At 38.2% G+C, this 423,726-nt stretch overlaps 1 protein-coding gene, 1 long non-coding RNA gene and 1 pseudogene across 8 annotated transcripts; all 3 read right to left on the reverse strand.

Annotated features, from left to right (window-relative positions):
• Window positions 1-37,433: 37,433 nt before the first annotated feature.
• On the reverse strand, window positions 37,434-65,305 carry LOC137239803 (phenoloxidase-activating factor 2-like; annotated as a pseudogene).
• On the reverse strand, window positions 65,093-388,554 carry LOC137239800 (amino acid transporter heavy chain SLC3A1-like). 7 transcript variants are annotated; one of them, XM_067765483.1, is made up of 4 exons: window positions 97,431-97,591; window positions 97,003-97,370; window positions 68,585-68,754; window positions 65,093-66,707 (listed from the first exon to the last, which is right to left on the reverse strand). In XM_067765483.1, the coding sequence occupies exons 2-4, from the start codon at window positions 97,366-97,368 to the stop codon at window positions 65,297-65,299; spliced, it is 1,947 nt and encodes a 648-aa protein (XP_067621584.1). In that variant the 5' UTR covers window positions 97,369-97,370; window positions 97,431-97,591; the 3' UTR covers window positions 65,093-65,296. The 7 variants fall into 7 exon arrangements, with proteins under 7 accessions (XP_067621584.1, XP_067621582.1, XP_067621581.1 ...); XM_067765481.1 differs by lacking the exons at window positions 97,003-97,370; window positions 97,431-97,591 and adding an exon at window positions 387,968-388,554; XM_067765480.1 differs by lacking the exons at window positions 97,003-97,370; window positions 97,431-97,591 and adding an exon at window positions 292,837-293,444.
• On the reverse strand, window positions 381,541-384,952 carry LOC137239804 (uncharacterized). Its single transcript, XR_010949482.1, has 3 exons — window positions 383,842-384,952; window positions 383,455-383,764; window positions 381,541-383,193 (listed from the first exon to the last, which is right to left on the reverse strand). It is a non-coding gene; the product is annotated as an uncharacterized lncRNA (long non-coding RNA).
• Window positions 388,555-423,726: the final 35,172 nt, after the last annotated feature.

Below are 423,726 nucleotides of genomic sequence, written 5' to 3' on the forward strand. Positions count from 1 at the left end.
AACATTTTTCGGAACCGACCGGATCGGACTACTATAGCATATATCCCCCATGCAACCGATATATCAGAAAATATGTTTTTTTTAATATTATCAGTTAGAAAATTTACCAAATGCTTTCGTATATGGCATATATTGTTGTCTGAAGAAATTCTAGGCATCGCTCGTCTATATAGCATCTATCCCATACAACCGATTGTTCAGATAAAAATATTTTCGAAATTTTTACCACATTGTAACAGCTATAAGCTTAAAAATTTACTAAGGGATTACATATATAGTATTAATTGTCGTCTGAGAAAATCGTAGGGATCGGTCATATACTTATAAAGTATATACCCCATACAAACCGATTGTTCAGATAAGGAGCTTACACAAAGTAACTATCTTTTTTTATACCCAGCTGTACTTGTACACAAGCTATTATAACTTTGAATGGATAATGGTTGGTTGTACAGGTTCAAAGAAATCGAGATAAATATAGACTTTCATATATCAAAATCATCAATATTGAAAAAAAGTTTGATGCAACCATGTCCGTCCGTCCGGTAAACCGATAACTTGAGCAAATATTGAGATATCTTTACCATACGGGCTTATCTGAACCCAGAATAGAGTGGTATTGAAAATTTGCGAAATCGGACGATAACCACGCTCACTTTTCTAATATCGAAAATTTAGAAAAATGGAAAAAATGAGATCATTCAAAAACGAATACCGAAATTTGGTAAGTTGAATGTTTTGTTAACACAAAACCAAATATTTTGAAATATGGGCGTCGCACCACCCACATTTAGAAGAAGAAATTTTGGAAGTTTAACAAGCCGTTAAATATATTACATTGAAATTTGGCAGAGACACTATCCTTGTCAAATGATATAGACTGCGTGAAGATAATCAAAATCGGTTAAAGACCACGCCCACTTTTCTTAAAGGTCTAACCTTAACAGGCGATCGAATTTTGTTACGCACGATTTATGGGCTTTGAGATTCTAGAAATGTTGTGTAGTGCTTGATCGAAATGGGGGCGCGGCACTGCACATTTAAAAAATGTCTTCCAATTTTCTTTTACAATAAAACTTGGTAAGTGTAATATCATTAATACAAACCTATTTTTCTCTAAGACTTAGCTTATTATTCTAGTCTACGACCCTTTTAAACATCTATTATATACAAGTGGGCGTGGTCTTTAACCGGTACCGTCCATTTTTACGTAGAACTATTCCATGCTATAAAGAAAGTATGCATTCCCACTTTTATTAGGATATATTAATTTTTCTTCGAGTTATGGCTCCCGAAACATAGAAAATTGCCTAGTTAAAAAAAATGGTAGTGCCACGCCCATTTTCAAAAGTTTTAATATTTTCTAACTTTTTGCTTTAATTCCGTTTAGAAAGTAAAATACCATTGATGTTAAGCTCTTTTTCGCAAAGGCATAGCTATTCGTATTCGTCTACGAACCTTTTAAAATCATTTTGTATAAATGTAGGCGTGGTCCTTAACCGATCTCGTGCATTTTTCTAGAAATATTTCCTGCGAAAAATATGTGTACCCAATCTTGTTACGATGCATTAATTTTTCTCCCGAAAAATATAAAATCTCTTCGTCATATGATGGGAGGTGCCCTTTTCAAAAATTTTCCGGTGTCTTGTTATAATTCTAATTAGTAATAGAAATACAAATTATATAAAGCTGTTCTTTGCAAAGATATATGTACCTTATTTTATTCGTTTACGAACCTTTTAAAAATCTTTCATATAAGTGGGCGTGGTTCTTAACGGATTTCGTTAATTTTTCATCGAGGTATTCCTTATAGTAAAGGCAACCTGTCTGCCGAATTTTGTTACGATAGGTTTAACGATTTTGATTTTGATTTATGATTAATAATATTTTTAAAATTTATTTTATCACAAGTGGCGGTGCCACGGCCATTTTAAACATTTTTTACAAGTTTTCATCAAGAGTCGCAATATCAGTCCACATGTCAAATTTCAACATTCTAGGTGTATTATTTACTAAATTATCAGATTTTTTGTGTTTTGCAAAATGTAATATATATAAAAAGTGGGCGTGGTTATCATCCGAAATCGCTCGTTTTTAATAGCGATAGGAAATAAGTGCCAAAGCAGCCATATACCTAATTTCAATAAGATATCTCAGTATTTACTCATGCTATCGTGATCACAGACAGACTAACAGACGGACAGATGGACGGACGGACATGGCTAAATCGATTCCTTTTTTTCATCCTGAGCAATTTGATTTATGGAAGTCTATATCTATCTCAATTCGTTTATGCCGTTACGATCAACCGTTGCCCTACCAAAGTGTGTGCAACGCATGCTGAGTATAAAAATATAACCATCATAGCGGTATTTGAATGCGTTATATAAATCGTTTCCTTGTATAGATTATAATACTTGTGTTCATGCATATATTTGAAAATCAGCTATACTTACGGATTCTGGTAATAATCTTATCAATTATTGAGAACTCAACGTTTTTTTTAATGCATAGGAAAACACTTTTTATACTCAGTTGAGCAGAGCTCACAGAGTATATTAAGTTTGATTGGATAACGGTTGGTTGTAAAGGTATAAAGGAATCGAGATAGATATAGACTTCCATATATCAAAATTATCAGGATCGAAAAAAAATTTGATTGAGCCATATCCGTCCGTCCGTTAACACGATAACTTGAGTAAATTTTGAGGTATCTTGATGAAATTTGGTATATAGGTTCCTGAGTACTCATCTCAGATCGCTATTTAAAAGAACGATATCGGACTATAACCACGCCCACTTTTTCGATATCGAAAATTTCGAAAAACCGAAAATGTGCGATAATTCATCACAAAAGACAGATAAAGCGATGAAACTTGGTAGGTGGGTTGAACTTATGACGCAGAATAGAAAATTAGTAAAATTTTGGACAACGGGCGTGGCACCGCCCACTTTTAAAAGAAGGTAATTTAAAATTTTGTAAGCTGTAATTTGGCAGTCGTTGAAGATATCATGATGAAATTTGGCAGAAACGTTACTCCTATTACTATATGTACGCTTAATAAAAATTGGCAAAATCGGAGAAGGACCACGCCAACTTTAAAAAAAAAAAATTTTTTTTAAGTAAAATTTTAACAAAAAATTTAATATCTTTACAGTATATTAGTAAATTATGTCACCATTCAACTCCAGTAATGATATGGTGCAACAAAATACAAAAATAAAAGAAAATTTCAAAATGGGCGTGGCTCCGCCCGTTTTCATTTTATTTGTCTAGGATACTTTTAATGCCATAAGTCGAACAAAAATTTACCATTCCTTGTGAAATTTGGTAGGGGCATAGATTTGATGACGTTAACTGTTTTCTGTGAAAATGGGTGAAATCGGTTGAAGCCATGCCCATTTTTTATACACAGTCGTCCGTCTGTCCTTCCGCTCGGCCGTTAACACGATAACTTGAGCAAAAATCTACATATCTTTACTGAACTTAGTTCACGTACTTACCTGAACTCACTTTATCTTGGTATAAAAAATGAAAGAAATCCGACTATGACCACGCCCACTTTTTCGATATCGAAAATTACGAAAAATGAAAAAAATGCCACAATTTTATACCAAATACGAAAAAGGGATGAAACATGGTAATTCGATTGATTTATTGACGCGAAATATAACTTTAGAAAAAACTTTGTAAAATGGTTGTGACACCTACCATATTAAGTAGAAGAAAATGAAAAAGTTCTGCAGTGCGAAATAAAAAACCCTTGAAATCTTGGCAGGTATTACATATATAAATAAATTATCGGTATCCAACAGATGATGTTCTGGGTCACCCTGGTCCACATTTTGGTCGATATCTGGAAAACGCCTTCACATATACAACTACCACCACTCCCTTTTAAAACTCTCATTAATACCTTTAATTTGATACCAATATCGTACAAACACATTCTAGAGTCACCCCTGGTCCACCTTTATGGCGATATCTCGAAAAGGCGTCCACCTATAGAACTAAGCCCCACGGCCTTTTAAAATACTCATTAACACCTTTCATTTGATACCCATATCTTACAAACATATTTTAGAGTCACCCCTGGTCCACCTTTATGGCGATATCTCGAAAAGGCGACCACCTATACAGCTACCACCACTCCCTTTTAAAACCCTCGTTAATACCTTTTATTTTATACCCATATCGCACAAACACATTCTAGAGTCACCCCTGGTCCACCTTTATGGCGATCCACCTATAGACCTAAGGCCCACTCCCTTTTAAAATACTCCTTAACACCTTTCGTTTGATACCCATATTGTACAAACACATTTTAGAGTCACACCTGGTCCACCTTTATGACGATATTTCGCAACGGCTTCCACCTATAGAACTAAGGCCCACTCCCTTTTAAAATTCTCATTAACACCTTTCGTTTGATACCCATATTGTACAAACGCATTCTAGAGTCGCCCCTGATCCACCTTTATGGCGATATCTCTGAAAAGGCGACCACCTATACAACTACCACCACTCCCTTTTAAAACCCTCATTAATACCTTTAATTTTATACCCATATCGTACAAACACATTCTAGAGTCACCCCTGGTCCACCTTTATGGCGATATTTCGCAACGACTTCCACCTATAGAACTAAGGCCCACTCCCTTTTAAAATACTCCTTAACACCTTTCGTTTGATACCCATATTGTACAAACACATTTTAGAGTCACCCCTGGTCCACCTTTATGACGATATTTCGCAACGGCTTCCACCTATAGAACTAAGGCCCACTCCCTTTTAAAAGACTCATTAACACCTTTCGTTTGATACCCATATTGTACAAACGCATTCTAGAGTCGCCCCTGGTCCACCTTTATGGCGATATCTCGAAAAGGCGACCACCTATACAACTACCACCACTCCCTTTTAAAACCCTCATTAATACCTTTAATTTGATACCCATATCGAACAAACAAATTCTAGGGTCACCCCTGGTCTACCTTTATGGCGATATTTCGCAACGGCTTCCACCTATAGAACAAAGGCCCACTCCCTTTTAAAATACTCATTAACACCTTTCGTTTGATACCCATATTGTACAAACGCATTCTAGAGTCGCCCCTGGTCCACCTTTATGGCGATATCTCGAAAAGGCGACCACCTATACAACTACCACCACTCCCTTTTAAAACCCTCATTAATACCTTTAATTTGATACCCATATCGAACAAACAAATTTTAGGGTCACCCCTGGTCCACCTTTATGGCGATATTTCGCAACGGCTTCCACCTATAGAACAAAGGCCCACTCCCTTTTAAAATACTCATTAACACCTTTCGTTTGATACCCATATTGTACAAACGCATTCTAGAGTCACCCCTGGTCCACCTTTATGGCGATATCTCTGAAAAGGCGACCACCTATACAACTACCACCACTCCCTTTTAAAACCCTCATTAATACCTTTAATTTGATACCCATATCGTACAAACAAATTCTAGGGTCACCCCTGGTCTACCTTTATGGCGATATTTTGCAACGGCTTCCACCTATAGAACTAAGGCCCACTCCCTTTTAAAATACTCATTAACACCTTTCGTTTGATACCCATATTGTACAAACGCATTCTAGAGTCACCCCTGGTCCACCTTTATGGCGATATCTCTGAAAAGGCGACCACCTATACAACTACCACGACTCCCTTTTAAAACCCTCATTAATACCTTTAATTTTATACCCATATCGTACAAACACATTCTAGAGTCACCCCTGGTCCACCTTTATGGCGATATTTCGCAACGGCTTCCACCTATAGAACTAAGGCCCACTCCCTTTTAAAATAATCATTAACACCTTTCGTTTGATACCCATATTGTGCAAACGCATTCTAGAGTCACTCCTGGTCCACCTTTATGGCGATATTTTGCAACGGCTTCCACCTACAGAACTAAGGCCCACTCCCTTTTAAAATACTCATTAACACCTTTCGTTTGAAACCCATATTGTACAAACGCATTCTAGAGTCACCCCTGGTCCACCTTTATGGCGATATCTCTGAAAAGGCGACCACCTATACAACTACCACCACTCCCTTTTAAAACCCTCATTAATACCCTTAATTTGATACCCATATCGTACGAACAAATTCTAGAGTCACCCCTGGTCCACCTTTATGGCGATATTTCGCAACGGCTTCCACCTATAGAACTGAGGCCCACTCCCTTTTAAAATACTCATTAACACCTTTCGTTTGATACCCATATTGTACAAACGTATTCTAGAGTCACCCCTGGTCCACCTTTATGGCGATATCTCGAAAAGGCGAACACCTGTACAACTACCACCACTCCCTTTTAAAACCCTCATTAATACCTTTAATTTTATACCCATATCGTACAAGTATATTCTAGAGTCACCCCTGGTCCACTTTTATGGCGATATTTCGCAACGGCTTCCACCTATAGAACTAAGGCCCACGCCCTTTTAAAATACTCATTAACACCTTTCATTTGATACCCATATCGTACAAACAAAGTCTAAGTTGCGATACCTTGCGTTATCGCCTGTATATCACTGCCGACCACAATTGCCACTTCCGACTGAAAGACTTTTTAATAATCTGTCAGCTTGTGCGATCTGCTTGTTATCAGTTCGGCACATTATACCCTCCTACATATTGGCATGCATTTGCATCGCATCTTTCCACTTTTCCACGCTGTTGGAGCTTTACGATCTGCATCGAACAACATACATACATACTTTTCAAAGTTGTATAATAGACACATTAGGGGGACTCATGATAGCATATAAACTTATAAGGTGTAAAATTTTATCCATTTACACACGCTGTTATATGAACGCACCTAGTAATACTCTTGATAAACTTGATTGTTTATCAGCTGTATTATTGCCGAACAACATTTTTTGATTGTTATACAAATTAAAAAATGCCAAGACTAAGTGAAAAATCAAAACTAAAACGCCTTTACTTGCTGATGTTGGAGATTTTTGATGAAAATGCCGTCTGTAATGTCTGCAAGGTTGCATTCCTTTGAGTTTACCGCGTTTACACAATAAAATGTGCGCGTAAATTTATACAAATTGTGTAAATGATTTTTCATACAAAATTTGACAGCTCGTGCGTAAACTAGATAAATTTATACGTTTACACACTTTATAAGGCATTTATACGGTTACATGAGTCCCCCTATTTTGTTTTAAAATAGAAGGTTTTGAGTATTAAATCGCTTGATTTATAAAAAAAATTTAAAAATAGCTTCGCATTCTCTTGAGACATGATTCATTCTCAAGCGTTTTGCTAATAAGAGCCATTGTGGATAAAACAAGTGTGATAACTTCTGCATAGACGTCAAAATTACAAATATGATATGTATTATGGATGACCTGATTTTTTATTGACTACCGCTTTTTCATTCTTGTTGATACTACCGACTGTTTTGTTTTTATGTATAATTTTCTTTAATCGGGTTTCCAGTCAAAATAATTAGAAAAACGCCTTTATTATTTTATTGCCGACGTTTCTTCTTCAGGGCCTAGTTACAATTTTAAAGAAATTAAAATAACTCAATTTAGTTTCGCAGTTCTATAGAATTAAAGTTACATATATATATGGACATTCAATTGACAAACATTTCTTACTTAAAAATCAGCGTTCTTCTTCGTCAGGTTTTTCTTTATATATATGTGTTTCGAAATAAAACATAGTCACTTTAATAGTCAATTAAAGGGAACGGAAATTATTTTACAATAATACACAAACCACAATTTATATTTCAAACTCTAATTTGTATGTAAGTACATATGTATACATATTTGACGTTTGTTGATCACCGGCGAATTCATGCTTGATGGGTTATTGCAGTTTCATTTTAGTATACACGCATAGATGTCGCTAATATTTCTTGCTTCTATACTTCTTTTGTTTACACATTGTTTGTCTGCTTTTATGTGTATTTCTTCCAGAAGCATTCTCTTTTGCCAGTTTGTTTCTCTTGCTATTACTTTGGCATTATCAAAATCAAATTTGTGCCCAAAAGTAATGGCATGGTGAGCAAGAGCACTTTTTTCTGTGCGTTTGTTTTCAACATCTTTGCTGTGTTGTCCCAGTCGTTTGTACAGTTGTTGTGATGTGGTGCCTATATAGCTTTTCTTACGTTGGCAGTCAACGCAGTCAATTTTGTATACAATGTTCTTTTGTTTTTTTGTTGGGATGTTATCTTTTATTGTTTTGTATAGCTTTCCTACGTTGTTTCTGTTCTTCAAGGCAAACCGTATGTTGTTTGTGTACGCTTTGAGTTTTTTAGTTATCTTCTGGGTTATGTTTTGGCAATATGATATTGAAAAAGTTTTTATGTCTGTTTGTTGTTGTTGGTTGTTGGTACTGATTTGGGTATTTGACGTATTAGTGTTGTTGTTTTGTGCTTGATACTTGTTGAGTAGCCTGTATATCAATTTCTTTGGGTAATCATTACCTTTCAGAATATCTACAATTATCTTCTTGCTTTTTCATTCTGTATCTCTTTCTATCACCCGCTGAAGATAGCCGGCCCTATGCACGCCATATCATTGAATTGCGCTCTATGCTTGCTGAAAATAATTCGATTGTGTCGCACTTGCTATCTGAAGTGAAGTGCGTGGTATTGTTAGTGGCCTTTGGCCAAAGAGAAAGAGAGAGGAAAGCAAATGATTGTGTCTGATGGTAATGGCCATAGATGAATGGATTTGCAACTCTTTGTTTCGAGAGAGCGCTGTCAAAATGCACATTTTTTATAACATTTGTCGGTGATGCCACTCCAAACAAAAATTAATATATCTGAATATGGGGATTTTTGACATACATTTCGGCGATTATAGTTTCAATCATTTAAAAAAATGATAGTCGTAAAATATTCATTTCTTTAAACTCTTTTACAATAATACTACTAGTTGGAGTCAAATATAAACAAATCTAAGTAAAATTTACATTTTGATTAAAGTAATTAGTCAAATATTGTAACGCATTTAACTCACAGTGAAAACCATATATTCTTTTGAAATTTCAGTAAATCCGACCTATGATATAATAGTTAACATCATTCAATGGTAGGACCTATCTTACATGTCTGACTTTCCAGGTTCTGTGATCAAAATGGACTGGTTGTATCGGGACTTCATATTTACAAAACCTGTTTTAGCGATAACTTTTGATCGTGAAATAATATTTACTCTCCGCCTTCGAACTAATAATATTTACATTAAAACAAGTATTTTTATCCTTTTTCCCATAATTTTTGAACGCTATTCTACAGTTGTAGGTCATACTAAAGTTTACCAAAATTTTTGGCACGTTTTTCGTTTTGGCTGGCACATTTTTTGTTCTGGCACCCGCTTCAGCTGGCGCGAGGGATTTATCTGCGATTGTTGCCAGCATTAACTAGAAGATAAATCCCTCGTGAGAGCGAAAATATGAGAGCGTAAACAAAAGATTCGTATCAATCTAATCTATGGTAATGGCGTGCTCAGTGCAGTGAATACTTCATATTCTGCAGCTGAGACAGCTTCTGTTCCAACAGAGACAATATATTAAGAATAGAGTTGTTGCATGAAAGAAAAATCGTGTGAAGCAAGCTTCACAAAATTCTAGTAGGTCACATTCACCACTTACCACAGCAGAATTTGTTAAACTACCACTGTCTGTATTTATTATCTAACAATTATTTGTACACTTTTTATTCAGCTAATCTGTTCAGAATTTTAATTTTTACTCTCTAAAACTCTAATCAGTGTATTTGTGTGCTTATGTTAAAGATTGTGTTAAAGTTTTTGGTGTGGAGAAAGTGACCTACTAGAATTTTGTGAAAGTCCGCTGCTTTCCGCTGAAGTTCGCGCATGCAACATCTTTATCTCTAAAAAATCTTTGTAGTTACTACTACTTCCTCAGCTTATACCAGATACAATATTAAGAATAGAGATGATGCAGGCGCAAGCTTCGGTGGAAAGCAGCGGAGCGTAAAAAATTCTAGTAGGTCACTTCCACCAGACCAAAAACTTTAGCACAATTTTTAACACAATATAATCACACAAATACACTGGTTGGAGTTTTAGAGAGTAAAAGTTAAAATTCTGAACACATTATCTGAATAAAAAGTGTGCAAATAATTGTTAAATAACAAACACAGACAGTGGTAATTTAACAAATTCTGCTGTAGTAAGTGGTGAATGTGATCTATTAGAATTTTGTGAAGTTGCTTCGCACGATTTTTTTTTTCCAGCAAAATCTCTATTCTTAATATTGTCTCTGCTACTGGCAAAATTTTTGGAATATAAAGATATTGCATGCGCGAACTTCGGTGGAAAGCAGCGGAGCGTAACAAAATTCTAGTAGGTCACTTTCACCACACCAAAAACTTTAACACAATTTTTAACATAATTTAAGCACAGAAATACACTGATTGGGGTTTTAGTGAGTAAAAGTAAAAATTCTGAACACATTAGCTGAATAAAAAGTGTACAAATAATTATTAAATAACAAATACAGACAGTGGTAGTTTAACAAATTCTGCTGTGCTAAGTGGTGAATCTGACCTACTAGAATTTTGTGAAGCTTGCCTCACACTATTTTTCGTCTATGCAATGTCTCTCTATTATATCGTTTCTGCTACTGGTACACCGACTGCGGCGCCAGTGTTTCCAACGCATACGATTACAACTAATTTAGATGAACCATCTGCAGCTGCTGATAACCAAAGTGATTGGAACACTGTGCGAAGAAAAAGAAATCTAATAAAAGCAAAAATAAATCTTTTGGTTCTAGCACAGTAAAATTTATCCAAAGCGATTTAAATTCAAATCTGTTGCAAAACTCAGGTAACAATGCTGATTCCAGGGCAAATGTCAACGCAAGCCCACCAAAAAATGCAAACGCTCGGAAATTAACTAGTCGAGCTCCAGTAATGAGATACGCGCTATTGTCAGAAGAAAATGGCTTCATATATCTCCCTTTTCGACTTCAGCAACAGCTGACCAGGTAAAAAAATATATTGCTAGACATACTGGTATGGAAGAAATCTCCATTATTTGCAGTAGTCTTAGCAAGAAAGGTGTTGATCCGAGCCCTGTGAGACACCTTAATTTCAAGCTAGGCGTTAATGCCAACTCATATTCGATACTGTTGCGGCCTGAGCTATGGCCTGCAAATATTGTTGTGCGCCCGTTTAAATTCAAGCCAAAAAACGACGAATACAACCGGTGTCCGATGGCAATCGGTTGGGTTGGATGGAAGAAATAATCACCTAAGATTATATATGCAGAATATGACTGGTGTTAGAACAAAATCCCAGCTGGTGCGGCTATTTAGCTCCCATGAGGAATATGATGTTTTCGTCTTCATTGAGACGTGGCTAAATGAAAACTTTTTCACATACACACACTGTTATATGAACGCACCTAGTAATATTCTTGATAAACTTGATTGTTTATCAGCTGTATTATTGCCAAACAAAATTTTTTTGATTGTTATACAAATTAAAAAATGCCAAGATTAAGTGAAAAATCAAAACTAAAACGTCTTTACTTGCTGATGTTGGAGATTTCTGATAAAAATGCCTGCTGTAATGGCTGCAAGGTTGCATTCCTTTGAGTTTACCGCGTTTACACAATGAAATATGCGCGTAAATGTATACAAATTGTGTAAATGATTTTTCATACAAAATTTGACAGCTTGTTTACGCACTAGATAAATGTATACGTTTACACACTTTATAAGGCATTTATAAGGTTACATGAGTCTCCCTAATGTTTTTCGCAAAGATAGAAATTCAAACCTTACTGGTTGTGCACGAGGTGATGGAGTTTTCATTGCGGTACATTCCAAACATCATGCTTCTGAAATCATACTGGAAAATAATAGTGCGCTACTAGCTATGTGTATGCATTCGATGCTCATCAGACCCTGTTTTTGTTTGTGCTTCATATATACCGCCCAATAGTAGCCACGACTTATAGGTCCGAAACATAAGCAGTTTTTCATATAGATGAGTTTAACACATGCTTATCGCTAGCTTAGAGTGCAAAGGCGCCAACTGCATGTTTTTACAAAATTGCGATTTTAATGCAGATCAAAAGAGAATTAAAAAATACATCGGTAAAAAAAAAAGTTGGTTTTTTCTTTTTTGATGCTGTTTCGTGTTGATCCGCAAAGGTGCCATGTACATATGTAGTTGCCAAAAAGCGCGCGCCAAGTTCATTAAACATATTGTAACAAATTTACTTGCAAATCCTCTTATTTGCAACCCTCTGCTAAGTTCGTATCTCTAAACTGTTGAATAAATAACTACAATATTGAATAATGGAAAAAATGGCCTTTATTAAAGTACTTCACAATAACACTTATACTTTGCAACTAGCTGGCTTAATAACCAAACTGATTGATAGCTCAAATGAAACTCTACTATCAAAATAATACTGTTATTGCTCGCTAGATAGCGTCTGAATCGAAACTGCTTGACAACTCAAATCTAACTGAATTCCAGCGCCTCTAAAATTGCCGCCTTTTATACTCTTTGATTTCAACCTTCGCATCTTCTAGGCGCTTCCAGAATCTACTAGTCCAGCAGCTCTCAAACTTCTCAGCTGTAACTACAAATGCACAATTTTATAGTTTTTCTCATTGCATACTTATAGGAGTATCTCAGATATATGCATGTGTTTGGGCATTGACTCTCTGCTGCTCGTATACATACATGGTACATATTTGTAGACGCAATTATTGTTTCCTTTATGTAGATACATAATGATTGATCTATGGATGTGAATTCACGTCACTGCTTAGCATCGGCTTAGAGACGATAGCATCGCTCAGTGCTGCTAACATTCGTTACAATATTGTGACGACTATGAGTGACACTAAGTGATACTCACATCCCTAGTCTGATGCTAAGTAAATAAAGTCACAACAACAATAAAGCAGACAGTCACTTGTATCTACATAAACGAATCAATCATTATGACTACACATATGTAGGTACACGCAGCTGAGAAGCAAAGCACAACCATATGCAGCCATCTTATTTGAGATGCTCCTAAATGTAGGCAATTATAATTGTGGAAGTGTCGCTCACACATACAAGCATGGGGTATGAGAGAAGCTATAAAATTGTGCAATTTTAGTGATAGCTGAGAAGTTTGAGAGCTCATGGACAATGCTAGTAGATTCTAGAAGATGCGAACGAGGAAAAAAAAGGCCACAGATGTAGAGGCGCTGGAATTCAGTTTGATTTGAGTTGTCAAGCAGTTACGACTAAGACGATATCTAGCGAGCAATAGCAGTATTATTTTGAAAGTCAGTTTCATTTAAGCTATCAGTTTGGTTATTAAGCTATTCGTTGCACAGTTTGAGTGTTATTGTGAAGTATTTTAATAAAGGCCATTTTTCCATTATTCAATATTGGAGTTATTTATTCAACAGTTTAGTGATTCGAACTCAGCAGAAGATTGCAAATAAGGGGAATTGCAAGCAAATTCGTTACAATATGTAATTGTTGCTAAATTGTGCTGGTTGTTCACTCGTGCTCCGTAAAAATTTATTTACTGCTGTTTTATCATTCATCTTAGTCGCAAGAGGTACAATATTATTATTTTTATTGTTTTACAAGTATTAACTAAATTATTAATACATTTATTAAAAGGTCTGTATGGCGAAAGACGAAAGTAATAACAGTGCTTTAGCAGCAATTGAAAACAGCAATAATATTGACCATGTTGTTTTAGAACTCCTGCCTTATAGTTTCCACAGCGATTCGGATTATTCCATGGACATACCCGTAAAATCCAAAAAGCGAAAGAAGAGAGTGCAAGTTAAACACGCAGATTGGATGAGCACTCAAAACAAATATCGAATAGATTATTTAAACAATTTTGGAGTATGGATATAAAACAAAAACGAATTTATGCAAATACCTTGATACAAAGTACACCAATGGTTAGACATGTAAAACGTGAAGAGAAGGGACAACCAAAAAGATGTCGAACTTTAAAATATTACCTAAAAATAGTTAATAACAAGTAAGGAAGGCTAAGTTCGGGTGTAACCGAAAATTACATACTGAGTTGAGAGCTATGGAGACAAAATAAGGGAAAATCACCTCGTAGTAAAATGAACCTAGGGTAACCCTGGAATGTGTTTGTATGACATATGTATCAAATGAAAGTGTTAATGAGTATTTTAAAAGGGAGTGAGCCTAAGTTCTATATGTGGACGCCTTTTCGAGATATCGCCATAAAGGTGGACCAGGGGTGACTCTAGAATTTGTTTGTACGATATGGGTATCAAATGAAAGGTGTTAATGAGTACTTTAAAAGGGAGTGTGTCTTAGTTCTATGGGTGGACGCCTTTTTGAGATATCGCCATAAACGTGGACCATGGGTGACTCTAGAATGCGTTTGTACAATATGGGTATCAAACGAAAGGTGTTAATAAGTATTTTAAAAGGGAATGGGCCTTAGTTCTATTCGTAGACGCCTTTTCGGGATATGAACATCCACGTGGACCAGGGGTGACTCTAGAACGCGTTTGCACAATATGGATATCAAATGAAAAGTGTTAATGAGTATTTTAAAACGGAGTGGGCCTTAGCTCTATGGGTGGACGCCTTTTCGAGATATCGCCATAAAGGTGGACCAGGGCCACAAAATGAAAGGTGTTAATGAGTATTTTAAAAGGGAGTGGGCCTTAAATCTATAAGTGGACGCCTTTTCGAGATACCGCCATAAACGTGGACCAGGGGCGACTCTAGAATGCGTTTGTACAATATCGATATCAAACGAAAGGTGATGATGAGTATTTTAAAACGGAGTAGGCCTTAGTTCTATGAGTGGACGCCTTTTCGAGGTATCGCCATAAAGGTGGACCAGGGGTGACTCTAGAATTTGTTTGTACGATATGGGTATCAAACTAAAGGTATTAATGAGGGTTTTAAAAGGGTGTGGTGGTAGTTGTATATGTGAAGGCGTTTTCGAGATATCGACTAAAATGTGGACCAGGGTGACCCAGAACATCATATGTCGGGTACCGCTATTTTATTTATATATCTAATACCACGAACAGTTATCCTTCCAAGATTCCAAGGGCTTTTGATTTCGCCCTGCAAAACTTATTCATTTTCTTCTACTTATATGGTAGGTGTCATACCCATTTTACAAAGTTTTTTCTAAAGTTATATTTTGCGTCAATAAACCAATCCAATTACCATGTTTCATCCCTTTTTTAATATTTGTTACAGAATTATGGCATTTTTTCATTTTTCGTAATTTTCGATATCGAAGAAGTGGGCGTGGTCATAGTCGTATTTCGGCCATTTTTTACACCAATACAAAGTGAGTTCAGATAAGTACGTGAACTGAGTTTAATAAAGATATATCGATTTTTCCTCAAGTTGTCGTGTTAACGGCCGAGCGGAAGGACAGACGGTCGACTGTGTATAAAAACTGGGCGTGGCTTCAACCGATTTCACCCTTTTTCACAGTAAACTGTTCTCGTCCTAGAATCTAAGCCTCTACCAAATTTCACAAGGATTGGTAAATTTTTGTTCGACTTATGGCCTTAAAAGTATCCTAGACAAATTAAATGAAAAAGGGCGGAGCCACGCCCATTTTGAAATTTTCTTTTATTTTTGTATTTTGTGCAACATAACATTTTTTATACCGAGATAAAGTGAGTTCAGATAAGTACGTGAACTAAGTTTAGTAAAGATATATCGATTTTTTCTCAAGTTATCGTATTAACGGCCAAGCGGAAGGACAGACGGTCGACTGTGTATAAAAACTGGGCATGGCTTCAACCGATTTCGCCCAATCTCACAGAAATTTTCTTTTATTTTTGTATTTTGTTGCAACATATCATTGCTGGAGTTGAACGTTGACATAATTTACTTATATACTGTAAAGATATTAAATTTTTTGTTAAAATTTGACTTAAAAAAAAATGTTTAAAAGTGGGCGTGTTCGTCTTCCGATTTTGCTAATTTTTATTCAGCACACATATAGTAATAGGAGTAACGCACCCGCCAAATTTCATCATAATATCTTCAACGACTGCGAAATTACAGCTTGCAAAACTTTCAAATTACCTTCTTTTAAAAGTGGGCAGTGCCACTACCATTGCCCAAAATTTGACTAATTTTCTATTTTGCGTCATAAGGTCAACGCACCTACCAAATTTCATCGCTTTATCCGTGTTTGGTAATGAAATATCGCACTTTTTCCGTTTTTCGAAATTTTCGATATCGAAAAAGTGGGCGTGGTTGTAGTCCGATTTCGGTAATTTTAAATAGCGATCTGAGATGAGCGCCCAGGCACCTACATACCAAATTTAATCAAGATACCTCAAAATTTACTCAAGTTATCGTGTATACGGACGGACGGACGGACATGGCTAAATGAATTTCTTTTTTCGCCCAGATCATTTTGATATATAGAAGTCTATATCTATCTCGATTAGTTTATGCCGTTACGGATTACCGTTATGCGAACAAAGTTAACATACTCTGTGAGCTCTGCTCAGCTGAGTATAAAAATTTAGGAACTGGACACACGCAAATGGAGGCTGACAGCTTTCACTCGCTCATCGAACGTGTGTTGAAGCATAGGACTATAGACGTACCTGCAGAATATATTGCTATTTGTAAAGATGCTCGAAAAAACCCAGAACCATATGAAGTGGAATATTTGGATCACACTTTTTTCAAAACATTTAGAGACCTTCAATTCGTGAAAAGCATTCGTCCTGGCCGGGAAAGAGGTGATGCCAAAGTCAATGATATTCGTGCCATAAGATATACAGCGGAAAAGGAAATTTTTTACAAATTGATATTGCCACATTCATTGCAACATCATCCTCAAAGAATAAATAAAGCTATTTCTCCGTTAGATTCGTCTGATTTCCCACAACTTCACAGTGAGAGAAAAAAAACTATAACTAGGAAATATGACGATTTGCAATATTTAAAAATGACCTTGCCAAAAGATCACCACAAATTTTATGACGAATTATCTCACGAGTAATATATATTTACGAAGTAGGTGCTACAGGTTTTTAAGCTATTGCATAGATTTTATCGCGGGCTTGGCGACTAAATCCAAAAACCCGTAACGGATATTTGTCAAAAAAGGTTCGAAAAAGGTTCGGTGTTAGCAACAGGCCAAATACATAAAATTGGATCTCTATCATTGATTATAAATTGGTTAGTCATAAAATGGGGGGTGCCACGCCCATTTTTTAAATTTGGAGTTTTTCCTATTTATTGTTATAAATCCACTTGGGACATGAAATACCATTGATATAAGGCTCTTTTTGCAAAGATATAGCTTTTTTATTCGTCCACGACCCTTTTAAAAATCTTTTATATAAAAGTGGGCGTGGTCCTGAACCGATTTCGTTAATTTTTCTTCAAAGCATTCCTTATAGTAAAGGCAACCTCTCTGCCGAATTTTGTTACGATAGGTTTAACGGTTTTTGATTTAAGATTAATAATATTTGTAAAATTGATTTTATCACAAGTGGGCGGTGCAACGCCCATTTAAAAACATTTTTCCAAATTTTTTTCAAGAGTCTCAATATCAGTCCACATGTCAAATTTCAACATTCTAGGTGTTTTATTTACTAAATTATCAGGTTTTTTGTGTTGTGCTAATTTTCTGGGTCCAGATAAGCTAGTGTGCCAAATCTGTTGAAGACATCTCAATATTTAATCATGTTATCGTGCTAACGGACGGACGGACGGACATGGCTCAATCAAATTTTTTTTGATACTGATTTTGATATATGGAAGTCTATATCTATCTCGATTCCTTTATACCTGTACAACCAAACGTTATCCAATCAAAGTTAATATACTCTGTGTGCAAAGCACGCTGAGTATAATGACATGGGCCCGATCTTACTTTTTTAAAATAGGTTTTAAGTTGGTGGTCTGCTGTCAAAAGTTGCGAGAAATTAAACAATTTGCTATTTAAATGCGATGAACTTACATGGAATTGAAAAAAGGCTTCCCCGACAAGCAAATATACGTCAGGAGCTAAAAAAGGTTCGAAAAGGTTCGAAAAAGATTCGGTGTTAGCAACAGGCCAAATACATAAAATTGGATCTCTTTCATAAAGTTAAAGTTAATGTTAAAGTTAAAGTTAAAGTTAACTTTAAAGTTAAAGTTAAAGTTAAAATTAAAGTCAAAGTTAAAGTTAAAGCTAAAGTTAAAGTTAATTATGAAAATCAGTACTTTTCGGGTATTTGTAAACCGATTGCTTCCTATTTCTACTACTAATATTTTTCGAAAAATCGCAAAGAAACAACACAGTTTACGGATGTCAATTCGATTTGGGAGCTAAATGGCCGCAATTGTCAAAAAATTTGTCAGCGAACAAACCTCTTGTGATTGAATAATGGCCATTTTCGAACTTTCAAATAAATCAAAATTTAATTTTATTAAATTGTGAATTCCTACAAGTGGCGATTGTTTTAAAAAAACAAAAAACGTTCACAAAGGTAAACAGCCTGGATCACCTGTTGAATCGCTGTTCTATTATTTAAGCCGTTTGCTCAATAGTGATTTTCAAACAGTTTCGTAGATCAAACTTGTATATCACATCTAGAAAAATCAAGCGTTTTGGCATTTGCTTTAAGAGTTCAATATAAAAATCTAAAATACTTTTTTTTTAACGCAAGACATTGTACATCTGTAAAGTTATCGCTTTCAAGAAATACTTCAGTTTTACTTCCAACAAAAATATTTTTTAATTCGAGGTAGTAAGTTTTATCACTTAAATCAAAACTTTTTAAGCATGCAATAGGGGAGTGTAGTAGCTTTACACAAAACGCCAAAAAATTATACGACTATGCATTTGCTACGTCATTTGCCATGCAACATATAAACCCGTAGTTATTTTTTTCAATTTTGAATAGCAAATTAACAACTGTCAAAACAAAACAAAATATGCAAAAAAAATTTAAAACGAAAAAAGTTGTTCAGGATCCGTAGCTTTAATTTGCTCTAGCAACGTTTCGAACACCAAATACACAAAATTCTTAACTCCCTTAACATTTTTTATGTATTATGCATGCAGTTGCTCAAGCTTAGCTTGAAGTCTGCTTCAATTTGATGATATAGAAATGGTAGACGAGTCTTTCTGATTGGAACTCTTTATTTAAGGTATTTATAATTTTAAGAATATAGGCGAGAAACAGCATATCCGCTTTTATTTCGGGATCTGACATTAAATTTGCTAATTGTATTGCACTAACGCCACTTACTTCGAGACATGCACAATGTTACACGACAAAGCGTTCTATGTAAAACCGGCATATAGCTATCGGCTCTGCTGTTGTTGTTGTTGTATTAACGATAAAGACACTCCCCGAATGCTTTGAGGAGTGTTATCGATGTTGATGGTCCTTTGCCGGATATGGATCCGGTACGCTCCGGAAAGTACCATTAAAGTACTAGCCGGATCATCTCGAGAACGATTTATATAACCACATTAAACCTTCAGGACATCCCTCCCTCCGCACCCCCTAGTTCCATGAGGAGTTGGGGTCGCCAGAGCCCCGTCTGTGAATGAGACCGGATTCGCCGCGTGTAGGCGAGGTTGACAATTGGATTGGAGAAGTTACATATGTATTGCGCTGGCATCCCCTTAAATCCCCATCGGCTCTGCTGGTGAGAGTTACTGTAAACCGATTGCCATTCACAAGGTGTTCAAACAAGCAAATTGTTTATCAGTGTTGCGTATTGTTATGAAAGTAAAAAAAATCAGAAATTCAAATCAAAGTACCAAAAGCGTGACGGCTCGCCTAAAAACGACCAAAATTGAAAAAAATGACCAGCGGAACAAACGGGGTTGGAGCGGACCAAATTTGGTTCAAATGGACCCAAAGTGGCAACGGTGGCTATAGGCTAGGTACACTCACAAACATCAGAGTACCGATACATTACTGATTAAATGTTTTTGTATACAATTATCGCATGTAACCATGGCTCAATTATAAGATTGGTTCATCTATCAGCTGATTTACATAATTTTTTTCATTTCACGGGCATGACGAAACTATACAAGGTGGCATCATGGGACAGCTGATTATACACTTTTTTTTATATGATTTGATACATCAACTTCCGGCGCATTACGATTTTGACATTAGCCCATCGAATTTACAAAAACAAAGTAGATGGAACTTGTATCTATGTAGGTAGATATGTCCCAATGCTGCCACCTTGTATGGTTCCGCCATGTTTCACTGGTATAGGGATTGTCAAAAGGAGATGGCAAACGCAAAATGGAGCCAACATTCTTCTTCATCCCTTATTGCCAGTCCCAGAGGCTTGTATATATTTTGTTCCAGTCCCATTCCCACTCCAAGTCTCAGTCCCAGTCCTAATCCCAGTTCCAGTCCGTCTCTGGTCTACTTCCCGGAAAAAGGATCGTAATTACTAATATAGGCAAATTTATATACCAAATTTGAGGCAAATGGAATTGGACGTATGTAAATAGGTATGTGGGTATTATCATGTCTTTATTTCGGATTCGCATGCATATTTATCAGAGTTGCCAGGTTGGTGCGATTAAATCGAATATCACAATGAAAACTACTTTAAAGCTCCCAGCAACACATATTCCGGGGGCATCCGGGTCCTAGTTGTGGTCTATATATCGAGACCCTAGTCAGCCAGCGGTATAAAAATTACTCTGTACTAAAGCACACATCAACAGCTTCAATTTGATACCCATAATGTAAAAACACATCCTAGTGTTACCCTGATCCACGTTTTGGTCTATATCTCGAGAACCTAGTCACAAATAGGTATGAAAATTATGAAGTACTAAAGCACTCATCAACACATCCCAGGATTACCCAGGTCTACGTTTTGAACTCAATACGCTAGCTAGAACGATATAAAAAGTATCATATGTCCGTCTCCCGATTCCAAGCTACCGCTCCACCAATTTTTTGCCAAATCGCTTCATCCGTTATTAAGTTATAAATAGTGTAACTAACACCACTTTCTTTTATATATATAGATTATTATTTATTATTGTGACGATTATGAGTGGAACTAAGTGATACTCACATCCCTAGTATGATGCTAAGTAAATATGGTCACAACAACAATAAAGCAGACAGTCACTTGTATCTACATAAACGAATCAATCATTATGTCTACACATATGTAGGTACACGCAGCTGAGAAGCAAGGCACAACCATTTACCATTTATTTATTAAGTCTATGAACACATGTTCTTACAGACTACCAATGAAAAAACTATACAGCATATTATTAACAAAATTCTTACAGACTACTAACAATTTTCATACAATTAAAAAAACAGACTACAATTAAGAAATACAAAAAGTTAACAAGTCAGTGAAAAACTAGCACTTACAGACTAATATAAAAGAATTGATAACTAAATAAGGAAGGCTAAGTTGGGGTGTAACCGAACATTACATACTCAGTTGGGAGCTGCGGAGACAAAGTAAGGGAAATCACCATGTTGTAAAAGGAACCTAGGGTAACCCTGGAATGTGTTTGTATGACATGTGTATCAAATGGAAGGTATTAAAGAGTATTTTAAGAGGAAGTGGGTCATAGATCTATAGATGGACGCCATTTAGGGATATCGCCATAAAGGTGGACCAAGTCTGACTCGAGAATTTGTTTGTACGATATGGGTATCAAATGAAATGTGTTAATGATAATTTTAAAAGGGAGTGGGCCTAAGTTCTATAGGTGGACGTCTTTTCGAGATATCGCCATAAAGGTGGACCAGGGGTGACTCTAGAATTTATTTTGTACGATATGGGTATCAAATAAAAGGTATTAATGAGTATTTTAAAAGAACGTGGACCTAAGTTCTATAGATGTACGCCTTTTCGAGATATCGCCATAAAGATGGACCAGGGGTGACTCTAGAATTTGTTTGTACGATATGAGTATCAAATGAAAGGTGTTAATGAGTATTTTAAGAGGGCGTGGGCCTAAGTTCTATATGTGGAAGCCTTTTCGAGATATCGCCATAAAAGTGGACCAGGGGTGACTTTAGAATTTGTTTGTACTATATGGGTATCAAATGAAAGGTGTTAATGAGTATTTTAAAAGGGAGTGGGCCTAAGTTCTATAGGTGCACGCATTTCGGAATATCGTTATAAAAGTGGACCTGGGTTGACTCTAGAATGCGTTTGTACTATATGGGTGTCAAACGAAAAGTGTAATAAGTGTTTTAAAAGGGAGTGGGCCTTTGTTCTATGGGTGGACGCCTTTTCGGGATATCGCCATAAACGTGGACCGGGGGTGACTCTAGAATGCGTTTGTACAATATGGGTATCAAATGAAAGGTGCTAATGAGTATTTTAAAAGGGTGTGGGCCTTAGTTCTATAGGTGGACGCCTTTTCGAGATATCGCCATAAAGGTGGACCAGGGGTGACACTAGAATTTGTTTGTACGATATGGGTATCAAATGAAAGGTGTTAATGAGTATTTTAAAAGGGCGTTGGTATTAGTTCTATAGGTGGAAGCCTTTTCGAGATATCTCCATAAAGGTAGACCAGGGGTGACTCTAGAATTTGTTTGCACGATATGGGTATCAAATGAAAGGTGTTAATGAGTATTTTAAAAGGGAGTGGGCCTTAGTTCTATAGGTGGATGCCCTTTCGAGATATCGCCATAAAGGTGGGCCAGGGGTGACTCTAGAATTTTTGTGTACGATATGGGTATCAAGTGAAAGGTGTTAATAAGTATTTTAAAAGGGTGTGGGCCTTAGTTCTATAGGTGGACGCCTTTTCGAGATATCGCCATAAAGGTGGACCTGGGGTGACTCTAGAATTTGTTTGTACGATATGGGTATCAAATGAAAGGTGTTAATGAGTATTTTAAAAGGGCGTTGGTCTTAGTTCTATAGGTGGACGCCTTTTCGAGATATCTCCATAAAGGTAGACCAGGGGTGACTCTAGAATTTGTTTGTACGATATGGGTATCAAATGAAAGGTGTTAATGAGTATTTTAAAAGGGAGTGGGCCTTAGTTCTATAGGTGGATGCCCTTTCGAGATATCGCCATAAAGGTGGGCCAGGGGTGACTCTAGAATTTTTGTGTACGATATTGGTATCAAATGAAAGGTGTTAATGAGTATTTTAAAAGGGTGTGGGCCTTAGTTCTATAGGTGGACGCCTTTTCGAGATATCGCCATAAAGGTGGTCCAGGGGTGACTCTAGAATTTGTTGGTACGATATGGGTATCAAAAGAAAGGTGTTAATGAGTATTTTAAAAGGGTGTGGGCCTTAGTTCTATAGGTGGACGCCTTTTCGAGATATCGACATAAAGGTGGACAAGGGGTGACTCTAGAATTTGTTTGTTGTTGTTGTTGTAGCAATGCTCGCCCCACCTAATAGCCGCGACCGATCACAAATTGTCATCAATATCCTCTAACGGGAGTCCAAGGAAACTTGCCGTTTCAACAGGGGTGGACCATAAGGAAAGGGGTGTTAGAGGCGTTGGTTCCACATTACAATTAAAGAGATGGTTGGTGTCATGCGGGGACACATTGCAAGCAGGGCATACATTTTGTATGTCGGGGTTGATTCTGGATAGGTAAGAGTTTAACCTGTTACAGTATCCAGAACGAAGTTGAGCAAGAGTGGCACGCGTTTCCCTGGGGAGTATGCGTTGCTCTTCTGCGAGTTCTGGATATTTTTCTTCAAGTACTGGATTCACCGGGCAATTCCCGACATAAAGGTCCGACGCCTGTCTATGGAGTTCACCAAGGACCTGCTTGTGTTTTTCCGCTTCATACGGCTGGGTTCTCAGGTGCCGTATTTCCTCAAAATGCTTACGGAGATGACTCCTTAGGCCCCTAGGCGGTGCTGGTTCGTCAATCAGATGTCTGTTGGGATGCCCAGGTTTCTGGGTATTCAACAGAAACTGTTTGGTCAGCATCTCATTTCTCTCCCTGATGGGGAGTATTCTCGCCTCATTATGCAGATGGTGTTCTGGGGACATAAGAAGACAGCCCGTGGCGATTCTGAGAGCAGTATTTTGGCAGGCCTGTAGTTTCTTCCAGTAGGTGGTTTTTAGGCTTGGCGACCATATGGGTGACGCGTAGCACGTAATCGGCTGGCTAATTGCTTTGTATGTGGTCAAGAGCGTTTCTTTATCTTTTTCCCAGGTACTGCCAGCAAGGGATTTGAGGATTTTATTACGGCTCTGAATTCTTGGAACAATTGCGGTTGCGTGCGCACCAAAATGTAGATCCTGATCAAACGTCACACCCAAGATTTTGGGGTGTAGGACAGTCGGTAGCGTAGTGCCATCGACGTGGATGTTCAATATGGTCGACATTTGGGGCGTCCATGTTGTAAATAAGGTCGCGGAAGATTTAGTCGGTGACAATGCCAGGTTTCGCGAGGCGAAAAAACTGGAGAGATCAGGGAGAGAGCCGTTTATTTTATTGCATAGCTCATCGATCTTTGGGCCTGGGCCTGTGGCCATTATTGTGCAGTCATCGGCGTAGGAAACGATTGTGACTCCTTCCGGTGGTGAAGGTAGCTTAGATATGTAGAAATTAAACAAAAGCGGGGATAGGACACCACCCTGTGGCACCCCTTGTTTAATTCTCCTTTGTTTTGATGTTTCGTTTCTGAATTGCACCGATGCCTGCCGACCACCCAGATAATTTGCGGTCCACCTTTTAAGACATGGGGGAAGGGTAGACCCTTCCAGGTCTTGCAGTAACGAGCCATGGTTGACCGTATCAAAAGCTTTTGATAGGTCTAACGCTACGAGTACTGTTCTATGGTGGGGATATTGATTCAAACCGCAATTTATATGGGTGCTAATGACATTTAGCGCGGAGGTAGTGCTATGTAGTTTTCTGAAGCCATGCTGATGAGGGGCTAGCTGCAAATGTGCTTGGAAATAAGGGAGCAAAATGGCTTCAAGCGTCTTTGCCACTGGCGATAGGAGAGATATCGGACGATATGACTCACCTACGTTAGCTGGTTTCCCAGGCTTTAGTAGCGGGACCACCTTGGCCATTTTCCATTTCTCGGGTATGACAAAGGTGGAAAGAGACAGGTTGAAGACATGCGCTAAATATTTGAAACCCTCTTTCCCTAGGTTTTTAAGCATCGGCATGGCTATGCCGTCTGGGCCCACTGCTTTGGATGGTTTAGCGCGACCAATGGCGTCCTCAACCTCTCTAGCGGTGATGGTAATTGGTGACGCGCTGAGTTTGTGTTTATGTGCGTGTCTATTGGCTCTCCGTCTATCTTTGTCGACCGTAGGATGCATTATATATTGTCGGCAGAAAGCGCTAGCGCATTTTTTCGCATCCGACAGCACCTTATCGCCAAAGGCGATGGAAACTTTGTCTTTGTGCTTAGTCGGATTCGATAGGGACTTTACGGTGGACCAAAGTTTACCTACACCGGTAGAGAGGTTACAACCTCTTAGGTGCTCTTCCCATTTCGCCCGCTTGTGTTCGTCCACAAGCAATCTGATGCGTTTGTTTATATCTCTTATTTGGGGGTCGCCTGGATCAAGCTGTCTTATAAGGTCGCGTTCCCTCGCTAAGCTCGCGGCCTCCGCCGGGAAGTGGGGCCGGATTTCGGGAATTCTCCCGGCGGGAATGAAATGTGCCGAGGCGGATTCAATGACCTTACGGAAGGCACGCTCCCCTTGGCGGGCATCAGTCGGGATAGGGAGGGCAGCAAAGCTGCTGTCTGTTGCAGATTTATATTCTTCCCACTTTCCTTTTTTGAAGTTTAGGAAAGTGCGTTTTTCGGTGACGATGAAGTCGGCGGTACGCTCGAACGAAATAAGTATGGGCAGGTGGTCGGATGCCAATGTTACCATCGGCTGCCAGTTGACGCAGTTTACGAGTTCTGCGCTCACGATTGAGATATCTGGCGAGCTATGACAGCTTCCTACCATACGTGTGGGGGCGTATCCGTTTATTGTGCAGAACTTCGTTTCGTCTATTTGATCCGCCAACATCTCACCCCTACCGTCCGCCCGCAAGTTTGAATGCCAAAGGTCGTGATGGGCATTGAAATCGCCTAAGATAATGCGATTGTTGCCAGTGAGTAAGGCCTCGATATTAGGGCGGTATCCACTGGGGCAACAGGTGACAGGAGGGATGTAGATGTTGATGATTTCTAGATTTGCATCGCCTGACCGGACAGATAGGCCTTGACGTTCTAAGACATTGTCACTGCGGTCGATGCCAGGATCAAATATATGATATTGCACAGAGTGGTGTATAATAAACGCGAGGCCGCCTCCATTTCCGCTCTCGCGGTCTTTCCTGTGGACATTATAACCAGAGCAGGTCTGCAATGCAGATCTTGCTGTGAGTTTAGTCTCTTGAATCGCAGCAATGCGGATGTTGTGCCGCTTCATGAAATCGACTATCTCCGTAATCTTCCCAGTTAGTCCATTACAGTTGAACTGCAGAATTCTGAAGTGCATGAGGGGTGACGCCGCCACTCTAGGGGTAAGTGAGGGGTGACTACGCCTAGGTTGTGGAAGGCCAGGACGCAGTTGCTGTTGTGGCCTTGGAACTGGGCGCCCTTTGGCAAGCATTGGGGTACCCGGATGATTTGGGTTTACGACCTGGCAACATGGCGCGATGAAGCCCGTCGAGGGGTTGCCGTCGCGGAGACCAGAACATCTAGGAAAGTGGCACCACCCAAGGCAGGAGCTGCATTGAGCGGATGTCGCAAACCTATATATTCTGTGCTGGCAGACGGTGCAAACGGAGGCAGGGACTAAGAGTCTGTTTCCCTGACCTGCACGATTGCTGCCAGAAAAGAGGGGGGGAGAAGAAGACGGGGGCAGGGGCTGATGCTCAGCATTGCTACCAGCTCTACTACGAAGGTAGTAGTTATGAGTGGTATCAGCTGTTTGAGTTTATACGATATGGGTATCAAATGAAAGGTGTTAATGAGTATTTTAAAAGTGAGTGGGCCTTAGTTCTATAGGTGGATGCCTTTTCGAGATATCGCCATAACGGTGGGCCAGGGTGACTCTAGAATTTTTTTGTAAGATATGGGTATCAAATGAAAGGTGTTAATGAGTATTTTAAAAAGGCATGGGCCTTAGTTCTATAGGTGGACGCCTTTTCGAGATATCGACATGAAGGTGGACCAGGGGTGACTCTAGAATTTGTTTGTACGATATGGGTATCAAATGAAAGTTGTTAATGAGTATTTTAAAAAGGAGTGGGCCTTAGGTCTATATGTGGACTCCTTTTCGAGATATCGCCATAAACGTGGACCAGGGGTGACTCTAGAATGTGTTTGTACGATACGGGTATCAAAGTAAAGGTATTAATGAGGGTTTTAAAAGGGAGTGGCCCTTAGTTGTATATGTGAAGGCGTTTTCGAGATATCTACCAAAATGTGGACCAGGGTGATCCAGAACATCATCTGTCGGGTACCGATAATTTATTTATATATGTAATACCACGTACAGTATTCCTTCCAAGATTCCAAGGGCTTTTGATTTCGCCCTGCAGAACTTTTTCATTTTCTTCTACTTAATATGGTAGGTGTCACACCCATTTTACCAAGTTTTTTTCTAAAGTTATATTTTGCGTCAGTAGACCAATACAATTACCATATTTCATTCCTTTTTTCGTATTTGGTATGTAATTATGGCATTTTTTTCATTTTCGTAATTTTCGATATCGAAAAAGTGGGCGTGGTCATAGTCGGATTTCGGCCATTTTTTACACCAATACAAAGTGAGTTCAGATAAGTACGTGAACTGAGTTTAGTAAAGATATATCGATTTTTGCTCAAGTTATCGTGTTAACGGCCGAGCGGAAGGACAGACGGTCGACTGTGTATAAAAACTGGGCGTGTCTTCAACCGATTTCGCCCTTTTTCACAGAAAACAGTTATCGTCCTAGGAGCTAAGCCTCTACCAAATTTCACAAGGATTGGTTAATTTTTGTTCGACTTATGGCATTAAAAGCATCCTAGACAAATTAAATGAAAAAGGGCGGAGCACGCCCATTTTGAAATTTTTTTTTATTTTTGTATTTTGTTGCACCATATCATTACTGGAGTTGAATGTTGGCATAATTTACTTATACGCTGTAAAGATATTAACTTTTCTTTTAAAATTTGAATTAAAAAAAAAATTTTTTAAAAAGTGGGCGTGGTCGTTCTCCGATTTTGCTAATTTTTATTAAGCAGACATAAAGTAATAAGAGTAACGTTCCTGCCAAATTTCATCATGATATCTTCAACGACTGCCAAATTACAGCTTGCAAAACTTCTAAATTACCTTTATTTAAAAGTGGGCGGTGCCACGCCCATTGTACAACATTTTACTAGTTTTCTATTCCCCGTCATAAGCTGAACTCACTTACCAAGTTTCATCGCTTAATACGTATTTGGTAATGAATTATCGCACTTTTTCGATTTTTCGAAATTTTCGATATCGAAAAAGTGGGCGTGGTTATTGTCCGATATCGTTCATTTTAAATAGCGATCTGAGATGAGTGCCCGGGAACCTACATACCAAATTTCATCAAGATACCTCAAAATTTACTCAAGTTATCGTGTTAACGGACAGACGGACGGACGGACGGACGGACATGGCTTAATCGAATTTTTTTTCGATACTGATGATTTTGATATATGGAAGTCTATATCTATCTCGATTCCTTTATACCTGTACAACCAACCGTTATGCAATCAAAGTTAATATACTCTGTGAGCTCTGCTCAACTGAGTATAAAAACACACTTTAATAAATTAATAAAAACGTTCTTCGACAAAGAGACATCAAGTTCGACAAAATATGAGATCTTATTAAATTCACTCATAGCGCGGGTAATTGGGGCATTTCTCGCATAATTAGTTCTACTATTAATGCCATAAAAAGGGTAAAAGCTTCTAAGTTCTCTTCTTGGAACATTAAAATTAATTTTCTCAAGAAGAGCAGCACAATCTTTATCCCCATGGATGATGCAATATAAAAAGGCCAAAGAACGAATAGACCTTCTCTCTTCTAAAGTTTTAAGATTTAAAAGAAGTAAACGTGCATTATATGAGGGAAGAGGGCTAGTAAATCTAAGTGACCGCAGACAGTATTTAAGAAAAACTTTTTGAACTCTCTCAATCCTGTTAATTGCAAACTGTTGGAACGGGCGCCAAATGATAGTGGCATACTCGAGATGAGATCGTACAAATGAATTGTAGAGCAATTTGAGTGTATACGGGTCAGAGAACTCTGCACTATTACGCCGAATAAAACCAAGCATTGCATACGATTTGGTTATGATAAAGTTTACATGGCTGTTGAAAGAAAATTTGGTATCATAAACCACACCAAAGTCCTTGATTTTATCAACAGTCTGCAGTAGTTTGTTATCAATGGTATATGAACTATTAAACTTAAAGCGCAATTTAGAGTAGGTTACGTGAAAGCATTTATTAATATTTAAAGAAAGGTGCGATCTAACGCACCAGGAATAGAGATTATTAATTTCACACTGAATTTCGAACATATCACGCGAAGACTTTATAATGGAGAAAACTTTAAGATTATCAGCGTACAAGAGAAACCTAGCATACGAAAAGAAAGTGCTGATGTCGTTGATGAACAGGACAAAGAGCAAGGGTCTAAGAATACTGCCTTGCGGAACGCCGGAAGTTGCAAGGTATGGATCGGATGATACACCATCAATGCAGACAATACACCATCTGTTAATTAAATAAGATTTTAGCCACTGCAGAAAATTTGAGTGAAAACCAAGACAGGAAAGTTTATGAATAAGGATCTCATGTGATACATTATCGAAGGCTTTGGTGAAGTCAGTATAAATACAATCCACCTGGTATCCAGATGCAAAAGCAGATATACAATACTCACTAAACTCCACTAGATTGGTGACCGTCGAACGTCCCGCAACAAGACCATGCTGCTTGGCACAAATTAGGCTCTTCACTGAAAAGTATAACTTGTCTTTTACAACACATTCAAATAACTTCGAAACAGTAGTGAGCTTTGATATAGATCTGTAGTTACAGACATCATTCTTATTTCCAGATTTGTAGATAGGAGTTATCGATGCAAGTTTCCAAGCATCAATAAACTCCCCGCACTGAAGCGACATATTAAACAGGATCTCAAGAGGCAAAACTAAGGCCGGACAACCTTTAATCAAGGCACTTGAGAGACCATCAGAATCTGTCTTGACCGATTGCTTTAAATTAGTAATACCACTTGAGATATCGTCACATGAAATCGACGTTGAACCGAAATCCAGAGCAGAATTTAAATCAGATGCAAAGTCGGAAGAAGGGGCATCAACATAGGATGCAAAATTAGCACTAAAATAGTCCGCAAACAGGTTCACTACCGCATTAGGATTTGTAGCTACATTATCTTGGTAAAAGACAGAAGCAGGAACTGAGGAGCAGGCCCTTTTAGATTTAATAGAACTCCAAAATGTTTTTGGATTGGACTTAATATTTGTCTTTGGCGACGAAGGAATGGATATTGGCGAAATATTCCATTTAAAAGATTAGTGCGTCATCTGTTAGGAATAGATACAATTGTTGTTCCTTTCTAAGTTCAACAACTTCAGTTTAGCAAGACCTCTCTTAAGGCCCTGGCAAAGTTGGCATAGTTATAATGTCTTAGACCTTGTTTACATACAATGAGATTATCTACATTTTCGTACGTTGCCATATAAATTTTCCTCTCGACAAACTGTAGTTATGAACAAATTTCAGAGATGCTGATTTTTTGTTTCATCAATAAAGTTCCACCCCTAGAGTGTAATCTCTAATTGGAAGCACAAAATAAAAGAAAAACATGAAAATTATACAGAAAATAATCGAGTTCCCAGGGATAGAACATACGTAAACGCGTAGATTATCGTTTGACGATTTGTTGTAGATTTATACTATCTTCAAACAGAAAAATAAATTGAGGCGATTTCGATTTAGATTGAGTGGTGTTGATACAACTCAATTTTGCTTACACAATAGTAATTTGATAGCTGGTTGGCTCATCTCTACAGCAACAACATACCTTTGTTTAGACTGTCAAAATGTGCGTGTTGGTATTAGGCGAATGAAATGGAATGAAAACATAAAACTTTGAAATTTTTGTGTGTTGTAAGAAAATGCGTTTAATGTTTTGGTTTCATTTTGAGTTTGCCATCTTCTTTTGACAATCCCTACTCCAGTGAAATGAAAAAAATAAAATCAGCTGACGAGATGAGCCAACCATATAGTTGAGCCATGCGTAACTGACGTCTAAATCTACTCAATAAACACATTTTACAAGGTTGCATTTGCTGTTTGAAACAATTTATTACGCAATTTTTTTTTAATTGGTGATTTGTTATTACAATTATTGTATGATAAATTGCGTAATAAATTGCCCAAATGGTATAAATTGCCAATTTGTTGTGTGTTTGTACATAGTATTAGCATGTGCAAACGTGGTCTTAATCATAACCATATTTTTTACTTAACCATATCTATTGACATCGGTTAATGGTGCCTTAACGTAAAAATGTTATAGTTTAATAAAAAAGAAGGAAATACAAAAAATTACCTGTAAATTGTACATATAATAAGACACATATGCCTGGTTTTTCAGTGCGAGTTTAAACTCCAGTTAAAGTTGACTAGAGTTTAACTTTGCCACTTTGTTCGATAACATAAAATTTTGCTGCTCATCTCAGCTTAAGCGGTCTAAATGGCAGGGTTAAACACTAGTCAACTTTAACTGGAGTTTAAACTCGCACTAAAGAACCCTTAAAAAAATGCCTTAGTCTTAAAAAAAAAAAAACAATAAGGAAGTCTAAGTTCGAGTGAAACCGAACATTACATACCCAGCTGTACACTTGAAATGCTGTTCTTATTTTTTTTTGTGTGCTAAATAGTGTTACAAGGCTGCGCAATAATACATATACATTCTGAACTAATTCTGAACTAATTTTTTTCGAGTTACGGCTCCCGAAACATAGAAAATTGGTTACTCATAAAATACCCCCCATTTTTCCTATTTATTGTTATAAACTCACTTGAGAAATGAAATATAAAGCTCTTTTTGCAAAGATATAGCTTTTTTTATTCGTCCACGACCCTTTTAAAAATCTTTTATATAAAAGTGGGCGTGATCCTGAACCGATTTCGTTAATTTTTCTTCAAAGCATTCCTTATACTAAAAGCAACCTCTCTGCCGAATTTTATTACGATAGGTTTAACGGTTTTTGATTTATGATTAATAATATTTGTAAAATTGATTTTATACAAGCGGGCTGTGCCACGCCCATTTAAAAACATTTTTCCAAATTTTTTTCAAGAGTCTCAATATCAGTCCACATGTCAAATTTCAACATTCTAGGTGTATTATTTACTAAATTATCAGGTTTTTTGTGTTTTCCAAAATTTTATATATATAAAAAGTGGGCGTGGTTATCATCCGATTTCGCTAATTTTCAATACCAATCTATTCTGGGTCCAGATAAGCTAGTGTACCAAATCTGGTGAAGATATGTCAATATTTACTCTTGTTATCGTGCTAACGGACGGACGGACGGACATGGCTCAATTAAATTTTTTTTCGATACTGATGATTTTGATATATGGAAGTCTATATCTATCTCGATTCCTTTATACCTGTACAACCAAACGTTTTCCAATCAAGGGTAATATTCTCTGCGTGCAAAGCACGCTGAGTATAATGACATGGGCCCGATTTTAATTTTTTAAAATGGGTTTTAAGTTGGTGGTCTGCTGTCAAAAGTTGCGAGAAATTAAACAATTTGCTATTTAAATGCGATGAACTTACATGAAATTGAAAAAAGGCTTCCCCGACAAGCAAATATACGTCAGGAGCTAATTTATTATATCTAGAATGCGTATTAATATGTTTGTGACGAAAATTACACAATTTTAAAATGTGCGATGGTTACTTGGCTCCACATATGCGAAATCTTTAATAAAGACTATTCCGCATTCATAGATATTTGTGAGTTTTAATATTTTAGTATTTTTGAGGAAAAAGTAGCATCCTATACTGATTTTGGAATTAAATTTAGAAATAAATATTCAATGGAAGGAATTATTTGCCACTGGCGTCGATTTTTAATACATGTAAAAAAATTTCGGGAGAGGTGTCAAATGACGCGATTTAATTTCGGTAGCAATAATTCGAAGGCGGCAAAGTAATACTTGTATTCTGCCAAGATATTTTTGCCAAAAAAAAAAGTTTAAGACTTTCACATGGTTGATGTAATTTTGACGATATTGTTGTACACAGAAAAGAATTAACTAAAAAGGCGTTTTGCGCTCATACAATTTTCACCAGTTTCGCACCCGTTTTAGGGCAATTATTCGGTTTTTTGTGAATATCTATTAATAAAAGAACAATTTCTTATTTCCGACTTCTAACTATTGAATTACATTACAGAATTCTTGAATTAAATTTTGCTGGCATTTCCTTATGTGTCTTCTGTTCCCATTTACATTTGCCAATTCCTCTTAAAAGAAAGCGTGAAATAAAATAGGGAATACAACAAGAATTAGCAACAAAAATTTTAAGAACTGCTTGGTACGGGCGCTGCTGAACTACTTCCCCCCTTTATGACCCTCTTAGTCTATGTCATGATCGACTTGAGTTCAATGAGTTTCTAATGTAAAAGGGATTTACACTTTGCAGGTCCATGTACAATGGCTCAACATCCTAGGTCACTTCTTTCCTATGGAAAACTATACTAAACTCCCTTTATTTATGCTAACTTTGCGAAGACAAACCTAAATTTGATTTAACCTGATAATCATTGAATGCCCTGCATACTTATTAGTATCGAGGTTAGAGATACCCCTATTCGGTTGCGGGTATATTAAATGAAACGGCTGTAACGGTTAGGGTCACCTAACATTTAAGGTTTGCATCATTTTGGCCGTCACATTTGCCTTAATGAAAACAACTTTTCTTTACAACATTCCTAAAAACTATATAAATTATTCAACATGAATACGAGTGTATGAGTGGATAGCCTTGTTGCTTCATTTGTTTTAAGGAGCCCAAATCCGCTTTAACTACTTATTCGTTTATGTTGGAGCATTTAAATAATTTTTTAAGAACGAAATTTAATAAATTTTCTTTAAATAGGTATGTTCATGTTCAATTAGTTGTGCACTCAATTTTAAATTAAGGGCTGATAAAAAACAGCGAATTTTTACAAAGCGTTTGCTATTAAGTTTTAAATATAATTGAATGATAATTATCCGCCACCGGATTATGATCAAAACGCGTTTTCAGGAACTCCTTTGACAATTTGGTATAAGAAAGAAGGTAGTTTCACTCAAAATTTTTTAACGTATTTGGGGATTTTTGAAGTTTCATAATGTTTGTTGTTTTGCTAGAAGCTTTGCCATGCAGTTACTGTTTAAGGTGAAATTATGGTTTTTCGAGATGGAAATTTCTTTTAGGATGAAAACGTAATGGTCATCTCAGACAATAATAATATGCTTTAGCACGATTTATGTGCATATATATCGATTGAGAATCCAGTAAAACATGCAATTTTATTGAAAAATAGTGAATAATGACTCCTATATTGGACAATGACTTATACCTTTATGGCAGCTTGATCCATAGACAGAAAAAAATACTCGAAATATCCTTTTGTTCAAGCATGCCTCTACAGTGGATATTTCTCAAGGCATGTTGAGAAAAAGTGTACCTCCAAAGTGTACAGTGAGTGGTAGGTGTTTAATTTGTTACGTTTTAGGGACGCCACATCCATGTCAATGCTAAAAGGGCACATAATGTGTATAGGAGAGGCTTGCCCCAAGGTGACCCCTGGTACAATAGGCAAAAGAACTGTCATAACTAATGGTAACCTGCAGAGCTACAGGGCATGTTGACTTGGAGCCAATTTATCACCATTCAGTTTCATAAAAATTGCGTTTAAGTATGCTAAACTCTTTAGAAATTGCGGTTTCGGTTTATAAGGACCTCCTTTGGGCAATCAATTGACAAACGTGTATGTTTTGTCAACATGCTCTGAGGAAACGTACGGACACTTAAGAAGGCTATATTCCCTTGCTTTGTATACTTCGACCAATGTTTCTTCCACCAAAGCAATTTTCGGTAGCATGAAAATCTTATTAAAAACCTTCTTTTCTAAGCTAATATTTAGTATTAAAATATTTCCAACGCATGCTGTTCATTTTTTTCTTTTTTATTTAAAATAACTATGTAATTAATTTAGTCATATCCGTTAATATGAAATCCGACAGAATTAGAAAAATTCGTAACATTTTTCAATCTGGTAGCTTGTTTTTGGTGAAATTGTCATTGTCCCCGCAAAGTCAAGTAGCTAACGTCACACTAAATGGAACTAGCTCCATTTTTTGTATCATGGAGTCAAGTAACCAAGGTCGTAAGGAACAGGGTGAACTTTTAAAATTTCTAAAAAATTTCTTCATAGCGCCAATCAATACCTTTTATCATGCGGATACCCTGTCCATTAGGGCGGGTCGATTTAAAAATCGCTCATTGCTCTATGAAAATCGTATTCTAGGGATCAAAATAAGAAACTTTGCCGAAGGAACCATACCTCTAAAACGAATTCTGAAGCCCCCCCCCTTTGGGTCGAACTTTTGAGTAGGGCAATTTCAATTCTACCTGCTGTGTCTTATGGTGGCTTAAAAAAAAAAACACAAGCAACTTAACGATCTGCAATTGTGTCACAGTGATACCTTCATTTTTTAAAACGGTTGAATAAAAAACCCACACAACTATGTTTACGACATGCAAATGCATCACAGTGATGCCTTGGTTTTAAAAGGGGGTTGTAAAAACGCTAATTTCTAATAATTTTCTTTTCTTAATTGAAAAAATTTTTAAATTAGAATAGAAGAAAGAAAAAATTTAGACAACTGCCAAAGCTCGTTGTATAGATCACCCCCGAAAACGCTAATTTCTAATAATTTTCTTTTCTATTACTGAGTTAAATTGATCGTTTCATTTACACATGTTCTGACTAAATAAATTTCTAAAGAGAAAAATAAACTCCAAAAAGAAAAAACATAGGTATTTCGAAGTGGGATTTTTCAAAATTTGCCCCTACGACCAAAAGGGGGGCATCAGAATTCGTTTTAGAGGTACGGTTCCTTCGGCAAAGTTTCTTATTTTGATCCCTAGAATATGATTTTCACAGAGCAATGGGCGATCTTTTTGCCTCCCCACAGATCGACCCGGCCTACTGTCCATGCTTATTTTAGCAGAAAACTGTGTTTAATATGTCTATGACAGACCAAAATTTTAAATCCCATTTTTAATTTAGGCAAGATTTTAGCTAAAGAGTATTTTAGTCAGGGACTATGATTACGGGCCCAGGTGTTTGAATATAAGGCCAAATGTTTTTTCAAACCCTTCTCATACGTGCATATATCTTCAACTTCAGTATGAGATGAGAATCATTTCAAAGGAGTGTTTAAACTCCTGAAACCTACTAAAGGAATTTGCATTACTGATTTCGCTTATTCTTTTAGCGAATTGTAATATCGAATTTTTGAATAAATCGGGCCTTTTTTGGGTAGGTTACTTATTTAACAACTTGAGGACAAAATAAAATGTTCGACTTGGGACATTTTATTTGAATTCATTGTTCTTTATTAATTTTTTTAAAAAATTGTGCAAAGTGAGCATATACACTTTTTATATAAGTTTCTTTTAGTGTTTTGTTTAAATAACTAATCGCTTTTGGATTCATATAACTGGCAGTGGTGCGCATCCGTTGATACCCATTTCGTATATAACTGACCAATTTCCGACATGAACAATATACGGCTTAGACAGTTTTAAATGAGTAGAAAATATAGTCAAGCGCCGAACGCCGTCGCCGGGCCGATATTTTTGACATTCGGGGGCGGCGGCGGCGTTTATCTCTAATTTGGACGTCTATAGTATTGTGACGATCATGACTGACACTAAGTGATACTCACATCCCTAGTCTGATGCTAGGTAAATGAAGTCACAACAACAATAAAGCAGACAGTCACTTGTATCTACATAAACGAATCAATCATTATGTCTACATATATGTACGTATACGCAGCTGAGAAGCAACGCACAAGCACATGTAGATATCTTATCTGAAATGCTCCTAAAGGTATGCAATTGTGATTGGGGAAGTGTCGCTCACACATACAAGCGCATGGGGTTTGAGAGAAGCTATAAAAACTATACATCTGTAGTTGTAGCTGAGAAATTTATAACTAACTAAGTAAAATTCTGGAAGCGCCTAGAAGATGCTACGAGGAAATCACAGAATATAAAAGCATAAGCGGTAGAGGCGCTATGGGCAGTTTTCAGTTAAGCACGCTATCTGTCGGGCAATAGATCAGTTTCATTTGAGCTATCAATCAGTTTGGTTATTAAGCAAGCTACTCGTTACAAAGTTTGAGTGTTATTGTGAAGTACTTTAATAAAGGCCATTTTGCATTATTAAATATTGGAGCCCAATGAGAAGAGGTCGATATACCCCGCATACACCAGAGCTGGGACAAGTAAGATATATACACAATTTCAAATCTATTGAATTGAATTTAAATTTGGAAGTGACAAAGCTCTACACTATGCACATATTTGGACACACCTAAATCGAATTTTTTTTCCATATGAAACAAAAACCACAAACTGCTTAAAATTTGCAGTACTTATATTATAACAACAGCACCTTTTTCAGTTTAAATTCAGAAAATTACAATTCTAGTAATTTTGTGACTTTAGTTTTCTGAACTTAAACTGGAAAGGATGTAATATATTTGTGACATTTTTATTAAGTAAAACGTTTGAAATCAATACCACGTGCCCACAGCTTCTGATTAATCCATTTGCGCAAATATGGCACATTTGCATACGCACCGGGAATATTTTCTTCACCACAACCAATACCCCAAGCCACAATACCCGCCTGGTAGTAACGTTCGGTGTTTCGAGGATCGTGGCATACCAGCGGTGAGCCACCATCGTCTGTACACATATCCTTTCCACTTTCGCCACCAGCACAAATGAAACTTGCATCCAAATTAAAATATCTACCCAAACGAGTCCGACGTAAATTGGCTTGGCAAGTGTCATGCGGTACAACAGGCAATTCGATCGTCTTCAATATATTTCGGTGGGTGCCAGTCTTATCAAATTTTTTTTTAACCCAGCCAGTGGCAAAGCAACGTGAATAATCGAAATTTGCGTATGATGGAGGCAAATAAATCGGTCGTACATTTTCTGTCCAGTGGAAGGGTGTCTGTAGTAGAGTAGCGCTACGTCATTGAATAGTTCCACATTGTAGTAGCTCTCATGAAATATTATCTCTTTGATAAGAGCATCTTGATGTGGCAATACTTGTAGTAACGTGTCTTTGTCCCACACACCAGCACGCACTATCAAATCTTTAGCACTTACATTATGTACACAATGTGTAGCAGTCACTACTGCATTGGGTGCTATAATTGAGCCACCACACGTATAAACATGTTTTGTTTCATCGCCAATTTTCATAGAGTTAAAGATGGGAACTATCCATGGGAATTCAGCAAAATTTGACTCGCCTTCCTTAGCACTTTCGAAAAAAACGCCATGTGGATTACGATAACCGCAACCTTCGTATGTCATTTCGGGTCTAGGTGTTGGTAACAGTTCAGACAACTGAAATATGAAATGAAATAATGCTTTCAATTTGGCTATTGCAAAAGATGTTAAATTTTGCTTAAAATTACCGTTTCGTTAACATAACAACAAACTTCTAAATAATGACACGGGCTGTTGTCGTTGAATCTTATATCGATAACCGTTGAACCATCCGTATTGACAGCACCATCTTGGTTACATAAAAAGCGCTCAACGCACTCCTTGTTTTGTCCACAAGCTTTTCCACTTCCTGCAACCGTCGAATGTGGACTGGGTTGAGACGATGGGTGGACCGCAGTCATCTCGTTAGGACGTGTTGAAAAGATTTGTCGCAACAAATCGTCAATATCGTCTGTTCACCGAACTTGTGTTGTTCTAAGCCACAAAAAAAAAGACACAAGGTAATAAAGGTCAAGTTTGAGGTCATTCTTGGCTACCTGAAAGAATGGATTGAAAACAATTTTGTAAAATATATACTTCTGGATGGGGTATCAGCCTATCTCGTAACCATGGTTTCGTAAACGCTCGCAATCTTTGAAAAATGTTCAAAGCATATTAGTACATCGCAATTTGTAAGGAACGACCAAGCTTTGTTCTATTTCAGAGTATTGTTTCAAAAACGCCTTATTTTAGCACAAATTAAAAAAAAAAGTTTGCTGCAATGGCGAGCAAATCCAGAGGTAAGAACTATCAGCCGGAAATCAACTCAGAATGCAGGTATATACGAGTATGTGGGTGAACGCCACCCTTGACGTCAAAATCCCGATTGATCGCATTGCCAGAAGATTAAGATAAAGTTGAATTGATTGGTAGTGACCTCGTATAGGCTGAAGATGCTTTTTAGTTTTACCCGAACTTTACTCGAAAACCAAACTGAAAAACCTAATAAATAGAGTCTTAGTTCGATGAGCGCAGTACATGAGCACAGAACTTGCTTGATCCTTTTCTCCTTCAACTCACTTGTCTAGACGCCAAAAGGCAGTGTTCATTCAGAATACCCGTCATGAATTTTCAGTCCCATTTTTAGTGATTATAGTGACTTCTTTAGTCCAAGTTCGTAAAAGTTGCACATGATCTTCGATACTTTACAGCACCGCGCTTAGTTCCACACCTTCAGGCCTTCCTTTTATTTCGCGCAATCTGATTACGATGTCTACGGTATGTATATGTATATTTCCCCATACCGATTCTAAGGTCTACTTACACTTTAACATACTTCCAGATGTGATACTTCGCGAGCTTATTGCCTTACTTGCAGCTGGTTGTCAATATAAAAGTTGATACGCCTGCAGTGTTTCTACTGTAGTATCTGTTTATCTGTTTATTTCCAGATCGACAGAGTATACCGCAGACACTACACCCTTGCATTAGTTTCGAACCACGGGTGTAGATATGTATCACTCTTACTTTGAGTCATCTTGGGCTTACTTTCCACCTATATTGTGGCTCTAATATCCTCATGAAATCGCAGGCATGGGATCAGTTTCGTCCAATACTTGATGAACTTTTACTACTATGACTGCTTGGTCTGCGCTCAAAGCATTGAGTCCCGTAGCATTGGTTAACCAGCTCTACAGGTGGGATGTACAGGGTGACATGCGATGCAGGCTTCGGTGTTGTCCTTATTGTATAGTCTTTATGATCGCTGTGAATACGAATGGAGAAAGAGGGAGAAAGTTTCGTCGAAGCCTTCTTCACTCTCTCCCTCACGTTGAGATTATACAACTGACGGCCTGGAATGATTCCTAGATACGAATATTTTGTAGAATATTTCTCCTACTGGGTTACTCCTCCAAGATTAGGCCAAGTCCGATTCAGGGCCTTATAGTTCTGAGGAAGCAAGATCAGATCCATCTTCTCAACAGTGGAATTAAAGGCGACATTACATGCCTAGGTATTCACATTCCGAATACATATTTAAAGAAGTCCTGCGAAAAAAAGTTATTTTACGTATTTAGTTTTTTTTAATTACCAATTTGATCTTCACTTAAGCTGTTAAAAAGCCGTTACGAACTAGATACTGCTCAAACAATTACTGATTGCCAAAAACTAAAATGTTTGCCTTAAATCAGAAAAATTTACCATGATCACAAATGTGGGTTTGAGCTCGGTGGCACTATCTGGTGGTTCCTCGAATCAATTGATAAGAAAATAAAATGGTCTGCGAGTCATAGTTTATCAGCACAAGAAGGTTTAAATGTATTATCTTCAGTGAGGTTGCAAGTTCCAGCTGAATTGAATTTCTACGGAAAGAAAGACCAGATGAGGCTGAGACACTGACTCCGAATATAGCTGACGTAAGTCTATAACTTTAATATCGCACTTTTTTGACACAACTTAATTAGTTCCAAATTGTGGATGAAGTACGGAGCCAAAACGAGAAGCATGGTGAGAATTAGAAGAAGACTACAGGGAATAAAAGGAGAAGAAAGAGTTGAATTGTAAATAGAACGGTAAAAAGGACACTTGCGCGCGCTCCTACGCACGTCGGTGAAGGGGATCCCCATTCCTTCCCCGTGTAGGTTTAACGGATAGTTTTCAGTAATTGTGGTTATGTTTCTAAATATATATCTCCTTGATGTACTTAGTAAATATCCGGTTTTATTCTTTTCGTAATCGGGCCACGTTTGTTTGTTTTATTGATGTGAGTAGATGATGCACCATTGCCGCCTCAGTAGATTCTAACAAAGCCGCGTCTTTCACAGTTCATCTCATCTGCCTTTCCTTGCTCCCAATATTACTGTGACTTAACTGAATGTGACAGGGAATGTGGAGGTAGGGCGGAGGCGTGTGTAGAAGTCCACTAAAGTGGGGAAAGCTTCTGACCGCGATTCTTTTGCATGCGGTTCAACCAGCTCACTATTTTCGCTCGCTTGAGGCTAAGTATCCTCTGGGTAGCTACTGAACATCCATTTAGTGGTGAGCTAATGTGAGAAGGCAAAAACCTAGCTAGGAAACTCTGACATAGTCTGTTTAAGGGCTAGCTGGGGAACTTTTCATCGGCAGCGTTTATCCACCTCGAGGTGCGGCTGCAATCGGGCGTCTGTCCTGGATCGAGTTGCTCGCTTATAAACGTGCAAATAATTTCGCAGAAGGGGATTGCATTATTTCTCGTTTTCTATGCTTTGTAAAAGCAACACGTCCTGATTTTTGAATTCGGTAGTGTCAAAGACAAAAGTTGACTGACGATGAGTATCCGCCCTGGAGAGGTCTCACTGTAGATTTTTTGTTTGCGTTACGTTTTTGCACAATACTTGAGCCTTATAGAGCACTGTCGTTTTTTACAGGGAATACGCCGCACATACAAACTAACAAACACAAATAAATATGGAAGTAGAAAGTTTTCCTTGGCAGATTGAACAACACGTTTTGTTTCTTTTGATTTTTTTGGCATTATTGGTTATTATAATTATAAGCTTTTATTTACTTTCACTTTTGTTGTCTGTAATGGAATCTTGCAAGTTAAATTTGATACACTTCCCGGTGTCCGATTGAGCTGAAATTTTGCACACATGTATAACTCCGATGACAATGCAATATTACTTTGTTAGAATTCGATAAATTAATCGATAACAGAGTTATCGGTAAAGATTTGTATTTACTTTGGCATAACAGCCTAAGTCCCATACAAACACGCCGGTACCTATCCGTGGATTGTGATATTTGGACGAGGTGAATCACGTTTCACGCGTGGTGAATCTCATCGCTTGCGAAAAGCGGAGACACAACCCTCTGTTGTATTTCTGTGTATAACCAACATAGCTGAATTTTTAAGGCTGTTTAACCCTGTAATCTTTTCTGTAATTTATTTTGCTTTTGGAAAAATTACCTATTTGAAAAAAGCTGGCTGAAAAATATTGGCATAACAGCTTAAGTTAAATCAAGAATGGAAAATCTTTGGAAAATTTGAGCAGATGTGGCAATTTCGCGCGTCCGTTGAACGAAATATTGACAATCTGCTGATCATCGCTAAGAAATTAGCGACATTCCATCAACTAAGCAGCACTTTAGCAATTCTACTGTTATTATTTGGCCGCTCAAACACACAAATATTAATTGTGCATTAAATCTAAAATATACAAATACACCATAATAATTTACACGGCCAAAGCCATAATAATTCACACGGGTCATCAATTCTTTCTCTGATTCAAAATCTGAACTACCAGCGCTACCGTCAACAGCTCAGTGTCATCACTGCCAGTAGCGCCAATAACACCAAACTCGTGCCTGACACACAAACGTCGTTTCACTCAATAGCGCAAGTAAAATGTACTACGCACTCACTACTAAGAAGCGTCAAAAATGCGCTTGGAGTAATTTCGTCAATGAGCTACCATTGAGCTGGCACCGCATTGGCGCTGGCGCCATGCAATTTACATCCGGGATGCACCTTAACGTTAAGCTAATCGTTTATCAAAAAATTTCCACCGTTTCCGTTGAAACACTTCGAAATATTATCGATAAAGAAATTATCAAGATAAATTGTATCTCGTTTTTATCCGAAACGAAAAGCTTTCGTTAACGTTAAAAACGTTAACAAAAACGTGATACTTTATGTTTGAATTGTGCTGGCAATGCTATAGCCATGGTGAAGCCGTAAGGTGGTAACAACGAGCGCACATACACACACAAACTCCATATAATTTGTTTGTGTAATTCGTTGGTGGTAATGTCAAAAACACTCTGAGAAATGTTCGTACTGTCAAAATTCATGAGAAAAGTTGCAATCAGCTTGGCTATTGCTTTCACCTTTAATGACTCCGCCATCAATCAGCTTTGCCAGCATAGTTTGAAATTAATAATGAACATAAACGATTTGATTCCGTTTTGATATGGCAGAAAACGAAACGAAATCATTTCGTTAATTTGACGTTTTTAACGTTAATAAACGAAACGAAATGACTTGTCATTTCGTTTCGTTTATTAACGTTAATTATCGTAACGAAATGATATCGGTTCGTTGGTTAAGCATGCCTGATTTACATCACTAAAATTGCGCCAATACCCAGGCTCATGACTTCAATACTTATATTTACAATGCTTTAAACTTTAAATACACCTCTGAAGTTGCTGCGCATAAAATGTGTACTAATAAATTCCAATACGCATTATACGCAGATGTAACTGATATATGTGTTTTTGTTTCACCCCCTATACTTATATTTAAAGCTTTTATAAGAACAAGCTTCTATTACTTGTTAATAAAACGAACTAAAAAGTAAAAAATAAAATTAAAGAAAAAAAAACTTTTTTAAAAATAAGCTTTTATTATTTTGGTTAATAAAATTAACTAAAAAGTAAACAATAAATTGACTCTAAAGAAATATAACACTTTATAAGTTCATTGTAAGCTTAAACGATAATTAGGCTTTTTCGTCTGCGACAAAAAAATTCTATATTGTACATAATTATATATTTTTAACATTAAAACTTTACACCTAAATTATTAAATCTTACAGTTTATATCACAGTCCTAATTGTTCTAATAAAAGCGTGTTACATTGCGATAGCAAGAAAAGGAGATCCTAAATGTTCTTAATTATACCATCAAAATTTAACACGTTTTTTATTAGAACAATTAGGACTGTGATATAAACTGTAAGATTTAATAATTTAGGTGTAAAGTTTTAATGTTAAAAATATATAATTATGTACAATATAGAATTTTTTTGTCGCAGACGAAAAAGCCTAATTATCGTTTAAGCTTACAATGAACTTATAAAGTGTTATATTTCTTTAGAGTCAATTTATTGTTTACTTTTTAGTTAATTTTATTAACCAAAATAATAAAAGCTTATTTTTAAAAAAGTTTTTTTTTTCTTTAATTTTATTTTTTATTGGTATTTCAACTTCCACAGTCATAACACATTTATTATTTTTTGCTTATTTTAAGCTCATTATATGACATTGCATATAAAAAAAAGAGATAATATGCATTCCATTAATTGTTCACAGTATCGTCAAAGCGTTAATTATATTAATCATCATATTATATTTTATTTACATCAACATTTAAAACTAAAATTAAATTAACTATATTTAGCTTATTATAATTATTTGGTCACTTTACAAATATTCATTGATCTTCACTTTGGCCTGTTAATTTTGATTTAATTATTTGTGGTCTTCTTACTTTTTTCTAGTAATCATCGAATATTCCACCCAATAATCCATCATCTTCGCCACCATACTCGAGACCACCAAAACTAAAGAAACCATCATCTGCATTCGGTGGCACAAAAGCGCCATTGAAAAGACCTTCCAATCGGTCCTCGAAACCCATTGTCGACGCCAATCCATATATGAGACGCATCACAACCAAGCGCACAAAGTCAGGTGGACTTGTCTCCTTGCCGCTACCAAATACAAACAATTGTTTGCTATGCTGCTCTTCCAGTGGTGACGCATGCGCCGTTTTCAAATTAGCCACACGACCACAAACCACGCAGATAATACACAATATGAACAAAATCACAATGAATTGCTGTAGATTAATAGCCATAGTAAAACACAATGTCAGTATTTGTGGTAAGCAGTTTAAAAAGAGGTAAATCGGCGGGTTAGTAAGGCTACGTTTGCGCACTTCAAGTAACTTTTTTTTCGTTTAGCGATAGAGTTCTTTGTAGCGTTTTATGCAGTGCAAGATGCAAGAATCTTTCCACAAAAGTTATTTCTCATATATGTATGTATGTCTGTCTAAAGCTTAATACTGTTACGAATTTACTAAAAGGTGCAACATAAAAAATTTTGTTCGTAAACGTAGTTTTACGCACGCGCGTAGCGTCTGCATTGATGAGCGTAGCAAAATAAACTAAGAAGCTTTTTTTTTTTTGCATCTCAGCCGCATGCGCAACGGCTGGCAATTCAGCTGCTTTTGCTTTGGTGGTTTGGAATTTCTCTATATTTCCGTTTACACAGCAAATTAACATTTCTTTTTTCACGAAAATAGTAACTTTTTACATACAGTGGACGCAAAAAGTATTTCACTTATCGGACGTTTTAATGTAAATAGATCTGACTAAAAATTAAAATTTTTAAGGAAAACATGAATAAAGTCTTATTTTCAACCAATTTTCCCGGCAGACATTGTACTGCCTAAACTTATAAATAAAAGTAAATGTAAAGCGCGAAACCTCCAAAGAAATTTTAGGCCGAGCTTCCCTTCCAATTTGCGTTGTGCTTTTTAAAATTGTTTCTACCAATTGGCGGGAAGGAATCTACTTGTTTTATGCCGACTCCAAACGGCAGAGAGCTTTTTATGGCACTGAGAGCTTTTTATGGCACAAATAAACGCGGATTTTTTGCCAAATCACTGCCGAGGGGCGCCCAGGCTTAGAAAATTGTCTTCTTTATTCTGAAACTTGGTTTGCCTAAATAAAAAAAGTGACTCTCGCTTCCCTCCTCTCGCCTTATACAATTCTTGCCCTCTTTCTCCTCCATTTTTCTTCTTAATCTTTTCCACCCCTTATAACATTTATCTCACTCGCACTCCCCCTCCCCCTGTCTCCCTTTTCTACTCCCACTAGCACTATCACTTCCAGTTCTATCCAAACTCTGACTCCCAATCCGACCCCCACTCCTAGTCCCACTTCCACTTCCACTCCAACTCTATGCCCTCACTTTGCCACTATTATTACGTATCTCAGAATCCCGGGAAAAGCAACATCAACATTTTAGGAACAATTTTTTTTCAATTACAAGAAAACTTTTCTGAGCGAGATCGCCCCTCGGCAATGTTTCGAGTGTATTTCTGCCATGAAAAGCTTGTTGTTGTATTAACGATAAAGACGCTCCCCGAAGGCTTTGGGGAGTGTATCGATGTTGATTGTCCTTTGCCGGATATATATCTGGTACGTTCCGGTAATAAAGCACCATTAAGGTACTAGCCCGACCATCTCGGGGACAATTAATATGACGACATTAAACCTTCTAAGCCAGCCTGCCCCCTTCCCCCCTCTCTTAGTAAAAACTCATCTGCCTTGCATATGCCCTTCAGATTCGGCATAAAACAAATAGATTGTGACCTACCTCCTGCCAATTGGTACGAAAAATTTTAAGAAGCGCGACGCAATGTGAAAGAGAAAGTCTGCGTAATATCTCTTCGGGGGTTATCGCGCCTTAAATTTATTTTTTATGGTGGAAACAGGAACATGTGACCGCCGGAAATTAGCTGATTGGTTGGTTGGTTGGAGTGGCGAGTCCCAGTTGACTCCAATTAGCGCTCATGCGCCGTTTTGATACCACAAACTCGTGAGTTAACCAATGAAAGGATGTTGTAAGAAGAATAATAAACATTTTAAAGTGCCACAGGGAAACTCGCCAGTCCCATCCTTGCCTCATGTACCCCAATTGTCCAATGCCCTGTGAGCACCACAACTGCTCTGAATATTTCCCTTCTGTTCATCTTAAGGACAGCTATAGATCGTTTTTCGTTATATAATGGCCAAATGCTATTGGAAACTCTACAGGTCCGCAACCGATTCCACCTATTGTTGGCCTCACTCAACTAGTGCCGGGAGATACGACCCTTGATAAGTCTCAGGGGTGCAATGATCTTCTTTGCTCCTGATACATCAAGAGCCGCTCCACGCCGTGCCAGCTCATCCGCCATCTCGTTACCCTGTAAGTTTCAATGCCCCGGCACCCATATCAGGGTAACGATCTGCCGGCTGGCCAGAATCATGGCGCTCTCCCTACACTGCCCAACCAGGTTTGATGATATCGTCTTTGACCCAAGGGCCCCAAAAGCCGCCTGGCTATCGTAGAAAATGGATACCCTGTTACCGTTAACATTGATATCCATCAACGCTTTACACGCCTCTTGGATAGCGAAAATCTCAGCTTGAAACACGCTTGCCGAGTCGGGAAGCCGCATACATAAGGACGTGGTCGGGATAGTCGCAAAAACTCCCGCTCCCACTCCGCGTGCCATCTTAGATCCGTCCGTGAAAATCGAGATGTCGAATCTAAGATTGATCCCCCCACCTTTCCAATCTTTCCTTGTGGCGAAGAGAATTGTGTAGTTTGTATCGAAGACTGTCCTTGGGCATATGTAGTCCGTTTTTGACAAGATGCGGGAGTCGTTAATATTGAGCAGGATATGGCCGTGCCCGTATGTACGTTCCCTCCAAAGGCCCAACTCCCGAAGCCTTAGGGCCCCTTGAGATGCCGTTTCCTTGATAAAGAGATATACCGGTGGAACATTGCATATCACGTTTAAAGCTACCGAGGGGCACGACCTAATTGCCCCCGTGATCGCTCCGCAGGCAGATCGTTGAATTTTCCCTAGCAGGTTAATTATGTATTTCACATCTACCGCCTTCCACCATACGAGTGCTCCATATGTCAGAATTGGCCGAATAACTTTATACGTCCATGCCATGAGGTCTGGCCTCAGACCCCACTTTTTACCTAGCATTCCTTTGCAGGCATACGTAGCCCCGTAGGCTCGTTTGACTCTGTACTCTGTGTTAAGCCTCCAGTTCAGCTTTGGTGTTAAAAAGACTCCTAGGTATTTGGCCCTGTCAGAAAGACTCAACTCCTGGCCATCAAGAGTGGGAAGGTTAAAACTTGGGATTTTCGTTCTAGTGGCGAAATGCACTAGTTCTGTCTTTGAGGGGTTAACGCTTAGGCCGGCGGTGTCCGCCCAACTACTCAGCTTCCTCAGTGATCCCTGCATTATCCCACTAATCACATTGGGACACGGGCCAGATACCAGTATTACTACGTCATCCGCGTAGGCCACCACTTTAACCCCATCCCTGTTGAGTTGACGAAGTATGTTGTCTATAACGCAAAGCCAGAGCAGTGGTGACAAGACCCCGCCCTGAGGGGTCCTTTTCCATGGGTGTACCCTGATCTCACTAGCTCCAAGTTTAGCGCTTATCATACTGGATTGGTACTTTTTTACTATTATTAGACACTTCCACTTCCGGCGCAGTACGATTTTCACATTAGTCCATCGATTTATAAAAACAAAGTACATGGCATTTGTATTGTAACGAATTTACTTGCAATCCTCTTATTTGACCTTTTGCTTAGTTCGAATCACTAAACTGTTGAATAAATAACTCCAATATGTAATAATGCAAAATGGCCTTTATTAAAGTACTTCAAAATAACACTCAAACTGTGCAACGAATAACTTGCTTAATAAACAAACTGATTGATAGCTCAAATGAAACTCTACTGTCGAAATAATACTGCTATTGCTCGCTAGATAGCGTCTGAATCGAAACTTGCCCATAGCGCCTCTACCGCTGATGCTTTTATACTCTGTGATTTCTTCATGGCATCTTCTAGGCGCCTTCAGAATTTTACTTAGTTATAAATTTCCCAGCTACAACTACAGATGTATAATTTCTCATTTGAGTAATACTTGCACAAATTATTGCCCTCTCTTGTGACAACTCAGATAAGATATATGCATGTGTTTGTGCATTGTTTCTCCGCTGCTCGTATACGTACATATGTGTAGACGCAATTATTGCGTAGTAGATACATAATGATTGATCTATGGATGTGCACGATATCACTGTTTAGCATCGGCTTAGAGTTGGCAGCACCCCTTAGTTTTGCTAATATTCGTAACACTGCCCTCCACCTAAGTCTGATAGTCCCGATCAGATAAATCTCCCGATCTAAACGCCGCTAGCATCTCCAAATGTACCACTCTTCTAATCCGTGGTTTCCCAGTGGTTTGTATGCGGTAGATGGTATCACTGATCTTCTTCACAACTTTGTACGGGCCTTCCCAACTGCACCGAAATTTGGCTGGAACACCTTTCCGCCGGTGAGGGTTGTTTAACAGTACCAATTCTCCCTCCAAGAAACCTTCCGAATTTTTGTTCTCGTTGTACCTGCGTTGCATCTTACTACTCATTATTCTTGATCGTTCCCTCGCACTCTGTTGTTTGGCCAATGAACTTCTTCGCAGAGCTTGCACTTGACAGATTGACTTTGCATCATCATTATCGTCTTGATGTTTCACAACAGTAGTGCGCGCTGGCTTGAAACCACCCTTGCATTCTTTCTGAAAAATTCTTTCAGTCGTTTTAGTACGTCCATTAGGGTTTGTCAACGTCGGTCTTTTTCTCGCAGGTACTTTTAATTTCGCTTTATTTGGCCCATTCGATCCACCAACCTTTTCTTTTGACTTTCGTGGCCTTTGTCGAGTCTTCTCCACCATTACTCGATTACTACTGAACCCTTTCTCCAACTTGAAGTTAAGTGGTATATCCTGGTTCTCATAACGCATCACCCTTCTCTGGCTATTGATCTTGATGTCATGGTCAACCAAGAAGTCTACTCTCAATATGACTTCTTCAACGATCTTCGCCACAACGAATTTGTGTAGAACCATGACCTTTCCAATCAAGACTTCACATATCACTTCTCCCTGAACTTGGTTATACTCGCCAGTGACCGTACGCAACCTTGCACCAGGTAACGGTTTTATTCTCCTGTTGACCAAGTCAGATCGGATCAAGGAATGAGATGCGCCCGTATCTACAGTCAGTACACGTTCTTTACCATCCACATTCCCTCTGACGGTAAGACTGCTCAATTTTCTACCAATTTGCAACACAGATATCACAGGGCATTCAATAGCTGGACCTAGCTCTCGATCTCTACCTCTTACTCGCTCTTGCTCATCTCCTCCAGCTTTGCGTTTACGGCCACCCACATTGTTGGAACTATTTATTTATTTATTTATTTAGTCTAGTAACAAATGTTTAGTACAGACACTTATGACTAAATTACAGAGACCAGCTTATATTAAGCAATGGAGAACACTAGCAAAAAGAATTTATATTATTACAGATTAAGTAATTTTTTAGTTTAAGCTGAAAAGCGCATTTTGAGTCGGAGAAATCAATATCCAAAACACTTGAGAAGCAATTAATTTCTGATAGGGCTCTGTTAATAGGCGCTTTTGAGTTATAAACAGTTCAACTCAGCCCTATGAAAAAGATTTCAAAATGGCGGAGGTTTCTACAGGGAGTATTTAAGCATAGTCTTGCAAGAAGCAGCGCGCAGTCAATTTTGCCCGTGAAAAGATCGAAAATGAACAACGAGGCCAAAAGAATTCTGCGATTGTTAAGGCATAATAAGGATATTAGTTGGCATCGAGACTCATAAGACGGGATCGGTTTAGAGAAACGTTATGAAATAAGCGCGAAGCGCATAAAGATTTTTTGAACCCGCTCCAGGCGGTTGATGTGAACTGTGTGGTAGGGCCGCCAAATGAAAGCCGCATACTCAAGTTTGGACCGCACAAAGGACGTATATAAAACTTTGAGTGTGTAGGGGTCAGAGAAGTTTGCGGAATGGCGTCTGACAAAAGCAAGCATTGAAAGCGCCTTAGAAATTGTGAAGCTGACGTGAGTGTTAAAATTAAACTTTGAGTCGAAGTATACCCCCAAGTCTTTAACTTCAAGAGTCGTTCGAAGAAAGGTTTCTGCAATATGATAGGAGGTATGAAGTGGCCTCAGCAGTTTACCATACGTCACAGTGTGGCACTTACTTATATTAAGGAAAAGACGGTTCTTAACACACCAGATATAAAGCTTATTAATCTCAGATTGAAGAACAACGACATCATTATAACAACTGATCTCAGAATAGATCTTGAGATCATCAGCATAAAGCAGAAATTTGGTAGATGAGAAGCAAGAGCTAATGTCATTAATGAACAAGATAAATAGTAAAGAGCCCAGAATACTGCCCTGGGGCACTCCAGAGGTGGCCCAAAATGGTTTCGAATAAACACCGTCAATATTTACAACATTACTTCTGTTGTGCAGGTAAGATTTAATCCACTGTAGGAACGTAGAGTGGAACCCATAACAAGCTAATTTCGCAATTAAAATTTTATGAGAAATTTTATCGAATGCCTTGGAGAAGTCAAGGTATATTGTATCAACCTGAAAACCCCGCCTAAATGCCGCGTAGCAATCCTCAGAAAAGACAGCGAGGTTCGTTAATGTGGATCTGGCCGGGACAAAACCATGTTGATTGGCGCAAATCAGGTGTTAAGTACTAAAGTAAAGCTTGTCATTGACAACACATTCAAATAGCTTCGAAGTTGTAGACAGTTTGGAAATAGGCCTGTAATTAGAACAGTTACTTTTGTTGCCAGACTTAAAAATGGGAGTGACGGATGCTTGTTTCCAGTCATCAATAAAAATACCCGATTCCAATGATTTATTGAATATTATCATTAAGGGTCGTACTAGCGAAGGACAATTTTTCAATAGAATAACTGAAAGATTATCAACATCAGTTCTGGAGGAATTTTTAAGTTTTATAATCCCCTCAATTATGTCTGCCTCAGTGAGAGTAAGTGACCCAAAATTATTAGCAGAGGGAGACTTAATTAATTTGTGTATGTTATCTGTATCTTCCACAGTTAAATCATTATCTGTGATAAAATTCGCCGAGAAGAAGTCAACAAAGAGATTAGCAGCCTCATTAACAGAGTTGGCAGTAATATTATTGTAGCTTACTGATTGCGGTATGATAGATACGCTCTTCATGGAGTTAATGTAATTCCAAAAGTTCTTCGGATTGCTCTTGATGTTTACCTCAAAATTTCTGACGTACTTAGCATATAAAGACTTATTAAGATTGTTAAATTTTTTCTTATAAACCATAAACAAATCATAAAATCGACGCTGATTAGTAAACTTATATTTTTTTAAAGAACTTGTTTCTCAAATTTTTTAGATGTTTGAGCTCACTATTGTGCCAGGGAGATTTGTAAATTTTATTTTTATATACCGGCACGATTTTTTCGCAAATCTTATGAATTTCATTTTTAAATACATTGAAAGGCTTTCCAACACTTTCGCCAAGCATAGCATCCCAATCAACTCCACGTAAAGCAGAATTTAAACGATTAAAATCACATCTTCGAAAATTGAACGATTTTTTCATATTTGATGTAGGAATACAGAAATACTCAAAGAACTGAATTTCAAGCTTTAAGGGCAAGCTTTAAGATGCAAGTTTGGTGGTGAAATTGAAGACGCAGGTTCCGAGATAACAAAACTAATATTATTAGTTACAAAAATTAAATCAAGAGTGCGATGTAAAGAATTATGGAAACTATTAATTTAAGATAAACCAACCCCTCCAAAATTATCAATAAGATACGATTCATAATAGCTGTTAATATTAGTAGGAGTTAAATAGAGATTATTTTCAAGAGAGATCCAGCTAACAATACTTAAATTAAAATCCCCCAGTACACATAGCTGCATTTCTCCTGAACTTCGCTTAAGATTTAAGATATTATTTACATGAGCCTTATAAATACTTTCTGGGCTGGAAGGCGGAATGTATGAAGCACAAATGAGCAGTTGACCCAGAGAGCCATGAATCCGCACACAAAGTTGATCAAGAAGCGTGTCACTAACAGTTAAAGAAATAAGCGAGGCCTGGAGACCGACCCGGGCAGCAATCAGCACACCACCTCCTCTATTTTAGCCAGTCTTTGTTGCATCTCTATCCTTACGGAAAACATGATAAAGCTTAGGATCAAAAAATTCAGCATCTAAGAAATTACTATTCAGCCAAGTCTCAATGATGACAAATACATCATACTCCAATAATGAACTAAATAGGCGCACATTTTCGGTCTTGCTTCTAAGGCCAGAAACATTTTGAAAAAAGATATTGATATATTTGCATGGCATGTGATTGACACTATGAACTAAGTCCGCTGTTGTAGTTGTGCGTCCTTTTGAAAAAAACGGAAGTGACTGATCGTCACATTGACTGGCCACAACTCAGCCTTCAGAACTTTATCAAAGTGCAATTCATCTACACAAAGTTTAAGATTAACATATGTACGGTTAATCGACTCCGATTCCTTAGCAAGCTTGAAACACTGCAGTTGACGCTTATTTAGATTAGTATGTTTAATCACATACTCAATAATATCCTCAGGTTTGACCGAGGGTAAAAAAGAAGAAAGATGAAACCATCTGAAACGAACAGCTACCCCAAGTTCAGTAGACACACAAGAGCCAATCACGCGCCTCCGTGAACGCCTATGATTATTATTAACATTATTGTTGTTGTTACCGACATTGTTGTTGTTGTTGGCATTCTTGTTATTGTTATTATTATTATTGTCATTAGGCGAGCTAGGTTGGATGTCCAATCCCGACGATGTACTTGATTGCATATTAGGATTCCCACCACTAGCAGTAATATTTAACTCATCAGGGTTAACAGCAATTGCAGCAGGTATTTCCTTAAGTGTGCGCTTCTTTGTAGATTTTGACGCTTTAGCATTAGCAGTATCAGCAGCATCTGATTTAACAGGATTCGTAGAAGTATAAGTAGCATTGTTACGATTATAAACATCGTCAGCTGAATAAGCCAATGCATTCACACTGTTAGCAACAACAGAGGCAAACGTTTGAGTACCAGTCGAAGCAATAACAGTCCCATAGGACCAAGATCGCAATGACGTGCAATGTGACCGGACTTCCCGCATTTGAAGCATTTGATAACTTTTTCACTCCGCTTTTGCGATCCTTTCAGCGCCTCCAATATTGCGTCTACCCACTCTGGCCTTTCTACGGCGTGCTTTGTACGCTGGCTTACTCAAAAGTGAGGCTGTTTCCTGAGTCAGTGCATGCGATACCGTTTTAGCAAATGTTAGTTTTGGATTCGCATACGTAGCCCGCTTCGTTTCCACATCTCGTATGCCATTTATGAAGGTCTGGATTTTTACCCTTTCAGTGTATTCCACGGGTGCGTCCGCATTTGCAAGATGAGCCAATCTTTCAATATCTGAAGCAAACTCCTGCAATGTCTCATTTGCTTTTTGGTAGCGGTTTTGCAACTCAATTTGGAATATCTGTTTCCTATGCTCGCTTCAGTAACGTCTCTCTAAAGCGCTCATCAATGTTTCGTAGTTGTTCCTCTCGTACTCTGGGATGGTCTGTAAGATTTCCGCAGCTGGTCCTTTTAACGCTACGAATAGAGCTGCGACTTTATCTTCAGCATTCCAGTTGTTCACTGCTGCGGTCTACTCAAACTGTAGCTTAAAGACCTGGAAAGGAACTGAACCGTCAAAGGATGGGGTTTTTACCTTTGGATTACTCGTTGAAACTGCTGGGCGATTCAGTTGCAACTGCTGGATACATCCTCTCAAAGCATCCACTTCGGCATCGATTTTTTCCTCAAACTGTAAAATTTTTGTATCCACGGCCTCCAACTTCGATGTTGTCTTTATCTCCTGTGCCTCCAGCTACGAGGTTATGCGGGCCTCCTGTGCTTTCAACTGCTCAGCCAACTGAGATGTCATATATGTCTTTTGCTCTTCCAGTTGTGTTTCCATCTTGGATGTAATCTGCGTCGACATTTCTGACATACGCGTTTCTTGTGCTTCAATCTTCGATGTTATGCGTGTCTCCTGGGATTCCATCTGTGATGACATATACGTTTTCTGTTCTTCCAACTGTGATGTTACTTGCGACGCCATTTCTGAAATGCGTGCCTCCTGTGATTCTAGTTGGGATGATATTTGCGACGACATTGATGTTACTGTCGATGTTTGAGCAGCTATTGCAGCCAATATCATGTCCAAGTCTGTGCACGTAACTGTCTGCGATGTTTCGTTTTTCTCTTCAATTTTTGTTGTTGTCTCGTCCCCATCAGGATAAAAGACATACTCGTCCACATCAATTCCTTCTGCTTCCATTGCCTCTCGTAGCCGTGCCTGAAGTTCGAGTTTAACGCCGCTTGTATTCAATCCACGGCTCTCCAACTCCTTCTTCAGTTGCTGGATCTTCAATTCACTGACCTTTGCCATGTCCTTGTTGTCCTCCGGAATTTATTCAACAATTCCTCTTCTGACACCAATTGTAACGAATTTACTTGCAATCCTCTTATTTGCCCTTTTGCTTAGTTCGAATCACTAAACTGTTGAATAAATAACTCCAATATGTAATAATGCAAAATGGCCTTTATTAAAGTACTTCACAATAACACTCAAACTGTGCAACGAATAGCTTGCCTAATAACCAAGCTGTTTGATAGCTCAAATGAAACTATACTATCGAAATAATACTGCTATTGCTCGCTAGATAGCGTCTGAATCGAATCTTGCCCATAGCGCCTCTACCGCTGATGCTTTTATACTCTGTGATTTCTTCGTGGCATCTTCTAGGCGCTTCCAGAATTTTACTTAGTTATAAATTTCTCAGCTACCACTACAGATGTATAATTTCTCATTTGAGTAATACTTGCACAAATTATTGCCCTCTCTTCCCAATAAACATTTTTGTCAATTTTCAGTTTGAGATACATTTGAGAATCAGTCCATCTCTCACATTTCAAACGTTAGTTTCCAAATTCATTTTAAATAACCGTTGATAGCATTCTCAAGCTAAAAGGCACATTTTTAATATGGAATTTCTCTTTATTTTCAAATTGAGAATTTTTGGATTCTCAACTTTTTCTCAAACGAGAATAAAGCGGAACGAAATGAAATCCACTGTTGTGCCACTTTCGGTAAGCAAGTTTATTATTTGCCTCTCTTCACTTTTAACTCGTTTAGATTTATGCATAATGTAGTACACTATCACTTAATATTACTAAAATGTATGAATACTTCCTTATTTTTTCACTTTATGTCCAACTTCACTCAATAAAATCGCTTGTTTACATTTCCAGCTAAAGTATGCAAACTAGAGATCGACGAATTCGACAACACTATCGATGGCATTGATGTAAAATAGACATATTGTACTCTGTTTTATTTTATTTTTGGGTTTCATGAACACTTATTATGTACTTTAAAATTTAGACACATTGGCACAAAGAGTATTCATATTATTATTAAAGAAAATATTCCATGATATCGATGGATTTCAACCAGAATTCAACGAAATGCAAGTATATCTCAAACCATTCTCAAGTTGAAGAACAACGCTTGAGAAAAAGTTGCGCGAATAATTAGCTTCAAATGATTAATAGTGCTGAATATCAAACTGAGAATTAATGTTTGCTCAAACATTTGAGAGAAAAACATTTTCAAGTATGTCTCAAATTACTCTCAAGTTGAAAATCTACGTTTGAGAAAAAGTCGAGAAAACATTTTGTTTCAAATGATAAATAATGTTGAATAACAAACTGAGAATCAATGTTTTTCTCAAACATTTGAGATTTTTGTTTTCAGTGTTTGTTGGGTTGTGACAACTCAGATAAGATATATGCATGTGTTTGTGCATTGTTTCTCCGCTGCTCGTATACGTACATATGTATGTGTAGACGCAATTATTGATTCCTTTATGTAGTAGATACATAATGATTGATCTATGGATGTGCATGATATCACTGTTTAGCATTGGCTTAGAGTTGGCAGCACCCCTTAGTTTTGCTAATGTTCGTAACAGTATGTATGTCACCTTGCTGCCATCTTGTCTAGTTGCGCCATGTTCAGCACCTTCTGGTTGGCTGTTGTTGGTATCCAAATGCGGAAGAATTGTTTAACTCTAATGTAGAGCTGTACTGAAACAAGGCGCAATGACCCTTAGAATGAAATAGGTAAGCGAGCCTTGAGCACTGGTCAGACGTTTCTTTGACACATGTGCATTGTTGCCTCATGAGGTTAGGCGGACGTCGGCAGGTACCTACTGACTTAAAAGATCAATAATTTACAATCACCTACACTTGTTACAAATATGAGTGTGCATACACATAGCAGGCGAGGCCCTCACTCAAAGATGAAGGGTGTGGGATGAGCAAGAAAGCTCTAAGTGCTTAAATCAACCTGTGTAATGGGCTAAAGGTGGATTTCATATCTTAACTAACTCAAGTCTAATCAAATATGACGATCACTGACCACAATTGAGATGTGTGGCTAACCTTTGTTAACTAACTTTTCCTATCTTCCGGATTTCAGTTAGGGAAATTTGTTCACCTCTTCAGTTCTGCTTGTCATTAATTGATGGTTAACCGCCTGGACGATTTTGGCTGTTTCGTAACAAGTCACGCCAGCTATCCCTGTTTCATGATAACTGACGCCAAGTCTTCCTTCACCTGCATCTCCAAACTCAGTGGACCTCTCCCTTCCCTCTGCTTCCAAACTGCGGTATCGACTGAACAACTTTCTTCATATGCGCCATTGTATTAAAATTAAGGGACGCGAGGAACTTTCTAAACTGTCTTCGTTTAAAGGAAGTGGCTTTAACATGAAACACGCAGAGTAACAAGCATATTGACTAAATATTAAGTCAGTGAAACTCTTTCATCATTTATATATAACCACTGTCCCACGAAATACCCCAGAAGTCCGTTTGCTAAAACAGGAGGATCGGTGCACAAGCACACTGTCACCCCAACGAATCTGCTGCCGGAGGTACCAGAGCGGGACACGTGTATATTCTTATTGGCTTGGGTAACCTTAATTTCAACTGTCTCTTATGAGAGGCGCGCATTGTTCGACCCTTTAACCACAGCGCGAAGGCGGGAGTAGGAAAGGAGGGACCAATAAAGCACAGCATCACGGGCGGTGTGCTTCAGAGATCTGTTCTAGGTTCAACTCTTTGGAATGCGATGTATGACGGTGTGCTACACATCGACCTTCCCGGAGGCACGGAAATTGTCGGTTATGCAGATGACATTGTCGTAGTAGCAGTGGCCAATAAACTTGATCTGATCCAATCATTATGTAATGACGCCGTGGGAAGAATAAAAGAATGGCTGACGAACATGGGGCTGGAGACAATAAGACAGAATTGGTTTTGGTGAGCTCAAAGCGGACTGTGGATGGGTTAGTCCAAATCATAGGAGATTATCAAATAAATTCAAAGCCTTCCTTGAAATATGTAGGAGTAATCATTGACTCAAAACTAACTTTTAAGGAGCACTTCAAGGCGGTGGCGGAGAAAATTTCTAGAGTTAGTGGAGCCCTAACGCGAATAATGCCCAACATCGGCGGCCCAGGCGAAACTACCCGTCAGCTATTATCCAACGTAACCAGCTCTATAATATTATATGCAACGCTAGTATGGCACGGATCTAAAATGGTCCACCAAAGAGATATAGTAGCAGCCTACCGCATTACTGCTATACAAATAGCATGTGCTTATCGGACGGTGTTCGACGACGTGATCCATGTTTTGTCCAGGAAAATCCCAGTAGATATACTCTCAGCGCAATGTCACGAACAACAGTTAGGTGGCAAGAACGGCGGGAAGAATCGAGAAAAGGGCGCTGGACCTTCATGTTAGTTCGGAATATAGCGGAATGGTAGAGCGAAAACACGGCGAACTAAATTACCACCTCACACAGACACTGAGCGGGCATGGCGGCTTCAAGAAATATGTACATAAGCTTGGGATAGAGGAGGATCTTTCTGTCCACACTGTGTCCCTCCGAATTGGAAAGCGCAGAGCATGTAATGTTCCACTGCCATCGCTTTCACGGCGAAAGAGTCTCTGTACACATACTTTTTGGAGAGGAGCCTTCAATTAGGAATTTAGTTCCACGAATGTGCGGACTGCTTGTGACTTGTTGGACTGCTGTGAGCAAGATGGCCTTTATAGTAATGCCGAAATTGATGCATGCTGAAAGGGAGGACAGAGAAATGCGCATACGAAGTAGTGGCGACTAAATGGAAGTAGAGATGGGATGAATACTTTTAGGTTGTACTGTAAATCAATTGAGTACATACTTACATACATATGCATATGAACGATATGATTGCGATTTCGATATCAGCCAAGCCTGCATGGATTGCTAAGAGAGACAGACCCAAGTTCAATTTCTTTTGCTTATTTTCGCTATGGCGTACGTACAAACATACCAACATATGCTGCATGACGAATGAGCTAAAGAAAATCGAAATTAACTGAAAGCTTTCTGCTAAGTCTGGCGATCAACCGCTCACATAAACTCGCGCTTAGCAGTGTGCGAGTATATCAGCTTCTATAACTTTTGGTTACTGTATGCAATTTTGCTCATACATATTTACATACCTTCATACCTACGAGTTGTTGTTGACTTGGGGGACTGACTGAGTTACTGTTTGGCATACCAATAACTTTAATTTCTCCACCGCTCAATGCCGCACCAAATCAGTCGCAGAAGTCAACGCACAAACCAAATCGGCACTGTTTGTACTATAAAATATTAACGGGCACATACACACATACCTATGTACATTAGGGTGGGTCGATTTGTATGGACGAAAGTAAACCGATATCGCGTCATCGATTTTTCGATAGGATTTGGACTCAGGAAAAAAAGTTCCACTACGTATACCGAAAAAAATAATTTTCGAGCCTGCGAAATTTAATTTTTTAAAATTTTTTTTCGACTTTGATTTTTAAGGTTTTTGTCATCACCTACTAAACAAAGTTTCATATGTATATATATATATATATTTTTTTTTTAAACTGTTATCGACAACGTTTTTAGCGGACATTTTTGGGTCGGACAGGGTATAAACGAAAATTTTACAATCAAATGAAACATTTTTTAGTAGGCTATGAAAAACACCTTAAAAATCAAAGTCGAAAAGAGTGAAAAAAAATGAAATCGCAGGCTCGTGAATTATTTTTTTTTGGGTATGCGTAGTGGAAATTTTTTTCCTGAGCCCAAATCCTATCGAAAAATCGATGGCGCGATATCTGTTAATAAATCGACCCAGTCTAATGTACATATGTGTTTATACTAGAGCGGGTCAAAATTTTTTCCATCAGGAGTATAGCAAAAACGTAATCTACAGATGATTCTAAGAAAAAGAAGATACCATAGCTCTAGGTCCGATTTCGAGTCCCCCACTTTTGCAAAATAGATATTTTGCCATATGAATGTAGGGTTTGGCCAAAAAATCTTCATAGCTTCTGATAGAATTATACGAAAAATATCATATTGGGTTTACTTTAAAGGTATTTTACGTACATTTAAGAATCTGTATTAATATCTATAGTGTTTTTGAATATTAGTAGAGGTATCAGGCTTAAATTATGAGAAATTAGCCTAAAATGAACTTTTAACTACTATATTATCATTTTTAACACATTTTTTATGAACATTTTTTTTTTCTTTACAGCTAAAATAAGCTCAGAACATTTCCAACAACTTTCAATCACACAGTTTTTCTTTTTTCGAATTCGTTTTAGTAGAAAAAAATTTGCAAAATAAACCTATATTTTCAGGTAATAAGCAAAAAACACAATACTTATAATTTTAATGTAATTTATTTAAAAAAATATTTTTTTACATACAATTGACCATTTTAACGTATTTTTCAAAATAAAGGTAATGTTATGTTATTATTTTTTAAAATCTTTTTTGCTCTCCATTCGTTAAATCGAACTTAGAGCTATGGTGTCTTCAGCAATTTTTCTTAGAATCATCTGTAAATTACGTTTTTGCTATACTCCTGATGAAAAAAATCCATCCATACAATTTGACCCGCTCTAGTGTATGCATGTATGAATGTATATGTATAATTGGCACAGTACTATCACAATTAACATTTGATCTAAGAAGTTAGCCAAGTTTACTCTGTTGATGGTAAAAGTTATTACGTGTGCACCTCAAAGTCTTAGGTCGATGTGACATGTGACATTGCACTTGTAACTTTATGATTTACAAACAAATGGCATGCGTGAGTATAAACTTACTCACCTATTTACATATTAAAACATTCCACAGACCAAAAGTTGGTATTCAGTAACTCGTATAGCAAACATCAACATCTGATATGCGAGATGTGTTAAGTCTTGATTACGTCATGAATTGAGAGCAGATATAAACATTGACTTGAAGCTATGTTAAAGCTAAAAGCATTTGTCCACCACGAGGTGCTTGCTTGTGACTTGAAGAGATTGTTTGTATCAGGTGGGGGACCACCACATGCAGATCATCATTATTCATTAGTTGGTGCTTAACAGCCTAATCGATTTTGGCCCTTTCTGACTGACGCCAATTTGGAGCACCAAGGGAGTTCAAGTCTTCTTTCAACTGCCTCTCTCAACTCTTCTTCTGCTCCCGAACTGCGATGTTGATTGTAAAACTTTCTTGGCTGGAGCGTAACCGTCCATTCGCATAGCATGATCTAGCCAGCGAAAGTTTGGGGCTATTATTCGCACTATCCTCATATTTGTGCAAATATTATAAAGCTCATCATTCTACCTACTTTCGATACTCGCCGCATCATGGTTAGGACCATAAATCTTCCGGAAAACTTTCCTCTTGAACACTTCAAGAACCATCTCATCTTCTCTCTACACCGTCCATAATTCCGAGCTATACATTAGCACAGATTTGATGAGCGACTTGTAGAACGTTATTTATGTTCGTAAAGAGAGAACTTTAGTTTTCAATTTCCTATTCCTTGCAAAGTAGGAGTTATTGACGAGAGTCTTCTTTATTTGATGACAGCAATTATTGTGCCTAGTTCTCATTTACTGCTAGACTTTAGTTTAGGTTTTACCACCATAGTATAGTTTTGCTACAAAACTATGTCCTCCAGCATTAAGTCCAAGAAATCGCACAAAAGGGAGTCGCCTTGGCTGAAGCCTAGGTTGGTTTCGAATGACTCCAATAATTACGGACTGGTGATGTTGCTCAACTTCATTTGGAAGTCTTATTAATTTTACATGGAGCTCGAAGTGATACAAAGGAATTTCTCTCTGTCAAAGGCTGCTGTTAAGTCAAAAAATATATGGCGAGTGTCGGTTCTCTTATCATGAGCCTCCTATGATCTGGTCAGTAATACCATTACCAGGTCTGACGACGCACTGATAAAGACTAATCAGTTCCTTGACTTTGGGCTGCAATGTTTCGCACAGTACGCTGGACGGAACCCTATACGCGATATTAAGCAGAATGCGGGATAGTCTTATGCTTGGGCAGAGCACACTTTAATTCCAATCTGAAGGCAGCCTCTTATCCGACCATATTTCGCATAGCAGGTTGTGCCTACTCTTTTTTAACTTCTTCACAACCGTGTTTGATAGCCCGTCGTTTCCCGCCGCCTTGTTATTCTAAACGTGTTTTCCGTCACCGGCAATTAGGGTAGGGGGTTCGTCTTCTCTCTCGCTAGCTGACAACGAAGAGAAGTGCTCCCTCTACAACTTAAGCACACTATGTACGTCAGTTACCTGGTCGCCGTTATCAAAATTGCAGGGATCAGCGCCCGTCTCGAAATCTTACGTCATTATTTTTTGGTAGGTAGGAATAATCTATCAGCTACCATTTGAATAGACGTATATCTACTAAATATGCTTATTCTTCCTTCTTGTCGTCCGTACGCGGCGTGTTCCTGTAGCGTTCTTGTTATCCGAGGCAGCGCGGCATTCTTCATCGTGCTCGCGGAAACTTATGGTGTAAGCAGCGGTAGTAAGTAATGCGAGAGAGAAATATGCTCATACTGTTCGGCTGCATCGTCAGGTCGCAGAGAGCCGAGTGGAGTAATAATCATCTGCCTACTTGTACGTATTAGGTTGTAGTAGTACCATGCTATTTTCGAAAGTCATGCTGTGAATTCGTCAATCGATAGTTAGCCTCATGAAAAGGGAGAATAATTGTCTCCATTGTCTTCGCCACTGATTTCCCTGCAGGATAGTGACAGGTTGGAGACGTGCGTTATACATCTCTTTCGCACAAGAACTTTTTGGCACTTCGCTGCTGCAACAACAACAGCAACAGAACTTCTTTGGTTGTGATTTTAGAGAGTGCAAGATTGTCGTTAGGTACGAAGTGGTTAGGTGGTAAAGGCCTCCGTGGAAACTTCCCGCGGTTTCATTCGGCGACATGACTGTGTGAATACCGTCGGTGAATGCCGCGTGGGAGGCACATTCATCCAACTAGACAAATCCTAATGTGCAAAAGCCGTGTGCCAAGAAATCTGAGTCGTATTGTTAGGAGTCCTGTGCATCGGCAGGCAAAGGAATGATCAAACTCCTCTTCATTCCCATCCTGGCAGCTTCTGCAGTAGGACCGTGTTGCTATACGCCATCGGCGAACAAAAGGCGCAATAACATTGCGACCTGCGATGACGCCCATCAATACTCTTACATCAGATTTGTTTAGCATTATGTTGAAGCTTTTTCCTCTCTTGTCCATACATGGAATTTTGAACTTAACACCTCACAATCGTCTTGGTTGATTCTCAGCAAATTCAATGCCCGCATAGCGTACTAATCGATTACCCCATGGATATAAATCAGTGTTGGTATTTGTTGTGTATTGTGCCCCTCACTTATATCCATGGGGAGGGAGGCACCATACCGGGGATGGACATCTCCGTACGATATCCGATTTTATCAAATTACATTGGTTTCTAAAACAGGTCTGTCCTGGGAAATCCTAGTATAGTATAGTAGTATAGACTTTCTCCTTTAAGGCACTGTAAGAGTCGCGAACGAGGTAAGAATTACTCACCCGCAGAAGCATCGCGTACAGCCGAGCCCCGTTTTTGCGTAGCAAATTCATTCAGGCGTAAGGGCCAATACAATGATAGGGGCATTACTGTCTACATAGACGGCTGGAAATGGAAAAGAAATTTGCCGCTGGGCTGTACTTGGAGTATCTGTGGGTCATTTAGCAGATTAAGGCACTCTAGGGAGATTCATCAGCTTCGTACGATGCTCGAGTTTATCCAGTTGGATTCGAAAGCCCTGTAAAGCAGCCTAGCGTCAGCAAAGATTCAAAGTACGGAGCTGTTAAGCCTCCCTAGGGCACGTTCTTCTGCGAAACGATTCACATATGCTCCAAGTACAGCCCAGTGGCAGTTCTCCTTTCAATTTTTGAACCGTCTGTAACCACTGTAATATCCATATCATAGTCTAGGGCCTCTTCTCATTTCTCCCTCGACGAAAACCTTAGTAATTTATCTGTAAGTTAACAATTGGTTTTATGAAGTCCGTGTCAGACGTTAGATTACTTTAGCTAAGATTGTCTAAAGTTATAACAAAGGTTTTTAATTTAAAGAAATCTTGTAGTTATCGTTTGTTGGGTTTGAATTGGACTTCAAGGTTGACCAGGTGGGAGTTGTTACTTTTATTTGATTGATCAGATTTTACCACCAGCAAAGTGGTTGCAGCTCCTTCCATTTGATTGACCAGAGCTTCCCAGTACGAGCAGAGTGGTTACAGCTCCCGAGCTGCTCCTAACATTTGATTAATCAGACTTTGCAGACACCAGAAGAGTGGGATTTATTCTTGAGATACTCCTTCCATTTCATTTGCTTGCCTAAGTCTACAAGCTGCCTAATTTCCGAATTAAGCTCCCTTATTTAGGATTCTTGCGGTTAAAGTTGTTGCGCAGTTATTTTGTATGGTTGGTGAGAACTGTATGATCAATTTGGATTAAGTTGAAAGTCGTTGAGGTTTTTTTTGTAAATAAACTTAAATTTTTTATTTGGCCTATAGTCGTCAAGTCTTTGGCCACTACAACTATAAAAAATGTACGTATAAATTAAGAATTGTCACAAAATATATATGCTATAAGTAATCAGATCGCTATCATAAAAAACTAATTAAGCTTTCACCTTCTAGATGCATGCGATATGCCATGTCTTCGGGCTCGAACATTCATTTATCCAATTTGACAACAACTGTCTGCCATGGACCAATTGCGAACTCTGCGAAGTAAATCTTCTTTCCATGATCGTCGCCAAGCATTTTTACGCCACTAAAGTACAATGCTGTCATATCCATGGAAATATTTTTGTCACTGAAGTTCGATACCGAAACAAATGAGTTCCGACGTGGATACACACGCTCAACCACCAGAATATCTTTGCGATGACAATGTACCTCCGTATTAGATAAAACCATCTCCGGTTTACAAATGGCATTCTTATACAGCGATGGTGAACGATCACGCAGTTTGATCATATCCGTGACGATTTGAAAGTTTTTATAACTAAATTGTGCCGTATGCGGAAGCCAAGGTAAGGTTTTACTATTTGTAAATTGTTGTATTGTATTAAGAAATTCCATAGTGGATAGATGATGTAAATGCTTTGTTTCATTATGTTCACTTTCAGGATCAGCGATCGCTTCCAATGCGATCTCATCGCCATAGAAAATATTTGGTGTACCAGGCAACATGAGCTGCATAAGAATCGCAGCCAAAGTGACATTTAAATTTTGGCCATTACGTGTGAAGCGCTGACGATCAACACCACCAATCGACCAATGTAGCCATGTACCCTGATCGGTGGGTGCTAGTGAGCCACTAAGTATTACATTGATATGTTGTTCGAGCAGACTTGTATCATTCCATACATTCAAATGTACATCGATCAAATCGAGATGATGCAAAGCCAAAGGATGTAACTCAGCGCTCAGTGCATGAATAAAATTTTCATTAGCAATTAAAATACGATTTGGACCAAGCAATTGCTTCCATTCGTACAAGTTAGCCAACAAACGATCATCATCGACAAAGTTCTCCAAACCTTTTAAATAAAATCCATCGACACCCAACTGTAGCCACCTAAGTATTACAGCGCTGACTGCATTACCAGCTGTGGAGATGGAAAAATGTGATGTACTACGTTTGATAGGTGTTGTTCGCGTTGCCGTGTCAGTGTACTCAATGCTCTCAATGGACTCATTGTTTGATTGTGTTGACAGCGTTGCCACTAAAGCTGTTGCCGTTGTTGTGGCTTCGTCTAATTGATTAATAAACTCGCCAATGGGTAAATCCAGCAGCAATGAAATGTTACGTGTGCGTAATGCAGCCGATAATTGTTGCAGATCTTGCGTGTTACCTAAGACACTGGCTATTTCGTACATTGAAGTAGGTTGGTCAAAGTCGTCCGGGTAGTGTGTAGATGGAAATATTGAGTTAAGGCGTACAGCAGCTACACCCAGTGAAGATATGTAATCTACGCGTTGTGTAATGCCACGTAAATCGCCGATGCCATCATTGTTGGAGTCCTGAAAGCTGGCGGGAAAAATCTCGTAAAAGACGCTGCCGCGATACCAAGCCGTTCTGTGAAGTAAAGAGACATTTTAATGAAAGCTTTGATATTAAAAAGGAGTTGGAATTGTGAACTATTTATTAATTTAGGGGAGAGTCTCTTTATAAGTAATGAATCTTCAGTCGACTTATTTGGAAGCACACCTACATTGCCTTATATAGACGCAGCTATTAATCTAGGAGCAGTAAGTGACATAGGCCCTAGAAAGCTTCTAGTATTTGCCAATGGAACGGAGGTATTTTATAACATATATCCCTGTTTTTGATAAGATCTTAATTTGGTTGTTCGGCAAACTTCTAGTAATTCAATGAACTCCATCGGCCATTTCAATCTAACCTAAACTACGACATAAGCTCAAGCACTTCCTTTGCAGCTACGGAAAAAAGTGTGCAACGAGTTTGGGGAGAAACTTTGGAAAATGAAGTGAATTTTTATCTTATCAGAGATATGTTTATCAGGCTCCACACTCGAAGTTCGATACTTCAAGGCAAGGCGAATTCATTACAGGTGGTGTTATCCCATCAGCTGATTGCTTCATATAAAGCCTTGTACAACAAAATGTCAGTTAATCGAAATCTATGAAAATTTTCTTTTGACTTGACATTCATCTGCACAGCGAATTGATTGAATTCGCTTTGCCACCGCCTGGTATAGATTCGCCTTGCTTCAAGGTTTAAATTGGCATCACCGGGATGTAAGTAGAAGAATGGACCTCCAACACAATTTGTATTGGCAGGGTTAAATGAGTTAAACACATTCTTAAGGGCGACATCTTACGCTTTTCAAAATTATGAATTAATAGACGATCATCCTTAAAGCTGCTTCTTTCAACATCCTTACAGTTGCTCCTTGCAACATAACTGCTTCTCATATCTTATTCTGGCGTTTAACCTAACCCCGGAACTAAGAATGGTACCTACTGCTACATTTGCAAAACAAAGTATATTTTAGAAATGGTAAACTTACCATTGACCAGATTTTACAACGCCGCGAATCTTGGAAAAAAAACCGTGAAAAAAGAATTGACACGGATTACCCCTTCGTCCATTTTGAAAGGGCCTTTGACAGTGGAATATAGACAGCTCATGCCGCTGTGTCTAAATTTGGTTTACCGGCAAAACTTAAAGAGTTGTTTGTGACGCTGAGCAGTACCATCAGCCCAGTCAGAATTGGAAAGGACGAGGTTTCAGACAGGGTGACCTCCTGTCATGCGATTTCCTTCATTTGATGGTGGAGAAAATTATAAAAACGTGCAATTACTGGCGTATGCTGACGAAATTGGTATCAGCGGCCTAAATACCCGCGCCGAAAATTCTGCTTACTCGCTTACTCCATACTGGAAAAAGAAGCGAAGGAGATCGGTTTGAGGGTGAATGAGGACAAAACGAAATACCTGCTGTCATCAAGCAAAGGGTGAGCTCATTTCAGCCTCGGCAACCTCGCCACTGTTGACGGCAGCCATAATTTAGACTTCGTTTTTTTGGGAACAACATCAGCTTTCGAAAAGCGGAGAATCACTCTTTCCAAAAAATGCTACTTTGGAAATCGAAAACCATGCTTTACAAGTCACTCATCGTACGCGTTATTATGTAGAAGCATGAGACCATGACAGCATCAGATGAGGCGACTCTAGGAGTGTTCGAGAGAAGTTTTACGTACCACTAGATTCAATGATGGGCTAAACGAGCTTTACGCAGACATCAATATCGTTCAGCGAATTAACACGCACCGGCTACTTTGGTAAAGTCATATTATGCGAATGTAAGATGATGATCGGGCAAGAAAGTATTTTTATCGGAACCCGCATATAGAAGCACAGGAAGCGGGCGGCGAAGAATCACCTGGCGCGACTGATTAATTTATTTACTTACTTGTATCGGCTACTTACTTTGGATTACAAGTTTTAGGCAACGTAACAATCATGGCCACCACTATAGCGCACATCGCCAATAAACTGGACATGAAGACGAAGAAAGTGCATTTTCGTATCAACGGCCAGTTCCACGAGACAAAAGATGGTGTGTCGTTCGACAGCGTGCCATTAGGGCCATCTGAATCCTGTTAAATGGGAAAAAGGAGTACTGAATATTTTGATAAACACAAACGTATATACATGTCTACATAAATATGAAGCTAAGGTTCAGACTTCTAGCTTTTAGTAGTTCCAAAATTATCCCTAAAAAACGATCGAAACTTTTCCGAAGTTTTCCTTAAAACGGCAAGTAAATGATATCGAAAACACATCCGAAAAAGTTCCGAAGTCATTTCGCAATGAACATGTGCTTGATTCTTGAAGAATTGAGAAAATCTTTGAACCACCGAACTGCGTGTAAATAAAAAACAGGAACAGAAACTGAAACAAATCGTAAAAATTACATAAAATAGCAGTGTAATATGTAATTTGTTATCTCCAATACTGTCAAAAGAGCGCCGTGGTGTGATGGTAGCGTGCTGCGCCTACCACACCGAAGATCCTGGGTCAACGCCCCGGGAAAAGTAGCATCAACATTTTATAAACAAGTTTTTTTAATTAAAGAAAAATTTGTCTAAGCGGGCTCGCCCTTCGGCAGCGTTTGGAAAGCACTCCCATTTCTGCAATGAAAAGCTTCTCAGTGAAAACTCATCTGCCTTGCAGATGCCGTTCGGAGTCGGCATAAAAATAAGTAGGTCCCATCCCACCAATTTGTAGCGAAAATTAAAAAAGGAGCACAACGCAAAGAAGCTCGCCCTAAAATCTCTTCGGAGGTTATCGCGCCTAACAATTATTAATTTATTTAATACTGTCTAAGGAAAAACAAGCTTCCATATAAATTGAACGAAATTTTTGGGTTTACTCGACACGAAGCCGATGCTGATATATTCCATTATAGCAACAAGAAATTTCTTCGCCTGCACTCGACTCTATGAAAAAACATGGGAGCTATCTCTGAAAATGATATTCTGGACATTAAATACTGTTGTGAAGCCAATATGCTTCCTTAGTCTGGTGGTGGCCGAAGGCCACGCAAAGAACAGCAGTAGCAAAACTAACGGCGTAGTGGGTCCTATGAGAACGGAGTTAGTGGGAATACCTTAAAACACTTGCACTAAGACTTCTAAATAGCTCTAAGCTAAAGAGCGGAATCAGAACCGTGTATATAAAAGTAATAAGTAAATTCATGGGAAATATTGCAACTAAGTGATGCAACGGCCCCTGCTATCAGAATCTCACGGAATTTTGAGGTGCCTATTGTGGGCATAACACTTTAGGAAAAAGGAATCCATGTACTGGCTCTTCCAGAGGTTGTCGGAAACGGGAGCTGGCATCTATGAGCCGAAATCGAGACCGAATGAATTGTACCCCACTATACTTCAGACAGAAATCCATGCAAAGAAGTTTGCGTACAGAATAAAAATTAAATTAAACAAAATAAAATAACATAAAATAAAATAAAACAAACATAAAATAAAATAATATAAAACAAAACAAAATAAAATAAAATAAAATAAAACAAAATAAAATAAAATAAAATAAAACAAAATAAAATAAAATAAAACAAAATAAAATAAAATAAAATAAAATCAAATCAAATAAAAGAAAATAAAATTAAATTAAATTAAAAAAATAAAATAAAATAAAACAAAATAAAATAAAAGTAAACTAAAAAAAAATAATATAAAATAAAATAAAATAAATAAAATTAAAAACCCCTGTGGGGTTAACAGATCCCCCATGGGGCGCGTCCCCTGTTGGCAGATATGGGAAAGCCCGGCAAATATGCCAGGTAGATGGGAAATCAAATACCACCCGCGGACCAAAACTTGATAATGCAGTGAAAAGGGTTCTCTCTTTCCGTGCCTGGCGAGCACGAATTTCACAGCCAACCCCTTATGGGCCAACTACCCATACGGGAGAAAAATGGTTCCTAATATACACATGGAAGCCTCGGACGAGCATCGCAATAGTCACGGGCGATGCGGGACACGATTGCCTGACCAACTAATTGACGAGCCAGGAATAATCACTATTCATAACCCGTTTCTGGCTGTTTTACCGCGTCATTCGGTAACCCCAAGAGCGGCTTCACCTAAGCAACGCATGAAATGGACCAAAAAAATGAATGAGCACAACATGCGAAGCTACTACATAATTAGTAAAGACGAAACAAGCAAAAGTCGATACCGAACGAAATACACGAAGCTTTTCAAAAGGCTTTCCCAGATGTTAAGGTTGCAGTTCAAAGGATAGGCGATCAACGAAGTGCAATAGTAAGAAATAAATATATGTATATCTATTAGGAGGCTGAATGAACTTAAACAAGAAGCGATGAATGAATTAACTATAGAGGCAGCAGCCATCAGGCCACAAGAAAATGCCATAGTTAACAATACGATCGAAAATATAGACACGGAGGAATCAAACTAAGTGGAAGCCCTCCTTAATGTTATTGTTGAAAGTGAGAGCACGAAAATATTAAAAATTGAGTTCCAAAGCGCTCTGCTAGAGTTTTATGGTACGGACCCACTACTACGACCAATTTTACCCAGGCAGAAAGCCAAAAAGAACTTGGCAATTGCTGTTGTATGCATGAACACCGAAATCCTTCCAGCGTACATACAACAAAATGCAAACTCATTTGAAGAACTTCAGACTGCAATATATGCAGCTGCAGCAGCAATAATTCGTTCCACTGGCGGCAGGCTAGTCCGCCGACAAACTTACGGTAAGCCTAAGTCCTACACCCAACCTTAGAAACACAAGCTGCTTAATCAAATAAAAACTAAGGGCTGACCTCGGTCGACTTACGCAATACATAAAGAGAAATCACTCTAGAAAAGTTCTGCAATGGCTTGAAGCTTTCAAAGTCGAGTATAAAAGGCACTCCAGACAAGATCCACCAATTGACACAATGGGGCAATACTTAAACACACTACGACAAAAACTAGCCGTTAAATCAAGCCGCCTGCGAAGATATCTACTCTCAGAAAAGAGGAGGACGGAAAACACGTCCTTTCAAAATAATGAGATATTATTCACAGGAAACTTAGAAAAACCGATGAAACCGATACCTTGAGAAACTTCAACTCACCGAAAAACGACGAGCGATACAGAAGCCTGTTATTTTATCGACAAGCTCTATAGTTAGGAAATTCTTAAGTATACGCTAATCTACGATGATTTATATACATTTAATAACCTGATACATATGTAATTATTTATAGAAAATCTTACCAATATCTGTATAACCAAACCAATGTAATTAATGTAAACCCCCAAAGGAGAAAATTTAAAATAAAAAAATATAAAATTAACAAAAATAAAATTAAACTAAATTAAATAAAACAAAAAAATTAAGTAAAATAAAACACAAAATAAAATAAAATAAAATAAAAAATAAAAAATTGAATTAAATAAAATAAACTAAAATAAAACAAAATAAAATAAAATAAATAAAATTAACAAAAATCAAATTAAATAAAATTAAATAAAAAAAAAATTAAGTAAAATAAAACAAAACAAAACAAAATAAAATTAAACAAAATAAAATTTAATTAAATAAAAAGTAATATAAAATGAAATAAAATAAAATAAAATAAAATAAAATAACATGAAATAAAATAAAATTAAATAAAATAAAATAAAATAAAATAAATAAAAATAAAATAAAATAAAATAACATGAAATAAAATAAAATGAAATAAAATAAATAAAATTAACAAAAACAAAATTAAATTAAATTGAATAAAACAAAAAAATTAAGTACAATAAAACACAAAATAAAATAAACTTAAATAAAAAATAAAAAAAAGTAATATAAAATGAAATAAAATAAAATAAAATAAGATAAAACAAAATAAATTAGAATAGAATAAAATAGAATAATATAAAATAAAATAAAGCAAAATAAAATAAAATAAATCAAAATAAAAAAATAAAATAAAATTAATAAAACAAAATAAAATAAGATAAAATAAAACATAATAAAATAAAATAGAATAGAATAAAATACTATAGTAAAATATAAAATTACATTAAATGAAAGAAAATAAAATAAAATAAGATGAAATAAAATAAAATGAAAGAAAACAAAATCGAATCAAATAAAATATAATTTATAATATAAAATTTATTAATAGAAAAATATAAATAAAATAAAATGTAATAAAATTAAATAAAATGAAACAAAATAAAATAAAATTTAAAATAATAAAATAAAATCATCTGAAATAAGAAAGAAAAGCAGGAGAGAAGAGGATAATAAAGTAAGAATAAAAAAAGAAAAGAAAGAAAAGGAAACAAAAAATTTAAAAATAAGAATGAAAGGTGGAGGAATCAAAGGACAGGAAAGGAGAGGAGACAAAAGGAAAGTAAACAAAGTCAAGAAAAGAAAAGAAAGGAAAAGAAAAGAAAAGAAAAGAAAAGAGAGGAAAAGAAAAGAAAAATAGGGAAAAGTAAATGAAAAATAAGGAACCGTCTGTATTGGTTGGATCTCAACAACAGGGCGAGCTCTAGTAATAATAATTCCAAGATAAAAAACAATAAAAGAATTTTGCGAACCCAGCACTGTATTAAACATTTCTTCTTTTGCTTGTGTTTGTGTTTGCACATAAACCCCAAACTGAATAGCCCCCTCCCGCCATAATCAAATCTACCCACACTAAAAACGGCACTGCATTACCAAACTATCCCCGCGATTTGTATTCCTGACTTTAGTTCAATTATCAATGCCATAATAAATCTAACGATTTTTATACTCAGTTGAGCAGAGCTCACAGAGTATATTAAGTTTGATTGGATAACGGTTGGTTGTACATATATAAAGGAATCGAGATAGATATAGACTTCCATATATCAAAATAATCAGGATCGAAAAAAAATTTGATTGAGCCATGTCCGTCCGTCCGTCCGTCCGTTAACACGATAACTTGAGTAAATTTTGAGGTATCTTGATGAAATTTGGTATGTAGGTTCCTGAGCACTCATCTCAGATCGCTATTTAAAATGAACGATATCGGACTATAACCACGCCCACTTTTTCGATATCGAAAATTTCGAAAAACCGAAAAAGTGCGATAATTCATTACAAAAGACCGATAAAGCGACGAAACTTGGTAGATGAGTTGAACTTGTGACGCAAAATAGAAAATTAGTAAAATTTTGGACAATGGGCGTGGCACCGCCCACTTTTAAAAGAAGGTAATTTAAAATTTTGTAAGCTGTAATTTGGCAGTCGTTGAAGATATCATGATGAAATTTGGCAGGAACGTTACCCTTATTACTATATGTACGCTTAATAAAAATTAGCAAAATCGGAGAAGGACCACGCCCACTTTTAAAAAAAAATTTTTTTTAAAGCAAAATTTTAACAAAAAATTTAATATCTTTACAGTATATAAGTAAATTATGTCAAGATTCAACTCCAGTAATGATATGGTGCAACAAAATACAAAAATAAAAGAAAATTAAAAAATGGGCGTGGCTCCGCCCTTTTTCATTTAATTTGTCTAGGATACTTTTAACGCCATAAGTCGAACAAAAATTAACCAATCCTTTTGAAATTTGGTAGGGGCATAGTTTTTATGGCGTTAACTGTTTTCTGTGAAAATGGGCGAAATCGGTTGATGTCACGCCCAGTTTTTATACACAGTCGTCCGTCTGTCATTCCGCATAGTCGTTAACACGATAACTTGAGCAAAAATCGATATATCTTTACTAAACTCAGTTCATGTACTTATCTGAACTCACTTTATCTTGGTATGAAAAATGAACGAAATCCGACTATGACCACGCCCACTTTTTCGATGTCGAAAATTACGGAAAATGAAAAAAATGCCATAATTCTATACCAAATACGAAAAAAGGGATGAAATATGGTAAGGTAATTGGATTGTTTTATTGACGCAAAATATAACTTTAGAAAAAACTTTATAAAATGGTTGTGACACCTACCATATTAAGTAGAAGAAAATGAAAAAGTTCTGCAGGGCGAAATAAAAAACCCTTAAAATCTTGGCAGGTATTACATATATAAATAAATTAGCGGTATCCAACAGATGATGTTCTGGGTCACCCTGGTCAACATTTTGGTCGATATCTGGAAAACGCCTTCACATATACAACTACCATCACTCCCTTTTAAAACTCTCATTAATACCTTTAATTTGATACCCATATCGTACAAACTCATTCTAGAGTCACCCCTGGTCCAGCTTTATGGCGATATTTCGAAAAGGCGAACACCTATAGAACGAAGGCCCACTCCCTTTTAAAAATACTCTTTAACACCTTTCATTTGATACCCATATCGTACAAACAAAGTCTAGAGTCACCCCTGGTCCAGAAAGGCCCACTCCCTCTTAAAATACTCATTAACTCCTTTCGTTTGATACCCATATTGCACAAACGAATTCTAGAGTCACCCCTGGCCCACCTTTATGGCGATATCTCGAAACGGCGTCCACCTATGGAACTAAGGATTACTCCCTTTTAAAATACTCATTAACACCTTTCATTTGATACCCATATCGTTCAAACGCATTCTAGAGTCACACCTGGTCCATCTTTATGGCGATATCTCGAAAAGGCGTCCACCTATAGAACTAAGGCTCACTCCCTCTTAAAATACTCATTAACTCCTTTCGTTTGATACCCATATTGCACAAACGAATTCTAGAGTCACCCCTGGTCGACCTTTATGGCGATATCTCGAAAAGGGGTCCACTTATAGAACTAAGCCCCACGCCCTTTTAAAATAATCTTTAACACCTTTCATTTGATACCCATATCATACAAACAAATTCTAAAGTCAACCCTGGTCCACCTTTATGGCGATATCTCGAAAAGGCGAACAGCTATAAAATGAAGGCACACTCCCTTTTAAAAATACTCATTAACACCTTTCATTTGATACCCATATCGTACAAACAAAGTCTAGAGTCACCCCTGGTCCACCTTTATTGCGATACCTCGAAAATGCGTCCACCTATATAACTAAGGCCCACTCCCTCTTAAAATACTCATTAACTCCTTTCGTTTGATACCCATATTGCACAAACGAATTCCAGAGTCACCCCTGGCCCACCTTTATGGCGATATCTCGAAACGGCGTCCACCTATAGAACTAAGGCCCACTCCCTTTTACAATACTCATTAACACCTTTCGTTTGATACCCCTATTGTGCAAACAAATTCTAGGGTCACCCCTGCTCCACCTTTATGGCGATATCTCGAAACGGCGTCCACCTATGGAACTAAGGATTACTCCCTTTTAAAATACTCATTAACACCTTTCATTTGATACCCATATCGTTCAAACGCATTCTAGAGTCACACCTGGTCCATCTTTATGGCGATATCTCGAAAAGGCGTCCACCTATAGAACTAAGGCCCACTCCCTCTTAAAATACTCATTAACTCCTTTCGTTTGATACCCATATTGCACAAACGAATTCTAGAGTCACCCCTGGCCCACCTTTATGGCGATATCTCGAAACGGCGTCCACCTATGGAACTAAGGATTACTCCCTTTTAAAATACTCATTAACACCTTTCATTTGATATTCATATCGTACAAACGCATTCTAGAGTCAACCCTGATCCACCTTTATGGCTATATCCCTAAATGGCGTCCACCTATAGAACTATGGCCCACTCCCTCATAAAATACTCTTTAATGCCTTTCATTTGATACACATGTCATACAAACACATTCCAGGGTTTCCCTCGGTTCATTTTCCTACATGGTTATTTTCCCTTATGTTGTCACCATAGCTCTCAACTGAGTATGTAATGTTCGGTTACACCCGAACTTAACCTTCCTTACTTGTTTTAATTGCACCCAAAAGCCGCCAATTGCCAAATTCAAAAATTATAAATAAGTGATTGGAACACGAGCGTAACCAATTTACGATTTCAATAAAAGCTTAATGGCCTCCTAATTTGTATATATATAAATATAATTTCATAAATGACAATTAAATAACTTTGTAAAATTACTTTTCTTTGCTTTACTTGCCGCATTCATGAACAAAGTAATATTATATGATTTTTGTTACGGATATATGAGCCGTTTATTTTGAAAGTAGTATAAGTCATTTCCAACTCGTGGTCTTAAATGCATTGTTATTTTTGAACGAATGCATATATAGATGGTTCTACAATTATAAAATAATAATAAGAATTGCATCTTTTGGATATTGGACTCTAACAAACTGGAGGCGAGGAGAGATACAAACAAATTATCACTGAACCTAAACGACATGAAATGACTTATGCCACTTTCAAAATAAACGGCTCATATTTACATATACACATTTGTGTATTTAAAATAGATACATACATATTTATTATCATATTGCAATTCGATTTCACTGGCGGCCGCCGTGGTGTGATGATAGCGTGCTCCGCCTACCACACCGATGATCCTGGGTTCACGCCCCGGAAAAGCAACATCAAAAACTTTCGAAACAAGTTTTTTCAATTAGAAGAAACTATTTCTAAGCGGGGTCGCCCCTAGGTAGTGTTTGGCAAGCACTCCGAGTGTATTTATGCCATGAAAAGCTCTCAGTGAAAACTCATCTGTCTTGCAGATGCCGTTCGGAGTCGGCATTAAACAAGTAGGTCCCATCCCGCCAATTTTTAGGATAAAAAATAGGAGCACGACGCAAATTGGAAGAGAAGCTCGGCCTTAGATCTCTTTGGAGGTTATCGCGCCTTACATTTATTTTTATTTCATTCGATTTCACTTAACAATTAAAAGCGCAAACATTTCACTTTAGCTTTTGTGTCATCACTTTCAATAATATCGAGTCATAGCTCATAATTTCAGATTCTATTGTATATAACAGTAACAATGTGTATAATGTAAATATGTTTGCAAAAGTATGTAGGTATATAATGATTGTCACGTAATTATGACAAGTTTGTTTTTGTTAAAGTAACGTGGGTGCCATATGTACATATGTACCTACAATTTATTGGTTGATATGTTCACTTTAGTAATTATCGGGTTAAGCATTTGACTGAGACGTTAATTTTGTAGATAGCATTACTCTCAAGGTACATAGTTTACTATAAATCGGTACACGCTCTCCCCAAACACTTCGTCCAAGGCCGTCAGCAGCTGAAACAGGTCGTTTGCCTCAGCTAACTTCGGTACCTGGTCACTGGAATATCGAGAGTAACGAGAAGGCAGACGAACTTGCAAGGCAGATGCACTGTTGAATGCTGCGGAAGCGGTCGAGGTGCATCATCCACTTACATTAATCAAAAGAAACTTACATCTGCAATGTATTCAAGGAGCTAGCAGCCTCCAACTGGTACTGCTCGGACACCTGAAGAATAACCAAGAAAACCTGAATTACGATACAGCGTAGCAGAGGACCTACTAAATAGGTCAAGGAAAGAAATATTTAGGATGACTGCCACAAACACGGGACACTGGCAAATTGGCATGTATGCTGAGAAAATGGGAGTCCAGCATTTGCAGGAGCTGCGGCGAGGAGGGCAGCAAAGAAACAGTGGCGCACTATCTTTGTGAATGCCCAGCTCTAGCACACACTAGGTTTCAAACTATGGGCAGTTATATACTACCGGAACTTAAAGAAGTACCTAAATGCTCTGTAAAAGATATAAGCGAGTTCATGATCCGCACCAAATGATTCGAACGGAGTACCGACTAACCACACTAAAACAGCAGCGATTGGTTCAAAGAGAAATTTGCATCAAAATGACGCTCTGTGCGCTACTTCGGCTCGGATCTTGGGTATACGGGTCGCACAGTAACTGGTTGGTTACGCTATCTTTTGCAAAAGATTTTGCTAGGGCCACTTCAACCTAACTTAACCTAGTTGGTGCTTAGCCGTTTACACAGTTTTGGTTTAACACCACAAATTGAAGCTCTATGAGGCCCTAATTTAAATGGGTGAAATTTTATTATACCAAGAAAACAGCAATTCCAGACAATTACTAATGGGTTTAATCTGCTCGAATTCAGCGGTGCCCGCAACATGTTCGCCAGCTCCACGTATAAACATAAAGAGATTAATCAGGATAAACGGCTGTCAACCGATCGAAAAAGACACAACCAGATCGCCCAAGTTGCGATATGTGGACGGCAACCTGCAATGTATCATATGTTCGCCCGATTCGAGGTTCCTACATAGAGCTGAGGCCTTCAACGATTCGATTGTTTGTTTCGTTGGAGCACGCGTAGCCGACACCGAAAAATTATTGGAATTGAAGCAATTGTTTTGTAAGGAATTGCGAAAAAAGGACCCTGCCTGCAGACCGTATTGAAATCGAATGCAACAAGAGGAAGTGTATGAATGCTGCTGTAAGTTCAAGAAGGAAGCGAAACGTATTTTCAAAAAGAATAAAAGTAGACGCAAAAAGACGTAAGTGGGATGAGTTAGAGCTACAAATCCGGCCGGTGACCTGGTAAAAGCCCTTAATGTGCTAACAACGAATCCTAACATAAATAAAATGAATTCTTTTTTGTTTACATTTAACCGTTTCTTTGTTTTGGTTTTCTTTTTTATTTTGATTTCATATTTTTGGTTATTTTTCGCCTTTTCCGCTGCTCCTCACCACGCATACAATCAGAAAAGCTTCGCTGTGTTTTCATTTCGTCTTTAGACACTGTTTACAGTTAGTTTCCTCCACTAAAAAGCGTACTCTTTGTGGATCGTATTTTCATCCACTTATGAAGAAGAAAATGTAAAAGAGAGCGCTTATTTCGTCAGACTCAATGCCGCAAGTACATATGTACATATCTACACATTTTAAGCAAAAAAGATACTAATGACCTCGTCAGAATCGATTTTCTCATGTTCATGAGTTTTGTTGCAGGTGGGTGCGAAATTGTCACAATCGCGCAAGATTTTGCGTTTATCGCTGTTTACATACAAACTTTTTTGTTCCTGAAACTCGTTCGTTTGTGATGAGCGTGTGACGAGGGCATATTTTGTCTCCTATTCACTTGTTAAAATTGAGTTTTTAATTGTGAAAAACGTTGGAAAAAGTAGCAATGAGTGTGAAAAATAGTTCACTTGCAAAGCGTGAAAGCGAAAGACTTAAGTTGAGGAGATTCAAGGGGATACAAGGGGTTGATAAGCACAATACAAAGCTTTATAGCTTCAAAGCTTCCGCAACCCAATTGTCAACCTCACCTGTGCGAAGGGAATCCTGAATCAAATATGAATGAATCATGCACATATTAAGCAGGCAAGGCTCTGGCGACCCCAAGTTCCTCATGGAAGTACGATGTGGGGAGGGCGGGATGGCCTAAATGGTTTAATGTGGTCATATTAAGCGTTCCCGAGATGGTCGGACTAGTGCCTTAATAGTGCTTTGTTACCGGAAGGTACCGGATCTATATCCGGCAAAGGACCATCAACCTAGGGGAGTGACTTTATCGTTAATACAACAAGAACTCAGAGCCAAAACAAATTTCATGTCAGATAGCAATGCAAACACATACAATCTACTCATCTGTCAGCCGTTGATGCTACATCAAAAATCGTATGTTTTGGGCCTAGCAAAGATCATAATTTAACATAGATAGCAGATTTGTATACCTTCCTTCAAATGAAATGGTATATTAACTTTGGCACGAATCTCAAAATTGTAAGTCCTTAAAGGAAAATAGATAGACCCACCATTAAGTATCCCGAAATAATCAGAGCTGAGTAGATTTAGCCATGTCCGTCTGTCTGTTTGTATGCAAACTAGTCCCTCAATTTTTGGGATATTTTGATAAAATTTGGTAAGCGGGTGTATTTAGGTGTCCGATTAGACATTTTTCAGAACCGGCTGGATCGGACCACTATAGCTTATATCCTCTATACAACCGATTTTTCAGAAAAAGAGGATTTTTGTCATATCTTTCTCAATTTATCAGATTGAAGCTTCAAACGTCACCATATGCTTTCGTATATTGCACATATTGTTGTCTGAAAAATGGTTGAGATCGGTCTATATATAGTATATATCCCCCACAACCGAATGTTCAGATAAGAAACTTTTCGCAATATCTGCCCCATTTTAACAGCTAGAAGCTTCAAATTTCACCAAATGCATACGTATATAGCATATATTGTTGTATGAAAAAATCATAGAGATCGGTGGTATATATATTATATACCCATTTAACTGTCATTTGTGCCCCTTTTTTGCGGCTAGAAGCTTCAAATTTCATCAAGTACTTACGTTTACGTCATATATTGTTGAAATACGTGACTCGTAGTCATTAATTTTTACATGCAGACCACAAAAAACGTGAAACTTTGCATCCTCACACAAAGTACCTACCTATTTATACCTTTCATGAAAATGAAATGGTATATTAATTTCGTCACGAAACCGAAAATTGTAAGTCCTTAAAGGAAAATAGATATACCCACCATTAAGTATACCGAAATAATCAGGTTGAAGAGCTGAGTTGATTTAGCCATGTCCGTCTGTCCGTCTGTCTGTTTGTATGCAAACTAGTCCCTCAATTTTTGAGATATCTTGATAAAATTTGGTGAGCGGGTGTATTTAGGTGTCCGATTAGACATTTGTCGGAACCGACCGGATCGGACCACTATAGCATATATCCTCCATACAACCGATTTTTCAGAAAAAGAGGATTTTTGTAATATCTTACCCAATTTAACAGATTGAAGCTTCAAACTTCACCATGTACTTTCGTATATTGCACATATTGTTGCCTGAAAAAATTTATGAGATCGGTCGCATATATAGTATATATCCCCCACAACCGATTGTTCAGATAAGGAACTTTTCGTAATTACTGCCCTATTTTAAGAGCTAGAGTCTTCAAATTTCAACGAATGCTTACATATATAGCATATATTGTTGTCTGAAAAAATCATAAAGATCGGTGGTATATATAGTATATATATGGTGGTATATATAGTATATATATATATATATTTTCGCAAATTTTAGCCCCATTTTAACAGCTAGAAGTTTCAAATTTCACCGAATACTTACGTATATAGTATATATTGTTGTCTGAAAAAATCATAGAGATCGGTTGTATATATAGTATATATCTCATACAACCGATTGTTCAGATAAGAAACTTTTCGCAATTTCTACCCCATTTTAACAGCTATAAGCTTCAAATTTCACTGATTGCTTACGTATATAGCATATATTGTTGTCTGAAAAAATCATATACATCGGTTTTATATATAGTATATATCTCATACAACCGATTGTTCAGATAAGAAACTTTTCGCAAATTCTACCCCATTTTAACAGCTATAAGCTTCAAATTTCACCGATTGCTTACGTATATAGTATGTATTGTTTTGTCAAAAAATCATAGAGATCGGTGATATATATAATATATATATGATGGTATATATAGTATATATATATAGTATATATATATTTTTTTTTACGATTTCGGCCCCATTTTAACAGCTAGAAGCTTCAAATTTCATCAAATGCTTACGTGTATAGCATATATTGATGTCTGAAAAAATCATTGAGATCGGTGGTATACATAGTATATATCTCATACAACCGATTGTTCAGATAAGAAACTTTGCGCAATTTATGCCCCGTTTTAACAGCTAGAAGCTTCAAATTTCACAAAATGCTTACGTATATAGCATATATTGTTGTCTGAAAAAATCATAGAGATCGGTGGTATATATATTATATACTTCATATAAACTGTCATTTTGACCCCTTTTTTACGGCTAGAAGCTTCAAAATTCATCAAATTTCATCAAATAGTTACGTTTACGTCATATATTTTTGAAATACGTGATTCGTAGTCATAGTTTTTACATGCAGACCACAAAAAACGTGAAGCTTTGCATCCTCACACAGATTACCTACCTATTTTTTATTTTATATTTATCTTAAAAATCGTTTAGATATGTTCAAATTTCACCAAATGCTTACGTGTATAGCATATATTGTTGTCTGAGAAAATCATAGATAACGGTGGTATATATAGTATATTTCCCATACAACCGATTGTTCAGATAAGAAACTTTGCGCAATTTCTTCCCCATTTTAACAGCTGGAAGCTTCAAATTTCACCAAATGCTTACGTGTATAGCATATATTGTTGTCTGAAAAAATCGTTGAGATCGGTGGTATATATAATATATATCTCATACAACCGATTGTTCAGTTAAGAAACTTTGCGCAATTTCTGCCCCTTTTTAACAGCTAGACGCTTCAAATTTCACCATATGCTTACGTATATAGCATATATTGTTGTCTGAAAAAATCATAGAGATCGGTGGTATATATATTATATACTTCATATAAACTGTCATTTTGACCCCTTTTTTACGGCTAGAAGCTTCAAAATTCATCAAATTTCATCAAATAGTTACGTTTACGTCATATATTGTTGAAATACGTGATTCGTAGTCATAGTTTTTACACGCAGACCACAAAAAACCTGAAACTTTGCATCCTCACACAAATTACCTACCTGTTTTTTATTTTATATTTATCTTAAAAATCGTTAAGGTATGTAGATCTGTTCACTATATATTTCTTATCTTATACATCCGATTATTCGGAGATTACGAACGGGATAAGATTATTGTTCAGCCCCATTCATGAAAGGTATGAAGTCTTCGGCACAGCCGAAGACAGTCCCGTTCTTACTTGTTTATTATTATTATCTTTATATTAAGTCCCTTTCATGTTTGTCACCTCATTTCCATACGAATTTTTGACCCACGGAAAAGTATTTTTCGGTAACTCCCCGTTGAGCTAGACACTTGATACTTAGAACATAGTTCAGATCTGAGAGACATTACAATGCAAGTGAAAAAAAATCTGCTAGGTGACGAACGGATCGAGATATAGAGAAAATTAATTTTAAAATTGAAGTTTTTCGATCGACTTTTAATTAACTTCTCGATAGACTTGAAACTTCTCCAGAGACTTGAAACTTAGCACATAGTTTGCGAGTCGATGGCACTACAATACGTGGAAAACAAAATGCCGCCAGGATGAAGACGAATCTAGATAAACGAATATCCCTGAAAAAACACAGAGAATTTTGTGATCGATTTTTAAGTAACTTCCCGGTGATCTAGACACTTGAAACTTGGGTCATGATTAGAACCCGGTGACAATGCAATATTTGATTAAAAAAATTTCGCTAGGTGGCGCACGGATCGAGATATTAAGAAAATTGGTTTTGGTTTGGGAATATTTCAATCCATTTTTAACTAACTTCCGGTGACCTAGAGACTTGAAACCTGGCACACAGTTCGAGGCTTGGTGACAATATAATTTACAGAAAACAGAATTCCGCTAGGTGGCGCGCTAAGTGAGATAACTACAAATCCTTGAAAAACGAGGGGAATCTTGGAATCGATTTTTGAGTAACTTCCCGGTGGGCTAGAGACTTGAAACTTGGGCTGTGGGTCAGAACCCAGTGACAATGCAACATTTGTTTAAAAAAAATTTCGCTAGGCGGCACGCGGATCGAGATAGTAAAAAAAACTTTTAATTTGGGAATCTTTCAATCCATTTTTAACCTAGAGACTTGAAACTTGGCACTTAGTTAGAGGCCTGGTGACAATACAACTTATGGAAAACAAAGTTCCGCTAGGTGGCGTGCTAATTGAGATAACTACAAATCCCTGAAAAACGATGGGGAATATTGCAATCGATTTTTGAGTAACTTCCCGATGAGCTGGAGATATGAAACTTGAGCCGTAAGTCAGAACCCGGTCACAATGCAATATTTTATCAAAAAAAATTCCACTAGGTGGCGCATGGATCGAGATATTAGGAAAAATAATTTTAATTTGGGAATATTTCAATCCATTTTTACCTAACTTCCGGTTACCTAGAAACTTGTAACTTAGAAAACAAAGTTCAGCTGGCCGCGCGCTAATTGAGACAACTACGAATCGACGAAAAACGAGGGGAATCTTGCAATCGATTTTTGAGTAGCTTGCCGGTGAGCTAGAGAGATGATTTTAAATCCCAAAATTCTCTTACAAGAGCTATTGTTAAAGTTTTTTAGTCAAAATTCAACAATATTTTTCTGTATTAAAGGAATAATTGCCTTCTATTTTTTGGTCCATTTATATAAAGGTAGTCTTTAACATTTTTTTATCATCTTTTTATTTTATTTTATATTTATCTTAAAAATCGTTTAGGTATGCACATCTGTTCACTATATATTTCTTATCTTATACAGCCGATTATTTGGAGATTACGAATGGGATAAGATTATTGTTCAGCCCCATTCATGAAAGTTATGAAGTCAGTCCCGTCCTTACTTGTTTTATTTAATTCTTTTATTTCACAATTTATAATTTTCTCTTATAAGAAAACTTTTAGTTGAAAATCAACGTTCTCCATTGTTTGACATTATTAATGAATGCTTTTTCTTTTAGGCATTTACTTTCGATTATTTAATTTTGCATTTCTGCGTGTTCGGGAGGTGTGGACCTGAACGCCCTTTAACATTTTGCATGCCTGCGTAATTCCAACTCATCATTTCATAAATAAACACATGCTTGCTCTTTCTTAAAGATATTCTAATAACTTTTTTATAAGATGTCTATATATAGCAGGTACGTACAGGGCCGAATTAACAAATGGAAAGTACAAATTTTCGGGGCCCATATTCACTTTCTATCTCAGTAGATCTAGATCTAAGACGTCAAGGTACAATCAGCCCTATTCTGCATTTCGACTTGGATTGGAATTTTTTCGATTTAGCAATTTTGGTATTCTGTGTTCCAATCTCTTTCGATCCAACTTCGAATCGTTCGATTTTTTGTATTCTGCATTTCGATCGTAGTTCCGTTTTTCTAAGTTGTAAATTAGTTGGCGGAAAAATATTTTCTTTTTATTTTTTTTTATTAATTTATAACAGAATTTTAACAAAAATGTAAGTAAAACTTGTTAAGAAACGTAGAAGGCTTGATGATGTTTGTTTTTTATATGTTTCCAGGTCAAAAACAACATGTCGATGTCGAAGTCCTTGGACGTATTTGCCCCGCAAAAGTATCTAACACATACTTGAAAGCATCCTTGTTAAGTCGAAAGTTTTTTTTGAACCTAGATAAGAAAATATGTCATTAAACTTTACCACTTTTAAGTTCAATTTCTTACAATTTGTCACTCATCTCAAATAGATTACACAAATCTCGCAGTATTTGCCTTTCCATTCTCGCCTGGCCATTTTCGTATGCGTTGCTTTCCAACTCCACAAATAACGCCGCGGCTATTGATTCCATTATAATAGACAGCTATAATTTGTGTCTGTTCGTTGGGTCCAGTTATATGCCAAAGCAAGCTGCCGGCGTAGAGGAAGGTGAAGCGAAAACGTAAACAATCCTTGCGGAAAGAATAAATAAACCTTTATAAAGTAATTTAGGCCAGTGCAATGAAATTAGCATCCTTAAAATTCAGAATATGTTAACTATATTCGTGCAGGAATCCGTTTTAACAAAACTCGGTGGCCACGGCAGGGAATTGGCCAAAAGAACGACAAAAACACACTTACAATTATGAAAGCACTTCACTCAAAAAAATATAACACTGCGGCAATATATTCTATTGCTTTTTTTTTACAAAATGGCGTGGACAATAAAATATAAACATTTTTCAGTGTTTTTTTACAAATTTTCTTTAATTTATTTTGTTCCAATGTTCACACATTCCGTACCAACAGCTGATTTCGAAAAATCATTTGCTCTTCCTCTTCTCTTTACGATTCCGTCGTAATGCAGAATACCAAACTTCGATTAAAGCGGAGCGTAGAACGGGAACGTAATCGAAATGCAGAATAGGGGTGAATATATTAGAGAGCGTGGAAATGCTGGAGTGTGCTGATAAAACGTCTTGGCAAAGAAGGTGAACGTGGGCAAAACGAAGTACTTGCTGTTATGAAAGAAAAAATATATGCCCCTTGCAAACAAGTCCTACTTTGATACTGTTAGGTAATTCAGAAGTAAGGTATAATCTCGACGAATAATATTCATGTTCTAGAAGTCTCTTATGCAGAGCTGCTCAACCCCTATAAACTTATAGCACTTTTTATACTCAGCGTGCTTTGCACACTGAGTATATTAACTTTGATTGGATAACGGTTGGTGGTACAGGTATAAAGGAATCGAGATAGATATAGACTTCTGTATATCAAAATCATCAGTGTCGAAAACAAATTCGATTAAGCCATGTCCGTCCGTCCTCCTCTCCGTTAACATGATAACTTGAGTAAATATTGAGATATCTTCACCAAATTTGGTACACGACCTTATCTGGACCCAGAATAGATTGGTGTTGAAAATGATTGAAATCGGATGATAACCACACCCACTTTTTATATATAAAACATTTTGGGAAACACAAAAAACCTGTTAGAAATGGATACGTGGCTTAAGCATATGAAATAATTTTTTGTAACTTTCCTACATTGTAATACAACGCTGTTTAAGTATAGAGACTGAATTCTAAAAATTTGGCTATAACGGCTTCTTCGAGCTTCACTTTTCACGAATTACTAAAGAGGAAGCACGAAGAAGTAAGTACAAATGAAATTAATTGTTTTAAAATTGGATTTTTGTAATTAATATAAATATTTGACAGATATTAAAACCGACGCTTTGATATAAACAACTTGTATCGTGTTCTTAATATTTTCGTGCTAGTAATCAGTTGCATTCGCCGCCGCAAAATTATTTTAATATTTCTTCCACGAATCGATGTGAAGAAAATCGCCATTTTAAGTTTGTACATGAGACGCTATAATTTAAGAAATTACGCCACGTCGCCGAAAATGCCAAAATCGAATAATGATTCATCTAGCGATAGCGAGGCTGATCGTACTGTCATTCAAGATGACACAATCAGCAATCTTCAGGAACAAGTCCACAAATTGCAACTGTCCTTGGAAGCGTCCGAAAGAGACAGACTAAACTTGATGAAAACGTTCGCTTCGTCAACAACCGCAAATAATATGCCTTGCGAATCTTCATCTGAATCATCTGTTAATAACACGACAAAAATGTATGCAAATGCCTCTACTGCCGCCTACTGTTCAGCCACCATATTGGCCACCGCCGCCTCATGTCCAGTATACACACTGTCACACACTGCTGCGAATTATCCAATCCGCACATCACCAGAAATCTCATCTGCTGCCGCTGGTTACTCAGCCCTTACATCACAGCACATTACAGCTACAGCCGCCAACACTACACAAATATCTACCATCACTTCTAACAGCGTTTTTCATGCCCATTCATGGAACAACAATAACATCGTATCAACGGAACAGCAATCGCCTATTGTAGCGTCACACTACGCTCCGCAAAGAAACTACATCACAGGAATCCATCCTACAAATTTGCCGCCGTGCAACTTTTCATACATTTATCCCACAGCTGGTGCATCGTTAAATGCACCACTTTCGTCACCTATACAAAATAGCCAGACACAAATGCTAATGCCAGCCTACAACCGCAAACTTCAAGATTTGCCACAGTTCTCTGGTTCGCCAGAGGAGTGGCCAATGTTTATTGTTGCTTTTCGAGAAGCCACTAACATGTTTTCGTACACTAATGTTGAAAATCTACTTAGATTGCAGAAATCCTTAAAGGAAGACGCCAGGTCTAAAGTCGAATCGCTTTTAATTCATCCCTCAAGCGTGAATGCCTTAATTTCATCGTTGGAATTTCATTTTGGAAGGCCGGAGGTGCTTGTTCGTAGTCAACTAGCCAAAGCTTGAGCATTCATTTCTATCGCAAGTGGTAAGGTGCATGAAATTGTCAACTTATCTGCAATGGTAACAAATTTAGTCGCATTTCTGGAAAACGCTGGTGCTCTACTTCACCTTTCTAACCCAACACTGCTGGACGAATTGGTAAGTAAATTACCAATTTATAAGCGAGAAGAGTGGGCACGTCACACATTTATGATAAATAAGCCGTACCCCACTGTTAGCGATTTTAGTTTATGGTTGCAACAAATTTCAATGTTTGTTGTTAAAGCAACTGAGTTGAACACATCAAATATCAAATACGATCAGCTGGTGAATAAAGGTAATAAATCTGTAAAAACTTTGCTAGCCATATCGGAAGAAAAGAGTAAATGCATTTTGTGTAATGAGAACCATAAATTATATCGATGCGAAAAATTTAAAGAATCAAATTATAATGAGCGTTGGGAATTTGTGAAGAAGAATCGTTTATGTTTTTGTTGCCTTTCTGAGGGACATAGCGTTCACAACTGTTTACGACGTCGCGCGTGTGGTATATCATCGTGCCAAAAGTACCATAATAGACTGCTTCACAATCAGAACGATAATATTGGCAGCCCCACCTCAGCTGAAACATCTGTTGCTAATGTAAATATTTACAGCAACAACAACAATAGTCAGTTTAAACAATCTGAAGGAGAGCGTACAAACAAAAACATAAACAGAACCTTTCTCAAATTTCTGCCTGTGGAATTGCATGGGCCAAGAGGAAGCATGCAAGTCATAGCTTTCATTGATGATGGAGCAAAAGTCACATTATTAGAAGAAGATGTAGCAAGTAAAATTGGTCTCACTGGCGCGAAGGATTTACTACGCTTAAAATGGTTTGATAATCAGACAACAAGCGAGATTTCTAAACGTGTAAATTTGGAAATCTCAGCTACCAATAACGGTGAAGGTAAGTTTTATATGAAAGGTGTGCGAACTACAAAGAAATTGTTTTTGCCACCACAAACGTTATGCGTAGACAGCTTTAAGCAATTTAATGAGTCAATAAGAGATATTCCAATTGAGAGTTACGTTGACGCAGCCCCCAAAATTTTAATTGGAATGCCGCACACCAATCTCATTAGGCCTTTGAAAGTAGAAAACTTTAACGATGGGTTCACAGTTCATAAAACTAAACTGGGGTGGGTGTTGTTTGGTTCTGATGAATATAATACTGATAACGCTACGGTGTGTCACGTACACATAGATGATAACGATATTAAAGAGTTGCAAAAGCAAGTGGACGATTATTTTTCACTTGAGGGGTTCAACACAAAGCTAGCGCCAATGAAGTCCGATGCAGATATTAAAGCCGATCACATTTAACGTGCACAACTAAATTAATAGGTGATAGGTACGAAACGGGCCTCTTGTGGCACAGTAATAATGTAGTCATGCCAGAAAGTTATGAGGTGGCATTAAAGCGACTTCAGCTGGTGGAACAAAAAATGGCACGCGATACGAATTACTCAGAATGGTATAAAGGGAAGATAAATGAATATTTGGAAAAGGGATATGCCCGAAAATTATCTGAAGTTGAAACGAAACTGCCAAATCCGCGTATATGGTATTTACCCCATTTCGCTGTTTACAATGTAAGTAAAGCAAATAAGCCACGATTAGTTTTCGACGCTGCAGCTAAGGTTGACAATACATATGTCATTGAATTCTGCACTTATGAAGGGCCCCGCCGAATATCAGCCGATACCATTGCAGTCAATATTATTTAAATTCCGGGAAGGTAAAATAGCTATATGTGGCGACATTAGGGAAATGTTTCACCGCATAAATATTCGCGAGGCAGACCAACATTCCCAGCGTTTCTTTGGCGTGGGGGCAATGTAAATAAAAAAACCTGATGTTTACGTTATGCGAGCTATGATTTTTGGCTCTATTTGCTCTCCATGTTCAGCGCAATACGTAAAAAATATAAATGCGCTGACTTTTCAAAACGAAAATCCACGAGCAGTCGAGGCCATTATCAATCGCCACTATGTGGATGACTATGTAGATAGTTTCTCTAATATTGAAGAAGGTATAAGCACGACGAAAAAGGTGATTGAAATTCACAGCAAAGCAGGTTTTGAGTTAAGGGGTTTCGTTTCCAACTCTGAGGTGCTGCTCCAATCTATTGATAAATCACTTTTACGCCAATGTAACTCTAAAAATTTATGTAATACATATTCCGAATACGAAAAGGTCCTTGGAATGCATTGGGATACAAAGCGTGATGTATTCTCTTTTAATTTAACCTTTGCAAGAATACCGAAGCCAGTTTTGGATGGTAGTCGGCGGCCAACGAAGGCAGAAGTACTAGGAATAGCTATGTCGATATTTGATCCTTTCGGTTTTTTGGCAAATGTTACGCTCGCACCAAAAATTTTATTGCAACGATTGTGGCGACTAAATATAGGTTGGCACGATGCCATAACGGACGAAATTTATGAAAAATGGTACGAGTGGTATGCTATGCTTGACCAGCTAAAACAATTCAGCATTCCCCGGTGTTATGACAGCGTATTCAAAGATACGGTTACTAAAGTGCAGTTACATATATTTGTAGATGCGAGTGAACTAGCCTTTGCGGCTGCTGCATACTTCCGCATATGCCATGCTGATAATATTAGTGTAACTTTTGTCGCAGCCAAGTGTCGGTGCAGTCCTTTGAAGCCAATGTCAATTCCCCGACTAGAGTTACAAGCTGCGGTGCTAGGAACGCGTTTGAGCAAAGCAATCCATGATAGTCATACGGTTGTACCAGAAACAACAATATTTTGGTCGGACTCAAAAACAGTCATTCAGTGGATTCGGTCTGAAGCGCGCCAATACAAATAATTTGTGTGCAATCGCATTTCAGAAGTTCTTAATGCATCAAATGTTTCGCAATGGCACTGGGTTCCTGGTACTTTGAACCCAGCTGATGACGCAACGCGACCACAGTTTAACAAGATGTTTGTTGAAAGTAGTAAGTGGATTAGTGGACCTGATTTTTTGAAAGAGCACGAAGACAAATGGCCAATGCTTCCGGCTGCGATTAAAGTGTGCAAAAACGACATCGAGATGAGAACAAATTTTATATACTCAATTAAATTAGATGAAGACGTTATACCTTTTTCTAAATTTTCGAATTTCTACAAATTTCTAAGAGTCATGACCTGGGTCCGATATGCGGTTAAAAGGTTCCGTTCTTTAGTCCAAAATAATATCGAAACGTTTCCACAACCATTAAAGATCACTGCTAAAGATATTAAAGAAACCGAGTTCATGGTGGTTCGACTAGTGCAGGAGGACATATTTGCCGAAGATATAGACACATTGAGGAATGAAGAGCAGCTTTCGAAAAGTAGTCCGTTGTATACTTTAACCCCCATAATGGATGACCAAGGAATATTGCGCCTAGGCGGTCGGATCGACAATGCTCAATGCGTATACTTATCAACCAGGCGACCAATTATCCTACCAAAAGCCCACGTTATGTCGCGTTTAGTAGTACGTCATAATCACGAGCTATTTTATCATCAGAACAGTGAGGCTATTATCGGTGCGATACGGTCAAAATATTGGATTCCCAACGTACGATGTCTTTTGCGGTCTATTAAAAGCGCCTGTCAGCTTTGTAAAAATGCAGCTGCTACTCCCAGGAATCCCCTCATGGGCCAAGTACCACCTGATCGGCTCACACCATATGTTAGACCTTTTTCGTTTACGGGAGTGGACTATTTCGGACCTGTTTTGGTTTCTATAGGGCGGCGACGTGAAAAGAGATGGGTTGCGTTGTTTACGTGCCTAACTGTTCGAGCGATCCACTTGGAAGTAGCCAAAGGTCTATCGGCTGACGCAGCGATCTTATGTCTCCGGAACTTCGTAAATCGCACAGGTGTTCCCGTACGTATGCGTAGTGATAGGGGTACCAATTTCGTGGGAGCAAGTAAGATTGAGTGGTTGCACGTAGCTGAGCGTCTTGGAGATGAATGCACCCGCCGTGGTATTGAATGGGTATTCAATACGCCTGGAAATCCAGAAGCCGGTGGTGCATGGGAAAGAATGGTCCGTAGTGTGAAACGAGTATTGGCATTCACTTTGAAAGAGGTAACACCCCAGATTGAAACGCTGCACAGTCTACTAATTGAGGCCGAAAATTTAATAAATTCTCGTCCGCTTACGCATTTGCCTCTGGAAAGTATTGACGATGATCCATTAACGCCTAATCATTTCATTCTGGGTGGACCAAGCTATATACAAACTTCAGCAGATTCTCAAGAAACATGTTTGAGAAAGCAATGGCGAATTTTGCAATGTCTAAAACAAACCTTTTGGCGCAGATGGGTTCTGGAGTATCTGCCAAAATTGACCAGACGCACTAAGTGGTATGAAAGAGTTACTCCAATTAAAGTTGGGGATGTTGTGATTGTGTGTGATGGTAATGAGAATTTGGGCGAGTGAAGGCGTGGAATTGTGTTGGAAGTATTCGTGGCTCCAGATGGGCAGGTAAGGTCGGCATTAGTAAAGACATCGAGTGGCACCTTGAGAAGACCAGCATCAAAGTTAGCTGTAATGGATGTACGAGGTGAACCTCATATCACAGACGCTCCTTCGGTTCACGGGGGGCGGGATGTTAGAAATGGATACGTGGCTTAAGCATATGAAATAATTTTTTGTAACTTTCCTACTTTGTAATACAACCCTGTTTAAGTATAGAGACTGAATTCTAAAAATTTGGCTATAACGGCTTCTTCGAGCTTCACTTTTCGCGAATTACTAAAGAGGAAGCACGAAGAAGTAAGTACAAATGAAATTAATGGTTTTAAAATTGGATTTTTGTAATTAATATAAATATTTAACAGATATTAAAACCGACGCTTTAATATAAACAACTTGTATCGTGTTCTTAATATTTTCGTGCTAATAATCAGTTGCCGCCGCAACAAAACCTGATTATTTAGTAAATAATACATCTAGAATGCTGAAATTTGACACGTGGAATGATATTGAGACTCTTGATACTAATTTGAAAAACAATTTAAAAATTGGCGTGGCACCGCCCACTTTTGATAAAATAAATTTTACAAATATTATTAATCATAAATCAAAGATCGTTAAACCTATCGTAACAAAATTCGGCAGAGAGGTTGCCTTTACTATAAGGAATGCTTTTAAGAAAAATTAACGAAATCGGTTACGGACCACGCCCAATTTTATATAAAAGATTTTTAAAAGGGTCGTAGACGGAAATAATAAGCTATATCTTAGCGAAAAAGAGCTTTATAACAATGGTATTTCATTTTCCAAGTGAATTTATAACAATAAATAGGAAAAACTTCAAATTTAAAAATTTGGCGTGGCACCGCCCCTTTTTTGTTTAAGCAATTTTCAATGTTTCGGGAGCCATAACTCGAAGAAAAATTTACATATCGTAACAAAATTGGGTACACATATTTTCCTTAAAGCAGAAAATATTTCTAGTAAAAATTAACGGGATCGGTTAAATACCACTGCAACTTAGATATAAAACAAGTTCAAAAGGGTCGTAGACTAGAATAATAAGCTATAAATTAGCAAAAAATAGTTTTGAATTAATAATATTTCACTTATCAAGTTTTATTGTAAGAGGAACTGGGGAGACATTTTTTTTAAATGGGCGGTGCCACGTGTTATGTAGAAAAGTAATTTATCTGAAATGAAATGTGTAATTGAAGCTCACGCTGAGTATATAATATTCGGTTACACCCGAACTTAGACACCTTTACTTGTTTTGTTTTGCCCTGAATCTTAGGCACAGATAAAGATTTGCACTTCAAATATATGTACATAAAAACACGTAAGGAAGTCTAAGTTCGGTGAAACTGCACATTACATACCCAGCTGTACACTTGAAATGCTGTTGTTGTTTGTTTTGTGTGGTTAATAGTGTTCCAAGGCTGCGCAATAATACATATACATATGGCTCTATTCTGAACTAATTTTTCTTGGAGTTATGGCTCCCGAAACATAGAAAATTGCTTAGTTATAAAAGGGGCGGTGCAATGCCCATTCCGTAAAATTTGAAGTTTTTCCTATTTATTGTTATAAATCCACTTGAGAAATGAAATACCATTGATATAAAGCTCTTTTTTGCAAATATATATCTTATTATATTCGTCCACGACCCTTTTAAAAATCTTTTATATAAAAGTGGGCGTGGTCCTTAACCGATTTCGTTAATTTTTCTTCAAAGCATGCCTTGTAGCAAAGGCAACCTCTCTGCCGAATTTTGTTACGATAGGTTTAACGATTTTTGATTTATGATTAATAATATTTGTAAATTGATTTCATCACAAGTGGGCGGTGCCACGCCCATTTTAAACAAAAATTTCAAATTTATATCAAGAGTCTCAATATCAGTCCACACGTCGAATGTCAACATTCTAGGTGTATTATCTAATAAACAATCAGGTTTTTTGTGTTTTCCAAAATGTTATATATGTCGGATCTGTCAATAAGTTTAGAGTATGAGGACATACTTTGATGAATTGACGCGCACTGTTCCATACAACACTTGTTTTAGAGTTTACATACTAAACATTAGTAGGCGAGAACAACAATAATGAAAATATTTGAGTAGTGGAAAATATGAGGCAGAGTGAAATTATTATTTGTTGAAAGTGCGTGCGCGTCAATTCCTCTTAGACTTGTGATAATGACTTCGCATCCTGCGTCATATATATAAAAAGTGGGCGTTGTTATCATCCGATTTCGCTCATTTTCAATACCAATATATTCTGGGTCCAGATAAGCTCGTGTACCAAATTTGGTGAAGATATCTCAATATTTACTCAAGTTATCGTGTTAACTGACAAACGAACGGACGGGCGGACATGGCTCAATGAAATTTTTTTTCGATACTGACGATTTTGATATATGGAAGTATATATCTATCTCGATTCCTTTATACCTGTACAACCAACCGTTATCCAATCAAACTTATAATACCCTGTGTACAAGTACAGCTGGGTATACAAATTTTCAGAGAACTCCCGTATGCCCTCACATATAAATAAAATTCATATGGAAATTTTTAAATTTTCCTATGCAAGTGCAAAGGAAAAGCACTTCCATATGATGAACGAGCACTTCGGTATGAAAAACAAATCAACACCAACAAATTGACAACTAAAAATTACTCCAGCCATTTAAGGGGTTGATCTCGGAATTTAAAAAAAAGACTTGGAAACTTGCATACGCCTTTATTTCGACGTTATGCTAATGGTATTCAAAGTCATGAGAAGTAGCATGTGCGCGTCTTGAGATGTTCGAGACCTGGCGTCGCAAAATTTAGTACTTTGCAAATATCTCGCTTCCTATGTCTTGCTCGAAGTTACACAATAATCCACCTAATCCAGATTTACAACATCTATTTATCAAACCTTAATATATATATAGCTACGGGCTTAACCTTCTTAAACCTGCAAAAGCAACCAACGGATTAAAATCATACTGTTCGATATCTGTTCTTCTGACAGAAGCGAAAAACTGGAAATCGCTGTGTTACCTAGGTTAGGTTGAACTGGTTGGTCAACAAAAACCTTCCATAGACTGAATGTGTCCATGGTGTTAACAGAAATTGTTTGACGACGAAAGGGAAAACCCCAAATTAGGCACGAGGACTTATGGTATAGAATAACTCTATCCTTTGCCAAATACTAGAAGTTTTGTAGAACCTAGCTTAATTGCTGCATCGACATCTTTCAACTCTGCCGCCCCTAGTAGCTGGAGCCTTGACCTAGCGAGCGCACGACGCGAACACAGATCATGCTCAACCGTTTCTTTCTGCAGCTCGCACTTCCTACATCTGCTGTTACTGACGAGGCGAAACTTACATATATGCATGTGACGCCAGAAGGCAGTGTCCAGTTAGTATGCTCATCGTGAGGCTCAAGTCTAGTTTCTTCAGAGATATGAGCACCTTTGTGAGTATAACGTCGTACAGTTTGCACGCAATCTTAGAAATTTTGCAGCACCGCGCTTCTGTCAATGTCTTTCCAGCTTGTTTGACCATATGCAACTCTTGTTCCTTTTGATTTATCCAAAACAAATTGGGACGTCTGCAGTCGATTAATTGAGTGCTTATTGATGTTTGTTGTTCAGTAATGTGAGACTTTTAGTTTGTAAGGCGAGCACAGTTACATAAATTGTGGGCTTATCCAAAAAAGCCACAGTCAACACGCCTCCAGTATACAAAGAAAAACTGTACTTTCCCTCCGAAGAAAAATTTAAAAATCTATGTGGACTGTTAAAATATCGGAGGGGGGGGGGGGGTGTGTGCAAAATAATCGTGGGTTGGATCTGCAGCTTATACGCATTGGTCCATTAGATACAAATACATTTTTCACTCTTTAAAATACTCTAGAGCAACATGCTCTCTTTAGAAGGCCCCCTCACTATGCGGGCCTTTTTACAATTGCCGATATTGTCTTGTGAATACGTTTGTATGTATCGCATCTACGTGATGGAATTTAGATACATTCATACATATATACTTATAGGAACGTACATATATATATTTAAACAAGATTTTTGACCTAACCTGCCCAGCGCCACAAAGTTGGAAATGTTGATATGCATGCGGTTTATGGAAAAGCGCTGTCGCCGCCGTATCTGGTGCATCCATGCCAATACCAGAGCTGCTACCCGTCGATGAACTTGTTTCGGCATTGACATCTGCATCTTCATTACATAAATTTCCCGAGGTCGTACTGTCATTGTCATGGCAAGGTGTTAGCGGATGAGAAAATGTGACCGGCGTCGAAGTGCCATTTGTGGTGGAGAGTAACGGATAGATGGATGCTTCGTCATCTGGCAAGAATGTCGACACCGATGGTGATTCTACAAGCATTGATGGTAATTCCACACCAAGCAATGTAGGATCGGTAGATATACCCCTTCTGCTCATTGCTAACGTGACACCAAAATGTGAGTGTTTATGCGATGATTGTATGGATAAATATTTTTTACCAAAGTATTTTTTTGTCGAATTTCAATATGAATAAATAAATTAAAATATGCCGTTTTGCACAAACTTGCTAATCATTGCTTAATTGAGTGTGAATATGAAAGCAGAAAATTTTCCCAACACCGAACTCGGCCGCACAATATCTCGTCACAAACTGAATTCTCTTTGCTTGCGCACAAATTTGAGTATAGAATGTGGAACCCAATTGGATGAACAAATGAACCAAATCAGTGAAATTGTTTATTTTTATTATTTACGTAAACGTATTGGAAGCTTTGCAGTACGCTAAAACAGTCGACCACATATGCAGGTATTACATCGACCACAAACATTCATACTGTGTGAGAGCTTTAAGATGTTTGCGTCGAATTTCAAACTGGGAAAACTCTTGCCTGACAGGGTATTTGTGAAGATTTAGGGCGGCTGAATTGCTTCGCGTAAATTTTAAATACGTTGGGTTGCACTTACCAGTCAATGAAGAAATTAATTCCAAAAAGACAACTATGGCTTCTATACAACTCTTTGTTCTTGTCATATATTAACTATTTGAATCCAATATGGAATGTTTGCTCAGAGCAACTTATAAATGAATTACAAAGAACACAAAATAAAGTAATTAAAAACATTTTAAATTTACCGCGGAGAACATCAAGTGAGCTGTTATATTGTAATAAGCTAGATATTCGCAAATATTGCACCTCTCAGACGCTAATAGCGTTCTACAAAATAAAAAATAATTTAATTAAACATAATTTGAACATACAAGAAGAACAAACCCCAGATTATGCCAACAATGTCTTTTTCGAACAGAAAGATGTGCAAAATCAATAAAACACTATGGTGTAAAATTATTCAACAAACTTCCAGATGAAGTTAAAAATGCAAGAAATCTGCAAAGCTTTAAAACTGAAGTCAAACGCCTAATTCTTGCAAACTATAATTTTAATATTCAGCTGTAAAATGTAATTGTTACTTTTCCTCTTACTTTTACTGATATACGGAAACGGTATTTAAATCATACATTACTTATAATACGTTATTTCACTGCTAAAATAATGTAACGAATTTACTGCAATTCCCCTTATTGGCAATCTCCTGCCAATGTTCGTATCGCTAAACTGTTGAATAAATAACTCCAATATTGAATAATGGAAAAATGGCCTTTATTAAAGTACTTCACAATAACACTTATACTTTGCAACTAGCTTGCTTAACAGCCAAACTGCGTGATAGCTCAAATGAAACTCTACTTTCAAAATAATACTGCTATCGCTCGCTAGATAGCGTCTTAATCGAAACTGCTTGATAGCTCAACTCAAACTGAATTCCAGCGCCTCTACATTTGCTGCCTTTTATACTCTCTGATTTCAACGTTCGCATCTTCTAGGCACTTCCAGAATCTACTAGTTGCCATCAGCTCTCAAACTTCTCAGCTGTAACTACAATTGCACGATTTTATAGCTTCTCTAATTGCATACTTTCAGGAGTATCTCAGATATATGCATGTGTTTGTGCATTGATTCTCCTCTGCTCGTATACGTACATGGTACATATGTGTAGACGCAATTATTGTTTCGTTTATGCAGATATATAATGATTGAATTATTGATGTGAATTCACGTCACTGCTTAGCATCGGCTTAGAGATAGCACTACCCCTTAGTTTTGCTAATATTCGTAACACTGCCCTCCAACTAAATCTGATCGTCTCGATCAGACAAATCTCCCGATCTAAACGTCGCTAGCATCTCCAAATGTACCACTCTTCTACTCCGTGGTTTCTCAATGCTTTGTATGCTGTAGATGGTATCACTGATCTTCTTCAAAACCTTGTACGGGCCTTCCCAACTGCACCGAAATTTGGCTGGAACACCTTTCCGCCGGTGAGGGTTGTTTAACAGTATCAAATCTCTCTCCAAGAAATCTTCCGAATTTTTGTTCTCATTGTACCTGCGTTTCATCTTACTACTCATTATTCTTGATCGTTCCCTCGCACTCTGTTGTTTGGACAATGAGCTTCTTCGCAGAGCTTGCACTTGACGGATTGACTTTGCATCATCATTATCGTCTGGACGTTTCACAACAATAGTGCATGCTGGCTTGAAACCACCCTTGCATTCTTTCTGAAAAATTCTTTTAGTCATTTTAGTGCATCCATTAGTGTTTGCCGATGCCGGTCTTTTCCTCGCAGGTACTTTTAATTTCGCTTTATTTGGCCCATTCGATCCATCAACCTTTTCTTTTGACTTTCGTGGCCTTTGTCGAGTCTTCACCATTACTCGGTTACTACTGAACCCTTTTTCCAGCTTGAAGGTAAGTGGTATATCCTGGTTCTCATAACACATCACCCTTCTCTGCATATCGATCTTGATGTCATGGTCAACCAAGAAGTCCACTCCCAATATGACTTCTTCAACGATCTTCGCCACAACGAATTTGTGTAGAACCGTGACCTTTCCAATCAAGACTTCACATATCACTTCTCTCTGAACTTGGTTATACTCGCCAGTGACCGTACGCAACCATGCTCCAGGTAACTGTTTTATTCTCCTGTTGACCAAGTCAGATCGGATCAAGGAATGAGATGCGCCCGTATCTACAGTCAGTACACGTTCTTTACCATCCACATTCCCTCTGACGGTAAGACTGATCGATTTTCAACCAATTTGCAACACAGATATCACAGGGCATTCAATAGCTGGATCTAGCTCTCGATCTCTACCTCTTACTCGCTCTTGCTCATCTCCTCCAGCTTTGCGTTTACGGCCACCCACATTGTTGGAACTATTAGGACCAAGATCGCAATGACGTGCAATGTGACCGGACTTCCCGCATTTGAAGCATTTGATAACTTTTTCACTCCGCTTTTGCGATCCCTGCAGCGCCTCAAATATTGCGTCTACCCACTCTGGCCTTTCTACTTCCACACGGCGTGCTTTGAAAACTGGCTTACACAGAAGCGACGCTGTTTCCTGAGTCAGCGCATGGGATACCGTTTCTGCAAATGTTGGCTTTGGGTTTGCGTATGTGGCTCGCTTCGTTTCGACGTCCCGTATGCCATTTATAAAGCTTTGAATTTTTACCCTTTCGGTGTATTTCACGGGTGCATCGGCATTCGCCAAATGTGCAAGCCTTTCGACATCTGACGCAAACCCCTGCAAAGTCTCATTAGCTTTTTGGTAGCGGTTTTGCAACTCTATTTGATGTATCTGCTTCCTGTGTTCGCTTCCGTATCGCCGTTCTACAGCAGCCATCAATGCGTCATAACTGTTTCGTTCGTACTCTGGAATAGTCTGTAAGATTTCGGCAGCTGGTCCTTTCAATGCTACGAATAGTGCAGCAACTTTATCTTCAGCATTCCAGTTGTTCACTGCTGCGGTCTTTTCAAACTGAAGCTTAAAGACCTGGAAAGGAACAGAACCGTGAAAGGATGGTGTTTTTACCTTTGGATTACTTGCTGCAACAGCTGGGCGATGTAATTGCAACTCCTGTATACGACCTCTCAAAGCATCCACCTCGGCTTCGATTTTTTTCTCAAACTGCGTTATTTTATCGTCCATACGCGCTTCGAGTTTTGATGATATACGCGCCTCCTGCGCTTCGAGTGGTACTGATATGCATGCCTCTTGTTCTTTCAATTGCGTTTCCATCTTTGATGTTATTCGTGTCTCTTGGGATTCCATCTGTGATGAAATATACGTTTTCTGTTTTTCCAGTTGGGATGCCATATATGTCTTCTGTTCTTCCAATTGCGTTTCCATCTTGGATGTAATCTGTGTCGACATTTCTGCATACGCGTTTCTTGTGCTTCAATCTTCGATGTTATTCGTGTCTCTTGGGATTCCACTGTGATGAAATTGTCGATGTTTGAGTAGATATTGCAGCTAAAATCATGTTCAAGTCTGTGCTTGTAACTGTCTGCGATATTTAGTTTTTCTCTTCAATTTTTGTTGTTGTCTCGTCCCCATCACGATAAAAGACATACTCGTCCACATCAATTCCTTCTGCTTCCATATCCTCTCGTAGCCGTGCCTGAAGTTCGAGTTTAAAGCCGCTTGTATTCAATCCACGACTCTCCGACTCCTTCAGTTGCTGGATCTTCAATTCAATGAACTTTGCCATGTCCTTGTTGTCCTCTGGAATTTATTCAACAATTCCTCTTCTGACACCAATTGTAACGAATTTACTGCAATTCCCCTTATTTGCAATCTTTTGCCAACGTTCGTATCGCTAATCTGTTGAATAAATAACTCCAATATTGAATAATGGAAAAATGGCCTTTATTAAAGTACTTCACAATAACACTTATACTCTGCAACTAGCTGGCTTAATAACCAAACTGATAGTTTAAATGAAACTGGCTTTAAAAATAATACTGCTCTTGCTCGCTAGATAGCGTCTTAATCGAAACTGCTTGATAGCTCAACTCAAACTGAATTCCAGCGCCTCTACAATTGCTGCCTTTTATACTCTCTGATTTCAACGTTCACATATTCTAGGCGCTTCCAGAATCTACTAGTTGCCACCAGCTCTCAAACTTCTCAGCTGTAACTACAATTGCACGATTTTATAGCTTCTCTCATTGCATACTTTCAGGAGATATATGCATGTGTTTGTGCATTGATTCTCCGCTGCTCGTATACGTACATGGTACATATGTGTAGACGCAATTATTGTTTCGTTTGTGTATATACATAATGATTGAATTATTGTCGTCATTGCTTAGCATCGGCTTAGAGATAGCAGCTCCCCTTAGTTTTGCTAATATTCGTAACAATAATTTCTTTTCTTTTTAATTTATTTTTATTTTATTTTTCTTACTGCTGCACTCTCTATGTAGCCTCATAAATATTGATGGCAAATAGTTTTACATAAGGGATAAGCTATCTTCTGCCGCAAAAACATTGTTTTTTTTTCTGAGAAAATTGTTGTAAACAAATCAAATTTTGTTGTCAATAAAGAAAATAAAAATCACATAGACTGAATGTGTCTATAGTGTTGGCAGAATTTGTTTGAGGAACAAACGGTAGAACTGCAATTAGGTGCCAGGACCTATGTTATAGAATAAGTCCGTCCTCTTGGCAAATACTAGACGTTTTCTAGGCAACTCTGCCACGCCTAATAGCTGGAGCCTTGATTCGGCAAGCGCGGGAAACGGCCATGGAACGAGCTCAATCGTTTTATCCTGCAACTCGCACTTTCTACATCTGCTGTTACTGAGGAGGCCAAACTTATAAGAGTGTGACGCCAGAAGGCAGTGAGCAGTTAGTATGCCCATCGTAAGCCTCTCTATTCAGAAATATGATACGGCATTCCGCAACTAATACCGCAATCAAGAACGTGCATATTCCAACTGAGTTTGACTTTGGGTTGGTTTTTGGCATAACTAATAATATACAATTCAGCTAGAAACCCAAATTTCATGTCGCTTAAACCACCTTAACAATGAAAGTACATAAGTTAGCACACCACATCATCGTAATTATTTGGCTACTATGCTTATATGTATATATGTATGTTTTGTCAGACAGTCGGGTCTCACTAAAGGTTACGCAAATTCGATCACGGAATTTCGCAAATCCCTGAAAAAGATGGTCCAGCACTGCAGTACAAGCCTTATTGGCATAGTATTGTTTGGGGGAATCTTTTCCCTCAAGCTGCAAACATCAAGGTTCGCCTTTCGACGCTATTTACAGTGATTCAGGATCCTTACTCAGCAACGCGAGGTAGCCTAGTTGAGCGGTATGTGACCGACGAGATAATTGATAGCGGATGGTATCTAAGATTTCCCCTACGAAGGGATTACCGGCAGTGGGCCAAGAGTTGTGGAAATGAGGGATGGTATCAGCGTGGAAACAGCCGCACGACGGCATAGTAGCGGCTACGGCGATAGCTGTGGAGAGGGGGTGGTGCGGTAATTCGTACGGAGAGCCTCTCCTAACTTATACAGGGCGACGGAGAGACACAACTTCCTTCTCTTTTCTGTAGAAGGCTTAAATAGTGTACCCGGCAGACCTTGGTCTGTAGGTTTGCCTACAGTCAAAACCGAATTTAACTTTTTTCTAATAGGGGGCGTGGCACCGGCCACTTTTCCAACAAAAGTTTTCCAAACCCATCTTTCAGCCGTAACGAAGGAGACAAAGAAAAAATAATCGGAATCCGATAATCTGTTTTTGAGCTTTACCGGAACTAACGCACAGCAATTCATTTCTATATGTAAAGATCTTTCTTCTTTTGTCTTCGTGGAAGGGGAGGAAATATTTTATGCACTTATCGGATTTTTTAAGCCTCGCTGCGAGACCTTGCGAGTATGGGAATCCTTTCATCTTTTGAGGACCTACCCAAAAAAACTTTAACGTTACCAACTTCTGGCCGCCGTATTTGAACGTCTCCGCAAGCAATCCACCAGCGCCCGCGGCCTTGTTGCTTTTTAATCTGGTTATTGCTATTCTGACTTCGTCATAATCAGGTGGGTGGACATTAATTCCATCATCATTAGAATCGGGTTCATCATCCCATGGTGGTAGATCGTCGTCCCTATTACGGAGAGCAGAGAAGTGTTTCCTCCATAATCTAAGTACTCTCTGAAGATCGCAGGAGTTTGCTCCGGACTTAAAACTTTCCGTCTGTCGCCGTAATTTTTAGTAAAACTATGGTGGCCAGCAGCTCAAGCTCCTCGCACTCACGACTTTTTGCCTCTGAATTTTTCCTTCCTGAATGCATTTTCACTTCCCTTTTCGCTCGCGTTAAGCTTAGCCCTATATGCAGAACTTTTTATTTCGGTTGCAACGTGGCATTCTTCATCGTGATAGTCGAGTTGCGATCTCGTTGGCAGTCTGCTGCGATTGCAGCCCTTCGACGTCTAGATTTCATTGTGTTTTTATTGCTTGATGTTAGCCGCGCAGAGGCGTGCGCATATTTTGATTGCGACGATTTAATGATCCGAGTCGATGCTAGGTCCTCTTCGGATCATTTCAGCATTACATTTGGTATCAGTTCTCGACTATTTCAGATAGTTTTGGCATTGTTTTCAGGTTCATCTCGAACTATATTGCGATCGTTCGAAAGCTCCGACGTTTCGGATTTGGAATCGACAATTTGTTACCCATCCTAATGTGCATGTCCGATTCATTTCGTTTTTTTGTACGTTTGTCGACATGAACTTTTAAATATATCTACAATGCAAACATGTTGTAGCTTACTTCAGCAATTAAATTTAATAAATTTTCGGTATACATTTTCATTAATTTTAGCAGCCATCCACTGCACACATGCTCAGATACAAATGTATGTGAAGGTATACTTATTAGTGTGGGCGCCATTGTATGGACTTTTACCATGGAAATAGCATTCGGGTTCTGCATGCATAAAGGAAGAACACAAAGTAAGACAGTATAAATAGAAGTAGGCAATCGGTCGAAAATTGCTGGATGTTTTGCTTCGTTGGGCATTAGCACTGGCAAGATACCTAGTTCAACAACCTCGTTCACATGGCCCTATAACTATGGCCATTACCAGTTCTCTTCGGTGGATATTTCACTAGGCATTGCTTTACAGTTTGCGGGATGTTGAGAAAAAGTATACCACAGAGGAGTCTGCAGTGTGTGACATGTTGAGAAGAAATGTTTCCTAAAGTCTGCAGTGTATCCCGGACGCCCTTGCTGTAAGGGCAATGGTGTGATATTTCTCAAGGCCTTTAGTTTGCTACGTTTGGCAGGACGCTAACTCCAATGACATGCCAGTGTTAAAAAACCGTATAATGTGTATAGACGGGAATCGCCCCTTCTTCAATGGCTATGAGAATCCTGTTGTTGTTGTTGTAGCGATAAGGTTGCTCCCCGAAGGCTTTGGGGAGTCTTATTGATGTGATGGTCCTTTGCCGGATAAAGATCCGGTGCGCTCCGGTACCACAGCACAATTAAGGTGCTAGCCCGACCATCTCGGGAACGATTTATGTGGCCACACTAAACCTTCAGGCCATTCCCCCCTCCCCACCCCATGAGGAGCTTGTGGTCGCCAGAGCCTCGTCTGTTAGTGAAACAGGATTCGCCGCGGATAGGTGAGGTTGACAATTGCGTTCGGAGAAGCTATATATTGCGCTGGCAACCTGAAGGGTTGCGTTACACAACCCCTTGAATCTGGTATTTTAGTCGCCTCTTACGACAGGCATACCTACCGCGGGTATATTCTGATCCCCTAACCCGCAGGGCTATGAGAATCCTCAGGTCTAGTGGCAGACCTACATGTGTAAAGGGTAACGATTTGAAAGAATATTTAAAAAGTACAACCATATATGCCATATATTTGTGATCTTTTGAAATGTTTCCAATCCGAAAGGAAGCCAATTAGAAATGTTTCTGAGAGTTTCGATTGTAATTAGTATAGAACTCTACATCTAGCCCGGTGTGACGTTTAACTCCTGACATGCCAACAGGGTTATAGTAACAGCGTTCATGTACAACTGAGTATAGAAATGATACTCATACGCCATGTTGCACAAGTTTTGGATCGCACTGGTTGTATGTGGTTTATTTTAGCCCTTTACCATAACGTGTTTATTTAACTATAATAAACTAACCCATCCAAGAGTTGTTCGTCTTCAACCTGTTTCGGTCAACTTTCACCATCTCTGAAACATGGAGAATGGCGAGGATGGTATCGCTACTAAAGCCTGGGAAATCAGCTAACGTAGGAGACTCATAGCGTTGGATACATCTCCCATTGCCAGTGGTCAAGGCACTTGCAGCTCTCATGCTTCCTTATTTCACCGCAAACTTGCAAAAATGACATATCGCCGCACTAAACGCCATCAACGCAAATATAAGTTGTAGACTGAATCAAAAACCACACCTTAGAGCAGTACTTGAAGCGCTAGACTTATCAAAAGCCTTTGATGCAGTCAATCACAGCACGCTACTGCAAATCTCCCAGTCTAAAAATGTGGACTGCTAATTATCTGTGTGGTCGGCAGGCAGTTCAATGATGCAGTTCAAGAACGTAACATCAAAACCCAGAAGAATTAAACAAGAGGTGCCACAGGGTGGTGTGCTATCCCAACTTTTGTTTAACTTTTACATATAGAAGCTCCCTGCCCCAACAGAAGGAGTTACAATTTAATCTTGCGTTGTCCATGACTGCACGATAATGGCAACAAGTTCCGGCCCTTCCATCGGTGAGCTAGGCTATAAACGATTATCTCCTTAATCTTTCCAGTTTCTTCACCTCGCGAAATCTGACACTGGCACCGATAAAATCCTCGGCAACCTTATTTAAAACGTGTACATGGCAAATGTCGTCCATATGGGATATCGATAGCATTACGCTACCAAATATCTTCATCCAAACTATGTCGTTCGATCAGGATCGGTATTTTAGCGAGCATATAGCTACAATTGTACCTAAGTCCAGAGCTGTAACAAAATCCTGAAGTCGCTTGTCGACAACACTTCGGACAAAGATAAAGAAACGCTCATAACCACTTATAAAGCAATTGACCGGCCGCTTGTATGCAACGCGTCCCCAATATGTTCGCCGATCGTAAACGAAACACACACACCCAGAAAAATAACATTAGTTAAATCTAACAATTTCCGTGGTTAATTTTACTACAATGGAAATTGTTGTTGCAAAAATGCTCAGCTAACTGCAAACGTTGGTCAAATAAACAATTTTTTTTCGGTTAGTGCATACTCTGTAGAATTTGTTGTTGTAATTTAAACAATTTTATGTTGTTATATTAACTATTAGAAAAAGTTAAATTTTTCTTTATATGTTGTTGTTTTTTTCTTACCAATAAATATAGTAGAATTAACCAATTCAAAAATTGTTGCTTTCTTCGCTTACTATTTCGTCTGTAAAACTAACCGACGTAAATCGTATTTTTTCTAATGTTATTTTGTTAGTGTGATTTAACTGATCTTATTTGGTTAATTTTACTATGAAATTGTTCATTTCAAAAAACCGTTAAACCAACCACAAACTTTGGTTAATTATACCAGTACCAATCGGTTAAAATATTTCTCCCTGAAATTGTTGTTGCTTTTTAACTATTTTAGTAGGTTATTTGGACAATGGAAAATTGTGTAACTACTATTCCTTGTGTTAAAGTAACCATTGATACAGCAGTTAAAAAGTAAACGACAGCAATAATAGAAGCCGACGCTCATTGCAATCAGTTCGTTGAAAACTTTGAGGAAGCCGGTCGTGCGGAGTATTGTGTGCAAAATTACAAAAATGGAAAATATTTTAGAATCTTCTGAAAAGGACGGACTAGAATCTTTATTAGAAACTTGGGGATTCAGCGACATTTTACAAAATTTACAAGGTAAGTTTATTAATAATTAGTTTTGTAAATTAACAAATATGCTGTTGAAACTGCGTCATGCAAGCACTCCGTTATTTGGCTTTGGTTGTGTTGTTTCTTTTATTGGCATAAAAAGTGTGGAAATAATTACATGCATCGATTGTAGTTTGTAAAAGAAATAATTAAAACTTATTAAATGTGGAATATTTTCACTAATTGTAAATGAATCTATTACACTTAAACGGCTAAGATATTTGGAAGGGCAGGACTTGACATACTTATTCCGGGAACGTAAATTAGGAGAAAAAGTGGAGTTTCGTTTCAAGCTTCAGCAATGGAAAATCGCAAATGTAAGTACAAACATAAAATTAGAATTTTATTTGGTAAACAAAGTAAAACTTTTTTTATTATATCCCTTAAATGTTAAAGCCTGCGATACAATATCTGTTGATACGACTTTCCTGGAAGACATTGAAAATTCACCATATTTAAAATGCAGCCAATCAACAAGCACTTCTTCAAAAGTTATCAACGATCCTCATGGGTACCGCGGCTCCATTGTAAGTATGTAAATATCTTCAGTGTATAAGAGTTGTGGAAATGAGGGATGGTATCAGCGTGGAAACAGCCGCACGACGGCATAGTAGCGGCTACGGCGATAGCTGTGGAGAGGGGGTGGTGCGGTAATTCGTACGGAGAGCCTCTCCTAACTTATACAGGGCGACGGAGAGACACAACTTCCTTCTCTTTTCTGTAGAAGGCTTAAATAGTGTACCCGGCAGACCTTGGTCTGTAGGTTTGCCTACAGTCAAAACCGAATTTAACTTTTTTCTAATAGGGGGCGTGGCACCGGCCACTTTTCCAACAAAAGTTTTCCAAACCCATCTTTCAGCCGTAACGAAGGAGACAAAGAAAAAATAATCGGAATCCGATAATCTGTTTTTGAGCTTTACCGGGACTAACGCACAGCAATTCATTTCTATATGTAAAGATCTTTCTTCTTTTGTCTTCGTGGAAGGGGAGGAAATATTTTATGCACTTATCGGATTTTTTAAGCCTCGCTGCGAGACCTTGCGAGTATGGGAATCCTTTCATCTTTTGAGGACCTACCCAAAAAAACTTTAACGTTACCAACTTCTGGCCGCCGTATTTGAACGTCTCCGCAAGCAATCCACCAGCGCCCGCGGCCTTGTTGCTTTTTAATCTGGTTATTGCTATTCTGACTTCGTCATAATCAGGTGGGTGGACATTAATTCCATCATCATTAGAATCGGGTTCATCATCCCATGGTGGTAGATCGTCGTCCCTATTACGGAGAGCAGAGAAGTGTTTCCTCCATAATCTAAGTACTCTCTGAAGATCGCAGGAGTTTGCTCCGGACTTAAAACTTTCCGTCTGTCGCCGTAATTTTTAGTAAAACTATGGTGGCCAGCAGCTCAAGCTCCTCGCACTCACGACTTTTTGCCTCTGAATTTTTCCTTCCTGAATGCATTTTCACTTCCCTTTTCGCTCGCGTTAAGCTTAGCCCTATATGCAGAACTTTTTATTTCGGTTGCAACGTGGCATTCTTCATCGTGATAGTCGAGTTGCGATCTCGTTGGCAGTCTGCTGCGATTGCAGCCCTTCGACGTCTAGATTTCATTGTGTTTTTATTGCTTGATGTTAGCCGCGCAGAGGCGTGCGCATATTTTGATTGCGACGATTTAATGATCCGAGTCGATGCTAGGTCCTCTTCGGATCATTTCAGCATTACATTTGGTATCAGTTCTCGACTATTTCAGATAGTTTTGGCATTGTTTTCAGGTTCATCTCGAACTATATTGCGATCGTTCGAAAGCTCCGACGTTTCGGATTTGGAATCGACAATTTGTTACCCATCCTAATGTGCATGTCCGATTCATTTCGTTTTTTTGTACGTTTGTCGACATGAACTTTTAAATATATCTACAATGCAAACATGTTGTAGCTTACTTCAGCAATTAAATTTAATAAATTTTCGGTATACATTTTCATTAATTTTAGCAGCCATCCACTGCACACATGCTCAGATACAAATGTATGTGAAGGTATACTTATTAGTGTGGGCGCCATTGTATGGACTTTTACCATGGAAATAGCATTCGGGTTCTGCATGCATAAAGGAAGAACACAAAGTAAGACAGTATAAATAGAAGTAGGCAATCGGTCGAAAATTGCTGGATGTTTTGCTTCGTTGGGCATTAGCACTGGCAAGATACCTAGTTCAACAACCTCGTTCACATGGCCCTATAACTATGGCCATTACCAGTTCTCTTCGGTGGATATTTCACTAGGCATTGCTTTACAGTTTGCGGGATGTTGAGAAAAAGTATACCACAGAGGAGTCTGCAGTGTGTGACATGTTGAGAAGAAATGTTTCCTAAAGTCTGCAGTGTATCCCGGACGCCCTTGCTGTAAGGGCAATGGTGTGATATTTCTCAAGGCCTTTAGTTTGCTACGTTTGGCAGGACGCTAACTCCAATGACATGCCAGTGTTAAAAAACCGTATAATGTGTATAGACGGGAATCGCCCCTTCTTCAATGGCTATGAGAATCCTGTTGTTGTTGTTGTAGCGATAAGGTTGCTCCCCGAAGGCTTTGGGGAGTCTTATTGATGTGATGGTCCTTTGCCGGATAAAGATCCGGTGCGCTCCGGTACCACAGCACAATTAAGGTGCTAGCCCGACCATCTCGGGAACGATTTATGTGGCCACACTAAACCTTCAGGCCATTCCCCCCTCCCCACCCCATGAGGAGCTTGTGGTCGCCAGAGCCTCGTCTGTTAGTGAAACAGGATTCGCCGCGGATAGGTGAGGTTGACAATTGCGTTCGGAGAAGCTATATATTGCGCTGGCAACCTGAAGGGTTGCGTTACACAACCCCTTGAATCTGGTATTTTAGTCGCCTCTTACGACAGGCATACCTACCGCGGGTATATTCTGATCCCCTAACCCGCAGGGCTATGAGAATCCTCAGGTCTAGTGGCAGACCTACATGTGTAAAGGGTAACGATTTGAAAGAATATTTAAAAAGTACAACCATATATGCCATATATTTGTGATCTTTTGAAATGTTTCCAATCCGAAAGGAAGCCAATTAGAAATGTTTCTGAGAGTTTCGATTGTAATTAGTATAGAACTCTACATCTAGCCCGGTGTGACGTTTAACTCCTGACATGCCAACAGGGTTATAGTAACAGCGTTCATGTACAACTGAGTATAGAAATGATACTCATACGCCATGTTGCACAAGTTTTGGATCGCACTGGTTGTATGTGGTTTATTTTAGCCCTTTACCATAACGTGTTTATTTAACTATAATAAACTAACCCATCCAAGAGTTGTTCGTCTTCAACCTGTTTCGGTCAACTTTCACCATCTCTGAAACATGGAGAATGGCGAGGATGGTATCGCTACTAAAGCCTGGGAAATCAGCTAACGTAGGAGACTCATAGCGTTGGATACATCTCCCATTGCCAGTGGTCAAGGCACTTGCAGCTCTCATGCTTCCTTATTTCACCGCAAACTTGCAAAAATGACATATCGCCGCACTAAACGCCATCAACGCAAATATAAGTTGTAGACTGAATCAAAAACCACACCTTAGAGCAGTACTTGAAGCGCTAGACTTATCAAAAGCCTTTGATGCAGTCAATCACAGCACGCTACTGCAAATCTCCCAGTCTAAAAATGTGGACTGCTAATTATCTGTGTGGTCGGCAGGCAGTTCAATGATGCAGTTCAAGAACGTAACATCAAAACCCAGAAGAATTAAACAAGAGGTGCCACAGGGTGGTGTGCTATCCCTACTTTTGTTTAACTTTTACATATAGAAGCTCCCTGCCCCAACAGAAGGAGTTACAATTTAATCTTGCGTTGTCCATGACTGCACGATAATGGCAACAGGTTCCGGCCCTTCCATCGGTGAGCTAGGCTATAAACGATTATCTCCTTAATCTTTCCAGTTTCTTCACCTCGCGAAATCTGACACTGGCACCGATAAAATCCTCGGCAACCTTATTTAAAACGTGTACATGGCAAATGTCGTCCATATGGGATATCGATAGCATTACGCTACCAAATATCTTCATCCAAACTATGTCGTTCGATCAGGATCGGTATTTTAGCGAGCATATAGCTACAATTGTACCTAAGTCCAGAGCTGTAACAAAATCCTGAAGTCGCTTGTCGACAACACTTCGGACAAAGATAAAGAAACGCTCATAACCACTTATAAAGCAATTGACCGGCCGCTTGTATGCAACGCGTCCCCAATATGTTCGCCGATCGTAAACGAAACACACACACCCAGAAAAATAACATTAGTTAAATCTAACAATTTCCGTGGTTAATTTTACTACAATGGAAATTGTTGTTGCAAAAATGCTCAGCTAACTGCAAACGTTGGTCAAATAAACAATTTTTTTTCGGTTAGTGCATACTCTGTAGAATTTGTTGTTGTAATTTAAACAATTTTATGTTGTTATATTAACTATTAGAAAAAGTTAAATTTTTCTTTATATGTTGTTGTTTTTTTCTTACCAATAAATATAGTAGAATTAACCAATTCAAAAATTGTTGCTTTCTTCGCTTACTATTTCGTCTGTAAAACTAACCGACGTAAATCGTATTTTTTCTAATGTTATTTTGTTAGTGTGATTTAACTGATCTTATTTGGTTAATTTTACTATGAAATTGTTCATTTCAAAAAACCGTTAAACCAACCACAAACTTTGGTTAATTATACCAGTACCAATCGGTTAAAATATTTCTCCCTGAAATTGTTGTTGCTTTTTAACTATTTTAGTAGGTTATTTGGACAATGGAAAATTGTGTAACTACTATTCCTTGTGTTAAAGTAACCATTGATACAGCAGTTAAAAAGTAAACGACAGCAATAATAGAAGCCGACGCTCATTGCAATCAGTTCGTTGAAAACTTTGAGGAAGCCGGTCGTGCGGAGTATTGTGTGCAAAATTACAAAAATGGAAAATATTTTAGAATCTTCTGAAAAGGACGGACTAGAATCTTTATTAGAAACTTGGGGATTCAGCGACATTTTACAAAATTTACAAGGTAAGTTTATTAATAATTAGTTTTGTAAATTAACAAATATGCTGTTGAAACTGCGTCATGCAAGCACTCCGTTATTTGGCTTTGGTTGTGTTGTTTCTTTTATTGACATAAAAAGTGTGGAAATAATTACATGCATCGATTGTAGTTTGTAAAAGAAATAATTAAAACTTATTAAATGTGGAATATTTTCACTAATTGTAAATGAATCTATTACACTTAAACGGCTAAGATATTTGGAAGGGCAGGACTTGACATACTTATTCCGGGAACGTAAATTAGGAGAAAAAGTGGAGTTTCGTTTCAAGCTTCAGCAATGGAAAATCGCAAATGTAAGTACAAACATAAAATTAGAATTTTATTTGGTAAACAAAGTAAAACTTTTTTTATTATATCCCTTAAATGTTAAAGCCTGCGATACAATATCTGTTGATACGACTTTCCTGGAAGACATTGAAAATTCACCATATTTAAAATGCAGCCAATCAACAAGCACTTCTTCAAAAGTTATCAACGATCCTCATGGGTACCGCGGCTCCATTGTAAGTATGTAAATATCTTCAGTGTATAATACCCACAATAGAGAAACATTCAATTATATGTAAAAAAAATAACGTAGATGAGAAACATTGTGTTGAGTTCTAAAAATTGTGTCTCTTGGTTAAAATATTTTAATTTATTTTCAAAATTTAGAATATTCAATCAGTATTGGCAAGTCATCCAAATGGATACTATGTCAATCAGACTTACAAAGCCACTGGAAAACTGAACGACGCAGCACGTAAAATTCTAATAGATTCTATAATAACTTTGCACTTAAAACATAAAATAAAAATTGGCAGAAAAGAATTTGAGCACATATCTATTCAAATTGAAGGAACATTCAATGACGACAAGGTTTGTCTTTTATTTAAAACTATATTTTTAATGTTTTGCTTATTTTTATTTGGATATTTTCTACATAGGCAATATACTTTAATTTAATTGGATAGCGGCCTTCAGGAAGATTGTATGACAAATATTATAATACTGCAAAACGCTTAAAGAGAACGGGTGAACTTGTTTATGAGAGAAACAATATAGGTGGTGAATCCCTAAAAGCTGATATTTCAAACTGTGGAGAAGAAACAGGTATATTGAAGCCGAATTTTTCTACGTTTTATGTGTACTATTATAAACCTTTTTTGATTTATTCATCAGAAATTTCCAAGGCTCAAGATTGGTTAAAAATTTTTACGGAGCCGTGGAATGAGGTGCAGGAAAATTGGCGGACGTGTTTCAAAAAACGAAGACAAGAAATTTTAAGCACAAACGGTACACAAAGCAGCACTATTAACGTCTTACAAAATTGGAAGCTCGTTTCACATTCATTGGGGTATAATCTGGTAAGTATAGTGCTTATCATAATTATAGGGCACCTGGTATTGAAATGCTTTAACCACTTCTGCCATAAATAATTTTGGGTTTTTGATTTGAAATATTTGAAAAAAAAATTTAGTGTTTTTCAAACCAAAACCAAAAAATGAAAATCACATACTAAAACATGTCAATACTATATACTTGTACGAATTACAATAATACAATATATATTAACAGCATCAATACTATCTATTTTTAGATTCAAGTCGATTTTAGTTATTTGCATCCACATTCGACATCTATCGTCGATAAATGGAAAACCTTTAATCTCAAGATTATCCCATTGCTAAATGCAAAGTTGACGGATCCGGCGCACTTGCAACAATTGGAAACAATAAAATCACAAGATAAAGGTTTGTCAGCGCATTTCCTCAAACATTTATTTATTTGTACATTTATTTATATGTATTTCTATACTGTTTTTAAACATATACATAGGTTCAGAAAAGCTCATTGCACTACTGCTACATGTTTTGCTACGTCCAACAATAAAACGAAAAGCCAATACCACAAGAAAGATTTACCGGTCCACTATCAAAGATTCGCAAATGTCATTTATTCTTCATGTTGTTACGGCAAATGATGTTGAAAACTGTTTAAACAAGCTGAAGACTTCTCTCTTTATAATAGTATACAACAGGATTTGTTAATAACGGCACAATTTTAAGTAAGACATATTTCAGTAACGCAAGCAATGTTTCGAATATTGAATTTCTTTCACAAAATATATCTGTAAATAGTTCGTATAATTTTACAGATAGAATCACTATAAAAGTAATTTGTACAAAGTGAGTTATTTATTTTTTTAATTTTGCTAGAAAGTTACGAAGTAGGTTTTCTTTGCATCAAGCACAAAATTTAAGGTTTTTCTGAACACTTCCAGTCATACTTGGTTTCACTGAAAGAAAGTAATTTTACAATTCTACAGCCGTCCGAATTTTACAAGTCACCTTTACATATAAATCGGTCTCCAAATGGAAATTTATATATAAGACCGAAATTCTATTAATACAATTGGGCAATTCACGACAGTCTGCATATAAAGTTATCTGTTTTAAAAATTATTTCTCTCCAGTGTATTTTAGTTTTATAAACTGTGTTCAAAATATAAACACATAAACAGATAACCTGATAAGCAGGCTTTCGTGAATACACCAAATATATGTTTGTACACATATATATATATATTCTAGTAAAAAAACATGTTTAGGCTAAGAAAAATTAATGACCTCTTTAAGGAAAATTGAGGCATAGGTGTTTTAAACACATTCTATCCTCAAAATTCAAGTCATTTTTTAAAATATGTTTTGCAAAAATGTTCATGCAAACGGTATGTAATTTTCGTAAAGACTGTAATGGATAATTAAAAATACGCTTTAAAAGCTTTTACTACGCTGTATATTTTTTTTTAGAAGTTAAGTATGTTTACTTTTTCTGGAGAAAATTTAATGTATATTTATTCATACTATATGAACCTATTTATTAATATAAAGTTCTCGGAAAAAGAGATTTCTGAATAAATAAAATTTAAGTATGGCACTGAAAACTTGTGATTAAAACGATGTTAAAAAAAAGAATGCTTGAAGAGGTTTAGAATAGATTCTGGTTTAACCTTATTTTTGGTTTTTTTTTTAACTGAACGTACACATATTTATTTATGTTTAAAACGTTATCTAAAATACTGTTATGGTTAACTTAAGAAGAGCGGAAAAGGCTTGAACATTGTAACTTTTTGTGAATTATTTTTATTATTATATATTTAAAAGAAATAAATAAGTTTTCGTGAATAAAATATAAATTGTATGTTTTAATCTTTACAACGTTGATATTTAAATTAAAGTAGATATGTAACCACAAAAATTTAAATGTTTATTTTAACTATTCTACAAAAACTTTAATGTATCTAAAGGTGTGGTAGTACTAAACTATTAAAATTGTTATCACACAATTTATATTGTAGGACTACAATATAAATAGTAGGACTACAATATAAATAGTACTATGACAATTTTTATCGTTTAGTACCACAATTTTTGTAACAATACAATTTTTATAGTAACTTAACAGTAAAAATAGTTAATTCTACAAATTTTGTGGTTATATTACAATTTCTACACTACTTTTTACCAACTTTTGTGGTTAGATGGAAATAACTATTAATGTAAGTTAATTTCACCAATTTTTATAGGTTGGAGCCATACGAACCTACTTTTATGGTTAGGTCAACCAACTTCACATGGTTAAATATCAACCGTTTCTTTTTGGTAAAACTAACAATTTTTAACCACGATTTCAGTAAAGGTTTTTAACTATTTTCTATTGGTTGGTTTCACCCATATTTATAGGTTGGAGCCGTTTTAACATAGTTTTTCGGTTAGTTTTACCAATAAAATTTTTTGAATGCAGGCTTGTCGGAACACCGCGCTCAAAAGGCCCCACCTCCCATGAACTTAAGAAGTTGTTGTTGTTGTTATAGCGATAAAGACACTCCCCGAAGGTATTGGGGAGTGTTATCGATGTTGATGATCTTCTGCTGCGTCCCCGTAACAAGCATCATTTAGCTACTAGCCCGACCATCTGGCTCACTCTAATGTACATGCATATGCACATACTCGTAACAATATTTATGCCTCAGATTTTGTCAAATAAGATATGTAAAAGACTTATGAATATGATACGTTTCAATTGTTGCTTATTTTTCACACTTCACACCGCAAAATTAACAGAGTAGAACTTTAAATGTAAACATACATACACATATACATACTAGTCAAATAAGGATACCCAATAGGAAAAATATGCCTTTTACCGCTCAAAGCGACTGTATTTTTTGATGATTCTCCGGGTAATTCCATTCGCATTCTGCCACAAATAACAACAGGCCATCTGATCGATATATCAGGATGTGTATAAAAACTGACATCTATTATGTGTTCAGTGTGGCTAGCCCATGGTATGAATTTGAGGGAAAATACTCCTGCCTAGAAGGCATGATTTGACTTCTCTCCGGCACCCGGTATCGAAATGCATAAACAACTGGCTTTTGCTAACGGTCAACGAGGTTAACAGTATTGCGCCACACAATTTGGCATAATTGTAGATACAAGCTTTGCAACAGAGAAAACGACAAAGAGTGATTTACGCGAATCTCTACTAAAAGAACTTCTTCAAGGTTTGCTTTATCGCCTACACTGTGTCGATAGTAAACTTAAGGTCTAATTATACTTACAGTCCTTTGCATGACAAACCAGTACATAGACCTGATTATAATTTACGTAGCGCACATAGACCATCGCTAACAAGGTCAAACGCACACACACAAATAAAGTTAGTATGTAATGTATACACAAATGCAAGCAAGAAATATGAGCTAGGGTGATGCTCATTTTTTCCACTCTTTGCAAGAACAATGTTAACAGCACTATGCAGGTATGATTGGCCCTTAAGGAAGTCTAAAGCTGCACGGAACTTTGGAGATTTAATCCTCATTTTCGATAAAGTACGTCTTATACTGAACAAAAAAAAAAATAACAAAAATATAACGTTTCATTTTTTACATTTGCCGTCTTCCAGTTAGTTTTACAACTCCGGCTGACGCTCAATTCTCACGGGAATACTCTGGATCATTGAGAGACTTGAGAAGCAGATGTCGTGAAATTTTCGCACACGTGAAATGTGATAGGCAGATGTCGCCGCCGTTTTTCATTTAACTCATACGGCGAAAGGTTAAGCAGCGACATCTATTTTTGTAAAATTACGTTTATTAAAGGCAGCGTTGCCAAACTAAAAAGAAGTAATTAACAAATTATCTGGCTCTCAAATTGAACCAGACTTCTATCTGGATTTATCTGGCTCAAATCGTTGTTGTTGCATTTACATGCAAAATTATTTATCTGGCTCAGGATTTTGCCACCGGATGATGGTAATTGCCCTTTAATAAAGAAGTAATTAACAAATTATCTGGCTCTCAAATTGAACCAGACTTCTATCTGGATTTATCTGGCTGAAATCGTTGTTGTTGCATTTACATGCAAAATTATTTATCTTGCTCAGGATTTTGCCACCGGATGATGACAATTGCCTTTTATGCTAATTACGAAACAAAAAAACGTCCCAAAAACGTTTTTGTTTTAGGTCGAAGCGGCAACCGGCATCATAGCGGCCGTATTGCATAGGCAGTATATTACCCCCTATATTTATTATTAGGCTAACTTTGTTGGATTATATATCGATTAATCGGATGCTTAGATCCCATAGCCCTAATTTGTTTATGTCGCTTAAAGTTATGAAATCAATTTTATTTTAATAAGTATGTTTGCGTGAATAATTTCAATGTTTTTGCTTGTTTTTCTTTTCTTCCTAATTTATTCTGATTTGTTATATATTAGTATTATATTGTTAACAGACGATAGTTTATGGTAGATATGGTCTATATATTAATGAAATGGAGTGTTAACAAATTTAATACAAATTAATTACGTACATAGATGTCAATGGGAAACCCAACATTAAATATCCGAACATTAGAATCTTCATATTTCCACAATGATCACATTAAAACCCGGAAAAAAGTCTAAGTGGACTTATTGCGTTTTTACATGGAGCTGTTTGTTCACTTCACTTAATTTTTTCGCAATTTAAGTACTTTATTTTTATAATCAGTTGAGCAGAGCTCACAGAGTATATTAAGTTTGATTGGATAACGGTTGGTTGTACAGGTATAAAGGAATCGAGATAGATATAGACTTCCATATATCAAAATCATCAGTATCGAAAAAAAATTTGATTGTGCCATGTCCGTCCGTCCGCCCGTTAAAACGATAACTTAAGTAAATTTTGAGGTATCTTGATGAAATTTGGTATGTAGGTTCCTGAACACTCATCTCAGATCGCTATTTAAAATGAACGATATCGGACTATAACCACGCCCACTTTTTCGATATCGAATATTTTGAAAAACCGAAAAAGTGCAATAATTCATTACCAAAGACAGATAAAGCGATGAAACTTGGTAGGTCAGTTGAACTTATGACGCAGAATAGAAAATTAGTAAAATCTTGGACAATGGGCGTGGCACTGCCCACTTTTAAAATAAGGTAATTTAAAACTTTTGCAAGCTGTAATTTGGCTGTCGTTGAAGATATCATGATGAAATTTGGCAGGAACGTTACTCCTATTACTATATGTACGCTTAATAAAAATTAGCAAAATAGGAGAACGACCACGCCCACTTAAAAAAAATGTTTTTAAAGTAAAATTTTAACAAAAAATTTAATATCTTTGCAGTATATAAGTAAATTATGTCAACATTCAACTCCAGTAATGATATGGTGCAACAAAATGCAAAAATAAAAGAAAATTTCAAAATGAGCGTGGCTCCGCCCTTTTTCATTTAATTTGTCTAGGATAATTTTAATGCCATAAGTCGAACAAAAATTTACCAATCCGTTTGAAATTTTTTAGGGGCATAGATTTTATGACGCTAACTGTTTTCTGTGAAAATGGGCGAAATCGTTTGAAGCTACGCCCAGTTTTTATACACAGTCATCCGTCTGTCCTTCCGCATGGCCGTTAACACGATAACTTGAGCAAACATCGATATATCTTTACTGAACTTAGTTCCTGTACTTTTCTAAACTCACTTTATCTTGGTATAAAAAATTAACAAAATCCAACTATGACCACGCCCACTTTTTCGATATCGAAAATTACGAAAAATGAAAAAATGCCATAATTCTATACCAAATACGAAAAAAGGGATGAAACATGGTAATTGGATTGGTTTATTGACGCGAAGTATAACTTTAGAAAAAACTTTGTAAAATGGTTGTGACACCTACCATATTAAGTAGAAGAAAATGAAAAAGCGCTGCAGGGCGAAATAAAAAACCCTTGAAATCTTGGCAGGTATTACATATATAAATAAATTAGCGGAATCCAACAGATGATGTTCTGGGTCACCCTGGTCCACATTTTGGTCGATTTCTGGAAAACGCCTTCACATATACAACTAACACCACTCCCTTTTAAAACTCTCATTAATACCTTTAATTTGATACCAATATCGTACAAACACATTCTAAAGTCACCCCTGGTCCACCTTTATGGCGATATTTCGAAACGGCGTCCACCTATAGAACTAAGGCCCACTCCCTTTTAAAATACTCATTAACACCTTTCTTTTGATACCCATATCGTACAAACAAATTCAAGAGTCAACCCTGATCCACCTTTATGGCGATATCCCTAAATGGCGTCCACCTATATAACTATGGCCCACTCCCTCATAAAATACTCTTTAATGCCTTTCATTTGATACACATGTCATACAAACACATTCCAGGGTTTCCCTCGGTTCATTTTCCTACATGGTTATTTTCCCTTATGTTGTCACCATAGCTCTCAACTGAGTATGTAATGTTCGGTTACACCCGAACTTAACTTTCCTTACTTGTTTTTCTTTATTAAACATTTTCTTAATAAACTCTGCCTTCTTTCTCATTACATAATTTTTTTATATTTTTATTTTATTTTTTATGAAGGTATCCTCTATTCTACTCGAACTTTTTGTTTTGTGTCACACTTACATATTACTTACTTACTTAATTGGCGCTTAACCGTCTAAACGGTTATGGCCGTCCAACAAGGCGCGCCAGTCGCTCCTTCGCTCCGCCAACCGGCGCCAATTGGTCACACCAAGGGAGTTTAAATCGTTTTCCACCTGGTCCTTCCAACGGAGTGGGGGCCGCCCTCTACCTCTGCTTCCATAGGCGGGTTCCGATAGAAACACTTTCTTGGCCGGAGCATCATCTTTCATTCGCATAACATGGCCTAGCCAGCGCAGCCGCTGCGTTTTAATTCGCTGGACTATGTTGATGTCTGCGTACAGCTCGTACAGCTCATCATTAAATCTTCTTCGGTACTCGCCATCGCCAACGCGTAGAGGTCCATAAATCTTTCGAAGAACTTTTCTCTCGAACACTCCCAAAGCCGCTTCATCTGCTGTTGTCATGGTCCATGCTTCTGCCCCATATTGCAGGACGGGTACGATAAGTGACTTGTAGAGTATGATTTTCGTTCGCCGAGCAGGGACTTTACTTTTCAATTGCCTACCTAGTCCAAAGTAGCATTTATTGGCAAGATTGATTCTTCGCTGGATTTCAGTGCTGATGTTGTTGCTAATGTTGATGCTGGTTCCCAAATAAACGAAGTCTTTTACTATTTCGAAATTATGGCTGCCAACAGTAGCGTGGTTGCCAATGCGCATATGCGCTGACTCTTTGCTCGATGACAGCAGGTACTTCGTTTTGTCCTCATTCACCATCAAACCCATCTTTACCGCTTCTTTTTCCAGCTTGGAGTAAGCAGAACTAACAGCGCGGGTGTTTAGGCCGATGATATCAATGTCATCAGCATATGCCAGTAATTGCACGCTTTTATAGTATATTGTTCCAGTGCGGTTAAGTTCTGCAGCTAGTATAATTTTCTCCAGCATCAAATTAAAGAAATCGCACGATAGGGGGTCACCCTGTCTGAAACCTCGTTTAGTTTCGAACGGCTCGGAGAGGTCCTTCCCAATTCTGACTGAGCTGATGGTGTTGCTTAACGTCATTTTGCACAGCCGTATAAGTTTTGCGGGGAAACCAAATTCAGACATAGCGGCATATAGGCAGCTCCTTTTCGTGCTGTCGAAGGCGGCTTTAAAGTCGACGAAGAGGTGATGTGTGTCGATTCTCTTTTCACGGGTTTTTTCCAAGATTTGGCGCATTGTGAAAATCTGGTCGATGGTAGATTTACCAGGTCTGAAGCCGCACTGATAAGGTCCAATCAGCCGGTTCACGGTGGGCTTCAATCTTTCGCACAATACACTTGAAAGGACCTTATATGCGATATTAAGAAGGCTGATTCCACGATAGTTGGTGCATTTTGCAGTATCCCCCTTCTTGTGGACTGGGCAAAGAACACTTAGATTCCAACCGTCGGGCATGCTTTCGTCCGCCCATATTTTGCTAAGAAGCTGCTGCATGCGCCTTACCAACTCCTCGCCGCCGAACTTGAATAGCTCCGCAGGCAATCCATCAGCGCCCACGGCCTTGTTGTTTTTCAATCTGGTTATTGCTATTCTAACTTCGTCATAATCGGGCGGGGGACATATATTCCATCATCATCGATTGCGGGATTGGGTTCTTCATCTCTGCGCGGTGAATTGCTGCCTCCATTTAGGAGAGCAGAGAAGTGTTCCCTCCATAATCTAAGCACTCTCTGGACATCAGTTACAAGGTCGCCGTTTTCATTCCTACAGGAGTTTGCCCCGGTCTTAAAACCTTCCGTCTGTCGCCGTATTTTTTGGTAGAATTTTCGGGCGTTATTCCTGGTGGCTAGCAGCTCAAGCTCCTCGCACTCACGCCTTTCTGCTTCTGCTTTTTTCTTCCTGAAAAGGCGTCTCGCTTCCCTTTTCAACTCACGATAGCGTTCACACACTCCTCTTGTCGCGCTCGCTTTTAACGTAGCCCTGTAGGCAGCGTCTTTTCTTTCGGTTGCAACGCGGCATTCTTCATCATACCAGTTGTTTTTTCGTGGCCGCCGGTAACCAATTTTTTCCTTCGCGGCAGTATGAAGTGCTTTGGAGATATGCTCCCACTGCTCCTGTATTCCTTCAGGATGAGTTGTGCCCTCAGAGAGCAGGTGTGAGAGTCGAGTTGCGAAATCATTGGCAGTCTGTTGTGATTGAAGCTTTTCGACGTCTAGCTTTCCTTGTGTTTTTTGTTCCTTGTTTTTAGCCGCGTTGAGGCGGGTGCGTATTTTGGCTGCAACGAGATAATGGTCCGAATCGATGTTAGGTCCTCGGATCGTTCGCACATCTAAAACACTGGAGGCATGCCGTCCGTCTATCACAACGTGATCGATCTGATTGCGAGTATTTCGATCAGGAGACAGCCATGTAGCTTGATGTATCTTTTTATGCATGAACCTCGTGCTTGATATGACCATGTTTCGAGCACCGGCAAAGTCAATCAGCCTCAGTCCGTTAGGAGAAGTTTCATTGTGTAGGCTGAACTTTCCGACTGTAGGGCCAAAAACACCTTCTTTGCCCACCCTGGCGTTAAAGTCGCCAAGCACGACTTTTATATCATGACGGGGGCAGCGCTCGTATGTGCGTTCTAATTGTTCATAAAAAGTGTCTTTCACCTCATCGTCTTTCTCCTCTGTCGGCGCATGGGCGCAGATGAATGATATATTAAAAAATTTTGCTTTTATTCGAATAGCAGCGAGACGCTCGTCCACAGGCGTGAACGCCAGCACTTGGCGACAAAGTCTCTCTCCCACCACGAATCCGACGCCGAAACTGCGCTTATTCGCATGGCCACTCCAATATATGTCACAATTTTTGATCTTCTTTCTTCCTTGCTTCGTCCAACGCATTTCTTGGATGGCGGTGATGTCAGATTTTACTTTGACGAGGACATCAACCAGCCGGGCATCTGCACCAATCCCATTCAGGGAGCGGACGTTCCAGGTGCATGCCCTCAATTCATTGTCCTTCAAACGTTTGCCATGGTCGTCATCAATAGAGAGTGTATTTATCCGAGGCTTGTTGTTATATTTCATTGGAGTATGGTTTTACGTGGCGGGTCCCAAGCCCAGCGCACAACCCGCTCAGCGGGGGTGAAAATATTACTTGGCACGTTTATATAGCGAGCCGCTTGCTCCAAGACAGACGCCCGCTTGCAGCCGCACCTAGAGGTGTACAGACGCTGCCGATGAAATCTCCCCCGGCTAGCCCTTAAACCGATTATGTCAGAGTGGCCTAGCCAGGTTGTCGCCTTCTCACATTAGCTCACCGCTAAACGGGTGTTTAGCGGCTACCCAGAGGATACTTGGCCGCAAGCGACCGGCAGTAGTGAGCTGCTTGAACCGCATGCAAAAGAATCGCTCTGGCCATTCCCAGGTGAATGGCGGTCAGAAGCTTTCCCCACTTTGGTGGACTTCTACACACGGCCCCACCCTCCATATTACACTTACATATTAGATATGTATTTATACAAAATTAAACGGGTGGCGTGAAATAGGCTAAATTCCTTTAGAAAATTTCTTCGTTTTTAACTAAAAGTTCATGTTTTTTGAATTATGACACTATTGAAGTAAATGGGCGATATATGTAGATGGGTGATATAGGCCTATAGGGGAACCGAGCTCCCAAAACTAACTTCGGTAGCGCGCCAACGGGGACCTTCCGGGTGTGCAAAGACCTATTTTTCAATTCAATTTCAAGTAACTTCACCATCATTCTATGTCAATTTCATTTGATTTTACATAATTTTTATATTTTGGTTTAAGGAGCTCCATACCAAAACGTTATAATTACATGTGAAAAGTTTGTAGAAAATTTAAGAAAATGCAATCGAAAAGTACAAAGTCTTAGATCAAATTAAAAAATTTTAAAGAAAAAGTTAAGTAAGTTAGACCAGTTTGCTGTATTTCCAACACTTGATGCATAGACTGAGTTGAAAATATATACACGTTGGTCGAATTTCGACCACAGGCGATACTAGTACTTATTAGTGTGGGCGCCATGGAAATAACATTCGGGTTCTGCATGCATAAAGGAAGAACACAAATTAAGAAGTATAAATAGGAGTAGGCAATCGGTCGAAAATTGCTGGAAGTTTTGCTTCCTTGGGCTTTAGCACTGGCAAGATACTCTGTTCGACAACTTATTTCACATGACCCTATAACTATGGCAATTATCAGTTCTCTTCGGTGAATATTTCACTAGGAATTGCTTTACAGTTTGCGGGAGGTTGAGAAAAAGTATACCACACAGTCTGCAGTGTGTGACATGTTGAGAAGAAATGTACCCTAAAGTCTGCAGTGTATCCCGGAAGCCCTTGCTGTAAGGGCAATGGTGTGATATTTCTCAAGGCCTTTAGTTTGCACCGTGTGGCAGGACGCTAACTCCAATGACATGCCAGTTTTAAAAAGCCGTATAATGTGTATAGACGGGAATCGCCCCTTCTTCAATGGGTATGAGAATTCTCATGGCTAGTGGCAGACCTACAGATGTAAAGGGTAACGATTTGAAAGAATATTTAAAAAGTACAACCATATAAGCCATATATTTGGGATCTTTTGAAATGTTTCCTACCGAAAGGAAGCTGATTAGAAATGTTTCTGAGAGTTTCGATAGTAATTAGCATAGAACTCTACATCTAGCCCGGTGTGATGTTTAATTCCCGACATGCCAACAGGGTTATAGTAACAGCGTTCATGTACAACTGAGTGTAGAAATGATACTCATACGCCACGTAGCACAAGTTTTGGATCGCACTGGTTGTATGTGGTTTATTTTAGCCCTTTACCACAGGGGCGTAGCGACGGGGGGTTTTGGGGGTTTAAAACCCTCCCTTGCCACAGGATCATTTGATTTTTTAGATCGATACAATTCAAATATTTGATGTGTTTATGTCTATGTTAATAAATTTCTTTATAATTCTGCTACGTATTTACTTTGTTGGTGATATTATATTTTTAATATGCAAGCACATGTGTGTACGAAGTGAACACTTATATATTTTAATCATATTCTGTTTCATAATAATTCTGCAATTTATTAAATATACAAATGTACATGTTAACTTTTACTATAATTTCATAAAAAAGTTTCCTTTTAAATTTGCCTAACGACCATCTACATACATATCAGAGAACAGCAGATATCGAACACAACGACGTTCGATTACATTCGGCAACATGTTCGTGTTCAATGATCCAACTTGCTTAAACGAACATAATCGACATTTAATTAAAATCAACCAACTTATTGCATGCGTGAATATTATCAATTCAGGCGTTTGCTCCTTTGTCTCAACAGCGATTGCATTCACCGGAATGAAAAGGCAAATATTTTTAACATTTAAATAATGTTAAATTTAAAGCATTTTTTTGAAGTGCACATTTCCTATTTTGAAATATAATGCAAATTTGATATTATATTCCATGTGGAAAACACATTATTATAATGTTTTATCTACATTTTTTTTTTTCATGTAAAAAACACATTTCAAAAATGTTGATAAAAGAAAAAATAATGTGTTTTTCTCGTTTTAAAATGTAGAAAACACATTAGTGTTTTTTCCGTTTAGATATGACTTTTTTAAATAAAATTTTTTTCTATTCGATCGGTTTCTTTCTTTTGAATTTTATATACGTATACGTTAGATCTCATGCATAGGCTCGTAAAGCATGAATTCTACTTATTCCTGAAGGAGGTACTTCGGTTTTTTTTATCAATTTATCTATGATTAATATTATAGGCATGCGATTCTGTGGCTTTTCCTAATGTTCACATGTTGTTGAAAATCTTGTGTACGCTTCCAGTAACAACGGCAACGAACGAGAGATCTTTTTCAACTCTTAGGCTGATTAAAAACTATTTGAGAAACACGATGAGTGAAAATCGATTGACTGGCTGTGCATCACTAAGCATCCACCATGATCAAATTGTTACCGTTGATGAAGTTATAAATGAAATGGCAAAGAAAAGCCGCCGCATGCGCTTGAGTTTTTAATGTAACCTTTTTCATACCATATTCTAAATACACGTACTTTAATGTTAAAACTAAAGCCAACATTTTTTTTTTTTATTTATTTAACTGAAAAAAAAAAATTTTTTTTTGAACCTCCCAAGGCAATTTTCTGGCTACGCCCCTGCTTTACCATAACGTGCTTATTGAACTATAATAAACTAACCCATATAAAAGTAGTTCGTCTTCAACCTGTCTCTATCAAATTTCGCCATCTCTGAAACATGGAGAATGGCGAGGATGGTACCGCTACTAAAGCCTGCGAAATCAGCTAATGTAGGAGACTCATAGCGTCCAATACACCTCCCATTGCCATTGGCCAAGACACTTGCAGCTGTCAGGCTTCCTTATTTCACCGCAAACTTGCAAAAATGACATATCGCCGCACTAAACGCCATCAACACACAGATAAGTTGTAGACTGAATCAAAAACCACACCTTAGAACAGTACCTGAAGCGCTAGACTTACCAAAAGCCTTTGAAGCAGTCAATCACAGCACGCTACTGTAAAACTCCCAGTCTAAAAATGTGGACTGCTAATTATCTGTGTGGGCGGCAGCAGGGTTGCGTGATTCTAAATAATTTTTGATTTAAAATTCAACTTCAAATCGAAGATAATTTTTATTTTTTATTTGATTCGGCAACCAAATAAATAATATTTTGTATTTGTTATTTGATTCTTCCGCCAAATCAAAGATAATTTTCATTTGTGATTTGGTTTCTCAGCCAAATCAAAGATACTTTTTACACCTTTCATTCAATTCGACTGTACATTAAGTTTGGCCCGGATCTCAAACTTGTGAGTTCTTAAAATGGAAGAGATATACCCACCGATAAAAATACGGAAGTTAGCATGATGATAATCGCCATGTATTTAGCCATGAGCGGGTATATGTACATATATTGCTTCCTGATTAGAACTGTGTCGAAACCGACCGGATAGGACCAGTATAGTACATATATGTGCCTTGGCGAGCTCTCTGGCCTCTGATCCCCCTAGCCAAAAGAAGCTTTATGCGCTCAGGAGCCGATAATGCTCCACAGCTGGGCTAAGCTGATCAGGCCTAGGTAAAAATCAGAAAAATTCTATTGGGTCTGAGATTTTGCGAGGTTATCGGCTTTCAAAATACAAGAACATTCCATTTTCGTACAAACGCAAAAAATCTCCTGCTTTTATATGGATCTTAAAAGAAATCAAGAGTGAAGTTCTTCATATTCCACAAATTGGCAGACTGGATGTCTGCTATACTAGAGATCTACGCCGCCGATAAACGCCGCCGTCGTTTTTCGATATAGTCTCCATATGATTCTGAAGTCGTCCCGCAATAATTCCTTAAATAATCCAGAACCGATCCTAAAGTTGTTCCGAATTGGTTCTGCTGTGGTACCGAAGTAGTCCCAAGAAGCTGCAGAAATATATGATACAGTTTCACCAAATTTTATCGGAGTCCGCCAATCCTTTAGGAATAGACAAAGGTGACACATGACTTAAAATTAGTTGATATACATGCGCACTTATTTGTAATACGTATCAAGCAAGAAGCGTAAGGTATCTTTCATTCAGATAGTGACCCAAATCGGAAAAAAATTTTTCTTTGATTTCCCTAATACCTATATGACACTACTTTATTTTCGTGTATTTTTTCTTGTATTTTATCTTCAATTTCTTGTCGCACTCCCTCCTAATACGGCTTCAGTACTGGTGTAACTGTGTAAACTTTATTTCAAACTAACGAAATACAAGAAAAATACAACTTAGTTCCTTAAAAACAAACGAGCCAGTTTGTATTTCGATAGGTTTTTTTGACAAATGAAAGTTTTGTTTTTAGTTTGAAAATTTGGCGCAAAAAACACAATTAAAATCAATCGACACTGATGATGGCACAACGCCGAAACCGGTTTGTCTCAAAACCAAATTTGACAAGGGATGACGAAAAATCGTTCCAATATACACAATTAAAATCAACTTTCTTGTGAAAAAAGTGAACCATCAGAGACCGAAATAATTTTCGCGTGTTGGTTGCATTGTTTTTATTGTTAAAAATGTTAATGTAAAAATAAAATGGAAAACATAAACAAAAACATGTCAGGGGAATAGTGGTCTCTCTTTTTCATCGTAGAAATTGTTTTTGTGTTTTGAAGTTCCAATAAAGTTTCGTCAGTTTTTTAAGGATGGAATCCAAGCAAAAATAAATTAGTGTCATATATGCTTAAAGAACCAAATAACTAGTAAAAAGTATTTTTTATTTGAATGCCGAGTAAATAAAAAATAAAAAGATGATAAAAAAAAATGTAAGGACTATCTTTATATAAATGGACCAAAAAATAGAAGGCAATTTTCCTTTAATAAAGATATAGTTTTGTTGAATTTTGAATAAACAACTTTAACAATAGTTCTAGAATTTTGGGATTTTAAACTATAAAGGGAGAGTGTGTGTTTAAATTTTAAATAATCAATTAGTTAATCCCAAGTACATGGTTTGCCTTAAATTGAAAGATTGCGCTCCACCTTTATAGTTTTAAATCCCAAAAATCTTTTACAAGAGCTATTGTTAAAGTTTTTTAGTCAAAATTCAACAAGACTATGTCTGTATTAAAGGAAAAATTGCCTTCTATTTTTTGGTCCATTTATATAAAGGTAGTCCTTACAATTTTTGTATCATATTTTTATTTTCAATTTTATAGTACTGCCTACAAAAGGGCAATTGCAACTTTGATAATGATGAATTTAAGTAATTCCTAAGTGAAAATTCTTATCTTTATTTATTTGTTCAAAATAGCAAGATTTAAGAGAATTAGTGGAATTTCCCTGACAACACTGGCGAAAACAACGAAATTCCACCTCGTATCATAACAAGAGAATTCCACATCGTTTTTCAGCTACTTAATTTGCACAGCTGAAAATTGTGGTGAAATTCGCATACACCTGAAAGTCTAAAAGAATCGTGGTGAAAGTCGCGTACTCCTTAAAGTATGCAAGGACGTGCATTGAGTTGGGCCTTCAAGGGCCTTCAACGAGGTGGAATTCTACAACACCTGCAACACTCAGGAGGCTAGCCATGAAGTTATGGGCTAATCTTCTAAATAGTTCGACTTGTGCGTTACGTAGCTCAAATTTTTTTTATCAAATATTGCACTGCCGTGTTTTAAACTATATTTCAGGTTTCAAGTCTCTAGATATCCAGGAAGTTAGTTAAAAATCGATTGCAAGATTCCTAATTTAAAACCAGTTTTCTCAATATCTCGATCCATGCGCCACCTAGCGGAATTTTTTTGATAAAATATTTCCTTGTCACCGGGTTCTGACTTACGGCCCAAGTTTCATGTCTCTAGCTCATCGGGAAGTTAGTCGAAAATCTATCGCAAGATTCCCCCCGTTTTTAAAGGATTTGCAGTTATCTTGACTAGCGCGCCACCTAGCGGAACTTTGTTTTCTATAAGCTGTATCGTTATCAGGCCTCTAACTAAGTGACAAGTTTCAAGTCTCTAGGTAACCGGGAAGTTCGTTAATTCGTCCCAAATTAAAATTTGTTTTCTTACTATCTCGATCCTTCTGTAAATCCATCTTTTTCTCCCCATATATATAATATTTATTGGGTGTGCTGTGGAAATTAACTTTTCTTTCATCTATTTTTCCAAATTCAGTCGTGATGTCCTTTCTTGTCTGCTGCCGAATACGGTTGTCCACAGGAATACTTTCTTGGACAGAGCGTGTTATGTATTTAGATAAAATTGAACGGGTTGTATCGTTCATTGCAGCAGTTACGAGCACTACTTACTCCTTCGTAAACTATTTTGAGGGAAGGGTGGTAATCATCTTCAGGTTCAATAATGGGTTCGCATCGACTAATTGAATATTTAGAGTCATCATCCACGAAGGCTAAATCTAATACTTTTCAATTTATTAGATTGGATGTTGATTTGTTGAAGGCACATTTCAGCCATTTAGTCTAGAAATTCATCAGCATTTGATGAAACTGGTACGATATTAAAGTCAATGATGCACCATGATATGTGCGGCATATTGAAGTCACCCAAGACAATAATGGAATCGGAAGGCTTTAGCATCGAATTAACAGTGTTTTGCAAGGAAATATGATGCAAATAAAGGGACAGTTCAGAAGATGGCTAAATAAATGTGGATATCTGCTAGTTGATTGCGTGTGCACAAGAACTCAGTTGTATCTATGGCGGGTACGCTAATCTCTTCAGATGGTACTGAAGGGTGTACAGTAAGCAGAACTCCACCTCCAACTCTGTTCAGGCGGTCATTTCTATATATTTGGTAGTCATTACAGAGGATGTCTGAATTAAAAACATGAGGTTTCAGCTAAGTTTCGGTAAAAGCAATTATATCTTAACTTAAGTTAAATGATTATAAAAACAGTTATGTTAATTAGGTGTTTAAGCTTCAAACATTTTGGTAAAATATTTATATCTAAAGCAGATTTTACGTTCAGTTTTTTGGCTCAGTGTTATTAAGAGGGATCTTTGCTAAGTTTGGAACACTCTTATTCCACCTATATTGAAATCCCCGCACAAGTGCTCCAGGGGGCCAAAAATCATTACTCAAAATAGTGTCAAAATGTTCAATAGGTACATCTAATCTAAAGGAAAACACGGTCCTTTCATAATTAAAATTAAATTTCCCAATTGTTACGTGATCGGTTTTCCTTTTTGAGGAGATATACGATTTCAGATCTTCCTCAGTAGTATCCCTATCAAATCTTGACACGAATATCGATTTTTTAGGAGGGACTACAACCAACTTCCTAGTTCCAGGCTCAGTCGGCTGAGAACGGTTTGCAGGTTCAATATTTTTTCTGGCTAGTCTTGTTGGAGGTGCCTTTGATGTTGAAGACTGTAAGTGGACTTGGAGATGCTAAGTTTATTAATTCTATCGTGCTGGGTGCGTGAAGGATTGGGTTCTGGATATTTTGAACGGGGTCTAGGGTCAGTAAGCCAGCCGAGACATCAGTTCGTTTTCGTTTGCTGTCACGGCTGTCGCTAGTAGCATTAGCAGTTGAATCGGTAATACATTTAAAAGTTTTAAACAAGTTTTCATAATACATGAATTTATCCCCCAATGTAGAAAGTTCCTTACCGATTTCAGAGAATGCGTTTCGGGTATGTTTGAAAAGCTTAAAAAGATCCACTTCCGTGGATCTGTATTTCAAGCACGACCAACGCACGCCCTTGTTATCGTTGATCGCGTCACACACCCTTGCTGCCAAACTAGCGCACTTCATATGAGTAAACTCATCACAAAGCCAGCACGACGCAAAATGCTCGGTATCACATTTCACTTGGCAGTTAACAAAATTGCAAGACATAGGGACATAGGGATGCAACATCGCCAAAAAAACATCGATGTTTTTCCAATGTTTTCATTTTAAATCAAACAACCGATATAAAGTACTGCCAGAAGTTTTTTTTTTTAACTTCGAAAGTACGGGCTTTTCCATACTAGCTCGCGTTACACGAAAATAGGATTTGAATGGAAAAGCCCATTAGTGTAACGCAATTGTAAAATTATCAGTACTTACAAGCCAACGGGTTCAAAAACAACACACACATTCTTAATAAAATAGGAACGTTTTTATATAGGTACATATGTACATATGTACTTTTTAGGAATTTCCTTCAAGGAACTTTAACATTAATTGCACTCATTAATATGATTGTGATGCTCAGGTACAAACGTTACTTGTTTAATTACATAAAGAGGTTTGAGATCGAGTTAAGGAAAATAAGTTTTGACAATCTACTTCCCAAAAGCGTATTCCTATCCTGAGTGACGGTTTCGGCAGCTTCTGAGAATAGGCGTTCACTAGGCAGAGATGTGGCGACGATGGGGAGGTATATCCTTGCAATCTTCGCAAGTTTGGGAACACGGATTTCATATCCTCCTAAATTTTAATTTTGTTGGTGTAACAGGAGAGGAAAGGTACATATGAACTTCAGTTTCACCAGCATTTTTCGAAACAGAAGGTGAGTCATGTTTCATGTTCTTCCGAGTAAATTGTTTGTCATACTTCCAGATGTCAAATTCGGAGTCCTCACTATCAGATCCAACAGATATTTCACAATCAGCTACAGGTTCGCTGTATTCGCGGACATATGTATTTATTTAAATAGTTAATTACTTTGGCTTTGGCCAAGGAATTTTCGAAATGCATAAACTTGAATCTAGGATCTAGAGCAGTTGAAATCGCAAGAATTGCAGAATGTTCCAAATCAGCAAATCTTTTTAGAAAATTCTTTTTAATTTCCTCTTTGAAATTCAAAATTATTGTATTCTTCGGTTTAATATTTTCAAAGTCTTCATTGACGCAATTTACGAATGGAATGACTTTGCTCACCGGAACGTAGCTGTTTCAAGAAACTTCTTTTCTTAATTTTTCAAATGGGCAAAGTAATTCTACAATTTCTTTAAGGCAATCTATTTCGTGACTTGAGATAATTACGGGAGCTAGGGGTCTAGTCAAAAGAACTGCTCCTACAATGGGCGTCAATTCAATGAACCGCTGTAACATGTAAAAGCACGAGTTCCAAAGTGCGCGAACATCGAGTATAAATTTTTTGATTTGACCCCCTTTTAACCCCATTTCCTTTTGTTGTTTTGTTATTTCGTCACTTGCACTAATACTCTTTTTTTATGAACTTTAAAATTTCTCGAACTTTATTTATCAAATCGGCGCAGTCCCTTGACTCGTCAATAGATTTAGTTACGAATAAATTAATCGTGTGAGCAAAGCAAGGAATAATTCTTTTTTCTCCAAGCATTTTACGATTGACTTTCATCACCATGCGGTCATTATCTGTAATGATTGCCGAAACTTTGTCTATAGAAATGTTCCACTCTGCGAAAATATCTGCAAGATTTTCTCTTATATGTGCAGATGTATGGCGTTCTGTCAGTTCAAAAATTCCCATGGTTCCACTGTGGAATCTAAACTTATCCAAAAAACGTATTGTAACACCTGGAAATGACTTATTCTGCAATGTCTCTGTCCAAATAACATAGGTAATGCGAAAGCGCGTTTTTTTTCTATAAATAGTTAGGAATGGACGATGTCGATGTTTCTCGATTTTTTTATCCGATATATCGACGATGTATCGTCTAGAAAAACAGCGATGTTAACATCGATATTAATGGGGAAAACATCGATGTTTCAAATACAACGATGTATCGTTTGCATCCCTAATTATAAGGTAAAGTAAAAATTGGTTAAACAGACGGAGACAATAAAAATAGTTGGGAGATCACAGTACAAAAATCGCTGTATGAGCAGTTTGAAGATCGCTATTAAATGAGGCTTAACAACACACAATGCAAACAGCTGTGACAGTGAAATGAAAATGAAATAAATGTGCAGGAGCAAATACACTTATTTCGAACACAATAATTACTTGAACAAACAAATTTATTGATTTGAAACAAAAATAAGGCAGAGTAAAAATCAAAACAGAACTTCACAACTTGACGTTTGCACTTGTTGTTGCTTGTTAATACCGCAGTTCAATTGTACAAATATAGGAACGAGCAACTAAGAGAACAAAAGCTGTTTGTTTAACTGATTTAGAATTTGTATAACGCTTGACGCATTAACCATAAAAAATTAAAAAGAAAAACAACTTAATTAATGCTTGGCGCGATTTATCTCCGAGAAGATTTAGGCCGAACTTCCCTTCGAATGTGCATCTTGCTCCCTTTTGATTTTCCCTATAAATTGGCAGGCGGGACCTATATGTTTTATGTCGATTTCAAACGGAAGCTGATGCAATGAAGATCTATTTCCACTGAAAAGCTTTTCATAGTAGCAATGTGCTCGGATTGTATGCCAAATAAAACCATTAACTCATATTCTAAATTCAAAAACAGATAGATCAACTCGTCAAATTCGACATATTGAATACATATGTAGTTCAATTTACTAGTGATATTCAATTTGTTTCCGGAAAAGAAAATATTGTTGCTCACACACAGAATTCACTATCTGGAATTTTATATGAAGAGCAACAAAAAAGATAGAAATCCTTCTGAAATATTATCTAATAAAAACTTGACTAGCAATTTGAAACAAATTAACATAAAAGTTCTAAATGTCAATATTTGGTGCGAAACTTCTCAAAAACCATTTAGACCGTTTGTTCCAAATTCGATGCGAAAAATTCCCAGCCAGCATTTTTTGAAAATTTTGATCAAAAAATATTTAAATACCACAAGATGATTAAAAACGTTCAAATTTAAAAGCATTTTCTGTTCGAAAATTAACGTATCGTCGGGAGAAAAATGTACCATAAATGTGATTATTCTTGAATAATCATTTATGATTCCTATTTCGAAACGCTTTTTATTCATATTTGATATCATTGTAAAATTGAGCTTTAATAGTTTCAGAGTAATATTTGACTGCTATTCGCAGTGATTTTCTGATCATATTCGTGAATATATTTCAATCGTTTTGGTTGAGATTTTTGAATCATTTTTGAATGCCATTATAATCTATTTACTCTTCATATCTTATTCAAAATAGGATACTACATAATAATCTTATTTCATCAGGGGAAGAAAGCATGCGAAAGTGAGCTATTCGAACCACAGCTAACTCGCAAACAAACTTGACCGATATACACCTGTGACTACAACATCCAACATCAGCATTATCGTCTGCATCTTAAAATACAGATACGATACGGGATGTTGAAGCCGTATACAGGTATGTCAAGATAGTTTCACTTACCTGGGGTTCAAATAGATCACAACCTATGTATTGTCCAATCATTATGTATTTTCTGGGAAGGACTTCAAAAATTGATCGAAAAATGATTTTCGGTTTTTGATCATCAAAAGTATTCATATTTGATTATTTCTTTTGTTCAATTGTATGATAACTCATTATTTAGTCAGAAAGAGTAATCAAATTGTATTGATATGTAAGGAAATTCAAAACTGAATAAACTAAATGCTGAGTGGGTTATTTTTAATAAAATTCATTCTTTATCACATCCAGTGTTCGAACAACTAGTCCAGCCAGCATTTTTTGAAATTTTTCTGTTCGAAAATTAACGTATCGTCGAGAGAAAAATGTACCACAAAATGTGATTATTCTTGAATAATCATTTATGATTCATGTTTCGAAACGCTTTTTGTTCATATTTGATGTCATTGAAAATTGGGCTTTAATCGTTTTAGAGTAATATTTGAATGTTTTTCACAGTCATTTTCTGATCATATTCATGAACATATTTCAATCATTTTGGTTGAGATTTTTTAATAATTTTTGGAATGCGATTATCATACATTTATTATTCATATCTCATACAAAATAGAATACTACATAGTAATTTTATTTCATCAGGGGAAAAAAGCATGCGGAAGTGAGCTATTGAACAAAAGGTAATTCGCAAACAAACTAGACCAATATACACCTGCGACTAAAACATCCAGCATCAGCTATGATCGTCAACGTCTTAAAATACGACATGGTACGGGATGTTGAAGCCATATCCAGGTACATATGTCAAGAGAGTTTCACTTACCTGTGGTTCAAATAGTTTATAACTTTTGTATTGTCTAATTGTATAATTTGTAATTTCTGGGAAGCCGATTTTGGAGAAATGGTTGGGGACACCTTTTGTTAGGAGCAGTATATACATTATTTCTTGTCTTGAAGAATAAAATTTTAATATATTTTTTCTGAACTTCATGATTGAAAAAATGTGTGTATGTGAAAAAAATAAGATCTTCGATGAAAAGTAAAATTTTAACAAGTATAAAATTCATTATTCAGTCAACAAAGATTCAGAAAGCTGAACGAAAAATAATTAAAATTTTTGATCACCTAAAGTAAACACATTTGATTCAAATATGATTCCAAAATGTGATTGAAAAACTATATTCAGTTTTTGATCATCAAAAGTATTCACATTTGATAATTTCTTTTGTTCAATTGTATGATAACTCATTATTTAGTCAGAAAGAGTAATCAAATTGTATTGATATGTAAGGAAATTCAAAATTGACCCAACCAGCATTTTTTGAAAATTTTAATCAAAAAATATTTAAATATCATACCCCAAGATGATTAAAAACGTTCAAATTTAAAAGCATTTTCTGTTCGAAAATTATCGTATCGTCGGGAGAAAAATGTACCATAAATGTGATTATTATTGAATAATCATTTATGATTCCTATTTCGAAACGCTTTTTATTCACATTTGATATCTCTGTAAAATTGAGCTTTAATAGTTTTATTTGACTGCTTTTCACAGTCATTTTCTGATCATATACGTGAATATATTTCAATCGTTTTGGTTGAGATTTTTAAATCATTTTTGAATGCCATTGTAATGCATTTATTCTTCATATCTCATTCAAGATATAATACTACATAATAATCTTATTTCATCAGGGGAAGAAAGCATGCGAAAGTGAGCTATTCGAACCACAGCTAACTCGCAAATAAACTTGATCGATATACACCTGCGACTACAACATCCAACATCAGCATTATCGTCTGCATCTTAAAATACGGATACGATACGGGATGTTGAAGCCGTATCCAAGTATGTCAAGATAGTTTCACTTACCTGGGGTTCAAATAGCTCACAACTTATGTATTGACCAATCATTATGTATTTTATGGGAAGCTGAAGGGGAGAAATGGTTGGGGAAATCTTCGTTCACGAGCAGCATTACATTACTTTTGTCTTGAAGAATATCTTTTGCCTAAATAATAAAATTTTTATATGTATATTTTTTCTTATCTTCATGATTGAAAAAATATGTGTATGTGAAAAAAATTAAATTTTTAATTAAAAGTAAAATGTCAACAAGTATAAAATTCATTATTCAGTCAACAGATATATTCATAAAAGATTCAGGAAGCTGAATGAAAATTGATTATAAATTTTTGACCACCTAAAGTAAACACATTTGATTCAAATATGATTCCAAAATGTGATTGAAAAACTATATTCATTTTTTGATCATCAAAGGTAAGCATATTTGATTATTCTTTTTGTTGGTTTTTATGAAATATTTAGCCATTAAAGGACTTCAAAAATTATTCCAAAAAGTGATCGAAAATGCATTTTAGTTTTTCATCATCAAAAGTATTCATATTTGATTATTTCTTTTGTTCAATTGTATGACAACTCATTATTTAGCCAGAAAGAGTTATCAAATTGTATTGATATGTAGGGAAATTCAAAATTGAATCACTTAAATGCTGAGTGGGGAATAACCTAAATGCTGAGTGGGGACGTCTAATTCAATCGAAATATTTTTGGCCAAGTATGCGGAAAGAAATGAATAATTGGAAGATAATGTGTATTAATTGCCAAAAATCGAGAATTTCAAAATATACAAAAACTCCAGTTAAGAAAATTGACATACCTTTTGGCCGTTTTCAACATATTCATATGGATTTTGTTGGACCATTAGCTATTTCAAAAGAAAATCGGTATATTTCGACTATTATTGATAGACATACACGTTGGCCGGAAGCATATCCATTTAAAGATATTTCAACAAATACTATTGCAACTACATTTGTACAAAATTATATTCCTCGTTTTGACATTCCGCTTCATATAACAGTTGATCAAGGTTTACAATTTACTTCAAAATTCTTCACTGAATTAACAAAATTATTAGGTTCACATAAAATACATACTTCTCCATATCATCCACAATCAAATGGAATGATAGAAAGATTCCATAGAACATTAGAAACTTCAATTACAGCGTCTGACGGTTCAATATATTGGCCAGATATTTTACCTTGGATTTTTTAGGTTTTCGAACTGCAATTAAAGAAGACCTTAAATGTTCCTCTGCTGAACTTGTTTACGGACAAACGTTAAGACCACCTGGGGAAGTAATTGTTTCTAATAATGCTGATGAAATTGATAATAGAAATAAAACTCTCCAAATTAAGAGAATATTTTTCAATTGTTCGATGTGTGTTTCATCACAATAAAGAATATAGTTTTGTATCAAAATCTTTAATAAATTGTGAATATGTTTTTGTTAAAATAAAAAAAATTTACAAGCACCATTTGAAGGACCATTTAAAGTAATTTCCAAATTTGAAAAACTTTTAAGATTCAATATAGAAATAAAATTAAAATATGATATTTAGTTGGACCAAACAAGCATCGAAGTCCCCCAAGAGTCACGTTGGCTATTATCGCTTGGGCAAAAATTCGCTTTGCCGATATCAAGAAAGACATTTTTTCCAATCCAAATTGTTGCAGAACAAGCCGTACAAAGCTTTGAGAGGGACAAAAATTCAGTGAAGTGAAATTTCAGCCGAAATAAACACTTTTCAGCAAAAAATAAGCAACAGTGCCAAAGAAAAGTTCATACTAAAAACGTCTGCAGACACCAAAAGTTTTCTAAGCAAATATAGAGACGAAATTGTAATAACCAATACCGACAAAGGAAATAAGACAGTTTTAATGTACAAGGACGAATATAAACAAAAACTGAAATAGCTGCTAAATGACAGGAACACGTACAAAACTATTAGGAACGATCCCACACAAAAATTACTGAGGAAGAACAACGCCATTATAAATGACCTCTACAAACAGAACAGACTCGATGCAAAACAAAAATACCAACTGACTTCCTCGGCTGCTAACGCACCAAGGCTGTGCGGACTTCCGAAAATACACAAACCGCATACACCACTTAGACCGATTTGCTCCTCTACGAATGTGCCATGCTATAAGCTATCAAAGTTCATTGGAAGTATCTTAAAAAATATTATATCCGAAGATCTCAACACAAAAAACTCCATGGAACTCAAAGAAAGTATTAAACATCTCATAATAGAAGAAGATGAATTTTTGATCTCATTCGACGTAATATCCCTATTTACAAATATACCAATACATTTCGCAATACGTATTATAATGCAAAAATGGGATAAGTTGGAGAAATACACGAAAATAGATAAGAAACAATTCCAGGCGATACTTGATTACTGCTTGCGTGATAATAATTATTTCACATACAATAAAATTTTATATCAACAAATTTACGGAATGCCAATGGGCAATCCACTATCTCCAACCATTGCAGATATCGTACTTGATAAAATTTTGGACGACAGCTTCGCCGAATTTTGACCACAAACATGGAAGTATCAATGAAAACGGTCTCTCATGCAACTTCAAATACGTTTGCCGTCCAATTTGACTACAAAGTGACAACTAAATTGCCAATTGGCAAGTTCGACCTTCAAATCTTATTTGCTTTTGCTTGGTTTTCATTTTGTCAAAACTACTGACATCAAAAACTTCCTCAAGTTGACCCGCTGATAAGTTGTTGTCAACGGCGTTTCCATTATGTCATATTACTGACACGAAGTCGATAAAGCAGGGCACGATCAAGACTCGCCATGACGGAACGATACAAGGTGGCAGCATTGGACAGCTGATTATAAACCTTTTTTATTTGATTTGATACATCAACTTCCGGCGCAGTACGATTCTGACATTTGTCCATCGAATTTACAAAAACAAAGTACATGGAATTTTTATTTATGTTTGTAGGTATATCACCATGCTGCCACCTTGTATCGGTCCACCATGAGACCCGCGCAAAATTTTTGTATTCATTTATTAACAAGTAAAGGATATACCTTTCGGGTGTTACCGAACATTATATACTCAGCGTGAGCTTCAATGGTACATTTCAGATAAATTACTTTTCTACATAGCATGTGGCACCGCTCGTTTAAAAAAAAATGTCTCCCCATTTCCTCTTAAAATAAAACTTGATAAGTGAAATATCGTTGATTCAAAACTATTTTTTGCTAAGTTATAGCTTATTATTCTAGTCTACGACCCTGTTAAACTTGTTTTATATCTAAGTTGCCGTGGTCTTTAACCGATCCCGTCCATTTGTACTAGAAATATTTTCTGCTATAAGGAAAATTTGTGTACCCAATTTCATTACGATCCGTTATTTTTTCTTCGAGTTATGGCTCCCGGAACATAGTAAATTGGTTAGTAATAAAAATGGCGGTACGACACCCATTTTCAAAAATTTTAGTGTTTTCCAATTTAATGTTATAATTGAATTTAGAATAGCTTATTTTATTCGTCCACGACCCTTTTAAAAATCTTTTATATAAAAGTTTTCGTTAATTTTTCTTCAAAGCATTCCTTATAGTAAAGGCAACCTCTATGCCGAACTTTGTTACGATAGGTTTAACGATTTTTGATTTATGATTAATAATATTTGTATAATTTATTTTATCACAAGTGCGCGGTGCCACGGCCATTTTAAACAATTTTTCCAAATTTTTATCAAGAGTCTCAATATCAGTCCACATGTCAAATTTCAACATTCTAGGTGTATTATTTACTAAATTATCAGGTTTTTTGTGTTTTCCAAAATTTTATATATATAAAAAGTGGGCGTGGTCATTATCCGATTTCGGTTATTTTCAATACCAATCTATCCTGGGTCCAGATAAGCTCTTGTACCAAATTTGGTGGCGATATCTCAATATTTACTCAAGTTATCGTGTTAACTGACGGACGGACGGACATGGCTCAATCAATTTTTTTTTCGATACTGATGATTTTGATATATGGAAGTCTATATCTATCTCGATTCCTTTATACCTGTACAGCCAACCATTATCCAATCGAAGATAGTATGCTCTGTGTGCAAAGCACGCTGAGTATAAAAACAGGCGCTTTCAAGGCCAGCTTTACACGGATTTTGCATCACCGAATTCACCAAGTTATTAGAATAAAACACTAAAAGAAAAATTATATAAAAAATTTAAACGCTCACTTTGCATAGTTAAAAAAAAACAAGTAAGTACGGGACTGTCTTCGGCTTTGCCGAAGACTTCATACCTTTCATGAATGGGGCTGAATAAAAATCTTATCCCGTTCGTAATCGCCAAATAATCGGATGTATAAGATAAGAAATATATAGTGAAAAGATCTACATACTTAAACGATTTTTAAGATAAATATAAATTAAAAAATGGCAAAAAACCCCCTTATCTGAACGATCGGTATGGGATATATATTATATATACCTCCGATCGAAATGATTTTTACAGGAAATCTTCTATGATATATTAGAATATATCACCAAGTTTCACGTTTTTATATTCGAAACTAAGGGAGAAATGGCCAAAAATATTTCTATCTGAACGATCGGTTGTATGGGATAGGTATATACTATGTACATATAGCTCCGATCAAAGGGATTTTCTCAGGAAATTTTCTATGATATATTAGAATATATCACCAAGTTTCACGTTTTTATATTGGAAATTAAGGGAGAAATTGCCAAAAAAACTTTCTATCTGAACGATCGGTTGTATGGGATATATACTATATATACCTCCGATAAAAGTGATTTTTTCAGAAAATGTTCTATGATATATTAAAATATATATCATCAAGTTTCACGTTTATACTTTCTAAATTAAGGGAGAAATGGCCAAAAATCTTTATATCTGAACGATCGGTTGTATTGAATATATATTATATATATCTCCGATCGAAATGATTTTTTCATGAAATCTTCTAAGATATATTAGAATATATATCGCCGAGTTTCACGTTTATACTTTCTAAATTGCGGCAGGAATGACCAAAATTGTCTGATCTGAACGATCGGTTGTATGGGAGATATATGTTATAGTGGTCCGATCCTGCCGGATCCGAAAAATGTCTAATACAATACAAAAATACATCCTTGTGCCAAATTTCATTGAGATATCTCAAAATTTGAGGGACTAGTTTTCGTTCAAACAGACAGATGGACGGACAGAGGGACGGACAGACGGACATGGCTATATCAACTCAGTTCGTCGCCCTGATCAATTCGGTATACTTAATGGTGAGTCTATCTTCTATATTTCTCAACGCTACAAACATCGGACCAAAGTTAATATACCATTGCATGTTCATGAAAGGTATAATTAAGAAGGAACAATGAATTCAAATAAAATGACTCAAGTCGAACATGTTTTCAAATTGTCCTTAAGTTGTTAAAAAAGCAAGTTACCCGAAAAAAATGCCGATTGTTTCAAAAATTCTATGTTCCGATTGGCGAAAATAATAAGCGAAATCAGTTGTGCAAGATCCATTAGTAGGTCCCAGGGGTTTAAACTCTCCTCTGAAATGATTCTCACCTCATACTTAAGTTGAGGATAGAAGGGTTTGAAAGATAACTTGGCCTTATACTCAAACATCTGTTGTTTATTTGCGAAACTTTAAAATAGCGTCTGATGTGTTAATTTTGATTTTCACACTTCATCATTCAACCCAAGTCTCCAGTTTTGACATTTCCTAAAGTTGGCGGCCCTATCCCAACTAGTCGTTGGAGTGAATCACATTGATTCTAGCTTATCAACCAAGTTTAAATATCACCTACACGTTACGGCTCCTTTTACAAATGTGAATACGTAGGCACATATATTTAACAGGTGAGGCTGTGCCCTTCGCCAGAACACTAAAAGTGGCGAAGTAAAAGTTTTCCCCAGACAGTCGAACAAATGACCGGGTGCGCTACTGCTCTAACGTAGTGGACAGTCGAACTAGTTTGAAAACTGAAGCTACGCGGTTATTCATATTGAATTCTTGTATCGAAAGGCCGGAAAACAAAACTTTGGACTGAGCGTATAACCTTAACATCTTTCTTATTAAAATCGGTCGATTTTCATTCTAAAATATCGTTTTGGTTTAGCGATGGCTATTGACATCAATGTTTCGAACACTAACGTCTGCAAATTTTGGACTACATTTAAAAAAACAGATATTGTAAAATTGAAACTATTTAGCATTATACTATTTTCACCCATGAGTTACGCAATAATATCCACTTGGACGGCTTATGATTTCGACGGCGCCATCCTTGGCTGAATAGTTACTCCCTCACGTTTCAAGGTGTTTCTCTGGTAGTGCTCGGCAGTATAGCGCGACAAAAAAAAAACCGTTAGAAAGTCTTCGGAGCTATACTTAGGGCTTCTAGTGACGTTCATGAAGGTATGAGTTCGAAGTCGCAGCCCTATAGCTTCTGTACTGGCATGTTGTATGAGGGGAGGGAGGCGTGGTAGCGACTGGTGGCAACAGTATTGCTACTGTTCGCACTTCGGGAATCATAGCTCTAAAAACAGCCGAAAAAACTAGATGCCCCCTTTGGCGCGATTAACAATAAGCCAGCGTTGGTGACCATCGCTAAAACTATGCCATGAAAGTCATGAGTATTAAAAGACCATTAATAGCAACCGTAAGTAGCATTTGTGCATGTCCCGCAAAGGGGTCACAAATAATTTAAAGAAATCGTCTCGATAAAGAGTATTAGAAGTTGGACCAGAACTTCTCCGTCGGTTAACCTACGCTTTGTACGAGCCATACAGACAAATGTGTGACCTTTTTTAGTACTTTAATTTGTTTCGGCAGGCGCAGCAGTACCAGTCCCTTAGACCAGGGCTAGGTTCGAAACCTCCCTGAAGTAAGTGAATGAAGGACAGTCCCTCGGCAAGGAGCTGCTCTTGAAATTTTTTGAACGATTCGCGAGACTTTGAGGCAAAATACTTACAAAACAAAACCTTTCCCAAATATTACTTTTTTAAATAGAAAAAAACTTTTTAAAGCAAGAACACCTGCGTACACCGGCGCACCGCCCACGCCGCCGCTGGTACATAATAGTGCCTACGCCGTCGCCGCCGATATAATGATCGGCGTAAAACTCTAATACATGGATATATTTTGGGGACACCTGTGCGGTAAAGGGTTAAAAATACGGTCATATTGTACACGTATTACTTAACGTACACGTGTAACTTAATTCCACAATTCAGCTGTACAAGTATAGAAACGAGCAAATTAAGTACAGTTAAATTGTCCATTGAAAAAGAATACGCACTAATTTCATTTGGATGGAATAAATATAACAACCTTGAATTTGTTATTTTGGTAGAACAAAAGCTGTTTGTTTAACTGATTTAGAATTTGTATAACGTACGACGCATTAACTATAAAAAATTAAAAAGAAAAACAACAATGATACATATATATTAGGGCGGGTTGATTTGAAAATCGCTCATTGCTCTGCGAAAATCGTATTCTAGGGATCAAAATAAGAAACTTTGGCGAAGGAACCATACCTATAAAACGAATTCTGATGTCCCCCAATTTGGGTCGAACTTTTGGGTAGGGGCAAATTTTGAAAAATCCCACTTTAACCCATTTAGAGTGCTCCAATCGAGTCCAAATGTATGACTGTATGACCGACCCCCACTAACTTTGGAGGACCGACCCACCGATGCCAGTGGCACACCCCCTGGAACCCCCTGGGGTTCACCATACAAACATTTCAAAAAATCGCCGGTTTTGAACTTTACATGAAAAAATCAGCGAAATGCCTATGTTTTTCTTTTTGGAGTTTATTTTGCTCTTTAGAAATTTATTTAGTAAGAACATATGTAAATGAAGAAATGAATTTAACTTAGTAATAGAAATTAAAAAAAATTATTAGAAATTAGCGTTTTTACAGCCCTTTTAAAACCAAGGCATCACTGTGACACAATTGCAAATCGTAAAATTGCTTGTGTTGTTTTTTTTAAGCCACCACAAGACACAGCAGGTAGAATTGAAATTACCATTTCATTCTTATTACCTCGTCTCGTAGACCATATATAACGCAACAGTTTTTGTAAATGCATTAAGTCGTTGTGAAGAACTCAAAGTGTGAAGTGCTAATTTCATATAAAAAAATATTTCAAAAAAATAATAAGTGAAGTGACCATTCCAAATCAAAAAGTTTACAATGAATCCACCATCCTCTACACCGCAAGATGAAGCAACTACATCCACAACTATCGAAAACCCAATGAGTCATATACCCAAGCATGATGTTACTGTTTTTGGTGTGTCTACTGATTTAACTGATCTTAATTTACCAACCCATCTGGATATCTTGAGATATTATTATTACTTAAGCCAACGTGCTAAAACAGAAAAAAAAAAGTTTCCCCATAAATCATTCACTATTCAAGTACAAGATAAGTTGATTGGAATTTGGGAAAAACTTGGTATGGAAATAATGCTGAAAAAAAGTGTATTTAATAAATTGAATAAATTGCTTGACAAGTATCAAGAGCAAATCAAGAGAAGAAACAACACCCAACAATTTACAGAGTATGTAAAATCTCTGGAAACAATTTTTTACATTGGAACATGTAAATGCGATTTGAAGGCAGCTCCATGTGCATGCGGCTGGGTTCCCGAACGCCTCAAAAAGTTCATGCACGATCAACATAATCAGAGAAGACTAACAGTGGATGCATTTATGATGGAAACTGAAGAGCAAGGAGCAACGTCTATGTCATCAATGCCAACATACCAAGATCCCGATGATTCAGCATACGCACCGCCACCGGTTCAAGAAGATATGGATAGAAGCACAAGTTCACAATACACAGAGACATACGATTGTTTTAACTTTGCCTTGGTATGTGACAGATTTGGTGTGCCTGAGAGAGTAGCTTCTTTTGCAAGATTTTAAAATTAAAGATAAGCATGGGAAACCTCTCATCATGGATAAATCGAAAGTTCGCAGAGAAAAGGAGAAATGCAGACAAGAAGTGCTTCGGAAACGATTAGATGATACCAATTTGTTAGCGTTTTCATTCGATGGCAGAAAAGATGATACTTTAACGATAGATAAAATTTATGAGAAGTATCAAACAAGATTGGTAAAAGAACCTCATCTTGTTATTTTGAGAGAACCCAATTCTGAATTGATTGGTTACGTAAGACTGGAACATGAAACCGCTGAATAAAAAACAACCAAATTAAATGGTTTTTTCAACGATAAAAATATATCACTGGATGCATTAATTGGAATATGCACTGACGGTAAGCCAACAAACACTGGCCCACACGGTGGAATTATACGACGATTCGAATTGCTGTTAAAAAGACCATTGCATTGGTGTAGAAGGCAAACACTTCTACACTTCAACGAACTTCCGTTTCGGCATTTGTTTGAAACTTTGGATAAATTAACCAGCACTGGACCAAGATCGGCAACCGGAAAACTGAGCCGTCAAATCGAAACTTGTGAAACTCTTCCGGTAAGTTATTGCTATCACTCATTTATTATAATTGTCAACCATTTTCATTTTTAGTTATTTTATTATTATATATTTCCAGGTGGTGTACGGCTTCCAGAAAATTGAGTTGCAAAATATGCCCCTGCTCCAGAAAAAATTTAATTTTCCACCGATTCGAAGTATTTATACGACATGGCCCATGCAATTTCTAGCGGCGTGGTTCCGGTGGATCTGGCTTACATCAAACCAGGGAAAATTGTACATTCTCGGTGGCTCACCAAGGCCGCTAGATTATTGCGATTATATGTGACAACGGAAAATCCAGATTTAAATTTAAGAATTCTGGTTGAATTTATAATTAAATGTTATGTGCCAATGTACTTCAATATCAAGTATTACAGCTCTGTCGTGTACGGCAGTGCATTATTTTTCAAGTTCATTGGTTGGTCACGATTTCTAGAACCTCGTTTACGCAAAATTGTCAATGAAGTAATTAAAGATAATTCATATTATGCGCATTCGGAAAATATCTTGTTATCAATGTTGTTTGATGATAGCAAAGAAAAGCGCGACTGTGCCATCAAGAAAATTCTACGCTATCGAACCGATATTGACGAGCCAATGGAACTTAGAGTTTATAAAAAACCAGATATAAATTTTAATTGCACAAGTTATACGGAAATGATCAATTTGAATTATATAAATATCGTATTTGAACCACCATTCACGCGAAGCATTCCGTACGATACATTGAAAGAATATTTAAATCAAGATGATCCACCGTTTAATGATCCAAAAATTACATCACACATACAAGGAATGGAACGATATGTTCAATTGCTAGCTAGCGTTTCCAAACGGGTTATACCGGAAAATGTAGAGGCTGTTATGGCGGCGACATTAGAGAGCCGTGCGAAATTGCCCAGACTTGAAAGTAAAAAAGACTTCAAACAATAATTTTTTTTAGTTTCTTTTCTATAACTCACTTAAATTAATTTTTTCATTTACATATATTCTGACTAAATAAATTTCTTAAGAGAAAAAATAGATATTATTATAAATAAGTAATAAATATTATTATAAATAAATAAATAAAACAAAGAAAAAACATAGCCACTTGCTGATTTTTTCATGTAAAGTGCAAAACCGGCGATTTGTTTAAATGTTTGTATGGTGAACCCCCGGGGGGTTCCAGGGGGTGTGCCACTGGCATCGATGGTTCGGGCCTCCAAAGTTAGTGGGGTCGGTCATACATTTGGACTCGATTGGAGCACTCTAAATGGGTCAAAGTGGGATTTTTCAAAATTTGCCCCTACCCAAAAGTTCGACCCAAATTGGGGGACATCAGAATTCGTTTTAGAGGTATGTTTCCTTCGGCAAAGCTTCTTATTTTGATCCCTAGAATATGATTTTCACAGAGCAATGGGCGATTTTTTGCCTCCCCACAAATCGACCCGGCCTAATATATATATATTAGGGTGCGCACTTTTTAATAGTAAGGAGTTAATTAACACACTGGGGTCGCTAAATTTGTACTTGTACATTACGAAGCATATATGACGCGACTCAATGCAATGAGTCATTTGTTTCTCTCGTACAACTAAAGCTTGGTTTTCGTTAAGCAAAATTTGACCACAAACATGGAAATTTCAATGAAAACGGTCTCTCATGCAACTTCAAATGCGGTTGCCGTCCGTCTCGACTACAACGTGGCAACTAAATTGCCAATTGGCAAGTTCGACATTCTAATTTTTTTGTTTATGGTTGGTATTCATTTGGTCAAAAGTACTGACATCGAAAACTTCCTCAAGTTGACCCGCTGGCCAGTTGGTGTCAAAGGCGTTATGTCATATTACTGACACGAAGTCGATAAAGCAGTGAGCGATCAAACCACGCGCAAAATTTTTGTATTCATTTATTAAAAAGCCAGTTTTAATATTTGCTATGTTTTCTCACGTTATGTCATTATTTATTGGTGGTACGCCAGTTGGCAAACGAAAGCAAACTGCCAACATGTTAGCAAATAAAATTATATGGCCGAATTTGACAATCTGTTCGACAATTGACATTTACAATTATTGGGCAATTAAATTGCTACTTTTTAGTCTCATTCCTCGTTGTATAACAAGCCTTTTTCATTGATATGACCATATTTGTGGTGAAACCCAAGCATGACATGTTGGAAATTTATTTTCGTTTGTCAACTGGTACACAATTAATTAATTATGATATCGTCGCTCACTAACCAGAAGCATGAATGTACAATTTTTCCCGTTTTTGTGTTATAGGCCTCGTTATATATTACTCTTTAGATTCTCTAGGTTCTACTTAAATCTAGAGCTTCATACGCACATGGAAACCCCAATAATTTGCAGTGCCATTTTCATGAATGTACAATTCAATCACACAAAGTTGAGCCAGAAAAATGAATGTAGCACATTCATGTTTCTGTCTGGCAAAAATGTAATGATGTTCCCTTTTTGTATGACACATTCGTTGATATGGCTAAACAATTTTTGAAAAAAAAGTAAGAACAGCACACATTCGTATGTTCGAATGTTTCGGTATACTTGCCTGAATGTTGGGCACCAACTCGTAACTCACCAAAACTTTTCGAGGTTCACGCACAATTATATGACGATATTTTTATTTATAATTGTTTTACTCAGGGAGCTATAAAACTACCCATGCGATATATATGTTAGTTGAGATACACGAAAGATGAGCTGTATAATGTATTCCTCAAAAAAAAGTATACCGATGAAAAATTTTTAATAGCTGAATATCCGAAACAAATATAGTTGTTTAATTGAAGACAAACCGATTTATTCGAAGCCCTTGCCTCTTCTCGAATCAAAACTAAAATACTTGAAAAAATTGCTTATATCAAAAGAATATCATTCTTTTTATAAAAATCTTGAGGGCAACGCTTTACCCAAGCCCAATATTTCAGAAGATTCTGATTCTGATGAGAATAAGAACTAGTTCTAAGTTTGCAATAATATCTTAAATAAAAACACATTAGTGTATATGAAATTGAACTGAATGTGTAACTTTTTCATTTACATATGTACATAGTTTCGATAAGTCAAAGCCGCTGATGTTTTCCCAAGTACTGTGATGCTCCGAATCCCAATCCGCCAACAGAATTGGTCTAGCAGGTATTCGCTTGGCCCTAACATTATTTAAAATTCAATCTGCAGTGATTTTTTTACGTGTTTTTAGGTTAAGGCCATACCATGTCTACTTGGGCCAATTCTTATGGCGTATTTGGATTCAGCGCATCAAAATATATGGAAAACATGAGTCGCATAACCTGACCCGACCACTTTTAATTTTTTTTTGTTTAGCTATATTAACAAAAAATTAGATCAGTTTTTAAAATTTTTATTATGCCAGAAAAATGAATGTGCGAAGTCTCTGAAAATATAAGGGATGCGAGCATAGCAATTATCTCAGTTGAAAGAGCATATTGTGAATATAATATATAGATACACTTTTACATTAGAAACTAATTATTCTAATTTTGAGGGAGCAATAAACTTTTTTTTTCCGTTTTGGGAATTGAATCTTTCAATTCCAATAAATGCCAAGAGGACTCTTAATTTTCCTCTTAAAACGCCAGGTTAACAAACGTATAAGGGTAAAATACTTGCAACATGTAGATGTGCCTAAGCAGCTAACATATGTTACAATGTAAATACCCATCGCGCAAAAGTTTCCTTTATGTAAATCCGTATTAGGAAAAAGTTGACCATTTATACAATGCGTTTTGAAATTCTTCTCTTGCGATTGAATCGTGAAGTACCACAATTACAACAATTTCCACAATTATTCACGTGTACACCATCAAATAAAACAGCTGACAAATCCTTCACCAACAAGGCCATCCGAAAGTCAGATTACATGTATATACGTCAACAATATGCATACATGACATGAGCACAAAATATTCAAAATGTTGATAAATGATGATATCTTAAACGTTGCATGGCAGGTACACAAAATCTTCCATTAGAAAGTTATTTGATTGTCTCAAGAGTGAGCGGCATACAAATTAAATGAATATCTTTCAATCACAAACACAAAAAATTCAAAGATACATACTTTACATAAAAAACCCTTATATGACAGAATAACCTTAGCTATCAAACCTATAATGAATACATATTAATTATATATGTATATATATATTATTTTTATTTATTAATTATTTTTTTTTTTTTTAATTTATTTTTTTTTTCCTAAAAAATTTTATATCTTAGTATTTTTTAAAAGTAAATTTTTCTTCTTTTCAATTTTTTTTTTTTTAATTTGTTAACTTTTTGATTATACATTTTTTTTTTTTGTTTTATTTGTTTTTTTTTTTTAACATTTAGTTATTAGTTTAAAGTTTAATACATATTTAACATATGCCGCAAGTTAAAGGTAACACATACAAAAAATTAAAACAAATTCAAACAAAGTAAAATGCTTACAAGCAATAAACCAATTATTTAATATCTTCTTACTTATATTTCTTTAAGTAATTTCCTTATATATATTTCAACGTAAAATAATAACTATAGGAGCAATAAACTTTGAAACTCGATTTCGCAACATTTTCATTTTGGCACATTCATGGTTTTGGCAAGCGGGCGGCGATATTGCGCGTGAAATAACGAAAAATACTGTGAAATAAGTGAACTCAGTATTAAAGCGTGAGGCTCTAACGCGCACTACTTTATCGACTTCGAGTCAGTAATGTGACGTAATGGAGACGCCTCTGAAACCAATATGAGGCAGTTTTTTTAAAGCCAGCCATTTTGAGTAAATTGAACACATTTTTTACAAACAGGGAAACAAAAAACTGAAAATGCTTACATATGTATAATCTAATTAACACCCAGAGGCATAAATAGAGCAACGTGTCCATAATTGAAACTACAACGTGATGAGTGATAATTAAAGCATACGCTTTGCCCATTTATTGCATCTACATGGACAAACTATACACATACTTACATACTTCGATATATTAGAGTGGGTCGAAAAAAATATGCAGAAGGGCGCTGGTATATTTAAAGCTTATGAATTTGTCTCCGCAGTGTACCCCTTAGTGTTGCTAATATTCGTAACAGTGCCCTCCACCTAAGTCTGATCGTCCCGATCAGACAAATCTCTCGGTCTAACCGCTGCTAGCATCTCCAAATGTACCACTCTTCTATTTCGGGGTTTCCCAATTTCTTTTATGCGGTAGATGACATGACTGATCGTCTTCATAACTCTGTACGGGCCTTCCCAACTGATATTTGGATGGAACACCTTTCCGCCGGTGAGGCAGTACCAAATCTCCCTCCAAGAAACCTTCCGAATTAAAGTTCTTGTCATGCCAGTGTTTGATCTTACTACTTATTACCCTGGGCCGTTCCCTCACACTCTGTTTTTGGCCAATGAACTACTTCGTAGAGCTTGCGCTTGACGGATTGGCTTCGCATAATCAGTATCGTATTGACGTTTCACAACAGTAGTGCGCGCTGGCTTGAAACCACCCTTGCATTCTTTCTGGAAAATTCGTTCCTTCGTTTTTGTCCTTCCATTTGTTTTTGTCAATACCAGTGTTTCTCTCGCAGGTATTTTTGATTTCGCTTTATTTTGCCCGTTCGATCCATCAACCTTTGCCTTTGACTTTCGTGGTATTTGTCGAATCTTCTCCACTATTACTCGATTACTACTGAACCCCTTTTCCAAACTGAAGTTAAGTGGTATATCCTGGTTCTCATAACGCATCACCCTTCTCTGCATATCAATCTTGATGTCATGGGCAACCAAGAAATCCACTCCCAATATAACTTCGTCAACAATCTCCGCCACAACGAATTTGTGTAAAACCATGACCTTCCAAATGAAGACTTCGCAGATCGCTTCTCCCCGGACTTGGTTATACTCCCCAGTGACCGTATGCAACCTTACTCCAGGCAATGACTTTACTCTCCTGTAGACCAAATCAGATCGAATCAAGGAATAAGATGCGTCCGTATCTACAGTCAGTACACGTTCTTCGCCATCCCCATTCCCTCTGACGGTAAGACTACTCGATTTTCTACCAATTTGCGACACAGATATCACAGGGCATTCAATATCTGGATCTAGCTCTCGATCTCTACATCTTACTCACTCTTGCTCATCCCCTCCAGCTTTGTTATTAAGACCACTCATGCTCAATGGATCAAGATCGCAATGACGTGCAATGTGACCGGGCTTCCCGCATTTGAAACGTTTGATAACTCTCTCACTCCGCTTTTGCGAGGTTTTCAGCGCCTCCAATATTGTGTCTACCCATTCTGGCCTTTCTACTATTTCCACACGGCGTGCTTTGAAAACTGGCTTACACAGAAGCAACGCTGTTTCCTGAAACAGAGCTTGTGAAACCGTTTCTGCGAATGTTGGCTTTGGGTTTGCGTATGTAGCTCGCTTTGTTTCGATGTCCCGTATGCCATTTATAAAGCTCTGAATCTTTACCCTCTCGGTGTATTCCACGGGTGCGTCCGCATTTGCCAAATGAGCCAACATTTCAACATCCGAAACAAACCCTTGCAAAGTCTCATTAGCTTTTTGGTAACGGTTTTGCAACTCTATTTGATGTATCTGCTTCCTGTGTTCGCTTCCGTATCGCCTCTCTAGAGCATTCATCAATGTTTCGTAGTTGTTTCGCTCCCCCTTGGGAATAGTCTGTAGGATTTCAGCAGCAGAACCTTGCAATGCCACGAATAGTTCAGCAACTTTATCTTCAGCATTCCAGTTGTTCACTGCTGCGGTCTTCTCAAACTGTAGCTTAAAGACCTGGAAAGGAACAGAACCGCCAAAGGATGGTGTTTTTACCTTTGGATTGCTTGCTGAAACAGCAGGGCGATTTAATTGCAACTCGTGTATAAGACCTCTCAAAGCATCCACCTCGGCTTCGATTTTTTCCTCAAACTGCGTTATTTTCTCGTCCATATGCGCTTCGAGTTTTGATGATATAAACGCCTCTTGCGCTTCGAGTTGTACTGTTATGCGTGCCTCTTGTTCTTTCAGTTGTTTTTCCATCTTTGATGTAATCTGTGTCGACATTTCTGACATACACGTTTCTTGTGCTTCAATCTTCGATGTTATGCGTGCCTCCTGTGATTCCAGTTGAGATTAAACTGTCGATGTTTGAGCAGTTATTGCAGCCAATATCATGTTCAAGTCTGTGCTCGTAACTGTCTACAATGTTTCGTTTTTCTCTTCAATTTTTGTTGTTGTCTCGTCGACATCAAGATGAAATACATACTCTTCCATGTTAATTCCTTCTGCTTTCATCGCCTCTCGTAGTCGTGCCTGAAGTACGAGTTTAATGCCGGTTGTATTCAACCCACGGCTCTCCAACTCCTTCGTCAGTTGCTGAATCTTCAATTCACTCAACTTTGCCATATCCAAGTTGTATTCCCAATCTTCGGAATTTAATCAGCAATTCCTCTTCTGACACCAATTGTAACGAATTTACTGCAATTCCGCTTATTTCAAATCTTCTACTAAGCTTCGAATTACTAAACTGTTGAATAAATAAAAATGGCCTTTATTAAAGTACTTCACAATAAATAACTTTACTATTGCCCGACAGATTGCGTGCTTAATCAAAACTGATTCATAGCTTCAATGAAACTAAACTCTCACGCCTCCTTTGTCGCCTTTTATACTGTCTGATTTCCTCGTTGCATACTTCTACTTCTCTTTTCCATTCCAGAACTTACTAGTTAGTTATCAGCTACAAAATCACCCGACACAACTATGTTTATTGCTTCTCATATGCGCCTGAGTAATACTTGCACAAATTATTGCCCTCTCTTGTGAGTACCTCAGATAAGATATATGCATGTGTTTGTGTGTTGCTTCTCCCTGTGTGTACATATGTGTAGTCATAATTATTGATTCGTTTATGTAGATACATAATGATTGATTTATGGATGTGCATGCAAGTCACTGCTTAGCATCGCTTAGTGATGACAGTACCCCTTAGTATTGCTAATATTCATAACAATATATATAATAACTTTTTTTTTGCGTGTTTTTTGCCGAGTCTTTGATGGGAAGCGGTTTGTCAAGCGTCGCGATCTTAAGCCGGAGTCATTGGTGCCGTATGTCATATCGCTGTAGTCGTATCCCTAACGTAATCAGCTGTTTATCGTTACGACAGTAAACCAAAAACCAATTGGTTGGCTACGATACGGTTACGACCTTAGCGGCCATAGTGTACAAGTACACTATGTTAGCGGCACCAATAATCGATTGCATTGATTCTCATAAGGTTGGTCGAATCAGCTGTTAAAAGGTTACCGATACGGTTACCGATAAAGCACCAATGTCTCCAGCTTTAGACTGCTCAGCTACAGAAGGGATTTCATCAACCAAGCGTAATACTTAAAGAGAACAGAAGCAAACGTATTATACATTAATTATTAAGAGAGGTGAGAACAATCTTTTTTATAGAAAAAAGGAGTCCGAGCTATCAAATGTAAATGAGTGAGAGTTATAATCTTGGCATAAAACCGAAAAGATTCATTTTGTTCGAAATTCGTTCTACATTGTTTCAGCAGAAGAGGTTTGAAGTGTCTCGATGTCCGAGAGGGAACACAAAAGTTCACTCCTATCATAAGGAATGGGCTCGAAATTTATCCATTTAAAAGTTTTGTCATAAATATTACACCCAGCATTTCCCTTCGACTGTCAAGAGTTGGAAGATTGATAAGCTTTAATCGATTAGTATAAGGTGGAAGATTAGTTAAAGAGTCCCATTGAAAATTTCTTAAGGCAAATAGTAAAAATTTTTTTGTATTGATTCGAGACTGTCTGCATGGACTTGATAACGCGGATTCCAAATTAGTTGATTTGCCCTTACAGAACCCATGTTGCGAGCTTGCAATTATGGGGGAAATAGAGAACGTTAGGTTGTGGGTAACAATAGCCTCAAATAACTTTGGGATAGCGGATAACTTTGTTAACTATGCCCCGGCAATTTTCTATTGAAGACGTGCCTCCATTTTTATTAACCGGAATAAGAAAACATTCCTTCCAAATTGTTGGGAAAACGCCATATATTAAAGATAAATTAAATAAATCTCTTAGCGGCTGATAGATGTTTGCAGCACATTTTTTAAGAAAGTGTGTCGGGATCCTGTCATGGCCGTATGTATATGATACTTTTAAAGTTTTTAAATAAGATAATACATCTTCTGAAGATATAAATGGAGCTCTGATTGAATGACACGAATCAATATGGTATGGGTATTCATTCGGCGAAAGTTGGTCTCAATAGAATAATTTGATTTGAAAAATTCCGCAAAGAAGCCGGCGATCTCTTGATCATCGCTGGAATTATTATCTTTGGAATTTCGTGGATGATGGAAACTCTTTCACCCTGCGTTTAGAGTTTACGAATCCGTAAAATGCATTTGGCTTGCAAGCTATATTTCTTTTCCTTTTACAAAGATAAGCTTTGTAACACTTTTTGTTCAATTGAAAATACTTGCAGCGTAGAACAGAGAACTCTAAGTAATGGTTATGTAAACCCGTCGTTTTGAACAACTTGAAAGACCGAGACTTTTTATTCTTTAAAATTTTCAACTCTTTAGTGAACCATACTTGGCTTGTATCGGAATGTACACAAATCCGCTTAGGTACGTATTTTTCAAAAAGCCAGTAAATGGTGTTGTAAAAGGGAAAAACGCTTTGCTCCACATCAGCATTAAATATTGGCCGCACTGTTCGAGATAAATCACGATTTAATTTTTTGAAATTGGCCTTCGCAAAGTCAAAGCGATAACAGGGGTTGTATCGTTTATTGTCGCAGTTACGAGTACTAATTACCGCTTAGCAAACTATTTTGAGGGAAGGGTGGTAAGCACCTTCAGGTTCAATAAGGGATTCGCATCGACTAATTGAATATTTAGAGTCATCATCCACGAAGGCTAAATCTAATACTTTTCCGAATTTATTCGATTGGATGTTTATTTGTTGAAGGCACAGTTCAGCCATTACATCTAGAAATTCATTTTTGGAAGACTTTGATGAAAATGGTACGATATTAAAGTCAGAGATGTACCATGACATGTGCGGCATATTGAAGTCACCCAAGACAATAATGGAATCGGAAGACTTCAGCATCGAATTAACAGTTTTTAGCAAGGAAATATGACGCATATAAACGGACAGTTCAGAAGATGGCGGGTATAGTAGATGGCTTAATAAATGTGGATATTTACTAGTAGAGTGCGTATGCACAAGAACTCAGTTGTATCGATGGCGGGTACGCTAGTCTCTTCAGATGTTATTGAAGAGTGTACAGCAAGCAGATCTCCACCTCCAACTCTGTTCAGGCGGTCATTTCTATATATTTTCTAGCCATTACAGAGGATCTCTGAATAAAAGACATGAGGTTTGAGCCAAGTCTCGGTAAAAGCAATTAACCGTAACTTAAGTTAAATGATTTTAAAAACAGTTCTGTTAATTTGGTGTTTAAGCCTCTAAAATTTTGGTAAAATATATCTAAATCAGATTTTACTTTCAGTTTTTTGACTCAGTGTTATTAAGAGGGATTTTTGCTAAGTTTGTAACACTCTTATTCCACCTATATTCAAATTCCCACACAAGTGTCCCAGGGGGCCGAAAAGGTAGAAGATACGTTTCTTTCATAACTAAAATTCAATTTCCGAATTGTTACGTGATCAGTTTTCGTTTTTGAGGAGATATACGTTTTCAGATCCTCCTCAGTAGTATTTCTCTCGAATCACGAATATCGATTTTTAGGAGGGACTACAACCAACTTCCTAGTTCCAGGCTCAGTCGCCTGAGAACGGTTTGCAGGTTCAATATTTTTTGTAGCGGCTGGTTTTGTTTGAGGTGCCTTTAATGTTGAAGACTCTACTGTAAGTGAACTTGGAGATGTTAAGTTTATTAATTCTATCGCGCTGGGTGCGTGAAGGATTGGGTTCTGGATATTTTGAACAGTTCGTTTTCGTTTGCTGTCACGGCTGTCGCTATTAGCATTAGCAGCAAGTTTTCATTATACATAAATTTATCCCCCAAAGCCTAAAAAGATCCACTTCCGTGGATCTGCATTTCAAGCACAACCAACGCACGCCCTTGTTATCGTTGATCGCGTCACACACCCTTGCTGTCAAACTAGCGCACTTCATATGAGCAAGCTTATCACAAAGCCAGCACGACACAAATCGCTCGGTATCACCTTTCACTTGGTAGTTAACAAAATTGCAAGACATTATAAGGTAAAGTAAAAATTGGTTAAACAGACGGAGGCAATAAAAGTAGTTTGGAGCTCACTGTATGAACAGTTTAAGATCGCTATTAAATGACGCTTAACAACACATAATGCAAACAACCGTGACAGTGAAACGAAAATGAAATAAATGTGCACGAGCAAATAACAATTAAAAACTGAAAATGAATAAATGCCAATCAAATGCAACAACAAATATGCAAAGTGACTCGGAAAATATGTATGTATATATACACTTTATCAATTATTTTTTTTTAAGATAAAATTTATTTTAGTAAAGAAAAGCAGAACTCTAAATTGCTGAATGCAGTACACAACGTGTTTACGCTTAGTTCTAACACAATAATTACTTGAACAAACAAATTTATTGATTTAAAACAAAAATACGGCACAGTAATAATCAAAACACAACTTCACAGTTTGACGTTTGCACTTGTTGTTTTTTGTTAATACCACAATTCAACTGTACAAATATAGAAAGGAGCAACTAAGTACAATTAAATTTTACTTTGAAAAAAAAGTAGCAAAATATTTGTTATTCTGGTAGAACAAAAGCTGTTTGTTTAACGGATTTAGAATTTGTATAACGCTTGACGCATTAACCATAAAAAATGAAAAAGAAAACAACTTAATGAATTCTTGACGCGATTTTTCTCCGAGAAGATTTAGGCCGAACTTCTCTTCGAATGTGCATCTTGCTCCCTTTTGATTTTCCCTACAAATTGGCAGAAGCGACCTACATGTTTTATGTCGATTCCAAGTGGAATCTGATGCAAGGAAGAACTATTTCCACTGAAAAGCTTTTCATAGTAGCATTGTATGCCAAATAAAACCATTAACTCATAATCTAAATTCAAAAACAGATAGATCACCTCGTCAAATTCGACATCGTAAATACATATGTAGCTCAATTTACTAGTGATATTTAATTTGTTTCCGGAAAAGAAAATATTGTTGCTCACACACCATCTAGAATTCCTGATATTTATGATATTTGAACTAAAGATATTAATTTTCAAATTTATATAAAGAGCAACAAAAATATAGAAATCCTTCTGATATATTATATACTAACAATTTTAATTGTAATTGGAAACAAATTAACAATCCAGTTCTAAATCCAAATATTTGGTGTGAAACTTCTCAAAAACCATTTAGACCGTTTGTTCCAAATTCTATGCGAAAAATTACTTTAATAAAATTCATTCTTTATCACATCCTAGTGTTCGAACAACTAGACGTCTAATTCAATCGAAATATTTTTGGCCAAGTATGCAGAAATAAATTAATAATTGGAAAACAATGTGTATTAATAGCCAAAAATCGAAAATTTAAAAGTATAAGTTATTTTAGACCGAACTAAATTATTAAAAAAATATTTTTTTCTACGGCAGGAAACCGTGTGCTTTTTATTTAATGTCAAAAATAGAACTGAATTACAATTTGGAAAGATACTTAATTATATACCCTGATCTTCGCTGTCGCGTCACGGCTTGGTGAATATTCGTTGTTGCGCCGCAGCTCAGAAATATGGCCTTGATTCAAGTTATCTGGTATCCAGACATACAGTCAGCACTTTTGGCGATTGCGCGTATAGAATTGCAATATTTGTATCTGGATACTTTTTATTAGAGTGAGAGAATGAATTTCTGGTTCTAAAATGTTTGTTATGTTAACTCCTCCCTCCTTAAAAACGCTTGTGCCCGAGCGTCTGAAAAATTTGAAACGCTCTTGTTGAGGGCGTGGGAACTTCTGACATAGTCTCTTCTTCTTGATTGGCCTGTCCAATAGTTTCCGATGGCTGTTTTAACGGCTTATTTATTTTGTGCCTTTTATAGCAATATTTGCCAAAACTAGCCATCAGGACAATGATTACTATAAGGGTACGTCCTGAAGAAAATCGGTTTATTACCCTTTCTGTTTGGAGTGACTGGATTTCGGTGGTATTGTTTATGTGTAACTCACTGAGCGCTTCTAATGACAGAAGTTTAGTCAGGCTCTCTTCTATTAGTTTGGTTGTGCTATTGCTGGCATTATCCTTAAAGGGGGTGCTTCGAAATTCCTATATGTTCTTCTATTGACTACAAGGGTTCCATTTTTAAAATTTACAATGTATGTAGGTCCCATTCATGTATCTGACGTCGTTGCTTGTGGTAATATTGCCTTTGTAGTTGTTTAGGAAAAGCATTCCGGGCGCAGCAAGCTCGTCCTTTGAGATGTGGTGGCAGTTGATGAAGTGACACGAAGAGTTGAGGCTTTTTATTAACTTAGGTATACAAGAATCATGACTTAAATCTGTTAACTCATTTTGTTTACATATGCTTATTTTTTATACTTTCTACAATAATTTGTTATGCCGAATATACGGTCTTTATTTTTTATGACATTATTATATTTTAGGTCAATTATAATATTATTCTTTATAACAGCTTTTATTATTAAATTTTCGTATATATCCGTGGTGGTTAATGGTATTTTAACAGTGTATAAAATTGATGAAATATTTCTAAGTACACTTACTTCAGCTAGTTCTAATGCCTCTTCTGCAGTATCAAATGGCATATGTTCTTTATTCATTTCTCCTATAGCTAAACCAATTTCCAATTTATTTAAAATTATTGGGCTTACAATTCCAATTCTTGCCCATTGTATGGCGTACTTAACATTTACAATTCCTTTTTTGATTAATCTTAGCTTATTTTGGAGGTTTACTGCGACCTCATTTTTTATGACATTTTTCTTTTTTATGGCATTTAACAAACTATTAGTAATTTCAGTAATTTTATTTACTTGGTGTTTTAACACATTATTTATAATAATTTGTTTATTGTTTATAATCAATTTTCCCAAGTTAGAATTTATAATATTGAGGTCATCATGGTCGGGGCTTGCCGCTATGTATTTCCAAGCGGTACCGAGAAAATCTAGGGATCTTGGGGTTTTAGTATTTCGGATGGGTTCAATGAGTTCCAACATCTCAATTGCTTGTTGGGCCTCATGCTGCAGGGTAGGATATAAAGGATTTGATGGTGGTAAATTTTTTTCTATGGTCGCCGTTATATTTTCCAAAAGTTTTCTGTAGGTTTGGGTGTTAATAATATGGATGAAGTTGAGGGTGCCATCTTTGATTTTTGAGAGGCCGTTATCTATAGTTATTAAGTGGGATGATGAATAATCGTGGATTTGGATATCGGCATGTGCCATGCAGGCAAGAAGACTGAAAAATTGGTTTATTTTTTTAATGACCATGAACACTCAATTATTGCTTATATCTAAAATCGTACGCCTATGGCATATTGCTCGATTTGACTTAAATTTAAGGAGATTAATTTTATTGAACTTAAATTTCTGTATATTAAATATTTGTCATTATTATTATTATTAATTATGTTTCTTTGGTTATATAAGATTTGCATAATCAGAGCATTCCTTAAACCTTCCTGTACTATCCTTTTCGTTATTATTATAATTTGAAATTTTTATTTTCATTCGTTTAACTGATGAAAAACTTCCTTCTTCTCTCTTTCTTGCTTTTTTGTTTCTTTGTTTTTTGAAAATTTTGTTTACTCTTTTTTTAATTTTTTTATTTATTTTTTTTATTTTTATTGGGCCTTAATATGGCTTTTATGCACCGACTTTCCTGACTGAGTCGTAACTGTATTTCCTTTGTCCTCAAGTACTATTTCCTTCTCGTAACGGGGTGACAATTTATTTACTATTCGCTTGTTAGATTTTACATAAATCACGTCATTAGCACTGTATGTCCTGAAATCTGTTCCTTTCTTATTGTGGACCTCTAAATCTCTTCCTTGTTAAATTTTCAAGTTTTGTATGTTTTCGTCATTGTGCAGGTCGACTGGGTGCTGTCCAACTGTCTGTCCAAAAAATAATTCTATAGGTTTTCATTTAGTAGTGGAATGAATTGAGAAATTGTATTGGTTTAGGGATCTATCAAGGAGATCGCGGAAATCGGAGTGAACATTTTCTGCTTTGGTACATCGCAATAATTCCGACAAGGTGGAGTGGAGTCGCTCTATCTGTCCATTCACGGTGCTTTTATATGATGGGGTTCTGAATATTTCTATTCCAAATCGATTCTGCTGCATGAAGGTTATAGGAGCCGAATTCAGTGATTTTTCTTTACCTATCACAATGTTTTCGGGAAATCCAAATATTTCTAACAAATCTCTTAAAGGAGTTTTTATATCTTCGGATGATCTGGACTTTACAGTCTTTGCTTGAGCGTATTTTGAGAATTTGTCTATTGCTGTTAACACTATTTTATTGCTGGTATAATACAGGTTTACGTGAACAATATGTCCTGGATAATTGGGAATTGGAGTGGCTTTTAGAATGGGGTTTACTGGGTTTCGCTCGTACTTATTTTCAAGGCAAATGCTACACTGTTTTCCAATTTTTATACTCAGTTGAGCAGAGCTCACAGAGTATATTAAGTTTGATTGGATAACGGTTGGTTGTACATATATAAAGGAATCGAGATAGATATAGACTTCCATATATCAAAATAATCAGGATCGAAAAAAAATTTGATTGAGCCATGTCCGTCCGTCCGTCCGTCCGTCCGTTAACACGATAACTTGAGTAAATTTTGAGGTATCTTGATGAAATTTTGTATGTAGATTCCTGGGCACTCATCTCAGATCGCTATTTAAAATGAACGATATCGGACTATAACCACGCCCACTTTTTCGATATCGAAAATTTCGAAAAACCGAAAAAATGCGATAATTCATTGCCAAAGGCGGTTAAAGCGATGAAACTTGGCAGATGGGTTGATGTTATGACACAGAATAGAAAATTAGTAAGATTTTGGACAATGGGCGTGGCACCGCCCACTTTTACAAGAAGGTAATTTAAAAGTTTTGCAAGCTGTAATTTGGCAGTCGTTGAAGATATCTTGATGAATTTTGGCAGGAACGCTACTACTATTACTATATATGTGCTAAATAAAAATTAGCAAAATTGGATGAAGAACACGCCCACTTTTTAAAAAAAAATTTTTTTAAATTCAAATTTAAACAAAAAATTTAATATCTTTACTGTATATGAGTAAATTAAGTCAAAATTCAACTCCTGTAATGATATGATGCAACAAAATACAAAAATAAAAGAAAATTTCAAAATGGGCGTGGCTCCGCCCAGTTTCATTTAGTTTGTCTAGAATACTTTTAATGCCATAAGTCGAACAAAAATTTACCAATCCTTCTCAAATTTGGTAGGGACATAGATTTTATGACATTAACTGTTCTCTGTGAAAATGGGCGAAATCGGTGGAAGCCACGCCCAGTTTTTATACACAGTCCACCGTCTGTCCTTCCGCTCGGCCGTTAACACAATAACTTGAGCAAACAACGATATATTTTTACTAAACTTAGCCCACCTACTTACCTGAACTCACTTTATCTTGGTATAAAAAATGGCCGAAATCCGACCATAACCACGCCCACTTTATCGATATCGAAAATTACGAAAAATGAAAAAAATGCCATAATTCTATACCAAATACGAAAAAAGGGATGAAAAATGGTAACTGGATTGGTTTATTGACGCAAAATATAACTTTGGAAAAAACTTTGTAAAATGGGTGTGACACCTACCATATTAAGTAGAAGAAAATGAAAAAGTTCTACAAGGCGAAATCAACAGCCCTTGGAATCTTGGCAGGAATACTGTTAGTGGTATTGCATATATAAATAAATTAGCAGTACCCGACAGATGATTTTCTGGATCACCTGGTCCACATTTTGGTCGATATCGCGAGAACACCTTCACATATACATCTAAGGGCCACTCGCTTTTAAAACCCTCATTAATACCTTTAATTTGATATCCATATCGTACAAACACATTCTAGAGTCACCCCTGGCCCACCCTAATGGCGATATCTCGAAAAGGCGTCCACCTAGACCTAATGCCCACTCCCTTTTAAAATGCTCAGTAACACCTTTCGTTTGATACCCATATCGTACAAACATTCTAGAGTCACCTCTGGCCCACCCTAATGGCAATATCTCGAAAAGGCGTCCACCTATAGACCTAATGTCCACTCCCTCTTAAAATGCTCAGTAACACCTTTCGTTTGATACCCATATCGTACAAACATTCTAGAGTCACCCCTGGCCCACCCTATTGGCGATGTCTCGAAAAGGCCTCCACCTATAGACCTAATGCCCACTCCCTCTTAAAATGCTCAGTAACACATTTCGTTTGATACCCATATCGTACAAATATTCTAGAGTCACCCCTGGCCCACCCTAATGGCGATATCTCGAAAAGGCGTCCACCTATAGACCTAATGACCACTCCCTCTTAAAATGCTCAGTAACACCTTTCGTTTGATACCCATATCGTACAAACATTCTAGAGTCACCCTTGGTCCACCGTTATGGCGATATCTCGAAAAGGCGTCCACCTATAGAACTAAGGATTACTCCCTTTTAAAATACTCATTACCACCTTTCATTTAATACCCATATCGTGCAAACACATTCTAGAGTCACCCTGGCCCACCCTAATGGCGATATCTCTAAAAGGCGTCCACCTATAGACCTAATGCCCACTCCCTCTTAAAATGCTCAGTAACACCTTTCGTTTGATACCCATATCGTACAAACATTCTAGAGTCACCCTTGGTCCACCTTTATGGCGATATCTCGAAAAGGCGTCCACATATAGAACTAAGGATTACTCCCTTTTAAAATACTCATTACCACCTTTCATTTGATACCCATATCGTACAAACACATTCTAGAGTCACCCCTGGCCCACCCTAATGGCGATATCTCGAAAAGGCATCCACCTATAGACCTAATGCCCACTCACTCTTAAAATGCTCAGTAACACCTTTCGTTTGATACCCATATCGTACAAACATTATAGAGTCACCCCTGGCCCACACTAATGGCGATATCTCGAAAAGACGTCCACCAATAGACCTAATGCCCACTCCCTCTTAAAATGCTCAGTAACACCTTTCGTTTGATACCCATATCGTACAAACACATTCTAGAGTCACCCCTGGCCCACCCTAATGACGATATCTCGAAAAGGCGTCCACTTATAGACCTAATGCCCACTCCCTCTTAAAATGCTCAGTAATACCTTTCGTTTGATACCCATATCGTACAAACATTCTAGAGTCACCCTTGGTCCACCTTTATGGCGATATCTCGAAAAGGCGTCCACCTATAGAACTAAGGATTACTCCCTTTTAAAATACTCATTACCATCTTTCATTTGATACCCATATCATACAAACACATTCTAGAGTCACCCCTGGCCCACCCTAATGGCGACATTTCGAAAAGGCGTCCACCTATAGACCTATTGCCCACTCCCTCTTAAAATGCTCAGTAACACTTTTCGTTTGATACCCATATCGTACAAACAAATTCTAGAGTCAGCCCTGGTCCACCTTTATGGCGATATCCCTAAATGGCGTTCATCCATAGAACTATCGCCTACTCTCTCTTAGAATACTCTTTAATACCTTCCATTTGATACACATGTCATACAACCACATTCCAGGGTTCCCTAGGTTCATTTTCCTACATGGTGATTTTCCTTATTTTGTCTCCATAGCTCTCAACTGAGTATGTAATGTTCGGTTGCACCCGAACTTAGCCTTCCCTACTTGTTTTATTTTCGCGTTCATCTGGGGAAAATAACATATCTCCAAAGGTTGAGCTTTACTTTCTGTTGGGTTTCGATGAGCTCTGTTGTGTTCGCAGATAATTTCTTTTCTGTTCAGATTCGGTAAGGATATCCTCTACAAAATTTCGCGCGTAGCGCACCCTGTATCTACTGAAGTGGGTTTGGTAAATGGTTTGGATTCTTCCTAATATACTGTCTTCAGTCTTTATGCAATTTGTAACCGAGGGATTCATATATCTTTTTAATAAAGTAATAGTACTATCTTCCGTGAATTCTCTCTCCACTATAGTGTGCCTATGATAGGTTGGGAAAATTATTTGCAACTGGTATGAGGAGGTTTCATCTGTGGAAATGAAAGTTGGTTCTTGGTTTGAACTGAGCTGTCGTCGCTATGTCGGGTTGCTGTTAAGGAATTTATCTGTTCTTGTTGCGGTGGTCTAGATAATCCGTCCGCAACTACGTTCATTTTGCCAGGTTTGTAATTTAATTCGTAATTGTATTCCTCAAGTATAGCTTTCCAGCGTTTCATTTTATTGTTGTTATTTTTGTTGCTTAGAGCATAAGTTAAGGGTTGGTGGTCTGTGAAAATTCTGACTTTTACCGAACCGTAAAGATAGTTACGCAGAGATTTCAATGCCCATATGATGGCAAGCATTTCCTTCTCGTTGGCTGCGTAATTTTCTTCTGTTTTTGAAAGGGTCCTGGATATGAATGTAATGGGTCTATCTTCCTGCGACAGGACTGCGCCTATTGCGTAATTGGAGGCATCCGTTGTCAGCTCAAAATCTGTGCTCCAGTTGGGATAGGTCAGCATTACTTCTCCTGAGTCAAGAACATTTTTAAGTTTTGTAAACGCCGCCATTGCGTCCTCATCAATGGTGAACTATTTTTTTGCCGATTGATTTTTGGACACGCGTCCTTCCTTCCCTCTTAAAAGGGCTGTAAGGGGTTTAGCTAGCTTCGCATAATCTTTAACGAAGCGGCGGTAATAACCCGACAGACCCAAAAAGGATCTGAGCTTTTGAGGTTCCATGGAACTGAGGAATTTTGAATAGCCTCTAGGATCTGTTTTGATTCCTTCCGACGTTACAATGAATCCTAGAAATTCGACCTCCTTTTGAAAGAACTTTCACTTATCCAGTTCTACCTTCATGTTCGCATCTTCGAGTGTGCCGAAAATATTTTTTAAATGGGCTGTGTGATCTGCATCAGTTTTGCTGAATATTGTGATATCGTCTATGTAAACGTAACAGCAATGTCCTATGTAGTTTCGTAAACTGTCGTCCATCGTTCTCTGGAAAATCGAAAGAGCATTCTTTAAGCCAAATGGTAGCCTGGTGAACTCATGCTTCCCGTTATTTATGGAGAAAGCGGTCTTTTCTATATCTGAATTTTTTAAAGGAATTAGGTGAAAGCCGCTCTTCAGGTCAATGACCGAGAAAAGTTTATTGCTCCCTAGTTGGGAAAGGACCTCGTTAACTTCGGGAATAGGGTAACGGTATGCTATTGTTACAGAGTTCAAATCCCGATAATCTATAACTAGTCTGTATTCTTTGTTGCCCAGGGAATCTGGTTTTTTATCCACTATCCAGACAGGTGAATTATGGGTTGATCGTGAAGGCCTTATGATGCCGTCTTCCAGGAGTTTATAAATTTGTCTTTCGACCTCTGATTTTAGGGACAATGGGTATGGCTAACATCGCGAGTAGACAGGGTTGTTGGTCGTCATCCTAATTTCCGCCTCCACTACAGTGGTATATGTCAGTTTGTCATCGGGTTATGCGAAAAGTTTTGAGTGCTGGTTACAGAGATTATGAAGCCTTTCCTTTTGTTCTTCTGTTAGGTGCTCAGTTTTTATTTCCAAATTATTTACCGATCTTGATAACAGTTGCTTAATTTTGATTTTTTTAGCATTTTTAATAATCATGTATGTATGAATTACTGCACTCAACTGTTTGAGGCTGTCATTCCCAATAATGCCGTGGAATGACACCAATGAAGGCAAAATGAACAAGTAGGGAAGGCTAAGTTCGGGTGCAACCGAACATTACATACTCAGTTGAGAGCTATGGAGACAAAATAAGGAAAATCACCATGTAGGAAAATGAACCTAGGGAACCCTGGAATGTGGTTGTATGACATGTGTATCAAATGGAAGGTATTAAAGAGTATTCTAAGAGAGAGTAGGCGATAGTTCTATGGATGGACGCCATTTAGGGATATCGCCATAAAGGTGGACCAGGGCTGACTCTAGAATTTGTTTGTACGATATGGGTATCAAACGAAAAGTGTTACTGAGCATTTTAAGAGGGAGTGGGCAATAGGTCTATAGGTGGACGCCTTTTCGAAATGTCGCCATTAGGGTGGGCCAGGGGTGACTCTAGAATGTGTTTGTATGATATGGGTATCAAATGAAAGATGGTAATGAGTATTTTAAAAGGGAGTAATCCTTAGTTCTATAGGTGGACGCCTTTTCGAGATATCGCCATAAAGGTGGACCAAGGGTGACTCTAGAATGTTTGTACGATATGGGTATCAAACGAAAGGTATTACTGAGCATTTTAAGAGGGAGTGGGCATTAGGTCTATAAGTGGACGCCTTTTCGAGATATCGTCATTAGGGTGGGCCAGGGGTGACTCTAGAATGTGTTTGTACGATATGGGTATCAAACGAAAGGTGTTACTGAGCATTTTAAGAGGGAGTGGGCATTAGGTCTATTGGTGGACGTCTTTTCGAGATATCGCCATTAGTGTGGGCCAGGGGTGACTCTATAATGTTTGTACGATATGGGTATCAAACGAAAGGTGTTACTGAGCATTTTAAGAGTGAGTGGGCATTAGGTCTATAGGTGGATGCCTTTTCGAGATATCGCCATTAGGGTGGGCCAGGGGTGACTCTAGAATGTGTTTGTACGATATGGGTATCAAATGAAAGGTGGTAATGAGTATTTTAAAAGGGAGTAATCCTTAGTTCTATATGTGGACGCCTTTTCGAGATATCGCCATAAAGGTGGACCAAGGGTGACTCTAGAATGTTTGTACGATATGGGTATCAAACGAAAGGTGTTACTGAGCATTTTAAGAGGGAGTGGGCATTAGGTCTATAGGTGGACGCCTTTTAGAGATATCGCCATTAGGGTGGGCCAGGGTGACTCTAGAATGTGTTTGTACGATATGGGTATTAAATGAAAGGTGGTAATGAGTATTTTAAAAGGGAGTAATCCTTAGTTCTATAGGTGGACGCCTTTTCGAGATATCGCCATAACGGTGGACCAAGGGTGACTCTAGAATGTTTGTACGATATGGGTATCAAACGAAAGGTGTTACTGAGCATTTTAAGAGGGAGTGGTCATTAGGTCTATAGGTGGACGCCTTTTCGAGATATCGCCATTAGGGTGGGCCAGGGGTGACTCTAGAATATTTGTACGATATGGGTATCAAACGAAATGTGTTACTGAGCATTTTAAGAGGGAGTGGGCATTAGGTCTATAGGTGGAGGCCTTTTCGAGACATCGCCAATAGGGTGGGCCAGGGGTGACTCTAGAATGTTTGTACGATATGGGTATCAAACGAAAGGTGTTACTGAGCATTTTAAGAGGGAGTGGACATTAGGTCTATAGGTGGACGCCTTTTCGAGATATTGCCATTAGGGTGGGCCAGAGGTGACTCTAGAATGTTTGTACGATATGGGTATCAAACGAAAGGTGTTACTGAGCATTTTAAAAGGGAGTGGGCATTAGGTCTAGGTGGACGCCTTTTCGAGATATCGCCATTAGGGTGGGCCAGGGGTGACTCTAGAATGTGTTTGTACGATATGGATATCAAATTAAAGGTATTAATGAGGGTTTTAAAAGCGAGTGGCCCTTAGATGTATATGTGAAGGTGTTCTCGCGATATCGACCAAAATGTGGACCAGGTGATCCAGAAAATCATCTGTCGGGTACTGCTAATTTATTTATATATGCAATACCACTAACAGTATTCCTGCCAAGATTCCAAGGGCTGTTGATTTCGCCTTGTAGAACTTTTTCATTTTCTTCTACTTAATATGGTAGGTGTCACACCCATTTTACAAAGTTTTTTCCAAAGTTATATTTTGCGTCAATAAACCAATCCAGTTACCATTTTTCATCCCTTTTTTCGTATTTGGTATAGAATTATGGCATTTTTTTCATTTTTCGTAATTTTCGATATCGATAAAGTGGGCGTGGTTATGGTCGGATTTCGGCCATTTTTTATACCAAGATAAAGTGAGTTCAGGTAAGTAGGTGGGCTAAGTTTAGTAAAAATATATCGTTGTTTGCTCAAGTTATTGTGTTAACGGCCGAGCGGAAGGACAGACGGTGGACTGTGTATAAAAACTGGGCGTGGCTTCCACCGATTTCGCCCATTTTCACAGAGAACAGTTAATGTCATAAAATCTATGTCCCTACCAAATTTGAGAAGGGTTGGTAAATTTTTGTTCGACTTATGGCATTAAAAGTATTCTAGACAAACTAAATGAAACTGGGCGGAGCCACGCCCATTTTGAAATTTTCTTTTATTTTTGTATTTTGTTGCATCATATCATTACAGGAGTTGAATTTTGACTTAATTTACTCATATACAGTAAAGATATTAAATTTTTTGTTAAAATTTGAATTTAAAAAAATTTTTTTTTAAAAAGTGGGCGTGTTCTTCATCCAATTTTGCTAATTTTTATTTAGCACATATATAGTAATAGTAGTAGCGTTCCTGCCAAAATTCATCAAGATATCTTCAACGACTGCCAAATTACAGCTTGCAAAACTTTTAAATTACCTTCTTGTAAAAGTGGGCGGTGCCACGCCCATTGTCCAAAATCTTACTAATTTTCTATTCTGTGTCATAACGTCAACCCATCTGCCAAGTTTCATCGCTTTAACCGCCTTTGGCAATGAATTATCGCATTTTTTCGGTTTTTCGAAATTTTCGATATCGAAAAAGTGGGCGTGGTTATAGTCCGATATCGTTCATTTTAAATAGCGATCTGAGATGAGTGCCCAGGAATCTACGTACAAAATTTCATCAAGATTCCTCAAAATTTACTCAAGTTATCGTGTTAACGGACGGACGGACTGACGGACGGACGGACGGACGGACGGACATGGCTCAATCAAATTTTTTTTCGATCCTGATTATTTTGATATATGGAAGTCTATATCTATCTCGATTCCTTTATATATGTACAACCAACCGTTATCCAATCAAACTTAATATACTCTGTGAGCTCTGCTCAACTGAGTATAAAAACTTAAGGCGTTCCTCGTTCAAACCGAAAAGATTCAAAAATATATTATGCGATACTCTTACTTTACCTCCGACGGAGTTCGCGTAAAAAATGTTTTCGTTTGGTAAGACATTTTTTGCTAATGAAGGCTGTATGTAGTTTTTGTTGGAGCCAGTGTCTATAAGGAATTGTAACACCTCTCCATTGCCGGTTTTGCACTGGATGTAGGGCAATGTCGAAAAAATGAACCTCGCAAAACTCTTCGCCTTCTTTTTCGTTGTCATGTGCGTACCGCGAATAATCCTGATAGTAGTCTTCCGAGGATTGTGTTTCTTCTGCGTTCAGTTCTTCAGTTTCGTGTCCGTATGTACCTGCTTCGTATTGTTGTGCTTCGGCTACGGCAGAGTCAGGTGATGGTTCCATGTGCTCTATCCTTTGAAGTTTAGGAGCTGCATTTCTATTGAATTGCCCTGTGTGTGCCGGGGGTGGTCGTTTCGACGCTACGTTGCTGTATCCTGGCCTGTTCATGTAGTTGATGTTTCTTGTTCGCATCGATTGGTCCACGTCCATAGGTGTGGGTGGTTTTGTTGTAATGGCCTTGGCGGTGGATTACCGTAATGCATGGGCTCTTGGGTATTCGGTGTATTTGAGTACTGCAGTTGTGGACGTTGATATTGTTGGTATTGGGGTTGCTGATATTGAAGTTGCTGATGTTGAAGTTGATGGTATCGAGGTTGCTGGGGAAATCGGGTAAATGGAGACATTGATTGGGGGAAATGCGCAAGGTGCGGGTAAAATGGTTGAATGGATTGTTTCTTCGGTGGGAGTGCAGGCTTTTGTTGGAATGTGTCAAATGATGCTGCAGGCAGCATTGGTCTGCTGGGTAAATTGTACTGGCTGTTAGCGTGAGCAGCTCTGAAGTTCTGGTTTTCCAGCTTAATGCATAAATGCAAGGCTTCGGGCAAATCAGACGGCTCTTTCATGCCGAGGAGTCTGGTTAGATCACCCAATAGTCCTCGAACAAAGGTATCTTGTTGAATATCAGCGAAAGGTGGGAATACACCTCCGCTTCCTATACCGTTTTCCTGCCTTGGACCAAACAAGTCAACTGGGTCTCCAGGGTGCTTAAGTCCCGTTTGTCAGCATAGTGTGCTGTGAGGCACTGGGAAATTGCTTTCCAATTTAAGGGGGTGTTGTAGGATTCGAGTGCAGCGTCTGCACTGCCTACAATCTTGCTGCGAATTACGCTTAGAATGCCAAAGAACTTGGGTGAACCTATGCTTGGTTCATAAATCTTTAGGATTCGCTCAACAGTTTTTTTCGAGCTACTGAATTCTGCTGGGTTGCCACCGAACTCACGCAGGGATCTCACGACGCGGGGCACTTTGTCCATGTCGGAGAGGTTACTTCGAAATTGTTCGTCAATTAGTTGGCTTGTTGTGTGGGATTAAGTACGCTCCTAACTATGTTATTCTCGTCCGTCACCAGAATTTCAGTTCAGTGCATTGAGCATCGAAAAGGTAGTACCCAAGGAAATGCTGATGTAATGTCACGAAGACTATGTAGTTTGGAATGCAAGCACTGTTCAAAGGTCGAGGCTAAAGAAGAGATTATAGATGTCCGGCTAATTACTATAACGTGTACGGATGAATGGGACAAGGAACAACTAAGAAAGTGTCAGCTAGAAGATACAGATCTGTCACATGTTATGCAAGGGCTCGAACGAAACGAAAGACCAAACAGAGAAGAGATGTCAGCAGAGATTCCCATTGCGAAGTCATATTGGGCACAGTGGAACAGTTTAGAATTGATATCCGGTTGCTTGCATCGAGTACGGGAGAGTGAGGATGCTCAATTCAAGAAGAAACTGATAGTTGTTCCCAGAAAGAGGATTCCTGACGTGCTCAGCGAGCTGCATAATGGTCCAAGTGGATGTCATCTTGGAATCACGAAGACGCTCGAGAAAATTAAGCAGAGATTCTATTGGGTTGGTTGCCGTCAGTCGGTCACCGAGTGGATTGCCAACTGCAAAGTTAGCAACAGAGCGAAAGGACCCAAAACACGAAGTCATGGCCAGATGAAGCAGTATATTTCAGGTGCACCATTTGCAAGGATCGCCATGGATGTCGCAGGCCCATTTACTACTAGCACCCGCGGAAACAAATACGTACTGGTGGTTATGGATTATTTCAGTAAATGGCCAGGGGTTTACCCAATCTCAACCCAAGAAGCGGAAACAGTAGCAGAAGTGGTTACAAACGATTGGGTTGCAAGGTATGGTGTACCAATGGAGTTACATTCTGGCAGGAGTTTTGAATCAACTGTGTTCCAAGAAATGTGCAAGAAGTTGGGCATTCGAAAAACACGGACAACTGAATTGCATCCTCAGTCCGATGGTATAGTGGAACGTTTCAATGGAACATTGGAGGAGCATTTAAGGAAAGTAGTAGACAAGTACCATAAGGACTGGGATACACACATATCATTATTCTTGATGGTCTACCGATTGGCAGTACATGAGACAACGGGCCAAACTCCCGGAAAAGTAATTTTTGGCAATGACTTTCGACTGCCAGTTGATTTTAAGTATGGGATAGATGCCGATGAGGAGAGAAACGTCAAGAAATCCACTGTAGTCTTGGAAGAAGAGCTGAGAGAGATACACGATCTGGTAAGGCAACGAGCAAAGATTATGAGTGACAAGATGAAAGCGACGTACGATAAAGCAATTAATTCGGAAGGGTTTCAGGAAAGAGGTTTGGTGCTGTTATACAACCCACAACCAAAAAAAGGGTTTGGCCCCGAAATTGCAGTATAATTGGGAAGGCCCATACAAAGTTGCAAAACGGATCAGCGATGTAGTGTACCGTATACAAACCATTGGCAAACCACGACCAAAAATAAAAGCGGTTCATTGGAGAGGCTAGCAGCGTTTAGAACCAGAGATTTGTCTGATCGGGACGATCAGACTTAGGTGGAAGGCAGTGTAACGAATATTAACAGCACTAAAGGATACTATCATCTCTAAGCCGATGCTAAGCAGTAACTTGTATGCACATCAATAATTCAATCATTATGTCTACACATATGTACGTACACGCAGCGGAGAAGCAACGCACAAACACATGCAGATATCTTATCTGAGATGCTCCCAAAAGTATGCAGTTATAATTGTGGAAGTGTCGCTCACAAATACACGCGCATATGACAGCTATACACGTGCATCTGTAGTTATAATTATATAGCAGTAACTAAGTAAATTCTGGAAGCGCCTATAAGATGCAACGCGGAAATCACAGAGTATAAAAGGCAGCAACAGTAGAGGCGCTAGAATCAGTTTGATTTAAGACGCTGTTTGGCGAGCAAGAGTAGTGCTATTGTGAAGAACTTTAAGAAAGGCCATTTTGCATTATTGAATAGTGGAGTTATTTACTCAACAGTTTAGTGTTTCGAACTTAGCAGAAGGTTGCAAATAAAAGGATTTGCAGTAAATTCGTTACAATACATTGGTCAGATATTTTACCTTGGATTCTTTTAGGCTTACGAACTGCAATTAAAGAAGACCTTAAATGTTCCTCTGCTGAACTTGTTTACGGACAAACGTTAAGACCACCTGGGGAAGTAATTGTGTCTAATAATACTGATGAAATTGATAATAGGAATGAAACTTTCTCCATATTAAGAGAATATTTTTCAATTTTTCGATGTGTGTTTCATCACAATAAAGAATATAGTTTTGTACCAAAATCTTTAATAAATTGTGAACATGTTTTTGTTAAAATAAAAAAAAATTTACAAGCGCCATTTGAAGGACCATTTAAAAATATTTCCAAATTTGAAACAACTTTTTAATATTCAATATGGAAATAAAATTCAAATAGTTTCAATAGATTTACTTAAACCTGCACACATAAATAACACCACACAAAATACATGTAATTTTACAAAGGAACCACAGAAAAGCAAATTACTTTTAATATTAATTAATGTTTGTTGAATTTATCGTTTCACTGGAGGGGGAGTAAACATAGGGTCCGTTATTATGTATCTACTTTGAATTTATATAATTTCAATTTTTAAAATTATTGTATCAGTATACTTTTATTAATGAAAATTTTTTTCAAAATATTTCAAAATATTCTTTTTTTTAAGTTATTATAAAATTGTACTTTTTAATAATCAATAAAATTTAAATTTTTTATTAATGAAATGCATACATACATATGTAAGTATGTATATTAACAATCGATTACATTTGATCCTTATAATACACCCGTATACCGAATTTTCTCAAATCATCGTGTCAACGGACGAAGATGGCTTAATTAAATTTTTTTCGATACTGATGATTTTAATATGTGGAATTTTATATCTATCTTGATTCCTTTATACCTGTACAACCAACCGTTATCCAATCAAAGTTATAATACCCTGTGTGCAAGTGCAGCTAGGTATAAAGTTTCTAAAAAACCCCAATTGAGAAATAATTAATTCAGACCCTATTATGGCATTACTAAAAAATGTATAGGGAGTTCTAAATTTGCAGAAATTTCTGTACCAGACCTTGAATGAAATACTTCAGCTTAAAAAGATCCAATAAGAAATCGGGTCCCTAAGTAGTTTAAACTCGCAATATAAAGAACCCTTCGAAATGGTATTTCACTGGTAATTTTCCTTGATATTTAATAAATTTCCATGAGCTTTCGTTTTGTTATTATAATAAAGACTTTAAATGAAAATCGGTTCGGGTGTATGCATTCAGATAAGATTAAGTAACTTGTAACGAAAAAACTAGTAAAATATTGTTAGCGCTCTTGCTATACAAAGTAGAGATATACGCCGCTGATAAACGCCGCCGCCGCCACTGATTGTTGTCGTTTTTTGTACGCCTCCGCCGAATGTCAAAAATATCGGCACGGCAGTGGCGGCGGCGTCCGGCGCCGTACTAGATTTTCTACACATTTGAGGCTGTATTCATTTTTCATGTCGAAAATTGGACAGACATGGTCGAAAGGGGTATCCACGGATGCGCATCACTGCCAGTTAGAAGAATCCAATTTAAAAAAACAGGCGCTTTCAATGCCAGCTTTACATGGATTTTGCATCACCGAATTCATCAAGTTATTAAAATAAAACACTAATAGAAAAAATTTATAATAAATGCTCACTTTGCATAATTTCAAAAAACAAAGTAAGAAGGAACAATGGATTCAAATAAAATGACTCAAGTCGAACATGTTTTCAAATTGTCCTTAAGTTGTTAAAAAAGCAAGTTACCCGAAAGAAATGCCGATTGATTCAAAAATTCTATATTCCGATTGGCGTAAATAAAAAGCGAAATCAGTTATGCAAAATCGTTTAGTAGGTCCCAGGGTTTTAAACTCTCCTTGGAAATGATTCTCACCTCATACTTAAGTTGAAGATAGAAGGGTTTGAAAAATCATTTGGCCTTATATTCAAACATCTGTTGTTTATTTCGCAAACTTTAAAATATCGTCTGATGTGTTAATTTTCATTTTCACACTTCACCATTCAACACCCAAGACTCCGGTTTTGACATTTCCTAAAGTTGGCGGCCCTATCCCAACTAGTCCCTTGGAGTGAATCACTTTGATTATAGCCTATCAACCTAGTTTAAATATCACCTACACGTTATGGCTCCTTTTACAAATGTGAATACGTAGGCACATATATTTACCAGGTGAGGCTTTGTCCTTCGCAAGAACACTAAAAGTGGTGAAGCAAAAGTTTTCCCCAGACAGTCGAACAAATGACCGGGTGTGCTACTACCCTAACGTTTTAGACAGTCGAACTAGTTTGAAAACTGAAGTTACGCTGTTATTCATATTGAATTCTTGTATCAATAGGCCGGAAAACAAAACTTTGGACTGAGCGTATAACCTTAACATTTTTCAACTTAAAATCGGCCGAATTTCATTCTAAAATATCGTTTTGTTTTAGCGAAGACTATTGAAATCAATGTTTCGAACACAAACGTCTGCAAATTTTGGTCTACATTAAAAAAAAAGGTATCCAGGGTCCTTGTAAAATTTAAATTAGTAATCGGCGTAAAAGTCTAATACAAGGATATATTTTTGGGACACCGGTGCGGTAAAGGGTTAAAAATACGGTCATATTGCACGCGCATTACTTAACGTACACGTATAACTTAATACCACAATTCAGCTGTACAAATATAGAAACGAGCAATTAAGTAGGTACATTTAAATTTTCCATTGAAAAAGAGTACGCGCTAATTTTATTTGGATGGAATAAATATAACAACCTTGAATTTGTTATTTTTGTAGAACAAAAGCTGTTTGTTTAACTGATTTAGAATTTGTATAACGCTTGACGCGTTAACCATAAAAAATTAAAAAGAAAAACAACTTAAGGAATGCTTGGCCCGAATTATCTCCGAGAAGGTTTAGGCCGAACTTCTCCTCGAATTTGCGTCTTGCTCCCTTTTTAATGATCCCTACAAATTGGCAGGCAAGACCTAAAGGTTTTATGCCGATTCCAAACGGAAGCTGTTGCAGGAAGATGCATTTTCACTGAAAAGCGTCAGAATTACGAGTGAATTGGTGGCAAATGCAACAAAAACGAGTTTGCGCATGAGAATACGAATGTCAGCTGGAAATCATTAATATAATTAAAACTGTCAGTTTAGTATCAGATTAAGTTCTGTTTTGCATTACATATTCATTCTATATACAGATACATATATATATTAGAGTGTGCAGTTTTTAATAGCTTGGACTTAATTAACACACTGAGGCCGCTAAATTTGTACTTGTGCATTAAGAAGCATATGGGGTATCCCATCCCATATCGACCAATTTTGAACCCGACCCCTTTAGAATTGGCTGAAAGTTTTTCTTCTTTTTCTAGCTTACGAAAGCCGTCTTTCAGAATTTTTTCAAATTTTTTCATCCAACTCAAAAAAAGTTATGAAAAAAAACACCTTTTTTGTTTTCAAACTGCTATAACTTTTTCAAAAAATTTTTTTTAAAAAATTATTTTTTAAATGTACTTTTCGGAAAAAACACAAAAAAATTTTTAAAGTTTTTTTTTTAATTTTTCAGTTTTTCGAGATTTTTCGAATTTCGCCATTTTTTTTTTTTTTTCATAAAAAACTTCAATCAATTCTGCAATCATCCCCACCAATCCCGGAGTGGGCCGATTTTTTTATATTTTTTTTTTTTTTTATTTAATTGGAAAAAAAAATTTTTTAATAAAATTTTATTTATATAACAAAAAAAATAGAAGAAAATGATTTTTAAGTATTCTTTTCTTTTCTTCTTTCCAATAAGGCTTCTCAACATGCTACTCCATTTTTAATGCCTAACGTCAAAAGCCGCACGGAACGGGCTTTTCTAATTCCTTATATAATGCACACAAATTACCCCGAAAAGAGTCACATAAGAAGTAGATTATGAGCATAATAAGATACTGATTAAACTCCTATTTAGTGGACTGATTGGACTCCTATTAGGTAGTCTGAGCGGGCTTCTATTTAGGCTCACAGAGTGTATGAAATAATACTCAAAGAAAGAAAATTGCAGGATGGAATATACACTAATTTTGGGCTCTTAAATGAGCTCAACTTAACTGCAAAAGCTTCGATTTAGGCGTTGTGTTGTTGTTGTAGCAATAATTACTGTAACGAATTTAGTGCAATTCCTCTTATTTGCAACCTTCTACTAACGCTCGAGTCACTAAACTGTTGAATAAATAACTCCACTATCCGATAATGCAAAATGGCCTTTATTAAAGTACTTCACAATAACACTTCTACTTATCGACAGATAGCGTGCGTAAATTAAATTCTCAGTCATCGTGCCTCAGCTGCTGCTTTTATACTCTCTGGTTTCCCCGTTGACATATTTCTAGGCGTTTCTATTTCTAGAATTTGCTATTTGTTTACCAGCTATACATTTCTCAGCTATAACTACAGATGCACGATTTTAATACCTTCCCGCATAGCTCATGAGCGTGTATATGTGAGTGATACTACCACAGACGATTGCTTACTTTTGGGAGTATCTCAGATAAGATATATGCATGTGTTTGTGCGTCTCTCTCCGCTGCGTGTACGTACATCTGTGTAAACATAATGATTGTACCGTTTATGTAGATACAAGTGACTGCCTGCTTTATTGTTGTTGTGGCTTCATTTACTTAGCATCAGACTAGTGATATGAGTATCACTTAGTGTCACTAATATTCGTCACAATACACTCCCCGAAGGTTTTGCGAAGTGTTGTCGATATGACCGCATTGAAAGTTTTAGGCCATCCCGCCCCAACATCTTAGTTCCATGAGAAACTTTGGGGTCGCCAGAGCCTCGCCTGGTAAATTTGCACGATTCGCCACGAGTAGGTGTGGTTGATAATTGCGTTGGAGAAGGTATAAATTGTGCTGAAAACCCTTTGAATTCTTTTAGGTGACAGTTTTTTGACTCCGAACGTTTGCTGGGAGAGCGTAGTAATTGCGTATAGTTTTGTATGTATAAAACTTAAAAAGACATAGTTTTAGCTTGTTGTACCCAACGAAGGATTCATGTTGCTACTGAAGAGAGACTACTTACTTTAAGTTCAATAAACGAGTATATCAAATGCGTGTTCGTGTCGGCACTTCATAACACAAACGAGTGCTGTCAATTCATCACTCACTCCAATAAATACTGCGTCGAGATAAGCCCGTATACAGAATTTGTTCAAATCATCGTGTTATCGGACGGACAGACTGACGGACGGACATGGCTTAATCAACTTTTTTTCGATACTGATGATATATGCAATTCTATATCTATTCTGATTCCTTTATGCCTGTACAACTAACCGTTATCCAATCAAAGTTTTCATACCCTGTATACAAGTGCAGCTGGCTATAAAACACCAATTAAGATATAAGTAATTCAAAGCCTACTATGTCATTACTAAAAAAATTATAGGGATTTCTAATTTGCAGAACTTTTTGTACCAGCCCTTGAATGAAATACTTCAGCTTAAAAAGTTTAAAACTCTGAATAGATATCTTAGAGATCCAATAAGAAATCGGGCCCCTATGTAATTTAAACTCGTAATATAAAGGACTTTTCGGAATGGTATTTCACTGGTAATTTTCCTTGATATTTAGTAAATTGCCATGAGCTTTTGTTTTGTTATTATGATTAACACTTTAAATGAAAATCGGATCGGGTGTGTGCATCCAGATAAGAATAAGCAACTAGTAACGAAAGAACTAGTCAAATGTGAACTTAATACCACAATTCAGCTGTACAAATATAGAAACGAGCAATTAAGTACAGTTTAATTTTCCTTTGAAAAAGAATAGATAGCCAAATAAGTTACCAAACACGCGCTAATTTCATTTCAATGGAATAAACATAACAACCTTGAATTTGTTATTTTGGTAGAACAAAAGCTGTTTGTTTAACTGATTTAGAATTTGAATAGCGCTTGACGCGTTAACCATAAAAAATTAAAAAGAAACAAAATTAATGCTTGGCACGATTCATCTCCGAGAAGATTTAGGCCGAACTTCCCTTCGAATTTGCGTCTTGCTCTCTTTTGATTTTCCCTACAAATTAAGTTAACAAATTAAGTTAAGAAATTAAGTGCAAATGTCAACTGAAAATCATTGCATTACATATTCATTCTTATATCAAGGATGTAAATATATATATATATACTAGGGTGTGCCCTTTTTAATAGTTTGGACTTAATTAACACACTGAGGCCGCTCAATTTGTACTTGTACATTACGAAGCATATATGGCGCGACTCAATGCAACGAGTCATTCGTTTTTCTCGTACGACTAAAGCTTGGTTTTCACTGGGTCAAATTTGAGCACAAACTTGGAAATATCAATGAAAACGGTCTCTCATGCAACTTTAAATGCGTTAGCGCTTTGACGACAAAGTAACAGCTAAATTGCCAGTTGGCAAGTTCGACATTCAAATTTTTTTGTTTATGCTTGGTTTTCAATTGGTCAAAAGTACTGACATCAAAAACTTCCTCAAGTTGACCCGCTGGTCAGTTAGTGTCAAAGGCGTTTCCATTATGTCACATTACTGACACGAAGTCGATAAAGCAGTGCGCGATCAAAACCCACGCAAAATTTTTGTATTCATTTATTAAAAAGCCATTTTTAATATTTTCTATTGTTTCTCACGTTGTGTTTTTATTTAGTGGTGGGATGCCAGTTAGCAAACGAAAGAAAACTGCCAACATGTTAGCAAATAAAAGTATATGGCCGAATTTGACAATGTGTTCTGCAATTGACATTTACACTTATTTGGCAATTAAATTGCCACTTTGTAGTCAAAACGGACGGCAAATTCATTCCTCGTTGTATAACAAGCCTTTTTCATTGATATGGCCATGTTTTTGGTTAAATTACACCTAGTGAAAACCAAGCATAACATGTTGGCAATTTATTTTCGTTTGCCAACTGGCGCCCAATTAATTAATTATTATTCTGCTTGTGAAATAACGAAAAATACTGTGAAATAAGTGAATTCAGTATTGAAGCGGTTTACTGCGCACCACTTTATCGACTTCATGTCAGTAATGTTACATAACAGAAACGCCTTTGACCCCAACTGACAAAAAGCAAAGATTATCGAAAAGTAAAGATGTTGCAGGCGCAATCTTCGGTGGAAAGCAGCGGAGCGTAACAAAATGTCACTTCCACAACACCAAAAACTTTAACACAATTTTTAACACAATTTAAGCACAAAAATACACTGATTGTAGTTTTAGAGAGTAAAAGTTAAAATTCTGAACACTTTAGCTGAATAAAAAGTGTATAAATAATTATTAAATAACAAATACAGACAGTGGTAATTAACAAATTCTGCTGTGGTAAGTGGTGAATGTGGGGTCTACCACGTTATCCCCAAAATCAAAATCCCCAAAACAAAATTCCCAAATCAAAATCCCTAACACAAAATCCCCATTTTATTTGTGAAATAAATTCAAATTAGGTTTAAAATCGCCGCGACCAAAAAAGGCTAATAATCCATACCAACTTTCTGCATAGGCGGCCTTCGGCCGGCTTATAAAAAATAACCCTGGGCTACGCCATGCCAAGTCCGGGTGTGTGGTATGGTGATGTCCTTCTGCGTAGTACACGCTTCTGCTGGCTTTTTCGAATTAGAGCGACTAGCAGTCTTATATATGGATAAGTAAAAATATGTATTGCCAAAACGTTTTAGAAGTTTTGTGAAGCTGGCTTCACACGATTTTTCGTCCCTGCAACACCTTTACTTTTCGATAATCTTTGCTACAGGTACAGTATGAGGCATTTTTTTAAAGCCAGACATTTTGAGTAAATTTAACACGTTTTTTACAAACGGGGGAAAAAAACTGAATATACTTATGTATGACCTAATTAACACCCAGAGGCATAAATATAGCAACGTGTCCATATTTGAGACTACAACTTGATGAGTGATAATTAAAGGATACGCTTTGGCCATTTCAAAAGAATTTGGAATTTTTGTACCCATTTATTGGGTGCCTTTGATGGGGATGTTTCTACTTGCACACTACAGCGTCGTTCCAAAGCGTCGGCTCGTAGGTGCTTGCACCCTTCCCCCTATAAGGAGGGGAGCCTCCTCGTCGGGGCACCCGGTAACGCTTTGTAGGAGGCTAATTCGAGCGGCGACCTTTTTACCCCCCTCTGACTTTCTCCCTTCCTTTTCCCACCTACCGTCAGTCCCACATCCCTTGATATCAGGGCTGGATCAAGGTATCATACGATCCGTGCCGAGGATCAGCCTGGCTGGGGGCCCTGTCCAAATAGCCCAGTCGTTAACGGAGTACATCGAACACCGGACGACCTTCGATGTTATTTTAGCCTTACCCGGACAACGGATCTCTGTCCGGGTGGACCTTCTCTGTCTCCGCTACTCGTGGGAATCGTTATGGAGTATTTTTCAAAAAAATTAAACACAAACCAGGGGATCGGCTCTCCAAAAAAGACGACAGGAGCTAGCTCCGCTAAAGAGGTCACGGTACAACCGGGCCTTTCTACTTGTGAGGGGGTAATTCCCGCACAAAACCTCAAGAGAGCCGAGAGCACATCCGGCTCTCGTAGTCCAAAGGCCAGTACCTCACACAGATCTATTGGGCCAAGGTCGTTCCAAAGAGAATTCCGGCTAGGCAAACCACCAGGAGAAGCGCACTGCAGCCCGACTCCTTCGTAGGCATGCCACCTCACCGATATGGAAGGACAAGGTACCTGCTGAGGAGTGGGTGAAGGTTTGGAAGACCTTGCGTGGGCGAGGAAGGTTATGCCGGATTTCGACGAAAAGATGTACGGCAAAGGGGAAGTTTCGAAGAGCCAGGGTTCAGGGGATAAAGTCACCCCAAAGGCACCGAAGAAGGCCAAAACGCAGGGGGCAGGGCACAGTCTTTCGCTGAGATAGCCAAAGATCGGAAGATCATTGACGTAATCGATGAAAGCAACGCCGAAGGTAGGATCCCTAAGCAACCGTGGAAGTGGATCGAGGCCGCGATCTCTAGTGTAGCACGGCAGCACGAGAAAACCCTGAAGCTCCGCCCGAGTGCATCGATGCGGGATGGTTCCAGAGTAACGCAAATATGATTGCCTGTGTGGACAACATGTATGTGGAGCTGTATAAATAAGCGGTGGCTCGTATTAGGGAGGTGTGCGCGGGTGTGCGCTTAAAAGTGGTGAAACCGAAGGATATTCCATCGCGCCCAAGAGCGAGAGTATGGGTTCCAGTGAAGCCTATGGAACCTTCTAAAATTCTGGGCACCTTTCAGTTTTTCAACCCCAATCTCCCCACGAAGAACTGGCGTATAGTCAACGTCGAGAAGACAGAAAGGGCGACGATGCAGGTGGTCCTGCTCTTATATGAAGAAAGCCTCGAAGCCGTGGTTAAGTATAATTACACGGTCAACTACGGTTTCAAAATAGGATCTGCGGCTTTAGGACTTCAAATTACAGGCTGTACAGCGCTCATAATAAGGGTCACAAGATCAACCTGCGTATTGTAAAGGCAGATCAACGGAAACTGCTCTGCACTCCCTGGTATCTGTCATTGAAAGGTCCACCGACCTCAAAGAATATACACTGGTGGCTTTCTTGGATATAACAGGGGCCTTTAATAATGTTACTCCGAAGGCAATTACCTCGGCTTTAACAAATCTGGGCATAGACGCATGTTTGCTTGAGTTTATATACAAACTTCTTACTCGAAGAAAGATTTGAACGGAGCTTGGTGGACATACGATCCAGAGGATGGTAAATAGAGGCACCCCGCAAGTAGGTGTTCTCTCTCCATTGCTCTGGGTGGTGGCTGTCAACCAACTACTACAAATCATGGATCTGAGTGGTCATAAGGTGACTGCCTACGCAGATGATATCTGTGTTGTTATGCGAGGCAAATTTCGTCAGACACTCTGCAATCTAATGGAAACTGATTTATCAACCATTTGTAACTGGGCAAAAAGCTCACGGCTCGGGGAAAATCCGGATAAAACTGATCTTGTCATCTTCATCACAAGACAAACGCCGAACTCCATACCTACCAAGGTTGACGGCGTAAACTTAGTTTTCAGCGATAAGGTGAAGTACCTGGGAGTCATTCTGGATAGGAAACTACTCTGGAGAGACAATATTAATGACAGGGTAAAGAAAGCAACAACGCGTTGTTTTCTTGCCAAAAGGCAATTGGAGCCTCGTGGGGTTCTCTTCAAATTAGTACATTGGATCTATACAGCGATTGTGCATCCAATTCTATTGTATGGAGTTCTGGTCTGGTGGCCGGCGCTTACAAAGGCCACAAACCTCAAACGCTTAAAAAAAGGCCAGAGGAGTTCGGAGCTCTGTATTAGCGGCGCTCTTGTTTCCACTCCTACGAATGCACTCAACACTGTTCTGCACCTGCCACCACTGGATTTGGTGGCTAAAGAATTGGCCGTTATCGCGGCCCTACGGATTAGAGAAACTAATGGCTGGAGGAATGGAGGTGGTGGCCACTCTAATATCTTAAGCACTGAAGCACCAGTTTCAATACCATCCAATACTATATTGCACTCCCTGCAACATTTTCACTAAGTAACACACAGTGTGCATTCCCACGCGGCAAGAATGGGCGAGCATGCAGCATGCTGTTCGTGGTGACATCAACATATTTACTGATGGCTCCAAGCTCGACGGGAAGGTGGGGGTGGTATCTTTTCACCGGACCTAGGACTGGATATCTCCTTCCGGCTTCCTGACCATTGTAGCGTTTATCAAGCGGAAGTCTTAGCAATACGCAGTGCTGTAAATCAGCTGGTACTTGTGCCTAAAGACGGGAGAAATGTGATAGTTTTCACGGACAGCCAGACCGCGCTAAAGGCCTTGAACTCATGTGTCGACAACACAAAGTCGATCACTAAATGCCGCAAATCTCCTAATGAGATGGCCGAGGAATTCAGGATTAGCCTTGTATGGGTACCTGGTCACAGGGATATTGAAGGAAACTGTGTAGTTGACGAGCTGGCCAAGAAAGGTACGACCGCCCACATCCTACCTGAAAATGACTCGGTAGGTATACCAGTGGCCTCTTTTAAGTTCCATGTGAGCACGAACCCTATAGGTAGGGCGAATATGCTCTGGTCAGCGCTTCATACATGCGAGACACCAAAGTTGGTGTGGCCACCGTATGAATAACACTCTCTTGACCCTGAATAAATCAGGGCTTTCGACTCTGATAAGGGCTCTTACCGGCCACTACTTGATAGGTACTCACGCCGCTAGGATGCGCGTAGTATCGCACGATTATTGAAGAGGAGGAAAGCGTGCAGCACCTGTTGTGCCACTGTCCGGCACTGTGCAAAAGAACGTTGGCCGCTTTCGGTCAACCATTTTTAACTTATCTCGCGGAGGTCTCTAGACTCGACATTAGGGCGTTAAATTTATTGTTTCCACAAAGTGGTTTGAACCGAAGTAGCTGTTAGAGCAATTGTTGATTTAACCGTTTCTAGGGCATCACAATGGGCCCATTGGTGGCCTGAGTGTTGGGCTGGGAAGCAGTCTTCTTGGCCCGGTCCTTTTTAACCTAACCTAACCTAACCTACCCATTTATTGCATACTTACATACTTCGGTGTATTAGAGTGGGTCGAAAGAAATATGCAAAAGGGCGCTGGTATATTTAAAGCTTAATAATTTGTCTCCGCGGATTACCACTTTTAAGGGGCTCCATTTCAAATATCATACAACAAGACTTCTTAATATGCTACTCCATTTTTAATGCCTAACGTCAAAAAACCGCACGGAACGGGCTTTCCTAATTCCTTATATAAAGCATACAAATTACTCTGAAAAGACTCATATAAGAAGTAGATTATGGGCATAATAAGAGACTGATTGGACTCCTCTTAGGTATTCTGATCGGGACTTCTATTTAGGCTCACAAAGTGTATGAAATAAGACTCAATTTGGGCGAAATTTGCAGGAATTTAAGTGCGAAAGCTCCGATTTAGGCGTTTTGTTGTTGTTGTAGCGCCAAATACACTCCCCGGGGGTTTTAAGGGGCATTGACGTTCTAGGCCATCCCTCCTTAACATCTTAGTTCCATGAGAATCTTTGGGGTCGCCAGAGCCTCGCCTGCTGAAGTTGCACGATTCTCCACTACTCGGTTTATAATTGGATTGTAGAAGCTATAATTGCGTTGGCAACCCTCTGAATTCTTTTAGGTGACAGTTTTTTGACTCCGAACGTTTGCTGGGAGAGCGTAGTAATTGCGTATAATTTTGTATGTATAAAAATTAAAAAGACAAAGTTTTAGCTTGTTGTACCCAACGAAGGATTCATGTTGCTATTGGAGAGAGACTACTTATTTTAAGTTCAATAAACGAGTATATCAAATGCGTGTTCGTGTCGGCAATTTTTAACACAGGCGAGTGCTGTCAATTCATCACTGACTCTAGTTCATGGTGTTATTGAGGATTATGTTTACGTACGAAGTTGCAGAGGCACGTAAAAATGCCATTTGTAAAGATTTGGAAAACTAACAACACGACAATAAAAGTAACAAGAAATTCAATAGAGCCTGCGAAGACAGCAGCAACTAAAATACCTATAAACAACATTAGGGTTAGATATAGCAAGAAATCAAATAACATACACTGCGCATTATGGGGCTGAATGCCAAAATCGTTCGCAAAAATTGTGATTATAGTAAAAAGCTTACTGAATTTTACAATCACTGAAGGTTTTTTTTGTTTTCGGTGTCAAGCCAAATGATGTTGGCATTAACTTTGATTAAAATTAGCAAAATATATTGCTTCTTTCAATAATTTTACCGAATTTTACTGCCAAGTTTGCCGTTCAACCTGAGTGTGGATTATTAGTTCTTCTTGAGTTTCTAACTAAGAAAATTCAGCGTTCGATCCAAAAGGAGTCTAAGTCAAACTTGAAAAAGTTTACTTGGTTATCGTCCGAGCTCACTGATTTTCAATACCAATATATACTGGGTCAGGATAAGTCCGTATACCGAATTTGCTCAAATCATCGTATTAACGGACGGACAAACCGACGGGCGAACATGGCTTAGTTAAATTTTTTTCGATACTGATGATTTTGATACATATATGGAATTTTATATCTATATTGATTTCTTTATACCTGTACAACCAACCATTATCCAATCAAAGTTATAATACCCTGTGTACAGCTGGGTATACAAATGCTATAAAACACCAATTGAGAAAAAATTAATTCGAAGCCTATTATGTCATTACTAAAAAATATATAGGGAGTTCTAAATTTCCAGAAGTTTATGTACCAGTCCTTGAATGAAATACTTCAGCTTAAGAAGTTTAAAACTATAATTAGATATCTTACAGATCCAATAAGAAATCGGGTCCCTATGTAGTTTAAACTCGTAATATAAAGTACGCTTCGGAATGATATTTCATTGGTAATTTTCTTTGATGTTTAATAAATTGGCATAAGCTTTCATTATCTTATTATAATAAAAATTCAGATAAGATTAAGTAACTTGTAATGGGAAAACTAGTAAAATATTGCTAGCATTCTTGCTATACGAGGAAATATGTTTGGAACACCGGTGTCCCATGTGCGCTAAAGGGTTAAAAATACGGTCTATTGTACACGTATCACTTAACATACACGTACAACTTTTTTTTTTTTTTGTTTTTTTGCCGAATCTTTGATGGGCAGCGGTTTATCAGCGTCGCGATCTGAGACTGCTCAGGTACATAAGAGGTTTCATCAGCCAAGCGTAATACTTGCAAACGTATTATACATTAATTATTAAGAGAGTTGAGAACAACCGTTTTTATAGAAAAAAGGGAGTCCGAGCTACCAATTGTGTTTGAGTGGCAGTTATAATCTTGACATAAACGCCGTAAAAGTCCATTTTATTCGAAACTCGTTCTACATTGTTTTAACAGAACAAGTTTGAAGTGTCTCGATGTCAATTCGTTCAGAAGGAATGGGCTCGAAATTGATCCATTTAAAAGTTTTATCATAAATATTACACCCAGCATTTCCCTTCGACTAGCAAGAGTTGGAAGATTGATAAGCTTTAATCGATTAGTATAAGGTGGAGGTTTAGTTAAAGAGTCCCATTGAAAATTTCTTAAGGCAAAGAGTAAAAATTGTTTTTGTATTCTTTCGAGACTGTCTGCATGGACTTGATAAAGTGGATTCAAATTAGTTGATTTGCCCTTACAGAACCCATGTTGCGATCTTGCAATTGTGAGGGAAATACAGAACGTTAGGTGGTGGGTAACAATAGCCTCAAATAACTTTGGGATAGCGGATGATTTTGCTATGCCCCGGTAGTTTTCTATTGAAGATCTGATTCCATTTTTATGAAGTGGGATAAGAAAGGATTCCTTCTACATTGTTGGGAAAACGCCATACATTAAAGATAAATTAAATAAATCTGTTAGCGGCTGATAGATGTTTGCAGCACATTTTTTAAGAAAGTGTGTGGGGATCCTGTCAGGGCCGTATGTATATTGTGACGAATATTACCATCTCTAAGGTTATTAAATAAAGGCACAACAACAGAAACATTAAGCAAGCTACATAAAATATTAATCATCATTTACCCACATACACACAACGCAACGAAGAGATAACTCACGTACAGATGTAGTCATCGGTCGAAATATTACTCACATATACACGCGCACATGGCTATGCGAGAGGCTATAAACGTGTACCTGTACATTATAGCTGGTAGCGTATAGCTGGTAACCAAGTAGAAAATTCTAGTAGAAGAAACGTCTAGACATTTGGGCACAGAGTATAAATGCAGCGATAGTTGAGTAATCTGGATTCAGTTTGATTTAAGCACGCTGTTGGTTGCGAAGTATAAGTGTTATTGTGAAGTACTTTCAAAGTAGTCCAATAAAGACCATTTTGCATTATTGAATATTGGAGTTATTTATTCAACAATTTAGCGATACGAAGATAGAAGGTAGTAGATGTAAAATAAGTGGAGTTTCCCTAAATTCTTTACAATTGTTGTCAGAAGAGGAATTGTTGAATAAATTCTGAAGATTTCGAATATAATTTGGACATGGCAAAGTTAAGTGAATTAAGGATCCAGCAGCTGAAAAAGGAGTTGGAGAACCGTGGATTGAAGACAAACGGCAATAAGATCGAACTTCAAGCAGGGCTACGAGAGGTTTTGGAGTTGGAAGGAATAAATATGGACGAGTACACTGAAAGAAATGGTGCTAGTAAAATCAACAAATCGGTTCTGTTGTTCTTGACTTAACGGATATTCGGTGAAATTGATCGAATTACGGTTAATTCGACCGAGTTCTTTGTCAAACTAACAAATTAGTTTAGTCATTTCAACAGAAGAGAAATTGTCGCTCTTAAGTTAACAAAATTCTGTAAAATTTACAGATTCCTGGTCAATCTAACTGATTGATGATCACTGGTCATTTCAACAGCGATCAACAGTCAATACATGAGCCAATTTAAAAGAGAATTTTACGCTTACTGCGCTCTCTACTTTGTACTTATGGCAGTGGTGCCGCTTGTTTAAAAAAAAATACCAAAGTAAGAAAACCACCAAATCGAAAAAAAACACAAAATGGGAATACAACAAAAAACTAGTTTTTCAGTTATCAATACAAAACGATGTGATGTGGGTTTTGTCGAAGGCTGAGGTAAGCTCAGCCGCTCCAGGGTCAGTCGAAGGTCCCACTAACCTCTACCAATTAATAACACAATTAGTTGTTGTTTTGTTCCGAACACGCACACACACACGATGCGGCTTTGACTTTCGATGCCGACATCCTTTTATGCCAGAGGGAGAGAGAGAGGTAGAGAGATGCACATATACGCGATGCGGCTTTGACTTTCGATGCCGACAGCTTTTATGCCAGAGAGAAAGAGAGGGATAGAGATGTCACGGATGATAGCGCAGGAGCGACGGAAGCGGGTCTCGGAAATGACAGTACGGGTCGCGGTTCTCAGGGACCGGTGGTGATAATCCTCAAATATCTTATCCCCAGAGAAAGCTTACGTATTGGTTCAGGCGGGTTGCGGTGGTACTCCTATGGCGAACGATTGGCGGCGGTGGGCAGGAAAGGCGCAGTTTGACCTAGGTGAAGTATACAGTTTCTATTAGTACTACCCAACGTATAGGTGTATTTGTATACATGGGTGCTGGGAGATTCAGTACCCCTCTCAGGGAGCCTCGGACGAGAGTCCTAGCGACCATGAGCGGTGTAGTGGAGTCCACCATTGCATTCGGCTCGGCACCCCAATCAGGAGGCGGGGGAGGAAGATGCTCCTCGGCCACCCTGAGTGGACTGTCCGCGCCTCATGCCATCCCCCATTTGTTGCTGGGTAGACCCAGTACTCCTCTCAGGGAGCCTCGGACAAGAGTCCTAGCGACCGTGAGGGATGTGGTAAGGTCCACCGTTGCATATGGCCCGGCACCTCACCCAGGGAGCGGGGGAGCGAGATGATCCCCGGCAACCCTGGGTGGACTGTCCGCGACAAATGCCACCCGTATTAATATGTATTGGGCCTGGCATGTCCCTCAAGTGGAGCCCAGGACTGGTCCTGGACGCGCCTTGGGGGAACTACCCGTGCCCTTCCGTCCTTCGAGGTAGAAAGGGAGCGTATCCCCTTCTACCCCGTGGGACATTGTGAAAAGGTTGGTTTCCCATAGGTGAGGGGGGGGGGGGGGGGGGGGAGATCCATGAGCCCGATGGGTTCGCCGGGAGTCTTCCCCGTTCACCTTGGGCCCCTTGGATACCTACCATTGCAAGTTTGGCCTCAGCCTCACTTACCTAGGTGAAGTATGCAGTGAGTGATGGCGGTTGCCATTTCATACTTGTTAGCGTATAAAATGGTTAAGAATTCAGCTCATCAATAACTCCTCGTTATGATAGCGAATGAAAAATGCACGCGAGATAGTCAGTACCAAACATGCTGAGTATGTTTGGTTGTTCGCTGTTGGTACTTGGCATACTATGTGCGGGTGGTTGTTCGCTGTGCAAGGCGATCGTAGGGTATGTATATTTAAATGGCATATTATGTGCGGATGGTTGTTCGCTGTGCAAGGCGAACGTAGGGTATGTATATATTTAGTGTTAGGGTATGTATATATTTAATGTTAGGGGCTGTGAATAGGTTACTGTGACGTAGCATTTTGCTACGTTACAGTCCCCCTCGCACTTCGGGGGAAAAAAAGCTTTGGCATTCGGTAGTTTGTGGCCTTAAGGCCTGCACTGCCGTGGACCAAGTGGTCCCGGTATATTTTACCGCCTATGAGGTGGCGCGGTCGACGTACGTGTGTGTGTTTGTTGTCCGGTATTTCCCTTTATTCATATATTTACTTATATATATATATATATGTTTTTTTCCTAAACTTGTATATAAATCAGCATAAAAAACATTGTACATTGTATTATTTTTTTGTTTATGAAAAAAAATTCTTCTTTTAGCTTAATACTAATTAATTGAAATTCATGTGTAAGTCTCCTTTTTTCTTTTGTAGGAGTGTTTTTATAAAAGTTGAACATTTGAAAGGTAATTTGCAAAAAAAAAAATGGGTATACATTTGAACAATATATTTTTTTCTTAGTTTAAGAGGTAAATTTTTATGATATATATGTAACGTACAATCATTCATCAAAAAAAAAATTGTTTTCAACTTATATTTACAATTGTTAACAAAAAAGATTTGTGACAATGATTTGCTCAAGCTAACAATAAAGTCGCAACGGCATATTATGCGGTTTGAGGAATGGTGTGTATTACTAAGAAAATAGATCTCTTTTTCCACGTTTGTTTTGGTAGTAACAATTCATATAAAAGTATATTCTTTTCTTCTTACTGGTAGCGTGTATAAAAACATTTTTTATCTGTGTGTATGACTTTATATAAATAAAAAAGAAATTTACTCCTTTGTTTTCTAAAGTTGCATGGATTTTTGTTTTTTGTTGTTTTTTTTTTTGTTTTACAATTTTTACCATGCAATAAAATAAATAAAACAAAATAATTAAAAAAGAATATACAAATATTGAATGCATCGGAGCCTAAGATTACGGTGGTGCCCAGGTTAATCCTTATATTTCATTATTCTCTTGTGCCCCGCGATCTTCACTAAAGCGTGGTCCGCGTCCATCTGCGTGCAGTACACATGCTGTTTGTCTTATCGAAAGTGCCATTGGGGCGTATTCTTCTTTGGTCGCTTCACGCAGTCTAATTTTTTGAATGTTTTCTCTTTTTGATTTTCGCTTATCTTTTCCGGTGCCTCTGTTTCGGTGGTTCGAGCTGTTTCGTCTTCTACCTTTTTACGGTCGTTTGTGTTGTCTGCGCACTCGCTTATGCTTAGCAGCGGGTGTACTGTTTGCATCAAGTTGGGATAAAGCCGTGAAATATTTGTACCCGCTGTATTATCGTCTTGTTGGGTGGCCATGGCCATTCATTTACCTTTTGTGGCGAATCCGGTGGGACTGGCTGGCGCATCGTAATCTGTAATGATAAGAGCAGAGTTATGTACGTGTTGTGTTAGGTGGTGATATTACTGGTTCGGCCGTGAGTGGGCGTTCGTCGGCGTAGGGTTTTAAGTCTTGTAGGTGTGTATGCGTTGTCCGTTTGTGATGCTCTTCGGTGTGTTTCAGCTGGACGGTATTGGATGATATGTATTTTTCTACCATATAGGGTCCGGAGAACTTTGGTGCTAATTTTTGTGTAAATTGATTGACCGCGGAGGAGAGCGGATGCTCTCGTTTCATCACCTTTTCCCCAACCCGTGGTTTCCAGGGTCTACGGCGCAGATCCTAGTATTTTTTCTGCGTCTTGGCTGCTTTAGCCAGATTCTTCTTGATCTCTTCCCATAGGTCGGTTATTGTTGGGGATACGGTCGGTGATTCTTTGGGGACGGCGCCTTCCGTGCGTATTTGCTGGGCTGTCGCGATGTTTCTGCCAAAGTTGATTTTAGCAGCCGATGCTTGGGTTGCTTCGTGATGTGCTGTGTTCATAGCGAAAGCGATTTACGGGATTTCCTTGTCCCAGGTGCGGTGATCGGCTTTTGAGCGCTGCGCTATCATGGTCTTGATTACTCTGTTAGCTCTTTCGGTAGGTTTTTCGTGGGGGCGTATGCGGCTGTGAATTTGTGGGTTATTCGATGCTCGTCGACTTCAGCATTTATTACCTGTTGCATCGCTCGGTTCCGTGGGTATTATCGCCTTTTTAGCGGGCGATCATATTTCAGCGAGATTACATGTTCTGCTGCCCTGCTGGGACCAGTTATTCCCCCGAATATCCGTTGGTGGTGGTTTAAAAAAACTGCGAGTTCGGCATTTTGAGTTGATCTTAAATGCTTTCTTTCTGTCACGGTACTTAGTTTTGCAAATATGGTGTTCTGGGTTGGCGTGGCTGGCGGTAATATGTTTCCATCTAAGGTGAGGGTGAGCCGCCTTTCCCTGCGAAAGTCCATGCCTAGAATCATGTATTCGGCCAAATTAGGCAGGGTGAACACTCGCATGTGGGTCGGTTTATTGTTACAAAGTATGGTTACTGGGTAGGTGTACGAACTAACAACGCACGTCCTATCGGTGAGCTGTACGTTGCGGACGCTGGGTGCGCATGCTATTTTCTTGCCTTCCAGATGCTTACGTATAGTGTCACCTACGTAGGTGAGCGTTGCGCCGGTGTCCAGCAAGGCTCGGACGTTTAACCCTTCGATGGTGACCTTGACGTAGTGCCGGCCATCCATCATTTCATTCGGCGGTTGTTCGTCGATGGCTGCTGATTGTGGTGTTTTCCGGTGCCGTAGCCTGACGGGAGTCAAGGTGCTCGCCTTATCGCACCAGCAATCTCTGGACAGAACGTTGTCCCGACCACATCTGGAGCAAAATAGTCTTCGGGCTTTTCGGCATTGGTGGCGCATATGTCCTAGCTCCTTGCATCTCCAACAGGATTCCTCTCGGCTATATTCTTCGGACAACGATGATAAAGAATGCGCTGTTTGTCTGCTTTGTCTGGTGGCCTCTAATTGTAGCAACTCGAATTCTTCGGTGAGCTCCATCAGCTCTTCAATGGTTCGGAACTCGCTACGCTTTGCGAATAACCGGTATTCGACGCGCAGCCCGTCGTAAATGCGTTCTAGGTGGTTCTCTCGTGACATAATTGGATGTTGTCGGATCATGGTTTGCATGGCGAGAATGTAATCCTTAGCCTTTTCCCGCCCCTGCTGTCTCCTCTGGCGTATGGCGTCCTCTAGTTGGTGTAGATGCCGTCTGGGTAGGAAGAATTGCTCGGCCGCTGTGCGGAACTGTGCCCACGAGAGTATCTCGGCTTTGCGTATACGGAACCATTGCAATGCCTTGCCGCGCAACGTCTCTGGCAGCGTTGGGAGCAGTCTGTCCAACGGAATGCTATAGCACTCGGCCAGCTCCTCAATTCTCTCCAAAAAGTCATAAAGCGTTTCTCCACCCGTGAAATGGACATCCCATCGACGGACCGTATTCATTACTTCGGCGTCGGTTAACTCGGTACGGGGAGGTGACGGTCGTTGATTGGCCTTTGTAACGGAAGACGGTGTAGTCACATGGATGGAGGGAGATTGGTCGAGGGGGGTTTTAATTTGGCTATTCTCTTCTGCCTTGATTTCATCTTCAACCTCTCTCAGTAGATTTTCGGTTGACTTGCGATTTCGTTTTGCCTTGACGTAGGCACTGAGCGCTATGCGTAGCTCAGTGACAGTGCTGCCGTTAACGAATATCCGGTATCTCTTGCACTCCTCGATGAGTCTCTCTTTCTTCAGCGAATATATCCAGTTCAAGCTGTCGGTATTCAATAGGTTGATGTAGTCCTCTGATTGTGGTTGCGTGTTCGGTGGCCCATCTCCCGGCGGGCTGGTGCTTGTTGTTGCTTTTACACTTTCCTCTCCGGAGATGGGTCCCTGCTCGGGCGCCATTTGTGATGTGGGTTTTGTCGAAGGCTGAGGTAAGCTCAGCCGCTCCAGGGTCAGGCGAAGGTCCCAATAACCTCTACCAATTAATAACACAATTAGTTGTTGTTTTGTTCCGAACACGCACACACACACGATGCGGCTTTGACTTTCGATGCCGACAGCCTTTTATGCCAGAGGGAGAGAGAGAGGTAGAGAGATGCACATATACGCGATGCGGCTTTGACTTTCGATGCCGACAGCTTTTATGCCAGATAGAAAGAGAGGGAGAGAGATGTCACGGATGATAGCGCAGGAGCGACGGAAGCGGGTCTCGGAAATGACAGTACGGGTCGCGGTTCTCAGGGACCGGTGGTGATAATCCTCAAATATCTTATCCCCAGAGAAAGCTTGCGGATTTGTTCAGGCGGGTTGCGGTGGTACTCCTATGGCGAACGATTGGCGGCGGTGGGCAGGAAAGGCGCAGTTTGACCTAGGTGAAGTATAAAGTTTCTATTAGTACTACCCAACGTATAGGTGTATTTGTATACATGGGTGCTGGGTAGATTCAGTACCCCTCTCAGGGAGCCTCGGACGAGAGTCCTAGCCACCATGAGCGGTGTAGTGGAGTCCACCATTGCATTAGGCTCGGCACCCCAATCAGGAGGCGGGGGAGGGAGATGCTCCTCGGCCACCCTGAGTGGACTGTCCGCGCCTCATGCCATCCCCCATTTGTTGCTGGGTAGTCCCAGTACTCCTCTTAGGGAGCCTCGGACAAGAGTCCTAGCGACCGTGAGGGGTGTGGTAAGGTCCACCGTTGCATATGGCTCGGCACCTCACCCAGGGAGCGGGGGAGCGAGATGATCCTCGGCAACCCTGGGTGGACTGTCCGCGACAAATTCCACCCGTATTAATATGTATTGGGCCTGGCATGTCCCTAAAGTGGAGCCCAGGACTGGTCCTGGATGCGCCTTGGGAGAACTACCCGTGCCCATCCGTCCTTCGAGGTAGAAAGGGAGCGTATCCCCTTCTACCCCGTGGGACGTTGTGAAAAGGTTGGTTTCACATAGGTGAGGGGGGGGATCCATGAGCCCGATGGGTTCGCTGGGAGTCTTCCCCGTTCACCTTGGGCCCCTTTGATACCTACCATTGGAAGTTTGGCCTCAGCCCCACTTACCTAGGTGAAGTATGCAGTGAGTGGTGGCGTTTGCCATTTCATACTTGTTAGCGTATAAAATGGTTAAGAATTCAGCTCATCAATAACTCCTCGTTATGATAGCGAATGAAAAATGCACGCCAGATAGTCAGTACCACACATGCTGAGTATGTTTGGTTGTTCGCTGTTGGTACTTGGCATACTATGTGCGGGTGGTTGTTCGCTGTGCAAGGCGATCGTAGGGTATGTATATTTAAATGGCATATTATGTGCGGATGGTTGTTCGCTGTGCAAGGCGAACGTAGGGTATGTATATATTTAGTGTTAGGGTATGTATACATTTAATGTTAGGGCTGTGAATTAGGGGTGGGACGAATAAAAATTATCACAATAATAAACTCTTTTATTCGCCAGGTATTCGTAATCCGAATAATATTTATTCGGATTTTTTATTCGTTTATCCGGATAGTACTATCCGGATAATTTTTATTCGGATAGTACTATCCGGATAGTGCACACTATCCGGATACTTGGAATAGTAAAATAAAAGACATTGCGTTTATGTTACGCTCATCGCTTGTGCAGATGAGCATGCATATATATTTATACGTACATATATTTATGTGTGTATAGATGCATATATGCATATATTTTTGTTTGTTTGGGGTTGCTTTGTTAATATTCATTTATTTAGTTACATATATTTACGTAACCAAAGTTGTGCTTGAGTCTTAAGCTAGAAATAGTTATCGGGGTCGTTTACAACTGTACTGATCATAGAACTTTGTTTATTAGTAAACAGGTGTGGAAATGGTAATATGGTAGGGATTTTTGTTTCCCACATACATACATATATACATATGTATGTCTGTAAGTAGTATGGAAAATGTTTGTTTTGATATCGTTTGGTTTGTATAAACATCTAATTGATCACCATTAAAAAAATAAGTTTACATGTCATTGTCAACATTTTTTGCGAAGTCTGATGGATCAAAAGTTATTTTAGGTCAATGTTAACTTAATGAAAACTTTTGAAAAAATTTCCTAAAATAAAGTTTGAAGCAATCAATTTTAAACGTAACAAAATTCTAGTGGAATTAGTGACTAGTTTCAAAAATGGCTGTCTGTCTGTTTTTGCCGCTCCTTAAAATTTTGATTGTCCTTGAACGCGTTAAACGCTGTAATATAAATACCCAAATGTGCATATAAGCATATTTTAACATATGTACATGTTGTATTCTTGCAGATTCCTTTGAAATTAGATTCATATACAAGTGCATGTGGGTATCTCTATGTGTATGTATATGTATTCAAGAAAATGCACAAAGGGTGATATGAAATAAGAATCCCACCTACTTTTACGGTTAGTGTGGGTATTATGTTTATTTTTTTTATTTAATTTTGTTGATGCTTGGACTAGCTGAGTATTTTTGCTTGCGAATGAAATTCTTTTCTTTTAAATCTTTTGGTTGTTGCAATACTTTTATGTGGGCATACTCGTGTATTCTACCTGCTACTCACTGACCTAACTACTGCTACTGACTGATCACAGTCCTACAACCATAAATACATACGTGTAGGTAATTCTAAAATAAATTTGCATATACATAGATGGAAATATTCAGGCAAACTTTTCCTTCGGTTTTTAGTTGTGGATTTTTAATCGATTATGTATATGTTCTTTGTCTTTCTTTAAATGCCGCGCTTGGAAATTTCGTTAACAATAAATATTAACCAGCATTGTCCTTTTATATCCTGCATCGCGTAACTTATTCATAAATAAAAAACGAAACAATGGAAAGTATAAAATGAGGATACCATCTTCTTTTTGTTGATGGTGTGGGTACCTATACTCCGTATTGAACAGAAGACAAATCACTTATCACAAATAATCAGTAGTATTTTGAGGCTTATTTCGAGTTATAAGACATTCAAAAAGCAAAAAACCTTAACATTTGCCCTTCAAAGTGAACATTTTTTTTTATTTTCATGATGAAATTTTATTTATTTATTTCTTTTATATACATACTTACAATAAAAACAATCTTTGCTTAATTATTCATTTCAGTGTCACATAAAGGTGATTTTCTTATTTATATATATGTAGATGATGACTTAGTGCTAAAATCTGTGTAAATATTTAACTTTTTTTATTTTAGTGTAAAAATATTAAAGCTGATACAAGATATGGTTTAAGTTTACTTCTTGAAGGCTTAACAATATTACCAGCTCTTGAGAAAACTCGCTCGGAACTTGCTGAAGTAGCTGGTATGGCAAGATATTTCTTTGCCAGCATAGAAAGTAAGCGATATTGCTTTTCATGATCCTTCCACCAAATTCTTGCCTCTAAATTGTGGTTTATCTGAGGCTCTGAAATATATCTTTCGTACTCATCCTGCATTTCGTTTATGTTGTCGCCAAAAAGAAGTATATCCATCACTGTTGGTGCATCCTGAGCGACCGAAGTTGACGGCGTGTTTATGCCGGATTTATATAGTTCTTTTGCCGTTGCACATATCTTCGCTCTGAACTCCTCTGAACTTTCAAAAAGTAAATTCTTATATCGCGGATCTAAGAATGATGCGATGTGACATGGTTCGACGGATCGTGTTTCCAACGTTGTATAAAGCCCAAACCGTTGAACCAAGTCATCCGAAATTTTGTTTTTGATATCCATTACAAAACTGGAATCATTGCAGTTCGGTCTGAGGTGTTTGTATACTAAACTATTTATAATTGGCTGAACTAAGGATATTGTTATAATAGCTTCAGAGCACAACACAGTTGTTGCTTTCTCTAAAGGCTGCAACAAATTACAGACGTCACTTAGCTTCAGCCATTCGCCCTCAAAAACTTCCATTTTTTGGGCCGTTCGACCATCAAAAAATTCTCTATCTGCGAGCACTGCTTCCAATGATGGTCTCAGGTTTATTAACCGCTCGACCATATAAAAACCGGAATTCCATCTTGTGGGGCAACTTTGTATTAGAGACAGTGCGGGTTTTCCAAGTTGCTCAAGGTGTTTCTCTAGTGCTGCAGTTCTTTTCGATGAATGCTTGAAGGCACTTACTAAATTTGATGCCTTTTTTAAGAGGTTGCTACAGTCTTCCATCTCCATAGCTTTTTTAATGCTTAACTGCAGCGTATGTGCTGCACAAGCCACGTTGCATATTTCCTTGCTTTGCAAATTCCGAACCGCGTTTGTCACATTTTTTGCATTATCGTGCACTACAGCTGATATTCTTCCGGAAATTCCCCATTCCTCTATGGAGTCCAGAAGAAAGTTGTGCAAGTTTTCCGATGTGTGACTTGAACCCAATTCATCTGTTTTCAAATTCATTGAATGTAGGATCCAATCAGAATCAAAATAATGCGCTACAGACAAATATTTTTATAAAAAAAATGTATATATAATCAGCCCGATTCTAAACGACAATTCCGTGCGAGTTTTTTCCCTTCTCCCATTCCTCGTATTCTAAATAAAAATTCCTTGTGAGTTTTTTCACTTCTCCCTTTCCTCCTATTCTGAACAATGTTCGAAAAAGCGGAAACCGGTTATGGGAGAAAAGTAGGTATTATGAATGTGAGGGAGAGGGAGATTTCTCTGCAATTTCATAGGAGTTTTTTCACTAGTTAAATTAAAGGGAATGCATCAAAATAATTAAAGGAAATTCGTTCTTTTAAAAAAGAACACTTATTCGTACAAATTTGTGCTAAAATATGTATTTACATTCTACCACAATATTCTCACTGTTAATACAACAACAACAACCACAATATCCTTTATTTTAAGTCGAAAAGTATATCATAAGCAATGGAAGAGCTCTTCGTATATTTGATGCATCCATCTAGAAATTGCGTAAGGATTTTTTAAGAAGGCTTAAATAGATTTTGGCATATGGCGAAAGGCGAACTCAACTCGACTTGGCCGCCAGAAAATTGCTTTGCAGAATGAATGCATGCAACTCCGGCGGATTTGTGTTATCACGCCGTCTTCTTCTTCTTATGCTCCTCTGTTGATGTTGCTGCGACACCAATTCATTACTTATTCCAGTGAATACCACATGAAAAGCAATAATGTGCATTGTTTATACCTTATTTCTTAATTTCAAACAAATTCGCAACAATAATTAAACTTTTCAATGTTTTAAACAAAATAAGAAATGCGCAACGAAATTTCAAGTGACAAAACAGCTGACTTCGAAAATTCGAAATTCCTATTCCCCAATTATTCTTCTCCCTAGGAGAAAAGAATTGGAGGAATTTTTGCGCGGTAATAAAAAAATCCGCGAGAACAAAATTCCGCGTGAATATTTAGAATTGGTCTGAATATAAATTTTTATTTTTCCAAAAAGAGTTTTTCAATTACAATATAAAAAATTTAATTTTAAGAAATTATTTTTTGGCATAACTCTTAGAACGCTCCCTCACTAGGGTAGGCACCTTATCGTTGGTGTGAGGTCTTAGCCGAACTCCATAGCGCCCGACTATAAGGCGGAGCTGTTTAGGACTGACATCTACGCCGTTTCGCCTCATAGGAGGGCGGCGGGATGTCGGTGACCAAGAACTGCCAACCCCCTAATCCAGGGTGTTATGCCGACCGTGCCTATTGGACGATTTGTAGCCAGGGGATAAATTCGGCTGTATTCGAACGGAGCTTTCCCGATACCGGGCCATCTCGGGAAGTATTTATGGCCTTACCGCAGTAAGGAGCGCTGCTGTGGCGGACGGTTCTTTCCCCGTATATAATACTGGACCGCTGAGCCCGCCTTGTCGGGCAGGTGGTCGTACGACCAAGATGAACAACTCATTACCTGAATGTAATAAGGAGGATGTAAAGAGGAGGACTGAGTCGCAATCCAAGGACGACGAATACGAATTAAGCGATGCGTCGGACTCGGGGAGCGAGAGTAGTGCTGATTCAATGAACTCCGTGTTGGAGAAGCACACAAATGAAAACGGAGTAGAAGAGTGGAGAAGGGTACGGAGCAGAGGAAGTAAAAGAGCTCTCTCGCAGTACCGTGCAGCACTAAGAATTGTACAACGCTTGGGAGCAGTGGTTGACCCAACAGAAGTGGAGATCGAGCGCTTGGAATGGGCCCATGAAGCGGTAGAAGTAGGTCGAAGGCAGTTCAAAAGGTTTGCTGCGAGAAACCCTCGGTTCTGCAACCGGTACGAGGAGGAAGAAGCGTCGAATGGCAGAATGAAGAGGCAACGTTCGGCAGAAGGCGACAAGCCTGCTTTCAAGAGGCAGAAAGGACCCAGTCCTAGAGCCGCGAGGCAGGGCAGTCGCATAGACAAGACAAGTAGGCCCAAAGCTGTAAGACAGATGGGTTCCAATAACGAGGTAGCAACTACCTCGAAAGCTGCCAGTCAGAGGGAAGTTCCAACTACGGAAATAGGAGATAAGCCAAAGGGAGATAACGCTAAGGCTCCGGCTTTCTCGGAGGCGCTAAAGGGAGTTAACGCGAAGACTCCGGTGTTCTCGGAGGTTCCAAAGGGAGATAACACTAAGACTCCTGCTTTTCCCGAGAAGATGAGTGATGTGGCAAAGCAGTCACTGGCTGTGGCGCTGGTTGATCGTAGCAGTCCGTTCGGACAAATGACTACTGAAAGGTGGAGATCTGTGGAAAGGGAGCTTATTAGCTTAATGCTTAAGATGATGCAGGAACAACCAAGTAAGCCCCTTCCAACCTTTGATTCGGGGGGATGGTATAATGGTGTGAAGATGATAGCTTGCGACAACATCGCGAGCTTGCGGTGGCTGGAGGAAGTCGTTCCAAACCTCCAAAGGCAAGGCACGAACGCGCGGTTTGGGGTGGTGGATAAAGCGCAAATCCCCACGGTACCAAAAGTTAAGGTATGGATACCATGCGTGATGAAGTCGGAGGATACACTGCGACTTCTGCAGAATCAGAATCCGAACATACCGACACAGGATTGGAAGGTACTTACTGTATCTCGGCCTACCGAGGATGGTCAGTTCTACATCTTCCAAATAAACAAACAGGCGGAGGATATTTTGTACACGCAGCTTGGCAAAATGTCCTTTGGCACTGGCAAAATTTACATGCGACTCAGGAAAAGAAGTCCCGAGGATAAAAATCCTAACACGCTGGAAGTGGGCGAAGTCGAAAAGGACCTCAGAAGCCTAAGGGAAAAAAGACAGGTGGAGGTCCCCGACGTCACCACGAACGTGCTAGAAGAGGACCAACCGCTAAATGGTGCTGTGATTCGCACAGAGGGACACACGGCAAAATATTCACGAGGGGCTGAAGGGGGCCTCGAATACTCTAAACCAAAAGGGCAAGAGGAGGACGACGACGTCAAGACGAAGGTGCTGGAGGGGGACAAACAGCCCAATGGTGCTGCGAGTCCTACAGATAAACCTCCAACACAGTAAAGTGGCGTCGAGCGAACTCCTCCTAACCCTTGAGGAGGGTTCGTTTGACGTGGCGCTGATCCAGGAGCCGTGGCTCTCATCGGGAGGAAAGGTTTCTGGACTTAGCGCGCGCGGGTTTGGCGTTTACTACGCACAAACGGAAGGACGGGTGCGAACTGTAGTAATGGTAAGGAAACAGCTGCATTCATATATGCTGACTAATTACACCACCGAGGATCTCGTAGCGGTGGCCGTTGAGCAAAAGAATAAGCAGGCATTTATCCTGGCGTCCTGCTACATGGCCCATGCTGCGGAGGTTCCACCGATGGAGTGCAAAAGGCTAGTACAGGAGGAAGGGCGCAAAGGGCGGTTGGTCATAGGCGCAGATGCAAATGCGCACCACAATGCGTGGGGAGGAGCAGATACGAACGAGAGAGGCGAATCTCTATTTTGTTACATCCTGCAAACCAATTTGCAGATAGCCAACAGGGGAAATGTTCCTACATACATTGGTCCAACATCCAGCAATGTTCTGGATATTACATTGATCTCCGAGCGTGATATATCTAGGTATGATTGGATGGTTCTCGATAGACCATCCTTCTCAGACCATGCGTATATAAGCTTCAGCATCCCACTAAAGAGGGTAGAGAAGGGAGGAACCTTTAGAAACCCTAGGGCAACGAATTGGACTAAATTCCAGAAACATGTAGAAACGAAACTGGGACAACCCAAAGAGGTTGCTAATGTAGAGGAACTGGAGGAGTCGAATGAATTCCTAACAAGGACGCTTATGACTGCGTATAACAAAGCTTGCCCTCTAAGAAGATTCAGAGGAAAAGCAAAGCCGCCATGGTGGAGCAATGAGCTGAGTCTTCTAAGAAGACAGGTAAAAGAAATGTTTAAACTCGCAAAGACCGCGGAAAGCGAAGCGTGTCGGGACGAGTACAGGGATCTACTGAGGATCTACAAGCGTGAAATTACCAGGGCGAAGAGAAACTCATGGAAAAGTTTCTGTACGGACATAGAGTGCTCCAGTGAAACAGCACGGTTGAAAAAAGTCCTAGCAAAGGGAAACATAGTCCAGGGACTAATAAAGAAAGAGAACGGGGAATGGTCACGTGATAGTGAGGAATCCCTTGAGGTGCTTCTCGATACACATTTCCCATCGGGAGACGGTTTAGAAGAACCAGCAGACATCACTCACACTTCGATCACGGAGCTAGTGGTGCCGGGCTTGGTGACCGATACCAAGATCGAGTGGGCAGTGAAGACGTTTTCTAAGTTTAAATTGCCGGGCCCAGATGGTATATTCCCGGCCATGCTACAAGTCTCAAGTAGGGCGGTCGTGGAATGGCTTAAAATAATATTCGATGGGTGCATAAGACTGAATCATGTACCGCACTCTTGGAGAACTGCTCGTGTAGCTTTTCTACCAAAGGCGGGGAAGATCGGTCACGTGTATCCCAAAGACTATAGACCCATTAGCTTAACATCATTTCTGCTCAAAACCTTTGAGAGGCTGATAGATGTGTAAGTTAACACAAGCTAATGCTTCTCAATAATTCTGTCCGCGCATGGCCTGTGTCAGCGAATATCCATTCTCACGCTGACGGATAGCCACAACAATTGCGTAACATGAGCAGTGCTATGAAACAACAATTTGCGCGCATGGCCTGTATCAGCGAATATCAGTTAACACAAGCGAATGCTTCTCAATAATTCTGTCCGCGCATGGCCTGTGTCAGCGAATATCCATTCTCACGCTGACGGATAAGCCACAACGATTGTATAACATGAGCAGTACTATGAAACAGCAATTTGGCCTGTGTCAGCGAATATCCATTCTCACGCTAGCAGGTGCAGCTCAACGCTGGCAGCGATTAAGAACGCAAGCGTCTGTGTCGCTTTGGCTGCCTTCAAGACAAAGGTGCAGGGTTTTTAAGTAGGCACTTTAGAATGTAAGTTCAGTTAGTTTTTGGCATGACAATGAATAAAACGTATTATTGTAATAAACTCTAAATTGCAAATGACTTTTAATGGATTACCATGAAACGGTAAAACTGGCGCTCAACAACGGGAGAAAAAACGGATAACACCAAGCAGCAGTATCAACAAACATTTTTATCATTTTTATTTTAAATTAAGTGGAGCAGAAAACAAAACCAAGCATAAGATGAAGAGAGTATTACCAATAGTTGTAAAACAGATGTAAGTAGAGTGTTGCCAAACAAAGAAATCTGTGTCAATGTTTATAGTGTTATCAATGTTTATAAACAAAAAACTTGTGTTTATTAAAATTTTTTTTAAAATACGACCCTCTAAAAAAAAAAAAAAAAAAAAAAAAAAGAAAAAATGAAATTTTCTTTTAAAGCATCAAATTATCTGTAAATCTTTGCACGGGTTGAGGTAGAATTAGATGTGTTGTGGACCAAATTTATTGGAATAAAATCAGGTAACCTGTTTCAGTTGTGCTGTAGGCCTATGAGTGACCAAGAATTAGATCGGCTATTTGGGAACATAGTGGTAAACAGAAGACAGCGTAACAGTGGTCAGGATAATTGGTGGACGAATAATAGGGTAACGACTGAGGAACGAAAAATGGCTATAGAAGCAGATCAATTGAAAGCTCTTGTCGACACTGCAGTGGCTCATGCACTTTCAGTGCAAAGAGAAAGTTTCGAACAGAGACTGGCGACCATAAACCAGCGTCTAAACGACGTTAGCATTAGTGCACCCACTATAGAAACATATTGTGAAGCACAAATTGTCCCAGGTATCAAATGTGAAGAACCCCTTGACATCGTTAAATCTCTACCAGATTTCGATGGTAAACAAGAAAACTACGTATCATGGAGACAGGCAGCACACACCGCCTACAAAGTTTTTCAGGAATACGAAGGCAGCAGCAAACATTTCCAAGCTGTCGCCATCATTAGAAATAAAGTAAAGGGTCCAGCCGACATGGTTTTGTCCTCATTTAACACCGTTTTGAACTTCAAAGCGATAATTAACCGCCTTGACTTTAGTTATTCCGATAAACGACCAATTTACTTGATCGAGCAAGAAATGTCAACCCTCCGCCAGGGAAATTTATCTCTTCTCCAATACTACGACGAAGTAGAGAAGAAATTGACGCTTCTGACCAACAAAACCATAATGACTTACGAAAAGTCAATAGCTGCTTCACTTAATGAGAAATACAGATTGGACGCATTGCGCGTATTTATATCAGGGACCCAGAAACCGCTTAGCGATGTACTATTCTCAGCCCGGCCTAAAGATCTGCCTTCGGCCTTAGCACTGGCACAGGAGGTTGAATCGAACCATGAGAGATACCGATTCGCAAGCACCTATGCCAGGAGCCTAGAAGATAAGACACAAAAGCTAGACTCAAAACCACAATCTGGGGAGAAAGTTACAGGGGGAAGATACCAAACAAACGATATGTATCACTCAAAAAACCCTTACTTTAACAGAACTCGGGACTTCAACAACAAGAGTCCCCAGAAACTGGATAAGGTAGAACCGATGGATGTCGACACGTCACAACGCTTCCGTCAACCTACTGCAAGGCAGGAAAACACTGGCTCTTATCGATACCAAAGTAATCCAAATCAAAAATATCCGCAGGCAGTGAAAAGGCCAAACAATGGCTCTGGAAAATTTACAGGACCAAAGCAACAACGAATAAACTGCCTTTCAAGCGGAAATTCCACTTCTTATCTGGAAGATTCCACCTATAGCGATGTGGCAAACGCGGAAACATCAGCAATTGAGGGCGACCTTAACGATCCCGACCAGATAAATTTTTTAGATAGAACTCCCTGCTACCGTTCATTGAAAGAATAGTTGCAGGGAAGAAAATAAAATTACTAATAGATACGGGTGCATCTAAAAATTATATAAAACCCTTAAAATTCCTTAGGCACATTACACCGGTCGAAAAGTCTTTCTTGGTAAAATCAATTCATGGTTTTACTAACATTAAAGAAAAATGCGCGATAAACCTTTTTAACATAAATAGTACCTTCTTTATTCTTCCTTCTCTTTCAACGTTCGACGGAATAATAGGTCTGGATTTGCTTACGCAGGCAGACACGACTATAGATTTAAAGTCAAAAAAAATAATAACCAATGTTGGTTCAGAGGGTATACAATTTTTAAAGTGTGCTAATGTAAATTTCACACGAGTAGAGGACATAGAGGTTCCTGAAATTGTGAGGGTGAAATTTCAAAGAATGGTAAAAAATTTATTGAAAGTTTTCTCTGACCCCAACGAGGCACTCCCATTTAACACAAACATAGTCGCCACTATTCGCACCGAGAGTGACGATCCGGTTTATTCCAAGCTATACCCCTATCCTATGGGCGTAGCAGAATTCGTGAATACTGAAATTCGCGATTTACTGAAGAACGGTATCATCAGACCGTCTCGGTCACCATATAACAACCCAATCTGGGTTGTTGATAAAAAAGGAACGGACGCACAAGGAAATGTAAAAAAACGACTTGTCATAGACTTCAGAAAACTGAACAAAAAAACTATCGACGAAAAATATCCCATCCCGAACGTAACGGTTATACTATCAAATCTAGGAAAGGCCAGGTATTTTACAACGCTTGACCTAAAATCAGGATTTCATCAAATAACGTTGGCGGAATCCGATAGGGAAAAGACCGCTTTCTCAGTAAGTAATGGGAAATATGAGTTCTGCAGGCTTCCCTTCGGTCTGAAGAATGCACCCAGCATTTTTCAAAGGGCGATCGACGACGTACTAAGGGAACAAATAGGGAAATACTGCTACGTTTACGTCGATGACGTTATTATATTTTCAGAAACCGAGGAGGAGCATGTCGAACATATTGAGTGGGTCTTAAAAAGGTTACTTGAGGCTAATATGAGGGTTTCTCGCGAAAAATCGCAATTTTTTAAAGAGGACGTTGAATACTTGGGCTTCGTAGTATCTAGAGGAGGCATTAAAACAAGCCCTAGCAAGATAGATGCTATTCACAAATATGAGAAACCCTCCACTCTTTTCAACGTTAGATCATTTCTGGGTCTGGCAAGCTATTACCGTTGCTTTATAAAGGATTTTGCTTCAATAGCGAAACCACTAACGGATATGCTGAAAGGAGACAATGGCAAGGTTAGTGCCACTCAATCAAAAAAAATAAAAGTGGAATTAGACGAAAAACAATCACAAGCTTTTAATAAATTAAAAGAGGTCCTTACATCAGAGGACGTCATGTTACTCTACCCAGATTTCAGGAGGCCATTTGATCTAACGACGGATGCCTCGTCTTTGGGTTTGGGGGCAGTGCTCTCACAGGACGGTAAGCCAATTACCTTTATTTCACGAACTCTGAAAGATCGTGAACAAAACTTCGCAACTAACGAGCGCGAGCTACTCGCGATAGTCTGGGCCTTAAAAAGTCTTAGAAATTATCTCTATGGCGTAAAGAATTTAAATATTTTTACAGATCATCAGCCACTGACATTTGCGGTTTCAGACCGAAACCCAAATGCGAAAATTAAACGATGGAAAGCGTTTATCGACGAGCACAACGCTCAAATCTTTTACAAACCCGGTAGAGAAAACCATGTTGCCGATGCTCTGTCACGACAGAACATCCACACTCTAGAAGAGGAAGGTCAATCAGATTTAGCTACAGTTCATAGCGAAATATCGCTATCTTATACGGTGGAAGCATCCGAAAAACCGCTAAATTGTTTCCGAAACCAAATTGTTTTGGAGGAAGCCAACTTGAACCTAAAACGGAATTTTATATATTTCGGCGAGAAAACTCGTCATGTTATTCAATTCATAAATAAAGATAATCTCATTGAAGAAATTAAAACAGCTGTGAACCCAAATGTGGTAAACGCCATACATTGCGCTTTGCCAATACTGGCCAGCATACAACATGAACTTATAAGGTGCTTTCCGGCAACAAAGTTCTGGCACTGTAAAAATATGGTGACCGACATTGTAAATAAAGACGAACAGAGGGAGATTGTTCTTGCCGAACATAATCGAGCTCACAGAGCTGCCCAGGAGAATGTCAAGCAAATCCTTCGTGATTATTACTTCCCAAAAATGACCAAACTGGCAAACGAAGTGGTCGCGAATTGTAAGATCTGCAGTAAGGCCAAATACGATAGGCACCCACGAAAGCAGGAGTATGGTGTAACACCGGTCCCATCCTATACCGGAGAAATTTTGCACATTGACATATTCTCAACAGATAAAAAATACTTTTTGACATGTCTCGACAAGTTTTCGAAATTTGCTGTGGTACAGCCTATACCATCTCGAACAATCTCAGATATAAAATACCCAATTATTCAACTAATGAATATATTCCCAGGGACAAAGACTGTTTATTGTGATAACGAGGCCTCTTTAAATTCTGAAACGATAACCTCGTTACTAAAAAATAGCTTCAATGTTGACATCGTCAACGCGCCACCTCTTCATAGCACCTCGAATGGGCAGGTTGAACGCCTCCATAGTACACTTTTGGAGATAGCCAGATGTCTGAAATTGGACAGAAAAATCTGCGAGACGACAGACCTTATATTACTGGCAACAATTGAATACAACCGAACGATTCATTCGGTGACCAATGAAAAACCGATTGATATAGTTCACGCTACACCAACCGACATGAAAAATGAGATAACCATGAAAATAACGAAAGCACAACAAGCACAATTGGAAAGAAATAATCCTTCCAGACAGAATAGGGTGTTCGACGTAGGGGAACGCGTACTAGTAAAGACGAATAGACGACTGGGAAATAAACTGTCCCCTTTATATGTCGAAGAAAGGGTTGAGGCAGATCTAGGAACCACGGTTCTCATAAAAGGGAGGGTGGTCCATAAGGACAACCTGAGATGAAAACCGTGGAATATCTTTCAATATTATAAGGTAAATTAAAAGAAGGTTATTTTCCCCCATCTTTCAGGATCCCCATTATGATGCTCTCCATCCAAACGGCAATAGCGAAATTGACGGACTACTCGACTTCCGATTATATACCGATCCAGGATGGCGACGTAATAGTTTGGACACACTTCGGCTATCTTAAGCATAGCACCAATCTTACGGTATATAAAGAAATAGCAGAAGAAACGAAAGGACTAACAACGCATTTCCCCTTATCCCATATGAGAATGCTACTCGACTCAGACATTTCACACATAAAAGTTCTTTTAACAACACTGGACATTCACCATAGACAGGCTAGGAGTATTAACATTTTAGGTACTGCTCTAAAGGTGATTGCAGGAACACCCGACTTCGAAGACTTTGAAAACTTAAAATTTCGGCAGCAAGAGCTAATAGAATCAGAGGGACATCAGATAGAAATAAACACAAGGATACAGGAAAAATTAAACCAGCTAACGGAAACAGTTAACAAAATTATTAAAAACGCAAAGGCTGTACAGATCGATACTCATCATTTGTACGAAACGCTGCTTGCGCGAAATAGAATCCTTATAACCGAAATCGAGACTTTAATTTCAACCATAACCCTTGCAAAGATAGGAATCATAAATCCCCTGATGCTAAACTCGGAAGATGTAAAAAATATTTTTGAGGCACGCTCTACAAATACAACAATTACTGACCTAATGGAGGTATCATATATCAAAGCCCTTTTAGATGGTAGCCTTCTGCATTTCATAATAAAGTATCCTAACCCTACATTAGTTTGTAAGAAAATTATTATTTTCCCTGTTCAACACAATGGAACTATCCTGCACCTTGGGAACAACAACAACGTTGCTGACTGTGGGAATCAAAATTTGGCGATTGGGAACTGCAACACAACACTCACAACAACTTTTTGCAAAAGATTGCAGCATCCCACATGCGCACAACAGCTGTATTCGAATAATGTTGCTCACTGCAGTACTTGCCCTAGCAACCTTGAACCTATTACTGTGGTTGACGATGGCATTATCATTATAAACGATAACACCGCTTTGATTAAAACTGGCGAAGACTCCGAAAAAACAATAAGGGGAACTTATTTACTTTCCTTCGACGATGAAGTTTACGTTAACGGATCTAACTTTGTAAACCGAAACGGCATGTTAAAGAAATTACCAGGGCCAGCGGCGACCGTTCTCCTTAATATCACCAACCATCAAGAAGTATTGAGTCTTCCATACCTTCACAGGATAAGTATGGAAAATCTGCGCTTTATCGCAAAAATTGAATCAAGAACTATGACGGGGCCAACAATATCAGGCTTCGCTAGCATTATATTGATTATCGTTTGTTACACTCTAGTTAAAATATGGCAGAGGAGAAGGAAAAGACGCCAATGCCAAGACCTTCAGCATGTCATTGATAACTTTAAGAAGTCCGTGGACGGCCTTCACTTAGAAGGGGAGGAGTTAACACAAGCTAATGCTTCTCAATAATTCTGTCCGCGCATGGCCTGTGTCAGCGAATATCCATTCTCACGCTGACGGATAGCCACAACAATTGCGTAACATGAGCAGTGCTATGAAACAACAATTTGCGCGCATGGCCTGTATCAGCGAATATCAGTTAACACAAGCGAATGCTTCTCAATAATTCTGTCCGCGCATGGCCTGTGTCAGCGAATATCCATTCTCACGCTGACGGATAAGCCACAACGATTGTATAACATGAGCAGTACTATGAAACAGCAATTTGGCCTGTGTCAGCGAATATCCATTCTCACGCTAGCAGGTGCAGCTCAACGCTGGCAGCGATTAAGAACGCAAGCGTCTGTGTCGCTTTGGCTGCCTTCAAGACAAAGGTGCAGGGTTTTTAAGTAGGCACTTTAGAATGTAAGTTCAGTTAGTTTTTGGCATGACAATGAATAAAACGTATTATTGTAATAAACTCTAAATTGCAAATGACTTTTAATGGATTACCATGAAACGGTAAAACTTGTACATAAAGTCCAACGTGGATGAAAAGCTGCTCTCCACAACACAGCATGCGTACACCAAAGGCAAGTCGGTAGACACCGCATTGCATAGGGTGGTAATAAGCATAGAGAAATCCCTGGAATATAAGGAGTATGCTCTAGGAGTCTTCTTGGACATTGCCGGGGCTTTCAATAATGTTGCAAAATGGGCGATTATGGATGGTCTTAATTACATTAAAGTACATCCTGCCTTAATCAGATCGATCGGCAACATGTTAAATTGCAGAAAGATTACATCACAATGGGGATTGTACGAGGCCACGAAATCAGTGGACAGGGGCACGCCGCAGGGAGGGGTGCTATCACCTCTGCTGTGGACACTGGTCATCAACCAACTGCTCAGGCAATTCGATGAGGGACCCGTAAAACTTACGGCTTACGCAGATGACGTTGCAATTGTCATAAGTGGAAAATGCCTTCCAACGATTAGTTCTTTGATGGATCGGGCGCTTCGGGATATTCATATCTGGGCATCTAATGTCGGGCTGAAAGTCAATGCGGAGAAGACGGATATGGTCTTGTTTACAAAGAGGTACAAGGTCCCAAATTGGACCAGGCCTAAGTTAGGAGCGGTGACCTTACAGGAGAAACCTTGCACAAAATATCTAGGAATCATCCTAGACAGTAAGCTGTCATGGAAGCTCAACTTGGAGGAGAGGGTCAAGAAGGCCTCAACGGCACTCTATGCATGTAAAAGAATGCTGGGGTGTACGTGGGGCCTATCGCCCTCTCTTTCTCATTGGGTTTTTACAGCGATTGTAAGCCCTATTCTATACTATGGAGTTCTTGTTTGGTGGAAAGCCACACAAAAAACAACATACCTCAAAGAAATTAGAGGGGGTATGCAGACTATCGATGCTTTGCATTACGGGAGCCCTGAAAACAACCCCGACGGCTGCACTGTATGCCATTCTGCACATTCCACCTGTAGACCTGGTAGCAAAGAACAAAGCGTTAACGACCGCAACCAGGCTCGATGCTTCGGGGCAGCTTGAGCGCCGACCATATGGCCATAGTAGTATAGCGTCCTCAGTCACAGGACGAACAGACTACATGATTCCCTACCTGCACTTTGATGGAGATCTTAAGGCCACTATTGTGCACGGCTTCGCTAGCCGCACTATCAAACTCACCCTCGATCGTATGCCCATTGCTCTGGGAGGAATTCTATCCGTGGAGGGCGCCGCCTCCATATCGTTGCCATTGTGTATACGATGATTAAATTTGCCTTATCTTGGCGGACGCCTGCGGTAAACTTTCCAGTACATTAAAACTCAACACTTTACTTTTTTTAAATTACAATATTTGTTTTATTAAGTATTTTTCCGACTGTTTAAAACTGCGTGTCTTTATGCGTGTCCAAAATTGTAATATATGATGGCGGTGAAACATGAAAAATGCCGATGTCACTCTTGCATGTCGTTTTTCATGTTTAACCCCACATATATCTTATTCTTTCTTACATACTATATTACAATGGGTCATGCCATAATGTGTTATGTTATATTCATTTTATGTGTAACATTCACAATTAAATATTATTGTGAGCAACAATGTTGAGATGTTGCCAGATGATTATTAAAAAGTTAAATTGGGGGATTTTATCCTTACATCACCCTTTTTGGGGAAAAGAAGAATTGACAAAGTGATCAATTTTGTCACATTCTTCTTTGGCCAAAAACTTATAAAAATTGTTGCGAACAAACGAATATATATTTATATTTATATTAGGGTGTACCTCCCCTTTTTAATTCGTTGGTTCGGAACCATTTTTATTACTGATTATTACAAATGAATGAATTTGATTTTAATTTATTAAATTATGTTGTTTGTTCTTCTTTTTGTTGTGGATATTTACATTTTAATATATTTTAAATTTGTTAAAGTTTTACATTTTTAATCTTTGCTGCTTTTGAAATATGTCTTTTTTTTTCTGTTTTTTTTTTTTGTTTGAACTTAAGAAATACGAACAATTTTCATGAAATAGGTTTTTTTGAATATACAAAATGTGTGTTATTTTACTTTTTTTTGTATTAACAATTTTTAAGCCTTCGTGGCTGCTTAAATTCTAGTAAGAAAATTTTGGATTTGTTTTTTTTCAAATTTAAAGTAAAAATATTGAAGTAATGTTAGTTTACTTTACTTAGGCGATTTTTATGTACCACTTTTTCTTTGTTTTTGGACTCATCGAAAATAGTTACGTTGGGTTCGTTAATTTTGGTTATGATGAACGGACCTTGATAAATATTTTCGTGTTTATGATGTGGTTCTTTTTGTAAAAGCACTCTATCTCCGATTTTTACAATTAAAGGTCGTGCCGTTTTATCGTACAAATTTTTACTTTGTAATTTATTTTTATTAATTAGATTTTGTGCCATTTTGTACGTTTTCTGCATCCTAAACTTAACTTCTTTGGCATAGTTTTCGACGTTATAGATCGGGTCAATTTTTTCTTTTGTTAATTCATTAGGCAAAGTTGCCTTTTTTCCAAAAACTAACTCGTAAGGCGAAAATTGATTGTCGAAAACTGTGCTACTCGTAGTGTTGTGTAGGAAGGTAAAATATTTTAAATAAACATCCCAATCAGAAAAATTGTCTTTTAGATATGCACGTAAGTATTCATTAAACACTCTATGATTACGTTCAATCGTGCCAACAGTTTCATGATGGTATGCAGTTGAAAAATTATGGTTAATGTTTAAAAGCTTTGTTAATTCTTCAAATAATTCGTTTTTAAATTCCGTACCTAAATCTGATTTTATGGCATTCATTGTGCCGTAAGTTAAAATGAATCCTTCAAAAATAGCTGAAGCGATTGTTTTTGCCGATTTGTCTGGTACAGCGACTGTTACCAGATATTTAGTCATGTCGCAAATCATGGTAAGTGCGAACTTGTTACCATATTTGGACTCAGGTAGAGGTCCTATTGTGTCAATTACTAGTATATCAAATGGTTTACAAGGAGTTGGTGTTAAAACAAGTTTTTCTTTTGTTTTAGGTTTAACCTTGTTTAAAAGACAATCCTTACAATTTTTGATATATTTCGATATATCGCGAGTCATGTTCTTCCAATAAAATTTTGTTCGCAATTTTGCGTAGTCTTTTCATTCCGCAATGTCCACCGGAAATGGGATCATTATGGTAAATTTTCATAAGTTTAAATTTTGTATCTTCATCTGTTATTGTCTCCACTGGATCTGTTAGTATAATTTCTAATGATTTTAAAATTTTATTTCCAATATTTTTGAAATTTGTAATAGTGTAATGTTAGAACATAATATCGTTTTTAGGCCATTCAATCTGCTTAATTTTGCGTTTGCCGGCTTCTGATTCAAGCCTCGAAAGTAATTTCTCTAAAGTCATTATTTCGTTAACAAGCTCAAAACTAAGTAACTCGAGTTTCTTATGTTTAATATGCGCAAGAATTCTTAAATTTGTTGTTTTATTATTTTTATCGTACGTAATTGCAGATCTTATTCGTGGGACTTTTTTCGAAAAATTGAATGAAAATTTGTCGTAGACATGTAAAGTAAGTTGTTTTTCGTCGTTTTTGTCTGTTTTTCTATGTAAATTTTTGTCGATTGCCTTTTTCGTCATGGCTCTTGTCTGTACTGCCAAAATTTGTTTATTATCTTCTTTAATCTCATCAATTGTTATACGCGATAGTGCATCAGCACAAACGTTTGATTTACCTTTTATATATACAATAGTAAAGTTATATTCAGATAGTTCCAGTCTTATTCTTGAAAGTTTTGAAGATGGGTCTTTCATTTTGAATAAGTATACTAGAGGTCTATGGTCTGATTTTACAATGAAATGGGTACCATATACATATGGTCGAAATTGGTTGATTGCGAAGTAAATAGCTAAAAGCTCTAATTCTATAATAGGTTTTTTCTGTTCGGCTTTATTAAATGCTTTAGAAGCGAAACAAATTGGTAAATCGCTACCTTGCTGTTCTTGACTCAAAATAGCGCCACATCCAGTTGTGGAAGCATCAACTGTAATAATGAATTGTTTAGTAAAATCTGGATATTGAAGTAATTTTGGTGAAAGTAACGCTGCTTCCAAAGATAAAAATGCTCTTTCGCACTCAACATCCCATACAAATTCAACTCTTTTTCTGCTTAATCGATTTAAAGGCGCTGCCAGAGACGCAAAATTAGGTATAAACCGTCTGTAATAGTTTGCAAACGCGACGAATCGTCGTATCGCGTCTTTGTCAGTCGGTTTTGTATATTTTTTAATTGCGTTTATCTTAGAGTCGTCTGGCAACAAACCTTTGGCTGAACATTTATGACCTAAAAATGTAACTTCTGGTCGTAAAAAGTTGCATTTATTTGGGTTAAGTTTGAGGTTAAAAGATCTACAAGTATTGAAGACTTTTGAAAGATTTTTAATGTGGTGTGCTTCGCTACACCCTATGACGATAATATCGTCGACGTATAAGAATGCGACATTGGGTGGTATACCCGAAAAAGCTATGGTCATCATTCGTGAGAATGAGTTAGGTGCTATATTTAAACCGAATGGAAGCACTTTCCATCTAAATGCGCCACGATCAGTGCTGAATGACGTAATGTTTACGAGAGTCAGGATGCAAGGGGATTTGATGAAATCCTGAAAAAAGATCTAATGTGGAAAAATATTTTGCTCTACCGAGATTGTCTAAAATATCGTCAACTCTAGCTAGTGGAAATTTATCAGCAATGAGTTTTTTGTTTACTGCGCGAAAATCTACGCACATACGATATGCTTTTTGACCATTTGTATCTTTCTTTGGGACTACAATCAAAGGACTATTGTAATTCGAATAACTAGGTTCAATCAAATCGTTGTCTAACAATTTATTTACTTGGCGATTTATTTCTTCGCGTTGAGAATATGGCAATCTATAAATTTTAACATATACCGGATCGTTGTCTGTCAATCTTAGTTTTTGCTCGTAAAAGTTATTTAAAGTCATCTTGTCCGTGTCAAGAGCGAAAATGTCGGCATAATCTATGCAAAGGTCAATTAATTTACTATGAGCATGTTGAGGTATTTGATTTTTTAAAATCGAAGTTAGTTTTTTCGTACGTTTGTCTTCTGTTTCTGTCTTGTTAATTGTATAAACATTGTAGTTTGAAAGTTTTTCTGTTCGAATACTTTTTCTTTTGACACACTTTATATCATCTGTGGTATTTATAACTTTAATAATTGGGTTACTGGAATTAACAATGCACCTAGCTGTGAAAACACTTTTTTCGATTTCCTGCGAGTCCACGAAAAGTGGCTCGGGTGAATTTCCTAAATCAAAAAGTCTGAATATTTCGCATCTTGGTGGAATGATACAACTGTCGCTTTCTGTTCCGTGTAGGATTGGTATCGCGACTTTTTCATTACCTACCCAAAAGGAAATACTATTTCTTTCATAATTAATAATGCATTTGTTAATTTTCAGAAAATCTTTACCCAGTATGCCGTCGGATGGAATATTAAAGTCTTCATTTACTACGTGTAAAGTATGTTTAATAGAAAAGTTTGAAAAATTTTAATTTGCGGTAATTTTACCTAAAGTAGAAACTGAATTAGAAGTGACTCCGGTAATGTTAATAATGTCGTTCGTATTTAAGGGAATATTTCTGTCTAGACATGATATTTTTATTAAGGAAATGTCGGCTTGAGTGTCTACTAGGAAAGAACAAAATTTTTGTGACTCGTTTAGTTGTAATTGTATAAAATCAGAGTAATTTAAATTTAAACAATAGATGGCTATTCGTGAGGGAAGTTCGCTTATTCGCTTAATTCGTCCTCCCTCAGTGTTCGCTCCTGAGGGGCACTGGCGTTTAAAGCGCGAACGTTTGCGTTGCGACCTCTACCGTTTGAGGATCTTGCATTGCTGTTCCTATTGCTACTATTGTTTGGATTAGGGTTGGTATTTGGACGCGCATTATTATTGTGATTATTATGATATCTATTTCCGTTATAATTCCTGTATCTTTGATTATTATTACCGTTATAGTTACTATTGTGTGAAAATGAACTGTTATTATTACTATAACCTGTATAGCCGCGGTTTGGGTAAAAACCTCGATAACTACCACGTGAATTTCTAAATGTACTGTTACCACGTGATCGAAAAGCTAAAACCTGACGCTCAGTTACTTCGTTGTTTTGTTCTACAATTAATTTTGCTACTACGTCTTTCGGATCAGTAAATGCCGTTGAGGCTAAAATGGTTTTTACTAAATTGGATTTTGCATTTAGATGACACACGTTAACAGTTTGTTCGACTGCCATTTCATGAGCTTTCGTTTGAGTGATCCCTTCAATAATAAGAGACCGCTCAAGTGAGTCAGCTAAATCTTCAACTTTTTTGGCAAAATCTGTATAATTGTTACCGCTAACGTGCAACGCTGCAATTCTCCCTGCTACAACTTTCGAGTTGTCTGGTTTGATCCTATTACGTAGAGCTGTTTTAATTTCGTTGACTGAAGCTACTTGTGTTGGTATTGCTTCACGAGCTTTACCCTCTAATTTTGATTTCAAGAACGCTATAAAAGTATTGGTTAAATCTGCAGTAGCGAATTGTTCGAGTAATTCAATTTTGTCTATAAAAGAATCAAGTGCTAGTGGATCACCACTGTAGTTTTCTCTAATAGAATTAGCACATGTGTTAATAAAAATTCTCTTTTCCTCTGGAGTTGCCATGATTTTATCGTTAAGATCTGGAGCTGAATTAGCAGAAGATGAGGCCACGCTTGTACTAATTGGATCGTTAAGATCTGGGTTTTCGTTAGGAGAAGGATTAACTAAGTTTGCACTATTTGGGTCGTTAGGATTTTGTTTTAAAGTAGAAGAAGTTAAAATTTCACTATTTGAATCGTTAAGATTTGAAGCTAAATTAGAAGTTGAATTTTTAATGGAAGAATTTTCGAAGCCTGGAAAATCTGTTGATAAAGAGAATCTATTTTCCTGGTTTGTGACTTTTTCGGTCGAAGATGAAGCTAAACTTTCGTAGCTTGAGCCTGATTTGTCTGAATCGGATTCTGAATCTGAAGTTTTTTTCACTTGTCTACCACTTCTAAGGTTGTACATATGAAATTACTAAAGCACTTGCTTGAATGTTGAATTTATATTCGAAGTTAAATTGTTGAGGAAAAAGAGCGAAGAAGAAAAAAAGTAAGCAAATATTTAACAATTTAGTAGAGGAACTTAATTGAAACTGCAGTGAATTTTTATGAAAGATCTATGAAAGTAATTGATATTAAAATGGCTCAAAATTATGTATATGAATAAGTAAAAATCTTAAAATGTACTCACGGACGCACCGCTTTATTCAAAAAAATCTCAATTTGGTTTTTCTCGGAACCACCGCATGTAATAAAAATTGAATTGGTTTTTCACGGAACCACCGCATGTAAAAAAAAAATTTGGTTTTTAACGGAACCACCGCATGCACCGAAAAATTGATTGGTTTTTCCGAAAACCGCTTATGTATTGTCAAAAAAAAAATCCAAAATTTATATTGAATGAGAAGTTAATTTAGTTGGAATACGGAGATATTTAATATGAAATTTTAATTTTTAATATACATACATATATAATTTTAAAGAAAAGTACCCGTAGGCAAAAGAATGTTTAATACATATATGTATACTTATTTTGTCACTGCGGCTGCTGCGCTGGCCGACCTGAATCGCTGCTGGTGTTGTTGTTGCTACTGGTGTGTGAATTCGTGTGTTAAAGTTGGTGGTGGTGGAGAATTTTGTATGCTTCTGGGTGCCGTTACCTTCGCCGTTATGCGTGGCGTGGTGCGAGTGCCGTTATGGAAATTTATGAAATTTATAAAATTTTTCGTTAGATTTTATTTATTAAATTGTATTTTAGTTTTGTTGAATTTGATTAGTAGAATTGTCTTTGTGGTTTATTAGACTCAATGTAGAAAATTTGTATTGTCGTTTGTACATTTAATATGTAAAATTTAATCGTAGAATTGTTTGAATTTGTATTAGAAGAGTATATTTTAGGTTTGTTAAATTTTATTTTAAGAAATTATATCGTAGTTTAGTAGAATTTAGATAGAAAATTATGTATTGTATTTTTATTGTTAAATTGTAATGTAGGAAATTATATCGTACTTTAGTAGAATTTTATTTTAGAAAATTGTATATTGAGGTTTTATTGAGTTTTAGTTTGAAAATTGCACGGTAGTTTATTAAAAATGTATTTAGAAAATTATGTGTTGAAAATTAGTTGAATTTCATTTAGAAAAATATATCGTAGAATAGTGAAATTTTATTTTAGAAGATTGTATGTTAATTTTTGGTTGAATTTTAATTAGAAAATTGTGTTGTAGTTTATTGAGAATTTATTTAGAAGAAATTTAGTTAAATTTGTTTAGAAAATTAAGCCGTAGGTTAGAATTTTAATTAGCAATTTAAGTATTGAAATTTATTAGAAAATTGAATTTTTAATTTTGCACGTTTATCGCACCACACACACACTTTTGCCTTCTGTCCACTTGAAAAAAATTTCTCACTCACCACTTACTAGACGTCCGGTTCGTTCCGCTGCCAAAATAAAAAATGGACGAGGCTCCAGCCTCACGGTCGCCATATTGTGCACGGCTTCGCTAGCCGCACTATCAAACTCACCCTCGATCGTATGCCCATTGCTCTGGGAGGAATTCTATCCGTGGAGGGCGCCGCCTCCATATCGTTGCCATTGTGTATACGATGATTAAATTTGCCTTATCTTGGCGGACGCCTGCGGTAAACTTTCCAGTACATTAAAACTCAACACTTTACTTTTTGTAAATTACAATATTTGTTTTATTAAGTATTTTTCCGACTGTTTAAAACTGCGTGTCTTTATGCGTGTCCAAAATTGTAATATATGATGGCGGTGAAACATGAAAAATGCCGATGTCACTCTTGCATGTCGTTTTTCATGTTTCACCCCACATATATCTTATTCTTTCTTACATACTATATTACAATGGGTCATGCCATAATGTGTTATGTTATATTCATTTTATGTGTAACATTCACAATTAAATATTATTGTGAGCAACAATGTTGAGATCTTGCCAGATGATTATTAAAAAGTTAAATTGGGGGATTTTATCCTTACACCACAATAGAGGTGGACGGTTGGCGCAAGGGTGCGCAAATGGCGGTCGAGGCGATACATGTGTACACCGATGGTTCCAAAATAGTGGAAGGAGTAGAGTCTGCGGTATACTGCGCTGATCCGGAATTAAGCAGATCCTACAGGCTGCCGGATTACTGTAGCGTTTTCCAAGCGGAAATATTAGCCGTAACCAAAGCAGTAGAAACCCTGGAAGAGAATAGCTTAAGCTGCAACCGTGTTAACTTTTATATTGACAGTCAAGCAGCAATTAAGGCAATAATCTCGCATAGCACAGCATCTAAATGCGTGTTAGAGTGTAAGCAGTCTCTGGAGAGAATCGGGACAGGGAGAAGCATACATCTATATTGGGTCCCAGGGCATATGGGAATAGATGGGAATGAAAAAGCGGACGAATTAGCTAAAAAGGGCGCATGCCTTGAAGCTTGCTCCGTAGACGTCCCAATTAGATTGGGCGAGATTAAGCGAATGCGAGAGGTGCACATGATCGACCAAGCAGAAAAGGCGTGGGTTCAAGCGCGGGGCTGTAAAGTGTCGAAGATTATGTGTAGGTCTTACAACCTTAGACTAACACAGTTGCTTCTATCATTAAAAAGAGAGGACTGTAGACTCATGACGGGTATTCTGACTGGACACTGCCTTCTGGCGTCACATGCCTTTAAATTAGGCTTGGTCAGTGATAGCAGGTGTAGGAAGTGCGGGTTGGAGGAGGAAACGATCGAGCACGTTCTGTGCTCGTGCCCTGCACTTGCCAGGCTAAGACTCCAGCTATTAGTAGTGATACAGCTGTCAGATCTAGAAGCAGCAAGTGGCTTAAGTCCTAGGAAGCTTCTAGTATTTGCCAAGAGGACGGAGTTATTTTATAACATAGGTCCTGGTTTTTGATAGGGGTTTTCAGTTTGGTCGTTAAAACAAATTTCTGGTAACACTACGGACTCAATCAGTCTATGTGAGGTCCTCATGGACCGGCCAGTTCAACCTACCTACCTTAGAACGCTCGAAAAAATGCCACGTATGAAAAAAATTATTTACTTAAGACTGGCCGCAAGCCAAGCATAAATAGATATATTGTAGACAACTAACCTGTTATTGTGACGTAGGAATCTAACGCCCTTGAAGTCCAACCATCTGTGGTTAGGGCTATATATGCATTAACCTTGCCAATGACATCTTTAGGTTTGGCTAATTCGTCAAAGTACAGAGCTTCAATTCGTTTCCGAATAGTTTTCCGACAAGGAACTTTGTAGCTTGGCTCCAAAGTACTCATTAAGGACCTAAATCCTTCATTTTCAACAAACTACGTCGGCAGCATATCCAATGTCAAAATTTTCGTTAACGCCTGTGGTATCAGTTCCTGCCGGTCTTGACTGATATTGCAGGAATTGCTGATTGATGTACTAACTCGTGACTGCCGTTTCCGGTTTGGTGGCAAAATTTCTCTAAAATCATCAGTAGCATTGCTGCTTGAAGTTGCTTGCTGATAATCAACTCCATAACTGAGTTTGTGCTTGAAGTTATAATGGTTCCATAAACAAGTAGTGGATCCCATGTGTTTTAGCACAGCATTACAATAATTGCAGGCGGCTTCACCAGTGTTTTCCACGATTGTAAAATGTTGCCAAACTTTGCTTCTGGGCATTGTAATTTTTTAAATGTCTTGATTTATGCTTGGATCAACAGAACGTTCTTGCTTGAGATGTAAAACTCTTTTACTTTACGCATCTTTTTTTTAAGCGATCTGCTGTAACGTTCGTAGTTAGGTCAGTCAGTAGCAGTTAAAGTTTTCTATTCTATTCGATGAAATACGTACATACTTATGTACATATAAACAATGCGATGCAGGATATAAAAGGACAATGCTGGTTAATATTTATTGTTAACGAAATTTCCAAGCGCGGCATTTAAAGAAATACAAAGAACATATACATAATCGATTAAAAATCCACAACTAAAAACCGAAGGAAAAGTTTGCCTGAATATTTCCATCTATGTATATGCAAATTTATTTTAGAATTACCTACACGTATGTATTTATGGTTGTAGGACTGTGATCAGTCAGTAGCAGGTAGAATACACGAGTATGCCCACATAAAAGTATTGCAACAACCAAAAGATTTAAAAGAAAAGAATTTCATTCGCAAGCAAAAATACTCAGCTAGTCCAAGCATCAACAAAATTAAATAAAAAAAATAAACATAATACCCACACTAACCGTAAAAGTAGGTGGGATTCTTATTTCATATCACCCTTTGCGCATATTCTTGAATACATATACATACACATAGAGATACCCACATGCACTTGTATATGAATCTAATTTCAAAGGAATCTGCAAGAATACAACATGTACATATGTTAGAATATGCTTATATGCACATTTGGGTATTTATATTACAGCGTTTAACGCGTTCGAAGACAATAAAAATTTTAAGGAGCGGCAAAAACAGACAGACAGCCGTTTTTGAAACTAGTCACTAATTCCACTAGAATTTTCTTACGTTTAAAATTGATTGCTTCAAACTTTATTTTAGGAAATTTTTTCAAAAGTTTTCATTAAGTTAACATTGACCTAAAATAACTTTTGATCCATCAGACTTCGCAAAAAATGTTGACAATAGCCGTGTTTTTTAACACGCGCGTATACGTTTCGTTTGCGCGTGTTAAAAAACGCCTATCTTCGCTTAGATAATGCTTAGGAGACCCATCTAGCGGCTGTGGTAAAACAACTAGCTACAGCAACAGGGTGTACCGAAAAGCGGAGACGCAACGCTCTGATGGCCATAGGGTATAACATATAGCTGAATCAGTTGCGATGAATTGTGGACACACATATAATACATAGAATTAGTGTACAGGGTGAAACAAAGACACATATTTCAGTTACATCTGAGTATAATGCGTATTGAAATTTAGTAGGACAAAATTTATGCGCAGCAATTTCAGAGGTGTATTTATAGTTTGTGTCTTAGCAGTCCATATAAAGTTTAAGCGTAAACGGATATACGCGTGTTAAAAAACACGGCTAATGACATGTAAACTTATTTTTTTAATGGTGATCAATTAGATGTTTATACAAACCAAACGATATCAAAACAAACATTTTCCATACAACTTACATACATACATATGTATATATGTATGTATATGGGAAACAAAAATCCCTACCATATTACCATTTCCACACCTGTTTACTAATAAACAAAGTTCTATGATCAGTACAGTTGTAAACGACCCCGATAACTATTTCTAGCTTAAGACTCAAGCACAACTTTGGTTACGTAAATATATGTAACTAAATAAATGAATATTAACAAAGCAACCCCAAACAAACAAAAATATATGCATATATGCATCTATACACACATAAATATATGTACGTATAAATATATATGCATGCTCATCTGCACAAGCGATAAGCGTAACATAAACGCAATGTCTTTTATTTTACTATTCCAAGTATCCGGATAGTGCGCACTATCCGGATAGTACTATACGAATAAAAATTATCCGGATAGTACTATCCGGATAAACGAATAAAAAATCCGAATAAATATTATCCGGATTATTTGAAACGAATAAATTTATTCGTTTATTCGAATAACGTTTATTCGGATATAATTCGAAAATAATCCCACCACTACTGTGAATAGGTTATTGTGACGTAGCATTTTGCTGAGTTGTTTTGAAATCGTTTCAACTTAAAGTTTTACGAAAATTAAACTTGCCGAATTACATGTAAAGTTACTGCAGTGGTGAATTGCCTTCTAGCGATTTGATTATTTACTTTTCTACAACTTACAAATTCTCTATTTAAAATGTTATGTCAAACATTTATAGAAGTTTTGTTCGAAACAAATAAGTGTGGCAACTACCTGCGTTTTATGACTATTATTTTCATTTCTATTTGCAAAGTGAAGTTCAAAACTATAAATTAAATAAATTATAAAATATAAAATTTGTTGAAAGTGCGTTTAATAAAACAAAAAATAATGTTTATAACGTTTAATGTGTGCCAGCATATTTGATGTAAGCACAATTGACGTTCGGTTAGTAAGTGCGACCGTGGTGTGATGGTAGCGGGCTCCGACTGCCACACCGTATGCCCTGGGTTCACACCCCGGACAAAGCAACATCAACATTTTAGAAATAAGGTTTTTCAATTAGAAAACAATTTTTCTAAGCCAGGTCGCCCCTCGGCAGTGTTTGGCAAGCTCTCCGAATGTATTTCTGCTATGAAAAGCTCTCAGTGAAAACTCATCTGCCTCGCAGATGCCGTTCGGGGTCGGCATAAAACATGTAGGTCCCGTCCGGCCAATTTGTAGGGAAAATCAAGAGGAGCACGACTCAAGTTGGAAGAGAAGCTCGCCCTTAGATTTCTTCAGAGGTTATCGCGCCTTTCATTTATTTGTTGTGGCAACATAGGTACTTTCGTACAAATCTGTCGCAACAACTTTTTTTGTTCATTTGACTACTAAAACGGTCAATTACGCATCAGCGATTTGTGCGTACTTGATTCTACATCTTCTTGCGACCGATAAGAATTAACAGAAATTTCGGTTGAATTGACCGTATTTCGGTTGATTTTACCAGTCTGTTGAAGCAAATGTCGTCACAAATGTCATCACAATTGGAGTCCCAGGAGACCCATATAACATCCAAGTTTGAAGCCCATGAAAGGCAAATGTCATCTCAACGGGAAGAACAGAAAACGTATATGGCATCCCAACTCCAATCGCAAGAGAGACGCATAACATCAAAGATTGAAGTACAAGAAACGCGTATTTCAGAAATGTCGACATAGGTTATATCAAAGATGGAAACAGAACTGAAAGAACAAGAGGCACGCATAACAGTACAACTCGAAGCGCAAGAGGCGCCTATATCATCAAAACTCGAAGCGCGTATGGACGAGAAAATAACGCAGTTTGAGGAAAAAATCGAAGCCGAGGTGGATGCTTTGAGAGGTCGTATACAGGAATTGCAATTAAATCGCCCAGCTGATTCAGCAAGCAATCCGAAGGTAAAAACTCCATCTTTTGACGGTTCTGTTCCTTTCCAGGTCTTTAAGCTACAGTTCGAGAAGACCGCAGCAGTGAACATTTGGGGTGCTGCAGATAAAGTCGCTGCACTATTTCGTTTCGCATTGAAAGGACCAGCTGCCGAAATCTTACAGACTGTTCCAGAGTACGAACGGAACAGTTATGAAGCATTGAACGATGCACTAAAGAGGCGATACCGAATCGAACATAAGAGACAGATATACCAAATGGAGTCACTGAACCGCTTCCAGAGGCCTGGTGCAATACACCGAGAGGGTAAAAGTCCAGAGCTTTATTAAAGGAATACGGGATATCGAAACGAAGCGAGCGGCATACGCAAACCCAAAACCTACATTCACAGAAACGGTATCACATGCTCTTATTCAGGAAACAGCATCTCTTCTGTGTAAGCCAGCTTTCAAAGCACGCCGTGTGGAGGTGGAAATGCCAGACTGGGTGAACGCAATATTGGAAGCACTGAAAGGATCGCAAAAGGGGAGTGAAAGAGTTACAAAATGCTTCAAATGCGGGAAGCCAGGTCACATTGCACGTCATTGCAGGACCGGTCCTGGTAGTTCCAAATTGCTGGAGAAGATAAGCAAGATCGAGTCAGTTGTAAAGATCGAAAGCTAACTCCAGCTGTGGAATGTCCCGTTATCTCTGTGTCACAAATCGGAAGGAAATTGAGCAGTCATACCGTCAGAGGAAAGGTGGACGGCAATCCGATCTGTTTTGGTCAACATGAGAGTAAAGCCATTTCCTGGAGCAAGGTTGCGTACGGTCACTGGCGAGTATAAACAAGTCCAAGGAGAAGTGGTATGTGAGGTCTTAATTGGAAAGGTCACGATTCTACACAAATTCGTTGTGGCGGAGATTGTTGATAAAGTCGTATTGGGAGTGGACTTCTTAGTTGACCATGAAATCAGGATCGACATGCAAAGAAGGAATATGCGCTATAAGAAACAAGATATACCACTTTACTTCAGTTTGGAGAAAGGGTTCAGCAGTAAGTGAGTGCTGGTGGAGGATATTTAACAGAGACCACAAAAGTCAAAGAAAGTAAATCGGGCAAAGGTTGATGGAATGAATGGGCCAAACGAATCAAAACCCAAGGTACCCGCGAGAAAAACACTGGCATTGACTAACCCTAATGGATGCACTAAAACGGACGGAAGAATTTCCCAGAAAGAATGCAAGGGTGGTTTCAAGCCAGGGCGAAATACTCTTGTGAAACGTCGGAACGATACTGATTATGCGAAGCCAATCCGTAAAGCGCAAGCTCTACGAAGTAGTTCATTGGCCAAACAACAGAGTGTGAGGGAACGGTCCAGGATAATGACTAGTAGGATGAAACACAGGTACGACAAAAACAATAATTCGGAAGGATTCCTGGAGGGAAATTTGTTCCTGAGATACAACCCTCACCGGTGGACAGGTGTTCCATCAAACTTTGGTGCAGTTGGGAAGGCCCGTACAGAGTTGTGAAGAGGATTAGTGATGTCATATACCGCATACAAGCTATTGGGAAACCACGAAATAGAAGGGTGGTTCATTTGGAGAGGTTAGCAGCGTGTAGACCGGAAAAATTTTCCGATCGGGACGATCAGACTTAGGTGGAGGGCAGTGTGACGAATATTACCATCTCTAAGGTTATTAAATAAAGGCACAACAACAGATACGTTAAGCAAGCTACATAAACACATTAATCATCATTTACCCACATACATACAAGCAACGAAGAGATAACTCACATACAGGTGTAGTCATCGGTGGAAGTATTACTCACATATACACTCGCATATGGCTATGCGAGGGACTATAAACGTGTATCTGTAGTTTGTAGCTGGTAGCGTATTGCTGGTAACAAAGCAGGAAATTCTAGCAGAAGAAACGTCTAGACATTTGGGCACAGAGTATAAGAGTAGCGAAATCTAAGTAATCTGGATTCAGTTTGATTTAAGCACGCTATTGGTTGCGAAGTATAAATGTCATTGTGAAGTACTTTCAAAGTAGTCTAGTAATGATCATTTTGCATTATTGAATATTGGAGTTATTTATTCCACAATTTAGGGATACGAACTTTAGTATAGGGTGTAAAATAAGTGGAGTTTCCCTAAATTCGTTACAATATGATACTTTTAAAATTTTTAAATAAGGTAATACATCTTCTGAAGATATACATGGAGCTATGATCGAATAACAGGAATCAATATGGTATGGGTATTCATTAGGCGAAACGTTGGTCTCAATAGAGTAATTTGGTTTGAAAAATTCCGCAAAGAAGGCGGCGAACATCGCTGGAAATATTGTCTTGGAATTTCATGGGCGATGGAAACCCTTTCACCCTGCGTTTAGAGTTTACGAATCCGTAAACTGCATTCGGGTTGCAAGTTATATTTCTTTTCATTTTACAAAAATAAGCTTTGTAACACTTTTTGTTCAATTGAAAATACTTGCAGCGTAGAATCGTGTACTGTAGTGATGGTTATATAAACCCATCTTTTTGAACAACTTGAAAGACCGAGACTTTTTATTCTTAAATTTTTCAGCTCTTTAGTGAACCATACTTGGCTTGTATCGGAATGTACACAAATCCGCTTAAGTACGTATTTTTCAAAAAGACAGCAAATGGTGTTGTAAAAGGAACAAGTAAGGAAGGTTAAGTTCGGGTGTAACCGAACATTACATACTCAGTTGAGAGCTATGGTGAAAACTTAAGGCAAAATAACCATGTAGGAAAATGAACCGAGGGAAACCCTGGAATGTGTTTGTATGACATGTGTATCAAATGAAAGGCATTAAAGAGTATTTTATGAGGGAGTGGGCCATAGTTCTATAGGTGGACGCCATTTAGGGATATAGCCATAAAGGTGGATCAGGGTTGACTCTAGAATGCGTTGTACGATATGGTATCAAATTAAAGGTGTTAATGAGTATTTTAAAAGGGAGTAATCCTTAGTTCCATAGGTGGACGCCGTTTCGAGATATCGCCACAAAGGTGGAACAGGGGTGACCCTAGAATTTGTTTGTACAATATGGGCATCAAACGAATGGTGTTAATGAGTATTTTAAAAGGGAGTGGGCCTTAGTTCTATAGGTGGATGCCGTTTCGAAATATCGCCATAAAGGTGGACCAGGATTGACTCTAGAATGTGTTTGTACGATATGGGTATCAAATTAAAGGTATTAATGAGGGTTTTAAAAGGGAGTGGTGGTTGTTGTATAGGTGTTCGCCTTTTCGAATGCGTTTGTACGATATGAATATCAAATGAAAGGTGTTAATGACTATTTTAAAAGGGAGTAATCCTTAGTTCCATAGGTGGACGCCGTTTCGAGATATCGCCATAAAGGTGGACCAGGGTGACCCTAGAATTTGTTTGTTCAATATGGGTATCAAAAGAAAGGTGTTAATAAGTATTTTAAAAGGGAGTAATCCTTAGTCCCATAGGTGAACGCCGTTTCGAGATATCGCCATAAAGGTGGACCAGGGGTGGCCCTAGAATTTGTTTGTACAATATGGGCATCAAACGAAAGGTGTTAATGAGTATTTTAAAAGGGAGTGGGCCTTAGTTCCATAGGTGGACGCCGTTTCGAGATATCGTCATAAAGGTGGGCCAGGGGTGTCTCTAGAATTCGTTTGTGCAATATGGTTTATCAAACGAAGGGAGTTAATGTGTATTTTAAAAGGTAGTGGGCCTTAGTTATATAGGTGGACGCCTTTTCGAGGTATCGCAATAAAGGTGGACCAGGGGTGACTCTAGACTTTGTTAGTACGATATGGGTATCAAATGAAAGGTGTTAATGAGTATTTTAAAAGTGAGTGGGCCTTAGTTCTATAGGTGGACGCCGTTTCGAAATATCGCCATAAAGGTGGACCAGGGGTGACTCTAGAATGTGTTTGTACGCTATGGGTATCAAATTAAAGGTATTAATGAGGGTTTTAAAAGGGAGTGGTGGTTGTTGTATAGGTGGTCGCATTTTCGAAATATCGCCATAAAGGTGGACCAGGGGTGACTCTAGAATTTGTTTGTACAATATGGGTATCAAAAGAAAGGTGTTAATGAGTATTTTAAAAGGGAGTAATCCTTAGTTCCATAGGTGGACGCCGTTTCGAGATGTCGCCATAAAGGTGGGCCAGGGGTGACTCTAAAATTCGTTTGTGCAATATGGGTATCAAACGAAAGGAGTTAATGAGTATTTTAAAATGGAGTAGGCCTTAGTTCTATAGGTGGACGCCTTTTCGAGATATCGCCATAAAGGTGGACCAGGGGTGACTCTAGAATGAGTTTGTACGATATGGGTATCAAATTAAAGGCATTAATGAGAGTTTTAAAAGGGAGTGGTGGTAGTTGTATATGTGAAGGCGTTTTCCAGATATCGACCAAAACGTGGACCAGGGTGACCCAGAACCTCATCTGTTGGATACCGCTAATTTATTTATATATGTTATACCAGCCAAGATGTTAAGGGTGTTTTATTTCGCCCTGCAGAACATTTTCATTTTCTTCTACTTAATATGGTAGGTGTCACAACCATTTTATAAAGTTTTTTCTAAATTTATATTTCCCTTCAATAAAACAGTCCAATTACCTTACCATATTTCATCCCTTTTTTCGTATTTGGTATAGAATTATGGCATTATTTCATTTTTCGTAATTTTCGATATCGAAAAAGTGGCGTGGTCATAGTCGGATTTCGTTCATTTTTCATACCAAGATAAAGTGAGTTTTAGTAAGCACGTGAGCTAAGTTCATTAAAGATATGTCGATTTTTGCTCAAGTTATCGTGTTAACGGCCATGCGGAAGGACAGACGGAAGACTCTGTATAAAAACTGGGCGTGGCATCAACCGATTTCGCCCATTTTCACAGAAAAGAGTTATCGTCATAAAATCTATGCCCCTACCAAATTTCAAAAGGATTGGTTAATTTTTGTTCGACTTATGGCGTTAAAAGTATCCTAGACAAATTAAATGAAAAAGGGCCGAGCCACACCCATTTTGAAATTTTCTTTTATTTTTGTATTTTGTTGCACTATATCATTACTGTAGTTGAATGTTGACATAATTTACTTATATACTGTAAAGATATAAAATTTTACTTTAAAAAATTTTTTTTTAAAAAGTGGGCGTGGTCCTTCTCCGATTTTGCTAGTTTTTATTAAGCGTACATATGGTAATAGGAGTAACGTTCCTGCTAAATTTCATCATGATATCTTCAACGACTGCCAAATTACAGCTTGCAAAAGCTTTAAATTACCTTCTTTTAAAAGTGGGCGGTGCCACGCCCATTGTCCAAAATTTTACTAATTTTCTATTCTGCGTCGTAAGTTCAACTCATCTACCAAGTTTCGTCGCTTTATCTCTCTTTTGTAATGAATTATCGCAATTTTTCGAAATTTTCGATATCGAACAAGTGGGCGTGGTTATAGTCCGATATCATTCATTTTAAATAGCGATCTGAGATGAGTGCTCAGGAACCTACATCCCAAATTTCATCAAGATACCTCAAAATTTACTCAAGTTATCGTGTTAACGGACGGACGGACGGACGGACGGACATGGCTCAATCAAATTTTGTTTCGATCCTGATTATTTTGATATATGGAAGTCTATATCTATCTCGATTCCTTTATATGTGTACAACCAACCGTTATCCAATCAAACTTAATATACTCTGTGAGCTCTGCTCAACTGAGTATAAAAAGCGCTTTGCTCCACATCAGCATTAAATATTGGCCACACTGTTCGAGATAAATCACGATTTAATTTTTTGAAATTGGCATTCGCAAAGTCAAAGCGATAACAGGGGTTGTATCGTTTATTGTCGCAGTTACGAGTACTAATTACCGCTTAGTAAACTATTTTGAGGGAAGGGTGGTAAGCACCTTCAGGTTCAATAATGGGTTCGCATCGACTAATTGAATATTTAGGGTCATCATCCACGAAGGCTAAATCTAATACTTTTCCAAATTTATTCGATTGGATGTTGATTTGTTGAAGGCACTGTTCAGCCATTCCGTCTAGAAATTCATTTTTGGAAGACTTTGATGAAAATGGTACGATATTAAAGTCAGAGATGCACCATGATATGTGCGGCATATTGAAGTCACCCAAGACAATAATGGAATCGGAAGGCTTTAGCATCGAATTAACAGTTTTTAGCAAGGAAATATGATGCATATAAACAGACAGTTCAGAAGATGGCGGGTATAATAGATGGCTAAATAAATGTGGATATTTGCTAGTAGAGTGCGTATGCACAAGAACTCAGTTGTATCGACGGCGGGTACGCTAATCTCTTCAGATGGTATTGAAGAGTGTACAGCAAGCAGAACTCCACCTCCAACTCTGTTCAGGCGGTCATTTCTATATATTTGCTAGTCATTACAGAGGATCTGTGAATTAAAGACATGAGGTTTCAGCGAAGTTTCGGTAAAAGCAATTAATCGTTACTTAATTTAAATGATTTTAAAAACAGTTCTGTTAATTTGGTGTTTAAGTCTCTAACATTTTGCAAAAAATATATCTAATGCAGATTTTACGTTCAGTTTTTTGACTCAGTATTATTAAGAGGGATTTTTGCTAAGTTTGGGACACTCTTATTCCACCTATATTCAAATTAGGCTGTCTTTGATGGGGATGTCTCGCCTTGCACACACCGGCGTCATCCCAAAACGTCGACTCGTAGGTGCTTGCACCCTCCCCCCACATTGGGGTGGAGCCTCCTCGCGGTGATATCTGGTAACGCTTCGGCATCGAATGCGAGCGGCGACCCGTTTCTTCTCCCTTCAACCAGTTTCCCTTCTTCTCCCATCTCCCATCCGCACTCCGTTTCCCCTGGGCCAAGTTTTTCTATAAACAGGTGCTATTTTTAGTTCAAAACCGGCCATACGTGGCGAAGAGTCACACCCTGAATAAGGTGTCCAAGCTTTGCTAACAAATATGGCGGATCTAGAGAGGACAACTCGATAATACCCGTAATTCCGAGTGTCATCCGAACCGTGATCATGGGATGAATGGCACTACGTTAGTGTGTCTTATAATGTTGGCCTACAGATACCTGACGCCCTCTGGTTGTAATTAGTCTTGCTGGGATATTGGGGGCCATGTCCCAGCTGACCTACCTTCCCCCATACTCGTGGGCATTTTTATGGATAAAAATAATATAAAAAACAACCAAAATGGAGCTGAACAGCTCCCAATAGATCGGGTCGATTGCGACCTTTCGTTGCAAGCCGAATCAGCTGTCGCCACAGACTTGCCGGGGCCGGATAGTCCTCTGCATGACGTGGAGATGGCAGGTGTGGGGACCCTGCAGGATGCAAATCAGGTAGAGTCACAATCCACAGTCTCGCCGGAGGATGAAGAGAGGCTCCTTGCCTCTACGGCGAAAAGCGATCAGCCTGGCCGGAATGCAGAGCGAGATCGGCTAAGTGGTGCCGCTCGAAAACGCCTCAAGCGATTATTGGCCAGGGGGATTAGCTACAATGAAGCCAGGGGACTTGCCAAAGAACCCTTGAGATCGGGCCGTGGTGAGGGATCAGCCAAGAGAGGCCGCTCAGATAGCTCGACTCCACCAGAGAGAGAGCCCAAAAAGATGTCGCTGCCCACAGCTGGCAACACAAAAATATTGTCAAAACCTGTGGAAAGCTGTGCATCAAATGTCGAGGCAACCATGCCTCCCCATCGTGATGCAACAGCCATGCAGTCGGCCACTTTCAGGGATGTCCTGAGTGGGGTAAGGCTGGGCATTATATCTCCCGACTATCCAGCTGAAGGCCATACAGAAGGCCATCCCGGGAGAGGTGATGAGCCAAAAAGATGGTGCTATAAAGCCAACCTTTAGCGGTTGCACACCTCGCCCAGGCTGGCTTTCTATCACCTGCAGGGATGCAACCACCGCGGAGTGGCTAAGGGCTATCGCCCCAAAGCTCACTCCATGGCAAGGTGCCAAGCTGAAGGTGGTATCTGATGCGGATATACCGCGTCGCATCATTCTCGTGGGGTACTTTGAGGAAGAGTAATACCCCTCAAACGACGACATCTTGAGGTTAGCTGAGGCCCAAAATGTCGGCTTTAATACCACGAAGTGGAGAATCCTCAACCGGATTCGAAAGTCCATGGTGGCGGAAGTTACTACAGCCGTCGATTCGTTGTCGTCTTCGGAGCTATTAAATGAACGCAACTACTTGATGTTCTGTGTGTTTGACGGGGTCGAGTTAAGGCCCAAAAACAAGCCATCCCTGCCCCTGGTAAATATAAATACCAGCGGCAGTGACAATAAGGTGAGGGGGATGATACAATTGTTCTTCTTCGGGCAAACGACATTTAACAGCTGATGAAGAACGCGATGCATTTGATCGAACGGATCTCGTTCTGCTCGAAGGACGAAGCTCTTCCATTTGCGCTAGTAGGCTTCGCAATGGTGATGTCGCTGTAGCAGCCTGTCCCTGAAGTGCCGGAAAGCTGGCAAATAATGGCAAAGATGCTGCATGTGTCAAGCTAGCTTGTTTAGGTAGCTATTTTCCAAGTGTTGGTTATCTAAGAACTTCATTGTTTCAATTGGCGCTGCTGCTTCAGTTGTAGTGGTAAGCGAAAGACTTGTCTCTGCATGTCCCGGCTGAGTTGGTGATGCGCCATTGGCAGGATTCGCTTTAGAATTATGTGTGACTGGTGCTTTAGTGATCTGGCTAGGAATTTCGAGGGTGGAGCAGGTATTGCACATCTATTCCCGTCTATTCACATTTCTGTCGACCTCAGCGGACCTTTTATGGTATTTTCGGCTGCACTTCATGCAACGAAACATGTGCGAATTGTCGACTGCTTCGCAAAGACCACATCTATAGATTTTCAGACTTGTGCCGCGGATTTTCTTGTCGTCAGACATTGGCGCAAGAAAGTTTTTTAAGATGTTTAGGCGAATAAAAGGAGACTTTCTTGGAACGCGCGGTACAACAGTATTCAAATTTTACTTAAGTATTAGTATACATATATGACATTAAAAAAGAATCTATTAAGTTATCAACGACGTTAAAAAAATTGTCTTCTCTTGCCTGTGTCTTATGTTTCTAAAATGCCCGCTATTTTTTCTCTAGTATGTATATCAACTGTCATGAATTGCAATTTCGTCACTCTTTTCATTGCCAAAGCAGAAATTCCCACGTCGACAGAAGCACGAAATTTGACGTTCATCGATCACTCCTGACTTGTAAAACGCAGCTTGACACATTGGGAGGACACAAGTTTATCCGTCATTCATAGCTTGTCACTCACGATGAAAAGTTACCAGATCTTTCTCAACAAATAATATAATAATAATATCCACTTGGACTGCTTATGATTTCGACGGCGGCATCCTTGGCCGAATAGTTCCTCCCTAGCGATTCAAGGTGTTTCTCTGGTAGTGCTTGGCAGTATAGCACGACAAAAAAATGCGTTGGGAAGTTTTCGGAGCTATACATAGAGCTTCTAGTGACGAAGGTATGAGTTCGAATTCGCTGTAATATAGCTTCTGTACTGGCATGTTGTGTCAGGGCCAGGAGGCGTGGTAGCGACTGGTGAGAACAGGATTGCTACTGTTCGCACTTCGGGAATTATAGCTCCAAAAACAGCCGAAAAAACTAGATGCCCACTTTGGCCCGATTAACAATAGGCCAGCGTTGGTGCTCATCGTTAAAACTGTGCCATGAGAGCCATGAGTATTAAAAGACCATTAATAGCAACTGTAAGCCGCCTTTGTGCATTACCAGCAAAGGGGTCACAAAAATTTAAAGAAATCGTGTCGATAAAGAGTATTAGAGGTTAGACCAGAACATCTTCGATGAAACTACGCTTTGTACGAGCCATACAGACAAAATTGTGACCATTGTAAGTACTTCAATTTTTTCGGCAGGCGCAGCAGTACCAGTCCCATAGACCTGGAGTAAGTGAATGAAGGACCGTCCCTCCACAAGGAGCTGCTCTTGAAAGTTTTTGAACGATCCACGAGACTTTGAGGCAAAATACTTACAAGCAAACCCTTTCCTAAATATAATTTTTTTAAATAGAAAAAAGCTTTTTAAAGCAAGAACACCGACGTACACCGGCGCACCGCCCATGCCGCCGCCGCCGCTGGTACATGATAGTGCCTACGACGCCGCTGATCACTATATCGGCGTAAAACTCTAATACAAGGATATATTTTTGTGACACCGGTGTCCCATATGTGGTAAAGGACTAAAAATACGGTCATATTGTACACGTTTTACTTAACGTACACGTATAACTTAATACCACAATTCAGCTGTACAAATATAGAAACGAGCAATTAAGTACAGTTAAATTTTCCATTGAAAAAGAATACGCGCTAATTTCATTTCGATGGAATAAACATACCAACCTTGAATTTGTTATTTTGGTAGAACAAAAGCTGCTTGTTTAACTGATTTAGAATTTGTATAACGCTTGCCGCATTAACCATAAAAAATTAAAAAGAAAAACAACTTAATTAATGCTTGGCGCGATTTATCTCCGAGAAGATTTAGGCCGAACTTCTCTTCGAATTTGCGTCTTGCTAAGTGAACTCAGTATTAAAAGGTGGTTTTTACCGCGCTCTACTTTATCGACTTCAAGTCAGTAATGTTAAATAACAAAAACGCCCTTGACTCCAAATGACACAGGTATAGTTGAGGCACTTTTTTTTTTTGATGTCAGCCATTTTGAGTACATTTAACACATTTTTTACAAACAGGACACAAAAAAAACTGAATATACTTATGTACCATCTAATGAACACCCAGAGGTATAAATATAGCAACGTGTCCATAATTGAGACTTTAACTTGATAATGATAGACTTTAACTTGAAATGATGAAGTGATAATTAAAGCATACGCTTTGACCATTTCAAAAGAATTTGAAATACATACCTCGGTGTATTAGAGTAGGTCGAAAAAAATATGGAAAAGGGCGCTGGTATATTTAAAGCTTATGAATTTGTCTCCGCGGTGTACCACTTTAAAGGGGTTCCATTTCAAATATCATACTTTCCAACAAGGCTTATCAATATGCTACTCCATTTTTAATGCCTAACGTCAAAAAACCGCACGGAACGGTCTTTCCTAATTCCTTATATAATGCATGCAAATTACTCCGAAAAGAGTCATATAAGAAGTAGATCATGAGCCTAATAAGATACTGATTAAACCCCTATTTAGGGGACTGATTAGACTCTTATTAGCTGGTCTGATCGGGCTTCTATTTAGGCTCACAAAGTGTATGAAATAAGACTCAGTTTACGCGAAAATTGCAGGAATTTAAGTGCGAAAGCTCCGATTTAGGCTGTTTGTTGTTGTAGTAGCGATAAATACACTCCCCGAAGGTTTTGAGAAGTGTTGTCGATATGACCGCATTGACGTTCTAGGCCATCCCACCCCAACATCTTAGTTCCATGAGAAAATTTGGGGTCGCGAGAGCCTCGCCTGCTAAAGTTGCACGATTCGCTACGGGCAGGTGAGGTTAACAATTTGGTTGAAGAAGCTATAAATTGCGCTACACAACCTCTCGAATCCCTTTAGGTGACAATTTTTTGACTCCGAATATTGACAGGCAGAACATAGTAATATATATTGTAACGAATTTGCTTGCAAATCCTCTTATTTGCAATCCTTTGCTAAGTTCGAATCACTAAACTGTTGAATAAATAACTCCAATTTGTAATAATGCACAATGGCCTTTATTAAAGTACTTCACAATACACTCAAACTGTGCAACGAATAGCTTGCTTAATAACCACACTGATTGATAGCTCAATGAAACTCTACTATTCAAAATAATACTGCTATTGCTCGCTAGATATCGTCTTAATCGCAACTGCTTGACAACTCAAATCAAACTGAATTACTTCTTACTCGCCTGCACCGCTTTTATAGTTTACGCTGCATACTTCTAGGCTCTTCGATTTCCAGAAGTTACTAGTTGTTTCGGCTACAAAATCGCCAGCCACAACTACGTGCACAAATTATTGCTCTCTCTTGTGACAACTCAGATAGGATATATGCATGTGTTGGTAGTTTACAGTCTCCCGCACACACATAAGCGTATAAGTAAATTCATCTGTGTGTGACATCTCATCTCTCGCTGCCTTGTATGTAAATGTTGCTCGTCGGAATGTGTAAATATGTGTAGACGCAATTATTGATTCGTTTATGTAGATACATAATGATTGAATTATTGATGTGAATTCACGTCACTGCTTAGCATCGGCCTGGAGATGGCAGCACTCCTCAGTTTTGCTAATATTCGTAACACTGCCCTCCACCTAAGTCTGATCGTCCCGATCAGACAAATCTCTCAATCTAAACGCCGCTAGCATCTCCAAATGTACCACGCTTCTAATCCGTGGTTTCCCAGTGGTTTGTATGCGGTAGATGGTATCACTGATCTTCTTCACAACTTTGTACGGGCCTTCCCAACTGCACCGAAATTGGGCTGGAACACCTTTCCGCGGGTGAGGGTTGTTTAACAGTACCAAATCTCCATTCCGGAAACCTTCCGAATTATTTTCCCTGTCGTACCTGTGTTTCATCTTACTACTCATTACCCTGGGCCGTTCCTTCACACTCTGTTGTTTGGTCAATGAACCACTTCGTAGAGCTTGCGCTGGACGGATTTGCTTCACATACTCAGTATAGTTGCGGCGTTTCCCAACGAAAGTGCGCGCTGGCTTGAAACCATCCTTGCATTCTTTCTGAAAAATTCTTTCAGTCATTTTAGTGCGTCCATTAGGGTTTGTTGATGCCGGTCTTTTCCTCGCAGGTACTTTTAATTTCGCTTTATTTGGCACATTCGATCCATCAACCTTTGCTCGATCTACTTTCCTTGACTTTCGTGGTCTCTGTCGAATCTCCTCCACCAGCACTCGCTTACTGCTGAACCCTTTTTCCAAACTGAAGTTAAGTGGCACATCTTGGTTCTCATAATGCATCACCCTTCTCTGCATATCGATCTTGATGTCATGGTCAGCCAAGAAATCCACTCCCAATATAACTTCATCAACGATCTCCGCCACAACGAATTTGTGTAGAACCATGACCTTCCCAATTAGGACTTCACATATTACTTCACCCTGGACTTGGTTATATTCGCCTGTGACCGTACGCAACCTCGCTCCAGGTAACGGTTTTACTCTCCTGTTGACCAAGTCAGATCGGATCAAGGAATGAGATGCGCCCGTATCTACAGTCAGTATTCGTTCTTTGCCATCCATATTCCCTCTGACGGTAAGACTGCTTGATTTCCTTCCAATTTGCGACACAGATATCACAGGACATTCAATAGCCCGGTCTAGCTCTCTACCTCTTACTCGCTCTTGTTCATCTCCTCCAGCTTTGCGTTTATGGCCACCCACATTGTTGGAACTATTAGGACCAAGATCGCAATGACGTGCAATGTGACCTGGGTTGCCGCACTTGAGACATTTAATAACTCCGGCATTCTTCTGTTGAGATCCCTTCAGTGCTTCCAAAATTGTTTCTACCCATTCTGGCCTTTCTACTTCCACACGGCGTGCTTTGAAAACTGGCTTACACAGAAGCGACGCTGTTTCCTGAATCAGAGCATGCGATACCGTTTCAGCAAATGTCAGTTTTGGGTTCGCGTATGTAGCTCGCTTCGTTTCCACGTCTCGTATGCCATTTATGAAGCTCTGGATTTTTACCCTTTCAGTGTATTCCACGGGTGCGTCTGCATTTGCAAGATGAGCCAATCTTTCAATATCTGAAGCAAACTCCTGCAATGTCTCATTTGCTTTTTGGTAGCGGTTTTGCAACTCAATTTGGAATATCTGTTTCCTATGCTCGCTTCCGTAACGTCTCTCTAAAGCGCTCATCAATGTTTCGTAGTGGTTCCGCTCATACTCTGGGATAGCCTGTAAGATTTCCGCGGCAGGCCCTTTCAGTGCCACGAACAGAGCTGCAACTTTATCTTCAGAATTCCATTGGTTCACTGCTGCGGTCTTCTCAAACTGTAGCTTAAAGACCTGAAAAGGAACAGAACCGTCAAAGGAAGGTGTTTTTACTTTTGGATTACTCGTTGAAACTGCTGAGCGATTTAGTTGCAACTGCTCGATACGTCCTCTCAAAGCATCCACCTCGGCCTCGATTTTTTCTTCAAACTGTAAAATTTTTGTATCTTGCGCCTCCAACTTCGAGGAAATACGTCCTTCTTGCTCTTCCAGTTGAGCAGAGATCTGCGCTGATATTTGTGCCGACATTTCGGATATTCGTGCCTCTTGTGCTTCAATCTTCGATGTTATACGGTTCTCCTGCGATTCCAGTTGAGATGACATATACGTTTTCTGTTCTTCCAGTTGAGATGACATATACGTTTTTTGTTCTTCCAGTTGTGATGCCATATATGTCTTCTGCTCTTCCAGTTGTGATGACATTTGTGACGACATTGATGCTACAGTCGATGTTTGTGCAGATATTGCAGCCAATATCATGTTCAAGTCTGTGCTGGTAACCGTCTGCGATGTTTCGTTTTTCTCTTCAATTTTTGTTACTTCCTCGCCATCAAGATGAAAGTCATACTCTTCCACATCAATTCCTTCCGCTTCCATTGCCTCTCGTAGCCCTGCCTGAAGTTCAAGTTTAACGCCGCTTGTATTCAATCCACGGCTCTCCAACTCCTTCTTTAGTTGCTGGATCTTCAATTCACTGAACTTTGCCATGTCCTTGTTGTCCTCCGGAATTTATTCAACAATTCCTCTTCTGACACCAATTGTAACGAATTTGCTTGCAAATCCTCTTATTTGCAATCCTTTGCTAAGTTCGAATCACTAAACTGTTGAATAAATAACTCCAATTTGTAATAATGCAAAATGGCCTTTATTAAAGTACTTCACAATACACTCAAACTGTGCAACGAATAGCTTGCTTAATAACCACACTGATTGATAGCTCAATGAAACTCTACTATTCAAAATAATACTGCTATTGCTCGCTAGATATCGTCTTAATCGCAACTGCTTGACAACTCAAATCAAACTGAATTACTTCTTACTCGCCTGCACCGCTTTTATAGTTTACGCTGCATACTTCTAGGCTCTTCGATTTCCAGAAGTTACTAGTTGTTTCGGCTACAAAATCGCCAGCCACAACTACGTGCACAAATTATTGCTCTCTCTTGTGACAACTCAGATAGGATATATGCATGTGTTGGTAGTTTACAGTCTCCCGCACACACATAAGCGTATAAGTAAATTCATCTGTGTGTGACATCTCATCTCTCACTGCCTTGTATGTAAATGTTGCTCGTCGGAATGTGTACATATGTGTAGACGCAATTATTGATTCGTTTATGTAGATACATAATGATTGAATTATTGATGTGAATTCACGTCACTGCTTAGCATCGGCCTGGAGATGGCAGCACTCCTCAGTTTTGCTAATATTCGTAACAATATATATAAAAATAAGTGCACATTTTTGGTGTTACTTTATAACTTGAGACCGGCTCCACCAAATTCAATCAAATTTCTACGGTACATTTGGGCTATCATGTAGATGGTTTCTGTAAAGTTTCATTGAATTTGGTAGAGCGGTTCATGAGATATATCACACCAAGCTACGGCTACGTTTCGTACCAATAGATGGTGCTTATTTGCATATTTTCGTTATTTCATGAAATGGAATAGGTGGTGCTTATTTCTATTTTGCATTACTTATTCAATGGAATAGACGTTTCTAGAATTTTAATTTGACGTTCGGCATTTCTCAAGTGAAAACCAAACGAAAAAAATAAGTCATTTGTTTTTTTTTTTTTCGTAAAAACTGTGAAAAAAAAAATAAATGAACTGGATTTAAGTAAATTCGGTATATACTGTGCTTCAATTTGGTGAGTAATGTCCCACTAAATTTATTAAGTGTGATTTTGTTGTGTCAAAGAAACAATATTGTAATAGAATTGCGTTGCTTTTCTTCAGAAACAACCATGAATACAGTTGAAATAATCTTAGAAATTGCTGACCGACTTCATTCTGAGGAAGGTGTCATACATTTCGCATCGGCAAATTCATTTTTGGTTGGGATTTTGGCAACAAGAATTCATGAGTATCGAATTCATCGCACTTTTTACGACGAAGCGCTGATGCATTATTTCGGTCAATATTTCAGATTTCTCGAAATCAAAACCCGACATTCCGCAAATTTCAACTGGTTCTTTTCAAATGGTCGCTTCCTTATTGAAAATTTACAATATCTCTTCACTACACAACTGTCCAAAGAAACAACGGTTCGGCGCAACGTGTTCAATCTTCTTTCACGACGAGAAATCACTTATTTGGAAAACGAATATACAGAATCGTTGACTGTTGCCATTCAACTTGCAAATTTACGACTACCAAATCTGATAGCAATAAGATTTACATATACAATGTTTCTTCGAAATACGGATCAAGTCAACATTAAAAACATTCGCCCACCTGTTTTCGAATCAATATCGCTACAACTATTTGGTAACCTAACTCATGAATCCCTCGAGTTCAACGAATATATTAACCAGCGTCCCGAAAATTGTTGTTCCTACACACTTACTAACTTTTTTACTCTGATGCCTTAAGAATAAAAAAATTTAAAAAAAGGAATGAAGAAATGTATTTATGATGTGTTGTACTGATTCATCTGAATCTGATCGAGTTTTCTTAGACAAGAATATGAACAATGAACAGGGCTGCCATTTTGACTATAGGGATTTTTCAGATACAATGGAAATAGATACACCACAACACAACATATCTGTCACATCGTACTTTCGATGTATATCGACATTAGGTCTTTTTGTTATGAACTATGGAGAATCAACACGTGTGTTAAATATTTTTGTAGTTTTCGATTCATAATTAAGTATTTCTTCATTTTCAATTGAATTCATATCAATATTTATAACACATTGGGAATTCCTTCTGTAAGTATGTTGTATCGTTGAACAAAAACATAGTAGAAAATTGTGGCAATGATGTATCATGTTTTTTGATCTTCAAATTTATTTTTTCAAATGTTCTTTCTTCGTTCATTTTACAGAATACATTTAGTGATTTCAACTGTATCTAATCGGTCGCACGTGTTTTATTGTGTTTTTCATCGAATTTTTTGCACGGTTTGTATTTTCGTTTTGACTTTTGGACATATACGTGTGGGTGTATTTCGACGGCGCATTTTTTGTTTGCATATGTGCATTTCTTAAATTAAATTTCTTGCGTTGAACATGGAGTTTTAGTGAATTTTCTTTCTTTCTCTTAAAGAAAATGCCTCGAGCTAGACGTCAAAATATCGGTCGACGTACGCGTAGTGCTAACAGAATGTTACTTCAAAGAAGAGTGCAAAGTATTGATGACCTGTCACAACAAAATGAAATACGACGTGAACGATATACAGAACCACAGAGGCAAAGAAATCCAGCACGACCAAGACAAATACGACATCGTGTTCTAGAAAATATGTATTGTGCTGCTATTAATTACGATCCACAAATTGATTACAGTATGCATGGATATATTGGATTAATGAGTTACGCAATAATATCCACTTGGACTTATGATTTCGACGGCGGCATTATTGGCCGAATAGTTACTCCCTAACGTTTCAAGGTGTTTCTCTGGTAGTGCTCGGCAGTATAGCGCGACAAAAAAATCCGTTAGAAAGTCTACGGAGCTATACATAGAGCTTCTAGTGACGTTCACGAAGGTATGAGTTCGAAGTCGCTGTAATATAGCTTCTGTACTGGCATGTTGTGTCAGGGCCAGGAGGCGTGGTAGAGACTGGTGAGAACAGGATTGCTACTGTTCGCACTTCGGGAATTATAGCTCTAAAAACAGCCGAAAAAACTAGTTGCCCCCTTTGGCGCGATTAACAATAGGCCAGCGTTGGTGCTCATAATTAAAACTGTGCCATGTGAGCCATGAGTATTAAAAGACCATTCATAGCAACCGTAAGTCGCCTTTGTGCATGACCAGCAAAGGGGTCACAAATAATTTAAAGAAATCGTGTCGACGAAGAAGTTAGAGCAGAACATCTCCTTCGGTGAAACTACGCTTTGTACGAGCCATACAGACAATAGTGTGACCATTTTAAGTACTTAAATTTTTTCGTCAGGCGCAGCAGTACCAGTCCCTTAGACCCGAGCTAGGTTCGAAGCCTCCCTGGAGTAAGTGAATGAAGGACAGTCCCTCTGCAAGGAGCTGCTCTTGAAACTTTTTGAACAATCCGCGAGACTTTCAGGCAAAATACTTACAAAAAAACCTTTCCTAAATATTATCTTTTTAAATAGAAAAAAGCTTTTTAAAGCAAGAACACCGACGTACACCGGCGCGCCGCCCACGCCGCCGCCGCCGCTGGTACATAATTATACGCGATCGGCGTAAAACACTAATACAAGGATATATTTTTGGGACACCGGTGCGGTAAAGGCTTAAAAATACGGTCATTTTGCACGTATTAATTAACGTACACGTATAACTTAATACCCCAGCTCAGCTGTACAAATATAGAAACGAGCAATTAAGTACAGTTAAATTTTCCATTGAAAAAGAATACGCGCTAATTTCATTTGGATGGAATAAACATAACAACCTTGAATTTGTTATTTTGGTAGAACAAAAGCTGTTTGTTTAACTGATTTAGAATTTGTATAACGCTTGACGCATTAACCATAAAAAATTAAAAAGAAAAACAACTTAATTAATGCTTGGCGCGATTTATCTCCGAGAAGATTTAGGCCGAACTTGTCTTCGAATTTGTGTCTTGCTCCCTATTGATTTTCCCTACATATTGGCAGACGAGACCTAAATATTTTATGCCGATTCCAAACGGAAGATGATGCAAGAAAGATGCATTTTCACTGAAAAGCGTCAGAATTGCGAGTACATTCGCAGCAAATGCAACAAAAACGAGTTTGCGCATGAGAATACAAATGTCAGCTGGAAATCATAAATATGATTAAAACTGTCCGTTTAGTATCAGCGTAAGTTATATTTTGCATTACATATTCATTCTATATACAGATATATATATATATAGGGTGCGCACTTTTTAATAGTTTGGAGTTAATTAACACACCGAGACCGCTAAATTTGTACTTGTACATTACGAAGCATATATGACGCGACTCAATGCAACGAGTCATTTGTTTTTCTCGTACGACTAAAGCTTGGTTTTCACTAGGCGAAATTTGACCACAAACATGGAAATATCAATGAAAACGGTCTCTCATGCAACTTCAAATGCGTTTGCCGTCCGATTTGACTACAAAGTGACAACTAAATTGCCAATTGGCAAGTTCGACATTCTAATTTTGTTGCTTATGCTTGGCATTCATTTGGTCAAAAGTAGTGACATCGAAAACTTCCACAAGTTGACCAACTGGTCAGTTGGTGTCAAAGGCGTTTCCATTATGTCATATTACTGACACGAAGTCGATAAAGCAGTGCGCGATCAAAACACGCGCAAAATTTTTGTAATTCATTTATTAAAAAGCCAGTTTTAATATTTGCTATTGCTTCTCACGTTATGTCATTATTTAGTGGTGGGATGCCAGTTGGCAAACGAAAGTAAACTGCCACCATGTTAGCAAATAAGATTGTATGGCCGAATTTGACAATCTGTTCGGCAATTGAAATTTACACTTATTGGGCAATTAAATTGCCACTTTGTAGTCAAAACGGACGGAAAACTCATTCCTCGTTGTATAACAAGCCTTTTTTCATTGATATGACCATATTTGTGGTGAAAACCAAGCATGACATTTTGGAAATTTGTTTTCGTTTGTCAACTGGTACACAATTAATTAATTATAATATTACGCGTGAAATAACGAAAAATACTGTGAAATAAGTGAACTCAGTATTAAAGCGTGAGGTTATAACGCACACTAATTTATCGCCTTCGAGTCAGTAATGTGACGTAATGGAGACGCCTTTGACAACAACTGATTAGCCGTACAATATGAGGCAGTTTTTTAAAACCAACCATTTTGAGTAAATTGAACACATTTTTTACAAACAGGGAAACAAAAAACTGAAAACGCTTACATATGTATCATCCAGAGGCATAAATAGAGCAACATGTCCATAAGTGAAACTAAAACGTGATGAGTGATAATTAAAGCATACGCTTTGCCCATTTATTGCATCTACGTGGACAAAATACACACATACTTACATACTTCGATATATTAGAGTGGGTCGAAAAAATATGCAAAAGGGCGCTGGTATATTTAAAGCTTATGAATTTGTCTCCGCGGTGTACCACTTTTAAGGGCTCCATTTCAAATATCATACTTTCCAACAAGGCTTCATATTGTTCTAGTAGATTTATAATGCCTAGCGTCAAAGATCCGTATGGAAAGGGCTTTCCCAATTCCTTATATAATGCATACAAATTACTCCGAAAAGAGATATATAAGAAGTAGATTATGAGCTTTTCATGACCATAATAAGAGTCTGATTAAACTCCTATTTAGGGGACTGATTGGACTCCTATTAGGTAGTCTGATCCCACAAAGTGTATGAAATAAGGCTCAATTTGGGCAAAAATTGCAGTGAGGAAAATACTCTAATTTTGGGCTCATAAATGAGCTTAATGCAAGTGCAAAAGCTCCGATTTAGGCGTTGTGTTGTTGTTGTAGCGATAAATACACTCCCCGAAAGTTTTGGGGAGTGTTATCGATATGGCCGTACTGAACGTTCTATGCCACCCCGCCCCCAACATCTTAGTTCCATGAGAAACTTTGGGGTCGCCAGAGCCTCGCCTGCTTAAGTTACACGATTCGCCATGAGTAGGTGAGGTTGATAATAGGGTTGTAGAAGCTATAAATTGCGTTGGCAACCCTTTGAATTCTTTTAGGTGACAGTTTTTTGACTCCGAATGTTTGCTGAGAGAGCGTTGTTATTGTGTTTTGTATGTATAAAACTTAAAAAGACAAAGTTTTAGCTGTTGTACTCAGCGCAGGATTTATGTTGTTATTGAAAGCTCAATAGCTATAAAAATGTGTGCTTTCGTAACAACAATAACAACACAAAGTGACTACTTGTTCAAAGTACAATAAACGAGTTAATCAAATGCATGTTCGTGTCGTCACTTTGTAACACAAGCGAGTGCTGTCAATTCATCACTGACTCCAATAAATACTGGGTCGAGATAAGCCCATATACAGAATTTGTTCAAATCATCGTGTTAACGGACGGACAGGCTGACGACCGGACATGGCTTAATCAACTTTTCTTTCGATACTGATGATTTTAATATATGGAATTCTATATATACCTTCATTCCTTTATACCTGTACAACCAACCATTATCCAATCAAAGTTATAATACCCTGTGTACAAGTGCGGCTGGGTATACAAATGCTATAAAACACCAATTGAGAAATAATTAATTGGAAGCCTATTATGTCATTACTAAAAAAATTATAGGGAGTTCTGATTTCCAGAACATTCTTTACCAGCCCTTGAATGAAATACTTCAGCTTAAAAAGTTTAAAACTCTAATTAGATATCTTAGAGATCCAATAAGAAATCGGGTCCCTATGTAGTTTAAACTCGTAATATAAAGGACACTTCGAAATGGTGTTTCATTCGTAATTTTCTTTGATATTTAACAAATTGGCATGAGCTTTCCTTTTCTTATTATCATAAACACTTTAAATGGAAAGCTGTCCGGGTGTATGCATTCAGATAAGATTAAGTAACTTGTAACGAAAAAACTAGTAAATTATTGCTAGGCTTCTTGCTATACAAGCAAATATTTTTGGGACACCGGGGTCCCATGTGCGTCAAAGGGTTAAAAATACGGTCATATTGTACACGCGTCACTTAACTTATACGTATAACTTTTTTTTTTTTAATGGACGTTGTGGCAGCGCGCTGCCTTCAAGTAGCCCAATGGAACCAGGCTAATCCTGTTAACGCGTTCGATTTATATATATATATAATAACTTTTTTTTTTTGTTGCCTGTTTTTTTCCGAGTCTTTCATGGAAAGTGGTTTGTCAAGCGTCGCGATCTGAGACTACTCAGCTACAGAAGAGATTTCATCAGCCAAGCGTAATACTTGAAGAGAACAGAAGCAAACGTATTATACATTAGTTATTAAGAGAGGTGAGAACAATCTTTTTTATAGAAAAAAGGAGTCCGATCTATCAAATGTATTTGAGTGAGAGTTATAATATTGGCATAAACGCCGAAAAGGTTCGTTTTGTTCGATATTCGTTCTATATTGTTTGAAGTGTCTCGATGTCCGAGAGGGAACGCAAAAGTTCACTCCAATCAGAAGGAGTGGGCTCGAAATTGATCCATTTAAAAGTTTTGTCATAAATATTACACCCAGCATTTCCCTTCGACTAGCAAGAGTTGGAAGATTGATAAGCTTTAATAGATTAGTATAAGGTGGAATATTGGTTAAAGAGTCCCATTGAAAATTTCTTAAGGCAAATAGTAAAAATTGTTTTTGTATTGATTCGAGACTGTCTGCATGGACTTCATAACGTGGATTCCAAATTAATTGATTTGCCCTTACAGGACCCATGTTGCGAGCTTGCAATTATGGGGAAATAGAGAACGTTAGGTTGTGGGTAACAAAAGCCCCAAATAACTTTGGGATAGCGGATAACTTTGCTAACTATGCCCCGGTAATTTTCTATTGAAGACCTGCTTCCATTTTTATGAACCGGGATAAGAAAAGATTTCTTCCAAATTGTTGGGAAAACGCCAAATATTAAAGATAAATTAAATAAATCTGTTAGCGGCTGATATATGTTTGCAGCACATTTTTTAAGAAAGTGTGTCGGGATCCTGTCATGGCCGTATGTATATGATACTTTTAAAGTTTTTAAATAAGATAATACATCTTCTGAAGATATAAATAAAGCTCTGATTGAATAACACGAATCAATATGGTATGGGTATTCATTCGGCGAAAGTTGGTCTCAATAGAGTAATTTGATTTGAAAAATTCTGCAAAGAAGCCGGCGATCTCTTGATCATCGCTGGAAATATTATCTTGGAATTTCGTGGATGATGGAAACCCTTTCACCCTGCGTTTAGAGTTTACGAATCCGTAAAATGCCTTCGAGTTGCAAGCTATATTTCTTTTCCTTTTACAAAGATAAGCTTTGTAACACTTTTTGTTCAATTGAAAATACTTCCAGCGTAGAATAGAGAACTGTGAGTAATCGTTATGTAAACCCGTCTTTTTGAACAACTTGAAAGACCGAGACTTTTTATTCTTAAAATTTTGAGCTCTTTAGTGAACCATACTTGGCTTGTATCGGAATGTACACAAATCCGCTTAGGTTCGTATTTTTCAAAAAGACAGTAAATGGTGTTGTAAAAGGGAAAAACGCTTTGTTCCACATTAGCATTAAATATTGGCCACACTGCTCGAGATAAATCACGATTTAATTTTTTGAAATTGGCCTTCGCAATTTCAAAGCGATAACAGGGGTTGTATCGTTTATTGTCGCAGTTACGAGCACTACTTACAGCCTCGTAAACTATTTTGAGGGAAGGGTGGTAAGCATCTTCAGGTTCAATAATGGGTTCGCATCGACTAACTGAATATTTAGAGTCATCATCCACGAAGGCTAAATCTAATACTTTTCCGAATTTATTCGGTTGGATGTTGATTTGTTGAAGGCACAGTTCAGCCATTACATCTAGAAATTCATTTTTGGAAGACTTTGATGGCATATTGAAGTCACCCAAGACAATAATGGAATCGGAACGATTTAGCATCGAATTAACAGTTTTTAGCAAGGAAATATTATGCATATAAACGGACAGTTCAGAAGATGGCGGGTATAATAGATAGCTAAATAAATGTGGATATTTGCTAGTAGAGTGCACCTCCAACTCTGTTCAGGCAGTCATTTCTATATATCTGCTAGTCAATACAGAGGATCCCTGAATTAAAGATATGACATTTCAGCCAAGTTTCGGTAAAAGCAATTAACCGTAGCTTAAGTTAAATGATTTTAAAAACAGTTCTGTTAATTTGGTGTTTAAGCCTCTAACATTTTGGTAAAATATATCTAAAGCAGATTTTACGTTCAGTTTCTTGACTCAGTGTTATTAAGAGGGATTTTTGCTAAGTTTGGAACACTCTTATTTCACCTATATTCAAATTCCCACACAAGTGTCCCAGGGGGCCAAAAAGGTAGAAGATACGTTTCCTTTTTGAGGAGATATACGATTTCAGATCCTCCTCTGTAGTATCTTTCTCGAACCACGAATATCGATTTTTTAGAAAGGACTACAACCAACGTCCTAGTTCCAGGTTCAATATTTTTTTTAGCTACTAGTTTTGTTGGAGGGCCTTTGATGTTGAAGACTCTACTGTAAGTGGACTATCTATCTATCGTGCTGGGTGCAGGAACGATTGATTTCTGGATGTTTTGAACGGGGTCTAGGGTCAGTACACCAGCAACAACACACAATGCAAACAACCGTGGCAGTGAAACGAAAATGAAATAAATGTGCACGAGCAAATAACAATTGAAAATTGAAAATGAATAAATGCCAATAAAATGCAACATCAAATATGCAAAGTGACTCGGCAAATATGTATGTATATTAGGGTTGTGATTTTTGGCACCTTTTTCTGAATTTCCCAAGTGCTGTGGTGGCATGCGATGAACTTTTGTCTACCTATTACATTATTGGTAAAATGTTTGTTAGATTGTGAAAAAACGTTACGCGCAAACTATTTTTTCTTTTACAAGGCGGCTGCATGGCAATACCCAGTACCTAGTATAACAATCTACCGAAACAGCTCCTTGTCTACAATTTTTGTACTAACAAGTAAGGAAGGCTAAGTTCGGGTGTGACCGAACATTACATACTCAGTTGAGAGCTATGGAGACAAAATAAGGAAAATCACCATGTAGGAAAATGAACCTAGGGTAACCCTGAAATGTGGTTGCATGACATGTGTATCAAATGGAAGGTATTAAAGAGTATTTTAAGAGAGAGTAGGCCATAGATCTATGGATGGACGCCATTTAGGGATGTCGCCATAAAGGTGGACCAGGGCTGACTCAAGAATTTGTTTGTACGATATGGGTATCAAATGAAAGGTGTTACTGAGCATTTTAAGAGGGAGCGGGCCTTAGGTCTATCGGTGGACGCCTTTTCGAGATATCGCCATTAAGGTGGGCCAGGGGTGACTCTAGAATGTGTTTGTACGATATGGGTATCAAATGAAAGGTGTTAATGAGTATTTTCAAAGGGAGTGATCCTTAGTTCCATAGGTGGACACCGTTTCGAGATATCGCCATAAAGGTGAACCAGGGGCGACTCTAGAATGTGTTTGTACGATATGGGAATCAAATGAAAGGTGTTACTGAGCATTTTAAGAGGGAGTGGGCATTAGGTCTATAGGTGGACGCCTTTTCGAGATGTCGCCATTAGGGTGGGACAGGGGTGACTCTAGAATGTTTGTACGATATGGGTATCAAACGAAAGGTGTTACTGAGCATTTTAAAAGGGAGTTGGCATTAGGTCTATAGGTGGACGCCTTTTCGAAATATCGCCATTAGGGTGGGCCATGGGTCACTCTAGAATTTGTTTGTACGATATGGGTATCAAATGAAAGGTGTTAATGAGTATTTTCAAAGGGAGTGATCCTTAGTTCTATAGGTGGAAAGAAGCCTTTTCGAGATATCGCCATAAAGGTGGACCAAGGGTGACTCTAGAATGTTTGTACGATATGGGTATCAAACGAAGGGTGTTACTGAGCATTTTAAGAGGGAGTGGGCATTAGGTCTATAAGTGGACGCCTTTTCGAGATATCGCCATTAGGGTGGGCCAGGGTGACTCTAGAATGTGTTTGTACGATATGGGTAGCAAATGAAAGGTGGTAATGAGTATTTTAAAAGGGAGTAATCCTTAGTTCTATAGGTGGACGCCTTTTCGAGATATCGCCATAAAGGTGGACCAAGGGTGACTCTAGAATCTTTGTACGATATGGGTATCAAACGAAAGGTGTTACTGAGCATTTTAAGAGGGAGTGGGCATTAGGTCTATAGGTGGACGCCTTTTCGAGATATCGCCATTAGGGTGGGCCAGGGGTGACTCTATAATGTGTTTGTACGATATGGGTATCAAACGAAAGGTGTTACTGAGCACTTTAAGAGGGAGTGGGCATTAGGTCTATAGGTGGACGCCTTTTCGAGATATCGCCATTAGGGTGGGCCAGGGGTGACTCTAGAATGTTTGTACGATATGGGTATCAAACGAAGGGAGTTACAGAGCATTTTAAGAGGGAGTGGGCATTAGGTCTATAAGTGGACGCCTTTTCGAGATATCGCCATTAGGGTGGGACAGGGTGACTCTAGAATGTGTTTGTACGATATGGGTATCAAATGAAAGGTGGTAATGAGTATTTTAAAAGGGAGTAATCCTTAGTTCTATAGGTGGACGCCTTTTCGAGATATCGCCATAAAGGTGGACCAAGGGTGACTCTAGAATCTTTGTACGATATGGGTATCAAACGAAAGGTGTTACTGAGCATTTTAAGAGGGAGTGGGCATTAGGTCTATAGGTGGACAACTTTTCGATATATCGCCATTAGGGTGGGCCAGGGGTGACTTTAGAATGTTTGTACGATATGGGTATCAAACGAAAGGTGTTACTGAGCATTTTAGGAGGGAGAGGGCATTAGGTCTATAGGTGGACGCCTTTTCGAGATATCGCCATTAGGGTGGACCAGGGGTGACTCTAGAATGTGTTTGTACGATATGGATATCAAACTAAAGGTATTAATGAGGGTTTTAAAAGCGAGTAGCCCTTAGATGTATATGTGAAGGCGTTTTCGCGATATCGACCAAAATGTGGAACAGGTGATCCAGAAAATCATCTGTCGGGTACTGCTAATTTATTTATATATGCAATACCACTAACAGTATTCCTGCCAAGATTCCAAACGCTGTTGATTTCGCCTTGTAGAACTTTTTCATTTTCTTCTACTTAATATGGTAGGTGTCACACCCATTTTACAAAGTTTTTTCCAAAGTTATATTTTGCGTCAATAAACCAATCCAATTACCATGTTTCATCCTTTTTTTCGTATTTGGTATAGAATTATGGCATTTTTTTCATTTTTCGTAATTTTCGATATCGATAAAGTGGGCGTGGTTATGGTCGGATTTCGGCCATTTTTTATACCAATATAAAGTGAGTTCAGATAAGTGCGTGGACTAAGTTTAGTAAAGATATATCGGTTTTTGCTCAAGTTATTGTGTTAACGGCCGAGAGGAAGGCCAGACGGTGGACTGTGTATAAAAACTGGGCGTGTCTTCCACCGATTTCGCCCATTTTCACAGAAAACAGTTACCGTCATAGAGTCTATGTCTCTGCCAAATTTAATAAGGATTGGTAAATTTTTGTTCGACTTATGGCATTAAAAGTATTCTAGACAAACTAAATGAAAATGGGCGGAGCCACGCCCATTTTGAAATTTTATTTTATTTTTGTATTTTGTTGCATCATATCATTACTGGAGTTGAATTCTGACTTAATATACTTATATACAGTAAAGATATTAAATTTTTTGTTAAAATTTGAATTTAAAAAAAATTTTTTTTAAAATTTGGGCGTGCTCTTCATCCAATTTTGCTAATTTTTATATAGCACATATATAGTAATAGTAGTAACGTTCCTGCCAAATTTCATCATGATATCTTCAACGACTGCCAAATTACAGCTTGCAAAACTTTTAAATTACCTTCTTGTAAAAGTGGGCGGTGCCACGCCCATTGTCCAAAATCTTACTAATTTTCTATTCTACGTCATAACATCAACCCACCTACCAAGTTTCATCGCTTTATCCGCCTTTGGCAATGAATTATCGCATTTTTTCCGTTTTTAGAAATTTTCGATATCGAAAAAATGGGCGTGGTTATAGTCCGATATCGTTCATTTTAAATAGCGATCTGAGATGAGTGCCCAGGAATCTACATACCGAATTTCATCAAGATACCTCAAAATTTACTCAAGTTATCGTGTTAACGGACGGACGGACGGACGGACATGGCTCAATCAAATTTTTTTTCTATCCTGATTATTTTGATATATGGAAGTCTATATCTATCTCGATTCCTTTATATATGTACAACCAACCGTTATCCAATCAAACTTAATATACTCTGTGAGCTCTGCTCAACTGAGTATACAAACGATGCGAATCATCTTAAAGGCACAAATGTGTTTTACTGTAATAACATAGAAAAAGTTCTTAGTAAAAACATTCTGAAATAATAGATTTCTGCACCTAAAATAGTGCCTTTTTACGAAAGTTTCTTAAAAATTCCTTTTTTACAAAGTTCTTAAAATACATTTATTATCATATTTTTTATATTTTTAGATTTAAAACATGTTCAAAAATAAACAGCCAAACTCATTAGTGGAATCAGGAGGAGAAATATAGAAAAAAAATGTAAAATTAACTACAAAGCGCCGTCCCATGATACCTGAAGTCAAAAAAGATTTGGATGGGGTTATGTGTAAAATGCCTTTAAGAAGTCATATCGTAGGTAGATTTTTAGGCTTGTTCGATGAAGAAAAGGATCGAGAAAATCGAGTAAGAAAAATAGCAAAAGAATTGTTGAAGATCTGGCAGTAGCTCAATTTCCCTTCTCTCTCAAGGCCACAGGATTATACTAAGGTTGGCAAGTTAATAAAATCGTTTGAAGCTCATAGAAAGTGAAATAGGGAAAAATTTGAGAGAAACTTGAAAACTCTTTCTGGTATTACGAAAGTGACCGGAAATTGGCTGTGCAGGCAAGACAAAGAGCTTTATCAAAAGCAAATCGAATCATTCGGCCGAGTAGGTTACACAACTGAGAAAGAGGCTTCAAAGAAAACAATTCATCCATCTAAACGAATTAGGAAATCCGATAAGTCAACAAACCAAGTACTGTATTTTACAACCGACCATGATAGTTCTGAAGAAGATATTAACAGTACAGATTGGAACGATGTGGAAGAGTGCGTCCCCATGACACGGAAGTACGAACCAACAAAATCTGCAGCGAAGGTAGTATCAGAATTGCATGTGTCAACAAGAAAAGTGACAACAGTTCTTCAAAAATTAGCTAAAGACGAAATAGAAGTTTCAAAACCATCGCAATCGGGTATTTGACGTCGAGTGATCAAGGATGCAGAAAATGTAAAAGTCCGGATTAAACAGCTTCTCTCTGAAGAAGAATTTTGTCTGCACTTTAATGGAAAAATAATACAAAATAAGGAATATCAGGCGGTTTGTCTCAAAAATTCTAAAAGAACTATACAGTTTGGAGTTTTGCCTTGAAACAGCGGATCAGCTAAGGACATCTTTATTCCTTTGCGTTCCTTGTTGGATGAGTATAATGCATGGAGAAATATCAAAATGATTATATCTTACACAACTGCAGTAAATACCGGAAGCAAGAATGGGGTAGTTTTCAAACTCCAAACAGAGTTCCGAAAAATCGGGATAGAGGCACCTCAGTTCATACAACATCACATTCTCGACCTTGTTCTGCGTCAGCTAATGAACTTTTTGTTTCCAAAAACATCGGTGTCACCCAGCATCAATTATCAGTTCGTTGAAGACGTGTTGGTAGAATGTGATAACATTCAAAATAACTATGTGGGCATAAAAGTTACATTATCAGTTAAAAACCCGGGATGGAGAGATGCTTTCAAGTTTCTTTACGACCTCTGTGAGGGGTATAATTACTACCAGAAGGAAAAAAAATGGCCTTTACTCAAATGGCGAAAGCTACCGTCCCTTCATGGTGCTAGGTGGAATTCACGAGCAATATTTGCATTGATTGCTTATTTTCTCATTCCCAAGTGGAGAGATCAGCTCAAATTTATCTGTGATTTTATAGAAAATGGATGGGCAAAGGCATGGTTTTCAAATCAGCATTATTCAGAGGAAATATACGACGAGTTACATGCTGCTGTCGCTAAAGTGAAGTGTGCTAAGGCTTTGAAGTCTTTTACTACTCATTGGAAAGCGGAACTTTCTGTGCTCGATGTTCCTCGTTCAAATATGGTGGCTGAACGAGCTGTAAAACTGATGGAAGAGATTCACAGCACTTGCAAAACGGATAAATATCTCAATTACAAGTTCATAAACAGTAATTTAGAAATTTAAAGTAACGAAAAGTTGATTATTGTAAACCATATGCAGTACAGAATAAATTATATGCAAATTTTCCTTATACTGATATAAATTTTTAGAACTTATTGAAATTATTGTTATTTTCGTGATTTTTATACAAAAGTTCATCGTTTGCCACTACAGCGTTTTAAATCTAAAAAACAATCATAACCCTAATGTATATACAATTTATCACAGTAATAATCAAAACACAACTTCACAGCTTGACGTTTGCACTTGTTGTTAGAAGTTAATAGCACAATTCAACTGTACAAATATAGAAACGAGCAACTAAGTACAATTAAATTTTCCTTTGAAAAAAAAAAATCAAAATATTTGTTATTTTGTTAGAACAAAATCCGTTTGTTTAACTGATTTAGAATTAGTATAACGCTTGACGCATTAACCATAAAAAATTAAAAAGAAAAACAACTTAACTAATGCTTGACGCGATTTATCTCCGAGAAGATTTAGGCCAAACTTCTCTTCGAATGTGCGTCTTGCTCCCTTTTGATTTTCCTACAAATCGACAGACGCGACCTACATGTTTTATGCCGATTTCAAACGGAAGCTGATGCAAGGATGATCTATTTCCACTGAAAAGCTTTTCATAGTAGCAATATGCTCGGATTGTATGCCAAATAAAACCATTAACTCATAATCTAAATTCGAAAACAGATAGATCATCTCATCCAATTCGACATCGTGAATACCTATGTAGCTCAATTTACTAGTGATATTCAATTTGTTTCCGGAAAAGAAAATATTGTTGCTCACACACTATCTAGAATTCCTGATATTTATGATATTTCAACTAAATATATTAATTTTCGAATTTTATACGAAAAGCAAAACAGGATAGAAATCCTTCTGATATATTATCTAATAAAAATTTTAATAGTAATTTGAAACAAATTAACATACCAGTTCTAAATCTAAATATTTGGTGTGAAACTTCTCAAAAACCATTCAGACCGTTTGTTCCAAATTCTATGCGAAAAATTATTTTTAATAAAATTCATGCTTTATCACATCCTAGTGTTCGAACAACTAGACGTCTAATTCAATCGAAATATTTTTGACCAAGTATGCGGAAAGAAATTAATAATTGGAAAACAATGTGTATTAATTGTAAAAAATCGAAAATTTCAAGGTATACAAAAACTCCAGTTAAGAAAATTGATGCACCTTCTGGTCGTTTTCAACATATTCATACGGATTTTGTTGGCCCATTAGCTATTTCAAAAGAAAATCGGTATATTTTAACTATTATAGATAGACATACACGTTGGCCGGAAGCATATCCATTTAAAGATATTTCAACAAACAATATTGCAACTACATTTGTACAAAATTTCATTCCTCGTTTTGACATTCCGCTTCATATAACAGTTGATCAAGGTTTACAATTTACTTCAAAATTCTTCACTGAATTAACAAAATTATTAGGTTCACATAAAATGCATACTTCTCCATATCATCCACAATCAAATGGAATGATAGAAAGATTCCATAGAACACTAAAAACTTCAATTACAGCGTCTGACGATTCAATACATTGGTCAGATATTTTACCTTGGATTCTTTTAGGTTTACGAACTGCAATTAAAAAAGACCCTAAATGTTCCTCTGCTGAACTTGTTTACGGACAAACGTTCAGACTACCTGGGGAACTAGTTGTTTCTAACAATAATGATGAAATTGAAAATAGAAATGAAACTCTCTCTAAATTAAGAGAATATTTTACAACAAAGAATATAGTTTTGTATCAAAATCTTTAATAAATTGTGAATATGTTTTTGTTAAAATAAAACAAATTTACAAGCACCATTTGAAGGACCATTTAAAGTTATTTCCAAATTTGAAAAACTTTTAAGATTCAATATGGAAACAAAATTAAAATAGCGAGTTTGAATCGAGCTCAAGGCCTAACAATAATTATTTTATCATTATTATTGTTATAATATATGACACTATGGCATCATCGCCATAAACAAAGTCCAATTTTCACAACTATTCTGTAACAGATGTCGCAGTGCTGTGAATATCAATTGGCAAGAACCAGAATTGAAGTAGGAATAATGAAGACAAACAAAAAACCGCTGTGATGGCTGAATGGTTATAGCAACGGCGCCTAAACGTTGCCGATGAAGGAATTTAGCAGTTCCCGAAATGGATCTATACAACGAGCTTTGGCAGTTCTCTAAATTTTTTCTTTCTTCTATTCTAAATTAAAATTTTTTAAATTAAGAAAAAATATATTATAACAATAATAATGATAAAATAATAATTGTTAGGCCTTGAACTCGATTCAAACTTGTGATCTTACATATCAGTAGGCCGATATAAAAACAAAAATTGTAAAATTAAAATAGTTTCAATAGATTACTTAAACCTGCGCATATAAATAACACCACACAAAACGCATGTAATTTTACAAAAGAACTATAAATAAAAAGACGATAAGAGAATTTTGAGGACTACCTTTATATAATTGGACCAAAAAATAGAAAGCATTTTTTCCTTTAATACAGACATAGTCTTGTTGAATTTTGACCAAAAACTTTAACAATAGCTCCTGTAAAAGAATTTTGGGATTTAAAACTATAAAGGTGGAGCGCACTCTTTCAATTAAGGCAAACCATGTACTTGGGATTAACTAATTGATAGTTTAAAATTTAAGCACGCGCTCTACCTTTATAATTTTAAATCCCAAAATGCTTTTACAGGAGCTATTGTTAAAGTTTTTAGTCAAAATTCAACAAGATTTTGTCTGTATTAAATGAAAAATTGCCTTCAATTTTTTGGTCCATTTATATAAAGGTAGTTCTTAAAATTTTTTTATCATCTTTTTATTTTCACTTTTTAAATGCTGCCTACAAAAAGGCATTTGGAATTTTGGGTTCTGACTCACGGCCCAAGTTTCAAGTCTCTACCTCACCGGGAAGTTACTTAAAAATCGATTGCGAGATTCCCCTCGTTTTTCAAGGATTTGCAGTTATCTTGACTAGCGCGCCACCTAGCGGAAATTTGTTTTCTATAATTTGTATTGTCACTAGACCTCTAACTAAGTGCAAAGTTTCAAGTCTCTAGGTAACCGGAAATTTGTTAAAAATGGATTGAAAAATTCCCAAATCAAAAATAATTATCTTTATGTCTCGATCCATGCGCCACCTAGCGAAATTTTTTTGATCAAAAATTGCATTGCCACCCGGATCTGATCCGCGGCCCAAGTTTCAGGTCTCTAGCTCAACGGGAAATTACTTAAAAATTGATCGAAAGATTCCCCCCGTTTTTAAAGGATTTGCAGTTATCTTGACTAGCGCGTCACCTAGCGGAAATTTGTTTTCTATAAGTTGTATTGTCACCAGGCCTCTAACTAAGTGACAAGTTTCAAGTCTCTAGGCAACCGGGATGATAATTAAATATGGATTGAAATATTCCCAAATCAATATTAATTTTCTTAATATATCGATCCATGCGACACCTAGCGAATTTTTTTTGATCAAATATTGCATCGTCACCGGGTTCTGATTCACGGCCCAAGTCTTAGGTCTCTAGCTCACCGGGAAGTTACTTAAAAATCGATCGCAAGATTCCCTGCGTTTTTTCAGGGATTTTCGTTTATCTCGATTCCTGGCGGCATTTTGTTTCCCACGAATTGTAGTGCCATCGACTCGCCAACTATGTGATAAGTCACAAGTTTCTAGGTAACCGGGAAGTTAGTTAAAAATGGATTAAAATATTCCCAAATCAAAATTAATTTTCTTAATATCTCGATCCATGAGCCACCTAGCTAAATTTTTTTGATAAAATATTGCATTGTCACCAGGTTTTGATTCACGGCTCAAGTTTCATATCTCCAGCTCGCCAGGAAGTTACTGAAAAATCAATTGCAAGATTCTCCTCGTTTTTCAAGGATTTCACTTTCAAGGATTTCATTTCGCGCCACATAGCGGAATTTTGTTTTCTGCAGATTGTATAGTCGCCTAGCCACGAACGGTGTGCCAAGTTTCAAAACTCTAGGTCACCGGGAAGTTAGCTAAAAATGGATTGAAAGATTCCCAAATCAAAACTAATTTTCTTAATATCTCAATCCATGCGCCACCTAGCGAATTTTTTTTGATCAAATATTGCATTGTCACCGGGTTTTGACTCTCGACCCACGTTTCAGGTCTCTAGCTCACCGGAAAGTTACTTAAAAATCGGTCACAAGATTCCTTGCGTTTTTTCAGGGATTTTCAGGGATTTTCGTTTATGTCGATTTGTCTTCCCCATGGCGGCATTTTGTTTTCCACGATTTGTAGCACCATCGACTCGCAAACTATGTGCTAAGTTTCAAGTCTCTGGATCGCCGAGAAGTTAATTAAAAGTTAATCGCCAAATTTCCATTGTAAAATAAATTTTCTGTATATCTCGATCCGTGCGCCACCTATCGGATTTTTTTTCACTTGCATTGTAATGTCTCCCAGATCTGAACTATGCTCTAATTATCAAGTGTCTAATTCAACGGGAAGTTACCGAAAAAGACTTTTCCGTGGGTCAAAAATTCGAATGGAAATGAGGGGACAAACATGAAAGCGACTTAATATAAAGGTATAAAAAAAGCACATTACTTTTAATATTAATTATTGTTTGTTGAATTTATCGTTTCAGTGGAGGGGGAGTAAATATATGGTGTCCGCTATTATGTATCTACTTTGAATTTCTATACACTCAATTTTTAAAATTATTTTACCAGTATAGTTTTATTAATGAAAATTTTTGTATTCAAAATATTCTTTTTTTGAAGTTATTATAAAATTGTAATTTTTAATAATCAATAAAATTTTAATTTTTTATTAATAAAATACATACATACATACATATGTATATTGACAATGGATTACATTTGATCATTATAATACACCCTTATACCGGATTTGCTCAAATCATAGTGTTAACGGACGGACGGACCGACGGACGAACATGGCTTAATTAAATTTTTTTCGATACTGATGATTTTGATATATGGAATTTTATATCTATATTGATTCCTTTATACCTGTACAACCAACCATTATCCAATCAAATTTATAATACCTTGTGTACAAGTGCGGCTGGGTATAAAATTTCTATAAAACACCAACTGAGAAATAATTAATTCAGAGCCTATAATGTCATTACTAAAAAATTTATTGGGAGTTCAAAATTTCCAGAACTTTCTGTAACAGTCCTTGAAGGAAATACTTCAGCTTAAAAAATTTAAAACTCTAACTCTTCGAAATGGTATTTCACTGGTAATTCTCTTTGATATTTAATAAACTGGCGCCAAACTCATTAGTGGAATCAGGAGGAGAAATATAGAAAAAAAATGTAAAATTAACTACAAAGCGCCGTCCCATGATACCTGAAGTCAAAAAAGATTTGGATGGGGTTATGTGTAAAATGCCTTTAAGAAGTCATATCGTAGGTAGATTTTTAGGCTTGTTCGATGAAGAAAAGGATCGAGAAAATCGAGTAAGAAAAATAGCAAAAGAATTGTTGAAGCTCTGGCAGTAGCTCAATTTCCCTTCTCTCTCAAGGCCACAGGATTATACTAAGGTTGGCAAGTTAATAAAATCGTTTGAAGCTCATAGAAAGTGAAAGAGGGAAAAATTTGAGAGAAACTTGAAAACTCTTTCTGGTATTACGAAAGTGACCGGAAATTGGCTGTGCAGGCAGGACAAAGAGCTTTATCAAAAGCAAATCGAATCATTCGGCCGAGTAGGTTACACAACTGAGACAGAGGCTTCAAAGAAAACAATTCATCCATCTAAACGAATTAGGAAATCCGATAAGTCAACAAACCAAGTACTGTATTTTACAACCGACCATGATAGTTCTGAAGAAGATATTAACAGTGCCGATTGGAACGATGTGGAAGAGTGCGTCCCCATGACACGGAAGTACGAACCAACAAAATCTGCAGCGAAGGTAGTATCAGAATTGCATGTGTCAACAAGAAAAGTGACAACAGTTCTTCAAAAATTAGCTAAAGACGAAATAGAAGTTTCAAAACCATCGCAATCGGGTATTTGACGTCGAGTGATCAAGGATGCAGAAAATGTAAAAGTCCGGATTAAACAGCTTCTCTCTGAAGAGGAATTTTGTCTGCACTTTAATGGAAAAATAATACAAAATAAGGAATATCAGGCGGTTTGTCTCAAAAATTCTAAAAGAACTATACAGTTTGGAGTTTTGCCTTGAAACAGCGGATCAGCTAAGGACATCTTTATTCCTTTGCGTTCCTTGTTGGATGAGTATAATGCATGGAGAAATATCAAAATGATTATATCTGACACAACTGCAGTAAATACCGGAAGCAAGAATGGGGTAGTTTTCAAACTCCAAACAGAGTTCCGAAAAATCGGGATAGAGGCACCTCAGTTCATACAACATCACATTCTCGACCTTGTTCTGCGTCAGCTAATGGACTTTTTGTTTCCAAAAACATCGGTGTCACCCAGCATCAATTATCAGTTCGTTGAAGACGTGTTGGTAGAATATGATAACATTCAAAATAACTATGTGGGTATAAAAGTTACATTATCAGTTAAAAACCCGGGATGGAGAGATGCTTTCAAGTTTCTTTACGACCTCTGTGAGGGGTATAATTACTACCAGAAGGAAAAAAAATTGCCTTTACTCAAATGGCGAAAGCTACCGTCCCTTCATGGTGCTAGGTGGAATTCAGGAGCAATATTTGCATTGATTGCTTATTTTCTCATTCCCAAGTGGAGAGATCAGCTCAAATTTATCTGTGATTTTATAGAAAATGCATGGGCAAAGGCACGGTTTTCAAATCAGCATTATTCAGAGGAAATATACGACGAGTTACATGCTGCTGTCGCTAAAGTGAAGTGTGCTAAGGCTTTGAAGTCTTTTACTACTCATTGGAAAGCGGAACTTTCTGTGCTCGATGTTCCTCGTTCAAATATGGTGGCTGAACGAGCTGTAAAACTGATGGAAGAGATTCACAGCACTTGCAGAACGGATAAATATCTCAATTACAAGTTCATAAACAGTAATTTAGAAATTTAAAGTAACGAAAAGTTGATTATTGTAAACCATATGCAGTACAGAATAAATTATATGCAAATTTTCCTTATACTGATATAAATTTTTAGAACTTATTGAAATTATTGTTATTTTCGTGATTTTTATACAAAAGTTCATCGTTTGCCACTACAGCGTTTTAAATCTAAAAAACAATCATAACCCTAATGTATATACAATTTATCACAGTAATAATCAAAACACAACTTCACAACTTGACGTTTGCACTTGTTGTTAGTTGTTAATAGCACAATTCAACTGTACAAATATAGAAACGAGCAACTAAGTACAATTAAATTTTCCTTTGACAAAAAAAAAATCAAAATATTTGTTATTTTGTTAGAACAAAATCCGTTTGTTTAACTGATTTAGAATTTGCTCGGATTGTATGCCAAATAAAACCATTAACTCATAATCTAAATTCGAAAACAGATAGATCATCTCATCCAATTCGACATCGTGAATACATATGTAGCTCAATTTACTAGTGATATTCAATTTGTTTCCGGAAAAGAAAATATTGTTGCTCACACACTATCTAGAATTCCTGATATTTATGATATTTCAACTAAATATATTAATTTTCGAATTTTATACGAAAAGCAAAACAGGATAGAAATCCTTCTGATATATTATCTAATAAAAATTTTAATAGTAATTTGAAACAAATTAACATACCAGTTCTAAATCTAAATATTTGGTGTGAAACTTCTCAAAATCCATTCAGACCGTTTGTTCCAAATTCTATGCGAAAAATTATTTTTAATAAAATTCATGCTTTATCACATCCTAGTGTTCGAACAACTAGACGTCTAATTCAATCGAAATATTTTTGACCAAGTATGCGGAAAGAAATTAATAATTGGAAAACAATGTGTATTAATTGTAAAAAATCGAAAATTTCAAGGTATACAAAAACTCCAGTTAAGAAAATTGATGCACCTTCTGGTCGTTTTCAACATATTCATACGGATTTTGTTGGCCCATTAGCTATTTCAAAAGAAAATCGGTATATTTTAACTATTATAGATAGACATACACGTTGGCCGGAAGCATATCCATTTAAAGATATTTCAACAAACAATATTGCAACTACATTTGTACAAAATTATATTCCTCGTTTTGACATTCCGCTTCATATAACAGTTGATCAAGGTTTACAATTTACTTCAAAATTCTTCACTGAATTAACAAAATTATTAGGTTCACATAAAATGCATACTTCTCCATATCATCCACAATCAAATGGAATGATAGAAAGATTCCATAGAACACTAAAACTTCAATTACAGCGTCTGACGATTCAATACATTGGTCAGATATTTTACCTTGGATTCTTTTAGGTTTACGAACTGCAATTAAAAAAGACCTTAAATGTTCCTCTGCTGAACTTGTTTACGGACAAACGTTAAGACTACCTGGGGAACTAGTTGTTTCTAACAATAATGATGAAATTGAAAATAGAAATGAAACTCTCTCTAAATTAAGAGAATATTTTACAACAAAGAATATAGTTTTGTATCAAAATCTTTAATAAATTGTGAATATGTTTTTGTTAAAATAAAACAAATTTAGAAGCACCATTTGAAGGACCATTTAAAGTTATTTCCAAATTTGAAAAACTTTTAAGATTCAATATGGAAATAAAATTAAAATAGCGAGTTTGAATCGAGTTCAAGACCTAATAATAATTATTTTATCATTATTATTGTTATAATATATGACACTATGGCATCATCGCCATAAACAAAGTCCAATTTTCACAACTATTCTGTAACAGATGTCGCAGTGCTGTGAATATCAATTGGCAAGAACCAGAATTGAAGTAGGAATAATGAAGACAAACAAAAAACCGCTGTGATGGCTGAATGGTTATAGCAACGGCGCCTAAACGTTGCCGATGAAGGAATTTAGCAGTTCCCGAAATGGATCTATACAACGAGCTTTGGCAGTTCTCTAAATTTTTTCTTTCTTCTATTCTAGATTAAAATTTTTTAAATTAAGAAAAAATATATTATAACAATAATAATGATAAAATAATTATTGTTAGGCCTTGAACTCGATTCAAACTTGTGATCTTACATATCAGTAGGCCGATATAAAAACAAAAATTGTAAAATTAAAATAGTTTCAATAGATTACTTTAACCTGCGCATATAAATAACACCACACAAAACGCATGTAATTTTACAAAAGAACTATAAATAAAAAGACGATAAGAGAATTTTGAGGACTACCTTTATATAATTAGACCAAAAAATAGAAAGCATTTTTTCCTTTAATACAGACATAGTCTTGTTGAATTTTGACCAAAAACTTTAACAATAGCTCCTGTAAAAGAATTTTTGGATTTAAAACTATAAAGGTGGAGCGCACTCTTTCAATTAAGGCAAACCATGTACTTGGGATTAACTAATTGATAGTTTAAAATTTAAGCACGCGCTCTACCTTTATAATTTTAAATCCCAAAATGCTTTTACAGGAGCTATTGTTAGAGTTTTTAGTCAAAATTCAACAAGATTTTGTCTGTATTAAATGAAAAATTGCCTTCAATTTTTTGGTCCATTTATATAAAGGTAGTTCTTAAAATTTTTTTATCATCTTTTTATTTTCACTTTTTTAATGCTGCCTACAAAAAGGCATTTGGAATTTTGGGTTCTGACTCACGGCCCAAGTTTCAAGTCTCTACCTCACCGGGAAGTTACTCAAAAATCGATTGCGAGATTCCCCTCGTTTTTCAAGGATTTGCAGTTATCTTGACTAGCGCGCCACCTAGCGGAAATTTGTTTTTTATAATTTGTATTGTCACTAGACCTCTAACTAAGTGCAAAGTTTCAAGTCTCTAGGTAACCGGAAATTTGTTAAAAATGGATTGAAAAATTCCCAAATCAAAAATAATTATCTTTATGTCTCGATCCATGCGCCACCTAGCGAAATTTTTTTGATCAAAAATTCCATTGCCACCGGGATCTGACACACGGCCCAAGTTTCAGGTCTCTAGCTCAACGGGAAATTACTTAAAAATTGATCGAAAGATTCCCCCCGTTTTTAAAGGATTTGCAGTTATCTTGACTAGCGCGTCACCTAGCGGAAATTTGTTTTCTATAAGTTGTATTGTCACCAGGCCTCTAACTGAGTGCCAAGTTTCAAGTCTCTAGGCAACCGGGATGTTATTTAAATATGGATTGAAATATTCCCAAATCAAAATTAATTTTCTTAATATATCGATCCATGCGACACCTAGCGAATTTTTTTTGATCAAATATTGCATCGTCACCGGGTTCTGATTCACGGCCCAAGTTTTAGGTCTCTAGCTCACCGGGAAGTTACTTAAAAATCGATCGCAAGATTCCCTGCGTTTTTTCAGGGATTTTCGTTTATCTCGATTCCTGGCGGCATTTTGTTTCCCACGAATTGTAGTGCCATCGACTCGCCAACTATGTGATAAGTTTCAAGTCTCTAGGCAACCGGGATGTTATTTAAATATGGATTGAAATATTCCCAAATCAAAATTAATTTTCTTAATATATCGATCCATGCGACACCTAGCGAATTTTTTTTGATCAAATATTGCATCGTCACCGGGTTTTGACTCTCGACCCACGTTTCAGGTCTCTAGCTCACCGGAAAGTTACTTAAAAATCGGTCGCAAGATTCCCTGCGTTTTTTCAGGGATTTTCAGGGATTTTCGTTTATCTCGATTTGTCTGCCCCATGGCGGCATTTTGTTTTCCACGATTTGTAGCACCATCGACTCGCAAACTATGTGCTAAGTTTCAAGTCTCTGGATCGCCGAGAAGAAAGTTAAAAGTTAATCGCCAAATTTCCATTGTAAAATAAATTTTCTGTATATCTCGATCCGTGCGCCACCTATCGGATTTTTTTTCACTTGCATTGTAATGTCTCCCAGATCTGAACTATGCTCTAAGTATCAAGTGTCTAATTCAACGGGAAGTTACCGAAAAAGACTTTTCCGTGGGTCAAAAATTCGTATGGAAATGAGGGGACAAACATGAAAGCGACTTAATATAAAGGTATAAAAAAAGCACATTACTTTTAATATTAATTAATGTTTGTTGAATTTATCGTTTCAGTGGAGGGGGAGTAAAAATAGGGTCCGTTATTATGTATCTACTTTGAATTTCTATACCCTCAATTTATAAAATTATTTTACCAGTATACTTTTATTAATGAAAATTTTTGTATTCAAAATATTCTTTTTTTGAAGTTATTATAAAATTGTTATTTTTTTGTTAAAATTTTAATTTTTTATTAATAAAATACATACATACATACATATGTATATTGACAATGGATTAAATTTGATCATTATAATACACCCTTATACCGGATTTGCTCAAATCATCGTGTTAACGGACGGACGGACCGACGGACGAACATGGCTTAATTAAATTTTTTTCGATATTGATGATTTTGATATATGGAATTGTATATCTATATTGATCCCTTTATACCTGTACAACCAACCATTATCCAATCAAAGTTACAAGTTGTGTACAAGTGCAGCTGGGTATAAAATTTCTATAAAACACCAACTGAGAAATAATTAATTCAGAGCCTATAATGTCATTACTAAAAAATTTATTGAGAGTTCAAAATTTCCAGAACTTTCTGTAACAGTCCTTGAAGGAAATACTTCAGCTTAAAAAATTTAAAACTCTAACTCTTCGAAATGGTATTTCACTGGTAATTCTCTTTGATATTTAATAAACTGGCATGAGCTTTCTTTTTCTTATTATAATAAACACTTTAAATGAAATTCGACTCGGGTGTATGCATTCAGATAAGATTAAGTAACTTATAACGAAAAAACTAGTAAAATATTTCTAGGCTTCTTGCTATACAAGGAAACATTTTTGGGACACCGGTGTCCCATATGTGTGAAAGGGTTAAAAATACGGTCATATTTTACACGTATCACTTAACCAATGTGAACCTAGTACCACAATTCAGCTGTACAAATATAGAAACGAGCAATTAAGTACAGTTATATTTTCCATTGGAAAAGAATACGCGCTAATTTCATTTGGATGGAATAAACATAACAACTTTGAATTTGTTATTTTGGTAGAACAAAAGCTATTTGTTTAACTGATTTAGAATTTGTATAACGCTTGACGCATTAACCATAAAAAAATTAAAAAGAAACAAAATTAATCAATGCTTGGCGCGATTCATCTCCGAGAAGATTTAGGCCGAACTTCCCTTCAAATTTGCGTCTTGCTCTCTTTTAATTTTCCCTACAAATTAAGTTAACAAATTAAGTGCAAATGTCAGCTGAAAATCATTGCATTACTTATTCATTCATATATCAAAGATGTAAATATATATATATTAGGGTGTGCACTTTTTAATAGTTTGGAGTTAATTAACACACTGAGGCCGCTAAATTTGTACTTGTACATTAGAAGCATATATAACGCGACTCAATGCAACGAGTCATTTGTTTTTCTCGTACGACTAAAGCTTGGTTTTCATTAGGCGAAATTTGACCACAAACATGGAAATATCGATGAAAATGGTCTCTCGTGCAACTTCAAATGCATTTGCCTTCCGATTTGACTACAAGGTGACAACTAAATTGCCAATTGGCAAGTTCGACATTCAAATCTTATTTGCTTTTCCTTGGTTTTCATTTTGTCAAAACTACTGACATCAAAAACTTCCTCAAGTTGACCAACTGGTCAGTTGGTGTCAAAGGCGTTTCCATTATGTCATATTACTACACGAAGTCGATAAACCCGTGCAAAATTTTTGTATTCATTTATTAAAAAGCCCGTTTTAATATGTCCCATTGTTTCTCACGCTGTGGCATTATTTAATGACGCCCGTTGGCAAACGAAAGTAAACCGCCCATATTTTAGCAAATAAATTTTATGGCCGAATTTGACAAACTTGAAATTTACACTTATTGGGCAATTAAATTGCCACTTTGCAGTCAGAACCGACGGCAAACTCATTCCTCGTTGTATAACAAGCCGTTTTCATTGATATGACCATGTTTTTGGTTAAATTACACCTAGAGAAAACCAACATAACATAACATTTATTTTCGTTTGCCAACTGGCGCCCAATTAATTAATTACGATTCTGCTTGTGAAATAACGAAAAATACTGTGAAATAAGGGAACTCAGTAGTAAAGCCGTGGGGTTTACCGTGCACTACTTTATCGACTTCAAGTCAGTAATGTTACATAATAGAAACGCCTTCGACCTCAACTGACTAAGGGTATAGTTCAAGCAGTTTTTTTATGTCAGCCATTTTGAGTAAATTGAACACATGTTTGTAAAAACAGGGGAAAAACTGAATATACTTATGTATCATCTAATTAACACCCAGAGGCATAAATATAGCAACGTGTCCATAATTGAGACTTCAACTTGATGAATCATAATTAAAGCATACGCTTTGACCATTTCAAAAGAATTTGGAATACATAATTTGGTGTATTAGAGTGGATCGAAAAAAATGGAAAAGGCGCTGGTATATTCAAAGCTTATGAATTTTTCTCCGTGGTGTACCACTTTTAAGGGGTTCCATTTCAAATATCATACTTTCCAAATAGGCTCCTTTCTCAATATTTTTTTATTTATTTATTTATTATTTAAAGTCGACGACAAACTATGGTCGACTGCATAATATAAAAGATATATAAATATACAACTCAAAAGATAAAATTTAAGATATATCGAGATTTCAACAATGTTATATTACAAACAAAGAAATATTAATGAACATTACTATTTAATTTCAAAATATAATAATAATAAGAAATATGAGCGGCCACCGTGGTGTGATGGTAGCGTGCTCCGCCTATCACACCGTATGCCCTGGGTTCAACTCCCGAGCAAAGCAACATCAAAATTTTAGAAATAAGATTTTTCAATTAGAAGAAAATTTTTCTAAGCGGGGTCGCCCCTCGGCAGTGTCTGGCAAGCGCTCCGATTGTATTTCTGCCATGAAAAGCTCTCAGTGAAAACTCATCTGCCTTGCAGATGCCGTTCGGAGTCGGCATAAAAACATGTAGGTCCCGTCCGGCCAATTTGTAGGGAAAAATCAAGAGGAGCACGACGCAAATTGGAAGAGAAGCTCGGCCTTAGATCTCTTCGGAGGTTATCGCGCCTTACATTTATTTTTTTTTTTATTTATTTATGAGTAGAAATAAGATCTTATGCCGAAATCTTATACTGGCGGAATGCATCAGATTCCGCTCAGCATGATATCGGAATGCAGTGGATTCCAATCCCCCTGTTGGAATGCAACAAGATTCCAATCAGCATGACATGGGAATCCGGCAGTGCTAAGAGTAGTGTAATGAGGATACGCCATCACAAGGCATAAAAAAGTAACATGACCTGTGTTGTTGGAATGCACCGGATTCCAATCAGCTCGATGCCTGACTCATAAGATTATACTGCCGGAATACATACGATTCCGGTCAGTGACTCATGAAAAAGCATGTTTTTTGCGTTGTTGGAATGCACCAGATTCCAATCAACACAGTACTGTCTTGTTCCTTCTTAATGATACATGTTGATAAATGTTCCTCCATCCTTAAGCGAAATAGTTCCTGTTTTTTATCGAAGGAATAAAATGCCGGCAAATTAAATTAGCTTGTATCTCTTAAATTAGATAGGCTAGTATTGCATTACGTATAGTGGCAAAAGTACATTCAAGACTGATGCAGCTATACAACTCATTGTAGTGCGCGCACCAGATAAGAAGAGGATTATTTTTAGCAAAGTTTCGTCGACAAAGGGGTAAATAGAAAGGAACGTAGTGTCTGGATACTCTAGGGGGAACCGCAAAAAACAAGCGGCTGAGGAGGTCCGCGGAATCAATTTCTCCAATAATGAGCTTATGGATGAACAATACCCCCAGTAATATTCTCCGATTTTCCAGAGTGGGTAAGTTAATAAGAAGAAGTCTACTTCTGTATGGAGGAAGGTGGAGACTTGAGTCCCAATTAAGGCCGCGCAATGCAAATATCAAAAATTGCTTTTGAACTGACTCAAGACGCTTTATATGCTTTTGAGAAACAGGGGACCAAACGCATGAGCAAGCTTTTTTACCTCCAAAGGTTAATGAGGAAGGATACCCAGAAGTTTTCCGCTTTGAATTTACGAAACTGTAAAACTTTTTTGGATTTCTAAAAAATTGGGCTTTACAACAACTCAAGTAATTTTTATAACAAAGCTGATTAAGACGGTGAAATACTAAATCCAGCATTTTATTTCCACTATTTGGAACATTGTTAATCTGTAAAAGAGATGAGTCTAACAAGCAATTGAGAAACTCATGTTGAGCAGTGGGAGTTAAAAAGTTTGAATCACTTATATTAACCCAACTAACTGTTGGCAAGTTAAAGTCACCAACAACAACAAGTCGATCGTTATCTCCCAACTGCGAATGCAAATCACAGATGGCCGAGCTATGACTAGCATAAACATCCATATCCGAACGAGGTGGTATATACGAACAGCAAACAATTACGCTATAGCTACCGAATGAAAGCCTAACTGCTATGAATTCGATATGAGAGATATTGTCCAGCGAAGTCAACTCAGACGATAGGTTAGATTCAACAGCAATAAGGACACCTCCCGCTCTAGAGATGCGATCACGCCGATAAACAGCATATTTATTTGAAAAAACCTCAGAATTGTAATTATCAGGCTTTAGCCAGGTCTCCGTAAAAGCTACAACTTGTGCAGAAAAGTTGAAAGAATTAAGGAAGAATGGGACAAGTTTTGATCGTAAACCACGAACATTTTGGTAATTAATGAGAAGACGGGACAGATCAGCAATTACCTTTGTGTTGTTATTACTGTGTTCGTCATACCGTTTTTTGGCTGTAATAAAACAGGTTCGGCCCTCGCCTTTCTCGTGAACAAGTGAACCACAGTATGCTTGGGCCAAAAAGAGGAATCAAGTACCTTATCGAAATATTCATCTGAAAGGGATATTTTAAATGAGGAGATATCTCTCTCATATTTAAAGTTAAATTTATACACATTGATGTTACTAGTGGGTGCAACACCAAGTTTAGAGCAAACGTAATGAGCAATGTCATTTTCGGTAAGCGAGGCGTGTAATCGGGACACAAATACAGCCCTACGAGGTGGCACGGCAGTCACCTGCAAAGGAGTAGCGGATAGCGCACCAGAGAGCTGGGAAGGTGCGGCCGTTATAGCGTTGGTTATCGAGCCCGTACTATTTTTTTCAGGTACACTTGTAACGTTAGCAACAACCCCAGTATCGGTAACTGTTATTGTTGGAGCTAAAGATACCGGTGGAGGTGTAGGATGAATTGGGGAGTCCAGCGAAATCAACATTGGTGTCGTAGAACAAACAGCCGCAAAGGTACCACTATTAGTTCGTGCATCGTTTAATTTGCCAGAGATCGTCTCACTGGAAGTCTCGACACAACCTTGTGGAGATTCTTGTGGAGATTCCTGAGCTGCATTGTTCATAACGTCTTTGGTAAGCCTGTTCGTATCAGTCAACGCGGTTGAAGGGACATTCGTAGGAGGACAGCTTTGCCCCTGACTCGAAGACAAGTTGGAGTTATTGTTGGGCATACATTTCTTACGTTTTGGGGATTCAGATATCACTTTCAATTTTTTAAAGTGAGCCTCCATCGTTCTGAATCTTTCGTTAAGGTCACGAAACCCAATAAAAATGTTGTTGAACTCTTTCTGAGTTTGCCTCATAAAAGCTCGCATGTCATTTTCTACGGAACGACAATCATGACATGTCCAGTTCAGTCCAATTTTGCTGGATATTAGGTCAACCACCCGACCACCTATGTGAGAGAAACCGGCACAGATAACATGAGCCATATTATCACAGAGCCAACAACAAACATAAGTATCACCACGGGAAATTTTCTTTTGATTGGTGCACTTCTTGACACAGCAATCCAACATAATTGCAAAGTTAAACAAACCCAAAAGAAAAATAGGAAAAGGAAACTATGAGTATAGGATAAATTGAACAGCTGTTCAAAAACTATGGGCGGGAGTTATTTTGGAGCACTGGATGCAAATCGCAAGACAGCGTATAGCAAGCAGCGAACACAACACAAAGCAAAAAGGGCACACAATGACTTGCTAATAGCAGCTACCAACAAAAAGGTATGCAGTTATCACAAATTTTTGTGAAAATCTATGATATGTGAACACACAGACTGAATGTTTAAATTGCACAAAAAGCCACTATGTATATTGCACTGTGTAAAGATTTAATACCAAATTAAACTTATGAACTGTTTTCTATTATATGAATAAATATTTATAAATGATAAAACTTGTTTACAAAGTAAAAAGAATAACAATTCGAAGAGAGATCAAAAACACGTCCGCGCACGGCAAGGTTACCAGATTATATATTATATATATATATTATATATATATATGCTAATCCATTTTTAATGCCTAACGTCAAAAAACCGCACGGAACGGGCTTACCTAATTCCTTATATAATGCATACAAATTACTCTGAAAAGAATCATAAAGAAGTAGACTATGATCATAATAAGAGACTGATTAAACTCTTATTTATTGGACTGATTGGACTCCTATAAGGTAGACTGATCGCGCTTCTATCTGGGCTAACACAGTGTATGAAATAAGGCTCAATTTAGGCGAAAATTGCAGGAAGGAAAATACACTAGTTTTGGGCTCTTAAATGAGCTAAATTTAACTGCAAATTCTCCGATTAAGGCGTTGTGTTGTTTTTGTAGCGATAAATACACTCCCCGAAGGTTTTGGGCATTGTTATCGATATGACCGCATTGCACGTTCTTGGCCATCCCACCCCAACACCTTAGTTCCATAAGAAACTTTGGAGTCGCCAGTGCCTCGCCTGCTAAATTTGCACGGTTCGCCACGAGTAGGTGAGGTTGATAATTGGTTTGGAGAAGGTATGAATTGCGCTGGAAACCCTTTGAATTCTTTCAGGTGACAGTTTTTTAACTCCGAACGTTTGCTGGGAGAGCATAGTAATTGCGTATAGTTTTTGTAGATATAAAACTTAAAAAGTCAGAGTTTTAGCTTGTTGTACCCAATAAAGGATTTATGTTGCTATTGAAGAGAGATTACTTATTTTAAGTTCAATAAACGAGTATATCAAATACCTGTTCGTGTCGGCACTTTTTAACACAAGCGAGTGCTGTCAATTCATCACTGACTCTAGTTCATGGTGTTATTGAGGATCTTGTTTAGGTACGAAGTTGCAAAGGTGCGGAAAAATGTCCGTTGTAAAATTTTGGAAAACTCACAGCACGTCAATAAAAGTAACAAAGAAATCAATAGAGCCGACAAAGAGGCTACCAAGAAGAAAAATTACAAGTAAAAAATAGCAATAGCAACATAAGCGTTGCTTGTTGACAGCCAACAGTGACATGAAAGACAACAATGATGTTGTTGTTGATGATGATGATGATGGTGCTTGGCTACGTTATGATATTACAATTGATATTGCTTTTATTAAATGTTTGTTGTTGTTATTGTTGCAACTAGAGTTTGACATATACTAAATGCTAAGACATAAAATAGCATTATCAACAACAGCAGCAACTACAATAACTATAAACAACATTAGGGGCAGATATAGCAAGAAATAAAATAACATACACTGCGCATTATGGGACTAAATGCCAAAATCGTTCGCAAAAACTGTGATTATAGTAAAAAGCTTACTGAATTTTACAATCATGAGAAGGTTTTTTTTGTTTTCGGTGTCAAGCCAAATGACGTTGGCATTAATTTTGATGAAAATTAGGACAATATATTGCTTCCTTCAATAAGTTTACCGAAGTTTAACTGCCAAGTTTGCCGTTCTTTCATCAATTTTTTTTTTCGATACTGATGATTTTGACATATATATGGAATTCTATATCTATCTTGATTCCTTTATACCTGTACAACCAACCATTATCCAATCAAAGTTATATAACCCTGTGTACAAGTGCAGCTAGTTATAAAAATGCTATAAAACACCAATTGAGAAATAATTAATTCAAAGCCTATTATGTCATTAATAAAAAATTTATAGGGAGTTCTCAATTTCCAGAACTTTATGTACCAGACCTTGAATGAAATACTTCAGCTTAAAAAATATAAAACTCTAATTAGATATCTTAGAGATCCAATAAGAAATCTGGTCCATATATAGTTTGAAGTCGTAATATAAAGAACTCTTCGAAATGGTATTTCACTGGTAATTTTCCCTGATATTTGATAAATTGCCATAAGCTTTCGTTTTCTTATTATAATATACATTCAGATAGGATTAAGTAACATGTAACGGGGAAACTAGTAAAATATTGCTAGCATTCTTGCTATAGGAGGATATATTTTTGGGAATACGGTCATATTGGACACGTATCACTTAACGTACACGTGTAACTTAATAACACAATTCAACTGTACAAATATAGAAACGAGCAACTAAGTACAATTAAATTTTCCTTTGAAAAACTATAGCAAAATATTTGTTATTTTGGTAGAACAAAAGCTGTTTGTTTAACTGGTTTAGAATTTGTATAACGCTTGACGCATTAACTATAAAAAATTAAAAAGAAAAACAACTTAATTAATGCTTGGCGCGAATTATCTCCCAGAAGATTTAGGCCGAACTTCTCTTCGAATTTGTGTCTTGTCCCCTTCTGATTTTCCCTACAAATTGGCAGAGGCGACCTACATATTTTATGCCGATTCACAACGGAAGCTGATGCAAGGAAGATCTATTTCCACTGAGAAGCTTTTCATAGTAGCAATACGCTTGGAGTGTATGCTAAATCACTGCCGAGGGGCGACCGCGCTTGTACATATTTTTTGTTTTTTCTTTTCTGTTTAAAAACTTGTTCCAAATGTTTGATGTTGCTTTGGCCGGCCCTTGAACTCATTACCTTCGGTGTGGTATGCGAAGTACGCTCCCACCACAACACGGCGGCCACTTTTTATTAATAAGTGGTTTGAGGTTTTTGCAGGTACACGGTAAAAAGTTTGAGACATGTGATCAAATCAAATTTTGTTTAAATATAGATTATAACGGTCTTCCTGAAAGTGACTGCATTGAACTGGGTTTCAATTTGAAACTGGACAAGTCTAACCTTAAAGTTACAAAAAAAAAAATAAAAATAGTGGGCGCTTCCCCGAAACCCTTTCATTCAGTAACTAGTGATACACATTTCTGGTTCGGAACGAGACCTAATTGCCAAATAAGTACAAGTTCGGTACTAACAAAATTTTATTCTGCAATAAAATCGTATTTAATTTGAGAAATATGTTTTCTACAAAAAAACTGCTACCAGCTTATAGTAACTTCGACTATGCGTATGATTTCTTTTCCAAAACTTTCCCACTGGCTCGGAGGTATCGATAAATGCTCTAATATCGCACTAGAAGCGGCATGTAGAGTTTCCAAATGTACTAGAAACGCGCCAGCCTTGAACCAGAGATTTTACCTACAGCGTTGCTCTACCTACTGTGTAAGAGATCATTTCATAACACCTTATATGTATAACAAATTTTTTGAAAAAGATTCGATAACGTAAAGCAGTTTTCACAAATAAAATTTGTTATTTTTGAATTTTCAGTATCAAATTTAAACTCTTAGGATAAGTTTTAAAATCACACGTTTCTATTTAAGTTTCCCATTTTGGATTTTTGAAATCTTTTGTTTCAAATCTAGAAGTGATTACAAGTTTGTATTTTGGTTTTTGCAAAACTTTTTTTGTTTTGTTTCAAAACAATTTTAATAAGTTTAAAATTATTCTTTAAACAAGTTTAAATAGAAATTGAATAAAACTAAAAAAGATAATATTAAATTGAGAGGCTTCTTATTTAGTAGCAAAATGTTTCAAAAAGTGTTTAAAAATTTAGGCTCAGATTTCTAACAGTGCACTTGCACCCGAAAATTTCATCAGCTTCACCATTTTATACGAGTATAAATAGCGCCCACAAAACTTTTCTTGCTTTAGTTATTTTAGTTACTTCGCAAGCATCGAAAAGAATCAGAAATAAAAATGAATTTCTACAAATATTTAGCGATACTGGTTGTCGTACTAAGCGGTCTTATAACCCATATAAATTCGCAAACTGGCGAGTATATTGTAACAGTATTTTTTGATAAAGTATTTGCATCCGTTGGTTCATTAGTTACTTTGAAAATAGTAATCACAGCTGGTAAACGCTGGAAGGAAATAGAAGCAAAGTATATAAAGGTTATAAGTGGTAAACGAGGTGGCCAACCATGGCGCTTTGTAGAGGATGTAATTTTTCCAAGTAAAGAATGCAATCAAGAAATAGTTGCAGTTAAACTGGAGGAAGCCTTTAGCAGGAATAAAGGAATGGACACAATACCACTTTGCGATTGTGAACTTAAGCCTGGCGTGACGATGGAAATTAGAGAAAAGGTCTCACAAGAGGGAATGGAGTTTCCGATGTACGTAAAACGAGACGACGTAACTATAGTAGAACCAAAGTATTGTTCGGATTTTCCCAAAAAAAAAGATGATATGTATTGTGTTGCAGGTGTGAGTCTTTGGGAAGTAACTGTTGGAACACCGGGCATCATGGATAGGCAACTTTGTGCGGTGGGACTAGTTCCGGAATTGTTTATAAAAGTAAATCATCCACAGGTTTACGCTTTCATAAAAGATTTGATTGATAAAAACCCTTAAGTGCTGAGTAAATTATTACTCTATCTCGGCTGAACGCCCCATTTCAGATTTATTTCATAAACGTTTTAGCTCAGATATAGGCGTTATGGAATAAAATACTGAAGGGAGGTTCCATGAGAAAGTGAACTTTGGAGCGAGAAAAATACAAAAAATTGTATTTAACCTTTAAATAATTTTCAATTTCTTTTATTCTTTTTAAAATAAAGTTCTGATTTAACCTTTTCATTAAGATTGAAATATTATGTTCTATCATACGATTTGTGTTTTAATAAACAAGAAACAGAAAAATAACTGACTCATTTTTATTTAATGAAGGTAATTTAAATACACGGTTAAAAGTTTGAGCCTAAATCTTTAACTTTTTTGTACTGCATATACGGCGAAAGAAAGTTTGGTTTAAAATCTAGATTGCACCTATTTTCGTGAAAAAAAGGTGCGCAGAACTGGGTTTCTATTTTATGTCTGAGACGTCTACATTTGTACTCAAAAAAAAAGAAGAATGAGGCCGGGACTATCTTCGGCTGTGCCGAACGGCTACAAGGATGTTGATGAAATTTGGGACACAGATAGAAAATATTTGCAGCCAGGGGATAAATTTGGCTGTATTCGAACGGTCCAACGCCTGGGGGCAGTGGTCGACCCAACAGAAGTGGAGATCGAGCATTGTAATGGGCCCATGATACGGAAGAAGTAAGTCGAAGGCAGTTCAAAAGGTTTGCTACGAGAAACCCTCGGTTCTGCAACCGGTATGAGGAGGAAGAAGCGCCGAATGGCAGGATGAAGAAGCAACGTTCGGCCGAAGGTGACATGCCTGCTTTCAAGAGGCAGAAAGGAGCCAGTCCCAGAGGCGCAAGGCAAGGCAGTCGCATAGACAAGACAAGTAGGCCCAAAGCTGTAAGACAGATGGGCCACAATAGCGAGGTAGCAACTACCTCGAAAGCTCCGAGTCAGAGAGAAGTTCCAACTAGGAAAGTAGGAGATAAGCAAAAGGGAGATAACGCTAAGACTCCGGCTTTCTCGGAGGTGACAAAGGAAGTTAACGCTAAGACTCCGGCTTTTGCCGAGAAGATGAGTGATGTGGCAAAGCAGTCACTGAATGTGGCGTTGGTTGATCGTAGCAGTCCTTTCGAACAGATGGCTACTGAAAAGTGGAGATCTGCAGAAAGGGAGCTTATTAGGTTAATGCTTAACTTGATGCGGGAACAACCAAGTAAGCCGCGAAGATGATAGCGTACGACAACATCGCGAGCTTGCGGTGGCTGGAGGTGGCAAGTCCCCACGGTACCAAAAGTTAAGGTATGGATACCATGCGTGACGAAGTCAGAGGATACACTGCGACTTCTGCAGAATCAGAATACAAACATACCGACACAGGAAGGTACTTACTGTATCTCGGCCTACGGAGGAAGGTCCGTTCTATATCTTCCAAATAAACAAGCAGGCAGAAGATATATTGTACACGTAGCTTGGAAAAATGCTCTTTGATACAGGCAAAATTTATATGCGACTCAGGAAAAGAAGTCCCGGGGATAAAAATCCTAACACCCTAGAAGTGGGCGAAGTCGAAAAGGACCTCAAAAGCCTAAGAGAAAAAGACAGGTGGTGGTAGCCGACGTCACCATGAAGGTGTTACAAGAGGACCAATAGCCAAATAGTGCTGCGAGTCGCAAAGAGGCACACCCGGTTACGACAGTTACGAGAGGCTGAAGGGGGCCTCGAATCCTCTAAACCAAATGGGTCAAGGGGAGGACGACAGCGTAACAACGAAGGTTCAGGAGAGGGACAAACAGCCCAATGGTGCTGCGTGTCCCACCATAAACCTCCAATACAGTAAAGTGGCGTCGAGCGAACTCCTCCTAACCTTTGAGGAGGGTTCCTTTGACGTGGCGCTGATCCAGCAACCGTGGCTCTCATCGGGAGGAAAGGTTTTTGGACTTAGCGCCCGCGGATTTGTCGTTTACTGCGCGCAAATGGAAGGGCGGGTTCGAGCTGTAGTAATGGTAAGGAAACAGCTGCATTCATATATGCTGCATAATTACTCTACTGAGGACCTCGTAGTGATGGCCGTTGAGAAAAGGAATAAGCAGACATTTATCCTGGCATCCTGCTACATGGCCCATTCCATCCACCGATGGAGTGCAAGAGGCTAGTACAGGACGAAGGGCGCAAAGGGCGGCTGGCCATAGGGGCGAATGCAAATGCGCACAACAATGCGTGGGGAGGAGCAGATACGAACGAGAGAGGCGAATCTCTATTTTGCTACATCCTGCATACCAATTTGCAGATAGCCAACAGGGGAAATGTCCCTACATATGTTGGTCCAACATTCAGCAATGTTCTGGATATTACATTGAGCTCCGAACGCGATATATCAAGGTATGATTTGATGGTTCTTGATAGACCATCCTTCTCCACCTTCCCCCCCCCCCCCCCCCCTATAAAGAGGGTAGAGAAGGGAGGAACCTGGGACAGCCCAAAGAGGTTGCCAATGTGGAGGAACTGGAGGAGGCTTATGAATTCCTAACAAGAATGCTTATGCCTGCGTATAACAAAGCTTGTCCTCTAAGAAGATTCAGAGGAAAGGCAAATCCGCCATGGTGGAGCAATGAGCTGAGTAAAGACAGGTAAAAGAAATGTTTAAGCTAGCAAAGACCGCGGAAAGCGAAGCGTGTCGAGACGAGTATAGGGATCTACTGAGGATCTACAAGCGTGAAATTTCCAGGGCGAAGAGAATCTCATGGAAAAGTTTCCGTACGGACATAGAGTGCTCCAGCGAAACAGCATGGTTGAAAAAAGTCGTTGCAAGGGGAAACATAGTCCAGGGACTAATAAAGAAAGAGAACGAGGAATGGTAACCGTAATAGTGAGGAATTCCTTGAGGTGCTTCTCGATATTGGGAGATGGTTTAGAAGAGCCAGCAGACAGCACTCACACTTCGATCACGGAGCGGGTACTGTCGGGCGTGGTGACCGATACCAAGATCGAATGGGCGGTGAAAACGTTTTCTAAGTTTAAATCTGCGGGCCCAGATGGTATATTCCCGGCCATGCTACAAATTTCAAGTAGAGCGGTCGTGGAATGGCTTAAAATAATATTCGATGGGTGCATAAGACTGAATCGTGTACCTCACTCTTGGAGAACTGCTCGTGTAGCTTTCCTACCGAAGGCGGGGAAGATCAGTCACGTATATCCCAAAGACTATAGACCCATTTGCTCAACGTCATTTCTGCTCAAAACCTTTGAGAGGCTGATAAATGTGTACATAAAGTCCAACGTGTATGAAAAGCTGCTCTCAACACAACATGCGTACACCAAAGGCAAGTCGGTAGACACAGCATTGCATAGGGTGGTAATAAGCATAGAGAAAGCCCTGTTGACATTAGTGACCATAAGTACACCCGTGTTATCAATTCGGGACCAATTCAAATGGCATAAATTAAAATCCCCGAGGACACAAAGATGGTTGTCACCAACAATATTCGATGCTAATGAAACAACATTGTTAGCATGTGCAAAGTATAATCCATCTGCACTATTCGGTGGAATATAGGAGGCGCATACATATAATATATCAGACGAACCATGCACACGTACGCAAAGCTGGTCCATGATTGTGTCCGGGTTGGTAAGTGTTACCAATGCGGCGCGGAATTTCCTCCGAACAGCAATAAGAACGCCACCACCTCGGAGGCAACCAGTTTTAACAGGATCACGGTCTTTAAGAAAAACGTCATAAAGATTAGGATCAAACATTTCGCTATCAAAGATGTTATCATTCTGGTAACACTACGGACTCACTTAGTCTATGTGAGGTCCTCTTGGACCGGTCAACTCAACCTAACCTAACATAACTGCCACAAACATGGGACACTGGCCAATTGGCCTGTATGCTGAGAGAATGGGGGTCCAGCATTTGCCAGAGCTGCGGCGAGGAGGGCAGCAAAGAAACAGTCGCGCACTATCTGTGTGAATGCCCGGCGCTCGCACACACTAGGTTTCAAACTATGGGCAGGTCTATACTGCCGGAACTTAAAGAAGTAGCTAAATGCTCTGTGAAAGATATCAACGAGTTCATGATTTATTTATTTCGATTGGTTCCAAGACAAATTTGCATCAAAATGACGCTCTGTGCGCTACTTCGGCTCAGAACTTGGGTATACGGGTGGCACAGAAACTGGTTGGTTACGCTATATTTTGCAACAGATTTGGCTAGGGCCACTTCAGCCTAACTTAATTTAGATGATGCTTAACCGTTTACACAGTTTTGGTATAAGAGCACAAATTGAGGCTCTATGACACCCTAATTTAAATGGGTGAAATTTTTTATTTTTTTTTCAACCAAAAAACAGCTTTTAGATAATTATTAATGGGTTTAAGCTGCTCGAATTAAGCGGTGCCCGCAGCATGTTCGTACCCAGCTCCACGTGTAAACATAAAGAGATTCGTCGGGATACACGGGTGTCACCCGATCGAAAAAGACACAACCAGATCGCCCAAGTTGCGATATGTGGACGGCTACTTACAATGTATCATATGTTCGCACGATTCGAGGTTCCTACATAGAGTTGAGGCCCTCAACGATTAGGATGTTTGCATCGCTGAAGCACTCGTAGCCGACGCCGAAAAATTATTGGAATTGAAGCAATTGTTTGGTAAGGAATGGCGAAAAAAGGACGCGGTCTACAAACCGAGCTGAAATCGAATGGAACAAGAGGAACTGTATGAATGTTGCTGTAAGTTTAAGAAGGAAGCGAATCGTATTTTCAAAAAGAATAAAAGTAGACGCAAAAAGGCGTAAGTGGAATGAGTTAGAGCTACAATCCAGCAGAATAGCGTCAGCCTTTACTAAAAAATCCGGCCGGTTACCTGGTAAAGGCCCTTAATGTGCTAACAACGAATCCTAACATAAACAAGTAAGGAAGGCTAAGTTTGGGTATAGCCGAACATTAAATACTCAGCTGAGAGCTTTGGAGAAGGAGAGGAGGGAAAATCACCATTTATAAAAATGGACCTAGGGTAACCCTGGAATGTGTTTGTATGGCATGTGTATCAAATGAAAGGTGTTAATGATTATTTAAAATGTAGTGAGCCTTAGTTCTATAGGTGGGCGCCTTTTCGAGATATCGCAATAAGGGTGGACCAGGGGTGACTCTAGAATGTGTTTGTACGATATGGGTATCAAATTAAAAGTATTAATGCGGGTTTTAAAAGGGAGTAGCCCTTAGTTGTATATGTGAAGGCGTTTTCGAAATATCGACCAAAATGTGGACCAGGGTGACCCAGAACATCTTCTGTCGGGTACCACTAATTTATTTATATATGTCATACCACGAACAGTATTCCTACCAAGATTCCAAGGGCTTTTGATTTCGCCCTGCAGAACTTTTTCATTTTCTTCTACTTAATATGGTAGGTGTCACACCCATTTTACAAAGTTTTTTCTAAAGTTATATTTTGCGTCAATAAACCAATCCAATTACCATGTTTCATCTCTTTTTTCATATTTGGTACAGAATTATGGCATTTGTTTCAATTTTCGTAATTTTCGATATCGGAAGTGGGAGTAGTCATAGTCCGATTTCGGCCATATTTTATACCAAGATAAAGTGACTTCAGATAAGTACGTGAACTAAGCTTAGTTAAGATATATCGTTTTTTGCGCAAGTTATCGTGTTAGCGGCCGAGCGGAAGGACAAACGGCTTTTGGCTACATTTCATAATATCATTCCTCTCAGATAGTTGCCAATAGAATGATTGTAACATTCAATATAAAGCACCCCACGCTTTTTACTGTGAATTAAATTATTCTGTTAAATTTTATTATAATTTTATTTTGAGGTGATTAACTATAAATGATTATTTGATCTTCTACTACTGTTATTTAACTATTTTTAATTGAAAATTATTTTCTATTTTTTAGTTCGGTTAGCTATAAAAGCGTGTTTTTTAGTTTTTTTAAACTATTATTTATTTTTATTTTTTAGTTCAAGTAATTTTAAAAGTTTTAGTCGAGAGTGATGAAACCTCGAAACGCTAGCGGTCCATGGATGAATCCACCCCACGGCACCGAAAAGGACCAAGACGCATGGAGGCTGGACGCGGTCTTTCGCCGAAATTGCCAAGGGTCGGCAGATCATTGGCATTATAGGCGTGAACAGCGCAGATGGCAGGATCCCGAAACAACAGTGGAAGTGGATCGAGGCCGCGCTCACTACGGTGGCCGTTAAGGTTAATAAAGACAACTGTGGTCCACCGCCATCTTACACCGATGCAGGGTGGTTCTAGGGCAATGTCAAGCTAATTGCCTGTGACGACGCCAGGTCGGTAAACCTCTATAGGGCCCCCGTCAGGCTGATAGGGGTGGTATATCCGGACGCGCGCCTCAAGGTAGGGGCGGCGCGTGATTGGAGCGATCCAAGAAAGCAGCATCAGAGCTGTTCACCTGCAAGAGGGCAATTGGCACCTCCTGGGGATTCTCGCCTAAGGTGACCTACTGGATTTACACCGCCATTGTGTGCCCGATCTTTAAATGCTTCAAAAGGTGCAACGGAGTTCGGAGCTCTGCATTACCGGGGCTCTCGGCTCGACTCCAGATTCCGTTACATACATACATGGATACATAGATAGATATAGGCCAAGCCAATAAAAGCGTGTTAAAAAGGGCTCCAGTATGCTCTTTCGTAGATGTGCCATGCATCCACTTCTATCATTAATAAAGGAATGCGTTTATCCCATTATGTGCAACGTTTCAAATATATGGCCATTTGGGGTGGTCATAAGTTCAATTGACCTTATGTCCATTAACCTTATGTCACCCCACCATCCCATTAATGCATTTTCATCGAGCCTTGATACGTGTGCAAATTTTCAATCAAACTTATGGCCATTCAAAGTGGTAATAAAGCCAATTGACCTTATAGCCTTTGTCCTTATGTCACCGCACCATCAGATTAATGCATTGTCATTGAGCCTTGATACGTGTGCAAAGTTTCAATCAAACTTATGGCCATTCAAAGTGGTAATAACGCCAATTGACCTTACGGCCGTTGACCATATGTCACCACACCATCACATTAATGCATTGTCATCTAGCCTTGATACGTATGCAAAGTTTCAATCAAACTTATGGCCATTCAAAGTGGTAATAACGCCAATGGACCTTTTGGCCGTTGAGGCGTATGCGAAGTTTCAATCAAACTTATGGCCATTCAAAGTGGTAATAACGCCAATTGACCTTATGGCCATTGACCTTATGTCACCACACCATCACATTAATGCATTGTCATCGAGCCTTGATACGTGTGCAAAGTTTCAATCAAATTTATGGTCATTCAAAGTGGTAATAAGGCCAATTGACCTTATGTCCGTTGACCTTATGTCACCGCACCATCACATTAATGCATCGTCATCAAGCCTTGATACGTATGCAAAGTTTCAATCAAATTTATGGCCATTCAAAATGGTAATAACGCCAATTGACCATCACCTCACATTAATGCATTGTCATCGAGCCTTGATACGTGTGCAAAGTTTCAATCAAACTTATGGCCATCCAAAGTGGTAATAAGGCCCAGGACCTTATGTCACCACACCACCACATTAATACATTGTCATTGGTCCTTGATATGTATGCAAAGTTTCAAATTAATCAGACTTCTAGAAACCGGTGAAAATTGAGCTCAAAGATTCCGTTACATACAGACCAAGCTAATAAAAGCGTGTTAAAAAAAAATTCTTTTTTGTTTAAATTTAGCCGGTTGTTTGTTTCGGTTTTCTTTTTATACTCAGTTGAGCAGAGCTCACAGAGTATATTAAGTTTGATTGGATAACGGTTGGTTGTACATATATAAAGGAATCGAGATAGATATAGACTTCCATATATCAAAATAATGAGGATCGAAAAAAAATTTGATTGAGCCATGTCCGTCCGTCCGTCCGTTAACACGATAACTTGAGTAAATTTTAAGGTATCTTGATGAAATTTGGTATGTAGGTTCCTGAGCACTCATCTCAGATCGCTATTTAAAATGAACGATGTCGGACTATAACCACGCCCACTTTTTCGATATCGAAAAATTCGAAAAACCGAAAAAGTGCGATAATTCATTACAAAAGACAGCTAAAGCGACGAAGCTTGGTGGATGAGTTGAACTTATGACGCAGAATAGAAAATTAGTAAAATTTTGGACAATGGGCGTGGCACCGCCCACTTTTAAAAGAAGGTAATTTAAAAGTTTTGCAAGCTGTAATTTGGCAGTCGTTGAAGATATCATGATGAAATTTGGCAGGAACGTTACTCCTATTACTATATGTACGCTTGATAAAAATTAGCAAAATCGGAGGAGGATCACGCCCACTTTTAAAAAAAAAATTTTTTTTTAAGTAAAATTTTTACAAAAAATTTAATATCTTTACAGTATATAAGTAAATTATGTCAACATTCAACTCCAGTAATGATATGGTGCAACAAAATACAAAAATAAAAGAAAATTTCAAAATGGGCGTGGCTCCGCCCTTTTTCATTTAATTTGTCTAGGATACTTTTAACGCCATAAGTCGAACAAAAATTAACCAATCCTTTTGAAATTTGGTAGGGGCATAGATTTTATGACGCTAACTGTTTTCTGTGAAAATGGGCGAAATCGGTTGATGCCACGCCCAGTTTTTATACACAGTCGTCCGTCTGTCCTTCCGCATGGCCGTCAACACGATAACTTGAGCAAAAATCGACATATCTTTAATGAACTTAGTTCACGTGCTTACTTGAACTCATTTTATCTTGGTATGAAAAACGAACGAAATCCGACTATGACCACGCCCACTTTTTCGATATCGAAAATTACGAAAAATGAAAAAAATGCCATAATTCTATACCAAATACGAAAAAAGGGATGAAACATGGTAAGGTAATTGGATTGTTTTATTGACGCGAAATATAACTTAAGAAAAAACTTTATAAAATGGTTGTGACACCTTCCATATTAAGTAGAAGAAAATGAAAAAGTTCTGCAGGGCGAAATAAAAAACCCTTAAAATCTTGGCAGGTATTACATATATAAATAAATTAGCGGTATCCAACAGATGATGTTCTGGGTCACCCTGGTCTACATTTTGGTCGATATCTGGAAAACGCCTTCACACCACTCCCTTTTAAAACTCTCATTAATACCTTTAATTTGATACCTATATCGTACAAACTCATTCTAGAGTCACCCCTGGTCCACCTTTATGGCGATATCTCGAAAATACGACCACCTATACAACAACCACCACTCCCTTTTAAAACTCTCATTAATACCTTTAATTTGATACCCATATCGTACAAACACATTCTAGAGTCACCCCTGGTTCACCTTTATGGCGATATTTCGAAACGGCGTCCACCTATAGAACTAAGGCCCACTCCCTTTTAAAATACTCATTAAAAAAAATAAATGTAAGGCGCGATAACCTCCGAAGAGATCTAAGGACGAGCTTCTCTTCCAATTTGCGTCGTGCTCCTCTTGATTTTTCCCTACAAATTGGCCGGACGGGACCTACATGTTTTATGCCGACTCCGAACGGCATCTGCAAGGCAGATGAGTTTTCACTGAGAGCTTTTCATGGCAGAAATACAATCGGAGCGCTTGCCAGACACTGCCGAGGGGCGACCCCGCTTAGAAAAATTTTCTTCTAATTAAAAAAATCTTATTTCTAAAATTTTGATGTTGCTTTGCCCGGGAGTTGAACCCAGGGCATACGGTGTGATAGGCGGAGCACGCTACCATCACACCACGGTGGCCGCCAAAATACTCATTAACACCTTTCGTTTGATGCCCATATTGTACAAACAAATTCTAGGGTCACCCCTGGTCCACCTTTATGGCGATATCTCGAAACGGCGTCCGCCTATGGAACTAAGGATTACTCACTTTTAAAATACTCATTAACACCTTTCTTTTGATACCCATATTGTACAAACAAATTCTAGGGTCACCCCTGGTCCACCTTTATGGCGATATCTCGAAATGGCGTCCACCTATACAACAACCACCACTCCCTTTCAAAACCCTCATTAATACCTTTAATTTGATACGCATATCGTACAAACACATTCTAGAGTCACCACTGGTCCACCTTTATGGCGATATTTCGAAACGGCGTCCACCTATAGAACTAAGGCCCACTCCCTTTTAAAATACTCACTAACACCTTTCGTTTGATACCCATATTGTACAAACAAATTCTAGGGTCACCCCTGGTCCACCTTTATGGCGATATCTCGAAACGGCGTCCACCTATGGAACTAAGGATTACTCCCTTTTAAAATACTCATTAACACCTTTCATTTGATACCCATAACGTACAAACGCATTCTAGAGTCAACCCTGATCCACCTTTATGGCTATATCCCTAAATGGCGTCCACCTATAGAACTATGGCCCACTCCCTCATAAAATACTCTTTAATGCCTTTCATTTGATACGCATGTCATACAAACACATTCCAGGGTTACCCTCGGTTCATTTTCCTACATGGTTATTTTCCCTTATGTTGCCACCATAACTCTCAACTGAGTATGTAATGTTCGGTTACACCCGAACTTAACCTTCCTTACTTGTTTATTTTGATTTCTTATTTTTGGTTTTTTTTCGCCTTTTCCGCTGCACCTCACTACGCATACAATCAGAAAAGCTTCGCTGTGTTTTCATTTCGTCTTTAGACACTGTTTACAGTTAGTTACCTCCACTAAAAATTGCTACTCTTGTGGATCGTATTTTCATCCACTTATGAAGAAGAAAATGCAAGAGAGCGCTTATTTCGTCAGACTCAATGCCGCAAGTACATACATAAGGACATATCTTCACATTTTAAGCATAGATGATACTAATAACCTCGTCAGAATGGATTTTCTCATGTTCATGAGTTTTGTTGCAGGAGCCAATATTAGCCGTGTTTTTTACATGTATTTGTTTCTACATTTGCGGGTAAAAAAGTGCTTATCCTCACCTAGGTAATGTTTAGGAGACCCTTCTAGCGACAACTAGCTACATAACATGTTGTACCGAAAAGCGGAGACACACACGTCCGTTGGTCATAGTGAATAAGCTAAAGCTGAATCGGTTGCTGTGAATAGTGGACACACACCATTTGCAGAGGTAATACATAGAGGTGAAACATAGACACATATTTCCGTTGCATCTGAGTATAATGCGTATTGAAATTTAGGGGTACTAATTTTCTGCGCAGCAATTTCAGAAGAGTTGATAAAGTTTAACGCATAGCAGTTCATATAAAGCTATTGTCACAATCGCGCGTTTTTTTTTGTTCTTGAAACTCGTTCGTTTATATGTAGATTCCAGGCTTCCGCAACCCAATTGTCAACCTCACCTACGCGAGGGGAATCTTGTTACAAATATGAGTGTATTATATACACAAAGCATTCGGGGAGTGTTTTATCGTTAATACAACAACAACAACTACTCATAGCCAAAACAAATGTCAAACTCTTCTTCTTATGCTTGGCTAGCAACAAAATTTGGAAGTTGACATTTTCATGTCAGACAGCAATGCAAACACATGCAATCTACTCATCTGACAGGCGTCGATGCTACAAATCGTATGTGTCGGGCGTATAAAAGAACATCATTTAGCATAGATAGCAGATTTTTTTATTTAATTCTTTTATTTAACAATTTATAATTTTCTCTTATAAGAAAACTTTTAATCGAAAATCAACGTTCTCCATTGTTTGGCATAATTAATGAATGCTTTTTCTTTTAGGTATTTACTTTCGATTATTTAATTTTTCATTTCTGCGTGTTCGGGAGGTGTGGACCTGAACGCCCACTAAAATTTTGCCTGCATGCATAATTCCAACTCATCATTTCAAAAATAAACACATGCTTGCTCTTTCTTAAAGATATTCTAATAACTTTTTTATAAGATGTCTATATATAGCGGGTACGTACAGGGCCGAATCAGCCAATGGGCAGTACAAATTTGCGGGGCCCATATTCACTTTCTACTTCAGTAGATCTAGATCTAAGACGCCAAGGTACAATCTACTAGAGAGCGTGGAAATGCTGGAGTGTGCTGATAAAACGTCTTGGCAAAGAAGGTGAACGTGGGAAAAACGAAGTAATTGCTGTCATGAAAGAAAAAATGTATGCCCCTTGCGAACAAGTCCTACTTTGATACTGTTAGGCAATTCAGAAAGTATGGTATAATCTCGGCGAATAATAGCCATGCTCTAGAAGTATCTTATGAAGAGCTGCTCACCCCCTATACACTTATAGCACTTTTTTGTCTTACCCTGAATCATAACAACATATACAAATTTGCACTTCAAATGTGCATAAAAAACTTTTCAAAGAACTCGCGTGTGCCGTCACATATAAATAAAATTCATATGAAAATTTTTTAATTTTCCTATGTAAGTGCAAAAGAAAAGCAATTCCATATGATGAACGAGAACTTCGGTATGAAAAACAAATTAACACTAACAAATTGACAACTAAAAATTACTCAAAATTACTCGAGCCATTTAAAGGATTGACCTCGGAATTTAAGATAAGACTTAGAAACTTGCATACGCCTTTATTTCGACAATATGTTAATGGTATTCAAAGTCATGATAAGCAGCAGATGCGTACCTTGAGATGTTCGAGATTTAGGGTCGCCAATTTAGTACTTCGCAAATATCCCGCTTCCTATGTCTTGTTCTAGTTTCGCGCTCAGTTCTACGTTGAAAATCATGAAATTCTCTGCAGGTCCAGCCGGAAGCACTCTTTCGTGATCTCAGCCATTTCTGAGTTAAGTCACGAGCAGTTGCTGACAGCAGTTTCTCGATAATCTACCTAATCCAAATTTACAACTTCTATCAGATTTACAACCCCTATTTTTCAAACCTTAATATGCATTTATAGCAAAAGGCTTAACCTTCTTATACCTGCAAAAGTAACCAACAAACTAAAATCGTATTGTTCAATATCTGTTCTTTTGACAGAAGCGAAAAACTGGAAATCGCTGTGCTACCTAAGTTAAGTGGAACTGGCTGGTCAATAAAAACGTTTCATAGGCTGAATATGCCCAGTGTTAACAGAATTTGTTTGACAACCAAAGCGAAAACCCCAAATTAGGCACCAGGACTTATGCTGTAGAATAACTCCGTACTTTGGCAAATACTAGTAGTTTTGTAGAACCTAGCGTAATTGCTGCATCGACATCTTACGATTTAATTGTGGGTTGCATCTGCAGCTTATACGCATAGGTCCATTAGATACAAACACATTTTTCACTCTTTAAAATACTCTAGAGGAGCATGTTCTCTTTAGAAGGCCCCCCACGATGCAGGCCTTTTTACAATTGCCGATACTGTCTTGTGCATACGTTTGTATGTCTCTCTATGTTTACGCATCTACGTGATGGAATGTAGATACATACATATATACTTATAGGAACATATACATATGGGGTATTCCATCCCAATTCGACCAATTTTGAACCCGACTCTTTAGAATTGGCTGAAAGTTTTTCTTCTTTTTCTAGCTTACGAAAGACGTTTTTCAGAAGTTTTTAAAATTTTTTCATCCAACTCAAAAAAAGTTATGAATTTTTAAAAAAAAACACCGTTTTTGTTTTCAAAATGCTATAACTTTTTCAAAAATTGACCGTTTGGAATTTTTTTTTTTTTTTAATTTGTTTCTAAATGTACTTTTCGGAAAAAATTCAAAAAAATTTTTAAAGTTTTTTTTTTTGTAATTTTTCAGTTTTTTGAGATTTATCGAATTTCGCCCTTTTTTTCATAAAAAACTTCAATCAATTCTGCAATTATCCCCACGAATCCTGGAGTGGGCCGAGAATTTTTTTTTTATTTAATTGAAAAAAAAAATTTTAAATTTTTTTTTGTATTTTTTCCGAAAAGTACATTTAAAAACATATTTAAAAAAAAATTATCCCAAACGGTCAATTTTTGAAAAAGTTATAGCATTTTGAAAAAAAAACACCGTTTTCCTACTCAAAATAAGTTTTAAATATTTTGAAAAAAACGGTGTTTTTTCAAAATGCTATAACTTTTTCAAAAATTGACCGTTTGGGATCATTTTTTTAAATATGTTTTTAAATGTACTTTTCGGAAGAAATACAAAAAAAAATTTAAGTTTTTTTTTTTTCAATTAAATAAAAAAACAAACAAAATTCTCGGCCCACTCCGGGATTAGTGGGGATGATTGCAGAATTGATTGAAGTTTTTTATGAGAAAAAAAAGGGCGAAATTCGAAAAATCTCGAAAAACTGAAAAATTACAAAACAAAAACTTTAAAAATTTTTTTGAATTTTTTCCGAAAAGTACATTTAAAAACAAATTTTTTTAAAAAAAAAGTTCCCAAACGGTAAATTTTTTAAAAAGTTATAGCATTTTGAAAACAAAAACGGTGTTTTTTTTAAATTCATAACTTTTTTTGAGTTGGATGAATAAATTTGAAAAACTTCTGAAAAACGTCTTTCGTAAGCTAGAAAAAGAAGAAAAACTTTCAGCCAATTCTAAAGGGTCGGGTTCAAAATTGGGATGGAATACCCCATATATATTTAAACAAGATTTTTAGCCTAACCTGCTCAGCGTCACAATTATTAAGTTGGAAATGTTGATAGGCATGCGGTTTATGGAAAAGCGCTGTCGCCGCCGTATCTGGTGCGTCCATGCCAATACCAGAGCTGCTACCCGTCGATGAGCTTGTTTCGGCCTTAACATCTGCATCTTCATTACATAAATTTCCCGAGGCCGTACTATCATTGTCTTGGCAAGGTGTTAGCGGATGAGAAAAGGTGACCGGCGTCGAAGTGCCATTTGTGGTGCAGAGTAACGGATAGCTGGATGATTCGTCATCTGGCAAGAATGTCGACACCGATGGTGATTCTACAAGCATTGATGGTAACTCCACACCAAGCAATGTAGGATCGGTAGATATACCCATTTTGCTCATTGCTAACGTGACACCAGACTGTGAGTGTTTATGCGATGATTGTATAGATAAATATTTTTTATAAAAGTATTTTTTTGTCGAATTTCAATATGAATAAATAAATTAAAATTTGCCGTTTTGCACAAACTTGCTAATTAATCATTGCTTAATTGAGTGTGAATATGAACGGAAAAGCAGAAAATTTTCCCAACACCAAACTCGCCTGCAAAATATCTCGTCACAAACTGAATTCTCTTTGCTTGCGCACAAATTTGAGTATAGAATGTGGAACCCAATTGGATGAACAAATGAACCAAATCAGTGAAATTGTTTATTTTTATTATTTACGTAAACGTAATTGAAGCTTTGCAGTACGCTAAAACAGTCGACCACATATGCAGGTATTACATCGACCACAAACGTTCATACTGTGTGAGAACTTTTAAGATGGTTGCGTCGAACTTCAAACTGGGAAAACTCTTGCCTGACAAGGTATTTGTGAAGATTTAGGACGGCTGAATTGCTTCGCGTAAATTTTAAATACATTGGGTTGCACTTACCGGTCAATGAAGAAATTAATTCCAAAAAGACAACTATGGCTTCTATACAACTCTTTGTTCTTGTCATATATTAACTATTTGAATCCAATATGGAATGTTTGCTAAGAGCAACTTATAAATGAATTACAAAGAACACAAAATAAAGTAATTAAAAACATTTTAAATTTACCGCGGAGAACATCAAGTGAGCTGTTATATTGTAATAAGCTAGATATTCGCAAATATTTCATCTCTCAGATGCTAATAGCGTTCTACAAAATAAAAAATAATTTAATTAAACATAATTTGAACTTCCAAGAAGAACAAATCCCAGAATATGCCCTTAGAACTCGAACAAATATCAAACCACGTCTTTTTCGAACAGAAAGATGTGCAAAATCAATAAAACACTATGGCGTAAAATTATTCAAGAAACTTCCAAATGAAGTTAAAAATGCAAGAAATCTGCAAAGCTTTAAAACTGAAGTCAAACGCCTACTTCTTGCAAACTATAATTTTAATATTCAGCTGTAAAATGTAATTTTCCTCTTATTTTTACTGATATACGGAAATGGTATTTAAATCATACATTAGTTTTAATACGTTATTTCACTTTTCTTTTTAATTTATTTTTATTTTATTTTTCCTCATATCCTCATAAATATTGATGGCAAATAGTTTTACATAAGGGATAAGCTATCTTCTGCCGCAAAAACATTGTTTTTTTTTTTTGAGAAAATTGTTGTAAAGAAAATCAAATTTTGTTGTCAATAAAGAAAAAAAATCACATAGACTGAATGTGTCTATAATGTTGACAGAATTTGTTTGACGAACAAACGGTAGAACTACAATTAGGTGCCAGGACCTATGTTATAGAATAAGTCCATCCTCTTGGCAAATAGTAGAAGTTTTCTAGGCAACTCTGCCACGTCAGCCTTGATCCGGCAAGCACAGGAAACGGCCATGGAACGAGCTCAATCGTTTTATCCTGCAGCTTGCACTTCCTACATCTGCTGTTACTGACGAGGCCAAACTTATAAGAGTGTGACGCCAGAAGGCAGTGTGCAGTTAGTATGCCCATCGTAAGCCTCTCTCTTCAGAGATATGATACGGCACTCCGCAACTAATACCCCAATCAAGAACGTGCATATTCCAACTGAGTTTGACCTTGGGTTGGTTTTTGGGATAATTAATAATATACAATTCAGCTAGAAACCCAAATTTCAGGTTGCTTAAACCACCTTAACAATGAAAGTACAAAAGTTAGCACACCACATCATCGTAATTACTTGGCAACTATGCTTAAATGTATATATGTATGTTTTGCCAGACTGTCTGATCTCACTAAAGGTCTAGGGCTCATGTATCTGTTACGCAAATTCGGTCACGGAATTTCGCAAATCCCTGAAAGAGATGGTCCAGCACTGCAGTACGAGCCTTATTGGCATAGTATTGTTTGGGGGAATCTTTTCCCTCAAGCTGCAAACATCAAGGTTCGCCTTTCGACGCGATGTATAGTGATTCAGGATCCTTACTCAGCAACGCGAGGTAGCCTTGTTCAGCGGTATGTGACCGACGGTGTAATCGACGGTATCTAAGATTTCCCCTACGAATAGATTATCGGCAGTGGGCAAAAAGTTGTGGAAATGAGAGATGGTATCAGCGTGGAAGTGGAAAAAGCCGAACGGCGGCATAGTAGCGGCGACGGTGAGACCGCTAAAGCAAAGGTGGAATGGTAGAGAGCGGGAAACTGTCCTTTTGGCAATGTAGGGCATCCTGATGGCAACATACTGGCAATTGTATGACAGCGGCAGCACTAGTTGGATAGCGGAGTGACCCCAGCGGGTGTAGACATTGGAGTGCGTATCATGGCGAAGTTGGTGATGTACACGCATCGGTACACGGTCGAAGGCAGAGCTGTGGAGATGGGGTGGTGCGGTCATTCGGACGGAGAGCCTCTCCTAACTTAAACAGGGCGAGGGAGAGACACAACTTCCTTCTCATTTCTGTTAAAGACTTAAATAGTGTACCCGGCAGACCTTGGTCTGTACGTGACTTGGTTTGCCTACAGTCAAAAACGAATTTAACTTTTTTCTAATAGGGGGCGTGGCAAGGGCCACTTTTCCAACAAAAGTTTTCCAAACCCATCCTTCAGCCGTAAGGAATGAAACAAAGAAAAAATTATCAAAATCGGAATAGCCGTTTTGAGCTTTACCGGCACTAACGCACAGCGATTAATTTCTATATGTAAAGATCTTTCGTCTTTTGTCTTCGAGGAAAGGGAGGAAATACTTTATGCACTTACCGGATTTTTTAAGCCTCGCTGCGAGACCTTGCGAGCATGGGACTTATTTCATCTTTTGAGGACTTACCCAAAAACACTTTAACGTTACCAACTTCTGGCCGCCGTATTTGAACGTCTCCGCAGGCAATCTATCAGCGCCCGCGGCCTTGTTGTTTTTTAATCTGGTTATTGCTATTCTGACTTCCTCATAATCAGGTGGGTGGACTTTAATTCCATCATCATCGATTGCGGGATCGGGTTCATCATCCCAAGGTGGTAGACCGTCGTCACTATTACGGAGAGCAGACAAGTGTTTCCTCCATAATCTAAGTACTCTCTGAACACCGTCTGCCGCCGTATTTTTTGGTAAAACTATGGTGGCGAGCGGCTCAATCTCCTCGCAGTTACGACTTTTGCCTGTGATATTTTCTTCCCGAAAAATCATCTCGCTTTCCTTCTCGCTCGCGTTAAACTTAGCCCTATAGGCAGAACCTTTTCTTTCGGCTGCAACGCGGCATTCTTCATCGTACCAGTTGTGGAGTGTATTTTTGCTCTCAGAGGGTAGGTGTGAGAGTCGAGTTGCGAAATCGTTGGCAGTCTGCTGCGTTTGCAGCCCTTCGACGTCTAGATTTCATTGTGTTTTTTATTCCTTTATGTTAGCCGCGCAGAGGCGTGCGCGTATTTTGGTTGCGACCATATAATGATCCGAGTCGATGCTAGATCCTCTTCGCACCATTTCAGCATTACATTTGGTATCAGTTATTAATTATTGCAGATAGTTTTGGCATTATTTTCCGGTTCATCTCGAACTATTTTGCGATCTTTCGAAAGCTCCGACGTTTCAGATTTGGAATCGAAGCTTTGTTACCCATCTTAATGTGCATGTCCGATTCATTTTGTTTTGTTGTATGTTTGTCGACATGAACTTTTAAAAATATATGCAATGCAAATATGATGTAGCTTACTTCAGCAATTAAATTTAATAAATTCAGCAGTCATACACTGCACAAATGCTCAGATGCAAATGTGTGTGTGGGTATACTTATTAGTGTGGGCGCCATTGTACGGACTTTTACCATGGAAATAACATTCGAGTGCTGTGTTCATAAAAAAAGAATAAAAAGTAAGACAGTATAAATTGGAGTAGGCAATCAGTCTATAATTGCTGGATGTTTTTGTTTCGCTGGGCTTTTAGTTTCATTTCCAATCATACGCTAGCCTGTTGTTCTAGCACTGGCAAGATACCCAATTCCACAAGCACTTTCACATGGGCCTATTACCATGCCCATTATCAGGTACCTTCCGTGGATATTTCTCTAGGTATTTACTTTTCAATTTGCGGGATGTTGAGAAAAAGTATACCACAAAGTCTGCAGTGTGTGACATGTTGAGAAGAAATGTACCCTAAAGTCTGCAATGTATCCCGGACGCCCTTGTTGTAAGGGCAATGGTTTGATATCTCTTCATCTACCCCGGTTTATATGTGACGCTTAACTCCTGGCATGCCAACAGGGTTATAGTAACAGCGTTCATGTACAACTGAGTATAAAAATGATACTCATACGCCATGTTGCACAAGTTTTGAATCGCATTGATTGTATGTGGTTTATTTTAGCCCCTTACCATAACGTGCTTATTTAACTATAATAACCTAACCCATATTAAAGTTGTTCGTCTTCAACCTGTCTCTGTCAACTTTCGTGATCTCTGAAACATGGAGAATGGCGAGGATGGTACCGCTACTAAAGCCTGGGAAATCAGCTAACGTAGGAGACTCATAGCGTTAAATACCTCTCCCATTGCCGGTGGCGAAGACACTTGCAGCTGTCATGCTTCCTTATTTCACCGCAAACTTTCAAAAATTACATATCGCGGCACGCCATTGACGCACAGATAACTTGTAGACTGAATCAAAAACCTCACCTTAGAACAGTACTTGTGGCGCTAGACGTATCAAAAGCTTTTGATGCAGTCAATCAAACACGCTACTGCAAAACTCCCAGTCTAAAAATATGGACTGCCAATTATCTGTGTGGTCGGCAGGCAGTTCAATGATACAGTTCAAGAACGTAACATCGAAACCCAGAATTAAACAAGAGGTGCTACAGGGTGATGTCCTATCCCTACTTTTGTTTAACTTTTACATATAGAAGCTCCCTGCCCCAACAGAAGGAGTTTCAATTTAATCTTGCGTTGTCCATGACTGCACGACAGTGGCAACAGGTTCCGGCTCTTCCATCGGCGAGCTATCCTCCTTAATCATTCCAGTTTCTTCACCTCGCGAAATCTGACACTGGTTCCGATAAAATCTTCGGCGACCTTATTTAAAACGTGTACGTGGCAAATATCGTCCATATGGGACATCGATAGCATTACGCTACCAAATATCTTCATCCAAACTATGTCGTTCGATCAGGATCTGTATTTTAGCGAGCATACAGCTACAATTGTACTTAAGTCCAGAGCTGTAACAAAATCCTGAAGTCGCTTGTCGACAACATTTCGGACAAAGATAAAGAAACGCTCATAACCACTTATAAAGCAATTGGCCGGCCGCTTGTGTTCAACGCGTCCCCAATATGTTCGCCGATCGTAAACGAAACAAACAGGCTTTGCGAAACACCGCGCTCAAAAGGCCCCACCTCCCAAGAACTTAAGAAGTTGTTGTTGTTGTTATAGCGATAAAGACACTCCCCGAAGGTATTGGGGAGTGTTATCGATGTTGATAGTCTTCTGGTACGTCCCCGTAACAAGCATCATTTAGCTACTAGCCCGACCATTTCGGGAACGATTTAATATGACCACATTGAACGTTCTAGGCCATACCGTCTGGCTCACTCTAATGTACATGCATATGCACATACTCGTGACAATATTTATGCCTCAGCTTTTGTCAAATATGAATATGATTCGTTTCAATTGTTGCTTATTTTTCATACTTCACACCGCAAAATTAACAGAAGTAGAACGTTAAATGTAAACATACATACACATATACATACTAGTCAAATAAGGATACCCAATAGGAAAAATATGCCTTTTACCGCTTTAACATCAAAGCTGATGCTTGGACTGTATTTTTTGATGATTCTCCGGGTTATTCCATTCACTTCTGCCACAAATAACAACAGGCCATCTGATCGATATATCAGGATGGGTATAAAAACTGCCTTCTATTGTGTGTTCAGTGTGGCTAGCCCATGGTATGCATTTGAGGGAAAATACTCCTGCCGAAAAGGCATCCATACCACTTATAGAAGCAGAGGAAGAAGGAAGGAGTAAGAGGAAAGTGATTTGACTTCTCTCCGGCACCCGGTATCCAAATGAATAAACAACTGGCTTTTGCTAAAGGTCAATAACAGTATTACACCAAACAATTTGTCATAACTGTAGATACAAGCTTTGCAACAGAGAAAACGACAAAGAGTGATTTACACGAGTCTCTACTAAAATAACTTCTTCAGGGTTTGCTTTATCGCCTACATTGTGTCGATAGTAAACTTAAGGTCTAATTATACATACAGTCCTTTGCGTGACAAACCAGTACATAGACCTGATTATAATTTACGTAGCGCACATAGACCATCGCTAACAAGGTCAAACACACACACACAAATAAAGTTAGTATGTAATGTATACACAAACGCAAGCAAGAAATATGTGCTAGGGTGATGCTCATTTTTCCACTCTTTGCAAGAACAATGTTAACAGCACGAAGAGTGAGAGAGTCACGCGCCTAGCACATACATGGAAATCAAAATTCAACAGACTTCCATGCAATGCAATGCACTGCGTAGTCTAATCAAGTTTGTGAGAGCAATGTTGCTGTGCCCGGCTATGCTATGCAGTTATAATTGGCCGTTAAGGAAGTCTGAAGCTGAACGGCACCTTGCAGATTTAATCCTCATTTTAGATAAAGTACGTCTTATACTGAACAAAAAAAAAAGTTACAAAAATATAAAATTACATTTTTTATATTGCCTTTTATGCTAATTACGAAACAAAAAAACGTCCCAAAAACGATTTTGATTTTAGGTCAAAGCGGCAACCGGCATCATAGCGGCCGTCTTGCATAGGCAGTATATTACCCACTATCTATATATTAATGCGTTAACAAAATTTCCATGCAATCAATTGACAGGCTGTTTCGCATACTTAGCATACGTATAATCATATAAAAGTTATATGAATCAATTCGTATTGATCAGCCGCAGTGTATAGGCCTATTTTTGTTAACAAATATTACTCTATTTGTTTATAATTAATAGAAAAATTTTTTTGTAAATTCGAACAATTCGTACAAATATCGTAATTCATTTTCGTGCACAAGCGCGCCTTCTTGGGAACAATTATCTAAGTGTTCTAATGTGAATTTCAAATTTTATGTATCGCCGCTAAATCCGAAAGCAGAAATGTTTCACCTACATACAAATATGGTTTCCCATTGTTGCCACTTACCTATAACAGCCTCTACCAAAATCCTAAAAAATTGTTCCAAAATAATTTGTAGCGTACCAAAAAACCTTAAATAGAATTAAATTTTGACCGGCCCATCTTTTGTGGCAAATTTCACTTACACGTAAATACATAAGTCTTTATTTAACAGATTCTTTGTTTTTTATTTTAGTTGTTTTCAAAAAAACATGAAATCACAAATAATGAGTTAACTTTTGTTGAAACTAACTAATTTATTTATAACAATTAATGGCAAATTTGCCCGAAAATGTTTTTGCATTTGCAGATTTAATCCTCATTTTAGATAAAGTACGTCTTATACTGAACAAAAAAAAGTTACAAAAATATAACGTTACATTTTTTATATTTGCCGTCTTCCAGTGAGTTTTACAGCTCCGGCTTACGCTCAATTCTCACGGGAATACTCTGCATCATTGAGAGACTTGAGAAGCAGATGTCGTGAAATTTTCGCACACGTGAAATGTGATAGCCATATGTGGCCGCCGTTTTTCATTTAACTCATACGGCGAAAGGTTAAGCAGCGACATCTATTTTTGTAAAATTAGGTTTATCAAAGGCAGCGTTGCCAAACTAAAAAGAAGTAATTAACAAATTATCTGCTCTCAAATTGAACCAGACTTCTATCTGGATTTATCTGGCTCAAATCGTTGTTGTTGCATTTACATGCAAAATTATTTATCTGGCTCAGGATTTTGCCACCGGATGATGGCAATTGTCTTTTATGCTAATTACGAAACAAAAACACGTCCCAAAAACGTTTTTGATTTTAGGTCAAAGCGGCAACCGGCATCATAGCGGCCGTATTGCATAGGCAGTATATTACCCACTATATTTATTATTAGGCTAACTTTGTTGGATTATATATCGATTAATCGGATGCTTAGATCCCATAACCCTAATTTGTTTATGTCGCTTAAAGTTATGAAATCAATTTTATTTTAATAAGTATGTTTGCGTGAATAATTTCAATGTTTTTGTTTGTTTTTCTTTTCTTCCTAATTTATTCTGATTTGTTATATCTTAGTATTTTTATTATTTATGGTAGATATGGTCATATATGAGCCGTTTATTTTGAAAGTGGCATAAGTCATTTCCAACTCATGGGCTTAAATGCATTGTTATTTTTGAACAAATGCATATATAGATGGTTCTACAATTATAAAATAATAATAAGAATTGCATCTTTTGGATATTGGACTCTAACAAACTGGAGGCGAGGAGAGATACAAACAAATTATCACTGAACCTAAACGACATGAAATGACTTATGCCACTTTCAAAATAAACGGCTCATATATTAATGAAATGGAGTGTTTACAAATTTAATACAAATTAATTACGTACATAGATCTCAATGGGTAACCCAACATTAAATATCCGAACATTAGAATCTTTATATTTCCACAATGATCACATTAAAACCCGGAAAAAAGTCTAAGTGCACTTATTGCGTTTTTATATGGAGCTGTTTGTTCACTTCACTTAATTTTTTCGCAATTTAAGTACTTTATTTTTTTTCTTTAATTAAACATTTTCTTAATAAACTCTGCCTTCTTTCTCATTACATAATTTTTTTATATTTTTATTTTATTTTTTATGAAGGTATCCTCTATTCTATCGAAATTTTTGTTTTGTGTCACACTTACATTTTAGATATGTATTTATACAAAATGAAACGGGTGGCGTGAAATAGGCTAAATTCCTTTAGAAAATTTCTTCGTTTTTAACTAAAAGTTCATGTTTTTTGAATTATGACACTATTGAAGTAAATGGGTGATATAGGCCTACTGGGGAACCGAGCTCCCAAAACTAACTTCGGTAGCGCGCCAACGGGGACCTTCCGGGTGTGCAAAGACCTATTTTTCAATTCAATTTCAAGTAATTTTACCATCATTCTATGTCAATTTCATTTGATTTTACATAATTTTTATATTTTGGTTTAAGGAGCTCCATACCAAAACGTTATAATTACATGTGAAAAGTTTGTAGAAAATTTAAGAAAATGCAATCGAATGGTACAAAGTCTTAGATCAAATTCAAAAATTTTAAAGAAAAAGTTAAGTAAGTTGGACCAGTTTTCTGTATTTCCAACACTTGATGCATAGACTGAGTTGAAAATATATACACGTTGGTCGAATTTCGACCACAGGCGATACTAGTACTTATTAGTGTGGGCGCCATTGTATGAACTTTTACCATGGAAATAACATTCGGGTTCTGTATGCATAAAGGAAGAACACAAATTAATAAGTATAAATAGGAGTAGGCAATCGATCGAAAATTGCTGGAAGTTTTGCTTCCTTGGGCTTTAGCACTGGCAAGATACTCAGTTCGACAACTTATTTCACATGACCCTATAACTATGGCGATTATCAGTTCTCTTCGGTGAATATTTCACTAGGAATTGCTTTACAGTTTGCGGGAGGTTGAGAAAAAGTATACCACACAGTCTGCAGTGTGTGACATGTTGAGAAGAAATGTACCCTAAAGTCTGCAGTGTATCCCGGACGCCCTTGCTGTAAGGGCAATGGTGTGATATTTCTCAAGGCCTTTAGTTTGCACCGTGTGGCAGGACGCTAACTCCAATGACATGCCAGTTTTAAAAAGCCGAATAATGTGTATAGACGGGAATCGCCCCTTCTTCAATGGGTATGAGAATTCTCATGGCTAGTGGCAGACCTACAGATGTAAAGGGTAACGATTTGAAAGAATATTTAAAAAGTACAACCATATAAGCCATATATTTTTTCACTTTTGAAATGTTTCCTACCGAAAGGAAGCTGATTAGAAATGTTTCTGAGAGTTTCGATAGTAATTAGTATAGAACTCTACATCTAGCCCGGTGTGACGTTTAATTCCCGACATGCCAACAGGGTTATAGTAACAGCGTTCATGTACAACTGAGTATAGAAATGATACTCATACGCCACGTAGCACAAGTTTTGGATCGCACTGGTTGTATGTGGTTTATTTTAGCCCTTTACCACAGGGGCGTAGCGACGGGGAGTTTTGGGGGTTTAAAACCCTCCCTTGCCACAGGATCATTTGATTTTTTAGATCGATACAATTCAAATATTTGATGTGTTTATGTCTATGTTAATAAATTTCTTTATAATTCTGCTACGTATTTACTTTGTTGGTGATATTATATTTTTAATATGCAAGCACATGTGTGTACGAAGTGAACACTTATATATTTTAATCATATTCTGTTTCATAATAATTCTGCAATTTATTAAATATACAAATGTACATGTTAACTTTTGCTATAATTTCATAAAAAAGTTTCCTTTTAAATTTGCCTAACGACCATCTACATACATATCAGAGAACAGCAGATATCGAACACAACGACGTTCGATTACATTCGGCAACATGTTCGTGTTCAATGATCCAACTTGCTTAAACGAACATAATCGACATTTATTTAAAATCAACCAACTTATTGCATGCGTGAATATTATCAATTCAGGCGTTTGCTCCTTTGCCTCAACAGCGATTGCATTCACCGGAATGAAAAGGCAAATATTTTTAACATTTAAATAATGTTAAATTTACAGCATTTTTTGATATTATTTTCCATGTGGAAAACACATTATTATAATGTTTTATCTACATTTTTTTTTTCATGTAAAAAACACATTTCAAAAATGTTGATAAATGAAAAAATAATGTGTTTTTCTCGTTTTAAAATGTAGAAAACACATTAGTGTTTTTTCCGTTTAGATATGACTTTTTTAAATAAAATTTTTTTCTATTCGATCGGTTTCTTTCTTTTGAATTTTATATACGTATACGTTAGATCTCATGCATAGGCTCATAAAGCATGAATTCTACTTATTCCTGAAGGAGGTACTTCGGTTTTTTTTTATCAATTTATCTATGATTAATATTATAGGCATGCGATTCTGTGGCTTTTCCTAATGTTCACATGTTGTTGAAAATCTTGTGTACGCTTCCAGTAACAACGGCAACGAACGAGAGATCTTTTTCAACTCTTAGGCTGATTAAAAACTATTTGAGAAACACGATGAGTGAAAATCGATTGACTGGCTGTGCATCACTAAGCATCCACCATGATCAAATTGTTACCGTTGATGAAGTTATAAATAAAATGGCAAAGAAAAGCCGCCGCATGCGCTTGAGTTTTTAATGTAATCTTTTTCATACCATATTCTAAATACACGTACTTTAATGTTAAAACTAAAGCCAACATTTTTTTTTTTTATTTATTTAACTGAAAAAAAAAATTTTTTTTGAACCCCCCAAGGCAATTTTCTGGCTACGACCCTGCTTTACCATAACGTGCTTATTGAAGTCATATTGAAGTCACCCAAGACAATAATGGAATCGGAAGGCTTTAGCATCGAATTAACAGTGTTTTGCAAGGAAATATGATGCAAATAAAGGGACAGTTCAGAAGATGGCTAAATAAATGTGGAAATTTGCTAGTTGATTGCGTGTGCACAAGAACTCAGTTGTATCGATGGCGGGTACGCTAATCTCTTCAGATGGTACTGAAGAGTGTACAGCAAGCAGAACTTCACCTCCAACTCTATTCAGGCGGTCATTTCTATATATTTGGTAGTCATTACAGAGGATGTCTGAATTAAAAACATGAGGTTTCAGCTAAGTTTCGGTAAAAGCAATTATATCTTAACTCAAGTTAAATGATTATAAAAACAGTTCTGTTAATTAGGTGTTTAAGCCTCTAACATTTTGGTAAAATATGTATATCTAAAGCAGATTTTACGTTCAGTTTTTTGACTCCGTGTTATTAAGAGGGATCTTTGCTAAGTTTGGAACACTCTTATTCCGCCTATATTGAAATCCCCGCACAAGTGGGCCAAAAATCATTACTCAAAATAGTGTCAAAATGTTCAATAGGTACATCTAATCTAAAGGAAAACACGGTTCTTTCATAATTAAAATTAAATTTCCGAATTGTTACGTGATCGGTTTTCCTTTTTGAGGAGATATACGATTTCAGATCTTCCTCAGTAGTATCCCTCTCGAATCTTGACACGAATATCGATTTTTTAGGAGGGACTACAACCAACTTCCTAGTTCCAGGCTCAGTCGGCTGAGAACGGTTTGCAGGTTCAATATTTTTTTGGATAGTTTTGTTGGAGGTGCCTTTGATGTTGAAGACTCTACTGTAAGTGGACTTGGAGATGCTCAGTTTATTAATTCTATCGTGCTGGGTGCGTGAAGGATTGCGTTCTGGATATTTTGAACGGGGTCTAGGATCAGTACGCTAGCCGAGACATTAGTTCGTTTTCGTTTGCTGTCACGGCTGTCGCTAGTAGCATTAGCAGTTGAATCGGTAATACATTTAAAAGTTTTAAACAAGTTTTCATAATACATGAATTTATCCCCCAATGTAGAAAGTTCCTTACCGATTTCAGAGAATGCGTTTCGGGTATGTTTGAAAAGCTTAAAAAGATCCACTTCCGTGGATCTGTATTTCAATCACGACCAACGCACGCCCTTGTTATCGTTGATCGCGTCACACACCCTTGCTGCCAAACTAGCGCACTTCATATGAGCAAGCTCATCACAAAGCCAGCACGACACAAAATGCTCGGTATCACCTTTCACTTGGCAGTTAACAAAATTGCAACATCGCCAAAAAAACATAGATGTTTTTCAACATCGATATTCTCACAAAAAACATCGATGTTAAAAAACATCGGTATAAACATCGATGTTTTTCCGATGTTTTCATTTTAAATCAAACAACCGATATAAAGTATTGCCAGAAGTTTTTTTTTTTAACTTCGAAAGTACGGGCTTTTCCATACTAGCTCGCGTTACACGAAAATAGGATTTGAATGGAAAAGCCCATTAGTGTAACGCAATTGTAAAATTATCAGTATTTACAAGCCAATGGGTTCAAAAACAACACACACATTCTTAATAAAATAGGAACGTTTTTTATATAGATACATATATATGTACTTTTTAGGAATTTCCTTCAAGGAACTTTAAAATTAATTGCACTCATTAATATGATTGTGATGCACAGGTACAAACGTAACTTGTTTAATTACATAAAGAGGTTTGAGATCGAGTTAAGGAAAATAAGTTTTGACAATATACTTCCCAAAAGCCTATTCCTATCCTGAGCGACGGTTTCGGCAGCTTCTGAGAATAGGCGTTCACTAGGCAGGGATGTGGCGACGATGGGGAGGTATATCCTTGCAATCTTTGCAAGTTTGGGAACACGGATTTCATATCCTCCTAAATTTTAATTTTGTTGGTGTAACAGGAGAGGAAAGGTACATATGAACTTCAGTTTCACCAGCATTTTTCGAAACAGAAGGTGAGTCATGTTTCATGTTCTTCCGAGTAAACTGTTTGTCATACTTCCAGATGTCAAATTCGGAATCCTCACTATCAGATCCAACAGATATTTCACAATCAGCTACAGGTTCGCTGTATTCGCGGACATATGTATTTGTTTAAATAGTTAATTACTTTGGCTTTGGCCAAGGAATTTTCGAAATGCATAAACTTGAATCTAGGATCTAGAGCAGTTGAAATCGCAAGAATTGCAGAATGTTCCAAATCAGCAAATCTTTTTAGAAAATTCTTTTTCATTTCCTCTTTGAAATTCAAAATTATTGTATTCTTCGGTTTAATATTTTCAAAGTCTTCATTGACGCTATTTACTAATGCAATGACTTTGCTCACCGGAACGTAGCTGTTTCAAGAAACTTCTTTTGTTAATTTTTCAAATGGGCAAAGTAATTCTACAATTTCTTTAAGGCAATCTATTTCGTGACTTGAGATAATTGCGGGAGCTAGGGGTCTAGTCAAAAGAAGTGCTCCTACAATGGGCGTCAATTCAATGAACCGCTGTAACATGTAAAAGCACGAGTTCCAAAGTGCGCGAACATCGAGTATAAATTTTTTGATTTGACCCCCTTTTAACCCCATTTCCTTTTGTTGTTTTGTTATTTCGTCACTTGCACTAATAATATTTTTTTATGAACTTTAAAATTTCTCGAACTTTATTTATCAAATCGGCGCAGTCCCTTGACTCGTCAATAGATTTAGTTACGACTAAATTAATCGTGTGAGCAAAGCAAGGAATAATTCTTTTTTCTCCAAGCATTTCACGATTGACTTTCATCACCATGCGGTCATTATCTGTAATGATTGCCGACTTTGTCTATAGAAATGTTCCACTCTGCGAAAATATCTGTAAGATTTTCTCTTATATGTGCAGATGTATGGCGTTCTGTCAGTTCAAAAATTCCCATGGTTCCACTGTGGAATCTAAACTTATCCAAAAAACGTATTGTAACACCTGCAAATGACTTATTCTGCAATGTATCTGTCCAAATATCATAGGTAATGCGAAAGCGCGTTTTTTCTATAAATAGTTAGGAATGGACGAAGTCGATGTTTCTCGATTTTTTTATCCGATATATCGACGATGTATCGTCTAGCAAAACATCGATGTTTCAAACACATCGATGTATCGTTTGCATCGCTAATTATAAGGTAAAGTAAAAATTGGTTAAACAGACGGAGACAATAAAAATAGTTGGGAGATCACAGTACAAAAATCGCTGTATGAGCAGTTTTAAGATCACTGTATGAGCAGTTTGAAGATCGCTATTAAATGACGCTTAACAACACACAATGCAAACAGCTGTGACAGTGAAACGAAAATGAAATAAATGTGCAGGAGCAAATAATAGTTGAAAACTGAAAATGAATAAATTCCAATGCAATGCAACAACAAATTGCATATTTGTGACTCGGCAAATATGTATGTATATATAAACCTTATCAATTATTTTTTTTTTAAGATAAAATTTATTTCAGTAAAGAAAAGAGCTTTAAATTGCTGAATGTACACAACACGGTTACACTTATTTCTAACACAATAGTTACTTGAACAAACAAATTTATTGATTTGAAACAAAAATAAGGCAGTGTAAAAATCAAAACAGAACTTCACAACTTGACGTTTGCACTTGTTGTTGCTTGTTAATACCGCAGTTCAACTGTACAAATATAGAAACGAGCACCTAAGTACAATTAAAAGTAGCAAAATATTTGTTATTCTGGTAGAACAAAAGCTGTTTGTTTAACTGATTTAGAATTTGTATAACGCTTGACGCATTAACCATAAAAAATTAAAAAGGAAAACAACTTAATTAATGCTTGACGCGAGTTTCCTCCGAGAAGATTTAGGCCGAACTTCCCTTCGAACGTGCATTTTGCTCCCTTTTGATTTTTCCTATAAATTGGCAGACGCGGCCTATATGTTTTATGCCGATTCCAAACGGAAGCTGATGCAAGGAAGATCTATTTCCACTGAAAAGCTTTTCATAGTAGCAATATGCTCGGATTGTATGCCAAATAAAACCATTAACTCATAATCTAAATTCAAAAACAGATAGATCACCTCGTCAAATTCGACATATTGAATACATATGTAGCTCAATTTACTAGTGATATTCAATTTGTTTCCGGAAAAGAAAATATTGTTGCTCACACACAGAATTCACACACTATCTGGAATTTTATATTAAGAGCAACAAAAAGATAGAAATCCTTCTGAAATATTATCTAATAAAAATTTTACTAGCAATTTGAAACAAATTAACATAAACGTTTTAAATCTAAATATTTGGTGTGAAACTTCTCAAAAACCATTTAGACCGTTTGTTCCAAATTCTATGCGAAAAATTCCCAGCCAGCATTTTTTGAAAATTTGATCAAAAAATATTTAAATATCATACCCCAAGATGATTAAAAACGTTCAAATTTAAAAGCATTTTCTGTTCGAAAATTAACGTATCGTCGGGAGAAAAATGTACCATAAATGTGATTATTATTGAATAATCATTTATGATTCCTATTTCGAAATGCTTTTTATTCATATTTGATATCATTGTAAAATTGAGCTTTAATAGTTTTAGAGTAATATTTGACTGCTATTCGCAGTGATTTTCTGATCATATTCGTGAATATATTTCAACCGTTTTGGTTGAGATTTTTGAATCATTTTTGAATGCCATATTCATATCTTATTCAAAATAGGATACTACATAATAATCTTATTTTATCAGGGGAAGAAAGCGAAAGTGAGCTGTTCGAACCACAGCTAACTCGCAAACAAACTTGACCGATATACACCTGCGTCAGAAAAAGAGGATTTTTGTAATATCTTACCCAATTTAACAGATTGAAGCTTCAAACTTCACCATATACTTTCGTATATTTCACATATTGTTGCCTGAAAAAATTTATGAGATCGGTCGTATATATAGTATATATCCCACACAACCGATTGTTCAGATAAGAAACTTTTCGCAATTTCTACCCCATTTTAACAGCTATAAGCTTCAAATTTCACCGATTGTTTACGTATATAGCATATATTGTTGTCTGAAAAAATCATAGAGATCGGTTGTATATATAGTATATATCTCATACAACCGATTGTTCAGATAAGAAACTTTTCGCAATTTCTACCCCATTTTAACAGCTATAAGCTTCAAATTTCACCGATTGCTTACGTATATAGCATATATTGTTGTCTGAAAAAATTATAGAGATCGGTTGTATATATAGTATATATCTCATACAAGCGATTGTTTAGATAAGAAACTTTTCGCAATTTCTACCCCATTTTAACAGCTATAAGGTTCAAATTTCACCGATTACTTACATATATAGCATATATTGTTGTCTGAAAAAATCTTAGATATAGGTTGTATATATAGTATATATCTCATACAACCGATTGTTCAGATAAGAAACTTTTCGCAATTTCTACCCCATTTTAACAGCTATAAGCTTCAAATTTCACCGATTGCTTACGTATATAGCATATATTGTTGTCTGAAAAAATCATAGAGTATATATCTCATACAACCGATTGTTCAGATAAGAAACTTTTCGCAATTTCTACGCCATTTTCACAGCTATAAGCTTCAAATTTCACCGATTGCTTACGTATATAGTATGTATTGTTGTGTCAAAAAATCATAGAGATCGGTGATATATATAATATATATATGATGGTATATATAGTATATATATATATAGTATATATATATATTTTTTTTGCGATTTCGGCCCCATTTTAACAGCTAGAAGCTTCAAATTTCACCAAATGCTTACGTGTATAGCATATATTGATGTCTGAAAAAATCATTGAGATCGATGGTATACATAGTATATATCTCATACAACCGATTGTTCAGATAAGAAACTTTGCACAACTTCTGCCCCGTTTTAACAGCTAGAAGCCTCAAATTACACAAAATGCTTACGTATATAGGATATACTGTTGTCTGAAAAAATCATAGAGATCGATAGTATATAAATTATATACTTGATATAAACTGTCATTTTTGCCCCTTTTTTACGGCTAGAAGCTTCAAAATTCATCAAATTTCATCAAATAGTTACGTTTACGTCATATATTTTTGAAATACGTGATTCGTAGTCATAGTTTTTACATGCAGACCACAAAAAACGTGAAACTTTGCATCCTCACACAAAGTACCTACCTATTTTTTATTTTATATTTATCTTAAAAATCGTTTAGGTATATAGATCTGTTCTCTATATATTTCTTATCTTATACATCCGGTTATTCGGAGATTACGAATGGGATAAGATTATTGTTCAGCCCCATTCATGAAAGGTATGAAGTCTTCAGCACAGCCGAAGACAGTCCCGTCCTTACTTGTTTTTGTCTTGAAGAATATCTTTTGCATAAATAATAAAATTTTTATATATTTTTTCTTATCTTCATGATTGAATAATGAATTTTATACTTGTTGGAATTTTACTTTCATTAAAAATTTTATTTTTTTCACATACACATATTTTTTCAATCAACAAATATAGTCATAAAAGATTCAGAAAGCTGAATGAAAAATGATTATAAATTTTTGATCACCTGAAGTAAACACATTTGATTCAAATATGATTCCAAAATGTGATTGAAAAACTATATTCAGTTTTTGATCATCAAAGGTAAGCATATTTGATTATTCTTTTTGTTGGATGTTATGAAATATTAAAATTTAGTCATTAAAGGACTTCAAAAATGATTCCAAAAAGTGATCGAAAAATGCTTTTTAGTTTTTCATCATCAAAAGTATTCATATTTGATTATTTCTTTTGTTCAATTGTATGATAACTCATTATTTAGTCAGAAAGAGTAATCAAATTGTATTGATATATAGGGAAATTCAAAATTGAATTGCTGAGTGGGTTATTTTTAATAAAATTCATTCTTTATCACATCCAGTGTTCGAACAACTAGTCCAGCCAGCATTTTTTGAAATTTTTGGGTATGATCCAAGATAATTAAAAACGTTCAAATTTAAAAGCATTTCCTGTTCGAAAATTAACGTATCGTCGGGAGAAAAATGTGCCATAAATGTGATTATTCTTGAATAATCATTTATGATTCATATTTCGAAACGCTTTTTGTTCATATTTGATATCATTGTAAAATTGGGCTTTAATCGTTTTAGAGTAATATTTGAATGCTTTTCACAGTCATTTTCTGATCATATTCGTGATTATATTTCAATCATTTTGGTTGAGATTTTTTAATAATTTTTGGAATGCGATTATCATAGATTTATTATTCATATCTCATACAAAATAAGATCCTACATAGTAATTTTATTTCATCAGGGGAAAAAAGCATGCGGAAGTGAGCTATTGAACAAAGGGTAATTCGCAAACAAACTAGACCAATATACACCTGCGACTAAAACATCCAGCATCAGCTATGATCGTCAACGTCTTAAAATACGACATGGTACGGGATGTTGAAGCCATATCCAGGTACATATGTCAAGAGAGTTTCACTTACCTGTGGTTCAAATAGTTTATAACTTTTGTATTGTCTAATTGTATAATTTGTAATTTCTGGGAAGCCGATTTTAACAAGTATAAAATTCATTATTCAGTCAACAAAGATTGTCAGAAAAGATTCAGAAAGCTGAACGAAAAATGATTAAAATTTTTGATCACCTAAAGTAAACACATTTGATTCAAATATGATTCCAAAATGTGATTGAAAAACTATATTCAGTTTTTGATCATCAAAAGTATTCACATTTGATAATTTCTTTTGTTCAATTGTATGATAACTCATTATTTAGTCAGAAAGAGTAATCAAATTGTATTGATATATAGGGTTATATGCTGAGTGGGGACGTCTAACTCAATCGAAATATTTTTGGCCAAGTATGCGGAAAGAAATGAATAATTGGACGACAATGTGTATTAATTGCCAAAAATCGAGAATTTCAAAGTATACAAAAACTCCAGTTAAGAAAATTGACATACCTTCTGGTCGTTTTCAACATATTCATATGGATTTTGTTGGACCATTAGCTATTTCAAAAGAAAATCGGTATATTTCGACTATTATTGATAGACATACACGTTGGCGGAAGCATATCCATTTAAAGATATTTCAACAAACACTATTTCAACTACATTTGTACAAAATTATATTCCTCGTTTTGACATTCCGCTTCATATAACAGTTGATCAAGGTTTACAATTTACTTAAAAATTCTTCACTGAATTAACAAAATTATTAGGTTCACATAAAATACATATGTACTTCTCCATATCAGCCACAATCAAATGGAATGATAGAAAGATTCCATAGAACATTAGAAACTTCAATTACAGCTTCTGACAGTTCAACATATTGACCAGATATTTTACCTTGGATTATTTTAGGTTTACGAGCTGCAATTAAAGAAGACCTTAAATGTTCCTCTGCTGAACTTGTTTACGAACAAACGTTAAGACCACCTGGGGAAGTAATTATTTCTAATAATACTGATGAAATTGATAATAGAAATGAAACTCTCCAATTAAGAGAATATTTTTCACTTGTTCGATGTGTGTTTCATCACAATAAAGAAAATAGTTTTGTATCAAAATCTTTAATAAATTGTGAATATGTTTTTGTTAAAATAAAAAAAAATTTACAAGCACCATTTGAAGGACCATTTAAAGAAATTTCCAAATTTGAAAAACTTTTAAGATTCAATATGGAAATAAAATTAAAATATGATATTTAGTTGGGCCAAACAAGGATCGAAGTCCCGCAAGAGTCACGTTGGCTATTATCGCTTGGGCAAAAATTCGCTTTGCCGATATCAAGAAAGACATTTTTTCCAATCCAAATTGTTGCAGATTTGGAACAAGCCGTACAAAGCTTTGAGGGGGACAAAAATTCAGTAAGAAGTGAAATTTCAGCCGAAATAAACACTTTTCAGCAAAAAATAAGCAACAGTGCCAAAGAAAAGTTCATACTAAAAACGTCTGCAGACACCAAAAGTTTTCTAAGCAAATATAGAGACGAAATTGTAATAACCAATGCCGACAAAGGAAATAAGACAGTTTTAATGTACAAGGACGAATATAAACAAAAACTGAGAGAGCTGCTAAATGACAGGAACACGTACAAAACTATTAGGAACGATCCCACACAAAAATTACTCAGGAAGAACAACGCCATTATAAATGACCTCTACAAACAGAACAGACTCGATGCAAAACAAAAATACCAACTGACTTCCTCGGCTGCTAACGCACCAAGACTGTGCGGACTTCCGAAAATACACAAACCGCATACACCACTTAGACCGATTTACTACTCTACGAATGTGCCATGCTATAAGCTATCAAAGTTCATTGGAAGTATCTTTAACAAGTAAGGAAGGCTAAGTTCGGGTGTAACCGAACATTACATACTCAGTTGAGAGCTATGGAGACAAAATAAGGAAAATCACCATGTAGGAAAATGAACCTAGGGTAACCCTGGAATGTGGTTGTATGGCATGTGTATCAAATGGAAGGTATTAAAGAGTATTTTAAGAGAGAGTAGGCCATAGTTCTATGGATGGACGCCATTTAGGGATATCGCCATAAAGGTGGACCAGGGCTGACTCTAGAATGTGTTTGTACGATATGGGTATCAAATGAAAGGTGATAATGAGTATTTTAAAAGGGAATGGGCTTTAGTTCTATAGGTGAACGCCTTTTCGAGAAATCGCCATAAAGGTGGACCAGGGGTGACTCTAGAATATGTTTGTACGATATGGGTATCAAATGAAAGCTGTTAATGAGTATTTTGAAAAGGAGTGATCCTTAGTTCCATAGGTGGACGCCGTTTCGAGATATCGCCATAAAGGTGGACCAGGGGTGTCTCTAGTTGTACGATATGGGAATCAAATGAAAGGTGTTACTGAGCATTTTAAGAGGGAGTGGGCATTAGGTCTATAGGTGGACGCCTTTTCGAGATATCGCCATTAGGGTGGGCCAGGGGTGACTCTAGAATGTTTTTGTACGATATGGGTATCAAATGAAAGGTGGTAATGAGTATTTTAAAAGGGAGTAATCCTTAGTTCTATAGGTGGACGCCTTTTCGAAATGTCGCCATTAGGGTGGGCCAGGGGTGACTCTAGAATGTGTTTGTATGATATGGGTATCAAATGAAAGATGGTAATGAGTATTTTAAAAGGGAGTAATCCTTAGTTCTATAGGTGGACGCCTTTTCGAGATATCGCCATAAAGGTGGACCAAGGGTGACCCTAGAATGTTTGTACGATATGGGTATCAAACGAAAGGTGCTTATGAGCATTTTAAGAGGGAGTGGGCATGAGGTCTTTAGGTGGACGCCTTTTCGAGATATCGTCATTAGGGTGGGCCAGGGGTGACTATAGAATGTGCTTGTACGATATGGGTATCAAACGAAAGGTGTTACTGAGCATTTTAAGAGGGAGTGGGCATTAGGTCTATAGGTGGACGCCTTTTCGAGATATCGCCATTAGGGTGGGCCAGGGGTGACTCTAGAATGTTTGTACGATATGGGTATCAAACGAAAGGTGTTACTGAGCATTTTCAGAGGGAGTGGGCATTAGGTCTATAGGTGGACGCCTTTTCGAGATATCGCCATTAGGGTGGGCCAGGGGTGACTCTAGAATGTTTTTGTACGATATGGGTATCAAATGAAAGGTGGTAATGAGTATTTTAAAAGGGAGTAATCCTTAGTTCTATAGGTGGACGCCTTTTCGAGATATCGCCATAAAGGTGGACCAAGGGTGACTCTAGAATGTTTGTACGATATGGGTATCAAACGAAAGGTGTTACTGAGCATTTTAAGAGGAAGTGGGCATTAGGTCTATAGGTGGACGCCTTTTCGAGATATCGCCATTAGGGTGGGCCAGGGGTGACTCTAGAATGTTTGTACGATATGGGTATCAAACGAAAGGTGTTACTGAGCATTTTAAGAGGGAGTGGGCATTAGGTCTATAGGTGGACGCCTTTTCGAGATATCGCCATTAGGGTGGGCCAGGGTGACTCTAGAATGTGTTTGTACGATATGGGTATCAAATGAAAGGTGGTAATGAGTATTTTAAAAGGGAGTAATCCTTAGTTCTATAGGTGGACGCCTTTTCGAGATATCGCCATAAAGGTGGACCAAGGGTGACTCTAGAATGTTTGTACGATATGGGTATCAAACGAAAGGTGTTACTGAGCATTTTAAGAGGGAGTGGGCATTAGGTCTATAGGTGGACGCCTTTTCGAGATATCGCCATTAGGGTGGGCCAGGGGTGACTCTAGAATGTTTGTACGATATGGGTATCAAACGAAAGGTGTTACTGAGCATTTTAAGAGGGAGTGGACATTAGGTATATAGGTGGACGCCTTTCCGAGATATCGCCATTAGGGAGGGCCAGGGGTGACTGTAGAATGTTTGTACGATATGGGTATCAAACGAAAAGTGTTACTGAGCATTTTAAGAGGGAGTGGGCATTAGGTCTATAGGTGGACGCCTTTTCGAGATATCGCCATTAGGGTGGGCCAGGGTGACTCTAGAATGTGTTTGTACGATATGGATATCAAATTAAAAGTATTAATGAGGGTTTTAAAAGCGAGTGGCCCTTAGATGTATATGTGAAGGCGTTCTCGCGATATCGACCAAAATGTGGACCAGGTGATCCAGAAAATCATCTGTCGGGTACTGCTAATTTATTTATATATGCAATACCACTAACAGTATTCCTGCCAAGATTCCAAGGGCTGTTGATTTCGCCTTGTAGAACTTTTTCATTTTCTTCTACTTAATATGGTAGGTGTCACACCCATTTTACAAAGTTTTTTCCAAAGTTATATTTTGCGTCAATAAACCAATCCAGTTACCATGTTTCATCCCTTTTTTCGTAGTTGGTATAGAATTATGGCATTTTTTCATTTTTCGTAATTTTCGATATCGATAAAGTGGGCGTGGTTATGGTCGGATTTCGGCCATTTTTTATACCAAGATAAAGTGAGTTCAGATAAGTACGTGGGCTAAGTTTAGTAAAGATATATCGGTTTTTGCTCAAGTTATTGTGTTAACGGCCGAGCGGAAGGACAGACGGTGGACTGTGTATAAAAACTGGGCGTGTCTTCCACCGATTTCGCCCATTTTCACAGAGAACAGTTACCGTCACAGAATCTAGGCTCCTACCAAATTTGAGAAGGATTGGTAAATTTTTGTTCGACTTATGGCGTTAAAAGTATCCTAGACAAATTAAATGAAAAAGGGCGGAGCCACGCCCATTTTGAAATTTTCTTTTATTTTTGTATTTTGTTGCATCATATCATTACTGGAGTTGAATTTTGACTTAATTTACTTATATATAGTAAAGATATTAAATTTTTTGTTAAAATTTGAATTTAAAAAATTTTTTTTTTAAAAAGTGGGCGTGTTCTTCATCCAATTTTGCTAATTTTTATTTAGCACATATATAGTAATAGTAGTAACGTTCCTGCCAAATTTCATCACGATATCTTTAACGACTGCCAAATTACAGCTTGCAAAACTTTTAAATTACCTTCTTGTAAAAGTGGGCGGTGCCACGCCCATTGTCCAAAATCTTACTAATTTTCTATTCTGCGTCATAACGTCAACCCATCTACCAAGTTTCATCGCTTTAACCGCCTTTGGCAATGAATTATCGCATTTTTTCGGTTTTTCGAAATTTTCGATATCGAAAAAGTGGGCGTGGTTATAGTCCGATATCGTTCATTTTAAATAGCGATCTGAGATGAGTGCTCAGGAACCTACATACCAAATTTCATCAAGATACCTCAAAATTTACTCAAGTTATCGTGTTAACGGACGGACGGACGGACGGACATGGCTCAATCAAATTTTTTTTCGATCCTGATTATTTTGATATATGGAAGTCTATATCTATCTCGATTCCTTTATATATGTACAACCAACCGTTATCCAATCAAACTTAATATACTCTGTGAGCTCTGCTCAACTGAGTATAAAAATATTATATCCGAAGATCTCAACACAAAAAACTCCATGGAACTCAAAGAAAGTATTAAACATCTCATAATGTTTGCCGTCCAATTTGACTACAAAGTGACAACTAAATTGCCAATTGGCAAGTTCGACCTTCAAATCTTATTTGCTTTTGCTTGGTTTTCAATTTGTCAAAACTACTGACATCAAAAACTTCCTCAAGTTGACCCGCTGATCAGTTGTTGTCAACGCCGATTCCATTATGTCATATTACTGACACGAAGTCGATAAAGCAGGGCACGATCAAGACTCGCCATGACGGAGCGATACAAGGTGGTAGCATTGGACAGCTGATTATAAACTTTTTTTATTTGATTTGATACATCAACTTCCGGCGCAGTACGATTTTGACATTTGTCAATCGAATTTACAAAAACAAAGTACATGGAATTTTTATTTATGTTTGTAGGTATGTCACCATGCTGCCACTTTGTATCGGTCCACCATGAGACTCGCGCATAATTTTTGTATTCATTTATTAACAAGTAAAGGATATACCTTTCGGGTGTTACCGAACATTATATACTCAGCGTGAGCTTCAATGTTACATTTCATTTCAGTTAAATTACTTTTCTACATAACACGTGGCACCGCTCGTTTAAAAAAAAATGTCTCCCCATTTCCTCTTACAATAAAACTTGATAAGTGAAATATCGTTGATTCAAAACTATTTTTTGCTAAATTATAGCTTATTATTCTAGTCTACGACCCTGTTAAACTTGTTTTATATCTAAGTTGCCGTGGTCTTTAACCGATCCCGTCCATTTGTACTAGAAATATTTTCTGCTATAAGGAAAATTTGTGTACCCAATTTCATTACGATCCGTTAATTTTTCTTCGAGTTATGGCTCCCGGCACATAATAAATTGGTTAGTAATAATAGTGTTTTCCAAATTAATGTTATAATTGAATTTAGAAAGTAAAATTCTGCGGACACAAAGCTCTTTTTCGCTAAGATATAGCTTATTTTATTCGTCCACGACCCTTTTAAAAATCTTTTATATAAAAGTTTTCGTTAATTTTTCTTCAAAGCATTCCTTATAGTAAAGGCAACCTCTATGCCGAACTTTGTTACGATAGGTTTAACGATTTTTGATTTATGATTAATAATATTTGTATAATTTATTTTATCACAAGTGGGCGGTGCCACGGCCATTTTAAACAATTCTTCCAAATTTTTATCAAGAGTCTCAATATCAGTCCACATGTCAAATTTCAACATTCTAGGTGTATTATTTACTAAATTATCAGGTTTTTTGTGTTTTCCAAAATTTTATATATATAAAAAGTGGGCGTGGTCATTACCCGATTTCGGTTATTTTCAATACCAATCTATACTGGGTCCAGATAAGCTCCTGTACCAAATTTGGTGGCGATATCTCAATATTTACTCAAGTTATCGTGTTAACTGACGGACGGACGGACATGGCTCAATCAATTTTTTTTCGATACTGATGATTTTGATATATGGAAGTCTATATCTATCTCGATTCCTTTATACCTGTACAGCCAACCATTATCCAATCGAAGTTAGTATGCTCTGTGTGCAAAGCACGCTGAGTATAAAAACAGGCGCTTTCAATGCCAGCTTTACACGGATTTTGCATCACCGAATTAACCAAGTTATTAAAATAAAACACTAAAAGAAAAATTATATAAAAAATTTAAACGCTCACTTTGCATAGTTAAAAAAACAAGTAAGTACGGGACTGTCTTCGGCTGTGCCGAAGACTTCATACCTTTCATGAATGGGGCTGAATAAAAATCTTATCCCGTTCGTAATCGCCAAATAATCGGATGTATAAGATAAGAAATATATAGTGAAAAGATCTACATACTTAAACGATTTTTAAGATAAATATAAATTAAAAAAAGGCAAAAAACCCCCTTATCTGAACGATCGGTATGGGATATATACTATATATGTCTCCGATTGAAATGATTTTTACAGGAAATCTTCTATGATATATTAGAATATATCACCAAGTTTCACGTTTTTATATTCGAAATTAAGAGAGAAATGGCCAAAAATATTTCTATCTGAACGATCGGTTGTATGGGATATATAATATATATACCTCCGATAAAAGTAATTTTTTCAGAAAATGTTCTATGATATATTAAAATATATATCACCAAGTTTCACGTTTATACTTTCTAAATTAAAGGAGAAATGGCCAAAAATCTTTCTATCTGAACGATCGGTTGTATTGGATATATATTATATATATCTCCGATCGAAATTTTTCATTTTTTCATGAAATCTTCTAAGATATATTAGAATATATATCGCCGAGTTTCACGTTTATACTTTCTAAATTGCGGCAGGAATGACCAAAATCGTCTGATCTGAACGATCGGTTGTATGGGAGATATATGTTATAGTGGTCCGATCCTGCCGGATCCGAAAAATGTCTAATATAATACAAAAATACATCCTTGTGCCAAATTTCATTGAGATATCTCAAAATTTGAAGGACTAGTTTGCGTTCAAACAGACAGACGGACATCGCTATATCAACTCAGTTCGTCGCCCTGATCAATTCGGTATACTTAATGGTGAGTCTATCTTCTATATTTCTCAACGATACAAACATCGGACCAAAGTTAATATACCATTTCATGTTCATGAAAGGTATAATTAAGAAGGAACAATTAATTAAAATAAAATGACTCAAGTCGAACATGTTTTCAAATTGTCCTTAAGTTGTTAAAAAAGCAAGTTACCCGAAAAAAATGCCGATTGTTTCAAAAATTCTATGTTCCGATTGGCGAAAATAATAAGCGAAATCAGTTGTGCAAGATCCTTTAGTAGGTCCCAGAGGTTTAAACTCTCCTCTGAAATGATTCTCACCTCATACTCAAACATCTGTTGTTTATTTGCGAAACTTTAAAATAGCGTCTGATGTGTTAGTTTTGATTTTCACACTTCATCATTCAACCCAAGTCTCCAGTTTTGACATTTCCTAAAGTTGGCGGCCCTATCCCAACTAATCGTTGGAGTGAATCACATTGATTTTAGCTTATCAACCAAGTTTAAATATCACCTACACGTTACGGCTCCTTTTACAAATGCGAATACGTAGGCACATATATTTACCAGGTGAGGCTTTGCCCTTCGCAAGAACGCTAAAAGTGGCGAAGAAAAAGTTTTCCCCAGACAGTCGAACAAATGACCGGGTGCGCTACTGCTCTAACGTAGTGGACAGTCGAACTAGTTTGAAAACTGAAGCTACGCGGTTATTCATATTGAATTCTTGTATCAAAAGGCCGGAAAACAACAGTTTGGACTGAGCGTATAACCTTAACATCTTTCAACTTAAAATCGGTCGATTTTCATTCTAAAATATCGTTTTGGTTTAGCGAAGGCTATTGACACCAATGTTTCGAACACTAACGTCTGCAAATTTTGGTCTACATTTAAAAAAACAGATATCCCGGGTCCTTGTAAAATTGAAATTATGTAGCATTATACTATTTTCACCCATGAGTTACGCAATAATATCCACTTGGACTGCTTACGATTTCGACGGCGGCATCCTTGGCCGAATAGTTACTCCCTCACGTTTCAAGGTGTTTCTCTGGTAGTGCTCGGCAGTATAGCGTGACAAAAAAAAAACCGTTAGAAAGTCTTCGGAGCTATACTTAGGGCTTCTAGTAACGTTCATGAAGGTATGAGTTCGAAGTCGCAGCCCTATAGCTTCTGTACTGGCATGTTGTATGAGCGCCAGGAGGCGTGGTAGCGACTGGTGGCAACAGTATTGCTACTGTTCGCACTTCGGGAATCATAGCTCTAAAAACAGCCGAAAAAACTAGATGCCCCCTTTGGCGCGATTAACAATAAGCCAGCGTTGGTGACCATCGCTAAAACTATGCCATGAAAGTCATGAGTATTAAAAGACCATTAATAGCAACCGTAAGTCGCATTTGTGCATGTCCCGCAAAGGGGTCACAAATAATTTAAAGAAATCGTCTCGATAAAGAGTATTGGAAGTTAGACCTGACCATCTCCTTCGGTGAACCTACGCTTTGTACGAGCCATACAGACAAATGTGTGACCATTTTAAGTACTTTAATTTGTTTCGGCAAGCGCAGCAGTACCAGTCCCTTAGGCTAGGTTCGAAACCTCCCTGGAGTAAGTGAATGAAGGACAGTCCCTCCGAAAGAAGCTGCTCTTGAAATTTTTTGAACGATTCGCGAGACTTTGAGGCAAAATACTTACAAAACAAAGCCTTTCCCAAATATTACTTTTTTAAATAGAAAAAAACTTTTTAAAGCAAGAACACCGGCGTACACCGGCGCACCGCCCACGCCGCCGCTGGTACATAAAAGTGCCTACGCCGTCGCCGCCGATATAGTGATCGGCGTAAAACTCTAAGGATATATTTTGGGGACACCTGTGCGGTAAAGGGTTAAAAATACGGTCATATTGTACACGTATTACTTAACGTACACGTATAACTTAGTTCCACAATTCAGCTGTACAAGTATAGAAACGAGCAAATTAAGTACAGTTAAATTGTCCATTGAAAAAGAATACGCACTAATTTCATTTGGATGGAATAAATATAACAACTTTGAATTTGTTATTTTGGTAGAACAAAAGCTGTTTGTTTAACTGATTTAGAATTTGTATAACGCTTGACGCATTAGCTATAAAAAATTAAAAAGAAAAACAACTTAATTAATGCTTGGCGCGAATTATCTCCGAGAAGGTTTAGGCCGAAGTTCTCTTCGAATTTGCGTCTTGCTCCCTTTTGATTTTCCCTACAAATTGGCAGGCGAGACCTAAATGTTTTATGTCGATTCCAAAGGGAAGCTGATGCAAGGAAGATGCATTTTCACTGCAAAGCGTCAGAATTACGAGTACATTGGCAGCAAATGCAGCAACAACGAGTTTACGCATGAGAATACGAATGTCAGCTGGAAATCATTAATATTAAAACTGTCAATTTAGCATCAGATTAAGTTCTATTTTTCATTACATATTCATTCTATATATAATACATATATATTAGGGCGGGTTGATTTGAAAATCGCTCATTGCTCTGCGAAAATCGTATTCTAGGGATCAAAATAAGAAACTTTGGCGAAGGAACCATACCTATAAAACGAATTCTGATGTCCCCCAATTTGGGTCGAACTTTTGGGTAGGGGTAAATTTTGAAAAATCCCACTTTGACCCATTTAGAGTGCTCCAATCGAGTCCAAATGTATGACCGACCCCCACTAACTTTGGAGGCCCGACCCACCGATGCCAGTGGCACACCCCCTGGAACCCCTTGGGGGTTCACCATACAAACATTTCAAAAAATCGCCGGTTTTGCACTTTACATGAAAAAATCAGCGAAATGCCTATGTTTTTATTTTTGGAGTTTATGTTGCTCTTTAGAAATTTATTTAGTAAGAACATATGTAAATGAAAAAATGAATTTAACTTAGTAATAAAAATTTAAAAAAATTATTAGAAATTAGCGTTTTTACAACCCTTTTAAAACCAAGGCATCACTGTGACACAATTGCAGATCGTAAAATTGCTTGTGTTGTTTTTTTTAAGCCACCACAAGATATACCTCGTCTCGTAGACCATATATAACGCAACAGTTTTTGTGAATGCATTAAGTCGTTGTGAAGAACTCAAAGTGTGAAGTGCTAATTTCATATAAAAAATATTTCAAAAAAAATAATAAGTGAAGTGGCCATTCCAAATCAAAAAGTTTACAATGAATCCACCATCCTCTACACCGCAAGATGAAGCAACTACATCCACAACTACCGAAAACCCAATGAGACATATACCCAAGCATGATGTTACTGTTTTTGGTGTGTCTACTGATTTAACTGATCTTAATTTACCAACCCATCTGGATATCTTGAGATATTATTATTACTTAAGCGAACGTGCTAAAACAGAACAAAAAAAGTCTTCCCATAAATCATTCACTATTCAAGTACAAGATAAGTTGATTGGAATTTGGGAAAAACTTGGTATGGAAATAATGCTGAAAAAAAGTGTATTTAATAAATTGAATAAATTGCTTGACAAGTATCAAGAGCAAATCAAGAGGAGGAACAACACCCAACAATATACAGAGTATGTAAAATCTCTGGAAGCAATTTTTTACATTGGAACATGTAAATGCGATTTGAAGGCAGCTCCATGTGCATGCGGCTGGGTTCCCGAACGCCTCAAAAAGTTCATGCACGATCAACATAATCAGAGAAGACTAACAATGGATGCATTTATGATGGAAACTGAAGAGCAAGGAGCAACGTCTATGTCATCAATGCCAACATACCAAGATCCCGATGATTCAACATACGCACCGCCACCGGTTCAAGAAAATATGGATAGAAGCACAAGTTCACAATACACAGAGAGATACGATTGTTTTAACTTTGCCTTGCTATGTGACAGATTTGGTGTGCCTGACAGAGTAGCATCAGCATTGGGAACCGCTCTTTTGCAAGATTTTAAAATTGAAGATAAGCATGGGAAACCTCTCATCATGGATAAATCGAAAGTTCGCAGAGAAAAAGAGAAATGCAGACAAGAAGTGCTTCGCAAACGGTTAGATGATACCAACTTGTTAGCGTTTTCATTCGATGGCAGAAAATATGATACTTTAACGATAGATAAAATTGATGAGAAGTATCATACTAGATTGGTAAAAGAACCTCATCTTGTTATTTTGAGAGAACCCAATTCATGAAACCGCTGAATAAAAAACAACCAAATTAAATGGTTTTTTCAACGATAAAAATATATCACTGGATGCATTAATTGGAATATGCACTGACAGTAAGCCAACAAACACTGGCCCACACGGTGGAATTATACGACGATTCGGATTGCTGTTAAAAAGACCATTGCATTGGTTCGTTTGCCTTCTACACTTCAACGAACTTCCGTTTCGGCATTTGTTTGAAACTTTGGATAAATTAACCAGCACTGGACCAAGATCTGCAACCGGAAAACTGAGCCGTCAAATCGAAACTTGTGAATCTCTTCCGGTAAGTTATTGCTATCACTCATTTATTATAATTGTCAACCATTTTCATTTTTAATTATTTTATTATTATATATTTCCAGGTGGTGGACGGCTTCCAGAAAATTGAGTTGCAAAATATGCCTCTGCTCCAGAAAAAATTTAATTGTCCACCGATTCGAAGTACTTATACGACATGGCCCATGCAATTTCTAGCGGCGTGGTTCCGGTGGATCTGGCTAACATCAAACCAGGGAAAATTGTGCATTCTCGGTGGCTCACCAAGGCCGCTAGATTATTGCGATTATATGTGACAACGGAAAATTCAGATGCAAATTTAAGAATTCTGGTTGAATTTATAATTAAATGTTATGTGCCAATGTACTTCAATATCAAGTATTACAGCTCTGTCGTGTACGGCAGTGCATTATTTTTCAAGTTCATTGGTTGGTTACGATTTCTAGAACCTCGTTTACGCAAAATTGTCAATGAAGTAATTAAAGATAATTCATATTATGCGCATTCGGAAAATATCTTGTTATCAATGTTGTTTGATGATAGCAAAGAAAAGCGCGACTGTGCCATCAAGAAAATTCTACGCTATCGAACCGATGTTGACGAGCCAATGGAACTTAGAGTTTATAAAAAACCAGATATAAACTTTATTTGCACAAGTTATACGGAAATGATCAATTTGAATGATATAAATATCATATTTGTATCACCATTCACGCGAAGCATTCCGTACGATACATTGAAAGAATATTTAAATCAAGATGATCCACCGTTTAATGATCCAAAAATTCCATCACACATACAAGGAACGGAACGATATGTTCAATTGCTAGCTAGCGTTTCCAAACGGGTTATACCGGAAAATGTAGAGGCTGTTATGGCGACGACATTAGAGAGCCGTGCGAAATTGCCCAGACTTGAAAGTAAAAAAGACTTCAAACAATAATTTTTTTTAGTTTCTTTTCTATAACTCACTTAAATTAATTTTTTCATTTACATATATCCTGAATGAATAAATTTCTTAAGAGAACAAATAGATATTATTCTAAATAAATAATAAATATTATTATAAATAAATAAATAAAAATAAAGAAAAAACATAGCCATTTAGCTGATTTTTTCATGTAAAGTGCAAAACCGGCGATTTTTTGAAATGTTTGTATGGCGAACCCCCAGGGGGTTCCAGTGGGTGTGCCACTGGCATCGATGGGTCGGTCCCCCAAAGTTAGAGGGTGTCGGTCATACATTTGGACTCGATTGGAGCACTCTAAATGGGTCAAAGTGGGATTTTTCAAAATTTGCCCCTACCCAAAAGTTCGACCCAAATTGGGGGAGATCAGAATTCGTTTAAGAGGTATGTTTCCTTCGGCAAAGCTTCTTATTTTGATCCCTAGAATATGATTTTCACAGAGCAATGGGCGATTTTTTTTGCCTCCCCACAAATTGACCCGGCCTAATATATATATATTAGGGTGCGCACTTTTTAATAGTAAGGAGTTAATTAACACACTGGGGTCGCTAAATTTGTACTTGTACATTACGAAGCATATATTACGCGACTCAATGCAATGAGTCATTTGTTTCTCTCGTACGACTAAAGCTTGGTTTTCACTAGGTAAAATTTTACCACAAACATGCAACTTCAAATGCGTTTGCCGTCCGTTTTGACTACAAAGTGACAACTAAATTGCCAATTGGCAAGTTCGACATTCTAATTTTTTTGTTTATGGTTGGTATTCATTTGGTCAAAAGTACTGACATCGAAAACTTCCTCAAGTTGACCCGCTGGTCAGTAATCTTCGGAATTTATTTAGCAATTCCTCTTCTGACACCAATTGTAACGAATTTACTGCAATTCCGCTTATTTCAAATCTTCTACTAAGCTTCGAATCACTAAACTGTTGAATAAATAAAAATGGCCTTTATTAAAGTACTTCACAATAAATAACTTTACTATTGCCCGACAGATTGCGTGCTTAATCAAAACTGATTCATAGCTTCAATGAAACTATACTCTCACGCCTCCTTTGTCGCCTTTTATACTGTCTGATTTCCTCGTCGCATACTTCTAGGCTTTTCCATTCCAGAACTTACTAGTTAGTTATCAGCTACAAAATCACCAGACACAACTATGTTTATTGCTTCTCATATGCGCCTGAGTAATACTTGCACAAATTATTGCCCTCTCTTGTGAGCACCTCAGATAAGATATATGCATGTGTTTGTGCGTTGCTTCTCCCTGCGTGTACATATATGTAGTCATAATTATTGATTCGTTTATGTAGATACATAATGATTGATTTATGGGTGTGCATGTAAGTCACTGCTTAGCATCGTTTAGTGATGACAGTACCCCTTAGTATTGCTAATATTCATAACAATATATATAATAACTTTTTTTTTGCGTGTTTTTTTGCCGAGTCTTTGATGAGAAGCGGTTTGTCAAGCGTCGCGATCTTAAGCCGGAGTCATTGGTGCCGTATGTCGTATCGCTGTAGTCGTATCCCTAACGTAATCAGCTGTTTGTCGTTACGACGGTAAACCAAAAACCAATTGGTTGGCTACGATACGGTTACGACCTTAGCGGCCATAGTGTACAAGTACACTATGTTAGCGGCACCAATAATCGATTGCATTGATTCTCATAAGGTTGGTCGAATCAGCTGTTAAAAGGTTACCGATATGGTTACCGATAAAGCACCAATGTCTCCAGCTTTAGACTACTCAGCTACAGAAGGGATTTCATCAACCAAGCGTAATACTTAAAGAGAACAGAAGCAAACGTATTATACATTAATTATTAAGAGAGGTGAGAACAATCTTTTTTATAGAAAAAAGGAGTCCGAGCTATCAAATGTAATTGGGTGAGAGTTATAATCTTGGCATAAACACCGAAAAGATTCATTTTGTTTGAAATTCGTTCTACATTGTTTCAGCAGAAGAGGTTTGAAGTGTCTCGATGTCCGAGAGGGAACACAAAAGTTCACTCCTATCATAAGGAATGGGCTCGAAATTGATCCATTTAAAAGTTTTGTTATAAATATTACACCCAGCATTTCCCTTCGACTATCAAGAGTTGGAAGATTGATAAGCTTTAATCGATTAGTATAAGGTGGAATATTAGTTAAAGAGTCACATTGAAAATTTCTTAAGGCAAATAGTAAAAATTTTTTTGTATTGATTCGAGACTGTCTGCATGGACTTGATAACGCGGATTCCAAATTAGTTGATTTGCCCTTACAGAACCCATGTTGCGAGCTTGCAATTATGGGGGAAATAGAGAACGTTAGGTTGTGGGTAACAATAGCCTCAAATAACTTTGGGATAGCGGATAGCTTTGCTAACTATGCCCCGGCAATTTTCTATTGAAGACGTGCTTCCATTTTTATTAACCGAAATAAGAAAACATTCCTTCCAAATTGTTGGGAAAACGCCATATATTAAAGATAAATTAAATAAATCTGTTAGCGGCTGATAGATGTTTGCAGCACATTTTTTAAGAAAGTGTGTCGGGAAATAAGATAATACATCTTCTGAAGATATAAATGGAGCTCTGATTGAATAACATGAATCAATATGGTATGGGTATTCATTCGGCGAAAGTAGGTCTCAATAGAGTAATTTGATTTGAAAAATTCTGCAAAGAAGCCGCCGATCTCTTGATCATCGCTGGAAATATTATCTTGGAATTTCATGGATGATGGAAACCCTTTCACCCTGCGTTTAGAGTTTACGAATCCGTAAAATGCCTTCGAGTTGCAAGCTATATTTCTTTTCCTTTTACAAAGATAAGCTTTGTAACACTTTTTGTTCAATTGAAAATACTTGCAGCGTAGAATAGAGAACTGTAAGTAATGGTTATGTAAACCCGTCGTTTTGAACAACTTGAAAGACCGACACTTTTTAGTCTTAAAATTTTGAGCTCTTTAGTGAACCATACTTGGCTTGTATCGGAATGTACACAAATCCGCTTAGGTACATATTTTTCAAAAAGACAGTAAATGGTGTTGTAAAAGGGAAAAACGCTTTGTTCCACATTAGCATTAAATATTGGCCACACTGCTCGAGATAAATCACGATTTAATTTTTTGAAATGGGCCTTCGCAATTTCAAAGCGATAACAGGGGTTGTATCGTTTATTGCCGCAGTTACGAGCACTACTTACCGCTTCGTAAACTATTTTGAGGGAAGGGTGGTAAGCATCTTCAGGTTCAATAATGGGTTCGCATCGACTAATTGAATATTTAGAGTCATCATCCACGAAGGCTAAATCTAATACTTTTCCGAATATATTCGATTGGATGTTGATTTGTTGAAGGCACAGTTCAGCCATTACATCTAGAAATTCATTTTTGGAAGACTTTGATGGCATATTGAAGTCACCCAAGACAATAATGGAATCGGAAGGATTTAGCATCGAATTAACAGTTTTTAGCAAGGAAATATGATGCATATACACGGACAGTTCAGAAGATGGCGGGTATAACAAATGGCTAAATAAATGTGGATATTTGCTAGTTGATTGCGTATGCACAAGAACTCAGTTGTATCGATGGCGGGTACGCTAATCTCTTCAGATGGTATTAAAGAGTGTACAGCAAGCAGAACTCCACCTCCAACTCTGTTCAGGCAGTCATTTCTATATATCTGCTAGTCAATACAGAGGATCTCTGAATTAAAGACATGACGTTTCAGCCAAGTTTCGGTAAAAGCAATTAACCGTAGCTTAAGTTAAATGATTTTAAAAACAGTTCTGTTAATTTGGTGTTTAAGCCTCTAACATTTTGGTAAAATATATCTAAAGCAGATTTTACGTTCAGTTTCTTGACTCAGTGTTATTAAGAGGGATTTTTGCTAAGTTTGGAACACTCTTATTCCACCTATATTCAAATTCCCACACAAGTGTCCCAGGGGGCCAAAAAGGTACAAGATACGTTTCCTTTTTGAGGAGATATACGATTTCAGATCCTCCTCAGTAGTATCTCTCTCGAACCACGAAAATCGATTTTTTAGGAAGGACTACAACCAACGTCCTAGTTCCAGGTTCAATATTTTTTCTAGCTACTAGTTTTGTTGGAGGGCCTTTGATGTTGAAGACTCTACTGTAAGTGGACTATCTATCTATCGTCCTGGGTGCAGGAACGATTGGGTTCTGGATGTTTTGAACGGGGTCTAGGGTCAGTACACCAGCCGAGACATCAGTTCGTTTTCGTTTGCTGTCACGGCTGTCGCTATTAGCATTAGCAGTTGAATCGGTAATACATTTAAAAGTTTTAAACAAGTTTTCATAATACATGAATTTATCCCCCAATGTAGAAAATTCCTTACCGATTTCAGAGAATTCGTTTCGGGTATGTTTGAAAAGCTTAAAAAGATCCACTTTCGTAGATCTGCATTTCGAGCACAACCAACGCACGCCCTTGTTATCGTTGATCGTGTCACACACCCTAGCGCACTTCATATGAGCAAGCTCATCACAAAGCCATCACGATACAAAACGCACGGTATCACCTTTCCCTTGGTAGTTAAAAAAATTGCAAGACATTATAAGGTAAAGTAGAAATTGGTTAAACAGACAGATGCAATAAAAGTAGTTTGGAGGTCACTGTATGAGCAGTTTAAGAACGCTATTAAATGACGCTTAACAACACACAATGCAAACAACCGTGGCAGTGAAACGAAAATGAAATAAATGTGCACGAGCAAATATTAATTGAAAACTGAAAATGAATAAATGCCAATAAAATGCAACATCAAATATGCAAAGTGACTCGGCAAATATGTATGTATATTAGGGTTATGATTTTTGGCATCTTTTTCTGAATTTCCTAAGTGCTGTGGTGGCATGCGATGAACTTTTGTCTACTTATTACATTATTGGTAAAATGTTTGTTAGATTGTGAAAAAACGTTACGCGCAAACTATTTTTTCTTTTACAAGGCGGCTGCATGGCAATACCCAGTACCTAGTATAACAATCTACCGAAACAGCTCCTTGTCTACAATTTTTGTACTAAAAACGATGCGAATCATCTTAAAGGCACAAATGTGTTTTACTGTAATAACATAGAAAAAGTTCTTAGTAAAAACATTCTGAAATAATAGATTTCTGCACCTAAAATAGTGCCTTTTTACGAAAATTTCTTAAAAATTCCTTTTTTACAAAGTTCTTAAAATACATTTATCATCATATTTTTTATATTTTTAGATTTAAAACATGTTCAAAAATAAACAGCCAAACTCATTAGTGGAATCAGGAGCAGAAATATGGAAAAAAAATTAAAATTAACTACAAAGCGCCGTCCCATGATACCTGAAGTCAAAAAAGATTTGGATGGGGTTATGTGTAAAATGCCTTTAAGAAGTCATATCGTAGGTAGATTTTTAGGCTTGTTCGATGAAGAAAAGGGTCGAGAAAATCGAGTAAGAAAAATAGCAACAGAATTGTTGAAGCTCTGGCAGTAGCTCAATTTCCCTTCTCTCTCAAGGCCACAGGATTATACTAAGGTTGGCAAGTTAATAAAATCGTTTGAAGCTCATAAAAAGCGAAAGAGGGAAAAATTTGAGAAAAACTTGAAAACTCTTTCTGGTATTACGAAAGTGACCGGAAATTGGCTGTGAAGGCAAGACAAAGAGCTTTATCAAAAGCAAATCGAATCATTCGGCCGAGTAGGTTACACAACTGAGAAAGAGGCTTCAAAGAAAACAATTCATCCATCTAAGCGAATTAGGAAATCCGATAAGTCAACAAACCAAGTATTGTATTTTACAACCGACCATGATAATTCTGAAGAAGATATTAACAGTACCGATTGGAACGATGTGGAAGAGTGCGTCCCCATGAAACGGAAGTATGAACCAACAAAATCTGCAGCGAAGGTAGTATCAGAATTGCATGTGTTAACAAGAAAAGTGGCAACAGTTCTTCAAAAATTAGCTAAAGACGAAATAGAAGTTTCAAAACCGTCGCAATCGGGTATTTAACGTCGAGTGATCAAGGATGCAGAAAATGCAAAAGTCCGGATTAAACTGTTTCTCTCTGAGAAGGAATTTTGTCTGCACTTTGATGGAAAAAGAATACAAAATAAGGAATATCAGGCGGTTTGTCTCAAAAATTCTAAAAGGACTATACAGTTTGGAGTTTTGCCTTGCAACAGCGGATCAGCTAAGGACATCTTTATTCCTTTGCGTTCCTTGTTGGATGAGTATAATGCATGCAGAAATATCAAAATGATTATATCTGACACAACTGCAGTAAATACCGGAAGCAAGAATGGGGTAGTTTTCAAACTCCAAACAGAGTTCCGAAAAATCGGGATAGAGGCACCTCAGTTCATACAACATCACATTCTCCACCTTGTTCTGCGTCACCTAATGGATTTTTTGTTTCCAAAAACATCGGTGTCACCCAGCATCAATTATCAGTTCGTTGAAGACGTGTTGGTAGAATATGATAACATTCAAAATAACTATGTGAGTATAAAAGTTACATTATCAGTTAAAAACCCGGGATGGAGAGATGCTTTCAAGTTTCTTTACGACCTCTGTGAGGGGTATAATTACTACCAGAAGGAAAAAAAATGGCCTTTACTCAAATGGCGAAAGCTACCGTCCCTTCATAGTGCTAGGTGGAATTCACGAGCTATATTTGCATCGATTGCTTATTTTCTCATTCCCAAGTGGAGAGATCAGCTCAAATTTATCTGTGACTTTATAGGCAGGGTTTCAAATCAGCATTATTCAGAGGAAATATACGACGAGTTACATGCTGCTGTCGCGGAACTTTCTGTGCTCGATGTTCCTCGTTCAAATATGGTGGCTGAACGAGCTGTAAAACTGATGGAAGATATTCACAGCACTTGCAAAACGGATAAATATCTCAATTACAAGTTCATAAACAGTAATTTAGAAATTCAAAGTAACGAAAAGTTGATTATTGTAAACCATATGCAGTACAGAATAAATTATATGCAAATTTTCCTTATACTGATAAAAATTTTTAGAACTTATTGAAATTGTTGTTATTTTCGTGATTTTTATACAAAAGTTCATCGTTTGCCACTACAGCGTTTTAAATCTAAAAAACAATCATGACCCTAATGTATATATACAATTTATCAATTATTTTTTTTAAGATAAAATTTATTTTAGTAAAGAAAAGAAGAACTTTAAATTACTGAATGCAGTACACAACACGGTTACACTTATTTCTAGCACAATAATTACTTGAACAAACAAATTTATTGAGTTAAAACAAAAATACGGCACAGTAATAATCAAAACACAACTTCACAGCTTGACGTTTGCACTTGTTGTTGTTTGTTTATACCACAATTCAACTGTACAAATATAGAAACGAGCAACTAAGTACAATTAAATTTTGCTTTGAAAAAAAAAATCAAAATATTTGTTATTTTGTTAGAACAAAAGCCGTTTGTTTAACTGATTTAGAATTTGTATAACGCTTGACGCATTAACCATAAAAAATTAAAAAGAAAAACAACTTAACTAATGACTTCGAATATGCATCTTGCTCCCTTTTGATTTTCCCTACAAATTGGCAGAAGCGACCTACATATTTTATGCCGATTCCAAACGGAAGCTGATGCAAGAAAGATGCATTTCCACTGAAAAGCTTTTCATAGTAGCAATATGCTCGGATTGTATGCCAAATAAAAACATTAACTCATAATCTAAATTCGAAAACAGATAGATCACCTCGTCCAATTCGACATCGTGAATACCTATGTAGCTCAATTTACTAGTGATATTCAATTTGTTTCCGGAAAAGAAAATATTGTTGCTCACACACTATCTAGAATTCCTGATATTTATGATATTTCAACTAAATATATTAATTTTCGAATTTTATACGAAGAGCAAAACAGGATAGAAATCCTTCTGATATATTATCTAATAAAAATTTTAATAGTAATTTGAAACAAATTAACATACCAGTTCTAAATGTAAATATTTGGTGTGAAACATCTCAAAAACCATTCAGACCGTTTGTTCCAAATTCTATGCGAAAACTTATTTTTAATAAAATTCATGCTTTATCACATCCTAGTGTTCGAACAACTAGACGTCTAATTCAATCGAAATATTTTTGACCAAGTATGCGGAAAGAAATTAATAATTGGAAAACAATGTGTATTAATTGTCAAAAATCGAAAATTTCAAGGTATACAAAAACTCCAGTTAAGAAAATTGATGCACCTTCTGGTCGTTTTCAACATATTCATATGGATTTTGTTGGCCCATTAGCTATTTCAAAAGAAAATCGGTATATTTTAACTATTATTGATAGACATACACGTTGGCCGGAAGCATATCCATTTAAGGATATATCATCAAACAATATTGCAACTACATTTGTACAAAATTGTATTCCTCGTTTTGACATTCCGCTTCATATAACAGTTGATCAAGGTTTAAAATTTACTTCAAAATTTTGCACTGAATTAACAAAAACCTATTCACATAAAATACATACTTCTCCATATCATCCACAATCAAATGGAATGATAGAAAGATTCCATAGAACACTAAAAACTTTAATTACAGCGTTGACGATTCAATACATTGTTCAGATATTTTACCTTGGATTCTTTTAGGTTTACGAACTGCAATTAAAAAAGACCTTAAATGTTCCTCTGCTGAGCTTGTTTACGGACAAACGTTAAGACTACCTGGGGAACTAGTTGTTTCTAACAATAATGGTGAAATTGAAAATAGAAATGAAACTCTCTCTAAATTAAGAGAATATTTTACAACAAATCATATAGTTTTGTATCAAAATCTTTAATAAATTGTGAATATGTTATTGTTAAAATAAAACAAATTTACAAGCACCATTTGAAGGACCATTTAAAGTTATTTCCAAATTTGAAAAACTTTTAAGATTCAATATGGAAATAAAATTAAAATAGCGAGTTTGAATCGAGCTCAAGGCCTAACAATAATTATTTTATCATTATTATTGTTATAATATATGACACTATGGCATCATCGCCATAAACAAAGTCCAATTTTCACAACTCGCAATAACCAGAATTGAAGTAGGAATAATGAAGACAAACAAAAAACCGGTGTGATGGCTGAATGGTTATAGCAGCGGCGCCTAAACGTTGCCGATGAAGGAATTTAGCAGTTCCCGAAATGGATCTATACAACGAGCTTTGGCAGTTCTCTAAATTTTTTCTTTCTTCTATTCTAAATTAAAATTTTTTCAATTAAGAAAAAATATATTATAACAATAATAATGATAAAATAATTATTGTTAGGCCTTGAGCTCGATTCAAACTTGTGATCTTACATATCAGTAGGCCGATATAACAACAAAAATTGTAAAATTAAAATAGTTTCAATAGATTACTTAAACCTGCGCATATAAATAACACCACACAAAACGCATGTAATTTTACAAAAGAACTATAAATAAAAAGACGATAAGAGAATTTTGAGGACTACCTTTATATAAATGGACCAGAACTTAAAAGACAATTTTTCCTTTAATACAGACATAGTCTTGTTGAATTTTGACTAAAAACTTTAACAATAGCTCCTGTAAAAAATTTTGGGATTTAAAACTATAAAGGTGGAGCGGACTCTTTCAATTTAAGGCAAACCATGTACTTGGGATTAACTAGTTGATTGTTTAAAATTTAAGCACGCGCTCTACCTTTATAATTTTAAATCCCAAAATTCTTTTACAGGAGCTATTGTTAAAGTTTTTAGTCAAAATTCAACAAGATTATGTCAGTATTAAAGGAAAAATTGCCTTCAATTTTTTGGTCCATTTATATAAAGGTAGTCCTTAAAATTTTTTTATCATCTTTTTATTTTCACTTTTTTAATGCTGCCTACAAAAAGGCATTTGGAATTTTGGGTTGTGACTCACGGCCCAAGTTTCAAGTCTCTACCTCACCGGGAAGTTACTTAAAAATCGATTGCGAGATTCCTCTCGTTTTTCAAGGATTTGCAGTTATCTTGACTAGCGCGCCACCTGGCGGAAATTTGTTTTCTATAATTTGTATTGGCACTAGACCTCTAACTAAGTGCCAAGTTTCAAGTCTATGGTAACCGGAAAAAAAAATGGATTGCAAAATTCCCAAATCAAAAATAATTCTCTTTATGTCTCGATCCATGCGCCACCTAGCGAAAGTTTTTTGATCAAAAATTGCATTACCACCGGGGTCTGACCCACGGCCCAAGTTTCAGGTCTCTAGCTCAACGGGAAGTTACTTAAAAATCGATCGCAAGATTCCCCCCGTTTTTAAAGGATTTGCAGTTATCTTCACTAGCGCGTCACCTAGCGGAAATTTGTTTTCTATAAGTTGTATTGTCACCAGGCCTCTAACTAAGTGCCAAGTTTCAAGTCTCTAGGCAACGGGGATGTTATTTAAATATGGATTGAAATATTCCCATATCAAAATTTATTTTCTTAATATATCGATCCATGCGACACCTAGCGAAATTTTTTTTGATCAAATATTGCATCGTCACCGGGTTCTGATTCACGGCCCAAGTTTCAGGTCTCTAGCTCACCGGGAAGTTACTTAAAAACCGATCGCAAGATTCCCTGCGTTTTTTCAGGGATTTTCGTTTATCTCGATTCCTGGCAGCATTTTGTTTCCCACGAATTGTAGTGCCATCGACTCGCCAACTATGTGATAAGTCACAAGTTTCTAGGTAACCTGGAAGTTAGTTAAAAATGGATTAAAATATTCCCAAATCAAAATTAATTTTCTTAATATCTCGATCCATGAACCACCTAGCTAAATTTTTTTGATAAAATATTGCATTGTCACCAGGTTTTGACTCACGGCTCAAGTTTCATATCTCCAGCTCACCAGGCAGTTACTCAAAAATCAATTGCATGATTCTCCTCCTTTTTCAAGGATTTCACTTTCAAGGATTTCATTTCGCGCCAAATAGCGGAATTTTTGTTTGCAGATTGTATAGTCGCCTAGCCACGAACGGTGTGCCAAGTTTCAATTCTCTAGGTCAACGGGAAGTTAGTTAAAAATGGATTGAAAGTTTCCCAAATCAAAACTAAGTTCCTTAATATCTCGATCCATGCGCCACCTAGCGAATTTTTTTTGATCAAATATTGCATTGTCACCGGGTTCTGACTCAGGGCCCAAGTTTCAGATCTCTAGCTCACCGGAAAGTTACTTAAAAATCGATCGCAAGATTCCCTGCGTTTTTTCAGGGATTTTCGTTTATCTCGATTCGTCTGCCACCTGGCGGCATTTTGTTTTCCACGAATTGTACACCATCGACTCGCAAACTATGTGCTAAGTTTCAAGTCTCTGGATCGCCGAGCAGTTAGTTAAAAGTTGATCGCAAAATTTCCATTGTAAAATAAATTTTCTGTATATCTCGATCCGTGCGCCACCTATCGGATTTTTTTTCACTTGTAATGTCTCCCAGATCTGAACTATGCTCTAAGTATCAAGTGTCTAATTCAACGGGAAGTTACCGAAAAAACTTTTCCGTGGGTCAAAAATTCGTATGGAAATGAGGGGACAAACATGAAAGCGACTTAATATAAAGGTATAAAAAAAAAAACACATTACTTTTAATATTAATTAATGTTTGTTGAATTTATCGTTTCAGTGGAGGGGGAGTAAATATAGGGTCCGTTATTATGTATCTACTTTGAATTTCTATACTCTCAATTTTTAAAATTATTTTACCAGTATACTTTTATTAATGAAAATTGTTGTATTCAAAATATTCTTTTTTTGAAGTTATTATAAAATTGTACTTTTTAATAATCAATAAAATTTTAATTTTTTATTAATAAAATACATACATACATACATATGTATATTGACAATGGATTAAATTTGATCATTATAATACATCGTGTTAACGGACGGACGGACCGACGGACGAACATGGCTTAATTTAATTTTTTTCGATACTGATGATTTTGATATATAGAATTTTATATCTATATTGATTCCTTTATACCTGTACAACCAACCATTATCCAATAAAAATTATAATACCTTGTGTACAAGTGCAGCTGGGTATAAAATTTCTATAAAACACCAACTGAGAAATAATTAATTCAGAGCCTGTAATGTCATTACTAAAAAATTGATTGGGAGTTCAAAATTTCCAGAACTTTCTGTAACAGTCCTTGAAGGAAATACTTCAGCTTAAAAAATTTAAAACTCTAACTCTTCGAAATGGTATTTCACTGGTAATTCTCTTTGATATTTAATAAACTGGCATGAGCTTTCCTTTTCTTATTATAATAAACACTTTAAATGAAAATCGGCTCGAGTGTATGCATTCAGATAAGATTAAGTAACTTATAACGAAAAAACTAGTAAAATATTTCTAGGCTTCTTGCTATACAAGGAAACATTTTTGGGACACCGGTGTCCCATATGTGTGAAAGGGTTAAAACTACGGTCATATTTTACACGTATCACTTAACCAATGTGAACCTAGTACAACAATTCAGCTGTACAAATATAGAAACGAGCAATTAAGTACAGTTATATTTTCCATTGGAAAAGAATACGTGCTAATTTCATTTGGATGGAATAAACATAACAACCTTGAATTTGTTATTTTGGTAGAACAAAAGCTATTTGTTTAACTGATTTAGAATTTGTATAACGCTTGACGCATTAACCATAAAAAATTTAAAAAGAAACAAAATTAATTAATGCTTGGCGCGATTCAACTCCGAGAAGATTTAGGCCGAACTTCCCTTCAAATTTGCGTCTTGCTCTGTTTTAATTTTCCCTACAAATTAAGTTAACAAATTAAGTGCAAATGTCAGCTGAAAATCATTGCATTACTTATTCATTCATATATCAAAGATGTAAATATATATATATTAGGGTGTGCACTTTTTAATAGTTTGGAGTTAATTAACACACTGAGGCCGCTAAATTTGTACTTGTACATGACGAAGCATATATAACGCGACTCAATGCAACGAGTCATTTGTTTTTCTCGTACGACTAAAGCTTGGTTTTCATTAGGCGAAATTTGACCACAAACATGGAAATATCGATGAAAACGGTCTTTCATGCAACTTCAAATGCGTTTGCCTTCCGATTTGACTACAAGGTGACAACTAAATTGCCAATTGGCAAGTTCGACATTCAAATCTTATTTGCTTTTCCTTGGTTTTCATTTTGTCAAAACTATTGACATCAAAGACTTCCTCAAGTTGACCCGCTGGTCAGTTGGTGTCAAAGGCGTTTCCATTATGTCATATTACTACGCGAAGTCGATAAACCCGTGCAAAATTTTTGCATTCATTTATTAAAAAGCCCGTTTTAATATGTCCCATTGTTTCTCACGCTGTGGCATTATTTAATGACGCCCGTTGGCAAACGAAAGTAAACCGCCCATATTTTAGCAAATAAATTTTATGGCCGAATTTGACAAACTTGCCACAAAATTGCCACTTTGCAGTCGGAACCGACGGCAAACTCATTCCTCGTTGTATAACAAGCCGTTTTCAATGATATGACCATGTTTTTGGTTAAATTACACCTAAAGAAAACCAACATAACATAACATTTATTTTCGTTTGCCAACTGGCGCCCAATTAATTAATTACGATTCTGCTTGTGAAATAACGAAAAATACTGTGAAATAAGTGACCTCAGTATTAAAGCGTGGGGTTCACCGTGCACTACTTTATCGACTTCAAGTCAGTAATGTTACATAATAGAAACGCCTTCGACCCCAACTGACTACAGGTATAGTTCAAGCAGTTTTTTTATGTCAGCCATTTCGAGTAAATTGAACACATGTTTGTAAAAACAGGGGAAAAACTGAATATACTTATGTATCATCTAATTAACACCCAGAGGCATAAATATATCAACGTGTCCATAATTGAGACTACAACTTGATGAATCATAATTAAAGCATTGACCATTTCAAAAGAATTTGGAATACATAATTTGGTGTATTAGAGTGGATCGAAAAAAATGCTAAAGGCGCTGGTATATTCAAAGCTTATGAATTTTTCTCCGTGGTGTACCACTTTTAAGGGGTTCCATTTCAAATATCATACTTTCCAACAAGGCTTCTCAATATGCTAATCCATTTTTAATGCCTAACGTCAAAAAACCGCACGGAACGGGCTTACCTAATTCCTTATATAATGCATACAAATTACTCTGAAAAGAATCATATAAGAAGTAGACTATGATCATAATAAGAGACTGATTAAACTCTTATTTATTGGACTGATTGGACTCCTATAAGGTAGACTGATCAGGCTTCTATCTAGGATAACACAGTGTATGAAATAAGGCTCAATTTAGGCGAAAATTGCAGGAAGGAAAATACACTAGTTTTGGGCTCTTAAACGAGATAAATTTAACTGCAAAATCTCCGATTAAGGCGTTGTGTTGTTGTTGTAGCGATAAATACACTCCCCGAAGGTTTTGGGCATTGTTATCGATATGACCGCATTGCACATTCTTGGCCATCCCGCCCCAACTTCTTAATTCCATAAGAAACTTTGGAGTCGCCAGAGCCTCGCCTGCTAAATTTGCACGATTCGCCACGAGTAGGTGAGGTTGATAATTGGGTTGGAGAAGGTATGAATTGCGCTGGAAACCCTTTGAATTCTTTCAGGTAACAGTTTTTTGACTCCGAACGTTTGCTGGGAGAGCGTAGTAATTGCGTATAGTTTTGTAGATATAAAACTTAAAAAGTCAAAGTTTTAGCTTGTTGTACCCAATAAAGGATTTATGTTGCTATTGAAGAGAAACTACTTATTTTAAGTTCAATAAAAGAGTATATCAAATACCTGTTCGTGTCGGCACTTTTTAACACAAGCGAGTGCTGTCAATTCATCACTGACTCTAGTTCATTGTGTTATTGAGGATCTTGTTTACGTACGAAGTTGCAAAGGTGCGGAAAAATGTCAGTTGTAAAATTTTGGAAAACTCACAACACGACAATAAAAGTAACAAAGAAATCAATAGAGCCTACAAAGAGGCTACCAAGAAGAAAAATTACAAGTAAACAAGTAAGGAAGGTTAAGTTCGGGTGTAACCGAACATTACATACTCAGTTGAGAGCTATGGTGGCAACATAAGGGAAAATAACCATGTAGGAAAATGAACCGAGGGTAACCCTGGAATGTGTTTGTATGACATGTGTATCAAATGAAAGGTATTAATGAGTATTTTAAGAGGGTGTGGGCCCTAGTTCTATATGTGGACGCCTTTTCGAGATATCGCTATAAACGTTGACCAGGGGTGACTCTAGAATGTGTTTGTATGATATGGGTATCAAATTAAAGGTATTAATGAAGGTTTTAAAAGGGAGTGGCCCTTAGTTGTATATGTGAAGGCGTTTTCGAGATATCGACCAAAATGTAGACCAGGGTGATCCAGAACTTCATCTGTCGGGTACCATTAATTTATTTATATATGTAATACCACGAACAGTATTCTTTCCAAGATTCCAAGGGCTTTTGATTTCGGCCTGCAAAACTTTTTCATTTTCTTCTACTTAATATGGTAGGTGTCACACCCATTTTACCAAGTTTTTTTCTAAAGTTATATTTTGCGGCAATAGACCAATACAATTACCATGTCTCATCCCTTTTTTCATATTTGGTATATAATTATGGCATTTTTTTCATTTTTCGTAATTTTCGATATCGAAAAAGTGTGCGTGATCATAGTCGGATTTCGGCCATTTTTTACAATGACAAAATCGTTCGCAAAAACTGTGATTATAATAAAAAGCTTACTGAATTTTACAATCACAGAAGGTTTTTGTTTTGTTTTCGGTGTCAAGCCAAATGACGTTGGCATTAATTTTGATGAAAATTGGGACAATATATTGCTTCCTTCAATAAGTTTGCCGAAGTTTACTGCCAAGTTTGCCGTTCAACCTGAGTGTGGATTACTAGTTCTTCTTGAGTTTCTGACTAAGAAAATTCAGCGTTCGATCCAAAAAGGAGTCTAATTCAGACTTGAAAAAGTTTGCATGGTTATCGCCCGAGTTCATTCATTTTCAATACCAATATATACTGGGTCAAGATAAGCCCGTACACCGAATTTGCTCAAATCATCGTGTTAACGGACGGCCAGACGAACGGACGGACATGGCTTAATCAAATTTTTTTTCGATACTGATGATTTTGATATGTGTATGGAATTCTATATCTATCTTGATTCCTATATACCTGTACAATCAACCATTATCCAATCAAAGTTATAATAAATACCCTGTGTACAAGTGCGGCTGGGTATAAAAATGCTATAAAACACCAATTGAGAAATAATTAATTCAAAGCCTATTATGTCATTAATAAAAAATGTATAGGGAGTTCTAAATTTCCAGAACCTTCTGTACCAGTCCTTGAAGGAAATACTTCAGCTTAAAAAATTTAAAAATCTAACTCTTCGAAATGGTATTTCACTGGTAATTTTCCTTGATATTTAATAAATTGTCGTGAGCTATCGTTTTGTTATTCTGATAAACACTTTAAATGAAAATCGGTTCGGGTGTATGCATTCAGATAAGATTAAGTAACCTATAACGAAAAAACTATTTATTTCATTTATTTTAATTATTGTTCATGTCGAAAATTGGACGGATATGGTCGAAAGGGGTATCAACGGATGCGCATCACTGCCAGTTAGAAGAATCCAATTGCGAAATGTAACTCTTTCTACCCGTTAAAAAGTAATTTAAACAAGTAAAGGTGTCTAAGTTCGGGTGTATCCGAACATTATATACTCAGCGTGAGCTTCAATTGTACATTTCATTTCAGATAAATTACTTTTCTACATAACACGTGGCACCGCCCGTTTAAAAAAAAATGTCTCCCAATTCCCTCCTACAATAAAACTTGATAAGTGAAATATCATTGATTCAAAACTATTTTTTGCTAAGTTATAGCTTATTATTCTAGTCTACCATTTTAAACTTGTTTTATACCTAACTTGCCGTGGTCATTAAGCGATCACGTCCACTTTTACTAGAAATATTTCCTGCTATAGCGAAAATTTGTGTACCCAATTTTATTACAATCCCTTAATTTTTCTTCGAGTTATGGCTACCGAAACAAGAAAATTGCTTAGTCATAAAAGGGGCGGTGCCACACCCATTTTTTTAAATTTCAAGTTTTTCCTATTTATTGTTGAACAAATTCACCCGGTCTTCCTTCGCTACACTCTTCACTTCGCTAAATAAAAAGCTGTTGGGTTTTTCTTAAAACGTTATAAATTTTAAATTTTTAATTTTTTCTTTAGTTGTCCATGATTTTACAAAATTCACTTTCCACAGAAAACTTGGTTGAGTAAATTAACTTTAAACTTTAAAAAACAACTTTGGCTGATCATATAAAAAATATATATTATAATTTTATATATATATATGCTTATGGCACGTTAAAATAGGAGCGCGTCCTCGATTGCCGATTGATAGTGCTAGACTGTTGAATGCCATATATAATTGATGACGATGGTAGTGTATGCGCATTGGCGCCTGTCCATTCGCCGCGCACGGCTGCGCATAAGGATTTCGCCGCCGTATAAATTATGAAGGAGGCGGCTTAAACAATTGTTATAAATCCACTTGGGAAATGTAATACCATTGATATTAAGCTCTTTTTTGGAAAGATGCAGCTTATTTTATTCGTCCACGACCCTTTTAAAAATCTTTCATATAAAAGTGGGCGTGGTACTTAACCGATTTCGTTAATTTTTCTTCAAAGCATTCCTTATAGTAAGCCAGCCTCTATGCCGAATTTTGTTACGATATGTTTAACGATTTTTGATTTATGATTAATAATGTTTGAAAAATTTTTATCAAGAGTTTCAATATCAGTCCACATGTTAAATTTTAACATTCTAGGTGTAGTAGTAGTGATTTATTTATTTTATTTCAACTAGTAATTACAAAAGTAAAGCAAAATGAATTAAAACTATAAATATATAAAAATAAATAAAGATTCCAGACAATAACAATAAATGTTGCGTGTCTTAATATCACATATAACTAAACAACTCATTTAGGAAAATTCGTTGACAATAAGTTCTCGATACTTAAGGCAATTTCTTATATAAACAAAGAGTGAATTATAGTTATAACCCTTAAGGATATTTACCACCTTCTGCAGATCTAAAATTTTCTCACCAAAACAATTAAACCTTATTTCTTTATATATAGGACATATCCCAATGAAGTAAGTCTTCAGCTACACATAAATTGCACATAGAACAGTTTTTGGAAAAAACATGTTTACAACATCGAGCATTAAGATTTAACAAGCCACCCCTTGCTTGGAAAATCAGATTATGCCGTACGCAGAATACACATCGTTAAAATAGATAGAGTGCATAGGGAGCCAGTCAGAGTAAAGATCATGTGACGACTGAAATGAACTATCGGCATAGTCTGCAAACTCTTTTTGAATTAATTTCTGTAGTAAAACTGGTATGCTCATATTAAGCAATGCGGAAGAAAAGTCAGACAGAGGCACCATGTCGACACTTTCATAAACGTTTTTCCACTTTTTGACCCAGTACGACACTTGTCTCATTGTCTCCTCTGCTACAACTCGGGGCAGTCTGTTTGCTGCCAAACTTAAACAGCGCACAATATAAAACATGTGAATGCGTAAGGTGTGACTGAATAGCGACGATAAACCTGATACAAAGTGTATTAGCTGGTAAAAAATTTACTTTTTTAAAAAGAAGTGAAGAAGTTTCTCTACGCATTCAAACGCACCATAAAACATAATAGACCTGCATGCTGCCTGCAAAATTTTCATCTTATTTGAGATACAAATGCGAGGGTTTTGCCTGCAGGTGCTGATAGTTTGTAATTCAAGAGAACTTCCAGATATTTGTATTCATTTATAATCTCAATAAAATCGCTACCATAAGACCAACGAAAAGAAGGACACCTGCTACATTCCCCGAACACTAATATTTTCGATTTGGCCAGGTTAACTCTCAAACCCCACTACATACTATACACGTAAAGCGCATTTATCATTTTCTGTAAGACAGTGGCAGAGTATGCTAAAAGAACGATATCGTCGGGGTAGATAAGTACTTTTACTGTTGTGTCAGCAACCTTTACTCCGCCGGAGAGACTGCCACTTAAATCGTTGATGTATAATGAGAACAGAGTTGGACTCAACAAGCAACTTTGCCGTACACCGTGGTTAACAGTAAAATGATGTGAAAGCACTCCGTCCATCCATACATGACTGGCTGTTTCTTCATAAATGGATCGCAAAACCTCTAGGCACATATATTTACGAGATGAGGCTTTGTCCTTCGCAAGAACACTAAAAGTGGTGAAGCAAAATTTTTCCCAGACAGTCGAACAAATGACCGGCTGTGCTACCACTCTAACATAGTAGACAGTCGAACTAGTTTGAAAACTGAAGCTACGCGGTTATTCATATTGAACTCTTGTATAAAAGGCCGAAAAACAACAGTTTGGACTGAGCGTATAACCTTAACATCTTTCAACTTAAAATCGGTCGACTTTCATTCTAAAATATCGTTTTGGTTTAGCGAAGACTATTGAAATCAATGTTTCGAACACAAACGTCTGCAAATTTTGGTCTACATTAAAAAAAAAAGGTATCCAGCGTCCTTGTAAAATTTAAATTATGTAGGATTATACTAGTTTTACCCATGAGTTACGCAATAATATCCACTTGGACTGCTTATGATTTCGACGGCGGCATCCTTGGCCGAATAGTTACTCCCTAACGTTTCAAGGTGTTTCTCTGGTAGTGCTCGGCAGTATAGCGCGACAAAAAAAATGTGTTAGAAAGTCTTCGGAGCTATACATAAAGCTTCTAGTGACGTTCACGAAGGTATGAGTTCGAAGTCGCAGTAATATAGTTTCTGTACTGGCATGTTGTGTCAGGGCCAGGAGGCGTGGTAGCGACTGGTGGGAACAGGATTGTTACTGTTCGCACTTCGGGAATAAGTTAGAGCAGAACATCTCCTTTGGTGAAAGTACGCTTTGTACGAGCCATACAGACAATAGTGTGATCATTTTAAGTACTTCAATTTTTTTCGGCAGGCGCAGCAGTACCAGTCCCTTAGACCCGAGTTAGGTTCGAAGCCTCCCTGGAGTAAGTGAATGAAGGACAGTCCCTCTGCAAGGAGCTGCTCTTGAAATTTTTTGAACAATCCGCGAGACTTTCAGGCAAAATACTTACAAACAAAACCTTTCCTAAATATTATTTTTTTAAATAGAAAAAAGCTTTTTAAAGCAAGAACACCGACGTACACCGGCGTGCCGCCCACACCGCCGCCGCCGCTGGTACATAATAGTGCCTACGCCGCCGCCGCCGATATAGCGATCGGCGTAAAACACTAAGTAATATATTTTTGGGACACCGGTGCGGTAAAGGGTTAAAAATACGGTCATATTGTACACGTATTACTTAACGTACACGTATAACTTAATACCACAATTCAGCTGTACAAATATAGATACGAGCAATTAAGTACAGTTAAATTTTCCATTGAAAAAGAATACGCGCTAATTTCATTTGGATGGAATAAACATACCAACCTTGAATTTGTTATTTTGGTAGAACAAAAGCTGTTTGTTTAACTGATTTAGAATTTGTATAACGCTTGACGCATTAACCATAAAAAATTAAAAAGAAAAACAACTTACTTAATGCTTGGCGCGATTTATCTCCGAGAAGATTTAGGCCGAACTTGTCTTCGAATTTGCGTCTTGCTTTCTTTTGATTTTCCCTACAAATTGGCAGACGAGACCTACATGTTTTATGCCGATTCCAAACGGAAGCTGATGCAAGAGAGATTCATTTTCACTTAAATGCGTCAGAATTGCGAGTAAATTGGCAGCAAATGCAACAAAGACGAGTTTGCGCATGAGAATACGAATGCCAGCTGGAAATCATAAATATGATTAAAACTGTCCGTTTAGTATCAGCGTAAGTTATATTTTGCATTACATATTCATTCTATATACAGATATATATATATATATATATATATATATATATATAGGGTGCGCACTTTTTAATAGTTTGGAGTTAATTAACACACTGAGACCGCTAAATTTGTACTTGTACATTACGAAGCATATATGACGCGACTCAATGCAACGAGTCATTTGTATACCGAATTGCTCAAATCATCGTGTTAACGGACGGCCAGTCGAACGGACGGACATGGCATAATCAAATTTTTTTTCGATACTGATGATTTTGACATGTATATGGAATTCTATACTTATCTTGATTCCTTTATACCTGTACAACCAACCATTATCCAATCAAAGTTATATAACCCTGTGTACAAGTGCATCTGGGTATAAAAATGCTATAAAACACCAATTGAGAAATAATTAATTCAAAACCTATTATGACATTAATAAAAAATTTATTAAATTTCCAGAACTTTATGTACCAGACCTTGAATGAAATACTTCAACTTAAAAAATATAAAACCCTAATTATACATCTTAGAGATGCAATAAGAAATCGGGACCCTATGTATTTTAAACTCCTAATATAAAGGACTCTTCGAAATGGTATTTCACTGGCAATTTTCCCTGATATTTTATAAATTGCCATAAGCTTTCGTTTCCTTATTATAAGATACATTCAGATAGGATTAAGTAACTTGTAACGGGGAAACTAGTAAAATATTGCTAGCATTCTTCCTATACGAGGATATATTTTTGGGAATACGTTCATATTGGACACGTATCACTTAACGTACACGTGTAACTTAATAACACAATTCAACTGTACAAATATAGAAACGAGCAACTAAGTACAATTAAATTTTCCTTTGAAAAACTATAGCAAAATATTTGTTATTTTGGTAGAACAAAAGCTGTTGGTTTAACTGGTTTAGAATTTGTATAACGCTTGACGCATTAACTATAAAAAATTAAAAAGAAAAACAAATTAATTAATGCTTGGCGCGAATTATCTCCGAGAAGATTTAGGCCGAACTTCTCTTCGAATTTTTGTCTTGTCCCCTTCTGATTTTCCCTACAAATTGGCAGAGGCGACCTACATATTTTATGCCGATTCCCAACGGAAGCTGATGCAAGGAAGATCTATTTCCACTGAGAAGCTTTTCATAGTAGCAATACGCTTGGAGTGTATGCTAAATCACTGCCGAGGGGCGACCGCGCTTGTACATATTTTTTGTTTTTTCTTTTCTGTTTAAAAACTTGTTCCAAATGTTTGATGTTGCTTTGGCCGGCCCTTGAACTCATTACCTTCGGTGTGGTATGCGAAGTACGCTCCCACCACAACACGGCGGCCACTTTTTATTAATAAGTGGTTTGAGATTTTTGCAGGTACACGGTAAAAAGTTTGAGACATGTGATCACATCAAATTTTGTTTAAATATAGATTATAACGGTCTTACTGAAAGTGACTGCATTGAACTGGGTTTCAATTTGAAACTGGATAAGTCTAACCTTAAAGTTATAAAAAAAAAATAAAAATAGTGGGCGCTTCCCCGAAACCCTTTCATTCAGTAACTAGTGATACACATTTCTGGTTCGGAACGAGACCTAATTGCCAAATAAGTACAAGTTCGGTACTAACAAAATTTTATTCAGCAATAAAATCGACAGCTTGGGTTCTTATTTTTATACTCAGTTGAGCAGAGCTCACAGAGTACATTAAGTTTGATTGGATAACGGTTGGTTGTACATATATAAAGGGATCGAGATAGATATAGACTTCCATATATCAAAATAATCAGGATCGAAAAAAAATTTTATTGAGCCATGTCCGTCCGTCCGTCCGTCCGTCCGTTAACACGATAACTTGAGTAAATTTTGAGGTATCTTGATGAAATTTGGTATGTAGATTCCTGAGCACTCATCTCAGATCGCTGTTTAAAATGAACGATATCGGACTATAACCACGCCCACTTTTTCGATATCGAAAATTTCGAAAAACCGAAAAAATGCGATAATTCATTACAAAAGACAGATAAAGCGACGAAACTTGGTAGATGGGTTGAACTTATGACGCAGAATAGAAAATTAGTAAAATTTTGGACAATGGGCGTGGCACCGCCCACTTTTAAAAGAAGGTAGTTTAAAACTTTTGCAAGCTGTAATTTGGCAGTCGTTGAAGATATCATGATGAAATTTGGCAGGAACATTACTCCTATTACTATATGTACGCTTAATAAAAATTAGCAAAATCGGAGAAGGACCCCGCCCACTTATAAAAAAAAATTTTTTTAAAGTATAATTTTAACAAAAAATGTAATATCTTTACAGTATATAAGTAAATTATGTCAACATTCAACTCCAGTAATTAATTAACCAATCCTTTTGAAATTTGGTGGGGGCATAGATTTTATGACATTAACAGTTTTCTGTGAAAATGGGCGAAATCGGTTGATGCCACGCCCAGTTTTTATACACAGTCGTTCGTCTGTCCTTCCGCATGGCCGTTAACATATCTTTAATGAACTTAGTTCACGTACTTACTTGAACTCACTTTATCTTGGTATGAAAAATGAACGAAATCCGACTATGACCACGCCCACTTTTTCGATATCGAAAATTACGAAAAATGAAAAAAATGCCATAATTCTATACCAAATACGAAAAAAAGGATGAAACATGGTAAGGTAATTGGATTGTTTTATTGACGCGAAATATAACTTTAGAAAAAACTTTATAAAATGGTTGTAACACCTACCATATTAAGTAGAAGAAAATGAAAAAGTTCTGCAGGGCGAAATAAAAAACCATTAAAATCTTGGCAGATATTACATATATAAATAAATTAGCAGTATCCAACAGATGATGTTCTGGGTCACCCTGGTCCACATTTTGGTCGATATCTGGAAAACGCCTTCACATATACAACTACCACCACTCCCTTTTAAAACTCTCATTAATACCTTTAATTTTATACCCATATCGTACAAACTCATTCTAGAGTCACCCCTGGTCCACCTTTATGGCGATATCTCGAAAAGGCGTCCACCTATAGAACTAAGCCCCACGCCCTTTTAAAATACTCATTAACACCTTTCATTTGATACCCATATCGTACAAACATATTCTAAAGTCACCCCTGGTCCACCTTTACGCCGATAACTCGAAAAGGCGAACACCTATAGAACGAAGGCCCACTCCCTTTTAAAAATACTCATTAGCACCTTTCGTTTTATATCCATATCATACAAACAAAGTTTAGAGTCACCCCTGGTCCACCTTTATTGCGATACCTCGAAAAGGCGTCCACCTATAGAACTAAGGCCCACTCCCTTTTAAAATACTCATTAACTCCTTTCGTTTGATACCCATATTGCACAAACGAATTCTAGAGTCACCCCTTGCCCACCTTTATGGCGATATCTCGAAACGGCGTCCACCTATGGAACTAAGGATTACTCCCTTTTAAAATACTCATTAACACCTTTCTTTTGATACCCATATTGTACAAACAAATTCTAGGGTCACCCCTGGTCCACCTTTATGGCGATATCTCGAAACGGCGTCCACCTATGGAACTAAAGATTACTCCCTTTTAGAATACTCATTAACACCTTTCATTTGATACCCATATCGTACAAACGCATTCTAGAGTCACCCCTGGTCCACCTTTATGCCGATATCTCGAAAAGGCGACCACCTATACAACAACCACCACTCCCTTTTAAAACCCTCATTAATACCTTTAATTTGATACCCATATCGTACAAACACATTCTAGAGTCACCCCTGGTCCACCTTTATGGCGATATTTCGAAACGGCATCCACCTATAGAACTAAGGCCCACTCCTTTTTAAAATACTCATTAACACCATTCGTTCGATGCCCATATCGTACAAACGCATTCTAGAGTCAACCCTGATCCACCTTTATGGCTATATCCCTAAATGGCGTCCACCTATAGAACTATGGCGCACTCCCTCATAAAATACTTTTTAATGCCTTTCATTTGATACACATGTCATATAAACACATTCCAGGGTTTCCCTCGGTTCATTTTCCTACATGGTTATTTTCCCTTGTGTGGTCACCATAGCTCTCAACTGAGTATGTAATGTTCGGTTACACCCGAACTTAACCTTCCTTACTTGTTCATATTTAATTTGAGAAATATGTTTTCTACAAAAAAACTGCTACCAGCTTATAGTAACTTCGACTATGCGTATGATTTCTTTTCCAAAACTTTCCCACTGGCTCGGAGGTATCGATAAATGCTCTAATATCGCACTAGAAGCGGCATTTAAAGTTTCCAAATGTACTAGAAACGCGCCAGATTTGAACCAGAGATTTTTCCTACAGCGTTGCTCTACCTACTGTGTAAGAAATCATTTCATAACACCCTATATGTATAACAAAATTTTTTGAAAAAGATTCCATAACTTAAAGCAGTTTTCACAAATAAAATTTGTTATTTTTGAATTTTCAGTACCAAATTTAAACTCTTAGGATAAGTTTTAAAATTACACGTTTCTATTCAAGTTTCCCATTTTAGATTTTTGAAACCTTTTGTTTCAAACCTAGAAGTGATTACAGGTTTGTATTTTGGTTTTGCTTCAAAACAATTTTAATAAGTTTAAAATTATTGTTTAAACAAGTTTCAAGTTTATTTCATTAATTTTGCACATGTGAAATTTTGCACATAGAAATTGAATAAATCTAACAAAGCCAATATTAAATTGAGAGGTTTCCAATTTAGTAGCAAAATGTTTCAAAAAGTGTTTAAACCGATGAAAGGTTAAAAATTTAGGCAGAGATTTCTAACCGTGCAGTTGCACCCGAAAATTTCATCAGCTTCACCATTGTATACGAGTATAAATAGCACCCAAAAAACTTTTCTTGCTTTAGTTACTTTAGATACTTCGCAAGCATCGAAAATAATCAGAAATAAAAATGAATTTCTACAAATATTTAGCGATACTGGTTGTCGTACTCAGCGGTCTTATAACCCATATAAATTCGCAAACTTCATATATGGTAACAATATATTGTAACGAAATTGCTTGCAAATCCTCTTATTTGCAACCCTCTGCTAAGTTCGTATCGCTAAACTGTTGAATAAATAACTCCAATATTGAATAATTGAAAAATGGCCTTTATTACAGTACTTCACAATAACACTTATACTTTGCAACGAATAGCAAGCTTAATAACCAAACTGATTGATAGCTCAAATGAAACTCTACTATTCAAAATAATTCTGCTATAGCTCGCTAGATAGCGCTTAATCGAAATCTCAAATCAAACTGAATTCTTCTTACTCGCCTGCACCGCTTTTATAGTTTACGCTGCATACTTCTAGGCTCTTCGATTTCCAGAAGTTACTAGTTGTTTCGGCTACAAAATCGCCAGCCACAATTACGTGCACAAATTATTGCCCTCTCTTGTGACCACTCAGATAAGATATATGCCTGTGTTTGTAGTTTACAGTCTCCCGCACACACATAAGCGTATAAGTAAATTCATCGGTGTGTGACATCTCATCTCTCGCTGCCTTGTATATAAATGTTGCTCGTCGGAATGTGTACATATGTGTAGACGCAAGTATTGATTCGTTTATGTAGATACATAATGATTGAATTATTGATGTGAATTCACGTCACTGCTTAGCATCGGCCTGGAGATGGCAGCACTCCTCAGTTCTGCTAATAATCGTAACACTGCCCTCCACCTAAGTCTGATCGTCCCGATCAGACAAATCTCCCAATCTAAACGCCGCTAGCATCTCCAAATGTACCACTCTTCTACTCCGTGGTTTCTCAATGCTTTGTATGCGGTAGATGGTATCACTGATCTTCTTCACAACCTTGTACGGGCCTTCCCAACTGCACCGAAATTTGGATGGAACACCTTTCCGCCGGTGAGGTTTGTATAACAGTACCAAATCTCCCGCCAAGAAACCTTTCGAATTATTTTCCTTGTCGTACCTGTGTTTCATCTTACTACTCATTATCCTGGATCGTTCCCTCGCACTCTGTTGCTTGACCAATGAAGAACTACTTCGCAGAGCTTGCGCTGGACGGATTTCCTTTGCATAATCAGTATCGTTCCGACGCTTCACAACAGTAGTGTGCCTTGGCTTGAAACCACCCTTGCATTCTTTCTTCGTTTCAGTACGTCCGTTAGGGCTTTTCAATGCCAGTGTTTCTCTCACAGGTACCTTCGGTTTTGATTTGTTTGGCCCATTTGTCCCATCAACCTTTACCTTTGAATTTCGTGGCCTTCGTCGAGTCTTCTCCACCAGTACCCGATTACTGCTGAACCCTTTTTCCAAACTAAAGTTAAGTGGCACATCTTGGTTCTCATAACACATCACCCTTCTCTGCATATCGATCTTGATGTCATGGTCAACCAAGAAATCCACTCCCAATATAACTTCATCAACAATCTCCGCCACAACAAATTTGTGTAGAACCATGACCTTCCCAATCAATACTTCACATATCACTTCTCCCTGAACTTGGTTATACTCGCCAGTGACCGTACGCAACTTTGCTCCAGGTAACGGTTTTACTCTCCTGTTGACCAAGTCAGATCGGATCAAGGAATGAGATGCGCCCGTTTCTACAGTCAGTACTCGTTCTTTGCCATCCACATTCCCTCTGACGGTAAGACTGCTTGATTTTCTTCCAATTTGCGACACAGATATCACAGGGCATTCAATAGCAGGTTTCCAATTTAGTAGCAAAATGTTTCAAAAAGTGTTTAAACCGATGAAAGGTTAAAAATTTAGGCAGAGATTTCTAACCGTGCAGTTGCACCCGAAAATTTCATCAGCTTCACCATTGTATACGAGTATAAATAGCACCCAAAAAACTTTTCTTGCTTTAGTTACTTTAGATACTTCGCAAGCATCGAAAATAATCAGAAATAAAAATGAATTTCTACAAATATTTAGCGATACTGGTTGTCGTACTCAGCGGTCTTATAACCCATATAAATTCGCAAACTTCATATATGGTAACAATATATTGTAACGAAATTGCTTGCAAATCCTCTTATTTGCAACCCTCTGCTAAGTTCGTATCGCTAAACTGTTGAATAAATAACTCCAATATTGAATAATTGAAAAATGGCCTTTATTACATTACTTCACAATAACACTTATACTTTGCAACGAATAGCAAGCTTAATAACCAAACTGATTGATAGCTCAAATGAAACTCTACTATTCAAAATAATTCTCGCTCGCTAGATAGCGCTTAATCGAAATCTCAAATCAAACTGAATTCTTCTTACTCGCCTGCACCGCTTTTATAGTTTACGCTGCATACTTCTAGGCTCTTCGATTTCCAGAAGTTACTAGTTGTTTCGGCTACAAAATCGCCAGCCACAATTACGTGCACAAATTATTGCCCTCTCTTGTGACCACTCAGATAAGATATATGCCTGTGTTTGTAGTTTACAGTCTCCCGCACACACATAAGCGTATAAGTAAATTCATCGGTGTGTGACATCTCATCTCTCGCTGCCTTGTATATAAATGTTGCTCGTCGGAATGTGTACATATGTGTAGACGCAAGTATTGATTCGTTTATGTAGATACATAATGATTGAATTATTGATGTGAATTCACGTCACTGCTTAGCATCGGCCTGGAGATGGCAGCACTCCTCAGTTCTGCTAATAATCGTAACAATATTATGAAGGCTTTCATATTTGCGCGGGCTCATTAGTCACAATGAAATTAGTGATCACAGCTAATCAAAACTGGGAGAGTAAAAATACATGGTTAATGAAGGTTGAGGGTGGTACAGAATCATGCAGACCATATCGCATGGTGGATGAGGTACTTTTGCCAGATAATGCCGAATGCAATCAAGAAGTAGCTGCAGTTAGACTGAGGCATCGCTTTGTAAGCCTTTATGAAAGAATGACGACAATACCACTTTGCGATAGTGAACTTGAGGTGGGCAAGAAAATGCAAATTAGAGAAAAGGTTTCATCAGCGAGATTCACATATACGGAATACGTGAAAAAAGATGTAACTATAGTAGCACCAGAGAATTGTGAGAATTTTCCCGAAGGAGATTATATGTATTGTGTTGAAGGTGGCAACGGACTTTCTGAAGGAATTGTTGGAACACCCGGCGTCAGAGATGGAAAACTTTGTGCGGTGGGAACAATGAAGATTCAGCCTCGCGAAAATCTGAAATTGTATGTAAAAGTAAATGATCCGCATGTTTACGCTTTCATAAAAGATTTGATTGATAAAAACCCTGCTGAGTGAATTATTACTCTATCTCGGCTGAACGCCCCATTTCAGATTTATTTCATAAACGTTTCAGCTCACGTCAAAATATATTGAATTTTAACTGATATAGGGTGTCATGGAATAAAATAATGAAGTGAACTTTGGAGCGAGAAAAATTTATCTTATAAAACTGTGGAAAGTATGTATACAAAAATTGTATTTAACCTTTAAATAATTTTCAATTTCTTTTATTCTTTTTAAAATAAAGTGCTAATTTAACCTTTTCAATAAGATTGAAATATTATGTTCTGTCACATGATTTGTGTTTTAATAAACAAGAAACAGAAAAATAACTGACTCATTTTTATTTAATGAAGGTAATTTAAATACACGGTTAAAAGTTTGAGCCTAAATCTTTAACTTTTTTGTACTGCATATACGACCAAAGAAAGTTGAAAGTTTGGTTTAAAATTTAGATTGCACCTATTTTCGTGAAAAAAAAGGTGCGCAGAACTGGGTTTCTATTTTACGTCTGAGAAGTCTACATTTGCACTCAAAAAAAAAAAAGAAGAATTAAGGCCGGAACTGTCTTCGGCTGTTCCGAACGGCTACAAGGATGTTGATGAAATTGGAGACACAGATAGACAATATTCTACTGACGCAATTTTTTTCCAAAATGGAATGGAACAATTACTGTTTAATAATTTTTACACATTACACAACCTCCTAATCCAGGGTGTTATGCGGACCGTGCCAATTGGACGATTTGCAGCCAGGGGATAAATTTGGCTGTATTCGAACGGTCCAACACCTGGGAGCAGTGGTCGACCCAACAGAAGTGGATATCGAGCATTGTAATGGGCGCATACGGAAGAAGTAGGTCGAAGGCAGTTCAAAAGGTTTGCTACGAGAAACCCTCGGTTCTGCAACCAGTATGGGAGGAAGAAGCGTCGAATGGCAGGATGAAGAGGCAACGTTCGGCCGAAGGCGACAAGCCTGCTTTCAAGAAGCAGAAAGGAGCCAGTCCCAGAGGCACAAGGCAAGGCAGTCGCATAGACAAGACAAGTAGGCCCAAAGCTGTAAGACAGATGGGCCACAATAGCGAGGTAGCAACTACTTCGAAAGCTCCGAGTCAGAGAGAAGTTCCAACTAGGGAAGTAGGAGATAAGCCAAAGGGAGATAATGCTAAGACTCCGGCTTTCTCGGAGGTGCCAAAGGAATTTAACGTTAAGACTCCGGCTTTTGCCGAGAAGATGAGTGATGTGGCAAAGCAGTCACTGAATGTGGCGCTGGTTGATCGTAGCAATCCTTTCGAACAGATGGCTACTGAAAAGTGGAGATCTGCAGAAAGGGAGCTTATTAGGTTAATGCTTAAGATGATGCGGGAACAACCAAGTAAGCCGCGAAGATGATAGCGAACGACAACATCGCGAGCTTGCGGTGGCTGGAGGTGGCAAGTCCCCACGATACCAAAAGTTAAGGTATGGATACCATGCGTGGTGAAGTCGGAGGATACACTGCGACTTCTGCAAAATCAGAATACAAACATACCGACACAGGATTGGAAGGTACTTACTGTATCTCGGCCTACGGAGGAAGGTCAGTTCTACATCTTGCAAATAAATAAGCAGGCAGAGGATATATTGTACACGCAGCTTGGAAAAATGCTCTTTGGTACAGGCAAAATTTATATGCGACTCAGGAAAAGAAGTCCCGGGGATAAAAATACTAACACCCTAGAAGTGGGCGAAGTCGAAAAGGACTTGAAAAGCCTAAGAGAAAAAGACAGGTGGCGGTAGCCGACGTCACCACGAAGGTGTTACAAGGAGACCAACAGCCAAATAGTGCTGCGAGTCGCAAAGAGGCACACCCGGTTACGACAGTTACGAGAGGCTGAAGGGGGCCTCGAATCCTCTAAACCAAAAGGGCAAGGGGAGGACGACGGCGTAACAACGAAGGTTCAGAAGAGGAACAAACAGCCCAATGGTGCTGCGAGTCATACCGATAAACCTCCAACACAGTAAAGTAGTGTCGAGCGAACTCCTCCTAACCCTTGAGTAGGGTTCCTTTGACGTGCCGCTGATCCAGGAGCCGTGGCTCTCATCGGGAGGAGAGGTTTTTGGACTTAGCGCGCGGATTTGGCGTTTACTGCGCGCAAACGGAAAGACGTTTTCGAGCTGTAGTAATGGTAAGGAAACAGCTGCATTCATATGTGCTTCCTAATTACTCTACTGAGGACCTCATAGTGGTGGCCGTTGAGAAAAGGAATACGCAGGCATTTATCCTGACATCCTGCTACATGGCCCATTCCATCCACCGATGGAGTGCAAGAGGCTAGTACAGGACGAAGGGCGCAAAGGGCGGTTGGTCATAGGCGTGGATGCAAATGCGCACCACAATGCGTAGGGAGGAGCAGATACGAACGAGAGAGGGGAAACTCTATTTTGTTACATCCTGCATACCAATTTGCAGATAGCCAACAGAAAAGAAATGTTTAAGCTAGCAAAGACCGCGGAAAGCGAAGCGTGTCGAGACGAGTACAGGGATCTAGTGAGGATCTACAAGCGTGAAATTTCCAGGGCGAAGAGAATCTCATGGAAAAGTTTCTGTACGGATAATAGAGTGCTCCAGCGAAACAGCACGGTTGAGAAAAGTCGTTGCAAGGGGAAACATAGTCCAGGGACTAATAAAGAAAGAGAACGAGGAATGGTCACGTAATAGTCAGGAATCCCTTGAGGTGCTTCTCGATATACATTTCCCATCGGGAGATGGTTTAGAAGAGCCAGCAGACATCACTCACACTCCGATCACGGAGCTAGTATTGCCGGGCTTGGTGACCGATACCAAGATCGAGTGGGCAGTGAAGACGTTTTCTAAGTTTAAATCGCCGGTCCCAGATGGTATATTCCCGGCCATGCTACAAGTCTCAAGTAGGGCGGTCGTGGAATGGCTTAAAATAATATTCGATGGGTGCATACGACTGAATCATGTACCGCACTCTTGGAGAACTGCTCGTGTAGCTTTTCTACCAAAGGCGGGGAAGATCGGTCACATGTATTCCAAAGACTATAGACCCATTAGCTTAACATCATTTCTGCTCAAAACCTTTGAGAGGCTGATAGATGTGTACATAAAGTCCAACGTGTTTGAAAAGCTGCTCTCAACACAACATGCGTACACCAAAGGCAAGTCGGTAGACACAGCATTGCATAGGGAGGTAATAAGCATAGAGAAAGCCCTGGAATATAAGTAATATGCTCTAGGAGTCTTCTTAGACATTGCCGGTGCTTTCAATAACGTTTCTAAATGAGCTATTATGGATGGTCTTAATTACATTATAGTACATCCACCCTTAAAGAGATGAATGGCTGCATGTTAAGTTGCAGGAAGATAACATCACAATAGGGATTGTACGAGGCCACGAAATCAGTGGACATGGGAGCGCCGCAGAGAGGGGTGCTATCACCTCTGCTGTGGACTCTGGTCATCAACCAACTGCTCAAGCGATTCGATGAGGGACCCGTAAAACTTTCGGCTTACGCAGGTGACGTTGCAATTGTCATAAGTGGAAAACGCCTTCCAAGGATTAGCTCTTTGATGGATCGGGCGCTTCGAGATATTCATACCTGGGCATCTAATGTCGGGTTTAAAGTCAACGTGGATAAGACGGATATGGTCTTGTTTACAAAGAGGTACAAGGTCCCAACTTGGACCAGTCCTAAGTTAGGAGGGGGACCCTACAGGAGAAATCTTGCACAAAATATTTAGGAATCATCCTAGACAGTAAGCTGTCATGGAAGCTCAACGTGGAGGGGAGGGTGAAGAGGCCTCAACGGCACTTTATGCATGTAAAATAATGCTGGGGTGTACGTGGGGCTTATCGCCCTCTCTTTCTCATTTGGTTTTTAAAGCGATTGTAAGCCCTATTCTATACTATGGAGTTCCTCTTTGGTGGAAAGCCACACAAAAAACAACCTACCTCAAAAAATTAGAGGAGGTATGCAGACTACCAATGCTTACCATTACCGGAGCCCTGAATAAAACACCGACGGCTGCACTGTATGCCATTCTGCAAATTCCACCTGTAGACCTGGTAGCAAAGAACATAGCGTTAACAACTGCAACCAGGCTCGGTGCCTCGGGGCAGCTTGAGCGCCGACCATACGGCCATAGTAGTATAGCGTCATCAATCACAATACGAACATAATACCTGATTCCCAATCTGTGCTTCGAGGGCGGTCTTAAGACCACAATAGAGGTGGACGGTTGGCGCAAGGGTGCTCAAATGGCGGACGAGGCGATACACGTGTACACAGATTGTTTCAAAGTAATGGAAGGAGTAGGGTCTGCGGTATACTGTGCTGATCCGGAAATAAATAGATCCTACAGGCTGCCGTAACCATAGCAGTAGAAACCCTAGAAGAGAATAGCTTAAGCTTCAACAGTGTTAACTTTTATATTGACAGTGAAGCAGCAATTAAGGCAATAATCTCGCATAGCACAGCATCTAAATGCGTGTTAGAGTGTAAGCAGTCCCCGGAGAGAATTGGGACGGGGGGACGCATACATCTATCTTGGGTCCCAGGGCATATGAGAATATATGGGAATGAAAAAGCGGATGAACTAGCTAAAAAGGGCGCATACCTTGACGTCCCAATTAGACTGGGCGAGAGTAAACAAAGGCGAGAGGTGCGCATGATCGACCAAGCAGGAAATGCGGGGGTTCAAGCGCGGGGCTGTGAAGTGTCGAAGATAATGTGTAGGTCGTACAACCTTAGACTAACGAAGTTGTTTCTATCATTAAAAAAAGAGGACTGTAAACTCATGACGGGTATTCTGACTGGACACTACCTTCTGGCGCCACGTGCCTTTAAATTAGGCTTGGTCAGTGATAGCAGATGTAGGAAGTGCGGGCTGGAGGAGGAAACGATCGAGCACGTTCTGTGCTCGTGCCCTGCGCTTTCCAGGCTAAGACTCCAGCTATTAGGAGTGATACAGCTGTTAGATCTAGAAGCAGCAAGTGGCTTAAGTCCTAGGAAGCTTTTAGTATTTGTCAAGAGGACGGAGTTATTTTATAAGATAGGTCCTGGTGTTTGAAAGGAGTTTTCAGATTGTTTTAACGACACACTTCTGGTAACACTACGGACTCATTGAGTCTATGTGAGGTCCTCTTGGACCGGCCAGTTCAACCTAACCTAAGCTAACTGCCACAAACATGGGACACTGGCCAATTGGCCTGTATGCTGAGAGATTGGGGCCCAGCATTTGCATGAGCTGCGGCGAGGAGGGCAGCAAAGAAACAGTCGCGCACTATCTGTGTGAATGCCCAGGTCTAGCACAAACTAGGTTTCAAACTATGGGCAATTATATACTACCGGAACTTAATGAAGTAGCTAAATGCTCTATGAAAGATATCAGAGAGTTCATCATTTATTTATTTCGATTGGTTCCAAGAGAAATTTGCATCAAAGTTACGCGTTGTGCGCTGCTTGGCTAGGGCCACTTCAACCTAACTTAACTTAGGTGGTGCTTAACCGTTTACACAGTTTTGGTTTAAGAGCACAAATTGAGGCTCTATGAGACCCTAATTTAAATGAGTGAAATTAATTTTTTTTTTTTTTAACCAAAAAAACAGCTTTCAGATAATTATTAATGGGTTTAAGCTGCTCGAAATAAGCGGTGCCCGTAGCATGTTCGTACCCAGCTCCACGTATAAACATAAAGAGATTCATCAGGTTACACCGCTGTCAACCGATCGAAAAAGACACAACCAGATCGCCCAAGTTGCGATATGTGGACGGCTACTTACAATGTATCATATGTTCGCACGATTCGAGGTTCCTACATAGAGTTGAGGCCCTCAACGATTAGGATGTTTGTATCGCTGGAGCACTCGTAGCCGACGCCGAAAAATTATTGGAATTGAAGCAATTGTTTGGTAAGGAATGGCGAAAAAGGTACGCTGTCTACAAACCGCGCTGAAATCGAATGCAACAGGAGGAAGTGTATTGTGACGAATATCAGTGACACTAAGTGATACTCACATCACTAGTCTGATGTTAAGTGAATGAAGCCACAACAACAATAAAGCAAGCAGTCACTAGTATTTACATACACGAATCAATCATTATGTCTACACATATGTACGTACACGCAGCGGAGAGAAAACGCACAAACACATGTATTTATCTTATCTGAGATGCATGCAAAAGTATGCAATAATTTGTGCAAGTATCACTCACATATACATAATTTATGGCTGGTGAACGAGTAAATTCTAGAAATAGAAGCGCCTAGAAATATGCGAACGCGACATTACAGAGTATTAAAGGAGGTAAAGCTGAGAATCAGCAATGAGTTTGATTTAAGCACGCTATCTGTCGAGAAGTAGTAGTATTGTGAAGTACTTGAATAAAGGCCATTTTGCATTATTTAATAGAGGAGTTATTTATTCAACAGTTTAGTGATTCGAACGTTAGCAGAAGGTTGCAAATAAGCGGAATTGCACTAAATTCGTTACAGTATGAATGCTGCTGTAAGTTCAAGAAACAAGCGAATCGTATTTTCAAAAAGAATAAAAGTAGACGCAAAAAGACGTAAGTGGGATGAGTTAGAGCTACAATCCAACAGAATAGCGCCAGACTTCACTAACAAATCCGGCCGGTGACCTGGTAAAAGCCCTTATGTGCTAACAACGAATCCTAACATAAATAAAATGAATTCTTTTTTGTTTACATTTAGCCGGTTGTTTGCTTTGGTTTTCTTTTTTATTTTGATTTCATATTTTTGGTTATTTTTCGGCTTTTCCGCTGCTCCCCTGCAAAAATTGTTGGATTACGTGTTCCATTTTCTTCATGTTGGAGTACTCTAACAATACTCCTTTGCAATGCGTTTGCGGAACACCATCAGCCGATCATTTCTCGTTTTTTAACGACCGTGATGACGATCGAACAGAGTTGCCAAAAGTAAAATATTGCATGCAAATAACTGATAATAAAATTTTACTATGGCAACTCTGATAAAATGCAACCGCGCACTGGTTGTATGTATACATACTATAATATGTATAGAGAAATATTAGTTTATTCACGCAAATGCTAAATAACATAAAATTCGTGGTATAAAATATAAAAATTGTATTGCCCTTCTTCATTTACTTTCATTTTAAATTAAATTCACTTCGATAATTCTTTCCGACACAATTCCTCTTTAGTACTTTGGCATATGATCCTCTGTGGGTGCTCCATGGAGTACTACAGTGAAATACTCACAAACAAAGCGAGAGTGGGATCACCTACTCCTCTCCTAGGACATCGCAATGTTAATTGGAGCACATTTTTTGTATGAATACAGAATAGTTTTGGAACACTCCTATACTCCTAAAGGAGTATTTCTTATACTATTTATGGCGCACTCGCGTTTTTTGAAGGGTCGTCACTACCAGAGAACTGCAAAAATCACAATTTTCTTGATTTAATCAAATACTAAAACTTGCATTCACATTCAATCATGCAAATAAACTCATATTGAATAAACTCATAATTGAATAAACTCGTAATTGAATATATTCAGCATCTGTCTTTACAAGACTCTGTTAGCATGATTGCGATCGAATGACCGAACAGGTTTTGCGTACGATTGTATTGATCAAACGATGGCAAGCGGAGAATAAAATCAAAGCACGAAAATTAGTATCGTATAGTTCGGCAAACAAACACAATCGTAAGCAATGTTTATATGTATGTTTATATGTATATTTATATGTAGTTTGTCGCCGTGACGTAAGGGCAGAAGAGTCATGCAAATATTCAGACGCATGGAGTTTTCATATTTGCCTTTTCATTCCGATGAATGTAATCACCGTTGAGACAAACGAGCAAACGCCTGAATTGATTATATTCACGCATGCAGTAAGTTGGTTGATTTTAAATCAATGTCGATTATGTTCGTTTAAGCAAGTTGGACATTGAACACGATTATGTTGCCGAATGTAATCGAAGGTTGTCATTGGTCACTACGCATACAATTGGAAAAGTTTCGCTATGTTTTCATTTCGTCTTTAGACACAGTTTACAGTTAGTTCCCTCCACTAAAAATTGCTACTCTTTGTGGGTCGTATTTTCATCCACTTATGAAGAAGAAAATGCAAGAGAGAGTGTTATTTCGTCAGACTCAATGCCGAAAGTACATATGTAAGTATATATCTTCACATTTTAAGCATAGGAGATACTAATGACGTTGTCGTTCTGGATACTGTAACAGGTTAAACTCTTACCTATCCAGAATCAACCCCGACATACAAAATGTATGCCCCGCTTGCAATGTGTCCCAACATGACACCAACCATCTCTTTAATTGTAATGTGGAACCAACGCCTCTAACACCCCTTTCATTATGGTCCATCCCTGTTGAAACAGCAAGTTTCCTTGGACTCCCGTTAGAGGATATTGATGACAATTTGTGATCGGTCGCGGCTGTTAAGTGGGGCGAGACACTGCTACAACAACAACAACAACCTCGTCAGAATGGATTTTCTCATGTTCATGAGTTTTGTTGCAGGAGCGAATTTTAGCCGTGTTTTTTTTACACGTATATACGTCTATATTTTCGGGTAAAAAAGCGCTTATCCTCACTTAGGTAATGTTTAGTAGACCCTTCTAGCGGCAACTATCTACATAACATATTGTACCGAAAAGCGGAGACACACACCTCTGTTGGTCATAGTGAATAAGCTAAAGCTGAATCGGTTGCGGTGAATAGTGGACACACACCATTTGCAGAGGTAATACATAGAGGTGAAACATATACACATATTTCAGTAGCATCTGAGTATAATGCGTATTGAAATTTAGCAGTACTAATTTTCTACGCAGCAATTTCGGAAGAGTTGATAAAGTTTAACGCTTAGCAGTCCATATAAAGTTTAAGTTTAACGTATATAGATGTAAAAAACACACAGCTATTGTCACAACCGCGCAAGATTTTGCGTTTATCGCTGTTTACACACAAACTTTTTTGTTCTTGAAACTCGTTCGTTTATAGCTTCCAGGCTTCCGCAACCCAATTGTCAAAATCACCTACGCGAGGGGAATCCTGTTATAAATATGAGTGTATTATACACATATTTAGCAGGCAAAGCTCTGGCGACCCCAAGTTCCTCATGGAACTGGGGGGTGGGGAGGGCGGGTATGGCCTAAACTGTTTAATGTGATCATACTAATCGTTCCCGAGATGTTCGGGCTAGTGCCTTAATAGTGCTTTGTTACCGGTACGTGCCGGATCTACATCCGGCAAAGGACCATTAACATCGATAACACTCCCCAAAGCCTTCGGGGAGTGTCTTATCGTTAATACAACAACAACAACTACTCAAAGCCAAAACAAATGTTAAACTCTTCTTCTTATGCTTTGCTAGCAACAAAATTTGGAAGTTGACATTTTCATGTCAGACAGCAATGTAAACACATGCAATCTACTCATCTGACAGCCGTCGATGCTACAAATCGTATGTGTCGGGCGTATAAAAGAACATCATTTAGCATAGATAGCAGACTTTTTATTTAATTCTTTTATTTTACAATTTATAATTTTCTCTTATAAGAAAACTTTTAATTGAAAAGCAACGTTCTCCATTGTTTGACATAATTAATGAATGCTTTTTCTTTTAGGTATTTACTTTCGATTATTTAATTTTGCATTTCTGCGTGTTCGGGAGGTGTGGACCTGAACGTCCACTAAAATTTTGCATGCATGCATAATTCCAACTCATCATTTCAAAAATAAACACATGCTTGCTCTTTCTTAAAGATATTCTAATAACTTTTTTATAAGATGTCTATATATAGCAGGTACGTACAGGACAGTACAAATTTGGGGGGCCCATATTCACTTTCTACCTCAGTAGATCTAGATCTAAGACGCCAAGGTACAATCTACTAGAGAGCGTGGAAATTCTGGAGTGTGCTGATAAAACGTCTTGGAAAAGAAGGTGAACGTGGGCAAAACGAAGTACTTGCTGTCATGAAATAAAAAATGTATGCCCCTTGCGAACAAGTCCTACTTTGATACTGTTAGGCAATTCAGAAAGTATGGTATAATCTTGACGAATAATACCTATGCTCTAGAAGTATCTTATGAAGAGCTGCTCAACCCCTATACACTTATAGCACTTTTTTGTATTACCCTGAATCATAGGAACAGATACAAATTTGCACTTCAAATGTGCATAAAAAAAGGACGTGTGGCACTCGGGGACTGCCGCGGTAAAGCTATTGCATATTATCAACTTATGCAATTATAATATTTATGCAACATTTTGTTTTCTTTGATATTAATTCAAGTTTTGTATTTGATATTAATTCAAGTTAACCTTTTTAAGCGTTTTGACCGATAAGAAAACAAATTTTTTACTTTTATTGAATAAATGAGAAGTTAATATTTAACTTCCACTTTAACTTTAACTTTTACTTTAACTTTAACTTTTACTTTAACTTTAACTTCAACTTTAACTTTAAACTTAACTTTAACTTTAACTTTGACCTTAACCTTAACTTTAACTTTAACTTTAACCTCAACTTTAACTTTTACTTAACTTTAACTTTCACTTTAACTTTAACTTTATTTTTAACTTTAACTTTAACTTTTGCTTTAACTTTAACTTTGACTTTAACTTTAACTTTATCTTTATCTTTAACTTTAACTTCATGATCCGGGTTGGGTGTGAACTTAGCACCTGCTAACAAGCCAACCTAATATAAACGCACGCAAGTCATTTTCTGTCAAAAATGTCTCATGTACATACAACTTGTATGAGAGCAACTCAAATTGAATTTGCTGCGTGAAAACCCAACTCGATTTCCAATTTTTGTTCTGCGTGACATTTAGATTTGACGTTTGCAAACATGCTTTACATTGTCGCAACGCATGCTTATTTGGGTTAGGGCAAAAAACGCCGGTTGTTTGCGTGCACTAAAAAGCGCAGTGCGGTTTTATTAGGTTGGCTTGTAAGCGACCATATATGTATACGATAAGCGATAGCACAATCGCTACTTCGTGAAAATCAACGACAGCTCTTTTAGTTTGATTTCGATGGTCGTACGGTGAAGAAATGTCGCACGCGCGCTTAAAACAGAGTACCAAAGAGTGCGTGTGACACGTGTTCACCGTTCAAGCATTGCAATCAAACTAAATAAATAATTGATTTTGCTTTCGTGTTAGCTACGCGTTCGTGCTTACTAACACATTCTCAATTTGGTAACCGTGTAAATGTAGTGGTGCCCACCGCTGTTTATGATAGAGATCCAATTTTATGTATTTGGCCTGTTGCTAACACCGAACCTTTACGAACCTTTTCGAACCTTTTCGAGCCTTTTCGGATCTTTTTTGACAAATATCCGTCACGGTTTTTTTTTGATTTAGTCGCCAAGCCCGCGATAAAATCTATGCAATAGCTTAAAACTTTTCAAAGAACTCGCGTGTGCCCTCACATATAAATAAAATTCATATGAAAATTTTTTAATTTTCCTATGTAAGTGCGAAAGAAAAGCACTTCCATATGATGAACGAGCACTTCGGTATGAAGAACAAATTAACACTAACAAATTGACAACTAAAAATTACTCGAGCCATTTAAAGGATTGACCTCGGAATTTAAGATAAGACTTAGAAATTTGCATACGCCTTTATTTCGACAATATGTTAATGGTATTCAAAGTCATGATAAGCAGCATATGCGTACCTTGAGATGTTCGAGATTTAGGATCGCAAATTTAGTACTTCGCAAATATCTCGCTTCCTATGTCTTGTTCTAGTTTCGCGCTCAGTTCTACGTTGAACATCATGAAATTCTCTGCAGGTCCAGCCGGAAGCACTCTTTCGTGATCTGAGCCATTTCTGAGTTAAGGCTCGAGCAGTTGCTGACAGCAGTTACTCAATAATCCACCTAATCCAGATTTACTACCTCTATCAGATTTACTACCTCTATTTATCAAACCTTAATATATATATAGCAATAGGCTTAACCTTCTTAAACCTGCAAAAGCAACCAACGGACTAAAATCATAATGTTCGATATCTTCTTTTGACAGAAGCGAAAAACTGAAAACCGCTGTGCTACCTAGGTTAGGTTGAACTGGCTGGTTAATAAAAAGCTTCCATAGACTGAATGTGTCCATAGTGTTAACAGAATTTGTTTGACTACCCCAAATCAGGCACCAGGACTTATGGTGTAGAATAACTTCGTACTCAACTCTGCCGCCCCTAGTAGCTGGAACCTTGACCTTGTAAGCGCACGACTCTAACACAGATCATGCTCAACCGTTTCTTTCTGCAGCTCGCACTTCCTACATCTGCTGTTAGTGATGAGGACAAACTTATGTGGACGCCAGAAGGCAGTGTCCAGTTAGTATGCCCATCGTGAGGCGTCTAGTTTCTTCAGAGATATGAGCACCTTTGTGTGTACGAGGTGTGTTCAAAAAGTATGACGAATTTTGAATTTTCGCGGGTTACGTTTATTCGAATTCGATTTTTTTGTGGCGTTATGTTGGTACTCATGTCTCTCACTTATGCCAACAAGCTCGGCCATTTTAAATGTTCACTTAATTGTTGACAGCTGCTTTGCTTGCACGTGTTTTGGCTCGTCTCCGATTTTTACCTATTCAAAAAAAAAATGTATCACAGAACCTGTATCAAATTTTGTGTGAAAAACGAAATTAAGTGCGCGAATGCTTTCCGAATGTTGACTGTTGCATACGGAGAAGCTAACTTGCACCGAAGCAACGTTTATCGGTGGTAAAAAATGTTTTCAGAAGGCCGAGAATATGTGAACCATGAAGAGCGTGCCGGAAGTCCGAGCACTTCAACAACAGACGAAAAAATTGCTGAAGTGAAGAAAATGGTATTGGCCAATCGTCGAATTACCGTTAGAGAAGTTGCTGAGTACCTAGACATATCGATTGGCTCGTGCCATTCGATTTTTATCAATTATTTGGGCATGAGACGGGTCACTGCGAAATTCGTACCAAAATTGCAAAATTTCGCCGCAACTTTTTGGCCAAAAATAACACACTAATGATGCCGCAGGTACCGTATTCCCCAGATCTTGTTCCCTACACTGAAGAGGCCCATGAAAGGACGACGCTATGCTACGATTGACTAGATAAAGACGGCATCGAAGGAGGAACTGAAAAACCGTCGGCATAAGTTTATAATATCTCATGGGGATTACTTTGAAGGGGACATAATAGATATTCATGAATAAATGAAGAATAATATCGTCGTAGAGTTTGCACACAATCCCCTCACTAGGGTAGGCACCTTGTCGTTGGTGTGAGGGCTTAGCCGAACTCCATAGCGCCCGACTATGAGGCGGAGCTGGTGACTGACATCTACGCCGTTTAGCCTCATACGAGGGCGGCGGGATGTTGGTGACCAAGAACTGCCAACCCCCTAATCCAGGGTGTAATGCGGACCGTGCCTATTGGACGATTTGCAGCCAGGGGATAAATTCGGCTGTATTCGAACGGAGCCTTCCCGATACCAGGCCACCTCGGGAAGTATTAATGGCCTTACCACAGCAAGGGGCGCTGCTGTGGCGGACTGTTCTTTCCCCGTATATAATACTGGACCGCTGAGCCCGCCTTGTCGGGCAGGTGGTCGTACGACCAAGATGAACGACTCATTAACTGACTGTAATAAGGACGATGTAAAGAGGAGGACTGAGTCGCAATCCAAGGATGACAAATATGAATTAAGCGATGCGTCGGACTCGGGGAGCGAGAGTAGTGCTGATTCAATGAGCTCCGTGTTGGAGAAGCACACAAATGAAAACATTGATGAAAACGGAGTAGAAGAGTGGAGAAGGGTACGGAGCAGAGGAAGTAAAAGAGCTCTCTCGCAGTACCGTGCAGCACTAAGAATTGTTCAACGCTTGGGAGCAGTGGTCGACCCAACAGAAGTGGAGATCGAGCGCTTGGAATGGGCCCATGAAGCGGTAGAAGTAGGTCGAAGGCAGTTCAAAAGGTTTGCTGCGAGAAACCCTCGGTTCTGCAACCGGTACGAGGAGGAAGAAGCGTCGAATGGCAGAATGAAGAGGCAGCGTTCGGCGGAAGGCGATAAGCCTGCTTTCAAGAGGCAGAAAGGACCCAGTCCTAGAGCCGCGAGGCAGGGCAGTCGCACAGACAAGACAAGTAGGCCCAAAGCTGTAAGACAGATGGGCTCCAATAGCGATGTAGCAACTACCTCGAAAGCTGCGAGTCAGAGGGAAGTTCTAATTAAGGAAGTAGGAGATAAGCCAAAGGGAGATAACGCTAAGACTCCGGCTTTCTCGGAGACGCTAAAGGGAGTTAACGCTAAGACTCCGGCTTTCTCGGAGGTGCCAAAGGGAGATAACACTAAGACTCCTGCTTTTCCCGAGAAGATGAGTGATGTGGCAAAGCAGTCACTGACTGTGGCGCTGGTTGATCGTAGCAGTCCTTTCGGACAAATGACTACTGAAAGGTGGAGATCTGTGGAAAGGGAGCTTATTAGCTTAAGATGATGCGGGAACAACCAAGTAAGCCCCTTCCAACCTTTGATTCGGGGGGATGGTATAACGGTGTGAAGATGATAGCGTGCGACAACATCGCGAGCTTGCAGTGGCTGTAGGAAGTGGTTCCAAACCTCTAAAGGCAAGGCACGAACGCGCGGTTTGAGGCGGTGGATAAAGCGCAAATCCCCACGGTACCAAAAGTTAAGGTATGGATACCATGCGTGATGAAGTCGGAGGATACACTGCGACTTCTGCAGAATCAGAATCCGAACATACCGACACAGGATTGGAAGATACTTACTGTATCTCGGCCTACCGAGGATGGTCAGTTCTACATCTTCCAAATAAACAAGCAGGCGGAGGATATTTTGTACACGCAGCTTGGTAAAATGTACTTGGCCCTGGCAAAATTTACATGCGACTCAGGAAAAGAAGTCCCGAGGATAAAAACCCTAACATGCTAGAGGTGGGCGAAGTCGAAAAGGACCTCAAAAGCCTAAGGGAAAAAAGACAGGTGGAGGTCCCCGACGTCACCACGAACGTGCTAGAAGAGGACCAACCGCTAAATGGTGCTGTGACTCGCACAGAGGAACACCCTGCACAACAGTCACGAGAGGCTGAAGGGGGCCTCGAATACTCTAAACCAAAAGGGCAAGGGGAGGACGACGACGTCAAGACGAAGGTGCTGGAGGGGGACAAACAGCCCAATGGTGCTGCGAGTCCTACAGATAAGCCTCCAACGCAGTAAAGTGGCGTCGAGCGAACTCCTCCTAACCCTTGAGGAGGGTTCGTTTGACGTGGCGCTGATCCAGGAGCCGTGGCTCTCATCGGGAGGAAAGGTTTCTGAACTTAGCGTGCGCGGGTTTGGCGTTTACTTCGCGCAAACGGAAGGACGAGTGCGAGCTGTAGTAATGGTAAGGAAACAGCTGCATTCATATATGCTGCCTAATTACACCACTGAGGATCTCGTAGCGGTGGCCGTTGAGCAAAAGAATAAGCAGGCATTTATCCTGGCGTCCTGCTACATGGCCCATGCTGCGGAGGTCCCACCGATGGAGTGCAAAAGGCTAGTACAGGAGGAAGGGCGCAAAGGGCGGTTGGTCATAGGCGCAGATGCAAATGCGCACCACAATGCGTGGGGAAGAGCAGATACGAACGAGAGAGGCGAATCTCTGTTTTGTTACATCCTGCAAACCAATTTGCAGATAGCCAACAGGGGAAATGTCCCTACATACATTGGTCCAACATCCAGCAATGTTCTGGATATTACATTGAGCTCCGAGCGTGATATATCAAGGTATGATTGGATGGTTCTTGATAGACCATCCTTCTCCGACCATGCGTATATCAGCTTCAACATCCCCCTAAAGAGGGTAGAGAAGGGAGGAACCTTTAGAAACCCTAGGTCAACGAACTGGACTAAATTCCAGAAACATGTAGAAACAAAACTGGGACAACCCAAAGAGGTTGCTAATGTAGAGGAACTGGAAGAGTCGAATGAATTCCTAACAAGGACGCTTATGACTGCGTATAACAAAGCTTGCCCTCTAAGAAGATTCAGAGGAAAAGCAAAGCCGCCATGGTGGAGCAATGAGCTGAGTCTTCTAAGAAGACAGGTTAAAGAAATGTTTAAGCTCGCAAAGACCGCGGAAAGCGAAGCGTGTCGGGACGAGTACAGGGATCTACTGACGATCTACAAGCGTGAAATTACCAGGGCGAAGAGAAACTCATGGAAAAGTTTCTGTACGAACATAGAGTGCTCCAGCGAAACAGCACGGTTGAAAAAATTCCTAGCAAAGGGAAACATAGTCCAGGGACTAATAAAGAAAGAGAACGGGGAATGGTCACGTAATAGTGAGGAATCCCTTGAGGTGCTTCTCGATACACATTTCCCATCGGGAGACGGTTAAAGGAGCCAGCAGACATCACTCACACTCCGATCACGGAGCTAGTAGTGCCGGGCTTGGTGACCGATACCAAGATCGAGTGGGCAGTGAAGACGTTTTCTAAGTTTAAATCGCCGGGCCCAGATGGTATATTCCCGGCCATGCTACAAGTCTCAAGTAGGGCGGTCGTGGAATGGCTTAAAATAATATTCGATGGGTGCATACGACTGAATCATGTACCGCGCTCTTGGAGAACTGCTCGTTGAGCTTTTCTACCAAAGGCGGGGAAGATCGGTCACATGTATTCCAAAGACTATAGACCCATTAGCTTAACATCATTTCTGCTCAAAACCTTTGAGAGGCTGATAGATGTGTACATAAAGTCCAACGTGGATGAAAAGCTGCTCTCCACAATACAGCATGCGTACACCAAAGGCAAGTCGGTAGACACCGCATTGCATAGGGTGGTAATAAGCATAGAGAAATCCCTGGAATATAAGGAGTATGATCTAGGAGTCTTCTTAGACATTGCCGGGGCTTTCAATAATGTTGCAAAATGGGCGATTATGGATGGTCTTAAATACATTAAAGTACATCCTGCCTTAATCAGATGGATCGGCTGCATGTTAAATTGCAGGAAGATAACATCACAATAGGGATTGTACGAGGCCACGAAATCAGTGGACAGGGGCACGCCGCAGGGAGGGGTGCTATCACCTCTGCTGTGGACGCTGGTCATCAACCAACTGCTCAGGCAATTCGATGAGGGACCCGTAAAACTTACGTTTTACGCAAGTGACGTTGCAATTGTCATAAGTGGAAAACGCCTTCCAAGGATTAGCTCTTTGATGGATCGGGTGCTTCGAGATATTCATACCTGGGCATCTAATGTCGGGTTGAAAGTCAATGCGGAGAAGACGGATATGGTCTTGTTTACTAAGAGGTACAAGGTCCCAAATTGGACCAGGCCTAAGTTAGGAGGGGTGACCTTACAGGAGAAACCTTGTAGACAGTAAGCTGTCATGGAAGCTCAACGTGGAGGAGAGGATCAAGAAGGCCTCAACGGCACTCTACGCATGTAAAAGAATGCTGGGGTGTACGTGGGGCCTATCGCCCTCTCTTTCTCATTGGGTTTTTACAGCGATTGTAAGCCCTATTCTATACTATGGAGTTGTTTGGTGGAAAGCCACACAAAAAACAACATACCTCAAAAAATTAGAGGGGGTATGCAGACTATCGATGCTTAGCATTACGGGAGACCTGAAAACAACCCCGACGGCTGCACTGTATGCCATTTTGCACATCCCACCTGTAGACCTGGTAGCAAAGAACAAAGCGTTAACGACCGCAACCAGGCTCGATGCTTCGGGGCAGCTTGAGCGCCGACCATATGGCCATAGTAGTATAGCGTCATCAATCACAAGACGAACAGACTACATGATTCCCTATCTGTGCTTCGAGGGAGATCTTAAGGCCACAATAGCGGTGGACGGTTGGCGCAAGGGTGCGCAAATGGCGGACGAGGCGATACATGTGTACACCGATGGTTCCAAAGTAGTGGAAGGAGTAGGGTCTGCGGTATACTGCGCTGGTCCGGAAATAAGTAGATCCTACAGGCTGCCGGATTACTGTAGCGTTTTCCAAGCGGAAATATTAGCCGTAACAAAAGCAGTAGAAACCCTGGAAGAGAATAGCTTAAGCTGCAACCGTGTTAACTTTTATATTGACAGTCAAGCAGCAATTAAGGCAATAATCTCGCATAGCACAGCATCTAAATGCGTGTTAGAGTGTAAGCAGTCTCTGGAGAGAATCGGGACAGGGGGAAGCATACATCTATATTGGGTCCCAGGGCATATGGGAATAGATGGGAATGAAAAAGCGGATGAACTAGCTAAAAAGGGCGCATCCCTTGAAGCTTGCTCCGTAGATGTCCCAATTAGATTGGGCGAGATTAAGCGAAGGCGAGAGGTGCACATGATCGACCAAGCGGGAAAGGCGTGTGTTTAGGCCCGAATCCTAAATTCATATCAACTCGCGCCACCCTAATAGCACCCCTTTATCGACCACTAGTTCGCCCACATGCATGTATGTGTGTGCATAGGTAGGGTTATGTTGTCCGTACACATATACATGCATGCCGGTACAACTATGTGGGGAAGCTTCCCTTTAAAACCGGGAACTTTTTTCCGCGGTTCAACGGTTGTCCTCGACAAGGCAACCGTCTACTTTTCCAGCGATCGTTGAGCGAACCAGAGCTAACACTGTCCGAGGAGCCCCGCCACATTTGATTACAAAAGGTAAATTATTGTACTAATTTTAATTTTCACTTCAAATAAAATCATTATTATAACGAGAAATATCTCTCGCCTCCTTTTCTTTTCTTTTTAAATTTAACACAAACGAAATTGTTAATACACAAAAGTACCATAACCCCACTTTTTTGAAGGCACCAAATAGTTTCTGTGAAAGCAACTACAGTGAGTCTGCACGAATATATCCACTCACGCGCACAATAATTTCTTTTTCACAAACTTTAGCACTGGTAATTTTCAGTAATTCAAAACATTCTTTGATATAACGCGCACTTTGCACTTTGTCCTCGGCATACAACACCCTCACAAATAAATTACCACATATAACAATATATACATAATTTGCGTGCGGGTGGCGAGTAGGTTACACCATTACTTATTCTTCCCTTCCCTTCCCTTTGAAAAAAAAAAAAATATATATATATATATATATATCAGACGAGTCGGCCAAGTCTGAAATACATAAATAAATAAAAGCGACCTTTAAAACATTGTTTCCATTTTGTTCAAAGAATTAGTTGGGCAGGAAAGATTTGTTGAGAAAATGGAAACATATATCCGATCAGCTGAGATAATCTCAGAGTTTGAACAGCAGTACAGCCTTATTCCAGAGGAAAGTCATAATAAGCACACTCTTGCGATACAGCAAGAAGAGTTGCGCTCCTTATGGAAGAAGATAAAGTCTGTGTTTGACTCACTGATGGGATCAGAAGATGTCGACGCAAATGATGTGTTGGCCATCCGGAAAAAACAGATCTCTACCTACGCAATATATATGCGATGCTTATCCACAATATCTGCCGAGGCAGAGAAATTTAAAAAAGTAGAGAATAGTGCTATCTCTGAGCAAGCACCCCCAGCTGCACCTCGCGGGCATAAGATCCGCCTCCCTCCTTGCGACACGGAGATTTTCAAAGGTGACTATTTATCATGGTCAACCTTTCGTGACCTGTTTACTGCTATATACATAAATAATTCCGACCTACAGGGGGTGGAAAAACTATTCCATCTGAACAATAAGACACAGGGCGAGGCCAAAGATATTGTAAAAAAATGCCCTCTAACAAATGATGGGTTCGACATGGCCTGGAAAAACCTGTGCGAAAGGTATGAAAACAAGCGTATATTAGTCAACACGCAATTGCAAATTCTTTTTAATTTAAAGAAGGTAGAGAAAGAGTGTGGGAGCGCGTTAAAGAAATTACATAGCGATATAAACAATTGTCTATCGTCCCTCAAGTGTCACAAAATCGACACATCCAATTGGGATGCCATACTAACTTATTTGTGTTCGACAAAGTTACCGGAAAGTACCCTGGCTCTATGGGAACAAAGCATAGACCACAAAATGGACATATCTAAATGGGAAGATATGGACAAATTTCTACTAAAAAGGTTTCAGACACTGGAAACAGTGTCTAGCTTCACTGGCACTAACGCCCAAAAGGGACAAAAGCCATCAAATACTCGGCATACAACCGAAACCCCCATAAAAAGACTTGGTGCCTTCCAAACGAAGGTATCAAAACCTACCTCAAAATCAACTTCCAGGGTTTTTTGCAAAATGTGTAAAGCTGAACACAGGTTACGGAATTGTCCCCGATTCTGTGATCTGACCCCATTGGAGAGAATCAACTTCATCAAATCCACGGGGGGATGCCTGAACTGTTTATCCCCAGGACACACAGTGACGAGGTGCACCAGTTCGTACAACTGCGCCAAATGCCACTCTCGTCACCACACGCTCCTGCATGCGGATACAGTTCAGCAAACTACGAGGCGCAATCCATTTAAAGACGCGGATAATATCCCGTCAACTTCAGCACAAGCACAAAGGAGACAGGAATCGGGGCAACCAAATACTTCTGCGAACCAGAATGTAAATTCCTGTCATGCTCATTCCAGCACAGGCGTGCTATTAGGAACTGCTCGCGTACACATTCATTATAATGGTACCGACTTCTCCGCGCGGGCACTAATTGATTCAGGGTCTGAATGCTCTTTCATGACAGAACGACTAAAACGCAGAATCAATTTGCCGGCAAGGAAAATGCATGCCCAAGTCTCAGGCATCACCAACGCAGTATCTGCTCAAGTGAAAGAGGCATCCACCATCGAGCTACGTTCACCAGTGGACCCATGCTTTAGCTTGACTACTCCTGTTCTAATTTTAGCCAAACTAACTGGGAATCTGCCATCCTGCCATATCGAAACAATGACTATGCAGGCATTCCCAGACTTAGTTTTGGCAGACAAGAGGTTCTACGTCAATGAAGATGTAGACCTCATACTTGGTGCATACATATATCCCCAAATTATACTAAGCGGTTTAAAAAAGAATGTACTAAATACACTTCTGGCCCAAGAGACAGTGTTCGGTTGGATACTAACCGGTCCTATTGAAGCGCCGAATCCAACAAAGAACATAGTGTCGTTTTACAACGAAGTCGCGCTGGACAACCAACTAAAAGCATTCTGGGAGTTAGAAAATTTGCCAAAAGGCAAAAGCATTAATGCAGATGACGCATATTGCGAACAGCTGTATAAAGAAACAACAAGAAGAAACGAAGATGGGAGGTATATAGTATCCCTCCCATTCAAGCAAGGCTACTCAGAAGAGCTGAGTTTAGGAGGATCCCTTAAGCGCGCATTCTCACAATATTATCGAAACGAGTCCCGGTTAATAAAAAATCCGGACTTAGGGAAAGAATATATTAGGGTACTCTCAGAATACGAGACTCTTGGACATATGGAAAAAATCAGCAGTGTCGTCGCAGCAGATGAAACAAATGATTACTTTCTGCCACACCACGCCGTTGTCAAAGCAGAAAGTATAACGACGAAAGTCCGAGTCGTTTTCAATGCCTCAAGCCCGACGGCTAATGGCACCAGTCTAAACGACATTCTCCTACCTGGTCCAATACTACAAGCAGATCTCCCAATTCTTATTCTGCGTTGGAGACTCTATCGATATGTCTTCAATAGCGATATAGAAAAAATGTATAGGCAAATTTGGATGGATGCCAACCATACCAAATTTCAGAGGATTGTTTTCCGAAAAGACATTAGTGAACCAATAGGCCTCTACGAGTTAAAGACTGTAACGTTCGGAGTTAACTGCGCTCCATACCTGGCCATCAGAACGCTTCTACAGCTAGCTGACGATGTTGAAAATTCCCATCCAACAGCATCGAGCATCCTGCGAGAATGCATGTATGTAGACGACGTATTAGCAGGAGGACACACCACTGCATCGACCAATAAGGCAAGGGATGAAATACGACAGGTACTACAGTCAGCTGGTTTTCCACTTCGGAAATGGACATCAAACTCGGAGGCAGTTCTAAAAGACATTCCGAAAACTGATCGACTAAGCGAAGACTTTCTGGCGTTCGAAGACACCAGCACCGTGAAGGCATTGGACATAAGATAGAATGCGCACTCCGATCTCTTTTATTTTAAAGCAGGACCACTGGAGGATCCAGAAAATCTAACTAAGCGAGAAATATTGTCAGCCACCGCCAAGCTGTTCGACCCATTAGGGTGGCTCGCCCCAATGGTCATAGTGGCGAAAATATTAATGCAGAATATTTGGTTAGAAGGCACCGGATGGGATGAGCCTGTCTCACCAAATACATTAGAACGGTGGAAAACCTTCACCCAACACTATGGCGAGATAGATAACATACGGATACCGCGGTGGGTAAATTTTTCCCCGGAAGGCGAAATAGAAATCCACAGGAAGCGTCACTTCCGAGAAAGCATATGCTGCAGCGATATATATGCGCGTAAAAAGAGACGATCAGGTTTTCATACACTTACTCTTAGCAAAAACCAGAGTAGCTCCAGTGAAAACCATCTCGCTACCACGTTTAGAACTCTGCGGCGCCGTGCTTCTCGCAGAAATGATGGAATCAATATTCCGAAATATTCATTTGGGACCAGTAAAAGTTCACCTCTGGACGGATTCAACCATCGTACTCGCATGGATACGCAAGCCGCCCTGTACTTGGCCAACCTTCGTCGCACATCGAATCACCAAGATCCTCGATATGGCCGGTAATAAGGACTGGCTTCATGTTGACTAGGAATCTAACCCAGCGGATTTAGGGAGCAGAGTACTACTAGCGTCAGATTTGGTCAACAATTCGTTGTGGTGGCAGGGTCCTTCTTGGCTACAAGAAGACAATTCTCACTGGCCAGCACAAGATGCCGATTACAACACGTCCGTTGAGGAAAAGAGGGCACAATCATATGCCACGACAAGGGTAGATCATACAGATATTCTTGAACGATTTTCAGATTTGCCACGAGCTTTGAAAGTCTTGTCTTATGTTAGGAGATTCTATAAAAGAACGCATCTTAAACCAAAGCAGTGTTCCAAGAAAAGTCGTGCATAATCTCAGCCGATGAGATTAAGGCAACGACTTAAGCATTAATACGAGTCTGCCAGAAACAATTTTACGGTACCGAATATTTAAAATTAAAGAATAGGGAACCTATTGATCGGAAGAGTGAAATCCTGTCACTCAACCCATACATCGACAAAGATGACATTATCAGAACAGGAGGGCGTCTAGGGGCTTCAAAAGATATGTCATTCAACGAGCGGCATCCGATCATCTTGCCTTACAATTGCAGGCTGTCTCGCCTTGCAGTCATGATGATTCATCATGACTCCCTTCATGGCGAGAACCAGCTCATGCTCCGCCTTATTCGAACCCAGTATTGGATTCCGAAGGTCAAGACAATGATCAGAGCCATCATCCACAATTGCAAAACCTGCATCATTCACAGGAAGCAGGCGCAGTCCCAACTTATGGGTACCCTTCCCGGCGAACGCACCACTTTTACTCGCGCGTTCAGCAATACCGGGGTAGATTTCGCGGGGCCTTTCGACATCAAAAGCTACCGCGGTAGGGGATGTCGACTGTCCAAAGGCTACGTATGCCTCTTTGTCTGTTTCTCCACTAAGGCCATCCACCTAGAAGCCACTAGTGACCTGAGCAACCCATGCTTCCTCGCAGCCTTTTCGCGTTTTATCGCGAGAAGAGGATGTCCAAAAAACATCTACTCCGACAATGGTACGAACTTTGTCGGAGCTTCCAGATCTCTACGATCGGAATTCAAAGCCTTCCTGGCAGAAAGCCGAGACAAAACAGTCTCCAGGTATAGCCATCAAGCATTAACTTGGCATTTTATTCCCGCCGGCGCTCCACATATGGGCGGCCTGTGGGAAGCGGGAGTGAAGAGCTTCAAAAGCCACTTCAAAAAGGTCGCTTCTCTCCTTAAATATACCATGGAGGAGTTCCAAACCCTTTTGTGCCGGATCGAGGCATGTCTAAATTCACGGCCTCTCAGCCAGGCGTCCAATGACCCAACGGACCTGGAGCCACTAACCCCAGGACATTTCCTCACGGGCAGCCATCTTCTGGCGCCGCCAGAACCGGATGCGAACGAAAGCCCTGCCTCCATGCTAAATAGATGGCAGAAGCTCAAGGCCCTCCATCAAACCTTCTGCCGGCGATGGAAAACCGAATATTTATCCGAACTTCAAAAGCGTGTTAAGTGGAAACACCCCAAACAAAATATACAAGTGGGAGATCTCGTTGTCCTCAAAGAGGACAATTTATCTCCCAACGAATGGCGGTTAGGTAGAGTCGTCAACGTACACCCCGGCGAAGATAACCGAGTACGTGTAGTCGACCTCATAACCGAGAAGGGACAAGTCAGACGACCTTTGGTCAAACTGATCCTTCTTCCTACGGAGATAGATTGTGAGAGGACCACGAGTTCCTCTTAACAATCCTTCCGTTCCTCCACATCCCTCCTTTCAGAAAAAACCCAGCTCTCGTTCACCCGGAACGAGGCCATCCAACAACCCTAATGCAGATCCGCATCTGCCACCGAAAACAAAGGCTCATTCAATTTTAAATTAAAAAAGAAGAAAAAAATTCAGACTCAAAATTCACTCCTTATCCCATAACGAGGACAACAGAAAAACCTAACGCAGAAGGGCGAACCGCTCTGCCACAGAAAACCGCTGCACTCGTTGGCGCGCAACGAGGCCCATCGCAAGCCTAACACTGAGGGCCGAATACATCAAATAAGTATATACATAATATTCCAAATTTAAACCGATTTCCCCAAACCCTGAAATGGAGGCGAATGTTATGAACATACGAAACCTAAACCAACTCATTGCCCGTATTTGCAAAGATAAACAGCAAATGATCCCCCTAACAAAACCTTCAAATTTAGGAACGAACTTTCGATTATTTCAACAGACAAAAAAATTATCGAATCGATTTTGATTCCACATCGTACGATTTCATTTTGCTATTCTACTGTAAATCTGAGGCTTCCCGGGTAATCGAAAAGGTTACTACCGGCTGCTTTCGGAGAATCCAGCCCTAAAGTATTAAAAGTACACTTGAATCGAATTAACATCGGAAAAGAAATTGGAAACACTCAAAACAATATTTCAAATCGAATTCGAGAATCATGTGTCGAAAAAAAAAAAAAGAATAACCAAACTCGCATAAACTATATTGAAATAAAGCGGAAATGCTCATACTCGTTCAAACTTTAAGATTCATATCAGAGATAAAACAATAATTATAATAATAACAAAGCCGCTTCTCGTGACTAAAATTTTAAAAGTTTTGTGTATTTAACATAGAACAGACATCTTCACGAATAAATTCACAACAGAGAACAAAACAGACATCCAAAATATTTACTATTTGCTTACGAGTTTTAAAAAAAAAAAAATCCCAGAAATTTCAACAGGTATCAAAAAACTTTCAAAATAATTCAGCTCAATAAATATTGTTTATTTCACTTTTCACTCTGCGTGAGTCCGTAAAAATTATTATTGGGGACTTTTATTTATAAAAATTTTCACATAATAGCGAAGTATGATAAATTTAGTTTTCTCAAGTCATACAGGTTTTCGGTTTATTTGTGTTACTTCTAAGTCTCTGCAAATAATTTAACTTGGATTTGGAAAATGACTTGTGGTATGCTGCAACAGTTTGTTTCGTTCAGAACTTTGGAGATAGTTTGCGGCGGGAAGAGCCAAAGCTAATGCACGATATTACCAAGAATAAGTAAAAGTTAAATTATTTACAATTTTAACTGACGTAACAAAAATCAAAATTCTGGCAAAAAATCATTTTTTATGATCCGTTGCATTCCTCATAATTATTTTAAAAATTTATTTCTTGTTCTTATTGCAATTCTTATTATTGTAATTTCGTTTGGCTCGAAAAAAAAAAAAAATCGCTTGAATGATTCTGGTTTTTTTTTACAAATATTTATTGTAATAATTATGTCCAGTAATGTGAAAGGTCTACTCACCAGCTTCGCCGCATCTGCCAGCAACCAATCCAGAAACGTTCTCAACAGATGCTATTTCTCTTCTCTATTTTGTATAGCAGCTAAAGCTGAGTCCAACAGGACAACACATATCGCATGAGCAATGGACTTTTCCCTTCGCCAAAGTTGCCAAACTCAACGTAAACCATTTCCGTGGAACCAATGCAATAGGGGATTCTTTGAAAGGCAGTTCTGAGCCCCATTTGAACACCACACGAGAAAGGCCAACAATAAGACAGCTGTTGCGCGCAATCTTCCGGTGCTATATTGGCTGAACGCTATACCACTGCATTAGACTACAAAAAAAAACCATCCAAATCATTACAAAACAACTAGAAAATACATATCAATATTGGTCGGGTGATCCCACCCTGGAAGTCTTTGTTGATTGCATTCCGTTGCAGCCCATTCAACAACAAAAGCATAAAAAACCAGTTGTTTGGAGGAAATTGGTACGTGCACCCAATTCATCTAGAACAGCCATAATGGGTTGACAGACAAATTCTAGACGGCCACATCGATGGAACAGCACAAATTTGGACACGGCGACACCATGCTTGGGTCCTGTTTTCCACTCCAGCCAGTGTCCCTCATTTAGTCGAATACGTATAACTCGCAGCACAACGACAAAATCGGTTGATGCACGATCCGGTAAAGCTGAGGCTAGCAATCCATCCCGATTTTATTCATGTATGGGAAAACCACTCTATGCACATTAGCGTTGAACGCAACAAAATGCGATACATAGGGTAAGACCTGTTTAAGATTGCAATCCAAACGCCACCATAAGCGTCAAAACCTGCAAAGTGAGAGAAATTTCGTTAGTACCGGCGGCTATGGAGATCGCGGAGGTGTGACCACTGACGGCGCGGCCGACGCCGCAGGGGAAGCACCCCTTCGCGATGCCGGTACACCAAAAAAACCATGAAAAAACCACGATAAATCCGATACCATTACCAATAGCAAAGGAAATGTCTGTATTTGTATGCAGCTTAATCTTAAAGTTTTCGGCAGATCGTTCTGGATGTGATATCACATTATGAAATAGTTTTCAACATCGTCTGCTATTGTGTTAAGCATCTTGGAATCGTTCCCAATTGTATCATCTGCTTTAAGTTTTTAAGCTTTTCTAGTTTAGTAGCTGATAAAATTTTCAATTTATTTAGCCATTCTTTAAGACCTTTAAGCAAATCAAAAACTAGTTTTTCAGCTCGACTTAAGCGCCTAAACATGTCCATAAGCGCCACAAGATATTCGTTGAACAAAGCATGCACTTGGAAGTAGAGTTTTTTCGGCTACAATCATCCACGCGTTTCTGTTCCAACATAAGTGGATTAAACCGCAGAGTAGCGCACAATAATATTAAAACTTATCTCAAAACAAAAAAAAAAAACTTTCCTACATAATTATATACACTTAAAGAGCTTTTCTCCCAAATAAGTCATTGCAGGGGGCTTATTTTCTATTTCCATTTGGAAATTCAAATTTATGTTATGTCTTCAGAAAATCCCTAAGGTATATGATGCTGCCGTTAGTAGGAGCGAAGGTTTTTCATTACTAGTTTGTTCAAGCTCCTTAGGCTGCTTTTGGAATATATGTAGCAAAAGCTGATGTAGAAACCTCACTACACCACGCCTATTATTAATAGAACATTCAAGTACCAGCAAACGCACATGCAGCGGTAATTCGAGTATCCGTGTAACTAGCTGCTCATCAATGATTTGATCGGTTAGGAGGCGGTCTAAATGCAATAGTTCAGGGAATGAGCAAAGTTTTGAGTTTGTAATACTAATAAAATTCGTACAAGCGGTTGCACGATTAAGGTTTATAATTGTCATCTAATTTATAATTCTGCCTTTTTATGTTTTTGAGAATATTTTCTATCACCCGCTCGCCGTAGTATGCATAAATTATACCAGCACTACTGAGTCTTATTTTTAAATTCATCACCGAATTCCGGCCACAATGAGCTTAGTGTCTTTAGAAGCCATCCATAAGAGTCACCTGCAACGAAAAGAAAAGAAGTTTCATTAATACCGGCGTCAATGGACATCGCGAAGGTGTGACCACTGACGGCGCGGCCGACGCCGCAGTGGGAGCACCCCTTGGCGATGCCTGTCCATGCAATAAAAACCACAAAAAATTGATACAACACCAAATTGATCCACGCCAACAACCTAAAAATAAAAGAATTAATTAATAAGATGAAGTAAAAGAAATATTCATCATTACAAAAATTAGCTCACAATATCAAAATTTACTTACCTTTTTTTTCTTTTTACGTCTCCATATCCAGCACCGTACTCAACCACGCGTAAAAACCAAAGAATGAAGCAACGGCGCCATGAATCGAACGATCCATTTACCGTTTGCTTCAATTCAGAGAAATGTACGTTTTGTGCGTATGAATGTTCAATTTTTTTTGTCTGGTATATTATGCCAGTGCGCGGCCCTTTAATGTTAACAAGAATGTTGGTAGATTTTTTTTTGGAAAACAGCAGCGAGAGTCAATATTTGTACAAAATAATTCATAATTTAATGAAAAACGAACAACGCACATTTCACGGAAATAACCCTTTTATAAACATGTAAACAAGACAAGAAATACATGTAAATTCGTATATAAATAGCGTATGCCTATATAATACTCACCTTTTTGGAATTCCATTTACTCGAAACGTTCATTTTTCGCCCAAATTTTTTTCCCACAAACTGCCGAAAATAGCGTAGGAAAATATTTGCGTACTCATTTGCTACATTTATCTCAGAATTTCTACACAAATTTTTTCAAAAGTGGTTAGTGTCACCGCTAAGTGTTATTTGGGAGGGCTCGGCAGTTGAATACGTGTACCAAATGATCGCAGCAAGTGTTTTCAATGCGAAATATATTGCAATGTTGGCAGATTTTAAGCTTTGGTGGTAAAAGACACTAGAAGTGCTAAGAATTGAAAACGGGTAAAAAGTAAATTAAGTGTTAAAGTCCGTGCACTGACTGCCCATATACTTATACCAACGTATGTACATATATATGCCGAGTTTTAAATGTACATTGTATTAGGGATGCATAAAAAGATGCAAACGGGTACCCAAAAACCCGTTTCTGGCAAATCGGTATCGGAGCCAAATACACTTCGGGAACCCTACCTTTTAGTAAAAACCATCAATAAAACAGAACTACAAGCGTAATTGTGAAAAGCTGAACAAATAATCGAAGGGCAATACAAAATAATGGCTCATTCGACAAATTTTTCACCCCGTCCAAAACGAAGATTTTATATTTTTTCTTTATATAGCATAAAATTTTGCCGTCCAAACATTTTTTTTGTGGCGGGCAGGAAAGTTGTCGGTTTTTAGCACCAACAACACAAATAACAACAACTCGAAAGATCCCACATTAAACACTCTCTACCCGGTTCGGTACCAAAATGTGAGTACCAAGCAACTTAAATGTCAATTATTCTGCAGCACTAGTATGCCTGACTAGCTGAAGCGCTACCGGATGACACAAAATTAAACAGAATAAGGCACTAATGACCCAGGCACATAACGTGCGGGGAAAGAAGCAACGCACATAACGTACGCGAGATGAATACATTCTCGTAGGCTTTAAGACATGTTTTCACCCTACTCACGCGCGAAATTTCAAAAGCGCCGATAATAGAATTGGGGCTTACTCGCCACCGAAAGCGTGACACAGTCATAACAACTCAACGAGTTTCCTTTATTTTCTTCCATACTCTCAATAGAATGACTCGTCACGCTTCGCTAAGAAGGAGGACTGAGCGCCAGGCCGCTCGTTACCCAAAGCCGTGCCATTTATGCGATGCAAAACACCCCATCAGGTCATGCCCGATATACCGCGCGAAGTCCCCGCTGCAACGACTGCTCGAAATTATAAAGGCCAAGTACTGCCAAAATTGCCTTTCAATGGTACATCGTGCACGAGACTGCACGAGTCAGGGCAGGTGCCGAAGATGTGGTAGCAACCATCATACCACGCTGCACCTGTCGATGGAGGACTTGTCGTCCGAGCCAGAACCGCCGAAGAGCTGGAACCAGCTGGTCATGGAAGAAGAGGAAGAAGGGTATGAGCGGATGCCCACTATGCAAGAGGTGGACGACGGGACGATGGATGAGGCGCTGTCTCTCCACGCATCCGAGTCGGCCTTTGCAGAAGAACCACAACTGCCATCCGGGAGTGGAGCGGGCTCCCATATAGTAAATTCCGACACTAGGGGATCGGACCCACGGCCGTTCCGACCCCTATTAGCACACGAACGACGAGGAAAAAGTGGAGCGGAATCACGGCCGTTCCGCCCACCCACGCAACAACGCACGCAAGCACATCGACCAACGCGTGATCGTAGACTGGCCCCTGGGCCGCGCCAGCTACACACGATAAGAAACGTGAAGGACGATCATCGAGACGGTAGACTGGCCACTCGGCCGCGCCAGCTACCTCAATACAGCTCATTCCGGAACGGGGTCATTCCGGCCCGCGCCTCAGCCGGCCCAACCCTTCGGCCAATGGCTGCTCTGGCGCCAACTGCGATCGTGAAGGTGGAAGGTGGAGGGCGTCTGCACCTCATTCGTGCCCTAATAGACGCATGTTCCCCCCGCACAACGATCGACCGCAGGCTGGCGCGAGAGTTAGCACTGCCGACAACCAACGCCGACGGCGAAACCGGCTGTTTTATTCGCTTTAGAGGCAAACATGGGCAGAGTAAGACGGTGACGACTCACGCAGTCTGCGTCCACGACTTCAGGCGCGTCAGTCCAACTTACAACGTCGACCCCAGCGTCGCGGCTCCTTACGAGCACATCCGACTTGCGGACCCCCATTTTATGCGTCCACCCCAATTCGCCTCGTTCTTGGCGGCGACATCTACGCCGAAATCATGACGTCGGGCACATTACCACCATCTTTTAGATCGCTGCTCGCGCAAAGCACGATCTTCGGGTGGGTGCTAACGGTTATTTAGGTCTACTTAATTAGTTTATTGTAAGTTTAAACATGTAAATTGTACATTTCCCGAAATAAATGAAGTTTATATGAATGGCAAGAAATATATGTTACGGTTTCCATTAATTTTTTGTTCTATCGTCCTAGCTCTAGGTCACGGCGGAGGCAAGGAGGATGCCGTCGCGCCGTCCGGCGCGCACCGTTTAATTTAGAATCTAGTTTTAAGACAAATCGTGGTCGGGCCGCTCGGGCGGAGTCTGAGCTGTTGCGTATAGCAAGGGGGCCGGCATGTTTAGGCCCGAAGCCTAAATTCATATCAACTCGCGCCACCCTAATAGCACCCCTTTATCGACCACTAGTTCGCCCACATGCATGTATGTGTGTGCATAGGTAGGGTTATGTTGTCCGTACACATATACATGCATGCCGGTACAACTATGTGGGGAAGCTTCCCCTTAAAACCGGAGACTTTTTTCCGCGGTTCAACGGTTGTCCTCGACAAGGCAACCGTCTACTTTTCCAGCGATCGTTGAGCGAACCAGAGCTAACACTGTCCGAGGAGCCCCGCCACATTTGATTACAAAAGGTAAATTATTGTACTAATTTTAATTTTCACTTCAAATAAAATCATTATTATAACGAGAAATATCTCTCGCCTCCTTTTCTTTTCTTTTTAAATTTAACCCAAACGCAATTGTGGTGCCTCCACTCCGTTGCCGAGTTTGCGACACACCACAATTGTTCAGCGTGGGTTCAAGCGCGGGGCTGTAAAGTGTCGAAGATTATGTGTATGTCTTACAACCTTAGACTAACACAGTTGCTCCTATCATTAAACAGAGAGGACTGTAGACTCATGACGGGTATTCTGACTGGACACTGCCTTCTGGCGTCACATGCCTTTAAACTAGGCTTGGTCAGTGATAGCAGATGTAGGAAGTGCGGGTTGGAGGAGGAAACGATCGAGCACGTTCTGTGCTCGTGTCCTGCACTTGCCAGGCTAAGACTCCAGCTATTAGGAGTGATACAGCTGTCAGGTCTAGAAGCAGCAAGTGGCTTAAGTCCTAGGAAGCTTCTAGTATTTGCTAAGAGGACGGAGTTATTTTATAACATAGGTCCTGGTTTTTGATAGGGTTTTTCTGTTTGGTCGTTAAAACAAACTTCTGGTAACACTACGGACTCAATCAGTCTATGTGAGGTCCTCATGGACCGGCCAGTTCAACCTACCTACCTTGCACACAATCTTAGACATTTTGCAGCTCCGCGCTTCTGTTTACGTCTTTTCAGCTTGATTGTTCATTCGCAACTCCCGCTCCTTTTGATTTCTCCCAAACAGATTGGGGCCGTCAATTCATTGAGTACTTATTGATGTTTGTTGTCCCTTAATGTGAGTCTGGGACTTTTAGTTTGTAAAGAGAGCACCGTTACATAAATTGTGGGTTTAACCAAAAAAAAGCCGCGCTCAACGCACCTCCAAGATATAAAGAAAAACTTTACTTTCCGTCCGAAGAAAAATTTATAAATCCAGGGCGACTGTTAAAATACCGGGAGGTGTACGAAGTAATCGTGGTTTGTATCTGCAGCTTATACGCATTGGTACATTAGATTCTCATTCTCATTCTTTAAAATACTCTAGAACAGCATGCTCTCTTTAGAAGCCCCCTCATGATGCGGACCATTTTACAATTGCCGATACTGTCTTGTGAATACGTTTGTATGTCTCTCTATATGTAAATGCATCTACGTGATGGATACATACATATGTATATACTTATAGGAACATACATATATATATTTAAACAAGAGTTTTAGCCTAACCTGCCCAGCGCCAAAATTATTAAGTTGGAAATGTTGATAGGCATGCGGTTTATGGAAAAGCGCTGTCGCCGCCGTATCTGGTGCGTCTATGCCAATACCAGAGCTGCTACCCGTTGACGAACTTGTTTCTGCCTTGACATCTGCATCTTCATTACATAAATTTCCGGAGGCCGTACTATCATTGTCTTGGCAAGGTGTTAGCGGATGAGAAAAGGTGACCGGCGTCGAAGTGCCATTTGTAGTGGAGAGTAACGGATAGATAGATGATTCGTCATCTGGTAAGAATGTCGACACCGATGGTGATTCTACAAGCATTGATGGTAACTCCACACACGGCAATGTAGGATCGGTAGATATACCCATTTTGCTCATTGCTAACGTGACACCAAACTGTGAGTGTTTATGCGATGATTGTATGGATAAATATTTTTTAGCAAAGTATTTTTTGTCGAATTTCAATATGAATAAATAAATTAAAATATGCCGTTTTGGACAAACTTGCTAATCATTGCTTAATTGAGTGTGAATATGAACGGAAAAAGCAGAAAATTTTCCTAACACCGAAATCATTGTAAACTTTACCAAGTAGCGCAACTAACAGCTGATCGCTCAAAATTTGCACACACACACACAAACATCACTAATGGCCATATTACGGAGATCTTAGGGAAATTGAAATTAAATTTTTAAACAGACATAAAATGTTATAATTTTGGAATATATAGCATCTAGGACACCTTAATTGCAGTAATTGAAAGAAAGTGTTTTCTTATACTCAAGTATTTAATTATTTTTTCTAAATTTATCTTTAATATTGATGTAACGATTGATCCAATGCAACTCTAGTCTTCCTACTGTTCTTCATTCCACTCCATTCGAGTGCCTATTTTCACGGCCTGCGAGTGCCTTCCACTCTATTCGCAACATAACCTCGAATTAAGCTGCCAAACTATATAGTAAACAATGAACGAAATCGGCTGCTCAATATCTCGTCACAAACTGAATTCTCTTTGCTTGCGCACAAATTTGAGTATAGAATGTGGAACCCAATTGGATGAACAAATGAACCAAATCAGTAAAATTGTTTATTTTTATTATTCATTATTTATGTAAACGCATTGAAAGCTTTGCAGTACGGTGAAACAGTCGACCACAAACATTCCTGCTGTGTGAGAACTTTTAAAATGTTTGCGTCGAATTTCAAACCGAGAAAACTCTTGTCTGACAGAGGATTTGTAAAGGGTTAGGACGACTGAAAATATACACAGATGGAGTAGATGCGTGGCAGCAGCTTTCCGTACCAAGAGACTGAGGAGCGAGGTAGTAGGGAGTGGACGGTATCAAGAATTTCCCCTACGAAGAGATTACCGCTGGTGGGAAACGAGAGAAGGGGAGTGTATCAGTGCAGCAAAGGTTGAACAGTGGGATAATAGCGAGCGGCCGGCGGTATTCGCAAGACAATTCTAGAACGGCGGCATGGTAGAGTTTGGAAACTGTCGTTTTTGCGATGAAGGATAGTATAAGCCTCGCTTCCCTTCTTATCTCTATATACTTTTCTCGTCTACTTTAACCTCAAGCTTTTCTTATCTTTACAATCCCTTATTCCATTTATATTACTCCCAATTTTCTGTAATTGGGACCTCATTAAGTATTACTTCGGGTACGGTGACGTGTCATCTTTTTCGTTCCTGATTCACAACCACATCTTTACTCGCTACGGCGCCAATTATGTATATTCATTATTTTCTTCAGCAGCCAAATTTATCGATCGTTACGATTCTCGTAACGACTAAGATAGCTTCCGCAGAAACCTACGAGTTTCACAACGCTCCCCGAGATTAGAGTAGTTCAGTACTTCCAATGTTTCATCTTTCATGAATACCCCAATTTTTCTTAGTATGAGGAATTCTAATTTGTGTCATATAAGTAACAGGGATCTAAAGGAACACTGTAGTTATGCAGGTATGCCACTAGGCATGAGAGTTCTTATTACCGCTATTGCAGGGGCAACCCCCGTCTATACAAGCCTATAAACATTGGCATGTCATTGGGGGTGGCATCCTGTCATACGTAGGAAACTAGAGACCTCGAGATATATCACACCCCTGCCGTTTCATCAAGAGTATCCTGCCACACATTGCAGACTTGAGGATACAATTTTTTCAACCATCCCTACATTGAAAATCAAATGCCTTCAGTAATATTGAAAATGGGCATAGTAATAGGCCCTTCTCGGGCAAAGAACACTTAAATTCCAATCGTCGCGCATGCACTAGTCCCATCATATTTTGCAATAAAGCTGATGCATACACGTAACCAACTCCTGGCCGCCGCACTTGAATGCCTCCGCAGGACATCCCTTGTTGGTTTTTAATTTGGCTATTGCTATTTTGACTTGGTCATAATCAGGTGGGTGGACATTAATTCCATAATCAGCGATTGCCGTATCGAGTGCATAATCCCAACGTGGTAGATCGTCGTCCCTCTTTCGGAGAGCAGGAAAGTGTTTCCTTCATAATCTAAGTACTCTCTGGACATCGCAGCAGTTCGCCCCAGGCTTAAAACCTTGTAACGTAGCAAATGCTACGTCACAATATCTATTTTCTATTTAGCGCCCACCCCTAACATCATATTTTCCATTTACTGCCCACCCCTAGTAGTGTATGTACCGACATACATATATACATACATACCGGCCCAGCAACCATCGCGCAAGCACAAAGCAAGCCAGCGATGGTGAACGCACAATGCTTGGGAATTTTCATTCGTGGCGCGCTGTGCGCGACAATGCGAGCATAATTCCCAACGTGTTCATAGTTACCTATGAATAAGATGATTGGCCGGAATACACCAGGCACACTTCGCCGTAGGTAAGTGAAGTGCGTGTCGGCCGCCACTGGCGGTCGACAAGGGGTGCCCTTTGGGTTAGGAGGGTGCGTTACAAGGTCGGTTCCACCGATGGTACGCCCCCCCTGCTTATCGGACACCCCGCAGGTTTACCCACATTTCCGGTGAGTAAGACGGGATTCACACCCCTTATTACTCATCGGAAAGGTAATGCACGAGCAGCCTTCTCGGGTAGGAAGGAAACCCGTCCCAACGCCATTGGCGGGACGGATTTCCCCACTACTCTAGTAGACTGCTCGAGCCAATATAAATACATTGTAGGGACTCCCTTTGGGTCGAGGGGGGTAAAGTTACAAGGTCGGTTCTGCCGATGGTACTTCCCCCCAGGCCTATTGGGCAGCCCTACCCATATTCCAGGGACTCCCTTTGGGTCGAGGGGGGTAAAGTTACAAGGTCGGTTCTGCCGATGGTACTTCCCCCCCGGCCTATTGGGCAACCCTAATATTTTGCTATCATCTCCTCTGAGTAAGACGGGACTCACCCCCCCTATTACTCAGAGGAAGGGTAATGCACGGATATACGGCTCAGGTAAGAGGGGAACACTTCCCAACGCCTGCGCCGGGACAAACTCCCCTACTACCCTAGCCGAATACCCGAGCCAATATATTGTAGTTAGTTAGCCTCATACTAATATAGACACTTCTCCGTAGGTACATCACCACGATCCCGATCCTCGGACATCCCATCCCGAAGTCTAGCCACCACCGTCGTCAAAGCTATTTGGTGAGAGCAACCGTCACTCAGTACTCTCTCTTCGGGCGTGATCCTAACTACCGCCGTCATTACTACCGCCGTTAGCACCCCTTAGCGAGAGCCACCGTCGTCTTCACCATCTCAGCCACCGCTAAGCTAGCACTCTATCTCCCCTTCTGTGGAGAGCCGTCGTCCTTGGATTACACTATATTGTCAGCGACACTACCTAGTGAACATCTCTCTCTCTCTCTCCCCTGGATTCAAGGTTGTGGATATTTTAGCCCGAGAGCCGCGTGCGTGTGTGTGTTCGAAATCAAAACACTAATTCACTGTGTATTTATTTAGGTGGGGGAAGTGGGACCTCCATCCGACTCTGGATTGACTTGAGCATACCTCAGCCTTTGACCAAACCCACCTCATAAATGGCGCCCGAGCAGGGACCCGTCTCCTCAGGCGACTGTGCCAAAACCAACGAGAGCACCAACACTGTAGGAACGGGTTCACCGAACACACAACCAACAATTGACACAAAGATAAGCGAAACCACCAACACCACGCTCAACGTCGACTCTCTAGGCTGGATTTACCTGCTGAAGAAGGAGAGGCTAATCGAAGAATGCAAACGCTACCGAATCTACGCCGAAGGACATACCGTCACCGAATTGCGCAGCACACTCAGCGCATACGTCCGAGACCAACGAAAGCGTAAGTCAACAGAAAATCTTTTGAGAGAGGTAGAGATGGAGATCACCGCCGAAGAGGCCCGGCCAGTCACATCTACGGAAAACACCACGCCGGCCGTCACAATCAAAACAATATCCCCGCAGCGCGAGCAGAGCGGCATAAGTAACACGGAGGTCATGAATACAGTCCGCCGCTGGGATGTACATTACGCTGGAGGCGACACATTATACGACTTCCTGGAAAGGATTGAGGAACTGGCAGAATGCTATCTGATTAAGCCAGATCAACTCCTACCAACCCTTCCAGAGATACTGCGTGGCAAAGCCCTTCAATGGTTCCGCCTGCGAAAACAACAACTACACACATGGGCTGACTTCCGCTCCGAAGCTGCAAAATTCTTTTTGCCGAAGCGACACATTAGCCAGCTAGAGGGCGCTATCCACCAAAGAAAACAGACGAGCAGAGAAAAGGCCAAGGACTATATCCTCGCCCTCCAGACGATGATTCGCCGCCACCCGACTTTGTGCAAAGAAGATCATCTAGAACGCATATACGACGGACTACGGGTGGAGTATCGACTTTTTGTGAGGCGGGGCGAGTTCCAAACGATAGAGCAGCTTATGGAGCTCACCGACGAGTACGAACTACTGCGGAGCGAAGAAGCCAAACAGAGCCGACTGTTAGCACATAGCTTAAGCACAGTAATAATCGCGGAGCTGGAGGAGCCGAATGATCAAATAACGCACTCCCTGTCCACACTCACTAACCGTTACGATGCAAGAAACACCTGCTGGCGATGCAAGAAATGCGGCCACCGCCGCTTCCAATGCACTAACAAAAGACGACTTTTTTGTTCTAGATGCGGCCGAGACGGAACGCTCTCCAGGGATTGTGCGTGCCACGGAGTGAACCGATATAATCCGATAACACCCGCACTATTATCATCCGTAGCAAAAGGCAAAGCGAATGACGGGCGTTTTTACATACAGGTATCCATCGAAGGATTGATGTGCCGCGCCCTGATCGACACTGGGGCCACCGTGACATACATCAATGAAACCGTGAGAAGGCATCTGGAACGACGAAAGATTCCACCGTTATCCAATCGTCGCAACGTGCAACTCGCCGACCAATCATGCATTGCGAGTACCCACTCCTACCCGGTCAAGGTCAAATACAATGGTCAAACAGCTAGTACGTTGGTATCTGTTATCCCTAATTTGGCCGAGAGTGTTATCCTGGGTATGGAATTTTTGGCAAAGCGCAACGTTACTGTCTCACTGGATGGAAAGCCCCTTACCACAGCCGGTGCAACCAAAGCAAACGCACCCGTAACCCTGCATTACATAAGAGAAGCGGAACACCTCAACGAAGAGCGAAAGATAGAACACCTAGAGCTCATAGAAACACATCAAAAAGCACCCACACACGTAAAAGGGCCAAACACTGCCGCAGAACACAGACACAACACAACACTAAAACAAAGTTATTACCCGGCCATCCTCCTCAGCAACAATGGTGAGCAACTCATCACTAACGCTCCGGCAACGATCCTGAAGGATCATAACATCACCCACCGATTTACCAAACCGTGTGCCCCCCACAAAAATCCTACCGAACGCGTTAATCGCGTTATCAAAACAAGGGTGGCACAACGTACGAAACAAGACCATCGGAACTGGCAACGGGAATTACCAGAAAAAGCGTTCGCCATAAATACGACCCAACACAAATCAACCGCCGAAATAAATTTTAACCGCAACTTCGTTGGGCCGAGAGAAGCACGAACGAAATATGCCATGCCCGAAGAACCACCTCCATTCGACGCAGTACCGTGGCCCGCAAATAAGCCACGAATACTGGACGCTAAGATATTCTGGAACCCGCCATTAATAGCCGGCCATCTAAACGCCATCGTATGCGACAAACCAACCGCTGGTGACACTATACCGTATGCACCAAACCTAGAGCCACACGATACTATTAATGGAAACCACGCCCAGACTTCTTTGCCCGGACTATGGCTAAATCGCAAAAGGGTGTAACACGGCGCGTAGGGTGGACGAAGATTACGCCATAATCAAGCTGAAAGAACACTACAAGATTGTACGATTCGCTGGCTGAGGAGAAGCAAGATCCGACCTAGTTTGATAAGTTTTCTATACATGAAATGTAAATACCTTAATTTTGAAATGTAAATTTAAAATGTAATATAAAAATGTACATATCTGTGGAATTTTGACAAAACAACTTATTTCAAATCTGACAACTTTTCAGTAGAGCTAAATATGTGATTTGAATAAAACTGAAAGATATTTAATGCAAAGTATACAGCGGATATAATAAAAGGAAATTTGCCCCACATTTTAAAATGTATTTCTTAATTTTTAATACAGTACTTTTCTTTAAAATGCCTTTAAAATTATACATGTTGTTATGTCAAAATTTTTTTATGTAAAACTTATACTTATTTCAATTAAGTTGTTTTGTCAAAACTATTTTCTACATAAAATAGATAAAAATTTCCACCTATTTCAAAATAGGTTGTTTTGTAAGACTTAGCCAAGCAAACAAGTGTGAAATAAGGTGAAACGTAAAAAACACATAGTATATTTTTATGGAAATCCAATAACTTTTATGAATAGTTACATATGCATTTATTTAAAATATTAAATTTTATTATTATTATCAAAATCTCGTTATTCATTTTCTTCGATTTCATCAATATCTGAGTCTACTTCCACTGCGCAATCGCCTTCAACTTTTAAATTTTTGTAGTAACAGTGGAACTCTGTGTTTATAAAAGGTAACACATCCAACAAGTCTTTCTTCTTGCTGGAAGAAATAGCCAGGGGTCCTGCGTAGCAATTATTTAACGAAAAATCCAAATTTTTTCGTCGTCTTTGATTAATATTTAACTCCTTGAATCTTTCATTACAGTCAACGGAATTCTTATAATGCAATCCGCCTTGTGTAGACTTTTTATACCGCAAACAGCGTATATTTTTCCATTCGAATTTCTCGCCTGTGGGAAAACATAATTTAAAAGTGAATAAATGAATTATATATTTATACATATCATCAAAAGATTAAAATGCTGCCTCCGGGTTTGAAAACTTCTCTTTATGACTATTTCCAAAAGAAATTTTTGCAGTGTGCTGCTTATTCCATTTTTTAAATCCATTTTTGACAACTTGTGAACCCGGGGAAAATATTTTCTACTATAACTTATGATAATATAATGAGATAGGGTCTTCTCGAAACGCCTGCAGACCTAAAATGATTTTTCACTCAGACTTTGATAAAATAATGTATGTGTGTACCTGAGCTATTTGTTGTTTTCCAATTAGAGTTATTTTTTAACAAGCCGGAAAAATCAAAGAAGTCGTTTTGTTTTAGTTCGTGAACGATATACTTTTTGTTCGCAGCTGCGATAAGGTTTGCTCAATCATGTGGATGTTGGATAGATCCTGAAGAATTTTTTTCTTTTTTTCGATTTGGGCATGTACTGTGTCACATTCCATCTGGGTGTGATCAACTACAAGAAATTTGTGGTCAATAGTTTCAATAGTTGTGCTTTTTAAAACAATTTGGAACATTGCACAGATATTGGCATTGCGATTTTGCCCATGGCATAAGTCACTATATAAAATAATGTGTTTGACCATCGGAGGTACCGTTGAAAGGCATTTAAAAATACACGACCCAATATCATTTGATTCCCTCTTTGCGATTGTCTCATTCCAAATGAAACAATGGGCTTTCTTTGTAGATCCCTCATGCATTGTGAAAATATATGTCTATAACGGACGCTTGTAAAAAAACACTGATGCATTTATACGTGGAGTCGGCAAACATTGTTGTAAATCCATTGAAAACATCATGACAGTTTTGTCGGCTACAGAAAGTTGTTTATCGGCTTTCTTACAGCTTTAGGCAAAGTCTGCTTGGTCGTGATGCTCTTTTTATAGTGACTTAAGACTAGATTTTTCTTCGGCGTCCAAAGAATTTTGTATTTGCAACATAAACTTCTCGCAAGTGTTGCACAAATCAAGCTGCGGCTTTTTGAGTTTGATATTCAAAGAACGAAAATTTTCACAATATTTCGATTTTGAAACTGGATCATCAAATTTTTCCGCATACAGATTGTATAACTTCGAAATATTGAGATCACTTTGGAAGTACAACATGTTGGTGTGTCTACGGCTATAATGACTTTGATATTTTGGTATGCTGCTTATGTGCTCCAAAACTTCATTATGTTTTCAATTGAGAGTTTGTGTGATGGAGCGTGTTTTCCGCGGCGATCTCCCTTAATAAGTCCACCACACTCCAGCTGAACTTTGTATTTGTTTACTCTTTTGATCACTTGTTCGGTTTCCCCAAATATTTTTAAGAAACACATTTTACATACCCGATGTCTTGCGGAACTGATCTCAAAGTGATACAAATAGTTATATTTGCGATCGCGAGGATTTGCTGATTTTCGAAAAGTTTCAGAATTTTTCGCCTCAACTTCAATTAAACTTGATACAAATTGTCGGCGTTTAGTGTAGTCCCCCAAACTCCAATAATTTTTAAAACGGGTTTTCTGCTGGTCAAAGTTTAGTTTTAAGTGACAGTTCCTGCGGCATTTTTTTAACCTTTGAATTTGTTTAGCTGGCATTTTTTTATTTTTATTAGTATAGTATTCTTTACCCAAATTTTTGTTTTGCTTATTAAGTTTTTTGATTTCCTTCATTCTTGGGGGAGAATCATTTTCTTCGGGTAGATCCCAATTAGTACTATAACTTGCGACTACTGATCTGTCTTCGATATTCTCCGAAGTAGAACTCAAATTCGACAGAGTAGATGGTATATAATCCGAGTAAAGAAAATCTGTGTCATAAAAAATATCTTCATTACCACAAGATTCTGGACTTTCTGTATCACTTTCACTGTTTTTCGTATTTTTTTGTTGCACGTTATATGAATTTAGTATATCAATAACACCAGTATCAAAAGATGTCATTGCCTCATTAGGTGGTGGCTCTAACACTAATCCATCATCATGAAAATATGGCTTTGACACACTTTGTTTCTGATAAATTAACTAGATTTGTATTTTTAGACACTTTCCTAGCCATATCTGCAATCTGGCGTCCCCTTTGCATATTTAGTTTTAATGGTTTTATTGTAACCGAAATCACTTATTTTTGAAATTTTTTCAATACAGCATTTGGCAAAAGCACTTATTTATAGATAAAAAATATATTGAACACTCTTTTCACTTTTACAAAAGCACGTATTTCAAAATAAGATGTCTTGTTTTTTCAAAATTACACCGATACAAATTTCACAAAACAAACTATTTCAATATAAGTTGCCAAAAAAATTAATTGTAATTTGACATAACAATTTATTTGGAAAAAGGGTGCTTTGTGAAATATGATTTTTATTTTCATGGCCGCCTTAAATCGAAATAAGTTGTTATAGAAAAACTACAATGATTACAATTATTTGAAGTTTTTCGAATTTTTCGACTTAACTGAGAAAAGTTGTTTTCACCGACGCAGTTTAGAAAAAAAATGAGTTAAGTTGATTTTTCGGATACTGTAACTTTCTAACTAAACATCATAGAAATAAACCAGTAAGACCAAAATATGCATACCAATTGACAAAATTACATGCAATTAATATCTAAAATATTTCCTATCTTGAGATAAGTTGTTTTGTCAAAACTCCACAGATATGTATATACCTTAATCTTGAAATGTAAATTTAAAATGAATTTCTACTTGCAATGTAAATTTAAACACAAATGAAATGTACACATTATTGTTGAAAAAAGAAGAAGAAAAAAAAAATCAACCAATCATAATAATAAAAACATCAACGAACACATATGCACACATGTCGGCCGAGCCATCGGATTCAACCGATGATAAAACATACCTGGGCTCTGCCCATGGTAGTTCAGGCCTCCGCGCAAAAACCCTGGAATACCACAACCTTTCGTCCGCCGAAGTAGGAGGGGGACTGTAACGTAGCAAATGCTACGTCACAATATCTATTTTCTATTTAGCGCCCACCCCTAACATCATATTTTCCATTTACTGCCCACCCCTAGTAGTGTATGTACCGACATACATATATACATACATACCGGCCCAGCAACCATCGCGCAAGCACAAAGCAAGCCAGCGATGGTGAACGCACAATGCTTGGGAATTTTCATTCGTGGCGCGCTGTGCGCGACAATGCGAGCATAATTCCCAACGTGTTCATAGTTACCTATGAATAAGATGATTGGCCGGAATACACCAGGCACACTTCGCCGTAGGTAAGTGAAGTGCGTGTCGGCCGCCACTGGCGGTCGACAAGGGGTGCCCTTTGGGTTAGGAGGGTGCGTTACAAGGTCGGTTCCACCGATGGTACGCCCCCCCTGCTTATCGGACACCCCGCAGGTTTACCCACATTTCCGGTGAGTAAGACGGGATTCACACCCCTTATTACTCATCGGAAAGGTAATGCACGAGCAGCCTTCTCGGGTAGGAAGGAAACCCGTCCCAAGGCCATTGGCGGGGCGGATTTCCCCACTACTCTAGTAGACTGCTCGAGCCAATATAAATACATTGTAGGAACTCCCTTTGGGTCGAGGGGGGTAAAGTTGCAAGGTCGGTTCTGCCGATGGTACTTCCCCCCAGGCCTATTGGGCAGCCCTACCCATATTCCAGGGACTCCCTTTGGGTCGAGGGGGGTAAAGTTACAAGGTCGGTTCTGCCGATGGTACTTCCCCCCCGGCCTATTGGGCAACCCTAATATTTTGCTATCATCTCCTCTGAGTAAGACGGGACTCACCCCCCCTATTACTCAGAGGAAGGGTAATGCACGGATATACGGCTCAGGTAAGAGGGGAACACTTCCCAACGCCTGCGGCGGGACAAACTCCCCTACTACCCTAGCCGAATACCCGAGCCAATATATTGTAGTTAGTTAGCCTCATACTAATATAGACACTTCGCCGTAGGTACATCACCACGATCCCGATCCTCGGACATCCCATCCCGAAGTCTAGCCACCACCGTCGTCAAAGCTATTTGGTGAGAGCAACCGTCACTCAGTACTCTCTCTTCGGGCGTGATCCTAACTACCGCCGTCATTACTACCGCCGTTAGCACCCCTTAGCGAGAGCCACCGTCGTCTTCACCATCTCAGCCACCGCTAAGCTAGCACTCTATCTCCCTTTCTGTGGAGAGCCGTCGTCCTTGGATTACACTATATTGTCAGCGACACTACCTAGTGAACATCTCTCTCTCTCTCCCCTGGATTCAAGGTTGTGGATATTTTAGCCCGAGAGCCGCGTGCGTGTGTGTGTTCGAAATCAAAACACTAATTCACTGTCTATTTATTTAGGTGGGGGAAGTGGGACCTCCATCCGACTCTGGATTGACTTGAGCATACCTCAGCCTTTGACCAAACCCACCTCATAACCTTCCATCTGTAGCCGAATTTTTTGGCAAAACTCTGATGGCCAACAGCTCAAGCTCCTCGCACTCACTCCTTTTTGCCTCTGCTTTTTTCCTTCCTGAAAATGCATCTCGTTTCCCTTTTCAACTCGCGGTTGCGCGTGTTGCGCTTGCGTTAAACTTATCCCTATAGGCAGAACCTTTTCCTTCGGTTGCAACGCGGCATTCTTCATCGTACCAGTTGTTTTTCCGTCGGATGAATTTGTGCTCTCAGAGAGTAGGTGTGAGACTGGAGTTGCGAAATCGTTGGCAGTCTGCTGCGATTGCAGCCTTTCGACGTCTAGATTTCATTGTGTTTTTTATTCTTTGGTGTTAGCCGCGCAGAGGCGTGTTGCGGCGATATAATGATCCCAGTCGATGCTAGGTCGTCTTCGGACCATTTTAGCATTACATTTGGTATCAGTTCTGGATTATTTCATATAGTTCTGGCATTGTTTTCAGGTTCATCTCGAACAGTTTTGCGATCGTTCGAAAGCTCCGACGTTTCGGAATTGGAATCGAAGCTCTGTTACCCATCCTAATGTGCATGTCTGATTCATTTTGTTTTGTTGTTTGTTTTTCGACATGAGCTTTTAAAAATATCTACAATGCAAACATGTTGTAGCTTACTTCAGCAATTAAATGTAATAAATTTGCGGTATACATTTTCATTAATTTTAGCAGTCATACACTGCACACATGCTCAGATACAAATGTATGTGTGGGTATACTTATTCGCCAGCGTTGGACTTATACCATGGAAATAACGTCGAGATCTGCATGCATAAAGGAAGAATACAAAGTAAGACAGTATAAATAGGAGTAGGCAATCGGTTTGAAATTGCTGGATGCTTTTGCTTTGCTGTGCTTTTAGTTTCATTTCTAATCATACGGTAGCCTATTGTTCTAGCACTGGCAAGATATCCAAACCCATCAAGCACTTTCACATGGGCCTATTACCATGCCCATTATCAGTTCCCTTCGGTGGATATTTCTCTAGGTATTTACATTTCAATTTGCGGAATGTTGAGAAAAAGTATACCACAAAGTCTGCATTGTGTGACATGTTGAGAAGAAATGTACCCTAAAGTCTGCATTGTGCAGCCAGGGCAATTGCCCTGGGGCCCGGAAGGTTTTTGGGGGCCCGGCAAGGCAAAGCAGTATTGATAGGATCTAATAGATGAAATCATTCATCCCAAAGCTATCCACTTAGCAAATTTGGGATGTGATTTGCTGCCAGATTTCAACTTCTGAACAAATTTCATGACTTGAAGATGGAAGTATTATTTTCTAACATCTGCATAACATTAAGAATATATTGCACACTTCCAGTCAGTGTGGCTGAAGGGGAACCTTCTTTTAGTCTATTGTCTCGCGTGAAAAATTTTTTACGTTCTACTATGAGATAAAATCGCTTGACAAGCCTTGGAACATTGGCGTTGGAGTCCAGCCTTGCTCGCAGCATAAGTTTTGAATCGGTAATTTCCATATTCGCAGACCGAATAGCATGGAAGGTTTTCCTTGGCTGATTCAACTCCTTAAAATGTACATATTTATAAAAAGTTAATGTAAGCAAATCAAACAATGAAATCTAACATTTCATTTATGTAAGTGCTCCAGTAAAACTTATTTTATATGAAATAAATCTGACAATGTAAATTGAAAAATGTATGTATGTTATGTTATTTTTTTTTGCTGGATTGAGTTTATGTTTTATGGGGACCCGTAAACGCATTCTGTCCTAGGGACCCGGCTCGGCTCTCTGCGGCCCTGCCTACAGATCTAAAGGGTAACGATTTAAAAGAATAGGTTCTATTTAAGAGTACAACCATATACATAAGCCATATATTTGAGGTCTTATGAAATGTTTCCTACCGAAAGGCAGCTAATTAGAAAAGTTTCTGAGAGTTTCCATAGTAATTAGTATAGAACTCTACATCTAGCCCGGTTTACGTGTGACGTTCAACTCCCTATAGTAACAGCGTTCATGTACAACTGAGTATAGAAAATATACTCATACGCCATGTTGCACAAGTTCTGGATCGCACTGGTTGTGTGTGGTTTATTTTAGCCCTTTACAATAACGTGCTTATTTAACTATAATAAACTAACCCATCCTACAGTTGTTCGTCTTCAATCTGTCTCTGACAACTTTCGCCATCTCTGAATGGAGATAACTGCACGAAAATGGCAACAGGTCCCGGCTACAAAATCAATATCCTCGGTGAGCTTATCTACAACATGGACATGACGAATGTCAACCGTGTTGGACATCTACGTCGATGGCATTACGCTACCGACTGTCTTACATCCTAAAATACTGGGTGTGACGGATCTATATAGAGCATGCAGCTATAATTTTACCTTATGTTCAGAGCAGTAACAAAAGCCTAAAATCTCTTGTCGACAGCACTCGGGCAAAGATAAAGAAACGCTCAAAACCACTTATAAAGAAATAAGCAACGCGTTCCCAAAATGTTCGCCGAGCCTAAACGAAACACAGCATAGGAAACTGTAGGCCTGTCAAAACACCGCGCTCAGAACTGCCTCGGGATGTCTTTTTTATGTCTACAGAACAACATCCACGCAGTGAGGCGAGAATACTTCATATAAATGAGAGAAATGAATGAAAATGACTACAAAGGACCCGCCTCCCAGGAACTTAAAAAGTTATTGTTATTGTTGTAGCGATAAGGTTTTTTGGGGAGAGTTATTGATGGTGATGGTCCTTCACCGGATATAGATCCGGTGCGTACCCCTTATGAGCATTATTAAGTTACTAGCCCGACCATCTCGGGAACGATTTAATATGACCACATTGAACCTTCTAGGCCATACCGCCTGGCTCACTCTAAGGTACATGCATATGCACATACTCGTAACAATATTTATGCTCAGCTTTTGTCAAATAAGATATGTAAAAGACTTATGAATATGATACGTTTCAATTGTTGCTTATTTTTCATACTTCAGACCGCAAAATTAACAGAAGTAGAACTTTAAATGTAAACATACATACACATATACATACTAGTCAAATAAGGATACCCAATAGGAAAAATATGCCTTTTACCGCTTTAACAGACTAGCGACTGTGTTTTTTGATGATTCTCCGGGTAATTCCATTCACATTCTGCCACAAATAACAACAGGCCATCTGAACGTGTGGCTAGCCCATGGTGTGCATTTGAGGGAAAATACTCCTGCCGAAAAGGCATCCATACCACTTATAGAAGCAGAGGAAGAAGGAAGGAGTAAGAGGAAAGTGATTTGACTTCTCTCCGGCACCCGGTATCGAAATGAATAAACAACTGGCTTTTGCTAACGGTCAACGAGGTTAACAGTATTACACCACACAATTTTTCATAACTGTAGATACAAGCTTTGCAACAGAGAAAACGACAAAGAGTGATTTACGCGAATCTCTACTAAAAGAACTTCTTCAGGGTTTGCTTTATCGCGTACATTGTGTCGATAGTAAACTTAAGGTCTAATTATGCTTACAGTCCAAAAAAAGTTATGAATTAAAAAAAAAACACCGTTTTTGTTTTCAAAATGCTATAACTTTTTCAAAAATTTACCGTTTGGGATCTTTTTTTTTTTTAATTTGTTTTTAAATGTACTTTTCGGAAAAAATTTTTAAAGTTTTTTTTGTATTTTTTCAGTTTTTCAGTTTTTCGAGGTTTTTCGAATTTCGCCTTTTTTTCTCATAAAAAACTTCAATCAATTCTGCAATCATCCCCACTAATCCCGGAGTGGGCCGAGAATTTTTTTATTTTTTTTTTTATTTAATTGAAAAAAAAAACTTTAAAATTTTTTTTGTATTTTTTCCGCAAAGTACATTTAAAAACATATTTAAAAAATGATCCCCAACGGTCAATTTTTGAAAAAGTTATAGCATTTTGAAAAAAACACCGTTTTCCAACTCAAAATAAGTTTTAAATATTTTGAAAAGACGGTGTGTTGAATTTCCATCAACAGACATACATACACTCGTCGAACCAAATTCTGCAGTAAGACTGCAGCTCGCTTTTTTGTTTTGAGACGATTTTTTTTTTACATTTTTATTTATGCTATTTCTTATATGCTTATGTATTAATACATAAGTATGCCTGTTCCACATTATGCTTTGGTTGCATTTTGAAAACATGGAAATTTTTATATCCGTTCTGCGTTTGCGCTTTCAATCGGCGACTCTCTTAACATCCACAACATTTATTTCAGTTGTCAAGGCTATTTCTAATTCATTTTGAAAAATGAATGTTTGAATACAACGCTGCAGCATTCATTTCAAATATTTTTGAACTAAAAAAGTTTGTTAAATTTGAAAATTCTGTAACGTGGTGGCCCAATGACTCAATTCATGTATACTTACTGTACAATTAGTACAGCGGCAGGATTCTGAGCGCCGCTAAAGCTATATCTCCATCACCTAAACACTCTAAGTGCATTTTGGCGACTTTTGCAATTCCAGTGAAAGAAAATCTCAATTTTGGCGAATGAACGATGAATGCCGAATAATGATGCCGACGACTGCACGCTAATGGCAACAGGACCTAGCCCTTCAATAGACGAATTAGTTTCTAAAATCAGTAGCTACCTTCACAGCTTTTCTGGCTTCTTGGCCTTGCGCGAGCTGGTACTATCACTGACCAAATCCACGTTCACTTTGTTTACAACGTGGAAGGAACTGATTTATTGTATCTAAAACAAAAAGCTGGTACAAAATCCTCAAGTCGTTTGCCGACAGCACTTGCTGCTAACAACTTACAAAGCAATTGGCCGGCGGCTTATGTGATACGCGTCGCCAGTGTGGTCGCCCATTCTAAAAAAGGCACACTGGCGAAGGTTTAAGGCCTGCCAAAATGCTGCACTCAGAATTGCCACGGGGTTTCTTATGACCCCTTAATATCATCTAAATAGTGAGGCAAAGCAGTTCAACATTAAAGAGCACAACGAAGTAATGAACAGACAGCTTTTGCTAAACTGTCACAAACCTGGACACCCCAGCAAACAACTGATTGATTCAGCTCCGCCTCTAAGAAGGATAAGGAAATATTTATCTCTGTGAGCACTATAATGAGATCCGGCACCTACTAACACAGCCGTATGGCCCAGACAAGCATAAGGAGGACCTCAGCCTAATCCACATAGAATCAGTAAATACCTTCGCAATGTCGCGTCCGGTGAACCCCGTTATCAATATACACTATCCAACCGTTGCAGCGGATGAAAGCAGACTACCAAGGGAGACATGAGTCACTCTGGCCCATCTTCGTCTGGATACTCTAACAGGTTAAACTCTTACCTGTCCAGAATCAAACTTGGCAAACGCACTGTTTTCCTTCATGCGATCTGTCGCCCACATGACACCAACCACACCAACCATCTTTTCAGTTGTAATGAGGAACCTACGCCTCTAACACCAACTTCCCTATGGTTCACCCACGTTGGAACTGCTAGTTTCCTTGGACTCACATTAGAGGCCTTTGATGAACGATAACCTAGGGACTAAGTTGTAATATTTAGGATACACAAATAATCTTCATGCGGCTTATCTGAACAATCGGTTGTATGGGATACATACCATATATACGACCGATCTCTACAATTTTTTCAGACAAAAATATATGCTATATACGTAAGCATATGGTGAAATTGAAAGCTTCTAGCTGTTTAAATTGGGCGTAAATTACGAAAAGTTTCTTATCCGAACAATCGTTTGTAGGGGACATTTGCTATATATGCGACCGACCTCTTCAAATTTTTCAGACAACAATAAATGCTTCTTATACGCAAGCATTCGGTGAAATTTGAAGCTTCAATCTGATAAATTGAGGAAGATATGACAAAAATGATGGTAGCGTGCTCCGCCTATCACACCGTATGCCCTGGGTTCGCACCCCGGGCAAAGCAACATCAAAATTTTAGAAATAAGGGTTTTCAATTAGAGGAACATTTTTTTAAGCGGGGTCGCCCCTCGGCAGTGTTTGGCAAGCGCTCCGGGTGTATTTCTGCCATGAAAAGCTCTCAGTGAAAACTCATCTGCCTTGCAGATGCCGTTCGGAGTCGGCATAAAACATGTAGGTTCCGTCCGGCCAATTTGTAGGGAAAATCAAGAGGAGCACGACGCAAATTGGAAGAGAAGCTCGGCCTTAGATCTCTTCGAAGTTTATCGCGCCTTACATTTATTTTTTATTTTTTTACGCAACAATGCTACCAATAAATAGATGATGCAAAGTACAAAAGTTTAAAAAATAAGGAAAACCATTCTGATTCCCTTTATTTAGTTGATTTCTCCACAAAACGTTTAATACCATAAACAAATACTTGACGCGATTTACCTCCGAGGAGATTAAGACTGAGCTTACCTTCAAATTTGCCTCGTGCAATGCAGATAAATTTTCACTGGGAAGCTTTTCATGAGAGAAATACAGTCGTAGTATTTGCGAAACCTCTGCCGAGGGGTGACCTCGTTTGGAAAAACTTTTTTCTAACTGAAAAGACTTTTCTTTTAATGCATAACATCGCCACAATCAACCAAGATGTTGCGTTTATAAATATGAAGGAACTCCACACTTGGCAATTAAAGTTTATTTCGCCTTGCCCATTCACATACAAAATTTTGCGAAGCATTGTTATAAACATGCTTCCTTTACAATAAAAATACTTGCTAACATATTTTGTGTCGTATTCATATGTTATATTGCAGTTTTCAATTGCAAAAAATGTTAGAAAAGTTACCAACTAGTGGGAAAAATAATTAAACTTGCAAAGTGTGCCAGCACCCTTAGCCAAAGCAAATGTCAAATTCTTTTTTTATGCTTTGCTTGCAACAAAATTGGCAAGTTGGCTACTTTTTCATTTCAGATGGCGCCAGTGTAGCTCAATCTCCATAAAAATACATGCAACCTACTCATAATGCATACGATTTAGTTAGGCCCATTTTTTCAGTAGTTGGTTAAGCTAAGCTTAAACTAAGTCTGCTTAAACTCTAGTCAAATTTAAACTCCAGTTAAACTTCTGAGCAGTTTTTCAGTCACAGTTGAAGACCGCCTTTGGGGTAGGCTGTTTTTGTGCGGCAACATTGGTTTTTTATTATCTAGATAATTTGTAGATGCGGCAATAGCTGGATTTTGTTTACCCAACAAACATTTAAAAGATATTTCTACAGCAAAATATTGTGGCGAATGTTGACATCACTAGGCTGTTAGTAAATAATCACGCAACAACAAAAACATGAAGCAGCCACTCTTATATACATGTCCACGTTAAAGCTAGCAACAGTTATGTAGAAGGCGACGAAGAGATATCTCACACACACACATGTAGTCATCAGCCGAAGTAGTTACTCACACATATACCCGCATATGGCTATAAACTACTAATGTACACGTATATAGCTGGTAACCAAGCATGTGCTACAAGAGTTCTAGAAGGTGAAATGTCTGGACCTTTGGAGAAATATGCGGACGAAGCAACGGAGATTCGAAAAGCAGCGCAAGCTGAGTAATCAGTAATCCGTTTTGATTTAAACACGCGATTGGTTGTGAAGTATAAGTGTGAAGTACTACTCCCAAAGTAATCTAAATAAAGTCCAATTTGCAATACTGAATATTGGAATGATTTATTCAACAGTTTAGCGATTCGAACGTTAGCAGAAGGTGCATAAATATCAAAAACCCCAGAATACGTTACAATATATATCTAGTTCCGGAGGTGATATCCAACATCATTATTTAATTATTCTTAAAACAGATAGTTCTCGAGTTAATATCCAACTTCATTCCCCAATCACTATCCAAGTTGAGAAGTTTTGTAAAATTCAGAGTTCTCGAGTTGATCTCCAACGTTATTATCATTACAAATTATTATCCTTTTATATCTACTTTGACAGATTTTGAGTTCTCAAATGAATATTCAACACATTTCTCCAGTTGATATCCTACATTGGATATCGAGTTGAGGTGGAGTTGAAAAAAATCTCCAAGGTAGTACCACCAAAACCAACAGCTGCTTATTTTGAGAAATAAACACCTGGTTGATAGCATTAATGAAGCGTAATTAATCAAAATTAAATTATGTATAAATTTTATTTTATTTTCGTGAAAATACTGTAGTATTGAAATCTTACATTTGAATCTAGTTAGAGAAACACAAGTTGTTAATTAAATTTGTTAACCTAAGTAATAGCATTTTTTGCTATGATTCCCGAAGTATGCCTAGTAGGCCGGGTCGATTTGTGGGGAGGCAAAAAAATCGCCCATTGCTCTGTGAAAATCATATTCTAGGGATCAAAATAAGAAACTTTGCCTAAGGAACCATACCTCTAAAACGAATTCTGGTGTCCCCCAATTTGGGTCGAACTTTTGGGTAGGGGCATATTTTGAAAATTCCACTTTGACCCATTTAGAGTGCTCCAATCGAGTCCAAATGTATGACCGACCCCCACTAACTTTGGAAGCCCGACCCACCGATGCCAGTGGCACACCCCCTGGAACCCCCCTGGGGTTTCACCATACAAACATATCAAAAAATCGCCGGTTTTGCACTTTACATGCACTTTACCCCCAGGGGGGTTCCAGAGGGTGTGCCACTGGCATCGGTGGGTCGGGCCTCCAAAGTTAGTGGGGTCGGTCATACATTTGGACTCGATTGGAGCACTCTAAATGGGTCAAAGTGGGATTTTTCAAAATTTACCCCTACCTGGGGGGGGGGGGGGGGGGGGGACATCAGAATTCGCTTTAGAGGTATGGTTCCTTCGGCAAAGTTTCTTGTTTTGATCCCTAGAATACGATTTTCACAGAGCAATGAGCGATTTTTAAATCGACCCGCCCTAGTAATTACTCAAAATTAAATTATGTATAAATTTTATTTTATTTTCGTGAAAATACTGTAGTATTGAAATCTTACATTTGAATCTAGTTAGAGAAACACAAGTTGTTAATTAAATTTTTTAACTTAAGTAATAGCATTTTTTGCGATGATTCCCGAGTTGAGCCACTGTTTCGAAACAACTTATAGATTTTAGAAGTATGCCTAGTTATCAACATGAGCTCTAATGCTACTCAAGCCCAAATGCTTGTTGGGTATATTCGACGCCATTTTGAACGAACGCAAATAAGTGATAGGTTAACAAGAGTTTAACTCTGCCAGATCGGCCGCTTAAGCTCAGCTTAAACTTCAGTTAAAATAGACCGAAAAACTGCAGAAAAAGTATAAACGTAGTTTAACTGACAAATTGTGTTGAACTTGTACTGAAAAACTGGGCCTTAGACGCATGTATATGAAAAACTGCTTATGTGACGGGGCTTTAAGTACGTGCTGTCAGTGGAAAAAGCGCACGTCGTGACGATGACGTATTGTATCTGTTCAAGCCATTAGATACGTTTTATGTACGACAACCACTAGTATAAACGGTTAATTGAGAGAGGGTTTCTTCACACTTCCATAAGCGTTCTAGATAAACTGTTGATTTGTTTGCTTACGCGCATAAATATCGGAATAAAATGATTATTCCATTTTGGAATTTAATATTTCTACTGCTTCGTACTTTGGCTTACTCCGCGCAACAACAAGAGTGCAACAACGCCGCCAGGACTTGGGATGACACTCTCATACTGCGGAGCATATTTACTTTGGATCCTCATTGTAACCCTGGCTACATTTTAGTAAATAATCGTTGCCGAAAAAGAATATAGGTTTTGTGGTATTTGATGACGTTTATGCTTTTTTTACTGTATTTTTCGTTTTTGATATTCTAAGCATTAGTGATAAATTTAAGTAAATGAATGAAGTGTATGTGTAAAAAGTGAATATGTATGCCTCTATGTATTGTTTATGTTAGTATACTTATTGTAACATTGTACGAGGGTTACTACTTAAATTCGGATATATTAAAACAATAACAAATATTTAGAACCCACAATTGTTTCATTGTCCCACCAAACCGAAATATCAAAATTTGCTGTAATGTAGAAAATTCTGAAGAAAAAAGTCGCAGGTTCGTTAGTGTGGCGCGTTTACAGTTCGAAAATTTAGCCACCACGATGTAGGTTACGCTAGGTTGAACTGGCCGGTCCATGAGGCCTCACATAGACTGAATGAGTCCGTAGTGTTACCAGAAGTTTATTTTAACTACCAAACAGAAAAACCCTATCAAAAACCAGGACCTATGTTATAAAATAACTCCGTCCTCTTGACAATTACTAGAAGTTTTCTTGGACTTAAGCCACTTGCCGCTTCTAGATCTGACAGCTGTATCAATCATAACAGCTGGAGTCTTAGCCTGGCAAACGCAGGACACGAGCACAGAACGTGCACGATCGTTTCCTCCTCCAATCCGCACTTTCTACATCTGCTTCACTGACCAAGCCTAATTTAAAGGCATGTGACGCCAGAAGGCAGTGTCCTGTCAGAATACCCGTCATGAGTCTACAGTCCTCTCTTTTTAATTATAGAAGCAACTGTGTTAGTCCAAGGTTATAAATCCTACACATAATCTTCGACACTTTACAGCCCCGCGCTTAAACCTACGCCTTTCCCACTTGGTCGATCATGTACACCTCTCGCCTTCTCTTAATCTCGCCCAGTCTAATTGGGACGTCTACGGAGCAAGCTGCAAGGGATGCGCCCCTTTTAGCTAGTTCATCTGCTTTTTCGTTCCCATCTATTCCCATATGCCCTGGGATCCAATATAGATGTATGATTCTCTCTGTCCCGATTCTCTTCAGAGACTGCTTACACTCTAACACGCATTTAAATGCTGTGCTATGCGAGATTATTGTCTTAATTGCTGCTTGAATGTCAATATAAAAGTACGATGTAACATCACCCAAAAGGTTGAGGCTGAGAGACTTCCCCGCGCCGCATAATTTGGTCATCTGCAGTACAAAGTTCCAGCATAAACAGATGCACCAGGCTAGCTGGCTGTCCCCTGATCGAAGAACACGAAACCAAATCATTCACGTACTAATTGACGGCAGACATAGTTACAGTGTCCTGTATGTGCGCACTATACGAGGGCGAAATATCGACTCGGACCACTACCTTATGGCAGCCACACACGTCTCTGTCCAGCAAATCAAGTGCGCACCGTTACACAAGGAAAGTTTTCCGTCGAAAAGCTGCTCACAAAACCGACAGCTGATGATAACTCCACTCGGCTCTCACCGAGAGCAATATTGGATCTGACGATGTGGCGGAGTAGTGGAAGCTTCTATCTTTCTCATTACGCACCGTCTCCGCTAATACCATAGGTTTACAGCGAGCCTGCAAAAATAACAGGTACAACGAGGAATATAGCGCTGCCTCGAAAAAGGACGCTGCCTATAGGGCCACGCTGCTTTTGGGCGCGGCAACGCTTAGTATATTGGAACGTTATCGGGAGGCGCAGAAGAGGGTGAGACGCCCATATAGAAAGAAAAAACCTGCGGCAGAACGGTGTGGGTGCGAAGAACTTCAAATACTAGCTGTTGAGAATAATTCCCGCAAATGTAACCAAACATCTGGCGGATAATGAAAGATTTCAATACCGAGCCAGATTCGTGGAGGAATGATAATAACGTACTGGCAACGAACGTTAAGAGTGTGCTTATGTTGAGGAGGGAGCACATTTCCTTATTGCTGGGTACTGAAAAACCGACTCTGAGGAAGTTGGGATGGCAGTGCTGCACCCCATCCAACAAATGCGATCACTCACATATTCTCATCAAGATGGTTGGTGTCATGTGGGGACACATTACATGCGGAACAGACATGGGTTCTCGGTAAATAAGAGTTGAAACTATTTTTTTTTTATTGGACGTTGGGGTAGCACACTACACTCACGGCGAAACGGGCCACTCCTCCGCATGCGCATTTCTCTGCGCTCCCTTTCAGCATGAATCAATTTCGTCATAACTATAAAGGTCATCTTGCTTACAGCAGTCCAAAAATCTATTTGTCTGCACATTCGGGGAACTAAATTGTTAGTGGAAGGCTCCTCTCCAAAAACTCTGTGTATAGAGAGTCTTTCGCCGTGAAAATGAGGGCAGTGAAATATTACGTGTACTGCGCTTTCCAATTCGGAGGGACAGTGTTGGCAAAAAAGATCCTTCTCTATCCTACGCTTATGTAGATAATCCTTGAAGCTTCCCGCTCAATATCTGTGTTAGGTTGATTCCAATACCATACAGATCGGCCATTTCACCTGAAAGTAAACCTACTGGGATTTTCCTAGATAAACATTGATCGCATCGTCGGACATCGTACGATAAGCACATGCTATTCGTATCGCAGTAATGCGGTAGGTTTTGGTGGACCATTTTAGATCTGTGCCATACTGGTGCTGCATATAATATTATAGAAGTGGTTACGTTGGATAATAGCTGACGAGTATCCTCGCTTGGGCCGCCGATGTTGGGCATTATTCGCGTTAGGGCTCCACTAAATCTAGAAACTTTATCCGCCACCGCCCTGGAGTGCTCCTTCAAAGTTAGTTTTGGGTCAATGTTTACTCCTAGATATTTCAAGAAAGGCTTTGGATTTATTTGATAATCTCCTATGGTTAGAACTAACTCATCCACAGTCCACTTTGAGCTCACCAAAACCACTTCTGTCTTATTGCTAGCCATCTCCAGCCCCATGTTCGTCAGCTATTCCTTTATTCTTCCCATGGCGTCATTTCATAATGCTTGGAGCATATCAATTTTCTTGGCCACTATAACTATCACAATATCATCTGCATAGCCGACAGTTTCCGTGCCTCCGGGAAGGTCGATTTGTAGCACACCGTCATACATCGCATTCCATAGCATTGGATCTAGAACATTGGACCTACCAATTATTCCGAGAAGGTAAGCTGGTGTGCCAAAATTTCGCGTCAATATCTGCATCCAGTTCGCTTTATTAAACGCATTTCTAATATACAAAGCTATCAGTGCACAGAGCTTGATTTTACTTTGGCCTCCGGTTATGGCTCCGCGGGCTATATCCTGTTTGTATTACATCTGTCGTGGATCTCGATTTTCGAAAATATTTGACAAACCACCTGGGCTTTCCAGGCTCTGCTGCAGACGCTCACTTATAATAAGTTCGAGAATCTTTACTATTGAATGCAACATACAAAGTGGCCTGTATGAAGATGGCTGATCGAGCATCTTACCAGGTTTCAGCAAAAGAACCAGTATTTGACGTATCCATAAGCGGGAGAAAACGCCTTCTTGGATGCAGGCGTTGAAGAGATCCGTAAATACCAATGTTCTAGACCTTATCGCTGATTAAAGGCTATATTTGGCTCTCCATCCGGTCCTGGAAACTTACTATCCCCAACTCTTTGTACCTCCCCAACTGCAGTACCTCCTGCTTTGTAATTTCTGAGATTTCCATACCTTCGAGGTCCTCACTTTGATAGGTCCAGTAATCTTCTGTCGAAAAAAGTGTTTCTACGATTCTTCTCATTAGTATCGGGCACGTAGGCTGCTCTGATTTCCACTCTTACTATTTTATATTCAGATTGAAGTTGTGTCAGACTATCGCGCGTCTCCGTTTAGAGATTGCTCTCCTTAACCACGAGTTTCGGGTATTTGTTATTGAGAACGTGGCTCCCCAGGCATTTATAGCTGACTCTTTGTGTATGTATCTTCGTGCCTTTTTATGAGTTTTTCGTTCAAACGGCTGTATTATTTTGTACCAGATTTCTTCGTAGTGCTCGCGGAGTCGACTACTTTTGTCGTTGAAAGGCGGGGCTTATTCAAACAGAAGGTTTCGGAGTATTCAACAGAAACTGTTTGTTCGGCATTTCGTTTTTCACCTTTATGGACAGTATTCTCGCCTCTCTGTGTACATGGTGTTCTGGTGCTCTGACATAAGAAGATATCCCCTGATAGTTTTAAACGCGGTGTTTTCACAGGCCCGCAGTTTTTTTCAGTATATTTCTTTTAAGCTCGGCGACTATATCAGAGACGCATAGCATGTGACTAGTTTCAATTATTTTTGTTGCTACTTTCCCATGCTTTTAATCGTTTTCCAACCCTAATAGGTTTTTTCAATTTCAAAATTTTGACGTATTACTGTATAAATTTCGTGCTCTTCTGGCATTTTATTTCTAAATGTTTGTTCCCTGAATTACATAAATAAAAGTCTTAAAATTTTAATTTTTACTAGAACAAGGAGAAGCTATTTATAAACAATAACAATGGGAACAAATCCATCGCTGTGTAAAATTTACAACCTAAAGCAGGTAAGTCTTGTATACAGTGAGTACTTTGACCTGAAAATCAAGTGATGAACGTAAGAGGTCGGAGTGTGATACCACCGACCGAATGGAAGACGAAAGGCTCCTACATAGAACCTGACACACCTAACCAAAAAGCGTTGTTTTAATAAGCGGAAACCTCATTTTGTATCGAACAATGCTCAGGTCGCTTAAGTATATATTTAAAAAGCCGCTCTTATGCCATAGAACTCGTACAAACCTTCATTTTAGAACGAGGTTGTTCTATAACCAATCAAGATTATTTTGACTTCCGGAAGACCGTATACATATTCTTGCTTGAGATAGGCATTTAGACATGAAACTCCCAGCAGTCTCTTTGGTGGTTATACTTTTGCGGTATGTGCGATGTGCTAAATTTTTTTCACATGCGTACCTAAGCCCAATCAGCTGTGTCGATTCCTTTTTGGTCCGGGGCCCATATATTAATAGCGCTTTTTTGCTGCTTGGCTGTTAGAAATGATTGCTACGTTACTAGCTATGCTGCTTGCTTAATCGCGAGTAGTTGGCTTAAAAGTCCCTGCAATTTGACGGGGGTTAAAACAATGTAGAAATCATTGGAGACGGAGTATATTACAGCACCAAATTTTGAGCTCACTATGAAGCCGTCGGTGTAAGTTTGTATACCTTTAGAATTTTTAACCCCATGTTGAGTTGGAGAACGCATTTGTTTATCGAACATCGGATACTCCGAAATCAGGAAAGCCAAAATTGTATTCTCATAGGTTAAATTTGTGTGTGTACCTCCGCACGGCCGTTACAAGTGCATGAACAAATAACTACACTAAAAGAAATGGTGCTAGTAAAATCAACAAATCGGTTCTGTTGTTCTTGACGTAACGGAGATTCGGTGAAATTGATCGAATTATGGTTAATTCGACCGAGTTCTTTGTCAAGCGAACAAATTAGTTGAGTCATTTCAACAGAAGAGAAATTGCCGCTTCTTCTGTAAAATTTACAGAATCCTAATCAATCTAACTGACTTTTTTGTTAACACAACTGATTTCACTTCTCATTTCAACAGCGATCAACATTCAATACATGAGCAAATTTCAAAGAGAATTTTACGCTCACTGCGCTCTCTACTGTGTACTTATATATGCTGTGTACTATATGTATGCACATATTTACGTATGTATATGGCGGCCGCCGAGGTGTGATGGTAGCGTGCTGCGCCTACCACACCGAAGACCCTGGGTTCACACCCCGGGCAAAGCAACATAAAAATTTTAGAAATAAGGTTTTTCAATTAGAACACAATTTTCTAAGCGGGGTCGCCCCTCGGCACTGTTCGGCAAGCACTCGGAGTGTACTTCTGCCATGAAGAGATCTCAGTGAAAACTCATCTGCCTTGCAAATGCCGCAACATAGGTACTTTCGTACAAAGCTTTCGCAACGACTTTTTTGTTCATTTGACTACTAAAACAGTCAATTACTCATCAACGATTTGTGCGCAGTTGATTCAACATCTTGTTGTGATGGATAAAAACTTACAGAAATTTCGTTTGAATTGACCCGTATTTCGGTTGATTTTACCAGTCTTTTTTTTTTCAATGTATAATCTTCACCGTCTGAAACATTTATCGCATATATATGCAAACCTTTGAGAAGTGTCTTTTTGGCTACACCAACAACAACATGAAAGATGATCGGCTCGTAAGAGCGCGGAAGCTATCATGTTACGGATGTTCAGTCTACAAGAAAGCAACGCTTCTGACGGCTACCACGATGCCAAAGTTTGGTCGAGTACCAACATCGTATCATAACGCCAATACTACCATTATGAGATTGTTTAGAGTCTTTTCGAAAATGTGTTACTAGACCTCCAGTTCGGTGTATCGTAAAGTACTCGCACCGATCTTCGATCGGTTGCGATTTGGTATTAAAGTGATTCCCTGAACAGTGTTCATATGGTACCGAAGAAATTCCGAAATTATGCCGAAGCTATTCCGAAATCAATACCAATATTATCCCGATTCACGGGTTATAGCGTTTTCATTCATTCGCATAAAATAGTATACCCAGTAAAGCAGTTGTATGGGATTTTATACGCTGTCCATACTACAGCAAGCTAATACGTTTTCTTATTCATGAGCTTTGGTCCTGACACTCAGTAATGGCATGAATCTTTCTATTTAAGTGAAAAGAGTGGAGTTCGACAATTATTTTTATATTTTCGGTACGGTACTTATTCTTAATTGTTTCGGGTTTATAGGTATCAATGCTGAGCTGACTGGAAATCTCAAAGCATATTTTTAGGCGCGTCCTATTTGAGAAGGTCTGTAATCAATGCGTGAGCATATTAGCCGTGTTTTTTAACACGCGTATATCCGTTTACGCTTAAACTTTATATTGACTGCTAGTCGACAAACTATAAATACACCTCTGAAATTGCTGCGCATAAATTTTGTCCTACTAAATTTCAATACGCATTATACTCAGATGAAACTGAAATATGTGTCTTTGTTTCACCCTCTACACTAATTCTATGTATTCTATGTGTGTCCACAATTCATCGCAACTGATTCAGCTATATGTTATACCCTATGGCCATCAGAGCGTTGCGTCTCCGCTTTTCGGTACACCCTGTTGCTGTAGCTAGTTGTTTAACCACAGCCGCTAGATGGGTCTCCTAAGCATTATCTAAGCGAAGATAGGCGTTTTTTAACACGCGCAAACGAAACGTATACGCGCGTGTTAAAAAACACGGCTATTGTAACGATTTTACTTGCAAATCCTCTTATTTGCAATCCGCTGCTAAGTTCGAATCACTTACTTACTTACTTAATTGGCGCTTAACCGTCTAAACGGTTATGGCCGAATCACTAAACTGTTGAATAAATAACTCCAATTTGTAATGATTCAAAATGGCCTTTATTAAAGTACTTCACAGTACCACTGTGCAACGAATAGCTTGCTTAATAACCACACTGATTGATAGCACAATGAAACTCTACTATTCAAAATAATACTGCTATTGCTCGCTAGATATCGTCTTAATCGAAACCGCTTGACAACTCAAATCAAACTGAATTACTTCTTACTCGCTTGCGCCGCTTTTATAGTTTACGCTGCATACATCTAAGCTCTTCTATTTCCAGAACTTACCAACTATTTCGTGTGTTTATAGTTCTCATATAGTTTCTACTTGTTTACAGTTCAGCGTCTCTCAGATGTATGTGAGTTTGTAGTTTACAGTCTCTCGCACACACATAGGCGTATAAGTAAATGCATCTGTGTGTGACATCTCTCGGCTGCCTTATATATGTGTATACATGATTTGATTATTGACGTAAATACCGCTTAGCATGGCCTTAGCATCGCTTTAGTGATGGTATAGCTTAGTGATGCTAATATCCGTGACACTGCCCTCCACCTAAGTCTGATCGTCCCGATCAGACGAATCTCTCGATCTAACCGCTACTAGCCTCTCCAAATGAACCACCCTTCTATTTCGTGGTTTCCCAATTGTTTGTATGCGGTAGATGGCAAACCTGATCCTTTTTACAACTTTGTACGGGCCTTCCCAACTGCACCAAAATTTGGAAGGAACACCTTTCCGCCGGCGAGGGTTGTACAACAGTACCAAATCTCCCTCCAAGAAACCCTCCGAATTATTCTTGTTGTCGTACCTGTATTTCATCTTACTACTCATTATCCTGGATCGTTCCCTCGCACTCTGTTGTTTGGCCGATGAACTACTTCGTAGAGCTTGCGCTGGACGGATTTGCTTTGCATAATCAGTATCGTTCCCACGTTTCACAACAGTAGTGCGCTCCGGCTTGAAACTACCCTCGCATTCTTTCTCGGAAATTCGTTGCTTCGTTTTCCTGCGTCTTTTAGGTTTTGTCAATGCCAGTGTTTCTCTCGCAGGTACTTTTGATTTTGATTTATTTGGCCCATTCGATCTATCAACCTTTGCCTTTGACTTTCGCGGTCTTTGTCGAGTCTTTTCCACCAGTACCGGACTACTGCTGAACCCTTTTTCCAAACTTAAGTTAAGTGGTATGTCCTGGTTCTTATAGCGCATAATTTTTCTCCGCATATCGATCCTGACGTCACGGTCAACCAAGAAGTCCACTCCCAATATGACTTCATCAACGATCTCCGCCACAACGAATTTGTGTAGAACCATGACTTTTCCAATTAATACCTCACATACCACTTCGCCTTGGACTTCATTATACTCGCCTGTGACCGTACGCAACCTTGCTCCAGGTAATGACTTTACTCTCCTGTAGACCAAATCAGATAATCAAGGAATGAGATGCCCCCGTATCTACAGTCAGTACACGCTCTTTACCATCCACATTCCCTCTGATGGTAAGACTGCTTGCTTTCCTTCCAATCTGCGACACAGATATCACAGGACATTCAATAGCCGGGGCAAGTTTTCATTCTTTACATCCGACACGCTCTTGCTCATTTCCGCCAGCTTTGCGTTTACGGCCACCCACATTGTTGGAACTATTAGGACCAAGATCGCAATGACGTGCAATGTGACCTGGGTTGCCGCACTTGAAACATTTAATAACTCCGGCATTCTTCTGTTGAGATCCCTTCAGTGCTTCCAAAATTGTATCCACCCACTCTGGACTTTCTACTTCCACACGGCGTGCTTTGAAAACTGGTTTACTCAATAGTGAGGCCGTTTCCTGAGTCAATGCATGTGATACCGTTTCAGCAAATGTGAACTTTGGGTTTGCGTATGTAGCTCGCTTCGTTTCCACGTCCCGTATGCCATTTATAAAACTCTGGATTTTTACCCTTTCAGTGTATTCCACGGGTGCGTCCGCATTTGCAAGATGGGCCAATCTTTCAATATCCAAGGCAAACTCCTGCAAAGTCTCATTCGCTCTTTGGTGACGGTTTTGCAACTCAATTTGGCATATCTGTTTCCTATGCTTGCTTCCGTAACGTCTCTCTAAAGCACTCATCAATGTTTCGTAGTTGTTCCGCTCGTACTCTGGGATGGTCTGTAAGATTTCCGCAGCTGGTCCTTTTAAAGCTACGAACAATGCAGCAACTTTATCTTCACCATTCCAGTTGTTCACTGTTGCGGTCTTCTCAAATTGTAGCTTAAAGACCTGGAAAGGAACAGAACCGTCAAAGGATGGTGTTTTTACCTCTGGATTACTCGTTGAAACTGCTGGGCGATTTAGTTGCAACTGCTCGATACGTCCTCTCAAAGCATCCACCTCGGCCTCGATTTTTTCTTCAAACTGTAAAATTTTTGTTTCTTGCGCCTCCAACTTCGAGGAAATACGTTCTTCTTGCTCTTCCAGTTGAGCAGAGATCTGCGATGATATCTGTGCTGAAATTTGCGCCGATATTTCGGATATCCGTGCCTCTTGTGCTTCAATCTTCGCTGTTATACGGTTCTCCTGCGATTCCAGCTGAGATGACATTTGCGACGACATTTCGGATATACGTGTTTCTTGTGCTTCAATCTTTGATGACAGTTGAGATGTTATTTCTGTCTTTTGGGATTCTAGTTGGGATGCCATATTTGTGGATATTTGTGATGACATTTCTGTTATACGTGCCTCTTGCGCTTCCATCTTGGATGTTACTGTCGATGTTTGAACAGTTATTGCAGCCAATATCATGTTCAAGTCTGTGCTGGTAATTGTCTGCGATGTTTCGTTTTTCTCTTCAATTTTTGTTGTCTCCTCGCCATCAAGATGAAAGACATACTCTTCCACATCAATTCCCTCGAAGTTCAAGTTTAACGCCGCTTGTATTCAATCCACGGCTCTCCAACTCCTTCTTTAGTTGCTGGATCTTCAATTCACTGAACTTCGCCATTTCCTTGTTGTCCTCTGGAATTTATTCAACAATTCCTCTTCTGACACCAATTGTAACGATTTTACTTGCAAATCCTCTTATTTGCAATCCTCTGCTAAGTTCGAATCACTAAACTGTTGAATAAATAACTCCAATTTGTAATAATTCAAAATGGCCTTTATTAAAGTACTTCACAGTAACACTCAAACTGTGCAACGAATAGCTTGCTTAATAACCACACTGATTGATAGCACAATGAAACTCTACTATTCAAAATAATACTGCTATTGCTCGCTAGATATCGTCTTAATCGAAACTGCTTGACAACTCAAATCAAACTAAATTACTTCTTACTCGCTTGCGCCGCTTTTATAGTTTACGCTGCATACATCTAAGCTCTTCTATTTCCAGAACTTACCAACTATTTCGTGTGTTTATAGTTCTCATATAGTTTCTACTTGTTTACAATTCAGCGTCTCTCAGATGTATGCGAGTTTGTAGTTTACAGTCTCTCGCACACACATAGGCGTATAAGTAAATGCATCTGTGTGTGACATCTCTCGGCTGCCTTATATATGTGTATACATGATTTGATTATTGACGTAAATACCGCTTAGCATGGCCTTAGCATCGCTTTAGTGATGGTATAGCTTAGTGATGCTAATATCCGTGACAATATGTACATCCCAGTGAACATTGAAAAGGTATTTCTCGAGTTTGAAACATATGTAGTTCCGAAGTTGATATCCAACATCATACTCAACGCCATTCTACAATGATTATCTTACCTTTGAGAAATGTTGTGTAATTTATAGCCTTCGAGTTTATCTCCAACATAATTAATCAATACAAGCCGCGATATACCTCCGAAGAGGTTTAGACCGAGCTTCTCGTCCATTTTGTGACGTGCTTCTTTTAATTTTCCCAACAAATTGGCGAGACGGGACCTACATGTTTTATGCCGATTCCGAAAGGCATCTGCACGGCAGAAGAGTTTTCAATGAGATGCTTTTCGTGGCAGAAATATACTCAGAGTGTTTGTCAAATCGCTTCTGAGCAGCGACGCCGCTTAGAAAATATTTTTTCTAATTACAATAAACATGTTTCTAGATTTTTGATGTTGCTTTGCCCGGGAATTGAACCCAGGATCATCATCTCACCTTTTCGAAATATTGTGAAATTTATAGTTCTGGAGTTGATCTTCAACATCATCCTCAAATTACTCTCCAACTTAATAGATAGGTATAGTTCTCAAATTTATACCCAACACATTTCTCTAGTTGATATCCCTCAATGGGCTGTACCATCCAACAACTGAAGGCAACAGTGGTTTATTGTTCAAAAAAAATCAAGTAGTTTGTAGCATTAGCCTTCTAATAAATTAAAAATTAATTATACAGGTTTCATTTTGTTTTCGGGAAAATTTTCATCTATCATCTACATAGTGAGGCTTAAGAGCTCAATATTAAAGAGCATAACGAAATGCTTAATAGACAATTTTTGCCAAATTGTCACAAACCTGCACACCCTTGCAACCAACTGCTTGATCTAGCATCGCCTCCAAGCGGGTTAAGGGAACATCTTCATAAGCACTATGATGAGATCCGGCACCTGCCAACACAGCCGTTTTATCCAGACAAACATAAGGAGGCCCTAAAGAAAATCCACACAGAATCGGTAGTGCCTTTGATAGGTCGCGCCAGGTGAACCCAGTTGTCAATATACAGAAGAAGACAGCACACTACCCACGGAGACACGAGCCACTCTGGCCCAACTTTGTTCTGGATACTGTAACAGGTTAAACTCTTACTTGTCAAGAATCAACTCAGACACATGTACGTAATATATGTCCTGCATGCGATGTGTCCCCACATGACACTAACCATCTTTTCAATTATTGTGTTGAACCACCGGCTCCCAACTTTCCTATGATGCACCCCTGGTGCATTGTTAATCTTAATTTTTTATTAGGATTTACTTATATTCTTCCAAAGCGAAATATGAAAGTACGTTTTTTTGTATAAAGTGAACTGCTCAAGTACTTTAATAAAAAGTATTAAAGTCACTATGGTGAGAAATTTCTCTTTAATATTGTAACGAATTTTGGGAAATTCCGCTTATTCCCAACCTTCTGCTAACGTTCGATCGCTAAACTGTTGAATAAATAACTCCAATATTCAATAATGCAAAATGGTCTTTATTAGACTACTTTCAGAGTACTTCACAATAACTCTTAATTCACAACTAATTGCGTGTTTAAATCAAACTGCTTAGTCATGCCTCAACTTGCGCTGCTTTTATAATCTCGGTTTCCTCGTTTACCCATTTCTCCTAAGGTCTAGTAATTTCGTGAACTTCATGCTTGGTTACCAGCCATATACATGTATATTTGCAGTTTGTAGCCATATGAGTGTGTATATGTGAGTACTACTTCGGTGATGATGATGGCATGCGTTTGTGAGTATCTCTCCGCTGCCTTGTATGCATGTGTGTAAATGATGATTGATTTTTTTACGTACATACGAGTGGCTGCTTAGTATCGGCTTAGTGATGCTAGTATCGCTTACTTACTTAGTTAATTGGCGCTTAACCGTTTAAACGGTTATGGCCGTCCAAAAAGGCGACTGGCGCTCCTTCTCTCTGCCAACCGGCGCCAATTGGTCACACCAAGGGAGTTTAAATAATTTTCCACCTGGTCCTTCCAACGGAGTGTGGCGCCCTCTACCTCTGCTTCCCTGCTTCCATAGGCGGGTTCCGATAGAAACACATTCTTGGCCGGAGCGTCATCTTTCATTCGCATAACATGGCCTAGCCAGCGCAGCCGCTGCGCTTTAATTCGCTGGACTATGTTTATGTCTGCGTATAGCTCGTACAGCTCATCGTTAAATCTTCTTCGGTACTCGCCATCGCCAACGCGTAGAGATCCATAAATCTTTCGAAGAGCTTAGTGATGCTAATATTCGTCACAATATTAATATGTTATAACGTGAAATTATAACTGTTCATCTTAGGTTAGGTTGAATTAGCCGCTTCCTGATGATCTCTGATAAACTAAATGTGTGCTTAATGCTACCAGAAGTTTGATTGAAGACCAAACTGAAAGATCATATCAAAAACCAGGACCCATGCTATAAAATAACACCGTCTTATTGGTAAATACTAGCAGCATTGTAAGACCTATAATAGTTGTTGCTTCTAGATTAAATAGCACAGTGTCTAGTCTGAATGAATGAATGAATGAATGAATGAGAATACCTATCATGAGCCTGCGGTCACCTATTTTTTGTGATAAGTGGACCTTTACTCTAAGGTCCTGAGATCTGCATATGTTCTTCTATATTGTACAGCCCTGGGCCACTAAGTCGCTTGGTCGATCATTTGCAACTTTGTCGCCAACCTTCCATTTCTATCTTGGTTTTATTGAGTCACATTTCATTTATTTGTACTATGTTCTTCGCCACCAGGTCTGCAGGTGGATGTTTAATCTTACTGCAATTTAGCATGCAGCCAATCTAACTAGCTGAGGCTGAATGTACTTCGCTGAAATTAAGACCATGCGGTTTATGAATCGGTTAAATTTTTGCCATATTGGCTCGAACCACTGAACCGAACCGCTTCGGTTTTTTAGGTGGTTTCTAGCCCTTTAAGTTTCTTTTGACTCCCATTAGAGGACTTTGATAACAATTTGTGAGTGGTCGTGCCCATTGAATGGGGTGAAGCACTATTAACACAACAACAGCTCTAATGTGACTCAAACCGCAATGTTTATTGGGCTTATGTACATATGTAACTCATAGAACAATAAGGCATTGTACTTGATCCTATTCAGAAGCTGCTTTGTGCTATCAAACAATTTATAATTTTATCATTGTTAGTATATTTTTGGACCTGGGGTTTATCTTCTTCTTGCAGCAATAAGGAGACTCGCGGGGGAGTTTTATCGATGT

The sequence above is a fragment of the Eurosta solidaginis genome, chromosome 2 (genome assembly GCF_040869045.1).
Source record: "Eurosta solidaginis isolate ZX-2024a chromosome 2, ASM4086904v1, whole genome shotgun sequence".
Taxonomy (NCBI): Eukaryota; Metazoa; Arthropoda; class Insecta; order Diptera; family Tephritidae; genus Eurosta; species Eurosta solidaginis.

Coding starts and splice junctions, on each gene's coding strand:
- LOC137239800 (XM_067765481.1), bottom strand. CDS start 388,339: ATGAGCAAAATGGGTATATCTACCGATCCTACATTGCCGTGTGTGGAG. Junction 68,755..387,967: donor ATAATTTTGGCGCTGGGCAG/GTTAGGCTAAAA, acceptor CCCATTTAACAG/GATTCAGATGGCCCTAATGG. Junction 66,708..68,584: donor CCTAAAACTTGTAATCCAAA/GTAAGTAGCCGA, acceptor TTTACTTCACAG/AACGGCTTGGTATCGCGGCA.